Source organism: Rana temporaria, chromosome 13 (genome assembly GCF_905171775.1).
Source record: "Rana temporaria chromosome 13, aRanTem1.1, whole genome shotgun sequence".
NCBI lineage: Eukaryota > Metazoa > Chordata > Amphibia > Anura > Ranidae > Rana > Rana temporaria.
In genome coordinates this window covers 46,445,666-46,933,252 of record NC_053501.1, presented here as the reverse complement: position 1 = coordinate 46,933,252, position 487,587 = coordinate 46,445,666, and the positions used below count along the sequence as shown (strand labels likewise).

At 43.3% G+C, this 487,587-nt stretch overlaps 4 protein-coding genes and 1 pseudogene across 15 annotated transcripts in view; 2 read left to right on the top strand and 3 right to left on the bottom strand.

Annotated features, from left to right (window-relative positions):
• Positions 1 to 1,537: 1,537 nt before the first annotated feature.
• SMOC1 (SPARC related modular calcium binding 1) lies at positions 1,538 to 278,114 on the bottom strand. 11 transcript variants are annotated; one of them, XM_040332423.1, is made up of 14 exons: positions 277,812 to 278,114; positions 156,565 to 156,736; positions 155,278 to 155,390; positions 115,076 to 115,175; positions 107,567 to 107,614; positions 89,243 to 89,341; positions 67,582 to 67,671; positions 53,438 to 53,518; positions 38,153 to 38,345; positions 37,989 to 38,071; positions 20,843 to 20,948; positions 18,242 to 18,489; positions 7,183 to 7,236; positions 1,538 to 1,997 (listed from the first exon to the last, which is right to left on the bottom strand). In XM_040332423.1, exons 1-14 carry the CDS (start codon positions 277,896 to 277,898, stop codon positions 1,981 to 1,983), a joined length of 1,491 nt encoding a protein of 496 aa, XP_040188357.1. In that variant the 5' UTR covers positions 277,899 to 278,114; the 3' UTR covers positions 1,538 to 1,980. The 11 variants fall into 11 exon arrangements, with proteins under 11 accessions (XP_040188357.1, XP_040188355.1, XP_040188356.1 ...); XM_040332421.1 differs by having other exon boundaries at positions 115,058 to 115,175; positions 277,812 to 278,113; XM_040332422.1 differs by having other exon boundaries at positions 1,538 to 1,994; positions 115,058 to 115,175; positions 277,812 to 278,113.
• On the bottom strand, positions 34,708 to 34,791 carry LOC120921460 (annotated as a pseudogene).
• A 149,518-nt stretch (positions 278,115 to 427,632) lies between the features above and the next one.
• On the bottom strand, positions 427,633 to 434,137 carry SRSF5 (serine and arginine rich splicing factor 5). Of its 2 annotated transcripts, none has more exons than XM_040333226.1 (8): positions 434,033 to 434,137; positions 431,847 to 431,996; positions 431,536 to 431,606; positions 431,332 to 431,451; positions 431,172 to 431,238; positions 430,084 to 430,157; positions 429,810 to 429,920; positions 427,633 to 428,343 (listed from the first exon to the last, which is right to left on the bottom strand). In XM_040333226.1, the coding sequence occupies exons 2-8, from the start codon at positions 431,970 to 431,972 to the stop codon at positions 428,043 to 428,045; spliced, it is 870 nt and encodes a 289-aa protein (XP_040189160.1). In that variant the 5' UTR covers positions 431,973 to 431,996; positions 434,033 to 434,137; the 3' UTR covers positions 427,633 to 428,042. The 2 variants fall into 2 exon arrangements, with proteins under 2 accessions (XP_040189160.1, XP_040189161.1); XM_040333227.1 differs by having other exon boundaries at positions 427,633 to 428,340.
• A 28,638-nt stretch (positions 434,138 to 462,775) lies between these two features.
• On the top strand, positions 462,776 to 467,321 carry GPX2 (glutathione peroxidase 2). Its single transcript, XM_040332675.1, has 2 exons — positions 462,776 to 463,088; positions 466,608 to 467,321. Exons 1-2 carry the CDS (start codon positions 462,867 to 462,869, stop codon positions 466,956 to 466,958), a joined length of 573 nt encoding a protein of 190 aa, XP_040188609.1. The 5' UTR covers positions 462,776 to 462,866; the 3' UTR covers positions 466,959 to 467,321.
• Positions 467,322 to 476,272: 8,951 nt separating this feature from the next.
• Positions 476,273 to 487,587, top strand: part of CHURC1 (churchill domain containing 1) — a 14,536-nt gene continuing 3,221 nt past the window's right edge. The window contains exons 1-3 of the mRNA XM_040332284.1: positions 476,273 to 476,415; positions 479,785 to 479,920; positions 483,289 to 483,359. Of these exons, the coding sequence (XP_040188218.1) occupies positions 476,377 to 476,415; positions 479,785 to 479,920; positions 483,289 to 483,359 (246 nt within the window). The 5' untranslated portion in view covers positions 476,273 to 476,376. The remainder of the gene's footprint in view (positions 476,416 to 479,784; positions 479,921 to 483,288; positions 483,360 to 487,587) is intronic.

Sequence of the window (487,587 nt, the reverse complement as noted above, 5' to 3'; positions counted from 1 at the left end):
TTCCACCAATTAGTGCCTCAGCATCAGTGCTGCCCATCAGTGTTACCCATCAGTGCCCCCTATCAGTGTCGCCTTATAAGTGCCCATCAGTGAACATCAATGATGGAGAAAAATTACCTGTTTGCGAAATTGTATAACAAACTATGAAAACTGTTTTTGTTTTTTCAAAAATGTCTGTATTTTTTTGTTTGTTTAGCAAAAAGTAAAAAACACCAGAAGTGATTAACCACTTGAGACCCGCGCTATTGACAAAAGACGTCAACAGCGCGGCTCTCAGGTGCCAACTGGACGTCTTTGGACGTCATTTGAAAGCATTACCCGCGCGCGCCACTGGGGGGCGCGCAGCGGGTAAACACTGTCCCGGCGCATAGCTGGGAAGCCGATGCGTGTACCTGGCGACCGATGTCCGCCGGGTACACGCGATCGTCGGTAAGACAGCAGGGACGTGGAGCTCTGTGTGTAAACACAGAGCTCCACGTGCTGTCAGAGGAGAGGAGACCGATCTGTGTCTCTTGTACATAGGGACACAGCATCGGTCACCTCCCCCAGTCACCCCCCTCCCCCCACACAGTTAGAACACACCTAGGATACACATTTAAGCCCTTCCTCATCCCCTAGTGTTAACCCCTTCACTGCCAGTCACATTTATACAGTAATTAGTGCATTTTTATAGCACTGATCGCTGTATAAATGTGAATGGCGCCAAATTTGTGTCAAAAGTGTCCGATACGTCCGTCGCAATATCGCAGTCCCAATAAAAATCGCAGATCGCCGCCATTACTAGTAAAAAAAAAATAATAATAAAAAAAATCATAATTCTGTCCGCTATTTTGTAGGCGCTATAACTTTTGCGCAAACCAGTCGCTTATTGCGATTTTTTTTACTACAAAAATACGTCGAAAAATACGTATCGGCCATAACTAAGAAAAAAAATAGTTTAAAAAAAAAAAAAAAAATTGGGATATTTATTATAGCACCAAGTAAAAAATATATATATTTTTTTTAAATTGTCGCTCTTTTTTTGTTTATAGCGCAAAAAATAAAAACCGCAGAGGTGATCAAATACCACCAAAAGAAAGCTCTATTTGTGGGAAAAAAAAGGACGTAAGTTTTGTTTGGGAGCCACGTCGCACGATCGCGCAAATGTCAGTTAAAGCGACGCAGTGCCGTAAGCTGAAATTTCGCCTGGGAACGAAGGGGGTTTATGTGCCCAGTAAGCAAGTGGTTAAATACCATCAAAAGAAAGCACTATGTGTGTGAAAAAAATGATAACAATTTCATTTGGGTTGCATGACCGCACAATTGTCATTCAAAGCGACAGCGTTGATAGCTGAAAATTGGCCTGGGCAAGAAGAGGGTGTAAGTGCCCAGTAGGCAAGTTGTTAAATACAGAATTTGAAAAAAAAAAAAAATGTGTGCATTGCCTGTCATTCCTCGTTCTACAATTTTGTTTATAGGTTAATTTTTACTATTATTAGTTACACATAGACAAGGATGTACCTCTATGATTAGCAACCTGCTTAAATAAAACACGGCATCATTTTTGTAATCCTTATTTTTAATTTACAAAATACAAGCAAAGTAAACATGAATGCTATAGGCACAAGATGAAAACCAGCAAAGAGGGCCAAGGTGCCCACTAGAAACTTATAAAAGACACAAGACACAAAGTGTTAAGAAGACCTGTACAAATGGCACTGTACAATTTACATATACATTTATATACAAAAACTCTTCTTTTCCAGAGTCACAATGAATTCACTTACTAATTTGTCAGTAGCAGATTCTTTTTAATAAAAAAAATCTAAAAGGGAAAAGGGCAGAATCTTCTTGTGTTTCCGGCAATGGAATAAAAATGTTATGTATAAAGTCCACTTAAAAGTGCAAACGTTGAGAGGTCCATCAGCTGCATCTGTGATTGATCCGGATGCGATGAGTCCCTTTCCTGTTCTTCAGTCGTCATAATATGTGTATGGGCTTCTACACTAGACGTCCTACTGCAACAAAATACAAGCTGCTGTTATTTTACCAACAATTGTATAGGAAAGAAAGACAGTAAGAAAAGGAAAGTCAGTAATCAAAGGAAAGACAGTAAGGAAAGGGAAGACAGTAAGGAAAGGGAAGACAGTAAGGAAAGGGAAGACAGTACGGAAAGGGAAGACAGTACGGAAAGGAAAGACAGTAATCAAAGGGAAGACAGTAAGGAAAGGGAAGACAGTAAGGAAAGGGAAGTCAGTAAGGAAATGAAAGACAGTAAGGAAAGGGAAGACAGTAAGGAAAGGGAAGACAGTAAGGAAAGGGAAGACAGTAAGGAAAGGGAAGACAGTACGGAAAGGAAAGACAGTAATCAAAGGAAAGACAGTAAGGAAAGGGAAGTCAGTAAGGAAAGGGAAGACAGTAAGGAAAGGGAAGACAGTAAGGAAAGGGAAGACAGTAAGGAAAGGGAAGACAGTAAGGAAAGGGAAGACAGTACGGAAAGGAAAGACAGTAATCAAAGGAAAGACAGTAAGGAAAGGGAAGTCAGTAAGGAAAGGGAAGACAGTAAGGAAAGGAAAGACAGTAAGGAAAGGAAAGACAGTAAGGAAAGGGAAGACAGTAAGGAAAGGGAAGTCAGTAAGGAAAGGGAAGACAGTAAGGAAAGGGAAGACAGTAAGGAAAGGGAAGACAGTAAGGAAAGGGAAGACAGTAAGGAAAGGGAAGACAGTAAGGAAAGGGAAGACAGTAAGGAAAGGGAAGACAGTAAGGAAAGGGAAGACAGTAAGGAAAGGGAAGTCAGTAAGGAAATGAAAGACAGTAAGGAAAGGGAAGACAGTAAGGAAAGGGAAGACAGTAAGGAAAGGGAAGACAGTACGGAAAGGAAAGACAGTAATCAAAGGGAAGACAGTAAGGAAAGGGAAGACAGTAAGGAAAGGGAAGTCAGTAAGGAAATGAAAGACAGTAAGGAAAGGGAAGACAGTAAGGAAAGGGAAGACAGTAAGGAAAGGGAAGACAGTAAGGAAAGGGAAGACAGTACGGAAAGGAAAGACAGTAATCAAAGGAAAGACAGTAAGGAAAGGGAAGTCAGTAAGGAAAGGGAAGACAGTAAGGAAAGGAAAGACAGTAAGGAAAGGAAAGACAGTAAGGAAAGGAAAGACAGTAAGGAAAGGGAAGTCAGTAAGGAAAGGGAAGACAGTAAGGAAAGGGAAGACAGTAAGGAAAGGGAAGACAGTAAGGAAAGACAGTAAGGAAAGGAAAGACAGTAAGGAAAGGGAAGACAGTAAGGAAAGGGAAGTCAGTAAGGAAATGAAAGACAGTAAGGAAAGGAAAGACAGTAAGGAAAGGGAAGTCAGTAAGGAAATGAAAGACAGTAAGGAAAGGGAAGACAGTAAGGAAAGGAAAGACAGTAAGGAAAGGGAAGACAGTAAGGAAAGGGAAGACAGTAAGGAAAGGGAAGTCAGTAAGGAAAGGGAAGACAGTAAGGAAAGGGAAGTCAGTAAGGAAATGAAAGACAGTAAGGAAAGGAAAGACAGTAAGGAAAGGGAAGACAGTAAGGAAAGGGAAGACAGTAAGGAAAGGGAAGACAGTAAGGAAAGGGAAGACAGTAAGGAAAGGGAAGACAGTAAGGAAAGGGAAGACAGTAAGGAAAGGAAAGACAGTAAGGAAAGGGAAGACAGTAAGGAAAGGGAAGACAGTAAGGAAAGGGAAGATGGAGACTTGCTAAAGTCAACAAAGGTGTTTGATTTTACTAATGAGGCCAATACAAATTACAGTACACACTTAAGTGCTAGGGGGGAGGTAAAATGTAAAGGGTACACATATATGATTTATATGTAAAAAAATTGAATAACTAGATGTTCTGCTGTGAGGGCAAAACCGCATGTTCCCATGCTATCTTGTCTTCTGTTTGAAAGGTCTTCAATTATTATAGACAGTAGTAAAGATAGGTTCATTTATAAGGAACATAGGGGTTCAATTACTAAAACTGGAGAGTGCAAAATCTAGTGCAGTTCTGCATAGAAACCAATCAGCGTCCAGGTTTTTATTTTTTCCAAAGCTTAAAGCCCCTTTCACACTGGGGCGGGAGGCGCGGTGGCGGTATAGCGCCGCTAAAAATAGCAGCGCTCAGATTTGCCGTGGGATTCGGCCGCTAGCGTGCGGTATTAACCCCCGCTAGCGGCTGATAAAGGGTTAATACCGCCCGCAATGCGCCTCTGCAGAGGCGCATTGCGGGCGGTATTGCCGCGGTTTCCCATTGTTTTAAATGGGAAGGAGAGGTATACACGCCGCTCCTGTCACCGCTCCAAAGATGCTGCTGGCAGGAGATTTTTTTCTTTCCCGCCAGCGCATCGCCTCAATGTGAAAGCCCTCTGGCTTTCACATTGAGTATGCAGTGCAGGAGTTTTTCAGGCGGTATAGCAAAGCGATTTTTAGCGCTGTACCGCCTGAAAAACTCCTCAGTGTGAAAGGGGTCTTTTAGACCAGGCTGAACTTAGTACCTGATTGGCTACCATGCACACCTGCACCAGATTTTGCACTCTCCAGTTTTAGTAAATCAACCCTATAGAGCCAGTCGGGAAAATACCACAATATGACCACTGGATAGAGCTGAGAATCCTAGAAAATAAATACATTTTAGTAAGAAGGAGGGAATTAAAAAATAAATGGGGATCCTGCAGTAGCAATGGTTACATTTATTTGCCTACTGTAGGGGTCCCCAACGCCCGGGCCGTGGACCAGTACCAGTCCGTGGCCTGTTTGTAGCTGGGCCGCATCAATGCACTGAAGGAGGTGAGCGGCTGGTGAACAAAGCGGTTTGATGTTTTTTTTTTTGACAACACTTGCTGATACGGCGGGGGAAGTGTCTGTGTACAATACATCAGTGGTTATCAACCTCAGTCCTCAAGTACCCTCAACAGGCCATGTTTTGGGAACTTTCTTTACATAAAATAGCTCTTATTTATTCCATGGAAGGTAAGTGGGGTCAGTGTCGCTGCCTAACCGGGACACAATAGCTACGGGGACCTGCAAAGGGTTAACCGTGCTGTGTCCTAAGCTTAATTAAATGATAATCCCTCACCATCCGTGTGAATAGATACCAGGGACCAAATGTGGACCTGTATAACTAAATACTGGGGTGCCTAAATGTCTATTCAGTATAATTCATAAAGAGTAAAATCTCTGGTCATACCTCCTTATGAGAATATGGTGAATAAATAGAATGAAAATAAATATGACAGCCAAAGCTGCTGACTAGTGCCTCAAGTGGTTGAAACAATATAAGTTATGGTCATATATATGTGCACATGTATCAAGTAAGTATATAAAGCAAAGATATATCAACAATGTCTATAAAAAGCAGGAAATGTGTGAACAAAGTAAAAAATAATAAGTGAAAGTCCAGTCACAGGTGTATATAAAGTCCCATAAATGACACTTTTGGGATTCCTTTCATCAATATCCAAAAGCCAGTGAAAAAGTCTCACAATGCAAATTAATAGTGAAACACAGCAAGTGATCTTGAGGTGAATACAGGTGCTCTTGAAGTGTTAGCGTTGCTCCCCCACATGGGTCCCCACTCACCATATCCAATCACCCCTCCAGGGGTATAGGATAAAACTCCTGGATCTCCACTTCTCTGTTCCTCCACTTGCCAGACTGGTTGTTTGTGAAAAACAAAATCACCCTGGAGGGGTGATTGGATATGGTGAGTGGGGACCCATGTGGGGGAGCACCGCTAACACTTCAAGAGCACCTGTATTCACCTCAAGATCACTTGCTGTGTTTCACTATAAATTTGCATTGTGAGAATTTTTCACTGGCTTTTGGATATTGACGAAAAGGAATCCCAAAAGTGTCATAGGTAGGACACTGACCCTAGCCAAATGCAAAACTAGTGAAAAGCAATCAGGAAAGATGAGTAGGGGAAAAAATGTCAGTGGCCTCCACCTGTAAAACCATTCCTGTTTTGGAGGTCGCCTCATTGTTGCCCATCTGGTGCACCTGTTGTTTATTTCATTAACACCAAAGCAGCTGAAACTGATTAACAGCCCCCTCTGCTACTTAACTGACTAGATCAATATCTGAGGAGTTTAATTGACTGGATGCTATACTCTGATCAAAAAGTGTTCCTTACATTTTTTTTGAGCAGTGTGTGTGTATGTATGTATGTATGTATGTGTGTGTGTGTATGTATGTGCGTGTGTGTATATGTATGTGTGTGTATATATGTATGTGTGTGTGTGTATATATGTATGTATGTGTGTGTGTATGCCCCCTCTGCTACTTAACTGACTAGATCAATATCTGAGGAGTTTAATTGACTGGATGCTATACTCTGATTAAAAAGTGTTCCTTAAATTTTTTTGAGCAGTGTGTGTGTATGTATGTATGTGTGTGTGTGTGTGTGTGTGTGTATGTGTGTGTATATGTATGTGTGTGTGTGTGTGTGTATATATGTATGTGTGTGTGTATATATATATGTATGTGTGTGTATGTATGTGCGTGTGTGTGTATGTATGTGTGTGTGTGTATGTGTATGTGTGTGTGTGTATATATGTATGTGTGTGTGTATATATGTATGTGTGTGTGTATATATGTATGTATGTGTGTGTGTATATGTATGTGTATATATATATATATATATATATATATATATATATATATATATATATTACTTCCCAACCCTTAGATGTACGTCATTTGTTTTTCCCATTTCAGCATTTTTCCTTTATTTCCCCCCCCTGATCTTGTTAGTAACATTTGCTGTCCTAGGGTGACAACGCTCACTCACTGAATTTATAGAGTGGCAGCATTGTCACCCTAGGACAGGAAGTATGTTTTGGCTGCAAAACACCTTCCCACTGTATTATGGTGAGGAGGAGAGAAGGAGGTCACCGTCCTGGTACACTTGCTGTTTTGGGATAACACCGCAGAGTGCACAAGACAGCACTGGATTTTGGGCAGGATCAAGGGCTCATTTTAAAAGTATTAAGTGTTCAGGCAGAAAAGTGTTAGGTAGGTGATTTGTTTGTAAGGGTTACTTTGTTGGTGAAGTTTAGGGCAGCCTTGTGCCAAACACTACCAGCATAAAACTCTCTACACCAACAACATATGTATTGGGATTTTTCATAGACACACTGGTGCTTCTGAATGACAGCAAATCATGTTATTACATTGTTTGCCATTACTGTAATGATTACTCACTGAAAGGGTTCAATCCAGGTCTCCTTCCAGGAGGGAAACTGCCAGCATTAGTACCTAAAAATAAAAGGGTAAAATATTAAAGATAGATGATGAGCAACCTATACAACCCAAACCATGCGAAGAACATACATAACTATCTCTTCGTAGTTCACTGCCAACAAATCCAATAGGTGGATTGTAGCAGAAAACTGAAAAAGAACCTATCAGGTAATAGAGGCATCACAGTCAAATGAGAGAATGAATCTCAAGAGGTCATCAATTTCCTAAATGGTCAATTTTATTTTACCCCATATAATGCGTTTCGTGGATACCTGCCACTTCATCAGATATGTGGTGTAAACACAAATGTCCTGTGCTGCCCTGCAGAAATATCAGAGCCATATGTGGCTCCTGAGGTTCATCCTCTACTTTGATAATGGGCGTCTCTGCCACCTGACAATTTTTTTTCGTTTCACCAAATTTCATTTGAGTGCGACCACCTCTCCCCAAGAACTGCACAGAGACAGATGCATCCTCTAAATGGGATGCAATAAGTAAGGTTGCACACACCAATCCTGCAGCCTCACCAGATGTAAGATAACATATTCTACATGTATTTCTCCCAATGTTTTTGCATTAAGTTTACTACACTATGAGGGCTCTCCTGCAAGTCTCTCAAGCACATAACTTTCTGGGGAATAAATAAATTCTAGAGACAATATGTGGATTGGTGTCAGGCATTGCAATGTCTGGCAAATGACAGGAAGGCCGGTACCTGGGAAAGGCTCAGGGTTGGTGTGAGGTTCTGCAGCTGTCCAATCAGTCCTGGTGTACCAAAATAACAAAATAACATGGATTCTAAGTGGCAGCCACAGTGGTGATCTTTGCTGGCCACATAACATGTCAGAAAAATATTATAATGCATTGTCTTTGGAGCTCTGTGCTCCTTTTCCAAGGCCCTCTCTTTGCTTCTTTATTGTAAAGCATTTTGTTTTCAGGATTTAAAACTGAAGGTGAAATTTACTCACACAAGTGAATGACTCAACTTAGTGACCCTTATTATTCACCTCAGTCCAAAGCTTTAGTTAGACAAACTACCTGACCTACAACCCCTGTCCCTAAACACTTCTCTGGCTCCATGTCACTGCTCCAGCGCTGTCTCCAGATCCAACCATCACTTCCTGCTTTCACAGGAGAAACTGAGGGCAGTAAAGCCATAGGCTCATGTTGCTGTCACTCAAACTCATGTGAGGTGGCAGTGGGGGGCATGATTTACTATGCTGTGTGTGTGTCTATGGATGCATACAGCCCAGCTCGCGAATGTGCATGCATGGATGCCTCCTTGGAACCTGGCTTGATGCAGGAGGTACCTGTAGGAAAGAGAATCTGACAGCGCTAGCAGGTGACTGCCATAAGAGGAGGTAAACAAAATTTCTGTGCAATATGCTTCCACAGAACATGTAAGTATTATGGGCCATATTCTCAAAGAATTACGCCGGCGTATCAGCAGATACGCTGACGTAAGTCCGAATCTAAGGCCGTCGTATGTTTAAGTGTATTCTCAAACTGAGATACACTTAAACATGCCTAAGATACGACGGCCAGCGCCGTTGTATCTTAGGCTGCAATATCTACGCTGACCGGTAGGTGGCGTTTCCTTTGCGGTCAGCGTAGAATATGCAAATGACTAGTCACGCCGATTCACGAACGTACGCTTGCCCGTCGTAGTGTTTTTACGTCGTTTCCGTAAGCGATACGCGGCGTAAAGATAAACATGCCTCCTAGGTGGCGTACTCAATGTTAAGTATGGCCGTCGTTCCCGCGTTGCAATTTGAAAATTTAACGTCGTTTGCATAAGTCGTCTGTGAATGGCGCTGGGCGCCATTTACGTTACCGTCAAAACAAATGACGTCCGTGCGACGTCATTTAGTGCAATGCACGTCGGGTAATTTACCCGACGGAGCATGCGCAGTATGATCGGCGCGGGATTGCGCCTAATTTAAATGATCCACGCCCCCTACCAGTATCATTTGAATTAGGAGTGCTTGCGCGGGTGGACTTTACGCTACGTCGCCGCAAGTTTACAGGTAAGTGGTTTGGGAATCAGGCACTTGCCCGTTAAACTTGCGGCGGAGTAACGTAAAGGAGATACGTTACGCCGCCGGATATCTACGAGAATCTGGCCCTATGTTTTTTTTATTAAAAAAAAAAAGAAATAAGCCTTTATCATCACTTTAAATCAGTATTAAACCCAAAACCAAAAATGTGATATATAGCAGCTTACCAATCAGTAGATGTGGTGGTTGCATTAGTTTTCTTTTGTCTTTTAATAGTTTTTCCCTGTTTTTACCTGGTGATCTGGTTAGTAACACACCTCCTGTAATAGAAGCAAATATAAGAAAGCCTAAAAAAGAAACCTAATGCAGTCACCACATCTAAGAATTGCTAAGGTGCAATATAATAAATGTTTGCTTTTGTATTTAATACCACTTTAAGTGACCTTCTTAGCTAATCCATAATGATCTAAAAATCCTTTATCATTTATTAAATGTTTATCTGTAAGACAAAGATTGTATATAGATTGAAAAATAGAAAATTACTGGACTTAGGCTAAAATGGCAAATGGACAGCAGCTGACATATATTGTGGGCAGCAATTTACAAGTATATAAAAGAAAAAATGCAGCGTGTAAATGTCCATAGAAGAAGAGAAAAAGTCCATCAATCCTGGGAAGCACCCAATGGGTGAGTGATCGATGACCTATAGGTGAGTAAAGCCTCGTACACATGATCAGTCCATCCGATGAGAACGGTCTGATGGACCGTTGTCATCCGTTAACTGATGAAGCTGACTGATGGTCCGTCGCGCCTACACACCATCGGTTAAATAACCGATCGTGTCAGAACACGATGACGTAAAACACAACGACGTGCTGAAAAAAATGAAGTTCAATGCTTCTAGTCATGCGTCGACTGAGCATGCGTGGAATTTTAACCGATGGTTGTGCCTACTAACGATCGGTTTTGACCTATCGGTTAGCAATCCATCGGTTAAATTTAAAAACAAGTTGGCTTTTTTTTAACCGATGGTTAAATAACCTATGGGGCCCACACACGATCGGTTTTGACCGATGAAAACAGTCCATCAGACCGTTGTCCTCTGGTTAACCTATCGTGTGTACGAGGCCTAATAGTCTTCCCCCAACAACACAATAGGCCAAGCCTCTTACACTTAGGAATGGACCACTAGGAATAGGTGGTCATTAAAGCGGTAGTTCACCCTCCTTTCCATCATTAGACCATTAAATTCGGCATCGTAGCGCGAGCTACGGTATGCCGGTCTTAAATTTTTAATCCCCGTACTCACTGTTCTATCTCTCATTGAAGAATCCGACTCCCGCGGGGAATGGGCGTGCCTATGGAGAGGGAGGATGATTGACGGCCGGCTCTGGCACGTCACGCTCCCCGAAGACAGCCGGAGTAGGTCTCGGCTATTCACGGCGCCTGCGCACAGGCTATGCGCAGGCGCCGTGAATAGCCAAGCCTATTTCGGCTATTTCCGGAGAAGCGTGACGTGCCAGGGCCGGCCGTCAATCACCTTCTCTCACCATAGGAACGCCCATTCCCCGGATTCTTCAATCATCGATAGCACAGTGAGTACGGGGATTAAAAATTTAGGACCGGCATACCGTAGCTCGCGCTACGATGCCGAAAGTAATGGTCTAATAAAAAAAAACTTTTTTTTTTTTTTTAACAGGGTGAACCCCCGCTTTAAGTAACTAACCCAGAACAAAAACACAGCCAACAATCTTCTAAACTGAATATTTGTTCCAGGTCAATGACTGAGAAAGTATTGAAGCCACCGGATCAGAATGACAGCTAAGTAACTAGTATGTTTAGAAGGAGATTTTAGTCATGGAGGATTTTATATTTTCTAATTACAGACATGTTGGGCCAGATTCTCAAAGAGATACGCCGTCGTATCTCTGAGTTGTGCCGGTCGTATCTATGCGACTGATTCAGAGAATCAGTTACGCATAGATATTTTCTAAGATCCGACAGGTGTAACTGTGTTACACCGTCGGATCTTAGGCTGCAATTCCAGGCCGGCCGCTAGGTGGCGTTTCGGGTTTTTTACGGAACGAATATGCAAATGAGGAGTTACGCCGATTCAGAAACGAACGACCGCCCGGCGCTTTTTTTTACGACGTTTGCGTTCGGCTTTTTCCGGCGTATAGTTACCCCTGAGTCTATGAGGCGCAGCCAATGTTAAGTATGGCCGTCGTTCCTGCGACGAGATTTGAATTTTTTACGTTGTTTGCGTAAGTCGTTCGCGCATACGGATGGACGTAATTTACGTAAATGTCTAAACCAATGACGTCCTTGCGACGTCATTTGGAGCAATGCACGCTGGGAAAATTTCCGGACGGCGCATGCGCTGTTCGATTGGCGCGGGAACGCGCCTGATTTAAATACTACACGTCCCCTAGCTGCGGAATTTGAATTCCGCCGGGGGATTTACGATACGCCGCCGCAAGTTTTGAGGTAAGTGCTTTGTGAATTAACCACTTGGCTCAAAAACTTGTGGCGGCGGATCTTAAATCAGATAGGTTACGCGGATCTAAAGATACGCTAACCTATGTGAATCTGGCCCGTTGGCTTTAGTGCTAAAAAAAATCTTTTTACTGAGATTTCGTAGGCTTTCAGCTAACTTTAGTAAATTTGTTTTAATATAACATTTTATACAGTGAGATTTTTACATTTTAATGTTTTTGTATTGTACCTTTTAAATTTGATGTGCATGTATGTCTACAGCCACCAGAGCCTAATGATGACTGCATAATTCAGACATTTCCCCAACTCATTTTAAATTTACACCACATTGCATCTTCAATTACTAAAAGTAACTCTAGATGGCGACATAACACCAACTGAAAAGTCTGTTTGCATGCAACCAGACCACAAACTTTAAATGACTGAAAATGCATCAGAAAATGGTTTGGTAATTGATCTAATCTAGTTCTAGTGTTATGGTTGTTACGCAGCAAGTAATAATTATACGCCTTTTCATCTATATATGTACATGTGGTGGTAATGCTGATTTTTGGACAGCTGTGATAACATAAGAGTTATTAAGATGACATAATGTAAATCTCACCAGACTCCACTTAACATTTTCTGCTATTATCTGTTAGAGATAGATTAGCTCTGTTTTCTATTACTGATACAATTATAATGATTACATGCCAAGATCCAGTACTGTTAACCCCTACAGCAGACAGCAGCGCTGGTTACAGCCAGTGTAAAAATGATGAATTATGAACAAGTAACAGAAGTTTCTTGTTTTCCCCACTGTATAGTTTGTTCACATAATGAGAAGAATATGCAACAAAATAATGAGAAGAACATGCAACAAAAATGCCTTTGTTCTTCCAACGCACACTGTAATATAAGCATGTGCAAAATATAATCTATTACACAATGCATAAATAGTGCTTTCAAGGGTCAGTCCATAATATTAGAACTGGAAAGATGACTGCAGGTTAAGGAACCCACCCACCTGACATTATAAAGGGGTCCAGGGGCGGACTGACAACTTATGGGGGCCCCCCGGGCAATAAGAGATTATGGGGCCCCCAGGCAATAGATTATGGGGCGACACAGTATACACACACAGTATACATATATATATATATATATATATATATATACACACACACACACACAGTATACATACATACACTGAGAAGGTACTGGAGAGGTAGGGCATCTATAATCTTGGGATTTTTAGGCCAAAAGGACGTCGGTAAGGGACATTTCAGGGACAGATGTAAAAAAACACAGATTTTTACATAGTGTCCCTGGTTTTACTAAGGCTGGCAACCCTGATAGGGCCCTCGGGCAGTGCCCAAATGGTCAGTCCGCTCCTGAAGGGGTCTCATTGCTGGAGTCTAATGCCGCGTACACACAATCGGAATTTCCGACAACAACTGTTCGATGTGAGCTTTTGGTCGGATATTCCTCCCGTGTGTAGGCTCCATCGGACATTTGCTGTCAGAATTTCGGACAACAAATGTTTGAGAGCTGGTTCTCAATTTTCCCAGACAACAAAAGTTCTTGTCGGAAATTCCGATCGTCTGTGTGCAATTCCGACGCACAAAAATCCTACGCATGCTTGGAATCCATTCTACGCATGCTCGGAATCATTGAACTTAAAGGAGTTTTTTAAGCTAAAACGTTTAACCCCCGCTGTGCCCGGGCTGTAAAACTATACAAAATAAACTTTCACTTACCTGCCTACGATCCCCCGTTGTTCCGATATCGCCGTCCCGTTCTCCGGTCCCGGTCTCTTCCACTTCCTGCAGGTCGGTGACTCACAGTGCGCAGCAATGTCCCGTCGCGGCCGCTGATAGGCTGAGCGCACTGTGAGTCACCGACCCGCAGGAAGTGGAAGAGACCGGGACCGGAGAACGGGACGGTGATATCGGAACAACGGGGGATCGTAGGCAGGTAAGTGAAAGTTTATTTTGTATAGTTTTACAGCCCGGGCACAGCGGGGGTTAAACGTTTTAGCTTAAAAAACTCCTTTAATTTTTCTCAGCTCGTCGTAGTGTTGTACATGACCGCGTTCTTGACGTTCTGAATTTCCGACAACATTTGTGTGACCGTGTGTATGCAACACAAGTTTGATCGAACAATCCGTCGGAAAAAAATCCACGGTTTTGTTGTCAGATTGTCCGATTGTCTGTACGCGGCATAAGAATGCAGAAGTGAGACCCTCTTGTTGTGATTAGTATTTGCATGGAAAAAATAAATGAAATAAAAAAATTGTACACAGGAGGAGTGTCTAAAATCTAACATCTATTATGCTTTGTACACACGATCGGAATTTCCGATGGGATAAAATCCGATGGAATTTTCCATCGGAATTACGTTGAAGCTGTCTTGCATACACACTGTCACACCAAATTCCGACCGTCCAAAACGCGGTGATGTAAAACACTACGACAAGCCAAGAAAAATTAAGTTCAATGCTTCCGAGCATGCGTCGACTTGATTCTGAGCATGCGTGTTTTTTTCTCCGTCGGAGTTAAACACTGACGATCGGAAAAAAATAAAACATGTTCTATTTCTAAACTCAGATGGAAATAAGTCTGATGGGGCCCACACACGATCGAAATATCCAAAGAACAAATTCCGTCTGACTTTTCTCATTGGAAATTCCAATCGTGTGTACAAGGCATTACACGGCATACTACAACTGGTTTTAAATGGGAGATTGTTTACCCATTAGTATTCCCAATGAAATTTTTATCCAGGATCCCAGTGGGGCAAGGCAAGACTGCTAACCATCCAGCTACTAGCCATTGGTGACATTGCAGTAGGGAAAGACCTGGGTATTCTGGGGACAAGATGTTTTTGATGGATTCTTCGAAAGTAGAATGTAAAGGGGTATATAAAAAAGCTGCCCTCAGTCACTGCTCAGGGAAACACAATCACTTTTTGTGTTTTCTGGGTTTTCAATAGAGCGTTTCCAGATAAAAACCACAGACAGACTGCACTGTTTAATCCGGGGGTATCTAAACTTTCTAAACAAAGGGCCAGTTTACTGTCCTTCAGACCTTAGGAGGGCCGGACTTAGGCCAGTGGAAGTATAAAATGCCTTGGGAGTAAAAAAAGCACCTGTGTAAGAGGAGGAATAGGGCCCCATCATTGGTATTAGTAGGAGAAATAGTGCCCAATCATGGGTGTCAATCTGAGGAATAGTGCCCCATGGTTGGTGTCAGTGGAAAAAATAGTACCTTATCGTTGGTGTCAGTGAAATGTAGAGTCCCATCGTTGCTGTAAGTGGAAGGGATAGTTCCCCACCATTGGTGTCAGTGGAAAGAACAGTGCCCTGTCGTTGGTGTTGGTGGGAGGAATAATGTTCCAACATTTCTATCAGTGTAAGAATGTATGTCCCCACTGTTGGTATCAGTGGAAGGAATAGTACCCCACTGTTGGTATCAGAGTAAAGAATGGTGCTTCATTGTTGGTGTCAGCAGGAGGAACAATGTCTTGCATCAATAAGGGAAATAGCGCCCCAAGGGTCGGATAAAGGCGAGCAAAGGGCCCATGGGCTACAGTTTGGAGACCACTGGTTAAATTCTTAGTGCATCATTTTTCAATCAGGTTTCCATGGAACCCTAGGTTTCCTTCTGAGGTTGCTGGGCATTCCTTGAACAATGAGCAATTTTTACCTCCTAAGCATTCATCACACTGACCACCTGTATAATAGGGCCTTTACGCCAATGACTGTGTAAGGGAACCCTTCTTTACTGATTGGTTATCGGGGGGGGCTTCTCCACTGACCACCAATCATTCCCCACCAATGTTGGGAGGACTCTTCCAAGGACCATCAATGCAAGGAATTTATTAGCTCCCTGAGTTCCCTGTTACCTGAAAGTTATTTCAAGGGTTCCTCTATGTTAAACAAGTTGAGAAAGGGTGCCTAGATTTTTTCTACAGAATACATACTATTCCATGTACTGTATAAATGTTCCAGTTATGAATATATATCCTAGTACGAACAAAGAGTCATTGAGAAATAAAGAGGACTGCTGGGTGACCTACAGCTATTCATATGAAAACAATATAAGCTTTTAGCTTATTGCACAAAATAGACATAGGCCCAGATGATGCAACACTAGGATGGATGAGACCACCCAAACTACAGCACCCCCACCAGTAATCTTGACTGGGAACTTCTGGCCTATTGTTCTCATGCCACACACTTTAATAATATCAGTGAACACGGCTGTGCATTGCTATAAAATCAATACTAGATTGATCTCCAAACTGTGGCCCTTTGTCTGCCATTACGTGGCCCTTGGGGCATTATTCCCCCCACCCCTACAAATCACTATCCTCTCACTGACACCAATGATAGGGCACTCTTTCTCCCACTGACACCAACAATGAGGCACTATTTCTCCCACAGACACAAGGCCCTATCCCTCAAACTGACACCAGTTCTTTGGACTTTTTCTCCCACAGACACCGACAGTGGGGCACTCTTCTTCCTAATAATACCAATGATGGGATACTATTCTCCACACTAATACCAATGATGGGGTACTATTCCTCTCACTATTGCCAATGATGGGGAACTCTTCCTCCTACTAATGCCAATGATGGGACACATTTCCTCCCACTAATACCACTGATGGGGCACTATTCCTCTCACTAATGCCAATGATGGGGCACTCTTCCTCCTACTAATACCAAATGATTGGGCACTATTCCTCCTACTAATACCAATGATGGAGGACTATTCCTCCTACTAATACCAATGATGTAGCACTCTTTCGCCTACTAATACCAACAATGAGGCACTATTTCTCCCATAGACACAAGGCCCTATACCTCAAACTGTGGGAGAAAAAGTCATTGATAGATTGGCTATCACAGAAGAACAGAATTTGGAATTTTGGTAGGCGTACCTTTCCCCTACAGGCAGCCCCCAGTGTATGACCAGTATATGATTAGCCTTGCCCGCCACCACATAAGACTTGTTTGGGTGCAATTGGTTCCTAATCAATCTACATTTTTATTTACTGTCTGTACATTCCTTATTTAATTAAACTTGCACCAAGTTCTGGTTCACGTGTTCTGTCTTGTGCTTTTTCCCCTACCACATTCTAACAAGAAAAAACATCATGGCTGCACACTGCATGCTAAAGCAGGAGAGGGGGGTTGAGGGCTGGAAACAATGGGCCAGATTCAGAAAGAATGGCTTAAGTTTAGGCGGGCGTAGCGCATCTCATATACGCTACGCCGCCGTAACTTAGAGAGGCGAGTACCGTATTCACAAAGAACTTGCGCCCTAAGTTACGGCGGCGTATCGTAAATGGGCCGGCGTAAGCCTGCGTAAATCAAAGTAGGCTGGTAGGGGGCGTGTTGTATGGAAATGAATCGTGACCCCACGTAAATGACGCGCCTAACGAACGGCGCAATGCGCGTGCATGCTCAGTAGTGAATTTTCTCCCTAAGTTACGCCGGCTCAATGCTTAGTCGACGTGAACGTAACCTATGCCCATCCCCATTCACGTACGACTTACGCAAACGACGTAAAATACGACGCTGTTCCGACGTCCATACCTTAACATGACTTACCCCTGCTTTAAGGGGTAAAGTTACCCCGGTCGTACGCCTTACGTAAACAGCGTATTTTAATACGCCGGGCGCAAGTATGTTCGTGAATCGGCGTATCTAGCTCATTTGCATATTCAACGCGGAAATATACGGAAGCACCCCTTGCGGCCAGCGTAAATATGCACCTAAGATACGACGGCGTAAGAGACTTACGTCAGTCGTATCTTGGACAAATTCTGGCGTATCTGATTCTTTGAGATACGACGCCTCACATTCGGACTTACGATGGCGTATCTGGAGATACGCCGTCCTAAATCCTTTGTGAATCTGGCCCAATCAGTTTACCTGCTTTGCCTCATTATTGATCACTAGAAGTGTAAGCAAACCAACGCTCTACTCTGTTAGTAGTGTGATTCTAGGTGCATGAACTGTAAGCACCCTGTACATCATTTCACTAATAAAAATGTGCACTTGAAAGTTAGCAAACATAAGGCCCCAATCAGATTGCACTGGCAGGCAGGATGGCATTCTGGAACATGCCATTATATCGGGGAATGCGTTACAGGCAGCAACATTATTTTTTGAGTGGCTGTGTGCCTCTCAAGGTCCTAGGCCATGTTGAAAATGCACAAAACTGTTCCCGTATGTAACTGAGAATTTGGTGTTGTAGATCAGTGGTCATCAACCCTGTCCTCAGGGCCCACTAATGGGCCAAGTTTTATGTATTACCTTGAGGAGATGCAGACTGGAATACTGCAATCACCCAGCAGCAAATGATATCACCTGTGATGTATTTCAGTTATCTTGCAAACCTGGCCTGTTAGTGGGCCTTGAGGACGGGGTTGATGACCACTGTTGTAGATGATAACATCTTTGTTGCAATGCTAAGTCCATATTTGAGAGAAGGCATCTAAAATCAGAATCAATGAGAAAGTCCATCTGCCTACCTGGGTCCTTACGAACACCTAGACATCCTTTTAACTCTGTGAGTGAGATGGATTTGTCCTTATTTAGATCACAGTAGTCAGTGAACTTCCTGGAACATTTCTTGGGCTTGGCTTTTTTCTTTACATATCTCTTGAAAGGTTTCATCTCCTTCTTATTGATGTCTTCACTGCCATTGCTGTCTAGCTGATTGAAGTACCAGAAAACCACACGTTCCTCCAGTGTGTGGTTGGGATCTGGTTCAGAGAATCTAAAGTAGGATATTTCAGTGATTATTTCATGTGTATTAGAGCCATGCAATCTTTACCAATGTATCAAATTACCTTCAAAAACCTAATATTACAAATTGTGGACCATGGATAACTTACACATACTTTGGCGTCACTTATATGCAAATTATATGCAAAAGCTTTCGATCCTTTTTTTTTTATTTTTAACTTTATTACTATTTAGTGATCCTGGGAGACTAGAAATATAGTAGTAATATAATAGTTACTACTTACAGTACTGTGACAATAATCCAATGTTATGCCGCGTACACACGATCATTTTTCGGCATGAAAAAAACGTTGTTTTAAAAAAATGTCATTTAAAATGATCGCGTGTGGGCTTCACATCATTTTTCGGGTTCTGAAAAACGACAATTTTTTTTTCTCGAACATGCTGCATTGTTTAACGACGTTTTAAACAATGTCGTTTTGCGAGTTGTAAAAATGATCGTGTGTGAGCTAAAACGACCTTAAAAATCCGCGCATGCTCAGAAGCAAGTTATGAGACGGGAGCGATCGTTCTGGTAAAACTACCGTTCATAATGGAGTAAGCACATTCAGCACGCTGTAACAGACAGAAAAGCGCGAATCGTCTTTTACTAACACGGAATTAGCTAAGGCAGCCCCAAGGGTGGCGTCATCCGCATGGAACTTCCCCTTTATAGTGCCGTAGTACGTGTTGTACGTCACTGCGCTTTTCTAGAGCATTTTTTAAAAACGATGGTGTGTGGGCAACGTCGTTTTAATGATGAAGTTGGAAAAACTTCATTTTTTCTACATGCTGAAAAACTTCGTTTTTTTTCATGCCGAAAAATGATCGTGTGTACGCGGCATAAGATGACTGGATTTCTGAAGATGGGTAAATAATGTAATGCTGATTTAGGGAAAGGCCGCTTCTCTTCCGCCTTCTATAGGCCTACTGTGCCTCAAGCCGTGTACACACGGCCAGGAATCCCGTCTGTTTGAAAACCGTCAGTTTTCCCAACGGGATTCCTGCCAAGCTTGCCTTGAAAAGCTATGTATACACACAGCCACACAAAAGACCCGCCGTTCTTTTGAATGGCAAGAACGCGGTGACGTCAAAGACTACGACGAGCCGGCTAAATTATGTTCTATGCTACCACGCATGCGTCGAATTGTTATCGAGCATGCACGGTTTATTTTGCCTTCAGGTAAGCATACAGACGACCAGTTTTCTCGGCAGGAAATACTCTGCCTGGGCTTCCCGGCCAAAAGCTCTCCTGGCAGTTTTCCTGCCGGGGAAAACCGGTCGTGTGTACGAGGCTTAAGTCTAGCAACTGCTTCATCATCTTTATTTGCAATAAGACCCCCTTAAAAAAAAAATTATTTTTGTGTTCATGCCCACTGTCTCCTACACTGCACTGACTAAAAGTCACTTTTTTCGTGGTTCAAATCTGCTCAGATGTGAAATGCGTGTTGGCAAGTCTTGGGGGCATCCAGAAAATAGCTAACTGGGCTTGGTGAAGAACTGATGATTTTTTTCCAGACAATCTCTATAGCTCCTAAGAGATTAGGCCATAAATAGTTGTTTAGGGCATAACCATAAAATCTAGGATGTTGCCGGTGTAAGTTTATATCACTACTGTAGTACAGAACCATAATGCGGTAGTTGTCAAATGCCAGATCACAGATATTCTAGCATTAGAGATCTGAATGACAGAGGTAGATCTACCACTGGGAGTGGGTAGGATCTAATCTTGACTTAAATACTTGGGCCTGAAATCCAGTATCCTCCCAAGCACAAACAAAATAATTTTAAACCATCCGCAGGTATTTTTGTACCCTGTAAGGGGTCACTTTCTCAGTTAGGTTTGTGTTATCACTTTGGTGGACATGGCAGGTTCACTTTAACTATCTTTTTTCGGTAGAAATGTTATAGGAGATTATGTTACAGATAGGTAGAATTGTTTGTTTAGATACAAACAGTGCTTAGCAGAGTTCTTTAATGTTTCAGCACAGGAATACAGGTTTTCTCAACAAGATACAGTCTGTGTGGTTAATGCCTAAGGGGATAGCTATAGACACACTTACACTGTCCTGCCTCTTGGTTTCCCTTAAAAGCCATAAAAGTAAAATTCTTGGCAGTCCTACATGTTAGGTCTCTTCATAAATGTGACCACAAAACACTGCTTTAAAGATTTTCCTAGAGCCCCATACCACACAGACTGAGTGACTCAGATAACACAAGCTTGGTTTAATAGGATGTTATGCTGAGTTGATAATAAATGTGACTGCTAGTTTTGGAGATATGATAGCATTTTTGTGTTTTACATTGATTTAAGGTCCATGACCAGCTTGTATTTGAGGACTAACCTGCCACCTGCTGCTGGGGCAGCTGAGTTGATGGCTTGAACCATATCTGTAGTGAGAGCATCCAGCAAACTTGTGATAAACTCCAGTTTCTTCCCATCCGGACATCCTGTTGAATAAAAAAACATGCATCAAAGTATGTCAACCATGTCATTACGTGGTCTCTTTATAAAAAATATATATATATAATTTTCCATTGCAAAATCTTTTGCCAATATTTTGCATTATTTTCTCCAGCCTTTCTATTATTTTAAAGAGTCTTTTACCTGGGCCCTGTCATTTAAGGTTTCCATATACTGGGCTTCCTTACATGGCTCAAGTAGAGGAGCCTGATATCCCTCAAAGACGTAAGACATAGGTTAAGAAACTACCTGTGTTGTTTTGAATCTCTGTGTATTTCCTGCTGCTTCTGCCATAAGTAACTGAAGTCTTTGGAAGCTTATAGCCTTAGTACTGCCTGATGTTTAGCTCAGTATACCCTTTTCAGTCATTTGCTGTTATGGATGCCTCATTTAAGTGTTAAAACATATGCCAATTGCCCCATGTTGGTGCCCATATAAATGTACCTCTCGTTTGATAACTGAAGAGACATTGATCACTTGGCAGTTTAACAAAACCTATTTTTTTTTTAACATAAAGTTTCTTTAATTTTAACAAACAGACAGAGAATAAATCAAGAAACAAATACATTCAGACAGAATCATATAATGGTAGTACAAACAATGCTGGTACGAATTGGTACAGTGAATGTATCAGGCAATTAGGTTGCAGCCAGTGACTGTATTAGCTAATCACAGGAACTAGATATCCGAAGGTGGGGGGGGGGGATCCCACATGGCTGATCAAGTCATAGATCACTCACAATTAGACCAGGGTTTGAAAAGGACCAGGGGGGTTAGTGGTAGTGTGGGGGTGAGGTGAACCTCCGAACCCTATTTAAGGGTCAGCTGCCTCGCCTTTACCCAGGCGGCCCATATTTTGAATTTCTTTGGGCAGTTTCTTCCTAGATATGTTAGTTTATAGAGTGGCAGGCAGCATTTACCAGGGATAGCCAGAGTTGTTTAGTGGGGGGTTGAGTTCGGTTCCAGTGAAGGAGGACTGCCTTTCTAGTGTAAAATGATGCATAGAAGACAAATAGTTTTTTCCTCTTAGGAGCTTCAAGGAAATTGCATATGCCTAACAGGAGAGGGATAGGGCTATACGGGACCTTTATCTTCCCTATAAAGTTAATGTCGTCAAGGGCTGCCCTCCAGAACCCCTCCACTTTGGGGCAGGACCAGACTACATGGGTGAAATCAGCGTTATTTGTGCCACATTTGGGACATATCGATTGGTCAGGGTAGATTCTCGCCAAGTGTACCAGGGAGTAGTAGGCGCGGTGTAGAAATTTATATTGGCTAAATCTATCCCTAGCCAAAATCGTCAAAGGTAAATACTATTAGACCTTAGATGTGTCAAGAACAGCAAGCAAATTGTAAAGAGTAGAAAGTGTTCTTACGTCCTCCGGGGGCCGGAGTGCACTCTCTCTAGATCAGACATCTGCAGTATTACTGAGGAAGGGAGCTGAGAGCTAAAAGCATGGCGCAATTGGAGATATCAAAAAAACATTTGGTTCGGAAGGCCCTTGTCTCTCTTAAGAGTATCAAAGGTAGTTAACTGTCCCTGGGCCACTATGTTTTCCAAAGTCATGATCCCATGTCTGGCCCATGCGGCCGGGTCCGGAATAGAGTGAAAATGGGGCAGGCGAGGGTTACCCCATAAAGGGGTTGCGGGGGACCAGGTGTTTGGTTTCCCAATCTTCAGACTGACAGTGTCAAATACTTTAAAAGTTGCACGCATGGGGGGTCACATGTGGATTGGATCGGGAGCCCATATGAATTCGATTTCTCAACTCCGAATAGGAGCCAAGCAGTGCCGCCTCTAAGGTTGACGCAGGGTTGGCCGGCACCTCCGATAGTCACCACCTAACGGTAACCAGGACCGCACAAAACCTAGTTTAAGTCTGAGGTTAAATAAGATTGACGACTGGTTACCCAGGCACTAAATGTGGCATTGTGGGAAGAAAGCAGAATATTAATGTATGATCAGACCTAGAAATACTGGGACTGCTACCAATGAGCTATTTTGAGCAGCAGATGGCAGCAGGACAGTAAGTATAGGCATTGGCATATGCATACTATATAGTGGGAGGGAAATTCTAGACTTTTTTTGAGTAGAGATGCTCTAAATAAAGTGTGTGCATCCCCGCAAAAAGGTTATAGATTTGTTTTAGGAATGAGTGGTATATTTAACTTTATATCAACTCACTAGATTGTGAATTTAGTATTTTTTTATGATTTAAGAACATATTAAGGGGTATCCAGCATCTTTGTTCACCTTTCTGTGTGTTGTTAGGAATAGGAAGGATAATGTACAGGGGTGTTTACCATCACCTGAAATCTGCCACACTACTTTATAGCTAGGAGGGCTAATAAAACACTCCCCTACTTCTATGGAGTGTCTCCCTTGCTGATCAGACCAGAAAGTGTTATTTTCCAGCTTTTCCGTTTTGACCAGTGAAAGAGCAATGCTTTATCAGAAGTCAAGTGCTCTATTAAGCAAATTGCTATCAGCTACAGGATAGCTAGTCTGCCATAGGCCTCACTGTGTAGTAGAATTCATCACCAGACCACATCGGTCAAGCCTATCAAAGCCAAAATCGAAGAAAGGTGCCAACCCTAGCAACATCAGACCTACAAAGAGCAAAGCCTATCATGGCTCGTATCAAGGAAAGGTGGCAATACTGGCACCACCAGATGTATTGCTGTAACCAGTACAGATCTATGAAATAATAGACAAGTCTATTTCGGCATTGTATATTCACAAACAAGAAGCCGACAACTTGGTGAACTCTTCATTGTAGAATCTTTATTGGCTACATATCAATGCATAGAGTGTCTAAAATGCTACTGCGTTTCGGCTGCAACAGCCTTCCTCATAGCATAATTGGTGTGAACGTGCCATAGAAATGGAACCACCCTACCTGAGCACGGGTTCCGGCCACTGAAGTCTGATTAAGCAGTTAAGCTAGGGTATGCTATTTTTCTCCTACTTTGGCGTTGTAACCATTTTCTATTGATTATTCATCAAGAAACATTAAATTTATAAAGTGAACAAGAACAATAAATCAATAGTGGTGAAATGCCCTTTATTCACTTTATGGTTGTGGGATGGGCCCAATGCAGGAAACATTGAATGACGCCTCTGGCTGAGGAGTCCGGAAACCACACAAATACTGTACCTGCTCTGCATGCCTTCATACTACAACCTGCATCATACATGTTAATTAAGAAAATACATGTGTACATTAAATGTGTTGTGATAAGGAAGTGATCAGCGCATGTAATTAAATAAATGATGATGAAGGTAATCCAAAAAAATGAAGGACTAATGGTGTAGAACAAACATAATATAAAGTGAACATAATATAAAATGTGTAACAAGGATGTGCAATAAATGCTAATAATCAACCTCTGATGAAGCCACGTGATGTGGCGTAACCGATAAAGACCCGACGTACCAGGAAACAGAAAGAGTTTGAACGCCGCACTGCTTTCATTGCTGCTTTTCTTTTGCTTTTATGTAAGTTTCTACATTTTATTTATTAAAATCCCTTAATGTACTTCACGATGGAGTGTCTCTTTGATTTTTACTGGGGCTTATACTGAGGAGAGATCCTTTGAGGCCACCTGCACCCGTGGTGATGGATAACAGCTGGGAACTAATGCGGAGGAACCATCCCTGGACCTACCCATACCCATACAAGCCTTCATATACCTGCCTTAAGGTAAGCGCTCTGTGAGCACAGCACTTAGAAGAGTGACGTAAGAAGATTTCGAAGATTGGGCCAAATTCACAAAAGACATACGACGGTGTATCTCCTGATACGCCGTCGTATCTCTGTGATCCGACGTCCGGGAATACGAAACGACGTAACGCACGTCGCCGTTCAAAAAAAACGTTGGGGCGCTGTAATTTCGCACAAAGCACGTCGGGAAATTTCCTAACGGAGCATGCGCAGAACGTTCGGCGCGGGAACGCACCTAATTTAAATAGTGCCCGCCCCATTTGAATTAGGCGGGCTTGCGCCGAGCGGATTTACGTTACACCGCTGCAAGTTTACAGGTAAGAGCTTTGTGAATCAGGCACTTACGCTGTAAACCTGCGGCGGTGTAGCGTAAATGGGATACGTTACGCCGCCGCGGCGTAACGTAATTCTACCTGAATCTGGCCCATTGTTTTTTGACATTTGGATTACACAAGGACATTTATCACCCACTTTGTCATTTTCTGTTTTTACTTGTGTTTGCACATTTTGATTATTAGCATTTATTGCACATCATTGTTACACATTTTGTATTATGTTCATTTTATATTATGTTTGTTCTACACCATTAGTCCTTCATTGTTTTGGATTACCTTCATCATCATTTATTTAATTACATGCGCTGATCACTTCCTTATCACATTCACTATAGGTTTTTTATCCATTTATCTACCCATTTAGATTTAGCAGCTTTTATTTAATTATTCACGTTTATCCTACACTTCAGTGGTGGCGCGGTAGCACCTCTTATCTATTTTACATTAAATGTGTTCACATTAACTTGGCTAATCCGATAATCCCATGAATAGCATTCTTTATTATTCGGTATTTGAAACCATTGATTTTTGGACTATTAGAAGAAAATCAAACTCATTTGGCTTTCATTATGTTTTTGTAGCTGGTCGCAGTGAACAAGGTAATTTTGCATTTATCTTTGAGCTGCTCTTAGTTCTATTCTCCTTGCAACCTCAACAGTGTTCTAATCCATGTAAGAAGGTCAGATTCTCATACAATGAGCTGAGATTGAGAACAGAGCAAAGAGAAGCACAGATGCTTTTCATTTCAGCTGTCGGTGTAACTTATGGACCAAGCACTGCTTTTGTTAGAAGAATTTCTTAGCTTGTGCTACTTTACATCAGGGTGCTGGCGGACATATGCAACCCGTTTTAACCCCTTCAGTGCTGCACAAGAAGAATGATTTATCAAACACAAAAAAACGGAGCTGTTGATTTGCAACGGGTCTATGGGCCAAATCCACAAAGATCGTGCGTAACTTAATTTTTTCCATTTAAGTTACACTGCCTTAAAATTTCTACCTAAGTGCCCGATCCACAAAGCACTTACCTAGAAATTTTGGGCTGTGTAACTTAAATTCCGCCGTCGCAAGGCGTTCCTCTTCAAATGGGGCGATTCCCATTTAAATGAGGCGCGCTCCCGCGCCGGCCGTGCTGCGCATGCTCGTGACGTCATTTTCCCGACGTGCATAGCGCGAAATTACGTTACGCCGAGCTTTGTGGATCGCGTCGGGACAATAAAGTTGCGTCGAAAAAAAAAAAAAGATACGGCGAAAAAAAAAAAATTCAAAAAAAAAATCGCGTCGCTGGACAGAAGGGTCTGCTTTTACATGGTGTACTAACTTTACACTTTGTAAAAGCAGCCCTAATTTTGCGTATGCAAACTAAAACTTACGGAGAAAAAACGAAGCTGAAAAGCTTCGTGGATCTCCGTAAGTGCTAATTTGCATACCCGAGGCGGCATTTCGACACAAAATGCCCCCAGCGGCGGATGCGGTACTGCATCCTAAGATCCGGCAGTGTAAGTCCCTTACACATGCCGGATCTTCTGCCTAACTATGGAAAACTGATTCTGTGGATCAGTTCCATAGTTAGGAACAGGGATACGATGGAGTAACAGCAGTTACGCCGTCATATCCCTTTTGTGGATTTGGCTCTATGTCTCTCTATTGCACATTTTCTCCAATGTGACATATTCCAAACTGAAATTCTGCTGGATAATTAGAGCTACTGAGGGAAATGGTTTGAAAAGTTAGGAGTTTTCATCCCTCGCTAAATATATAGTTGTAACATAGATGTAACCAGGTTGTGCATCTAGGAGAAAAATAAATAATGACTGTCTAAAAATATACCAGACCATCTTTAGAGGTGTATGGCTGCTTTTGGCATGATCAGGGGACCATATAATAGCATGTTTATGAGGCACAGTGAGACTGAGTAAAGTATTGTTTAGGGGATAAAACAATTATTCATCAACAAGGGACTGTCTGTGAGTTTTCTCCTTCCTTTGTTCTCCATTACCTAAATAGAAATGCTCATTTGACCTCAGCGTTTATGTTCACGGTAGAAGCGATGTCTGCTGTGGGAGGCCTGCAACTTACCCATATCCCTGCAACCAGGTGTTGTCAGAATGCAACCACACATACTCAATTAATTTACTATTTTATCCTTCCACGAGTTGGGGATTATGTAAATGTAACAAGAACTTTAGCAACACAAACAAGTGTCTCTGTAGGAGAGTAACAGGTGGCATTTCTTACCTTTGTTTGGAAGTCAGAAACCACAAACCTTTTTGTTTTATTTCTCAACAGCATAGCAGAGACCAAACGATATTCCACTGTCACATACATGTAGGGCAAGGCGAAAATTTGGATTCTTGCACGGGTAGGCATATCAATTCATACATTCGCCTCTGACATATTAACATACTTTTGTTAACATAACACAGTGTATTTTGTGTATGAGATATGCAAAACCCTTTAAAGTGATTTAACCACTTAAGCCCGGACCAATATGCTGGTAAATGCCCAAAGGCATTACAATTCGGCACTGCGTCGCTTTAACAGACAATTGCGCGGTCGTGCGACGTGGCTCCCAAACAAAATTGGCGTCCTTTTTTCCCCACAAATAGAGCTTTCTTTTGGTGGTATTTGATCACCTCTGTGGTTTTTATTTTTTGCGCTATAAACAAAAATAGAGCGACAATTTTGAAAAAAATGCAATATGTTTTACTTTTTGCTATAATAAATATCCTCAAAAAAAAATGTTTCCCTCAGTTTAGGCCGATACGTATTCTTCTACCTATTTTTGGTAAAAAAATCGCAATAAGCGTTTATCGATTAGTTTGCGCAAAATTTATAGCGTTTACAAAATAGGGGATAGTTTTATTGCATTTTTATTAATTATTTTTTTTTTACTACTAATGGCGGCGATCAGCGATTTTTTTCGTGACTGCGACATTATGGCGGACACTTCGGACAATTTTGACACATTTTTGGGACCATTGTCATTTTCACAGCAAAAAATGCATTTAAATTGCATTGTTTATTGTGAAAATGACAGTTGCAGTTTGGGAGTTAACCACAGGGGGCGCTGTAGGAGTTAGGGTTCACCTAGTGTGTGTTTACAACTGATGGGGGGTGTGGCTGTAGGACTGACGTCATCGATCGAGTATCCCTATAAAAGGGATCACTCGATCGATGCAGCCGCCACAGTAAAGCACGGGGAAGCCGTGTTTACATACGGCTCTCCCCGTTCTTCAGCTCCGGGGAGCGATCGCGACGGGGCGGCTATAAACGAATAGCCGCGATGTCGTCTCGAATCGCTCCCCACGTGAATCCGCCCGCCGCACGCAGCGGGGGTGGGTCCCAATCGAACCCCCAAACCGCTAGATGGCAGGGACGTATATATACGCCCATCTGCCTGTCCGTGCCATTTTGCGGAAGTAAATAGTCGTGCGGCGGGCGTTAAGTGGTTAAATAATAAACATGTCATACTTACCTTCTCTGTGCAATGGGTTAGCACAGAGCAGCCCTGATTCTCCACTTCTCGGTGTGCCACCATAGGAAACAGCTTCCTATGGTGGCACACCTGCAGCCTGAATCCTAAGCCATGCTGCCTGCATCTATAGACACAGACATCAAGGCTCGGCCCGTCCCCCACTCCCTTGTCAGAGGCTTTGACTGACAGAAACAGAAGCCAATGGCCCTTGCTGTTGCCTCTCTGTCCTGTGAGTAGGGAGGGATCAGGTTAACCCCTTCACTGCCAGTCACATTTACACAATGATCATTTTTTATAGCACTGATCGCTGTAAAAATGTGAATGGTCCCAAAATAGCGCGAAAAGTGTCCAATGTGTCCGCCATAATGTCGCAGTCATGATAAAAATCGCTGCCATTACTAGTAAATAAAAAATTATTAATAAAAATGCCATAAAACTAACCCCTATTTCAGAGATATGCAATTAGTGGACCTCCAGCTGTTGCAAAACTACAAGTTCCATCATGCCTCTGGCTTTGGGTGTCATGCTTGGGGCTGTCAGAATCTTGCTATGCCTGATGGGACTTGAAGTTCTGCAACAGCTGGAGGTCCGCTAATTGCATATCCCTGCCCTATTTTCTAGATGCTATAATTTTTACGCAAACCAATCAATAAACGCTTATTGCTAATTTTTTACCTAAAATATGTAGAATACATATCGGCCTAAACTGAGGAAAAACAATTTTTATATATATATTTTTGGGGGATATTTATTATAGCAAAAACGAAAAAATATTGCTTTTTTTTTTTTTAAATTGCCGCTCTATTTGTGTTTATAGCGCAAAAAAGAAAAACTACGGAGATGATCAAATACCACCAAAATAAAGCTCTATTTGTGGGAAAAAAAAGGACGTCAATTTTGTTTGGGAGCCACATTGCACGACATCACAATTGTCAGTTAAAGCGACGCAGTGCCGAATCGCAAAAAGTGCTCTGGTCTTTGGGCAGCCAAATGGTCCGGGGCTGAAGTGGTTAAGGTAGTGATTCCATCACTTCCCTAACATGGTAGCACCTCTTCGTTGCCTGCCACTATTGTTGAAAAAGGAAATATGTTGTAGAATAGTATAGTAAATTGACTCTGCAAGAAGGCATATGAATATAATAAGTTATAGATAAAGCAAAAGCTAATGCAGATGCACTATTTCTTAACTTTACAATGTTTTCATTAAAAAAAATATGGGCCAGATTCACGTAGCCGCGCGGCGGCGTAACGTATCCCCTTTACGTTACACCGCTGCAAGTTTTCAGCGTAAGTGCTTGATTCACAAAGCACTTACCTGTAAACTTGCGTCGGCGTAGTGTAAAGCATGCTCCGTTCGGAAATTTCCCGCCGTGCTTTGCGTGAAATTACGGCGCCCCAACGTGTTTTTTGAACGGCGACGTGCGTAACGTACTTTCGTATTCCCGGACGTCTTACGCAAAAAAAAAAAATTGAAATTCAACGCGGGAACGACGGCCATACTTTAACATGGCTGTTCTAAATGTAAGCCATGAAAAAGCAGCCTTAGTTTTGCGACGGGAAAAACCGACTAGCGACGATGTAAGAGATTGCGACGAACACGCGTATCTTCGTGGATCGCCGTAACCAGATAACTTGCATACCCGACGCTGGAAAACGACGCAAACTCCACCCAGCGGCCGCCGGAGAATTACACCTAAGATCCAAAGGCGTACGAAGCCGTACGCCTGTCGGATCTTAGCCAAATGCCGTCGTATCTTTGTTTGTGAATTACAAATAAAGATACGACGCGGCAAATTTGAAAGTACGCCGGAGTATCAGCAGATACTCTGGCGTACTATTTCTGTGAATCTGGCCCTATATTCTTTTGTTCTGCTTTTAAAGCTGATTGATCGTCTGGAGTTATATTACCACTGATCTCATTGCTAAAATAAATCTTTCACAAAGGGATGCAGAATGGCATACACGTGTGGATTGGTTTATTTATCTCTAACCCCTTAAATCATATTGATAGAAATGAGCAAATGTTTAAAATGCCAGATGACCCGTATTCATATCTAGAATGCACACCAACTAGGTACAAGTGCAGAGTCAATGAAAAGGCAATCTGTGCACATTTCGTAGGTTTAGTTATACAAAATGGCAAAAAAATACTTAAAAGAAAATATTATTACTATTGGGTCTCTGTATAACACTGCAGATTTATACTTAAATGCACACAGCCCCGGCTTATACTTTCTAACACAGCCTTCCACAGAAAAGGTGTTTTAAGCAATACAAATGACCCAACCAGAGACTTTATCCCCAAGCAGATCTTTCATACGTATTATTCAGCATGGACACGCTCTTATTTCAAACAAGGCTTTCCAGCAAGATTTTCTCCTGTGCGGAGTTTACAGAATGACTCGTGGAGTCCAGGTGTTTGAGGTTAAAAACTGGCAGACTTGCCAAGACAAACTGAAAAAATGTATACGATTCAGAAAGGCTGTGAAATCAATTCTATATGTTACTGCCAGGAACTATGCAGATAATGTAACAGCTCAATTTATCCTTTTGATATAAATGTTACCGCTTATATTTATTTTATTTGTACTACTATATGGGGGAAAAGCCAAATGTAGGTATAGTTTCTGTTGAAATCTTGGCCAGTATGCACAGAGGAGAAATACTATAAATTACAGCGGTGTCTCCACCTATTTTATTATACCCTCCTGCATAGATCTAGAAGAAACTACAGTTTTGTTATAAACGCCTGAGAACTTCACAACACGTTTTTATAAACAGTAATATTAAAAGCAGCCAAGGACCTGTTAAAAAAAGCAGGTTTAACCTTATAAGGAGCTTGTGAAAATCACCAGCCTTATATTTATTAGGGATTTATATTGCCTTAAAATAAACCTGTTCTGGGTCAGACAAAATAAAGTGACCATGCAGCTGCACACCAGGCACCTTCCAACAGTACTCTTAGCACCCCAGCCCACTGTCCTGACTTGCCACTGCATGCCCCTTGAAAAGCATGATTCTCCAGCAGAGGCGGCTCTTTAATTAGGCAAATTAGGCGGTCGCCTAAGGCCTGGCACTCACAGGGGCCTCGTGGCCTGCCTAACTTACCCAATGCATTACCCCAGTTTTGAGGGACAGGGGACCTTAACGCTGCTGTGCTCAGGCAGCGTTATAAGCCCTGACTCAGGAACAGGGCCACCAGCATCCCTAACAACCAGTGAATATCGGTGACACCACCCCTTGTGACATCAATGACCCACCACATCCTCAGTCAATGACGTCACAAGGGGGAAGGTTCACCAGATGACAACTCCAGGTGGCCCCCCGCCCCTTAGTTATTAAAGAGCAGGATCTGGGGGCCGCCTTGTTAAAGTGGGCTTCCAGATTCTGATAAGCCCCCGAAACGCAGACCCCCCCCCCAACCACTGGCCAGGGCTGTGGGGAAGAGGCTCTTGTCCTTGAATTATTTTTCCCATCATAGGCATAAGTGGGGCCCCATGTCAAGTTTTGCCTAAGGCCTCACAAAGCCTAGAGCCGCCTCTGTCCTCCAGGTATCAGGAAAACTTGCAAAATCGATCTTTCATCCCACATTGCTGTACCTGGTGCCTACTCCCATGCTTGAGCACTGGCACAAGCAGTGCATGAAAGGTGTGTTTAGCTATTTGAAAAAGCGAGGCCATGACACAGTGAAGCTAAACTCCATTAAAAAAACATGATTTCAGGATCTCAGTTTTATATTCAACATACATGTCCTACCTACACCCTATAGCATCTGCCGTGCACAAGTTTTAACATCCTTCTTTCCATAAAATCAAGGCATTGGTACTTAACCATCTATTCATAGAAAGGAGGGGGTTCCGGCACTCCTAGTGATGTAAAGCCTTTAAAATTAAATGTAATAGTGGCTCTGATGGCACATCTAGGTCAGTCAGTATATTAAAAGTAAAATGAGGTAGCCATCCTCAGAGGGTGTCCATTACCTCTGTCAGCAAGAAGAATAAGGAAAGGGGGGGGGCACTGTAAGCAAGTTGGGTGAAAAGGGGTTACTAAGCAAGTCAATAGATGGTTAAGTATAGGAAAGGGGGGGGGCACCAACTGAGAAAGTGTACAGGGAAGGTTTTAGCAGGTTGAGGCATTTTTAGGGAACCTCGCCTGGGTTGACCAAGGCCAACTAAGTCAAGGCAAGAACGCACTGCATCAGTAAGAATTGAAATAATATCCTTTGCTTATGAACCAAGTCCTCTGAACCAGACAATGTTCCATCCTCATCCTCCTTTTTGGTAATGCAGAAGCAACCAGGAAAAGATCAGAGATGGACTCTAAAGGAGAGGAAGAGGGGGCCTGGTAGCAGTCTGCGGCCCATAATATCACTGAATGTTTCCCATAAATTCAGAAACAGTGGCAGAAATGTCCTTCCCTAATAGGTAGAAGCAGGGGACTCTGAAGATGGTAACAACTCAGTTTTGGGAATAGTGGTCCAGGCTTGCAGGATCAGGATGCTAAAATACTGCAGACCCCCATTCCACCGAGCCATTAGCTGAGCGTAGGCTGGCAGGCTCCACTGGCCCACCCCCTCTGTTCCTATCATCGGCCATAGAGCATGAGGAATGTCCCACTAGGGGTACTCACAACTATACAATGCAGAGTAGTATTCCGTGGCCCATCCCTGAAGGCAGTAGGGACCCAAGGAACATCCAGAGGATGGCTGTGCTGTGGTGAGGAAAGTGAGCTCAGTAGAAGTAAATATCAGGTCTTTAGGGACTGAGTTCCACTGATGAGTGTACCACACCCCTGGACCCTTAGAGCACACTTCAGGTAAATCACGTGCCTAGGGGAGTGCCTAATGCAGAGTCCAGTGCCCAAAGGACAACATTAAGGGCCTGCCAGAATTGAGGGGTAATGCCGCGTACACACGATCATTTTTCAGCATGAAAAAAACGTAGTTTTAAAAAAAAGTAATGCTGCATTTTGTAATGTCGTTTTAAACAATGTCATTTTTCGGGTTGTAAAAAATGATCGTGTGTGGGCTAAAACGACCTTAAAAACCCGCACATGCTCAGAAGCAAGTTATGAGACAGGAGCGCTCGTTCTGGTAAAACTACTGTTCATAATGGAGTAAGCACATTCATTACGATTCAGTTCGCATGTGCCGCGCTATATAAGTTTTTCATTCATTCATTCATTCATTACGCTGTAACAGACAGAAAAACGCAAATCGTCTTTTACTAACACGGAATCAGCTAAAGCAGCCCAAAGGCGAATGGAACTTCCCCTTTATAGTGCCGTCATACGTGTTGTACGTCACCGCGCTTTGCTAGATCATTTTTTAAAAACGATGGTGTGTGGGCAACGTCGTTTTTAATAATGAAGTTGGGAAAACTTCGTTTTTTGGACATGCTGAAAAACAACGTTTTTTTCATGCTGAGAAATGATCGTGTGTACGCGGCATTTCTCATTTGGAAAATGAGCATCAGTGGCTATTCAGCAGCTGAAGAATCTTGTTAGTAGACACAAATCTTGATAAAAGAGCAAAGAGCTGAGGAGAAAAAAGGTCTGCATTTGTCTAAGCAGATCTTATGCAGAGTACACACAACGTTTTTTGGGTTGTAAAAAAAAATATATATTTTTTAATGTCATTAAAAACGATCGTGTGTGGGCTCAAGAGCATTTTTCCCAACGTAAAAAATGGGCATTAAAAATTTAGAAAATGCGCATGCTCAGAAGCAAGTTATGAGACGGGAGCGCTCGTTCTGGTAAAACTAGCGTTCGTAATGGAGATAGCACATTCATCACGCTGTAACAGACTGAAAAGCGCGAATCGTCTTTTACTAACACAAAATCAGCTAAAGCAGCCCCAAGGGTGGCACCATCCGAATGGAACTTCCCCTTTATAGTGCCGTTGTACGTGTTGTACGTCACCGCTCATTGCTAAAGCATTTTTTTTTCACGATCGTGTGTAGGCAAGGCCGGTTTAACGATCGGGTTGAAAAAAACGTTGTTTTTTCTAGACCATTAAAAATGTCATTTTTTTACATCCCGAAAAACGGTCGTGTGTACGCGGCATAAGACATCTGTTTTCTTTTTTTTTTTAACCATTACACAGCTCTAACAGCATGTCTTTATTATATGTGGGGGAAACCGAAGTACTCGGGGGAAACCCACGCAGAGCAGGGAGAACATGCAAACTCCATCCAGCCATGGTCGGGATTCAAATTTTATTTTATTTTTTCAATTAGCAATAATCGCGCCTCAGATAAACCTCATTGGCTACGATACTTCCACTGCGCAAAGCTAGCAAAAACTTTAGGCTTTGTAAATACTTGAATGTCAATAGCCTGGCCACATGTTCATTTTAAGGCATAAATGTGGAAAAGAACACAAATCTAATACAACTACTTTATTTCAGCTTGTATAAGAATGTTGAGAAGCATAATAAAACAATCATTTTTGCTGAAGAAGAAATTTTTGTTATGGCAAAGAAATACCACCAGAACTTCTTTTGTTACTTAGCTAACATCTTTTCAGTTTCCCAACTGCCAATGTCAGACAAATCACAAACACATGTGTATGGTTAAATATAGTAATTATTTTCCATTGGGCTCTATTACACATAACCACACACAAATTGTTGATTGGTTTTTTACATTTTTAACCAGCATTATGATGTGGTCAGACATATCCAAAGTAGTGAAGAAACCCCAGGGGTGTGTCCAGACTCTAAACACGTGACTCTAAACATACAATAATTTCTTACATTTTAATACTCTTTTGATTTAATTGTAAGATATTATAATAAAATGTTGTCACACAGCATTAATACAGCAGTACAATCTGAGAGTCATTAAAGAAAAAAAAAAGAAAAACACCATAAAAATTATTGTTACATAGAGAATTATTGTTAGATTAGAGAAAATCTTAGGTATACTGATATCTAAATAATTACCAAACTATAACAAAAAAAACACCATATACAACAAAGTGTTATGTGAGGAATTATCCTCACATAACACTTTGTTGTATATGGTGTTTTTTTTATCATGCTTGGAGTATTGCACAAATGCACTTCATTGTTTAATATTAATTAAACAATGAAGTGCATTTGTGCAATACTCCAAGCATGATAATCAACTTTAAAGCGGTAGTTCACCCACAATCCCATGATGTTACCATCGAGACAGGCATTGTAGCGCGAGCTACAGTATGCCTGTCCCGATTTTTTTAACCCCGTACTCACCTCGTAGTCGTCCATCGTAGATTCCGGCTCCCGCGGGGAATGGGCGTGCCTATGGAGAGGGAGGATGATTGACGGCCGGCCCTGGCACGTCACTCTCCCCGAAGACAGCCGGAGTAGGTCTCGGCTCTTCACGGCGCGTGCGCACAGGCTATGCGCACGCGTCGTGAAGACCAAGCCTATTTCGGCTATTTCCGGAGAAGCGTGACGCGCCAGAGCCGGCCGTCAATCATCCTCCGTCTCCAGAGGCACGCCCATTCCCCGGTATCTTCGATGGACGACTACAAGGTGAGTATGGGGGGAAAAAATTCGGGACAGGCATACTGTAGCTCGCGCTACAGTGCCTGATTTAAAGGTAAAAGAAAAAATTTTTTTTTTTTTTACTGTCGATAGGGTGAACCCCCGCTTTAAGATATCACCAGTGTTGCCAAAAACTGTGATCACAAAAATGATGAATAAACATTACAATTTTTATGAAAAGGCCTATAATCTTCCACACGTAATACACTCTTCACCTTATTGGTATGACCTTTGAATGATAAAAGGTTTCAAGCTCATATCCCTTTTGGAGCCAGGACAGGGCTATCTCTCCACTGCTGGATGCAAGCTAATTTAACCTCCAAAATCATAACCAATGCTCAGAAGACACAAAGGAAGAGAAACATAGGGGGTTATTTACGAAAGTCAAATCCACTTTGCATACAAGTGCACTGCCAGTGCACCTGATAGTGCACTTGGGAGTGCAGTCGCTGTAGATCTGAGGGGTAGATCTGAAATGAGGGGAAGCTCTGCTGATTTTATCATCCAATCATGTGCAAGCTAAAAAATTTCTTATTTTCCTTGCTTGTCCCCCTCAGATTTACAGCAACTGCACTTCCAAGTGCACTTGCAGTGCACAATGGATTTGCCTTTCCTAAATAACCCCCATAGTGTTCTACTTAACTACTTCAGATCCACGCTATAGCTGAAAGATGGCTACAGCGCAGACCTAATTTGCCGGGAGGGCGACCATGGACGTCCTCCCGTGCTCGAGCGGCCTGCACGCCCCCTGCAGGGCACGCACGGCGCTCTCTGTGATCAATGAGTCAATGAGACGTGGCTGATCACAGATCAGTGTGAGGGGTCGATCCTGACCCCCTTACTACGTGTTCAGCTGTCAGCTAATGGCAGCTGATCATGTGATGTAAACAGAGCCGGTAATCGGCTGTTTTTTCTCCTCACGCTGATGTGTGAGGAGAAAAAAAAGTCGATCACCGGCGGCTGTCAGAGGGACATCAGTCCCGATCAAGGAGAGCAGCCGCTTGCTCATCTGTGCCACCTACCAGTGCACAACAGTGCCGCCTACCAGTGCCCACCAGAGCCACCTACCAGTGCCCACAGTGCCACCCATCAGTACCCACAGTGCCACCTATCAGTGTCACCAATCAGTGTCACCTACCAGTGCCACCTATCAGTGTCACCTACCAGTGCTCATCAGTGCCACCTATCAGTGCCCATAAGTGCCATCTATCAGTGCCCCCCATCAGTACCGTCTTATCTGTCCCCATCAGTGCCACCTTATCTGTGCCTATAAGTGCCCATCAGTACAGCTTATCAGTGCCCACCAGTGCAGCCTATCAATGCCCACCAGTGATGCCTCATCAGCGCATAGCAATGAAGGAGAAAAATGACCTGGTTGCAAAATTTTATAATAAACTACGAAACATGATTTATTTTTTTCAAAATGTTACATCTTTGTTTAGCAAAAAATAAAAACCCCAGTGTTGATTAAATACCACCAAAAGAAAGCTCTATTTGTGTGAAAAAAATGAGAAAAATTTAATTTGGGTACATCGTTGTATGACCGCGCAATTGTCAATCAAAATGCATCAGCGCTGAAAGCTGGTCTGGGCAGGAGGGGGGTTTAAGTGCCCAGTAAGGAAGTGGTCAATAAAGTAGACACCCTTACATGTAAACAGATCAGTTTAGCCTTTGGTCATGGAATAGACTCATACAGGGCAGTGCTGGGTTTCATCACATGCTCCTGCATGAGCACCACTGTTCCCAGTTTCCTATGGCTGAATAGCAGCAGATCTCACTCTACACCACAAACCCTTAGCTCCGCCTAACATGTTTTGTCCGCAACAACGTCATCGGGGGGCATGGAAATTACCCTAATCATTTAATTTAAAAAATATTGACCATCCAAGATGGACTCATCACCTGGCATGGCCCTAGATGTCATGAATAACAAGAATAATGACCATAGCTGATTTTTACCTTGCAGCTCTCGGTCTTTAAATGGATCCTCTGCGTCAGTTATTTTCCACTTTGCATCACTTTCACATACTGGAGTTTCATATCTACATTGAAGTGAATTATAACAAAATATCAGATTTTGTGCCCTGTCTGTCTTTTGCCATCAAAGCTGAAAGATTACTTACCGTGTAGATGTTCCCGGTAAGGGGCGCCCTGTATCTACTAAAACACACCAGCAATAGCCTGTAGATTGATGACACTGTACTGGCTTGTATAGTCCTCCTGGAGCACACTCTGGAATCACAATGCCTTCTCGTGGATTATCTCTTGCCTCCTCCAAAGCGCTTTGCCTTTCCTGGTCACAGGAGTTCACTTTCTCTGTTTTAAAAGTAGCACACAAGTCCATGAGCAACATACAAGCATTTTTTAAGGACCAGTAAATATGAACAAAATATTGTTTTAATATGTTCTAAGATGTATTTACATGTTATTGGTAGGGGCATATGCCCTCATATATACCTAGGACTCTTTCACAGCAGTCCCATAGATGACTACCTACAAGTGTTGCTTTGTGATTTAGGATAAGCCTTTTATAGCCTAAAATGGATCATTGCACAGACCATGCTGCATATAATGTTGATTATTTCTGGTTCTGTGCCAAGGCTTTTACTTCTGTATTTGTGAATACAATTAGTAGCTGTTTATTTTAAACATGATGGTCCTCTGGAGAGATTGGGGAAAGACACAAAATGTGCTGACCCAGAGGAAGAAAAATACTTTTTACAAAGATGACCCCTGTTAATGATATAGAACCCCCGTCGTCAACCCTGACACTGGGATCTCTGATTACTCCCACAAGTGAAGACTAGTATTGTGGCTATTTGTTCAAATATAATTGAGCTCTATGACTTCTGCCATATTTGTAGAGCTGAAAGGAGGGTCCTGGAAGGAAGAACCCCCTCTGGGTTACTATTAGATGGATTGTAAATATGGTTCAACATTAGTTTGAAGTGAACAACCTCTTTCATGGGGTTCTTGAATGTGTACTGACTTCATGTATCCCGCTAGAGGACTAGAGGACTCAGCAAGACACACCTCTGAGAGATACTCAATGAACACTACAAACAGCACCAGCTGAGCTATGATCCCTGCCAACAGTGGACTTAATTGACATTACATAACTCCTACAAATCGACTTCTTCTCAAAGCAGATCTAAGTGGGAGGTAAGTGATGTTCACTACAGTAGGTCAGAGCAAATACTTCTCTAACTTAATATTACAACTCACCCCAATGTTTCTCTGTGTCAGGGGAACAAGGAATATTTCAATAGTCATACAATTTTCTAACAAATGCCTCAAGGCCTCATCAGTTTTTGCTACGCTTATATCACTATAACGCTTTAAACACTTGTCCAGGTAAACACATGGCAAAAAAAGTACACATGAAGTGCATTTGAAATATTAAAATATATATCTGTAGTATATTTATTATTCTTATGGTGAGCTAAAGGAACACACCTACATTTTTTAAGACTGACGAAGACCCCCACTCTGTTATCTTAGATAGTTCACGTCGCATAAGCTACTGAACTGACTAGGTGCCATCTCACTGAATGAATTATGTATAGAGTACACTGAAACCAGCAGGGTACGAATCAGAATACCTGCACCATATCTTATGTGATCGTAGGAAATTTTGCTCAACATCACATCTATGCTTTATTTTTGGTATAGAGCCTGCTCCACAGCCCAGCAAGGTTTTGGCTGCATGACAGTGTAGTATAGCCCCAAAAAGCCTTGTCTTGGCCCTATGCAATAAACTGACTGCCAATCCAAGTCTTGGCATCATTATTGTAACTGGAGAAAGCTTCTGCAGCTCAGACAGAATGAATTAGTTATTAGACCAAGGGAACATATTCACAGTGACATGTCCCCTCTTATCCATAAAAGGAGAATGCAGGTGAGTTATGAGAGGACAAGGTTGCTTGGATGAAGTCCAGGTGGAGTTTAAGCCAACTTACACACATTACTCAAATGGTATGGCAGTACGGCATACTTGTGTTCTATACAATCAGTATATTTAGCTATAACAGCACAGGTCTATTCATACTAAAACACAACCCTCACTATGCAAAGAACACTACTGAGCTGGTCAGAAAGCAAGGGCTGTAAAAATATTTTGTGTTTTTCCCTTTATCTAATGTAAATATGAACATTGCCGTTAAATGTCCTTGTAAAAGGGATTTGCTTCGTCCAAATGAAGTTGGAAGCTGGTCTAATGGCAAAGCTTAGGCCTGCCATAGAAAGAGCAAATTTATTTCCTGTAACCATGGGTTGCACAAAAGAAATTCACGTGATTCCTCCATCAACACAAACAGTGTTGATAGGGGAATCCCTCCCGCGGAATCATTGTGTTTTCCCAGAGTGGGGGCGGGGGAAGCTGTCCCCACTGGGAGAACACAGTGATTATTGCTAGCGGCAAACGCACACTAGCAATAATCACATCTCAAATCTGGCAGGCTAATGGTACCCAAGTTGATCGATTGATCAACTTGGTACATTCAGCATGCCCATACATGGTTCAAATCTCCGCCGGTTCCTGATGAATAGCGTTGTGTTTTGTGTGCTATTTTTGAGATAAAAAGATATTATCACCTGCATTTTTAAAATTTTGTGGAGCAGACAATGCATATGCCTACTGAGCACAATTCTGAATGCTCTAAAAACAAAAGGATAGCAGGCAAACAGCCTTTCTATAGAAAATCTGTGGTCCACATTTCTGCTTGAAACTGCCTGCAAAAATGGAAATCCGATACTTGATTGGGACTGACTCCTGCAGCTAGTAGTTACATGGAGGAGTAATAGTTAGGGAATTTATAAGCAATAGTGAACATACCTAAAGAGGACCTAGAGGAAATCCTCTTAGCTGTTGTCAACACCGTTGATCCTGTATCTTTTGCAAACACAGGATTAAAGGGGAAGTATGCATGCTACTTTTACTGGTCAGTGGCTTTAATACCTAAAGCATTCATAAAGTCACTAAATAAAAGGAAGTATGCACTTGAGAAATTCTTACTTCACAGGTCACAAACTTGTTTTTACATGTCTGAGACATCCAGGCAACTTGCATTTTTCAGAAGGAAGTTAGCATCAGCAGCCTACATATTTAACTTAATAAAGGTGCTCTTTAAATTTGAGTGGTTCCAATGAGCTCCCGCCAATCTATATGGCACTATTGCAAGACTGTTGCACCTATTGTGCAAAATAAATTAAACAAGCAGGTACAAAAATATAATAACTGCAAAGTCTACCAAAATACATATGTTTCTGTACAGTTTTTAATGTATTCAGCAGCTAAGAAGAAGACTACCGGAGCCTGGGTTGAAGGGAGGACAGAGGTTTGGGTGGCGCACTATCTCACTGTGAAAAAAATTGCTGGAAAATCCATGTGGGAATTAAAAAAATTAGCAACATTTCTTCTTTTTTTTTTCACAATCAAATGCAACATTTCTATCATCTTAAAATATCATCAGCGGATGCCCAGGACTTTTGGGGAAAATGGCATTATTATAGTATGGGTACCCAGAGAGCAGAACCCTTCTGGACACCAGTTTTTGTACAAATGAATAGTGTAGCCTATATTGTTTGAAAAATGTACATGGTAAAAGCTGGGCAATGTAATTAAGGACATCATCATTCACATTTGCCTAGGGAAATATAATGTAAAAATAGAGATGAACCCATGAGTTCAGTTTCAAACTCAAATAAGGCCACATACCATTTATCATGGAGGACCCATAGTGCACAGTCTTCCAATCAACAGCACAGAATTGCCTTACATCATGAAAAGTTACAACTGGCTTTGCTCCTTAAAGGGGTTGTAAAGGAAAAAAAAATCCCTAAATAGCTTCCTTTACCCTAGTGCAGTCCTCCTTCACTTACCTCATCCTTCGATTTTGCTTTTAAATGTCCTTATTTCTCCTGAGAAATCCTCACTTCCTGTTCTTCTGTCTGTGACTACACACCGTAATGCGAGGCTTTCTCCCTGGTGTGGAGAAAGCCTCTTGAGGGGGGGAGGGGGCAAACAGGAGTGTCAGGACGCCCACTAACACACAGCTCCTTTCTCCTGACTTGCCTGCTTGCCCCCTCCCCCCCTCAAGAGGCTTTCTCCACACCAGGGAGAAAGCCTTGCATTACTGTGTGTAGTTACAGACAAAAGAAGAGGAAGTGAGAATTTCTCAGAAGAAATAAGGACATTTTAACCACTTAAGCCCCGGACCATATTGCTGGTCAAAGACCAGGCCACTTTTTGTGATTCGGCACTGCGTCGCTTTAACTGACTATTGCGCGGTCGTGTGACATGGCTCCCAAACAAAATTGGCGTCCTTTTTTTCCCCACAAATAAAGCTTTCTTTTGGTGGTATTTGATTACCTCTGCAGTTTTTAGTTTTTGCGCTGTAAACAATTTTGAAAAAAATAAATATTTTTTACCTTTTGCTATAATAAATATCCCCCAAAAATATATAAAAAAACATTTTTTTTCCTCAGTTTAGGCCGATACGTATTCTTCTACCTATTTTTCATAAAAAAAATCGCAATAAGCGTTTATTGATTGGTTTACGCAAAAGTTATAGCATTTACAAAATAGGGGATAGTTTTATGGCATTTTTATTAATATTTTTTTTTACTAGTAATGGCGACGATCAGCGATTCTTATCAATACTGCGACATTATGGCGGACACTTCAGACACTTTTGACACATTTTTGAGACCATTGGCATTTTTATAGCGATCAGTAGTATAAAAATGCATTGATTACTATAAAAATGCCACTGGTAGGGAAGGGGTTAACATCAGGGGGCGAGGAAGGGGTTAAGTATGTTCCCTGGGTGTGTTCTAACTGAAGGGGGGGTGGACTGACTTGGGGAAATGACTGATCACTGTTCATACATTGTATAAACAGGCGGTCAGGCATTTCTCCCCCTGACAGGACCGGGAGCTGTGTGTTTACACACACAGCTCCCAGTTCTCGCTCTGTAACGAGCGATCGCAGGTGCCCAGAGGTGATCGCGCCTGCCGGGCATGCGCGTCGGCATCAGGGGCGAGCGGGGGGCGCGCGCGCCCCTATTGGCTGCTTGGCGAGATGACGTATAGCTACGGGATCTCGCCCAGCAGAGCCGACCTGCCGCCGTATAACTGCGGCGGCTGGTCGGCAAGCAGTTAAAAGCAAAATGGAAGGATGAGGTAAGTGAAGGAGGACTGCACTAAGGTAAAGGAAGCTTGTTAGGGAAAACATTGTTTTCCTTTACAACCCCTTTAAGGCATTATGGCAGCTGTATTATATTTTTCAATACTAAGGCAGGTCATAGACAAGTTGAAAACCGAACGTTCTATCAATCAAAAAAATTAAATTTAAAAATACGATTGTGCCATCATTTGTTTTTATTTTTCATGATCAGGCACTTTCGATCACGCCAAAAAATGAGTTGCAGCTGGCACACTAATGATGCGAAAAAGACGACCAATAATTTTTGTTTGATTTTTGGCTCATCTATGGCCTGCTTAAGTATCAGTATGCTTACTTGGAGAGGCAGCTGCACATATAATACAAAATAAAATACACAAGAAGATAATTGATAATTTTAAGGTAGAAATAGTCATGCCAATATAACAAGGTGGGACTTTTTTAGGTACCAGTACACAATACCTAATCGTGGGAGTGCAGTGCCCAGTCATCCCATCTCCCTTTCTTTTTTACCTGACACAACATAATAATCTTTGTCAAAGATTGTGGAGATACTGCATACAGTATGGTCTAACAATGAAGTAACCTGCTAATATGCGAATTACAGTTACCCTGCTAATGGAAGCTTTGGGACATGGTACTGAATATATTATAAAAAATACTTTTATAACCAACGAATAATTGAATCACCTGCAATGGTTGCACTAATTATCAATACCTGTTAGACTTTGATGATTTTGTGGCCACCACAGTTATATCTTGAGTGAACACTGATCCACCTGGGACAACTGTATTGTACATCTCCATAGTCCATAAAACTCTTTACTAATAATCTTTTTCCCCCCACTGAGCATTTGGAGGATCTTTGGACACTTTGTATAACTCCAAAGTATATGATATTATGTAGGAGGGATAAAGAGATACAGTAGGTGGGGGGCTATACTTTTTTTGTTTATGTGTCTAACACTGGTGTGCCTTCTTTAATAATGTTTTTAAAAAATATTTTATTATTGATATAATAATTGTATAATTTTTTATAGTATAGTAGAGTATTGTGTGCTGGTATCCAAAAAGCTCCACATTGTTATATTGATGTTGAAATTCTTGTAAGGGATGTTGGTACACTCTCTATAAGGGTCTAATACCCTCACAGGTTCTTTTTTTGTCTTGAAAATTGTTAAAAATGTATCCTTTAAGATGCAATGGTTTTAACAGGAGTTCTACATTATGGAGCCTATTCGTGAATTTTGGAAAAAAAAGTTGGAATTATTGCCAATGGCATCCAATCTGATTTTACCTTTCTTCTTATGCATTCATTAATACGATTTCTGATTGGCTGCCCTGGGTAGAAACCATATTTTTGTGTTCTAGAGTTTTCATGAATCGGTTCCATTATATGAAGAACCAGGGGCTCGATTTGAAATATCCACTGGTAAGTAGTGTCATGTCTTTCTAAAGTTTACAATCTGAAAGAACAATAAAGTTCAATTACCCAAAGCAAGTGTCTGACTGAGTTGACTGTTGGAGCTAGTAACCTCTGAGTCAACTCACATATTCTGTCTACTCACAATAAATCACCATTTATAGACAATGATTCTAGTTTTCTTTTCTAACTATATCCAAGTGAACATCAACATAGTTTATGAGTCTCTGAATAACTAACTGGACACTCACAAACACAATAAACAAAGGGTACATGTTGTCTCAAAGAACAAATTCTGACCAAGAGACCGTGAAATTAGAACTTTACTGCTCTTCCTTAAATATAAAAGCATGTTAAGGCAATATTACTGTGAACCTCCTTGGAAGCAACAAAGTGTTTGTACAATGTGTTTGGGGATGCTCCTCTCTTCAAATCCCAATCTAGAGTGTAAAGGCACTGTAATGTTTTTGAAAGTCTGGGTATAGAGCTTATTTATCTTTTAATCCTTGCCTGTGTTCCAGTTTAAACTGGCACCATGACTACAGCCCCAGTTTTCTTTTCTGAGGCCCCGTACACACGACCGAGTTTCTCGGCAGAATTCAGCCAGAAACTCGATCGGAGCTGAATTCTGCCGAGAAACCCGACGTGTGTACACTTTCGGCCGAGGAAGCTGATGAGTTCCTCGTCGAGCCAAATAGAGAACATATTCTCTATTTCCTCGTTGTTCAATGAGGAAAGTTGGCTCGCCGAGATTCTCGGCGGCTTCACACAGAACTCGACAAGCAAAACGATGAGTTTTGCCCATCGAGTTCCTCGCACGTGTGTACGGGGACTGAGAGTGACTTCCTCGCTTGCAACATCCTATGGAGTCTCCCCTGCATGCAGGGACTGGAGTTGTGTCTCTCTACACAGCCCCATAGACTAGGATCAAGGCAACCCCAAAGACTAGTATCTTCCCTGCTCTTATTCCTCCCTTCTCCATACTAACAGACTGCCTGGAGACTACACTTTCCACTTTTAACTCCTTCCTGTAAAGGCCAGAAGTTCAGGGAACCAGAAGCATTGGGAAAGTTGCAAACAGCAAGTTCTTGGGTAAAAATTTACCGGAGAGTATGTATTTTAATGTGCTCAGTGTGTTAAGCTAAAAAGTACTACTTTAAGGTTTACCAATTAAAAAAAAAATGTTTTACATTTAATCATTGGAGTATGCATTGTGTGAATTGGGGTTCAAATTGTAAAGCATTCTTGATGCATTGAGTGCCAAAGATAAAATATTTCAGGACTGGTAAGAGGTATGATAATAGTGTGCTCTTTAACCACTTACCCCCCGGAACATATTGCTGCCTAAAGACCAGAGTACTTTTTGCGATTCGGGACTGCGTCGCTTTAACAGACAATTGCGCGGTCGTGCGACGTGGCTCCCAAACAAAATTGGCGTCCTTTTTTTCCCACAAATAGAGCTTTCTTTTGGTGGTATTTGATCACCTCTGCGTTTTTTATTTTTTGCGCTATAAACAAAAATAGAGCGACAATTTTGAAAAAAATGAATATTTTTTACTTTTTGCTGTAATAAATATCCCCCAAAAATATATAAAAAAACATTTTTTTTCCTCAGTTTAGGCCGATACGTATTCTTCTACATATTTTTCGTAAAAAAAATCGCAATAAGCGTTTATTGATTGGTTTGCGCAAAAGTTATAGCGTTTACAAAATAGGGGGTATTTTTATGGCATTTTTATTAATATTTTTTTTACTAGTAATGGCGGCGATCAGCGATTTTTTTTTCGGTATTGCGACATTATGGCGGACACTTCGGACATTTTTGACACATTTTTGGGACCATTGGCATTTTTATAGCGATCAGTGCTATAAAAATGCATTAGATTACTATAAAAATGCCACTGGCAGTGAAGGGGTTAACACTAGGGGGCGGGGAAGGGGTTAAGTATGCCTGGGTGTGTTCTTACTGTGGGGGGGGGGGTGGCCTCACTAGGGGAAACACTGATTTTCTGTTCATACATTGTATGAACAGAAAATCAGCATTTCCCCTGCTGACAGGAACGAGAGCTGTGTGTTTACACACACAGCTCCCGTTCCCCGCTCTGTACCGAGCGATCGCGTGTGCCCGGCGGCGATCGCGCCCGCCGGGCACACGCACGGGAGTGGGGGGCGAGCGGGGAGCGCGCGCGCGCGCCCCCTAGTGGCGGCTATACGATAGGACGTATAGCTACGGGCTCTCGCCCAGGAGAGCCGACCTGCCGCCGTATAATGACGGTGCGCGGTCGGCTACTAGTTAAAGTAGCTACTCCAGAGTATCCAGTGCCAACAGAAGACAAGGCTCACATCATAAAAATCTCTAAAGACCACTATGCTGCATTGGAAGTGAAGATTCTATTTATTTATTTTTGGATGGTTTTGGGTAAGGCGAGAGAATGTTAAAACCACTTTCAGTTTGCAATTTCCCAAGAACGGAAAGGCGACGGGAAAAATACAACTTTGGAGTAGTTGCCAAAATAGTGAGTGATTGGAAATTTTCAAAATGAGACATCTGTTCTGGTAACATTTGGCAAAGCCTGGCATTCTGTTCTTTTTGGGCACACTTACTTTCACTTCCTGCGGCTTCTTGGGATAGGAAATATGGTGACAATTTCTAAGCGCTCCACATTTTGTCAAAAGCTAAAACACAGTTTTGACTGAAGATCCAATTTAATATAAACTACCATTATTATTATTATTATTATTATACAGGATTTATATAGCGCCAACAGTTTGCACAGCGCTTTACATATTCTGATATAAGCCTGGTTCTATTAATGTATTGTCATTGGTGGGATGTATTTACACTGCATACTGTTATGTGTATTTTTACAACCATTTTGTGAATTAGCTATTGACCAAATCAGCCCTTGATGTATTTATGTTTGTCTGTATGATTGTAGTAAGAACCACAGACTATAAAGCTCCTTCGGCGGAAGACACTGGTTCTGTGCATTCTGTAAGACGTTGTGAAGTACACTGATGCAATAAAAATGTATACAACAAACAAATAAGCATCTGTAGTTCCAGCTAATGATCCAGGGGCTGACACAAGCTCTACCGGAGTTGTCTCCTGACCCCACCCCCATCACCACCAAAGACTACAAATTTTTGTTGGTACAAGTGTAATCTGTTAAAGAATTATGATTCATTCGACAGGTCCTCTTTATTCTTAATGCAGTGAACAGAACAAGTTAGAAATGTTAACATTACAGCACGCGCTATGAAAAAAAAAAAAAATCAGAGCAAACACATGTAATAGATTAGGTCATTTCTTGCTGTATGAACAGTTTATATGAGCGCTCAGTTTTTACCTGGCAACCAGCCGCAAGACAGTCAAGAGACAGACTGACAGGCTGAAAGCTGTAAATAAATAAGCTTATTTTTTTTCTCCTTCACTTCACTGTGAGTCGGGTGTTTACAAGTGACCCTCACAGATGTGACCTATGCCACTGCTGAGGTATCACGGCACACATTGCAATATATTATTACAGCATTGCAAAAACTTTCCATGGCATTCATAAATAGTAGTTGAAAGCGTTATTAAAATGTGGCGTTTTAGTGTCTGGAAGCCGGAGAACATAACCCTTGTAGAGCTGAAGGGAAGCTTCTAAAACTCGGTATTTAAAAGGTTTAGGTTAAAATCTTGGATGGCTTATAAACACAAGTGTATGAGTTATAGTTTCAAAATGTTCTCATGAGCCTTTAAACAAATGCTTTGCAACTCAGATTTTACAGATGTGTATATAAATATATATATAACACACTGTGTGCTTAATCCTCTATAGAGCCATGAAGTCCATTCAGCACAGATAAACTCTGTTAGCACTGTATTACTCACAGCAGACCTTTCTGTTAAGACAAATGCTTGTGTGACTGAGTTTTTTGTAATGGTATAACTCGGGGATTACTACATGATGAGAAATGACTTAATGCTCACAGCAATCTGTTAGATGTGCTTAAGACTTAAATTTATATATGAAATCAGATTATATTCAGGTGGGTCTGATTAAACATGACCATCTCAATTATCGCCCAATGGCAGAATCATGGTGGTCAGCTACATATGGGCCCCTTATGGCTGGATGACACAATGACCCCCTACAGCCTCCTCTGTGGGCCTCCTTTTATGAGTAAGGGTTATTCGGAGTCTTACCACGCGCATTAAACAAGTTTATAGTGGCGCTAGAGGCATGTAGTATGCAAATATAATCTCAGTCAAAAAAACATCATGATATAAGTAATAAGGTCATTGGTAAAAGTCCATAGAGCACATGATAACTAGCAGCACCAACGGCAGCACCCTTAGAATGAAGCAGGCAACTCTCTAATTCAAAAGAGAAGAGCAGAGGGGTGCCAGACTAAGTGCAGCATTAAAAGTACCAATTTTATTAAGGGTAAGACAAGGGGCAACTCACATATAGATGGTTCAGGTCACAGGTCTGACGAAGAAGCAGAAGTTTTGAAATGCATTACCACCCACTTTTGCATCAGCGCATGCCTTCATGGTGACGTCCCGTCTGTCCTGGCGCCATCTTCAGTTCCATGCTGGCTAAGGGGGCAATCTGCTTCCTACAGTCATTCATCTATACAACCACTGCCTGATGCCACCAGTCCACCAGGATGATCCAGGAGGGTCCAGAGACTGACCGCATCCATTGTATAGGTGCCTGAACTATCCATCTATATGTGAGTTTCCCCTTGTGTTACCCATAATAAAATAAATACGTTTAATGCTGCACTTAGTCTGGCGTCCCTCTGTTCTCTTATCATGCGCATTAAAGTTTGGCTGTCTAATCAAGATTTATTTGCTCAAAAAATTATTTGTAAAAAGACATACATGTAGCATATAAAACTGTAGAAGAACAAGCAAAGTACTTTCACACACAGCCTCACAGGAGCCCAACCCAGAGTTTATCGTCTCGCCCACTCTTGCCTCTCTCTGATCACTGAATTACATTAATGGTGTCATTGGGGGGGATCAAGAGCTGCCGAGTAATAGCTTGTGTCTCCGCTATTATGGTGGAAGACATGCAGGTTCAGAGAGCTGTAGAATGGATGACAAAGCGGGCCTAGGTAAAAAAAAGTGTCTACTGTAAATGCTATACCATTTATAACTGGCTTGGTGTCCATTGTATGAAATTTGGCCTGAGTCTAGGCCTGCTTTAACAAGATATGCAGGCACCTGATATACTGTATAAGCATAATGAAGTCAAAGCAGACAGCATGATGAAACAGCTCCCACTTAGAAAAGAGTTGTAAAATGCAATTTACAATTTTTTTTAAATTTCATATAGAAATTAATATTACCCCTACTGTGTATGTGTAAAACTTGGCTAATGCAAGAGTAACTAAATACAAGAGCTCGGCAAATTAGCTAATAATAGACAGCCCCAAAACAAATTTGCAAAGCATTACAGCAGTTTTGTAAGGTCTCGATTCATAATTTATTTTACTGGTATCTATGTATCTGTGGCTATTGCAGTTATCAGATTTTACTAATTGACCAAAACTTGCTTTGCTTTTGCACCATGCTAACAAATGTGCTTGCCCAGCAAGCCAAGGACTGAAGTGAGAACCACAATCAGTCCTTATAATCTGTTGGTATGATTTGCAGATGTTGTGTAATCTGCTATTATTTAGAACAGGGGTCCCCAAACCTTCCAACCAAAGGGAACGTTTACTATGCTTCAGACTTGAGGGGGGCCATACTGTGGGCCACTGTGGCCAGTGGAAGTAGAAAATGTTCTGGTATTGGTGCTAGCAAACAAGTCCCCAGATATGTTGGTCAGTGGGGAGAGAAATAGAGCCCCATCTTTGGTGTCATTGGGAGAAATACTGTCCCATTACTGGTATCATTGGGAGGAATAGTGCCCCATCTTTAGTTTCACTGGGAGGAATAGTACTCCTTCATTGGTGTCACTGGGAGAAACAGTGCAACCTCATTTGTATCAGTGGGAGGAATAGTGCCTTGTATCAGTGAAAGGAAAAGTACCCCAAGGGCCAAACAAATGCAAGCAAATGGCCACTTTCGACACTCAAGCCACAGTTTGGAGCCCACTGATTTTGGCAGTCACAATTTAGCACTGCATTGCTGTATAGTTGTTTTTTTTTTTTTGCATTTCCATCATTATTTGCAGCTTACTAGTCCTTAGATGAGACTTTTTCTTTTTCAGGATTTATTTTCACCTGGTAGTCTTGGGAATAACACAGTTACGCTGTCCCTGGGTGGCTATGGTCACCCATCACTGTATATTTGGAGGGAGCCATGGTTGCCACACAGACAGGACTTCTTACATGCATGCCTTTGTGTGTATTTATTACATAGGAAATAATAGAATTAATAGTTTACACGAATAAGATAGCATTTTTTTTCCAGCTTTCCAGTAAAAGGGACACAGAATTTCTGGCAAGATCAACAGGTATTTTGTGTACTTGCTAAAAAAAAAAATTCAGACTAAAAAAGAAAATGAATGCAGATACAATATCTAAGGACTAATGAACTGCAATGTATGACATTTTGTTTTTGGGTTTAGTTAGGCTTTAAAGCGATTGTAAAAGAAAATTTGTTTTATTAAAACAATAACGAACATGTTATACTTACCTGCTCTGTGCAATAGTTTTGCAGAGAGCTGCCCCAATCCTCTTTTACTGAGGGTGGCGCTCCTGGATCCTCGCCCCTTACAAGTGGCCCTATAGCAAGCCAAATACTGTCTTGAAAGAACAGTATGACAAACAAACCGATCAACTAAGCTACAGTGATATTGTTACAAAAGGCTGGATATTTTTTTTAAATAAATTCAATATTTTTAAAGCATTGTTGGCAACCTTCCAGTATTAATGGTACTTGAGAACTATGGCCCCGTACACACGGCCGAGGAACTCGACGTGCCAAACACATCGAGTTCCTCGGCCAGTTCAGTCCTGGAGCCGCTGAGGACCTCGGCGGGCCGAGTTCTCCCATAGAACAACGAGGAAATAGAGAACATGTTCTCTATTTCCTCGCCGAGATCCTCGTCGGCTTCCTCGGCCGAAAGTGTACACACGGCCGGGTTTCTCGGCAGAATTCAGCCAGAAACTCGGTCGGAAGCTGAATTCTGCCGAGGAAACTGGTCGTGTGTACGGGGCCTATGCCCAAAATGTCACCATTTTGCCATCCCTGCTTTTATGGAAGATTTATTAAAGATGGTATTTTAAAATCTCACTTCTCCAGTCTGGGAGTGCTGAGTAGCCCCCCCCCCCAACTGAAACTGTACCAGAATATTTAAATTTTACTTTCCTATTTGATCTGCACATATATTAAAATTGTTAGCTTCCGTTTTCTAATATATATTTATATTATGTTTCCAGCAGTATATGTTTAAGGGAATATGCAAAAATGAAAAAAAGTTTACAAAAGACTTTTATTAGCTAGTTCTGCTCTACTCAGCTACATTTATTCCCCAAATGCTTCTCTTGGGATCACTGACACTACTTAAGTCATCTGTTTTCTTAGTCTCGCTCTCATTCAGGTAGAAGGGGAGAAAAGTGGAATTCTTTCCCAGTTGTCCATCAATCCCTGCCAAGACGCTGTCATTTATTTTTACAGCCACATGTGGCTTTCAGCACCAATGGATACAAGAAGATTATTGGCCTGTATCCTCCCACCCACCATCTTGTGTACTTTGCATGTTTTCATGAAATGGATTATCTGGCTACTGCGCAATTTTATTTATAGTTTTGCGACTGTCCGTTTCAATCAGGACCTGAACTGGGTGTACTTTCTGCATGTTTGTCAAACTGCACTTCATTCAAGTAGTAATCTGTTGATGTTAATGGAAACATAAACTGTATTGTCTAGGAAAATAAAAAAGACAAAGAAAGTCCCACATACAGTATATGGATACATTTTAAAGTGTATGTAAATCCTAATAATTTTTCAGTATGTTTTGGCACTGTGCGTCACAGTAAACACAATTCTAAAGCCTTTTTTTTTGGTGAATCTGTTGCAAACTTGTATACCTGGAGAACCTACCTGTAACCGCACTTCATGTTGCAGGCTAACAACGCTAAGACCTCGTACACACGACCGAGTTTCTCGGCAAAAAACAGCAAGAAACTTGCTGGGAGATATTTTTTTGCCGAGGAAACCGGTCGTGTGTACATTTTCGTTGAGGAAACTGTCGAGAAACTCGACAAGCCAAAAAGAGAGCATGTTCTCTATTTCCTTGATGGGAATGGAGAAAATTGGCTTGTCGAGTTCCTCGACAGCCTAACAAGGAACTCGACGAGGAAAACGATGTGTTTCGCCCGTCGAGTTCCTCGGTCGTGTGTACGAGGCTTAAGCCACTGCCTAGCAGCAATGTAGTCACCCTGCCATGTGACCTCCCTCAGTTGACCGTTGGACTGCCTCTCTGCTAGACCTGATAAGCATCCCAAAGGGCAACTGAAGGCTCATACAGAGCAAGCTGACAATTTCAAGGCAGTAACTACAGCATGCTACAGGAAGTGATATTACTGGCAAGATCTTTGCAAGAAACTTTGCAATACATTTATAAAAAAGGATTTGCTTAAGAAAGCTGTATATAGTGAGACATGATACCAAACACACTAAATAATAGATCATATACATTTTAATTAGACGTATGCATAAACTGTATGTATAGCCAAGTTTTTTTTTATTTTACGTTTTGGATAGAGTAGGGAAAGATAAAAAAAAAAAATTTTTTTATTGAAATATAGAACAGGAAAAAGCAAAAAATATTTTCCATCATAAAGAATACATACCTGACTGCCTCATGCTAGAGCCATTCTGCTTGGCATCCTTGATAACCAGGTGCTTGATCCATAATGTTGGTGCAGTGATATCTACAAGGCAATAGTATAAAATGATATATATATATTATATATATAGATCATATATTATTTCACTATCTATAAACACAATATCCATATGACATCATAAACAAACCTACTTTTAGTAATTTCTAATATATGTGTTATTCAGCCATTTCAGCCATGCCAAAGGAGTCATTCCTACACTCTAAAAAAAAGTGTAATGATTTAACTAAATACATCTTTAGTTAGACCTTATTGAGAATGCTGTGTCCTGTCCTGGAGACCCAATTACATAAGGTAGAACAAGTCAAGAGACAGGCAACTAAAGGGCTACAAGGTCCGATGAGTAAAATGGAGAGACTGGGGAACTTTATATGAATAGCCTTGTGCAAAGAAGGGAAAGGGGAGGCATGATTGAAACTGTTAAACTCATGTGAAGTCTTTTTTTTGTTTACTATCTGTGTTCAACTGGGACACTTTTTCTTTAACTCTTGTACCGTTGTCACATGGACAATGGACAATGGTGCCAACTCGTAATCCATGGTGGATCGATTTGTCAGCTGCAGCTGTCCTCCGGTTAGCATGTCCCTCACACCTACTTGAAGAGAGACATTACACTGAAATCTTTTTTTACTGCACTGCAACCACATCCATTAGAAGCAGTTGCAGCACTGCCCTATTCACTTCTACGGGGCGTGTTAGCAGGCAGCATTTACTTCTGAACGCATCATACCCTACTTTTCTTTTTTTTCTGCATCATGACAATGAAGATGGGCCATCTAGTAGGCATTGCCAGGTTTTGACAATACGTCTGGGGTGCATTAAAAACAGGTCTCAGCTGCCTGGTTTTGCAGCACCAACTTGCCCATGTAAAAGGGACCCAAGAGAAAATCTTTCCAAAGTGAGGCCAAATCCCTCTTAGACAAGTAACTTTATCAACATTAGAGGAATCTCGTTCACCTCTTCTCAAGACTGTAAATTTTTAGGATTTTTTTCTCAAAAACTATAGTCACCAGCACAAAATGAGAGAATAAATCTAACCAATTGGGACTCAGACAGCAATAAAATCATGACAGAGGTTCTTATCGTTCTCTAGGCACACAAAGGGTTTGGCTAAAGATACAGTTTAACATATGTTTGTATTGCCCAGATTACCAATCCCCTACTTCCCAAATTTACTATGATGATAACTAGGGGCAATTTTTAGCACAAAGTATGTAGACAGAGAACAAAATCCGCAAAGAATAAATACACAGCAATGGGGGAGATTTACAAAAACTGGAGCGTGCAAAATCTGGTGCAGCTCTGTAGAGAAACCAATCAGCTTCCAGATTTTATTTTTAAAGCTTAATTGAACAAGCTGACATTAGAAGTTGATTGGTTACCAAGCACAGCTGCATCTGAGTCTGAGTGCTCTAGTTTTAGTAAATCCTCCCCAATGATTGCTTAAATCCACAAATCTGTTTTTTACAACGTATTATTCAGGGGTCAAGTCCTGGGGAAAAAAGTGGGGGAACTCCCACCCAAGATCCACTCCCCCACCAAAAAAAAAAAATGATACGCTCATATGGATAATTACTAAACCGAATGTTTTTTTTCTCGATCCACTGTACCTTAGTATTTCTTTATGTTACTGCCCGCTTCCTGTATATGGATTATCGAGTAGTGTGCGGGTATTCCGTCACTTCCTCGATGCCGCAATGTCTCCTGGGAGCTTTTGTCATTGTTCCCAGGAGACATTGCGGAGGTCGGCCGCGAATTATCGCGGGATTTATAAAGAAGGAAGACTCGAGCTGGGCATCGCTGCTTAGTGAAGGATTGGCTGGGGCGGCTTGGCTGCTCTAGTCCTGCAAAGGGAACTGAGTTCCTATTGTAAAAAAAGTGCAGGAACTCCGTTCCCACGCGTTCCCGCAGGACTTTAGCCCTGGTATTATTATTTTATACAGGGTGAAGAGTATAGAGCATGGGTGCTCAACCTGTGGCTCTCCAGCTGTTGCAGAACTACAATTCCCATGAGGCATTGGAAGCCGCTGACAGTTACAAGCATGACTCTCGAAGGCAGAGGCATGATGGGACTTGTAGTTCCGCAACAGCTGGAGAGCCACAGGTTGAGCACCCATGGTATAGAGTATAACAGATTTGGTAGTTAAATAGTTCATTTGTTATAAAAGTCCATACAATAGACTTAAAAAAAAAAGAAAACTATGGAAGAAAGAGGTACAAAGACATTTGGTCCCATGGTCCCTCCAAATGAAATAGAACTATGTTTGTTCCCATACATGCATCCAAAAATCCATTAAAATAATTCTATCCACAAACATTCTAGTAAAACTGGAAGTTCATTTGTTTGTGGTTTATCTAAATGCTAATTAAACCCAGATAATACTTTGTAAAAGTAGCAGTGACACCATCAGAGTGCGGCACATCATTTGTGCAGAAAGCAGAAATTCACATCTGGGATACTGTGGGCTATCTCAAGAAAAATCACATTGGTAGATATCTCAATTTAGTTAAGATGTCTCTTATAAAACTTCAGACAGAGATTCACTTGTGCAAATAAATTTCACCTTGAGTCATTGAGCTCTGTAAACAACAGACTTTATTCAGCATTAGGTAAGGAGAACCTGGAAAATGTGTGAAAATTAGAGAAAAGGCTGCTGACTAAGGCTGCATTCACACAGCTTTTTAAATTGTGGGCAGATTTGCCACGGATCTGCCTGCGATTTGACAGCGCCGAGGTGTAAATCACAAAATGCAGGACATGAATTCGAGATGCCATTCATTTGAATGACACCTCAAATCGCAATGTGGGTCTGCCACGATTGTCACGCAATAAAAACATGCTGCAATCACAGCAAACCGCATCGTGTGATGCATGTCGCCCAAAAGTAGCTCCAGAACTATTTTTGGGCGACATGCGTCCCACAGTGCGGGTTGCCATGATTGCAGCACGATTTATCGCGCACAAAAAACGCGGCAGACCCACACCGTGATTTGCGGTGTCATTCAAATCAATTTACACTTCGGAGCTGTCTAAACGCTTCAAAATGATTCAAAACACTGTAGTGTGAATGCAGCCTAAGGCTGGGTTCACATACGTGGCAGCCGCAGCTCACAGCAGGGGTTCCGGTGCATCTCTGTTCACTGATTCAGGTCCGAATTTTTGCCTGAATTTGCACCTGAATTGGAACCAAAGACGCACAGGACCCTTTTTAAAATCCATTGAGAGTCGGTCACACTCTCCTGCCATGTGAATTGGATGCGGGTTGTATAGTCTTTTTTTGTACTTTTACCTACAGGTAAGCCTATAATAAGGCTTACCTGTAGGTAAAAAAAAATATCTCCTAAACCGTTACAGTTTAGGATATATTTCCCTCGCAATGAGACCCGCTGACTGCAGCGGCGCATGCGCACAGGGTATTTTCAGCTGAAGGCCTGGGAGACGGCGGACCTTGCCGTAAAGACGTCTCCCATGCGCATGCGTGGGAGTGACGACATATCGTGGCTCCAGCCACTCACAGTGCTGGAGCCGTGATACCAAGAAGACACGCTGAGGCAACATGTCAGCTACCTCGGCGTGGACCAGGTAAGTTTCAGATGCCTTGTTCTAAGGTAAGTATTTCATAATGAGCTAGTATGTGGTGCATACTAGCTCATTATGCCTTTTGCCTTACAGGCGACAACATTTTTTTTATTCTGGGACTATACAACCGCTTTAATTATATATTTTACTGCTGACCATAAAAATGGAAGGAAAAATAACCCACTTCTCTAATTTCAAGATATCAACTGCAGGTGATCCTTGAAATTGTTAGGGGACCATAAAATACAATGTTCCTGCAAGCGAATAAATATATGATGGTCCGACATCTGAACACTGAGCACTGCAAACACATGAAGGTCCTAATGTTATTTACAAAGGGATTACAGGAGATGAAGATCCTTTTTTATCACTACAGGATTTGGTCTGAAGACAAATAGGGGATTGCAGCTATCTTATAAACACCATCTAAGCTGATACAAATTTCTCATTATTGCTAAAAGAATCAACAAAGCAACAAAATTGCCTCTGCAGACAAAGTCTAAAAGGCCGTCAATCAGACAAGATGCACACCATTAGCTGTATGCTGCCATGCCGCACAACTGTGTATTGTGCATTGTATGTGTCAGCCCCATGACCTGAACTGGAGGGAGGCGATTTCCTGAGCAGCAGATTGAACCTGCCCATGTGCTGTGAACAGGAAATTGCTGACCCTTGGGTCATTGTCACTTTTGGAAACCATCAAGCGGTGAAAAGAAATCAAACAAGAAACAGGTGTTCATCACAACTTTCTAAATGAAGAGATTAAGGATAGTTCAGTAGCCCCTTATCTGGACTGTGAAGTGATTGTCTGAGCCATAGGTGAAATGCAAGGGGGGGGGGACATCTCTGCAGAAGGAAATGTAAAGGGTAGCGCTGACTGTTCAGAACCCAAAAATACTGCTGTGAGCAAATTGTACATAATGTGGCCTTTGCAGCATACTCAATTTGTAATGATCAGCCTGACAAGTACAGATCAAAGCAGTTATGAGCATATTTATTCCATGGCATCAAATATACAATAAAAAGTTTTTCTTTATAATTGTCGTATTTAATCACGTCTTTTGTAATATTAAAAAAAAAATGAAAATTGCTCCAGGGCTTAGTAAATTTCCACTTTACAAAGAATACCCAATCACATGCAAGCAAAATAAAAAAATAATGCTTTTTTACTTACACATGATTGGATGATGGAACTCAGCAGAGCTCTCCCTCATTTACTATGCTTTGGAGCAACTGCACTTGCACTTGTCTATTTGTCTTTACTAAATCAACCCCTAATGCCTCGTACACATGGTCTGAATTTTTGACCATGCAAAATTCCGCAGTGAGTCCGTCGGAAAGATAGAGAACAGGTTCTCTATCTAAGGTCCGTCGGACTTCAGAGCAAAAAAGTTTAATGGAGGCTACACACAGCCGGACTTTCCAACAAAAAAAGCCTGTCTGACTTTTTTTCTCGGAATAAGGCCCCTTTCACACGGGGCAGTGGAGCTGTGGTGGCGGTATAGCGCCCGCTAAAAATAGCGCCGCTATACTGTCGGAATTGCCACGGGATTCGGCCGCTAGTGGTGCGGTATTAACCCCTGCTAGCGGCCGAAAAAGGGTTAATACCGCCCGCAATGAGCCTCTGCAGTATTATCGCGGTTTCCCATTGTTTTAAATGGGAAGGAGCGGTGAAGGAGCGGTATACAAGCGGTATACACGCCTCAGGCTTTCACCTTGAAAATGCTGGGGCAGGGTTTTTTCAGGCGGTATTTAGGCGCTATTTTTAGCAATGTACCGCCTGAAAAACCCCTCAGTGTGAAAGGGGCCTAAGTGTCAATTGGATGAATATTGTGCCAATAACAACTATCTGTGCATGATTATAAGTGCTTCTTATAATAGGAAAGTCCCCAAAAGCATACCTTCAGTCAAAACCTTTTTATATAGAATATGTAAGACATAGAAGTTTTTTTAAAGTTATTGTCATTGTTCCTTTCAGGAAGATTTTTCCTTATGGAAATGCAACAGTTTTAGTAGATATAAACCTCTAAATACCTTTTCTCATAAGCAGTAGATAGCAGTCTTGTGACTTCTATTGGTGTCTGGTTAAAGCTTGTAGGAGGATTTTTTTTATTCTACTCTGACTGTCCTATGAGGCTGCAGGACCCCTGACCTTCTGTCTGGACAGTGCTGATTGGCCCTGTGCTGATCACATGCACCCCCCAAGAAAAAAAAAGCTCTCTAGCAATACACACCACACTGAGCATGTGGAGCTTGTCCCCTATGCTCTGTTCTATCAGGAGATGGATTGGGGACAGTGGAAGAAGAAAGGATCAGAGAAGACAAGATCAAACAACTTTTTTATACAATGCAGAGGATTAACCCCTTGTGTGTAAAAATTCTTCTGCAGCCCGAATGCTTTCACACTGGGGCGGTGCGCTTGCAGGACAGGAAAAAAAAGTCATACAAGCGGCATCTTTGGGGTGGTGTGGGAGCGATGTACACACTGCTCCTAAACCGCCCCAGCCATTGAAATCAGTGACCAGTGCTGCCGAAGTGCCTGCAAAGCGTTTAGGCAGCGCTGCTTTGCGGGCACTTTTAACTCTTTATTCGGCCGCTAGTGGCCAAAAATTGCCAATTGCCAATGTGGCCAGCGCCTCAGTGTAAAAGTGGCCAAAAAAGCAGCAAATGCAGCTTTTACTAAATATTTACTGTTGGCGAATTGATAACTGCCATTTACATCTTATGAACCTGGAAGATTCTCGACCAGAGAATGTTTGTTTAAAGTCAAATTCACTGCTTTATGAATCGATCCCTTAGGTCAGAAGCCACTGTGGTAGGCTAGTGTGCTTTGCTACTGCATAGTGACAGACAACAGTGCCAACGGGTTCAAAAAGTAGAGAACACACCTTCCTGACTCAAATACCACCAATAGTAGCCTGTTTTTTTTATGTAATAAAGCCAATACAAGGAAATCCCTGTATTATAAAGGTAAACTCATCTTTTTAAAACAAAAGCACACATAAGAACGAATTAGCTAATTCTGAGCAAAAATGTGGAAGCACACATGAGTGCCCCCATAACAAGCAGCTTGCTATAGGGGTATGAAGAATGCAGAAGGAGGCAGGAATGCCGGCAGGGGACCCCAGAAGAGGAAGACTGGGGCTGCTCTGTGCAAAACCATTGCATAGGGCAGGTAAGTATAACATGTTTAATACTTTAAAAAAGAAGAACCTTTACAATCACTTTAACAGACCAAGTTGTCCAGCAAAATTGTCAGTTATATATCAGACAGGAGGCGAATATCTTGCATTAATCTTTCTTTTTAATGCTCATAGCAGAAAACATAAACATTTGTTTCTTTAAAATTTTGAGAAAAACTTCATAGAACTACATTACCCAGATGCCCCATGGACCCCTCCCCCATGTCCTAGTCTCTATATAAGGGGCTGTCTGGGTCTCCTCCTCCTCTTTCTTTCTGCTCATGGCAAGAGATAAGTATATGCATTTATGATTGACATATATCTGTTATAATTATTCTATTACTGATAATTGTCATATACTGTACTGTACTGTATATTGTTTGTTTGGTATGTAAATAGATTCGCAGGCTTGGGAAGGGTGCGGTACTACCGCTATTCGTATCGGTCTACTAACCTGACTGTCTCTCAGACTCAGTCAGGATCCATTAGGACACAGCTCCCTTCCCCCTCGCTTCTCCTGCACTCCAACCGCGCTTCGCGGGCTTTCTCCTGGACGGGGGCGTGGCCGAGCGACGCGCGTCGTAACGCCACGCCTCTGCACCGTCAGCCGTCCTATCAGAAGACTCCCGGCCGTAATCTCGCGAGATTACGGCCGAGGAGCTGTTACAAACGCGCCGTCAGCCCTGACTCTCACTGTACGGGCAGAGAGCACAGGAGCGCGCTGCTAATCAGGACTGCTGACATCTTTCCTAAAAATCCCTCGGTCAGGTATTTTTTAAAGGGGAATAGAACTCGCTCATTACCTCTGGCCAGACTTAGCCAGGACTTGGGCAAACTCACCCCTCCCTAGCGTTTTTTCCCATTTAGCCTGAAGGAGGGTCAGTGATTTATCCCTGACACTTCCGGATAAAATTATAAATATAATACACAGGCTATTTCAGAATGGCTACTGAGGGACTGCTCAGTGAGGTGGTGGATGTGGATGCTGCGCATCTGCTATCCACAACCCAGATACAAGAATTGATCTCAAAATCGATTCAAGCAGCGCTGACTGCAAATGCCAACATACAAATTCCTGGGCCATCTACCTCAGGGTGCCCCCCTACAAAGGGTAAAGTATCCCAAAAACAAAAGCACCTGTCGGTGCACCTCGACTCCCCGGCAGGGGAAGTTTATAATGTGCCCCAAGCAGGATCAGACCAGACCTGCCAGGCCTCACACAGGCCAAGCCACATTCGACCCTTGGGCCCCAAGGAGTTTTTAAAAGGGCAAGGATCAACCAGACGCATCAAACCTAATTCTTTTGACACGTCTGAGGACGAATCTGACATGTCTGGCAACGCCGAATCCTCTGATTCTGACATGAGCAATGACGAGGAGGAGGCGGGGTTTACAGCAGAAACCAACGCTGAGGCGGCACAAAATGCCGTCTTAGATGCCCAGGGTCAATCCCTGTTTAACCCGGACGAGATATCTCACCCTCGTTCGGGGGACTGGACCCCACTACCTCATGTGGCACAATATCTAGAATTATGGACCAGAAGGTCGCTAGATAGGGCAAATCGCAATAAGTTGCGAGCAGAATGCCCCAGGCCTCACGTGGCAAGCAAGGTGGCTATCACCCCAGAGATTGACCCGGTACTGCTAAAGTACCTCACAAGATCCGGGAAATACGCTAAAAAAGGCATTGAGCGGTCATTCAAAGTTATACAGGACCGCATATTGGACCTCCTTGGTCCACTCACAAAAATTCTGAATTTATCAGAACAGGCAGTAGCAACTGCCCAACCCGTGGATCTGACACAGCTTAGAGGCTGGGCTCAGCGTGCTATATGCTTACTGGGCACCGCCAACACAACATGCTCAGTGGAGCGCCGCCGCTCCATACTGATGAAGTTGGATCCCCAACTTAGCCATCTTGCTGAAAACGAACCGGGACCATCCGCCGATGGCCTTCTGTTCGGAGATGATTTAATAAAGAACATAAATAAGTTTGTCAGCTTATTCTCGAGCCTAGACAAGGCACAGACCTCATTACGAAAATCACAACCTGGCAAGGTTTTTGGCAAGGCCGGTAGAGGCAGAGGGCGATCTACCGGCCGCGCCGCTTCGTACAGGCCCTATTCAAGACCAATCCAGCAGTATGCTCCTGCACCACAATCGTACGCCATGCCCATGGCTCAACCACCACCCTTCTTCCCTCCCCGCGGACGCCCCTGGAGGGGACGCGGAGGCCGTGGATTCCCCAGGTCAAGACCACCGACCGGTGAGTTTACTTCTACATACGATTCCACACACTCAGGTGGGGGGAAGGCTAATGTATTTTTCCCACGTCTGGTCCACGATTTCGGCGGACGCATGGATACTCTCGACGGTAACGGGTTACCGGATAGAGTTTGTGTCCCTCCCGACCATGAATGTCATACCCCCTCCCATTCGTTTTTCCACTCAAAACATAGGGCTGATAGACGAGGAACTCAGGGACCTGCTAGACAAAGGAGCGGTTCAGGAGGTAGATCCCCTCTCAACTGGTTTTGTCAGCAACGTTTTTCTAGTAAAAAAGAAGGACGGCGGCTATCGCCCCGTCATAAACCTGAGGGAGCTCAACCAACATGTGACCTACCGCCATTTCAAGATGGAAGGTATTCACCTGTTACGAGACCTCCTCTGGCCAGGAGACTGGCTAATAAAAATAGACCTAAAAGACGCATACCTTACGGTCCCTATACACACGGAATCTCAAGCTTTCCTAAGATTCCTGTGGCGGGACCGCATGTGGCAGTTCACCTGCCTTCCATTCGGATTGTCATCAGCCCCCTGGTGCTTCACCAAACTACTCAAACCAGTAGTAGCCGCTCTCAGGAGCAGGGGGGTACGTCTAATCATCTACTTAGACGACATGCTGATCATGGCACGTTCCAGAACACAAGCGACCCTACACAGCCAATGGGCGGTGTCATTGCTGAGGGAACTCGGATTCCTCATCAATTACAAGAAATCCGTTCTTCTACCATCTCAGGAGATGGAATTCTTGGGGTTTCTGGTAGACACCAAACAGGCTTTGCTCCTGTTACCAAAGGCGAAACTAGCTCTGATCCGCAAGGAAATCAGAGCCACGTTGCGCAAAGGTCAGGTATCCCTGCGGTTGATTGCTCGGATAGTAGGCCTCCTATCGGCGTCTATTCAGGCAATCTTCCCAGCACCCTTACACTATCGCGCTCTACAGCGCCTAAAAACACTCCATCTGCGCCAGGGCTTGCGGTACGCAGACGAAGTCTCGTTGGACTCGGACGCAGTGGAGGAATTGCTGTGGTGGCTTCGCCACGCAGTGGAATGGAACGGCAGAACTATTTTCAATTCATACCCAGATGTGATCATAGAATCCGATGCGAGTCGCCAAGGTTGGGGCGCTCGATGCGGACAAATCACAACCGGGGGGAAATGGTCAGTGGAGGAAACTCGTCTCCACATAAATGCTTTGGAACTTTTGGCAGCATTCTTTGCGATCAAAAGTTTTCTCCCACATACGTCCAACAAATGCGTACTCTTACGCATGGACAACATAGCAGCGGTTCAATATGTCAACCGCTTGGGGGGAACAAAATCCAAGATATTAGCAGACATCGCGTCAGAATTCTGGCAATTCTGTCTGTCGATAAATACCACCCCGGTAGCGGAATACCTCCCCGGGATTTCCAACACAGTCGCAGATTGGAACTCGCGCTATCTGACGGATTCCAGCGACTGGGCACTGGATCGTTCAGTCTTCCTGACACTGCAAACAATGTGGGGTCCCTTTCATACGGACCTTTTCGCTTCTCGCCTCAACAGACAACTACTCCGCTTTTACAGCTGGAGGCCGGACCCGGAAGCATTGGCAGTCGATGCATTCCGACAAATTTGGACGAGGGGGACGCAGTATGCGTTCCCTCCGTTCAACATGATTACCAGAACCCTGCTACAGGTAGTGACTCAAGGGGCGACGGTGGTGTTGATCACCCCCTGGTGGCCGACGCAACCGTGGTTTCCCCTTCTGCTGGGGATGGCAATCGATTATCCCCGATTGCTCCCCTTCTCACCTCATCTCCTATCAAACGCGTCCATGGGTTGCCATCCATTGCTGCTGGAGGACAACCTCCCACTGTTAGCATGGTTAGTATCGGGTTCGGAAACACGGACATCAACTTTTCACAATCAGCTAGAGATCTCCTCGCCCTGGCCTGGGCCCCCGGGACTAGGTCGGCGTACAGATCGGCCTGGACCATGTGGGTTCGTTGGTGTGATCAACGGCAAATTGATGCCGTTCATGCACCTGTAGCTGCGGTCGTGAACTACTTAGCAGACGCGTACGAGACAGGTAGATCCTACAGCTCTCTGAATGTCTATAGGTCTGCCATATCGGCCTATCACTGTCAGGTTGACGCGGCACCGGTGGGTAAACACCCGCTGGTCTGTAGACTGCTATGGGGAGTGAGATTCAAACGACCTCCCCGACCAAGGTATCAATCCACTTGGGACGTCTCTCGGGTTCTACAACTCTTCACCTCATGGGGGGACAATGAGGTCCTCTCTCTAAAGAAACTGTCCGTCAAACTCGCTACCCTTTTATGCCTTATTTCCATAAAAAGGGTCTCGGATGTTAGAGCTCTAGACATATCTCGGCGCCAATTCCTGCCAGAAGGAGTTAGATTCTCTGTGGTTCGTCGGACGAAAACAGGAATACAGTCGGTGTTCTACCCCCTCTTCACTGACCACCCACACATCTGCGTGGTGCGATGTTTACAGCAATATGAACATCGGACCGCGATCCTGAGGTCGCCCACTTGTACCCAGTTACTGGTCTCTTATGTAAAACCCCATCTACCAGTGTCTTCAGCATCATTGGCCAGATGGGTGAGAACGGCCATGGAAATGGCTGGGATCGACATCTCGCTCTTCGGAGCCCATTCCACCAGAGGGGCCATGGCTACTAAGGTGGTCACATCGGGCGGTTCTCTCTCAGACCTCTTATTAGCGGCGGATTGGTCGTCAGAAACGACTTTTCGACGTTATTACTTCCGACCTCAAAGTCATGTTTCCTCTTCAGTACTTTAACATTGTTGCATGTATCATAATAAATCTGTTAGCTTTAAACATGCAAGATATGAAGCCTCCTGTCTGATATATAATTCGGGATTTTCCTAGCTATCATGACGGAAAATCTGAGTTATATGATGACAGGAGGCGAATATCTTCCCACCCTACCCACCCTATCACGATATATTTTCTCGTTTCAGGTTATTGATGGGTGGAGTCTACGCCTATGCGGAAGATAAGAAAAGGTTCTGGAGTTCCAGTATGACGGTTATTTTGTTTTTGTTCCAGTTGAGCACAATTATGACCGTCGGAGCATCCTCCAGGTATTACTGTCGACAAGGCCCGGTTGGCCTACTTCCAGCGTCGGAGACAGGTTTCCCGATCACTGTGGAACGTGTTGTCTACTACGGCAAGGTTATCTGAAGTTTTGGAGTTGCCAGCATCGCATGAAGAAAGAGGAGGAGGAGACCCAGACAGCCCCTTATATAGAGACTAGGACATGGGGGAGGGGTCCATGGGGCATCTGGGTAATGTAGTTCTATGAAGTTTTTCTCAAAATTTTAAAGAAACAAATGTTTATGTTTTCTGCTATGAGCATTAAAAAGAAAGATTAATGCAAGATATTCGCCTCCTGTCATCATATAACTCAGATTTTCCGTCATGATAGCTAGGAAAATCCCGAATTATTGCTCGTTCACACTATGCGGTGACCTGCATTTTCTGCACAGAACAATGCAGGTCACCACAGTCCAGAGACTTGAATGCAGATTACCTTTGGACAAATTTAAAAAAAATTCTAAGCAGTGCATCACCCCTCTCTGCCCAGCAAAGCAGATACACTAAATTGGATCGTTGTAGCATGTGTAAACAGGCCCTTACAGGGGTTGGGACTAACCATTTAACACTATAAAAGGGTTACTTACAATTGTCAGCTTTTATTAATAATTCATTTTCTTTCACTTGAATTTTATTATATTTTTATAGAAATGACAAGAAAAAATAAACTGTTTTATATCCAAAAATATGTGCAAAAATATTAACAAGTACAGAAGAAGTTCCTCTCTGCAAATTTGTAACATTCAGCAATAACATAGGGGTGAAAGACCATTGGTCCCAAGCAATATCATACCAGTAAATAATCAAATATCAAAGCCCTGCCTGAAAATGTGATACGCTTTGTTTTGCAAAAAAGCCTTTCATCTAGAGGCCCTTAATAGGAACAAAAAGAAGTACTGCTTTTGCTCAAAGGCATAAAAAGAATAGGGGTTAAAAAAAAAGTAATTTACAAAAAAAAGAGCAGCTCTTTAACAGAGTCCAGAAAGAGAGATAGAAAAATGAGAGAGAGCAAGAAAAAAAAAGGGGGGGGGGGGGTTAGACCATCTATGTCCTGGAGGTTCACTGTAGGTATGTTCACCCATAATGTTAGATTTTAATTCCAGAAAGCGTGTAGGTGGTTGTGTTAGAGAGAAATAATCTAGCCAGGACTGCCAAATGCCATGTGTGTCAGTTATTATTTACGTCAGTTTCTCATTTACCAGAATACCATGCACCTGGCTTTTCACCTCGTCGAAGTTGAGAATTGCTGACTTCCACAATTGTCTGCTTTGCGGCAGGAAAATATATGTTTCACTAGTGTACGCTCTCGTTTGGTAGCAAAAAGCGCCTCCCAAGGATCTCTGTGCAGATTTATATGTAACACCAAATTGACAATGTTATAGACTCTAATCCACAGGCATTTAACCTTAGGGTACGTGCACTAAATATGCTACATGTCTTCTAGGTCTGAGCATCCCCTAAAGCATGTAGAGGGGCCGAAAAAAAGGCATTTCGCAATTCTAGTCAGGGTAAAGTACCAACGAGACAGAACTTTGAAAGAGTTCTCTAAAGTTATAACATTGCGGGAAGAGCGTCAAACATTTTCTTTTAACTGTAACTAAATAAAAAGTGTTAAGTGGAGTTATGGTTCATTCACACTATCTGTGTTGTGTTAACCCATGGTAAAACACACGCTTTACTGGAATTGGTAACGGCACAACCTTTACACGTTAGTAAGTTACAGTACTACTCATAGACCTTCCCAACTCTACCCAAAACTAGAAAAAAAAAAGTTTGAATCACGCTTTAATATTTAATTATCATATAACACTAATGTGTCACTCTCTCAAATGCTCAGGCAAATATCAGGCACACCAAATTATTAGAGTAGATATATATAAAAATATATATCATGAAATGATGAAAAGCCCTCTTACCATCTCCTTCAAAAACAGGCCGGGTCTCCATTGTAGGGGTTGGTTTGGATCCATCATCTGAATTGAGAGTAAGAAAGAAACGAAAGGAGACTACCATTATTGAGGTAAATGCTATCTACTCTACAGAACTTTTGAATTTTGGGGGTTTGCACGTGGCCCGGCCACGTTAACACACACACACAGACACACACATACACATATACAAGAAAACAGGTCTGCACATTTAGAAAAAAAAAGGAAGGAATAGACATTTGTAAGAATCCAAATCTCCACTCTAAAATTGTAACAGAAGTGCAGCTTTAATTCAGCAGAATAGCTGTGTATTCTGTTATTTACTTGTATTCTTTTTTCCTAAAAGCAGAAGTATCAGCTCTTTGCCAGACTGTGCGCCTTCACAGAGGCTGTTCTATTTTCTGCCTCCGCTTAGTGTCAGAAACTCGCATTCTCATTGGACTGAGAAAGACCTCCATGCAATCCACTCAACAGCTTCTTTATCTGAGAGTTTTATGGGTATCTCTGATTATAACTGATTATAACTGAGGTGAGGCAGACTATCGGGGACTCTTAGCCTGACCCTGAGCTGACAATTCTCTAAGAGAAAGAGAATACATCTAAGTCAAAGGATAAACTGCTAGCCTTTTGAGTTAAGATAGCATTATTATACATTTTCAAGAATGGAAATTTCTCTTACAAATGCCCATTTCTAACAGGTGCTGCACTTTTCTCTTAAAGCCTAACCAAATATGTCCAATTCACTAACACATAAAGCAGCTGTGTGTGTTTGTAGACTTTATGTAGCATTAGCTTATATACAGTATACCACCTTCTGGTAGTGGGGTGGAAACTTCCCATCCCACTCCCAGAACAAAATGCCGTCAGGCTGAGTGCTGCTTAGCCATTTACAGGAGGCTGTGTACTACAGTAATGAATACAAGGCTTCCTCTGATTGGCTGAGGTGGGGAGGTGGGTGAATGACTTCAGGATATCCATCTTAGCCAATTAGAGGAAGCCTTGTATTCATTCATGAAATACAAAGACTCCTGTGAATGACTAAACGGCACTCAGCCTGACCCGAATTTGTCCTGAGAGCAGGAGTTTCCATTTTTCAGCCAAACGCACAGCACCGTATGCTGTAGGTAGCTAACACTACATACAGTTTACACAGCGAATGCAGCCGCTGAATGTGTTAGTGTAGGAAATAGTTTGTTTGGACCAGTTTCATCAAAACAAACTATTTAAATTTTACTGAAACCTGGAGTTAAACTTGAAAATATGTCAAAGCACTTTGTATTAACTAACAAATTTTTTTTGTCTTTTAAAAGCTATTGTAAAATATGTATATATATATATATATATATATATATATATATATATATATATATATATATATATATATATATACATATCCATCACACCACAATTAAAGGAGAACTCCAGTTGGGATAATAATTGCAGAAAGTTTATGTAATATCAAGTTATATATTCTTACTATTTTCTTTTCGTCTGAGCTGCAGTATTAGCTAACTTGAATGTCATGAATCCCTTAACATCACCTGAAGGCAAGTTTTTGTGATCAAGGTATTTGGGTGGGAGGGTTTTCACTATTAAGTCAAGCTGTATTTTAAGCAACAGCTAGCATGTCACAAGGACTGCACAGAAGTGAGATGTTGGGGTCATTTACCTAAAGGATCAGACGCTGTTAACCTAGCAAAGTGATTGTTCACTTTGGAAAGTGTAGATTCAACTTTGCAAAGTGAAGTTTAATGAATAAGGTAAAAATAAGTTAATTTTGAACTCAATTAAGTTCTGCAACGATACTGTTTTATTCATTGACCTCACACATGACTGGGTATCCAAAGTGAATGCATCTTCATCTATTTACTAACATTCACTTTGTAAGTGGACATATACTTTCTATTTCTTTTTCTACGTGAAAAGCCGATATTCTTTAGCAAATTAACTCACTGCCTAAAGCACATTTTTCAGAAAGGGGCTGAAGCACATTATTGTCTTTCCGCAAAGTGCATCCAAAGGAATAGACATAAGAATGCAGTATTATACTTTGTATAGTTATTAGGGATTGCTAAGAGTTTCCTGGAGTTCTCTTTAAACACAAAGAGTGTAATGGAGTATATAAATTTCACCTTCCATGACAAATATATAAAGCCACCTACCACAGCAATCTGGCATCGAGTGGATGGTACTGCAACTGCACCGTCTTGGTCATCATCAATGAAATCATAAAAAAAGAACTGAAAACTGTCCACTAAGACTGGCTTTAAGGGTTCATCAAGACAAGGATAATTTGGTCATCTAAGGTGGGCCTAAAATACGCACCTTCTTCTCATCTGCTATTGATTTTATTTCACACACATCTGCCTTCCAACATGTCTGCTGTCCAGAGGGAAAACTAAGTAAATTGTCCCTCAATAACGGAGGGACATAATGGATTGATATATCCAACATATCCAACAACTGAGTTATCCTAATCATTTAAAAATGTATGATATACATATCAAATAAGAGATGTGCCCAAAAAAATTAAAAGATGTTATTGATTCTGTGAATGTTTACCTCTATGTTTGAAATACTAGTTCCCTGGTCATCATGCTTATCTATTGAGCTGACTCATAATAAGCATGTCCTATCTAAGGAAAATTTTGGCAAATTTTCAACATCTCAACTTATGTTTTTTTAGTCCGATTTTTTTCAGTTTTAAAAATGTGTACAGAGTACATTTTTAAACAACATAAAAAGTTGCTTACAGAAACCTACTTATAGAGGCCAAAAATCACAGATGTAGCCATAAAATAGTAAAAAAGAGAGAAGAAAGAAATATTACCACAGAGAATATATGTTCTTTACCTCGCAACTCAACAATCATTGATCTTTGCCTTTACAGACTAGGAAAGACATCTCCCTCACATCCAACCCACATCTCAAACCACCTGGACCAGATTAGTGCATATTTATTGAGAGACCTACGTTTTTCATAAGATATATGTTTAGCCAATTTCTAATGGAAAAAGGGACTTTGATAACTTATTTCAGTACTAACGTTCTGCTTACTGCAAACAGAGATCTGAAGATTGCCACTGTTTACAGGGTAGAGAGAATGGACTTATGGGATTTAGTGAAGTTATGAAGCAGATTGGATGTAGGGGGACAATATTAGGCATTTGGTTGTGAATAATTGTGTAAGGGAAATAGTCATGTTATTTATAGGAAATTGGCATCCCAGTTCGATCCAAGACCATCTGCAGGCGATTACGACCTTCCTACTTTTAGGAGGTCCACCTTATTCAGTAAGTGCCCCAATTAAGTGTACCACAAGGAGAGGCAGATCCTTAATTTCCTTGGTGATGGTGGAAATTCATCTGCAATTCCATTTTTCATCTTCAACGCATCCTCTTCCTTTGCTACACTTTGGAATTGGATTCACTTCTTTCAATATTAGTGGACTTTGAGGGCGTATTTATATTATTTATTCACTCATCTATTTGAGCACCTTTTCTTTAGAGTATATATATTATATGTGGACTATTTTTCAACCCTAATTCATTTTATTGAATTTTTGAATTTTATGTTGGTGTATAGATGCTGTTAGGTATTTTGCTTTAAACTTATGGTTTACTGCGTATATGTTAACTACACAGTTTTTAGTACACATCAATTTTAAGATTTAAGGATTCTTCATTTATTTAACTATAAATAGCACGACTATTTCCCTTACACATTTATTCTTGCATGGATACCACATGTTTTTGTGTCGCAGCTTTTTTTCACTAGCATTTTTCTAGCTCTTTAACATTAGCGCGGTATATGCCTCTTCTTTTTACAGGTTGTGAATAATTGAACTAGGCATCCAGAATTTAGGAGTTGCCAAACATTGAGCTAAGAGACCCAAATTTGGCCTGAATGGCACGACACATCTGCAGGTACTGGCAGGAGGTCTTACATTGTATTTCCCCGGGGAAACTCTGACTGTAACTGTCAGAGAACGTTTTTTAAATGACTATTGGAATACAATTGCTTAACAGTAAGACCAGATATCTTCCATGACTAGAAGTCCTGAAGTTTAAAAAACCTCGAAGTCAAAGTTTTTTAGTCCACAGGGGAATAAATCTTGAAAAAACCTCTATGTGCAATACCTGCTTAGTCACACCCCATATCATACCCAAAAGTTGCACTGTGGGATGGAAATCATGAGGGAGATTTACTAAAAGTAGTGCAGCTGTGCATAGTAACCAGTTTCTAACTTCAGTTTCTTCAATTAGGCTTTGACAAGAAAACCTAGAAACCTATTGGCTGGCGCTGCTGTTAATCACATCCGATGACGCAGAGCGCCGGGGGGCGGGGCCGAGTGATACAGTCGGCGGCTATGCCTGCCGCTGTATCACGGGAGCGCACCTGCAAATACTTTCCACCCTGCGAGCTAGCTCGCATGAAGGTGGAAAGCTCTTGCGAGGAGGAGCCGAGACAGATGCTGAGGGACCCCAGAAGACAGGGTTCGGGACACTCTGTGCAAAACGAGCTGCACAGTGGGGGTAAGTATAACATGTTTGTTATTTTACAAAAAAAAAAATTCCTTTAGTGTTCCTTTAAGAGATTGCATTAGAGGGACCAGGCTAATAGAACTAAAATCAGTAGGAGAAATGTGAATACCAAGGTAGGTAATCTTCTGTACAATCTTCAAATGGGAGAAAGCACTCAAACAGTCTGGGAGAGTATCCATGGGAAAGGAGCATGGACTTCTCCCAGTCAATAAATTAGTCTAGAAAAGACGCTGAACCAAACAGCAGGTTTATTGCCTTGTTAGGGAGGAAATCATAAGGTAACGTCAAAAAATAAAGCTACTTTGTCTTCTTCAGACCTTCTGGTATTGTTGTAAAAGCACCGTAAGAGGCTCTAAGGCGATGGAAAAAATTATTGGTGTTGGGGGAAACCCCAGTTTTATACCCTTATAAATGAAAAGTGGGTTGATTTACTAAAAGTCTCTTGCAAAGGGCAACTTTCCGTACAAGGTGAACAGTTTATTTGTCTATGGTACATCAACCCCAATAAGCTATTGGCCTGGACCCTGGCCATTGATTTTGCATATAGAAGCCTTACCCTCATGTATAAGATAAAACTGAAGTCAAATGATCTAATGCAGTCCATAAATGCCCCTTTACACTACTTACTTATTTCATCAAAAGCAAGTAAGCCCATTTACCCAGATTGTCTACTGGAGCTTGCATGTTTAAGAAGGCTCTGCATATGCTAAGTGCTATGGACTTATTTGGCATACATTCCATTTGATTAGGGTGTTTTATGGTGTGTACTCAAGCCAATCTCATTGGAGAAGGTCTTTACACTTTTTAGGAAATATTACAATTATGGCCTATACATAGAGCCTGGTAAAGGTCCAGAACCTAGACCATCATTAGGTGTCCTAAGGAGACCTGGTAACAAAGAAGATATGTATTGTGTCTACAGGCATACCCCACTTTTAAGTACACAATGGGGTTTATTTACTAAAGCTGAAAAGCGCTAAATCAAGCCCACCTCGGCATAGAAACCAATGAGCTTCTAACCCCAGCTTGTTCAATTAAGCTTTGGTAATAATACCTGGAAGCTCATTGGTTTTTATGCAGAAGTGAGCCTGATTTTGCGCTTTCCAGCTTTAGTAAATAAACCCTATTGTATACTTAAAAGTGGGGTATGCCTGTATACCTTGATGGCGATGACATTGGTTCCAGGAGATCTGCAGATGGGAAAGCCCATTATAGTCAATTCCAGCTCTTGGAATAGGGAATGGTGTAATCCAAAGTCGTTTAGGCATCTATTTAAAGGTTTGGCAGCTGAATACCAACTACTAAGTTATATAATTCAAGGGGGTATGGGACCATGGCTTTATATAGGAATTGGTAGAAATTATGCATCTAAAAAAGATACCAGAGAAGGTTTGGAGGTTCCCTTAAGCATCACTGATGGCCTCCACATACACTATATTACAGAGACAGAAACCACACTTTACTTTGAGTAATATCTAAATTTCAATATATTCTAACATATAAATATCTAAATTTCAGTTAAATGCATCTATTGAAAATGTTTTCTGATCAAAAATCAGGTTAACTTGCATTATGCATTAGAGCCAAAGAAAAAATTAGCTTATACTGAAATTATTTACAAGAAATGTATCCACTTTTTTAATGTTTTCTTTTTAAATACACACTAAAATACAGTATTGTATATGGCCAAAAGTATGTGGACAGTCAAATTTTTGAGTAGAGGTGCATTTTAGTGAATGGACAAGTGCGGGCTTCCAACCTTGTGGCCAAAGTTTAAGGAATACCCTTTTCTGTTCCAGCATGACTGACCCTTCTGCACAAATCTAGCTCCAGATCCTATATGTATGTCCATGGTTTATGTTTATTATAACCACTCAACAGTATAGATCAATCATCAAGCCCTACTAAGCCATGAGATGGTTCCAGCTAATCCTTCCAGTAATCTTCTTCTCTTTTGCCCCAAATGAAGCCACTGAAAACATTGTAATAACGTGTTGGATGGAAGCTACTATTATGATCAGAAATGTTGACATATTCTATGAATAATTTGAATACATGCTACACTTGATGATGAAAAATTGATGTTGTGAGATTCTGGTGCATGTTTTATATCTGATTTGCAAAGACACCAGGGTTGATTTGCTAAAGGCTGTTAATTTTGCAAGTGAGGTTTACTTTTTAAGCAAATTTTCTCAAGACCTTAGTAAATGAAGTGACTTCCATCATTCACACTTTTTTTTTCATTAAAAGTGATTGGGTATTCTTTCTGCCTTTAGTAAGTCAACCCCAAAATCCGCCTCCAAGAAAATATTTAAAAGTATATCTAAACCAAAGAAAAATGCAAATAATATATGGGATGTGGTGGCGGCATTATTTTTCTTTTTTTCGGGCTAAGTACATTTTCAACAAGTACAGAAAAATATGCACTGAACCTGTTATATGTCCAGTATCTTTATATGTTGCTGTTTTTTTAAATCTTTAGCTTTCCCAGCTAATTTCTGTAAACCACACACGTGCTCCTCCCCATAAGAAAAGAAAGGGCTGAGGGCCCTCTCTGTAGATACAGTATGGTGCATAAGCATTGTCACACTGTGACAGAAAATTAGTTAATGGCATATTAATCAGGTGAAAATGAGGGGGAAAAGCCAGAAAAACAAGGAAAACAAGTGCAGCCATTATATCGAAGGACTGGCAAGCTGCAATATATGATATTTTTATTTGTGTGTTTAAATATGCTGTAACAGTCTGTGATGACATCTAGTGATAGTTTAGCTCTCTACTGTACGTACAAGAATCTAAAGGGATGCTCTATTTCTTACACCTAAGCCAGGGTACATGTATGTGAATGGGTAATAATATTGGCTTTGCTTCACCCCATGCTGGAAAAAAATGTATGCAGACTATACTTGTGTAACGCTACATTATTTTAAACTTTTGCACATGATGAGGAGGGTTCAGCATAGCAAAACACCAGAACAGAATAGCGTGAGGCTATACACTAACAGACTGGGGTGCCTGGCTTAGCCATATTATGCTGGTTATGTAGTGCCTGGGACCAATATTAGGTTAATAATTATGTTTTATTCAATAAAATGTGCTAAACCTGTGCTTAAGATGAATGAAAGAGAATATAAACAGAAGCTGTACACCGTGTCCTGATATCCGATCAAGATTTATAGTGCCACAAGCCGTGATGGAAACAAATATCTTCAAGATAGCCAAGTGACACCATCCACTCTCATGCTATGCTTACTGGAATACATGTGACCCCCTACTAAGAGTGGTCCATGTATGCTTTCTTTACAATAGCAGCCTCAGCATCACAAAAGCAGGAATGAATCTCCAAGGAGAGTAAAAAAACAGCGCCACCATAGGAGTAGCAATTCCAGACTCATCCACACTTATCATAGACTCTCCAATGTATTGGCAGGATAACATAGCACATAAGTGCATCGAAAATTAAAAATAACCATGTACTCTATTCATGTCAGACGTGAAAGTTTATAATTACAAGGAATGCCACAAAACCTTAGCCACTGCTGTATTTCCTAGAAAGCTTCATCACTTACTGGTATTTAGACACCAGACAGAGCAGCCAGACTTGTGTTCTCGAACACAAGAGCTATTTTTTTTTTTTATCACTGGTTCTACTCTTTTAATTCAACTTCCTATTTTCATGTACTTTTATATTTGTTTTCTTATAAATGGAGATGAGGGAAGGTGGCCACTGTGTGAGCTTACATAGTCACATTAGGCTGCAACTTTCCAACACTGTCTACCAGTTTAAAGGCCTATTTTACTGTCCTTCTTTTTGCTTTACTTACAGGATTTATGGTGATACAAGGGTTGCTTTCCTGGCCTTCCAGAAGGATAAGCCTGCCTGGAATGTGACTGATTTGCAGCAACTCAGCTCAGGCAAATAAAGCTAGTCTGGTGGGGTACTGTTTGTATTGTGGAATACAGGGCTGAATGTAATAAAAGGGTGCAGGATGTCTATGGTAGAGGTATAGCACTCTGTGCCATGGTAAGGGGGGGGGGGGTCACATGGTGCTGTCTGAGGCATAGAGAGGTAGTGGCTGTATCCAGTGATATATCTACTTGCCACATAATGTATAGTGTTTTCATGCATCACAAAGTCCACTTTCCAATGGTGCCCTGTGATGCTCCAGGTAAATTAAAATGTCCAAAAGATGCCCATTGCCATATATACGTGCATCTTAAGTACACAAATAATTTACCCAAGTATGAAGGCTTTAAAATAATAAATGGTAGATATGCTAGCACAACTCATGTCTTTGAGCTATTTCTCTGACATAGAGAAATAATTTTTAAAAGAAAAAATCATAATGACATTTTTAAGAGCGATATCTCTCAAAGGGAGGAAAAAATGGGCGGTGCTCTTCAGCATCTGCTTTTCTATTATGTTGAATGATTAAAGAATCTCAGACCGAAAGATCAGACCTTTTCTCTTGAGGTAATGATGCTTTTGATTTAAAAGTATATACTAATATCAGAAATTACATCCATATTGCTGGAAGACTTTGCTCTGAGAATGAGCTAAGCTACAATACCTGAAGTTGGCATTTAGGTTAAAATAACCAGAGCCAGACATTGTCAGGTCCTAGGCAGATCATCGTCTCTGAGTTCTCAATAGTCTACTTTTAATCACACTTTTAACTAGGGTGCATTTTTGTTTCTCATCTGTACTGAAATCAATGACAGACTGCCATACCAAATTCTGGATTGATCTGCGCTCCACTTGCTGTATTACTAGCAAATGTATTTCAGATTGGTAGATAAGAGGAAATGAAAGGATTCTAAGAAAATGTCATCATTGCTTAATAGTCATATAGGCTTGTATTGTGTATATGGGCCTTCCTTCAAGTTAAAGGGTATCTAAATCTGAACAAATCCAAATATGGAGATGTTTAAAATGACGTTTTTCATTTATTTTCTTACAGTTTTTACACATGCGAGTATTATTATCATTTTGTATATAATACTGTCAGTGAGTGTTACTGTTCTTAAAACCTTGTTTTTGTGTAAATAATTTGTAAATAATCTACATGGATGTGGAGGAAGCCATACCTGCTCATTACATATGAAGGCTCTGCTTCGCAGAACTGCACTGCTCCTTCTCTCAAATTTTTGGGGGTTTACCATAACTATTTCTATTGTTTACTCCCCTTAACTATCTTTAAGCAGCTATGCAAATCACATCCTATGATTACCTGACCATGCCCATTCCCAAATTATATGTATAGAAGTTCACTAGAGAGAAAAAGTAATAAAAACACAGAAACTAAGCATAGTACATACTTAATTTTTGGTGTTCTTTAGCGTGCAATGTTGTTGGTGACAGGGTCTCTTTAAAGGTCAAATACGTCATTAGCAACACTGTGTATGGGGCAAATATGGCTACCATAGCCAAATGATATATAGCTGGATACAGAACTGCTAAGGTGACAGATGTGATCATCACTGGTTGGTTTTTAGTAGGGTATCCTGTTCAAAGTAAAGCTCTATTCTTGAATGCTGACCTCCCAGACATTTTAGCTTAAGATATTTGCATGTGCTGCTGTTGTAGTGAGTCACAGGTACTGCTGCTATTTGCTGTAAAAGCCAAGATCAGTGGAGGGGGATTCTTGGCTGTGCTGTAGCATGATCACAGATATGCCTACTTAGCAGAACTCCTACTTGTATGAAAATCTCCGTTAAGTCACTCATTGCCTCCAGGAAAACACGTTTAGTAATGGCAGCAAGGGAATTCATGAGGATAATTTACAGCAACGGAGCAAAACCCATTTATAACCACTGAATATTTTCCTACTGGCACATTTGATAGATAAGTATTTCACACCAGTCAGATGAAAGGGAAATCGTGGGAAATAGTTTAAACCGTTTCATCTGCATCTGATTGGATGGCAAGATCAGCATGCCAGTAATTGACTCACTTCTTTTCAACTGCATCCATATGCCTTTGTTTTTACCAGTATAAGGTTATTTTAAACTGATGTATAATTGCTAGATTTGTTTGTGTGGTCACACAGTCTTGCTCAGGCTCTGGTTTACCTGTAATTAATGTGTGACTAAATAAAGAGAATACATTCACGCATTTATTCTAACACTATGGAACAGCGATGGACCAGATAAGATGCCTAAGTGCCTATTTAGCAAATGCAATGAAGTGTAAAAAGTCAGCTGTGGAATTTGTTGGCTGTCGATAAAAGGACTAATAGTCATAAAGCTTTGGTCTAAAACAAAGACACGACAAAAAGGAAGTCTAAAGTGGAAAAATAAATCTTTTCAACAATATGACACCTTAACATTGGTTAGCTAAGTTAAATAAATAAAAGCATGCACCATATTTAATGTGCAAACACACACTAGACATAAGCAACAGGAAGTCTGGAGACCTCTTGCAGCTGTCAAAGAGGTCATATGTATCCCCAAGTTCAAAACCACCATATATAGCTTTCTACTTAGGGTTGTCACAAAGCACCAAATCCTAATTTGAGAGGCAAAGTCAAAGACTGAAGATCTCTCTTTTTTCTTCTTTATTTTCCCCTTAACCTCCCCGGGGGTATGATTATTTCAGATTTTTGATACTGAAAGAGGTACATTGTTTTGCATGGAAATTTGGCGATTTTATATTGTAGACCTGTAATTCTTAGGAATAACTCACTTAAATCTGTCCAAACAATAGTCTAGTAGACCCCCGGTATGATAACGTTTGAAACACAAAATCATAAACTACAATATAATGACTATAAATAATTATAACAAATAATAATATAATAATAACATTTATTCAATAATGTAATTGTCGCTATCATTACTTTCAGTATTTGATGACAAATTTTCCCACGAATCACTATCGCTCAATTCTGCAAGTGTTCTAATTTATTATCGCTGTTTTCTAGCTGGTCTAAAATCTCAAAGGAACACTTTTTGGTTGCTATGGACAATCTCAAGTTTAAAGGCAGAAAGAACAGTATATATAATATAAAACTGCAGGCAGAGCACTGGACAAAGCATTAGGGACAAAAGGGATGTGAAATTATTTTATACCATATTGTAATCTTACAGATTACAGTGTACTCTATGTGTTCTGTGTTTTTCACTTTTGGAATTTGGCGCCAGGCTCCGTCCCTGTACATTGCGATGCTTGCAAGAAACGGAGCCCGGCACTGTGCTAGATCGAGCGGAGAACACATCTCGCACACACAGCGGGAGGACATCGCAGTATCCTGGGGACAAGGTAAGTAACGTTGCCTGGATCCTGTTATGCAATCCCAAGTGTACCGCTTTTGGTAATGAAAATTCATCCAGAGTCTCACTTGGGATTACTGCCAGGGAGATTAAAGTCAAAAATTGGCCCACAGCTCTCACCTCCATGCCTAACGATTGGTCACTGAGACAGCTTATTAAATCTAACACCTAGTTGTAAGGCTCAGGGCACAGGTTAGATTCTACTTTTTCAAATTTGTATTTACATATTTAGGTGCCCTGAGATTTGGAGCTCCTAGTTACAATCTGGAAAATCCAAAAAGGTATGCGCCCAATGATCTTAACTAATATACAGTGAGTAATTTTACGTAAAGGGCTGGTTCACAGCAGAAGCAGTCCAGTGCATTTTTAATCTGTATCAAAAACGCATGCACAGTATTTTCCACGTATTCCAATGACCCTAGTTCACACCAGTGCAAGGCGTTCCAGAACAGTCAACAAAATAAAAACATACTGCATTTATTCTGTATACAAAGCATCTGGAAGTGGCAAAACACATAGAAAATGCACCAGAAATACATCAGAATGCACATGTTCTGAATTGAGATAAAGAAAAAAAGAGGCAAAAAATGCACCGAAACATATAAATAATGCATGTAAATGCGCATACAGAAACGCATCTGAAACACAGTAACTGCATAGCTCCCAACTGTCCCTGATTTGGAGGGACTGTCCCTGATTTGGAGCAATGTCCCTCTGTCCCTCATTCTCCTCATTTGTCCCTCATTTTGGTCTGATCTATATAGTTGTATATAAAATGCACTTTTTATCTATCAAAAAGTGTTTTGCAGCACTAAACCTTTCATGCAACTTCTAAATTGCTGCATTTGTAAATTCCAAACGCCAATATAAAGGAATAGTAGTGGTTAAAAAAAGCACTTGTGGGTTTAACCAATCTTGTTTTTTTTGTGCAAGTCTCCTTTAAGGGGGCGTGACAAGGGGTGTGTCCTATGCCTGCATGCTTTTGCTGATAGGTGTCCCTCATTCCCAGCTCAAAAAGTTGGGAGGTATGTAACTGTTGTGTGAACTAGCAAGTGGAACTGTACTGCAATAACCCTCCCAATTACTACACACACACACACACACACACACACACACACATACAGGCACAACACCTAGACCATCCTGCTTAATAAAACACCTAAATAAAACCAAGGCCACGACTTGCTTTACCTTGCGTGATAGGTCCAAGAGAGCATCAAATAAAAAATCCTTAGGAGACCAAAGTCTTTATTGTTGAGCTGGTTACAACAGGCATTGCAAAGGACATAACCCATTTTAATCAGGGCTGAGTGAAATGGCAAAATGTCAAATGGCCTCAAAAATACTCCTAAGCAGGTCAATCGGCAAGCAGAGGATGTTAAAAAATAGTCGGGCTAGAATTAAAAGTAAAAGTAACCAAGGTAAACAATGAAGACTTTAAACGATCTATTGCACTTTCTCAGCTTCGGTTAATTTCCTCTTTAGGGGGATCCCCGTATTTGTGTTCAGACCAAATAGGCTCAAGTAATGACATTTTGATAACCTGTGCATCCAGTGCCCCTCTACCATTTCTTTTTATACTTTACTTTGCAACCCGAATATATTGTGGCCTGACACATGAAAAAATGTGCATATGGTCAATCTTAAATTTGAAGAAAAGGGAAGTAGAACAAAAATGTTGTTGCAAATGTAAGTATTTAAAGTAAAGTAAAGGTAAAACCTAACTAACTCTAAACCTATTGTCAGCCACTGTAAAGAAAAAAAATCACTATACTGTACTTACTTGTTCTGCAGCCGCTCCAGTCCGGTCCCAGGCTGAGCTGTCAGCAGCGTCTTCAGTGTGTAAAAGAGGCAACCGACAACGAAAGTCCCATAGTAACTCTATGGGTGACGTCACTTCCCAGGCATTTCTCAGCCATTGTTGTCTTTCTCCCACACACAGAGGGCACCGCTAGAGACCAAACTAGAGCAGCTGCAGAACAGGTAAATATAGTGTTTTTTTCTTTACAGGACTAGATAGATTAGATTAGAATGTGTCTGGGAGTAGGTTTAGAGTTTGTTAGGTTTTGCCTTGACATACACTTTAAGGGCATAGGAGGTTAATTACGAAAGGCAAATCCACTTTGTACTACAAGTGCAAAGTGCACTTGAAATTGCACTGTAAGTGCAGTCGCTGTAAATCTGAGGAGTAGATCTCAAATGAGGTGAAGCTCTGCTGATTTTATCATCCAATCATGTGAAAGCTAAAATGCTGTTCTTTATTTTCTTTGCATGTCCCCTTTGGATCTACAGCGACTCCACTTCCAAGTGCAATTTTAAGTGCATTTTGCACTTGTCGTTTGAACTTGTAGTGCAAAGTGGATTTGCCTTTCGTAAATAAACCCCATTGTGTTCTTTTTTTGTGTCCTACTAAACATGATGATTGTTGCAGTATGGATCTTTAAAGCTGAACTCCAGGCAGATAAAAAAGACATATAGCTGGATTCAGGATGACGGGCGCATAGTTGCGGCGGCGTAGCGTATGGCATTTACACTACGCTCCTGTAAGTTTGCAAGGCAAGTACTGTATTCACAAAGTACTTGCCTAAAAAGTTACGACGGCGTAGCGTAAATGGGGCCGGCGTAAGCGCGCCTAATTCAAATGAGGATGTGGGGGGCGTGTTTTATGTATATGAAGTGTGACCTGACGTGATTGACGTTTTTTAAGAACGGCGCATGCGCCGTCCCTGTACATATTCCAGTGTGCATTGCGGCTAAGTACGCCGCACGGACGTATTGGTTTCGACGTGGACGTAAATTACGTCCAGCCCTATTTACGGACGACTTACGCAAACAATGTAAAATTTTCAAATTTTGACTCAGGAACGACGGCCATACTTAACATTGGCTACACCACCTAGGGGGCATGTTTATCTTTAGGCGGCCTATCTCTTACGGAAACGGCGTATCTTTACTGCGACGGGCGCATGTACGTTCGTGAATAGGCGTATCTAGTGATTTACATATTCTACGCCGAACCCAATGGGAGCGCCACCTAGCAGCCAGCCTAAATATTGCACCCTAAGATAGGACGGCGCAAATTCCGAGTTAGGTCGGCGTATCTACTGATACGCCGGCCTAACTCTTACTGAATCCAGCTAATACATTATGGCCTAGCTGTCCCAGATATGATGAAGTATCATCTAGCAACATATGACTATTAGACTGGTGTGATTTGAAAGCTTGGGTAAAATTAGACTTTTAAAACTTTTCATTGTGCCTTATGTGGGCAATCCCGTATTTCCACCTAGCACATCTCCTGGACCGTTCAGAGGCTTCATACGTCCTCACAGGTAACCACCGGTCCTCTATTGCAATGCTCACAAATCCCACGGGCTCATTCCAGGTACAGTAGATTGCTGGATAGCTTCACAATGACGACATTTCCTCTGCACCCTACTGCCCTTCCAAATTTCAGAGGCCCCTGACCCCCCTCGAAAAGCTCTGTTCCGATTAAAACCCCCATTAAACACTCTCTTTCTACAATTTATTCTCTCATTTCCTCACTGTCAGAGGACTACAAACCTAACTATAAATGGCAACAAGACTTAAATACGTCCTTCTTTCCACAACAAAAATGTTTACACCTTTCTCTTAAGTTTTCTATTTGCATGTGGCACCAAGAAACCAATTTCAAGATATTGTCTAGACGGTACAAAACACCCACAAGTCTCCATAAACAATTTCCAGACTGTATGGATGTTTAATGGAAATGCAATGAAGGCAGAGGTTCACCCCTACACATTTTCTGGGCATGCCTGCTGTTGGGACCATTCTGGAACAAGGTTAGGGAAATTTCACAAAGATTCACAAATTTTACCATACCTGACTGTCCAACATTCTTTTTTGCTACACCACTCCTCAATTCCACTGAAGACATACAAGGATCCATACTATGCCATCTACTGAATGTGGTTAAAGTTTGTATCCCTTTAAAATGGAAAGATCCTAATCCTTAATCTTCCTGTGGCTACTTAAGATCAAGGATGCTAACAATATGGAGGACTTGGTCCTTTCCTCACGAAACAAACAAGAAATCTATAAAAAAAAAAAAAAAAAACATTGTTCTATTGGACGGTCTACACGTTCTCTGAGGAAGGTAAAATTCTCATAGTCAGAGAAGATTAAAAGCTCATTGGAACCCCTGAGGGAAAAGGTTATTTTTATCTTTTTTTCTTTCCTATTTCTACCACCTTTCTTCCTCCCCCTTTTTTTCTCACTCTCTTTCCTGACTTTCCCAATCCCCTGCGTTACCATCTCCCCCCAGTCTCCTTACATCATACTTTTCTTCTGTGTCTTCCAAATTGGAATTTCTTGGCTGACCTCACCTATAGATCTTCACATTCCAAATTTCCCCTCTGCTTGCCTCCCTCAGTCATCTTTACAGGAATTAATAAAAAAACATTGGCTGTACAGTACTCCTTCATAGCTATGCATGTACAGTAGTTTGGATCAGCACATAATAAACCATATTACTAAAAATATTGGGACGCCTGCCTTCACACACACTAAACTTCAATGGCATCCCAGTTTTAGTAGGTAGGGTTCAATATTGAGTTGGCCCACCCTTGCAGCTATAACAGCTTCAACTCTTCTGGGAAGGCTGTCCAAAAGGTTTAGGAGTGTGTCTATGGGAATGTTTGACCATTCTTCCAAAAACGCATTTGGGAGGTCCGGGACTGATGTTGGATAAGAAGGCCTAGCTTGGAGTCTCTGCTCTAATTCATCCCAAAGGTGTTCTATCGAGTTGAGGCCAGTCAAGTTCCTCACCCCAAACTCGCTCATCCATGTCTTTATGGACCTTGCTTTGTGCACTGGTACAAATCATTTGGTGGAGGGGGGATTATGGTGTGGAGTTGCTTTTCAGGGGTTATGCTTGACCCCTTAGTTCCAGTAAAGGGAACTCTTAAGGCGTTAGCATATCACAACATTTTGGACAATTTCATGCTCCCAACTTTTTGGGAACAGTTTGGGGATGGCCCCTTCCTGTTCCAACATGACTGTGCACCAGTGCACAAAACAAGGTCCAGAAAGACATGGATGAGCCAGTTTGAGGTGGGGGAACTTGACTGGCCTGACCTCAACCCGACAGAACACCTTTGGGATGAATTAGAGCAGAGACTGCAAGCCAGGCCTTCTCGTCCACATCAGCACCTGACATCACAAATGCGCTTCTGGAAGAATGGTCAGACATTTCCATAGACACACTACTAAACCTTGTGGACAGCCATCCCAGAAGAGTTGAAGCTGTTATAGCTATAAAGGGTAGACCAACTCAATATTGAACCCTACGGACTAAGACTGGGATACCATTAAAGTTCAAGTGCCTGTAAAGGCAGGTGTCCCGATACTTTTGGTAATATAGTGTATATGCAATTTCTGTGACACAGCTGTTCTCATCTATTATCAATGTGCATTCTGTGATATTTATTATATTGTAACAATAATTATTTTCCCACCTGTGTATGGTTATCAATGTTCTGTACAACCTAACACCTTTCTAAATATATATACATATATATTTTTAAAAACACATACATTATTGCAGCTCTGTATTCCCTAATACAGTGGAACCTTGGATTGCGAGTAACACGGTTAACGAGCGTTTCGCAATACGTGCACTGTATTTCTAAAAATCCTAACTCAGTATGTGAGTGTTGTCTCGCAAAACGAGCAGGATTCAGGCCAAAGCTGTGTGCAGTACCACTTTTGCCCTGAGGTGGGGGGTGCCGGAGCCGAACTGCGGCGATCGCAGCCGTTTGGCACCGTTCGGCAATGCATGGAAAGGCCCGAGGACAGTTCGTCTGACCTTGGCAAACCTCAGAAAGGCTCGTGAACTGAGTCTTTCCGAGGTTTGCCAAGGTCAGCTAAACTGTCCTTGGGCCTTTCCGGCCATTTCCGAGGCTTTCCGGCGCCCCCCGCCTCTGACTGCATGCGGTATTGCATGCCATTGAAGTCAATGAGGAACAACTTATTTTCCTTTCCATTGACTTCAATATGGAAACTCGCTTTGATATGCGAGTACTTTGGATTACGAGCAAACAGGTCAAGTACCTCAATTTGATTTGATGTTAGCCTCTTGCAGCTCCTGCACAGCAGAACTCAAACTAACAGTGGGAAATGCAGCACAAGGAGTGTGCCAAATGGTTGTGCTGCAGTGCTAATGTGGTAACAAGGACACCGATAGGAGAGAGCAGAATGGCAGAGATGAGCTGCTTCTGCTTTCACTGAGCAGTCACAGGCTGACGAAGGACTGTAAAGCCCTGTACACACGGGCCAGAATCTCATCAGGAAAAAAAACTTTGTTTTTCCTGACGAGATTCTTGGCAAGAATCTCTTGCCGCCCGAGAGTACAGACTCTCCTTTCAAAAGAACCGCGGTTCTCTTGAAAGGCAAGAACGCGGTGACGTCATCACGTACGATGAGCATGCGCTTGTCACATTTGATGCCGTCGCCGCCATCTTGCTGCACCCTATCTATGCCTAGGAAGCTATCGCGCATGTGTCAAAGTCATTTCCAGCATGCGCGAGTTTCCACGGCGACCAGGTAAGTATACACACTCTCGGGTTTCTCGGCAGGAAAACTGACAAGAATCTCACGACGAGAAAATAGAGAACATGTTCTCTATTTTTCTCGTCTAGATTCTGGGCAGTTTTCTTGTCGAAAAAACCTGAAAGCCTCGTACACACGCTCAGTATACTCAGCAATAAAGCTCTGCCAGCAGTTTTCTTGCTGGTTCTTCCTGAGTAAACCGAATCACTCAAAGTGCTGGTAGCCAATCATGTGACCTGACCAGAGGACCCTGATAGGTAACTTAAGCATCTTCCTTTTTCAGAGTGGTTAGAATAGGAGTTAGGAGGAGGGGGGGGGGGTGGAAACTGTTTAAAGCTTAGTTAGAGCCTGGAATTCCACTTTGCCTGCAGCAGACAGCACTTTGCTGTATGACAAAGCTGGACATTTCTCAAGGCTGGGTGGGCATAAATACAAATGATTTTTTCAGGTAAAGCTGCTGTATATGTATTTAATCTATGCATTAAGTTAATCATCTATAGTTCTGCTTTAAAGAGCAACTGATATTATAACATTTATTTTTAGTTTTTAATAGACTGAGGAAGGTTTTGCTATCTGTGCCCCCATTGGAGGATTGCTTTCACTTTCTGCAACAGTGAATCGAACATGGAGGGAATAAAACATCTGCCAGGTTTTTATTGCTGTTTGTGCCCCTGTTGTGGAAATGGCCCTGTTCCAATGACAGTGCTCACATAGACAGACAAAAACGAGACAAATCAAAATCTCTGCAGTCGGGACTAAGACTCTAATTAAAACTTGATAGAAATTCTAGCCCTTCCCAAGGTTTGGCTGGAGTTACAATTGAACATTATTGTGGGTATGTTTTAAAAAGTTAAGGTACAGGGTAAAACCATAGAAAGAGGAGGAATTATTTCCATAATTGATATTTGGAGTCAACGTCAGTTCCTAGCTGATGGTATTGCTCAGATCTCCACCAAAGCAACTCCTTCTGTGGAGTTTGATGGGGCCTAATAGTTCTTATTACCATACACATACTCGTGGAGAAATTAAAAATAAGGAGCCGAATGTGGCCACTCCTTCTAAGCCTATCTAATTATACAGTGCTGTGAAAAAGTATTTGCAACCTTCCAATTTTTTTTGCATATTTCTCACACTTAAATGATTCAGATCATCAAACACATTTAAAATTGTAACATTATACAAAGATAACCCGAGTAAATCCAAGATGCAGTTTTTAAATTATTATTTTATTTATCAAGGGAAAAAAGCTGTTCAAACCTGCCTGGCCCTATGTGAAAAAATAATCGCCCCTCCCATGCTGAATCAAGAATGAACTGCGAATAACCACAATTTTTTGTAAAGCTAAATTTCACTTGCCACACCCGGGCCTGATTGCTGCCAGACCTGTTGAATCAAGAAATCACAAAAATAGATGCTGTCTGACAAAGTGAAGCACACTAACAGATCACAAAAAGCCACACATCATGCCAAAATCTAAAAAAAAATCAAGAACAGATTAGAAACAATGTAATGTACATGTATCAGTCTAGGAAGGGTTTCAAAGACATTTCTAAGGCTTTGGAACTTCAGCTAAACCACAGGGAGAGCCATTATCGACAAATGGAGATACTTGGAAAAGTGGTGAACCTTCCCAGGAGTGGCAGGCCTACAAAAATTACTCCAAGGGCATTACGACGACTCATCCAGGAGGTCATAAAAGAACCCAGAACATCTAAAGAACTGCAGGCCTCACTTGTCTCAGGTAAGATAAGTGTTTGTGATTCAACAATAAGAAAGAGACTGGGAAAAATGGCATCCATGGGAGAGTTCCAAGGCCAAAGCCACTGCTGACCAAAAATAACACAAAGGCTCAGCTCACATTTACCAAAAAACTTGACAACTTTTTGGAAGGTGTGCGTCCCATTACATAAAACGAATACAGCATTTCATAACAAGAACATCATACCAACAGTCAGACATGGTGGTCTGGGGAACCATGAATTCTGAGCTCTACAAGAAAATCCCAAAGGAGAATGTCCGGCCAACAGTTTGTGACCTCAAGATCACTTGGGTTATGCACCAGGACAATGATCGGAAACACAACAGCAAGTCCACCTCCGAATGGTACAAACAAAGCAAAATTTAGGTTTTGGAGTGGCCTAGTCAAAGCCTGGACTTAAATCCAATTGAGATGCTTTATTATGACCTTACACAGGCCATTCATGCTGGAAAACCCTCCAATGTGGCTGAATTAAAACAATTCTGCAAAGAAGAGTGGGCCAAAATTGCTCCACAGCAATGTGAAAGACTCATAGCCAGTTATCGCAAATGCTTGATTGCAGTTGTTGCCGCCAAGGGTGGCACAATCAGTGTTTAGGTTTAGGGGGCAATTACTTTTTCACATAAAGCCAGTCAGGTTTAGACAGCTTGTTTGCATAATAATAACATTTGTTTGATGATCTGAGTCATTTAAGTGTGACAAATATGCAAAAAAAAAAATGAATCTGAAAGAGGGCAAATACTTTTTCACAGCATTGTATATACTGTAAGAGCAGGTCTGAATCAGGAATAAAGAAAAGTCTCAGCTACACTAATAGGAGCTTCCACTCCTGTGGTTCTTGTCTCATGATAGTGCAATAGCAGTGAAAGGTGATAACATTCTCCTGTTAGCTCTGTTCATAGGGATTGGTTTGTGCACATTTTTTTAAATAGTGTGTGTGTAAAACACCCATACAAATATTGTTTTGGTGTTATGGGTCTCTGACATAAGACACATACTAATTAATTGAGGTATTCAACTGTAAAAGTAAATTCACAAAGAATATATGCTCCTTAAAGCAAACCTGTGGATAAACCAAAAGTGATAAACTAACATCCTCAGGAAGTAGATGACACAATAAGCTGTTAGCACATACCTGTTTTTTGCGGCATCATTGCAGTCTTGCATTGTCTGTCTGTTGTGTCTTCATTTTCTGGTAGTGAAGATTAGGCACAACCTTCTGCTCCCAACCCATAATGCAGCACCGGTGCCAGAGAGAACTATCAGCAGGCCTGGGTATTGTCATGTGGGGGCAGGGGGTTTGCCTATACCTATCCGAATAGCAACTTTGAAAAAGTTGCTTTTTTGCATATTTAGGTCAGAAGGGGCTGGACTGCACTGATCCTGAAGCCAAAAGCATGTGTTGATATCTTATGCAGTCAGCACCCTCCTGCTGATGTTAGTTTGTCAGGTTTGATTAATCCACAGGTTCACTTTAAAATACCTCTAGCTTCAGGCTGGCGATAACTGTGAGTTTCAATGAGGTGTCTGTTGAGGAGAGCAGGAAAAGGAGCCATTTGAGGTGGTGATAAAATAACGCTTCCTGAAATAAAATAACGACTCATGAGAAAATAAGGCTTTCAAGAGTTGAATGCCTATTTCATGCGGAAAAAAATTAATTACACACATATTTTTTTATTTTATTTTTTTGTGAACCGAACATATTCAGGATAAATTTATCATGCGATAAAATAACAAACACAGTTAAAATAATTCATCTTGGTGAATCAAGGCTTCAGTTATATAAAATATGTTTATGAATAATCATAAAGCCCAGATTGTAGCTTTAGTTTTCTAAAAGGAGAGTGCACAAAAAAAATGAGCAATTTGTATGTTATATATGTTATTTTTTTCAAATGAATGCTTAGTATCCCTTCTGTGTGGGAGCAGTGGTCCAGGTCTCAGGGGTCCCATATGTCCTCTGCACAGTCACAACTGTTGTACTCCAATCAACGCTCACTCTAAGTAAGGAGCACTGATGATTGAAGCACTCTGCAGGGGGAATATCAGACATGAAATGTGGTCTGCTGCTTTCACACAGAGCGCTGTGGTCTGGGTCTCTGGCATGCTGCCAGGGAAGGGCTGATAAGCATTACTTTGGAACACGTCAACTTCATAGAACCATTAAAAAAATTAAAGCTACAATTGGGCTTTAATTTGATCCCTGGCAACCAATTGTCATCAAGCTTTGCTTAACCCTCCTCTTGTGTTAGGGTCAGAACCAACCATTTTTCAGGTTTTGAATGTCTATAAGCATCACATAAATTTGTTTCTTGCATCAAGATTTTTTTACTTTGTCAGGAACCTTTATTTAAACAATGTAATAGAAAAATAATCCTTTTCACTAAATTATAAAATACTGTGGTGAAAATTAAGACGTTTATGGTGTTAGGGTCAATTCTGACCCAGTTATAATATAGGACACTAATAAGTGCCAAAACTGAAATCATAAACACTCTCTCTGCTTAGTAACACTGACAGCCAATCACCTCTCAACCCTGTAAGCTGTAGTTAGGGAGGGGCCTATCTCTTTGCCTGCTTGTCTGCTTCTCTAAATAAAGTAAAGAAACATAGGACCAATACATAATATTCTATTGAGGTTTATTTTACCATTTTTTAAATTTGAAAATGAGAGGTATGCTATCAAAAGAAAGGTCTAAGGGGTCACACCAAAAATATTAAAACCAATCTTTTCAAGGATAAAGAAGCCTAACAAGGTAACCAAGAGGTAAGAAACAAATTGGATGATAAATAATTGTTCAGAGGGTATTTTATGGCTGATTTAAGACACGGGTCAAAATCGACCCGTTAACATCATGGATAGTAACAGAAAGCTAACATAAGAGGAGGGTTGATGAAGTAAAAGAAAAGAAAATATACTTAAATAGTTGTTAGGATGAGGCACATTTACAGCACAGTAGACAATGGCCATCAACAGGATAAACTGCAATAAAAACTCTTCTAATCTATATAGGCAAAAGAATTTAAGTGTATTTGATGTGGTTACTGTCACGAGAAAAACTATGCAGATGGCTCTTAAATGAAAGTAACAAAAACTCCTGTAATGGAAAACTGTAAGCTTATTCTGGTTAAATATATTTTCCTCTGAAGCTTTGTGGTTGTATAGCTTGGAGACTTCAAAGGTTATCCAGTTCACAGATGTGAAATTAGTATGCAATAAGAAGGGTTAGGACACAATTCGCTGGGCTTTTATAGTACACACAAGTGTGTTTCCTTTTTCTAACACACTGTGCAGGTGCATCTCTGGGAGAAAATAGACCGGTTCTTAGGAGAGCGAGCGCAAAGCACTGAATGCGACTAATTGTGACAGCAATTCTTCTCTTCCTCTCTTCTGGTAAAAAGCCAGGGAGTGGAGACAGCGGGAAGCCCTCTCGACCCCTAATGGCACAAATGAAAGCCTCTTATGTTTGCCTTTTTGATTCGTGATTGACAATACACTGTGTGGCTCAGGCAAATGCTACCCAGATGACAATGTTCATTGGCTCTGCCTATTCTTGCATGGGGTTTTCAGGAAAGGACTATAGAGGAGTTAATTGTGTGCAGTGTACAATACATGTATTCTGATAGCACACAAAGAATTTTCTCACTCAGGTCCTTCAATAGCATCATGTCAAAAGTCCCGAGCCTACTGCATTAATAACATCCTTTTCACATTTACAGTTGAACCTTGCCAAGTACTTATTATTATACAGTATTACAACGAGGTATAATTGGAGGAGAACAAACTATTACTAACTATATTAAAGTTAGACATAAGTATTCCATATTCTACTCTACAGATTCCATCTTTGGTTAAAAAAAAACAAAAAAAAAAACATATCACTGATCTAAAGTACACCTATCATAAAAAGAAATATGTGGGTTTTCATTGCTGAATTCCTTCTAAAAATACTTGTTCATTTGTCCTGCTTGGCTTCAACACTTCTAAGTCACAGACCCAGATGGAAGCATTCCATAATGATAGTTGAGTAAAGTTTGCAACAATATACTTGATCTGGGTCAATGATTTAGAAAGTACTGAAATCAAAGCATCAACATCAGTCAAGTAGTTGGACAGCAGTCAGTAATGACATCCTACCTATTACTCTCATGGTAGACTTCCCTTGTGGGGGGGATATAATCACCCTCTATAAATATATAAATTGCTCATATAGTTACATGAAGTGTGAGACTGTTTACTTCAAGGCTACCATAAAAGAAACAAGGGTAGTTCTTGTGATTGGAAGAAAATAGGTTTATTCTTTAGAAATAGTTCATTACTGTAAGAGCTGTGAAAATTTGGAATATTCTTATATAGGGAGTGATTCTAGCAGAAACAGTACATTGTTTTTAACGAAAAGGGTTGGATTTGTTCTTCTAAAAATACACAATAGAATGCCAAGACAGGAAACTGGTTCAATTGCCACTAGAATTGGGAAATCATTTCTTACTGTTAAAGTAAATTGTACCACACGCTATAAAGCCCCATACACACCATCAGATTTTCTGCAGATTTTTGTCTTCAGATTTACCAAAACCATATAATATGAGGTCAAATCTTAAAGGGTCACTAAAGGAAAAAGTTTTTTTTGCTGAAATGACTGTTTACATGGTATAGAGACATAATAGTTAACTGATTCCTTTTAAAAATGATTAAAAATAGATAAAAACCAATCATATAATGTGCCTGCAGTTTAGTTTCGTTTTTGCTGTTGTTTCCTGGTTCTCTGATGTACAGAGCCAGAGAGCCAATAGAGGGCAGTGAAGGTTTTGCAAAACAAAACTGGATTGGTGCTGAGGGGTTTTAGACACACCTCCTTGATTAGTCACCACAGTGAGAAATCTCCCAGTACTGTGGTGATCAGGAAAGTGTCCAGAACAGAGAGGAATTACAGCAACATCAAAGCATGAGAACAATGAGGACAGGACTGCAGTAAGGTAAAGGAAGCTATTTAGCTAAAAAAAATCCTTTAGTGACCCTTTAAGGCCTCGTACACACGACCCGACATGTCCGATGAAAACGGTCCGCGGACCGTCTTCATCGGACATGTCTGCTGGCAGAATTTGGTCTGATGTGTGTACACGGCGACGATGACGCGGCGACGTGCGCGAACCTGGAAGTTCAATGCTTCCACGCATGCGTCGAATCACTTCGACGCCATACGTGGGTTCTCGGGACAGCGGACATGTCCGATGAGTCGTACTGACCATCGGACATGTCCGACGGACAGGCTTCCAGCGGACAAGTTTCTTAGCATGCTAAGAAACTTTTGTCCGCTGGAAACCTGTCCGCTCGGCCAGGAATCCGGTCCGCTAGGCCCTACACACGGTCGGACATGTCTGCGGAAACTGGTCCGCGGACCAGTTTCAGCAGACATGTTCGGTCGTGTGTACGAGGCCTAAGAGTTTCAATTTGTATGCAATCAGGCAGGCCCTTGCACTACATGGTTTTGGTAAATCTGAAGAAAATCTGATGGTGTGTATGAAGCGTAAGAGCCGGTTCACACTGGGGCGACTTGCAATCCGACTTCATGTCGCCTCAAGTCGTCCCAAGTCGCGCTGTAGAGAAAAACAATGGAAGTGAATGGGAGCGGTCTTAATACACACGACTCAAGGCGATCCGACTTCAGAAAAGGTTCCTGTACTACTTCAATCCGACTTGTAGGCGATTTGTACCCATTGATTTCAATGGAAGTCGCCTCAGAAGTCGGATCACTGTCTTAACTGAAGCGACTTTCCAGGAAGATAACATACATTTCTCAGGCAAATGTTTCTCTCACACTTGTGCATGAGATATGTAAATCACTTGTCACTCACAGCAAGGGGTTGGATTAACTCTTCTTGGCAAGACTGGGAACAGATGACATGAAATCCTATACTGTACAAGGTGCAAGCCCTAATTAAAAAATAAAACATTTTTGGGTTTATATCCACTTTAAAAGAAAAGTGTAGGCAGGTGCAGTTTACTTTCTCCACTGTAAGTAGCACTCAACCACAGCGGCATTGCAGAGGGAGTTGTGCTTTACTGAACTTCAATACAGTTCTGTTTCTTCAACTGGACTCTGAGTGTTTACAGCCACCGCACTATGCTGCACCTCCCCACACATGTACTGGCCGCCGTTGCTGACCTAACTTTAAAAAAAAAAAAAATCTAGCAGCATTTTTGACCCAATAGCTTTAGTAAATTATGTATCACTACCTGGAACATATATAAATCCAGCTGACAACGGGACTTGTCGGCAGCTACCACATTTGTCCGAAATTGACTAGTGTAGTAGCAACTGGCAAGTGCTGTTGTCCGGTTTGTTAATGACTGATGCTGCACCCCAACTGCTGTCATTCACACAACATAAGCCACCAGCTACCACTGTAGTGGGTGTGGGAAGTGGCAGGCTCAGTCTTTTAAATGCAGAATGAAACAGGGGACTACTGTGGGAGGTTGTGGTCTTGGGCTTTTATCCGTAGGAACAGAGCGGAGGAGGCACAGGCTACATGGCATGAAAGGCTGCAGAATTTAGAGGGGGCATTTGCTTGAGTGCTGCCTATACCTTCCCCACAGGAATGCCCCCAATTTGGGCTTCTACCTTTAGTGGAGCTACACCCAGGATGCTAAGATTTGCGGTACAATCTGTTAGCCCTCTGGGTTGTTTCTTAGTCTGACCATAAACACTACAAAGTATTAGATTTACCAAATCAATGTAATATAAAAACAAGCCTAAACAGTCCATTACATTTGTTCCCAATCAGACAGGCCCTTACACTATATAGTTGATGGAAGATCTAAAGAAGATGGTACAATCAGATTGTATGACCAGATTGTTATGATTATCTTTAATGAAAATGTCTATGAACATGCATGCTCAGATCAGTGATGCTTACGGGAAGGGGAGGGGGAGGTGTTGTGAGAGGAGAAAATGAGACACCGTCAGACACATCTAAGCTGACATATCAAGGGGGGAAATAATAGTATATATCGATTTACCCCAAGATTTGTTTACTGTGGGTGCCTGGCACATCCTAAAAATGCCAATCTCAGGCAACTGTAATCTCATGTATATGGGCACACATCAGCACTTAAAGAACAGGGGTGCAATCAAGGCTCATGTCTGATGCAACCCTGTATGACCGTGCATTTTTTTTGTTAGCTGCGAGGAAAGATATGAGAAGTGCCCACACACACCTACATCGCCCGTTATTTCAAATCCTGTTTCAAACAATGTTCCTTCTAAATGCTATTCTGCTGAACATTTCCACAGCCAGTGTAACTGTGCTCTTAGCACTCCTTGACCATTTACCTGTTCAATAATAAATTACTGCGGCCATCACTGAAACTTACTGCACTGTGAACTATTCAGTATTCACAGTCAGTATTGGACATTGCAACTTATTTGCTCATATACAATATTTTTATGTTCACTTTAAATATGTTGTAACAAGACTGTAACGTAAATGTGTATAATTCACAGAAACTACTACCCTTAAGGCACCATAAAATGCACAAAATATCTTTCACTCTGATTTAGAAAAAGAGATAATAATAGGTATATGCGTGAGATTAAGACGATCAACACAATTTCCCCCCAAGTATGTTACTGCCGTTGGCCACATAGCGACCTGTGTAAAAGTCCTGAAGCATACCATAACACTGCAGGTGCAAAATATATATATATATATATATATATATATATATATATATATATATATATATAAATCACTTTCTGCAAGGGTTTATAAATTGTGTTTGCCTGTTCCATAGAAAACCTAAGCCATCTGTGTATATTAAATGATGGTCAGATGTGAAAGAACAGTCCAACCAGCTATTAATATGGATGTCTATAATGCCAGAGTATTCTTGTTCTTGTAAATGGAAAAGAACAGCCAGGCAATGTCACTGAAGGTCTTATTTTGGGGGAATTTAAAATATTGGTGGAACCCCCAGGTGCAAACTGGGAGTATACCCTGGACATCAATGAAATGTATGGAATTCTGAAAATACATTGCACCCTTTAAACTTTGTCTTCCATGGACTTACATAAGACATATCTAATCACATTCCATCCATTCCTCATACAGGAGAACTCAATGGCTGTGCAACCAAAACCAGATAAAACCTACTTTACAATGAAACTGAAATTAACCCAAATATTAGTGCCAAAAACACCATCCATTGTTTTTTTTGGGGGGGAAACGGATGAAAAGTCTTTGGCCCGGATTCACAAAGCACTTACACCGGTGTATCTCGAGAGACGCCGCGTAAGTGTAACTATGCGCCGTCGTATCTGTGCGCCGTGCCCACAATCTGAGATACGCTTAAAAATAGGCTTCCTACGACCGACGTAACTTGCCTACGCCGTCAGTATCGTAGGAGCATATATACGCTGAGCGCATTTGCCGCTCCCATTGATTTTCTATGCACATATGCAAATGAGGGAGATACGCCGATTCACGAACGTACTTGCGCCCGTCACATAATATACGCGGTTTGCGTAAGTCGTACGTTCGGCGTAAAGTTATTCCCCATATATGAGGCACAACTCGTGCTAAGGTATGGACCAGGGAACACAGCCGTCGTATTTTACGTCGTTTACGTAGTACGTGAATAGGGCTGGGCGTAGGTTACGTTCACGTCGTAGGCAGTGATCCGTCGTATCTTAGGGAGTAGTTCCGACGTGATTCTGAGCATGCGCACTGGGATGCGTCCACGGGACGGCGCATGCGCCGTTTGTTTTAAGTACTTCTATGGCGCTTGGCCCATCATTTGCATGGGGTCACGCCTCATTAGCATGGCTCACGCCCACTTCCACCTACGCTGACTTACGCCGAGGAAACCCAGCATATCTTTAAGAGCGAGTGGGAGCAAGTGCTTTGTGAAACCAGTGCCTGCCTCTGTGCGCTGCGTCGGCGTAGCGTATATTAGATACGCTACGCCCGCATAAATATGCGCCGATGTATGTGAATCCGGGCCTATATTTTTATTTTGCCTGAAAAATGTATTTAACCGATGAGCGCAAAATCATCAAAAAAAAATTATATTTTATTTTTTGTGAATTACGATAAAAAAAAATAAAAAATGACAAGTGTGTGCACAAAAGTACCCAAACAAATAGACAAAATTAAATATATAACATTTACAGCAATCTCTTGTGCAGTCTGTTTATATCCAATAATTGCACCGGAGTCAAAAGACTAATGTAATGCTAGGAACAGAGAATGAAGTGCTTTGGAGAATGGGAGATAATTTGCTCATACAGTGGAAGGTATACAGTGGGGGACAAAGTAAGAAATACTCGTGGTATAGTTGAAGATATGCCATTGGAGATGGTATAAATGTATTCTATAGACAAGAAGAAATATACTACTGTGGAAAAGGGGAAGATATACCAAGGTGATAGGGGATATGCTCCTGAGGATAGGTGGGTTGTGCTTATATGGACAGGGAGAGATATTCTGCTGGGGATTAGAGAAGATATGTTGCTGGGGACAGGGGGAAATATATTGTTGTGAACAAAGGGAGATATATTGTTGTGGACAAGGGGAGATTAAATGAGATATTTCCCTCATTTGCATATGTGCATAGAAAATCAATGTGAGCGGCAAATGCGCCCAACGTAAATATGCTCCCACGATACGCCGGCGTAGGAAAGTTACGTCGGTCGGATGAAGCCTATTTTCAGGCGTATCTCAGTTTATGGGCACGGCGCATAGATACGACGGCGCATACTTACACTTACGCGGCGTATCTCGAGATACGTCGGCGTAAGTGTTTTGTGAATCCGGGCCTATGAATATACTGTATATATATATGTTAAGTTCAATGTATGTATTTGATTTAATTGTGGATATTATTTGATTCATTTGTTTCAAGTTTTGTTTTGGGCGCTTATATATTTGTAGGGCTAGTGCCTATCTTTATTCATTTTGCACATATATAAAGGGAGATGTTATGCTTGGGAAAGGGGAGATATATTGCTGGGGATAGAGGAGATATACTAATGGGGGAGAGATACTGCTGGTATAGCAGAAGATATGCTGTTGGAGACAGTGGGAATTTACTTTGTACAGGAGGAAGTGAACTGCTGGTGGAAGGGGGGATAGAAAAGTATCTGGGTGCAGGTGAAGATATGCTGCTGGGGACAGGGGGAGATATATCACTGGGACAAGGGGAGATCGGTCGCTGAAGACAAAAGGGATACACTTCTGGGAAGAGAAAAATGATTTACTGCTGAAGATGATACAAGTTGTGCTGCTGGTGGAGATATCATGCAGATACGTTTGAGGGATATTATTATTATTTGTCACCAGTGTCTTCATACTTAAAGTTCCTTGTCAGGTACCATAAAAACTCTTACACTTCTTACGTGAGAGAAGTAGACCAAGAGAACCATGATTTGGGCACCACTGAGTTAAAAATGACTACCCAAATGAAAAACTCTTACAATATTTTACCTTATATAACTTTTAAACAGTAAGTCTGAAACCTAAACACGAGCATGCTAGTCTTCAGGCTTAGAAACTACACGAGTAATAAATCATACAATCATAACGATGAAATTTAATTTATTAGCATAGCCTTTCTCCCTTGAAATCCTCTTAGCAATAAATAACTGCACGTTCCACAAATCAGCAGCAGGTCAAAAGTCTCAGTATGACACAGCTGTTATTAGGATTGTCCATCACGCTGATTCGGTATGATTAATCATGGCCTGTCATTTTTTCCCCAAAACAGGAACACCTCCAGAGTTTTCACACTATTTAAACTATGAAGTAAATGATGAGGTCTTAGACTTGGCACTGAAACCTGGCAAGCACTGTACAAAAGTATACAAAGCTAAGGGGGTATTCTAAAATTAGACGCCACAGGATTAGGCAGATCATAAAGAAAGAGTTATTATTCCAGTATACACCTTGAAGGCTGCTAAGTTGTAGCTAGTAACATAAATACATTGCTCTCTCCTAGTTACTTTATCTTCATTTGTTTTATGACCTATTTTTAATAGAACTGTATATAAAAGTAACCGGTATTGAGAAAAATATGGAAAATGCGAATAGTGGACCTCCTTCTAAAAATACAAGTTACCTGGCTCTCCTGATAATTTAACACCTGCAATGCTGATCGTATCTAAAGCAAGCATGCAGAACAGCATAGCTTCTACATTTCCTACTTCACACGGGTCAACGACTCTAAAAGCACTGAAGCCCCTAGATCAGAATAAAAACCAGGTAATATATATTTTTTGTAAACTTAAGACGACCACTCAGTGTCATCCATAGTAATGCAAAACACAACCGTTTCAGGCTAATGGCTTTTGGATGTATCAGCCTTTCTTATAGCCTTCATATGAGGAAGGCTGTTACAGCAGAAATGCGTTGGTCTAATATGGTTGTGTTTTACAGCCAATAAGGATGCACGTTTTAATGGATGACACCAAATGAGCGGCTTAAGTTTACTACAAGTTTGTTATGTGAGTGCAGAGACTCTCCAGCCAGAGCACCAGCTCTCAGCCTATATTTTTGGTGAAGAGAGCAACAAATTCAGTCTATTTTCTTAATATAGGTAACATTTAAAATGTTGGTCTAACCAAAATAGATATTTGAGTTATGGGAGATTTTTGGTGGGTTGAACACTCCGCTAATAACTTATCCAAAGACTCCAAGAGTCTTTAGATAAGTCAGAGATTTCTTCTCTGTTTTATGTCCTTGAAAATCTCACTTGTTCTGCTGGACCAAGAGTAGCCTCACATTGGAAAGAAAGGTAGAGGGGTAGCAACAAGCCTAAAAAAATTTAATACTGTTGAGGGGAATCACAAGTTTCATTTCAGATTACAACAAGAAGCTGTCTCTACGACTTCTGGTATGTTGGTCTGTAAAGCTGTGAAACCAATTGTACATTCTAATATTAGTTTTTCACCACCACCAGGTCACCTAGGGCAGCAATATGTCTAAATCTACCCTGTTATATTCAACCAAGTAATGTAAACAATATTAAAGAAGGGATTCTTCTACTGTTTTTAACATGGGGAGTAAATAATATGTAATTCATCTTTTAAATTTACTGTAAATGTACTATTTGTAAAGATATTATCCATCTATCAATCAATCTATCTATCTATCTATCTATCTATCTATCTATCTATCTATCTATCTATCTATCTATCTATATATATATATATATATATATATATATATATATATCAAAACAGTTAGTATTATACATGCAGCTTGATGAAGGACATGTGATGTCCGAAATATCCACCAGATATATATATCTGGTGGAGAAAAGGAGTGCCAAAATCAGATGTAATCCTGTGTAAGGAAATCAGCTTTACGGCACTGGTGTCCCACCTTGGAATTAGATATTCAGTACAGACCAAAAATTTGGACACACCTTCTCATTCAAAGAGTTTTCTTTATTTTCATGACTATGAAAATTGTAGATTCACACTGAAGGCATCAAAACTATGAATAAAAACATGTGGAATTATACATAACAAAAACGTGTGAAACAACTGAAAATATATTTCAAATTCCAGGTTCTTCAAAGTAGCCACCTTTTGCTTTGATTACTGCTTGGCACACTCTTGGCATTCTCTTGATGAGCTTCAAGAGGTAGTCACCTGGCACAGCACCCCATCACTCTCCTTCTTGGTCAAATAGCCCTTACACAGCCTGGAGGTGTGTTTGGGGTCATTGTCCTGTTGAAAAATAAATGATGGTCCAACTAAACGCAAACCGGATGGAATAGCATGCCGCTGCAAGATGCTGTGGTAGCCATGCTGGTTCAGTATGCCTTCAATTTTGAATAAATCCCCAACAGTGTCACCAGCACCCCTACACCATCACACCTCCTCCTCCATGCTTGACGGTGGGAACCAGGCACCTAGAGTCCATCCGTTCACCTTTTCTTCGTCGCACAAAGACACGGGGGTTGGAACCAAAGATCTCAAGTTTGGACTCATCAGACCAAAGCACAGATTTCCACTGGTCTAATGTCCATTCCTTGTGTTATTTAGCCCAAACAAGTCTCTTCTGCTTGTTGCCTTTCATTAGCAGTGGTTTCCTAGCAGATGTTCTACCATGAAGGCCTGATTCACACAGTCTCCTCTTAACAGTTCTAGAGATGTGTCTGCTGCAAAAGGTGGCTACTTTGAAGAACCTAGAATATGAAATATATTTTCAGTTGTTTCACACTTTTTTATGTATAATTTCACATGTGTTAATTCATAGTTTTGATGCCTTCAGTGTGAATCTACAATTTTCATAGTCATGAAAATAAGGAAAACTCTTTGAATGAGAAGGTGTGTCCAAACTTTTGGTCTGTACTGTAGATATAGATATTCATTACACGAGCCACAGTATTTTATGTTAAACAAGCACAGCTATTTGCAGTCTGTCTTTGTTTATTGATTTTCCAAAAATGGATTTTTATTTCCTGTGTTTACTGAGGGTTGTTAACAGACGGAAATGTAATGTTAAGGTTTGTGTTGGAAGAGAACTAAGCTGGTAAAATTCTGTTCACTTTACAGTTTTAATGTGTTGTTTGCTCAGAGTGTCCTAACATGTCCACATGGCAAGGTACCGATTAAAGAGACACTCCAATCAAAATGAAAAAGCTGTAAAACAACTGTAAGGACCCTGTAAGGCTTTAAAACATTCTTTGGTATACAAGTACTTGTTTCCATGTGTTCCTCATTAAATATAGTTGCTTTACATTGACGTCTGAGGCTAAAATATATCAATGGGGTGGAATTTGAACTCAGTATCCTAATGAATGTCTGAACTCTACTCTGCACCTTGCCCATCCACCATCTGTAACCTGAAGTTTAAGATTTCAAAACTGCCGATTGGAGAAACTCCTATAAGCTCTTGCTCTGACCAATTCCTTCCATTTTAGTAGCCAGGAACAACATTTTTTTAAAAATCAACCCTAATTAGAAATGTTGAGCTTGCATCTTTAATAAATTAAGTTAGCCAATAAAAGTGTATTACTTGAACAGAACTCCAGAAAAAAATAAGCCTTTAAATTGTGCTGACAAGCAGGGATTTAAGTGCAAAGAGTTGGATGCCATCACCTGGATCTCTCTCTATTTACAATGTATTGGTTCACTGACTGATGACAGTATAGCTTTTGCTATACTCCGGCACTCTGAGAAAAGTGATATAGATCTCCTACACAGCAGCCACTCTGCCCGCTCCTCCTCTACCCTATCCAATCACAGAAAGCTTTTGAGAGCCAGCCCAATCCAGCAAAAAGACAGCCTCATATATATTCAGCAAAGAGACAACCCAATACAGCAAAGAGCCACCCCCAAATATTCAGCAAAAAGACGGCCCCAAATATTCAACAAAAAGATGGCCCAATCTAGCAAAGACAGCCCAATACAGTAAAGAGACATCTCAATATTCAACAAAGAGACATGCCAAAATATTCAGCAAAAATATGGCCCAATCCAGCAAAGAGACATCCCTAAATATTTAGCAAAGAAGCAGCCCAATCTGGCAAAGAGACATCCTCATAATCAGCAAAAAGACATCCCAAATTCTTGAGAAAAGAGATGGCCCAATCCAGCAGGGAGACATTCCTAAATATCCAGCAAATAGACATCCCAATCCAGCAAAGAGACATTCCCATATTCAGCAAAGAGACCATCCCCAAATATTCAGAAACGAGACATCCTCTAAACTTCAGCAAAAATATGGCCCAATCCAGCAAAAAGAGCCTAATCCAGCAAAGAGACGGTATAAAATATTCAGCAAGAAGACAGCCAAATCCAGCAAAGACATACCCAGATATCCAGCAAAGAGATGGCCCCATCCAGCAAAGACACAGCCCAAACTAGCAAAGAGACAGCCCAATCCAGCAAAGGCATTCCAAATATTCAGCATAGAGATGGCCCCATCCAGCAAAGAGACAGACCAATCTAGCAAAGAGACAGCCCAATCCAACAATAGAGAACCCAGTCCATTAAAAAGAGACAGCACAATCCCACAAGAGAGACAACCCAATCTATCAAAGAGACAGCCCAATCCAACAAGAGACAGCCCAATCCAACAAGAGACAGCCCAAACCAGCAAAAAGACATCCCCAAACATCCAGAAAAGAGATGGTCCTATTCAGTAATGAGACAGCCCAATCTAGCAAAGAGACAGTTACAGTACAGGTCCACATCCAAGCAGCATTACTAGACAGTGCACACACAGCCCCATTCAGCAGCACTGGCAATTCAATTTACCAGAATATGTCTAAAAACATGCTTCCAGGACAAGCTATCTGCATAATAAAACTGCATCTCTTCCACACAGCTGAGCAGACTGGCAACAAAATGAGTTTCTGGTCTGCAGGGAGAGGTGGACCGGAGTGCAAATGATATCACTGCGCCTTCCACTCTCTCAAGCTGCAGCCGGAACTGAGCTATATATCGCATTATGCTTACTGCGCGACTGCCCTGCTATGCTACAGACAGACCAAGAGAGAGTGCTTTGCTCCCACTCGATTTGCCAGAAAAAAAGCCCTGAAAAAATGTATAACTATATTGCAGTCTATCACTGGCATGTTTTATTACATGTTGAACCTACCAGTAGATCTGTTATTTTTTCCACCTCCTTTAAAACTGAACTCCAGTGAAAGCAAAAATGCTCCCTTGCAGTGGGGCTGCCCCCACAACAGGAAGGATTAAATGCTTACAGGTGCCTCTGAAGCCTCGTACACACGACCGAGGAACTCAACGGGCGAAACACATAGTTTTCCTCGTCGAGTTCCTTGTTAGGCTGTCGAGAAACTCGACAAGCCACTTTTCTCCATTCCCGTCAAGGAAATAGAGAACATGCTCTCTTTTTGGCTCGTCGAGTTTCTCGACAGTTTCCTCGACGTAAATGTACACACGACCGGTTTCCCAGCAAGTTTCTTGCTGGTTTTTGCAGAGAAACTCGGTCGTGTGTACGAGGCCTGAGTGTAGACTGTAAAACATTTAATAATAGAGCAAAGGAATAAAACTCACACGGAGGACATAAATGATAGGCATATGTAATCTTCCGGTGGAAGGGAACTGCACTGGTCAGCGCTGAGAGCCGTGTCACGCCACTCGTGGAGCTGTCCTGGTCGGCAGGATGCTGGTAAGATGGCGAGGGCTGGAAGGCAAGCTGAAACTTAGGCTGGAACACTAGGGGAAATACACTCAGCGCGCACTCCTTTCTCAAGCTCTGAAAGGAGAAAGGATCACGCTCTCAGTGTATTTCCTCTAGTGCGCATGCTCAGAAACATGTCATAAGCATGCCAGTGATGTTAACACGGATGATACTGTGTTCCAACATGAGTTCCAATCCTCACTCTCAATGTCCCACAATATTACCAGCATCCTGCTGGCCAGGACAGCTCCCTTCTACCGGATTACTACATATGCGTATCATTTATGTCCTCCATGTGAGTTGTATTCCTTTGCTCTATTATTAAATGTTTTGCAATCTACACTTAGAGGTGCCTGTATCTTCTTTTTTTTTGCATGTTTGCAGACTGCTTCTACTCCTCTATAAGGCTGGCCCTGAGTACATTGACTGTGTATCTTCTACCCAATAGCCCAAAGCCCTGGACTGGATATAAGGATGCCAAGGGACAGTCAGCCATAGCCAGAGTGCAGGGGAGAAGATGGGAGCACTGGCTGCTGTGGAACGGGGGCTCAGATAAGAAAATCTGCTTTTTGCAGCCCCCATGACCTAAACCTGCATGGGGGCAACCCTAGTGCAAGGAAGCATTTTTCCTTTCCTCTGAGATGGACTTTAACAAAGTGAAAACGCAGTGAAAATGTGTAGCAGGACATCACTTTGTGAACATGGTAATCTTAGATGTACCTGTGGCGTTACGGCCAGTTCACACCAATAACTTCACAGGAACATGCTGTGCATTCCTGTGCAAATTTGATCCAGGTGCAGCAATTCAGCCTATTCACTTGAATGGGGTGAAATCGCACTGGATCACACCAAAATCATCACTGATATAAGCAATTATACAAAATATTGATAACTTTCCCAGAGTAGTACAGTGTTGCTCTGGTAACAATGCACTGCTCTGGTCACAGTATGTAAAAATAAAATGTTAAAAAAAAAAAGAAGAAAAGTTAAAAGAATTAAAAAAAAAATGTTAAATTTTTTGTTATTTTTTTTTTTTACATACTCTCAATACTGTCACCAGTCAATGTTCTTGATCACCACCACACCAGTCATATAATGAGACCACATTGCCAGTATGTAAACAAAAAATGTAAAAACAATCTTTATTTAATTTTTTAATTCTCCATAAAATTGTGACAAATAAATACAACTTTAAAAAAACTCACCATGCCTCTTACTAAATACCTTGCATTGTCTACTTTCCAAAAAGGGTAATTTAGGAGGTATTTGTAGCAACCTGACATTTTAGGGCCTCAATAATTGAGAGGTTAATTAGGCAACAAACAAATTAAAGCCCAACTCTAGCTAACACTTTTTTTATTAAAAAAAAAGTTTTAAACCGTATAACTAAAAGCTGACTGTTGTAAGAACCCCCGGAAGTGTTATGAGGCTTGTCTCAAACCCTGTGACTGTTACTTTTGCTGGACAACTTGGTCTGCATGTACGTGTAGACAAAAAATATAAATAAAGGTCTGTGAAATAAAAAAAAAGGTATTCATATACTGAATACTATTATTACAAGTATTAACCACATACAGATAACAGAGTACATTTTTTTCTATAGTGGGCCTTTTAGGTTACATTTTACAGCAATATGTAAATTTAGTTATCAAGTTCTGAGAGCAAAAGATCTACCAGTATAGCAACTCTCTGGGAATTATATCAATCTATATAATAACGGAGTTGTGAGTTCAGCTGTTTAGGAAAAGTAAATATTGAAGTAGTAAAGACAAATCTAGAAAATTCATTAGAAAGGCCCTGGCTTTCCAAATGTAATTTTAAAGGCAAGCCCACTATTGTGAAATAAACTCTAATGCTGCGTACACACGATCAGGCTTTTGCCCGACCAAATCACATCGAAATTCCATCAGAAAAAAAATAGAACATGTTCTATATCTAAACTCCGATGGAATTCATCGGAATTTCCGATGAAAAGGCTCTGATGGGGCTACACACGATCGAAAAAACGATGGAAAAAGTCCATCTGACTTTTTTCCATCCGAAATTCCGATCCTGTGTATGCGGCATAAGGCAATCCCTTGCATCATGCCATACCAAATATTTTAATAGTAGAGTGCCCACACTTATATACTGTTTTATGCTGCCCAGAAAAATGTTTATTAAATCAGGCTGAACTGAGCTTCCTGTACTGTGGGGCCCCATGATAGACATACATAAAGCTATGGTGGAAGATAGAGATTTCCAGGACATTTTGAAGACATTGGAAAAAAAACATTTTTTTCATTTTTTTTTCGGAAAAAAAGGAAATGTTCTCAATTTTTTTAAATGTCAGCGTGCAGTGGTTGTATAAATTAAATGTAATTTTGTTACACTGGGACTGTGATATGCAGTGTATATGAAAGTAATATGCTTGAAATAAATGTGCAGCTTATTCAGTATCTAAACTGAACTTGCGTTTAAAAAAAAAACTACAAATGGAATAACAAGGACTATATGTTAAAAAACACTTCAACTATACATGAGAACAGATGAGAACAGATAACCCCCCTCCCCCCCTCCCCCACGCTTTCGATCACAATAATTTAAAGTCTTCCTACCAATATGCATATTCAGTTATTGACAATGCTGATCCAGAAGCATTAATTGCTCTTGCAAGAGCTTGATCAATGTTCTCCTGATTTTCATGTGTAATTTTATCTATAAATGAATGGATTGTGTATTTTTGGGAGGCGGTGGTTTCCTTACTTGAAGATGCTGCTTTTGAAGAAACACTTTGTGATGATCCAGAAGCAGCAGAAAGAATGTTTCTGGAATGAGAACTTTGGAGGGAAAAGCTACTCAAACTTTCATAATGGTCCTCATCATTTCATTCCATAAAGTAGTTTTTAATGTCTTTAGGGCATATATGGCACGCAAGGATGGGTTTTGTTAACCTTATAGCATTTGGAAAATAACATTCCTTCTCGCAATATTTGCAAATTGCATATTTACTATCAGCAGAAATTGCACTATGGAAATGTTTGCACACTTAAGTTGTTGAACATTATTAGGAATCATTTAAAGGTTAAAAGGGTAAACTAATTTGTCAGGCAAATTGACCCTCTTACTTGTCAATTAAGGCCTGAGAGGACAGGCACTATTATCTACTGTATCCCAGCAAACTGTAGGATCTCACAGGCAAACTAAACTGGAGCCTTTCCCCTGCCATGCTCCCCTAGTGGCCAAAATGCATATTTCTCTTTATTGAGAACCGCATTGAGAAGTACAGTGTTACTTGAATTGTATTCCAGAATTTGCTTGTCTTCACCTAAAAATTTGCAATAATTTAAGAATTTACTTAAAGTCCCAGAAACCATTCATTAAGATCTTCATGTTCATGTCATATAGTTTGAATGCCATGTCAAAGATATATTATTTTAAACATAGTTCATGCTTATTTTTTTCCAATTTTTCCGAAAAAAAAGAAAAGAAAATGACTTAAAAAAAATGGGGAAAATGTTTTTTCCCCCAATTTTTTCCAGGCTTTTCATCTCTAGTGGTAGATCCGCCCCTGATTATCATTCTAATTAAAAATCTAAATAAATTCATATGGAAAATAATCTGCTGTGGACTAGTAATTCACAGCTCATCATAGAACTTCACTCACCTTTCTTGCCTGAGTTACCCTGGCTTGAGGGCTTATCTGTTACTGAACCTGCAAAGAAAAGAAAAAAACAATGTCAACAAAACAAGCCATAGGCATTTGTGATATTTTAAATAGTCAGAGCTCTTCTGTCACATAAGTTGATTATTGCTTTTTTAATCTTCTTCATGTTACAGAATGACTCAAATATTTGGTCTGGTGCTATTAGATATAAAACATCAAGCTTCATAAAGAAAGGAATATATGACTGCCATGCTTCAGCATCTAGCCAACTCAAGCAAGCAGGGTAAAAAAAAAAACAGCCCAGCCCAGACCAGTTTCTTTTTGGACAGACTGGGAAAAGGTAAAAACTAGGGTTGTCCCGATACCACTTTTTTAGGACCGAGTACAAGTACCGATACTTTTTTTCAAGTAGTCGCCGATACCGAATACCGATACTTTTTTTAAATGTCATGTGACCATTTTCAAACCACAATACAGACTAAGGATATTTTCTTTAGAATTATGAAGAACTGGTACATCATGGTGTGGGGCTGTTTTTTAGCATACGGTACTGGAAAACTACATGTCATTGAAGGAGTGATCACTGCCAGTGCCACCTATCAGTGCAGCTCATCGGTGCCAGTGCCCAAAAGTGCAGCTAGCCAGTGCCACCTATCAGTGCAGATCAGTGCCCATTAGTGCATCAGTGCAGGGAGGCAGCTTATTAGTGCATCTCATCAGTGCCACCCAATCAATGCCAGTGCCACCTATCAGTGCCATCCATTTATGAGTGCCATTCAATCAATGCCAGTGCCACCTATCAGTGACATCCAATGGCACTGATAGGTGGCACTGGCATTGATTGGATGGCACTCATAAATGGATGGCACTGATAGGTGGCACTGGCATTGATTGGATGGCACTCATAAATGTGGCACTGATGAGATGCACTAATAAGCTGCCTCCCTGCACTGATATAGCACCCCCCCCAAAAAAAAAACACTTCAGGTTCGTTGCAGCCAGTACTGTACCCACACTTCTTCTGCACAATTAAACATTATCTCATCTGTATGACAGTGACTTCCCCAGCGCTCATGGCTTACTTGCTTTTTACTGTACTTTTCCTGTCGATCGTGCGGTACGGTCCTTTCGCAAGGCAATGGAGACTCCTAGGACGCCGGGGACGGCCTCTGGATGACGTCACGCACGCCGCCGGGGGACGTCAAGCTCCGCCTACAGTCAGTGTTCAGTACAGTACTGAAGGGGAGGAGCACGCTCAGCCTCGGCGCACTGGCACCGCCCGCGCTACAAGAGGCTGTGTTGTTGTGGATAGCCGCGGCTCTGCTGTGAATCATAGCAGCGGCTCGCGGCCGCTACTCGCGGCCCACGATTAAATGTTGTTCACTGCGTCAATTAGGCCTATATCATAATGCAGGCTGCAGCTGCCTGGACGTGTGGATTTATTATATAGCGGTCGTCGGCCGGCCGCCGGGCCCTGGTGAGGGAATTAAGTTTGGGCCTATATTATGATGGGGGCCTGGAGCTGCAGCTCAATCAGCCCCACGGTTAATCCGGCCCTGCCTCTATGCACCACTCGATGTCACAAAAAAAAAAAAAAAGTATTCTATTTTGGTATCGGGAGTATTTGAGCGAGTACGAGTACTAGCGCAAATACTCGGTATCGGTCCCGATACCGATACTGGTATCGGTATCTGGACAACCCTAGTAAAAACCTTTGTTAAGTTTTTTGTTGTATTGTGCCTTAATTGGGTAAACTAATGGCCCGTACACACGATCCGAATATCGTACGACAGATCGTACAACTTTTTTCGCTTAATAGTCGCGAATAAAAACTGAATACGTTATTAAAGTCACGAAAATTCTCGCACGACAGGAAAAAAAATCAGAAGTGATGTCATGTGTTGTAATGTATTTGTATTGTATTTCGGTCTATACTGACTAAACGAAACTCGTACGATCTGGTATCGGATGAGGAAAATTTTCGTGCTTGTCCTATCGAATAATGACGGATGAACTGTCGTGATCGGCTCTCGAAAGTAGTGCACATATGATTCGAAAATCTTACGATTCTTCCTTGGACGACCGTTTTCGTCTGATATTCGGATCGTGTGTACGGGCCATTACCCTCATTTTCTTTTGCGAGAATGTCCTGCAATACCCACACAACACAGATTGTCACCAGGACAGAATGTAAGGGGAAATTTTCTCAAAGTAGATATAGATAGCAATTAAAAAAATCGAATTTTTTAACCTCCCACGTTCTACTGAAAATAAGTGTTTTATTGCTTATTGTTTGGTTCTCTTTTGAAGAAGTTTTCCTTTCTGCCCCAGAGATGGAAGCTAGGAAGTAAGGAAAGATTTCCCCAAAGTGGACAAAGTGGTGACTGCTATTGATGTCGGTTATCACTTCCTTCAGATGACACTGCCATCATCAGAACTGGATTTCTGTGATGAAAGATTTTAACAGACATTTTTTACAGACCCCCAAATTCAGTAATCTATTTGTCAAAGTGTGATAAAGATATTATTTCCTGGTACTAAATGATCACTAAATGTAGTCACTCTCCAGTATACGATTCCAACATGCTAAATGCTCATTATCACTTCAGGGTTAACCCCAATATAGCTCAAATTTTGCTAACAGCACCTGAAAAAGCTGCACTGCTCTCAAATATCGGGCCTCTATAGCTAACAATTTAATGCTTTTTGTGTTTGAAATATTGATGAAGCTCAATTATAATCCTGATAAAGAAGCACTGTTAATGTCTTGGTTAATCGTTCCCCCCAGAAACCATAGGGGTTGCTTTACCAAAACCAATTAGGTTCTTGACTTTGCAAGGGAATTTTCATTATTAAAGCAGATAGCATAAAGCTTTGTTAACTTCCGTCATCCAATCATATACACCAAAAAATACTTTTTCTTTATTTGCACATAATTGAGTATTTTTTGCAAAGTGAATGTTCACCACATTTACTAACCTAAGGGAAAATTTCTCTGCAGAGTGAACAACCTTCTTCCCTTTAATAAATCAACCCCATAGAATCTGTGACAAGAGCAGCACATGTACAGCTGTCATTCAATATTGAACTGGTCTTTATATATATGGAAATCGCACGGTATTAACACATCCTCACTTCCAAATCTGAAATAGAGTTGCTAATTCCTCTAAATAAATAGTGCTGTCTGCTGTGCTTTGCAAGTGTTATTCTTTTGAAAATGCATTTTGAAACACTTGATCATTATCTGTATAAAGTACCAGTCTGGAAACTGCGCTGGCTAATTTTTATAACAACCGTAGATGAAAAGTGTGATTATAAATCATTTTGGACATTACAGTAAAAAAGTTGAGAGCCATGGACACTAAAGGCTGGCCAGTTCCAAGCTGGCATTGCTGCTACAGCAGGTATTTACTTATTGCAACTCTTGGCCATCATAACGTTTTCAAGTTTACTATCCAAAAAATATTTATAACTGTAACTATCCTTTAAAGGGGTTGTAAAGGTAAAAAAGTTTTTTCCTAAATAGCTTCCTTTACCTTAGTGCAGTCCTCCTCCACTTACCTCATTCTTCGATTTTGCTTTTAAATGTCCTTATTTCTTCTGAGAAATCCTCACTTCCTGTTCTTCTGTCTGTAACTCCACACAGTAATGCAAGGCTTTCTCCCTGGTGTAGAGTGTCGTGCTCGAGCCCCTCCCCTGGAATACAGGAGATTCAGGACGCTCTCTATGTTGCAGATAGAGAAAGGAGCTGTGTGTTAGTGGGTGTCCTGACTCTCCTGTATTCCAGGGGAGGGGGCGAGCACGACACTCCACACCAGAGAGAAAGCCTTGCATTACTGTGTGGAGTTACAGGCAGAAGAACAGGAAGTGAGGATTTCTCAAAATAAATAAGGACATTTAAAAGCAAAATCGAAGGATGAGGTAAGTGGAGGAGGACTGCACTAAATTATTTAATAGGTGTCCAATAATGCATCGATCTAAGTAAAAAAAAAAAGAACAAAAAAACCTCTAATGCCTCGTACACACAATTGCATTTTCAGTTGGAAAAACCCTGGATGGTTTTTCTGACAGAATTCGGTCAAGCTTGGCTTGCATACACACGGTAAACAAAAGTTCTCTGGACTTTCGCCCGTCAAGAACGCAGTGACGTTGGACACTACGACGAGCCAAGAAAATGAAGTTCAACACTTCCGAACATGCGTCCAGGGCCGCCATCAGGGGGGTATAGGCAGCACACCTGTTAGGGGCCCGGAGGTCCCCAGGGCCCCCGATGGCAACCCGACTTGCAAAATGACTTCTGTATAGAAGTCAATGCAAGCCGGGTGACCTTGAAGTCGCAATTGTGAGAACTGGCACTTACAGCCAAGAAGGATGCCATCTTTGTCTGTTTAGTCTGCAGTTACCTTGGTGCTAAACATACAGTATTATCAGTTAGGAAACCAGGCATTTGACGGCTTGACAGTTCAGTTGAGCCTAAAAGCACCCTGGACAATTATATTTCATGGTGAGCCTGGAATGTTACTGTTTTGGGATTGATCATTAAATTGTTTTGTTTAGTTCCACTTTAAAAGTGATAAAGCAGATTGCTGGATTTTTCTGGTTAATTCTTTAAAGCGAAACCAAACCCATTAATAGTGTCCCAATACATTTAAATTCAAAGCATGCTGTGAATAATAACTCACATTTGGATTTGCTCTCATCCCAACTGTCAAGCCAACTGATGTAACTGGTGTCATAACTGATCGCATGTGTAGCACCATGGTAACTGCAGATCAAACATAAGCTACCGTGGCAGAATCCTTGACTGTTAGGGTCGGTTCACACTAGTGCGATTCCAGACATTGCATGCGATTCGCACCGCATTGCTGTGCAGATCACCTGTGATGTCTGTGCGAAGCAAATTCAGGCATACAAACGGTGTGCCTAAATTTGCATTGCATTGGGATCAAACACTTTTTTTGTCCGCACCGGAATCAGAGCGCAGAGTGTGAACACCCCTGCGCTCCGATTCTGCCAATTGTGCTGCGTTTTACAAACTGCTTTTGGGGTGTCGTTAACTTTACATACACTCAACAATCAGTTTTCATGAACAGTTTGCGATTTTGATGCAGTGCGAATTTGCAGCGAATTCGTGTGAATTCGCACCGCATTTAGTGTGAACCGGCCCTAAGCCCAGGTTTGCATTGAGGGCGGGTTTGAAATCATGTGAGTTCAGATGAACTTGCACGATTTCAAACTGGCAATGCAGTCCGACTTCGGGGGTCATTTGACAGACATCTGTGCGGATTCCTGCACAGGTGTCTTTTCAAATCACCCCCCGAAGTCACCAAACGTATTATAGTAACTACATTTGGAAATCTGTGTGGCGCTGCACTGTTTCGACATTGCCAGCAATAGCCACCAAATTGGCATGTGATTTGGCATGTGAAATCACATGCCAAAGGAGAGAAGAGAGAAGGAGAGAAGGGTTTTGTTTTGCTTTAACCTTGACTGACCTCTGCTGGTAAATGTGCTCTTTCTTCTTTATGATATGTTCTGAAGAGCAGGTCACCAACATTAGGATTGATTTACTAGAACTGGAGAATGAAATATCTGGTGCAGCTGTGCATGATAGCCAATCAGCTTTTAAATTGAGCTTGTTCAATTAAGCTTTGACAAAAACCTGGAAGCTGATAAGTTTCTATGCAGAGCTGCACCAGATTTTGCACTCTTCACTTTTTGTAAATCAACCCCATTGTTTTTTTTAACACCATGACTGTCCAAGCCTACACCTGGACCATAACATCCGACCCATTAACCAATACCGAAACCAATTACAGGCATACCTCACTTTAAGTACACAATGGGGTTTATTTACTAAAGCTGGAAAGTGCAAAATCAGGCTTACTTCTGCACAGAAACCAATGAGCTTCCAGGTTTTATTACCAAAGCTTATTTGAACAAGCTGGGGTTAGATGCTTATTGGTTTCTTTGCAGAAGTGAGCCTGATTTTGCACTCTCCAGCGATAGTAAATAAACCCCATTGTGTACTTAAAAGTGGGGTATGCCTGTAGCCTCTTTTCAATATGTCACAGTTCAAGGGTACTGGTTTTTAGTGATTAGTATGTGTACCCTAGAGAAAGGGTAGGCAACTTGGGGTAGGCAACTACATTTCCCATGAGGCATTGCAAGGCTGGCAGTTACAATTACTCCCACAGGCACGATGGGACTTAGTTTTGCAACAGCTGGAGGGCCCCTGGTTGCCTAGAGGATGCTTCTCACGTGATTAGGTGTATTTCTGCTTTTTAGTAATTTTTACCTAACAGTTTGAGATTCTGGTTAATTCCAAACAAATTAGCAACAGATATCAGTTTTAAATTTGACCTAATTGTAGTGTACTAACAAGTCTACCCCTGTCAACAAATACTTGAGAAAAGGTGACAAGCAGGGGTGGTTAAAATGTACCAATACCAAAAAGGATGTGAAGACATGGTAAAATGGGTTGTTAATAAATGTATCCATGTCAAGTACTTGAAATAAGTTTTACCAAATACTTTAAAGCTCAATCGCAGCTAAAACTTTTTATTTTGTTTGGGATACAGCCTCAAAGGGTTGTCTTCCAGGCTGGCCATAGATTATTTCTCTATCTGCCCCTGAGGCTGATTAAAAAAAAATGGATTCCCCCATCCACACAAGTGAGGTGGATAAGGAAATCGTCCCCTTTGCGCTATTGTATTCTGGCCGCCAAACATGACCCATTCAAGTGATTTAAGCGCATTGCAACATGCATGATTTTTTTTATTTTTTTTGGTGAGGAGGTAACATAACACCCCCTGTCAAACACCTGTGAAACCAATTCAACATGGAGTGAACGTGACGCCAAGGGCTGCCACAAGTATGAAAGAGCCCTTAAAGAAACTGGTCATGACCCTGAGCTATTTCAACTGATCATTTGGTAGGAAATGCAAAATCAAAGGTTGTGATAAGTAAAAACTGTATGCCAAAATGATCAGTAAGGTTTTAGATATGGGCACCAGAATTTATATGCAAATGTTGACTTTTCTTCTAAAGTCAAGCTTCATTCCACCTTACCAACTCTCAGTTGGTCAAAGTGGCCACCTATCAAAAAATTTAAAGATCATTAAGCAGTTTTTGTATTTTTTACTATATGTTTAGTTTGAACTACCAAGTTAAAAAAAAATCCTAAGGCAGATGTGTTCACTGACATGCACACTAGAACACGTGTGTCAAAATCAACTAACACAAATGACTACTATTCAGTACAGTCATCTAATAGCTACCTTTACAGAACAATTCAACTAAATAAACATTATAAAAAAATATAAAATACAGAAATGCATTTTGAGGCATTTTGTAACTGAAAGGATCCTGAACAACCTCGGGTTATGAATAGGTTTAAGAGGATTACATTCTGAAGAAAAAATTCATATCTCAGCAGTAGCGGAGATATCCTCATTCGTTTCAACATTAGCAGCCATGTAATGATATTACCTAGGCTTTCTTCGATACCTGAACATACAGGAGTCTTGTTCTGCACAGAGGAGCCACTGACAGGTTTACCATCAGGTGTAACGCACCAGCAATATCCTGTGTAAGTGTGACATTGCACCTGGCAAAAGAGAATAGAGACATTGTTACAAGACTACAATTTATACATTGTATTGTACTTTCTAATAGTGCTTTTGTGTTGGGCATTAGACTGCCCTTTAAAGCATAAGTTCACATTTATGAGAAAAAATACTAGCTGCACATATTTTCCAGAAAAAAACAAATGTGCATTTATAATTTTTTAAAAGCATTGAACCCCTGATCAGCATGTATAATGTGGACTCCTACAGACATGTCCTCTGGCTTTCAGCCCGTACCTCTGTACAGGATTTTTGTTTAAAAGGACATGTCAATGGACTATGAGAGCGCTCATCAGCACCCATACAGCCCATTGAAACTACAAGTCTTTGTAGTTTATTTAATCACAGAAAACTGTGAATGAATGATGTGGCTGTGTTGGCTCTGTCAAAAAGTGACAGCGGGTGCTGGGACAAGAACTCCCACCTGCTGTCATGGGGGAAGAGGGACTGGTGGGAGAGGCAGCAGCAGCTGGGGCATGTTACATGTCCTACCCTAAATACGGGTGGAACATGTAACATGTTTCAAAGGTGAACATATCCTGTAAAGGGAACCTGTCAGACAGAATTATTGTAGATGCCATTAACAAATGTTATGCTCTGGTTTTGTCATTCTTATTCTTTTATTAAGTGATTCTGGGACCTAGCACATGTATGCCAGTGAATTTCTTCATGCTTCTTCTGGGCCATAAAAGGTGTTTAGTAAATTAATTTAAGAATTCATCCCTGCTTCCTAGCACCTAGATTCACAGGTACTGCTAATGGATTGAAAGCTAACAAGGTCTGCAGAACCAGTCATTTTGCACTTCAAATGTGCTAAACTAAAGTATGCAAGTGAGGAATTGCCCAAAAGGGTACTCACAAACTGCTGCTGGAACAGGAAGGGTTAATGTAGGTCTGTGACTCTATCACTAGAGGCAGCAGGGAGCCCAATGCACCCAGATGATTGTGGAGGTGGTGCAAAGGCAGAGGCACATGCCCAAGGAAAATGGTGTACACATGCATAGTGAGGCAGCCTAGAAAAAAATTTGTGTGGGCACAGTAACGTCTAAAGACTCACACAGACTCAGGAGAGATCTGTAATGGTATCACTTTTAAAGTTCCCACCACTTATTATGCATGTGAATTTGTTGCAGCCAGTGCTCCAGACATTACCCTCTTAGAGGCACCAGTCAAAATAAAAAATGCCACTAGGACTCTGTATAAAGGGAAAAGCCCTGACTCTCGGTGACTGAAGTTCAAAAACTGCCCTGTGGTACAACATATTAATAATAGAGGACAGGGGGCAGGATAGAGTGGACATGCCCTATCCTGATAATATTCACCCTAATGGTGGGCAATCTTTCTAAAGAGTAGCGTTCCATCAGCATGCACCATTTCCCTGAACCTGTAGAGTGCTCTGTGTCTAACCCAACACATTACAAACTAGGTGTCAAGACAAGTGTCTGATGCGGAGCCCAGTGACCTCAAGAGAATTAAAGGCTGGCCAAGCTTCTTCTTCCCAGAGGGGTCCATGTACAGCCCCTGTGGCAATATTGAACACAACTGACCCAAGAAACTGCAAAATAAGTCCCTTCTGGTCTAGCAGCAATTGTGAAAACTTGCTAAAAGAAATAAAATCTTGCTTCTCTCAGTAGAAAGAAGATGTACATCTCCTAGAACACTAGCAAAAAACTGAGGCATGCTGGGAGTGGGAGGGGATACTGGAATGTCCTTACAGCTATGTTTTACCAGTGTCCAATCTCCTGAAGGCAGCAGCATATCTATATTTACCTGAATGCTCATCCTGTGTTCTGTAATGAACGATTTAGAAATGACATTTTTACATACAGTGTATTATTCACACACATTAATAAGTACATATCTATTTGTACATAACATATACACATATTGGTATAACGCAGATAAACAATAAATGAGTGGGCTGATCTATATGAGCTCATTGAATATTTATAGTCAAGTCTGTATTGTCTCTTCAGCCCCTGTTCACACTATTGCGATGCGGGAACCAGCGCCATTTCAGTTTTGGTTTGTTTGGTTTGGTCAGTTTACCGCTGTTATGGCAGTACTTTGGTGCCACTAGCGAGGTGCTTTTAACCCCCAGAAGGGGTTAAAAGTGCCTGCTTAGCGCTGCTTTTAAATTGCTTTTATAGCGCTTTGAAAGCGGCGCCCATTCATCAATGGGCAGGGGCGGTGGAGGAGCGGTGTATACACCGCTCTCCGCACCTCCCCAAAGATGCTGCTTACAGGACTTTTTTTCCTGTCCTGCAAGCTCACCGCCCCAGTGTGAAAGCACTCAGGCTTTCACACTGGGGCTGCAGAAGAGGCAGTTTACAGGGGCTTTACTTGTAAAGCACCTCAGTGTAAAAGTGGTCTAAGTAAGCTTGTGCTGAAGGATATGGCTGTTATGGAGTTGTGCCAGCACAAAGCACAGCATCATGAGGGACGCAATAAGCATTTTCACTGTCAGAAAAGGGTATTTTAATATAGTTTGCAAGCAAAAATTAGCTACATGACATAATGTGCAAGGTTACAGTATTATAAGGTCTCTTGCACACTGTACATTTAGCCCCAGTGCACCAGGCTCTGTCATTTATCCGCAGGTGGGGAGCAGAGGTGCACAGCCTGACAAACTCTGTGAGAGGCTGACAGCTGCTGCGGCTGGCCAGTGCACCAAGCGGTACTTACATTTAGGTCAGTATGCACCCAGGGACGAATACCCAAAACTCTGCCTTTCATGCAGTCATTTATGGCCTTTTACTGTCCTAAACAGGAGCACCACTGAGTGCACCACCTAACCTCATCCAGCAGCTGTCAGACTCTCATAGCCTCTCTCACCTGTGCCCTACATCCACAGCTAAACACTCACTGGGTATCCAAGGACACATATGTGTCTGAGCACGATCTCATTCTTTGGCATTCATTTGCCATAATTTTTGGTATTTATTGCATCAAGGGGCACCAGGTGCAGGGGACTAAAAAAAAAATACCAGATCAAGACAGGCAGATGTTACATTTTTTATGTAATATGTACTGCAAATATGGTGATGTTTAGTAAGACCTGGGTTCGTCATTATATAATAGGCAAGCAGGTGGGTGAGAATGAAAAGAAGAAATGTGGATTGTGGCGCTGTTCCTCTAGGCAACATTCCTTCTTTTCATAATATCTATACTATAATATCTAGGTGGCAGTATTTTGTGGAGGCAGCCGTTTCTCTCCTCTCTTACGCTTAGTATTATTATATAATTTTTTTCCCTCTGCCTTGAATACTTCCTTGCGCGGGATCACACACCTACTCTTTTCAAGCATGTGGGTGAAACTGGAACAAATATGCTGTATAAATATGGAAAAACTATTGAGTGGAAATCATGTAGTGGGTAGGTGATTACCAATAATTCCTATTTAATGAAAGTGCCACACTGACAATTATATTTCTATCGCTACTCACCTCATATCTTGGCAGACCTTGCAAGTGGACCTAATATGCCTGAGCAGCTGAATAAGGGATTATCTAACATCCAACAATGGATGGACTCAAACAGGCTAGGCCTTAACGCCGACAAAACTGAGCTTTTGCTGATCGGCCCACAGGCCAACTCTACCTGCCTGGCCATCCTCGTTTGGCCCTGCCCCAACTCCAGCTAAGCAGGTAAAAAATCTGGGTATAATTTTTGATGCTGAACTAAGCTTCGTACCTCACGCAAAATATTGCATAAAATCAGCCAACTATCATCTGCAATTATTAAGAATCTCTTCACTCAGCACAACCGTATGATCTTAGTTCATGGACTTATCCACTCTAGGTTAGATTGTTCTAACGTTTTCTTTCTAGGGCTCCCACAGAAGTGGATAAAACGATTGCAGATTACACAGAATCATGCTGCAAGACTAGTCACAAACTGCCCAAGGCGGAATCACATCTCCCCGGTGCTTAATAATCTACACTGGCTCCCGATAGCAAAACGGGTTGAGTTCAAGGCACTCTGTCTGGTGTTTCGGGCCTATTGGCAACTAGGTCCGATGTACTTATCGAATATGACACAACACTACTGTCCACCCAGAGAGCTTCGCTCGACTGACGCCCTGTTAGCAATTATTCAATCTAGTCGATCAGCTTCAAAAGGTGTCCGCCGGCTCCAAACACTGGGGAACTCTCTTTGGAACCAGCTCCCTCATCAGCTCCGAGCATCCTCCTCCTTGATGGCCTTCCGTAAGGGCTTGAAAACACTTCTTTTTTCACAAGCCTACAGATAGAGACTTGGCCTTCCAAGCCCTTAGCAGGACGCTGCCTTAATCCCAGGCTGCGGTCCATGGTCACGGAGTAGGGTTAGGCTTTTTGTGCCCTGACACCCCCCCCCCCTTCTTCTTATATTTCTGTTTATTTCTTGTCTGTTCCCCTCTTTTACTTAGATGTCCTAGTTTCTTCTTTTTGCTCTTGGGAACTGGATACCCCCAGCTTGTTGGTAAGCGCTTAGACGCGAGTTTCACAACTCGCATTCGGCGCTCTGTAAGTATTTATTCCAATCCAATCCAATCCAATATGCAACACACTGATATCAATTCACTGTTAATGAAAAGGCCGGGTTGCAAGTAAATGTAAATGTCGGTAAACTGTAAAAGATGGCAAATGACGGTGGATTGCAGGAATCTTAAAATAATCTTCAAATGCTCTATAAATAGGCTCATTAAACATTGGCCTCAGCTTTAGGCCTGTAGAATGGTTATGACAATTGTCTAAAGGTGTATTTCCGAATGACACTATGAGAATGGAGGAGATGTTGGCTCTTGACAATGATACCTATGATAAATATAAACAGCTGTGGCTCACCTGGCTCCACTTCTCCTCTTCTGATGCTTTGTTGAGCATGTTGTCACCCGCAACATGATCGTTAGTGTTTTGTTCTATACCCCGGGACGGGTTGAGGCCCCGATTCGGGATCTCTCCCTGTAGATACACCCTCCCTCACCCTCCCTCCAGATTGTCCTGTCGGCAGCCCACACTCCCCCCCCTCGAATCCCCTCTTACCTGTCTCTCTTTCGCCTCCCTTCTCTCTCCCCCTCCTCCCTCCTCTTTCCCCTCTCATTTAAATTTTTTCTGTATTCTTGTTCCTCTCCTCCTCCTTGTTTCTTTTTCCCTCCCCCTTTTTTTTTTTTTTGTATCAATACCGTAGTTTACAGTCGCAGCTCTGCTAAAAGAAGAGGCCCTAGCTGTCGCACATAATTTCTTTTATTATTGGTTTATTTTATATACAGTTGTTGTCATACCTATTGTTATGCTTATCGGTGGAAAACTATCTGTGGGCGATAGCCACTTGGCTGACTCTTCCCCCCAATCATTATTGTGACTGTATGCGGACTGTGCCTTCTAATGTTTATTGTCCTTTTTCTGTTTGATATGTCGAAATTTCCAATAAACATATTTTCAACTCTAAAGGTGTATTTCCCTTGCGCTGGAGAGATTTCCTCATAATTCTTGTTATGTCTTTAGTGATAGGAAGTGAAATAATTGACACTTCATGCAATTAGAGTGACAAATGTGATTTATATGTGGGCATATAAATACAAAAAGTTAAATTTTCTGGAGTCAGGTCCACTTTCTGCCACTACAGCTTGCTACACCACAAACGATCTTATGCATATGGATCTGATGGGTACACTGCTCACATTGGTTTATGGAGTGTTTCTCGTTGTAATCATTTCTGTTACTTTAGTAAAACTTTTTCTCTTTTGGTGATAAAAAAGTCTGGCTCCAGAATAATGTCTTCATTGCTGTTTTATCTTTTTTATGAAGTAATCTATTCCCTATGTTGATACACAATGCCCCTGCAAGTAATAATGGATGCCTCAATTGGTTACAGAAAGAGTAATTTGATGCTCTCTGATTATCATGAAAAAATACAAGGCAGGATCAGCCTCAAACGAAACAATTCCAGATTGAGTGGATTATTAACTATTCCTTATACTCCAGGGATAAATTAACTATCTTCTCCCCCAGGATCAATTTTCCTCATACACTATATTGTTTCCAGAGATAACTTTTTTTTATCTTAAGGTACCAACTGATAAAAGATGACAAAAAAAAGTACTGTATCTCTTATTTTATATAAAACAAATATAGGTAGGTAGACCTAATTTTGAAAAAATATCCCTGGAGTATGCAAACAACTTGCCTGATCACAAATCAGGTTGGAGATACCCTCCTTCAAAGTAAAACTATAGGTGGATATATAAGTATGAATGGCCCCTTGGCCTATCAACAAGGTCATTTACTTACCCCTACGTCACTCGTCTGCGGGGACACACAGGCCTAACCCTTGTGCAGTCCAATGGTGTTACATCCCATCTGCTCCCTCATAAAACTCTCAATCAGTTACCACTTTTATGCTATGCATATTCAGCTCTGGCCACACACATGGAAGGTTGCTACAATGGATCACATAATGAACCATACCATTAAAGGCTCCTGCCCCCTCTCAACTCACAATTTACCAGCTGTTTAAAATGCACAGGTGACTGACTGCCATTTGTACAAAATGTTAGGAGGCCGGGGTGTCAGGCCTTTTTGCCATGCGTAAAAAGTAATAGGACAGTACAGTTGACCAGAATGCTCAAGCACTTCTCAGATAAAATAAAAAAGTTCTGGACACGTAGGCTGAACCATCTTTATGTATTTCCATGCTGAATGTTTGAGCTTTACTGGAATGTACGTTTAAACAAACATAAAATAATAATAAATCACTTGATTTTAAGAAAATGGTTATAAAAAATATTAGGATAGGGGTGCCAGGTTGAACATTAATAGTCACCAAGGGGGGCAAATACCTATGTCGTTAGTCTTAATATGTCTGCATATTTCCTTTTCAGGGAACAGTTGAGAAAGTGTGAGAAGAGTTCCAGCCTTATTCCTGGCTAACGTGTGCATATTCTCAGCATGCCATCTACCAAGAGCCCCGTGTAGTTCCCTCTTCCAGAATATTAACACATTTTAGGAGGTCATAGTTGGCTATTCTATATTTTTTATTATCATGATTTGTATTCAGATTTTTTGCTGTATATCTTGTTAAAATTTATATTATAAATTGTATTTATACACACAGTGAACTAAAGAATGCTGGGAAAAACGCCATAGAGTAATTGTTTAACACAAAGAAGGGTATTGGGAGAGATAAATGCTTTCTCTTTTTTAACTGTAATGCAGTCAAGTTTACTGCAATGGAGATCTGTGAAAGCACTCAGAAACCTTTTTAGGTGCCCGTACAGGCAACAACTAGTGGCCAACTGGGTGGTTATAACCTCACCTGCCAAAAATCTGAGAGTACATATTTGCTCAGTTGTAAAATGCATGTTATATAGTTAAGGGGTGCACTGGCTTTCTTGTGCCCACTGTTATTTTTGACAGGGCCAATCTGGAAGTTTCAACTAGCTAGCCAAGTTGTGTCAGACAGCCCAATATCCTCATGTGCAGTTAGCTTTGGCCTGGCCAAAACTTCTCATCTTCAGCAGGGGACCTAAATGGAAACCTATCTAGGCATTCAAATGGTAAATATCATATCTAACCAAGGCCAATGTTTGCTACATGCTGTAACTGTCTACCTTTTACTAAAAGATGCTATTCAAAATCACATCATCACATGTTTGTCTTCATTATTTATCTTTTACGAAAGATATTCAAACAGATCTTTACAGGCATGACAGGTCAATCCAGGAGCCAAAATATGAGACAATTATTGGTAGACATGTGCACACTGAAATATTTGTTTCGAAATTTTGTTTTCATCCGAAAAATAAATGTATTTAGTTACTCCCGCAATAAGTTTTTTATTTATTTTGTTTCGTTAAAAAATGCATTAGTCCGAAACACAAATTATTTAAGGTCGAATATGTCATTGAAGGCTTATGCTGTTGAATGTTCTAAGAAGATTCGACGGAGCAGCTAAACTGTACGATGCTGCAATTGTACATTTCTGGTCGAATGTTCCTCCTACAAGCTATAGAAGAATTCTAATGTTGTATGACACTAGTAATAATTATATTTATAAATTATTACTACTAGTCAACCAACATTCAAATTCTTCTATAGCCTATGAGCCGAGCATTTGACCGGAAATGTACGATTGAGGCTTTGTACAGTTTAGCTGCTTGTCGAATCTTCTTAAAACTTTCGACAGACACCATAAGCCTTCAATGACAGATTCGAAGTTTGTATGTTTTTCGCTGCTTCGTCGAACCTTCGTCGTTCATGTCGAATGGTCTACCCCAACACTGTCTCTATAATGTCAAATATTTCCTCTCTATGTAGAATAATCTTGGACTAATAGAGTTAAGGTTAGGCACATTCGATGGCAGATTCTATAGACACAGATTGCTATTGTCAGCGTCATGTCGAATCTCCTATCTATATTGAACTGTTGTAGCAACGAAAACAAAAATAAAGCATTTTTTTATGTTGGATCTTTCGGATTATGCGCGTTAGTTTTCGTTTGTTAAAACGATAATGAAAATACCCGAAATTCGGACGAAAATGCATTCGGACGAAAACTAATGCACATGTCTAATTATTGGTGGTTAAGATCTATTACTGTATTACCTTTATTAAGTATTAATGATGCAAGGTGAATAGAAGTACACAGTACCCACTCCCCTTCTTCCCTTGTGGTAGTGCTTTATCCTAGGCATTTGGCCAAAGCAGTTGTATGGGATAGTGAAAGAGTCTATATGAACTGTTGCAACTTGACTCTTAAAAAATGCCTTTCTACCCTGTAGAAGGAAGATGCTAATACTACTTCTCAGAGCGCTCCAGTCATGTGATTTCCCCAGCACCAGCTAGAGGGGAAAAGAGATCGATCCTCCAGTAACCGCTGCAGATCCTGTGGGGTGACGTCACCCATAGGCATACTATAGGCATTCCATTGTAAAATCACACTAGTGTGAACCAAGCCTAACTGAATGTAGACACAGCAGCTGCACATCCGAATTGGACAGGTGTGTGTATGTTGGTGTGCGATCTGTCTGCCTTTAGGGCTGCACACCCACTACTATCTGTCAATGTGTGGCTGTGTCTGTATAGCTACCACACAGCTCCAGGCCACTCTGAATGCCTCATTCAGGCTGTATAGGCCTTGTCTCCCATGTGAATAGAGCCTGGCATTATGCACTCATCCATTGTTTGTAGTGAAAGGAGTGTGTATAACATAGGGGGCTTGGATGGGGGATTCATCATTGTACTTGGCTCCATCTGTATACAGTGGTCAGCTGATGAAGGGATTGTTGTCCCAGCAGATCTCACCTGATGACAGCAGTGTGTGCCAACATCTTATTGTGCCCTGGCTATAACAATGACATTTCTGTAACACTTTACAAGGATTCTCAAATAAAGAAAAAAAAATGCTTCTGGTAGCTGAACAGATAGTGGGGCAGTCAAGTGAAGGTACATATAAGACAAAGAGAGGCTGCAATAAAGCTCCAGGTGATAAAATAGCTGTACTGAAGATCTGGTGCTGGTCCAGTCTAGGCACTCCAATCTTCAGAAATATAAATGCTTTAATCGCAAAGCCCCATGCATAACATCACTAGGCCACGATACAACAAAACTATAGCAGCAAGGTGAAGGTACATGTTGGTGGGAAAGTTAGGTTTCCTTCTACAGACAATGCCCAATTTTATTTTATTGTAAATAATCATATATGCAATTTTTTTTTTAAAACTGCTTTTAACATAGCTAGTAATTATATTTATGTGCAAGATTACATATGCTTCCCGCTTCATAGCAATCATGTATTATTCCTCTCCCTCACTGCCAATCAGTCTTTTTCAAATTACATTTACTCTCCATGGTAAAAGTTTCATCTCAGCAGTTGTTAAGAATAGATGTTGACTGACTGCCAGGGCCTGGACTTACCATTGGGCTTGACTGGGCTCAAGCCCATGGACCCCGCCCAATAGGGGGCCCCGGGCTCAAATGAGGCAACCCCCCCATTCGCGGCAACCCCTCCCGCAATTTTGCGGCAATCCCCTGTTCAATGGATGTCCCCCCCTGCTCAACAAGTCGGTGCACTCTGCACCCCCCCTCAACAACTTCGATAGTCCGGTCGGCGGATACAGAGCCCCCACCCCCCCTTAACATCTCTGATCGGTCGGCGGTAACAACCCAAGCCCCCCCCGCGTCTCTGCTCCAGGGGGCCCCTTTGATTATTAAGCCCAGAAGCCCCCACCACCCTAAGTCCTGCCCTGCTGACTGCTCTATATACAAATCAGACAACATCAATGTTGTTCTAATCATTGAGTTGTTTTATATACGTATAGCCACTAGAATGATAGAATCTATAATGAGCATAGAAAATGCAATCATAAAAATAGAGTACAGGTATGCTAAAATGTGAAAGATATCTTAAAAATTACATTCAGATAACGGTTACAATAATAACTCAGGATGTGATAAAAACAAAAATTACAACATAGTTCCCCCTTAAAGCTTAAAATTAACTTCTATTGTGTTGAAATAAATCAGTGTGAAATTTCTGAGAAGCGAAGACACCCCAGCACGATTGTTCACTGTTTTCAACTTAGAATCTGAATCCTATTGGTTTGACAGCAAACCCTTCGCTCTCCCCAAGGTGGCAAAGAATTTCTGGATCTTTTATGATGCTTTTTTGAGGCTGTGAATATTTCCAATCAGATGTGATATTCAAGCAATTGCAATCCCAGCAGTGAGTGTTTGTTTTGGGACAGGCTGCCTTGCAAGGCAGTTGGCTTAAGGTAATGCCAAAATCAAATGTCAGGGGCCAAAACTAACAGAGTGGCTTACATGTTTTCTTCTTATCTGCCACACAAACGTGTACATAGATGATTTCATATTTAACTTGTTTATAATAATGTAAATATATATTAAATAAAAATAATTTTATGGGATATTTAAGAAACCACTGAATCTCCAGGGTGTTTAAATACACCATCTTATTAGGCCAGGGTAACAATAAAAGTATACGTAATTTATCTGCAGAAAGCAAGAAAAGGAAAATGTTTTTTTAAAGATCAGATCTGACACCTGTGAAACTTTAAAGTGTAAATCAACCGTTGTGATAAATAACATTTTAAAAAATGGACTTTAGATACACAACAATATTTCTGAAATGTGGTTGTGCTACACTTTATCCTGAGACAATCACACACTGGAGTCAGCTTGAATCACATGATGTGTGTGGGAATTTCTAGTTACCTGCAAAGTGGCCCTGAGAGATGTGGCCAGGGCTGTTGCGACAGGGCAGGCAAACCAAGCAATTGCTTGGGACCCCGAGCTGGCCTGCTACCCCCCCCCCTCGCTCACTCGTAGCAGCCAACCCCCCCCCCCACTTCTCAATTTGAAAACAAATGTCGTTGTCCATTTTGCTTGGGGCCCCCAAATTCCCTCAAATGGCCCTGGATGTGGTGCTGGGAGATAAAGAGCATTGGTCCTCAACTTTGCTCTATTCCCACCTCACTCGAATCAGTGATATAGAACATTTTCTTTAAAGTGGGCCTAAGTTAAAATTTTGACAAAAATTTGAAAAAATTTCCACACCACTGAATACTTTTACCTGTCATTAGGTGCAGGCTCTCTCTGGGTCATCTTGGCTGTTGCCTTCTATGCGTTTTTAGTACAGCTATGTGTAAGGAAGAGGCTTTAGTAACTGCCTTAGTAACAAACAAATGGCCCCTGCCCCCAACTATAAATGGCTTTCACAGCAAGGAGCACATCGAAGGGCAACACATGCAAGACAAAACCAGAGAAATTCCCTGCCTTGCCTAACTGAATAAGGGGGAAAGCCAATAAAGTAGCAGACCTAAAGTCAAAATTTTAATTCAGATCCACTTTAAAGTGAAGCATAGCCAAGCTATGGACACTGACACATTTACATATTATTAATAAGCCTCACTGATCTCTGTAGCTGTTGACACTGTGGATCAATTTATCCTGAAAGTTCACAAATGAATCACTGAACTTGTTCAAGTTTCTCTTTTAAAAAGCATGTCCAGTTAAAAGGGATCAAGACACTTGATAAATAATATCTACTTAGCGGATTATTTTACTACTTTGACTTTTGAAGTCGAACAACTAAATGAAATACAGTAAAACCTTGCATTGCAAGCATAATTCGTTCCGGAAGCATGCTTGTAATCCAAAGCACTTGTATATCAAAGCAGATGTTCCCATAAGAAATAATGGATACTCAAATGATTCATTCCACAACCATTTATTCATAAGTCCTTCAGTTTATAGTCTATATAAAAAGATTATAGCAATGTGACAGGTTGCGTAACCATAAAATGTCCATCCACAAATGGAAGCCTCCCCAAGGGGATTAGAAGCAAAATCTAGCAGGATCTACAGAGTACAAAAGAGAAGAGAGGTGCCTCTAAGTGTAGCAATATGGTTACATTTAATGAAGGTACAACATTTAGCAACTTACATGGTTGATAATTAAAAGAGGCACATCTAAGTATTCAGTCATCTGGGGTAAAGCTGTCCACATAGACCATCACCCGCACCCCTGGCTCTCACTGCTATTAGTCTGCATTCGTGACCGGGAAGACTACCCTGCAGTAGAGCGATCTGAAAGCGAGGTGTAACAGAATGGCCCGGGACACCCAGAAACTTTTGAAGGATGTGGGGTACACCTGTGCCAGTGTCACTGATGACTCTTGGGTCTAGGGTCATCCTATGTCCCTTTTGGGCATAGGGTGACTAATTATAAATTACATGAGATGGGACATTACTGATAATTCATGTATTGCAGGATATCTTGAAATATTACAAGTTGTTCTGAACTCAACAGGTCAATAGGCTCTGAAAGACATTTCATTGTCCATTGTGTGATGCTGTGATGCTAATACTGTGTTGTGTCTATTGTATTGATTAAGTCTGGAAGGTCAGATGTCTCCTTATAGGGGTAGGGAATTAGCATGTCAATTATGTTTAGTAAAGGAATGTGTTTGTGTGAAAAGTCTATTGATGATACTATGTGATAGGAATAGCAGGTGAGAGTCATAACGCCTGACTTCTCAGCTGTAGTAATTAGGTCATGTTAAATGGGTGCCAAAAACGTCTGACATAGAAATGTGTATTATGCAGGTGAATCACTTAGTATCGGAGTCCGGACGTTTGGGGAATAATTAACTTCTCTGAAAAGAATGTGATTGAAGCCCCATTGTGTGATGTGTGGGTGGAGAGTTCCTTTGGTTACTGTAACATATTTGTACTGCATATAAGAAAGCTAAGGAACCATTAAAGTTCATTCATTTGACTCAGAACACAGAGCGTATGTCTCGTCTCTCTGAGGGAATTCTTTAGGATCGTGTCTGTTGGATGGTTGGAGTGTCAGATCGTAAACGGTGGTGACCGTTACACAAGGCTTGAACCGCTCGTTGAAGGGACGACATCAATGGCGGTGAGGAGAATGGTCTATGTGGACAGCTTTACCCTGGATGCCTGCATACTTAGATGTGCCTATTTTAATCATCAACCATGAGAGTTTCTAATTGTTGGACCTTCATTAAATGTAACCATATTGCTACACTTAGAGGTGCTTCTCTTCTCTTTTATGCTCAGTTGTGACATGACACTACTCTTATATCAAGACATTGCTTGTATATCAAGGCAAAATGTATTTAAAAATGTCTCAAACCAAGGTTTTTCTGTACATACGCGAGAACTTGGTCAAAAACATTGGTCTATACCCCACTCTACGACTGAACAAGGAGCACACTGCCAAAGCCGTCCGTTTGTTCTCTCCTCTTATTAGCATGTGTCAGCACTGCAGCAGAATTTCAGCCAACCCTTTTTAGTTTTGGGTATATTGTTAAAGGGTACATCTGCCTTTTTCTCCCCCAAGAGCCTGCAGAGCTTTACAGAATAAATGTCAGGCTCCTGCAGACACATACTCTAGCTTTCTGCCTGTACCTCTGCACAGGCTTTTTGTTTGAGAGCTGGAAGAAGTGTCAGTGGACTATGGAGAAAGTGTGAATGGATTATGAGGGGGCTCATCAGCATCCTTGCAGTCCACTTAGAACTACAAGTCACAAAGCGGTGGCAGATGTATTTTCTTTATCTACAGATCTCAATGAATGAATGATTGAATGAGACAACTGTGCAGGAGGAGCCCCGCACAGCCACGACGATTTTAAATGTGACAGCGGCTACAGGGGAGAGGAACCACCACTACCATTCATGAAGTGGAGGGGTTTTGGGGAATCAGGGGTGAGGTGATGGAGCCAAAATATTGGAATGATGTGTAACATGTTCCAAACATGAACTTAGCCTTAACGTTTTCAAACCTCTTTTACAATATTATGTCTGTCTGTCTGTGTTCTTATTGGAGGAGATTGTGGTCACTAACAAATTATCCGATCTTTCCCCACTCTACTCTACAAGTATGGTTATTTTGGTGTATGTATTTCATTTGGAGATATTGCCCCCACTTTCTGTAGTTTCACAAAATAATATTCCCACTTTAGCTGCAATGTCCATGCAGATTCTATATTTTATGTAAACAGAGATTTGATATCAGCAGAACATCTTTGACTTATTTGGTTCTTTATCTTACAAGATCCTCCCTAGTTAAGAATGCTTCAGAGTAACCCATCCTTAATAATCCAGTACATTATAAATTCTATTCTACCCCGCCTAAAAGTGTTCATAAATCATGCATTTTGGTTTAAAATATTCAATTCTTCTGAAGGAGGCACAGTCAGACTACAGCGCTCTAGGAACTACATCTCTCTGCATTCCACATCAGACAACTCCTGCCAAGGAAGTAAAAGTCCCAGAATGCGATATTACTAGTATGGGCAGCCTATGTTTTTCTGCTCTGAGACTAAGATAGATCTGACTGTTTGGCAATAAAGTATCTGAACTTTGGCAAATCATTCCTTCTGCCCCCATGACCATCAGTTACAGCTGTTCTGATTTCTTAATCTTAGTTCCTGGAAATCTCCCTAGTTTTTTAGTGGATGTAAATGTTGTACTGAGAAAAGTTACAAGTTTGGTTTATTGTAGGTGTTTTTGAGAAAATGTACTTACCCTGCACTTTCTCTTCTAATATGCCACTGGAACCCAAAGAAATACCCAATTATTTCAGATATGCACAAACACTGGAACTCCCCCTGCCTTCATTGAAGTGCTTGGCGCCTAAGTGGGTAGGCACTAGGCCCAAAGGAGTTGGGGGGGGGGGGAGCATGAACATGCTGCATAGAATTCAATTAAATGTAAACTTACCCTTGACTGGTAGCAAATTAAGGCAATAGAGGACTGAATGGAAGGTAAGTGAATTACTTTGTATGGGAAAAGTACAGGTTTGTTTTATTAAATTTGACTGACTGGTTCAGAAAATTCCTAATTTTCTTCACTTTATAGTAGGGCTGTTATTGATTAAAATTTTCGTGTTCGAATAATTTTTATTTATATTTTAATTAATTATAACGCACATACATTTTTCGGATCACCACCATATATATTCCCCACTTTAATATCCACAGACATCTCCCCCACTGTAATAGCCACAGACATCACCCCCACTGTAATAGCCACATACATCTCCCCCCACTGTAATATACACAGACATCTCCCCCACTGTAATATCCACAGACATCTCCCCCACTGTAATATACACAGACATCACCCCCACTGTAATATCCACAGAAATCTCCCCCACTGTAATATCCACAGACATCTCCCCACTGTAATATCCACAAACATCTCCCCCCACTGTAATATCCACAGACATCTCCCCCCACTGTAATATCCACAGACATCTCCCCACTGTAATATCCACAGACATCTCCCCCCACTGTAATATCCACAGACATCTTCCCACTGTAATATCCACAGACATCTCCCCCACTGTAATATCCACAGACATCTCCCCCACTGTAATATCAGCAGACATCTCCCCCTCTGTAATATACACAGACATCTCCCCCACTGTAATATCCACAAACATCTCCCCCCACTGTAATATCCACAGACATCTCCCCCCACTGTAATATCCACAGACATCTCCCCACTGTAATATCCACAGACATCTCCCCCACTGTAATATCCACAGACATCTCCCCCACTGTAATATCAGCAGACATCTCCCCCTCTGTAATATACACAGACATCTCCCCCACTGTAATATCCACAGACATCTCCCCACTGTAATATCCACAGACATCTCCCCCACTGTAATATCCACAGACATCTCCCCACTGTAATATCCACAGTCATCTCCCCCACTGTAATATCCACAGACATCTCCCCACTGTAATATCCACAGACATCTCCCCCACTGTAATATACACAGACATCTCCCCCACTGTAATCCACAGACATCTCCCCCACTGTAATATCCACAATCACCCCCACTGTAATATCCACAGACATCTCCCCACTGTAATATCAACAGACATCTCCCCACTGTAATATCCACAGACATCTCCCCATATGTAATAATAAGGCTTACCTGCAGGTAAAATTAATATCTCCTAAACCTGTACGGTTTAGGAGATATTCCCTATGCATGCAGCCGCTGACGTCAGTGGTGCATGCACTCTGCATTCCCCCAGCTTAAGGTTCAGCAGCGTTGCCTGACCTTGCCGGGAAAAAAAACTCCAGCGCGCATGAGCGGGAGTGACGTCATCGTGGCTCCGGCCACTCACAGCACCGGAGCCGCGAACACGGAAGACACGCCAAGGTCAAGATATCGGCTCCCTCAGCGTGGACCGGGCTCCGATACTAGCATACTAGCTCATTATGCCTTTGCCTTGCAGGGTTTTTTTTTCCTGTTTTTTTATTTTTGGGTGCGGGTTTACTACTGCTTTAAGTAGACTGTAACTACATCATAACTGATAATGCCTGCGCATCTAACCCTCCTCTAGTGACAGTGGCCACCATAACTTCCCAGATTTCCCTGCAATGTTAATACCAGCCTCCAAAAGTGATATTTTATTCCACGCAGTATCAGAAGATAATTTGGATTTATCTGTATTGTGGAACAATTGTGCTGGCCTGCCTCAAGGCCCATGTACACAAACAAAAAGATGCATTGATTACACATTCCTGTCACTCATAAAACACTCACTCACATATGATGTTCTTGAGGTCAGGGCTGTATTAAGATATCATGTTCCCTTTAGAAGACCTGAATAATGGCTCCCTTTTTAAAGCTCCACCCTTGTGTCATTTTATTATTTTAGTACAAATTCCTGAACTATCAGTGAATGCATTTTTGGGAACAGCTTGAGGTCTGCTTTTTATACAACCCTATGTTTTAAATATATAGAACATTAAACAGGAGAAAAAGAAATATGTTTCTTAAACTATAAGAAGCCCTCTGACTCCTCTAGCATCCCCTTCCTCTGCACAAAATACAGTTAGACTGTTAAACAAAAGAGGAGAACAAAATAAAATTTTCAGGACTAGACCCCCACGAGACAATGATTCATTAGTGACCTATGAAAAACACAACCCGTGATAAAATATATTGCCTTAAAGTACAAAAGCTAAGCATTTTTAAAGCCATAAATTTGAAATTACAGTGGACTGCATGATGCATTTATATTGGCCCATCTTTCTCCCTCTATGTAGTAGGTAATGGATTACAGGTTAATTCAACATAATATGTGCAGAGTAAGGTCTTGTAGGTGTTGTACAGTGCAATGGTTAGGTGGCTCTTTAACATTCAGGTGTTTAAAAAAGAACTCCAGAGTTACAGAAAAAACAGGAGTGCCAATCCAATGGTTTTGGAATGTAAAAAAATGACCATCCTTGTTGATGGTCAATAGGGATGAGTTTGGATTTTATCTGAACTTGGGTTTGGACCTAAACCAGAAGGAAATTATGACCCCCGCCCATTGCTGCCCAATCAACATTGGCCAGGTCAATGACTTCAGGGGGCTGCAGATGAGGGGCAGGGAATGTTGTTGCTGCAGCTGTTTAGGTGACCATGGGTGAGAGCGACACCTTCTTTCGGGATTTGGTTCAAACCCAAATTCAAGTCCATTTTTGTTTTTATCCATAACAGCACTAAGAGCCTTAATGAAGAGAATATGTGGAGCTGTTGTCTTGGATTTTCAACTATATATTAGGACTTAATATTACCATTATTTTCATTTTTGGACCTCTATTTTCATGATTTTTGTTTCCATATTGGTCCAGTTCTTTCTCCTTCCCTCTCTCAGAAACTGCACAGGTTTACTATTTATGGTTTCTATCTGGTCTCCCTAAACATGGCCACCGTTGGTGTATTGAGCCATGTATGTCCAAGCTGTGATGTAAACATCCTGTTTTGACGTGGTTTTACTTCCTGTGGATGAGAGAGAGGCTTGGAGTGCAAGAGGAATAGGCGTTTCTATCCTGCCCTCCCTCCTATATAAAGAGGATAAGATGAGCTCTGACCACGCCCCTGACGACGTTCCATTGGACGAAACCCCACTGGAATTCTGACATCACCACACTGTCACGTGTCGACTGCGGCCATCTTTGTGGTTGGAAACAAATGCTATTCATGACAGACTGCAGCCTTTGGCATGCCTGTTTTTATCTGACAAAATACTAGAAGACCCAGCCATCTATGATCCAAGTAGTTTCGTGGCGCTGTGGACATATCATGCTTGTTTGACCACCTGTAATCCAGTGGTCCGTTTTCTTTGGTAAGAGGTCCAGGGTGTTGATGTTCAGTGGAGGATAATTTCATGCTCACCTGATTGTGTCTTTGTTTACACCGTGGGTGGTTACAGCTTCCTTTCCTGAACAAGGACTTTACTATAAACACTATGGGCTCGAAAGCCCTGTACGCACGGCCGGGAATCCCGTCAGGAAAAAACGTTGGTTTTCCTGACTTTTGGCAAGCTTGGCTTGCCAAGCCATGCATACAGACGGCCATTTAAAAGAACCGCCATTCTTCTGAATGGCAAGAATGCAGTGACGTCATCGACTATGACAAGCCGGCGCTCGTCACATTCGATGCCGTTGCCGCCACCTTGCTACACCCTACACTATGCCTTGTATGCTACCGCACATGCGTCGAAGGCTTATCGAGCATGCCTTTGGACAGGTAAGCATACAGACGACCAGTTTTCTCAGCAGCAAACACTCTGCCAGGAATTCCGACGAGAAAATAGAGAGCCAGGTTCTCTATTTTCCCGTCGGGATTCCCGGCTGTTTTCCTGATGGGAAAACTGCTAGGTAGCATTCACACGGCCAGGATTCCCGGCCAAATGCTCTCCTGGCAGTATTCCTGCCGGGAAAACCGGTCGCGTGTACGAGGCTTTACCTTTTATGCTATTAGCGCTGCATACACCCATTTTTTATATATTAGGATTACTTATAGGCCTGAAATTACCCTCCTGTCAGTTTGGGTCAGATTAGGTGATGAACTTGGGTTGTTATATACACTCACCAATGGCCAACTTTTCTATAGAAACCTAGTTAGATTTTAATAAATGACTGTTATTTCCCCAAGATATGACTGGAACAGAGGAAATCTTACTGCCCCCCCCCTTTTTATATATACAATACCAGTTCAGTTGATCCATTCTCAAGCTAGCCTTACAGTTCGTTAGCTGCTGGAGATTCCCCGGTTACTTTGGATTTGTAGATAAAAGGCCAGACAGGTTTATGCAGCTAGAACAGCTAGACTATACAGAAATATTCAGATTAAAGGTGCAGATGTCAGAATGTGAACATTGCTCACAGCTTATGCCAAGATAAAGGGAATATGCTGCAAATATTTGGCAAAGAATAACCAGAAGGGCTCTTATCACAAATTCTTTACAAATTAATTACAGATCAAGCAATAAAAATGTCTTCTGCAATAACTCTTCCAAGGGGACCTGCTCTGAAGAAAGCTGGATGATGAAGATATATTTTATGAAACAAGGAAACTGCCAAAGTATGTCTTGTTTTAAAACAGACTCCCTACATCCAGTGTGTCAATGATTTTAGGCTTAAGATAGCAGTGATTCCTCAGTGCTAAATCTAATTTAAAGGAATCCCAGCAGTCCCAGAGGTATTAAAGGTATACACATCTTCAGTTTGTTTTATTTTTTTGCTTTTCTAGCTTAAGCAACAGGGGAATGTATAATCTGAGAATAGATTTAAATTGATAATAAAGCTTCAGTTTTTTTAAAACATTTTTCACAGCTGACTTAATCGTTTACTGAGTATGCAGCTTACAATGTAATTCTTGCCCATTTTCCTGTTAAAGCTGGTGCTATGCTCAGTATTCCTGCTCCTTTCTCTTGCAGCACCCTACAGAACCACCGTGCAGGGACTAGAGTTGTCTCCCTACACTGTGTACATCAATAGAAACGCATAGCCCTATAGCAGGGATATGCAATTAGCGGACCTCCAGTCCCATGAGGCATAGCAAGACTCTGACAGCCACAAGCATGACACCAGAGGCAGTGGCATGGTGGAACTTGTAGTTTTGCAACAGCTGGAGGTCCGCTAACTGCATATCCCTGCCCTATAGCCTAGGATGGCAAGTCACTCCTCTGCTCCTCCCTCCCCCTTCTCAAAAATAACAAACCAACTGTAGACTGCACTGTCCATTGTTAACTCTTTCCTGTGAAGACCAGAACTTCAGGAGAGCAGGAGCCAGCAGCACTGAAAGTTGAACAGTGCAGGTACTGGGGAAAGACATTTACAAATGAACGTTCACAGCATCTCCCCGCAGGGATGTACTCCCAAGGGAGGGGGGCAAGCATGCTGACTAACCCCCAGCCAGAACGGCTTGGATGATTGGCCAAAGCTTACTGAGGAGGAACAGGAAGTAAGAAATTCAGACAAAGAAAAAAAAACATTTAGACGGGAAATCGAAGGAAAAGGTAAATGAACCAACAATGCACTAGCTTAAAGGAACCTATTTAGAAAATAAAAAAACAAACCTTTACAACCCCTTTAAAGTCATTTTCCATTGGAGGAATTTCCAAAGTTTCACTATTCATCGGAGGACTTTATATATGTCACATGATTCACTTATTGGGACTTGTTATCATTTGTATTCATTTATTTATTTACATTTATATTTGGTTGATATGTTAGCTCCCTTTTTCATTTATTTTTACTTGTGGGTTTTTCGCTTTGAGTTGCAGTTGGAGTTTTTAGGTTTGTGTACAGCGCAGTGTTTTTTCTTACAATAGTAATATGTTTGATATTAGCAATAATGGTTCACATGGGTCTCAATTGAATTGTAAGGATTACTTTTGAGAGATAGTAGAACTACTGTATCCTTGACCCATATCTATATTGTATTAAAGCATCACTGCAGTAGGCACAGGCTCCCTTTTCGTCATAGTAAATTATCAGCCTCCAGTCTTTAATGACCCAAAATTCTGTATATGATAATAAGTGATTCTGGTGCTTGCAAGTGTTATTGCTCTCTACCTAACCTCTACATGACCCTTATAGCAAGCAATGTTAAAATCTACTGAATCGCTGTTTTTTTTGTTTTGTTTTTTGTTCTTTTTTTTATCAGACCAAATACAGCAATAAAAAATAGGAGGTTATGTGCAATTTAAAGGGGCATTCCAATGTTTACTTATACTTTTCATCCAAAAGCCCATGCTGTGGTCTAGTCAACAGTGCTTGTTTTATTTCCACTGTGGTCTAGCCTATAATGTTTTTGCTTGTTTTAAATCTACAAAGACTACATTATTATTTTTTATTAATGACATAAGTATCCCCGTAAGCATAAATTACCACGTTAACAGCCTCTGTAACTTTTCCTGCAAAATTCTAGTTATGTCTGAATAATCTTAGATGTTCCTTGGAGGCCTATAAATATTGATATCTCCTGTTCAGAAATACCAGTTTGCTTTTTTAAGAGATCCCTAAACTGGACACAAAATATTCGCTTCGTCACCAGCTCAGCAAGATTTGCTGCTCTAATGTTCCCTTATGTAAACAGCACTGTACGGTTCTCCATATATCACTAACGTTCCTCCGTCTGGGTGAAAACCAAGTCTTTCCAAAAGTCTTTCTGTGGTTTTAATCCTGTGGTGTTGAATGGTACGTGATGGGTTACACATGCTGAAAGGGTCTAGGAAAATGAATGTATAATTAGCCTGACAGGGGTATATCTTAAATATAGCTCTCTCCAACATCAACATGTTTGACTAAACCAGACGAAAGACCATGCTAATTAACATGGTGCATGAGAAACCCCATGTTTTCTTAAGTGTATCTCTTTTACCTAAGCAGTAAAAGAAAGCCTACAGTACCAAACCAGGGGTGGTCATATGAAATGTAAATATTCCATCATAATAACATTACTGGTAACACCACACTTCCTGTGATAGATCATATAATCATGAAAGTGACAAGAAGTGTAGCTAAAGTCCCCTTTGCCCAATGCAACAGCGAACCATGCTCATGTGGCCGTTCCTTATTAATAACAGTATTGACTGCATACAAGGGTGGGTCGAGCCAAAACTGGTAACATTTATAAAAAATAAATTTTTAAAGATGGTTTCACTAAGTATTCAGTTTCCTCAAGAGAGTAACACGAGAATAGTATTAAAAGAAAACAAATTATACTTTATTGGCGTTTTAGAAATTGGGCAGAAAGGGCTGTCATTCAGTGAGTAAAAAGCTTTGCCAAAAATGTATGCAACCACAATGCTTATGGTGATATTCTTCCAACAACCGTAGAAGGGACATAAAAGGGATTTTTCTGTTTTCTCCAGAGTTAGGGTCCAGAACTGTGCTCCTGCTAGCTGTTTCAGGTCCTGGGGTGTCGATCAGGAACCATCTATGTGATTTATGATTAAACGATCTCCATGAACAGCAAATTATAATGAATATTCCTGAAACTTGCTGCAGATGTCTCAGGCCTCGTACACACGTCAAGGAAATAGAGAACTTGCTCTCTTTTTGGCTAGTCAAGTTTCTCGGCAGTTTCCTCGATGAAAATGTACACACGACCGGTTTCCTCGGCAAAAAAATATCTCCCAGCAGGTTTCTTGCTGGTTTTTGCCGAGAAACTCGGTCGTGTGTACGAGGCCTCACAGTAATGTCCTGCAGTCATATGCTGAACTGTTTAATTGAAATACATTAACTATCAATGCACAAAGTCCAGCTTTACATTAGATCAGTAGTACAGGCAGTACTATTTAGGTTTATTAATTATTACTGATTAAATAAATCTTTGCCCCTAATAATCTGATTCATTGTTAGTATAAAGTTAATATAGATAGATAGTCAGGGATGCGCTGGTCAAAATACAGCTGAAGCTCCAAGGCGCACATAAATGTGCAGACACGCACACATTCGCCACTGATACTGTCACCAAGTGGTCTATATAAGTTCAGCAGCTGCACTAGTGGGTTGCTTTCTGATTTGCAGCTATTACCTATTTCCATATCTACTTCTGTGCCTGACTTCTGTGTTTGACCCGTCCTAACCACATTACGTACGTTACCTGCCCTTACCTAAACTTTCTTCTGGACTTTGTTTACCTACTGCGCTTCTGCCTTATCCTGTGTTGCCGACCTCTGCCTATATCCTGACCATTCTCTGCCTGCCATTTTTGCCTGCACCTGACCAACCGTTGATGACCTGGGCTTGTCTTAGCTTGCCTCCAGATTTCTGTCTGCCCTGCTCTGCATACTGCCTGTCTTCCCGCTGACTATTCGTCTGCCATGTGCTGTCAGTCTTCCTGCACCTGCTGCCAGCTGCCGCCTACCAAGCATCTGCTTTTACTGCTGTCACCTGCTGTTCCAGCTTTCCGGCCCAGCTCTGGTGATGCACCTGCTTACATCTCTGCAACCAGAGAAAGATCATACAGGCACTCATACCTCGCCACTCTCTTGCAGTGGTCACTGAGCTGTTTTGTTTGGGTACAGTGTAGCATGACCGCGCAATTGCCATTCAAAATGCGACAGTGCTGAAAGCTGAAAATTGGCTTGGGCGGGAAGGTGCGTAAGTGCCTGGTATGGAAGTGGTTAATGAAGGTACAATATTTAGCAACTCACATGGTTGATGATTAAAGGAAGCACATGGCACTGGCATCCAGGTTAAAGCTGTCCACACAGACCATTCCCCGCACCGCCGGCTCACACCGCTCTCAGTCTGCAATCGTGACCAGGAAGACTACCCTGCAGTAGAGCGATCTGAAAGCGAAGCTTGAACCACTCATGGTGTGCAGTGTGGAAGGGATGACGTTGATGGTGGTGGGGAGGATGGTCTATGTGGACAGCTTTACCCCGGATGCCTGCATACTTAGGTGAGCCTGTTTTAATCATCAACCATGTGAGTTGCTAAATGTTGTACCTTCATTAAATGTAACCATATGGCTACACTTAGAGCGCCTCTCTTCTCTTTTATACTCAGTTGTGACATGAAACTACTTGTATATCAAAAACTTGGAAAGAAGATATGGACAGCCGCACACCAAAAAAATAAAAAAAGGTAGCCTTTTAATGGTAAAGGAAAGAAGGCACTACAAAAAAACAGCAAGCAGTGGGGTATACAGCTGACACGTTTCGCACTGGGGTTCAGTGCTTAGTCATAGCTATGATTTTTTGTAGTGCCTTCTTTCCTTTACCATTAAAAGGCTACCTTTTTAAGGTTTTTTGGTGTGCGGCTGTCCATATCTTCTTTCCAAGTTTTTGCTCCGTGCATTGCCGGCACCCATCTGGTTCTGAGAGGACACTGATTGCTTAGTACACTCACCTGGAGCGGCAGTTCTTCCCTTTCTGTTTACTTGTATATCAAGACATCGCTTTTATATCAAGTTAAAATGTATTATCATGTTTTGCTTGTCTTGCAAAACGCTTTTAAACCAAATTACTCTCAAACAAAGGTTTTACTGTACTTTGTCTTCTTCTTGATCTTGAAAGCATTTGTTCTACTGATTGCTGTTTTTTCTGGTTAAAGTGAATGTTGCTGAACACATGCAAAGACAGGAAATCTGTCTTGCATTCTCTCTTCTTTTTTCTATATCATTCTTTCCTTTTTGGTAAGAAAATATATTACTTATATAATGACTCCACTAAACTTTTCTTAACAAGCAAAAAAAAATCTTGAAAATGAAAACTGGACATACACAATACAATCTCCTTGGAACAGATTGTATTTTTACAATTTTTTTTTTCTTCTTTTCCAAAAATGGTATTAGAATTTTAGGCACAATACTAAAAACGTATTTCTTGAACATTATCAAGTAATCGTCAAAAAGAGGATGAATTAACCAAAGTGAGCAGAGTCCCTGACCGGCTGTAACAGAGCTACTACAAGAAGTTACAGGCCTAGCAATCCAGGTCTACTTGTTAGCATGACCATTTTTCGAAGACTATAAGCCCATAGGTATCAACCACTAGGCACCCAAAGATTCCAAAATGTGACATTACATCAAGTTGTCAGTCACGAATATTTCCAGAACATGGTGAAATATAACATTGGCATCTAAAATGGACCCTGATACCTCAACTCTAGGGGCCCCAATCCTGAGAATGTAGTATAATTGGAGAAGCTGTACTATACCACCTCACCATCCTACCAAAACATTTATCAATATGGTATGACAGAGCCAAAAACAAGGAATAAAAATAAAAAAAGAGAGAAAAGTGGGAAAGAAAAGAGAAAAGTAAAAACAAATCTGAGAAGATTAGGTCCCCTTAGACCAGGCCTCTCCTTGCAAGGCGGATCAGCATTTTTTATTTTTTAGCCTTGACTGTAATAATGTAATAAAAATATATACAACCATAATTGTGCATCACAGTAAATTGTGTTTGCTTTGCTCGAACAATTACAGCTCTGGGCTTTCTGTAGTAGCTTCACAGCTGCAATTACTATCAGCCAGCTGATCAAAACAATGAACTGATTCCTCTATCCACACATTCAAGGTGGATGAAAGAATTGCATTGGGGAATTGCATCCTGACAGCAGTCCCTGTTGAACCGGCTGAATTTCAATCCTCGATCTACGGCCAGCTTTAGAGAGCTGTCCCCATTGAAAGATTTCCCCTCTATTTAGACTTCTTTTATATTGGGGGGGGGGGGGGGCTTCCTAACAGGAACACAGACAGCAATAGAAATCTCACATTGGTTCTACACCTCGCCACTAAAAAACAAAGTTTTGCTAAAGTTTAAATAATTTAACTAGAGAATATATTTGTGTCTGTAAAAATGTAATCTGTACAGAGTCTGTTGTAGATGCTGTTATCACCATAGGACAGAGCAGTGCCAACTGCTATGACTATATTACTGCTTCTCTATGTAGCTAAACAAAATCACTAAAATCTCATAAATAATTTTCCATATTTTCTTATCTGCAGGTTTTATTAAACTAATACCTGATGATCCTGCCATGCATAGGTGTGCGCACAGGGTGTGCCGGATGTGCCCAGGCACACCCTAATTACCCCATGCACATTTGTGTTATCACTCTGTATAGCAGCAGGAACATGGGGAAGATCTCCATATTACCGGCTCTGCCATAAGAGAAGTGTTTACGCTCTTCTATTTCACTGTGTCGGCAGGGAGATCAATGTGTCGGGGTCATATATATGTAGACACATACACACGCATGTGTGTTTGAGCTTAAAGGTGCACACCCTAATGCAATAGGCTGTGCACACCTATGCTGCCATGGCAGTCTTTGCTCAGCAACTTCCTGTTATAGAGTGACAACACTGTGTCTCTGTCTCTCAATTGTACTTTTCCTTTGTTACCCTGTCAGGCAACTTCAATTGAAGAACAGTGGTCATTTCAATACGTTAGGCAGAGATGGTCCACTGTTGTAACCATCAGGAAACCACCCAGGAAAATACCATGCAGCTATCTGTAAAGTACATGTGTACACAGGGAAAGGTTCAAAATGGTTGCAGAAGATCAGGAGCACTGAGAATTAACAATGAATGACAAAAAGGTGAAAATTAGTATTTTAAAAAAAATAATAAAAAAAAAAAACAGACACACAGAGCAAACTAAATATTATTCAGTAAGAGCCGATTCACAGGGGCGACTCTTCAGACGACTCAGCTGCCTGAGAAGTTGCGCTCCGCTCTGTTCAATGGAACCGTTCTAATAGGAGCGACTCAAGCCGCTCCAACTTAGAAAAAGGTTCTTGCATGACTTTGGGGGCGACTTGCATTGACCTGAATACAAAAGTAATTTTGCAAGTCGCCTCTGAAGTCATCTTGAGATCGCCTTGCCGAGTCGCCCCCAAAGTCGTGCCGCCCCTGTGTGAACCGGGTCTTAGGTGTTTAATCTATTTTATGTAAATAAAGGGTGTGTGAACTGATAAATACTTGAATTTACAAAATAAAAGCAATTTCTGCAATGCCATCACTTTTCTATTCCATATGATTTTTCAATGTATAATGTAAAGTTGATTTACTAAATGCAAATAGGCTGTTCACTTTGCAAGTGAAGTTGCACTTTTGATGAAAAATTTGCACCAGAGGTAAATGTGGTGAATGTGGTGAAATTTCACTTTGCAAAGTGTACATGAAAACAAAAAAATCATGCAGTGCTTTACATTACATTCACATCAGTGCCTGCCCTCAAGGAGCTTACTATCTAAGGTCCTTAAAGTGGTTGTGAACCCACTGTTACAACTTGCACCTACAGGTAAGCCTAGATTAAGGCTAACCTGTAGATGTAAGAAATATTTTCTTAACCTACACGGAGATATTTTCACAAAAACGGGCACAGCTGTCTACGGCGCATGTGCGCTGTAGACAACTGCGCAGGCACACTGAGCAGTGCCATTTTTGTGAATGGCATTAACGGTTTACCACTGTCTATAAGAAGAAGCAAAATGTAGCCTCTCCATCTTGCCCACTAAGTGGTGCTGATCTGGTCTAAACAATCTGTTTGATACACGGCTACACCAGGGACATTTCGATTTCTTGACATTTTTACTCCTTTTATGGATGTTGAATCCTATTAGACATTCGGCAATATTTCCTTCCACTGCCAACAAAAAAAACTCCCTATCATAACAGAAGGGCATTATGTGGTTATTGCTTTGGGTTACGAAGCAATGAATACAAGCAGCACATAAGATAAACTGTGGTTGATACATTACAATTCTGTTTAGCTGAAGAAACTCCAGAAGAATATGCTTACAGGCCTCAGATGTGTTTACAGAAAGCCTGCTTCCAAGTATCTTGGAATTCTCTTTTCAGCATGAACAGAACTCTTGGAATGTTAAATAATAAGAGTTTCAGTCGAGGCAGATTCCAAGTATTACACCTTGTGGACTATGGACAGAATGAACTAAAAGGTGGAGGGACTGATGGAAAATTCTGTTATAAGGAGACATATACCAGTTAAAGCAGACCAGTATGTGGATGCACAATATAAAAAGCTATTGACTCAATCCAAGAGTTTGATGTATAAACATATTCACAAGCCGCTGGTTAGTATCCACATCACTCCCTGGGCTTTTTCCAGAGGCATGATTTTCATTGTGTTGGGTGCAGACACTTTTTTTGTAAGTAACAATTTTCTATGTAATTTTTAAACAGAATACTTTGTACAAAATTTTGTGTTAGACAATGTAGACAAAGAAGAGATACAGTATATCACAAGAGAAAAACTCATCTGATACAATCTCCGTAAACCAAAAAGCTACTTCCCAGGTCCCTAAAAGAGTGAAAGAAAGCATACCTGACCCATAGTAGCATCCAACTTAGGCAGTATATAAGACAGTAGGTTTCATGCAGGAAAAATATAATTCTAGCACAGCATATCCATCTGGGAAGACAGTACACTAAGTAATGGAAGCAAAGACGCTTAAAGCCGAGTTCCACCATAAAAATGAACTTTCTATTAACAGCTTGCATTTAATGTAAAAAAAAAAAAAAAAAAAAAAATGTTTTACTCACTTCTATCTGGCTGTTACTAGGCAAATTTCGTAATCTGCCTAGTTCCTGGTCCTAGGTGGTTCAACTTCCTGTCCTAAGACCCCATTGCCTCCTGGGAAATGATGACACTCATTTCCCAGGAGTCTTTGGGTATTACTGTGCCTAAAAATCGCCCAGCATGCACCTCTCCCTGAAAACCAGGAAGAAAAAAAGAACTGGGCTTCACATGCCCACACATATGATGGATACGGCCACAACATGAGCTGGAGGATAGAAGGCAAGTGTTTGCAAAGATTTCTGGAATGATTGGGGAGCTTTTAATATGTTTTAGGGACTATTTAATGTGATTCATTTTAGCTTGCAAAAAAAAATTATGCCCGGAACCCCGCTTTAAAGGCGGCACACTCCTTACAGATACCAATCCAGATATTAGATTCTCCGCAGCAGTGTATGTGTTCCAAAGTGAACCAAATTAGACTTCAAGAAAGTAGAAAGGAAGATGGAAAAAAAGGAAGATGCAAAACTCTCCACTCTCCAGACCCCCAACTGCCAGCCGAAAGGCAGAACCTATTGCACAACCCAAGAATTCTTATGTCGGGTCTTCTATAAGATGCCAAAGCTCTCAAACCTTATTGTGTTTATCCAAAGTGATATTTAGGCGTGTGGCGAGAGTCTCCATAATTTAGAGGATGGCGGTTCTCTCTATTTCCAGTGTAGCACCACCAGGCATTGTGCCACAGTGAGAACATGTGCACGTGTTTTAGCGAATTTGGAAGGGGTAGGGGGGGAGCAAGCCTAACAGGAAAACTTTGGGCGTGAGAGGGAAATTCAGGTCAAACAAGCACTGAAGCAAGTGATGGACCATTTGTCAGTATAGTTCAATATATTGACATTGCCAATATATGTGCAACAGGGAGTCTCATTCCTTGAAGCATCTCCAGCAACAATCACTTGCGTTAGGTACATAGCGTGTAGGAGCTCAGGTGTTTGATACCAACAGTAGAGCATTTTACACAAATTTTCTTTATAGTGTGTACAAATGGAGCTCTTGCCTGTGACCAAATCACTTGCCAACTTTTAAGTGATAATTCCTCACCTATTGCTTTTTCCCTCTTTCGCATATAAGAATGTTTCCCCAGATGTTATTTTATTTACTTATTGTAACAGGTAGGCAGGTACAGGCTGACAATCACTATCCATAGTCCCAGCATCCTGCACATGACCCATCAAAGTGAACAGTGGGTAGAGTTAGATTACACATGACTTTGTGAAGGAGGAAGCAGGAAGATAGTAGGAGAGTGGTTGCAGGGCAGTGGGCATGGATATTATTGACTCTCTTAGGAATGTCAACATTTACTATATATTAAAGAACAAGGTTTTAATTTAGCAAAGCATCAACAAAAGAAAAGGCAGTAATGGTAAGCAATATAGATAGAAGTGTAAGAAGTTCTGATTTTCTTCTGACGTCAAGGACAACTTCATTTTCATAAAGTTATCTGTTAATTTACTCAGCCACCAACCCTTCCCCCCAAGTCTCATACTTGCCTGCCCATGCTCCTGCCAAAACCACATTGTACGTCCCACCCAACCATTGCTGCAAACTTCTCCAGCTGGTCCTTTGTTTATTTTGCGCAAGAGTGGAAAAATCTCATTTATTCCTATAGAGGGCACCTGTCATTGAGACGATAGATGCATGTGATAGAAGTGTTCACAGGTGACTAAAAGACTTTTGGGAAATGCTGGAAGGGGGGTAACTTAAAGTGATTGTAATGTCTAATATTTTTTTTCAAAAGCTTACCTGCTCTGTTGCAGTTGATTTGTACAGAGCAGCCCAGATTTTCCTCTTCTTGGGTGCCTCTTCTTTGCTCCTTGTCCCTCCCTCCTGTCTAGTACCCCCACAGCAAACAGCCTGCTATGGTGGCACCCGAGCCAAGTCCATTTAGACACGGAGCTGTGGCCTGGCCCCTCCCCCTCTCCCCCCTGATTGGCTGACTCACTTTGACTGAAAGCAGTGGGAGCCAATGGCACCACTGCTGTGCCTCAGCCAATCAGGACGGAGAGTCTCTGACAGCCGAGACACTCGTGGACATTGCTGGACAGAGATGGGGCTCAGGTAAGTATTAGGGGGGCTGAAGGAGGCTGCTGCATACAGAAGGTTTATTATCCTAATGCATAAAGTACAGTTATGCGTTCACTAGGTGCATGCTCATCAGGTTTTTCAGACAAAGCAGTTGATTTACTAAAGATGTATAGCAGTGGTTCTCAACTTGGGGGTCGAATGATGATTTGCCAGGGGTCACCAAATCCTGGCCTGTTTCTGAAGCCTGCACCGCTCTCCTAGCTTTTTCTCGGCCACCCAGCTGGGCTGTTCCTGGAGCCCGCGGCCGCCCACTCAGCCTCTCAGTTTACGGCATGGCTGAGGGGCAGAGACTAGAAGTCGGCTGACGGGTGAGGAAAGTGAAGTGGGAGGGGCTGAAGGAGACTCTATCTCCTGATTTCAGCATAGGTGTCACTGCTGCGAGACACCATGTAGTACTGGTTCCACGCTACGAAAATAATTTTACTGTTAGGGGTCCCCACAATTTGTGAAATGTTATCAAGGGGTCACGACACTAGAAAGGTTGAGAACCACTGATGTATAGGCTGCTCACTTAGCAAAATGAATGTTCACCTTGCAAAGGTGGCCATACATTAGTAGATTTTCGAATGAACTTTCGTCGGAAAATTTGAAAGAAAATTCTCAGTACATTCGATGACTTGACATATGTCATTTGAAAGTATTTCAAAAAGTTGTTTGCCCTTAACATTTAATTTTGGAATGAAGGAAATTTATCGAACAAAAACCACATTCACTGTTAGAAATGCGCTTGTTCCGAGAATCTTTTTTCTTCCTGCTCTTTTGAATTTTCATGCCACTGCTGATGAAAACGAACATCAATTTGAACCCATTAACAATTAGAAAAATGAGCGAACGTTCTCAAAACAAAAAACTACATCTTAAATGTTAAGAAAATCATAATGCAATCACTTTGGATACCCAATCATATGCAAGTTAAATTATGGACACAGGGCCAGATCCACATACATTTAGTTCCTCGCAGCGTATCAGAGATACGCTACGCCGCCGTACCTTACCTGGCGCATTTTCGAATCCTCAGCGAGTTCGCGCCGTAAGTTACGGCGGCGTAGTGTATTTCTGGCAGCGGATTTAAAATTGGGCAGGTTGGGGGTGGGTTTCATTTAAATGAAGCGCGTCCCCGCGCCGAATGAAATGCGCATGCGTCGTCCAGAAATTTCCCGCCGTGCTTTGTGCGAAATGACGTCGCAATGGCGTCATTTTTTGAACTTAGGCGTGAGTTACGTCAATCCCTATTCACGGACGACTTACGCCAAAAAAATAAATTTCAAATTTCAAAATACCAGCTTTAACTATATGCCGGAAAAAGCCGACTACAGACAACATTAGAAAATGCGACGGCCGCGCGTACGTTCGTGGATCGTCTTAAATCGCTAATTTGCATACCCGACGCGGAAAACGCCACCCAGCTGACGCCGAAGTATTGCATCTTAGATCCGAAAGGCGTACGAAGACGTACACCTGTCGGATCTAACCCAGAAGCCGTCATATCTTGTTTTGAGGATTCAAAACAACGATACGACGTGGGAAATTTGAAAGTACGCCGGCGTATCAGTAGATACGCCGGCGTACTTGCTCTGTGGATCAATGTGTTCACATGACTGGGTATTTTAAGTGAACACACTTTTGTATTTTTTACCAATATTAAAGTATAACTGGATAGAGTACAGAGGGATTAGAACACCTGTCATTTTGTATTACTGTCTGTGTCCCCATTTAGGAGATGCACTCTCTCTATTTGTCCTGTTTACCATTATCATTGAAAGAGAAAGTAAAAGAAAATCCCAAATTTTGGGTTGTCCCCAGAAAAAGTAATTTGGGAAATCTTCCAATAGGGACACTAGTTCTGGTGGCATGGGGGTCCCCAAGGAATTCTCTTAATTTTCAGGGATATCCTCTCATTTCCTGTTTGGCTATGGGACAGTAAAAAGGGAAATCTTCGCAAAGGGACAAAAAAATTAAATAAATATGATAGAGGTTATAGCCCTCCATTGCTCTATCCAAAATGAAGAAAAAAAATGTTTTGCCTATAGTGCTACCTTAACTTTGGAAAGTAAACATACACTTTGCTACGTGGGCTTTTACTTTTGCTATGTGAACAGCCTTTACTCCTTTAGTAAATCAAGCAATAATTTTAGATAAAGGTCAGGAATGAAAGACTTCATATTTTTCAGGTTTCCCTTAAAATACCACCAGCTTCAGACTGGAGTTAATTTTGAGGCTTTCCAAGGTATCTTTGTGGAGAGCAGAAAATAGAACTCTTTAAGGATGAAATTAAGTAATCATTTATCAGATATAACAGGATCCATTGAAAACAAAGACTTTCCATTATTAAGTAATCATTTCATGTATAATTCATTATATCAGTGATATTTATTTTTATGAGCTTAATATTTTGATGGGAAATTTCATATTAGATAAGGAAAACAGTTAAGATAATTCATACAGCTTTGTGAACCGACCCCATTGCCAGTTGGACTTGAAAAATGAAGATCTGAGTAAAATGCAAGTACATATAAAACTGTTTATTGTAGCATATGCACATTTGAACTTTCATAAACTATCTTTATTGAGTGTGAAGTGCATGATGTAACAGACACTGTTGTGCTTTAGTAGTCCCAAAATGCACTGAAAACAAAACGCGCTGAAAATTGTCTATGCCTACCTATAGACATAAGGAGCAATGCAAAATCTTTCCACTCAACAAAATACATCAGCTAATGTTAGGCCAACCATACACAGTTCCAATCTCAATTCAAACCATTAGTGGGCAGGATAAATGTACCAAGTCAATCGATCAACTTGGGTACAACCAGCCTGCCGGATTCACTTATGCGGCGTACACACGATCGGTCCATCCGATGAGAACGGTCTGATGGACCGTTTTCATCGGTTAACCGATGAAGCTGACTGATGGTCAGTCGTGCCTACACACCATCGGTTAAAAAAAACGATCGTGTCAGAACGCGGTGACGTAAAACACAACGATGTGCTGAAAAAAAAAAAACGAAGTTCAATGCTTCCGAGCATGCGTCGACTTGATTCTGAGCATGCGTGGATTTTTAATCGATGGACTTGCCTACAAACAATCGTTTTTTTTCTATTGGTTAGGTATCCATCGGTTAAATTTAAAACAAGATTGCTTTTTTTTAACCGATGGTTAAATAATCGATGGCGCCCACACACGATTGGTTTTGACCGATGAAAACGGTCCATCAGACCATTCTCATCGGTTTAACCGATCGTGTGTATACGGCATAACTATTATCACAAGAGGCAGCTACAGCCGCTAGCGATAATCACTGTACCTGGTACCAAAGGTGGTCTAAGAATGGAAACCAGCAAAAGGGTCATGGGCTCACTGATGCACCAATGAAGGCTGGTCTGTGTAGTCCAATCCAATAGAAGAGCTACTGTAGCTCAAATTGCTGAAAGGGTTAAAGCTGGTTCTGATAGAAAGGTGTCAGAGTACACAGTGCATCACAGTTTGTTGTTTATGGAGCTGTACAATAGCAGACCAGTCAGGGTGCACATGCTGACCATTGTCCACAGCCAAAGGTACCTAACATAGACAGAGGAGCATCAAAACTGAACCACAGGGCAATGAAAGAAGGTGACCTGGCTTGATGAATTCAAGGATAGTTTGAGGAACACAACAATGAGTTCAAGGCATTGACTTGGCCTCCAAATTCACCAGATCTCAATCCAATCAGGCAGCTGAATCACAATCTCTCTTTTCCTCCAGTTAATCCACCCTCCCCCCACCCCCCACAGTTAGAAACACCTCAGTTGTAAGGATACATTTATATAAAAAATAAAGTGAATTTAAAAAAAAGAAACATCTCCCATGGACCACATTTAACTCCTTGATTGCCCCTTCCCTGCCAGTGTCATTTATACATTGATCAGTGCCCTTTTAGCACTGATCACTGTATTGGTGTCACTGGTCCCCAAAAAAGTGTCACTCGGTGTCAGATTTGTCTGCTGCAATGTCGCAGTCCCATTAAAATCGCAAATCGCGGCCATGACCAGTAAAAACTATAAAAAAAAATTAAAGGTCCCTAAATCTATCCCGTAGTTTGCAGACACTAACTTTTGCGCAAACCAGTCAATATACGATAATTGGGATTTTTTTTTACCAAAAATATGTAAGGCCTCGTACACACGACCGAAGAACTCGACGAGACAAACACATCGAGTTCCTCGGCCAGTTCAGCCCTGAAGCCGCCGAGGAGTTCGGCGGGCCGAGAGCTCCCATAGAACAACGAGAAAATAGAGAACATGTTCTCTATTTTCTCGACGAGTTCCTCGGCGGCTCCATCGGGCCGAAAGTGTACACACGACAGAGTTTCTCGGCAGAATCCGGCTCTGACCGAGTTTCTCGCCGAATTCTGCCGAGAAACTCTGTCGTGTGTACGAGGCCTGACAGAATACATATTGGCCTAAATTGATGAAGAAATTTGTTTTTTTACATTTTTGTTTGTGATATTTATTATAGCAGAAAGTAAAAAATATTGTTTTTTTTTTTAAATGTTCACTCTTTTTTTGTTTGTAGCTCACAAAATAAAAACCGTTGAGTGAGTGAGTAACTTGTATAGCGCTACAAATGCGAACTAACCTTGCCATCAGATACCACCTAAAAGAAAGGTCTATTTGTGGGAAAAAAAGGACAATTTTATTTGGGCACAGCGTCGCACGACTGCGCAATTGTCAGTTAAATCGATGCAATGCCGTATCGCAAAAAATGGCCCGGTCAGGAAGTGGGTAAAACCTTCCCGGGCTCAAATGGTTAAACTGAATGATTTGACTGATGTGTATCTTAAATATTCCTCTGAAAGAGGTACAGAAGTGACCGCACTCAGTGCCTAGAAATGAATTATGAGCTGGTATCTATATATCTACTAATAGGTCTGTCTGAAACGTTTCACTCCCAGTGGTAGGCTGTCCAACTTGTACATTTTGGTCAGGAATGGTAATGACCAATCTAATCAGTTTAGGAAAGTGCTTGCTGCCCATATCCTGTAAGAGACAACAGAACTGATTGGTTGAGAACCACATACATGCACAGATGAGCCAGCTGAACAATCATATCTTCCACCTCATCTATAAGGTATCTGTGCAAAACTTTGGTGGCAGGGCTCAAGTCCCGCGGGAACGCGTGGGAACGGAGATCCTGCACTTTTTTCACAGTAGGAACTCAGTTCCCTTTGCAGGACTAGAGCAGCCGAGCCGCCCGAGCCGCCCGAGCCAATCCTTCACTAAGCAGCGATGCCCAGCTCGAGTCACTGTCAGTGGCAGGCGAACCTTAGTAATCCTTTATATTACTGGCTGCTTCCTGTATATGGATTCATCAGATAGTGTGCGGGTATTCCGCCACTTCCTCGATGCCGCAATGTCTCCTGGGAGCTTTTGTCATTGTTCCCAGGAGACATTGCCGAGGTCTGCCGCGAGTTATCATGGGATTTAGAAAGAAGGCCAGTAACATAAAGGATTACTAAGGTACAGTGGATCGAGAAAAAAAAACATGCGGTTTAATAATTATGCATATGAGCGTATCATTTTTTTTTTTGGTAGGGGAGTGGATCTTGGGTGGGAGTTCCCACACTTTTTTCCCCAGGACTTGACCCCTGGTTGGTGGTTTCAAATAAGCCATCTATGAAATAATGACCCCATGTACAGACCCCTACAGTATACATAACATATAACTAAATAATGTTGCACAAGATTACGATGCAGTTCCCAGTGCATGAACCTCACAGCTAATACAAATGCCTTCAACTTCGTACAATCTTTTTGTCTATTGCAGTTGCCAGAAATATGATTGATGGAGGTGTTAGAACAATCTGTCCAGTACAGAATCATCAGTCATCTGAATCAGGCGGCTCTAACAATGTACACACTGCCAAATTACCACCAGTAGGGAGTAAGAGCGGAGGCAACAGACTACGTTTTCCAACAAATTTCACTGAAACCTGAGCTCAGGTTCACCCCCCTTCCTGGCAACACAGCCTGGAATCATCACCGCGAGAGGCCATTATCTGACCTCTGACCACATAGACTTTAATACATCGAAATCTGGGTAATAATTTTAATTTACAGTGTGGAAATTAAATCTTACGTATGAACTTTGGTCTGAAGATCAAACGGTGAGCTATTTGCTATTCACTATATAATGGGGAACAGCTTATGCATAAGAATGCATTGAGGGACTGCATTGAATTTTAGGAGCTTATCTTCCTTAAAGTGATTTTAAAGCTTTTATTTTTAATTTTTTTTTAATAAAATAACAAACATGTTATACTTTTCTGCTCCATGCAATGGTTTTTGCACAGAGCAGCCCAGAACCTCCTCTTCTTGGCTCCTTCCACCGCGCTTTCTATTCGGAGCACTCATTCAGGCTCGCTCCCGAGCCTGAATGAGTTCTAAACACGAAAGCATAAATTATAATATAATAACTATAAATAATTATAAAAAATAATAATAAAATGAATTTCCCCACTATTCACTATCACTCAGTTCTCCAAGTGTTCTCATTTACTACCGCTGTTTTCTAGCTGGTCTCAAACCACTTTTGACATAAAGGGACACTTTTTGGTTGCTATGGACAATCTAAATTTTCAAGGCAGAAAGAACAGTATATATTAGGCCCCGTACACACGACCGAGTTTCTCGGCAGAATTCAGCCAGAAACTCGATCGGAGCTGGATTCTGCCGAGAAACTCGGTCGTGTGTACACTTTTCAGCGACGAAGCCGACGAGGAACTCGTAAGGCCAAATAGAGAACATGTTCTCTATTTCCTCGTTGTTCAATGAGGAAAGTCGGCACCACGAGATCATCGGCGGCTTCAACACTGAACTCGACGAGGAATTCGATGTGTTTGGCACGTCGAGTTCCTCGGACGTGTGTACGGGGCCTTAGGGTTGTCCCGATACCACTTTTTTAGGACCGAGTACAAGTACCGATACTTTTTTTCATGTACTCGCCGATACCGATTACCGATACTTTTTTTTAAATGCAGCCATGTGTCCCCAAATGCAGCCTTGTCCCTAAATGCAGCCTTGTCCCTAGATGCAGCCTTGTCCCTAAATTCAGCCTTGTCCCTAAATGCAGCCATGTCCCTAAATTCAGCCATGTCCATAATACAGCCATGTCCCTGATGCAGCCATGGCCCCTATGCAGCTTTGTCCCTGATGCAGCCTTGTCCCTGATGCAGCCATGTCCCTGATGCAGCCATGTCCCTGATGCAGCCATGTCCCTGATGCAGCCATGTCCCTAATGCAGCCAAGTCCCTAATGCAGCCATGTCCCTAATACAGCCATGTCCCTGATGCAGCCATGTCCCTAATGCAGCCATGTCCCTAATGCAGCCTTGTGTCCCCTAAGAGAAAGCCAATTCCCTCCCCCCCCCTGCTGCTGCCGACATCCAGTTGATCAGTGCTGGGGGAACATAACAGCTTTCATTTGAATAGCTGTGTGTTCCCCGCCGCCCCTCGTCATGTATAGACACTCCCCCTTGCCCGCGCACTTTGATAGAAAGATCACCCGTCCAATCCTGGGACGGGTGATCTGTCTATCAAAGTTTCTGGGCAAGGGGGAGTGTCTATACATGAGGCGCGGCGGGGAACACACAGCTATTCAAATGAAAGCTGTTGTGTCCCCAAGCGCAAATTAACTCGATGTCGGCAGCGGCGGGGGGGGACTTGGCTTTCTCTTGGGGGACTAGGCGGCAGCGGCAGCAGTTCTCCTCTCCTCCATACGAGGACTGCTCTGCTCCGCTCTCCGCCCCCTCTCCACCCCCTCTCCACCTGCACTCCACCAGCTCTCGGGGGGGGGGGGGAGTATCGGGTCAGGCATCGGGAGCATTTGCGCGAGTACAAGTACTCGCGCAAATGCTCAGTATCGGTCCCGATACCGATACTAGTATCGGTGTCGGGACAACCCTACTACAGGCAATACTGTTGGCTAGACTTTTTGCCCTCTCTTTGTGTTTTTGGGTCCAGCTTCCACATTACAGTACAAAAGATGACACCTAATGATAAGCTTCACTTTAACCTGAAAACCTACTTGAACTTAACCTACTTCTAAATACCTTGTAAATCAATATTAAAGGGACACTAAGGGTTCCCCTTAAATTTTTTTTATAAATAACAAACATGTTATACCTCCACTGTGCAGCTCGTTTTGCACACAGTGGCCCCGATTCTGGTCTTCTGGGGTCCCTCGGCGGCTGTCTCAGCTCCTCCCCGCATCAGCTTACCCCCTTCATGGGAAGCACTCTCCCAAGGGGTTTAGCTTGCGGGCGCACTCCTGTGATACAGCCGACAGCCATAGCCGACTGTATCACACGGCCCTGCTCCCCGGCGTGCCATTGCATGTGATTAACAGCAGCGCGAGCCAATGGCTGCGCTGCTATCAGTCTAGCAAATCTAGCCAATCGACAGCTAGACTCCGAGTAGAAGAGGATACCGGTGGACACGCACAGCAGATTCGGGGCTCAGGTAAGTAAAACGGGGGGCCGTCATTGCCAGTTTTTTTTTCACCTTAATGAATAGGATGCATTAAGGTAAATAAAAACTGAACCTTTACAACCTGGGGACTAATAATATATTATCGCTTTAAAAATGTTATGCCAAAAGTACTGTTAAATCAATGAAATGATAACTTTTCATATCCTACTTTCATAGAGTATGTTCATCCTGTATTCTCTTGCTCATGAGAACATGTCAACCCAAAATCAGGGAGTTATATGTCCTTTCCCTCCACTGCTCTCTGGCACTCCTTACTATTGTAACTTTAAAAAAATAAAAATAAATTCTACTCATGAGCCAGCTTTTGTGATAGGATATAGAAGGACTTTGTCACTTGTAGTGATGTCATTATAAATAAACAATTACTATAATAATAATTAAACAGTAAAATAAAAATAAAAACTGAAACAAAATGTTGGTGTTTAAACTTTCAAAAAATAAAATAAAATAAATCACCCATCACTATACTTTCTCCTTAAAAGTTGTAATGTAGTACAATTTTATATTTTGACAAATGAATTGGCACTGCAAACCTATGCCTAGAAGTATGTGGCCTTTATGGCCAGCACATTATTTTTCTTTACTCACTTGAGTGAAGGATCCATCCTCATTGCATTCTGGGATAAAGACGGCTTCTTGAGGCTTCTTTGCTTGTTCCAGCGCTTGAGTTCTTTCCAGACGACATTTACTCTGGCCGGCATCTGGGATATAAAATATCAACATTTGTATTGCACCATTTTTCACAGGAGACAGGTATATCAATGAGAGCCAATAGTAAGTGAATGCAATAGGAGCCATTTTAATACACAGCTATCAAAGCATAACGAGGTATAAGGATACTTTGCAATACGCAAAGTAATACAGCGTGGTACCTCGTATTTAGTGAAGGAAGAGTGTAAATGGAGCAAAAGGGATGTATGCTGCAAAAATAAGGTCCTTTGGGTGGCCACTTGATTTATATATAGTTTCCTGCTCTGTTAAGCCGCGTACACACGATCAGTCCATCCGATGAGAACGGACCGACGGACCGTTGTTATGGATTAACCGATGAAGCTGACTGATGGTCCGTCGCGCCTACACACCATCGGTTAAAAAAACGATCGTGTCAGAACGCGGTGACGTAAAACACAACAACGTGCTGAAAAAAACTAAGTTCAATGCTACCAAGCATGCGTCGACTTGATTCTGGGCATGCGTGGATTTTTAACCGATGGTTGTGCGTACTAACGATCGGTTTTGACCTATCGGTTAGCAATCCATCGGTTACATTTTAAAGCAAGTTGCCATTTTTTTAACCGAAGGTAAAATAACCTATGGGTCCTACACACGATCGGCTTGGACTGATGAAACCGGTCTATCAGACCGTTATCCTCTGGTTAACTGATCGTGTGTACGAGGCCTTAGTTTTCGTACACGCGACCGAGTTTTTCGGCAAAAACCAGCAAGATACTTGCTGGGATTTTTTTTTTGCAGAGGAAACCGGTCGTGTGTACATTTTTCGACGAGGAAACTGTTGAGGATCCCGTCGAGCCAAAAAGAGAGCATGTCTTCTTTTTCCTTGACGGGAATGGAGAAACTTGCCTTGTCGAGTTCCTCGACAGCCTAACAAGGAACTCGACGAGGAAAACGATGTGTTTCGCCCGTCAAGTTCCTCGATCGTGTGTACGAGGCTTTAGAGTATTTGAGATACAGCAATGGAGCTTGGACTCTTGCAGAGCAAAGACTGGTGGGGGAATGCGTTGGAAGGTGAATATTTTTTTCTGTTGGTGAGTTATCAATGGTCACCATCACTTTGCACTGAATGGGCAAAGATACAGAGTCTACTTCATTTATCATGGAGAACAAACACTATTCTTTCATCAGGCAGTAAGTTACCTTTGCACTTCCCTTTATGGACCACATTGAGGGCAGCATCCTTGCATTTGGCTCTTTGGAAGTCACATGTGGATTCATAGGTTCGTCCATCTGAAGCACAAACTGGTCTGAACTGTGTTCTGATACAATGAGGGTTGCACTGGGGGTCTCTGTCCCTCTCGCTTATTAAATACTGTAAAAAAAAGATAACATGTAGTTAGGATACAAACAGAAAACACTATAGGCACTGTCATAAGAAGAGTCTGTTGTGTTTGGCTGGGCATACCCAGAAAGAGAACACTTAGTACAGTAAAACCTTGAATTGCGAGCATAATTCGTTCCAGATACATGCTTGTAATTCAAAGCACTTGTATATCAAAGCAAATTTCCCTATAAGAAATAATGGAAACTCAAATGATTTGTTCCACAACCATGTATTCATAGGTCCTTCAGTTCTTATAGCAATATGATAGGTTGTGTAGCCATACAATGTCCGTCCACAAATGGAAGTCTCCACAAGGGTATAAGAAGCAAATTCCAGCAGGAGCTAACAACATGTTGCTAAATGTTGTACCTTCATTAAATGCAGGGGTCGACAATATCCGGGCGCCAGGTCGCATTGGCGACAAGAAATTGTGACCTGGCGCCCGCCAGTAATTGAGGCCGCGGCTTTGCAGCCTACAAGGTCGTGAAGCCGCGGCCTCTATTACCAGCCGTCGCGGGCCCGCCGCGCGATGTGGGGGGCGCACGGAGGCACAGGATCCTGTGCCTCCGTGTGCCCCCACCTCCCCCGCCACGCGATCGCAGTGGGTCCGCGACGGCCGGTAATTGAGGCCGCGGCTTTGCGGCCTTGTGAAGTCCCAAGCTCTTCGGAAGCTTCTGTGAGCTGGCGCCATCTGGTGGTGGCCGTTGGCATTACATTACATTGGCATTGGCATTTCAGCAATTATAATGTGTGTCTATTTTCACTGCCATCTCCTTCCCTCCAATTAGAACCCCCAAACATTATATACATTTTTTATTCTAACACCCTAGAGAATAAAATGGCGATCGTTGCAATACTTTCTGTCACACCGTATTTGCGCAGCGGGCTTACAAGCGCACTTTTTTGGGAAAAAAATACACTTTTTTAAATAAAAAAATAAGACAACAGTAAAGTTATCCCAATTTTTTTTTATATTGTGAAAGATAATGTTACGCCAAGTAAATTCATACCCAACATGTCACGCTTCAAAATTGCGTCTGCTTGTGGAATGCCGACAAAATTTTACCCTTTAAAATCTCCATAGGCGATGTTTAAAAAAATCTACAGGTTGCATGTATTGAGTTACAGAAAAGGCTAGAGCTAGAATTATTGCTCTCGCTCTAACAATCGCGGCGATACCTCATGTGTGGTTTGAATACCGTTTACATATGCGGGCGCTACTCACGCATGTGTTCGCTTCTGTGTGCAAGCTTGTCGGGACGGGAACTTTTTTAGCTGGCTCCTAGATTCCAAGCAAATTTGTCAAACCCTGATTAAATGTAACCATATTGCTACACTTACAAGCGCCACTCTTCTCTTTAATGCCGCGTACACACGATTGGTTCGTCTGATGAAAACGGTCTGATGGACCGTTTTCATCAGACGAACCGATCGTGTGTGGGCCCCATCGTTTTTTTTCCCATCGGTGAAAAAACGTAGAATCTGTTTTAAAATTATCTGATGGTTAAAAAACCGATAGAAAAAAACGATCGTCTGTGGGGAAATCCATCGGTTAAAAATCCAACACATGCTCAGAATCAAGTCGACGCATGCTCGGAAGCATTGAACTTCATTTTTCTTAGCACGTCTTTGTGTTTTACGTCACTGCGTTTTGACACAATCGTTTTTTTAACTGATGGTGTGTAGGCAAGACTGATGAAAGTCAGCTTCATCGTATATCTGATGAAAAAATCCATCAGACCGTTTTCATCAGATGAACCGATCGTGTGCATTATACTCAGTTGTGACATGACGCTACTCTTATATTAAGACATCGCTTGTACTGTATATCAAGTCAAAAGTTTGTAAAAAATGTTGCTTGTCTTGCAAAACGCTCTCAAACCAAGTTACTCTCAAACCAAGGTTTTACTGTACTATCACAGATGACTGAAGATGCCTTTAATCTGTTAAATTCTGATTATACACTACAGGAGCTTCACAGGAGATGTGACAGATATGATCAATACTTATGAATGGGTGGAGCAGTGGTTCCAAAGCACTCACAAGAGCCTTCCAAGACTGTAATACGGGAACTATCCCAGCTGACTTCGTTTTGAAGGCTCAAGTTCCTGGGCTCTTCTCTTTTTGTTACTACTTTGGTTGGTTGCTGACCTGGAGAGGACATGTTTATACTAGCCAGGGTTACCAACCTGCCGCAGCATTTTTTACCGACAAAACATGGAAAATTTACTGGCGGAGCACATTTTTTACTGACAACTTTAGAAATTACAGAACTCCTATTGAAAACTAACACAGTGAATATTTGAACAGTAGAAACATGATATGGAAACACTGACAATACCGATATCAAAGTAATTTGCTTGATTTAGGCTGCGTACACACGATCGGTTAAACCGATGAGAACGGTCTGATGGACTGTTTTCATCGGTCCAAACCGATCGTGTGTGGGCCCCATCGGTTAGTTATCCATCAGTTAAAAAAAAGCAATCTTGTTTTAAACTTAACCGAAGCATTCCTAACCGATAAAAAAAAAACGATCGTTAGTAGGCACGACCATCGGTTAAAAATCCACGCAATGAGGAACGGGAGTGCTCGTTCTGGTAAAACTAGCATTCGTTATGGAGATAGCACATTCATCACGCTGTAACAGACAGAAAAACGCGAAACGTCTTTTACTAACACAAAATCAGCTAAAGCAGCCCCAAAGGTGGCGTCATTGGATTTGAACTTCCCCTTTATAGTGCCGTCGTACGTGGTTTACGTGTCCGCGTTCTGACAGGATCGGTTTTTTAACCGATGGTGTGTAGGCACGACTGACCATCAGTCAGCTTCATCGGTTAACCGATGAAAACGGTCCATCAGACCGTTCTCATCGGATAGACCGATCGTGTGTACGCTGCATTACACTTAAAAAAGGCAACACAGCATGAAATTATCAGTCCCTGATATTTACTGGCAGTTGTACAAAAAAATCACAGATTTTTACAAACTGTCAGTAAATTTATTGGCCAGGTTGCCAACCCTGATACCAGCTGTCAGAACACTTGATATCTACGTGCTTTTATCTGGTCAGTGACTCAATAAGTAGTTACAGAACTATAGAGCATGCACGCTAAAGTGAGCAATTGTAGTGCCTTTATTTCTGTCCTTTAAAAGGTGCCCTTGAATCAGTCTCATAACTCAAACAAGTGCCTAAAGCTGGCCAAGCACAGCTTGAATTTCATCTGATTCCTGCTGAATCGGCCATAATTTGAGCCATGGGTGTTTGGGTATTGAGACAGTGGCAGGTACTGCGGTTGTCTGAATAACCACACATTCACAGCATCAAGCCTGTTAAATCAGGTAGTGTTGATAGGGCCACCCATGACTCAAAGTTTGGCCAATTCAGCAGAAATCAAACAAAATTAAAATAATTAAAATAATGTTTGGCCAACTTTAGACACTTGAAAGCTACTTTGAGTTTGCATATACTATGAAAATCCTAAAAGTAGCATTTGATGCTGTCATTATGTGGGTGTTCACACAGCTCCAGGTTCTGCAGCTGTCTGAGTTCAACAGGTGGCAGGGGAGACTCCTTCATCCACACTCCTTAGCAAGGATAGAGGAAACAAGTGATTCTTCTCAGGCCTCGTACACACGACCGAGTTTCTCGGCAAAAACCAGCAAGAAACTTGCTGTTTTTTTTTTTTGCCGATGAAACCGGTCGTGTGTACACTTTCCGACGAGGAAACTGTCGAGGATCTCGTTGAGCCAAAAAGAGAGCATGTCTTCTTTTTCCTCGACGGGAATGGATAAATTTGGCTCCCCGAGATCCTCGACAGCCTAACAAGGAACTCGACGAGCAAAACTATGTGTTTCGCCCGTCGAGTTTCTCGGTCGTGTGTACGAGGCTTCATTCAGCCCCATGGCACGGCTAGTCTAATGCCCCGTACACACGACCTGAAAATTGGACGACAGATCGGATGACTTTTTTCGCTGATTAGTCACAAGTAGAAATTGGATTGGTTACTAAAGTCACAAAAATTCTCGTACGACGGAAAACAAAATCGGAAATTATGTCATGTGTTGTAGTGTATTTGTATTGTATTTTCGGACGACAACTGTACTAATTAAATGAAAACCGTACGATCTGGCTTCGTATGAGAACATTTTTCGTACATGTCCAATAAAAGAATATCGGATTAACTGTCATGATCGGCTCTCAAAAGCTCTGTATTAACGATCCGATTATCGTACGATCGCGTCGAAAGCCGATTTTCAGTCATTGAATCATTGAATACATAGCCCACACTAGGTTATTTACAGTTTACACCACTTAGACACACAGCATCAAACTGCTGTATGAATTCCCATGCCTTGCATGCCACTGCTTTAACACGTTCCCTAACGAGTCATTGTAAAATGACGTCGGCGGGAACCCTCCCTCCCTCAGAGTGGACGTCATATGACGTCCTTGCATTCCCGGGCGGGTAGGGGGTTCTCTCCGTGGCAGCCCAAATTGCAGAATTGGCATATAACATGCACACACTATTTGCAACCGATTTGTAGGGTGAAAAAGTGAGTGTTATATGCCAATAAATACAGTATATTGGCTTATCAAAATAACAAATGCAGTCATCTGGAGGTATAAAGCTTAGTGTAGCACAACACTGTCAGGATTTATATAGTGAATTTTTATTTATAGGAGTCTGTACATCATACCAAAAAGAGGGAAACTGTGAAGACAAGAGGGAAAAGGGGATTTTGTTTTTAAAAAGAGCCAGTCCCTCCAAATAAAAGAACATTGGGCCAGATTCACGTAGCCCGGGCGCAGCGTAACGTAACCGATTTAGGTTACACCGCCGCAAATTTTCTGTCTAAGTGCCCGATCCACAAAGCACTTACCTGGAAATTTGCGGCGGTGTATCCTAAATCCGTCCGGCGCAAGGCGGGCCAATTCAAATGGGGCGGGTACCATTTAAATTAGCACAGTGATTGCATATGGTCAAATCGAGATTTTTTGTTATAATTGTTTAGACATTAGAGTGTACCATATACACATATCCCACATATACCATTTGGGATCACGTTTTCAACACCCCATTAGAGGTATTTTTTACTAGCGCCCTCTTCCCCCATTAGATACCATTTAAATTAGGCACGCTCCCGCGCCGGACGTACTGCGCATGCTCCCGACGCAAATTTCCCGACGTGCTTTGCGCGAAATTACGACGCGCCGACGTTTTGTGAATCGCGACGTGAAAAAAAGACTTGCGCCGGGAAAAAAAATTCAAAAGCGACGCGGGAAAGACGGGTATACTTTTACATGGTGTAGTAATTTTACACTTTGTAAAAGGTGCCCTATCTTTGCGACGGCAAACTAACACTTGCGGCGACGTAACGACAGGAAAAAGTTTCGTGGATCGCCGTAACTGCTAATTTGCATACCCGACGCTGGTTTACGACGCGAACTCCCCCCAGCGGCGGCCGCGGTATTGCATCCTAAGATCCGACGGTGTAAAACTATTACACCTGTCGGATCTTAGGGATATCTATGTGTAACTGATTCTATGAATCAGTCGCATAGATAGAAACAGGGATACGACGGCGTATCAGCAGATACGCCGTCATATCCCTTTTGTGAATCTGGCCCATTGAGAGCTATGGTGACAAATTTCTCCACTTCCTGTCCCTGGGTGGCTCCATTTACTCCTCCACTGTAGCTATGGTGGGAAACATGGTTGTCATCCATGCTAGCCTCCTGATTAGAACTACAAAAATGTATTTTTATTTTATGACCAGTACACGGGCAATGGGCAATTTTTGGCTGTTTACAGATATAATACTTTTTGTGCTTTCAGTTCAGCCCAAGGACACTGCATGCTGTGTTCATTTTTTGTCCAAAAAAGAGGAAGGGAAACCCAAACAAGAAGGTCACCACGGTTGTTACTATAGAAAAAGCAAATTATAGAAAAACAACAACAAGGATCTGGTGAAAAAGCCTACCAAAAAATTATTAAAAAGACAACGATTGCATTTTAGGGAACAAAATCGCAGCTGCGCTCACATCCATGCAACCAGGCAAACACACATCCTAAGTTCTAACGGACAAGATTTGAGTAAAAAATAATAACTTAAATAGTATTGAATGACTTGGCAGTCCAAAAATTCCATAAAGAACAAAAAAGAAATTGTGTTAATTTCCACTTGTGTACAAATTTGCCAGTTGGAAGTTCTTTGAGCAGCCCAGTAAAAAATATTCTGTGTTAATTTTGTCAACTAAAATATTTTCGTCTACTAATTTAATAATATTTTAGTCAACTAAATTACAATTAAAACTGAAACAATTCAGATGACTAAAATACAACTAAAACTAAAATGGCATTTTAGTCAAAAGACTAAAATACGACTAAAACTAAAATGGCATTTTAGTCAGAAGACTATGGCCCGGATTCACATACCTTGGCGCATAGTTATGCCGACGTAGCGTATCGAATATACGCTACGCCGACGTAGCACAGAGCGGCGAGCACAGTATTCACAAAGCACTTGCTCCCTAATCTACTCTGGGTTCCCTCGGCATAACTCGGCGTAAGTGGCAGTGGGCGTGAGCCATGCTAATGAGGCGTGACCCCATGTAAATGATGGGCCGAGCGTCATAAAGATACGAATACCGTGCGGCGCATGCGCCGTCCCGTGGACGCAACCCAGTGTGCATGCGCAGAATCACGTCGAAACTACTCCCTAAGATACGACGGATCACTGCCTACGACGTGAACGTAACCTACGCCCAGCCCTATTCACGTACTACTACGTAAACAACGTAAATTACGACGGCTGTTCCCTGGTCCATACCTTTGCTTGAGTTGCGCCTCATAGATGGGGAATAACTATACGCCGGACGTAAGCCTTACGCAAACCGCATATATTTTGCGCCGGGCGCAACTACGTTCGTGAATCGGCGTATCTCACTCATTTGCATATTCGAATCGTAAAAATCAATGGGAGCGCCCCTTGTGGCCAGCGTAAATATATGCGCCCACGATACGACGGCCTGGAAACTTACGTCGGTCGGATGAAGCCTATTTTCAGGCGTATCTTGCTTTCAGAGTCAGGCGCATGGATACGACGGCGTATATGTGCACTTACGCGGCGTATCTCGAGATTCGTCGGCGTAAGTGCTACGTGAATCCGGGCCTATGACTAAAACAAAATTGAAATTTGACATCAAAATTAACACTGCATTACCAAATAAGAATAAGTAGGGGGGCATCTACTAAGCTCCTGAAAGAATAAAAAAAAATAAGAAAAAGGCTTTTCTTATTTTTTTCTTAATATTTAATTTTGGTAATTCATTCTGGTAATATGTGCAATGGCATTACAGCCAATAGAGTTTACAGTTTTGTTTTTTTTTATATCAAAAAACAATATTTTTGTTTGTTTATGAAACCTGGTTTTATTTATAAAGACGTGGCATTTTACGCAAAAGACTAAAACTATCTACGAATCATAATGTAATGTCCAAAATTAACACGGGCTGCATGTTTGGCAAGATCAATAGATAATTTCTGTACTTACTGAAAATGTTCTTGGTTTGGGAAAAACGAATGTAGCCAACACATCCAAGGGTAGGTAGGCTGCAATATATTCAATATTTGTTCTTGTGTGTAGATATCTTTAAAGGGCCCATTCATGATTGCCAGTACACTAAACCAGAGTAGTTAGGTGTATGGGCAGCAGTCTATTTGGGCTGTGACAGGGACAGTGTAATGCACCTTCTAATGCATCACACAGCTCTTCTTTTTTTTTTTCGGGAACTTTATTTGAAGTGTACAAAATGACACTTCATACATGTCACCACAGTGCCATCCAGTGAGGTGTGATATTATTGAGCATGTCTGCATTTTATCGCACCTTGCTGCACCACACCTCCAGGCTGCATTGTAGTGAGAAGAATTGTTTTCTATGTGCCCTAGTGGTGATTGCTGTTCCTCCAGTGAGGCAAAAATGGCAGTCACTGGTGTGAATGGGCCCTAAGAATTGGTGGCTGTGATGCTGCCTCCTAGTTTACATGTGCGGCATTGCTTACCGACCCTCTGAAAATGGTGGATCTCTTTTGAAAAGCATTTGACAAGAAGTTCAGAGGTGATATGTCATCTCCTGAATGCCTGTTTTAACTAGTGAAAGCCTGTAGCACCAAGGCACAACTGTATGAACAAACACAACAGGTTGTATCCTTTTCGCTGTAGAGATGTTTACTGACGTGCCCACTGGCCATGTTAACTTACAGCATGGCAGTCAGGGGACTGTAAAACCACACCCCATGGCCACCCCTGTAAACAAGGCTTTAATGAATAGGTCCCGGGGACGGCTGAAAAATACCTTTACAAAACTATTATTTTACATGCAATATATATATACTGTATGAGGAATTAACATTGAAAAAATAAATAAAATACATTTTATTATTTACTGTTTTCTGTGACTTTATCACCAGAAGCCAAGCACCTTATTCCTCTATATGGAGATACTTCCCATGACAGCTCAAGTTGAAGCCATCTAAAATCTCCACATGTACAGGAACCTCAGATTGCCCTAAGACCCCTTTCACACTGGGGCGGTTTGCAGGCACAATTGCGCTAAAAATAGTGCCTGCAAACCAACCTGAAACAGCGGCTGCTGTTTCTCCAGTGTGAAAGTCCGAGGGCTTTCACACTAGAGGGTGCAATAGCAGGACCGCTCCAAAAGTCCTGCTAGCCGCATCTTTGAAGCGGTGAAGGAGCGGTTTGTTTACGCTCCTTCCCATTGAAAGCAATGGGAAACCGCGGCTATACCGCCGGCAATGCGCCTTTGCAGAGGCGCATTGTGGACAGTATTAACCCTTTTTCGTCCGCTAGCAGGGGGTAAAAACCAAATACCGCCAAAATTCTGACGGTAAAGCGCCGCTAAAAATAGCGGCGCTTTACCGCCACCGCACCTCCCGCCCCAGTTTGAGAGGGGCCTTAGCAATGATATCTTTGTTTCATAAGGAGGTACTGTATTTCTTCCCACCTATTGATGGTCCCTAGGCTATGATGACATATTACCAGCCACATTAAGATTATGGGGTTGATTCTCTAAAGGCAAATAGACAGTGCACTTTGCAAAGTGCATTTGCACTCTGCAAGAGCAGTTTCTTTATTGCTTAGTAAATGAGCAGAAGCTCTGCTAACTTCCATCATCCAATCATGTGCAAACAAACATTTTTTTTTTTTTTTGTGATTAGGTATTCTTTGCAAAGGAAAGGTTTACCTCATTTACTAAGCTCTGGAGCAACTGCACTTGCAGAGAGTTACTGCTCTTTGTAAAGTGCACTGTCAATTTGTCTTTGGGTTGCCACCTCATTCCTTTAAACCCGAACACATATGAATTACATGGGTTCTGAGGCTAATTTACTGCAGGTAGGGCATCAAGTGAGTTTAATTACCACCTTAAAGCGGGAGTTCACCCATTTCTAAAAAAAAATTTTTTCTTCCCCTAGATTCCTGCTCGTTCGGTCTAGGGGAATCGGCTATTTGTATTAAAATAGGTGCAGTACTTACCCGTTTTCGAGCTGCATCTTCTTCTGTCGCTTCCGGGTATGGTCTTCGGGAGCGGGCGTTCCTTCTTGATTGACATTCTTCCGAGAGGCTTCCGACGGTCGCATCCATCGCGTCACTCGTAGCCGAAAGAAGCCGAACGTCGGTGCGGCTCTATACTGCGCCTGCGCACCGACGTTCGGCTTCTTTCGGAAAATCGTGACGCGATGGATGCGACCGTCGGAAGCCTCTCGGAAACCTGTCAATCAAGAAGGAACGCCCATTCCCGAAGCCCATACCCGGAAGCGACGGAGAGGATGCGTCTCGTAAACGGGTAAGTACTGCACATATTTTTAAATAAATAGCCGATTCCCCTAGTAATAACGAGCATCAATCTAAGGGGGAAAAGTGCCCTCTAAGGGTGAACCCCCGCTTTAAATCAGCCACAGAACCAGTGTAATTAATATGTGTTCAGTATCTAAGGAATGAGGTGGCAACGATTTGGAGGAGGGCCTGGAGCTGGGCCTGGAGCTGGAGGGCAATAGTTTGGCGATCCCTGATATAGAGAAATAAGGTGCAGGGCATCTGGAATTTAACTCATAGGGGTTGATTTACTAAAGGCAAATTTTCCCCTTAGTAAATCAACCCCTATGAGTTAAATTCCAGATGCCCTGCACCTTATTCCTCTATTCAGGGATGTCCAAACTACAGCCCTCCAGCTGTTGCACCACTACAGGTCCCATAAAACTCTGAGGCCTCGTACACACGACCGAGGAACTCGACGGGCGAAACACATCATTTTGCTCGTCGAGTTCATTGTTAGGCTGTCGAGGAACTCGACAAGGCAAGTTTCTCCATTCCTGTCAAGGAAAAAGAAGACATGCTCTCCTTTTGGCTCAACGGGATCCTCGACAGTTTCCTCGTCGAAAAATGTACACACGACCAGTTTCCTCGGCAAAAAAAAAATCCCAGCAAGTTTCTTGCTGGTTTTTGCCGAGAAACTCGGTCGTGTGTACGAGGCCTGACATTCACAGACATGACTATGCATGGTGGGAATTGTAGTTCTGGAAAAACTAGAGGGCCATAGTTTGGAGACCCCTGCTTCACATGAAGAAATTTCTCATGAAGACTCAAGCTGAAGTCATTAAACATTTCCACATGCATGCAATGTTTCATTCATTCTCACTATTTAGAGAACATCAACACTAAGCAATATCTGCATGTAAATGATAACGTTGACCCATTTAAGAAAATCTTCAGTATTTGCTCCCGTCTAATGCTCTTTCTCAGTCTATCATGGGTAAGCAATGTGGCTTAAAAATACAACTGAAGCTACTGTATGCTGTCAGTCAGTATGATGTATTGAACAGGATTGGTGGGAATGCAAATTGTCTAAGGATGGCACGAGGCGCTGTTCATAAAAGCAGTTTTCCCATCGTAAGAGAAGGAAGTAATATTGGTAATGGTTTATATTTGGTTTCAGATAATGATTTCAAGAGTGTCTTATTTTTAAACAACATCCTGCCATTAGAACAGTGTTCCTCTGTAAAACTGGCTTGTATATGAATGTACTTGGTGGTAAGAGTTAAAATATCTGTAAGGTTATTTCTGCCTATGACCACATGGGGTAGATTTCCCTCACTTCCTGTCCTGCTGTGGCATACAAATGACATACAGTACAAAAAATTAGGGCTCTGACTGTTACCAGGACAGGAAGGCTCAGACAGCAATGAAAACATTGTCAGAAGTTGTAAGGCTTTTCTACACTGTGCTTAAAATATGTCTTTGTCTTTTGGAGAGATTTCCCATCCTACAGGGACAAGGATACCAATGATACCAACTATAAAAATATCAGACCGGCCGCTGATGGACTCAGCCTGGTCATGAAATGCATATTTTGCAATCATTCAATATATATTACTATTCATTTCAAGCCCCGATAAAAGGGGTGGACCCTAGAAATGTGTTAGATGTGTGACAACGTTTTTATCTTAGGCCTCGTACACACGACCGAGTTACTCGTCGGGCGAAACACATCATTTTCCTCGTCGAGTTCCTTGTTAGGCTTGTCGAGGAACTCGACAAGCTTGCTTTGCGTACACACATAACAGACAAAATCTCCTCGTTCTCAAACGCGGTGATGTACAACACATACAACGGCAGGGGAAGTTCGATTCCACTTGCACAACTCTTGGGGCTGCTTTTGCTAATCTCATGTGTTTGCGTGTTAAATAAAAGTTTGGTAAGACGATTTGCACTTTTCAGTCTGTTACAGCTTTAAAAATGTGTTATCTCCATTACAAATGCTACTTTTACTCCCGTCTCATACTTTAATCTGAGCAAGCCTGGGTTTGTTAGCATACACACGCTCGAGTTTCTCGTCGGAAACCAGCCCGACGAGGAACTCGACGAGTCAATTTGAGACTCCCGTCGAGGAAAAAGAGAACTTGCTCTCTTTTTGGCTTGTCGAGTTCCTCGACAGTTTCCTCGATGAAAAACGTACACATGACCAGTTTCCTCGGCAAAAAAGCTCTCCCACCAAGTTTCTTGATGGATTCTGCCGAGGAAACTGGTCGTGTGTACGAGGCCTGAGGCATGTTCTCTTTTTCCTCGACGGGAATGGAGAAAATTGGCCTAACAAGAACTCGACGAGGAAAACTATGTGTTTTGCCCGCCGAGTTCCTCGGGTGTGTGTACGAGGCCTGACTTTGGAATTAGAGCTACAAGATTCTGGATAAAATGAGAATCACAATTTTTTTGCTTAGAATAAAAATCATGATTTTCTCACGATGCTCGGTGTAACAACATCTTTCACATAACAAATGGGCTAACTTTACTGTTTAGTTTTTTTTTTTTTAATTCTTTGAAGTTCATTGAAGTGTATTTTTTCCCTAAAAAGTTTTTTTTAAAGACTGCAGTGCAAATACAGTGTGACATGAAATTCTCTAGGGTCTTTGCTAAAAAAAAAAATATAAAATGTTTGAGGGCAGTTTACTAGCAAAAAATACTGAGCAACAAGTGTCAGAAAAAGGCTTATCCCGCGTACACACGATCATTTTTTTGGTTGTAAAATACTGTCAGGCTTTTATTGCTATCATCTTCACAGAGTAGGAGATTAAACCCTCTATGTTTGCCCTGGTAACAATATCACCTGAGGCAAAGTGATGGGAAATCCACAATGTTACAATACATCTTTGGCTGGAATAGAAGAGATGGAGAAATCTTTCGAAAGGAAAGATGGAGAAAAGAAGAAAAGGATTTCCCATCAATGGAACATAGACAGAAAAATAGATACCCTTCTCTACTGTATTCAAATTTTTTTTATAAAAGATTTGCCTCTACATAAAACGAATGCCTTGTACACACGAGAGTAATTTCCGATGGAAAAAGTCAGACGGAAGCATTTTCACCGGATTTTCCGTCCGTGTGTATACCCCATCTGACTTTTTCCGTCAGAAATTCAGACGGAATTAGATAGAGAACATGTTCTCAATTTTTCAGATGGAAAAAAATTCTATTGGAATTTCCATTTGTCTGGCTGCAATTCCGACGGACTAAAAACCACGCATGCTCAGAATCAAGTCGACGCATGCTCGGAAGCATTGAACTTAATTTTTCTCGGCTCGTCATAGTGCTGTACGTCACCGCGTTCTTGACATTTGGAATTTGGTGTGACCGTGTGTATGCAAGACAGCTTGAGCGGAACTCCGTCGGAGCCCTGTCGGAAAAACCGTCAGAGATTATTCCGATGGGAAAAACTGTTGTGTTTACAGTGCATTACACACATGAAACCAAGTCAATGCTACAGCATCGCAATGTTGTGTTACTTTAGTCCATTTCTTCTGCCTGTGTGACGTTACCTTCTGGGTGGATCTGGGGAAATGTCAATCAGAAGAGATAATTAAAAATGTAAAATGAACTCTGTTACTGAGAAATTTCTTTTGAAGCGTAATTCCTCATACTACAGAGAAACACTGAATAATTTATCCAGACTAAACTGCATCTTTGAACATGGTTGCTTTTTATTTTGAATTACTACACCAAGGCAGATAGTTGAGGTCACTCTGACTTTTTTTTTTCTGTTTCTTTTTTTCCTGCTTTCATTCTAAAACACATTAATTACAGAACCAACAGTTTGTAACTACAGTTCTCTGTGATTGCACCAAGATCATAATCATGCTCTTAAACAAACAATGGGAAGATCTGGAAATGGAAAAGATCCAGTCAAAAATCCTCCACATGTCCTGTAAGCTACAATCTAAGTTCCAGATGACCTAGGAGAGACGTTCCCAGACCCGTCCTCACCAACAGTGCAAACTTTGCAGGTGACGACACAAAAAAGATGTAAGTACACTTTGGCCACACTCACAGGTACATGTAGTTGTCATTTGATGACAAAGAAGTATTGATGATGCGCAAAATGCAGTAACCAGAGAGCTGGCAAACAACGAGAACTGCCAACCCTACAGTCACTTACCTTGTAAGATCAGCTGATATTTTGGATGGCTAGTGTGGTGTGCCCTATTATAGGCCTGCAGTTATTCAATGCTTTAAAATTCAAGAATTATGCAGGCTTATTGAGCTGAAGCTGTTTCCAATGCACCGCACCCCCGTCCCCCACAAAAGTTGATATGTTAGTTAAAAAAAAAAATTGTGAAAGCTACTTTGATTTTCCAAAATGTGCAAATATTGTAAAAGTCTAAGTCTTCCAGCTTCCTTACAGCAGAGTTAGAGGGTCTTCTCACTTCATGGGTGAGGTGGTCACTTCCCATTGGCTGTCCAGTGGCGGGGTCTTCTCAGGCTTCAGCATTGTAGCCCTGTAATTATGTCATAATGAGGGGAACGGTTAGTGCGGGCAAAGACTAAATTGCTGGACCACTAGTCTCCATTGCCGAGAAAGACGCCTTTGAGGAACCCATAACTAAAAACTTAGATAAGTAAGAATTGGATTGCACTCTTGTAATTGAAATAAAACAATGGTGACTGAGTAGGGGGATAAGTTTTCTTAGATTTTCTTTGTTTTGGACAGAATGGGGTGCGATTAGAGCCTTTATTTTCTGTCTGTGTTTCGGATGGGGAGATTCACTCTCTCTATTTATCCCAGGGTATGGAAAAATCCAAAATGATGAGTTGCTCTCAAAAGAGTAATAGGGGGCAACCTTCCCATGAGGGCGCTTGATCCCTGTGGAACCTGTGCTTGCTTGAAGTTGTCGTGTTGAGTCTACAGAACCAGAAGTTAAAAGAGAAGTATGGCCTATGCCTTTTTTGGCCCTACATCTCCAACGAATCACAGGAGTACAGTTTGTTCTATATTCCTGTGACCCATTTTCAGCCAATAGCGGGCTAAGTTCCGCTGTCGGCTGACACCACTCAGCTGGTCAGGACGCTGGATTGATCCCAACTTTGCAATTGAGTTCCACCCAGATGCTTGGATTGGCAGCTGACTCAGGCCTCGAACACACGACCGAGTTTCTCTGCAAATCCCAGCAAGAAACTTGCTGGGGGTTTTTTTTGCCGAGGAAACTGGTCGTGTGTACACTTTTCGACGAGGAAACTGGCGAGGAAATTTGGCTCGCCGAGATCCTCGACAGCCTAACAAGGAACTCGACGAGCAAAACGATGTGTTTCGCCCGTCGAGTTTCTCGGTCGTGTGTACGAGGCTTCAGCCTCCCAGCAATCCGCTGGGAGACTGAGCAAGCTGCTCCTGCCCCCTGCACAGCATTGCACTACAGTCAGCGCTGGAGGGTCATAACAGAGAGCAAGTGACTGACGGTCACAGCCCTCTGCTCAGAGGTGAGGGGAGAACTGAGCTATCAGTGGTGTTTGATTGCTCAGTTCTCAGTGCAGGGGCGGCGTGGGGCAGATGCAGCATCAGATCAGTGCCGTATCCACCTAGGTTTGAAGCCCTATACTCTTTTTAGGGAAATCGCCCTATTCTACTCAAAACAAATACAATGTTTTGGCTTTAGATATATTTAGTAAGGTTTTTCAAAGCACAGTAACTTACAGCAACCCACTAATTTTTACTTTACTAAAGTTATACCATACAAGACATGGTTTCTAATTTATTGTTATAGAAAATGGGCACTTTACACCCCCCTTTTATTGATCTTTGCATTCAAAGGGGCTCAATTATCTTCTACAGTTCCGAACACGCCGCCTGCATTTTGCATGCATTTTTGCAGAACCAGCAGTAAAAGTCATCCCTACATCTGACCTACACATTTCAGTGCATGTGAAGAAAGTCTAAAGGTAATGTGTGGGTGGCCATTTTAAAGGGTATTCTTTAAATTGTTAATGCCTTTTATGTGCTTACAACTGCTCTAATGTAGTCTTTTAAGACCGACGAGCCATGTGGAGAGCATCCTTGTGTGCTAATTACCATTCTGACTCATATTTGACTGTTGTGTAAGTGTTCATCAACAGATTTTGGGAAGAAAGATTTCATCTACATAATGTTGTTAAGAACAGTTCTGACCAGCTTACCATGTGTGTGGGTCATGGCAAGTTCACAGCAAAGTGTTTATTTATGAGTGCAATGATTAAAGCACAAACAACCATAAATATATTTTTTTTGGAGCTTCAACGCCAACTGTTTCTGCCAATTTCATCAGAAATGCCAAGAGACTGATATTAGTGTAGACTAAGCTTTCCATCTAGGCCTCTACCACATGCTCCACCCAAAACTAGTTAAAGGGTCAATTTACAAGACTGTTGGAGTTATTTTATCTGCAATCGTTATTTCATCTCATAATCATTTGCTCACTTTGCAAACATAAACATTTCAAAAGCATGAATTATACATTAAAGTCTTTCATTTTTAATAAATCTGTATTTAATCTCATGGGTTATTTTGTCCCTACCAAATATGTTCTGACTCCTCAATAGATACTCAAAGTTAAAGTGCATGTAAACTAATGCCCTGTACACACGATAGGATTTTCTGTCAAAAAAATTTGGATGTGAGCTTTTGGTCAGATATTTTGACCGTGTGTAGGCTCCATCCAATATTTTCTGTCAGAATTTGCGCCAGCAAAAGATTGAGAGCAGGTTCTCTATTTTTTCGATGGAAAAAGTTCTGTATGCAATTCCGACTGCAAAAAAACATGCATGCTCAGAATCAAGCAGAACAGCCAAACTGCCTATTGAACTTCATTCATCTCGGCTCGTCGTAGATCTTGTACGTTACCGCGTTTTTGACGGTCGGAATTTCCGACAAAATTTGTGTGACCATGTGTATGCAACACAAGTTTGAGCCAACATTCCGTCAGAAAAAATCCACGATTTTCTTGTCGGAATTTCCGATTGTGTGTACGGGGCATTACACAGTCTGTTACCTGGAGGATATCAATATCACTGAGATGCAAAAGATGATTAGAAAAGGAGAAAACAATATTTTCTAAAACCAAAAGTTATGGCAATTGTTTATGATACACATGGGTTTACTTAAGCCCTGTGTATCATAGTATCATAGTACACACTATTAGTTTTGTTTTTCGCTTAAAGCGGTTGTATACCCTCGTATTTATTTTTTATTTATTTTTTACCCCTGTAAGCAAAAGGTATAATGAGCTTGTATTACCTTAGAATGAGGTGTCGGTTACTCACCTGTTCCACGCCGAGGTAGCTGACATGTTGCCTTGGCGTGTCGTCCGAGTATCGTGGCTCCAGTCCTCTGAGTGGCTGGAGCCGCGATGTCGTCACTCCCACGAATGCGCAGGAGATTTCTTTCCAGCAAGGTCCGGTGTCTGCCAGGCTTTCAGTTGAGAATCCCCTGTGCGCATGCGCCGCTGAAGTCAGTGGCTCATTGCGAGGGGAATACCTCCTAAACTATACAGGTTTAGGAGATATTTTTTTTACCTACAGGTAAGCCTTATTATAGGCTTACCTGTAGGTAAAAGTAAAAAAAATGACTATACAACCACTTTAACCCAGCGGAGCCTCCGTTCTAATTATGTGATGTTAGTACAGCAATCTCCCCTGCTAACCTACTGTGTTGTGGTCATCCGTTCCCCTGACACACCGGTCAGCTCTCTCAGTCATTGGCTGAGAGCGCTGGTCAGGAGCCGATCGGCAGACCATTTTTTTAGGTCATGCCACTTCAACAGAAGTAAAGTAAACAGCCAGCTTCTGTCAGACCAGCTGCCGTACACACAGGCCGAATGGTTTCTATTAAACAGGCCAATGCTGTCAGATATTCAGCCCGTGAGTACAGCCCTCAAAACGGGTAACCAATCAGCTTCTAACTTCAGCTTCTTCAATTAAGCTTTGACAAAAAGCCTGAAAGCTTATTTCTATGCAGAGTTGCACCCGATTTTGCACTCTCCAGTTTTTTTTTCCTTGTCAAAAATATTTTATTGAGTACAAAGGTGTAATACAAATTACAGGGAATACATTAAATACATCGAAAATAGAGAAGTTCAAATATTCTTATTCCAATATGTAAATATACAAAGTAAATATTTGTGGACAAAGTATGGTATACAATTTAGTCACTAATGACATTAAAGCGGGGGTTCACCCTATATAAAAAAAAAAAAAATTTTCCCTCTAGCATTAAATTCGGCATAGTAGCGCGAGCTACAGTATGCCTGTCTGTATTTTTTTATCCCCGTACTCACTGTGCTATTGTACATTGAAGATTCCGGGGAATGGGCGTTCCTATGGAGAGAGAAGGTGATTGACTGCCGGCCCTGGCACGTCACGCTTCTCCGGAAATAGCCGAAATAGGCTTGGCTCTTCACGGCGCCTGCGCATAGCCTGTGCGCAGGCGCCGTGAAGAGCCGAGACCTACTCCGGCTGTCTTCGGGGAGCGTGACGTGCCAGAGCCGGCCGTCAATCATCCTCCCTCTCCATAGGAACGCCCATTCCCCGCGGCAGACAGAATCTTCAATGTACAATAGCACTGTGAGTACGGGGATAAAAAAATACAGACAGGCATACTGTAGCTCGCGCTACTATGCCGAATTTAATGCTATACTGTTGTTAAGGAGGGTGAACCACCGCTTTAAGATTATTAAGTTTAGAGGTTGTATGTAGTTATTAGTAACTACTGACATATATATTGTCCTCTGTGAAGCAAAGAGTTATTAACAATACAAAGGGAGCTTCAAAATCATAATAATAAAATAGAAAATAATATAGAAAAACAAAAAAATTCAAAAATAAAGATAATTATAAGAAAAGAAACTGAAAGAGAGAGAAAAAAAGAGAGTACTGGAAAAATAAGGGGGGTCCGAGTGGTCGAGCCAAGAGCCACCGCTCCAATCCAAGAGATGTTGAACAATGGCATATATAACACACTGATTCAGCTACCATGGCAGTAGTACTCTATTGTCCAAGGTTGGCATAATATATGCAATCCAGGGCTGCCACATCCCGCACTCTCCAGTTTTAAGGGCAGTACACATGGGCTGAATATCGGCTGATTCAATAGAATCCAGCCGACATTCAGCCTGTGTGTACAGCAGCCGGTCTGAAAGAAGACGGATTTTCAGTCTGGTCCTGTCCAGTTTTAGTAAATCAATCTCAATGTGTTTTATCACATGAAATGTGATCCAGATAGGGTTTACATCTATTTTAACAGTAACATATGAAAATTGCAGTCTCTAAGGCCTCGTACACACGACCGAGGAACTCGTCGGAAAAGACACAACGTTTTCCTTGACGAGTTCCTTGTTAGGCTTGTCGAGGAACTCAACAAGCTTGCTTTGCGTACACACTGTCAAGACCAAATCTCCTTGTTCTCAAACGCGGTGACGTACAACACATACAATGGCAGGGGAAGTTCGATTCCACTGGCACAACCCTTGGGGCTGCTTTTGCTAATCTCATGTTACTGCGTGTTAAGTAAAAGTTTGGTAAGAGACGATTTGCACTTTTCAGTCTGTTACAGTGTGAAAAATGTGTTATATCCATTACAAACGCTACTTTTACCGAAGGTGCGCTCCCGTCTCATACTTTATTCTGAGCATGCGCGGGTTTCTTAGCATACACACCATCGTGTTTCTCGTCGAAAACCAGCCCGACGAGGAACACGACAAGGAAATTGAGACTCCCGTTCTCTTTTTTCCTCGTCGAGTTCCTTGACAGTTTCCTCGATGAAAAACGTACACATGACCGGTTTCCTCTGCAAAAAAGCTCTCCCACCAAGTTTCTTGGATTCTGTCGAGGAAACCGGTCGTGTGTACGAGGCCTCACATTACAAACACAACCTAAAGTCCCAGACAGGCTGCTATTTACCTGAAGTAAAGCACTCACACACAGCACAAAACATAGGCCTCATTGGACCCATATTGTTAAGGTAATCGTATTGTTTGCTCAGTTAAATGTTTACTAGAGACAAAACTAAGTTAAACCTTTCATCCTTCTAAATAAAATATATAGATGTGGCAGACAGCTCTTAGCTGCTTGCTGAATTTGTGTATTTACTGTCACAATGGTTTCCACAGATGTCAACAATTTTGTCACTGTTAAGCCCCCAAAACATGGCTGCTTCTTTTCCTTTTTAAGTCCTGCCAGGGAACCGCACAATACAGGACTTGTCTCCTCTCAATGAGATATAAAGGTGGCACCGGATATTACTGTAAATTTCAGTGCAATTCCAGCTTTTGATAAAAAGAACTTAACAATGGCACATTATCACAACTGCAGGAACAGTCTTGTTTTTGTGACTAACTTTACAGTGAAATTCCCTTAATTCTGTTAAGGATTGACCTCAGTGTTATGTCACCATCAAAGTGATTTGGAGATAGCTTTGATACATTGTATCTCACAATATAAATTAGATATCTTCAACAAATCATTTGGTGGGAGCTGAATGCTGTTAACCCTTTATAAGTCATGTTTACAGTCAAAACAGTATATTGTAATAATGTAATTCTCTATAAACACAATTTATGATTACTAGATTGCTTATGTAAAATTATTTTAATGTATACCTAATGCCAAAAAAAATGTTTAGACACTGGCTGGAGAAATGGTTTAGGTCATAGGACCATTGTTACAAAGTGATGGTAAATTTTACAGCTGTCACCAGAACAGAGGGTAAGGCCTCGTACACACGACCGAGTTTCTCGGCAAAAACCAGCACGACGCTTGCTGGGTTTTTTTTTTTGCTGAGGAAACCGGTCGTGTGTACACTTTTCAACGAGGAAACCGTTGAGGATCTTGTCGGGCCAAAAAGAAAGCATGTCTTCTTTTTCCTCGACGGGAATGGGAAAATTTGGCTCGCCGAGACCCTCGGCGGCTTCACAAGGAACTCGACGAGCAAAACGATGTGTTTCGCTCGTCGAGTTCCTCAGACGTGTGTACGAGGCTGAAGAGAAAATCCTCCAATGTGGACAATTATAATCATCTGGGAGGGATGATTCAGTTTTCTCTCAAGTCTTGTTGCGTCCTAAGACAGGAACTTAATAAAAATCTCCTTCAGAGCATAAAGAAAAAAAGAAGAAACTTTGGGGGTTGTAGATAGAGGTAGACCGATATATCGGTCGGCCGATATATCGGCCGATATTTGGCCGTTTTTGTGAAATCGGCATCGGCCGATTTTTGTGAAAGAATCGGCCGATTTGCGGCTAAAGTGTCCGGCCTGCATGGCCGCCTGCCCTGCAGTACTGACCCCGCTCCCATGTATCCGATTCCTCCTATCTGCATGGCCACCACAGAAGGGACATAGATTTCACTGGCATCACGCCGTCTGCCGTGCCCCACCCCCTCAGTGTGCTGTATTAGGGACAGGGAGAAACAATCATTGGTTTACAACTGCCGCCTGACTAATGTAACTCCCCCCAGCAGGAATGTCTTCCTTCCCTGCTGAGGCGGAACCTGCTGGCATTACACCAAGTTCTAAACAATGATTGGCTGATCCGCTCATCAGCATGCACCTAGCCTATTAGGTGCATGCAGATAGAATTGGATTATGATACCAGCATGTATGGAGGGTAAATTGCCCAAATTATGTGCTACTGTGCCCCCCTGCAGAATTTATTTAAACTCCTTTTAAAAGGGAAACCTGGCTGAGGCTGGCATTGTGAAGATGGATGAGGATGACTCTGGGTGGATATGAGAGTTACATTGTGGAGATCCTCTTCACAATGTAACTCTCATCCCCTCACAGAGTCATCCTCATCCATCTTCACAATGCAACACAATCATCTTCATCCCCACCCAGCACCATCCACCCCACTACAACGCATTCCCTGCACCATCCATCCCTTTCCACAACACATCCCCACCCATGCCCAGCACCATCAATCCCTCTCCACAACTCATCACCACAACGCATCCCCACCCACGCCCAGCACCATCCATCCCTCTCCACAACGCATTCCCATCCACCCCTCTCCAAAACTCATCACCACAACGCATCCCCACCCACACCCAGCACCATCCATCCCACTCCACAATGCATCCCCACCCACCCCTCTCCACAATGCATCCCCACCCATGCCCAGCACCACCCACCCCTCTCCACAACGCATCCCCACCCACACCTAGCACCATCCATCCCTTTCCACAACCCATCCTCACCCACGCCCAGCACCATCCATCCCTCTCCACAATGCATCCCCACCCACCCCTCTCCACAATGCATCCCCACCCATGCCCAGTGTATTTTTTTTCTTTTTTAATAATTGAGGTGGCACTGATGGGCTGCACTGATGGACACTGATAGGCTACACTGGTGAGCTGCATTGGTGGGCACTGATGGACACCGATAGGCTGCACTCCACCTCTCCACCCTAAACAATAACCTCCTCCCCAACCTAGATTTTCTGATATAATGAAAAAAAAAATCGGCCTAAAATATCGGCTGCAAAAATCGGCCTAAAATATCGGCCATCGGCCGCCCCAATTTTGGAATATCGGCATCGGTATCGGCCAGAGAAAAACCCATATCGGTCGACCTCTAGTTGTAGATCTACAATAGTGTAGTCTGTTGGCAGCAGATTAACTTTAAGGCCCCTTTCACACGTGTGGATCCCTGGAGGATCAATTTTTGGACATCCGCTTGCTCAGCGAGGATCGCAGAGACGGACCAGTCAGATCTCCGCTCTCCTCTATGGGGGGGATCGGATGAAAACTAACCGCCGTCTGTCCGTTTTCATACGATCCGATTTGCCAGACGATGCAAAAAAGGGTTTCCATCCGTTACACTTTCATTGGATCGGGGCTGATCGGATGTCAGCGGACATGTCACCGCTGATTTCCGACGCTCCATAATAAGGCTTACCTACAGGTACAGTAAATATCTCCTAAATGTCCACCGTTTAGGAGATATTTACTTTAAATAGAGCCAGTGATGTCACCGGCGCATGTCCTCTGAAGGAACGACATACCTGTGCCATTCCTTCAATGCCATTCCACAAACAGCGACTCCTGCGCACATGCAGGGGAGTGATGTCATCGTCGGTTCGGCCATTCATGTCGCTGAAGCCTGCAAATCTTGAAAGAAGACCAGGTAAAGATGGAAGCACCTTTAGTGGTGAAAGTGCACTGCTGGAGAGCTTAGTTTTCAGGTAAGACTGTCATAATGTGCTAGTATGCAATGCATATTAGCACATTATGATTTAAACTACCATATGCCTATTTTTTTTTCTCTTTTTAGATGCAGTTTACTACCACTTTAACAATTAAGCTTCAATTATTATGTAGTATAAGATAATGTAAAAATATGTAGTCCTAAACTTTATTCTGAAATATACGTACCCATCCACAGTTACTGAAGCTTTTTATCAATGGGCCTAATTTATTAAAGTTTCAAGAGAAGAACAATGCAATAAAGTATAGTAAAGTGAATAAAAATATTCAGTCACATTCAGCCAAATTTTAAGGCTCTCTCCACCCTAATCTGATATTTTAGTTTCTGGTATATGCTGGGGAGTTCAAACATTTTTTTTTTATATCTGAGCTAATTTTATTGATGAGATCTCTGAAACCTGTTTTGCCACTATGCATATTGGATGTTTGGTTTATTTTATGTTATGGAGAATATAACAGGAGGTGGACAAATGGAAAATGCTGAAGTGGACAGGACACCCAACACTCCCAGGACAACAGGAGTGCAGATGGAAAATACGTCTCACTTATATAAGGTATTCCAGATATACTATATAAGAAGATAGGTGTTAATCCGTTGCATCAGGCTCCAATTATAAGTAAAGTATCACTTTTGGGTGTTCTGAGCTTTCCTAGGCCCTGAGTGGAAGTTGCCAGTAATTGCCTGCTTATTTTTTCAGCACTTCACCTCATTTCACACATTTTATAAATAATGTCTAAATGATGTCTGAAAAGAAAAAGCCTGAAATTAAGTGCGTTTAGGTCGTCTTGCCAAAGCTGCTCATGCGTATGTATCAACATTAATACGCAAATACATGGAAAGTAAATTCCACTTTAGCTTTAATATATGAGTAAATCAACATCTGAAACCACAAAGATGTACAAATAATCCTTTTGAAAATATGTTAATGTACATCACAATGTGTTCGGCATTACAAGGCCGTAAATTCTAGGAAGTAAAGGATATTCATGTTATCCTTAAACTACTGCATAGGAAATGTCTACATCATGCAATGCTAAATAGCTTATGTGCACAGCACCCGATGACTACTTCTCCCCATAAATAACACATATAAGCTGGGAGAGCTGAAAGCCCTAAATCCACTGAAGATTAGCTTGTAAAATACAGATACAATTATGACGTTTGTGGTTTCTGCTTTTAAAATGTCATGTAGTCCTTTTATATAATAAATGTGAGCTTTCCAAATCTGTCCTCTTGTGCCAATAAGTGCTCAGCCATAAATTTCAAACGTGCACCCAATGCTCCGTGTCATTAGGTGTGCCAGGACTGAGCAAGGAGCTAGTTAAAGCGGGAGTTCACCCAATTCCTTTTTTTTTTCTCTTTTCCCCTTAGATTCCTGCTCGTTTTGTCTAGGTGAATCGGCTATTTGTTTTAAAATATGATCCGTACTTACCAGTTTTCGAGATGCATCTTCTCCGTCGCTTCCGGGTATGGGTCTTCGGGAGCGGGCATTCCTTCTTGATTGACAGTCTTCCGAGAGGCTTCCGACGGTCGTATCCATCGCGTCACTCGTAGCCGAAAGAAGCCAAACGTCGGTGCGGCTCTATACTGCGCCTGCGCACCGTCGGAAGCCTCTCGGAAGACTGTCAATCAAGAAGGAACACCCAGTCCCGCAGCCCATACCCGGAAGCAGCGGAGAAGATGCATCTCGTAAACGGGTAAGTACGGATCATATTTTAAAACAAATAGCCGATTCCCCTAGACAAAACGAGCATGAAGCTAAGGGGAAAATGTGTAAGCTATGGGTGAACCTCCGCTTTAAGCTTTGCGATATACTGAATTAAAGGGGTTGTAAAGGTAAAAAAAAAATCCTAAATAGCTTCCTTTACCTTAGTGCAGTCCTCCTTTACTTACCTCATCCTTCGATTTTTCTTTTAAATGTCCTTATTTCTTCTGAGAAATCCTCACTTCCTGTTATTCTGTCTGTAACTCCACACAGTAATGCAAGGCTTTCTCCCTGGTGTGGAGTGTCGTGCTGGAATACAGAAGAGTCAGGACGCCCACTAACACACAGCTCCTTTCTCTATCTGCAACGTAGAGAGCGTCCTGACTCTCCTGTATTTCAGGGGAGGGGGCGAGCACGACACTCCACAACTGTATCCACCTTACTCAAGTGACAGTTGGAAGCAGCACCCACACAGTTAATGACTAACTCCTTTCTTTTTTATAAATGATCTGTGACTGGTCCCAGATATTTCCAGACATGCTGAAAAAAAAACCTCTGCAAGTGATAATTGGCAATTGCACCACTCATCAACGTATTCATTATAAGATTTGTAACAACTCATACATACACTGCCTGATTGTTGCAGGCAGCGGTTGCATCACCTTTGAAAACTAGGCAATGTATGATAGCACTTACTGGCACTGTTAAACCACAAAAACATGCAATTAGTCTTCACTCTGTATCCTCAGTAAAGGGACCAGTATTATGTCAAATCAAGAAAACCACCATCTTATTTTATAGCAGGAAGCCAATAAAAACCTACTCGAAGTGGTAAAATCAACCAAGTATGTCCAACTGCATACAGTCACAGGAAGATTCACAATGAATAATATCATTCAAACATTACAGTAACAAAAAGAAACTTAAAGCCCCCAAATATTGCTGTTTCCTAAGGGCATGACATCAATAACAAATGTGTTCTTTAAAAATAAAGATTCAAGCTTCAAGGGATGATTCAGCAGCTATGTATTCCTGCACTTCTTTGCTGTTTATCTTCATGCTGATCAACATGATAGGTGGTTCTGCGTACTGTCTACAGTCTGAAAGCTTGTTTTCATTTAAGCCTTCCCCTGATGGCCCTTTCTTCCCTCTGTCTATTTGATTGGTGCCTTTTTGATCCTATCTTCATGGGTCTCTTGTGTTCTGTTCAATTAATGGAAGGGTTGACATCATCAGAACAGCATAACCCTTGGCTGGGATCCTCAAGTGCTGTTAGAAGTCTATTCCCAACGAGTCTTGAGACTACAGATCACAGCATCAAGGTAAAGTATAAATGAGACACTAAAACTTCTTGTAACTACTTATTTTTCTTATTTTTTCTTATTTTTCGACCTTGCAGATAGTGGTTGTGTGATTGTGTGTACATTGCTATTGCTTGATGGAAGGTCTTAGCAATTTCATTTATTTAAGGGAAAAATGATAGCCAACACAGCAGTGACCAACATGTATGAAGTGCAATACCCGGACAGGCATTTGTTAGCTCCAGAATGGTTTGTCTCCCCTATTTAAATATTTTGGAACACAAAAGCAGCTTGAAGCAATCCGATGCAGCTTAGAAGGAGGTTAAAGGAAAACTAAAGGGTTGTTTTTTATTAGATCAATTGATTGCTGTAAGCAAGAGCATTTAAATATCACTTACCTCGTTTTTCCTTTTGATCTCCAAAATACAGTAATCCAGGTTTGAAAATGCCATTTCCTGTCTCTCCTCTTCTTGCTTTCCACCAGCATCTGAGCTGTTTTGCATGGTGGAAAGCAGAATATGCTCACCCCCTCTCTATGACTACAGCCCTGCGTGAAGATGCTCTCTTATCCCTCACAGGCATGGAGGCTAAGCCTAATGGGAACTGTAGTTCCCATTAGGCCGTGATGTAGCAAGAATGAATGCGCACCGCAAACCAGGACGTCAGTGAGAATAACCATTCAGGAGTGCTGGAGGTGAATAAAACAGCTCAATTTCAACAGGTATCAAACTAGTTATAATGCAAAACATTACTTTTTACTTTATCAGCTACTGTCAGACTTTAATTTAAGAGGAAAATATTTTTGTCTTTACAACCCCTTTAACATCAGACTAGAAGTAGATCAACTCCAGTCAAGTGCATCTGTCTATTAAATCTGAATGATCTCAAAAGCATCTCAAAGTGATGTCTTGGGTGGGGTATGCAATAGCCAAAACCCCAGTGGGGATTGAAAATAATACTAAACAATATTCTTATTCTCCCAAAAATAATCCCTACACATCCATTACTTAATGACCTTGTAATCTATTAAGCCTAGTACACGTGCTGAGATTATCGGACGAATGATCATCTGTTTTTTTGTATGCTAGTCTCCATATCGAAAACAAATAGGCTACTAAAGTATAAACATTCTAGTACGGCAGAATAAAAATTTGGAAGTGACGTAATAATGTATTCGTACTGTATTTTTGGACAAAAACTGTACAAATGAAATGAAAATTGTACAATCTGATATCGTACTAGAAATATTTTCTTGTTTGTCCCTTCGAAATTTTTTGGACAAAAGCTGTGTACTAACGATCAGATTATCGTACGATATTCTGATCATGTATACAGGGCCTTCTTGTAAAGTCCTCCGTTTCGCCCACATTTCTGTTTGCTTGGAATGAGCAGTGTACAATAGTTGTGGTCATGTGCACTGCTCTGTGCATATTACGAATACCCTAAGTCCATAGTCCCTAGTCCATATCAGAAGCGAGCAAGTGAGAGTGGCTATGTTCCTAGATACAGTTGAACCATGGAGAATGAATATAACCTGAAAGGAAGTCAAATCACAGCCCAAAAAAAATTAAATTAGGCTGGGGGCAATATAATGTACTCTTTTGAGTTAAACTTACATACTTTGAGATTTTTTTTTTTAAATAGAACTATAGACATTTTTCTTTTTGGTTAGCGTAAAGGAGGGTTTCAACCCCTGTCAGATTTTTTTTTGTCATCTGTGTCCCATTGGGAAGATTTACCATCACTTCCTGTCCCATGGCCAAAAACAGGAAGTGGAATGAAATCCCTGCATATTAAGGGGATTCCTTGCCCCCCCAGGTCCTCGTTGGAAGATTTCCCCTTTATTACTTATCTGGGGACAACCCAAAATTGGGGATTTTCAAAGATAATAGTAAACAGGACAAATAGAGAGGGTGAATCCCCCTAAAGGGGCAAAAGACAGCAATAACAACCAAATAGTTGTTCGAATCCATCTCCACTCTACCCAAAACTAAAAAAAAGTTTTACCTTTAGTTATTCTTTATACTAGAGTTTAGTCTGACTTTTAGTTGTTTGGGTCTCATTGGGGAGATTTTCTTTCACTCTGTCCTGGAGACACAACAGGTGACGGAAAGAGAACATTGGTCTAGCTCTGGTGGCCCAATACACCCCATCTTGTCAGACTTATAGATCTCCAATCAGCAGGGAGCCTCAGGCCTCGTACACACGACCGAGTTTCTCGGCAAAGAACAGCAAGAAACTTGCTGGGATTTTTTTTTTGCAGAGGAAACCGGTCGTGTGTACATTTTTCGACGAGGAAACTGTTAAGGATCCCGTCGAGCCAAAAAGAGAGCATGTTCTCTATTTCCTTGATGGGAATGGAGAAACTTGCCTTGTCAAGTTCCTCGACAGCCTAACAAGGAACTCGACGAGGAAAACGATGTGTTTCGCCCGTCGAGTTCCTCGGTCGTGTGTACGAGGCTTCAGTGTTTGTGAATGGAGAGCAGTAATCTGTGCAGGTGCATATCAGACCACTAGAGATAGACTGCCGCTCTCTCACAGAAAGCAGTAGTTCTTTTCCTCAGCCTGCTGCGGGGAAGTGAATTTTGGGGGTGTCATTTCATCAATTAAAAAAAAGAAAAGCTTTTAACAACTTCTCTATTTATGTACTGTAACTTTTTCTAAAGTTTTGATATTAAGGTTTAATTGTCCTTTGAGGGCAGATGATTGTATTAGGCAGGCAAGCAAGGCCAATCCCTCCCATCAGAAGGAAACCTTACCTGTTTCTCATCATAAAAATCTGTCTAAACTCAAAATTTTCATAAGCATTCTGGAATCAGGCGTATTAAGCTGATAAAAAAAAACACAATTCTCTGGTTATAATAGCCAAAGGTATATATTGAGTTAAAAAAGGAGACGCTTTGGCGAAAGGAACACCTTGCCAACTATTAAGCGTGGGGGATGATCTATTATTCTTTGGGCTGTATGGCTGCCAGCAAGGGAGAGGAAGGAATATTGTCTACGAAGTATCAACAAATCCCAGAGGCTAATGTGCCAGATCCAGTATAGAAACTGAAGCTGAAAAGAATTTGGATATTTCTTGGAGAGAAGACCCAAAACACCTCAAAATCGAAGAATAATACAGATACAGGGAAAAACGTGAAAACAAGCTCAGACCAAGATTAGAAAGACTGTTATGTTAACTGAAGTTTGGAACTTTTGGGGAAACATTTGAGAGCTTTGGCTCTCGACCAATGAGGGTGTTCAAAGTACTGACTGACAAGCTGCCGATGCAGTTATGTCACCACACATCTGAGTGTACAGGGATGGATAAGCGGCACTGGATGCAGGAGGCACTTGGATATAAGATGACACATGTACAGCCGCAGCCTGTCATTGATTTGCACAGGCGGCTGAATGCAAACACTTGTCACTCCTGGGCAATTTCAAGCCGTATAAACACATGCCTCCTCATGCTGTACTACCCCCTCCACCTGTTTAAAAGAGCCCCCAGGCCTCTTTCCCACTGGCACTCCTGTGATTAGCTATTTAACCACTTCAATACCGGCCACATTTACCCTTCCTACCCATGCCAATTTTAAGCTTTCAGCGCTGTCACTGAAAGACAATTTCATGGTTATGCAATGCAGTACCCAAACAAAATGTTTATATTTTTTTTGAGGCAGATAGAGCTTATTTTTGCTAAACAAAATAAAAAAAAACGTTTCTGTTTCTTAATTTCTGTTAAAAAAGTTTGTAAATAAGTAGTTTTTCTCCTTCAATGATGTGTGCTGATGAGGTTCCACTGACGGACACTGATAGGTTGCACTGATGGGCACTGATGAAGCGGCACTAATATACAGCACTGATAGGAGGCACTGATATGCAGCACTAATGGGCACTGATAGGTGGCACAGATATGCAGCACTGATGGGCAGCTTTTATGGGCACTGATCGGCGGCACTGATGAGGAGGCACTGACAGACATCACTGATGGGTACTAAAAGGCAGCACTGATGGGCACTGATTGGTATCACTAATGGGCACTAATTGGCAACCACTCATGGGCACAGGCGGGCATCGCTGATGGGACTGCATTGATAATCAATGAACTGTTCAAGAGTGCAGACATCCCCTGTCAGGAGAGCTGCTTATCGATAAAACGTCTGTCAGCATGAATAGAGGAATGCTGATAACTGGCACTTCCTATTTACACTGTGTTCAACTGTGATTGGACACATGGTAAAGAGCCTACTTCATAGACTCTTTACCATGATAAGAGATGCAACACACCATACCACTGATCGTCTCGCTTTGCGGGGGTGCACACATGTGGCTTGTTTTACATAGTTACATAGTTACATAGTTACATAGTTAGTCAGGTTGAAAAAAGACACAAGTCCATCCAGTTCAACCACAAAAAAATAAACAAACAAAATAAAAAACACAATACAATCCCATACACCCAACTCCATACCCACAGTTGATCCAGAGGAAGGCAAAAAACCCCAGCAGAGCATGATCCAATTTGCTACAGCAGGGGAAAGAATTCCTTCCTGATCCCCCGAGAGGCAATCGGATTTACCCTGGATCAACTTTACCTACAAATCTTAGTACTCAGTTATTTTATGTACATTTAGGAAAGAATCCAGGCCCTTCTTAAAGCAATCTACTGAGCTGGCCAGAACCACCTCTGGAGGGAGTCTGTTCCACATTTTCACAGCTCTTACTGTGAAAAAACCTTTCCGTATTTGGAGGTGAAATCTCTTTTCCTCTAGACGTAAAGAGTGCCCCCTTGTCCTCAGTGTTGACCGTAAAGTGAATAACTCAACACCAAGTACACTGTATGGACCTCTTATATTTTTGGACATGTTGATCATATCCCCCCTTATTCTCCTCTTCTCAAGAGTGAATAGATTTAGTTCTTCTAATCTTTCCTCATAGCTGAGCTCCTCCATGCCTCTTATCAGTTTGGTTGCCCTTCTCTGCACTTTCTCCAGTTCTCCGATATCCTTTTTGAGAACTGGTGCCCAAAACTGAACTGCATATTCCAGATGAATAACTGCATACATCATATGATGTCCACTCAGAACAATGAACCCCCACCCCACCGTCATTTTGCTATAGGCCGGGAGGGAAGGTGTTAAACACAGGTAAATACACAACTTTTACGTTTTCCAAATAACATTTTTTTGAATTTAAAGCAGGGTTAGCTGTCTTTTAGGGTTCTAATCAGATCCCAGAAGCACAGAATTTTCTCTAAATGCAGAAAAACGAAATGCAGGTATATGCATTCATATGAGTATGGCGCCACTGAAAAATCATTATGCCATTATAAGGCAGAAGCTGATATGTGTTGTGGTGAAAGCAGTTCTGATGCACCAATTCTGTTGCATCTCAATGTTCTTTTTTTTAACAAACTTTATTGAAATGTCACATCGGAAACAGGGCATTTTGCCTTGTTTTGCGGTAGGGGTGTCGTGGGATGCCCAATGCAGTCCCACCACACCTGGTGTAAATATATCCTTAGAAATGTCCTCTAAAAGCATATGTAGTGTTAAGCCCCAAAGAGGCCACTGGGAATAACCTAGGTCTCCCTTACCTGTTCAGAGGCTGCCAGTCCCAGGTACCAATTCCAGAGCACACCGGCAAAACTCAGACTAGGGGTGTCTTTTTGAAGATTTACTGCAGTACTTACAGGCACGTAGAGGTATGAGGCCGCAGTATCCCCAAAACACAAACAAGTGCACAAGGACAAATTGTCAAGAACAGTTCCTCAATTACAGCCTTAAAGTGCTAGTAAAGTCACAATATTGATTTTTACCTATAGGTAATACTATAATAAGACTTACCTATAGGTACAGTAAACATTTCCTAAACGTACGCCGTTTAGGAGATATTTATTTTAGTACCAGCCGATGCATGCACATTGGGCTCTGAATGAACTGCGCCATCCATTCAGAACTCTGTGCCACGCCCGTGATGCGTGCGGGAGTGACGGCATCGCGGCTCAGCCATTCATAAGGCCAAAGCCCGCGAACATGGAAGGAAGACCAGGTAAAGATGGAAGCTCCAGGACCCATGACATGGCGGCACTGGATGCATACTAGTGCACCGGGGGCCCAATTTTTTGCACCCCTGGAGCTCTAGGAAAGGTTCTAATCACAATGTCCAGAGACAGCTCCCTGCAGTGTACACTTTCTGCCTTTACTAGTGTTTGTAAAATGCTTAAAATGAAAGTGGGACAAAGAAACTCCAGCGTGCAACAGAACTAACATTATTAGTGGTCATCCAATGGCCATAGAGAGAAGCCGGACTGAAGAAGTGGTAGAGATGATGGCAGCAGTGATGGGGATTAAGGGACTATCAGTGCTGGAGGAGCTCAAACCCAAGGCTTATTCTGTCATAACATTATGGCAATAGTGGCCATCCCAACTTTAAAAGGCAACTCCACTTTTTGCATCATGTTACACGTGTATTTAGAGTGTAACATGTTGTGCAAATGTGACCACCCCCAAACCACTCACCCCATGACAGGGTTTCTTCTCCCCCGCAGCTGCTGTCACTTTTAAAATTGTCTCTGCCTGCACAGAGATCTGGGAATAAATAAATGACAAGCACCGTCTGCCATCAGTACAGAGAGCTGAAGAAAGAATCTGCAGAAGCCTGGCATTGCACCCATGATCCCATGATCGTGGATGAAATGCTTTGTAGGCTCCTATGCAAAAGAATTATAAATTCACCTTTTTCTGCAAAATATATATGCATTTATTTTATTTTTCAAGGTGGACTTAGCCTTTTAGTTCCACATTGTTTTGATGTGTTCTAGAAAACGGTGATCTTTCTTTTACTGAAAACTTGGGAAAAAATTAACAAACAAATTTTTGATTAAAGTTTTAGGACTGAGCTCACAAATACCAAGAACTGGGAAACATTTTACCATTCAGCTATAACACTTAAAGCGGGAGTTCACCCGAAATGTGTTTTTTAACATTAGATTGATGCTCATTTTGTCAAGGGGAATCGGGTGTTTTTTTTTTAAATCGAAGCCGTACTTACCGTTTTGAGAGAGATCTTCTCCGCCGCTCCGGTATGGGCTGCGGGACTGGGCGTTCCTATTTGATTTACAGGCTTCCGACAGGCTCCCGACGGTCGCATACATCGCGTCACGAGTAGCCGAAAGAAGCCAAACGTTGGTGTGGCTCTATACGGCGCCTGCGCACCGACGTTCAGCTACTTTTGGAAAATCCTGACGCGATGTATGCGACCATCAGAAGCCTGTCGGAAGCCTGTCAATCAAATAGGAACGCCCAGTCCCGCAACCCATACCCGGAAGCGGCGGAGAAGATCGCTCTCTAAAAGCACTACTCCGATTTTAAAAAAAACTACCCGATTCCCCTAGACAAAATGAGCATTAATCTAATGTTAAAAATGTACTTTTCGGGTGAACCTCCACTTTAAGACATAGGAAATATTTGTTTGGATTTACCATAAAATACCCCGTGTCCAGCTAGAAAAAAACACCAAAGCATTAGGGCCCAGATTCTCGTAGATGGGCGTAAAACTCCGCGGGCGTAATGTATCTCATTTACGTTACACCGCCGCAAGTTTTACAGGCAAGTGCTTTATTCACAAAGAACTTGCCTGTAAAGTTGCGGCGGTGTAGCGTAAATCACCCGGCGCAAGCCCGCCTAATTCAAACTAGCCGGGTAGGGGGCGTGGAGCATTTAAATTAAGCGCGTTCCCGCGCCGAACATACTGCGCATGCGCCGTCTGAAAAATATCCAAGGGTGCATTGCTCCAAATGACGTCGCAAGGACGTCATTGGTTTCGACGTGAACGTAAATGGCGTCCAGCCCCATTCACGGACGACCTACGCAAACGACGTAAATTTACAAATTTCGACGGGGGAACGACGGCCATACTTAACATTGATTGCGCCTCATATACCCAGGGGCAACTTTACGCCGGGACAAGCCTAACGGAAACGTCGTAACTTTACTGCGTCGGCCGCGCGTACGTTCGGGAATTCGCGTATCTAGCTAATTTGCATACTCGACGGGGAAAACGACAGAGGCGACACCTAGCAGCCAAAAAAAAAATTACATTTAAGATCCGACAGCGTAAGAGCCTTACGCCTGTCGGATCTAATGGATATCTACGCATAGATACGACGGCCCAGATTAGGACTTACAACGGCGTACATGGCGTTGCGCCGTCGTAAGCCCTTTGAGAATCTGGGCCAACGTTCTTGCTTACTGACACCATACTTTGTATGTGATCCAAACTCTGCAGAGAGCATTTTGCATCCAAAGCCAAACCACGTCAACTGAACCTGATGGATTATGGGATGTTTGTCAAGCCAGTTAATAACAATCAATTGTAAATCAATGTATATTAGCTTCCGCTTCTGGTTCATAGCTCTGTGATCAATGAGGTGTGATTGATTTTCCGCTCCAGCAAAGCAAATCAAAGAAGCACTGATTATATGCACTTTATTAGGACTGTTTGTATTTCTTACATCTATTTATGCCTGAAGGAACATTACAGAGTTTTCAGGTCGTACAATGTTTGCATGTATTGTAAGCAATGTTTATACACCTCTCAGTAATTAGCTCTCTATTCTACTTAGATCTGCATTTTTAGTTCATGTGATAAGTAGCTGGGTTTGGTTTGGCTTTCCGACAACAACGGTCCTAAGGACGTGTTTTATCAGACAATCCGACCGTCTGTACGCTCCATCGTACAATTGTTGTCGTAATTTCCAAGGACAAATGTTCGCTGTGCATGCTCTCAAACTTTCCGACAACAAATGTGTTACGTCGGATAATCCGATCTTGTGAAGACAAGTCCATCGGACTAAAATCCAAAGTACAAACACGCATTCTCAGAACCATTGCTAAACATCAGACAACAATAGCAGAAGTTGCCCAAAGGGTGGCGGTAAAGAGCAGAAAAACCACGTGATTTGTTGAATGTTGGCTGAAAATGTTCTGCTGTGTGTATGCAGAACAAGTTCACGGCCAACGCCCCTTCGGACAAAAATTTATTGAAAAGTCTGATGGAAGTCTGATCGTGTGTATGAGGCCTCGTACACACGGCCGTTTTCCTCGACAGAATCCATCAAGAAACTTGGTGGCAGAGCTTTTTTGCCGAGGAAGGATGGGGTGCTATTCCTCCCACTGATATTAACAATGGGGCACTATTCCTGCCACTGACACCAAGGATGGGGTGCTATTCATCCCACTGATATCAACAATGGGGCACTATTCCTGCCACTGACACCAAGGATGGGGTGCTATTCATCCCACTGATATTAACAATGGGGCACTATTCCTGCAACAGAAACCAAGTATGGGGCATTGTTTACTTCCAATGAAACTAGGGCATTTTCTACACCTACTGGCTAAAGTCTGAAGGACAGTAAACTGGCCCTTTGTTTAGAAAGTTTGGAGACCCCTGATTTAGATCATGAAAATTAAAGTGGGGGTTCACCCAAAAATCAACTTTCTGTCATTAGATCCAGCATACTGCTGACATCTGCAGTATGCTGTATTTTTTTATTTTTTTTTGTACTTATAATTTTAGCCGTATTTCTTCTTCTGCACCGAGCGGCGTATCTTTCCAGGTATAGGTGTTCCTAAATAAAGCGCAGTTGATTGACGGGCTTGGATAGCGCATCACACCTTCCGAAAACAGCCGACGTGACTCTCTGCAATTTACGGTGCCTGCGCAGTCAGCTCTACACGTCAGGCGCAGGCGCCGTATAGCGCCGTAAGCAGCCGAGAGTCACGTCGGCTATCTCCGGATGGCGTGGCGCGCTATCCAAGCCCGTCAATTAACTGCGCTTGATTTAGGAACGCCTACTCCCCGCAGGATTCCACGCTCGGAGCCGGAGAAGAAATACGGCTAAAACGATAAGTACAAAAAAAAAAAAAAAATCCAGCATACTGCAGATGTCAGCAGTATGCTGGATCTAGTGACAGAAAGTTGATTTTTGGGTGAACCTCCGCTTTAATACGTGTCACTGTGTTTATGCGTCATTTGTTTAAATATATCACCTTTATCTGGAGGTACTTATTTGAATGAAGGTCTGTTCAAACAAGTTGAAAAAGTCAATAATTTGCATGGGTGCACTTACTTTTTCACACGACTGTATAGAATAAACACTTTGGTGTTTAAACACAAAAGTTATAAAAACACATTTTAACATAATAAAGCTACTGGATTAATAATATGTGATCAAAAGAGTACCCAGAATACACACCGTCTATGCACTGTAGCTGATCATGTGTATATTCAAATTAGTTTTAGTTTAATGTGTAATCATTCTCATCAACAACATGCTGAAAATCCTTTTACTACCTAAATCAATGTAAATACAATGTACAAACACAACAGGGATTATAAATTACCATTTTATACTGTATATGTGTTGAACACGTGTAATGCATGGGGTCAAACTCTGAAAGAATTTTCTTTCAAAAGAAATTTTGTGCACTTTATGATACAATGATGCCATCATTTTGCCGATAAAGAAAAATAGCGATTTTACTGTGCTTATGGTGTGTTTTTCATAGGTCATGTGACTCAAAAAAACTCATCAAAAATGTAACACAGGTACGTTTTCAGTGCATTTCAACGGGAGGGTGCGTTTTTGGTGTGTTTTTTTTAACTGACCAAAAATGCAGCAAGCAAGGGGCCAGATTCACATAGAATTACGTTACGCTGCGGCGGCGTAACGTATCCCATTTACGTTACACCGCCGCAGGTTTACAGCGTAAGTGACTGATTCACAAAGCACTTACCTGTAAACTTGCGGCGGCGTAGCGTAAATCCGCTCGGCTCAAGCCCGCCTAATTTAAATGGGGCGGGCACCATTTAAATTAGGCGCGTTCCCGCGCCGAGCGTACTGCGCATGCTCCGTCCGTAAAATTACCCGACGTGCATTGCGCTAAATGACGTCACAAGGACGTCATTGGTTTCGACGTTAACGTAAATGGCGTCCAGCGCCATTCACGGACGACTTACGCAAACGACGTGAAATTTTGAATTTTGACGCGGGAACGACGGCCATACTTAACATGGGTTACACCACCTAGAGGGCATGCTTAGTTTTACGCGACGCATCTCTACGGAAACGACATAAATTTCGATCGACGGGCAAAGCAGACGTTCTTGAATCGGCGTAACTAGTCATTTGCATATTCTACGCCGACCGCAATGGAATCGCCACCTAGCGGCCGGCCTAGAATTGCAGCCTAAGATCCGACGGTGTAACACATTTACACCTGTCGGATCTTAGGGCTATCTATGCGTAACTGATTCCGTGAATCAGTCGCATAGATACGACAATCGTATCTCAGAGATACGATGGCGTATCAGGAGATACGCCGTCGCATCTCTTTTGTGAATCTGGCCCAAGATTTTTAACACAACAACTGAAGTGCAACAGGTCAGTGTGAAGACATACATAGAATTTAAAGGGATGCATTTTTCTTGAGCCTTTCTTGCGCTACAGGTGCCGATAATAGCCGACAATAAATTCATATTCATTTAAATTCATGATATTATTTAGAAAGTCGAATGAAATTAATTTTTTTTTTAAAAACTGTCATTTTCAGTTCGGTTTTAATCCTGTATTTTCGGTACCAAAATTTCCATTCAGTGCACCTTTAGCGATAATGCACAGGAACAATGCACGTTACAGTGCATTTACACAACACATCAATGTGAATGGTCCCTACAGTAGCTTCAATATAAAAGGTATATAAAAGGTAAGCGATCATCATCTAAATTTTTACCTCTTATACCACGTACACACGACCATTTTTAATGGCCTAGAAAAAAACATGTTTTTTTAAATCCGATTATTGTTAAGCCTGCCTTGCCTAAACACGATCGTGAAAAAAAAATGCTCGAGTAAAGCGCGGTGACGTACAACACGTATGACGGCACTATAAAGGGGAAGTTCCATTCGGATGGCGCCACCCTTGGGGCTGCTTTTGCTGATTTTGTGTTAGTAAAAGTTTGGTGAGAGACGATTCGTGCTTTTCAGTCTGAAACAGCGTGACGAATGTGCTATCTTGATTACGAACTCTAGTTTTACCAGAACGAGTGCTCCCGTCTCATAACTTGCTTCTGAGCATGCACGTTTTTTTCACGTCGTTAAAGCCTACACACGACCATTTTTTACAACGTTAAAAACGACAACGTGAAAAACAATGCGAAAATTTAGAGCATGTTCTAAATTTCTAATGGCCATTTTTAACGTCGCGAAAAATGCTCTGGAGCCCACACACGATCGTTTTAATGACATTAAAAAATAATTCATTTTTTCACATCGTGAAAAATGGTCGTGTGTACGTGGCATAAGCATGTATAAATGATTACAGACAAGACTTTCCTAACAAAATAAAAATCAACTGAATTTGTCGATTAAGGTAAAAAAAAATAAAAAAACACACATCATGGTGATCAGTAAGAAGAAAAGACAAAGCTCTGTGCATATAGAACTTTAACCACTTAAGGACCGCCTCCTGCACATATACGTCGGCAGAATGGCACGGCTGGGCACATCAACGTATATGTACGTTGATCTTTAAGCCCAGCCGTGGGCCGCGACCCAGTCCGAAGCTCCGTGACCGGGACCACGGGACCAGCGGACCTGATCGCCGCTGGAGTCCGGCGATCGGTCCCCGGAGCTGAAGAACGAGGAGAGCCGTGTGTAAACTGTGGCGGTGTCATCGATCGTGTGATCTCTTTTATAGGGATCCACAATCGATGATGTCACACCTACAGCCACACCCCCCTACAGTTGTAAACACACACTAGGTGAACCCTAACTCCTACAGCGCCCCCTGTGGTTAACTCCCAAACTGCAACTGTCATTTCCACAGTAAACAATGCATTTTAAATGCATTATTTGCTGTGAAAATGACAATGGTCCCAAAAATGTGTCAAAATTGTCAGAAGTGTCCTCCATAATGTCGCAGTCACGAAAAAAATCGCTGATCGCCGCCATTAGTAGTAACAAAATTTTTTTTTATAAAAATGCAATAAAACTATCCCCTATTTTGTAAACGCTATAAATTTTGCGCAAACCAACCGATAAACGCTTATTGCAATTTTTTTTACCAAAAATAGGTAGAAGAATACGTATCGGCCTAAACTGAGGGAAAAAAAAGTTTTTTTATATATTTTTGGGGGATATTTGTTATAGCAAAAAGTAAAAAATATTGAATTTTTTTCAAAATTGTCGCTCTATTTTTGTTTATAGCACAAAAAATAAAAACCGCAGAGGTGATCAAATACCACCAAAAGAAAGCTCTATTTGTGGGAAAAAAAGGACGCCAATTTTGTTTGGGAGCCACATTGCACGACCGCGCAATTGACTGTTAAAGCAACGCAGTCCTGAATTGCAAAACCTGGCCTGGTCCTTTAGCTGCATTTTGGTCCGGGGCTTAAGTGGTTAAAGGGGTTGTAAAGGTTGTTTTTTTATTTTCTAAATAGGTTCCTTTAAGCTAGTGCAATCATAGTTTTGCCATAAACCTGACAAAGTTATTTAAAGATGTAAATGATCCTGTCCACTAGATGTCGCTGAAAGAGTGAGTGGACTCATTTTATAATATCTAATATGACTGCCTATGGTTTACAATCACAGCCGTCCAGAAATCAGACAGTGCAGACAACATTGGCGCAATGCTCTATAAAGTGCTGCTTTTAACAAAAGGAGTTTGGACAGGCTGAAAAATATTAAGTGGATTTCAATAAATTGTAGTATGTGTTGTTTATCAAACTTTCTGTTTTTTTGGCAAAAGACAACTCCATTGTCTTGCAGTTTTTTTATTTTTAAGGATTCGGTTAACAAATGAAATAATTTAAAGTTTGGTGTCGCTAAATAGTAGATTTTGGGGGTTTCATACATCAGCCTAGAAAGAGGAAAACTGAGCAGAAAGGAGGGGCAGGAGAATAAGGGCCAGATTCACAGAGGAGATACGACGGCGTATTTCCTGATACACCGTTGTATCTCCTGTCGTATCTATGCGGCTGATTCATAGAATCATTTCCGCATAGATAGCCCTAAGATCCGACAGGTGTAATTGACTTACACCGTCAGATCTTAGGATGCAATACTTCGGCCGCCGCTGGGGGGGAGTTTGCGTCGTATTCCAGCGTCGGGTATGCAAATGAGGAATTACGGCGATCCAAAAAGTTTTTTCCCGTCGTTACGTCGTCGCTAGTAATTTTTTCCCGTCGCAATTTTACACCTGCTTTAACACGGCTTAACTTTAGTTGAGCCATGTTAAAGTATGGCCGTCGTTCCCGGGTCGAATTTCAATTTTTTTTTGTTCTGGCGTAAGATGTCCGGGAATACGAATGGACGCTACGCACGTCGCCGTTGTAAAACATGACGTCACATCGTGCAAAGCACAGCAGGAATTTCGAAACTGAGCATGCGCAGTACGTCTGGCGCGGGAGCGCGCCTAATTTAAATGGTACCCACCCCATTTAAATTGGGCGGGCTTGCGCCGGACGTGTTTACGATACACCGCCGCAAGTTTACAGGTAAGTGCTTTGTGGATCGGGCACTTACACTGAAAACTTGCGGCGGTGTAACGTAAACGGGTTACGTTACACGGCCGCAATTCTAAGAGAATCTGGCCCTAAGACTCTAAAAAGGGACTGTCTCACCAAATATATGCGAAGTCCCTTTAGGAGTGTCTCCCGCATTACTATCTACTACAGACATATAAAAATATATGTACAGTCACACTGACTTTTTACACCAACAACTGAATTTGTGGCTTTAAGCTGCTAATGGAAAAAGTAATTAAAGGCTTGCCAAAATACCTCACACAGAAATGCAAATGGAGAAAATTAGCATTCAATTTGCTAATGATGATTACAAGTACTAATAAACTTAGTGTAAAACCTGGCACCAAATTGCAAATGTGTATTCACAGACATAATGTTAGTCAATTGCCTCCTGCTTCTTGTCTGGGTGAAGGGGAACACAAACAGAACGGGCCTGTCTGCCATTTATTGTAGACATGTTCCTGTGTTTGAATTATTGTGGAATCCTTGCTTCTCTGCTATCAGGTTTTTTGTGAGGGAATTCCTTCCAATAAATCCCCCGCAGAGCTTCTCAGCTGGTTTTATGGCTGCTCAGGGACTACCATCAGCCCTCTATAATGTCAGCCACTCCAACAGTCTTTCATCTCTAAAGAGGGCAGCTGTAGATGCCACCATGTCATTTCCTCTGCACAACAAACCTTTCACATCAGCTCTGCCATTAGTAAACATATACAGACACATCAAGAAACCTGCAGCTGGCGTAAGTGGAATGGCATGAGCAGACACCTCACTTAAAGAGATCTCCAGGCAAAACACAACTCAAGAACACGTGTGCCAGATGAACCACCGTTAACCTTTGTCTGTTTTTCTTGTCATGCACTCTTAGGAAGAAAAAGCATTGTTTTACCAAGTTTAGATCCTGCAGTAGAAATCCAATCCAAAATAACAACTGCACATAAAATAGATTGATGCAAAAATGGCCCCTTCCCCATAAGCACAAGAGAAAGCCCACACATCTGCTGGGAAGTGATTTCTAACGTTGAGTGCAAGTACTTCTGCAGCTTCCTATAAGGGCCCTTTCACATGGGCGTCCTCCATTATAAACTAATCCCCTGCTGAGATGGAGCTAAATGGGTTTGGATGTCACTTTTCTGACTTGCGTGTCCATGCGATTTGTTTTCCCTCTTGTGAGGAAGGAAAAATTGACCCATGCGGGTGGATATGGTCAGATGTGCGTCACTTCAAATCAGTATTCATCTGGACTGGCACGTTCGGGTCCACAAAAACAGAAGAGGACGCAAGCCTCTGTTTGCGTTTGAAGATCTAAGCATATTCAGATGTGAGTGAATGTAAGCGGACACATGTCAGGTTTAAACCTCCTGGCTATAGAGAATTCATTATGTTCCGTCCGATCCATATAAAAAACAACCAGACAGAAGGCTCGTCTGAAAGGTGCCCTAAAATGGTTCTAAAGTCTTAGGGCCGGATCCGTAATGATACGCCCCGTGAACCTCCGTTTGCTCAGCGGGGGTCGCTTCGCTGATCCCAGCTGAGCCGGCGGATAACAGGGCAGTCCCCGCACACTGTGCAGGGACTGCCCTGTTCATCCACTGACACCCGCTATCTCATAGGGATCAATGTATGTCCACATACGGTGCGCATGTGTGAAAGAGGCCTAGAGGCTTTTTACTTTAACCGCTTGCTGACCAGCCGCCATCATTATACTGTGGCAGGTCGGCACGTACCCGCTAGCCGTCGTAGCCGTACATTGGACCTTTAAGCAGGGATAGCAGGGATAGTTATTTTATTTCTGTAAAAAAATTAAAGTGGGGCTAATGAGAGACTGCCTTTAGGCACAAGAACAGGTCCTGGGTAGGTGAAAAGAGCTTCTATAACCCTTAGGATCTAATTACAGTAAAACCTTGGTTTGAGAGCATTTTGCAAGACAAGTAAAAATGTTTTCAAAATTTTGACTTGATATACAAGCGATGTCTTGATATACAAGTAGCTTCATGTCACAACTGAGTATAAAAGAGAAGAGAGGTGCCTCCAAGTGTAGCAAATATGGTTACATTTAATGAAGGCACAACATTTAGCAACTCACATGGTTGATGATTCAAAGAGGCACATCTACTGTAAGTATCCAGGCATCCTGGATAAAGCTGTCCACATGATCTCCTCACCACCATTGACTCCACGCTGCGCTCCACGAGTGGTTCAAGCCTTGCTTGCAGATCGCTCTACTGCAGGGTGTTTTTTCTGGTCACGATTGCAGACTCACAGCGGTGAGAGCCGGCGGTGCAGAGGATGGTCTATGTGGACAACTTTACCTCGGATACCTGCCTCTTTTAATCATCAACCATGTGAGTTGCTAAATGTTGTACCTTCATTAAATGCAACCATATTGCTACTCTTCTCTTTTATACTCTGTAGTTCCTGCTGGAATTTGCTTCTGATCCCCTTGTGGAGGCTTCAATTTGTGGATGGACATTTTATGGTTACACAACCTATCACATTGCTATAATCTTTTTTATATGGTACAAGTGCTTTGGATTACAAGCATGTTTCTGGAACAAAGTATGCTCGCAATCCAAGGTCTTACTGTATTCCAATCCAATGTACCCTTGACCACCAAAATCACCTAAATTGCACCTTCCTACTGACTCCAATGCATGTCACCAAATCGAAATCTATTGATTTTCTCAAAATTTCTCCAAATCCCATGCCAACCAGGGACTTAACATAGCAATCAGATTACAGTTGTCATTCTACAGTCCAGTGTTGAATATAAAACAAGGATTCGAATTTGTGTGGCCAACAAGAATGATTTTTCAAACTCCCACCTTTCATGCAAATATGGCTCCCCTCATATGTAATATCATTACAAACTCTACATCAGGGGTTGGCAACCCAGAAGGCTTTTTATCTTAATGCATTAATAATACACCAATTTAGAGCCGGTTCACACAGGGGCGGCACGACTTCGGGGGCGACTCGGCCAGGCGACCTGAAGACGACTTCCAAGGCGACTTGCAAAATGACTTCTGTATAGAAGTCAATGCAAATCGCCCCGAGTTGCCCCCAAAGTCGTACAAGAACCTTTTTCTAAGTCGGAGCGACTTGCGTCGCTCCTATTAGAATGGTTCTATTGACTACATGGGACGTGACTTGTCAGGCGGCTGTGTCGCCTGACGAGTCGCCCCAGGGTGAACCGGCTCTTAAGATTCACATTTGGTCAAAGGATGGTAAAGCTTTGATCTGCTTACCAGCTATAGTTCTAAATTTCCAGTTATAAATATTCTGGCAATGTTCTACAGCAGGAATGCCAACTTTAATACTATTCAACCACCTAAAGTATGTTTAAAACAATCCTAACATTATTACTCGTAATTACTCTCAAGTAACAAAATAAATTGGATGCACAAATATTTACGCACTAACCCTCAGTTATACTAATCATACAAATCATGATACTGTTGCTTTGCAAAATTTTATTACATATACGGTTGGCCAGCTAGTCATCACCACTGCGCACGGATCCAATTTTTTTTTTTTTTTTTTAAATCCTGAGAATACTGAAGTCTGAAAGTTAATTTAAAAAGGAAGGAAAGGCTAGATAATAAACCAGTATTAAATGTTCCCTTATTTTTCTACTGTGGCCCTGCATATATTTTCTAAGAAACTGCAATGTAAATCCTCTTTTTAGTTAAATTTTTCTATGTAGTCACATGATCATATTGCTCCGGTTTCTCTGTGTAATATGGAGGTCCAATAACAGGGATGAATTCCATAAGGCAGTGACATCACCCTCTGGAACCTACTCCTCTAGTTTTTTCCAAGGGGGAGAAGTCTCTCCCACCAGCCGCAACAGACCGAGTGAGAGATCAGAGCTTTGCTGTCAAGAAAGATAGATATTTACAATGCGTCTTGCATTTAAATGTATGCAGAGCTTTGGGGAGAACCTCAATTGGAAGAAGAACAATATTTGAAGTTACTTTATTTAGATTTTGGCAATATGGACTTGACTGCTAAAATAGTAAAAGCAAGTATGAATGGCTTGATGACTATCTTTGGTATGGCCACCAATACACACCTCAATATTTGCAAGGAATGGAGCTAGTTTCATTATTCCTGGTGGTAGTGATAAATGAACAAGCAATAGGGAGGTTGTACAGCTTCTAACTGATAGTTAATAATTGATCAGCAACTGATTTTCCACTATATCTCAGCAACCAATGACCTTTTTAATGTCCTTTCATGGTGAGAACATCAGAATCAAATATCCCTAGGAAAAGTTGTATAGATATGTCCATCTATCAGGGGCCTGTATTACACTAATGATTCAACGAAATATGCACACCATTGGAGTCAGGAGTGCACTGATAAGGTAGTGGATCCTAGTGCTGACTGCTGTGGATGGAACTCTGGGTGGTTCAGGAAGGCAGGTCCACTGGAGCACCAACACGGATCCCACTGGGAGCTAGAGCATAAGATTCCCCAGGACGCAGAATCTAACAGCCAGCAGGTGTTCACCAGAGCCTCTAGTGGTGAGGATGGACTGCGCTGCAACTGGCTCCAGGTCACGGCCCCCATGGTCTCCCAGCTCATACTCACGGTAGGGTACAGGATGATAGAGAGGAAGCAGTTGCCCAACAAGGTATAGTCAGGAGATAAGCCAAATGTCAGGGCAACTAGCAGATAAGGATAGACAGAGAACACGCCAAAGCTCAGGGTAACAAGTTGGCAGGTACAGTCAAAGAACAAGCCAAGATTGGTAACAGAGACAGACATAGCGCACACGACAAGCAGGAGACAGGAAACCAAACACACAATATTGCTCAGCAAGGCAGACTTGGAGAACACAGTGTTAAATAGTGGTTCCTGTTAAGGCTAGGGTGGAGCCACACTGAGGGAAGATTACTTAACCATGCAGGTGTGAGAGTATAGGCCCTAGGGCTGATACACAGACCAGGTAAGAGACGGACAGGGCATGAAAGTATTACTGCAGAGTCATGACACGCATGCTTAGGGTGATGCTGTGATGCCAGGATATAGTCTGTAATACAGCACCATCGACACAGAGCACCTAGATGTGGGACTGCTATGGCAAATCCGGTACAGTTGGTATCTATGAGAATGCTATTTTTCTAAGAGGACAGGATGAGTATGCACTAAATTTTCCTAAATAATGTAAGTTTTGCAGTCTAGAAACTGCAACAAAGAACATTAAATCAAATTATTTAGTAGTTGAAATGAATCTTAGTGTTCCAGTAAAGGTGAGTCTGATGTCAGAGAGGGTGAAAAAACAAGTAAAATTAATGATGAGGTGAAAAAACATTTGAAATACATTTTTCCAAACACACAGGGTAATATAAACAGTTATGATTAAGATTCTCAGAATTATTCATCCAGTCGGCTCTAAGAAAACACTTGCACATTACGACTCTTTTCAGAAGAAGATTTCACTATAAAACGAAGGAAGGTTTCTGGGAACCAGTGTTTGGAAACAGTAACGGTCTTAAGGCAGAGGTCAAGCAATACCACCGCAATCTATAAATGAATACAGGCACAGGAAGGGGATAAGCGGTGACGATAACAGCCAATTATATATTAGCTTGCTGTAGTCAGACCCCCAAGAGTTGATTTATGATTGGACACTTGGGCTAATTGCCCTTGGAGCATCATTATTGCTCTTTACGCTTTTAAAAAAAATAAGCCTGCAAAAGTTTGTTATTTACCTTTCCGGCCACACAGTACCTGATTTTAGCTGTGGTGTAACCATGTTTGACATTGGATTCAAACCTCAGGTATAGTAGGGGGCAACCTGCAACTGAAACTGGTTCTTGAGTCACTTGCAGAGGATTTGTATATATGATTTTTTTTTCTCTTTTAAATGATAAAAATTCTTACACTGTAAGTTGGTAGTAAATGTATCCACGGCGCATAGATCACCCTGAAGATGGGCAGCAAAGTAATCACATTAGCAAGGGTAGCAATACTATTTATTGTTGACTGTCTAAAGGTTTAGTGGTCCTACAATCTGTATCCCCTGCTACTCTGCAAATGATCTGCTTGGTTACAGACACTGAAAGACGGGTAACTAACCATACACAGCTGGATTTTCATTTGAACGTTCATAGAAAAATCACTCGACATAACATTATTTCGTGCCATCATTGAGTCAACTAATTTTGTTCGAAAGGCCCTACAATTTGTCCAGACCTGCTATTTGGATGGAGTCTCAGATGTATTAAATGAGTTCCAGTACAATATGTACAAGTTTTCCAGAATGAAAACCACATTCAGAGTTAGAAATCCATTTGTTTAAGAACAGATTTTCATCCAGCTCAAACTTTCTCATCACTGTGGTCAAAACAAACATCAATTTTACTCCACTAACCCTTAGAAAATAGTACGAAAGTTCTGAAAACTAACATTTGTGGACAGAATTTATTGCCAGCTTTAAGCAGAAATTGAACAGTGAACTCCGAGCAGATATACAAGACACTAATGCCTTGTTTCCACTGAACGAAACGGTTCGGGTCAGTAGATTTGGAACGGTTTAAAACGGACCGGTCTATTCTCGTGAGCGTTTCCACTGCAAATCGGACCGTCGGGACCATACAGGATTTAGAAAAAATGCCTAACACGTCCACCAATCAGTGGAATGTATTGCATCTCCGCCCTAATGGAACCGTTCCATTTTCTATGGCCCCACATCTGAAGCAGGACCCAGAATGGTCCGGTACAGTTTGGTTTTATAGCACACTTTCATAATGGAAACACCCAAAATAGCGTACCGAACCGAAATGTACCGAACCGATCCGCTCAGTGGAAACGAGGCAAAATAATGCAGCTTTGTATTCATGAACACATCATACAATTTTTTTTTTAATGCAAGTAGTGTTATTACCTAAGATTTGATATCAACCTCTTGCAGTCCACTATACAGTAGAGCTCAGATCAAATAAAAAAAAAAATAAAAAAAATTAAAACAAATTTGCTTTAACAAGAAACAGGCCAATAAGAGGAGAGTAGCAAAAAAGTAATCAGTCTTCTGTGCCTCCTTCCACTATCCAGTCACAGGCTTGGGGAGGAGCCAGACCTGTTAGTACTTCTTAACTGCAATAGAGAAAAGTCAGGTCTTTTTGCCCTGTGCTGTCTGGGGATGTGTAAAATCTCAAAACTGGATGAACAGAAAAACAAATACTTTAGCAGGTAAAAAAGCTCCCATATATGTACTTTATCTGTGTATTTTTGTGTTTGCCTGGAGTTAAACTTTAAACGGAACCTGTCATAGTAATAAGGAGAACTGGTAACTTCTGCAGAGTCTAAATACGCCAAGTCCAGTGGTCTATTAAGGAAGGAAAATATCAGTTTATAGGAAAATAGGAAATTCTAAAAGAGGTTGTTAGTGGCAAAGGAGGTTTCCTTCATGGTAATTCCATCCAAAGTTAGTATTACATGTTTGATTGCAAGCCAGCTGTTTGAATAATCCATAATTTCAGGAAGACCTCTATTTACACCCACAATGATGAGGAGGTTTAACAGTCATTATCATTGTATTTTCTATTCCTATTTTTGTTATGGAGACAGAAAGTGGAACTGATGAGATGGGAGATCTCTTGCCGGAGAAATGTTAAGAAATGCAAAGTTGGTCATTTAACCCAGTGATCCCAGTTAAATACACCAGTAAGACAATCCAGTCGAAATTTCCACAGACAGATCAATTGCTCTGACCTCATACACGGCCCATAATCAAACATATTTAACTAAAACAATCCACCTTTAAAACACACCGTGTGTGTGGTCAACAACATTGAACTTTAGAAATGAGACAATGCCAAACTCTTGTGAAGAATGCAAATCTGTAAAGAAATGTATGAAAAATGAAGTAATGAATTAAAAATAAGGTGTGTGGAACAACAATGTATGGTAATAATTTGGAGATATATATCGACAGCTAAAAGATAAGAGAAAGTTGGAGATTCGAGCAGCATCCTGTATGAGAATTTTGGCAGTCTTTAAAGGCCAAGAACATCTTATCTAATTTGAAAGTTATGTTGCTAAATGTCTAAATTAAACAAGCACATTACTTTTAGCTTGGCAAGAGCGTACTTTTAAACGCCTTGTATCAATCACCTGTGTTTCCTGGCTATAAACATTTCCATACAACTTCCAGAGACACTTTACTGTTCGATGCCAGTATCTATGGACATCATTCACAACATACTGTAAATACTGTGTGCTACAAAGTCTATTATCAAGAAAATCACAATGCTGTTTTAACCTCCCTGGCGGTATGATTATTTCAGAAAAAAGGTGCTGAAAGCGGTACCATTATTTGCAAGGAAATTTGGCGTTTTATACTGTAGGCCTGTAATTCTTAGGCCCCGTACACACGACCGAACATATCCGCTGAAACTGGTCCGCAGACCAGTTTTAGCGGACATGTTCGGTCGTCTGTACGTCCGACCGGACAATTTTCCGGCGGATCGGACAGGTTTCCAGCGGACAAATGTTTCTTAGCATGCTAAGAAACATGTCCGCTGGAAGCCTGTCCGTCGGACATGTTCGGTCGTCTGTACAGACTCACCGTACATGTCCGCTTGGCCAAAAGCCCTCGCATGCGTCAAAGTGATTCGACGCATGCGTGGAAGCATTGACCTTCCAGGGCCGCACACGTCGCCGCGTCATCGTCGTGGCGACGGCGCGGCCACATCAATGCGTATCGTGTCCGCGCGGATTTCTGTCTGATGGTGTGTACAGCCATCAGACAGAAATCTCCGAGCGGACATGTCAGCTGAAAACGGTCCGGCGGACCGTTTTCAGCGGACAGTCCGTCCATGTGTACGAGGCCTAAGGAATAACTCACTTAAATCTGACCAAACAAGAGTCTAGTAGGCATCCCGGGTATGACTTTTTTTAAAAACAAAATTATAAATTATAATATAATAAATAATTATAAATAATTATAACAAATAATAATATAATTATAATAAAAATTATTCAATAATGTAATCAACTCAAAATCACTGAAATTTGCTCAGTTGCAGAATTGTCGCTGTCGTTACTTTTACTCAAAAAAAAGTTTACATCTACTTTTAATGGTTGCTTCGGGGTAAATTGACCGATGTCAATAAAGTCATGAATTTTAAGAATATGTTAAATGCTATGCAAACTGTTGGGGCTATATAAAATCCTAAATAATAATAATAATAATGCAACACCTTCCTATGTTTTAAACCTTTCTGCCAATAAAGGGGGAATTTCAGCCCTTCCAGAGGGAGGTATGCAGAGCAATCAGATGTCAATGGTGATAAAGCCCTCTTAGAAACCTTTTTTCGCTTGTTCAGTCCTGTATATTGTTCCCACTGTTCAGCCAATCATTAGTCCTTTAGAGAAGGCATCTGGACACTTTGGCCAACAACTGGCCAGGACTGTTGTAATGGTTACCCCATGCCGAGAATGATTCAGAGCGGTGGATCATTTCACTGCTAACACCATTCACAAATGACTTCAATTGAACAGGGTTGCAGCTGTATTTGCTCGAAAGGGATTTAAAAAAAAAACTGCTTCAATTCTGCTGTTCAAACTTGACTCATAATAAAAAAAAGAAACTGTCTGTATTCCAGGAAGCCAGGACATTACCCTTCCCTCCCCTAGACCCTTTACTTCTTCTTGCTTCATGTCATTTTTAATGCTGAAAGGAAATAGGATACGTGCAAGAAATAGAAAACGAAATATTACATTACAATAAAAGCATCAAGTAAAGATACTGGTGAAAATCATTGTTCCGCGTGTTTAAAACGATTCTAAATGAAAAACGGCTATATTTGGATGTCATTTACCAAATTGTTTGGGTCTATAGGAAAATTCACTCCCTCTATTTGTCCGAGTGTCCATTGTCACCAGGAACAGAAAGTGATAGGAAATCCAAAATGTTATGGTTGTCACTGGGAAATCCTCCTGTGCAGGCTAACTACTTTGGGGACACGTCAGAGACACGTCAGTAAAGAGGACACGTCAGTAAAAAAATAAAGTTGACAGGGGTATAAACCCTTTCCTTCTTAAAAACTAAAAACACGAATTTGGCTTTAGTAATGGTTTGAATTCCAAGCAAATTTTCTTTTGAAAATGTGTTATTTTGTGCATGTTGTGATATGATGGTGCCACTATTGTTTAAGTTGGAAATTCGTTAATTTTTACAAACATTTCCAACATGCCCGATAACTCAAATCTGATGGCCGCATAAAAATGGGTCGTTGCTGCAGCTCACTAATAAGAAATGCGAATGAAAATTCTTAGTTGCCCTACACATGTACAATTTCTTAAAGCATTACTTGTATTAGGTATTAATAGTTACAATACTTATACTAACATGATAAAATAACATAGAACAGTTAATTATGTGTATGCATTGAAATTTAGCACTAACCGGAACATACTACGTTACCTACATTTGTTATTGTTTAACAAAAAGCTTGTCTATATTTCCTTGTACATGTAAAAACTGTACTTCCATTCTATTATGCAATCAATAAACCCCTTTGACAAGGAAAATTCTTGTGCGTGACGCACAAGGGACCGAATCTATACTCTGTATCATCCTGTATGGTTTTAACTCTTGAACACCATGGCCCAGATTCACAGAGAGCAAGGCGCACATTACGCCGCCGTAGAGCAAACACTGTACGCTACGCCAACATAGCGCGGAGAGGCAAGCATTGCATTCAGCAAGCCAGTGCTTCCAACGATGCGCCAGCGTGGCATGGGTTTCGAAGACGCACGCTGGCGTAGGTGGAAGTAGGCGTGAACCCATGCAAATGAGGCGTGACCCCATGCAAATGATGGGCCGAGCGCCAGACAGGTACGTATCACGAACTGCGCATGCGCCATGACATGGAGGCATGCACAGCACCCCCCTGCGCCTGCTCACAACCACGCCGGCACAACTGCCTAAGCTACGCCGGATCACTGCGTACGCCGTGAACATACGTCCAAAGCACAATACGCCGGCTTGTGTTCCCTGGTGCAGACCTGTGCATGGTTGTTGCTGGTTTGCACCTCATTTATGGGGAATAACTTTACGCCAGATGTACAACTTACGCGTATCTCGCGTAGCATGCGCCGGGCACACACACGTTCGTGAATCGGCATATTTCCCTCATTTGCATGTTTAAATGGCTAATCAATGGGAGCAGCACCATGCGCCCAGCCCATATGTGCGCCCACCCTACGCCGGCGTGTAAAAGCTACGTCGGCGGGGTGTAGCCTGTTTTTAGGCGCATGTTGGTTTGTGGGTCTGCCGCACACATACGCCGGCGCACATTTGCACTTACGTCGGCGTAACATGTTATACGTCGGCGTAAGTTTTTTGTGAATCTGGGCCTATGTTTATATATTTGTATTTTCTTTAATAAATAATATTTTTTGCTATTTCTAGTTGTTTCCTTTCCTTTAAAGACCAACCATTGGTTACCCCTTTGAGTAATCGCCCAATCAGTGCTTCTTAAAACATAACTGAAAGCAAAAAAATATGTTTTAAGTTTAAATAGATTGGGAATCACCTGTCATTATTTTATTGTTGTCTGTGTGCCTGTTAAGGAGATTCACTCTATTTGTCCCGGGGAACTGTTTCACCAAAAGTGAAAGTGAAAGACAGCCTACATTTTTGGTGGTCATTAGCACAGGAATAGAAGGGAAATCCTCCAATAGGGAACCTAGCTCTGGTGACACTGAGGACTACCAGGAATTTCCTTCACTTTGGAGAGATTTCCTCTCACTTCCTATTGTGGCCATGGGACAGTAAGAGAAATCTTCCCGATGGCACCCAGGTAAAAAAAAAACTGACATGGGTTTTAACCCTTCTATCCAAAATGAAAATAAGTTTTGCCTTCAGTTCTATTTTAGGTCATCTGTGGTTCTCAGGTAACTGATGTTTCACAAACCAGCCTCCCATAGGATGCTTTTACTCCTAGTAGTCACCCTGAATGCTCCATGTTATGCATTTTATGCAAATATAACGTTAAGAAGCAGTGGTTAAATTTTATTTTACAAAATTTTAACAATATTATTAACAAACGTTTTTTTTTTTGTGTAGTATTTTTATGACTAGCGTAACTCACTGCCCCTTGGTTTTGTTGACCATAGCTCGGAACAAATCCTCAAAAAATTTCAGGGATTTTTGCCATAAAGTGTACCCGAGTATTGACATTACTGAAATGACTAATGTAATAGTACCAGCAAATGGCTAACAGCTTTCACTCCGTTCTTCTTATCCCCAACACCATCCAGTGCTCATCAGATCACTGCAAACAAAGCTTGACACAGTACTCGTAAATATATGGTTGTGTATGGTCACATTAAAGGATAAAGCTAGCCAAAAATAACATTTCCATTTTTGGTAGACTTTGGAGAGTTACATTGCCTTATCTAGCATTTATTATATCTCTCAGAGACTCTATTGGTAAGATATCTGTGCTTGAGTTCCTGGGCTTGCACATTTGCTGTAACCATTACCTAAATACACCAAAACTCCTTAGTGGTCAGGAACAAAGTCAAGAATTATGGCAGTAAGATCTCCCTGTTGGGCTATCCAAGGCATCAAGGTCTGATTCAGCCCACTAGATTCCACCTACAAATAAAATATCACTTTTGTGTGGATTGTCTTTGCAGGTTAAAACCTAACTGTAAATTTACGTCATTTAACCCCCCCCCCCCTGTATCTTTCTTTTTTCGTTAGGCGGTCGGCCTTCTATTAAAAGGGATCCCAGTGGCAAATGTGCCGCAGGATCACTTTTATAGGCGGTGGGAGAGGTGCCCTCCTGCAGCTTCCTGGTCATTTCCAAGCTTACCGGAGTTGTTGGTAAGCCCAGAACTGATCTGATGTGGCTGATGGTTAGGCAGGAAGTCAAGTGAGGGCAAGATAGCCCACACTCGGCTCTATTCCCTTCAAAGGACCAGAGCGACCGTAAAGTGTATTTTTTCCCAAAACAATCATGTTTGAAAGACTGCTGCGCAAACACAGTGTAACATTAAATATTGAAATACTGCCATTTTTTTTTCTAGGGTCTCTGCTAAAAATATAATATAATGTTTCGGGGTTCTAAGTCATTTTTTAGCAAAAAATGCAAATTTCTACCAGTAAACAACACATGTCAGAAAAAGGCCCGGTCAGCAAGTGGTTAAAGTGGTTGTAAAGGTAAAGAACAATTACAGTCAGCCCCTCTATTCTATTAATCTCTCCTACACTGTGTAAATGTTTTTTTTTTTTTTTTTAAACAATGCCTGTAAATACCTCAACTTCAATATTTTATGGCTGGGCACATGACCTCCGGCTGCTCTATTCCTCTGATCTACCGGCTACAGCGGAAGGGCCCAAGACCCCCTCTGACGTCAGCCGGGGAGGTCACTGGACAGCTAAGCTTGCCGGTCAGCCTCTCCCGCTGTAGGAGAGCGGCCGGAGGTCACGTGACCAGCCAGAAGAGATTTTACAGGCATCGTTTTTAAAGAAAACATTTACACAGTGTAGGAGAAAATAAAAAAAACAGAGGAGCTGGCTGTAATTGTTCTTTACTTTTACTGCCAACTACTAATAGCGGCGGGAGAGGAAGAGACACACACAGGAGCTGACAGGCAGGTAGGGAGGGGGAGAGGGAGAGAGGAGAGCAGCGGGATGACGGAGGCAGGTAACCTGACCATGGTAATCATGAATCAGCAGCCATGATTACCATGGTCAGCACACAGAGGGGACACAGGAACAGGCGGGATCAGCCAGTTTTTTTTTAATAGTGCTGTTTAATCTGCTATAAGAGAACCGGAGACTTTTTTTAGGATTACAGTCACTTTAAGTAAAAAAGTGTAGACTTTGAAGTGCTGTGCAAACTGCTGGGGTTATATAAATCCTATATAATAATATTATAATAATACTAATAATTTTTCCAGCCAACAGACTGGGGCCAAAAAGAAATCTGTCACCGGAGACTGTGAACTGCGAACAGAGTCAGAGGTAAATTGGAACAGGAAATGACAGTAGCGAGAGACAAGTTTATAGGAAAGACGTGAAATTCGTTTTTTTGGAGGTTCGCATTATTACACAGACCACAAAATGAGTAATCTGTTACTAGAATTAAGCAAAAAAAAACTTTCGCCAATCAGTTTTTTTAATCTGACCTCTGTCCAGGGTCTATAGTTAGCTTTAGGCACATGGAACTATTTTTATAGAAACTGCCAAAATAACACACACAATAGGTATGTGGCATTGTGTGTTGTGAAATCGTTAACCTCTGCCGCAGGCAGGTTAGATCTTAATGTAAAATAAACACATAAGGGACAGGAAAAATTCCTACATCTTAAGACATGGGGAGGACACTAATACAAACAAGTGATCAATTAAGATAAGAACTGAAAATGAACACAGCCCAATTCTACAATTAGCCTGTGGGTTTTCATATTAATTGCACCACAATTGGTTCCTTCCTAATGATGGGCTTTGTTTATCAGTTTGTAAAGAAGAATGAAATAAAGTGAAAGCAGTCAGCAATGTTACGCCTCGTCCATCATCAGTAATGGTACTGCTTACCCCCTATAGGTTTTTTGTTTTGGGTTTATTTTCCCAGTTCAGTGTTCTAACTTACTGGAATGTTATAGATGGACAAATGTAGTGTTTGAATAGAGATGAATAAAGAGCTAAGTAAGTTTATTTGTACCCTTACCTATTAAAGATAAAATGTTTTATGCCTTTTGTACAGTAGAATAATTGGTTTATAAATGTAAAATATAACTAATTCTGATAATTTTACTGCTATCTGATTGTATATATGAATGTCCAAAGAATACATTAGAGTAAATTTTCTGTTGGTCAGTCTATGTATTTTCCATTCTTTATTAGCAGACTAGGGGGCAGATCCTCGTACAGCAGCGCATAGCGTAGCGTATCTAAGATACACTACGCCGCTGTAACTTACTTTTTTTTTTCTAATCCACAAAGAATCCGCGCCGTAAGTTACGGCGGCGTAGTGTATCTTTGGCGGCGTAATGGCGCGGAATTCAAATGGCTGTGATGGGGGCGTGCTTTTGTAAATACGTCGTGACCCAAAGTAAACAACGTTTTTTTTTAACTGCGCATGCGCCGTCCGTGGGGGTATCCCAGTGCGCATGCTCGAAATTAACCCGGTACAAGCCAATGCTTCCCACGGTGATGTCATTCTACGCAAATCCCTATTCGCGAACGACTTACGCAAACGGCGTAAAATTTTCAAATTTCTACGCGGGAAGGACAGCCATACTTAACATTGAGTACGCCTCATAACAGTAGCTTTAACTATACGCCGGAAAAAGCCGAACGCAAACGACGTAAAAAAATGCGCCAGCTGGACGTACATTCGTGGATCGCCGTAACTAGCTAATTTGCATACACGATGCGTAATTCGACGGAAACGCCACCTAGCGGCCGCCGAAGAATTGCAGCCTAGATCCGACGGCGTACTAAGACGTACGCCTGTCGGATCTAGCCGAGATGCCGTCGTATTTTGTTTTGAAGATATAAAACAAAGATATGACGTGCAAAATTTGAAATTACGCGGCGTATCAAGAGATACGCCGGCGTAATACTTTTTTGGATCTGCCCCTAGATGTATAAAATATCTAATATGGCTGAATAACTAAAGGAATGGAGCATGTTCACTGCAAAATAAATGTTCACTTTGCAAAGTGAATTTGCACTTAGTTTAGAGACAGAGGGGGAGCAATGTAAAAATTCACTTTGCAAAGAAAATTTAGGAAAAAAAATTTTATTGCAATTTTACTTAACTTGGGCAATAAGGTGACTTCAGTTTCTTTTTTATTTACCTTACACGTGATTGGGAATTCTTTACAAAGTGAATTTTCAGCTTCACGTCATTCACTAAGCTTAGCAAAAATGTCCTTTACAAAGTGAACATGCTCTACATCTTTAGTATATCAATCACAAGTTTTGCTTTTTATAAACATCTACATTTTAGGAAGAGCGAGGGAAGAAATGTATGTATGAATTGGGGAACTTTTTTATGAAGTGTGCTAAGAAGGAAATGTATTCGTTTTTTCCATGTATTCCAATGGTCCTGTCCAGTGCAATGTGTTCCAGTGTAGTCAACAAAAGTAGAACATCCTGCATTCTTTTTGTATGAAATGCATCTGAAACACAGCAAAACACACCTAAATGTTGGGCTGCAACTAACGATTATTTTCATAATCGATTAGTTGGCCGATTATTGTTTTGATCGGATAATCTTAAAAAAAAGTGTGGTGTACAATTTAGTTAATATGTAAATAAAAAATAAAAAAGGCAATTTATTCTTAAATATCCATATGCAGTGGTAAATATAAATAACCAACTACAGTAATTGTAATGCTTTCTATTACCTCCAGTTTCTCTGGGTTCAGATGCTGATCTTCCCTGCACAGTCTTTAAAGTGATTTTATTTTATTTTTTAAACAAACTTGTTATACTTACCTGCTCTGTGTAATGGTTTTGCACAGAGCAGCCCAGATCCTCCACTTCTGGGGTCCCTCACCAATGCTTCTGGCTCCTCCTGCCTTCAGAGTGCCTCAATAGCAAGCTGCAAAGTATAGTATAGAGCGCCCGCTATTGCAAAGTAAAAAAACTTCTGCCTTTAGAACCACTCACTTTCAGGACTACATGTCCCATGAGGCATTGCTCCTCACACTTTAACATTCACAAATTCTCAGGCACTTCGTGACATGTATGGATGGTGTACTGAGCTGTATGTGTGCTGCACTGTATTTCCTGATATGTAAACAAATAATGCATACTATATGCAGGCCAGCTAATCAACTGGCTGATTAATCGATTATGTAAATAGTTGACAACTATTTTCATAATCGATTAGTTGTCGATTAATCGATTAGTTGTTTCGGCCCTACCTAAATGCATCAAAAACAAACAAAAAATGCTCCAGAAGGCGCATGGCCTGAATTGAGGTGAAGAAAAAAAAAGGGAAAAAACACTAAGACATCAAAAATGCACCGGAACACATCAAAAGCGCATCAAAAATGTGCATGCAGAAACCCTTCCAGAACGGAAGAAATTGTGGTGTGAATCAGCCCTGAAAGCAGATAATGTGACCCACATGTCTATGGTTGCCCTTTTCTTGCTGGGTATCCAGGATGGCTTCTATACCGTCCAAAAAAATGTGGTCAAACACAATCTAGACAGTATGGTTGGTTGGGTCACTTTCTCTGTGTACCTAGCAGCATTCCAACATACAAATTCAGTAATCTTGAAATGATATCAGTAGTAGAATCAGTGGGATAGCAAGATCAATGAGGATGGAATTCTCAGGAGGATTACCAGCTAAGGAAGTTTAAGGAACAAATTTGCAGGTAATTGTGTATATGGTGAAAGCAACTATCGAATCCTCAGCAATTTTGCGCCGTAAGTTACGGCGGCGTAGTGTATTTCTGGCGGCGGATTTAAAATTGGGCGGGTTGGGGGCGGGTTTCATTTAAATGAAGCGCGTCCCCGCGCCGAATGAAATGCGCATGCGTCATCAAGAAATTTCCTGCCGTGCTTTGCGCGAAATGACGTCGCAACGACGTAATTTTTTGAACTTAGACGTAAGTTACGTCCATCCCTATTCACGGACGACTTACGCAAAAAAGAATCAAATTTCGACGCGGGAACGACGGCCATATTTAACATGGCAAGTCTATGTATACGCCAAAAAATACCAGCTTTAACTATACGCCGGAAAAAGCCGACTACAGACGACGTTAGAAAATGCGACGGCCGCGCGTACGTTCGTGGATCGTCGTAAATCGCTAATTTGCATACCCGACACAGAAAACGCCACCCGGTGGACGCCAAAGTATTGCATCTTAGATCCGAAGGCGTACGAAGACGTACACCTGTCGGATCTAACCCAGAAGCCGTTGTATCTTGTTTTGAGGATTCAAAACAACGATACGACGTGGGAAATTTGAAAGTACACCGGCGTATCAGTAGATACGCCGGCGTACTTCGTCTGTGGATCTGGCCCTGTATTTCTACATTTACGGCAATTGCAAAAACTTGGTACAAGCAAGTTTGCAAAAATGTGAGAGTCACAATAGAAGTTTTTTTAGGTAAACACTGCAATAATACCTCAAAATACACAGGTTCCCCTTAAAGTGTCCTTATGACTGTAAAGCTGGCCATATTGTAGTCAGTTTTTTTTTGTTCAGCCAGCCGGATTACCAAAAAACTGCGCCAATTTCCCCATCCACACATTCAAGGTAGATAGGGAAATCCCCTCCACTGTGTCTTTGTATTCTGACACTGGGATTCCCCCGTTGCCAGAATAAATTGATAAGCACCTTAGCCCCCTGGCTGCACGAGCTGATATTTTCTAACAAGCGCGTTCACGAAAAGCTGATCGATAGATCAACTTTTCATGAACGGGAACGACCGTACATGGATTGAAATTTGTGCAGTTCCTGGTGAAACGGCCGAATTTCGATTCATGTATGGCCAGCTTAGGACTTGCCCTGCCTCGTCTCTAACTTCCAAAGTCCAGAAGCGTGGACACATTGCACATGCGTGTGTGGCCAGAGTCGCATTTACCATTCAATACAATAGGCCTATGCCTACAGTATCTACAGTATCTCACAAAAATGAGTACGCCCCCTCACATTTTTGTAAATATTTTATTATACCTTTTATGTGACAACGCTGAAGACATTTGGCTACAGTGTAAAGTAGTGAGTGTACAGCTTGTATAACAGTGTAAATTTGCCATCCCCTCAAAATAACTCAACACAGCCATTAATGTCTAAACCGCTGGCAACAAGTGAGTACACCACTAAGTGAAAATGTCCAAATTGGGCCCAATTAGCCATTTTCCCTCCCTGGTGTCATGTGACTCAGTGTTACAAGGTCTCAGGTGTGAATGGGGAGCAGGTGTGTTAAATTTGGTGTTATCGCTCTCAATCTCTCATACTGGTCACTGAAAGTTCAACATGGCACCTCATGGCAAAGAACGCTCTGAGGATCTTAAAAATTGTTGCTCTAAATAAAGATGGCCTAGGCCAGTGATGGCGAACCTTGGCACCCCTGATGTTTTGAAACTACATTTCCCATGATGCTCATGCACTCTGCAGTGTAGTGGAGCATCATGGGAAATGCAGTTCCAAAACATCTGGGGTGCCAAGGTTCGCCATCACTGGCCTAGGCTATAAGAAGATTGCCAAGACCCTGAGGCCCCGTACACACGGCCGAGAAACTCGACGAGCAAAATACATCGTTTTGCTCGTCGAGTTTCTTGTGAAGCCGCCGAGGATCTCGGCGAGCCAAATTTCCTCATTGAGTAACAAGGAAATAGAGAACATGTTCTCTATTTGGCACGACGAGATTCTCGTCAGTTTCCTCGGTCGAAAGTGTACACAAGGCCGGGTTTCTCGGCAGAATACAGCTCCGACCGAGTTTCTGGCTGAATTCTGCCGAGAAACTCGGTCGTGTGTACGGGGCCTGAAAATGAGCTGCATCACGGTGGCCAAGACCATACAAGACAGGTTCTACTCAGAAAGGGCCTCGCCATGGTCGACCAAAGAGGTTGAGTGCACATGCTCAGCATAATATCCAGAGATTGTCTTTGGGAAATAGACGTATGATGCCCTGTACACACGATCAGTTCATCCGATGAAAACGGTCTGATGGATTTTTTCATTAGATATCCGATGAAGCTGACTTTCATCAGTCGTACCTTCACACCATCAGTTAAAAAAACTATCGTGTCAGAACGCGGTGACGTAAAACACAACGACGTGCTGAGAAAAATAAAGTTCAATGCTTCCGAGCATGCGTCGACTGGATTCTGAGCATGCGTTGATTTTTAACCGATGGATTTCCCCACAGACGATTGTTTTTTTCTATCGGATTTTTAACCATCAGATAATTTTAAAACAGGTTCTACGTTTTTTCACTGATGGGAAAAAACTGATGGGGCCCACACACGATCGGTTCGAACCGATCGTGTGTACGTGGCATGAGTGCTGCCAGCATTGCTGCAGAGGTTGAAGGGGAAAGGGAATATTTACAAAAATGTGAGGGGTTGTACTCACTTTTGTGAGATACTGTATATGCAGTTATCTTTTTACATATTTTTCACATCATCAGTAGAAAGTTCAAATAAGCAAATTTTTTACTCCTTCGTGATATTTTAGACCAAGGTAGGACCAGTTAAAGGGGTTTTAAAGACAAAAATATTTTCCTCTTAAATTAAAGTTTGACAGTAGCTGATAAAGTAAAAAGTAATGTTTTGCATTATAACTAGTTTGATACCTGTTGAAATCAAGCTGTTTTATTCACCTCTGTCACTCCTGAATCATGAACTCACTGACTTCTTGGTTTGCGGTGCGCATTCATTCTTGCTACATCACGGCCTAATGGGAACTACAGTTCCCAGTTCCCATTCCCATAGCCTCCATGCCTGTGAGGGATAAGAGAGCATCTTCACGCAGGGCTGTAGTCATAGGGAGGAGGTGAGCACATTCTGCTTTCCACCATGCAAAACGGCTCAGATGCTGGTGGAAAGCAAGAAGAGGAGAGACAGGAAATGGCATTTTCAAACCTGGATTACTGTATTTTGGAGGTCAAAAGGAAAAACGAGGTAAGTGATATTTAAATGCTCTAGCTTACAGCAATCAATTTATCTAATAAAAAACAAACCTTGAGGCCCCGTACACACGACCGAACATGTCCGAGGAAACTGGTCCGCGGACCAGTTTCATCGGACATGTTCGGTCATGTGTACGGCCTAGCGGACAGGTTTCCTGGCCTAGTGGACAGGTTTCCAGCGGACAAAAGTTTCTTAGCATGCTTAGAAACTTGTCCGCTGGAAACCTGTCCGTCGGACATGTCCGCTGGTTAGTACGTCTAACCAGCGGACCGAAATCCCGCGCATGCGTCGAATTGATTCGACGCATGCGTGGAAGCATTGAACTTCCTGGTTTGCGCACTTCGCCATGTCACCGTCACCGCCACGTCACCGCGTTCTCTGTCCGCGGGGATTTTGGTCTGATGGTGTGTACACACATCAGACCAAAATATCCCAGGAGACATGTCCGATGAAAACGGTCCGCGGACCGATTTCATCGGACATGTCTCCTCGTGTGTACAGGGCCTTAGTGTTCCTTTAAATACAAAATTGTTCTGTATAAAAAAGGTGATTCTAGCATAGGAGTGTTTCCCTCAGTGCCAAAGTTTGTGTGCCTACAGGCTCCTGGCCCTGGACTTGGCTCTATGTGTATGGCTATATCTGGCCTGTCAGAGTTGAGTGACCCAATGGGTATAGCCAGCTGAGAGGCAAGGCAGTAGGAACAGCCAAGAGTGGAGATAATCAGAAGAACTTGGCATACCCTCATCTACACTGCAGATATCTTCTGAAGTTTATTCCCCCCTCCCAAGAGAAGGATGCACAGCTTACAGCTAAAGCCTTGCTTAAAAGTTCTGAACTGCAAGAGGAAAGTCTGTTTTGCATTTCTCCTCTTTGATAAGTAGAATACCTTTTTCTTTTTAGAAGCATGTTTACAGCTGGGAATGCAGCGAATAAATGTGACCCGGTGATTTACTGTAATAAAAATGTCTCCCGGCAACATCATTTTGATGAGCAAGCCAATAAGAATTAAATCAGGCTTGCCTGTCCTTCCATTTATTGATGCCAGAAACAGCAAATAGTTCAGGTTTCCTTTTGTTTTGTTTTTTTTTGGTTCTTATTAATAACATATCTCTTAAAAAAGAATAATTCTTCCCAGAGTTATTCATATGTTCTGAACTTGTCAGCAATAATTACTGCAGTTCACCATAGCGGGGGGTTCTGCATTCACACACACATATTACGTACTGTGTACTGGATTTACAAGACAACTTAAAAGACGGCCTGTGGTTCCATATGACTCCTTCGCAGGCACGGTTTTGTGGGCATGCAGCATAAGCTGAGGCCTGTGGCAGAATTATCACACACTTGTGTAAAATTGCATGAGTTTGCATAATCCTGCTCACGCAATTAAAGTGTGGCATGCAGGAAGTTCTGGACACCCCCCCGGCTAATTTATTGTATTCCTTTTTATAGCACCAACATATTCTGCAGCACTTTATAATACATTTACAGCAATGCACATCAGTCACTGCTTTCGAAGTAACGGACATTCCAATATCCCCATCTGTTGCCATACATACACACTGTAAGGTCAGTCTGGACAGAAACCCAAAACCTACCAGTGTTTCTTTAGGAGGAATCTGGAGAACCTCAATGGTTGCCAACTCTTTGTCATTGCAGGGGCACTCCCTGCCTTTTAATCCTGAAATTAAAGGTTCCAAGTTTGCATTTTCAGCCAAATGCACAATAAATTCACTTTCTACATAATAATTTTTCCTTTTCTGTTAGCTTTTATAAGGGTCGGTTCAACCAAGAGTTATATTTCAGGATGAAGGAAGAGTTTACATCCTATCTTCTTATATTAATTGTGAATTTTAGGGACGAGATCCTCCAGTAATGGTTCCTGAATTTCTCACCTTATCTTAGGTGTTCCTGTTCATCTTGTGGGGTGTACACACCTTCTCCTGTAGTCTTTATAGCATCATGAAAAATCCAAAAGGGAGAAAAAAAAGAACCCCCCCCATAATGGTCGCAGCATCTATGTAGACCTAGGAATTCTTACCTCCGTCGGAAAAATAGAGAACCAGCTCTCAATCTTTTGTTGGCAGAAATCCTGACAGCAAAAGTCTGATGGAGCATACAGGCGGTCGGAATTTTCGACCAAAAGCTCTCATCGAACTTTTCTTGTCAGAATTTCCGATTGTGTGTACGTGGCATTAGGGTTCTCTTTGAGGTTTGTTGTGTTGTAAAGGGGAGGTCTTTTCTTGACTATAAAAGCCACTGTGTTGCTCCTACATTGGGGTCCTGGACTCCAATGCCGTAGGGTGGCACACTGGGGGGCCTCTGCCATAGCGTGGCACTCTGGGGGGCTCTGCCATAGGGTGGCACTCTGGGGGGCTCTGCCATAGGGTGGCACTCTGTGGACTGTGATGTATATCTCCAAGAGATATGTTATGACGCATACACACGATCGGGCTTTTGCCCGGCCAAATCACATTGGAATTCCGACAGAATTCCATCGGAGAAAAATAGAACATGTTTTATATCTAAACTCCGATGGAATTCATCGGAATTTCCGATGAAAAAACTCCTATGGGGCTACACACAATCAGAATATCTGATGGAAAAAGTCCGTCTGACTTCCATTGAAAATTCCAATCGTGTATACCCAGCATAACTCTCCGGCATCCACCAAACTCTGAAAAATATAAGTTTTGGGTGGACTGTCCCTTCAACCTAATATTATTGAACACCAGTGTTTTAATGTGGAAACAAATCTTAAAACCAATTTAGAATAGATAGAGTGGATATTTTAGAACATCATGGAGCATAACAGTCAGAGATTCCCTATCTCAGTAGCAAAGTATTCAAATCATTTTATATAGTTTGAACCTATATAATTAAATGAAATACAAGCACAGGAACAACACGTTCCTTGATAGCAACGGAGTCCAGGACCCCAATGTAGGAGCATCACAGTGGCTTTCATAGTCAAGAAAAGACCTCCTCTTTACAACACAACAAACCTCAAAGAGAACCCTAATGCTAGAACTAAGAACACAAAAATAGCTTCTTCTATTTGGTCATTTAAGGCAAACATTTATGAGCTGAAACTTTTCTAATTCCAAAAGAGATCAATGGGTAAGTTATGGGATACAAAATTCATGGTGAAATTCATATGTTCAACTACAGATTCAAGTACATTTCTACAGTAAAAGCTTTTGGTTAAGAATAGTGCTAAATGTGGGCCAGTAAATACAAAATAGCAATTTTCAGCCATCCTAAATGTAATATTGAATTACAAATTGTAACGATAGCATAGTTGAATAAGTTAGGACAACTCAGAGAACCCCCCTCCAATAAATGCACAGAACATTGAGCCAATCCAAATGTTACTACCGTACTTATGGATCCTGTTGCTATTATTTAATAATAGGTATCAGTGCCAAGACGTTCCTGTTTAAATGTATAAAAAGGCAGCACTGTTTTGAGCTGTAAAGCCTCGTACACAAGTACGGGTTTCCCGGCTGACCTTTTACCGCTGGGAAACACGACCAGGTTTCCTGGCAGGAAAACTGCCATGAGAGCTTTGGTGTGTATGCTCCATTGCAGTGTTTCCTATAGGAAAACTGCCGGGTTAAAAACCGCCGTAAATTCCGGCGGGAAAAAAGAGAGCTGGTTCTTTTTTTTTCCCGGCAGATTTCCTGTCGGGAAAACTGCGATGGAGCATACACACGGCCGGTTTTCCCGGCCAAAAGCTCTCATAGCAGTTTTTGTACGAGGCTTTAGACTCTTTGGCAAGTGTACTCGCTTAGGGGGAATTTATTCCTCTATTCGTCCTGGTGACCACTGTCACCCAGATAGATAGTGATAAGAAATCCTATATTTAACATCAGGAGAAAAATAGGAGAGGGGAACCTCCAACAGAGACATGTGTTCCTCTCACTTCCTGCTGGTACTCTAAAACAGGAAATGAAGGAAACTCTCCCAAGGATAAAGCAAAAAATAGCCTGTACACTATCAAATAAAATAAAAATAAAAAAGGTCTGTCTAAACATACACTTTAATGCTTGTCTAATTCTTGTGTGCATGTCTATGCTGCCATTGATGGGAAAAAGGTCAGGCTGTGTGTGAATGATCAAACTTTCAACTACATTCCTGTTCACACCTGTGCGACTTGTAATGCCCTGTACACACGGTCGGAAATTCTGACAGCAAAAGTCCGATGTGAGCTTTTGAACAGAAATTCTGACCGTGTGTATGCTCCATCGGACTTTTACTGGTGGAATTTCCGCCAGCAAAAGATTGAGAGCTGGTTCTCAAATTTTCAGACGGAAAAAAATCCTATCGAAAAATCCGATTATCTGTAGCAATTCCGACGCACAGAATTCCGACACATGCTCGGAAACAATTCGACGCATGCTTGGAAGCATTTAACTTCATTTTTCGGCTCGTCGTAGATTTGTATATCACTGTTTTCTTGACGAACGAAAGTTCAGAGAACTTTTGTGTGACCATGTGTATGCAAGCCAAGCTTGAGCGTAATTCCGTCGGAAAAATCATCCAAGGTATTTCCGACGGAAAATCCAATTGTGTGTATTTGGCATAACTCTTTAGCCATTGAACGACTATGTGCAACAAGAGGAATCCCATTATTGTCTAATCACACCTATGCAACACGCTTATAGTGGTTCTTGGCTTCAAGGACTTCAGTGGGAGAGCATAAAAATTGCACCAAAAGTATAACCCTATCTTAACGTTGAGCTTAGGTACAGTAGATGTTGTGACTTTTCTTCGTATTCTGCTAAAGCTTTTGATTCATAATAGAAGGTGTACTGTTCATGGTATGCACAGAGAGAAATATTTGATTCTCCTAGAGAGGGAGTTGCCCAATGGCAAGTAACCCTGATAAGAAGATCCATGCCAATCATGAACTATAAGTGTCCTGTCCAGGCATGTGTACATGAGAGAAGGTTAAGCACATTCCAATGACCTGAAAGTATTGTAGGGATGCAGACCTGGACTTTATCCAGGGGGAAGGTTGTGCCTGGTATGGCATGTTTATTACCAGGGGGTATTAATGTGTGTATGTTATCTTTGATAAAAGAGGAAGAGTCTGGAGGGGGTTGCACCGCATCCTGTCTCACAAGGGGGGAGGGAGAGGTAATGAGCTAGCACAGAAGGTGGGAGAAACCATCAGGTCCTGGCTACAGACAAGGTTTACGCACTCCAGGAAGAAAATGGTTAAGATGGACAACCTGGGTATCTAAACTGCATTTACTGCTGATCTATGTATAACCAATGTCTGGCAACTGTATATTTGCTCTGTTTATACATCAATAAAAATCTTTTTGTTAAAAAAAAAAAAAAAGATGAACAACCTGCGTCTCGCAAGTTAACCAAAATAAAAACACCATTATTTAAAACATCGACAAATAAAAAATTGTCCAAAATGCAAAAAGAAACTCTTTTGCACCCTTTTCTCTATTTTTATGAATTAGAGCATTTTATGTTAAAGCAGATGTACGAAGGGTCTTCAAAAAGTATCAGGCCCCGTACACACGACCGAGTTTCTCGGCAGAATTCAGCCAGAAACTCGATCAAAGCCGTATTCTGCCGAGAAACCCGGCCGTGTGTACACTTTCGGCCGAGGAAACCGACGAGGATCTCGTCGGGCCAAATAGAGAACATGTTCTCTATTTCCTCGTTAGTCAACGGGGAAACTTGGCTCGCCGAGATACTCGGCGGCTTCACAAGGAGTTTCTCGGCCGTGTGTACGGGGCCTTACACTTTTTTATATGTAATTGAGTTAAAAAAAGTGTGGAAACTTTTTGAAGACCTTTTTTAAAAGTCATTTTCAATATATTTAATTCTGCAGCTTGTATTAGATTTATACCTGGTGATCTTGACATGAATGTCCATGTTTAGGCACCTATAGAGTGACAACAATCCGTACCTGACTCTCAACTGTTCTCCTACATTGTCACCCTGTCACATGTGCTTCTTGATGAAGGCAAGTGGTCATTTCAACACAATCCCTGTTATCATCGGCAAACCTGCTGTGAGAAATGCCATGCACTTTATGTAGACAGAGATGCCTGCAAAGAGACTGCTGGAGGTCAGCAGCACTTAGGCTGGATTCACACTTGTGCGTTGCGTTTTTTGAGCTCTGGAGTCTTTGGCAAGATATCAATCAGTTGTTAAGCGGTTCCCCTCCGTTCTATCTGCGAATTAGCTGAGCAGGGAGAGGGGGAGGTGTAGTGAGGAGAAGGAGAGAATGCCTGTTCACAATCAGATGCGTGCCCATAGAAGATAATGGGCCTGAATTTGCACCTGAGCCGGAGCGCAATGCCTAGAAAACACACACGTTTTTTCGGCACATCGCAGTGCGAATCTACCACAGATATGTGAACCAGCCTCATAAAAATGAATGTATTTTCTAATGACATGCAAATTGGATGCATTTTAACCCGTATCCGATTCGCATAGGTGTGAACCCGGCTTTAGATGAAGGATTGCTAAAAAGTCAGAAACACGGGGCATTAGGCTTCATTCACACTGTTGCGACTTGGGATCCAACTTGTGAGATCCATGACATGTCGCATTACATGTGAAATCCCAGTCTATGAGATCTGCCTTAATAAGCACTACTGAAGTCGCTCTGACTTTAGAAAAGGTTCTTGTACTACATCAAAGCAAAATCTATCTGACTTGAGCCCATAGACTTTAATGGAAGTCACCTCCAAGTTGGATCCTCATCCCGTATTTATCTTGCTATAACGCCCCCCGGCATATAGCGTGCACCCCCGAACTTGAAGGAAAATTCCTGGAAAAAAAAATACTTACAGTTTGGATGCCCCTCGTCGTTGTCTTGCCCGTCGTCCATCGCGTCCATCGGCGGCCTCGTCCGGTCCGGCGTCCTTCTGCGGCCATCGTGGTGTTCTCCCCGCGCTGTGTTTGAACCACTCCGCCGACATATACAGAGCGCAGTACACTCGGGTATAGTCGGGCAGGCTCGGCTCCTCTCGCGTAAAGGACGTACAGGACTCACAGGACGTGACCTCGAGAGGAGCCGGGCCTGCCCAACTATACCTGAGTGTACTGCGCTCGGTATATGTCGGCGCAGTGGTTCAAACACAGCACGGGAAGCGGGTATCGGCGTATATCGCGCATCCACGCATAAGTGCGCGGTATACGCCGATAAATACGGTATATTGATGTGATTTGGATCCGACATTACAGGAAGATTACCAAAGCATTCCTGAAAGTCGCTTCTAAAGTTGCATCAAAGTAGTACTCGCCTGGCAAAGTCGCACTGTAATTTGTGTGACTTTCAGGTTGCGCAGCACGCGAACCAAGTCTTAAAGGAAAAAGGCAGTTGTTTATGATTTTGCATGCCTTAGCAAAAAAAAAGGTCCTGTTCACATCTACGCGATTTAAAACTTCATCAGAAGGCCTTCAACACTTGACATTTCCATTGTGTTAAGAAGCTCCTCGCTCTCAAGCTCCTTTTGAGGCAGAGCTGTGCATTTTGGTCTCAAAAGACTATAATGGGAGCACCTGGAAAATGTGTGTAATGTGCGGTTTACGTGCTTTTTCGTGTCTAGTACCTAGTTATTGGTTATAAATGAAAAAAGCACACACGCAAGCCAGAAATAATAATAAAAAAAAAAGATGCTCAGCTCAAGTGTGAATGGACCGAAATTTCATTCTGTTTCTGTCATTCTGGGTTTTTCTCTACTTCAATACATTTTAGCTGGTTATTGCAGTCAGAATAAGGCCTCATTCACTTAAGAGTACCTATCTGTAAACCCTTGGGAAGGGTCATCCTTGCCCTCTTGGAATGCATAGGTATTCTGTGCATCCACGTGCAGGCAACTTCATTCATTTCTATTGGGATGCATCGACTGCACAGACACAGCTGCTGGTCCCAATTTGACAGCCGTGTCATTGTGGGCCCCCGAATGCACACTGTCTGCGTTCAGAGACACGCACCTACACTGTATATATTCTCATTCAGGGCCGGTGCTACCACTAGGCAAACTAAGAAGGTGCCTAGGGCGCACTGCTGCCTAGGGCGCCTGGCCACTGGTGTTCCTACTCTCTTCTTTCTGCAGCAAGCAACTAAGTCTCAGCATCAGCAGGCAGCCACCACTCCGTTTTGCACATAGTGTCAGAGGCGCAGCGGTGGCAGAGGGCTGTGTCTGTCACATTAATTGATGGGCACTGGTAGGCTGCATTGATGGGCGCTGGTGAGGCTGCATTTGATGGGCGGCGGCTGGTAAGGCTGCATTGATGGGCGTTGGTAGGCTGCATTGATGAGCGCTGGTGAGGCTGCATTTGATGGGCGCTTCAATAAAAAGGTGGGGTATACATCGGCAACGCAAAGGGGATGGATTTAGGATTGGGGCCAGGGGGGCGGCAAAATGAGGTTTCGCCTAGGGTGTCAAAAATCCTTGCACCAGCCCTGTTCTCATCCTAGACCAGAATTTGTTTCTAGCCCACAATTACATATGTATTTAGAGCATCAGACTCTTAGAGATTCAGGGAGACAACTTTTTTTGTGCCTAAACAATATGAATTGAAGCAACAAAACTTCTAGACTTCAGACAAATATGACATTTTTGTATTTACACTCATGGAGGGGGCTCAGCCTACCTGCTGTGCGGATTTTATCTTGGCTGCAGTTTATAAATCTGGTTGACTCATTTACTAAATGACCATAGTTGCCAGAGATGATTATTTTCCAACCCCCCCTCATAAGCAAGCTTGCAAAAATGTAATCCAAATCTTCCCAGGTCCCAAACACCACCCACTGTAGCTTTTTGGGGAAAGATAGACAATACACACAAGAGTGTGTAACAAAAGGAAGCACTATGAAAGGCCGGCCTGCTGTATCCGACTGCAATGCATTATATAAGGCCGGGTTCACATATGTGCAGCCGCAGTTTCCAGCCTGGGGTTTGGTGTGTTCCTGTTCAAGGGTTCAGGTCCGAATTCTTGCCTCAATTTGCACCTGAACCAGACTCAAAAACGCACAGGACCCTTTTGGAATTCGCACTGTGGCTCCCCCGGACATGTGTGAACCGGCTCCATTGAAAGCTGGTCACACTCGTATGTCATGCGAATTGGATGCAATGAAAACCGCATCCAATTCATACATATGTGAACCCAGCATAAACTTGGAGACTGACATAAACACTGTAGCAGGATTACTGGGAATGTATGTAATTTCCAGCCTAGAAATGTCACATGGCTGATCTCGAAAAATACAACTATACCTAGAGGTAAACCACTTAAAGGTGGATGTCCAATTATGTCCGAATATGGACACCCCAGATGATGTGCAATAGGACGAAACACATCCGGTGAAGTTTGTGTATATGATGTCACTGCGATTTGCACATATTTATTGATATTTCATGGATTTGCTATACATTCTCAGCGCTGTTTACAAGTGGACCTGTGTAAGTATATACCTGTTTTCTTAAATAAAAGGTTTTAAACAGTCGTACACTATTGCCTAGATTCAGGTAGCAGAGCCTATAGTTACGGCGGCGTAGCTTAGCGTGTTTAGGCTACGCCGCCGTAAGTAAGCTAGGCAAGTACATGATTCTCAATGTACTTGCCTGCTAAGTTACGACGGCGTAGCCTAAATCGGCGGGCGTAAGGGCGCCTAATTCAAATGTGTTGGGGGGGGGGGCGTGTTTAATGTTAATGAGGCTTGACCTCACGTTTTTTAAGTTTTTTCTAAACTGCGCATGCGCCGGGCGCCTACATTTCCCAGTGTGCATTGCGGCTAAGTACGCCGCACGCGCCTATTGATTTTGACGTGGACGTAAACGACGTAAATCCCGATTCGTGGACGACTTATGCAAACGGCGTAAAAATTTCGAATTTCGCGGCGGGAACGGCGGCCATACTTAACATTACTATTCCACTAGGGCCTAGCTCTAACTTTAGATAGATAACTTAGATATGTTTAAGCGTATCTCTGTTTGAGCATACGCTTAAACATAAGTCGGCGTAGATTCTGAGTTAGGTCGACTTATCTACTGATAAGTCGGCCTAACTCTACCTGAATCTACCTATATGTGTGGATGCTTGCTGTTTTTCCACATGTACTTGTGCACTGGGAGCTTTCCTTATGAGGGTATCCATATGCGGGGAGTCTGTCCTCCGAGCGGTGTTATCTTCCAGATTGATCTGACATCCAGCTATTGGGAGCGTTTGGATCCTGTTGGCGTGATTTAGAGCCTCCACAACACTTGTTTGACTTAATAGTTTGGTATATGAATCCAATAATTCTGATAAACACGCTAGCCTTAGGCCTCGTACACACGACCGAGTTTCTCGGCAAAAACCAGCAAGAAACTTGCTGCTTTGTTTTTTTGGGGCGAGGAAACAGGTCGTGTGTACATTTTCGACGAGGAAACTGTCGAGGATCTCGTCGAGCCAAAAAGAAAGCATGTCTTCTTTTTCCTCGACGGCAATGGGGAAATTTGGCTCGCCGAGATCCTCGACAGCCTAACAAGGAACTCGACGAGCAAACCAATGTGTTTTGCCCGTCGAGTTTCTTAACCACAGCATAACAACGCCTAAAGCATTTATGGTGTATTAGTGAAGCATGTATAATGTGTTAGCTGGGTGCTGGAGGAGAGGCAGTGGAGGTTCCTGTATCCCAGAATGCACTGGGAAGTAATAGAGAACTAGGACAGAGCAGCTCCAGTCACTTCCTGGCTATACAGAACAGTTGTGTGGTAACACCATTTGCTTCTATGTACAAGCAAAATCATCAAGCCAGCAAAATTGACCATTCCAGGCAGGAACAGAGGCATTGAGCATTATTGCCATTTGCAAACCTTTTTGTGTAAGCAAAATCTGAGCTGGACCTAGCCAAGCGTCAAAGAGATCAAAGTATACAAATCCATCTTGGAGAGAATTCACAAAAATGGCCGCTATCACTCCACAACCTAACCATGTCTCAAAGTAGATCATTTCCTCTACATCACTTCCTCTTTAAGCATTTCCCACTAGAAAAGCAACACTTTCATGGGTATTTATCAAGCAATCTTGAAACTTTTTTAACACTTCAAAAATACAACAAAAACACATCATGAATGCTTATAGGCACGTCAATGAGCATTGCTTCTTTCTTCATAATCAACACGTGTGAGCGCCCAGAAGCGATTCAGTTCGCATGCGCCGCGCTTTATAAGTTTTTCATTCATTCATTCATTCATTCATTAAGGATATTGTTAATTGTCACGTCAATAGTGGACAGTGCAGTCTACAGTCAGGATGGAGGAACAAAAATAATTTGATATTTGCCAACATTTTAGACATATTTCCAGGGAAACCTGTGTGTGTAAGCCATTGTAGATGGAGGATGTACTCTAATTAGGGATGGGGTTTTAATTCAAATTGGGTGTGGCATATTGTTAACTTAATGCCATACTTTTATTAAATACTTTAACATTTTTACTGCCCCCAACCACTGCCCCTTAAGCAGCAAAAACTAGGGTTGTCCCGATACCGATACCAGTATCGGTATCGGGACCGATACTGAGCATTTGCGGGAGTACTTGTACTCCCGCAAATGCCCCTGATGCCAGATCCAATAACGCCACCGCATACCGCAACGCCACTGCCGCGTACGGGGAACATTACAGCTTTAATTTGAATAGCTGTCTGTTCCGCGCCGCGTATAGACACTCCCCCTTGCTCGGGATTGGACGGGTGATCTGTCTATCGAAGTGCAGATCACCCGTCCAATCCCGAGCAAGGGGGAGTTTCTATACGCGGCGCGGAACACACAGCTATTCAAATGAAAGCTGTAATGTTCCCCGCACGCTGATTAACTAGGCGGCGGCGGCATCTGGGTATGGTGAGACATGGCTGCATATGTAGGGGACATGGCTGCATATGTGGGGGACATGGCTGCATATGTGGGGGACATGGCTGCATATATGGGGGACATGGCTGCATATGTGGGGGACATGGCTGCATCTGTGGGGGACATGGCTGCATCTGTGGGGGACATGGCTGCATATATGGGGGACATGGCTGCATATATGGGGGACATGGCTGCATATGTGGGGGACATGGCTGCATTCGTGGGGGACATGGCTGCATATATGGGGGACATGGCTGCATATATGGGGGACATGGCTGCATATGTGGGGGACATGGCTGCATATGTGGGGGATATGGCTGCATTCGTGGGGGACATGGCTGCATTCGTGGGGGACATGGCTGCATTCGTGGGGGACATGTCTGCATTCGTGGGGGACATGGCTGCATATATGGGGGACATGGCTGCATCTGTGGGGGACATCGCTGCATTTGTGGGGGACATCGCTGCATTTGGGGACACATTTTAAAAAAAGTATCGGTATTCGGTATCGGCGAGTACTTGAAAAAAACTATCGGTACTTGTACTCGGTCCTAAAAAAGTGGCATCGGGACAACCCTAGCAAAAACGATCCCCCCTGTTGCATTCAGTGGTCATTACCTCTGTTGAAAGTGACTGATTCAAGTTAAAGGGGTCATACTGCAACAGCAAGCTAAACTCAAGGCTCTCCACTGTGGTGCCATATTTTTGTTCAAAAAGCCCCTAGAACCATCAAGAAAAAACAAACAGGTATTTAGGAGGTGGCAGTATTGCAAGAAAGTGATCGACTGTGGATTGCTCTTCAAAGAGCATCGCCGGTATTGATTCATACAATGTATGGAGACACAACTCTAGTTCCTGCATGCATGGGTGGCTCCATAGAATGCTGCAAGAGAAAGGAGCCACCCTGAAATAGGAAACCCAGGGCAGAGGTCATGGCACAAACATAAACAGGAACACAGGCAAGAATTAAAAGATAAAGAAGCTGTATATTTAGTGAGTGATTAAATCAGCTGCTGACAGTGTTTAAAGAGGTTATATACTCCGCTTGGTCATTTTTATCTACAGGTTAGCCTATAATAAGGTTTACCTGTAGATAAAATGAATATCTCCTAAACCTGCAATGTTTAGGAGATATTCACCCTGCATGCAGCTGTTGATGTCAGTGGCACATACGCTCTGAAGTTCTGGCGGATCGTGCTGGAACTTGCCGGAAAGGAGGACTCCCGCGCACATGCCGGAAGAAACGCAGAGGGAACATGTCAGCCCCTTTAGCGGTGACCGGGAACACTGCGGGAGCTTCGTTCTAAGGTAAGTATCGTATTTATCTTCATACCGGCGTATAGCGCGCACCCCCAACCTAGAAGGGAAATTTCAGGAAAAAAAAAATACTTACAGTTTGAATGCCCCTCGTCGGTGTCTTGCCCGGCGTCCATCGGTGGCCTTGTCCGGTCCGGCTTCCGTCTGCGGCCTCGGTGGTGTCCTCCCCGCTTCTCCCGCGCTGTTTTTGAGCCGATCCCCGCTCCTGCGCTGTGTTTGAATGCTGCCGCCGACATATACCGAGCGCAGTACACTCGGGCACGCTCGGCCACGCTCGTCTCCTCTCGCATAAAGGCTAGGAGGCGGCACAGGGCGTGACCTCGAGTGGAGCCGAGCCTGGCCGAGTGTACTGCGCTCGGTATATGTCAGCGGCGGCGTTCAAACACAGCGCGGGTATCGGCGTATATCGCGCACACCACGATTTTCCCCTTATTTTAAGGGGAAAAAAGTGCGCGGTATACGCCGATAAATACGGTATTTCATAATGTACTAGTATGCAATGCATACTAGCTAATTATGCTAGTGTCTTGCAGGTTTTAATTTTTTGGTTCTTTTTGTAAAAAACGTTTACTATTTATTTAATACAGGTACTTATATATAGTCAATAGTTTACACAGTACTGATATATTGCAGATTCAAATCAGTCCCTGCCCAATTTGGGTAGGAGCCAGTTAAGCTACCAGCAGGTCTTTGGACTTTGGAAGGAAACCCATGTAGGCCGAGAGAGAACATGCAATCTCCAGGTAGAGCCATGGTTGGGATTTGTACCAACAATTCTAATGGAAGTGCTAACCACTTAGCCACAACTATTACTTTAAAATGGTTGTAAAGGCTCAAGGTTTTTTACCTTAATGCATTAAGGTGAAAAACCTTCTGTGCTGCAGCTCCCTCCAGACCCCCACTTTTTACCTGAGCCCGATTTGATCCAGCGATGTGCTCTCTCTTTCCTCATTGGCTCCTGCTGCTGTCAATCAAATCCAGTGACATGAGAGCAGGGAGCAGAGTCGAGTCCCACTGTCTGTGTCAATGGATGTGGCAGTGGCACTCAGGAGTGAGCCAGCACAGGTGCCCCTATAGAAAGCTGCTTTCCATGAGGGTACCCAAAGGAGAGGACTGGAGCACCGGCTTGGTACCCCAAAAGAAGAAGATTTGGGCTGCTCTGTGCAAAACCATTGCACAGAGCAGGTAAGTATAGGCATGTTTGTTATTTTTATTTAAAAAAAACAAGAGCTTTTAAGCTGGCCATATACAGCTGAAATTTGAGCTGATATCTTCTGAACCAGCTGAAATTTGAGCCTCGGGTGATCCTGTTGGCACAGCCTGGCTCATCAAAAGACAACTGAAAACGCAAAGAGCCCTGCGAAAAACTTCTGCCGAACAGTAACTGCCTCTTGTCAGATGCAGTCATTGGATGTTATTTACGAAAGGCAAATCCACAAGTGCAAAGTGCACTTGAAATTGCACTTTCAGAAGTTTTCCTCCATCTGCAGAATAGGAGGATTGCAGACCCAGATGAGATCGGCTTCATATTGGTGTGCTCCACCTTGAAGCACAAACAAAGATGGAGGGGAACGACCCTCAAAAACCCAAAACACAGGTAGATTGATGGGTGCTTGGAGCTGTTTGTCTTCCATCCGCTGACACCTGCAATCTCATAGGGATCAATGTATGTGCCTTTTTCATCCGTACACGGATGGATGAAAAAGCGGACATGTGGTACGCCCGTGTGAAAGAGCCCTAATTGTGAATGATTTGCTTCAGTTTGGCTGGCATTTCCATCCAGCTTGCGCACAGTGAAGGCACCATTCCTTGTTCTATGGAACAACAGAAGCAATCACCAAGTGACTGCAAAGATTTTCCAAAAATGTATGAACAACTTGGTTTGAGGCAAGAAATTTCCTGGCGCTCACAACTGCTTGTTAATTGCTTGGCAGTTAACCCCTACATGACCCATTGGTCACACTATTGCTTTCTGTGCTATTCATTCTTCCATTTGTGTCCCTCCAGCTTTTACAAAGTTTTTCATGTTTTGCTTCACCATTTGCTTTTAATCAAGGAATACTTTCACCTGACTCTAATTAGGATGGCCAGTTTTTATTAAACATGCGGTTTTTAATGGAGCAGAGAAACTTCAATATTATTACAATTAATTGATTATTTATCTTCGATGTGCCAAAATGAACAGACCATCGCAGCCATGCACAACATATCTAATTACATTTGAAAGCAAAAATGGAACACCTGTCACCGGCATTTTTGCTGGACAGCTTGGTCTGAAAATAAATGAGCCGATCCAGAGCAAATTTTGAACTTTTTTCCCAAGACTTCCTGATATGTTTGTTCTGGGTCAATGACTCTGGAAAGATCAATGACAGGGAGTCAGTACAACAAGCAGGCACCTAGCACTTTCATGGTCAGCAATAGGTAAATAGTTGGTATTTACTGGTGGATGTCCTGACGTCCCATCCGGACTGACATGATGTCCTTCCCAGGTGTAGGCAAGGAGAATCATGCCTCCATATTTGTGCGCTCCGCCTTGGAGCGCAAACAAAGATGGAAGACAAACAGCTCCAAACACCCACCAATCTACCTGTGTTTTGGGTTTTTGAGGGTCGTTCCCCTCCATCTTTGTTTGTGCTTCAAGGTGGAGCAGACCAATATGAAGCTTCAGTTTCCAGCCTGTCTACACCTGGGAGCGGCACCAGAAGGATGTCATATTAGTCCAAATGGATGTCAGGATGTATGGTCTAATGCACAGGAGTCAAACACAACTCCAGGCCATTTCATGTGGCCCTTACACCTCTCCTGCAGGTGCAGGAGAGCTCCAGCCCTCCTCTGGTCCTACTCCAGACCCTTACTTTTCAAGCAATGCATACAACTTCTTCCCAGCAGCAGCATGAGGAAAGGGGGTGCATTGTGATGCAAGGGAGAGTGGGGGACTCAACTTCTGACGGTGGGGTGGCTCTTGACATCTAATGTAAGGGGAGGGAATGCGCTGGACACCTAATCTAACAGATACAACCGGCCCTTTTGAGGGCAATCATAATGCTGATGCGGCCCACAATGAAATTGAGTTTGACACCCCTGGTCTAATGGCACTCACAAATATAAGGGCGGGAAACCATCTGATCCTGGCCCTAAAGGTGGCATACTTCAGGGGTGGGATAACATGGGGTTTGAAATACGAAGGTGGTGGAACGGAAGAGTTTTCTGCTGTGTGGTCAGGAGGTAGGAGGTTGGTGGACCTATAAAAGGTCTTTGAAGCCAATTCCATCACAGAAACAATATCTATTCTCCAACCCCCCTTCCCTTCACTGGAAAATTGCATGGAGTTTGGGTGCCTATCTTTTTAGCTGCCATTTTTGTTTGTTTCAGCCTTCCTGCTAAAGTGACATCTGGACCTGAAATCATGATATCCCTTGGGGATTATGGGCTGCACACACACAGAACTTGAGAACTTGATAGCCTAGGTATAGATATTTTTGTACATGGCAATTTGTATTTATGCCTGTATTGTATAATATATGTAAATTCACTATGTGTATATTTTTCTTTAATATAGAATTCAATACATTTTTAGCCGGATTCAGAAAGAGTTAAGCCGGCGTATCAGTAGATACACCGGCGTAAGTCTGAATCCAAGCCGTCGTATCTTTAAGTGTATTCTCAAAATGAGATACACTGAAATCTAGCTAAGATACGACGGTCTGCACCGTCGTATCTTAGCTTTCTACTTACGCCGCCGCTAGGGGCGTATACGCTGATTTACGCCTAGAATGCGTAAATCAGCGAGATACGCCTATTCACAAACGTACGCTTGCCCGTCACAGTAAAGATACGCCGTTTACGTAAGGCGTTTTCAGGCGTAAAGTTAGTCCAACAAAAAGTTGGACTAGCTAATGTTAAGTATGGACGTCGTTCCTACGTCGAATTTTGAATTTTTTACGTCGTTTGCGTAGGTCGTCCGTGAATGGGGCTGGACGTAATTTACGTTCACGTCGAAACCAATACGTCCTTGCGGCGTACTTTGGAGCAAGGCACACTGGGATATGTCCACGGACGGCACATGCGCCGTTCGTTAAAAACGTCAATCACGTCGGGTCACGAGTCATTAACATAAAACATGCCCCCCTGTTCCTCATTTGAATTAGACGTCCTTACGCCGGCCCATTTACGCTACGCCGCCGTAACTTAGGAGGCAAGTGCTTTGTGAATACAGCACTTGCCTCTCTAACTTACGGCGGCGTAGCGTATATGCCATACGCTACGCCTGCCTAACGTTGCGCCCGCCTACGTGAATCTGGCTATTTGTCTACAAAACACTACCTTGTTTGAAGAAAGGAAAAGCTGGAATATACATGTTCAGAAGAAGCTGATAAAGATTTCCACAAAACGCATAGACACTGAGGGGGTCATTTACGAAAGGCAAATCCACTTTGCACTACAAGTGCACTGAAAGTTCTACCCCAGCTTCTTCCCAGCAGCAGCACAAGGCAAGGGGTGGTGTGTACTATGAAGTAATAGACTTCTGGTGGAGAAAACTCTTGACATCTGATGTAAGGGGGGGGGGGGGGGGGGGGTTGCTTTGTACATCTAGTCTTACAGATACAATGTGCAACCATAATGCTGATGCGACCCGCAATAAAATTAGGTTTGACACCCCTGCTCCACAGTGAAGGCTTCATGGGTGCAATTCCTGTTGGTGTTAAAGAGGCCACTTGAAATCTCCATTGGATCAACATGTGAAAGAGGGACAGCACAAAAGTACAATTCAAACCAAGGGATGATCCAATCCATTTTTAAAGTTTGCAGAATTTTGCAAACATTTCTCCTGGAGTCTGGACTTACTGGTGAACAAGGCCTCTTTAGTTCCCATGCCTCCCCGTCCTCCAGTCTTTACTTATTTCCCTTTTCACTGGATTCCTGCACAAAATGACAACCTGTCAGTCCTCCTTTTCTCCAGCTGTGTTTTGACTAGATTCTATGTTGTGGAATGACTTTCACAAGTAAAGCCGTCATCAACAACTGGCGGACAACAAAGCGCTGCAATATTTTTGTTAGGCACAGTCTATTTGGCCGTCTGTTCTATTATTCTGATGTGTGTCTGATCTCTCAGGGTGCGCCTGCAATGGGAGTAAGGAAAGGAAACAATTTGCAGATCTCACACACAGGAATAATGTTCCAGGATTACAGGTTTGTTTCCTTGCTTTTACCTGAGGTGATTAAGATCATTATCACAGACAGTAATGAAGAGAGCAATAGAAATGCATGCCTGGAGGAGAAAAGAACTGGGAGGAAGCAAAGAAACGTACAGACACACACACACACAAGGTTATTCCATCCTTTCAGCATTTTAATACTTTTTTCTGATTATATCCTCATATTTACGCTATGCCGCCGTAAATCAGAGAGGCAAGTGCTGTATTCACAAAGCACTTGCCTCCTAAGTTACGGCGGCGTAGCGTAAATGGGGCCGGCGTAAGCGCGCCTAATTCAAATGAGTATGAGGGGGACGTGTTTTATGTAAATGGGTGGTGACCCGACGTGATTGACGTTTTTTACGAACGGCGCATGCGCCGTCCGTGTACATATCCCAGTATGCATTGCTCCAAAGTACGCCGCAAGGACGTGTTGGTTTCGACGTGAACGTAAATTACGTCCAGCCCTATTCGCGAACGACTTATGCAAACGACGTAAGAAATTCAAAATTTGACGCGGGTACGACGTCCATACTTAACATTGGCTACACCTCATAGAAGCAGGAGCAACATTACACAGGAAAAGCCTTATGCAAACGACGTAAAAAAATTCCGCCGGGCGCACGTACGTTTGTGAATCGGCGTATCTAGGTCATTTGCATATTCTACGCCGAAAACAACGGAAGCGCCACCTAGCGGCCAGCGTAAATATGCACCCTAAGATACGACGGTGTAAGAGACTTACGCCAGTCGGATCTTAGGCTAATTTCGGCGTATCTTGGTTTCTGAATACAGAAAGAAGATACGCTGGCGCAGCTTTGAATTTACGTGGCGTATCTATAGATACGCCGGCGTAAATCAATGCTAAATCTAGCCCAAAAAGTTAGGCCCCTTTGTGGGGGGGGGGGGGGGCATCAGGTAGGCTGTACGGGGCCCCATGATTCCTAACAGCAGCCCTGCCCATGCCTCACTGTGTCCATGCCTCACTGTGTCCATGCCTCACTGTGCCCATGCCTCACTGTGCCCATGCCTCACTGTGCTCATGCCTCACTGTGTCCATGCCCACTGTGCCCATGCCTCGCTGTGTCCATGACTAGACTTACATTTAACATGGAAGTATATAAAAGGGGTGCCCGGCTTTGAAAAATCGGTGCTCCCCGACTGTAGGTCCCCCAGACAGCAAACTTTGCACACTTGTAGAGGAGAACTGGGGCTATATGTGTGCCAAGGGGACCTACGACCGGCCTGTACCGGGTCCCCATATTTACCGGAGAAATTATCGTTTAACATGGGAGTCTATGGAAGGAGTGCCCGACTTTGAAAAATCGGTGCTCCCCGGCCGTAGGTCCCCCGGACAACAAACTTTGCACACTTGTAGAGGAAGCGTGGGGCTATATGTGTGCCAAATTTGATTTTATTATCCAATCATGTGCAAGCTAAAATGCTGTTTTTTATTTTCCTTGCATGTCCCTCTCGGATCTACAGCGACTGCACTTCCAAATACACTTTCAGTGCAATTTCAAGTACACTTCGCACTTGTAGTTTGCACTTGTAGTGCAAAGTGGATTTTTCGCACTTGTAGTTTGCACTTGTAGTGCAAAAATTTTCTTTTGTAAAAAACCCCCAGAGAAACCCTCCATATACAGAATCCTACCGACAGTTAATACAAGGGAAGGCAATGAACCCCATGAAGGTCCAATTTGTTCTGGGGGTAGTGGGGGGCGGGGGGCATAGATCCCTTCCTGAGCCTCCAGAAGGCAAATATTGGATATTCCTTGGATTTATCAGTGTTGGTGCATTTACCAATTGTTTTCAAAAAGTGGACTATGCCTTTAATTTGATCCTATAAATCCTAGAGCTCACTAGTCTTATACAAAAGACCGGAGCAATGTGTGGATATGGTTACAAAGCAGCGGTCTTATAAGAGAGACTTATGCAATAATAAAACTGTAAAAGCAGGGAGCACAAATAGGGCAATATTTGCAAGAAATTCAATGAGGCGCGGCATGCGTTCAAGTGGTCTGGAATATATTCACGTATTTTGACTGCTCTCCTTGTTTCAGATGCACATAAAGACATTTGTGGGAACAATCACTTGATTATGTTTCAGCAGTTTTGTACTTGCCAGGAGCTAATGTGTAAAACAGATTGACAGTCTCCTGACAGTTTTATTTTAATTTATCATGTTAACTATTGTATACACACTTCCATGCACATGGGCCTAACACAAGTCACACAGTGCCTTTGCTTGTTTTTCCATCCCAATCATACAGGTCATTGCAAAACCCCAAGCCGACTTCTCTACTGGAAAATCCCAGCTCTTGACTTTAAGCACAAAAACATGAAGATGACTAATTTTTAACCCGTCATACACAATCTCATTCTAAAAGCCATATACTGACCATATCATTTCATATATTAAATCTGACGGTATCATTGTAGGGTACACTTTTAGTACCATATTTCCATATATTATTGTTTTACAGATATTGCCGTTCCCTGAATGCCCTTTATTAACCACTTAAGACCCGGACCAAAATGCAGGTAAAAGACCAGGCCCCTTTTTTTCGGCACTGCGTCGCTTTAACTGACAATTGCGCGGTCGTGCGACGTGGCTCCCAAACAAAATTGGCATCCTTTTTTTCCCACAAATAGAGATTTCTTTTGGTGGTATTTGATCGCCTCTGCGGTTTTTATTTTTTGCGCTATAAACAAAAATAGAGCGACACTTTTGTAAAAAATTCAATATTTTTTACTTTTTGCTATAATAAATATCCCTCCAAAAACATATAAAACATTTTTTTTCCTCAGTTTAGGCCGATACGTATTCTTCTACCTATTTTTGGTAAAAAAAATCGCAATAAGCGTTTATCGATTGGCTTGCGCAAAATTTATAGTGTTTACAAAATAGGGGATAGTTTTATTGCATTTTTATTAAAAAAAAATGTTTTTACTACTAATGACGGCGATCAGCGATTTTTTTTCATGACTGCGACATTATGGTGGACACTTCGGACAATTTTGACACATTTTTGGGACCATTGTCATTTTCACAGCAAAAAATGCATTTAAAATGCATTGTTTACTGTGAAAATTACAATTGCAGTTTGGGAGTTAACCACAAGGGGGCGCTGAAGGGGTTAAGTGTGACCTCATGTGTGTTTACAACTGTAGGGGGGTGTGGCTGTAGGTCTGACATCATCGATTGTGTGTCCTTATATTAGGGAACACACAATCGATGACAGCGCCACAGTGAAGAACGGGGAAGCTGTGTTTACATACAGCTCTCCCCATTCTTCAGCTCCGGGGACCGATCGCGGGACTCCAGCGGCCACGGTCACAGAGCTTCGGACCGGGCCGCAGGCGCGCGCCCGCGACCCACCGCTGGGCTTTAGACAATCACGTACAGGTACGTGATTGTGCCCAGCGGTGCCATTCTGCCGACGTATATCGGCGTTAGGCGGTCCTTGAGTGGTTAAAGTGTTCTGTTCAGCCAAAATGTTTAGCTTTGGTTATAGTGGGGGAAATGTTAGAACGTCTGTAAGGTTTTTACTGCTATTCAGTGTTCTATTAGATACTATATACATAGTTCCCAACTGTCCCTGTAAATTTCAAAAGCCAATATAAAGAAATAGTCAGAGGTGTATTTAGGTTTTGTGCTGCCCTAGGCCTGACTAAACTCATGCGCCCCCTAATTTAAATATGACCCACCCCTTCCTGTTTAAGACACGCCCTATCATCTGTAAACCACACCCCTTCCACTTTAGGCTCCACCTTTTCCTGTTAGAGCTCCGCCTCTTACTCTCTGTACATTAGCACACTCACGCACCATTCACTCCATACTTACATCAATCAATCCAGTTGGCTCCTGTCTAAATTGTTGCCCTTACCATGTGTATGTATGTATGAATGCGAGTTAGGGACTTTAGATTGTAAGCTCCTTGAGGGCAGGGACTGATGTCCGCCTCTGGTATGACATGCACTCAGTCTGGCCAATCACCGGCCGTTTAATGCGGGCGTCAGTCGCTCCCTCCCCCTGGCCAAGTATGCCCCATGTATGTTGCTAGCGCAAGTGCCACGCTACAGGCCGCCGCGCCAGAGGCTAAATTTATGAGGGAGCCGGAAGGCGGCCGCGGGAGCCAATTAAATAAAAGGACGGATCAGGGGTCTTTTTTTTCGTGTGGGGGGTGGCTTTGGTGCCCGTGCCGCCCCCCGCAAAGTGCCGCCCTAGGCCTAGGCCTTGTCGGCCTAGACCAAGATACATCCCTGGAAATAGTAGTGGTAAAAAAGCACATGTGGGTTTAACTAATCATTTTTTTTTATATAATTGTCCTTTGAGGGGGTGTGGCAGGGGGTGTATTCTATGTCTACACATTTTTGCTAATAGGTGTCCCTCTTTCCCATCTCAAAAAGTTGGGAGGTATGCAATATTCAGGGCCGGTGCTACTACTAGGAAAACTAGGCAGCCGCCTAGGGTGCACTGCTGCCTAGTGCCTAGGGGCGCCCGGACACTGGTTTCTCTCCGCATCTGCATGTTCTGCAGGCTGCAGCATGCAACTAACTCAGTCCCAGGCAGCTGCTCTTTCCGACTTGTAGGAAGTGGTAGCAGAGAGCGCTGGTGGGGGACTGCCAAACAGGAGGTAAGGGACCGCTCTGTACAATAATAATTCCATAATTCCACAAAATTCCAAAAAAATCCTTTAATATCACTCTAAATTTTAGTTATAATAGGGGGGATTTCTACTCATTCTGTTGTGTCTCTGGGATAGGAAATAAGGGAAATCAGTAACCACCTAATCCTTCCATGCCTTATCCAAAAAAAATAAAATGTAATTGTGAATGTCACAGAGATGTTGTGCCCATGACCCGGCTCCACAGTTTGCATCAGGAATGTATTTAAACCTCTGGTTGTTCATCACTGCTGAGCAAGAGAAGTGCCTACTTCAGAATTCACATTTAGGGTCCTTTCACACGTGCGGACCGTTCGTCCGTTTTTTCATACGTCCGTTTACGGACTGCAATGCTTTCCAATGGGATAGCGTACGTTAGCGGATGAGCATCCGCTAACGTCCGTTAACATCCGTCTCCGTTAAGCTCCGTTTTTTTGAACGGAAGAAAACCCTATTTTTCTTCCGTCAAAAAAACGGAACGGACGAAAAACGGATGTTAGCGGACGATCCGTCTAACATCTGCTAACATCCGTTTTTCATCAAAATATGTAATAAAAATAAAGTTCTAACAAAAAAAAAAACGGATGAAAAAAACGGATAAAAAACGGATGACAACTGATGAAAAACTGATGAAAAACGGATCAACTGATGATAAAAAACTGATCTAAAAAACAGTCCGCACGTGTGAAAGAGCCCTTAGAGGTCGTCCCCCCCCCCCCCTTTCCTTCCTCATGAACAATAAATATTATGTAGTTTAATGCAATTTTAAAGGTCATTCTTAAACATTCTTCGCCCACCTTCCCTAATGCATGAACAAAAAAGCTTTGCAACAAGCATCAACATGTGTTAGAAGTGCACATAGCGTATAGAGCCATGTTACTGCATTGGCATAGATGTGGATGGATCCTATATCACCTTATCCAAACTTAATCCAGGTGCTTCTACAGCTGTCTTCATTATATACAATATAAATCTAATCTAATCTAATCAAGGAATCATTTCACCCTTGGATCTGTGAAGTGGTCCCTGGGGACTGGTATGTGAAGCGCTGTGTAGAATTGTTATCTTGATTTATATTTTCTTGTCTGATGTAAATCAGCTGACACTATAAATAAAGGAGCTGTGAGATCGTTAATACATATGAGGTTTACAAACATGTGGATCCGTTATATTAAAGTGGGGCTGTTTTTTACACCCAGTGCTGCATTGCACTCTAGCAGACCACAGACTGGTAACCTCCATTTATCAGGTAAATTCTCTTAAAGCGGGGGTTCACCCGAAAAAAATAAATTAACATTAGATTGAGGCTAATTACGGGATGCACAATTGGGTGTTTTTTTTTAAATCAATGCAGTACTTACCGTTTTAGAGATAGATCTTCTCCGCGGCTTCCGGGTATGGTCTGCGGGACTGGGCGTTCCTATTTGATTGACAGCCTTCCGACCGTCGCATACAGCGCGTCACGAGTTCCCGAAAGAAGCCCAAACGTCGGTGCGCAGGCGCCGTATAGAGCCGCACCAACGTTCGGCTTCTTTCGGCAACTCGTGACGTGCTGTATGCGACGGTCGGAAGCCTGTCAATCAAATAGGAATGCCCAGTCCCGCAGACCATACCCGGAAGCCGCGGAGAACATCGCTCTCTAAAACGGTAAGTACGGCATTGATTTTAAAAAAAACACCCGATTGTGCTTCTAACAATTAGCCTCAATCTAATGTTAAAAATTTATTTTTTGGGTGAACCTCCACTTTAAGGAAAGGGCCAGGAACTTTTTTCTGGTTTTAGGTTCCATAGACTTCAATGGATCAAAAACCTGTATTGAAAAACGCAAAATGCACCTGGAATATGCAAACTGCAATCTGCATAGGTGGGAACCAGGCCGCAATTACACTCAGATTTCTGGTGCAAAAAGTGTTTTTGTACCTAAATTGGTAAATTCATCTCAATAAATGCATTGATTAAATAATATATGTAGATGTTTGACAATAATTTTAGGGAACTTGTGAACACTGAAATGTTCCCATATTATAGGGACTTTAGATTGTAAGCTCCTTGAGGACAGGGACTGATGTGACTGTACGATGTATGTGTAAAGTGCTGCATACATTGATGGCGCTGTATAAGTACCTGTAATAAAGAAAAAAATGGTGGAAACTTCTGTGGCTGGAACTAATGCCGCGTACACACGATCATTTTTCGGCATGAAAAAAAAACCGAAGTTTTTCCAACTTCATCATTAAAACGACGTTGCCCACACACCATCGTTTTTTAAAAATGCTTTAGCAAAGTGCGATGACGTACAACACGTACGACGGCACTATAAAGGGGAAGTTCCATGCGGATGACGCCACCCTTGGGGCTGCTTTAGCTGATTCCGTGTTAGTAAAAGACGATTCGCGCTTTCTGTTACAGCGTGATGAATGTGCTTACTCCATTATGAATGGTATTTTTACCAGAACGAGCGCTCCCATCTCATAACTTGCTTCTGAGCATGCGCGGGTTTTTAACGTCGCTTTAGCCCACACACGATCATTTTTAACAACCTGAAAAACGACATTGTTTAAAACGTCGTTAAAAAATGCAACATGCTCAAAAATATTTTTTGTCGTTTTTCAGAAGCCGAAAAATGATGTGAAGCCCACACACGATCGTTTTAAATGACATTTTTTTTAAAACTACATTTTTTTCATGCCGAAAAATGATCGCGTGTACGCGGCATGATGCTAACTGCATAGCTGAAATACACAGTGAATGTTTTCCTTGAAAATGGTTTTGTAATTTTGTTCAGCCATTTTTGAGATTCCTTCACCCCTGTTAGAGGGCGCACTCAGGTCCCTGACCTCACTCTTCTCCACAGCACTAAATGCAATACCATTTGGCCTCATGCAGACGGGTGCCTTGGGCAGTACATTGTAAAATTCAAGAGCATTTCCCCACCTGGGAGCCACAAGTGCTGGTATACGTGGTACATGCATAAACATGTACCCACACCTTTGGATATATATGTGCATGTTTAAACAAGTATTGACATATATAACTGCTTGCAGCCATTGCTTTCTATAGACAACTATACGCAACACCTGTGGCTCTGAGGTGGGAAAATACGCCTGAATTTTACGCTGTACAGCCTCAGGCTGGTGCATTTAGTCCTTTCCCACCTTCTGCTTTCATTTATTGCATATACCTATATGTTAAAGTGGAGTTCCACCCATAAATATAACATTACATAAGTAGTTTTAAAAAAATGTCATTAGTCCTTTAAGAATTTTTTTTTTTTTTTTTAGATGCCTTCAAAGTGTTGTTGCTAGGCAGAATAGTTAATCTTCCCTCTTCCTGCACCTAGGTGCTTAAGCTTCCTAACCTACACCGCACAGACTCCTGGGAATGTAGTGGGTGTAACTTTCCAGGAGTCTGTGCACTCCCCAGTCTCGAAGAATCATGTGACTTGGACAGTACAGGTGCTGAAACCTGATCTGAAACCTATTACACTGCTTGTGCAGCACTGAGCATGTGCGAGATCTGCAAGGCTGAAATCCAGGAAGTCATACAGTCTGGCTTCATGATGCCCACACTTAGGCTGCATTCACACCTAGGCGTTTTGTCGCCTGTAGTGTGACGCCGCAGCAGCCCCGAGACGCTGGACGGATGAAAACACATTGCCCTCTATGGAGATGGTTCACATCTCCACGCCGAACGCCGTACGCCTGAAAAAAAGTCCCGGACCTTTTCGCGGTACAAAACGCCGTTATTTTCGCCGCAATTCGCTGGACAAAACACCGCGATTTTGTACGCCTAGGTGTGAATGCAGCCTTAAGATGGCCCCAGTCAATTTCTATTTTATAAAGTGTCTAAATGCTGTAACAACCTAACAAAACGGACCTTAGTTTACAGACTAACTTTACTAGAATACATTAAGCTTGTGTATTACAGGGGTATTTATATTTAAAAAGTGAAATTGTGGCCGGAACTCCGCTTTAAAATACACATTTTAGTTGCAACACTCGCTGTAATGTGACTCAGATGTGTCTCTGGATTTCTGCATGTCCCTCCTTTCTAAATAAAGAATAAAAAAAATAAAAAAATACACATTTTAGAGCCTAACAATTACCTAAAACCGTCCAAAAAGTATATATTTTCTGAAAGTGGAGATCCTTTAGAATAAAATGGTGGCAGTTGCAATTTTTTATGTCGCACAATATTTGCACCCTGCGTGCTCCTGGCACAGTTACCGGCGGCTAATGGAAAGCTCCCGATCGCGAGTAGCTTTCTGATCATGTGGCCGCTGTGACAGCAAATCACTGCGGTCACATGATCATAAACCCCACGCCACCTTCCGACATCCATAAACCAATTAAAGGGCTGGGAGTCGCCGATGCCAAGAGGTATAAAGGAATAGGTTGTTTTACAAGGTGATCGTTTAAATAAAATCACTTTACGTGAACCTGATGCTTTCCCCTGCATGGAAGATCATTTGCTTTGAAACTTTGAACTCCAGATAAAACTTCTACCGTATTTTCCGGTGTATAAGATGACCTTTTATACTTAAAAATATGCCTCAAAACTCAGGGGTCATCTTATATGCCTGTACCTGTATGCAGAGTCTCAGTCAGACTTTGGGCGTCCATTGTTTGAAAGCCGCGCCTCCTCCTTATGCTGTTCCGTGATATGCGGAACACTCAGTTTCCCAGCAGAACCTCTGTTCAGTGTTTCGCCTATCACGGATGTCTTCTCATCCTCGGCCTCGGACAAGAGGATATCCGTGATAGGCGGAACACTGAACACAGGCTCTGCTGGGAAACTGAGTATTCGGGCTATCATGGAACAGCACGAGGAGAAGGCGCGGCTTTTGAACAATGGACGCCCGAAGTCTGACTGAAGCCTCGTACACACGACCGAGGAACTCGACGGGCGAAACACATCGTTTTCCTCGTCGAGTTCCTTGTTAGGCTGTAGAGGAACTCGACAAGGCAAGTTTCTCCATTCCCGAGGAAATAGAGAACTTGCTCTCTTTTTGGCTCGTCGAGTTTCTCGACAGTTTCCTCGATGAAAATGTACACACGACTGGTTTCCTCGGCAAAAAAATATCTCCCAGCAAGTTTCTTGCTGGTTTTTGCCGAGAAACTCGGTCGTGTGTACGAGGCCTGAGACTCTGCATGTCAGGGATAAGGTATGGGATCATCGAGGTGAGACATGTAATGAATGGCACAGTGAGGCATGTAATGGATGGCACAGTGAGGCATGTAATGGATGGCACAGTAAGGCATGTAATGGATGGCACAGTGAGGCATGTAATGGATGGCACAGTGAGGCATGTAATGGATGGCACAGTGAGGCATGTAATGGGTGGCACAGTGAGGCATGTAATGGATGGCACAGTGAGGCATGTAATGGATGGCACAGTGAGGCATGTAATGGATGGCACAGTAAGGCATGTAATGGATGGCACAGTGAGGCATGTAATGGATGGCACAGTGAGGCATGTAATGGGTGGCACAGTGAGGCATGTAATGGATGGCACAGTGAGGCATGTAATGGATGGCACAGTGAGGCATGTAATGGATGGCACAGTGAGGCATGTAATGAATGGCACAGTGAGGCATGTAATGGATGGCACAGTGAGGCATGTAATGAATAGCACAGTGAGGCATGTAATGGATGGCACACTGAGGCATGTAATGGATGGCACACTGAGGCATATAATGAATAGCACAGTGAGGCATGTAATGGATGGCACAGTGAGGCATGTAATGAATAGCACAGTGAGGCATGTAATGGATGGCACACTGAGGCATGTAATGGATGGCACAGTGAGGCATGTAATAAATAGCACAATGAGGCATGTAATGGATGGCACAGTGAGGCATGTAATGGATGGCACAGTGAGGCATGTAATGAATAGCACAGTGAGGCATGTAATGGGTGGCAGAGTGAGGCATGTAATGGCACAGTGAGGCATGCAATGGCACAGTGAGGCATGCAATGGCACAGTGAGGAATGCAATGGCACAGTGAGGCACACAATGGCACAGTGAGGCATGCAATGGCACAGTGAGATTTGAAAAAAGCTGACTAAAGCCTGTTCCTGTCAGCGGTTGTTCCTGTCAGGAAGGGGGTCGTCTTATACGGCGAGTATATCCCAAAACCAACATTTTTGCTGGAAAATTAGGGGGTTGTCTTATTCGTCCTTTCGCCTTATACGCCGGCAAATACGGTATATATGTTAGTTTTGGACAAAGCAGGAAATGGTTAGAAACCCCTGTGAAATTTTTACTCCAATCTGTGCCTACAATGGGCAGATTTATCCTCACTTCCTACCCTGATGTCAAGATGTCACAGGGACAGGAAGGATTGAGAAGCCTCCCCAACAAGGACAGGCACACCAACAAAACACATCTTAAGCAAAGTGGGGAAGTTTTGGCACATGTATCATCAGTTGATTCTCAGTAAATACAAGCTATATCCATTATTGTGTATTGATTTCAAACTGCTGTTAAAAAGTGCAAGTTCTTAGAAACTAAGTAATTCCCCAGTCTTTAGAGCTTAACAAGGATAAAAGTTTGTAGATTTTCAGCAGACTTGAGGAAATTTGAGTAGGAAAATGATTGCATATGTTCAGCACAGCAGATTTCTTTGTTACACAAATAGAGTTCAGTGCTGTCTGTAGGGAAGGCTGACACTTATGTTTTAAATATATAGGGGCAGATTCACGAACAATTACGGCGGTGTAACATATCCCCTTTACGTTACACCGCCGCAAGTTTTCGTCGTAAGTGCTTGATTCACAAAGCACTTGCGTGTAAACTTGCGGCGGCGTAGCGTAAAGCCGTCCGGCGCAAGCCCGCCTAATTCAAATGGGGCGTGTACCATTTAAATTAGGCGCGTCCCCGCGCCGAACGTTCTGCGCATGCTCCGTTAGGAAATTTCCCGCCGTGCATTGCGCGAAATTACGGTGCCCGACGTGTTTTTTGAACGGCGACGTGCGTAACGTACTTTTGTATTCCCGGACGTCTTACGCAAAAAAAAAAAAAATTTAAAATCCGACGCGGGAACGACGGCCATACTTTAACATGGATGGTGTAATTTTACCCCATCTAAATAGCACTCTTAACTGTACGACGGGAAAAACCGACGTAAGAGAATGCGACGAACGCGCGTACCTTCGTGGATCGCCGTAAACAGCTAATTTGCATACCCGACGCTGGAAAACGACGCAAACTCCACCCAGCGGCCACCGGAGAATTACACCTACGATCCGAAGGCGTACGAAGCCGTACGCCTGTCGGATCTTAGCCAAAAGCCATCGTATCTTTGTTTGTGAATTACAAATAAAGATACGACGCGGCAAATTTGATCAGCAGATACTCCGGCGTACTTTTTCTGTGAATCTGGCCCATAATGTACATATCAGCAGTGCTTTCTAACTACAAATGATAAAATACAAGTTAGGAAGGATTCACTGGTACTGATCTATTTTCTAGAAATATCTGCCCTCTCAAATATAGCTAACAAGATCCCAAGCCAAAATCAAAAGGCAACCATTGTCTACCTAAATAGATGTCATTTCCAAAACCCAGTAAATTCTCATGCCCATGGGCACATGAGGCCACGCAGGACATGAAATTGGATGTATTTCTGTACCCGAAAAGCTGAATGCTGTGTGTAGTTGTATGCAGGTATGCCTTCGTAGTCATGTAAACTCCAGTATAGCGTACGGACATAGTTTGTGAATGTGAAAAGTCTCCGTTCATGTTCGCACATTGTACGCAGCCTCATACACCCGTGTACATAAGGCCTAATCCTGCAAGTTGTATTTAAACCCCTTTGTTGCCCATTGCCTTTGAAAGCCCATTTGAACCCTCCATTTCTATTATTATAATGCAGTTATGCCGCGTACACACGATCATTTTTCGGCATGAAAAAAAACATTTTTAAAAAATGTAATTTAAAATGATCGTGTGTGAGCTTCACATCATTTTTCGGGTTCTGAAAAACGAAAAAAAAAAAAAATTCAAACATGCTGCATTTTTTAATGACGTTTTAAACTATGTCGTTTTTCTGGTTGTAAAAAATGATCGTGTGTGGGTTAAAACGACGTTAAAAACCTGCGCATGCTCAGAAGCAAGTTATGAGACGGGAGCGCTCGTTCTGGTAAAACTACCGTTTATAATGGAGTAAGCACATTCATCACGCTGTAACAGACAGAAAAGCGCGAATCGTCTTTTACTAACACAAAATCAGCTAAAGCAGCCTCAAGGGTGGCGTCATCCACATGGAACTTCCCCTTTATAGTGCCGTCGTACGTGTTGTATGTCACGCGCTTTGCTAGAGCATTTTTTAAAAACGAACGTGTGTGGGCAACGTCATTTTAATGATGAAGTTGGAAAAAAAATCATTTTTCGACATGCTGAAAAACACCGTTTTTCTTTCTTGCTGAAATATGATAGTGTGTACGCGGCATAAGACTGCATGTAAAAGTTACAATATGTTGTTTTTTTAGCATTTTTTAACTGCCAAGTGCTGCAGCAAGGGTCAAAATACTGTTTTCTGGCAGCACATAGAGAGTCAGACCACATTTCTCTGACACAAAGCAGTGACCTGGCTCTCTAATGGGCTGACATGCCCCATTCACTTCTGAGCCCTGCTCCAATCAACAACACTGCACAGGGAGTGAGAGTGCCATTGAGTAGAACAGTCGGCCTCACGTCGGCCTCGTTGCGCTCGCTCGGCCCCCTGGCCCTTTTTTAACATCCTCCAATCCACGGGGATGGTAAGGAATGAGCCTGGATGCTGCCCGAGTTTCGGAGATTTCCGTGGGGGTTCGTCTGTGCCTGTGCAGTCAAGCAGGGAACCATATCGATAGGGGAACTAGCTCGACAAGACAACGACACCCTCAGCTGTAAGAATACCAGAACAGTGGCAGTCGCAACCTGACCACCTCAAGATGTATGAGCATAATGTGTCGGTAACAATCCAGTACAAATCCGCACCCCTGCTGAAATTCCTCCAGCACAGATCTCTGCCCCCTCCATCCCCCATATCCCCCTAGCACAAATGTCCCCCTCCCCCAAAAAAATAATCACCCCTCCTAGCACAAATCCTCCACCCCTCAAATTTCCGCTCCAAGTATAAATTCTCCACCCTACTCTAAATCTCCCTCCTAGCATAAATATTCCCCACAAACCCCGTCCTAGCACAAGCACCCCCAATCATCCCTACTAGCACAAATCCATTCCCCCCTCTACCATATCACCTCTTCTAGCACAAACCCCCCCAAATTGACCCTCCTAGCACAAATCCTCGTCTCCCAACTCAGTCCCAACACAAATCCCCCCTGAATCGCCACTCCAACCACACACCAACAAATATTCCCTCCTGGAACAATTCTTACCCCATGCTGTCCCCCAAATTCCTTCTCCCAACACAAATCCCCTCCCCCCTCAATCTCTGTGCAGTGCCCCCCACCTTACATTGTACCACAGTGCCCAGGGCAGCCGTCCCTCCTGACCACGCCTTGTCCAGGCCCTGGTCGCAAAAAAACACATTTGAGCCCAGCAACTTCAATTTTCAGATCAAAGGATGTTGGGCAGGAGCATGCCGACAGGGTCACCCATTGGCTTGAACTGCTGGCCAGTTCATTAGGACCCGGACGCATGTATGGCAGCATACAGAACAAGAGAAAGGCTACTGTGTATTGTCTATACTTCGGATAAGAAAAAAGATTTGGGATTTTACACACAGCATACAGAATACGTCACAAGATACTTTGTCACATTTACATACATACAGTACAAAAAAATACATTTATTACAGTTGGAATGTACACAGAGACAATGTACTGTTCATATGTGAATGTTGTCCATTATGTCATGTAAATGTAAAGTAAACTTTTGTAAATGAAAACAGGAGAATACACATATATAGGTGGATTCAGATAGACTTAAGCCCCATACACACTATCAGTTTTCCTGCAGGTTTTCTCCTCAGGTTTACCAAAACCATGTAGTACAAGAACCTGCCTGATTGCATTCAAATTGAAACGCTTAAGGTTTGACCTCATATTAGATGGTTTTGGTAAACCTGAAGAGAAAACCATCAGGAAAACTGATAGTGTGTATGGGGCTTTAGGCTGGCGTATCAGTAGATACGCCAGCCTAAGTCTGAATCTGCGCAGACACTAATTTAAGCGTATTCTGGTAACCAGATACGCTTAAATTAGGCTCAGATACGAGCGGCGTAAGTGTCTTACACCGTCGTATCCTAAAGTGTACTTTTTAGGCTGACCGCTAGGTGGCGCTTCCATTACGGTCGGCCTAGAATATGTAAATGAGTAGATACGCTGATTCGCGAACGTATGCTTGCCCGATGCAGTAAAGATACAGCGTTTACGTAACGCACTGTCAGGCCTAAAGTTATTCCATCAAATAGCTGGAATAGTAATGTTAAGTATGGTCGTCGTTCCCGCATCGAAATTGGAAAATTTTACGTCGTTTGCGTAAGTGGTCCGTGAGTAGGGCTGGACGTAATTTACGTCCACGTTGAAACCAATAGGACCGTGCGGCGTACTTTGCCGCAATGCACACTGGAATATGTACAGGGACGGCGCATGCGCCGTTCGGAAAATACGTCAATCACGTCAGGTCACCCTCTATTAGCATAAAACACACCCCCTCAGCCGAATTTGAATTATGCGCGCTTATGCCCGCCCGATTTACGTTTTTCCCGCCGTAACTTAGCAGGCCAGTACTTTGTGAATCATGTACATGTAAATGCCATACGCTACGCCGCCGCAACTATGCGCCCGCCTACCTGAATCCACCTAATAGTATACAGTATTTTACACATAGGAACATATTAGGCCTGTACTACAAAATACGATCACCTGACAGCTTTGCAGGGAAGAGAGCTGCTCAAGTCCGTGGTTAATATGAGAAATCAAGGGAGATTAGTACATTATGCAGGGTGACAGGGGTAAAAAACAGGGTGACTGATAACTCATTTTGAAAGCAGGCCTTAATGCGACACTCCACAATGCACTTACAAATTCATAATAAACATTATCCATCTCCAGTGTCCCAGCCGTGTCTGGACTGTAGCTCCCTATACGCTTTTATAAGGCCTTGCCTGATCCTCTCCGGCCTACAGAGATGGCTCCATAGCAATCTACAGGGATGTACTGTGCAGTCACAGACAGGAAACCGAAGTCTTGTGGTGTGGGATGTCAACAAACGCTAGAAGCCTCTGCAATTAGATTGCGGTAAGTATGCATATGGTTAGGGTGGGTTTGAACAGGTCAGGGAAGGGGGGCAAAAAAAGGATTATTATACTTTATTTTAGGGCTCATTCACATCAGGTGCAGTGGAACTGTTGCGGACAGCCTTGGCCTAGTACAGTCTCACTGTAAGACCAGACAAAATGCCTTGTCTCCTAAAAGGCCAGTTCACACCACCCCATGGCAGTGATGTGCACTGAGAAAAAGTACGGCATGCAGAATTCACCACATTGCACCATGCTTCGGCCAATAGAACGCTGACATGGCGCCTTATGGCACCACCCACTGTCACCCCAGCTTCATCCTAGGGCAGCTGCTGGTCTGAACAGGCCCTTAACCACTTGCTGACCACCTTCCGCATATATACTGCGGCAAGGCGGCTCGGCTGCGCAAACCGACGTACCTGTACATCGGTCTGTGCATGAGATACAGTGGGCGTGAGCACCTGTCCTTTAGTTTAGTCTGCATATATAACACATCAGTTTATTTTAACATTACATAATAGCATTGGCCAATTTAACTTAATATGTGACATGAAAGATATAATAAAAATGAAATTTCACTAATTAAAGCAGAGTTCCACCCAAAAATGTAACCTCCGCTCATTTGTCTCCTCCCCCCTCCGTTGCCACATTTGGCACCTTTCAAAGGGGGGGGGGGTGAAATCTGTCCCCACTTCCGGAAGTCCAGCCGTGACGAATTACGTCAGTGGCTCGGCTTCCTCCTCCTCCCTCCCCTGCCGCCGGGCCAATAGGAGAGCGCTGCGGTGCCTCACGCATTCGCAGTAGGGACCCGGCTTGAAGCCGTAATGCTGCACTGCCGGGTTCCCCTTACTGGCAATGGCGGCCTCAGCACCCGACAGCTGATGGAAACATAAGCTGCGGTGCCGACATCACTGGACTCCGGGAGAGGTAAGTGTCCATTTATTAAAAGTCAGCAGCTGCAGTATGTGTAGCTGCTGGCTTTTAATTTTCGCAAGGGTGGACGGACCTCCACTTTAAAGAATATGTAAACCCAACACTTTATATTCCTGTTATGTGTCTGCTGTACCATGTACATGTATGAAAAGGTATCCTGTTCTCTTTGGCCTTGTACTCACGACCGGATCTGTGCGCTGGAAACTGTCTGCCCGACAGTTTCCGGCGTACAAGGCTGATTTGTGTTTTGTTCCGCTGGCGTGTACACACCAGCGGACCAAATTCCCGTCGTACCGGAACGCGTGCACGTAAACTACGTACGACGTCACTATAAAGGGGAAGACCAAAGTTAATGGCGCCGCCCTCTGTTCCTCTTTTGCTAGTTACGTGTTTGCTCGTGTTAGTGAAGGTTTGGTTAGAGCTGATTCGCGCTTCTCGGTCTCCAGGCTTTGACAGCGTGTATTCACGGGTTCAGTGCGTGTGCTTGCGGTAACGTAGTTGTCATTCGGCTATAGGCAAGCAGGTTGTTTCTGCTTTAGCAGTTGCATCCTGTGCGCTCGTATCTGTTTGTCACGCGTTTGTCGCAGGTAGTGCTGGATTTGCGAGTGCTTTCTGTTTCAGTGTGTTCTTGACTGACCAGCCGGCCGGTTTGAAGCCATGATGGAGCAGCAGCGTCAATTTTCGCGAGTTGGTGCTGTTTATGGGATGGCTGCTGGATATGTTCATTTGTCCAGTACTTTGGCCAGAAACAGGGGGCGGAGGCGTTTCTGGACCAAGAATTGGTTGCGCCAGCGTGACCAGTTCTCACATATGCCTCTGCTTAGGGAACTCCAGGAGAATAATCCTAATGACTTTAGGAATTTTCTCCGCATGACGGACCCCGTATTCAACCGTCTGCTGGATCTTCTGTCCCCCTATATCACGAGGCAGGACACTGTGATGCGCCAAGCCATCACGGCCGAGCAGAGGCTTATTGCCACGTTGCGGTACCTGGCGACTGGGAGGAGCCTGCAGGACCTCAAGTTCTCGACAGGCATCTCTCCGCAGGCGCTTGGGGTCATCATACCGGACACGTGTGCTGCCATCATCAAAGTTATGCATGAGGAGTATATTAAGGTAAGTTTCCTGGCTCTAATAATGTGGCCAACTAACTTTCTTTTTATTTTCCCAGATATGCTGTGTGTTTAACTAACGTTACCTTTTCTCCCTATGCATGTTGATATCAGCTTTACATGTTTTATTCTTGGCCTACCTGCATATTTGTCCCTTACCCAATATTAACCTGTCCAGCATGCTATCCTAGGGACAAACCCACCTTGCCATTTTTTCAAACAGGACTTTTTGGTTTTTGTGCCCCCCCCCCCCCCTTCAAACTTTTATTGTCCCCATCAGAGGGCTGTGGAGTCTCTTAATGAAGTGGCCCTATATATTTCATTTCCCAAATTCTCCATGCACATTTTTCTAATGCAATTTTAATACTGTGAACTGTCACAAGGATGCTTGTAGGATGTATTTGTTACAAAGTACTAAATCTCTAATTTTGTTTGTCCCCACAGCTACCCTCCACACCACAGGAATGGCAGTCTGTGGCTTCCCAATTTGCCCAGCGGTGTGATTTTCCAAACTGCGGTGGAGCAATAGATGGGAAACACGTCCGCATTGTGCCCCCACCCCGCTCGGGGTCGTACTATTATAATTACAAGGGTTATCATAGTATTGTGTTGATGGCGGTGGTGTCGGCACAGTATGAGTTTCTATATGTGGACGTGGGGAAGAACGGCCGGATGTCTGATGGGGGAGTGTTCGCACGGACTGATTTCTATGATCGTCTCCAAGCTGGTGGTCTGGCATTGCCACCAGATGAAGATAATGTGGAAGGACTTCCGTTTGTGTTCCTAGCGGACGAGGCTTTTGGGCTTGGTCCTCACCTCATGCGGCCTTTTCCCCAGAGGACCCTCACCTCAGAGAGGAGTGTGTTTAATTTTCGGTTGGCCAGGGCTCGGAGGGTAGTCGAGAATGCCTTTGGGATACTCACCAACCGGTTCCGCCTGTTCAGGACATCGATACATCTGGCGGAATATAAATTGGACACCGTTGTATTTGCCTGCTGCATTTTGCACAACTTTTTACGCAGGCACTCCCAGACGTACCTACCCGACATCGGTTCTGAGGCAAGACTACCCTCAGATCCCCTTCCCGGGCTGGACACTGGTCGCGCTGGCTTGGCCCCCCAATCAGCTCGTGAGGTACGCGACAAATATGTTGAGTACTTCATGGGTCGGGGGGCCATTGCTATGCCAGATCATATTTCTTTCTAATTCGGCCCCCAAAGAAAGGAATATTCTAAAAAATAATAAATAATTAGACCATTGGACTTTATACAGTTGTTTGTCATTAATGCTTTTTCTCTTTTTCTGTCTTCCTGGTTCTCTAACTAACTTCTTCAATTGTAATGCATAATTGATTTCTCCACTTTTAGTAACTAACCACATATTGCACAGTATTCACTCATCTACAAACAGGGTATTGAGTCTAGAAATAAGAAGCAACTCCATTTGTAAATGTTGAGGTCAATTTTTTTTTATTTTTGCTTGTTCATGACCCCAAAAATAATTTTATATTTTTTTCATTACTCCCTGCTTTTGTACTTAGGAGTCTTCAAAATTTTTTTAAAATTTTCTTTTTTTTTTCAGGTAATTCAACCAAAAATATTATGCAGATTATACATTTATTAACAAGTTCACTTTTTTTTTCATCAAATATAGTTAGATTTATTGTTTACATATATATATATATCTAGATTATATTTGGTGGGGTGTTTACCGCCTTAATTTTTTTTTTGGCCATATTTTTTAGGCACAAAAAACAATAATTTTTTAACCATTTTTTTTTTTTTTGGTGTGTTTTTCTAAAAGAAAATTTTTAGGTGAGAATTTGGAGTCAAATCTCTACTTCACTAAATTCAGTGATTAGAGAGATTTATAATTCTATATATATATTAAAAAAATTTTTTGGCGTTGTTTATTCTTTATGGTCTAAACTTTATAGTATCCCAAAATGTTCAACATGGTCAAAAAGTAACAAAATCCTATTCAAAAAATATAAAAACTCACAACAGCAGTCAGTCATGGTGTGCTTTCACACTGGAACACGCCAAAATTGGAAGATACACACATTCAGTGCAAACTCGCCAAATGTCATTGGTTCAACAGACAAATGGCCACATGTGCTATCTGACATCATGGGTGATCAATGTCTGTGTTTTGTGGGAGCAAACCCTTCCTCTCAACTACTTGAGGATGGAGGAGGGGGTTGGACCCACAAAGCACAGACATTAGATATTCTGTGATGGCAGATAGCACATGTTGGCACACTGTGTGTGTATATTCAAATTTTGGCGTATTCATTATTCAAACTGTAAAAATGTTTGTGGGGGCGGGGGATGGGCGGGGGGTGTTTCAGTCTTTGACACGGCCCATCATGTCAATAATGTTCTTAAAATTAGATTCGATCACCATCATTCTTTGCCGCATATTGTCCATTTCCGTGCTGCATTCCAAAAGGACATTTGTTACATTCTGTTCCATGAGAAACATCCTTTCACGCATATTGTGCATTTCAGTGCTGCACTCCATTACCTGCTGAATAATTATAGCAGCACTTGCACGTGAAAATATTGGCACACCATCCTCCTCCCCTAAAACAACAAAAAAAAATGGCATTTACAATATTATTTTTCAATGAGGCCTATCTACATATGTTTTTTGGAATCAAGCTAGGGTGACACTGACCTGATGGGCTTCTCCTTTCCACCTCTTCGACATCTTCTATCACTCCTCCTTCTTCCACCACCTCCCCATCATCTTCTATCACTCCTCCTTCTTCCACCACTTCCCCATCATCTTGGACTCCTCCTTCATCCATCAATCCACCTTCTTTCAATTCGCCAAATTGTTCTTCCGCCACTTGCCCTTCATCTGCTATGACTTCTAAGTCCAAAATTACTTCTTCCTCCTCTCTTCCTTCCTCCTTTCTTCCTTCCTCCTCTCCTTCCACATCCTCCTCTCCTTCCACATCCTCCTCTCCTTCCACATCCTCTTCTCCTTCCACATTCTCCTCTCCTTCCACATCCTCTTCTCCTTCCACATCCTCCTCCTCCTCCACATGTTGAGATGGCAGATTTTGGCCTTGTCTGGCCCTCTCTGCCTCCTCCAAATGCTGGCGACTTCTTTCCCCTGAAATAAACCAAAAAAAATGTAGACTCATCAGCACACAGATATTGGAGAGCATAAATCGCACACATTGCTTAGAAGATGCTTTCATTTAGTTACTTTTATCTTTCACCAAACCTACATTTTGCAATTACTTCTATATGGCAAGCTCTGATCCTGCCCCTTTTTAGCAAAGTGACACACATGGATGTCCCCCCTAAACTGTATTTCTGGGAGACCCTACCAAAACCCATTTTTGATTTGGGGAGACACAGGTGCTCTGCATTGCAGATGTGAAAACATCTGCTTTATTACCACTGTTTTTAGAATGAATCCTGTTTGCCTTTCCCATTCTCATACTTTTTTTTTCTAGAACTAGCTTTTACACAATGTTTACAAACAAAGTTTTTGGCCAGTGAGCCATGTCCAGGTGTGTTGTTCCTGGAATAACCGAGCCTTTCTGATAAACTATGTGATGTTACGTTGTTTACTAAGAACACTGTTTGTAAATATGTAGTTATTTATGTTCTAAAAAATAAATAACAACATGTCTTTAAAATTACAAGCTGGCCAAGGAGGCAGATGGTGAAATATACATGGCAACACATTATTGCAGACAATCACCACCCCCCCCCCCCCCCCAACCCCAATATATATTTACTTACTTTTACGCAGAATTTTAAGTATTTTCTTCATCTGATGTGGCTCCCTCAATTTTAAGTCTGACCATCGTTTCCTCAGCTGTTCCTTGGACCTGGTGATCCCAAACATCCTCTGCATTCTCCTCGCCACCTTGTCCATAATATGTGCCTTTCGGCGGTTAGGGGTCTTGTATGGCCCTAATTCCCCATCATAGTCCTTCTTTCGCATGATGTAAACTAACTCCACCATTTCCTGGAACCGCATATTAGTGGCTTTATATCTTCTTTTCCTTGATCGGGACGTCCCTGCCTCTGTCCCTTCACTTGTGGCATGAGAGCATCGTGCCCGCTCGTGTGACATCGCCATCTTTCCTTTCCCACAGAGATTATGGGCGTGGAAAAGATGAATTCTTACGCCATGGGCGGAGAAGAGGGCGGCGTTTAATACATACGCGGAGTGTAGAGAATGCAAACAACGTGTTTACGTCCGTTACGCGGAGAATCTTCGAGCGCATCCAGAACATACACAGTTAACGCCATATTTCCTAAACTCATTGATTAGGGGCCTCGCAAAGGTGACGAGGGCGGGGTTTCATAAATACGCGGAGTGTTTAAAAGGTTTACGCCGTGATTACGCATCTTACGCGGTAATTAGGCGAGCGTGAGAAACGAGGAGCGAGAGACAGGAAGGTAAGGAAATTAAAAATGTGATCAGCAGAGGCCTTGAAAATGTAGACACATGGGATGGGGGTTTGGGCTGTTGGTTGCACCCTTTTTAAGCTATTCTGTCTATGGGGTACCACAATGTTATTTTGGTATCCAAATGCTTTTGGACACCTCACAAAATAGAGATGTGAACAATGCTGTACCTCATTGACAAGTTTTTGAATGGTGTATTCAGATCAGGCAAAGTATTGTTCAAGTGTTGGTTGTACAGAGGTCATTAGGAAGTGTCTTTTATGTCATCCATTGTCAGGGGCATGAGATTTACACATGAAAGAGTGCCTAGATGAATACTGTCATTTGTAAGCATTGTTTATTTTTCTATATTAAAAATATTTACTGCAATGTTAACAATGGCTCTGCATCTAGCAAATCAATGTTTGGTACAACCAATGCGGCCGAGCTGCCAATCATTGTTTAAACAAGAGAGACTGTGTTTGTAATTAGATATAGGTAATAAATTTAAAGACACATATTATATCAAGGTCAACGCTGATCCTTTTGAATATTTATTTTTCTTTGCTTTATGTTTTTTGAATCTAGACTCAAAAAAAAATATCATATTTCAAAAAGTAAAATGGACCAACTACAAACCAAGGAAGCTATAGAGGCCTTACTACAAAAATATCAGGACACGCCCATCCTGTGGAATTCAAAACACGCATTATATTGTAATAAAGATGTACGAGCGGCAGCACTAGAAGAGCTAGCAAACTATATGCAAACATGGGTGCCAGGATGCACTGCCAACATGGTGAAGGATAAACTTGCCAACCTCAGAAGCACATACAGGAGAGCATACAAAGCTAATAAAATCAAAAAATCGGGAGCAGCAGCAAGACAAGCAAAGGAACCCAAACTGTGGTATTATAAACAGATGGCTTTTTTGCGGGACGAAATGGAAGGCAGGAAAACGATGTCCAGTCTTTCTTCCAACCTTTCCTCCATGCTACCTTCCAGCGGACCTTCCCCAGATGACCACAGCCCTGCAGAGTCGGAGGAAGAGGGCCTGGCTGACAGAGATGCAGATCTGCCACCCTTCGATGAGGAGGTATAGTAGTTTCCTCTATATTTATGGCGTAAATAATTCTTGGTGGATTAATGATTAGATATTGTAAAAATAAAACCAAGCTGGAAAAAAGCAAACAAAAAGGTGTACAGACAAATAGGTGTCAGGGATGACAACTGCAGGGGTCAGAAGTAGAGTGTATTCAAGTAATAATGAACAGAAAATACTGAACGAAAAACATGAAAATGAGTGTGGTTTTATTTAGCGAAATTGTAAAAAAATTCTTTTTTTTTCCACACAGGAAGAAGAGATCAGCCAGGAGGTGGCAGATCCTCAGGTGTCTGTCAGCCAGGAGGAGGCCGGGGTCAGTGGCAGCCAGGAGGAGGCCGGGGTCAGTGGCAGCCAGGAGGAGGCCGGGGTCAGTGGCAGCCAGGAGGAGGCCGGGGTCAGTGGCAGCCAGGAGGAGGCTGGGCCCAGTGGCCTGCAGCAGGTCCACCCGGCCAGGAGAACCACCACCAGCCAGTCTTCTCCCCCCCAGGTGAGGCCATCAGGCCGAAGGAGGCAGTTGAGGCCTGTGGAGGAGGCAAGCCTCCGCATGATCCAGGAGGCAAGCGCCATCATGAGGGCCCCCCTCAACCCCACAGAGGCCTTCAGTGCCTCATTGGCCCATGATTTAAATGAAGGGGAGGAGGACCAGAGAAGACTGGCAAAGGCCCTGATGAACCAGGTCCTTTGGTGGATGCAGAGGGGCCTGCTGACCCCAGACACTGGGCTATGTGACCCGGCCCGGCTTGCGGAACACCATCCTCCTGCTGCCACATCAACCCCACCTGCAAGACCCCGTGTTCGATCCGCTGGAAGGCTGCCTGGAGGGAAGGCTGGAAAGAGGAGGAAACGTTGATTTTCTGCCTTCCATTTCCTTCCACATAAAGGACATCGTGTTTGTACTACCACAGTTTGGGTTCCTTTGTTTGTGTGCTGCTGCTTCATATTTTTGTGTTTGGCTCCTGAGGCTTGGAAGTTTATCCTTCACCATGTTGGAAATGCAAGTTTGCATATAGTTTGCTATCTATTCTAGTGCTGCCGTTCTTTTGATTTTTTTGTGATGACATTTGCCTGAATAAAAGGCCTTTTGCTTTCATTTGAAAACATGTCTATTGTTTGATATACTGTGGGGATTATTAGGCAGCAAACCTTTCATAAATATACAATGGGTAATTTACAAAGGACACACTCCTTGGGGGGGGGGGGGGACATTTGGTGTGCCAACATGGTTTAATATTCTCTAATGAAACACCAAAAAAAAAAATAAATTTTCAAAAAACATGTAAAAAAAAAATAGTTTAAATGGTGACATAACTAGAAACAAAAAAAAAAATTAAAAAAAAATGAACATTCCTTTACAAAAATGACTACTCTAAATTATGGAGGACCACCAACCAAAACACACGTCTGGCATAGAAAACATTATTAAAGGATTACATCACAAGCAAGAAATGTGACATTTCAGTATGGGACAACTCTATTGAAATTGCATCAGCAAGAGAACGGGGTTATTCTAGCAAGAGAAGAATTAATAAAACGAGGCTTTAAAATGTGGTTTAGTGCGCCTTTTTAAGACATTGTTCTCTTGCTAGAATAAAAGGTTTCTAATGACGAATGTGCCATATCCCAAAGAAACGCGAGTTTTACCTGAACGAGCGCTCCCGTCTCCTCATTTGGACTGAGCATGCGCGGGGTTTTTGTACGCTGCTTTTGTGTACAGACGACCGAACATGTCTGACGGACACGATTCCAGCAGACTGTTTTAAAGCAAGACCAGGAAACAGTTGTTCGTTGGAAAACGGTCTGGCCGACGATTGTTTGCTGGAATTCTGTACGTTACTGCCTACACACGAACGAACATGTCCGCTGAAACTGGTCCGCGGACCAGTTTCAGCAGACATGTTTGGTCGTGAGTACGAGGCCTTTGCATTGCTTCATTTGTGAGAAATCTCTGGTGATTCTGCCGGTCCCTCTGCTTTCCTATTAAAAACTGACCACACTAAGCAGGAGAACACAGTATGGTAAGTTCTCCAGCTATGCTGGGAACTCAGCCTGCTCTCCTTCAATGATCAGACTTGTCCTGACACCCCCCAACACCATTCACTGGTAAGATTAGTGTAATGCTGTTTCTCCTCCCCCAGCTCTTATACAGCGATAACATGAAAATTTGATTTTAGAAAATAAGTTGGCAGATGATGGACTTCATAGGCATACCACAGATATGTATTTAAAAATATATTTATTACAAAAGCGTACAAAGTAAATACTTCATAATGAGATATTCTAAGTATACTATATATGATATGTGTGTTATTCTTGTTTCAAGGCTCATTTATGAATAACCAATACATTTTATTGTAATTTGTTTTGTATGCTTTTTGTAATAAATATATTTTTTAAATACATATCTGTGTTATGCCTATGAAGACCATCATCTGCCAACTTATTTTCTGAAATTCAAATTTATCGGGATGTGGCATTTTTTATCGATTTTTCGTATCCACAGTACCACCCTGTAGTGATACGATTCAATTATTAACATGGAAATGTGATCACATATAAAAAAAGGGGGAAAAAAAATGTATAATGTAATTTCTATCTATACACAGATATTTTGGCTTTAATTTCTATTTTAAAATGAATGGGTTCTTTTTCACGGTAAGGGTTTACAATCACATTTAGAACCGGTTCACACCACAGGGGCGACTCGTCAGGTGACTCAGCCGCCTGACAAGTCGCGGATCCGCTCTATTCAATGGAACCGTTCTAATACGAGCGACGCAAGTCGCTCCGACTTAGAAAAAGGTTCCTGTACTACTTTAGGGGCGACTTGCATTGACTTCAATACAGAAGGTATTTTGCAAGTTGCCTCTCAAGTCGTCTTGGGAACGCCTTGCCAAGTCGCCCCCAAAGTGTGTGAACCGGCTTTTACGTGGCATGGCTTATGAAACTATGGGTCAGATTCAGAAAGGGTTACGTCGGCGTATCTCCAGATACGCCGTCGTAACTCAGAATGAGGGCCGTCGCATCTCGGCGCCTGATTCATAGAATCAGATACGCCTCACTTGTGCCTAGATACGAGCAGCGTAAGTCTCCTACGCCGTCGTATCTTAGGGTGCATATTTACGCTGGCCGCTAGGTGGCGCTTCCCTTGATTTCCACGTAGAATATGCAAATGAGCTAGATACGCTGATTCAGAAACGTACGGCCGCCCCGCGCATTGATTTACGTTGTTTACGTAAGGCTTTTTTCGGCGTAAAGTTACCCCTGCTAAATGAGGCGTAGCCAATGTTAAGTATGGACGTCGGGACAGCGTCAAATTTTTTGTTGTTTACGTCGTTTGCGGAAGTCGTACACGAATAGGGCTGTGCGTAAGTTACGTTCACGTCGAAAGCATTGACTATTTGCGGCGTAATTTGGAGCATGCGCACTGGGAAACTTTCACGGACGGCGCATGCGCCGTTCGTTAGAAGCGTCAAATACGTGGGGTCACGAGTAATTAGCAAACAACACGCCCCCTACCAGCCTATTTTGAATTAGGCGGGCTTACGCCGGCCCATATACGCTACGCCGCTGTAACTTCGGGCGCAAATTCTTTCTGAATACGGGACTTGCCTGTCAAAGTAACGGCGGCCTAAATATAGGCATTTCTCTCTGAATCTAGCCCTAGATATATATATATATATATATATATATATATATATATATTCAAAACAAAATTCTTACTATGTCTCATTAGACAATTAGTTAAAATCTTTAGACGTGTAATGACCTATTATAATTCATAATTTCAAGCATTTCTACTTCAGTTACAACTAATATAAGCAACCTTCAAATGCCAATTGTCTTTCTTGTAAAGCTGTTCCAAAAACAATAAATTCAGCATCAGATCTTCCTTCCAACCTTTCTAAGTGGCCGTGAGCCACACTAAGTTTAAAAAATATGCGGATGAATAACAATTTGTTAATGTATATATAACAATGAGAAATCTTCTGCTTGGTCTCATGCCTATGGAAGTGTATAATGTATTCACTGACGTAAGGACCACCTGCTGAGTAATACCAAACAACATCAAGATGAGAGCCACATGTGGATCACAATCCACTGTTTCAATGAGAGCCATAATCATGGCGCGTACACACGCTCGGAATTTCCGACAACAAACGTTCCATGGAAGCTTTTAGTCGGAAATTCCGACCGTGTGTAGGCCCCATCTGACTTTTTCTGTCAGAATTTCCAACAACAAAAATTTGAGAGCTGGTTCTCAAATTTTCCGTCAACAAAATCCGTTCTCGGAAATTCCGATCGCGTTTGGACAATTCCGACGCACAAAATTCCACACATGCTCTGAATCGAGTACGAGGCGGAAGCGCTCGGTCTGGTAAAACTAGCGTTCGTAATGGAGATAGCACATTTGTCATGCTGTAACGGACTGAAAAGCGTGAGGCTGAAAAGCGCGAATCGTCTCTCACCAAACTTCTACTAACACGGCTGGTATTGAACTTCCCTTTTCTAGTGCCGTCGTACATGTTGTACGTCACCACGTATTTGACGTTCGGAATTTCCAACAACATTTGTGTGACCGTGTGTATGCAAGACAAGTTCGAGCCAACATCCGTCGGAAATTTATCCACGGTTTTGTTGTCGGAAATTCTGAAGGTGTGTACGCGGCATAAGCGTGGTGCTCCCATCTATGGGACGTAGCTCCAGTACTGGACCGAGCAATGTACATACAGCACACCAGGGTTTGACAAATTTGCTTGGAATCTAGGAGCCAGCTAAAAAGGTTAGGAGCCAGAAAACACGCCCCATCCCGCCAAGCTCGCGCGCAGAAGCGAACACATATGTGAGTAGCGCCCGCATATGTAAACGGTATTCAAACCACACATGTGAGGTATCGCCACAATCGTTAGAGCGAGAGCAATAATTCTAGCCCTAGACCTCCTCTGTAACTCAAAACATGCAACTTGTAGAATTTTTTAAACGTTGCCTATGGAGATTTTAAAGGGTTAAAGTGTCGGCATTCCACGAGCGGACGCAATTTTAAAGCGTGACATGTTGGCTATCAATTTACTCGGTGTAACATTATCTTTCACAATATAAAAAAAATTGGGATAACTTTACTGTTGTCTTAATTTTTTTATTAAAAAAAGTGTATTTTTTTAATTAAAAAAAGTGTATTTTTTTAATTAAAAAAGTGTATTTTTTTAATTAAAAAAAGTGTATTTTTTTTATTTAAAAAGGTGTATTTTTTTTATTTAAAAAAGTGTATTTTTTTTATTTAAAAAAGTGTATTTTTTTATAAAAAACAGTGTACTTTTTACAAAAAAAGTGCGTTTGTAAGACCGCTGCGCAAATACGGTGTGACAGAAAGTATTGCAACGACCGCCATTTTATTCTCTAGGGTGTTAGAATAAAAAAATATACATAATGTTTGGGGGTTCTAATTAGAGGGAAGGCGATGGCAGTGAAAACAGTAAAAAAAAAAAAAACCATTAGAACAGCTGTTTTACTTGTGATGCCAACGGCCACCACCAGATGGCGCCAGGTCACAGAAGCAAGCTTGGGCCTTCACAAGGCATAAAAAGCCGCAGCCCGCGACAGCCGGTAACTGAGGACGAGGCTTTGCAGCCTCGATTACCGGCAGGCACCAGGTCACAATTTTTGTCGCAATTGCGACCTGGCGCCCGGATTTTGTCGAGCCCTGCAGTACACAATTACAACTTAAAGTGCTACTAAACCATGGACCCTGCATTTTCTATATGCATCCTGAGACAGGATCAAACAGCCTTTCTACACAATGCATACTAGCTCATTATGAAGTATTCACTTCAGAACGATGCCCTGAATCGGCGCCGGCACACAGAGTACACAGCCGACATCTTTTACCGGAGATACTTCTGGGTTCGCGGGCTCCGGCGCTGTGACAGGCGGATCTGTTTTCATCCGATCCCACATAGAGAAGAGCGGGGGCTCTGACAGGTCCGTCCGTCTCTGCACAATTGAGCAGACGGACCTGTCATCTGCCGGCTTAGCAGGGATCAACGGATTGATCCCCGCAGAGGAAATGGAGTTCGTGAAAACGGACATTAAAGTGTTAAAGAGCCCTTAAGGCCCCATTAACACCTGAGCGATTTTCTTCTTGAAGCTTGTAAGCTCTAAAACGCTCAACAAGCCAAAACAGATTCATTTCAATCATCCCTGCTCACATCTAAATGTTCTGTCATCTGAAACAGAACGCCCGTCACTCAAAAAAGCTTATTTTTAGCAGATTACACGTGTTTTTGGTCCCATAGACTTTAATAGAAACAACTGTTTTCCAAGCATTTGTTGTGCGTTTTCTGCTCAAACTGACGTTTTCCACCTCGAATTTCCCCTCCCTCTCTTTCTATTGGCTAAACAAAAATGCCTGAAGCTGTAAAACACTTGTAATACACTTCTAAAAACTCAAAAACTCTCAATTAAAAAAACGCCAGTAAATCGCTACGCTCAGGTGTCAATGCCGCCTTAAAGTGGCTTTATGTAGTTTGATAAATATTTATTGAGCCTAAATTTTATCAGGATTTAGACGCAGGGGTCTCAAACCGGTGGCCCCCCAGCTGTTGCAGAACTACAATTCCCATAAGGCATTGCAAGGCTGACAGTTACAAGCATGACTCCCATAGGCAGAGGCATGATGGGACTTGTAGTTCCGCAACAGCTGGAGGGCCGCCAATTTGAGACCGCTGAGTTAGAGGCTAGCTAGAAGGCGACAATGTGAATTTTCTTTCATTGTGACATACAGAGATCTCTGATCATGTTGGACACACAATTGTTGCCTTTTTAAGTTAATAGTGACGAAAGCTTTCAGCGGGAGTGCTATATATACACGCATCCCTGGTTCAAATCCAGGTCAGGACACTACCTGCATGCAGGGGCGGACTGACAACTCATGGGCCCCCGGGCAATAGGAGATTATGGGGCCCCCAGGCAATAGATTATCGGTCCACAAAGTATACACACACACACATACAGTATACATACATAGTATACACACAAACACAATATACACACACAGTATAAATACACACAGAATACACACACACACTGAAAAGGTACTGGAGAGTCGCGGCAGCTATAATCTTGGGATTTCTTTTAAAAACACAGGGCCAGATTCAGAAAGATGCGCGCATCTTTCTGCTGGCGTAACTCTGATACGTTAAGCCGCTGTAACTTTGGGCACAAGTTCTGTATTCAGAAAGAACTTGCGCCCTTAGTTACGGCGGCGTAACGTATGTGTTGCGGCGTAAGGCCGCCTAATTCAAATGGGGATGTTGGGGGGGTGTTTTATTTAAATTGTACTTGACCCCCGCGTTTTTGACGTATTTTTTTAACGGCGCATGCGCCGTCCGTAAAATATCCCAGTGTGCATTGCTCCAAATTACGCCGCAAGGACGTATTGGATTCGACGTGAACGTAATGACGTAAAGCCGTATTCGCAAACGACTTACGCAAACGACGTAAAAATTTCAAAACTCGGTGCGGGAACGACGGCCATACTTAACATTAGCTACGCCTCATATAGCAGGGGTAACTATACGCAGAAAAAAGCCGAACGTAAATGACGTAAAAAAATGCGCTGGCGGGACGCACGTTTCTGAATCGCCGTATCTACCTAATTAGCATATTTCTTGCGCAAACATACGGAAGCGCCACCTAGCGGCCAGCCTGAAAATGCAGCCTAAGACACTTACACCTGTCGGATCTTAGGGATATCTATGCGTAACTGATTCTCTGAATCAGGCGCATAGATACGACCTCCCGCACTCAGAGATACGACGGCGTATTAGGAGATACGCCGTCGTATCTCTTTTCTGAATCCGGCCCACAGATTTTTACTGAGGCTGGCAACCCTGATGGGGCCCCCTAGTGGCATGGGGCCCTGAGGCAGTGCCCGAGTGCTTGAATGGTCAGTCCGTCCCTGCCTGCATGGAGTTTGCATGTTCTCCCTGTGCCTGCGTGGGTTTCCTCCGAATACTACTGTTTCCTCTGACATTTTTACAGCATGCTGGTATGTTAACCACTTAAGGACCTTGGCGGGGAGTCTGAAACTTAACTAAGGGATTAAACTGTGAATACGGCGCAAAAAAATAAAATAAAGGCATACTGTAGCTCGCGCTAGTATGCTGGGTGGCATGGTAGAATTTATTTTTTTTTTTTTAGGGTGAACCCCCGCTTTAAGTGGTTAATTGGCCCTAATTTGGGTATGTATGCGTGTAAGATAGGGACCTTAGATTGTAAGCTCCTTCAGCTCAGGGACTAATGTGTATGTAAAGCACTGCGTACATTTTCTATAAATACCTGTGATCAAACAATACAGCTAGGGACAAGATTGCGGCTGATTTTCTCATCCTGCTGATGCAATTAAAAACAAGGGCGTGCCTCAGCTTCCGTTAATCTGTTTGTCAATGGTCAGCTAATAGGTGTAACATTTTACACCTAACTGTCTCACCTCTAATTCTTCGTAAACCTATCAAAAGATTAACGTCTGATCTAAATATATTATGACAAAAAAGAAAATCCCATCATCTGAGGGCAAAAATAACATTTGCCAGCATCTGGGGGTAGCATTCTTTACAGTTATTTATCTACGAAATGACGGAACCAGTCCGAGGCGATCTACTAAACGTGTGAGGTGATTTGACACTAATCCAAACTGTCATTTATTAGGACAATATGGCAGTGTATGGGCAGAACAACCTGCATAGCAGACAAGTGGCGGCTTTCAAAGACATCAGTCGGAGGGCTTGGGAAATGTTCAGGTGATTCAGGCTTTGATCTGGGCTGACCAAGCAGAGATAAGCCGTAGGCCGTGGTCTATGGGAACTCACCTGGCATGCACTATCCAGCGGATGTCGGGTGAGGGGAAAAAAAAGGATTATTCCAGGGGCTGATGGGACTGTTAGAAGCCCCCATGTCTGGGGATTTTTTTTTAGGCAGTTCAGTCAAAGGAATGTTCTGTATCATTTGAAATGCATGTTGTAAGTTGTAACAGACACAGAAACGTCTCCTTTTATTATTCCTCTAAGACGGTTTTGTACTTTGGCAGGAAGTGAGCCGGTCAGGACGATAAGAGGCTTCACAAGGAAACGCATCTCATTAAAATAATAGTTCAAAAACAGAAAAGACGAGTCGGCTGCTCATTTGTAGCTTCCCTGTGGGATCGTTTCCAAATCTAGGGGCTTCCAATACTCAACGATTGATCGGCAGGATGGATCGTTTCCATATCTAGGGGCTTCCAATACTCAACGATTGATCGGCAGGATGGATCGTTTCCATATCTAGGGGCTTCCAATACTCAACGATTGATCGGCAGGATGGATCGTTTCCATATCTAGGGGCTTCCAATACGCAACGATTGATCGGCAGGATGTTTTAGTTGATTACTATGTTACTGGTACTACTGTATATCGTGTTCTGTTATATTAAAAAAGTCATTTTGCACTTTTTTGAAATCTCATCGCAGATTTCTTTCTGTCTTGGTATTCCAATAAAAGATTATGGAAAAAAAACGTATCAAACTTCATGCACATACATAGTACAATCATATACGTGTATGTCACAATCTGTCATTGGGTAAAGACTAGGGTTGTCCCGATACCACTTTTTTAGGACCGAGTACAAGTACCGATACTTTTTTTCAAGTACTCGCCGATACCAAATACCGATACTTTTTTTTAAATGTGTCCCCAAATGCAGCCATGTCCCCCACGAATGCAGCGATGTCCCCCACAGATGCAGCCATGTCCCCCACATATGCAGCCATGTCCCCCACATATGCAGCCATGTCCCCCACATATGCAGCCATGTCTCCCAACATATGCAGCCATGTCCCCCCTATATCCAGCCATGTCCCCCATATATGCAGCCATGTCCCCCACATATGCAGCCATGTCCCCCACATTTGCAGCCATGTCTCCCAACATATGCAGCCATGTCCCCCCTATATCCAGCCATGTCCCCCATATATGCAGCCATGTCCCCCACATATGCAGCCATGTCCCCCACATATGCAGCCATGTCTCCCAACATATGCAGCCATGTCCCCCCTATATCCAGCCATGTCCCCCATATATGCAGCCATGTCCCCCACATATGCAGCCATGTCCCCCACATTTGCAGCCATGTCCCCCACATATGCAGCCATGTCCCCCACATATGCAGCCATGTCCCCCCACATATGCAGAAATGTCCCCCCACATATGCAGAAATGTCCCCCCACATATGCAGCCATGTCCCCCACATATGCAGCCATGTCCCCCACATATGCAGCCATGTCCCCCACATATGCAGACATGTCCCCCACATATGCAGACATGTCCCCCACATATGCAGCCATGTCCCCCACATATGCAGCCATGTCCCCCATATATGCAGCCATGTCCCCCCACATATGCAGCCATGTCTCCCCATACCTAGATGCCGCCGCCTAGTTAATCAGCGTGCAGGGAACATTACAGCTTTCATTTGAATAGCTGTCTGTTCCCCGCCGCGCCACGTATAGACACTCCCTCTTGCTCGGGATTGGACGGGTGATCTGCACTTTGATAGACAGATCACCCGTCCAATCACAAGCAAGGGGGAGTGTCTATACGCGGTGCAGCTTTCAAATGAAAGCTGTAATGTTGCCCGCACGCTGATTAAATAGGCGGCGGGGGCGTTGCGGTATGCGGCGGCATTACGGAGGTGACGGCGGCGGGGGGTAGTATCGGATCTGGCATCGGGGGCATTTGCGGGAGTACAAGTACTCCCGCAAATGCTCAGTATCGGTCCCGATATCGATACTGGTATCGGGACAACCCTAGTAAAGACTTTACACGCCAATAACTGCGGCAAGCTATAGTAATAGTACCCTGTCCATACATCTGTGAATGACAACATAATGTAACATTCATATAGACGGCCCTCTGTGGTCATGTCCGCCATGCGCTGTCACCACTGAGAACCATCTGCTCTCATGATCATTGAGGCCGCCGGCGAGTTCTAACCGCAGCTCAATTGTATCATTCCACAAGCTGTTCTTCGAAACCAGGGGTTTCAAACTGGCCGCCCTCCAGCTGTTGCGGAACTACATGTCCCATCATGCCTCTGGGAGTCATGCTTGTAACTGTCAGCCTTGCAATGCCTCATGGGAATTGTAGTTCTGCAAAAGCTGGAGGGCCACCGTTTTGAGACCCCTGTGTCTGAATGAAAATTTAGGCTCAATAAATATTTATCAAACTACATAAAGACACTTGAGTGCCGGTTCACACTACTGCAACATGAAAATCGGCATGACTTGCAACTTGAGGAAACTTCAAGTCGCCTCCAGGACAGGCAACTTTGCCAGTGGCCAATCAAACAATAATCAGCTCTGTGGGAGGGAGGGGTTTGCCTGAGAAAACTATTTTCTCTTCCTGTAAAGTTGTTTCAGGTAAGATGGAGATCCGACTTTGGAGGCGACTTCCATTGAAATCAATGGGTACAAGTTGCCTAGAAGTCGCCTTGAAGTAGTACAGGAACCTTTTCTGAAGTTGGAGCGACCTTAGTAGTGTGCATTAAGACGGCTCTCATTCACTTCAATTGAATTTCTCATGTCGCGCGACACAAGTTGGATCCCAAGTCGCGCTAGTGTGAACCGGCACTTAAAGCGGGGGTTCACCCAAAAAAAATATTTTAACATTACATTCAGTCGAGTTGTCATAATGACAATCGGCTGTTTTTTTTTTATTTTTATCCCCGTACATACCGTATTTTCACCGCCGCTTTCGGGTATGTCTTCTGCGGGACTGGGCGTTCCTAATTGATTGACAGGCTTCCGACCGTCGCATACAGCGCGTCACGAGTTGCTGAAAGAAGCCGAACGTCGGTGCGGCTCTATACGGCGCCTGCGCACCGACGTTCGGCTTCTTTCAGCAACTCGTGACGCGCAGTATGCGACGGTCGGAAGCCTGTCAATCAATTAGGAACGCCCAGTCCCGCAGAAGACATATCCGGAAGCGGCGGTGAAAATACGGTATGTACGGGGATAAAAATAAAAAAAACAGCCGATTGTCATTATGACAACTCGGCTGAATGTAATGTTAAAACAATTTTTTTGGGGTGAACCTCTGCTTTAAGGCGGCATTCACACCTGAGCGTAGCGATTTACTGCAATCTTTTTATTGAGAGTTTTGGAGTTTGCAATGCCTCATGGGAATTGTAGTTCTACAAAAGCCGTCGGTTTGAGACCCCTGTGGAATCTAAACAGACTGCCAGCTCCTGCAGCAAGTAGGAAAACCTAGGCGTCCGAGAAATTTGGTTTTGCAGTTTTGTCACGTGTGCGCATATTTGTGATCAGAAAAATCGCATCTGGCAACCATGCAACACTCAAATCTGAGAATTTAGTCTTGCAATGGGAAACTTCATTATGTCCCCTCCCCCCCCCCCCTTCATTGTTTCAAATTATGGTCAGCCCTGTTCGTTTGACATGCAAAATAGCATTTATGTGTATCCAAAAGTCAACTAAGCCCGGTGCGGCTTTAAAATCACAAAATTGAAAAGTTGAACATTAGATTGATTTTTACATCCGATTTCACTGCGGCTTGCCACTTCTTTTAACAGAAGTCAATGCAAGTTGCAGTGAAATCAGAAGAAAGTACAGCTGGAACCTTTTTCAAAGTCGCCACAACATAAGTCGTGGTTATTTGAACAGTTCCATTGCCAGAAATGAGGTGCGACTTGTCATGCGATTTGGAACAGTGAAAGTGAACGGGGGATAAAATAGCATTTATGTGTATCCCGAAAAAAAAAATAGCTTTGCATTGGCAGGTTTATCTAAAAGGATGCTTTGGGAGAGATTTACTAAAAGCAGACGCATGCAAAATCCAGAGCAGCTCTGCATAGAAACCAATCGGCTTCCACATTTCAGCCCGGGTGCACACTGCCCGCGGCTTTAAAGTCGCACTCCAGCACCACTTCGGCACGACTTGCATGTGACTTCTTTTTTTTTTTTTTTACAATTTATTTTTATTGACGATGATTTGTCATGTGACTTCTTTTTTATTTATTTTTTTATTTATTTTTATTGAAGATGATTTGTCATGTGACTTACAATTAATTTTTATTGACGATGATTTGTCATGTGATTTCTTTAACAGAAGTCAATGCAAGTCGTACCAAAGTCAGACCAAAAGTAGTGCAGGAACCTTTCTCTAAATCGAAGCAACTCAAGTCGCACCGATTAGAACCGTTCCATTGCACAGAATGGGGTGCGACTTCTGATGTCACATCGGGGTGAAGCGCATCTTAGTCCTGCTTCACACTGATGCTACTTTGAAATCGTGTTACTTCAAGTGAAGTAGGAGGTCAGCGCGATTTCAGGCGCTACTTGAAGGACATCAGTGCGGCTTCATGCACAGAGGTCTGTTGAAGTTAATCGGTATAAGTAATGCAGGAACTACTTTTGCAAATCTGTGCGGTGGTAAAAGTCAGCGTCGCAACAATTGGAACGCTACCATTGCCGGCAATCGGCTACGACTTCAAATCGCATGGAAAATCGCTCCAATGGGAACAAGGGCTTATTGTCAAAGTTTAATTGAACACGCTGAAGTTAGAAGCTGATTGGCTACCATGTACAGCTGGTGAATCATTCGATAAATAGCACAAACAGAAGGCAATTCTGATTGGATGAATATTTCTGATCTCTTTTTATCCTCTGATACAGTTGTGTAGTAAACTTGTGCTGTCCTCTTTATTACAGCATAAAAATTGCTTTGAACCTTACACAAAATCTTGTGTTGCTTATATATAATTTCCTTTAGATTGTAAGCTCTCCGGAGCAGGGTCCCCCTCCCCCCTCTAGTATTGGAACTCTACTATCTCCCTTTGTTATAAAGCACTGCGCAAACTGTCGGCTCTTTCTTCTTCATATGTGTTGGTATGTGAAGTATTTGTGTCGAGTCATCTGAATATTGTTTACACCTGAGAGATATTATTATTATTACTATACAGGATTTATATTGTGCCAGCAGTTTGTGCAGTGTTTTACTATACAAGATTTATATTGCACCAACAGTTTACGCAATACTTTACTATACAGGATTTATATTGCGCCAACAGTTTGCACAGTCCTTTACTGTTCAGAATTTGTATTGCGCCAGTAGTTTGTGCAATGCTTTACTATACAAGATTTATATTATGCCAACAGTTTGCGCAGGGCTTTTTCTATACAAGATTTATATTGCACCAACAGTTTACACAATACTTTACTATACAGGATTTATATTGCACCAACAGTTTGCGCAGCACTTTACTATACAGGATTTATATTGCACCAGCAGTTTGCGCAGCACTTTACTATACAGGATTTATATTGCACCAGCAGTTTACGCAGCACTTTACTATACAGGATTTATATTGCACCAGCAGTTTGCACAGTGTTTTACTATACAGGATTTATATTGCACCAGCAGTTTGCACAGCACTTTACTATACAGGATTTATATTACTAACAGTTTGCGCAGGGCTTTACTATATAAGATATTGCGCCAACAGTTTGCGTAGCACTTTACTATACAGGATTTATATTGTGCCAACAGTTTGTGCAGTGTTTTACTATACATGATTTATATTGCGCCAGCAGTTTGCACAGCGCTTTACTATACAGGATTTATATTGTGCCAACAGTTTGTGCAGTGTTTTACTATACATGATTTATATTGCGCCAGCAGTTTGCACAGCGCTTTACTATACAGGATTTATATTGCACCAACAGTTTGCATAGCGCTTTTTACTATACAGGATTTATATTGCACCAACAGTTTGCATAGCGCTTTTTACTATACAGGATTTATATTGCACCAACAATTTGCACAGCGCTTACTATACGGGATTTATATTGCACCAACAGTTTGCACAGTGTTTTACTAGAGAGGATTTAAACAGTTTGCACAGCGTTTTACTATACGGGATTTATATTGCACCAACAGTATGCATAGTGTTTTACTATACAATATTTATATTGCATCAACAGTTTGCGTAGCACTTTACTATACAGGATTTATATTGTGCCAACAGTTTGCGTAGCACTTTACTATACAGGATTTATATTGTGCCAACAATTTGCGCAGTGTTTTACTATACAGGATTTATATTGCTCCAGCAGTTTTCACAGCACTTTACAAAATGAAGGCAGACATTACAGTTACAATACAATTTGTTAAAAACACTTTTTTAGCATAGCGAGGTTCCCCATTGTCCCCTATGGTTCCCCATTGTCCCCTATGGTCCCCCATTGTCCCCTATGATCCCCAATTGTCCCCTATGGTCCCCCATTGTCCTCTATGGTCCCCCATTGTCCGCTATGGCTCCCCATTGTCCCCCATTGTCCTCTATGGTCCCCCATTGTCCCCTATGGTCCCCCATTGACCTCTATGGTCCCCCATTGTCCCCTATGGTCCCCCATTGTCCTCTATGGTCCCCCATTGTCCTCTATGGTCCCCCATTGTCCCCTATGGTCCCCCATTGGCCTATATGGTCCCCCATTGTACTCTATGGTCCCCCATTGTCCCCTATGGTCCCCCAATGTCCTCTATGGTCCCCCATTGTCCCCTATGGTCCCCTATTGTCCCCTATGGTCCCCCATTGTCCTCTATGGTCCTCGGTCACATGCGACTTGAAAATGTGAGTTTCTCTGGGGCAGTCGCACATTTTTGGCCCCTAAAGGCTTAAAGAGAAGCACCTGAAAAATGTTTGCAGACGCGTACCGTGCATTTTTACTGCGCAATTTCTTGCCTCTCTTAGTTACTAACTTTCCATTGTCTAAAAACAAAACGGCCCAGGCGTGTTCACAAACTTATATAAAAGAAACGCTCATGCGCAAACCTTGCCCTAAAATCCATCCATTACAACTCTTAATAAAAAGCCTGCATGTTTATTTTCTAGTAAAACAAAATGAAAACAGAAGAAATATTTCAAAGAAAATCCGTTCCATTTTCATTTATTTTATGCGATTCATATACTGTAATAACACATCAATATTTTATTTTTTCCATCCACACGTATCATTCTAAACAAACCACAAAGAATGTAAAACTTATGGAAGGGAGGGCGGCTTTTCACTGCTGAAAAGAATATTTTCTTCTCTTAAGCTACAATAATTCCACGCTTTCTACTTTTCCCTTCCTTTGAAGTGCGTTCCAAATAATTCTACTTGGCCAACATGAGCGTAGCGCAGAAGGCAGCCTTGTGCACTGGCTCTGTGTGCAGAGAAGGTGGATCAGTGGTGCCCACTTACCCTGGGTGCAGTGGTTATGTATGCAGAGAATGGAAGGCAGAGGAGGTAGATCAGTGGTGCCCGCTTACCCTGTGTGCAGTGGTTATGTATGCAGAGAATGGAAGGCAGAGGAGGTAGATCAGTGGTGCCCACTTAACCCTGTGTGCAGTGGTCCTGTCTGCACAGGAGGTAGATCAGTGGTGCCCACTTACCCTGGGTGCAGTGGTTATGTATGCAGAGAATGGAAGGCAGAGGAGGTAGATCAGTGGTGCCCGCTTACCCTGTGTGCAGTGGTCCTGTGTGCACAGGAGGTAGATCAGTGGTGCCCACTTACCCTGGGTACAGTGGTTCTGTGTGCAAAGGAGGTAGATCAGTGGTGCCCACTTACCCTGGGTGCAGTGGTTCTGTGTGCATAGAATGGAAGACAGAGGAGGTAGATCAGTGGTGCCCACTTACCCTGGGTAAGTGGTTCTGTATGCAGAGAATAGAAGGCAGAGGAGGTAGATCAGTGGTGCCCACTTACCCTGGGTTCAGTGGTTCTGTGTGCACAGGAGGTAGATCAGTGATGCCCACATTTCCCTGGGTGCAGTGGTTCTGTATGCAGAGAATAGAAGGCAGAGTAGGTAGATCAGTGGTGCCCACTTACCCTGGGTGCAGTGGTCCTGTGTGCACAGGGGGTAGATCAGTGGTGCCCGATTACCCTGGGTGCAGTGGTTCTGTGTGCAGAGAATGGAAGGCAGAGGAAGTAGATCAGTGGTGCCCACTTACCCTGGGTGCAGTGGTTCTGTGTGCAGAGAGTGGAAGGCAGAGGAGGTAGATCAGTGGTGCCCACTTACCCTGGGTACAGTGGTTCTGTATGCAGAGAATAGAAGGCAGAGGAGGTAGATCAGTGGTGCCCACTTACCCTGGGTGCAGTGGTTCTGTGTGCACAGGAGGTAGATCAGTGATGCCTACTTACCCTGGGTGCAGTGGTTCTGTATGCAGAGAATAGAAGGCAGAGGAGGTAGATCAGTGATGCCCACTTACCCTGGGTGCAGTGGTTCTGTGTGCACAGGAGGTAGATCAGTGATGCCTACTTACCCTGGGTGCAGTGGTTCTGTATGCAGAGAATAGAAGGCAGAGGAGGTAGATCAGTGATGCCCACTTACCCTGGGTACAGTGGTTCTGTGTGCACAGGAGGTAGATCAGTGGTGCCCACTTACACTGGGTACAGTGGTTCTGTATGCAGAGAATAGAAGGCAAAGGAGGTAGATCAGTGATGCCAACTTACACTGGGTGCAGTGGTTCTGTGTGCACAGGAGGTAGATCAGTGATCCCACTTACCCTGGGTGCAGTGGTTCTGTGTGCACAGGAGGTAGATCAGTGGTGCCCACTTACACTGGGTACAGTGGTTCTGTATGCAGAGAATAGAAGGCAAAGGAGGTAGATCAGTGATGCCAACTTACACTGGGTGCAGTGGTTCTGTGTGCACAGGAGGTAGATCAGTGATGCCCACTTACCCTGGGTACAGTGGTTCTGTGGGCACAGGAGGTAGATCAGTGGTGCCCACTTACACTGGGTGCAGTGGTTCTGTATGCAGAGAATGGAAGGCAAAGGAGGTAGATCAATGGTGCCCACTTACCCTGGGTCCAGTGGTTCTGTGGTTCTGGGAGCCTGGCACATGCAGCAGCACAAGCAGGACCATCAAGGACGGGCTTCTCACATTCATTCTCTTCTTCTGACAGGTGCAAAGAAGTTCTGCAGAAATCTTGGGAAAGTTCTTCTTTTGTGTGTTGTGTGTGAGATGGGAAGACTCGGAATATTAGAACACACAGAGGGGAGGCATGCTATGTGGACAGGCACAGATGTCTTCCCTGCAGCTCTTGCCTTGTCCCGTACCGGCAGCAAAGTTTAAAGCATTAACACTTCCATTGGGATCCCATTATAAACCCGCCTGGAAAGGGGAGGGAGTGGAGGGGGAGGCAGAACGGCTCTGACCCCTTCTATGTCACTCAGAGCATTACTTGCTGAGGACGCTGCTGCCACCTAGTGTTCAATCAGGGAACGACCATAATTCTGTATTACATTGTTCTGTCCAATCTGCAGCCTTTTGTCACTTACTTTGCAGTCCTCAGGAGGGTTTCCATGCTTGCTGCAAATGTATGTAAACTCTAACAATATATATTTCTCTTATTTTCTTCCCTTTGGTCTTTTAAATATACCACTGAAAAAGTTTTATTATATCTGTTTGACATGTTAAAAAAAAAAAAAATGTTGTTTATTTAGCCAGAAATCTTTCTATTGCCTAGATTCACATACATTGCCACAACTTTAAGGCGGCGTAGCTTAAGGCATTTAGGCTACGCCGCCGTAAGTTAGCGAGGCAAGTACATGATTCACAATGTACTTGCCTGCTAAGTTACGGCGCGTAGCCTAAAGCGGGCGGGCGTAAGGGCGCCTAATTCAAATTTGTCTAAGGGGGCGTGTTTTATGTTAATGGGGCTTGACCTGACGTTTTTGACATTTTCTTTTAACTGCGCATGCACCGTGCGCCTACATTTCCCAGTGTGCATTGCGGCTACGTCCGCCGCACGGGCCTATTGATTTCGACGTGGACGTAAACGACGTAAATCCCTATTCACGGACGACTTACGCAAACGATGTAACATTTTCGAATTTCGACGCGGGAACGGCGGCCATACTTAACATTACTATTCCATCTATTTGATGGAATAACTTTAGGCGGCCTATCTCTTACGTAAACGGCGTAAATGTACTGCGGCGGCCGGGCGTACGTTCGTGAATAGGCGTATCTACTAATTTACATATTCTACGCCGACCGTAATGGAAGCGCCACCTAGCGGCCAGCCTCAATATTGCAACCTAAGATAGGACGGCGCAAGCTGTTTCTCAAACAGCGTATCTCTGTTTGAGAATACACTTAAACATAGGTCGGCGCAGATTCTGAGTTAGGTCGGCGTATCTACTAATACGCCGGCCTAACTCTTTCTGAATCTGGCTATATGTCTCTGGACGGTTAAGCCTGTTACACACGATCGGACAAAGCGTAGGACTTTTGTTCGGCCAACAAACACAAAACTACATGGTTTTTAAGCTCTTTAGCGCCACCCTTTGTGCTACTTCTGCTGTCGGCCAACAAACACAAAACTACATGTTTTTAAGCTCTTTAGCGCCACCCTTTGGGCTACTTCTGCTAATGATGTGTTATGGTTAGCATTGCTTCTGAGCATGCGTGTTTGTACTTTGGATTTTTTTTTTTCAAAGGACTTCTGTACACGCGCTCGGATAATCCGACAACACACATTTGTTGTCGGAATATTTTAAAGCATACTATGCAACATTTGTTGGCGGAAAATCCGACAATTGTCCGGTGGGGCATACAAACAGTTGGATTTTCCGACAACAGCCTGTCATCACCCAATTCCCGTTAGAATATCCGATCGTGTGTATGAGGCTTTAGGCTCCATCCACACCTAGGCAATTTAAATCGCAGCATGATTTATCGCACGACCTAATTGTTGCATGCCTGCGGTGCCATTAAGAAGTAATGGCACCGCAAACGTGCCCTGCATTTTGGCACAATTTGGAATCGCGGGCAGAATCGCGATGATTCCGCCCATGATTCAAATCACCTAGGTGTGACTGGAGCCTTATTATTGCTCCCTGATCTCCATGGACTACACAACAGGGAGGTGTTATTAATTCTAGGTTCACTTCTATGTGGTTGGGGTTGATGCGGTTTTCAGATGCGTCTTGTGTTTTTGAACATATATGTATTTTGCATTTTTTATTTTTTTTCTCTTTAACAAATTTCTCTTCATGCAATTTCTCTTCAGTCTATAGCCTGTGCTATGACTCAAACTCCTGTAGGTTTTGGTGGTCCTGTTGGCACCACCTTGTAACAGTTTTCCACCTGGACCAGTGGCGGTGCGTTGATAGTGGGCGCAGGCGCACCGCATACTCTATCTCCTGCACCGCCACTGAAGTCAACAATACATAGATTCATGCATTGCATGAATGGGTTTGATGGCATGGTACAGTGGCGACAATTGATGGCACAGTGGCGACAATTGATGGCACAATGGCTGCGTTTTATGGCATGGCACAGTGGCTGCGTTTGATGGCATGACACAGTGGCGACAATTGATGGCACAGTGGCGACAATTGATGGCATGACACAGTGGCGACAATTGATGGCATGACACAGTGGCGACAATTGATGGCATGACACAGTGGCGACAATTGATGGCATGACACAGTGGCGACAATTGATGGCACAGTGGCGATAATTGATGGGCACAGTGGTGAAAATTGATGGGCACACTGGCGACAATTGAGGGGCACAGTGGCTGCATTTGATGGCACAGTGGCGACAATTGATGTGCACAGTGGCTGCGTTTGATGGGCACAGTGGCTGCAATTGATGGGCACAGTGGCGACAATTGATGGGCACAGTGACGGCAATTGATGGGCACAGTGCATGCAATTGATGGGCACAGTGGCGGCAATTGATGGGCACAGTGAGGCTGCAATTGTTTTTTTGTTTTGTTTTTTTCCTTTGTTTGAGCACCAGCCGCCACTGACCTGGACACCAGTGAAGTGGAAAATTGTCAGATGGATCAGATGTAGCCTATGTTTGGGTATTCTGACAGCCACGGGTGGCAACTGTTAGAATAGAATAGCTGGCATGGGAGATTTAGAGTGGATAGAGGATCTCTCACACTCAGTCCGCTATACATGACTATACGTGTATGGCTAACCTATGACTGTTCTCCTAAAGCATGTCCCTAGTCTCCAACAACTCTAATGCCCTGTACACACGATCGGAATTTCCGAAGGGATAAAATCTGATGAAATTTTCCGTCGGAATTCCGTTCAAGCTGTCTTGCATACACACTGTCAGACCAAATTCCGTCCGGCCGAGCATGCTTCGACCTGATTCTGAGCCATGCGTGGGTTTTTCTCCGTCGGATTTCCACACAGACGATAGGAATTTCCAATAGGAATTTTTTCCATCGGAAAAAAATAAAACATGTTCTATTTCTAAACTCCAACGAAAAAAGTCAGATGGAGCCCACACACGGTCGAAATATCCGATGAAAATATTCCGTCTGACTTTTTTCATCGGAAATTCCGATCATGTGTACAGGGCATTACAGCATCTACAGTATTTTTGCAATCTCTGACCATCTCCTGCTGCATGTCTACTATCTCTGACCATCTTTTGTAATATGTCTGTATGCTTTGACCACCATCTGTTGCCTGTGTGCAGTCTCTGGCAATCTCTTGTAGCATTACATTCTGCTATAACTATATGCAGGGCCCACACTTATGGACTCTCATATTGGGTAAATTGACCACCACTGTTCTTAAGGCTAAATGTACTTACCTGCAGTGCTAAAGGGCAATATACAGTAAATCTATGAAGAAAGATAAGAAAAGAGGATTTGGTGAGAAGATGCCAGGGGTATTGTGTGTATAAATCAGTCACATATTTGAACAGGGTGGGTGTGGAGATTATAAACTCGGGTATCTTACATATTGCCATTTGTGGTGCTATTTTTTCAGCTATTGCTAAAGAGATTTCAACTACAATAAACGCAGTTAAGTGGCAAGTGACAAAGCCACTGTTGATTAAAGTGATGGAGGTTACCTTTCTCCTAATATGTTTTATCCTTTACACCTTGTACAATTTTGTCAATCTTATCTATAAAGCCAAGTGACAACAAACAGTTGGGTGTTACCTAGCTCCCACTTTAGGTCATCAGACTCCATATTCCTGCAGATCTTTCATAAAGGATATCATTTGGTGAGAACAGCCTGTGTTCACCGAAATTACTTAAAAATGTGATATGGGGCATCCGCCCTTCCTGACTTTAATATATGGAGGGGCTGTATATGGTGTAGGTAGGAGCCCTCTTTCTAACTGGAAAGAGAACAGATCCTTGAGCAACTGCGGAAATTTTCCATAATAATAGTGTAGCACCCCCTAGCATTGCTAGAGTGCTAGAATAGGATGTTTGTGTTAGTGTAGGTAAATTGGGTCAGGGTTGAGTGACTAGGGTAGGCAGTTGACTCAACAGCATCTCTGGTAACTCCTGCTGCTTGCTGGAAACTTGGAGAAGATTCCAGAAGCAGTTGGGAGGGGTCTAGGAGGAGCTAGCTGGAGTGTTCTGAGGGCCCTGACCAATCCCCAACTGATGGGTTGGCAGGGGGCAGGCCCCCCTAATGTACTCAGGGTCAGCCCAGCTGTGGCAGTGTGAGTTGGGTAGAAGATGGAGATGGAGTGTAAGGCTGTCAGGGCCTTTGAGAGTAGCTCCCTAGTCTGAGGGGGGGGGGGGTGAACTCAGTACTGGGCTCAGTGCCCCCTTCTCATGACACACAGAGGGATCCTGACCTGGAGCACAGGAGCAAGAAGAGGACAGCATGTGAACACTCCCGGGCAAATCTCCAGGGAGGTGTTGTAGTCAGAGGACTGAGAGGTATGCCTGAAGGGACTGGGTGCAAGTAGTCTGGGATGGATGCTGTCATGCAGAGTCAGTCAGGGAGGACTATGGGGAAGAATCCAGGAGGGCTAGTGAAAGGGGCAGCTGCAGCCAGGCGGGCTGGCAGTGCCTGAAGAGGTGGTGCTGGGAACAGTAGCCACAGGAATAGGACAGGAGTAGCACAGCTAGCAAGACCACTATATTTGCTGCACTACTAATGGGGTCTGCGGTCCCTGCCTGCAAAGGGCATTCACAAGGATCTGAGAGTGTGTTGGATCAATTTGTCAGTGCTAGCTGGTCATGGGAGTTGTAGTTTTATAAGAAAGTCTGTGCTGGAGGTAGAAGAGTGTGTCTATACCAGATGTATTTAGTTTGTTCCCCGAAGAGTTTCTTTCTGATCAAGTGGGAATCCCATAACATCCCTTCCCCATCCACGTTTAATCCCCCTAAATAAACAAAACAAACAAAGCTGCAAGGACTGCTTCTTGTCTCAGGAGTGATTGGAAAATTCATGTGCCTGGCTGTGTAGGGTGGGAGATGACCAACATTCACCAGCGGTTCCTGCAGGGGTAGTGCTACAACAGAAAATCTTACAGTGCAAAAGTATGGTATGCAAGGGTATGCATCTAATGCAAAAACGTTTTTTTCTAGGACATGGTTGAAATCCCTGTCAGTTTTTTTTTTCTTTGTCCTGTTGGAGAAATTTGTTTTCAATTTCTATCGCAGTGACAGGAAGTAAGATTACATTTCTCCAAGGTGAGTTCCCATTAAATGTTTCCCCACTATTCCTGTATCAAGGACCACTGTAATATTTTGGATGTTCCATCATTTTCAGGCAGCCAAATTAACTACCTACCTAGTTAACCAACACATCCTTCATTACATCAGGCACTCCCAGCAGAGTCCCTCCTTACATCAGTTGCCCCCAGTGGAGTCCCTCCTTACATCAGTTGCCCCCAGTGGAGTCCTTACTTACATCAGTTGCCCCCAGTGGAGTCCCTCCTTACATCAGTTGCCCCCAGTGGAGTCCCTCCTTACATCAGTTGCCCCCAGTGGAGTCCCTCCTTACATCAAGTGTGCCCAGAGTGGAGTCCTACCTTACATCAGGTGTCCCCAGAGCAGAGTCCTGCCCTACATCAGGTGCCCCCAGAGCGAAGTCCTACCTTACATCAGGTGTCCCCAGAGCGGAGTCCTACTTTACATCAGGTGTCCCCAGAGCAGATTCCTTCCTTACATCAGGTGTCCCCAGAGCGGAGTCCTACTTTACATCAGGTGTCCCCAGAGCGGAGCCCTACCTTACATCAGATGTCCCCAGAGCGGAGTCCTACTTTACATCAGGTGTCCCAAGAGCGGAGCCCTACCTTACATCGGGTGTCCCCAGAGCAGAGTCCTACACTACATCAGGTGTCCCCAGAGCAGAGTCCTACTTTACATCAGGTGTCCCCAGAGCAGAGCCCTACCTTACATCAGGTGTCCCCCCCCTCTTCCCCTGGGTGCTGGCAACGCTCTGGCGATTTGACAATTTGTTCTCCACTGCATTCACAGAAGACCAGCTCGTGGAGGTGGAAGGGAAGAACCAAGAGGCAGAGCTTGGGTTCCGCCTCTTGTTTCTTCCTCACGATAGCTGGTCTTCTGTAAAATGGTGGCCGGCAGAGACAGTTAAGTCCAGCCGCGGACCTCTAGCGGTGGCAAAAAATAATACAAAAAATCGTGAAAACTGCAATTTTCCAGGACATTTCCAGGTAAACGATAAGACCAGGACAATGGTCTAAATCCCAGGAATGTCCCGGGGAATTCAGGACAGTTGGCAAGTATGAGGGGGCTCAGGAGCAAGCACAAACAAGTGCCCCCAAAGCAAGTGGCTTGCTATGGGGGCACTCCGCTGGCAGGGGGGTACCAGGAGCTCAGGGGGGGGGAGGGCAGAGAAGAGGAGGATCAGGGCTGCTTTGTGAAAAAAGCTGGATAGATGGATCAAAAATGTGTCCGACTCACCAGGGATCGGACAATCCGATCAATGTGTGGCCACTACCGCTCAACAGAAGTCGATCGAACGGACTGGCTGAAATTTTTTCTTGATCAGCCAATGGTCTGCAGCCGCTGATCAGGGTATTCTGACAGCAGAGGAGTCCCACTGTCAGAATACAATGGCACATTACCTGTGTGGATGGGGGAATCTATTCATTTTCTTTTTTTTAAACAGAACACTAATTGAAAAAAATCTCTGGCCACCCTGACTGTGAATGTGGGTTAATCTAGATAGGTGAATACCCCAAATTCACCCAACTTTTATGTTTTACGAATAGAAATCTTAGTTTACATCTAAGCAGACTTGGTTTCTGGACCTTTCCAAATATAAAAGATAAAAGGAGCGCCGGGTTTAGGCCAGAAAGCAGCCAGCTGCACAAGACAAACACCAGGATAACAATCACAGTCACTCAGCAGGTATTATGTGTCTCCCTGATTGAGTGTAAATGCAACATATTCATGTAGGATTGAATTAGGCCTTCACTAGAAGAATCTACTGGCACCTTTTCATGTCTGTTGTCAATACAATGCAATACTGTGTCTATATGCTGTATATTAATAATAATAAAAAAAAGTATTACAGAAAATGCATTAAAATTATAAACTATACATAATACAAGCTATAATATAAAATATATTATGATATCTGCATTAGTTTTGTTTAATTCATTTAAAAGCTTTTCATTATTTGTTATACCTGTGTGGGAAAAGAGGGCAGAATTGGGCTTTTCTTTGCAGTAAAACACATAGGGCTAGATTCAGAGAGAAATGCCTATCTTTAGGCGGGCGTAGCGTTTCTCATATACGCTACGCCGCCGTAACTTTGACAGGCAAGTCCCGTATTCAGAAAGAATTTGCGCCCGAAGTTACGGCGGCGTAGCATATATGGGCCGGCGTAAGCCCGCCTAATTCAAAATAGGCTGGAAGGGGGCGTGTTGTATGCTAATTACTTGTGACCCCACGTATTTGACACTTCTAACGAACGGCGCATGCGCCGTCCGTGAAAGTATACCAGTGCGCATGCTCCAAATTACGCTGCATAGTCAATGCTTTCAACGTGAACGTAACTTACGCACAGCCCTATTCGCGTACGACTTACGCAAACGACGTAAACAACGGAAAATTCAACACTGTCCCGACGTCCATACTTAACATTGGCTACGCCTCATATAGCAGGGGTAACTTTACCCGAAAAAAGCCTTACGTAAACGACGTAAATCAATGCGCCGGGCGGACGTACGTTTCTGAATCGGCGTATCTAGCTCATTTGCATATTCTATGCGGAAATCAACGGAAGCGCCACCTAGCGGCCAGCGGAAATATGCACCCTATGATACGACGGCGTAGGAGAATTACGCCGCTTGTATCTAGGCAACAGTGAGGCGTATCTGATTCTATGAATCAGGCGCCGAGATGCTGGCCCATACATTTTACGTTTATTCATGTGGCAGTACCATCTACTACATGTAATGCCGCGTACACACGATCATTTTTCGGCATGAAAAAAACTATGTTTTTTGGCATGTAGAAAAAACTTATTTTTTCCAACTTCATCATTAAAATGATGTTTCCCACACACCATCGTTTTTAAAAAATGCTCTAGCAAAGCGCGGTGACGTACAACACGTAGGGCGGCACTATAAAGGGGAAGTTCCATGCGGATGACGCCACCCTTGGGGCTGCTTTAGCTGATTTCCTGTTAGTAAAAGACGGTTCGCGCTTGTTTGTCTGAGCATGTGCGGGTTTTTAACGTCGTTTTAGCCCACACACAATAATTTTTTACAACCCGAAAAACAACATAATTTAAAAGTTGTTAAAAAATGCAGCATGCTCGGAAAAAAAAATTGTCGTTTTTCAGAAGCCCACACACAATCTTTTTAACTGACATTTTTTTAAACGTTGTTTTTTTCATGCCGAAAAATGATCGTGTGTACGTGGCATTTTCTAACTCTTAAAGGGGTTGTAAAGGTACAATTACTTTTCCTAAATAGCTTCCTTTACCTTAGTGCAGTCCTCCTTCACTTACCTCATCCTTCCATTTTTCTACAGGAGAGTCAGGAGAAAGGAGCTGTGTGTTAGTGGCGTCCTGACTCTCCTGTAGTCCAAGGGAGGGGGCGAGCACGACATTCCACACCAGGGAGAAAGCCTTGCATTACGGTGTGGAGTTACAGACAGAAGAACAGGAAGTGAGGATTTCTCAGAAGAAATAAGGACATTTAAAAGCAAAATGGAAGGATGAGGTAAGTGAAGGAGGACTACAGTAAGGTAAAGAAAGCGAATTAGGGAAAAAAAATGGTACCTTTACAACCCCTTTAACAAATGCTCCTATAGCGTTAGTATGTGCATTAGGTTCGTGTTAATGAGCTTTAGTATGGGCATTAGACGGGCATTTTAAAAGTGTTAATAATGAGTTAAAATTGCTCCCCAAAAGCCCCAATGGCAGTTTTGAAGCGCTTGATGAGCGTCAAGGTGCGTTAAAACCCGCTTCACAAATGCATATTACATTACAGTAAATTAACTAAGTTTAATACCCCGCAACTGCACCAAAACTGCCTGCCCAAGTGTTTGCGAAGCATTACCATAGAATTGAATGAGAGGCGCTGAAAGGCAAGCTCCTCCTGACTCGACATGAGGCTTCAATTTTGAAGCGACACAACACTAACGCTTCATGTTTTTATAGTGTGAACAGCACTGTGTGCTAGCTATTATATCTTGTGCATAAGCATTTGAGGGGCATCTTTAACGCCTTTCAAATGCCTGCCTTTAACCCCCTTGGCGGGGTTGATTTTTTATGCTAGGATCAGTAACCCCGAGTCACGCTCGGGCTGGACGTGCAGAGTGTGCAGCGGCGCGGCTTACCTTTCGCTGGATCCACAGGCAAGTTACTTACCTTGTCCCTGGATCCAGCGATGCCACCCCGCTGTGTGAGCGAGCGGGACCTCCTCGCTCGATTCACAGTGTTCCCGTGTGTCGCCGATCTCCGTTCCCTGCGACGTTACGACGCACGGGAGCGGAGAACGGCGCCAAATTCAAAAAAGTAAACAAACACTTTACATACAGTATACTGTAATCTTATAGATTACAGTACTGTATGTAAAAAATACACACCCCCTTGTCCCTAGTGGTCTGCCCAGTGCCCTACATGTACTTTTATATAATAAAAAAATTCATTTCTGCCTAAAAACTGTAGATTGTCCAAAAGTGTCCCTTTATGTCAAAAATGGTTTTAGATCAGCTAGAAAACAGCGATAATAAATTATAATCACTTGCAGAAATGTGCGATATCGATTTGTGGGGAAATTCGTCATAAAAAAATAAATAAATAATGACAGCGACAATTCTGCAACTGAGCAAATTTCAGTGATTTTGAGTTGATTACATTATTGAATAATTTTTATTATAATTATATTATTATTTGTTATAATTATTTATAATTATTTATTATATTATAATTTATAATTTTGTTTTAAAAAAAAAATCATACCCGGGATGCCTACAAGACTCTTGCTTGGTCAGATTTAAGTGAGTTATTTCTAAAAATTACAGACCTACAGTATAAAACGCCAAATTTCCTTGCAAAATAATTGTACCGCTTTTGGTACGTAATTCCAGACAGAATCATACCGCCAGGGAGGTTAATGCCAGTATGAACGTCGCCTTACATCCTAAAGAACCCAGAATTAAATTTTCCTGATATGTGTCTGCTGTACCATGTACAGTACTTGTATGAAAAAGTATCCTGATTTCTCTGTATTGTTTCATTGACTGCGGAAAAGCATAGGCTCGTTTATTTTGAGGGGACAGCAAATTTACACTGTTATACAAGCTGTACACTCACTACTTTACATTGTAGCAAAGTGTAATTTCTTCAGTGTTGTCACATGAAAAGGTATAATAAAAATTTAAGAGGTGTACTCACCTTTGTGAGATACTGTATATAATATTTGAAATTTATTGTGCATTGTAACAAATCTAAATAGGCCCTGTTATGACCCAACACCTCATGCTAATGTTATTGACATTGATAGATGTTATACTTCTTTTTTTTTTCAATTTATAATTTACTTTATCGAGGACATTTTTCCAATACAAAATCTATAAACATACTTATGTACAATCCATATACCTATTAAAATCTCACGTACATCCTCTTTTTATTAAACCCATTCCCCTCCCAACCCCCACACCCCCCCCCCCACCCCCCCCACCCCCCCCCCCCCCCACCAACCTCCTCCCAGATCCGTTGTTATCCCTGCATTAATTTGTCCTTCTATTTCTGTCATAGCTAGTGCGTACTTCTCTGACAGTTTAAAGGCACTCCATTTCTCCCAGTTAACTCTATACCTTTCCACACATCCCTGGTCAAGGCTGCATCGGTATTCCACTTTACAAGTGTACTCCACTCTCTGGGCCAGATTCAGATAGGTCAGCGGATCTTTAGATCCGCGTAACCTATCTGATCTACGTTACGCCGGCGCAAGTTTTTGAGGCAAGTGCTTTATTCAGAAAGCACTTGCCTCATAAGTTGCGGCGGCGTATCGTAAATCCCCTGGCGGAATTCAAATTCCGCAGCTAGGGGGTGTGTAACATTGAAATCAGGCGCGTCCCCGCGCCGAACGAACTGCGCATGCGCCGCCCGCTAAATTTCCCAGCTTGCCTTACTCTAAATGACGTCGCTAGGTTTCGACATGAACGGAAATTACGTCCATCCGAATTCGCGAACGACTTACGCAAACGACGTAAAAAATTAAAAATTCGACCCGGGAACAACGACCATACTTAACATAGGATACGCCGCATATAGCAGGGGTAACTATACGACGGAAAAAGCCGAACGCAAACGACGTAAAAAAAAAAGCGCTGGGCGGTCGTTCGTTTCTGAATCGGCGTAACTCCTCATTTGCATATTCCTTGCGTATACAAACGGAAGCGCCACCTAGCGGCCAGCGTCAGATTGCAGCCTAAGATCAGCCTGTCGGATCTTAGGGAGAAACCAATCCGGAACCTGATTCTATGAATCAGGCGCATAGATCCGACGGAACTCAGAGATACGACGGCGTATCAGGAGATACACCGTCGTATCTCTATCTGAATCTGGCCCTCTGTATCCATTCTTTTATGGTTGGATTCCCCACCTGTAACCATTTTTTTGGGATCAACCCCTTTGCAGCATTGAGCAGGGGTGTGATCAAGGTCTCCTTATATTGTTTTTTTGTTTTATTGGTTCTATGGAACAAAACGTTCCAGGAGTTTTGTGCAATCTTTTCCCCAATTATGTCCTCTATGTGTTCTAATATCAACTGCCAATATTCTTTTATTTTTGGACACTTCCACCATATGTGTATTGTTGTTCCCTTCTCTCCACAGTCTCTCTAACGCTTAGGGGATGTATTTGGCTGAAATTTGTTAATTCTCTCCGGGGTCAAATGCCATCTCACCATATATTTATAATTTGCCTCTTTTGTGGTAATATCGGATGCATAATTGTATACTGCTTCTATCATTTGTCTTTGATCTAACTCTTGTTGCCATTTTCCTATAAAAGTTTATACCTCACCTCCTTCTAGTTCTGTTAGTATATCGTCCATTTGAGATATTCCATGTTTCTTAGGCATTTTAATATTGCAAAGCTTTTGAATTGGGTTCAATTTATTCCCATCTCTAAGTGGTTGAGGGATTGTACTAACTAAGGGGTAGATTCACAAAGTCCGAATCCCCACCGTCGTATATTTAAGCGTATTCTCAAACTGAGATACGCTTAAATATTGCTAAGATACGACCGGCGTAAGTCTCCTACGCCGTCGTATCTTAACTGCGTATTTACGCTGGCCGCTAGGGGCGTGTACGCTGATTTACACCTAGAATATGTAAATCAGCTAGATACGCCTATTCACGAACGTACGCCCGGCCGTCGCAGTAAAGATACGCCGTTTACGTAAGGGGTTTTCAGGCGGAAAGATAAACCACCAAAAACATGGCGCAGCCAATGTTAAGTATGGACGTTGGAACCGCGTCAAATTTTTCGTCGTTTGCGTAACTCGTCCGTGAATGGGGCTGGCCGTAATTTACGTTCACGTCGAAAGCATGACGATTTGCCGACGTCATTTGGAGCATGCGCACTGGGATACGTCCACGGATGGCGCATGCGCCATTCGTTAAAACCGTCAAATACGTGGGGTCACTAGTATTTTACATAGAACACGCCCCCAACCAGCCTATTTTGAATTAGGCGGGCTTACGCCGGCCCAGTTACACTACGCCACCGTAAGTTACAGCGCAAGTTCTTTGTGAATACAGGACCTGCGGCTCAAACTTACGGCGGCGTAGTGTATCTCAGATACGCTACGCCCGCCTAATTCTACCTGAATCTAGCCCTAAATGTTTAAGCTGCAAATACTCCCAACCACCAAACTGCCACCACCCGTGTATTGTTCTTAAAGGATCACTAAAGGAATTTTTTTTTTTAGCTAAATAGCTTCCTTTACCTTACTGCAGTACTGGTTTCATGTCCTCATTGCTCGTTTTTGCTTTGAAGTAGCTGTAATTCTGCTGTGATCTCCACACTTCCTGGTTGTCTTTTTCCTTATAGTCATCATACTGGGAGCTTTTCACTGTAGGTCTAAGCTGTCATTACTGTGTGTCTAAAACTTAACAGAACCAATCAGATTAATTTTAAAAACAAAACACTGCCCTGGATTTGTTTGTTTTTGTTCTGTGTGTCTCTTTACTTCACAGAAACATGAAACCAGTTTAAAAGTGAAACTAACCTGCAGGCACATTATAGGATTGATTTTAAATTATTTGTAATAATTTTTAAAAGGAATCAGTTAACTTGTATGTCTCTATACCCTGTAAACAGTCATTTCAGCAAAACATTTTTTTCCTTTAGTGACCCTTTAATTCTTCTCTGGTCTTAATTTTACCTTGTGTCACAATGTCCATTACTGTGTTTTTCCCATATATGTTCCCAGCCGTGTCCCATTCCCTGGAGGAAAAAAATGTGTTGCTGGAATTAATGGGGAATTATACTCCCATTTTTTTTTTTCGATATAAAAAGTCCCAAACCTTAAATACCGTTTTAGTTAAGTCTTGTGTGCCTGTGCTAAATGTTCTAAATTTCGATGGTATCCAAATATTTTTTTTTTAACTGTGAGGTATTAAGTGTGTGACACACTTGATAGACGTTATACTTGTATTGTATCCTATCTCCCTTTCGCCCTTTTCTACTTACTCTATTCCAGACTAGCCCAGAAAATTATGAAATTTTAATTAAAAAAAATACCTTTGTCTTTTAGTAAAAGTGCTGCCCACTGCACTTCTACTCTATTGCTCAGTGCTGCCGTAGATGTGTAATAGCCCTCAGGGCCCATCTACACCATGACACTGTGTGCTGCAATGCACATATTGATGTGTATTGACACATGTTGTGTTACATGTCGCATTCAGAATCAATAGACATGCCAAAATGGGACAGGTAGCATTTTATCACAGAGCGGAAACAATAGACTAGGTGCTGTCTTGCAACACACATGCAACCTGTCTTGCAACACACAATGAATGACACCGCAGCGCACCAACACAGGTAACCTGTGTTGCATTAACATGGACATTACCACAGTGCAGTGATGGGAATGGGCAGGGCCGATCCTAGGGTCACAGGTGCCTGGGTGCAGAAATATTTCTGGCGCCCCCACATGGGCATGGTCATTTTACTAACTCCTCCCCTTTACAAATGTTTCTATGGCAATGACTTAACCACAGAGATGCTCCCCCACAAAGTCTTCATTACCCTGGGATCCTTACATGATCTCTTAAAGCGGAGTTCCACCCTGAAAAAAATCTTTCCACTAAAAAAAAAAAAAAAAATGAAAAAAAATATATTTTTTTTACTTACTCTAAATAGCTGTTGCTATGCGGAAGTGCCAAATCTGCCTCTTCATTCACCGCGGTCGATTCTCTTCCTCCTACACTCTGTTTCTTCTTGTGAATGGGGCGCGCTGCATTCTGGGAACTGTGTGTATCCCAGAAAGCAGCCGGCCCATTCACAAAGTGCCACGCTGTTCGTGCATGCGCAGTAGGAAACGGGCAGTGAAGCCGCAGCGGCTTCACTGCATGTTTCCCTTACTATGGATGGCTGCGCCTGGAGCTGCCAGGATCGAGGATCGGCCTTGGCGGGGGCCGACATCGCTGGCGACTAGGACGGGTAAGTGTCCTTATTAAAAGTCAGCAGCTACATTGTTAGTAGCTGCTGACTTTTAATTTTTTTTTTTTTGACCGGAGCTCCGATCCCATGAGATAGGAGGTTGATAATACAATATCTAGCTGACTGATTATCTATTTCTGTGACTTTGGTAGAACTGGTGTAGAGAACTTCTTTAATATATGGCCTGCACTTGGAAGAACTAATATTAGATACAAGAATCGCAGATATTTTGCCCTGCCGATGCCCCAGGCACGTGCAATTCACACTTTAAGAATGAACTTTTAAGATGTTAAATCTATTCCGCTATAAGGCATTAGCACTGTGAAAGTCAAGTTCTGGTGATCAGTCATTTCAGGGGAAAGAAAATGAAGTGCAGGAGCGAACTGAACAAGAAAAATGAATGAACAAAGATTATCTGGACAAGGACATCAAAATATGCCAAGGCTTTCTTTTTATCAAAAGACAAAGCTACGGAGGAGATCCTATTGATGTTACAAAAAATGAACAGTAACAAGATGCATATTTAAACCACATGTAATATTATGTAACTTCCATCAATGCCATATTGGTGTGGGAGTGAGTCCAAAAGTGCACCTCTTCCAATGTATTTTCTGTATCTGTTTGGTAGAAAGGAAACAGCGAATCCTACTGGACCACTTTATTCATCAATTGTGAAATAAGAGACTTATATCCAGTGCCGATCCTGACCTCCCTGGGGCCCTAAGCAAAATTAAGCGAAGTGAGGTGCTGGCAATGCACTAGGGCCTAGGCAATGGAAAGTAGCAAAGGACGGATGGACGGCCGCACACCAAAGAGTTCTTTGGTGTGCGGCCATCCATCCGTCCTTTGCTACTTTCCATTGCCTAAGCAAAATTACATGTCACATTAAAGTTGAGAAGCGGGGGATGCTGACTTCTTACCTCTTCTCCCATGCAGCCAGCGATTTGAGAAACGGGGTGAGGGGCCAAAAATCCACGCATGGTCAGAATCAAGTCGACGCATGCTCGGAAGCATTGAACTTAATTTTTCTCAGCACGTCGTAGTGTTTTACGTCACTGCGTTGGACACGGTTGGATTTTTGACTGATGGTGTGTAAGCAAGACTGATTTAGGTCAGCTTCATCGGATATCCAATGAAAAAATCCATCGGATTAGATTCCATCAGATATCCGATCGTGTGTACAGGGCTTAACAGGTTTTTTCAGATTATCATTGAACGTAAGCAACTGGGTAATCACTGCTTACAGTTATCTTTTCACTGTCATCATCCACACTTCAGCACCTACTAAGTTACTGACTTGGAACAAGTATGCAGTTCAGGCTTTTAGACTTTAATGTCTATGCCAGATCCACAGACTAAGTACGCCGGTGTATCTACTGATACGCCGGCGTACTTTCAAATTTCCCGCGTCGTATCGTTGTTTTGGATCCTCAAAACAATATACGACGGCTTCTGGGTTAGATCCGACAGGTGTATGTCTTCGTACGCCTTCGGATCCAAGATGCAATACTTCGGCGTCCGCTGGGTGGCGTTTTCCGCGTCGGGTATGCAAATTAGCGATTTACGACGATCCACGAACGTACGCGCGGCCGTCGCATTTTCTAACGTCGTCTGTAGTTGGCTTTTTCCGGGCGTATAGTTAAAGCTGGTATTTTGCGGCGTATAGATAGAATTGCCATGTTAAGTATGGCCGTCGTTCCCGCATCAAAATTTGAATTTTTTTTTTTTTTGCGTAAGTCGTCCGTGAATAGGGATGGACGTAACTCACGTCTAAGTAAAAAAAATGACGTTGTTGCGACGTCATTTTGCGCAATGCACGGCGGGAAATTTAGGAACGACGCATGCGCATTTCATTCGGCGCGGGGACGCACTTCATTTAAATAAAACCCGCCCCCAACCCGCCCAATTTGAAATACACCGCCAGAAATACACTACGCTGCCGTAACTTACGGCGCGAACTCGCTGAGGATTTGAAAATGCGCCAGGTAAGGTACGGCAGCGTAGTGTATCTCTGATACGCTGCGCCAATGTATTTCTTTCTGGATCTGGCCCTATATGTTTGTCAGTAACTCACAAGGTAAGTGCAGGCAAGTACAGTAGGATCAAGGGGCATAAATAAATCCTTTTTTATTTTTCTTTATTACCTGTGTGAACGGGACATATTCCTTATTACCATAGCATCATTTTGTAATCTGTGTGCATTCCTGATATGCCCCAAGCTCTACCTGGTGCTTTGAATACTAAGAGTATATTGAGCTGAATGTCTCAATGCACACCTTTGCTTAGTGAAGCTGAGCTGAATGTGGTATCACATTGATACTGCCGTCCACATTCTTCTGAAGGGATCCCCTGAGTGGGCCCCTAAGCTGGGAAGAGTTCTGTAGCCGTGAGGGATGCCAGCATTTTTAACACAAACGCACCTGGTGCTTGTGTATACATAGTCTAAGCGTGTTCTTATTTTTAGAATTTAGGAACAGCATCCCCAGTGCCCACAATGATTTCTGGACTTCTGTGGTATTTCTGGTCTTGTGTATTATTCCATAATGGAGGATGAAGAGGCATAATCAATAAAGCAGTGCAAAAAGAATGATGACTGGCAAAATGCAGTAACCCATAGTATTAGGCGATTTATAGTAAAATAAGCCCATCTCCAGAAAAGTCAATTTTTTTATGAAAAGTCCCCCCTGCTATTTATTTATTTTGTACTTACCTCTTTTTTGTTAATTGAATACCTTGCAGAAGTTTGGGTGACATCATCTCATGGCACTCAAATCCTTGGCTTCCGCAGGCGCAAGGGGGAAAATGACCTAAGACATGCCCTGAAATAACGGTTGTTTTTATGAGACTGTTCTGCCTGGAAGGGAACATCCTCAGGGGCTCTAGGGCCCCTAGAGCTCCTGAGGACCTAGAGTCCCTGAGGATGTCCTCTTTTGGCAGAGCTTCTTTGATCAGGATAAGAGAATAAAGGGTGCTTCTGAATAGCCGTATCTGACCAGAGAAAATATCCTCAAAGGGTGATTATAGTTCTGGCTGATGGATGCCTGTATAGGGCACTGAGGCAGCACTTCAAGAGTAAAGCAACAACTCTAAAGGAAATAGGATAAAAAAGAAGGTGCCTCCAAGTTCAGCAGCATTAAGACTTTAATTCACCAAAGGATTAAAAACACTTACTAGAGTTAAAAGTTAAAAACGTATCGTGTGTAAAAAAGTCCAGCTTGGGGGGTAGTCCTTAGATAATCAGATTCACAGTAGGTATTGTTGATCCCGACTGGTCAGCAGAGGGAAACCGCATGATCAGAAACCAAGAGAGATGGCTGTGTTGAAGTATACCAGCATAGGATGCTGGACTTGTAGATGACATCACCAGAAGTGCACCAAAGCCAGCGTGAACCACACAGGCCGGAACTGACGTCTACTAGGCGGGACGTGTTTCAGAGCAAAGTCCAAGTACCAGTAGTGTAACCTCAAGACTTGTGTCAGTAATATTAAATGTAAGCTTGTTATGCATATAGAGCATGTGAACACTGAAAGTAAGTGGATAAAAATACAATTACACTATGTAACTAGTTGATAGTATAATCATAATAACATGTTTACATCTTAATTCCTCATTGATCCCACCAGGTGATAAAACTTCAAGGGAGTAAATCCAGTACGTCTCCCTATGGCATGGTTTCTTGAACCGTTTGGCCAGAGGGTGATCTCTGGGCATGGTCTCAATAACCCTCACCTTTAAACCTGTAGACTTTTGACAGTGTGATAAAAAATGCCTAGGCACACTCTGTGTGAAAATGCCCTCTGTGGTGAGATGAAGATACTCACTGAAACGTTTACCTAAAGTTCTAAAAGTACGTCCTACATAAGAAAGGCCACAGGGGCATGTGAGGCAGTAAACCACATATTCATAGGAACATGTATAAAATTCCTTTTTTGGATAGGTTTTCCCTTTTACTTTGAATTTTTTCTGTCCATGTTGGACAAAATGGCAAGTCTTGGGGAGGGGTTTGCGACACTGGAACATGCCAGTTAAGGCCGGAAAAGTGGGAATGAAGCTACCAGGAGGTGTGGGTTTATGTTTTAATTTACTTGGTGCCACTTTGCTTTTGATGTTGGAAGCTTTTTTATATACAAACTGAGGTTTGTCGGTCAAAACTGGAAGGAGGTGCTGATCCTGTTGCAATAAAGACCAATATTTTTTGATAATATGTTTCATCTGCCTGTAACCAGAGTGAAACTGGGTGATGAAATTAATACTATTGGTCTCAGTTTGGGCGGTACAATGTGAAACGTTCACAGTATTATTTTACTGGGATCACGCTGCTTCAACAATGTCTGTTGGGAAGATTTTTTCATAATATTTGTCTTTTAAAGTGGTTGTAAACTCTGCAAAAAAAAAAAACAACCTGCTGTGATTGGCTGGTGCTGTGATTGGCCGGAGCCACACAGTTTAGGAGAAATTCACAGTATCTACAGGAAAGCCTTATTATAGGCTTACATGTAGGCAAAAGTGGTTATATAGGGTTTACAACCATGCTAAGGTTGTGCTGTGATTCTGATAGACTAAGACTTGAGTAAAATTACTTTTCAGTTGGCAAAATTGGCTCTTTTTATTGAGCCATCGAGGGTGGTGGCAACTGTCGCAGTGAAGAAACAAGTTGCCTGCTGTTGGTTTGGTATAGTTTTGAGCATGTATTTGGTTGTTCTACATGATATAATTTCAGATCAAGGAAAGCTAAGCTGTCTTTATCGATGTTGGAAGTGAAGGAAAGTCCCAATATTTGAATTGCAATGTGAGAGAAATCTTGAACCTTGGATAGACTGCCGCCCCAGATGACAATGACGTCATCAATGTACCGTCTATAAAACACGATATTGGAGAGAAAAGGGTTGTTATGCCAAACATGGGAAGATTCCCATAGACCCATTATAAGATTGTGTGAAGGGGCAAACTTGGTGCCCATGGCTGTCCCAGTGACCTGAAGGAAGAAGTACCCATCAAATTTAAAAGTCGCTACAGAGTCCGCCAGCTCCCGCCAGCCCCGCTGATCTCCGCTGAGCTGTCGGATGACAGGTCCCTCTCTGCTCACTGAGCGGGGAGGGGCTTGTCGAACGCTGCTGTCTCCTATTGAGAGATCTGCTGAAAATGGACAGCATGTCTGTTTTCATCAGATCTCACCCGATCTGATCCGCCATGGACTTATGGCGACGTATCGCCATACGTCTGATTTTAGTGGATCGAATCGGGTTGGATGTCAGCGGACATGTCACCGCTGACATCCGACGCTCCATAGGCTTGCATGGAGCGACCGTTCAGGTCCGTGGACAAAACTGACAGGCGGACCTGAACGGTCCGACCACGTGAAAGGGCCCTTTGACAAAAGGCTGTAGCTTACAAAATGAAGCTGACTTGTCTAGGATTGAGCATGGGATCCTCAAATAGAACATTTTGTATGGCTCGTAATCAAACATTGTGAATTATGGAAATATTGAGGGTCGGAACATCGAGGGATACCCAAAGATAAGATTCTTCTCATGAATAGAGGGAAAGGAGTTCCAGTAGGTGTATACCGTCTCTAATATAGGATTGTAGTGTTTGTACAATAGGTTGGAGTAATTGATCGACATAAAATGAAAAACCAGTGGTGATGCTCTTCATTGCTGCCACAATGGGGCGACCAGGGGGATTTGTGAGGTTCTTATGCACCTTGGGTAGGTGATAAAAAAAGGTGTATGATGGAATTTTCTAACCAGAAAGGAAGCTTCCTGTGATGTGATGTGATGATCCTTTAGGCATCAGTGACAAGGGCACTGGCCTCTAGTGTGAATTTAGGTAATGGATCAGAATTGAATTTGATATAGGTCTGAGTGTCTGATAGTAGCCATAGTGCCTCTGTGACATAATCATTTCTGTCCTCCTCCTTTATCTGCCAATTTGATCACAAGGTCAAAGTTTGTAGTGAGATTCTCAAGGGATCTCTTATCGGCTAGGGAGAGCTTCTTTGATGCTGAAGTTGACGTTAGTGAACAGCTTTCCTGTAAAACTGGGTTCGCAGGACGCGTTACGAGGACTCCTCCTTTTCTTCATGTCACACATAGCTTTTTGGTTTGTTATGGTCAATTCAGGGAGAGTGTAGCCCTGTGAGCCGAACACCTTCCTGGTGTAAGGCTTTTTGTGGTTCTTAAAAGAAACTGCATGCCACATCCAGAGTCTGCACACCTTTCACCTATGCAATATGGCAGACTGGATATTGAGCGCCAAGTTCCCTTGGATCTGTGAACAGATGGGAGTCATGCTCTGGGGATATGTAAGTGGGCAGTTTGTCCTGTGTGCAGCCCTGATGAATTAAGCTACTGACTACAAAGAGCATTTTTGAAATGTGATATGAAACAATGTAGATTGTTGCTGATACTAATTGCAATGCATGGATATAGTGCGCTCCACAGAGTATTTTATTTAGAAGATAGGGTGTAACCCAGGGCTCTAGTCCTGCGGGAACGCGTGGGAACAGAGTTCCTGCACTTTTTTCACTGCAGGAACGCAGTTTCCTTTGCAGGACTAGAGCAGCCGAGAGCAGCCGAGCCGTCCGAGCCAATCCTTCACTAAGCGGCGATGCCCAGCTCGAGTCACTGTCAGGGGCAGGCGAACCTTAGTAATCCTTTATGTTACTGGCCGCTTCCTGTATATGGATTCATCAGGTAGTGTGCGGGTATTCCGTCACTTCCTCGATGCCGCAATGTCTCACTTTTGTCATTGTTCCTAGGAGACATTCCGGAGGACTGCCATGAGTTATCGCGGGATTTAGAAAGAACTTGCTTAAAAAAACACGCGGTTTAGTAATTATGCATATGAGCGTATCATTTTTTATTTTTTTTGGTGGGGGAGTGGATGTTGGGTGGGAGTTGAATGAATGAATGAATGAAAAACTTATATAGCGCGGCACATGCGAACTGAATCGCCTCTGGGCGCTGGTTGTTCGTGTCTCAAGCCATCAGAAGAGCAGGGTTTTGATCTGCTTTCTGAAAGACAGGTGGTTTTGCTCCAACCGAATGCTGGTTGGTAAAGCATTCCATAGCCTGGGACCTTGGAAAGCAAACCTTCTTTCTCCTTTGGACTTGTATTTGGTTTTTGGAACCTTGACCAGATTTTGGTCGGTGGATCGCAGAATGCGGTTGGAATTGTGAGGTTTGATCTTGTCGCATAGATATCTTGGAGCCTTCCCATGGATGCACTTATGTGTCAGGCAGAGTGCTTTGAATGCAATTCTGTCTTTCACTGGCAACCAGTGAAGGGATCTCAGTGAAGGTGAGATTGATTCCCATGATTTTTTCCCAGTCACAAGTCTTGCGGCCGTATTCTGTACGACTTGTAGACGAGCGATTTGGTACTTAGGGAGCCCGAGGTAAAGGGCATTTGCATAGTCCAGTCTGGAATTCACAATTGTTCCCACCACGACTGCTACGTCTTCTTTGGGAATAAATGGAATAAGTCTGCGTAGTAGGCGCATCAAATGGTGCGATCCGCTGACTACTGACCCTATTTGTGCGTCCATTGTCATGAAGGTGTCAAAAGTGACTCCTAGACTTTTGACTTTGGAGCTAGGGGAGATGATTTGTCCCAGAATGGGCGATGGTGTCCAGTTTGTTGCCAGTTGACTCTTCCGACTGGCGTGAAACATAAAAAGTTCTGTTTTAGAGCTATTGAGTTTAAGATAACTCTTAGTCATCCAGTTTTCTATTGAAGAGAGACATTTCTCTAATCTGAGATGATGATCCTTTTTGTTGCAGATGCGAAAATACAGTTGCGTGTCGTCTGCATAAGAGTGATAGAGTAGTTCTTGGCTACTGATAATATCAAAGAGAGGACGAAGATAGATGTTGAACAGCACCGGTGATAGGGGGGATCCTTGGGGGACCCCACATGGCACCGTGCGTTTTTCCGACGTGAAAGATCCCAGTTTCACTGTTTGTGATCGGTTTCCAAGAAAAGAGGAAAACCATGGTAAAGCATCTTCTGCGACTCTGGCGACTTCTGCTAGTCGTCTCAGTAACAATTTATGGTCTACTGTGTCGAAGGCTGCGCTTAGGTCCAGCAGAACCAGGAGACAAGATTCTCCTTCGTCTGCGGCCTCGAGCGCATCGTCCCATATTTTCAGTAAGGCCGTTTCGGTCCCGTGTCCGGGACGGAAACCGGATTGAAATGGATCAAGTAGGTTGTGGGTATCCAGATGCTGTTGCAGCTGTTGTACCACCACTTTCTCCATTATCTTGGAGAGAACATTTAGACCTGTTATGGGACGGCGGTGAGTTGGGTCCATGGGATCCAAATTAGGTTTTTTCAAGATGGACTGGATTGTGCCCTCTTTCAGCAGGGAAGGCACTATGCCTTCCTTAAATGACTGATTTATAAGCTGTGTGATTGGAGGCGCCAGGATGTCGGCACATTCCTTCAGTAGCTTGGTGGGAATGATGTCATTGGGTGCTGTGCTGTTCCGCAACGCACCAATGATATTTTTGGTGGTATTGACGGAGATTGGTTCCAGAATGAACTTAGTTGATTGTAGAGGATTTCTGTCAGTGTTTTGTAGTTGATTGAAGAGGGGGCTGAGCGGAGTATTGTTTTGCAGAATACTTACCCGAATTCTTTCAATTTTGTTGATGAAGAAATCCGATAGTTCATTACAGAACTCTTGGGTGTCTGAAGTGGGGACTTCAAGACATCCCGGATTCATGGTCTGGGTGACCATCCTGAAGAGTTCTCGTGGGCAGGGCCGGACTGGCCAACCGGGATAGCGGGAAAATTCCCGGTAGGCCGCCTGCTTTTGCCTGCTGTCACTGCCTGTCAGTCAAATATAATCAGCGGCGGGCCGCAGCCGCGATCGCCGCGGCCGCCGCTGTTTTCAATTGTGCAGAGGTGACGGCTGCACTGAGTTTCCTGGGGCTGCTTTTTCATACCTGCAGACTGCGGTAGTTAAAAGCAGCCACAGGCCGGCAGATTGCGGCCGCCATGCTCGTCACCTCACTTCCCTGACTTGAACTAGTCCTGACGTTTTTTTTTCTCCTGCTCGGCTCCTCCCCGTAGACACATGATCAGTGATGCTGCTCACTGATTAGCTAGGTAAGAACTTACCTAGCTAATCAGTGAGCAGCATCACTGATCATGTGTCTACGGGGAGGAGCCGAGCAGGAGAAAAAAAAACGTCAGGACTAGTTCCATCGTCCCGCGCGGCGCCAACACCAGCTCCTAGTACAATGTCTCTGCAGTGTCTACCCGGTCACGAGTGAGGGGAGAGTGAGGGGAGAAGAACGGCGTCGCCACCCTGCCTTGGAGCACAAGGTGAAGAAATACATTTAAATTCAATAAAAACGATTCTCTATCTTACCATATCTGCACCCCCCGGCCCCCCCCCCCTTCTCTCTCTGTCACCTATCTTTGCTGCCCCTGCAATAAGATTAAAATCTGTATAATAATCTCAGAGAGGAGGAGGGGGGGGGGTGCACCGTGCAATGCCTCATGAGAGAGATTATTATACAGGTTTAGGTTACAATTTGCACCCTCCTCTCTGTCACCTTGCTGCCCCTGCAAATTGTAATAAAAAAAAAAACGCCCAAAAAATTCCCACCTGTCCTCCTGCGGCTGTCTCCCACACTATAGCCCCGCGGTACGGCAATTTACCTGAAAAATTTGGTTACTTAAAGTGGAGGTTCCCCCTAAAAAAATTCTAACAATACATTGAGAAGACTGATTACACTGCGGGTATGCTGTTGTTTTTTTTTCTCGTACATACCTCGTTATCGCCGTTTCATCCCTCGGCTTCCGGGTATGATTCTAGTGGGGCTGGGCGTTCCTATTGATTGACGTTCCTCCAACCGACGCATACTTGACGTCACAACTTTCCGAAAGAAGTCGAACGTCGCTGCGCAGGCGCCGTATAGAGCTGACTCTATACGGCGCCTGCGCAATGACGTTCGGCTTCTGTCGGAAAGTCGTGACGCGCAGTATGCGCCGGTCGGAGGAACGTCAATCAACTAGGTCTTCTCAATGTATTGTTAGATTTTTTTTTAGGGGGAACCTCCACTTTAACTGTTGGCAGTATGGAGGAGTGTGACAGGCACTCCCCCCATGCTCATTTACGAGTGTGACCGGCCACTCAGCCAGATTGTCATTTGTTTGACTGGAGGAGGCTCCACCTAAAGTGTCAGTATTTTAGCAGCGCTTTACTGTCATTTTTGCGGCGCTATTCAGCCGCTAGCGGGGCGCCTCATAGACTTTGAGCGTGCTGCCAGCACAATGCTAGCGGCCCAAAAGGATAAAAAAAACCTCCGCAAAGCGCCGCTGCAGCAGCGCTTTGCTGGCGGTTCAGCACTGCTGCCCATTGATTTCAATGGGCAGGGGCGCTTTAGAAGCACTGTATACACCGTTCCTACAGGGCCTCAAAGATGCGGCTAGCAGGACTTTTTTGAGCATCCTGCCAGCGCACTACTCCAGTGTAAAAGCTTTCGCATTGGAGTGAGAAGAGAGGCTCTTTCAGGGCATTTTGCAGGCGCTATTTTGTAGCGCCTGCAAAGCGCCTCAGTGTGAAAGCAGTCTAAGACCCCTTTCACACTGAGGCGCTTTGCAGGCGCTATAACGCAAAAAATAGCGTCTGCAGAGCGCCCTGAAAGAGTGGTTCCACTCCAGTGTGAAAGCCCAAGTGCTTTCACACTGGAGCGGTGCGCTGGCAGGACATTAAAAAATTTCCTGCAAGCAGCATCTTTGAGGCGCAATAGGAGCGGCTCCTAAAGCGCCCCTGCCCATTGGAATCAAAGTGACACTTTGCGGCCATTAAAAGCACCCCGCTAGCGGCTGAATAGTGCCACTAAAAATAGCGGCGCTTTACTGCTGATGCCCCCACCGCCCCAGTGTGACAGAGGCCTTAAAGTCATTATCATGTGCGATTGTGCGTGTGTGCTAAGCAGACGGGGCCGCTGGTGATCCTACTCCCTCTCTCCCCCTGTACAGTGTCAGAGACACTGGCGCAGCATTGGCAGAGGACTGTATCCATTACAAGGAAACACCCCCTGCACTGCTGCGTGTCCCTAACCATCACAGTGCCAGTGAGTGTGACCTGTCTGTGTACCACTGCGTGCAGTCACTGTCTGATGTTCCTTTCCACTCTGCCTTTCTGCCCAGTGCTGTGCCCATGATACACCGCACGATTCCTCTGCATTTATGGGTGCTGATATTACTGCATTTATAGGTGCTGATATTACTGCATTTATGGGTGCTGATATTACTGCATTTATGGGTGCTGATATTACCACATTTATGGGTGCTGATATTACCGCATTTATGGGTGCTGATATTACTGCATTTATGGGTGCTGATATTACTGCATTTATGGGTGCTGATATTACCGCATTTATGGGTGCTGATATTACCGCATTTATGGGTGCTGATATTACCGCATTTATGGGTGCTGATATTACCGCATTTATGGGTGCTGATATTACTGCATTTATGGGTGCTGATATTGCTGCATTTATGGGTGCTGATATTACTGCATTTATGGGTGCTGATATTACTGCATTTATGGGTGCTGATATTACCACATTTATGGGTGCTGATATTACCGCATTTATGGGTGCTGATATTACTGCATTTATGGGTGCTGATATTACTGCATTTATGGGTGCTGATATTACCGCATTTATGGGTGCTGATATTACTGCATTTATGGGTGCTGATATTACTGCATTTATGGGTGCTGATATTACTGCATTTATGGGTGCTGATATTACCGCATTTATGGGTGCTGATATTACCGCATTTATGGGTGCTGATATTACTGCATTTATGGGTGCTGATATTACTGCATTTATGGGTGCTGATATTGCTGCATTTATGGGTGCTGATATTGCTGCATTTATGGGTGCTGATATTGCTGCATTTATGGGTGCTGATATTACTGCATTTATGGGTGCTGATATTGCTGCATTTATGGGTGCTGATATTACTGCATTTATGGGTGCTGATATTACTGCATTTATGGGTGCTGATATTGCTGCATTTATGGGTGCTGATATTGCTGCATTTATGGGTGCTGATATTGCTGCATTTATGGGTGCTGATATTACTGCATTTATGGGTGCTGATATTGCTGCATTTATGGGTGCTGATATTGCTGCATTTATGGGTGCTGATATTGCTGCATTTATGGGTGCTGATATTGCTGCATTTATGGCTGATATTGCTGAATTTAAGGGTGCTGATATTGCTGCATTTAAGGGTGCTGGTAAGGCCATATTTATGGGTAATGGTAAGGCCGCAATTATGGGTGCTGATATCACTGCAATTATGGGTGCTGCTATTACTGCAATCTTGGGTGTTTTTTTTGTTATGGTTATCTGAAAGATGGGTTTCAAATGTTTTGACAGGGGCACAGTTTCAGTGCTTGCCATAGGCGCCATTTTCACTAGAAATGCCTCTGCTCTCACCGTTGCACCCTCTCTCTCTCTCGCCGTTGCAGCCTGGCCCCTCTCTGGCTCTCTCATGGATTTCTCTCTTTTTTTTGGGCTGGTATATTAATGCTGTGGGGCTGGTATGAAATTATTTCCAGGGCTGGTTTTCATTCCCAGTCCGGCCCTGCTCGTGGGCGATTCATGGCGCTGTTAATCACCATGGAAAAGTGATGTTTTTTGGCTTTGAAGATTTCTTTGTGATATCGTGTTGTTATTGCTTTGTAGATGGTGAGGCGGTCTTCTGAAGGACTTCTTTTCCAGGCGGCTTCCGCCCTTCTGCGCTCTTGCTTCAGTAGCGACAGCTGGTTATTGAACCAGCTGGACTTTTTTTCCCGGATGCGGACTTTGCGCTTTGGTGCTGCTAAGTCGGCTGACTGTAGCAGAGCTGCATTTATGGCGTCCAGTGTATCTGAGGCTGCTAGCTGAGGAGGAATAGCCCCAATTCGGTTTCCCAGGGTAGATTTGAAGAGTTCCGAGTGGAGCTTCTTCTGAGATCTAGCCCAGTGTATTGTCACCGGCTTGGGTGCTTTTATAACTAGTGGAATTTTGGGAATTGTGAAGCTAATTGCATGGTGGTCTGTCCATGGCAAAGGTTCATTACCCAAAATGTTTATTTTCAGATTTTGTCTGAAAATTAGGTCGAGTGTGTGACCTGAAGCATGCGTGGGTCCGCATATAAGTTGCTGTAGTCCTAACCCTTCCAGGTGGTCGATGCAGGCATCCGCGATGGGATCCTGTGAGGAGTTGGCCCACAGATTCAAATCCCCGAGCAGCAAAAGATGATTGCTGTTAAGGGAGTAAGTGGATATGAACTCCGTTAATGATGGTAAAAACTGCGATTTGGGCCCAGGTGGCCTATAGCAGAGGAGAATGTGAACGATCTCCTGGGAGTTAGTTTGAAGTTGAAGCGTAAGGGTTTCCATAAACGGTAGAGGATTTTGAAGGACCGGTTTAGTGATTGCAATATGAGACTTATGAATCACCGCAAGGCCTCCTCCCCTTTGCCCTATTCTGTTTTCCGTTAAGATGCGATAATTTACTGGCACCAGTTCTCCGAGAATGGTGTTGCAGTCGTCTGAAAGCCAACTTTCTGTAATAAAGAGGCAGTCTAGATCGTTTTGTAGTAAGAAATCGTGGATTTCTGATCGGTGTTTTACTGCCGATCTAGTGTTAATCAAAGCACATGATATGTGCTTGAGCTGTGTTGAATGGTTGAAATTTTTGATGATCGATCGACGATCGAATCTCAAAAGTTTATCTATTTTTAAGGCCTTTTTGGTGATGGCAGGTAATACTGTTGCGAATTGTCTCAGACCCCAAATAGTTTCTGCAGAGTATCGCATTTTAACCATTGTTGCCAGTCACCGTGGACGGGGGTGCAGGTGTTGCGTGAGAATGGAGAGAAGATTCTCTGAATCCTCACTCTCGGCTTTTTGGTCCAGAGGAAGGCAAAAAAACCCTGGCCGTGCTGGCCAATGTGCTGCGGCAGGGAAAAAAATTCCTTCCTGATCCCTGAAAGGCGATCGGATCAATCCCTGGATCAAACACTGTTGGATTGTGGAGGGGAAAAGGGGGGGATGCGGGGTGTCACTGTTGCTGGGGTGTACCAAGATGGCCGCCAGACAAAACACAGGACCCAGGCTAGGGGGGCTGTCAGCTGGGTAAAAAGATAATTTTACCGATCTGGTTGCTGAACAGGGACTGGAGGGGACCTCTAGGGGTGCGGGGGAGATAGTCCTAAGAGATCTGCACTATTTGGTGGCGAGTGCAGGGTGTATGGTCGGCGCGCCGGTAGGCCGCGGCTGAAGCCGCGGACTTTCCTGAGGCGCGGCGGCCGCGAAAAGGAGCAGGCTGGCGCGGGCGTGTAAAAACGCCGGAAAGCGCCGAAAATTCACCCAGGGGGGGTGGCTGGGGGCCACCACAATCGTGGGTGGCCGTGCGGGCGGCGATGCCGGGCGAAAGCGGGGCAGAGAGCCGCAGTGAGGGGTCTGTGTGATGGCTGTCCTGAGAAGGACGGTCGTCAGTGGTTCCCCAGGATGGCAGGCCCTGAGAGACAGGGTCTTACCTGCGGAGAAAGATGGAGTCCACGGGGAGAGAGGAGAGAGGAGCTGGTCCCTGGTTCCTAGGAGCTGCGGTTTTCCTTGTGCAGCACAGGTATGCAGAGCCTGCCTAGCTTCTGACTGCCAGGTCTGGGTGAGAGCAGGCTCGTAGTGGAAGGTCCGGAGCGCCCTACTCCACCGCTGACACTGACTGACTGACTGACTGACTGACTGAATGACATCTGTAGATACACCGTCGATTCCCACACTTTTTTCCCCAGGACTTGACCCCTGGTGTAACCCTTTAAGAAATGGTGGATGCTAGAGATATTAGCCTGCCAAGGAAGTGCCTATTCAGTTTCCTATGTTATCTGTCATATGGAAATCAATGAGGGAATTTGTTTGCAAAAAATGTGGTCTGACTTGCAATAATAACTGCCACTGATAGCGTTGCTCTGATGTTTCAGTTGCCATTCAGTGAACTTGGGCACAATTTGGGCTCTGAGCTGGGGATTGGGCATCAGTTTTTATATTAGACTTTTCTACTATTTGAAGTTTCAGACATCTTGGGGCATATCCACAAAAGAGACACGACGGAGTAACTGCTGTTACTCCATCGTATCCCTTGTCCTAACTATGGAACTGATCCACAGAATCAGTTTCCCATAGTTAGGACGAAGATCCGACAGGTGTAATTGAATTACACTGCCGGATCTTAGGATGCAGTACCGCATCCGCCGCTGGGGGCATTTCGCGTCGAAATGCCGCTTTGGGTATGCAAATTAGGACTTACGGCGATCCACGAAGCTATTACGCTTCGTTTTGTCGCCGTAAGTTTTAGTTTGCAAGTGCAAAATTAGGGCTGCTTTTACAAAGTGTAAACTGTTTACACCATGTAAAAGCAGACCCTTCTTCCTCGCGCCGCGCTTTTTTTTCGATTTCAAATTTTTTTTTGCCGCCGTATCTTTTTTTTTTCCCGACGCAACTTTATTGACCCGTCGCGATCCACAAAGCCCGACGTAACGTAATTTCGCGCTATGCCCGTCGGGAAAATGACGTCACGAGCATGCGCAGTACGGCCGGCGCGGGAGCGCGCCTCATTTAAATGGGATTCGCCCCCTGATGATGAGGAACGCCTTGCGCCGGCCCGATTTAAGTTACTCCACTCAAAATTTCTAGGTAAGTGCTTTGTGGATCGGGCACTTAGGTAGAAATTTTGCGGCGGTGTAACTTAAATCGGAATATTTAAGTTAAGCCCGTTTTTTGAGGATATGCCCCCTTATGTGAAAACTAGCTAGTGGATGGTCTTTTTGGGTCACAAACAGGGCGAGTTAAATTTCTAAGTAATGATTCACTAATATTGCACAAGAGTTCAAACCTAATCATGTTATTCCTAAATATCTTTGAGGTTATAGTGGGTGTGATTAGCAGGCTTTGGGCTAGTGTACAGCGCTGAATTTTTAATAGGACAAAGGTGTCTTTTTTTTATTGTTTTTTGGTATTGGTGTGTACATTTTGGATTTATATGGGGAACATATACTTACAATTGTAATCTTTAATACAGAATAGGATTTCTTAAGGTGACAGGTACCTCTATCTCGTACAAATTAATTGTGCCCTTCTGAGAACAGAGCTTTGATTATTTTTTTTTGCGAGTATTAAAACCTGACATGGGGTCTAGTCCTTCTCTACTCCATTTAAATTTAACAAAAAAATATGTTTTTGCTAAACATACACTTTAACCACTTCAGCTCTAGAAGATTTTACCCCCTTCATGACCAGGCCATTTTTTGCTATTCGGCACTCCGCTATTGCGCGGTCATGCAACACTGTACAAAATGACATTTTTATCATTGCCTACAACTAGAGTTTTCTTTTGGTGGTATTTGATCATCACCACTAAGTTTTTTTTCTTTATTATATAATATCTATATTATATAAGGAGGGAGGAAGAAAGAAAGAAAGAAAGAAAGAAAGAAAGAAAGAAAGAAAGAAAGAAAGAAAGAAAGAAAGAAAGAAAGAAAGAAAGGAAGAAAGAAAAGAAAGATGGAGGATGGAGGGAGTGATGGAGGGAGAGAGAAAGAAAAAAAAAGAGAAAAAAATGAAAGACGGAGGGAGAGAGTAAGAAAGACGGAGGGAGAGAGTAAGAAAGAGAAGGATAAAAAAAAGAGTGATGGAGGGAGGTAGAGAAAAAGGAGGGATGGAGGGAGGCAGTAAGAAAGAAAAAGGAATAGAGAGAGAGAGAGAAAGAAAGAAATAAAGAGAGATGGATGGAGGGAGAGAGAAAAAAAGTCTGGCTCCTCTCCCTGCCACCAATGCACTCTTGGAGGTGACAGGGTTAATAAAGAGAACCTGTCACCTTCAATTGCTATCACACAGGGGATTCTTTTCTCCTGTATGATAGCAATAAAGTTAAAGCGGGAGTTCACCCATTTAAGAATTTTTTTTTTTTCTCCCATAATGTTCCTGCTCGTTCGGTCTAGGGGAATCGGCTATTTGTAGTAAAATATGAGCAGTACTTACCCGTTTTCGAGCTGCATCTTCTCCGTCGCTTCCGGGTATGGGTCTTCGGGAGCGGGCGTTCCTTCTTGAGTGACAGTCTTCCGAGAGGCTTCCGACGGTCGCATCCATCGCGTCACTCGTAGCCGAAAGAAGCCGAACGTCGGTGCGGCTCTATACTGCGCCTGCGCACCGACGTTCGGCTTCTTTCGGAAAATCGTGACGCGATGGATGCGACCGTCGGAAGCCTCTCGGAAGACTGTCACTCAAGAAGGAACGCCCATTCCCGAAGCCCATACCCGGAAGCGACGGAGAGGATGCGTCTCGTAAACGGGTAAGTACTGCACATATTTTAAAATAAATAGCCGATTCCCCTAGTAAAAACGAGCATGAAGCTAAGGGGAGAAAGTGCCCTCTAAGGGTGAACCCCCGCTTTAAGTGTAAAAAAAATAAGAAATAATAATTAAATTAATAAAATAAGTAATTAAGTAATTAAAAAGTAAAGAATAAGAAAAATAATATTAAAAATAAGAAAATTATACAAAAATAAGAAAATTATACAAAAATAAAAAAGTAAAACCGTCAAGCTACAAAAAAAAGTGATAAAGTTATTATAAAAAAAAAAAGAAAGAAACAAGAGGCGGCAATTGGGGGACAGTTATAGGATGCTCCATACATTTTTGCAATCTGACTGTACTGTTTTAACATACAATTATTTAAAAAAAAAAGAAAAGTCATTTTCGGTTTCGGTTTCGGCCTGACATTTTTTTTTATTTCGGTTTCGTTTCGGTTCTGAAATTTCCATTTCGGTGCACCTCTAGTTTTAACCACTTCCTTACTGGGCACTTAAACCCCCTTCCTGACCAGAGGACTTTTTGCGATTCGGCACTGCGTCGCTTTAACTGACAATTGCGCGGTCGTGCGACGTGGCTCCCAAACAAAATTGACGTCCCTTTTTCCCCACAAATAGAGCTTTCTTTTGGTGGTATTTGATCACCTCTGCGTTTTTTATTTTTTGCGCTTTATACGGCCAGGAGGAGCGGAGGCCGTATAAAGACGGCCACTCAGAGAAGTAGAACCACCCTGCGGCCGTACAAAGTCGTATGGCCGTCGGGAAGTGGTTAATATTTACAAATTCTAAAGCTAATTAGTAAGAAAAGGGAGAAGAAACGTAGCCATATAAAAGAGAAACCAATCAGGTTTAATATTTCATATACGAGCATAAAGAGACAAGAACTCCAGTTGGTTTTCAGTGCGGCAGGAAAACGCTCCATGTTTGCCTGTCTTGTTTGTTGGAAGTCTTTATAAATAAGCCCAAAGCAGCATTCTGGCGTAGCATACGGTGGTGTGTTCCTGGGCTGCAGCTGTACAAGTCCTCATTTCAGCCACACAAGGCCTCTCTGGAGAGTCAGATTAGTGAATATGCAAGCAATTAAAATCATTGGGAGTTATTTATGGTATGGAGGTGAGGGGATTGCTGGACATCACAAAACAAGTGTAAAGAAGGGATAAGAACACTTTTGTCTGGGGCTCGCTCTGCAGATGTTTTCTGTACACGTCTGGCAACCAGAAACATTTGGTCTTTGCAGGTGTTATTTTGATGAGGTCAGGGTCAGCTGAGTACGAGGGGACAAAAAGCAATTTCAAATGCCAACCCTTCAAACTGTGACTAAACAGAAAAACTGCGCTATAAGGGATTATATATAGCGATGTTATGTATGTATTATCTAGGATGACTGCATAATACATTTATAGGGCCAAATAAACATAAATCACAAGTTGGCGTCAATAAAAGAGTGCTTAAAAGACAACTTGGAGAAAACACAACATTTAGTAATAAAGACATAAAACCACAAGCGATTTACCTGTATCTGCAGGGCTGTATTTAGGTGTCATGCTAACCTTGATACCACAGAAGGACACCTTTTTTTGAACTCTGCCTGTCATGTGATCATTTTCGTAAAAACTAATGGTTGAATGCATAATTGGAGGCATAGAGTCTGCTCTATGCAGGACTATAGATCAACTGTATAAAGCACCAAAAAAAGAAACAAAACGTGTACTAAAGGTTCAATAAAAGAATAAAAAAAAATAACAAACATGTCATACTTTCCTCCGCTGTGCAGCTCGTTTGGCACAAGGTGGCCCCCGATCCTTCTCTACTGGGGTCAATCGGCAGCTGTCTCGGCTCCTCCACACATCGCGTCCATAGACACGAATGCGGGACTCGGCCCCGCCCCCGGCGCCCATGTCAATTAATTTGATTGACAGCAGCGTGAGCCAATGGCTGCGCTGCTATCAATCTATCCAATGAAGAGCCGAGAAGACCAGGCTGAAATCCAGTACTGCTGTGGAACATCCAGGTGCTCTTGTGCAAACTGTAAACGTGCAGCAATGTTTTGTTTGGACAGCAGTGGCTTCCTCTGTGATATCCTCCCATGAAATCCATTCTTGTTTAGTGTTTTACGTATCGTAGATTCGCTAACAGGGATGTTAGCATATGCCAGAGACTTTTGTAAGTCTTTAGCTGACACTCTAGGATTCTTCTTCACCTCATTGAGCAGTCTGCGCTGTGCTCTTGCAGTCATCTTTACAGGACGGCCACTCCTAGGGAGAGTAGCAGCAGTGCTGAACCTTCTCCATTTATAGACAATTTGTCTTACCATGGACTGATGAACAGCAAGGCTTTTGGAGGTACTTTTATAACCCTTTCCAGCTTTATGCAAGTCAATAATTCTTAATAGTAGGTCTTCTGAGAGCTCTTTTGTGCGAGGCATCATTCACATCAGGAAATGCTTCTTGTGAAAAGCAAACCCAGAACTGGTGTGTGTTTTTTATAGGGCAGAGCAGCTGTAACCAACACCTCCCATCTCATCTCATTAATTGGAGTGAGGTGTCAGCCAACAGGTGTCCAATTAGCTCTTGGAGATGTCATTAGTCTAGGGCACAAGTGTCAAACACAAGGCCCGCAGGCCGAATCCGGCCCTCCAGGACATTTTGTGTGGCCCTCGCACCTCTCCTGCAGCTGCAGGAGAGCTCCAACCCTCCTCTGGTCCTCCTCCAGACCCCTACTTTCTGCTTTCAAACAATGCTTTCAGCTTCTTCTCAGCAGCAGCATAAGGAAAGGGGGGCGCACTGTGATGTAAGGGAGAGTGGGGGACTCAACTTCTGATGGTTGGGTTGCTCTTGACATCCAATGTAAGGGGAGGGGATGCGCTGGACATCTAATCTTACAGATACAACCGGCCCTTTTGAGGGCAATCATAATGCTGATGCGGCTCACAATGAAATTGAGTTTGACACCCCTGGTCTAGGGGTTCATATACTTTTTCCAATTGCATTGTGAATGTTTACATGGTGTGTTCAATAAAAACATGGTAACATTTAATTTTTTGTGTGTTATTAGTTTTAGCAGACTGTGATTGTCTATTGTTGTGACTTAGATGAAGATCAGATCACATTCTATGACCAATTTGTGCAGAAATACATATTATTCCAAAAGGGTTCACATACTTTTTATTGCAACTGTGTATATGTATATATATATATATATATATATATATATATATATATATATATATATATATATATATATACACACACACACACTTGTGTATATATAAACAGTTACATGTAAATACACACTCCAAACTGAAGACCTTTTGTGCCAATGTTCATCAGGTATATGGGTTGGCCTTAATTTTGAGAATGACATATCCACTAGCACAGGGGTACCCAACCTTTTGAAGAGCAAGGGCCACTTTAGCGACTTGTTAACCGGTCGTGGGCCACAATGAGCGGCGCCCACTCTACTTTTTTTTTTTTTTAGCGGATCGGATTGGAGGTAGTCGTTTGTGAATGGACACAAGTCCATTTACAATTGCAACTCCTTAGAGGTCCAATTGTGTCAGACTGACTGTGTGAAAGGGGCCTAAGGCTGCTTTCACACTAATGCACTGTTGTTTTCCAGCACCGCAGGTGCAGCACTTGTGGCTTTCCTGTGGGTTAGCTGCACTTTGCCATAGACTTCTATTATATCCTGTAGGTGTGGTGCACTTTCAGAAAGCTCACCAAACTCGCAGGTAATAGAAGTTTAAGGTCGCGTAACCACTGCAGAAAACATATGCCCATATACACTGTGATTGTAGTAATAAAATTACCTTTAATAACAGTATTCTATTCTGTTCCATCCCAGAGCAGGAGGCCGCTGGCCACATCAGAGGGCTCTGTTGGCCAAATGTGGCCCCCGGGCCGCTGGTTGGGCACCCCTGCAATAGCATATGGAATAGTATAACTGAAATAAGTGGTTCTATTAAGATGTACACATACTGTAAGTACATATGTGTCCTCCATGGTATGGACTTTAGCATTTCTGCAAACACCAATATCTGTGAGACCTGGTCATCACATTGCAAATCTGGTATGGACTGAGGTCCCTGCAGATGAAAGGGGAACGCATCAAGCACCTCCCTGTGTATGGACAGATTTAGTTTTAAATGTGCATTGTCTCTTCCTGCTTCACTGCTTTCCGTGAATGGCACATTTCTGAAACAAAAATAGCTTATAAAAGAGTGACGTGCGATAAGGTCATGAAACAAGAGACAACCCGCTGCCCCCTGCTGTCGAATTAGGCTGGAGCCTATGTGGCTTTTGCAGGCCTGCCAATATCCCAATACACTCAGAAGCTGAACTTCCAGGCTAGTTGCCCAAGCATCTAGTGCTCGGGATGTCAGCCATGTTTATCACTAAGGTTAACCACAACTCTAGTGGGGAAAGCAGAAGCTGCCTTAGGCTATGTGTACATGGGCGTTCATACAATACTCCTGCGCCATTAGCATCTGGCTGTGGTCAGTGCAGCTGGAGCAGACCTCCCCTGTGCTGCTTTTAGGGCACACTTCTCCAACAAGTTCTCAAAAGTTTGTGCTCTACTGATCTACGGACCACTTTAAACAAGAGTCACAAGTGCCAAGGAATAACTGAACTTATATTCATAAAGCCATTTTTTTTTTGTTTTTACTCTGGCTAGCAGTCCTTTCTATCTTCCTGATCTTCCTGCTGTGTAAAATCAAAAAGAAAGGTTCCACTACCTACGTGTAGCATTTATTAAAACATATTTATGAGATAAAAAAACAATATATACAGTGCATCCGGAAAGCATTCACTTTTTCCACATTTTGTTATGTTCAAAGCCTTATTCCAAAATGGATTTAATTCTATATTTCCCTCAAAATTCTACAAACAATACCCCAGAACGACGAGGTGTAAGAAGTTTGTTTGAAATCTTTGCAAATTTATTAACAATAAAAAATGTAAAAGTCACATGTACATGAGTATTCACAGCCTTTGCCATGACACTCAAAATTTAGCTCAGGTGCATCCTGCTTCCACTGATCATCCTTGAGATGTTTCTACAACTTGATTGGAGTTCACCTGTGGTAAATTCAGTTGATTGGACATGATTTGGAAAGGCACACACCTGTCTATATAAGGTCCCACAGTTAACAGTGCATGTCAGAGCACAAACCAAGCAATGAAGTCCAAGGAATTGTCTGTAGACCTCCGAGACAGGATTGTATCAAGACACAGATCTGGGGAAAGGTACAGAAAAATTCCTGCAGCATTGAAGGTCCCAGTGAGCACAGTGGCCTACATCAGTGGTCATCAACCCTGTCCTCAGGGCCCACTAACAGGCCAGGTTTTATGTATTTCCTTGGGGATATGCAGACTAGAATACTGCAATCACTGAGCAGCAAATGATATCACCTGTCATGTATTTCAGTTATCTTGCAAACCTGGCCTGTTAGTGGGCCCTGAGGACAGGGATGATGACCACTGGCCTACATCATCCATAAATGGAAGAAGTTTGGAACCACCAGCACTCTTCCTAGAGCGTGCCGACTGGCCAAACTGAGCTTTCGACTGAAGCAGGCCGTAGTCAGGGAGCTGACCAAGAACCCGATGATCACTCTGACAGAGCTCCAGCATTTCTCTGTGCAGAGGAATATCTTCCAGAAGAAGATCTCTGCAGCACTCCACCAATCAGGCCTGTATGGTAGAGTGGCCAGACAGAAGCCACTCCTCAGTAAAGGCACATGAGAGCCCAACTGGAGTTTGCCAAAAGGCACCTGAAGGATTCTCAGACCATGAAAAACAAAATTCCTTGGTCTGCTGAACCAAGGATTGAACTCTTTGGCCTGAATGGCAAGCATCATGTCTGGAGAAAACCAGGCACTGCTCATCACTTGGCCAATACCATCCCTACAGTGAAGCCTGGTGGTGGCAGCATCATGCTGTGGGCATATTTTTCAGTGACAGGAACTGGGAGAGCAATCCATCTCTCAGTAATCCATGGATGCAGGATAACATAGAGAAGGGTAAAGGACCCCCCTCACTGCTAAATCCATTTGATGCAACAGACAAACGTAACTCTGCTGTAGTTGTAAAGACCTCAATTGGCCCACGTGCCTATCCAGGGGGGGGGGGGGGGGTCAAATACAGACGGAAAGAAAAAAAGAAAAGGAAATAGACAACAGAAGAAAGGAAGACAAGGCAGGAAAGAGAGGAGTGCACCCCATTCTAAAAGAAGAGCTCTTCAAAACATTCCCATCTCATAAGGCATCCGAGAGGTATTTAATCCAGGGGTCCAAAGTTTTGTCCAAAGAAAAATATTTTGTCATTTAAGATTGCCAAAAGACATTCATTTACCTTAATCCAAGACAACTTGGACTTTAGCAGGTGGAGGGGAACCGTAGGGGATTTCCAAGTGCTGGCTATGGAAATTCTAGCTGCTACATATATAAAGGCTATGAGCCTCATTGTGTGTCTCGATGTCCCCTTCACCAGACGCCCCAACAGTGCCTACATAGGCGATTTAATGAGGTTCACTTGAGTGAGTAAGTATATGAAGTTATAGGTTTAAATCCAGAACCTCCTCAATTTTGAGCAAGTCCACCAAATGTGGAACATGGTGCCATCCATTCCATACCCTCTGAAGCACTGCAGGGAAGCACCCAGGACATGCTACTCTTGCCGACACCATGTACCACCTCCGGAAGTCCTTGTAGTTTGCCTCAATCAACGAGGTATTAATATATGATTTGGATGCACATTGTGTCAACTTACTCCACTCTACATAGATATTCCATTGACGTAGAAGAGGTTAAATCAGAGGTATGATTCAGTCTCATCAATAAATGCACTGAGTGTATCAATATAAATCTGAATTAGGAAGCTGACATTTTGCCTGAAGGAATTGTTTTGACAAGACACCTCTATAGTCACAGAGATCTGCTATTCACAGAAAACCTTTGTTGGTCCACCAAGCAAAGTTTTGGGGATGAAGACCTAGAGTGAACGGAGGATTACCAAACAACTGAACCACTGGGGTGTGTAGGGATTTAAATCCATGTGTGGCTAGTAATCTGTCCCGTAGGTATGAAAACAGATCAACTGAGCCAACTGACCAGTGTGATGTGTCCACCATTTTATAAAAAAAAAGATCATAAAGATCTACACCTGATCTTTGATTTAAATGTGACTTTAAATTTGCTTTAATGGACAGGCAAACAATGATAATACAAATCATTAGAGCATCTAAAGTAGGGCATAATTGTAACAAAAGAAACACTATACAAATATGTTGTAAAGAACAGCAAACTATACAGATGACCTGATTGAGAATACAGTTAGCCTATGCTGGGGCTAAGAATCTCCCGTTGGAGCACTCACTCTCTCACAAGAGAGTATTGATGATCCAATGTGAAAAAGTAAAAGGTGCCAGGCTGATTCAGTCCTCAGGAAGCACCTTTAAACAGCAATAATATCAGGGTCAGTAATAACTAGTTGCAGACCGTGGGCATGCTACACATGCCAAAAAAAGTCATACTTGTACAAAGGGCATGTGTAGCATGCACAGTCTCTCTGCCATGCTTCTGGAATCCCCCCTCCAAGTATTCCATAATTGTTGGCTGTGAATAATCATAGCCAGCATTGCAGTATACTCAGATAAGAAGTCAGCAATTCTAGCTATCAAAAAAGCAGTCTTGATTAATGTTTATAAACAACACTGTGAGAGGCTGGATTGTACGAAGATACCATGTAGCATATTGTTCATTCTGTTCATTCATCTGCAGATCAAAGGGATGAACTTACACCTGATGAGGGTGTCAGTTAAAGAAACCCAACAAGTTAAAAAAAAAATTTTTTTAAATAAAATGTTTTTCTGTTTAACCCCTTATTAACCCTTGTTTACTATAATCAGCCATAATTCACTCCTTATTCAGGGTACACACCATAAGTAACAAAATCAAGGTGTGTTGCACTACAGTGATTGATATTAAAAATACTGAAAACAATTATAAATAAACAGTCCAGAAAAATCTGTTTCTCAAATGGACCATAATGGTCAAATGGCAAACTCCATTATTTAACTGTGGATAAGGTTATCCAATCCCTTCACCGAGTGAAAACACCACCACCACAATAGGTTGGACTCTTACCAGAGAGCCTGGACCCTTTATTATGAAGGGTCAAACAGGCTTGATAAATGTGTCCCGGTAGGGGTCATCAGCAGGGGATTTACAAAGGAACCATGGGCGTAGCATAAGGGGTTGCAGGGGTCACAATCGCAACCCTACCCCTAGCTCCAGGGGGCCCCTGCAGCCTCTCTGTCATATTATCATATCCACCACCAAGTTCAGCTCTGATCTGCCCAAGGGCCCCACAGCCACGCTCCAGTACTGGGCTTCCACTTTGCCTTCCACGGTCCACACCCCTCCATTCTCATTGGCTGGGAAAAGCTGTGAGCCATTTCCTGAATGGAGAGAAGCACAGGGTGAGAACTGCACAGGGGCCAGGTCAACTTTTGCATCTGGGCCCACAAGCTTCAAGCTATGCCTCTGAAAGGAACCATGTCAGGAACAGTTCAAGAGCATGCAGGGGACTCCACCCAAATGATGATTGTGTAGTCAGATCCAAATAAAACATAAAACGCTGGATAGTGTAAAACCTCTTAGGCCGAGTACTCACGAGCATACATGTCCGATGAAACCGGTCCGCGGACCGTTTTCATCGGACATGTCTGCCCGGGGACTGCCCGAGGACTTCTGTTCGATGGCTGTACACACCATCGAACAGAGGTCCGCGCGTAAACAATACGCGGGGTGTGTCCGCGGTGTCGCCGCGTCGATGACGCGGTGTCGCCGCGACAATGACGCGGCGACGTGGGCGGCCTGCCTTTAAAATGCTTCCACGCATGCGTCGAAGTCATTCGACGCATGCGAGGGATGGCGGGCGGCAGGACATGTACGGTAGGTCTGTACAGACGACCGTACATGTCCGGGCGGACAGGTTTCCAGCGGACTGTTTTAAAGCAAGTCCAGGAAACAGTTGTCCGCTGGAAACCTGTCCGATCCGCCCGAAAAAGGTCCGCTCGGGCCTACACACGGCCAAACATGTCTGCTGAAACTGGTCCGCGGACCAGTTTCAGCAGACATGTTTGGTCGTGAGTACGGGGCCTTAAGGGTTGCATTTAATATGAAGTATTGCATTTACACATATTCATAGTAAAAACAGCATTGCATGGTAAAAAAGGAAGGAGGCCACCACAGAACTTCCAAACATGTAAAATGGAGTTTGCCATTTGACCATTATGGTCCATTTGAAAGACTGATTTTTCCAGACTGTAAATTTATTTATAATTTTTTTCAGTTTTTTAGTATCAATCACTGTAGCGCAACACACCTTTATATGGTTTCTTGTTTTTTTGTGGTGCTGCTTTTTTTCACACTGAATTATCTTTTCACATCCGCAGTATTATTTTTATTTACACACTATAAGTGGATGGGGTGGGCTGATGATGCCATGCTCTCCACCTCAACCAATTAAAGGAAGCTTTGGAATCATTCACAAAATGCAAAGCTGCATTTGAATGGCTGAACACCCACTGCATTTTTCCAGGTGTGAGATGGAAAGTCTCTGGGCCTGATTTACTATGCTCTGTGCGCTGCGCTGGTTCATGCGTTAATTAGTACTCCGGGTGGAGGCTTAATTGGGCGCATGAACCAGCGTAGCAGCCGGCGCATTGAAACTAATATGTAAAGCCGCGCCGAACTCCCTATAGAAGTCTATGGGAGAAATCAAAAGTGTTCATTTTAAAGGCTAATCTGCAAGTTTTGTCCTAAAAAGTGTTTGGGGACCTCAGTCCTGCCCCAGGGAACATGTATCAATGCTTTTTTTATTTTTTTAAACGGCCGTTTTTTCGGGAGCAGTGAAATTAATAATTCTTAAAGTGAAACAATAAAAGTGAAATATTCCTTTAAATTTCGTACCTAGGGGGGGTGTAATGTCAGCATGTGAAATAGCGCATTTTTCCCGCACTTAGAACTCCCCCTGCACAAAATGACATTCAGAAGGAAAAAAGTCATTTAAAAATTCACACGCGGCTATAATGAATTGTCGGCTCTGACAATTCTAAAGGGATTCATTCATAAAACAAACAAAAAAATGTGTAGGGGTTCCCCCAAATTAAATTACCAGGCCCTTCAGGTCTGGAATGGATATTATGGGGAACCCCGCCGTAAAAAACAAAAAAAAAAAAGACGTGCGGTTCCCGGCAAATATCCATTCCAGACCCTTCAGGTCTGGTGTGGATTTTAAGGGGAACTCCACCCCAAATTGAAAAAAAAAATGGCGTGGAGTCCCCCTAAAAATCCACACCAGACCCTTATCCGAGCACGTTAACCTGGCCGGCCGCAGAAAAGAGGGGGGGACAGAGTGCGGCCCCCCCCCTCTCCTGAACCGCACCAGGCCACATGCCCTCAACATGGGGAGGATGTCCCCATGTTGATGGGGACAAGGGTCTCATCCCCACAACCCTTGCCCGGTGGTTGTGGGGGTATGCGGGCGGGAGGTTTATCAGAATCTGGAAGACCCCTTTAACAAAGGGGACCCCCAGATCCTGACCCCCCCTGTGTGAAATGGTAATGGGGTACATTGTACCTCTACCATTTCACCCCAAAAAAATGTCAAAGTGTTAAAAATGACAGTAGCCGGTTTTTGACAAATCTTTTAATAAAATCTTCTTTTCTTCTTTCCTTCGGGTTTCTTCCGCTGCTTCTTTCTTCTCGTTCACATCTTGCCCGACGTCTTCTTCTATCTTCTCCGTCCGTCCTTCAGCCTTCTGGTCCCGCATCTTGCCCGTTGTCTTGTCCTGTCTTCTTCTCCGTCCGCCTCCTCGTCCGCATCTTGGGTCTTCTGCGGTGTTCTTCTCGTCCCCGAACCCAGCGTTTGAATTTGATTTGGCCGCCGTTTTCCCGCTCCTGGGACCCGCCCCCCTCTGACGCCACAAGTAAACTCCTTAGAAGGTCATGTGCGTCAGAGGGGGGCGGGGTCGCAGAGCGTCACACAGCGGGGAATTCAATTTCAATCGCGCCGCCCGGAGAAGAAGTTCCCGCCGTGTCACACTCATGTGACCCCGCCCCCCTCTGACGCCACAAGTAAACTCCTTAGAAGGTCATGTGCGTCAGAGGGGGGCGGGGTCGCAGAGCGTCACACAGCGGGGGAATTCAATTTCAATCGCGCCGCCCGGAGAAGAAGTTCCCGCCGTGTCACACTCATGTGACCCCGCCCCCCTCTGACGCACATGACCTTCTAAGGAGTTTACTTGTGGCGTCAGAGGGGGGCGGGTCCCAGGAGCGGGAAAACGGCGGCCAAATCAAATTCAAACGCTGGGTCCGGGGACGAGAAGAACACCGCAGAAGACCCAAGATGCGGACGAGGAGGCGGACGGAAAAGAAGACAGGACAAGACAACGGGCAAGATGCGTGACCAGAAGGCTGAAGGACGGACGGAGAAGATAGAAGAAGACGTCGGGCAAGATGTGAACGAGAAGAAAGAAGCAGCGGAAGAAACCCGAAGGAAAGAAGAAAAGAAGATTTTATTAAAAGATTTGTCAAAAACCGGCTACTGTCATTTTTAACACTTTGACATTTTTTTTGGGGTGAAATGGTAGAGGTACAATGTACCCCATTACCATTTCACATAGGGGGGGGGCCAGGATCTGGGGGTCCCCTTTGTTAAAGGGGTCTTCCAGATTCTGATAAGCCCCCCGCCCGCATACCCCCACAACCACCGGGCAAGGGTTGTGGGGATGAGACCCTTGTCCCCATCAACATGGGGACATCCTCCCCATGTTGAGGGCATGTGGCCTGGTGCGGTTCAGGAGAGGGGGGGGGCCGCACTCTGTCCCCCCCTCTTTTCTGCGGCCGGCCAGGTCAACGTGCTCGGATAAGGGTCTGGTGTGGATTTTTAGGGGGACTCCACGCCATTTTTTTTTTCAATTTGGGGTGGAGTTCCCCCTTAAAATCCACACCAGACCTGAAGGGTCTGGTATGGATATTTGGGGGGACCCCACGCCATTTTTTGGGTTTTTTTTTACGGCGGGGTTCCCCTTAATATCCATTCCAGACCTGAAGGGCCTGGTAATTTAATTTGGAGGGACCCCCTTTTTTTTTTTTTTTTTTTAATGAGCAATGACTCTATTCTTTATAGCCATGAGTACTTTAACCACTTGCCCACCGGGTTAATTCTGGCACTTCTCTCCTTCATGTGAAAATCACAATTTTTTGGCTAGAAAATTAATCAGAACCCCCAAACATTATATATTTTTTTTTAGCAGACATCCTAGGGAATAAAATGGCAGTCATTGCAATACTTTTTGTCACACCGTATTTGCGCAGCGGTCTTACAAGCGCACTTTTTTTGGATAAAAATCACTTTTTTGAATTAAAAAATAAGACAACAATACATTTTGCCCAATTTTTTTATATATTGTGAAAGATAATGTTACGCCGAGTAAAATGATACCCAACATGTCACGCTTAAAAATTGCGCCCGCTCGTGGCATGGCATCAAACTTTTACCCTTTAAAAATCTCGATAGGCGACGTTGAAAAAATTCTACAGGTTGCATTTTTTGAGTTGCAGAGTAGGTATAGGGCTAGAATTATTGCTCTCACTCTAACGATCGCGGCGATACCTCACTTGTGTGGTTTGAATACCGTTTTCATATGCGGGCGCTACTCGCATATGCGTTTGCTTCTGTGCGCGAGCTCGTCGGGACGGGGCGCTTTAAAAAATTTTTTTGGGGTTTTCTTATTTATTTTTATTTCGTTTTATAATGTTTTACACTGAAATAAAAAAAAAAAAAAAAATGATCAGTTTTCTTCCTATTACAAGGAATGTAAACATCCCTTGTAATACGACTAGTGTGTTACAGGTCCTCTTTATGGAGAGAGGCGGGGTCAATAAGGCTGGAAAGCATGGTATTGAAAAAAAAAATAAAAGTTCTCATGCTTTCAGCTGCAATCATGTTCGTTCACCACAGTGGTGTAGTGTATAGCACTTTGACCTAGCAGCAAAAGAGTCGTTGGTTCGAATCCCGCCCGTGACAGCATCTGCATGGAGTTTGCATGTTCTCCCTGTGCCTGCGTGGGTTTCCTCCCACAATATAAAAACACGCTGTAAATCGGTTCCGGTCTAAATAAGCCCTAATATGCAGTAGTATATTTAGGTTTGGTTCTGCCCTAGGCCTGACTACATATCTGCACCTCCTTATAGAAAAATGACCCACCCCTTCCTGTCAAGGTCACACCCTGTTTTTGTATAACCCCGCCCAGTAATTTTCAGGGGACCCACACACTAGTTCTGGGGGGGCACTGGATTCCCTTAACCACTTCCATACCAGGCACTTACGCACCTTCCCGCCAAGCCAATTTTCAGCTTTCAACACTGTCGCACTTTGAATGGCAATTGCGCGGTCATACAACACTGTACCCAAACAAAATTGGCGTCCTTTTTTCCCCACAAATAGAGCTTTCTTTTGTTGTTATTTGATCACCTCTGCGGTTTTTTTTTTTGCGCAACAACTAAAAAAAGACTGCAAATTTTGAAACAAAAAAAGTTTTTATTTTTTTAGGTTAATTTTTTGGTAAATAAGTTTTTCTCTTTCAATTACGGGCACTGATATGGCGGCACTGATGGGCACCGATGAGATGGCACTGATGGACATCGATGAGGTAGTACTGACGGCACAGATGAGGTGGCATTGATTGGCGGCGCTGCTATGCGGCACTGATGGGCACTCATAGGCGGCACTGATGGGCACTCATGGGCGGCACAGATGGGCGGCACTTATGGGTGGCACTGATGGATACTTATGGGTGGCACAGGTGGGCACTGATAGGTGGGCACTGTGCATGGATGGGCACTGTGGGGTGGCACTGATGGACACTGTGGGGTGGCACTGATTTTCCCAGTCAGTGCCCATTTGTGGGCACTGATTGGCATCTTTTTTCTTATTTTTTATTGCTTTTTGTTTTTTTGTTCTATATTTTTTTTGTTTTTGCACACCCTGGTGGTCCAGGGTGGGCATCCCTGGTGGTCCAGTGTGGTGATCCGAGGGGGGGCTGCGCTGATAAACAATCAGCGCGAACGCCCCCTGTCAGGAGAGCCGCCGATCGGCTCTCCTATACTCGCGTCTGTCAGACGCGAGTGAGGAAGAGCCATCGATGGCTCTTCCTGTTTACATCGTGATCAGCCGTGATTGGACACGGCTGATCACGTGGTAAAGAGTCTCCGTCTCCGTGAGAGACTCTTTACTGAGATCAGACTGACACCCCGCATCACCGATCGCCGCACTGCGTGCCCCCACAGGCGCGTGCGGCATGAAATCCTGCAGGACGTCCTGTCAGGATTGTGTAACCACTTCCCGGACGTAAATCGGCCATAGGCTGGGCGGGAAGTTGTTAATTTGCATAGTTTTTCTCTCACTTCCTGTTTGGCTATGGGGCAGGAAGTGAAGGCAAATCTCCCCAATTGGACACAGATAATACAAAATAAACTGACAGGGCCTATAACCCTCCCTCACTCTATCCAAAATTAAAGAAAATAAAACTTGTTGATTATAGTTCTTGTCAGGGGCGGACTGACCATTGAGTCACTCGGGCACTGCCCAAGGGCCCCATGCCACTAGGGGGCCCCATCCGGGTTGCCAGGCTCAGTAAAACCAGGGACAGTATGTAAAAATCTGTGTTTTTTTTAGATCTGTCCCCGATATGTCCGAAAATGACATGCTTTTAATGTGAATATCCCAAGATTTTAGCTGCCCGCCTCTGCACTACCTCCTGGCGTGGTGGTCATCTGTAAGCCAGAGGGGCCCCATAATCTTCTATTGCCCAGGGGCCACATGAGTTGTCAGTCCGCCCCTGGTTCTAGTTTAAGCACAAATTTCATAGAGTTTTATTGAGAGCCCCAAAAAATATAACCATGCCAATAGGCCAGGATAGAGCGTTGCTAATATGTAGGAATGTGTGTGTTAGAGCACCCCACCCAATGTTAACTAAAAAATTATTAATTTGCAAATAAATATTATCAGCTCATTTTTTGGGGATGTCTGCACCCCTGATAGTGACAACATTTGTGAGGTGTCTTCACCCTTTCTAATTCATTCACTTCCTGTCACATAGCCAAACAGGAAGTGAGGGTAAAACCTTACTAATATCTTTTCTTGGGGACACAGAGATCAAGCTAAATAGTTTCCCATTATGTAAATTGCACTCTAGCATTTTGCTGTGTACACCCCAAATTATTAGGGATCTTGGACTTTGGGGTCCATTGACTAAAGGCAAATCCACTTTGCACTACAAGTGCAAAGCAAGGAAGAAAGAAAACAAAACAACTTTGCTTCTACAGGATTGGATGTTAAAACCATCAGTGCTTCCTCTCTGATTTTCAGCAACTATGCTTGTACTGCAGAGTGGCTTTGCCTTTACTAAACCCCAAACTAAATAATCATTTGGGGCAGGGATCCTCAAACTACGGCCCTCCAGCTGTTTTAGAACTACACATCCCATGAGGCCTTGTAATGCACTGACATTCACAGACATGACTAGGCATGATGGGAATTGTAGTTCCTGAACAACTGGAGGGCCGTAGTTTGAAGACCCATGATTTGGGGTGTACACAGCAGTGCTGGAGTGCAATTTGCTTAATGGGGACACTAGTTAGATTGACCTGTGTCCCCAAGAAATGACACTGGTAGGGTTTTAACCTCACTTCCTGTTCAGCTGTGTGACAGGAAGTGAAGCCAATTTTAAGAAAAGGGACACAAAGCTCAACACAAAAATAAAAAAACACAAAGCAGGGGTTCTAACACTCACTTGGCTTCCCTCAAACACCCACAATTTGAATAGGATTGCCTTGCGCTAGATTTAAGCACAGTGCTGTAAATCAGCACGTCAAGCCTGTCCACCAATAGCAAACCCCCCCCACAGGCCATGTTTGCAGGTTTTCCTTCATCTTGCACATGTGCTTTAAAATACAGTCTGGACAGCAATTCTTGATAAGAGAAATCCCCAAAACATGTCCTGTCGGGGGTACTTGAGGGCTGAGGACCACTGCAGAATAAAATACTTACCAGTTTTTGTCTTTAAAGTCAGGGAGAATAAACATGGCAAACATTTCATGATTACACACCAGGAAAGAAGCTTAGACAAAAATCACACATAATTTGTTAGGCCCAAACCTAGTTCAGCTGCAGCTGTCAACATATGTAGCATGAAAAAGTAACAAAAGACAAACTTAACAATTTTAAAGTAATTTTTATTGGTCAACAAAACAAGGAAAGCAAAAAAAGACAAACAAACAAAAATACATTTCAAAATTCTAAATAACCATAGCTTTACACATTTTTCATAAAATAAGGCCACATAGACAAATACATCAAAGTGAACATCATTTAAAAATAAACCAAAACCATTGGCAAATTAAAACAAAACCCATGCAACAAACCACATTTGTGTTTAGCAACAGCATTTCTGCCAGCCTGCCCCTTCTGAGGGCAGCTGAGGACTGATCGATCCAAGCTTTTTATAACAGTGCTAGTAATGAAGCAATTGAAATCACATGACCAAATTGCAGTCTCTAGTTTGGGTGAGCTTGTAATTGGGCACACCTGCAATTAATCCAAACCACGCTCTATGAGCATCCAATGAGTGTTTTTCACCTTTTAAAAAGAAAGGATATTTTTTTTCTAAGTGTTTGAGCATGCTCAGTTCATCACACATGTAGGAACCAAGCTGCAATGGAATGAGAGCTTTTTTTTTTTGGTTTCCCCTGATCTGATGCTTTCCTGACTGGCTCCATGGCAGCATACGTGTGGGTTAGCCCCGCCTCCATAACTACCCAATAGGACCCCTCCCCTATAAATCTTAGCTGTGGGCTCTCAGCCTTGTTCCTTTTTTGTCCTCCTCCGTAGGACCATGTGTTTGGTTCTTCTACCAAAAAAAAAAAAAAAAAAAAAAAAAAAAAATATATATAACACATACACAACTCATCCCTTGATCAAGCTCGGCCAAGAATTCTCCAATAAGCCTTGTCTGTTAAGCAGGGTATGGAATGCATGGAATAGCGCTGAAGTTATGGAGTCTACTGCGCAAGATTGGTATGCCTAGCGGTGCAGGTAGCCTTCTTTTATCTAAAGACCAGTGTGTGTCCCTGGCCGAACGGATCATGGTGGTGATGGTGAGCAGTATCGTTTCTTTTTTTCATGGCAGCAGTGTTTATGTTTGTGGTTTGTCTTTTCCTTGTTTGTTAAGTCTTACTTGCCCTGTGAGCGTCTGGTTCCCTTGCGTTCCAGCCGCCGCTCCCTCTGACTTCCGGGTTCTGTCTGCGTTCTACACAGACAGACCAGGACTGAAAGCGAGGCCTGGCTCACACGCGAGCGAGGCCTGGCTAGCGCATGCGCGAGACTCGACTCGCGCATGCGCACTGGTTACGGCTGACGCGGCCATGGCGTCATACGCCCAGCCTTTAAAACAGAGCGAGAGACATGTGTACACCGGGGGCGTGCGTTCGTACGGCGGTTCCCGGTGTACTGTCCTGTCCACATCTAGGTAAGTGTTCTGGTGCGGTTTTGGGCTAAAAACCTTTCTCATGTTTTCTACTTGACAGCTTGTCACTTTCCTGTTACAGTGTCTATCCAAGGCTACATGGACATCTCTTTGCCTCTCAGTGGCCAGCCCTCCCTCAACAGGTATGGCTAAGGGGAAAACTATGTTTTCTGCACCTGCTGGGGGGGAAGAGAGTGGAGTATAGGGACATAGTGTGACTATTTGTGTTTCTTCTTCTCTTTATCTCAGCCCTTCTAGGTCTGACCAGCAGCATAATGAGTCCCACGGTCACAGCAGGTCTTCTAGGTCACATCACCGGCACTCATCCTCCAGACACCATAGTTCATCCAGAACTGGTCATGCTAGTAGAAGTACTCCTCATCTCTCCCCCCATGATGAAAGATTGGAAAATTCTTGCTGGGGGTGCAAGGCTTCGTTATCTATTAACAAATCCCTTTGTGATCATTGTTTCTCTAAAGTAGCCAATGAAAGGGGAGGTGTAGATAAACACCTGGAAGCTCTTGTCAAAAGGGTCGTGGATAAATCCCTGCAGGAGAGAGATACTATAATACAGCAGGACTCTCCTATAGACCCAATGATTCCCTTATTGGATCAGGGACATTTACATGAGGTCTTCGCAGCCACTCAGGCCAGCCAGTCGGCTGCTTCTCCTTCAGAAAGTGGTTCAGAATTGGAGGATACAGTAATAGGCTTTGATTATGCCTTAGTCCCTGCCTTAGTGAAAGCTATTAAGGAAACCCTGAATTTGGAGGATCCAGCTACTTCCCCCCCTAAACAGAGAAAACTCTTTAAACAGCTTAACAAGGAGCGACATTATTTCCCGTTTATTACGGAGATAGGCGCCATTATCTCCAACGAGTGGAGTAAACCTGATAAAAAAGGCTCTATGCAGTCGAAGATAACAAAATTATATCCCTTCAAACAAGAAGACGTGACCCATCTTGAAGCTGCCCCGTCAGTGGACGCAGCGTTGATGCGTTTGGTGAAGTATGTGACCCTTCCCTTGGAAGATACAGTTTCTTTTAAAGATCCTTTGGAAAGACGGATCGATTCGGACCTAAAGAGAATCTACTTGACAGCAGGGTCCGCTTGTAAACCCATTCTGGCTATAGCAGCTGCCTCAAAAGCCTTAGAAGCCTGGTCTGACAGTGTTAATGATTCCTTGAGAAGCATTTCTGAGGACACAGCTAAGAATTCTCCTATCCAGGAAATTAGGCTAGCGTCCGCTTTCTTGGGGGAGGCCTCTATTGATATTACTCGCCTAGTGGCCAGGGTGATGTTGTCGGCAGTCACTGCCCGCCGTGCTTTGTGGCTCCGTCCATGGTCTGCGGATGCAGCCTCAAAGCAGGCTTGGTGCCGTATTCCCTTTGAGGGCGGGTCCCTCTTTGGCAATAAACTCGATAGTGCCATCTCTCGGGCCACGGGAGGTAAGTCAGGGTTTCTCCCTCAAGACAGGCGTTTACAGAATCAAAAACGCACCTTCTTCAGACCACAGAATACAGATCGCTGGAGGGATGCACGCAACTATAGACCCGGTCGTGAATTCTCTAGACCATGGAGGTCCAGACAACCTCCCTTTAAGAAGCAAACTAAAGGCACTACTTCTAACAGCCAGGAATCTACGAAGTCCTTTTGAGGTTGGGCCCGCCCAAGCATTTCAGGTGGGGGCTCGCCTTTCCCACTTTCGGCATGTTTGGGCGGCCTCTATTCAGGACTTCTGGACCATCAAGACGGTCTCGTCGGGCCACACTTGGATCTTCAACAGCGTCCCCAGGCTCAGGTTTGTTCCCACGAACCTTCCAGGCACAGAAGAGAAAAAACAAATCCTTTTGGCCTACGTGAACTCTTTATTAATTCAAGGCGCAGCTGTCTGTGTACCAAGAACAGAACGAGGCGAAGGCATGTATTCCCCTTTATTTCTAGTGCAGAAAAAGAACGGTACTTGGAGACCAGTAATAGACCTAACTCATCTCAACCGGTTTATTCGGAAAGAAAAATTCAAGATGGAATCTCTGTTAACCATCCAACAGTCGGTCCATCCAGGGGATTGGTTAGTGTCAATAGATTTGAAAGACGCTTATTTTCATGTTCCGGTGGCAATAGGTTTTCAAAAATACCTCCGCTTCTCGGTAGGCGACCATCACCTACAGTTCACCTGCCTACCCTTTGGCCTCACGACCTCACCCCGGGTGTTCTCCAAGGTCCTGCTAGCCGTCGTAGCCCTTCTGCGGGTGAAAGGAGTTCGTCTTCATCATTATTTAGACGATCTATTGCTACTAGCCCAAGACAGAAATCAACTGATAGAACAGAGAGATCTAGTAATTACCACTCTGCAAGAGTTCGGATGGCTAATAAATGTGGAGAAAAGTCATCTAGTCCCATCACAGAGCCTAGTGTTTTTGGGTGCCCTCTTCAACACATCAATAGGCACCATCTCATTACCGGAGGAGAAAGTTACCACGATCAGAGGCAGGATCCGCAAAGCATTCGCTGCTCCTCAGCTATCTGCCCTTCATTGTCTGAAGTTAATCGGTACCATGTCAGCCACAATTCCAATGGTGAAATGGGCCCAGTGGCATACTCGTCCATTCCAGAAAGGATTTCTCCAACAATGGGTCTCCTCCAGGAAGAGTCAGCGCATCACGATCACTCAATCTATGAGAGGATCTCTTCTATGGTGGCTTCAGGGGAAGAATCTTCGCAACTGCCATTCAATTCGTCCCATCACTTGGGTTACAATAACATCAGATGCCAGCAATCTGGGCTGGGGCGCCCATTGCCTTTCAGAGATAGCTCAAGGCAGATGGAGCACACCCTCTCACGGAATTGTTTCCAACATATTGGAACTACGAGCCGCCTTTCAAGCACTCCTGTCCTTCAGCCATATATTAGCAAAATGTTCAGTGATGCTCAGGCTGGACAATACGACTGCAGTGGCCTACATAAGGAAACAGGGTGGAACACGCAGTTGGACCCTACTTCGAGAAGTAGAACCAATTATGAACTGGGCCCAGAAGAATCTGGCCAACATCTCGGCAGTATACATTCCGGGGATTCAGAATGTTCAAGCGGACTTCTTATCTCGAGTCCAGTTGGACAACAACGAATGGTCCCTACACACAGATGTGTTCAATTGGCTTCTAACCTTGGGAATATCCCCAGAAGTGGATCTATTTGCGTCCCCGCGCAACCACAAGTTGATGAAGTATTATGCGAGGGGCAGGGATCCCCAAGCCTATGGGATAGACGCTCTCACGGATCAATGGAGATTTCAAAAAGCTTACGCCTTTCCACCAGTCCCTGTGATCTTTCGGTTCCTTCACCGGCTCAAATCAGAGAATGCGGAAATCCTCGCAGTGATCCCCTTTTGGCCAAACAGGCCCTGGTTCTCTCTCCTATCGCTCCTCAGCTATCGGGATCCAATTCCTCTCCCCCCCAAACCAGATCTTCTCTCCCAAGGCTCAATATGGCACCCATGTCCAGCTCGTCTGCACCTCAGGGCGTGGTTCTTGAGAGGGGAAGGCTTAAAGCACTAGGTTGTCCAGAAGAAGTCATGTCAACCCTGCTTAACGCCAGAAGAAACAGTACTAACAGAGTGTATGAACGTATTTGGTCAAAATTTTCAGACCACATGTCGTCGAGGTCCAACCCTCCTAGCTCTCCAGAAGTTCAAGATATCCTTAGCTTCCTACAAACGGGCTTGGTCTTACCTTTAGCAGTCAGTTCTCTCCGAGTGCAAGTCTCAGCCATCTCTGCGTTTACAGGGATCTCTTGGGCTAACCATTCCCTGGTTCGCCAGTTTTTCAAAGGTGCCATTCGGCTCAGGCCCCAAAAGAAAACCGAGGTTCCCCAAATGGGATCTACCTCTTGTTCTGGACTATCTTACCTCGATCAGCTCTAATCCGGATAAACCTCTTTCAGCTAGAGACCTTACTCTCAAAACCATCTTTTTAGTTGCAGTCACTTCAGCTAAGAGGATCTCCGACATAAGAAATCTGGGTTCAAAAGAACCATTCCTGACCTTCTTTCCTGACAGAGCAGTATTAATTCCTATGCTGGGCTCAAATCCTAAAGTGACATCCATTTTTCATGAAAATCAGGAAATTGTCCTGCCCACCTTTGGGTTGTCTGAAGATCAAAGTGTTCATCCCCTTGATGTAGGACGCACATTAAATCTATATCTAGAAATGACAAGTTCTTTCAGGCAAACAGACTTTCTTTTTGTCCTTCTCCATGGGAAGAATAGAGGGAAGCGGGCATCAATCAGATCCATCTCAACTTGGATAGTTCAGACCATCCAGAGGGCATATAAGGAGAAGGGCCTGGCTCCTCCAGAGGCAGTAACTGCACATTCAACTAGGAGCATCTCGACTTCTTGGGCAGCCTCACGACATGTCGCACCTGAAGTTATATGCAGAGCGGCTTCGTGGTCTTCAATTAATACCTTTGTCTCTCACTACTGTATTGAACCGGCTGCTTTGTCTTCCTTAAATTTTGGTTTACAAGTGCTGTCGGTGGACAGTGTTAAATAAATTTATGTTCTCAGCATTTTTGCCCACCCGGGTTTCTTTTTGTGAGTTATTTCCCACACGTATGCTGCCATGGAGCCAGTCAGGAAAAAGGAAAATTTATTACCAAATACTTACCGTAATTTTCCTTTCCTGATAGGCTCCATGGCAGCAGGAGTCCCTCCCAAAATGCGTGGAGTAGGATAGTTACGGAACAAGGCTGAGAGCCCACAGCTAAGATTTATAGGGGAGGGGTCCTATTGGGTAGTTATGGAGGCGGGGCTAACCCACACGTATGCTGCCATGGAGCCTATCAGGAAAGGAAAATTACGGTAAGTATTTGGTAATAAATTTTCCTTTTTCCAGCCTGAAGGGGAGGTGTTAAAGACAGAAGTAAACACGCACATTTAATAATCTATTTGTGTGAAAAAAAAGGTTGCCAATTTTGTTTGGGAGCCACGTCGCACGACTGCGCAATTGTCAGTTAAAGCGACGCCGTGCCGAATCACAAAAACTTGCCCGGTCATTGACCAGAAATATGGTCCGGGCTCAAGTGGTTAAAAATTAACAAAACACAAAAGTGAGCCCAATTTTTGGGGATAATGTGAAAGATGATGTTACACTGAGTAAATAGATACCTTACATGTCACGCTTTACTATTGGAAACACTCCTGCAATGGGGCCAAAATGAATTCCGTGAATATCCCCATAGGCAACCTTTTTCTTTTTTTTCCAGGTTACCAGTTTATAGTTACAAAGAAGGTCTAGTGGTAAAAGTATTGCTCTCGCTCTAACGCACGCGTCAATACCTCACATGTGTGGTTTGAACGATGTTTATATATGTGGGCGGGACTTGCGTAAGTCCCGCCCACATATGTAAAAAATATTTTTACTTTTTGCTATAATAAATATCCCCAAAAATATATATTCAAAAAACTAAAAAACCCCTCAGTTTAGGCCGATACGTATTCTACATCTTTTTGGTTCCAAAAAATCGCAAATAGCGTTTAGTGTTTGGTTTTTGCAAAAGTTATAGCGTCTACAAATTTTTTTTTTTGTTGTTTTAACTAGTTATTGGGGCGATGAGCGATTTTTATCGGTACTGCGACATTATGGCGGACACATCGAACACTTTTTTGGAACCATTGGCATTTTTCTAGCGATCAGTGCTGTAAAAAATGCATTGCTTACTCAAAAAATGCCACTGGCAGGGAAGGGGTTAACACTAGGTGCGAGGGAGGGGTTAAATATGTTCCCTGGGTGTGTTCTAACTGTAAGGGGGGGGACTGACATGTGTAAATGACAGATCGCTGTTCATGAAGGGGAACTCCAGACCCCCCCAAAAAAAAATAAGGTGGGTTCCCTCCAGGTGCATACCAGGCTCTTAGGCTTGGTCTGGAACATAAGGGGTTAAACCCGCGCAAAAAAAAAAAGCGTGGAGGTCCCCCCCAAGATCCAAACCAAGCACTTATCCCAGGCACGCAGTCTGGTCAGACAGGAATGGGGGTGGGGACGAGCGAGCGCCCCCCTCCCTCCTGAGCCATACCAGACCACATGCCCTCAACATGGGGGAGTGTGTGCTGTGGGGGAGGGGGGCACTGCCCCCCCACCCCAAAGCACTCTTGCCCCCATGTCGATAGGGACAAGAGCCTCTTCCCGACAACCCTGGCCGTTGGTTGTCGGGGTATGCGGGCGGAGAGCTTATCAGAATCTGAGAGACCCCTTTAATAAAGGGGTCCCCAGATTCCGGCCCCCCACCCTATGTGAATGAGTATGGGGTACATCGTACCTCTACCCATTCACATGGGGGAAATGTAAAGTAAAAAAAACACCACACAGAATAAAATATTTTATTAATCTGCTCCGGAGCCCCCCCTTTCTTCTTTAGCTCTCTTAGAAGGGGGGGTTTCTTCTCTCCCGATCTTCCGCCGGGACCCTGGGCTTCGGTGATTTCTGCCGGGGGAGGGCGCCATCCCTCGGTCCTCTCCGGAGCCTTCCGCCGGATGCCCCCACCCCATTTAAGCTCTTTTTCATTAGGGAGGGGCATCCGGACTTCGGGGTCTTCTGCCGGGGGATGGCGCCTATCCCCCGGTCTTTCCGGTGCCTTCCGCCAGGGTTCCGGTCTTCCTGGTCTTCTGCCGGGGGTGCGCCAACTCCCCGGTCTTTTCTCTTCTGTCTTCTCTGCTCCCTCTTCTGCCTGGCTCCCCCGCGGAGCCAGGGCTTTCTTCCGTCTTCTTTCTTCTCTCTTCCTTCTTCTGCCTGTCTCCTCCGGGAGCCCAGGGCTTGTCTCCGCTGTCTTCTTCCTTCTCTTCCATTCGATGTTGACACGACGTGGTTCCGCGCTGACATGCCGTGTCAGCGGCGGGCATGGACTTATATAGGGCAATGCCACCATGTGACCTCAACCCATGTGACATCACATTCCCATCATGCCCAGGGAATGTGATGTCACGGCGTACTGACAAGGCGCACGGGAATCCCTGACTTTTCTCTCTGCGCATGCCCAGTATGCAAATGAACCTCCCGAGGTTCAGGCGCACTGTGCAAGCGTACGGGGATCTGTTTGAAAAAAACACTTTCCCTTTCAATTCGGCCCGCCAAACACTTTAAAACACATGTCACTTCACTTCCCCTGCATCCCCCCACCTCCCCCCCTAATAAACTCCCGCCCAAACCCCCGCAATTTACAGTTTAATGTGCCGTGCGCCAGGTCTGTACTGGTGCACAATGCACCCTCTCCTGGGCGCACGGAGCACATTAGTAACTAGGGAAATACACTGCACTAGCAGCGTATTTCTTTAGTAAATGGCCAAACGGCTGCTACTCCTGCTTTTACTCCATGAGTCATGGAGTAAAGGCTTGGTAAATCAGGCCCTCTGTCTCACAGGAGGAAACCAGCACTGTTTACTGTATGTAGCTTAAAGCGGAGTTCCACTCTAAAAATTGAACTTTCGCTTTTCGGATCCCCCCCCCCCCTCCGGTGTCACATTTGGCACATTAGAAGCTGCAGAAGGTCAGAGCTGGTCTTATTTCCTGTCTCAAGGATGTCCAGTATCATCTAATCCTTTGCTCCCCAGCCTTAAGCCAGCTATACATGGATCGAAATTTGGCTAGTTTAGAAGGGATCGGCCGAATTTTGGACACCCTGGTTTTACACAAGTCTGTAAACAGCCAACCTGTCTAGTTTTTCCTGAAAGATTAGTGCCGCAGGCCAAAGCCTGCAACACTAACATTGTGTTCTGCCAGCTGGGAGGGCTCCCTGCTAGTACATCACATTAGTACTTCGGGAGGGATTCACTTATCAACACTGACTGTATTGATTGGAGAACTAAGCAATTTTCTTTCCTTCCACCCGTAATGGAAGGAAAGAAAATTGCACAATCTATGGCCCACCTTACTGTCCCTAAACCACCCTTTCATCAATTACATTTCAGTTCCTTCAATCATGGAGACCCAGCATTACATGTGGTCCTTTCCTAGGGCAGTCTGCCTGGAATGCCGACACACTATAGACTGACATCACCCATCAAGTCCTAACTTCTCTGCAGAATCAGCCCACTGTTTGCATCAGGGCAGAGGGCTCTTAAAGGAAGTACTGAGGCAGGGTGCTAGAGCACTATGATGTTTTATGTACAGCACTTTGCCTACAACTCTGACCAATCAAGATCTGTCTGCAATGCATGGAGAAACACAATAAATCAGTGATGATATCACTGGGTCTAAAATAGGGCATTTATTTAAAAAAAAAAATTCTTAGACATTTTATTAGCATATTGATAAGGGGGCAAAGGAAAACCCCGAAAAAGGTAAACTTAAAGCGGGAGTTCACCCATTTATTAAATTTTTTTTTTTCTTCCCCTAGATTCCTGCTCGTTCGGTCTAGGGGAATCGGCTATTTGTATTAAAATATGAGCAGTACTTACCCGTTTTCGAGCTGCATCTTCTTCCGTTGCTTCCGGGTATGGGTCTTCGGGAGCGGGCGTTCCTTCTTGATTGACAGGCTTCCGAGAGGCTTCCGACGGTCGCATCCATCGCGTCACTCGTAGCCGAAAGAAGCCGAACGTCGGTGCGGCTCTATACTGCGCCTGCGCACCGACGTTCGGCTTCTTTCGGAAAATCGTGACGCGATGGATGCGACCGTCGGAAGCCTCTCGGAAGACTGTCAATCAAGAAGGAACGCCCATTCCCGCAGCCCATACCCGGAAGCGACGGAGAAGATGCATCTCGTAAACGGGTAAGTACTGCACATATTTTAAAACAAATAGCCGATTCCCCTAGAGAAAACGAGCAGGAATCTAAGGGGAAAAAGTGCCCTCTAAGGGTGAACCCCAGCTTTAAGAAGATTCAATTTTAGTTTTAAAATTTAGCTGGAGTGAGCCTTAAATGTTCCCTTCCCCGAGGTCAATATAGCGTTCAGCATTGTCTGTGGATACATTTCAGTAAATAAGCCCTAAATCACACTAGAGATCCTGTTGCTGACAACTCACTCAGCAACAGGAGTACTAGAAAGGGCAGAGAAACGACTAATGCCGCATACACACGACCAGTTTTTTCATTGGAATAAACTCAGAAGGGTTTTTCCGACGGATTTCCGCTCAAGCTGTCTTGCATACACACGGACACACCAAATTTCGACCGTCAAAAATGCGGTGACATACAACAACACTACCACAAGATTAGAAAAAAAAAGTTCAAAGCTTCCGAGCATGCGTCAAATTGTTTTTGAGAATGCCTGTTTTTTTCTCCGTCGGAATTCCATACAGACAAACAAAATATGTTCTCTTTCTAAATCCGTTGGCATTTCCGACGGAAAAAGTCAGATGGGGCTTACACACGGTCAGAATATTTGATGAAAACATTCCGTCTGACTTTTTATATATCGGAAATTCCGACCGTGTGTACGCGACATTACTGTTTTATTGTATTGATACCCTGATGGAGGAAAACACTGCTGAATTTCCTCAATACAAGGGAATAATGCCTTACTGATTAAACTGCAGAGCGATGGTGAGTAGTTTCTCTGCCCTCTTTGCTCTCTGGTAATCCTGTCTCCGGAGAATTGTAGCAGTGGTGGAATTGCTAATGTGACATAAGCCTAAGGGGTAAACCTGTACAAACTAAAAATGTCAGATTTTGCTACTTGATGCAGAACTGAGCCACCTAATTGTTCCTTTATCCCTCAAGGATTCCTCTGTTGATTATGCTATAGGGTCTGCATACTTATCATGGCCATAACAAATGTTCCAGGTGCCCCTTGGAATTCCTAATTTATTTTATAATTTAAAGAATCCAACAGAAAGAGCAGGAACACCTAAAGATGAGTGTCAACATCACACACTCCAAGGTGGGCAGTAATAGAGCCAGGAAGTATGGCCAGGAGATCATTACACATCTGTTCCCGAGAGATATGAAGAGCTGGGGATGAGCCAGCTCACCAGAATCCTCTTTAAAATCTTATAGCACAGTTAAATGGACTGATCCTTTAACTTTGAGGTTTAGTTGACAGTAAGCATGTCATCTGAAAAGCTGAAAAAGTGTATTAATGTTGCTCATAACAACCAATTAGGTTTCATCTTTCTTTGGCTTGGAAAACAATAGGTTACTATGGGCAACAGCCTTAACTTTATAAATTAGCCTCACTGGGTTGTAAAAGGTACACACAGTAGTGCAATTAGGTTTTGTGCTACCCTAGGCCTGACTAAACTCGTGTGCCCCCTAATTTAAATATGACCCACCCCTTTCTGTAAAGGCCACGTCCCTTGCTGTTTAAGACCCGCGCTGAGTTTTCGAGTGGGTACACTAGTTCTGAGGGGAAGGGAGTCACCGCTCCAGGTGAGTCTTGTGAGCAATTAAGGAACCTCCCAGGAAACCAAGGTGCTGGCAATGCACAAGGCAAATGTAGAGAATGGAGAGATGATGGACAGCCGCACTCAAAAAGAACTTCAAAAAAGTTGTCTTTATTCAATAAAAGTCGGCATGCAAAACAAAACACAACACAGCCACAGAGGAGGCTGTACTTAATTTGTTACATGGATACACGGGTACAGGCTATATACTGACATGTTTCGGCTATGAAGCCTTTATTAAGCATGCTTTGATGAAGGCTTCTTACTTGAAAACGTTGCCAGCCTTCCTGAGTTGCCAGCCTTCCTGATTTAAGAACTGAAGAGGAAAGAGAGATATGGTTTGAAAAGACAGGCAGCCCATCCAAATGGGGTACAGCTGTGAGATATGAACTGTTGGAAATTAATTATTGTTGCCAATTTTGCCTTACTGGAATATAAAAAAATGATTTTGTGACCCCCCCAAGCTTAGTCCCCTTCATAACAATATTCTTTCCTTAGCCTGGATACCATTAGTTTTAGGAAAATGATCCTATATATTGTCAATTATGGTTTTTGCCAATACTCCCTAACTGGTAAAGCATTCTCGAATGCCTCGCACACATGATGAGATTATCGGACGAATGACCGTCTGTTTTTTGTTGCATGCTAGTCTCCATATCAAAAATGAAGAGGTTACTAAAGTTACAAAGATTCTCGTACGGCAGAATATAAATTCAGAAGTGATGCCATGTATTGTATTGTAAATATGTTGTATTTTCAGACGAAGACTGTATTGATTAAGCGAAAATCGTATGATCTGGTATCGTTCGTGGAACATATAGGCCCGGATTCTCAGACTTACGACGGCGTAGTGCCATGTACGGCGTCGTAAGTCCGAATCCGAGCGGTATCTATGCGCCTGATTCTTAGAATCAGTTACGCATAGATTTCTATTACATCCGACTGGCTTAAGTCTCTTACGCCGTCGGAGCCTAACTGCATTTTTACGCTGGCTGCTAGGGGCGTGTAAGCTGATTTACGCGTCAAAATATGTAAATTAGCTAGATACGCGAATTCCCGAACGTACGCGCGGCCGACGCAGAAAAGATATGCCGTTTACGTTAGGCTTTTCCCTGCGTAATGTTGCCCCTGCTATATGAGGCATAACTGTGGCGTACCAATGTTAAGTATGGCCGTCGTTCCCACGTCGAAATTTGAAAAAGTTACGTCGTTTGCGTAAGTCGTCCGTGAATGGGGCTGGACGTCATTTACGTTCACGTCGAAACCAATGACGTCCTTGCGGCGTACTTTGGAGCAATGCACACTGGGAAATTCCACGGACGGCGCATGCGCCGTTCGGGAAAAACTTCAATCACGTCGGGTCACAGTACATTTACATAAAACACGCCCCCCTGCTCCAAATTTGAATTAGGCGGGGCTTACGCCGGCCAATTTACGCTACGCCGCCGCAACTTACGGAGCAAGTGCTTTAAGAATACAGCACTTGCCCGTCTAAGTTGCGGAGGCGTAATGTAAAGCGGATACGTTACGCCCGCACAAAATTACGCCGATGGACGAGAATTTGGGCCTTGGTGTTTGTCCCTTCAGATAATATCAGACAAACTGTCGTGGTCCTCTCTCGAAAACTGTGTACTAACTATCAGATTATTATACGATCGCTTCAAACTTGGTATTTTTCCATCTAATTTTCTGATCATGTGTACAGCCTTAGGGAATTAAATCAACATAGATACATTTTTGTGTGCACAGTAAAGCCACTCATGTATGGCAATCCCTCTGTGCAGTAGAATGGCATCATTACTTTACGTTCTCTACACCAACATGTTGTACAATCCTGACAAGTGCCCTTCAAATTATTCTCTGTAACAAGATATTCACAGATATCTACTTTCAAGAACTAGCAAAACAAAACTGAAAGGGCTAGACATTAAGATGGCTTAACTGGTCTATTCATAAGTGAGCACCACTATTTGGAGTGTGACTTTATTGGTCACAGATGTACAGACCAGTCAGGTGCAATAAGAATCCCCTCAGTGTTTTCCCACAGCTGCCAGGAAATTCCTATTACCTTCTCACTTTGTTTGAAGGGTCAGCAAACAATTACACGACACACGTCTGATAGCACCAGGATGCTAGGCTGTGATCAAGAATCACCAAAACATCAACATAACACCAATGCTATCAAGTAAGAAAATGCTGCATAGAAACAGTGCTGATACACAGATATATTCCATTTAGCACATTTACTTTTAAGTTAGACAAGTGTTTATTGAAAGCATATTTACGTTTCTTGTATCATATAAAGTTTCTTACAAGCATCTGCTACTCTTTACTGCAGCAAAATAACATTTTCTAGCATAATTCTTAAGCACCCACTAGCAGCTTTATTCCTGGAACATGAGCAGTGCCCTAGGGCCTGATTCACACAATTAAGTGTTTCATAAGAAACTTTGAAGCTTTTGTTCAGAAATAAAACAAATGAAACTGCACACATGAAGTAGTTGAGACTGCTGATTTTTTCGAAAGCTGGCCTCAGAGACACCAATTTTAAGAGTCAAAAATAAAGGTTTAGACCAGCGGTTGTCATCTTATAATGTATAAAAGGGCATCAACCAAGGCCCATGATAATTTTGTAGGGTTCTGCATAATATTTTTATATGTAATGATACGGAACACTGTCAGAGACTGTGGACATACTAGAAAATATAGTTAGAGACTGAGGGCATACTACAGGTGTGGTCTGAGACTGGGGTCATGCTACAGGTGTGGATAGCGACTGGGGTCATTCCACGGGTGTAGTTGAAGACTGGGGACATACTAGAAAATATAGTTAGAGACTGAGGGCATACTACAGGTGTGGTCTGAGACTGGAGTCATGCTACAGGTGTGGATAGCGACTGGGGTTATTCCACGGGTGTGGTTGGAGACTGGGGACATACTACAGGTGTGGTTGGAGAATAGGGACATGCTACACGTTTGGCTTAAGACTGGAGATACACTACAGGTGTGTTAGAGACTGGTGGCAATTCTACAGGCCTGATTGGGGACTATGGAGCAGCTATATGTATGGTTACAGACTAGGGACATGTTACAGGTGTCATAAGAGGGGTGGAGGAATGCTACATTTGTGGTAAAGATTGGGGGCATTTTACAGGCATGGTTGGGGACTAGAAAATATAGTTAGAGACTGAGGGCATACAACAGGTGTGGTCTGAGACTGGGGTCATGCTACAGGTGTGGATGGCGACTGGGGTTATTCCACGGGTGTGGTTGGAGACTGGGGACATACTACAGGTTTGGGTGGAGACTAGGGGTTTGTTACAGGTGTATAGGAGAGTGAAGACAGACTACAGGTGTGGTTTAATACTGGGGACATGCTACAGGTGTGGTTGGAGACTGTAGACATCATGCAGGATTCTATTAGAGACCAGGGACATGTGACTGCCATTACAGAGCTCAAAATTCAGGTGTTCTTGCAAATATGGGACTTTTTACCTGTTTAGTGAGAGCTGAACATCATTGACGGTAGCAGTATTTCTACAGGTTTTTGTCAATTGTTGCTAAAGAATCAATGGGTGCCAGCCCCCTCTGCATCCTTAGCAACCAGTAACATCACCCTGCCATGTAAACCAAAGAGTGGGGATAACTCTAACATTATTGTCCAAATATGGACACATGACCATATTTGAACAATGACAGTAACCGAATATGGCCATGGTCAATTATGGTCAATGACATCAGTGGGACCCTACACCTTTGTTTACTTTTAGTGGCAGGGCTCAGGAGATTCCATATAGGGCATGAAGGTGTTGGGTTTGGTTGTGTTCATGGGCCACCTGGATTTTTCTCTTTCAACGGGCAGCATATCTGGGGAACCCCTTAATGTTAAAGGGGGCTTCTAGATTCTAATAAGCCCCACACCCGCAGACTCCCACAATCACCGGACCAAGGTCATGTGGAAGAGACTCTTGTCCTCAAACAAGCAGACAAGGTGCTTTGCAAGAATCTCCCACCTGTCAAGGTACCTCTCCATGTTGAGGTAATTCGGCCTGCCAGGCTGTATACTCGGAAGGGTCTGGAGTGGATTTGGGGGGGGACCCCACGCCTATTCTTTCTTGTTTCCTGAATGGGATTCCCCTTAAAATTTATACCAGACCTAAAAGGTCTATCATTGAATTCAGGTGGAACTCCATGCCATTTTTTTTTGCTTGGGGTCCCACTTGATATCCATGCCAGACCCTCATCAATAAGAAGGTTCTGGTATGTTTTTTTTTAGGGGGAAACTGACGCTTTTTTTTGCTTTGGGTCCCCAACTAACATTGATTCCAGATCCTCGCCGGGCCATTGGCTTACAAACACAAATAAAATTGTCAAATTGTATTTTTCCAGCAATTTAAAAGGCAATTTTCTGTTTTTGGAATATTAGTTTTGTGTCAGTAGGTTGTATACCTCATATACAGTAGATGTGCCACTTCACAGTCAGTTTGAGGGCATCCCCCAAACATGGTAGTTAAAGGAATTTTGCATTTTTAATTTTGCTCTTAAAGCTTTAATAAAATCACTGCTCCCCACCAAACAGAATTCAATTTGTATTATTTACTTTGGTACATTGCCCAGCTCACCATGATGATTGTTAGTCTATTCCTTGCCTTTTACCCATTACTGTTTAACCTTCAGTTCCCTTTAACTGCGACGAGTATTCAGATTTAGCACTTCAGTAATGTTCTCAGAGCCTTCCTTGAACCAAACCCAGGCATATATAGCTCATTATATTCAGTTCATATCTACTGGCTACCACTGGCTATAGGACATTACCACTCAGTTACAGATTAGTTCTACATACCGTACTTATATTGTAGCTTCAGGGATGAACATAAAATTTGATGCAAGCTCTATCCTCCCAATTTGATCATTTCTTTGCCACACAAAAAAAAGATACATGCATGACAGACATGGCTACTCACTAAGGGAATGTATATATTGAAATAGGTAAATATGAAATATTACTAATTAATACATTGTATTTACTATTGAAGCAAACAAATGGATCTGTAATCAAGGTTTATCTGCTGAGAAGTAACTTCCTTTCAGGTAGCTTTTGCACCAAAAATTAAGCTTTAACTCCTCGGAGAGCTGAGCCTACTGGAATGGTTTCCTGGAAATTGTTGGAGGTGCTGGCCGGTGGTTGACCCCCTCCGCATATCACCCGTCTTTTTCTGACATCCCCCCCTTCTTTTTTCACCCTTTCTTTTTCTCTCTCTACATCCTCGCTAACGCTCTCTTTATTGTTTGGCCCTCTGGGTCTTACCTGTTCCCTCAATCCTTATTCTTTTTTGCTTCTTTTCACTAATAAATTAAACAGTGACAACCGTTAAAAATATGTGTGGGATACAGAGACTTCCTAGTTCATGAGGCCCATTGTCTGTTACTTACTTCATTGTTTACCTATTGACGACACTGTGCTAACCGGGCATGTGGCTTCATGAGTGGAGATAACCCATTGTATGTTCAACATTCTAGATGTTTCTGTATAACCGTGTACCTTCTTGAAATAAAGAATACAAAAATAAAAAAAAAGAATAAAGCTTTTTTCTTCTTCCTGTTGTGTTTCCAGGACAGGAAGTTAGAGAGAATATCTACAGCAGGACACAGACAGCAACACATGTTCTGACATGGTTTTGACCCTTCCATACTCTATCCAAAATGTTTTGCCTCAACATACACTTTAAGGTAACAAAGTAAAGAACACACCACTGCCACATGCCCAGTTACTCTGACAACAAAGAATTAATATAAAAAATAAATAGTTAAAAGGTACAGATACTTTTTCCTTGCTACTTTTCTTCATAATGGTTTTTCAAAATAACAAATGCACTAATTTAGAGGTTAGAAAAAGCATTTAATGCAATATAACACTTTTGATAACTACATAGTAAGTTTTATATATTATATATATATATATATATATATATATATATATATATATATATATATATATATATATATATATATATATTCTTTATTTAAATAGTAAGAGGGTGTGTACAATCTTAAGATACATACATTTAAACATCTTAAGCAATGGAACAATTATCAGATCATATTTAAACCTACAGTAGAATTCCACATACAAATAAAAATCCCCCTGTAATACATCATAGTTAAAGTATAAGGGGCAGATCCACAAAAGGATTACGCCGGCGTATCTATTGATACGCCGGCGTAATTTTTAATTTCCCGCGTCGTATATTTGTTTTGTATCCACAAAACAAGATACGACGGCATCTCGGGTCGATCCGACAGGCGTACGTCTTAGTATGCCGTCGGATCTAAGCTGCAATTTTTCGGCGGCCGCTAGGTGGCGTTCCCGTCGAAATCCGCGTCGAGTATGCAAATTAGCTAGTTACGGCGATCCACGAATGGACCTCCGGCCGGCGCTTTTTTTTTACGTTGTTTGCGTTCGGCTTTTTCCGGCGTATAGTTAAAGCTGCTATTCTGAGGCGTACTCAATGTTAAGTATGGCCGTCCTTCCCGCGTAGAAATTTGAAATTTTTACGTCGTTTGCGTAAGTCGTTCGCGAATAGGGATTTGCGTAGAATGACGTCACCGTCGGAAGCATTGGCTTGTTCCGGGTTAGTTTCGAGCGTGCGCACTGGGATACCCCCATGGACGGCGCATGCGCAGTTAAAAAAAAAAATGTCGTTTACGTCGGGTCACAACGTATTTACATAAAACACGCCCCTATCACAGCCATTTGAATTCGGCGCCATTACGCCGCCAAATATACACTACGCCGCCGTAACTTACGGCGCGGATTCTTTGTGGATTAAAAAAAAAAAAAAAAAGTTACGGCGGCATAGTGTATCTTAGATACACTACGCCCGGCGCATAAATGCGCCGATGTACGAGGATCTGCCCCTAAGTATGCAATTAGTGAATCTTAACTTTCTTTAGCCATAAAGGGTTATGTAGGTGGGAAGACTAGAAAAACTGAAATTTTACTTAACAAGGAATATCCCTATCTAATCATGGACATCCAAATTTAGTTAAAAAAAAACAAAGGGGGTGAAGTTGAAGGGTGAAGAGAAGGGAAAGAAAAAAGAGGGGGGGACTTGGGGGGGGGAGTAGAAAATTAGTTAAACTGCCTTCATTCAGCATCGCATCTTCTCTCCTGTAGGGGCATCGGTCTCAGATTGGTCTGAAATAGATTTCTATTCTGCAGAAATTATAAATTTGTGCCAGCAAAACCATTTCTTCAAAAATTTGTCATGAGTACCTCTATCAGAATAGATAAGATCCTCCATTCTGTTTATATCTTCAACCTTAGTCAACCACATAGAAAAAGATGGGGGTGTAGTCTGTTTCTATAGATCAGGTATGCAGTTTTTATTTTTGTTTTTTTGTTTTTGGTTTTTAGGTGGGGGTAGGATAGAGTGCTTAGAAGTCTTCCGTGGAATGGAATGATGGTGCAGAAGAAACCAAGCTGGGTTCAAGGGGATTTGGTGTAAAAAAACAAATTAAGAGATTCATCTTACTTCAGCCCAAAAATTCTGAAGTCGATCATATGCCCAAAAAACATGCAGGATATCTCAGAGAGAGTTCCCACATCTCCAGCAACAATTAGAGTAAAGTGTAGACGGTTAAGTTTAGTCAGAGTCAAGTACCATGTTCTCAGAATCTTGTAATTCAGTTCTTGATATCTGGTAGATATGGAGATTTTATGAGAAAAGAGAAGTCTTCTGTCGAGTTGGTCAGGAGTAAATGTTAACTGTAGGTCACATTTCCACTTAGCAATCAAAGGTAATTTAAAGAGTTTTATAATAGATTTTTATTAAAAAAAGTCCACAAAGAGTGACAGCTGAGGAGGAAAGTGGGACAAATTTGGTTCCAAAGGTGGGACAGTTGGAAGCTATGCTTCTCAGCATAAAGAAGAACACAAGAGTGAGGTCAGAACCCATAGGCTGTCATTATTTAGAGACAACAATCAATCAAGGCCTTTTCTGTAACTAACACTGTCTAAAAGAAAAGATTTAGATTTGGTCAGGTTCTCTGCAGTGTTAATTTCATCGACTAAATTAATACTGTTTTAGTCGACTAAATGCTACTAAAACTAAAACAATTGAGATGACTAAAATAAGACTAAAACCAACATGGCATTTTAGTCAAAAGAGAATGACTAAAACTCAATTGAAATTTGATGTCAAAATAAACACTGCAGTACCACAGAAGAATATGTAGGGGGTATTTACTAAGCTGGTAAAAGAAAATTGTAAGGTGAAAACCCCTTTTTTCACCTTAATGCATCCTATGCATTAAGGTGAAAAAGTGAAAAAAAACTTCTGTCACTGGCCAGCCCCCCAGCCCCCCCTGTTTTACTCAACTGAGCCCGTTCGTTACCACGCCTGAGACGCGCAAACCCTGTCTGGCCGGGGTCTCGTCTCTTGATTGGATAGATTGATAGCAGAGCAGCCATTGGCTCCCGCTGCTGTCAATCAAATCCAATGATGCGGGTGCTGGGGGGCGAGGCTGAGTCCAGCATTCTGTGTCTATGGACGCAAATGCTGGACTCGGGAGCACGCCCGCATAGTAACCCCCAGGGAGAGCGCTTCTCCTAGGGGGGGTTTTCACGTTGTGGGACCCCAGAAGACGAGGATCTGGGCCACTCTGTGCAAAACGAACTGCACAGTGGAGATAAGTATTATATGTTTCTTATTTAAAAAAAAAAAAAAAACAACCCCTTTAATATTTAGACCCCTTTCACACTGGGGCTGTGGCCGCGTTCAGCGGCACTTTACCGGTGTTTAAGCGGTGCTTTTCGGACGCTAGCGGGGTGCTTTTAACCCCAAAGAAGCACCTGAAATACTGCCCCAGTGTGAAAGGGGTCTTAGGCCCCGTACACATGGTCGGACAAAACCGATGAGAATGGACCGAGGTTCAGTTTCATCGGTCCAAACCGACGGTGTGTATAGCCCATCGGTCTGTTTTCCTTCGGTCCAAAATTTTAAAACATGCTTCAAAACCGAACCGATGGACCGCTGCCCGGTTGGTCCAAACCGATGGTTAGTACATAAAAGCATCGGTTCAAAACCCGCGCATGCTCAGAATCAAGTCAACACATGCTTGGAAGCATTGAACTTTGTTTTATTAAGCACGTTGTGTGTTTGACGTCACCGCATTCTGACCCGATCGGTTTTTGGAACGATGGTGTGTACGCACACCAGACCATCAGGCCACTTCAGCGGTGGACCGATGGAAATGGCCCGTCGAACCATTCTCATCGGTTTGAAACGACCGTGTGTACAAGGCCTCAAAGTTCACAGTTTTGTTTGTTTTTTTAGATATTTTTACATTGTATGCCTGCTTGTCAAAAAGCAATATATTTGTTTGTTTATGAAACAGATAAATCTGTGTCTGTAGTGCATGTTCAAGCCTTAATACCATAAATAGTAACATATTATTAGATTTTTACTCCAGAAGTATATAATGAGTTTGGCAATTCTAAAGAAATGCTTAAAATTGAACTAAACCCATTCGATTTTAGACGACTAGAATGTACTGGTGTTTTTAGTCGACTAAAATACAACTAAAACAATTCAGATGAGTAAAATAGGACTAAAACTAAAATGGCATTTTAGTCCAAAGACTATGACTAAAACTAAATCGAAATTTGATGTCAAAATTACCACTGGTTCTCTGCTGGTCTGCATTTGCACTCATGTTCTTGCTTTTCTTTGAGAATAAAAGGTTAAATATAAACATTGCAACAATGGCTTTGCTTCACACAAGCTTTTCATCCCTGCGATCCTATAGTATAAGAAAAACTTCTCCTAAAAATGCTGCATGTCTGACAGAGTGTTTCTTATTCAGCTCAGTAAAGAATTTTCATGGTGCAATATTCAATAGAAAAAAGTCACTGATGTGAAAAGCTGTTGTAACTTTAACAGCAGGGAGTGAAATCACTTTCTGGTCTGTATATAAAGTGTCCTTCTGTTCAGGGGTGAGCAAGTATGACACTTCATAGAGTTCCTCAAATATATAATCCACTATAACAATAGTATTGGTAGTGATATCTAAAATGCATTTGTTTTATGTAAAAATCAAACAAAATAGATCACTGTGAAAAATGTTAGTAAAATAATTATTTTTACATATACAGATAATTTATAGTATCTAATGATCTACATTATATTATGTGCATTCAGCATCTAGAGTCATACAATTTTTTTTTTTAAAAAAAAGCAATATTTTTTACTTGTTGATATAATAAACATCCCCAAAAAATATATTAAAAAAAAGTTGTTTTTCCTTAGTTTGGGCCGATATGTATTCTTCTACATATTATTGGTAAAAAAAAAAAAAAAACCTGCAATAAGCGTATATTGATTGGTTTGCGCAAAAGTTATAGCGTCTACAAAATAGGGGAAAGATTTATAGCATTTTAATTTTTTTTACTAGTAATGGCGGGCGATCAGTGATTTTTATCATGACTGCGATCTTGTGGCGGGAAACATCGGACACTTTTGACACTATTTTGGGAGCATTCACATTTATACAGCTAACAGTGCTAAAAATATGCACTGATTACTGTGTAAATGTGAATGGCAGGGAAGGGGTTAACACTAGGGGGCGATCAAGGGGTTAAATGTGTACCCTAGTGAGTGATTCTAACTGTAGGGGGAGGGGACTGACTGGGGGAGGTGACCGATCTGCTCAGTTACTGGGCAATCGCGGGTGCCCGGCGGACATTGCGGGCTGCCGGGGCACGCACATTCCCTAGTGGCTTGGGAAGGCGAGGACGTCATATGACGTCCTCCCAGAACTAGAGGCTTATCGTCCTGCCGTCATTTGACGGCGGGCAGTAGTCTAGTGGTAAAAACAAACATAGTGAATATTTGACAGTATAAACATGACCTGGAAACACTGACAATATCTTTAACAAAGTAATTTGCTTGATTTACACGTATAAAGTCAACCCAGCATGAAATTATCAGCTCCTGATATTTTCTGGCAGTTGTAAAAAAAAGCACTGATTTTTTACAAACTGTCAGTAAATTTACTGGCAGTTGGCAACCCTGGCAGTGACCGGCCGAATTTTGATCAATGAATGGGCAGACAGCTATAGCTGGCAACACCGATCAGTATTTTGATGACGAGGAAAGCTCCCTGCTGTAAGAATACAAAAGCTCTGCAAAAAGCATTCCTCCATCCACATTAAGTGTGTGGATGGGGGAATCAGCTCAACTTTTTTTTCGTTCATCAAAAAAATAAAATAAAATTATGGCCAGCCCAATATCAACAAAATGATTTCTTGATTGATGATTTCTTGATAAAAGAAAAATCATGTAGTGCACACATGTCTAAACATGTATTATAAATCCTTGCATAGGTCAGGTTCCCCTTTTTATCTTCTTTAACTGCTTGCCGCCCGCTGCACGCAGATATACGTCTGCAGCATGGTACGGGCAGGCAAACGGACGTATATATATGTCCCCGTTAAGAAGCCGGCATTGAGAACATGCGCGCGACGCCGCAAGCTCAGTGACTCTGACCACGGGTCCCGCGGACTCGATGTCCGCGGGCATACCCGCGATCGTGTCACGGTGAGGAAGAAGGGGGAAACGCTGATGTAAATAAGCATTTCCCCAGTCTTCTTAGTGACAGGACAGTGACCACAGCTTCCTGTAATCGGAAGCGGTGATCACTGTCGTTTCACATACAGGCCACCCCCCCTACAGTTAGAAGCACTCCCTAGGTGCCACTTAACCCCTAAAGCGCCACCTAGTTATTAACCCCTTCACTACCAGTGTCATTTTCACAGTAATCAGTGCATTTTTATAGCACTGATCGCTGTAAAAATAACAATGGTCCCAAAAATGTGTCAAAAGTGTCCGATGTGTCCGCCATAATGTCGCATAAATCGCTGATCGGCGCCATTACTAGTAAAAAAAAATTATTAATAAAAATGCCATAAAACTATACCCTATTTTGCGCAAACCAATCAATAAACGCTTATTGTGATTTTTTTTACCAAAAATATGTAGAAGAATATGTATTGGCCTAAACTGAGAAAAATATTTTTTTTTTAGATATTTTGGGGCCATATTTATTATAGCAAAAAGTAAAAAAAAAAAATTTTTGCTCTATTTTTGTTTATAACGCAAAAAATAAAAACCGCAGAGGTGATCAAATACCACCAAAAGAAAGCTCTGTTTGTGGGAAAAAAAGGACGTCATTTTGTTTGGGAGCCACGTCGCACGACCGCGCAATTGTCAGTTAAAGCGACGCAGTGCCAAATCCAAAAAGTGGCCCGGTCATTGACCAGCAATATGGTCCGGGGCTTAAGTGGTTATTGTCCCCTTTTTTTTTTTTTGTCTGTTTTTCATATAGACCATTTTCCCTCTTTTTGAAGGGGATATGCTCTATATAAATTGCTCTTTACTTAAGGTGATATACTTCATAAATAATTGTTTTTATATTTTAAATATAATTTTTTTTTTTAAAACAACATCAATAACATTGTCCAGTGATGTAGATTAATTATAATGAATGCCCTGACAACCCACTGACAACCCACTGACACAACACCCATGTCAATGATCCTTTCCTGTTGGACTCTTTTCACAAATGACAGTTCCCTTTCTGGCAGCTGACGGTCAACAAACTGGCCGGTGATGCAGCTGACATCCTCGACCACGCATGATCATGACTATATGTGGTCAATGACATCACCTGGAATCCCCAGCTCTTTCATTTACAAACAGAAAGCAGTGTGGGAATTTGAACTGTCATTTAGCAGCAACAGGTTTTTTTTTACAGCTGTAACATTTCACACATATTTAACCCTTTCACTACCACCAAAGTCTTATATTGGTGGCAGCACTGGGTTGTGAATGGGATCGTGGCTGCTATAGAAGCCATGAATTTGTTTACATTTCTTCAGCCAACTGTCAGCTTTCTAGTGGAAGAAATCACTTACCCATACACTGGAAGGTGCTAGCACCCCCCTCCGCCTGCATGACCCCCCTGCCATGTATCCCAGACTGAGGTACCCAGGACAGTCATACAGGGCCACCATCAGGAATTATGGGGCCCCTTACACAGCTTTAGGGAGCAGAGAACCGGGGGGGGGGGGGGTGCTGCCGCCTGAGAACCGGGGGGCTACCGCGAATTGAGAAGCGGGGGGCCCTTTACAAAAAAATAAAATATATATATATAAAAAATATATATATATTTTTTTAAAAGGGGGGTTGCCATCCGGGACCTCTGAGCCCTTTAATAAAAAATAAATAAAAAAATATATATATATAAAAATAAAAAAAAGGGAGTTTCCATCCAGGGCCCTTTAAAAAAAATAATAAAAAAAACTATATAAACAAAAAAATAAAATAAACATTTATAAAAAAAGGGGGTTTGCCACATGGGGACCTATGAGCCCGTTAATAATAATAAAAAATATATATATATATATATATATATATATATATATATATATAAAATTAAGAAATAAAAAAATATATTATTTTTTTATAAAAAAAAGGGGGTTGTCATCCGGTGCCCTAGGGATTTCCAGGCCCCTGGGGACCTCCAGACCCCTAAAAAAATTTTTTTTTTTTAAATAAATAAAAAAAAAAGGGGGTTGCCATCTGGGGCCCTGTGGGCCTCCGGGCCCCTTACAGGTGTACTGCCTGTACCCCCCTGATGGCGGCCCTGCAGTCATAGTATGTGCCTGCAGGGAGAGCAGAGGGAGAACAGAGAATGGATGTTTTCTGTCTGTAGAATAAAGTTGGAAGTGACAATATTCTCATCATTTTCGGAAATTTCCCAATTGCTGTGGCCAGGATGAAAGCTGATTAAGCATTACCTGTCTTTGCAGGGCCATCTTTAATATTGATTGGACCCTGGGCAAAAAAATTCTCCCAATGAATGCTCCAGTTATTTACATATGAATGACAGTTATTTACATGTAAACACAGGGTCTGCAGGTGAGTCATCTGTACACAACAGAGCTGGGCAGCATTAGTAGCAGCAGTTCACACTGAGATATCAGGACACAGCAAAGGACTAAAACTTCAAGGGACAAGAGAATTTTAAACTGAGATTGTTGGTAAGAATGAGGCTGCTGCTTTGGGCCCCACAACAATGACAGGGCCCAGGGCAGCTTCCCCTTTTGCCCTGCCTTAAAGACAGCCCTGTGTATTTGATTAGCTTCGAACAAGTGCAATCATATGTGTGGTAACAATAAAGTTAGAGAAAAAAGTAAAAAAAATAAAGTTAAAGGAATGTTTAAGGCCCCCTACTTGTATGTACACAGGAATGTAATCACAAAGTCAGGTGAACTTACATATGAAAATGACAAGTGCAGCACACATATTGGAAATTGCCATCCACGCTGGAGCAAGAGCAATAATTCTAGGGCCATCATTCACAGTTAACTCTAAATTGGTGAGCTGTAGAGGTTTTTAAAATGTCACCTATGGACAATTTTAAGTACCACAGTTTGTCACAATTCCACTAGTGTGCACAATTTTTAGACTTGACATGTTTAGTATCTATTTACTTGACGCAACCTAATTTTTTGAAGTTTATTGAAAGTTGGGTTATTTGGCATTGTGTTTTTGTGCACCAAATTTAACTTTTTTAATTTTGTTTTACTAAAAATATGTAAAAATAAGTTTGACAAACAGTTGTGCGTGTGCTTTTCTTGGGAGAGTGCATGTGATCAGCACAGGGCCAATCAGCCCTGCCCAGACAGACGGTCAGGGGTCCTGCAGCCTCATAGGACAGCCAGAGCAGACTGAAAACTCCTCCTACGAACTTTAACCAGACACTGATAGAGGTCTGCTCTAACTGCTGATTAAGAAAGGTATTTAGCAGTTTATATTTACTAAAACAATAGTTCCATGTTCTGTGTACTGTGGGAGACCAGATATAGTGAATGCAGGGTCCTGGGTTTAGTGGTAACACTTTACCTCTTAACATGCCAGAAAATAAACATTTCCTGGTCGTCCTACGGCGGCACACAATGGGTTAAGCTTTCCATCTAACCCCTAAAGGAAGAAAACTTAAACAAGCAGTGAGACAAGTTAAATCAATTAATCAATTAATCAAGCACAGCAAGTCCACCTGTCCTGAAGCTATAAACCTCCCCCAAGAACACACACAGACGTATTTTTTTTCTTTCTTCTTACCACAGATGAAGAAGACGTGAGGCAAGTGCTCACACCCGGTGCTTCTGGGTTGCTGAGCTTAGGGGCGGCTGTATACTGGGTGCTATCCTCGGTCCCTCGGCCTGCACCCCCACATCCCCTGGTCCGGCAATAAAGGACGTTGTTTTCCTGAGGAGGCCGCCATGTATTCCCCGCTCAGCGGCTGAATGGATACCGGGGATGTTTGCGCTCCATAGGCCGGAAGTCGCCGCAGAGGACCGCGCAGACCTATGACGCACTTCCGGGAGTTCCGGAATTCGCGTCTAGGACCGGAGGAAACGGTAAGCGCCGATGGCGAATTAAATACTCGTTTTTGGATAGCGATTGCTGACCGTCAGCTTGCATGAATATGGTGTACAGTATAGGCGGCTGGGGTCCGGAGATCCCAGTGCTCTGCCGCGTCACTCCCGGTCCGGGTCCCTGGCTTATTTCTGACCGGCGGGATCTGCAAATGGCTGCACTCAGCCTAGGCAGCAGATCCCTTGGCCGGTCAGAGGTAGGAGGCATGGTCCTTATTTTTTTACTTATTTTAAACTTAAAATCTGCAGCAGCATATTATTTAAGTGGCAACTTATGCAACAAATGTGAAAAACGCATCTTGTTTGAATCAATCTGATAATGCTAGTTCTTTCCTGTCATTGTTTAAGGGAGAAATGTGTAACACATTCAAAGAAATTAAAGACTCTCTGGTGCCCAAAAAGGAAGTACCAGAGATATATCCCCTGCTGCATCTAACTCCTCATCTGGGGAACGTAGTGCCTCCTCATCCAATCCGGAAGTTGTTTTTGATGATTTGGATGACCACTTGTACTTGTTACCCAAAGATAAGATTCCCAAGTTACTGTCTGCGGTAATGAATACTATAGAATCTTCCAAAGATGTATCGGCTAGACTAAAGAAGGATCAGCTATATTATTTTCCTCAGATCCCAGATATGAGATTCCCTTCTCATCCCATTCTGAGTGACTGGTTCAAAAAGGTCTGGGCCAATCCTGACAGAAAATCTGATGCGGGGGCCCGCTTTAAATCCTCTTATAGGCTGGACTTCCGAATTTTCATCTGAGTGGGAAAATCCACCTAAGCTGGATCTGGCGGCTGCCCGGATGGTTAAAAATCTCTGTTTCCCTCAGAAGAATCCTCCAGATTGTCCGACCCTTTAGAGCGCAAGGCAGATAGCTTGGCTAAAAAGAATTACCTAGCGGCGGCTTCCACCCCAAAAATTGCGGCTTCCTCAGTTCCGGTAGCCAGAGCCCTAAGGATGTGGCTGAGGAAGGGGTGTCTAGAGACTCTTTGTTGAAAGGAGTTGACATGATGAAGTCGGCCGCAGAGTTTTTATGTGATGCTCCTGTGGATGTTCTAAAATTTTCGTCCAGATCCCTCGCCTTGTCCAATGCGACCAGGAGGGCGCTTTGGATAAGGGAATGGTCGGGTGACATATGATCAAAGTCAGTTTTGTTAACATGCCTTTCCATCCTTCATCCATGTTTGGCCCTCATCTGAAAGATATTCTCAAATCTTACAATGAGGAGAAAGACGCTGCCTTTCCCTTAGAGAGGAAAAGGTCGAGTAAGCCGGTTTACGGGAGTTCCAGATACTCCACAAAAAGGAACTATTCCTTTCGGGGCAGAAGGTCCTACTATAAAAAAAGGCAAGATTCAGCGACAGCCAAGAAGCAGCCTTTCAATAAGCCCAAAGAAGCCTGACGCCATCAGCGCCTCTCCTCCAGTGGGAGGCAGGCTGAGGTTTTTTTCTCAGATCTGGCAAAAGACGTTGTTGGACTCCTGGGTAACGGACATCGTCTCAAGAGGGTACTCTCTAGAGCTGGGGTCTTTTCCACCACAGAGGTTCATGCTCAACAAGCCCTCCAACCCAGTAGTTCTAGAGTTGGTGGAAGATTTCATAAGAAAGCACGCTCTAGAAAAGGTTCCAGATCAAGAAAGATTCCAAGGTCTCTACTCCCCGATATTTCCAGTACCCTAAGCCTCAAGAGGAGGGAGGCTAGTAATAGACCTGTCTTACCTAAATCAGTTTTTGTCAAACGCAAATGCAGAATGGAATCAATTCGTTCTGCCATTGCGAACATAGAAGAAGGAGACTTCCTAGCGTCAGTCGACCTTCAGGACGCATACCTGCACGTCCCTATTCTCAGGGCACACAGGAAATATCTACGGGTCGTTCTCCTCTTCAATCTCCAGATTCTCCATTTTCAGTTCACATGCCTGCCATTTGGCATTACCTCGGCACCTCGAGTTTTTACGAAAGTGGTGGTGGTCCTGACTGCAGCCCTGCGGCTACAGGGGATATGTGTGACACCCTATCTAGACGACTGGCTAGTCAGAGCTCCCTCAGAGGCCATGTTGAAACAACATCCTCACAAGACTCTACAAATGCTGGACGCCCACGGTTTCATAGTAAACGTAAAAAAGTCTTCTCTGAACCCTACTCCAGTCATTCCCTACCTCGGGTTCACAATAGACACCCTTCAAATGAAGTTGTTCCTTTCAGATCAGAGGGCTACCAATCTTCAACAGGCGGTACAAGATCTCTTGCAAATCGATCACTGCTCAGTGAGGAAGGCAATGAGAGTACTGGGAATGATGACATCATCCTTGGAAGCTGTTCCTTCGGCCAGGGCTCATTTCAGAGTGCTACAGGACTGCATTTTGACCCAATGGGACAAGAGCCCAGACTCTTTGCAGAGAACTATCAACATTTCTCTGGCAGTGAAGCAGGATCTCCGTTGGTGGATGCACCCACAACATTTCCTGAAGGGCAGATCCCTCAAGGCTCCGTCTCAGACGGTCCTCACCTCGGATGCCTCAGGCTTAGCCTGGGGTGCCCATGTGGAGGATCATTGGGTACAAGAAGCCTGGTCGCAAAGGGAGCTTCTAATGTCTTCGAACTTGAAAGAGCTCACGGCAATCAGGAAAGCACTCGTCCATTTCAAGTCCAGAATTCTTCACAAGGCGGTTCAGGTACAATCAGACAACTTAGCTGCAGTATTCTACCTGCAGTATTCTACCTGAACAAACAGGGGGGAACACAAAGCCCTTCCATGCAGAAGGAGTGTGCCCGCATCATGCTCTGGGCGGAGGAAAACCTCCTTTCTCTAACGGCCATCCACATCAGAGGAGTGGACAATGTGAGAGCGGATTGGCTCAGCAGGAATCCGATCGGCCCGGGAGACTGGGAGCTGAACCCTCTGGTCTTCAGGAAGATCACCTCCAGGTGGGGTCTGCCAGATTTGGATGCGATGGCCAACTCTCAGAACAGGAAGCTTCCCCAGTTCTGCTCCCTATCCAGAGTGGGGATTCCGCTAGCGATAGACGCTCTGTCGATAAGCTGGAGGAAGTTTTTCGTCTATCTTTCCCCCGATTCCACTGATCCCGAAAGTGCTGCAGAAAATTCGGGACGAGGAGGTGAGAGCAATAGCAATCCTGCCATTTTGGCCCAGGGGGGCATAGTTCCCGCTAGCCTTGAATATGGCAAAGGATCAGGTCTGGAAGTTACGCATCCAGAAGGACCTTCTTCTCCAATCGGAGATGCTCCACCCAGACCTCGAGAAACTCCAGCTGGAGGCATGGAATTTGAACTCAAAGCCTTGACGGCTCAAAGCCTATCTCAGGAGGTTATTGCTACCCTTCTAGCCTCTAGGAAGCCTGCTACCTTAAAAGTCTACAGTAGAGTGTGGACCCTCTACTCGGCCTGGTGCGCCAGGAATTCATCTTCTCCTGAGCAAGTGGCATCTCTCTTGCAGTTCTTACAAGAGGGCTTCCAAAAGGGTCTGAAGCCGAACACTCTGAGGGCACAGTTGACCGCCATTAACTCCTGCCTGAACGGAATATTTTCAAAAACACCTCTCGTCAGCAGGTTTTTCAGAGCAATTATTAAATTACGACCATCCTTCCATAAGCCATTACCAGCTTGGAGCTTACCTTTAGTGCTAAAAAGGCTAACATCACCTCCCTTCGAGCCTCTGGAGAGTTCATCCTTAAGGTTCCTCACTTTCAAATGTATCTTTCTGGTAGCAATTACATCCGCCAGAAGAATAAGTGAGCTTCAGGCCCTCTCATCCAAAGAACCCTATCTCAGGTTTCTATCGGATGCAGTTATTCTAAGGACTATGCCGGGTTTCCTTCCCAAAGTCTCCACGTCCACGAATATCAATCAGGAAATTGTATTGCCTGTGTTTGAAGATGTTTCTGAGGATGACCTACACCTCTTGGACGTAAAAAGAACCATCTCTACCTACTTACAGAGAACCTCGGGGTTCAGACAGTCCGAGGCACTGTTCCTACAGTTCCAAGGGCCAAACAAGGGGAAAAAGCGAGTAAGTCATCGCTAGCAAGATGGATAAGGGATACCATCAAGCACTGTTATTTTCTAGAAAACAAAGAATCCCCTCTTCTCTTAAGAGCTCACTCCACAAGGTCTACAGCTACGTCCTGGGCTGAGAGGTATCATGTTCCAATGGACCAGATCTGTAAGGCAGCTACGTGGGCTTCACCGAACACGTTCATAAAACACTACAGAATCGATGTAGTTTCGTCCGAGGGATCGGCCTTTGGCTCGAGAGTGCTTCAGGGTGCCATAAACCATTGATGTCCCTCCCTTTCTTTTCTTGCACTGCTTTGCAAATCCCATTGTGTGCCGCCGTAGGACGACCAGGAATAGGAAAATTTATTCTTACCTGAAATTTTCTTTTCCTGTAGTCCGTAGGCGGCACAGGTTTTCCCTCCCATTAAAATTACTATATTGCTGCATAAGATACGTCTGTGTGTGTTCTTGGGGGAGGTTTATAGCTTCAGGACAGGTGGACTTGCTGTGCTTGATTAATTGATTAATTGATTTAACTTGTCTCACTGCTTGTTTAAGTTTTCTTCCTTTAGGGGTTAGATGGAAAGCTTAACCCATTGTGTGCCGCCTACGGACTACAGGAAAAGAAAATTTCAGGTAAGAATAAATTTTCCTAGTACTACTTTTATCGGTTACACGCTTTTAGCTCAAAATTTATTCCAGACCCTTCATATGACAAATATTGCACATTAAAGTCTGTAAATTATGAGCAAGAGTACTCTACCTTGAAATAAATACAAACATGCACATTATTTAAAGGGTTTTAAAAAAAATTATATTTTTACATTGATTCACATCTATATTCTCTTGTATAAATCTTATTTTAGTGTTTTCATTTATTTTGACAATCTTTGACACTGCATACTTCCAATAGGTCTAATCTGTATTGTATAACCTCCAAAACTAATAAAACTACAAATCACTTTCATGAGATAACAGAAAAAGACACATACTTTGAATATTTTCACTCGTACTGGTGTCAGAGTTGACAGGTTTGAGATGCGAAAGTATTTTATCTGATTACATGAAAAAACATAGAATGGAATCTTTGATATCAATCCATATCATTTCCCTCCTAGCTATATTACTCTGAGTTAAGCCACACATGGCTATGCCAATAGCTGGAGGCTCTCTTATGATAGGTGACTCATGCTTTACTGAAGCTTGGAGTATTGACTTCACAGAGCAGCCCAATAGAAGAACTGCCAATACATACCATCTGGAATGTTAGCCAAGACCTCACAAAGGGATCAATGGCAAAGCTTATCTAACTTAATTCTAAGCAAGCTTCAGTTGTGCCAATTTTGGGATAAGATTTAATTACACATTTGCCCCCTAAAGGTATTTTTTTATTATTTTAGTTTTGCCACTTTGCTACTTTTTATTACTTTTTAAGGCGCGTGTCATACTAAGAAGAACTCTACCACTGGTGACAACTCAGAAACAATAGGTGATGACTAATTCCCTGTACACAAGATCGGTCAATCGGGTGATTTTTCCATCAGTTAACCGATGAACCTGACTGATGGTCAGTCATGCCTACACACCATCGGTTAAAAAAACGATCGTGTCAGAACGCGGTCAGGTAAACCACGTACGACGGCACTATAAAGGGGAAGTTCAAATCCAATGGCGCCACCCTTGGGGCTGCTTTAGCTGATTTTGTGTTAGTAAAAGACGATTTGCGCTTTTCTGTCTGTTACAGCGTGATGAATGTGCTATCTCCATAACAAACGATAGTTTTACTAGAACGAGCGCTCCCGTCCCCTAATTTAGTCTGAGCATGCATGGATTTTTAACCAATGGACGTGCCTACAAACGATCGTTTTTTTTCTATCGGTTAGGTATCCATCGGTTAATTTTAAAACAAGTTTCAATTTTTTTAACCGATAGATAAATAACCGATGGGGCCTAGACACGATCGGTTTGGCCTGATGAAAATGGTCCATCAGACTGTTCTCATCGGATTGATCGATCGACGATCGACTGTCAAAAATTTCAACCATTTGCCTCAGCTTAAGCACATATCATGAAATCTATGATTTCATTCTACAAAACAATTTAGACTGCCTCTTTATTACAGAAAGCTGGCTCACAGCCAACTGTAACACCATTCTAGGCGAACTGGTGCCAGAAAACTATCGCATTATAACTCAAAACAGAGTGGGGCAAAGAGGAGGAGGCCTGGCAGTGATCCACAAGACTCACCTCGCGATCACTAAACCAGTCCTTCAAAACCCCCTTCCATTCATGGAAACCCTCACTCTGCAACTACAAACAAATCCCCAGGAGACTGTTCATATTCTACTCTGCTATAGACCACCTGGCCCAAAATCGCAGCTTCTAACATCATTGACGGAGTTCATCTTCACTTACACCCTTAACAGCAAACACCTGTTGCTGCTCGGGGATTTCAACCTTTGGGCCAACTCCTCACAAGACCCCGTTGCCGACGCCTGTATTGACCACCTGGAAGGATTAGGGCTACAGCAATTAGTATGTGGGCCCACACATACTTCAGGTCACACGCTCGATCTTATTTTCAGACAAGATCTGGAAATAAACATTTTGGAAAATGAACCGTTGCCATGGACAGATCACCATGCAATTAAATTCATAATTTCCAAAATCCACCCCCTTAACAAAAACATCAAAACCAGTGACAACACACTGGACTAGATGTCAGAAGAAGCTCCATTCGGAACTCTTCAAAACCACATTAAGGAAAAAAATAAAAACAATTCACCCTCATCAAACGGCCTTAGAAACACTGGATGCCATAAACACAGCACTATCACAGTCAGCCGACTTAATAGCGCCGAAACGTAAAACCTGCATCCGGAAAAACACCTCCAGCTGGTTTAATAACCAGCTGTCGCTATTGAAGCAAGAGCGCAGAAGGGCGGAAGCCGCCTGGAAAAGAAGCTCTTCAGAAGAAAACCTCACCATCTACAAGGCAACAACAAGAAAATACCACAAAGAAATTTTCAAAGCCAAGAAAAATTATTTTTCCAAGGCTATCAACAGCGCCCTAAACAACCCCCGTGAACTCTTCAAGATGGTCAATCAGACCATGAATCCCGTCTGTCTTGAAGCCCCCAATTCGGACACACAAGAGTTTTGCAATGAATTGTCGGATTACTTCATTAATAAAATTGAGGGAATCTGGGAAAGCATTCAGCAAAACAATACCCCCCTCAACCCCCCCCCCCCGCAATTATTCACACAACACCCACAGAAATTCACCACAATCAGGAACGTTCACTCTAGAACCCATCTCCATCGATGCCACTAAAAATATCATTGGTACTTTGCGAAACAGCACAGCGCCAAATGATATTATTCCCACCAAACTGCTGAAGGAATGCGCCGACATCCTTGCACCTCCTATCACGCAGCTTATAAACCAGTCTTTCAAGGAAGGCATAGTGCCCTCCCAGTTGAAAGAGGGCATAATCCAACCCATCTTGAAGAAACCCACCCTAGACCCCAAGGACCCACTTCACCGCCATCCCATAACAGGCCTAAACGTTTTCTCCAAGGTAATGGAGAAAGTAGTGGTACAACAGCTGCAACAGCATCTAGATACCCATAACCTACTTGATCCATTTCAATCAGGTTTCCGTCCCGGACACGGTACGGAAACAGCATTGCTCAAAATATGGGACGACACTCTCGAGGCCGCAGACGAAGGAGAATCTTGTCTCCTGGTTCTGTTGGACCTAAGCGCTGCCTTCGACACTGTAGACCACAAACTATTACTGACTCGGCTAGCTGACGTAGCCAAAGTCGCAGAAGGTGATTTATCTTGGTTCTCCTCTTTTTTGGAAAACCGGTCATAAACAGTGAAATTTGGACCTTTCACTTCTGAGAAACGCACGGTATTGTGCGGAGTCCCTCAAGGAAGGATCGCCTCTGTCGCCGGTGCTGTTTAACATCTATCTCCATCCTCTTTTTGAAATCATTAGCAGCCAAAAACTGCTTTATCACTCATATGCAGACGACACGCAACTGTATTTCCGCTTTTGCAATAAAAAGGATCACCACCTCAATCTAGAGACATGCCTCTCTTTGATAGAGAACTGGATGACAAAGAGTTATCTTAAACTCAATGGAGCGAAAACAGAACTTCTCCTGTTTCACGCCAAGCGTATGAATCAACCTGCAACAACTTGGATACCCCCGCCCATTCTGGGCAAAATCATCACCCCTAGCGCCAAAGTCAAAAGTCTCGGGGTCATCTTCGACTCTCACATGACATTGGACGCACAAATATGGTCAGTAGTCAGCGGATCTCACCATCTGCTGCGCCTACTACGCAAACTTACTCCTTTTATTCCCAAAGAAGACATAGCGGCCGTGGTGGGAGCGATTGTAAACTCCAGATTGGATTATGCAAACGCCCTTTACCTCGGACTCCCAAAGTACCAAATCGATCGTCTGCAAGTCGGTCAAAATACGGCCGCCAGACTAGTGAGTGGGAAAAAACACTGGGAATCAATCTCACCTTCACTGAGAACCCTTCATTGGTTGCCAGTAAAAGACAGAATTGTTTTTAAAGCACTCTGTCTAACGCATAGATGTATCCATGGGAATGCTCCCCATTATCTATGCGAAAAAATAAAAGCTCACAACTCCAATCGCGTTCTGCGATCCACCAACCAAAATCTGCTCCAGATACCGAAAGCCAATTACAAGTCCAAAGGAGAAAGAAGATTCGCGGTCCAGGGTCCCAGACTATGGAACGCTTTACCAACCAGCATTCGGTTGGAGGAAAACCACTTAGCATTCAGGAGAAAGATCAAGACGCATCTCTTTTGATATCAAAAGAGACAGGAACAACAAGCGCCCAGAGGCGATTTAGTTCGCATGTGCCGCGCTATATACGTTTTTCATTCATTCATTTATTTATATATATATATATATATATATATATATATATATATATTTACTTTCTACTATAAAACCTATATAATATTTAAAAAATATATATATGTATTTTTTTACTTTCTGCTATAAAACCTATATAATATTTAAAAATCATAATATATATATATATATATATATATATATATATATATATATATATATATACACATATTTATTTTATATAGGTTTTATAGCAGAAAGTAAATATATAGTGTATATATATATATATATATATATATATATATATATATATATATTATGATTTTTAAATATTATATAGGTTTTATAGCAGAAAGTAAAAAATGTAAAAATATATATATATTATTTTTTTCACAATTTTCATATTTTTTTTAGCTTATAGCACAAAAAAAAATGCAGTAGTAATCAAATACCACCAGAAGAAAGCTCTATTTGTGGTGGAAATAAAATGACATAAATACTATTTGGGTACAGTATTGCATGACCAGGCAATTGTCAGTTAAAGTGACAAAAAGTGTGCCTGGTCATGAAGGGGGGTAAAACTTTTGGAGGTCAACTGGTTAATTAATTTAGGATATATATATGTTCGTTTCACCCATGCCTTCCAAAATTATCTAACAAATTAAGGGCGATGAAAGATGGGCAGATCTTAAAATAGAATTATTGGCCCAGATTTTCAAAGGACTTACGACGGCGTATCGCCACGTACGCCGTCGTAAGTCCGAATGAGAGCCGTCGTATCTATGCGCCTGATTCTTAGAAACAGTTACGCATAAATTCGGCTTAGATACAAGCGGTGTAAGTCTCTTACGCCGTCGTATCTTAGTTGCATATTTACGCTGGCCGCTAGGTGGCGCTTCCGTAGATTTACGTGTCGAATATGCAAATTAGCTAGATACGCCGATTCACGAACATACGTGCGCCTGGCGTATCAAGATACGTTGTTTACGTAAGCCATACGCCGGCGTAAAGTTACCCCTCATAAAGCAGGGGTAAGTCATGTTAGGTATGGACGTCGGAAACGTACGAACAGCGTTGTATTTTACGTCGTTTGCGTAAGTCGTCCGTGAATGGGGCTGGACGTAAGTTACGTTCACGTCAAAAGCATTGACTATTTGCGGCGTAATTTAGAGCATGCGCACTGGGATACGTTCACGGACGGTGCATGCGCCGTTCATTAAAAGCGTCAATCACGTCGGGTCACTATTCATTACCATAAAACACGCTCACACCAGACTACTTTGAATTACGTGGGCTTACGCCGGCACAGTTACACTACGCCGCCGTAACTTTGGACGCAAGTTCTTTGTGAATACAAGATGTAGCAAATCAAGTAATCAGGATTTATAAAATGTATGATTCTCTGCAGATTGTACTGAGGCCTCGTACACACAACCGTTTTCCTCGACAGAATCCATCAAGAAAGTTGGTGGCAGAGCTTTTTTGCAGAGGAAAACGGTCGTGTGTATGTTTTTCATCGAGAAAACTGTTGAGGAACTCGACGAGGAAAAAAGAGAACAAGTTCTCTGTTTCCTCGACAGGAGTCTCAATTTCCTTGTCGTGATCCTCGTCGGGCTGGTTTTCGACGAGAAACACGTTTGTGTGTATGCTAAGAAACCCGCGCATGCTCAGAATAAAGTATGAGACGGGAGCGCACCTTCGGTAAAAGTAGCGTTTGTAATGGAGATAGCACATTTGTCACGCTGTAACAGAAAAGTGCAAATCGTCTCTTACCAAACTTTTACTTAACACGCAGTAACATGAGATTAGCAAAAGAAGCCCCAAGGGTTGTGCCAGTGGAATCAAACTTCCCCTGCCATCGTATATGTGTATATGTGTTGAGAACGACGAGATTTGGTCTTGACAGTGTGTACGCAAAGAAAGCTTGTCAAGTTTCTCGACAAGCCTAAAAAGGAACTCGTCAAGGAAATCGATGTTTCATTTACGACGAGTTCCTCGGTCGTGTGTACGAGGCCTGATATGCATGTATTCAGAAGAATCAAACAATGTCTAAAATGTGCTTGTTTTCAAATTGACTGAATTATCACCACTACTGAGATGATCCTTTCTGAAGGAGCTCAGCACAGATTTCAGGATACCTTTCTGCCTTGCTGAGGATGATCCGTTCCAGAAAACTTGTTCAAAGGCCAAAAAACAAAACTAAATATCTTTTCCAAAAAGGCCATACAAAAAAAAAATTGGGATGAGTGAGTGAACTTTTGACAGGCCTCTCCAGGATGTGCACCCAACGACACATTTCCTCCTCCTTCACAAGCCCAACTTTGACCAGGCTTTATCTTTTTCACAACCTCAGGTCCAGCCTTGTCTTTCTGTCTCTGCGGGGCTAGTTAATATGTGCCAACTCTTCACACCCTCAACGGTTTGCAAACGCCGACACTAATCACGTTGCAGGGAGCAGGTCAGCAGTGAAGGAGAAGAAATTTGTGTGAACAAGTCCCTAGGATGCCCCTGATGCCTCACACCTGCATTGCCTATTCAGCTGCACTGTTTACACATTGTCAGCCGCAATTAATTCTTTACAACAATGCTCTAGTGATTGCCCTCCCATTGCACAGGGACCCCATTCTGAGCTCTTGTGTATGTTAAATTGAGCATAGGACTCTGTGATTAAATTAAGTTTTGGAACTCCAGTCCCCTCCCTTCTGCAGTTTTTTTTCCCCGCAGTTAATAACGATTTTGGGGGATTGTGAAGTGCTGGCACTGGCGTAAAAAGTTAATTACAGGCAATCAAAACTGGGAGAAGTAGAATTTATATCGTAAATATTCACCGGAGCACAAGGAGAGGTCTGCCCGGTTATGCATACTACGGATGCCCTGGGGCTAACACACCATCAACGGGTAGGCAAGCAGAGCTGTCAAAATGTATGAACCCAGATGAATGAGACCAGAAAAAGTTTTCAGCCAAAAAAAAAAAATCACATGAACTCTGTTTAGCAGCATCAGGAATACATTAAGGACAAGACAAATTCTAAAATGGAGCTTGGGGGTATTGGAACTTTACAAACCTGATAACTGCGGCGCTCAATGGGAAGAAATAGGAAGTAAAAGAAGAATGGAAAATATTGCCAAGAATACAGAAAAAATATACTTAAAATGTCCACATTAATAATATAGACCAGCTTAACCTTCCCGGCGGTAGGATTATGTCGGTTTTTTGATGCTGAAAGCGGTATAATGTTTTGCATGGAAATTTGGCGTTTTAGGCTTCGTACACACCCCCGAGGAACTCGTCGGAAAAGACACACACTTGACAGGCTTTCTTTGCGTACACACAGTCAAGACCAAATCTTGTCGTTCTCAAACGCGGTGACGTACAACACATACAATGGCAGTGGAAGTTTGATTCCACTGGCACAACCCTTGGGGCTGCTTTTGGTAATCTCATGTTACTGCGTGTTAAGTAAAAGTTTGGTAAGAGACGATTTGCACTTTTCAGACTGTTACAGCGTGACGAATGTGCGATTTCCATTACAAACGCTACTTTTACCGAAGGTGCGCTCCCGTCTTATACTTTATTCTGAGCATGTGCGGGTTTCTTAGCATACACACGCTCGCGTTTCTTGACGAAAACCAGCCCGACGAGGAACACGATGAGGAAATTGAGACTCCTGTCGAGGAAAAAGAGAACTTGTTCTCTTTTTTCCTCGTCGAGTTCCTCGACAGTTTCCTCGATGAAAAACGTACACACAACCTTTTTCTTCGGCAAAAAAGCTCTGCCACCAAGTTTCTTGATGGATTCTGTCGAGGAAAACAATTGTGTGTACGAGGCCTTATACTGTAGGCATATTGGGCCTAATCCTCAAAAACCCGGCGCAACGTAACTTTTGCCATTTAAGTTACACCGCCGCAAAATCTCTAACTAAGTGCCTGATCCATAAAGCACTTACCTAGAAATTTTGAGCGGTGTAACTTAAATCCGGCCGGCGCAAGGCGTTCCTCTTCAACTGGGGGAAATTCCCATTTAAATTAGGCGCGCTCCCGCGCCGGCCGTACTGCGCATGCTCGTGACGTCATTTTCCCGACGTGCATAGCGCGAAATTACGTTACGCCGAGCTTTGTGGATCGCGACGGGTCAATAAAGTTGCGTCGAAAAAAAAAAAAGATACGGCGGAAAAAAAAAATTCAAAACAAAAAAAAAACGCGTCGCTGGACAGAATGGTCTGCTTTTACAAGGTGTAAACAGTTTACACTTTGTAAAAGCAGCCCTAATTTTACACATGCAACTTAATACTTACGGAGAAAAAACGAAGCTGAAAAGCTTCGTGGATCTCCGTAAGTGCTAATTTGCATACCCGAGGCGGCATTTCGACGCAAAATGCCCCCAGCGGCGGATGCGGTACTGCATCCTAAGATCCGGCAGTGTAAGTCCCTTACACATGCCCGATCTTCTGTCTATCTCTTGGAAACTGATTCTGTGGATCAGTTCCAAAGATAGAAACAGGGATACGACGGCGTATCAGTAGATACGCCGTCGTATCTCTTTTGAGGATATGGCCCGTAATTCGAAACCTCGTACACACGATTGGACTTCCAACCAACTTATCAGTGGATTTTGGTCCAAAAGGCGTTGGCCGTGAACTTGTTCTGCATACACACGGCACAAAATTTTCAGCCAACATTCACCCAATCGCGTGGTTTTTCAGCTCTTTACCGCCACCCTTTGAGCAATTTCTGCTATTGTTGTCTGATGTTTAGCATTGGTTCTGAGCATGCGTGTTTGTACTTTGGATTTTAGTTGGACGGACTTGCGTACACACGATCGGATAAACCAACGTTAATTTTGTGAAAATAGTGCAGTACTGCGTATCTATAAATCTTATATAAACAAATAATTATACATTCCATAAAACAATTTATGATTTTTTTTTATAAAAAAAATTTTCATATGTAAGTTTCCAAAGCTGTCACAGCTGTGTAAAATACTATTTAAATGGATCCAATATTCAGTACACACCACCACCTGCTAAAATGCCTGCTCACCTCAAGGATGAGTCTAAAACTCATAGACAGATCACTCCTTGGGGCAGATCCTCGTACCTTTGCGCCGGGCGCAGCGTATCTAAGATACGCTACGCCGCCGTAACTTATCTTTTTTTTCGAATCCTGAAAGAATTTGCGCCGTAAGTTACGGCGGCGTAGTGTATTTCTGGCGGCGTAAGGGCGCGGAATTCAAATGGATGTAATGGGGGCGTGTTTTATGTAAATATGTCGTGACCCGACGTAAACAATGTATTTTCGGACGTAAGTTCGTGGATCGCCGTAACTAGCTAATTTGCATACTCGACGCGGATTTCAACGGGAACGCCACCTAGCGGCAGCCGAAAAATTGCAGCTTAGATCCGACGGCGTACTAAGACGTACGCCTGTTGGATCTAGCCGAGATGCCGTCGTATATTGTTTTGTGGATACCAAAACAAAGATACAACGCTCAAAATTCGAAATTACGCGGCGTATTTTCTTTGAGGATCTTCCCCCTTGAGTCCACCACAAACAAACCACTTTACCAATGGTAGTAGTTCCTACAGTCCCCAGACTGCACCTCTGTGTGGGTAATCAATGTTTGAATTGTCTCCAAACACCACCTTCCTCCATTCGCTTTTTAATAATCAATTCCACTTATATTTCCAGGGGTTAAGGACATGAAACAAAAAACACAAGTACCATTGTGTTCTCTGCTTTTAAATTTAAACCGAAGTAACAGATTTATTGCCCAACAGTTGGTGAGCATGAACAGCCAACTTTTGTTGTCAATTCAGCCAATAATTGTCTGATGGAGCATACACGCGGTCGGATTATCCGACACAACATGACCGTCAGATAATTATGGTCATAAAGTTGGTTCATGTGTACGTGGCTTTAGAAATAACACACTTAAATCTCACCCTGAGCCACACTCGAGAATACTGCTAAGGAGGTTAAGGCTCGGTTCACACCTAAACCGGCTGCGGATCGTACAGGAACCCTGTGCATCCCTGTTCTCCATTTCAGGGATAAATCAGGGACACATTTTTGACAAAGACACACAGCGTTTCTGTGCAGTGCGCTCCGCCCCAGAGATATGTGAACTGGCTCCATAGAGAGCCGGTCACATTCTCCTGCTATGCAAATTGAATGCGGAGAAACCCACTTCCAATTTGCATAGGTGTGAACCCAGCCTAATGCCGCGTACACACGTTCAGAATTTCCGATGAAAAAAATCTTTTTCGTCTGTGTTTAGAAATAGAAATTCCGATCATCTGTGTGGAACTCCGACGGAGAAAAAAAACATGCATGCTTAGAATAAAGTATGAATGGAACATCTCAGTGTGATTTCCAGAAGTTGCCAACACCCCTGGTAAACAGGAAAATGTGGAGAGACCCCCTAAATGGGGCTTTAAAGGCAACAAAAATATGTAGTAGTCATAGTAGTCAAAAAATGAAATATTTTAATATACAAAGTAGAAATTATACAAAATGAAAATTATACATATAAATTGTTTAAAAACAGTACATGGATGGATGTCATTGAAAAGTAACGTCCATGAAGACGTACACGGCCCTACGCGTTTCGGATTACCCTTCATCAGGGGCCGAAATGTGTGTAGTCAACATATATAGGAACCACTTTTCTAAAAAACAGAAAAAATACATATGTTACAAGTATTACAAAAATGAAAAATGGCAATAAATACATCAAAAGGTGCAGATAAAAACACATACCACTCACAGTGTGGTATGTGTGTTTTTATCTGCACCTTTTGATGTATTTATTGCCATTTTTCATTTTTGTAATACTTGTAACATATGTATTTTTTCTGTTTTTTAGAAAAGTGGTTCCTATATATGTTGACTACACACATTTCGGCCCCTGATGAAGGGTAATCCGAAACGCGTAGGGCCGTGTACGTCTTCATGGACGTTACTTTTCAATGACATCCATCCATGTACTGTTTTTAAACAATTTATATGTATAATTTTCATTTTGTATAATTTCTACTTTGTATATTAAAATATTTCATTTTTTGACTACTATGACTACTACATATTTTTGTTGCCTTTAAAGCCCCATTTAGGGGGTCTCTCCACATTTTCCTTAGAATAAAGTCGACGCATGCTCGGAAGCATTGAACTTAATTTTTCTCAGCTCGTCTTAGTGTTTTACGTCACCGCGTTTTGGACGGTCGGAATTTGGTCTGACAGTGTGTATGAAAGACAGCTTGAATGGAATTCAATTTTAGGCCATCGGAAATTCTGATCGTGTGTACGGGGCATAAGACTCCATGTACACTATAAGCTAAAAAAAAATGGCAGAAAAACGCTGGATGCAAAATGCTGATAATAGCATTTTTGTGTCAGCTTCTAGTAGTATTTTTGTAGCTTTTAGAAGTTTTTAGGAGAATTTAGCATTAGAATTTTATTGGAATTTTTACAGTAAAAAAAGAAAAAGCTAAAAAAAAAGTAGTTAGTAGAATTTTAGTAGCAGTTAAAAACACTCCAATAAACTCTACAAAAACTATTTTTTTTTCTGCTCGAAGAAGCTGAAGCTCAAAAAATACTACTAGCCTAAAGTAGTGCGCATGGACACATAGGATAACACGATTTAGCTTCTGAGGCTTCGTACACACGACCGAGGAACTCGTCGTAAATGAAACATAGTTTTCCTCGACGAGTTCCTTGTTAGGCTTGTCGAGAAACTTGACAAGCTTTCTTTGCGTATATACTGTCAAGACCAAATCTCGTCGTTCTCAAACGCGTTGACGTACAACACATACGACGGCAGGGGAAGTTCGATTCCACTGGTACAACCCTTGGGGCTGCTTTTGCTACTCTCATGTTACTGCGTGTTAAGTAAAAGTTTGATGAGAGACGATTTGCACTTTTCAGTCTGTTACAGGGTGACAAATGTGCTATCTCCATTACGAACGCTACTTTTACCAAAGGCACGCTCCTGTCTCATACTTTATTCTGAGCATGTGCGGGTTTCTAAGCATACACACGAACGTGTTTCTCTTCGAAAACCAGCCCGACGAGGAACACGATGAGGAAATTGAGACTCCCGACGAGGAAAAAGAGAACTTGTTCTCTTTTTTTCGCGTTGAGTTCCTCGACAGTTTTCTTGATGAAAAACATACACACGACCGTTTTCCTCGACAAAAAAACATGGATTCTGTTGAGGAAAACGGTCGTGTGTACGAGGCCTAAGAGCAAAAAAATATGCTATTAACAGCTTCTAGGAGCTTAAAAAATGCTTGTGTGCTTGATATAAATAACAGTAGCAAAGGCCTCTTTATTCTAAAGAATATTACACAGACACATACAATTGTAGAAATACGTCTGGCTCGTTTGTAAGGAAAACAATAGTCTCTAAATATACTGCTTAACCTCCCTGGCGGTATGATTCTTTCTGGTTTTAGGTGATGAAAGCGGTACAATTATTTTGCATGAAAATTTGGCGTTTTACATTGTAGGCCTGTAATTCTTAGGAATAACTCACTTAAATCTGTCCAAACAAGAGTCTAGTAGACATCTCGGGTATGATAAAGTTTGAAAAACAAAATCATAAATTATAATATAATAAATAACTATAAATAATTATAACAAATAATAATGTAATTATAATAAAAATTATTCAATAATGTAATCAAATCAAAATCACTGAAATTTGCTCAGTTGCAGAATTGTCACTGTCATTACTTTTATTTTTTTATGACGAATTTCCCCACAAATCGCTATCGCTCAATTCTGCAAGTGATTCTAATTTATTATCGCTGTTTTATAGCTGCTCTAAAATCACTTTTGACATAAAGGGACACCTTTGGTTGCTATGGACAATCTACAGTTTGCAGGCAGAAAGAACAGTTTTTATTTTTAAAAAGTACATGCAGAACACTGGGCAGGCCACTAAGGACAAAGATTACAGTATACTGTATGTAATGTGTTTATTTATTTTTTTGAATTTGGCGCCGTTCTCCGCCCCCTGTGCGTCGTAATGTCGCAGGGAACGGAGATCCCACAGCAGGGATGCATCGCAGGATCCAGGGACAAGGTAAGTAACTTGTGCCTGTGGATGCTGCGAGGCAGACCCGAGTCTGGCTCAGGGATACCGATTTTGGTATTGAAATCTTACCCCGAGCCAGACTCGGGAATACCGCCAAGGGGGTGAAGGGTATCTGCTGCGGTCACACACAGCCATAACAGTTATCATTCCATCTGACCAGTCAAAACACCATATTGGATCTGTTGATAATCACCAAGATTTAACCACTTGCACCCCCCCCCTCTTCCTGCCCAGGCCAATTTTCAGCTTTTAGCGCTGTTGCACTTTGAATGACAGTTATGCGGTCATGCAACACTGTACCCAAACAACATTTTTACAAAAATTTGGGACAGATAAAGCTTTATTTTGGTGGTCCTTAATCACCATTGGGTGTTTTATATTTTGCTAAACAAAAACAAAAATGAAATTTTTGAAAAAACAATATTTTTTTTTAGTTTCTGTTATAGGGGGCACTGAGAGGCTGCACTGATGGGCACTGATGAGGAGGCACTGATAGGCATCATTGACAGGCACTGACAGGCATTACTAATTGGGAGCACTGATGGGCACTGATTGGCAGCACTGATTATCAGTGTAGATGTCTCCTGTGTAAATTCCCGCTTACTGACTCTCCTTATGGGCTGTCAGCGTGTGGAGAGGGCTGCCAATAACCAGAAAATCATGTTTAAACTGTGATTGGACATAGCTGGTCACATGGTAAAAAGCCGCTCTGATTGGCTCTTTACCCTGATCTGTGTCTGAAGGACACAGCGATCAGAGATCACTGCCAATGCATGCAGCAGGGAATGCAATCACAGGAGGACAACAATAGGCTCCCTCCCAAAAAATGTTTGACCGTACCGTAGCCGTCATTCAGCTATAGCACAGTCGTGAAGAGGTTAAAGGAAACAGGACCATGGCTGACCTTTATTCATCTTGATATAGATTAGTTAAAGTGGTTCTAAGGGCAGATGTTTTTTTACCTTAATGCATTAGGGAATGCATTGAGGAAAAAAAAAATCTTTTTTATGCAGCTTACCCCCCCCCCGACGAATACATATCGGCCTAAACTTCGAAAGAAATTAGTTTTTTTATATATTTTTTGGGGGGATATTTATTATAGCAAAAAGTTAAAAATATTGGGCCAGATCCACAAAAGGGATATGCAGGCGTATCTCCTGATACGCCGTCGTATCCCTGTTTCTATCTATGCGGCTGATTCATAGAATCAGTTACGCATAGATATTCCTATGCCTGGGGGCATTTCTCGTCGAAATTCCGCGTCGGGTATGCAAATTAGCACTTACGGAGATCCACAAAGGTTTTTCCCTTTGTTAATTCTCCGTAAGTGTTAATTTGCTGTCGCAAAATTAGGGCTGCTTTTACAAAGTGTAAACTTAGTACACCATGTAAAAGTAGACCCTTCTTTCTCGCGTCGCTGTCAAATTTTTTTTTTAAAAAAAATTTCCCGCCGCGATTCACAAAACTCGGCGCAACGTAACGTAACGCAAAGCACGTCGGGAAAATAGCTTCTGGAGCATGCGCAGTACGTCCGGCGCGGGAGCGCGCCTAATTTAAATGGGACTCGCCCCATTAGATTGGGCCCGCCTTGCGCCGGACAGATTTAAGTTACACCGCTGCAAATTTCTAGGTAAGTGCTTTGTGGATCGGGCACTTAGGTAGAAATTTGGCGGCGGTGTAACTTAAATCGGAACATTTAAGTTGCGCCCGCTGGTTGTGGATCTGGCCCTTGAGTTTTTTTTTTCAAAATTGTGAATCTTTTTTTGTTTATAGCGTAAAAAATAAAAACCTCAGGAGGTGATCAAATACACCCGAAAGAAAGCTCTATTTGTGGGGGAAAAAGGACGTCAATTTTGTTTGGGTGTAACATCGCAGGACCGTGCAATTGTCAGTTAAAGCGACGCAGTGCCGTATCTCAATAAGTGTTCTGGTCAGTAAGGTGGTAAATCCTTCCGGGGCTAAAGTGGTTAATCAATCAGATTTCCAAAACCATTGACTGGTGCAGCACAAACAGTCAATTTACCTGCATCAATTCAGTTTAAAAATTTGGCTGAAAAAAAAAATAATTAAAGTAATTGTTTCAGAACGGATTGATTACTTCAGACACCAACAACTGACCGTAAAAATAATTCGAATTTTTAACAGTCTGTTTGCTTTCATGTTCAACTTGATACATAAAAATGTGTGAAAGCTTTTAAGATGGCGGTGAAGAACAAATGGTTATAATTTATATATTTGATTAGATATCAGCAGCTTTTCAATGACTGTACCAATCCAAGCAACTTATTTCTCAGATTTGATTACAGTCATGTATCCATACAAGCAGATCTTTTATTCAGTATCATGATTATAATTTTATATATATATATATATATATATATATATATATATATATATATATATATATATATATTATATATTATATTATAATTTTACATCTTCTAAATGGTCAAAACTTCCCGAAGAGGTAATATACATCTTGTTTAAGTCCGTTATTTTCTATGTGATTTTCCGTCCAGATGTTTCTGGATTTTCTTTTTTTTTAACATTGAACACCTGCACAGCAATAAGATCATTTGTGATTTGACCTATTCTGAAGCTGAACATTCAGGTTTTCATTAATCAGCTCTACCATTCGTTTTTATTGGGACAAGTAAATCATTTTTGAATCATCTTCTCACCGAAAGGCATTCAATCTTTTTACATACTAGTTACACAGGGCCAGATCCACATAGAAATGGATAGGCGCAGCGTATCAGAGATACGCTACGCCGCCGTACCTTACCTGGCGTTCTTTCAAATCCTCAAAGATTTTGCGCCGTAAGTTACGGCGGCGTAGTGTATTTCTGGCAGCGGAATTCAAATCGGCGATTAGGGGGCGTGATTAATTTAAATGAAACGCGTCCCCGCGCCGAATGAACTGCGCATGCTCCGTTTCGAAATTTCCTGCCGTGCATTGCGCTAAATGACATCGCAACGACGTCATTTTTTAAACTTAGACGTGACTTACGTCCATCCCGATTCACGGACGACTTACGCAAAAAAAAATAAAAAATTCAAATTTCGACGCGGGAACGACGGCCATACGTAACATGGCAAATCTAACTATACGCCGGAAAAAACAGCTTTAACTATACGCCGGAAAAAGCCGACTAGAGACGCCGTATAAGAATGCGACGGCCGCGCGTACGTTCGTGGATCGTCGTAAGAAGCTAATTTGCATACCCGACGCGGAAAACGACGCAAACTTCACCCAGCGGACGCCAAAGTATTGCATCTACGATCCGAAGGCGTACAAAGCCCTACGCCTGTCGGATCAAACCCAGATGCCGTCGTATCTTGGTTTGAGGATTCAAACTAAAGATACGACGCAGGTAATTTGAAAGTACGCCGGCGTATCAGTAGATACGCCGGCGTACTCTCTCTCTCTGGATCTGGCCCACAGTATTTAGCAGCATCCTTACACTAACAAATTATTTTAAGCTATGCTTAAACCCTGGTCACATCATGCGAATGATTGTCTGGAATATCATCAACATGGGTATGAAAACTATTTATTTTCCTGCAGATTTTTTTAGTTTTCACTTCTAATGTGCTGCTTCATTTTTTTTCCTTTAAATAAATAAAGTCTATACATTTCTTTTTTTTATTTTAGTATATGAGAATTGTAATTGTACTTTTCTTTTTTTATTATATCAAAAGTGCACCAAATATAAAATGAACATTTAATTCCTTTAAAATAACATATATTTCTCTTGATGCATTTAATTGTACTAATTTGTATTTATTTTTTTGTATATCCGAAGTGCACTAAATATAAAATAAATATTTAATTCCTTTAAAATAACATATATTTCTCTTGATGCATTTACTGTATATACTGGAGTATAAGCCAACTTTTTCAAGCCCCCCTCGGCTTAAACTCGAGTCACCTTTTTGCGCCTGATCTCCCAGACTTTGGGGACCTGGTACCAGCTGGCCGTAGTTCCCCTGGACACTTAACTTGGCACACATGTAGCCCCACTCTTCCTCACTGATTTCAAAGCCGGGCACCCCTTTCATAGACTCCCATGTTCAACGGTCATTTCTTCAGTGACTTTGGGGACCTGGTACCAGCCAGTCATAGGTCTCCTGAACCCGGAACCCGGCACACGTGTAGTCCCATTTCTCCTCTACAAGTGTGCAAAGTTTTTTGTCTGGGGGACCTACGGCTAGGGAGCACCGATTTTTCAAAGTCAGGCACCCCTTCCATAGACTCCCATGTTAAACGTCAGTCTAGTCATGGGCACAGTGAGGCATGAGCACAGTAAAGCATGAACACAGTGAGGCATGGACACAGTGAGGCATGCACATGGACACAGTGAGGCATGCACATGGACACAGTGAGGCATGCACATGGACACCCTAGGCTTATACTCGAGTCAATAAGTTTTCCCAGTTTTTAGTGGTAAAATTAGGTGCCTCGGCTTATATTCGGGTCGGCTTATACGCAAGTATATACGGTAATTGTACTTTTTTTTTTAAGTATATCAGAAGTGCACTTAATATAAAAAAATATCGAATTCCTTTAAAATAACATCTATTTCTATTGATGCATTTAATTGTACCTTTTTTTTTATTATATCAAAAGTGCACTAAATATAAAATAAATATTTAATTCCTTTAAAATAACATATATTTCTTTTGATGCATTTAATTGTACTTTTTTTTTTTAAGTATATCAGAAGTGCACTAATTATAAAATAAATATTTAATTCCGTTAAAATAACATATATTTCTCTAGATGCATTTAATTGTACTTTTTTTTAACTTTATCAAAAGTGCACTAAATATAAAATAAATATTTATTTCCTTTAAAATAACATATATTTCTCTTGATGCATTTAATTGTACTTTTTTTTATTATATCAAAAGTGCACTAAATATCAAATAAAAATGTAATTCCTTTAAAATAACATATATTTCTCTTGATGCATTTAATTGTATTTTTTTTATTATATCAAAAGTGCACTAAATAAAAAATAAATATTTAATTCCTTTAAAATAACATATATTTCTCTTGATGCATTTAATTGTATTTTTTTATTATATCAAAAGTGCACTAAATAAAAAATAAATATTTAATTCCTTTAAAATAACATATATTTCTATTGATGCATTTAATTGTACTTTTTTTTTTAAAGTATATCAGAAGTGCACTAATTATAAAATAAATATTTAATTCCGTTAAAAAAACATATATTTCTCTTGATGCATTTAATTGTACTTTTTTTTAAACTGTATCAAAAGTGCACTAAATATAAAATAAATATTTAATTCCTTTAAAATAACATATATTTCTCTTGATGCATTTAATTGTACTTATTTTTTTTTTACTATATCAGAAGTGCACTAAAAATAAAATAAATATTTAATTCCTTTAAAATAACATATATTTCTCTTGATGCATTTAATTGTATTTTTTTTATAATATCAAATGTGCACTAAATAAAAAATAAATATTTAATTCCTTTAAAATAACATATATTTCTCTTGATGCATTTAATTGTACTTTTAAGTATATCAGAAGTGCACTTAATAAAAAAAAAAATCCTTTAAAATAACATATATTTATCTTGATGCATTTAATTGTACTTTTAAGTATATCAGAAGTGCACTTAATATAAAAAAAAAAAAAAATTTGTTTAAAATAACATATATTTCTCTTAATGCATTTAATTGTACTTTTTTTTAGTATTTCAGAAGTGCACTAAATATAAAATGAATATTTAGTTCCTTTAAAATAACATCTATTTCTCTTAATGCATTTAATTGTACTTTAATTGTATCTGGAGTGCTAATAATGTATGCCTTTAGGCTTGTGACCTAATGGGAAAACTCCCAGAGATCTCTCTGCAATGCAGGTGCACAGCCACAAAGCAGTTCAAAGGCATCATAATGTTATTTGTTAAACACGCCATCCTTAAGATTATCCCAGCTGTATTCTCCACATGTGGCAGAACACACAGGCAGAGAAGTGGAAGCCTGATACTAGTGGTTTAATGGCACTCTGACCTTGAATGAAGCACCTTGTTTCATTTGAGGCCAGAGGCATGTTTCATCTCACCTTGTGTTAATAATCTCCAACTAAGAACATGTTGTGGTGATCCACCTGTTAGAAGGAAAGAAATGTCTAGGCTATAAAAAAAAAAATTAAGAAAAAAAAAAGAAAAAGAAAAAAAAAACCTTGCATAAGTTTTGTTTAATTCTTCCTAAAGTTCATATTTGTGGACTTTTTTTTTTTTTGTATGTTGATTAAAACAAAAATATACAGCACTTGTGATTTGATTTATTTATTGTAAGCCCTTTTCCAATAATACAGTTAATTCTAAAAAATAAACGTTTGGGCCTCATAGGTTAAGAGACGCAAACCACTGTGGTTTAAAAAAGAATAATTAGAATTATTAACAAAATGTTGCTTTTTTTTTATTATTATTATTACATAGATAAATGCAACTATTTTGTCAAAAAGACCAACATTTTATTTGTACTAAATTATCAACTGAATAGCTTTTTACTTTTTTATATTGCTTTTTAAATGATAGGAAAAGAAATCAAACAAACATATTGGCGTTATAAAGCAAAATATTATTTAGGGCTGGTCTCACACCTACACATTTTTTATGCTTTTTGCATTTTGCAGATTTACACAACAGAACGTATTCCATAGGAAACCATATTAAATGGATTGTAGTCCAAATCTGCAAATGCAAAAAGCACTAAAAATGCATAGGTGTGAATCCAGCCTTAAAGTTAGAGGATAATAACATTTTACTAAGGGCCTTGGGCAAAACAATAACATAAATTCTTTAGTTTTAATATTATATTTATATGAACTAGTATTATATTTGCATTATTAGAGTTTTATAAGTTTGCAAAAGTTTGTGTAACCAGCTTGTTTGTAGCTACGTTAATCTTTTATTTAACCAAATTATCCTTATCTACAACAGAAATGAGCTTATTAATTACTGAGCATTTTTCATGGTCAGTTACATCCTACATCTCCAGATACACCAAGAAGTATACACATCAAAAGGAATTTGATATATATATATATATATATATATATATATATATATATATATATAAATTGTGCTAAAACAATACACTAGCAACACATGTGGTTCTAATTTAAAATAACCCAAAATAAATAGATATGTAAAGCCCCACAACTTGCGTGACAAAATCCAAGAGGGAAAAAAATCCTAAAAGTAAAATGGCATAATGATATGAAATAGTGTCATTTATAGAAAATTTGTTAAAAAGTTCAATATCAGTATTGGTACTATATATATTTTATTTTATGGATATTTTTATTCATTTGAGAGGTATTATTTTCTAAATGTAGAGGTTTTATTTTTGCTATTTAATTTTGAGATGAATTATGAAATATTTGCCCCACCTGTGATTATTTGCTGCAAATCACACAATGTTTTCACTGTGGGCAAGCTACAATTTTATTATTTTTTTTATGCTACAAATTGGGTAATTTTATTTAAAATAAAGAATTACAAAGTAAAAATACAATTCCTGATTTGCTTTAGAAATTGGGGGATTGTTTAATCATCATATTTTGACCATTGCTTTTTTTTATTGGGCTTTCTAATAGGGACTTTGGGCCAGATCCACAAAAGGGTTACGACGGCGTATCTGCTGATACGCCGTCGTATCCCTGTTTCTATCTATGCGACTGATTCATAGAATCAGTTACGCATAGATATCCCTAAGATCCGACAGGTGTAATTGTTTTACACTGTCGGATCTTAGGATGCAGTACCGCGGCCGCCGCTGGGGGCATTTCTCGTCGTAAACCAGCGTCAGGTATGCAAATTAGCACTTACGGAGATCCACAAAGGTTTTTCCCTTCGTGAAGTCGCCGTAAGTGTTAGTTTGCCATCGCAAAGATAGGGCTGCTTTTACAAAGTGTAAAGTTAGTACACCATGTAAAAGTCTATACCCGTCTTTCCCGCGTCGCTGTCCAATTTTTTGAAATTTTTTTATTTTTCCCGCTGCAACTCTTTTTTACCCGTCGCGATTCACAAAACTCGGCGCAACGTAACTTCGCGCAAAGCACGTTGGGAAAATAGCGTCGGGAGCATGCGCAGTACGTCCGGCGCGGGAGCGCGCCTAATTTAAATGGGTCTCGCCCCATTTGAATTGGCCCGCCTTGCGCTGGACTGATTTAGGATACACCGCCGCAAATTTCCAGGTAAGTGCTTTGTGGATCGGGCATTAACTTGGACAATTTGCGGCGGTGTAACTTAAATCGGAAAAGTTACGTTGCGCCCGCTCGTTGTGGATCTGGCCCTTTGAACATGCAAGGAGCTGCTGGTAAAAAAAAAAATTCAACAGCATTAGAACAGGAACAAAATAGCAAGGGGGCTGACATTTTTATATGTATACGTTTTCTTATAGTTACGTATAAAAGTATAAAAAAAAACATTATAGTTTTCAAGAGGATAAACATTAATTGTGAAATATATATATATATATATATATATATATATATATATATATATATATATATATATACACAAATACTGTAGTTTATGCAATATATATTATCTGATTGTTTTGGAAAAACACTGTCAAAAGACAAAGTAATCCAAAGTGTAGTAAATTATATGATTTGAATTTTTTTTTATGTCTCAGACAAAGGACCCTGTTTATAAAATCTGGGCAAATCCCAGGACATTTTCCTGCCTAGACTTCCAATGACCCAAACACACCATTTGTAAACTGAAGAATGTGAAACCAACTAATGTTGTACTTGACAAATAATAAGAAATAGAAGGCAGAAGGTCTGCGGTGTGTATTCAGCAAATCTTCATTATTCTCACTGGACAGATATCTGTTTTGGAAATACCAGGATTCACCAGATCAGAGTAGGTCAGTGCATTCTCATGGGATGTAAGTGGCGCCACAAGTTTTATAAATTGAAAAAACTGCAAGTGTATAGCTGGCAAATCATAAGTAACTATATAAAAAGACCCCTGTGTGAGTGTTTATAGGAGCACCATGTATTTTTTACATTATCTGCAGTAAGTCTTTACAAAGTCAAGAAAACAATGTGCCTGTGTTTAAACGTTGCGTGTTTGCACCACCTAGTGGACATACTCCAGACTGCACACGCAGCAAATGCATGGTGTTATGTTCATTATTTTGGTTTATAAACAGCTTACATCTACAGTGCAGCACAAAGAACTATTCACACCAGTCATTGCCCCAGTGGAGAATACAAAGCCTCTGCTACACATGTATCACAGCAACACACAATGAAAACACATATATGACAAGGATTGGTGCAACAATATGTGGAAAGAGAGCTCCACGTCTCCTAGAAAATACCACTAGTTCCCTTTTGCCCTTTTGCACTGAATTCTTAATTAGGTTTATTAGTGTGCATCTTGTTTCGTGAAAATAGCCAGACTAATTAACAGTGTCACCTATAGTAGGCACTTTTCCCTGAAGGCTAGTATGCCTACCGATCAGGGCCATCCTTAATATTGTTTGGACCCCCCCAACTCTGGGACACACAATAAATAGCAGCTAGACTCAAAATCAGTTTACTGCAGAAGATCAGGCAGTGATTGCGATTGGTTGCCAGAGATTACACCGTATCATTACCGCTAGGATAATGCATATCATTACCGCTCACTGATTGGTTCCTAGAGGTTACTGCACATCATTACTGCTCACTGATTGGTTCCTAGAGGTTACTGCACATCATTACTGCTCACTGATTGGTTGCTAGAGGTTGCAGCACATCATTACCGCTCACTGATTGGTTGCTAGAGGTTACTGCACATCATTACTGCTCACTGATTGGGTGCTAGAAGTTGCAGCACATCATTACCGCTCACTGATTGGTTGCTAGAGGTTACTGTACATCATTAGTGCTAAATTGGTTTCTAGAGGTTACTACAAATCATTATTGCTCACTGATTGGTTGCTAGATATTACAGCAGATTATTACTGTCGGTGTACAGAATAATTCCAGGCTGCCCTTTAGATAAGCTGCTGACACTGCAATAAGACAAATAGCGAAAAAGTGGGAACAAATGGGTAGATTCAGGTAGGGGCACCTAAACTTAAGGACGGCGTAGCCTAGCGTGTTTACACTACGCCGCCTTAAGTAAGAGAGGAAAGTACATGATTCAGAAAGCACTTACCTCCTTACTTAGGGCGGCGTAGTGTAAACACGGCGGGCGTAAGGGCGCCTAATTCAAATTGCTTGGAGGGGGGCGTGTTGTATGGAAATGGGGCTTGACCTCACGTTTTTTGACGGTTTTTTACACTGTGCATGCACCGGCGCCTACATTTCCCAGGGCGCATTGCGGCTAAGTACGCCGTACGGACCTATTGATTTCGACGCGGACGTAAACGACGTAACTCCCGATTCGCGGACGACTTACGCAAACGACGTAAAAAATTCGAACCTCGCGGCGGGAACGGCGGCCATACTTTAACATTGTTATTCCACCTCATAGGTGGAATAACTTTAGGCCGCCTAAGGCCTTACGGAAACGACGTTAATCGACTGCGGCGGCTCGCCTACGTTCGGGAATCGGCGTGAAAGCTCATTTACATAATCTACGCCGGCCGCAATGGAAGCGCCACCTAGCGGTCAGCCAAAACATTGCAATCTAAGATAGGACGGCGCAAGCCATCCTATCTTAGATATGTTTAAGTGTATCTCTGTTAGAGAATACACTTAAACATAGGTCGGTGCAGATTCAGAGTTAGGTCGGCTTATCTGTAGATAAGCCGGCCTAACTCTTTCTGAATCTACCTAAAAAAGTGTAGCGCTAATCAAATAATAAAAGATGAAAAAAATACCTGAAAACATTAAATTGACATGGTGCTCAAATCCCAAATGTGACAATGAGATTATGAATGTCCACATGAATACTAAATTGAATGTCCATTTGTAGAAGACTCAAAAGGTGCAGAAGTACACAAATGTCTATCCTTAAAGTGATCAAACACAAATATTGACAAAATCCAAAACTTGGTGATAGCTTCAAACAAGATTGAAGTGCTGAAGGTGAAAAAATATTGAAGTGAAGAAAAACCACCATCGATAGGTAAAGAGCTTACCAGAATGTTTGAACCCAGGAGAACATACGTTCAAATGGGTCAAACAAGCTTTGTGTGGTGGAACCTGGACAATCCTGTGTGTTTCTCAAATTGCTGTGTCAAGAGTGACCAAACGCCAGCGGGATGGAATGTGCCACAGAAGAGGATAGATGGTTAACAGGTGATCTCATGATGGTCCGGTAAATCCCAGGTCAGTATGGAAGGGTATGTATCATAAATTGGAAGAAAAAAAAAGGGCCTTGCAGCGTAACTCTGTATTATGTATCAAGATTTTAATGTAGCAAGAACACTTACATTCAGGTTGATATATAGGCGCTTTGTGCAAAGATGTGGCAACAATGGAGTCCTTCCAAAGATATTACAGCAGATTATTACTGTTCACTGATAAGTTGCTAGAGGTTACTGCACATCTTTACCTCTGTATAAAATTGTGGGTGTGGCCAAACTGCACTAACATTGAAGCATTGTTACATGCCAGAAGTTTCGGAGTAAACTATATACAGAAGAGTGCGCTACGTACAGAGTGCAGGGTTGACGATTGTGCTACATACGGAGTGCAGGGTTGATGATTGTGCTACATACGGAGTGCAGGGTTGACGATTGTGCTACATACGGAGTGCAGGGTTGAGGAGTGAGCTACGTATGGAGTGCAGGGTTGAGGAGTGCGCTAAATAAGGAATGCAGAGTTGAGGGGTGCACTATTTACAGAGCAAAGGGTTGAGGGGTGCGCTACATACAGAGTGCAGGGTTGGGGGATGCGCTACATACAGGCATAAGGAGTGTCCAATGTGCTGAGTGCAGGATTAAGGAATGCGCTATAAACAGAGTGCAGGGTTCAGGGATGCGCTGTGTACAGAGTGCAGGATGAAGGGATTTGCTATGTATAGAGTGCAGGGCTCAGGGGTGTGCCGTGTACAGAATGCAGAGTTCAGGGGTGCGCTGTGTACAGAGTGCAGGGTTCAGGGGTGCGCTATGTACAGAATGCAGGGTTGAGGGGTGCACTATGTGCAGAGTACGGAGTGCTGGGTTAAGGGGTGCACTATGTACAGAGTGTAGGGTTGAGGGGTGCGCTATGTACAGAGTACATGGTTGAGGGGTGCACTATGTACGGAGTACGGAGTGCTGGGTTAAGGGGTGCACTATGTACAGAGTGTAGGGTTGAGGGGTGCGCTATGTACAGAGTACATGGTTGAGGGGTGCACTATGTGCAGAATGCAGGGCTGAGAGACACGCTATGTACAGATTGCAGAGTTGAGGGATGCGCTATGTACAGAGTGCAGGGTTCAGGGGTGTGCAGTGTACAGAATGTATGGTTTAGGGGTACGCTATGTGCAGAATGCATGGTTGAGGGGTGTGCTATGTGCAGAGTGCATGGTTGAGAGGTGCACTATGTGCAGAGTGAAGGGTTGAGGGGTGCGCTACATACAGGGTGCAGGGTTGAGGGGTGCGCTACATGCAGAGTGCATGGTTGAGAGGTTCGCTATGTGCAGAGTTCAGGGGTGCGCTATGTGCAGAATGCATGGTTGAGGGGTGCGCTATGTGCAGAATGCATGGTTGAGGGGTGTGCTGTACAATCAAGTTCCCATCCCCTCCGGGTACAAATCTCCCCTTCCCTCGGATTACAGTTCAGAGCTCATCCAACCCCCCAGTACAGAGCTTTCCTCCAAATTCTCTCCCACCAACTAGAAAACAACAGAGTGGTGCTGCAGACGAGCAGCTACAACTCACAGCATGTCCGTGCAGTGGCCAGTCTCTAGAGGAGCTTCCACCTGTGTGGATGACCTGCCCCCCCCCTCCTCTGCTCTCACAGAGATTGATGTGTGGAGCAGGGAGGGGTCTGAACAGCCGCACGGGGAGGAGCGCTGTCATTTTTAAATACAGAAGCAGCGCTCCTCTCCCAGAGGAACGTAGCAAGCAAACAGCGTGACTAGCACCGGAGGTGGTGGAACTCCGGCCCCTGGTGGGCAGCAGTGTGAGCTCATAGGGCAGGGGCCACCCAACAATGACTGAGCCCAGGGAAGCTTCCCCTTTTGCCCTGCGTTAAAGACGGCCCTGCTACCGATACTTGGATGCACCTAGGACTTAAGGTGCAGAGCTATCTTTGAAGAACTAGAATTCTTCCCAGCAGCCCAAAAAGATTTAGATATCAAGGTTGATTTACTAAAGGCAAATAGACTGTGCACTTCAAGTGAATTTGCTCTAGATTTTAGGGGAAGCTCTGAAATGAGGGAAAGCTCTGCTGATTTATATCATCCAATCATGTAGAAGCAAAAATGCTGTTTTTGCATGTGATTGAATATTCTACTCAAAGTGAAAACTTTACCTAATTTAAGCTCTGGAGCAGTGAACAGTATATTTGCCTTTAGTAAATCAACCCCATTGTGTCAGATGGCTTCAAAAAGACTCAAGGCTTGCACAGTCTGGGCAGGTGGCAATCAGAGTAATCTGTTATCCAAATGAGGGTCAGTGCATATGGCAATCAGAGAGTAATTTATTATGCAAACGAAGGTTAGGGTATCCAGCAATCAGAAAGTAAACTGTTTTCCAGGTAAGAGGTCAGCAACAGGAGCTTTCATGACAAGACAAGGCATGGGTACAAATAATCAGTGGGGGGGGAGCAGCCGGTGAATTTGCTCCAGGCGCAATATTTAGTGGGGCACTCACAGGGCCGGCCTCACCCTTTTGTCCCTGGTGCTGCAAGACCCGTGAAATGTGGGGGGGTTGTGTGATGGGGAGGGAAATACCTGGGGGGATGTGATCTAGGGGGGATCTGGGAGGTGTTTAAAGTGGAGAAATTTGTGGGGATCTGGAGGTTCTGGGTGAAAGTCAGGAAGGATAGAGGGGAAAGTGCCAGGGAGGCCGATCCTCGGCTGGAACATCTCAATAAGTACGCTCCATTGAGTGACATTGGTGAAACCAGTCAGGGACCAGCACTGCTGGAGCTGAGGGACTCCCCTAGCTGCCAGGGTAAAGACTCTTCCATTGAGAGTGGGGGGGGAGCAAAGGGGAAGGAAAGACAGATTCTGGTGGTAGGGGACTCAATTCTTAGAAGGACAGAGAGGGCAATCTGTCACGAAGATCTGAAGCGCTGTATGTTGTCTACCGGACGCTCGGGTTCGACACATCACGGATCTGGTGGACAGATTACTGGGAGGGGCTGGGGAAGACCCGGCTGTCATGGTGCACGTTGGCACCAATGACAAAGTCAGAGGCAGATGAAGAAAGAAAAAAAAATTTAGGGACTTATGCCTCGTACACACCACCGGTTTTCCCGACGAGAAAACTGACACTTTTTAGGTCGTGTTTACTCCATAGCAGTTTTCAAGACAAGAAAACTACCCGCAAAAAAATTAGAACCTGCTCTATTTTTTTCCCGTCGTGTTTCTCGTCAGTCTTTTTCTCATTGTGAAAAATGGCTTGTGTATGCTTTTCCGAGGGGGAAAAAAGATGCGCATGCTCAGAATCAAGTATGAGACGGGAGCGCTCGTTCTGGTAAAATTAGCAATCGTGGTGGAGATAGCACATTCATCACGCTGTAGCGGACTGAAAAGGACAAGGCTGAAAAGCGTGAATCGTATCTCACCAAACTTTTACTAACAGGAGGATCAGCAAAAGCAGCCAAAAGGGTTGTGCCATTTGAATGGAACGTCCCCTTTATAGTGCCATCGTACGTGTTGGGCGTCACCGCGCTTTGGTCAAGCGTTTTTTTTGACTGTACGTGTGTATGCAAGGCAGGCTTGAGAGGAATAACGTTGGCAAAAATGTTGGGTTTTGGCATGTCAGGAAAACCTCTAAAAGGACTAGTATAGGTGTGCTACTTGCTCTAGTATATAGGCAGGGCCGGCCCTATGATGGGACCGGGTGGTACCATGAATACCAGGCGGCACTTTTAGGGGGGCGGCACTCTGACCCCCCAGCCAGTCCGTTCTGCCCGCTCCGCTGCCTGTGAGGAGCACAGCGCTGGGCTGCCTGTGAGGACACTCGCAGCTGGAGGGAAGCAGTCAGCGAGTAAGAAGGGCAGGCGCCGCTGCCTCTCAGGGGCCCGGCGCCGCTGCTGTTAGTGGTGACAGAAGCGGGCCGTAGGGTTTAAAGCAGAGCAGTGCCAAATTGTAAAAAGTGCTCTGGTCATTAAGGGGGTAAAACTTTCCCCCCTTAGGTTCAAGTGGTTAAGGGGACTGCTAGACTTTCACAATGCAGCCTAGATTGTCCTTACTTGTCAGAATTATTCTTTGGGATAGAATTAATATTCTTCATCCTAACTTCCATTGCATTGGAAGAGAGGCAAGGGTTAAGGCAGGCTCCAACTACATCCAGATATACCCCTTATCGACAAGTCCAACTGAAGGCTACCACCGAAAGACAATACACCACCCAAGGACAAACCCAATCGACCCGGTTGCGTAAACCTCTGAATGAAACAGACAACTCCATGATGATATGCTGATGAAGGCCACATCAACCAAACAGGTGACTCATTGTGCTGGAAGTCCTCTTCCGCATCAGTGCCTTAACCACTTTAGCCCCTGAAAATTTGGCCGCTTAATGACCGTGCAACGTTATATCCAAACAAAATTTACAGGTTTTTTTTCCCCCACAAATAGAGCTTTCTTTTGGTGGTATTTAATCATCTCTGCAGTTTTTATTTTTTGTGTCTTTTTTTTACAAAAAAAGCCCATTTTTTCTCAGTTTAGGACGATATGTATTCTTATACATATTTTTGGTCATAAAAATCGCAATAACCGTATACTGATTGGTTTGCGCAAAAGTTATAGCGTCTACAAAATAGGGGATAGATTTATGGCATTTTTATTATTACTTTTTTTACTAGTAATGGCGGCCATCTGAGATTTTTATCAGTACTGCGACATTATGGCGGACACATTTTTGGGACCATTGGCATTTACACAGCGATTAGTGCTATAAAAATGCACTGATTTCTGTGTAAATGTCACTGGCAGTAAAGGGGTTAACACTAGGGGGTGATCAAGGAGTTAATTGTATTCCCTGACTGTAGGGGGAGGGGACTCTAGGAGATGACAGATCAAGGTTCCCAGCTTATAGGAACTCACGATCTGCACCTCCTCTCAGAACAGAACAGGGATGTGTGTGTTTACACACACACATCCCTGTTCTGCCTCTCATGCCCATGATTGCTCCTGGCCGGTGGTCATCGCAACCACCAGTCACAAGCATCGGTACCCCTGCAGTGCTTAAAACAAACCAATATACAGCTACGAGGGTTCGCAGGATCGTGCCGACCTGATGGTGGCAGGTCGGCAAGTGGTTAATCTGACATCCTGAAGCGCAGTTAGAAGTGTCCAGGTTGGGGTTTTAACTTGAGAAACCCAGTACTGCAAGGTGCTGACCACTAGGACGTGGGAGTGTAGGCTGTACAAAATTAAATTTATTCAAAACATCTATGAATAAAAAACACCATAGACTAAATTAGATTTAATAACCTTTATTGATATAATATTTTTTTTTTCGGTAATAGAAATGACCGCGGCACCTTTATTGGTATAAATATACAGTACAGACCAAAAGTTTGGACACACCTTCTCATTCAAAGAGTTTTCTTTATTTTCATGACTATGAAAATTGTAGATTAACACTGAAGGCATTAAAACTATGAATTAACACATGTGGAATTATACCTAACAAAAAAGTGTGAAACAACTGAAAATAAATTTCATATTCTAGGTTCTTCAAAGTAGCCACCTTTTGCAGCAGACACATCTCTAGAACTGTTAAGAGTAGACTGTGTGAATCAGGCCTGCATGGTAGAATATCTGCTAGGAAACCACTGCTAATGAAAGGCAACAAGCAGAAGAGACTTGTTTTGGGCTAAAGAACACAAGGAATGGACATTAGACCAGTGGAAATCTGTGCTTTGGTCTGATGAGTCCAAACTTGAGATCTTTGGTTCCAACCCCTGTCTCTTTGTGCAACGCAGAAAAGGTGAACGGATGGACTCTACATGCCTGGTTCCCACCGTGAAGCATGGAGGAGGAGGTGTGATGGTGTGGGGGTGCTTTGCTGGTGACACTGTTGGGGGTTTATTCAAAATTGAAGGCATACTGAACCAGCATGGCCACTACAGCATCTTGCAGCGGCATGCTATTCCATCCAGTTTGCCCATCATTTATTTTCCAACAGAACAATGACCAAGAAGGAGAGTGATGGGGTGCTGCGCCAGGTGACTACCTCTTGAAGCTCATCAAGAGAATGCCAAGAGTGTGCAAAGCAGTAATCAAAGCAAAAGGTGGCTACTTTGAAGAACCTAGAATATGAAATATATTTCCAGTTGTTTCACACTTTTTTGTTATGTATAATTCCACACGTGTTAATTCATAGTTTTGATGCCTTCAGTGTGAATCTACAATTTTCATAGTCATGAAAATAAAGAAAACTCTTTGAATGAGAAGGTGTGTCCAAACTTTTGGTCTTTACTGTATATATAAGCATAAATATTCCATTTAATATTATTTAAATTCTTAATAAATAAAACTTCCAAAACTTTAAATTAACTCTTAAGATCTCGCTCAGTCATAGAACTCAAGAGAATACCATAAATAATAAATACAAAGTCCCCCCTTACTTCAAGGGTGACGTACCACATAACCGGTGCTTGCGACAGGGTGGGAGGGAAGGGGGAGCACACCACACCGTTTGGTCACAATTGAAATATTCCTCGGAGTGGAGGGCTTATATAGCCCCCCACACGTGTATTAGCCCGCTCAGAAACACGTGTTTCCCATCTGGGACACACATGACAGCTGTTTGAGACCTTAAAGTGACAGTACTAGAAAGCGCACAAACACACATTTTTTTTTTTGCCAGCCACAATCCCATGTTGAGGGCACTAATTAATGCCCCCTTCTCATGGGAGTGTAGGCTGTACAAAATTTAATTTATTCAAAACATCTATGAATAAAAAACACCATAGACTAAATTAGATTTAATAACCTTTATTGATATAATATTATTATTATTTTTTTTGGTAATAGAAATGGCCGCGGCACCTTTATTGGTATAAATATATATATATATATAAGCATAAATATTCCATTTAATATTGTTTAAATTCTTAATAAATAAAACTTCCAAAACTTTAAATTAACTCTTAAGATCTCGCTCAGTCATAGAACTCGAGCGAATACCATAAATAATAAATACAAAGTCCCCACCAGCCGGTTTTGTCTGCTAACAAAAACGGCCTACCCCAACACCATGGCCATTTCTATCATAGTTTGGAGATCCAAATTGAAAATATCTAAGCCTATATCAGATAGATGAATTCCATCTTGCCTATAAAGGCCAGTGAAACCACCTTCTAATTCAATATGCCTATATGAAAAGCTATTCAACATAGGCATTAATTTTTCAATAGAGTGATTAACCCGTCTCCTTATTTTTTCCAAAGATTTATTTTCTGGAAATGATAACCAAATTAGACGTGGAATTATCTCTGAGAAAATTACTCTAGTACCAGGGAAGGATAAATGAACACGCTGTAAATCGCGTTTAATCATGAAAATTAAATCTAAGGTTGAATTTTTTCCAACATCATTCCCCCCAAGATGAATTATCAAGATATTAGGATAAGGCAAAATATGAGAGAACAAAGAAATATGATGAAAAAGATTGTGCCACCAGAGACAACAAATACCTTTCCAGAAAACTTTAAAGGAATCAGGGGATAAAGATAGATTAGCAGAGTAACAACGCTGACTTGCCCGTTTGTGAGCCCAGTGAACAAATGAATGTCCAACAATCCAGACGGAAGCTTTTGAACCTAGAATCAGAGAGATAAGTTAGGGCGAATATACAGATTAAACCTCTTAGATTCCCATCTACCCAAACTCTTAATTACTGAATCATTGAGGCCCAATCTAGCTGCTTCAGTGGCTGCTCCGATCCGGAAAGAATGAGAGGAAAATTTTAGGTGACCAAGCCCTAAAGAATTCAAACAACGCTGAAAAATTGTTGAAAATGTAAATCTTGTTAATGGAGAAAGGTCTAGATGAACCAGAAAATTTCACAAACAAAGTAGGCCTAACCGAGATATATTTGGAAAGGATTAAGTAAGGGCAAATAATGGGGTCACCACTTGCATATAGAGTGAGCCAATGACCTCTGCCAACCAAATCTGTTTTTGATTTGCTAATAAAAACCTGAATCTTACCTTGCGCAATTCAAACCTCTCCAAATTTTAAACCAGAATCATCTTTTTTTTTGTTTGAAACCAATTCAGAGATGCGAAGCGCTGCAAAGAAAATTAGCACGAAAGCTGTATGGAAGAGCAACGCTTCATATTCTGAACGACAAACTTTTGAAGTAATTAAACAGATATCTTTTAAAAGCTCTATTGAAATGGGTCTACGCTTATCAGGTGTAAAGGTCTGCCTCCTATATCCTTTTAGAGCTTGGCGAACAGAAAATAAACTGTTGCAAGCCGGTAAATTATACAATTTTAAGAAAAAGGAAATACCCGCCAAACTCTTGTTAATGTGATTGAAAGATAATTTTTGCTGCATTAGTGAACAAAGAAAGGCTAGGACCGTTTGTTCAGTAGGAGAGAAGCCAGAAAAACCTATTTCATCGGTAAACAAGAGCCACTTTCTCCATGCGGCCGAATACTTTATCCATGTTTTGGGTGCAATAGAGCTCTTGATAGCCAAAAGAACAGGAGCTATATTAGATCCCATAGATGACTCGGGCAAGTGTAACCAACTAAGTCCGCCTCTGGAAAAAGCTGCCTGAAACAGGTCATCTGGAAACGAGACAGGGCATCAGCTATCACTTTTTCCAGGAACATGCTGCGCTTTTACCCAAATATTAAATTTTAAACATAATAGTACAAAATATTTCAAAAGTTTTATTACAAAAATGGACTTAGAAGAGAGGCAGTTCAGTGCAAAAATAACACCTTTATTGTCCGAATGGACCAAAATTATTTTGTTAGCAAAAATGTCTCCCCATAGCTCAAAAGCTACAACTATGGGGAATAGCTCAAGTAATACTATATTTTTTGGTTGCATTGTTGACCACCCAGAAAGGAGGCCAAGAACCACAACACCAGTGGGTACTCCAAATTGCTGCAAAGCCAAAAGAACCCGCTGAATCAGTGTAGAGGTCCATATCAGCTAAAAAAAAAAATCCTCCTGAAAGAAAGTACAGCCATTATAGTCTGACAAAAAATGTGACCAAACCAAAAGATCATCTTTTAAGTCAGAGGTAGGGCAGATATGGGAAAAAGGAGACTTAAATCCAGACATTGCCAATGGCAATCTTCTAGAAAAAATTCTACCGACTGGCAAAACCCTAGTGGCAAAAGCTAGCAACCCTAAGAAGGACTGCAGTTCTTTTAATAAGACCTTTTTTCTGCATAAAAAGAGACAAATCGAGTTTTGAATCCTACTTATTTTAACCAATGGGAGCTGATATTGACATAGAATGGTATCAATGTTGATACCCAGGAATTATATGACCGTGACAGGAAGAACTGTTTTTTCAAAAGCAATTGGAACACCAAATGTCTGAGCGATGCCTAAAAATAATTTTAATAATAAAAAAGATAGGGGAATTCGAAGGGCCGATAAAAAGAAAATCGTCCAAATAGTGAATAATTCCGTCGCAACCCGACTCATGGGAAATGACCCATTGCAAAAAAGTAGCAAAAGTTTCGAAATACCGACACGATAAGGAACAGCCCATGGGTAAACACATGTCATAGAAAAATGTATCCTCAAAACAAAAACCTAAAGAAATGAAAGATTCAGATGCAATAGGCAATAGCCTGAAGGCAGATTTTATGTCAGTTTTTGCTAACAAAGCCCCAGTACCATATTTTTTAATAAGCCTTATTGCATCATCAAAACTAAAATATGATACAGAAGCTAGTGAATTGTCAATTTCATCATTTAATGAACCACCCTTAGGGAAAGAAAGGTGGTGTATTAAATTATATGAATTGGGTTCCTTTTTTGGTACTACGCCTAACGAAGAAATACGAACATTTTTAAAAGGAGGTGAGACAAAAGGACCAGCAACTCTGCCAGCTGCGATTTCTTTTATTAGTTTCTGTCTCACCACCTCACTATGCGTAAAAAACGATTTTAAGTTATTCACCACATTACAACCAAAACCTGAAAAAACTGTCAGTTTAAAACCTGAGGAAAAACCCTCAATTAAAACCTCCGCCTTCTCCCTGTCTGGGTACTGCATTAACCACGAGTACATTTTTTCCAGTTTCACTGGCGTGCAAACTTTTTGAACTATCTCTGGTCTGGGTATGAGAGTAGCTCTTTTAAAACATTTTGTAACGGGGTGGGTCCCGAAGCAAAAGGAACATTAATGCTTGTAACGGCATGACGTTGACCACTTGCACTGGGACTCGTTAAAGGCGTAACAAAACCCTTTCTTGTATACTGGTGCGACATTCTGGCTTACTGGTGACTGTCTTGAAAAGGCCATTTTTTGTGGCAGAATTAGGTTCAACCACAAACCAATGTCTTTCCTTCCCCATTTTAAGTTGGGGTAAACAGACATTTTTTGTCGGAATGACTCATCATAATTGTACCAGCCAAAACCGCCAAAATTTCTGTAGGCTTCAAGAATGTTTTCTAGATGCTGGAATAAACCACTACACTTATCAGGAAATTTCTCGCCCATGATAGCAGCATATATACAAAAAGATTTTGGGGCTGTACGACGCCTATCCTCTGATACCTCTTCCATTTTTTTCACTTTTCCCAGAAAAATCCTTACCAGGAAGTAAAGATAATAAGTCAATAAATTCACCCTTCCAAATTTTTCTTTTACATTAGTTGTTAGGTGAAAACCTAAAGGAGAGATCTCACAAGGCAAGGGTTCTTTAAAACAAATTTCTGGGACTTGAGGAGAAACTGGTAAAGAATAAATCGATTCCTGCACAGGATTAACATTAGGTGTGCTAGCTGAAGCCTGAGAAACAATTGATAATGGCTGAGCTGACCAGACATTTACTGGAGATAACTGTACTTGCTTCTGGCTATTAAAAGATTCATGCAATCTATTCACTGAATTCAATAATTGAGTTAGTAGCAGCTGATTAGCAGACTCACCATCGGAAGATGCTCCTGCTACAGCCTGCACTGCTGGGTTAGCACTGCTCTGTGTCCTGTCTGAGGTAACAGCCGGCTGAGAAGGGGATTCCAGCCGCTGCAGAGCCGTGGCATCGTCCGGCTGAATCTGCCTGGCAACTGGTGACGCTGTATGCTCCTCCCGTGCTGTGGGCAGCTGAAAAGAAAAAAGACACTGCCGTCCTCCTGCTGTTGATTGACGGGCTCTACCCCGCCCTGTAGTGACGCGCACTGGTGAATGAGAGGCCGTCCTCTTCTTTTTCTGAATCCGAAGACTGCTGCGCTGCGGAGTGATGTCGACCCTCTCATATTGGCCGGCTTCCTCATCCTCGCGAGATGCTGACACAGCAGCCTGACGTTCGGGAGGCTGGCTTCTGGGAGACCTGTGGAAATGAGAAGATGGCAGAGAAAGAGGAAGGTCCTGAGATACCCCGGACGGACCGGCTACTGGCTCATCTTCCTCCGCAGTGAGAGCTGGCTCGGCTTCCATGTCAGCTAGGCATCTCCTCATCCATTCCTCACCGCCCTCAGCTGCCGCCCGCTCCAGGATATGCTTGACGAGGTTTTTCATGACAAACGGTACGCGGGGGGGGAGCACACCACACCGTTTGGTCACAATTGAAATATTCCTTGGAGTGGAGGGCTTATATAGGCCCCCCGCACGTGTATTAGCCTGGGAAACACATGTTTTTCCCCCGCTCAGAAACACGTGTTTCCCGCCTGGGACACACATGACAGCTGTTTGAGGCCTTAAAGTGACAGTACTAGAAAGCGCACAAACACACATTTTTTTTTTTTGCCAGCCACAATCCCATGTTGAGGGCACTAATTAATGCCCCCTTCTCATTCTGTTGCTCTGTCCTTCTGTTCAATTTGCACCCCTCTTCAAGATGAGCTTCTAGCTTAAACTTCATAGGAAAAAAGGCAATGCATTTCTTTGGAAGTGCTAAAATACTTGCAATGCAGGTACCGCTGCCATTTTAGGCATCCTAGCAGCCTTACAAAAGGAGGTACACAAACCTGCTTAAAGATCTTCCTCATTCACATATTCCTTTTAGGAATGGTTTGAAAAGGGTTAAATTGGCCAGTTTATTGTTCCTGCAAGGAAAAGCTTGATATTGTCAGAGTAGAGAATCCTTGCACAGGGAGAGTTGTAACAGACTCCTATAGAGTGTCTTGACTACCCGTGGCAACCAATTCGTCCCAGTCATCTTGCTCCCTGGATGCCTGAACAAGGCAGGAAATTCATATAGGGTTTTACCAGTCAAGGCATAAGCAGCAAAGGCCCAGTTTACAGTGTGCATAATACATGTAGATCTGGAGACACATTAATAGCAAGTTTCCATTAGTCAGCTTTCCATACACCAGCTTTAAGAGGCCTGCAGATGGGCTGACAATCCAGGAACAGTATCAGTAAGGAAGAAGCTGCCCCACTCCAGCTATAGCCTGCTTAGAGCAGTCAAGGCATAGAGGTATTAGACAAGGACTTGTTGCAGAAATAAACAGATCTCCGTAAGTTTAAGGGAGAACTCCACATTGTTAAAAATATATATATTATAACATGTACAAAAGCCATGCAGTAATATAGTAAAAAACCTTCCTAATTCAAACTGTAACTGCTAAAGTTTCCTAAACTGTTCTGAGTCAGACAAAGTAGCAGTTGTTTGCTAGGTGAGAGAAATAACTACTGCTAAAGGAATATCAACACTGCAGGTTTTCACATCAGAGCATCGCTACACAGGTGATTCATTAGATAGAGCCTCCAACACAGAAAAAAATCCTTGCTAAAACTAAGGCCCCTTTCACACATATGGACTGTTCATTTCATCAGTTCAGTCACGTCAAAACGGATAAAGTATTCATCCGTTTTTCATAGTTTTTTTTTACATCCACTACCAATGCAAAAAAACGGGTAAAAAACTGACCATTTACCATCTGTTTTTCATCCAATCCATTTTTTTTTTGCAGATGACAAATAGGGCTTTCATCCGTTCCAAAAAAAAAAGGTTGTTGATGGAAGCGGATGAAAACAGATGTAAATGGATGATTATCCGATTTTCCATAGGAATGCATCAATGTCCATTTTTCATCCGTCAACGAATGGATGAAAAACAAACCAACGGTTCGTATTTGTGAAAGGGGCTTAACAGATATCTGTTTAGGACAGAAAGCAACTGCACCAAACTTTGATAAAAATGCTACAATGCACATCAGAGCAGAGACATCATTATATGTTTTTTTTTTTTTTTAAACATAAGTGGAGCTACTCCCTAGCAGCCCTGTGTGGCGTCTGGTCTCTTTTGTTGACCTCAAGCCAAATATACTCACAAATCCTGGACCTCTTCCACAAGGCAATTTATGCGTCCGCAGTGCAACCCAGAGGTAGGCACACTATCATGCTGGGCACACTTTAGAGGTCACCCGCTGTTAACAGGACATCTGACCTGGCGCAACTACTCGCTATTGACAGAGCTTCCGATATTACAGGTGTCTATCTTCTGCGCATGTGTGCATATTCGCCACCCCACTGTTAGCTAGGGACTCGTGACTACTGGAGCCATCCTGGAAACTTCTGGACATCACAGGATGCTCCAAATATCTGCATGGCTGTCCCGCGTGAGAAACCGGTCGCCACGTTCTCTAAAGGTTAGGAAACTTCATACGAAATGGTGAGGACAAAAAAGGAATGCGGCCTCTGCCTGAAAATCTATGGGAGTGGGGTAGGAGCGAGGGCAGGGCTACCCAAACTTATGCTGCCATGGAAGTCTATCAGAAAATAAAGGTTTTGCCTTTAGTTCCACTTTAATCACTTGCCTACTTATACTGAAAATAAAGGTTATTGGAGCATAAAAAGGTACAAAAACAGAGAAAGGGTCTCTTTAACCTCGTCCCACTTGGCCACTGCATATAAATGGCCATGTGGGACAAGTATGTCCTCCAAGATCTGTACCTTGTGTGTGCCCCTGGTGCAATCCTGTCATCGCTGTGTCCACAAGACACAGCAGATTACTGATTCAAGTACCAAATGGTGGTGCTCCAGTAGTATTGTGATGAGAAGTGGCAGTGACAGAGAATGCAGTCAGCTGAGACATCAGAACTGTCACACTGGAAAGAACTGAGCAGAAGTAGATCAACAATCCGGAGTCCCCAACAGCGTCTTTGGTCTCCAAGATTACATGGTTTGAGGCATAGTCTCTTAGTCAAATCACAGGGGTTCAGCGCCTTTGCCTTTTTGTGTGTTTTCTGATGTACCAGTAGGCTTGCTTGGCTTATAGGAACTGGGACTGCTAAGGTGACACTACACTGGGCTATATTCCTTGATCACTTGTATAGAGGCAACCATTACAGTGGCTTTGATACAATTGGTTGATTCGTGTGACACACAAGATACAGTGGGGTAGATTTAGTAAAACTGGTGCACTCAGAATCTGGTGCAGCTGTGCATGGTAGCCAATCCGCTTCTAACAGCTTGTTCAATAAGAGCCGGTTCACACAGGGGCAACATGACTTCCAGCACGACTTTGGGAGGCAACTTGGACACGACTTGAGTATGAATCATCAGGCAACTTCAAGTTGCCTCCAGGACAGTACAAGGCAACTTCAAGTCGCCTCCAGGACAGGAGGCTTTCCAGTGGCCAATCAAACAACAATCAGCTCTGTGGGAGGGAGAGGGGGGGAGGGATTTGCCTGAGAAATGTATGTTATCTTCCTGTATTGTTGCTTCAGTTAAGACAGTGATCAGACTTCTGAGGCAACTTCCATTGAAATCAATAGGTACAAGTTGCCTAGAAGTCGGATTAAAGTAGTACAGGAACCTTTTCTGAAGTCGGAACGACTTCAGTAGTGTGTATTAAGACGGCTCCATTCACTTCCATTAATTTTCTCAACCACACGACTTGGGGCAACTTCAAGTTGGATCCCAGGTCGCCCCAGTGAACCGGCTCTTAAGCTTTGGAAATAAAAGCTGATTGGTTTCTATGCAGAAGTGAGCCTGATTTTACACTCTCCAGCTTTAGTAAATAAACTACGTCTGGTACAATCAGTCCAAAAAGTCTCACACGTATGCAGGGCCATCTTACTGAGCGGGCACCCCTGGGCACAGCCCGGGGGCCCCATCAGAGCAGGACAAATAGCTCCCCATCAGAGCTGGAAAACTAGCCGGGGGCCCCCTGAGGAGTGTCAGTTGGTGTGTGCACTCGAGGTAAGCTGAATGAGAAGTCGGCAGCGGCGGCGCTCTATCTATAGGAGGAAAGACGTGAGGGAGGGAGCTTGGTATGGTGCATTTCTTCCTGGCCATTCCTGTGTGTGCTGCGGATGATCCGGGAGCAGAGGAAGGGGTTTCTGGTGCTGTGGAGAGCCTTAGTTAGCTGGTATCTTTGGCGGTGTACAGCTCCACATCACCGCCGAATATACCAGCTAACTAAGGCTCTCCACAGCACTAGAAAGTTCAGAAACACCTTCCGTCGCCCGCGGAACATCCGCAGCACACCCGGGAATGGCCAGGAAACCTGTAGCTTCTCCTCTTCTCCCTTGATGGCTGCTGAGCCGCTCCACCCTCACTGCTCAATGTGCAGTGACACGCCGCTCCGTCCTGTACCCTTCTACATCCCTTCTCCCGCCCCTCTCTCCCTGCATGTGTGCTGCTAGCTACGTCTGTGAAGGGGATGAGTGACTGTGGGCGAGAAGAATAAAAAGTCAAAGATCACAAGAAGAAGAAGTCACTAAGAGCCCGGGGACCATTCAAGTAAGTGAGCACTGTGACCAGACCCCCTTCCTTCTCTCTCACCCCCTTCCTTCTCTCTCCCCCCCTTCCTTCTCTCTCCCCCCCTTCCTTTTCTCTCCCCCCTTCTCTCCCCCCTTCCTTTTCTCTCTCCCCCCTTCCTTTTCTCCCCCCTCCTTCTCCCCGCCTCCCTCTTCCTTCTCCCTCACCCTCCTTCTCTCTCCCCCCCTCCTCCTCTCTCTCCTCCCTTCTCCTCTTTTTTTTCCCGCTTTCCTTCCCCCCCTCCCTCTTCCTCCCCCTTCTTCTTCCTCCCCCCATCCTTCTCCCCCTCCCCTTCTTTCTCCCTCCTTCCTTCTCCCTCGCCTTCCTTCTCTCCCCCCATTTCTCTCCCCCACCTCCCCTCTTCCTTCTCCCTCGCCTTCCTTCTCTCCCCCACCTCTCCCCCCTCCTCCTCTCTCTCCTCCCTACTCCTCGCTCCTCTTTTTTTGCCCGCTTTCCTTCACCCTCCCCCATCCTTCTCTCCCTTCCTTCTCCCCCCCTTCCAGACACGCTGAATCTGGTGACAGTGGCAAGTGACACACTGAATTTTGTGGCAGGTGACAGTGGCAAGTGACACACCGAATCTGGTGGCAGGTGACAATGGCAAGTGACACACTGAATTTGGTGGCAAGTGACACACTGAATTTGGTGGCAAGTGACACACTGAATCTGGTGACAGTGGCAAGTGACACACTGAATTTTGTGGCAGGTGACAGTGGCAAGTGACACGCTGAATTTTGTGGCAGGTGACAGTGGCAAGTGACACGCTGAATTTTGTGGCAGGTGACAGTGGCAAGTGACACGCTGAATTTTGTGGCAGGTGGCACGCTGAATTTGGTGGCAAGTAACACGCTGAATTTTGTGGCAGGTGACAGTGGCAAGTGACACACCGAATCTGGTGGCAGGTGACAATGGCAAGTGACACGCTGAATTTGGTGGCAAGTGACATGCTGAATTTGGTGGCAAGTGACACGCTGAATTTGGTGGCAAGTGACACGCTGAATTTGGTGGCAAGTGACACACTGAATCTGGTGAAAGGGGACGGTGGCAAGTCACATACTGTAAAGTAGAAATATTGTACTTCCATTCTTGAGAGTTGGTGCGTAAATTGGGGCAACCTTGTAGGGGCCCATAGCATTACTTTGCCCAGGGGCCCATGAGGCTATTAAGATGTCCCTGCACGTATGGTATCGCCATACTCAGAAGTAGTAAAATGTGTTTGGGGTGTAATTTATAGTATGCCTATGCTGTGAGTATAACATTTCTTGACAACTGAATTTTCCAAAAATCGTTTGGCAAAAAAAGAGAAAATATCCAGTGAGTGGCAGTTGTGTGGAAGAAAATGCCTTGTGATGTTAGGGGGTCAGAGGAGAATGACTGAACCCCTAGCGCTTATGCGGCGCTCTATGGGACAGTACAGAGGGCTGCCTCCCTTCCCTGGTTCTCCCCCCCCCCCTCTTCTCTTTTAGGTCGCTCCAGGTGATGACAAAATTCAGAGCGGCATAGCAACGGGTCCTGAATGGTTGAATCGGGCAGGATTGAGCTGGGCATTGGTTATAAAAATCCAACGGCTTTCCGGTTCCGTTTACCGCCTGAGGAGACCCTGATGAAGGCGAAGCCCTGTGCTGCTCCCACCCCCCTCCCTTTCTTATATATATATATATGTAGCGCTACCCCCTCAGGAGCCGCTGGTTGTTGCTGGGATCCGCGTATTAAGTTACCTCAGTGTTGTCTAGGGGTGTATTTGATGAGTAGAGTAGTGAACAAATGTCCAGTCAATGAATAAAGGTTTTCAAATGCTTTATTTCCAGGCCCAACATGGCCAACATCAACATCAAATAGGAAGAAAAGGTTGATGAAGCGAGAGAGAGAGAACCTTGCAGTATCAGGCCTGGATGTGAACCGAGCAATCCTGCTCTCACTAGTATCAATGTCAGTTCGTCGCCACTCTAGCCAGTGGCAGCCGAAGTGTCACTTTAGGTTTCTGGGAGGATCAGGCCTATGTCACAGGCCAATTACTTAAATGAGCTAGATGAACAGATTGAGATTTAGCGAATCCTCCCAGTAAATTAAGCATAGGTCACCGGATGACAGCAATAGTGTACCTTTCCACATTCCGGTCACCAGATCCCCGATGGTTCGTTCAAGCCCTGTTGGACAACCTGCCTCCGGGTTCTCCTCAAGCCGACCCCCCAATCGAACGGCATCCTGCCTGGGATCTCCTCAACAGAATTGGGAACCCAGTAAGTTACTGGGGTCCCTATCAGGAACGTGGAACTCCACGTAGAATGCAACCCCGGCCTGGTAGGCCATCACCGGGGTCCGTTGAATGCGCACACCCTGAAGGTGGGTGCCGCACCTGGAACCTGGAACCCGCGAAGGACCAAGAAAAATGGCGTCTGCCACAGATATACTCCTCCCCAGCATGCTCCGCGAGGGAAAACTCCTCTAATTGGCTGCTGGGTAAAAGCGGCTCTGCCTTAACCCCTCTAGCCCTACCTGTCGCCCAGGGGTGGAAACGACACCCCTGGAGCGCAGACTGACCTACAGGACAGTTCAGGAATGACAGCAGCCCAAATTTAACGAATTGCGAATGGGAGCAAAATAATTCTCCCATTCCCCACTAACTTTAGCATAGTGCCCATACTGAAAGTAAGGGTGCGCTACATATATATATTTGAATTTTGTCGTTTGTTGATGGGGATTTGTCATCCAGTTCAGTTCTGGATGGACTATGTGATAGTATTAATATGGAAATTAAATGTATAAATACTAATGTGATAACTCTTACACCATATGTATATATACTAAACAGCGCTCATGTGCGTGATGAACAAACACAAAATATAGTGACAAAAAATGAATAAATGTCCAAAAAAAAAAAACTATGTACATGAACCCGTGAATAAATGAAAGTGAAAAAATGGAACTAAAAAAGTTCATGAATGTTAAATAATCTTCTAATCTTCAAAGATCTTCCACCACACCAAAAGTGCTCCATGAATCCTCCACCCATCAAAATGGTCACTCACCAGAATGATTTGCCTAGCACTCTCGTGTTTCGGCAAAAAAGCATAAAAGATTTTCCAAATCAAGTGTAGAATTTTCCAATTAAATCATAAACCTCCGTATTGCACCGCAGTGATTAGATTGGCTCCATATGAAAATCAAAGAGAATTGTACAATAGTGTAAAATTGCAAAAGTAGTTTAATAACACACCACATACAAATCCTCAATGGTAAAACTCACAAAAGTAACCAAATAAAAAGCAATAATCACAGCAAGCTCAAGATCCTCTCCTTTATCTTTCAGCTGGTGAATTATAGCCTCGGCAGGCCTGCACACACTGCAAACAATTATTCTCACCATCTCCACCGCACTGCACTGCAAAGGTCCCAGGTCATGGAAAAAAACACCCACACTCTCGCTATTGTCCACTGGTTTACACGCGATCCGCTTCTCACCCTCCTGTCACCTCGGTTTCACAGTCTTCACAATATCAAATACCAGCTGTGTAGCCACGCCCTGACATGTTTCGTCACGGATGACTTACTCATGGGCTTTTTTGACGAAACACGAGAGTGCTAGGCAAATCGTTCTGGTGAGTGACCATTTTGATGGGTGGAGGATTCACGGAGCACTTTTGGTGCGGTGGAAGATCTTTGAAGATTAGAAGATTATTTAACATTCATGAACTTTTTTAGTTCCATTTTTTCACTTTCATTTATTCACGGGTTCATGTACATAGTTTGTTTTTTTTGGACATTTATACATTTTTTGTCACTATATTTTGTGTTTGTTCATCACGCACATGAGCGCTGTTTAGTATATATACATATGGTGTAAGAGTTATCACATTAGTATTTATACATTTCATTTCCAGATTTATTTTGTTTAAAACAGCAGCTAGGAGATCTCTGATAGTCTACCCTCTATAGCGCAGCGGTGGTAATCAGGAGGGCGCACATACTTGAGTTACCATCTATTTTTGATAGTATTAATGAATTAAATAATTGATGGTTATGTAATTATAAGATTAAATATTTTGCTGTCATGGAAGAATATTGTTCATTTTTGCGTAACCTCTTTATAAACGCCATAGCCATTATAGCCAACATGAAATAAATTGTTATGTCTCTTTATTTAGTTATTCTTGAGTCCTTCGTGCTGTCCCATGTAGAGCAGCATAGCAATGGGTCCCATTGGGGGATTGAGCTGGGCTTTGGTTATGAAAGGCATTCCCGCTTCGTTCACCACCCGAGGAGAACCCGCTGATGACAGAGCACCGTGCTGCTATAGGCAGCGTTACCTGTGACATGAAAGAACTACTGCGCCGTCTTATTCTCAAAGCCAAGAGCTGCGGAGGGGCAGAGTGGCTAAGGAGGTGTCTGAAGGAAGAGGCAGTCCCATCCGTATTAGCTTCGGCTGATATGAAGCATGCCCAGTCTGTGCCCATTGAAGCTATGGAGAATGGCAGTTGCCCAGCTCCCCCTAGTGCTCAAAAAAGAGGCCGCAAAGGTAAGGAAAGAGGTTGAGAAGGGAAGATTCTCTCTCTTCTCCTGTGAGAAAAATGAAAGCAGGCAAGGTCACGCTCCTCAAACAGAGACAGAAATTACCTCAGCTAGCTTCTGTGGGCATATCCAGTGAGGTGGCAACGTCTGGGCAACCTGTTAGCGTGGACCTCAGTTCTGGTGAGAGTTGGTGATTTAAATTTAATTGAATTACCGTATTTATCGGCGTATACCGCACACTTTTTTGCCCTGAAAATCAGGGCAAAATCGTGGGTGCGCGATATACGCTGATACACGCACCGAGTTTGAATACTGCGCCGGCATATACCGAGCGCAGTACACTCGTGTATAGTCGGGCAGGCTCGGCTCCTCTCGCACTCACGTCCTGGACGTACAGGACGTGAGCGCGAGAGTAGCCGAGCTTTGCTGACTATACGCTAGTGTACTGCGCTCGGTATATGCCGGCGCAGTATTCAAATTTGGCGCGGGAAAGCGGGTATCGGCCGAATCTGGGTGAGTGGAGCGGCTCATGCTGTGACAGGAGAAGCAGGTAGGAGGGCAGAGTATCCCCCCCCCCCACCCATACAGCACTCACAGGCAGTTTGAAAACTGAGATCTATGAGATCTGTGTGTAATGTGCTGTGATGTGATCTATGTGTAATGTAATGTGCTTTAATGTGATCTGTGTGTAATGTGCTGGAATCTGTGTGTAATGTGCTGGAATCTATGTGTAATGTGCTGGAATCTATGTGTAATGTGCTGGGATCTATGGGCCAGATCCTCAGCCAGCGGTGCAAATTTAGTTTGTCCTAACTTATGTCATTTAAGTTACGTTGCCCTAAGTTGGTGTCGTAAGTGCCGTATCCACAGCACATTTGCGTCTAAATGTGCGCCAGCGTAACTTAAATTCAGAGGCGTAAGGCGGGGTTTTTGCAAGTGGGAAGGAAGTGGGCGTGCTTCATTGTAATGAGCCGTGACCCCATGCAAATGAGGCGCCGGCCGTACTGCGCATGCGCGCACGAATCGGGACCTCACTGGGCATGTGCAGAACTGGTCTCGGCGCAATCAGTGAGATAGGTAAAAGGCCAAGTGTACTTAGTTTGAGGATCGCCCTGTGTCTAAAAAGCACCACACACACACACTTCCCTTGCAAAAGTATATCCCATTGTTCCCCTTCCATGAGCAATTTGCTTCTGCTCTGTTTGTTTGTGTGTTGGTAAGTTGTGTTTGTGAGAAAAGTGTTTGAGGAGTTGGAGAGTCTAGTTGTTGTTTGTTTTTGAGAAGTGTCTTTATTTATTTTGTTTGTTATTGTTTTTGCTGATTGTTTTTTGGTGTTTGTTTTTTGGTGTTTGTTTTTTGGTGTTTGTTTTTTGGTTGTTTGTTGGTGCGTGTTTGTTTTTGAATTACTATTAGCTGTGTCCTTGTGTGTTTAGATTTTGGTTAGTTTTTTGTGGTATATATTTTTTGTCAGGTTTTTGGGTGTGTATTGTAGATTGTTTGTCGGGTGTGTTTGTTGTTGCTGGGTGGTGTATGTGATGCCCCCCAAACGCAGGAAGCTTAATTTCACCCTGGGAGAGAAGCAATTCTTGCTCGGGGCATTGTGAAATATGGGCGATTTCTGCATGGCCCTGAGAGCCAGAACACCACCCCGGCCAGGAGGAGGCAGCTTATAAAAAAAATCACCGACCAGATCAATGCGGCGGGGGGGGGAGACTAGGACCCCCGCTGGCATACAGAAAAAAATAAATGATCTGAGAAGCGTCGTCCGGAATAAGATGGCAAGGATCGACGCCCATACCAGGGGCACTGGAGGAGGGGGACCCTGCCCAGTCAGACTGACGGAGGAGGAATGGGCAGTGGCCCAGTGTTTCCACCCACAGCAGGTGGTGGGCCTGCCTGGCTATACGTCAGATGTTCCTAGGAGGACAGGTAGGTTTTTTTGTTTATTCTCTGTTGATTAGCATGTGTGGGTGGGGGAAGGGAAGATGTGCCAAGTGTGTGGTTCCTCAAACATGTGATTGTTTTGTGTCCTCCACAGATGGCCAGGAGGTTACACGCCAGGAGGTTACACGCCAGGAGGTTGGAGGCCAGGAGGTTGGAGGCCAGGAGGTTGCAGGCCCATCGGGCCAGGCTGCAGCACCACCCCCAAGACAGGCTGATGATGAGTCCCAAGAAGGGCAGGATTCCCCAGGGGAGGGGATTGGCCAAACCTCCACTCATGAGGAGGTTGAGGGGGAGGAGGTTGAGGGGGAGGAGGATGAGTGGGAGGAGGATGATGAGGGGGAGGAGGAGGAAAATATGCAGATTGGCCGGGAAGTCCTCCTGGCCACTGATATGATGACCTTTGAGTCTTCCCCTGAGACTACCCCTGAGGCTGGCACCAGTCAGGCCACCATCAGGGGTAGCCCCTCCCACTTCTCCCCCAACAGGCCTCCAGTCACCAGGGTCACTCTCTCCCCTCCTCCAGGCCCGCAAGACTCAGCGGCAGCCAGGGGGCCAACCCAGAAGACCGTGGCTGTGGGCGAGCGTCTGTCGGCCAGTGTGGTGAAGGACAATGCCCGGCAGACCCGCACTCTTGGAAAAATACTGGAAAAACTTACGCAGATGGAGCACAGCCAGGGTGAAATGATGGAGGCACTCGGTGATGTGGCCACCAACTCAACGGCGGTCATTACATGTTTGAACGACATACAGACCGCCACAACGCGCGTGGCCCATGAGCTGAGTGCCCTGACCCAGGCTGTGCAGGACAATACAAGGTCTGGCCAGGCCAATGCGGCTGCCCTCACTGCCTGTCTCACTCGCATTGCAGGGGCCATGAAGGGCAGGCCAGCAGGGGCGGCTCCTCCTTCCCCAGCTCACCCCCCCCAGGAGGCTCCTCCTTCCCCAGCTCACCCCCCCAGGAGGCTCCTCCTTCCCCAGCTCAACCCCCCCAGGAGGCTCCTCCTTCCCCAGCTCAACCCCCCCAGGAGGCTCCTCCTTCCCCACCTCAACCCCCCCAGGAGGCTCCTCCTTCCCCAGCTCACCCCCCCCCCCCAATGGACATCCTCCGCGACGGCGTGCCCGTGGCCGTGCCCGTGGCCGTGGCCGTGCCCCTGCCCGTGCCCCTGCCCGTGCCCCTGCCCAGCCAAGGCGTAGCAATCGCCGCCGCTAATTAATTTGCTGGGATACTTTTGTTTTTTTGTTTATGCATTTTTTTTTTTATTATTTAATTTGGTCTTCTGTACTTATGATTTGATTTATGTGTGTGAATGATGTGTGAATGTGGGGGGGTGGCATTCCTAAGAAATTAAGGGTGTCACCCTCAGTTTTGGTGGAGAAGGGATCCCCAGGACCAGGGAGAAGTGCAATCCCAGGTTCCTGAATGGTGTATGAATGCACAGTGACATAATTGGAGCCGTGGCGTGGCGTTACTGCTCCCAAGTCCCAAAGGGGGGGGGGACTTGGATCTAATCCAATTCGATGTGCATGTGATGTGTCTGTGCTAGGAACCACAGTGGTGTGCATTCATGCATTATCATTGTGACTTTATTGATGTGCATTTACAGGGAAAAGATACATTCTTATTGTGACATTAATCATGTACATTTACTGGGAAAAAATGCCTTCTGCAAGGCGTCTCCTGGCTGCTGTGCCCTCAGCAGACCGGGTAGAGTTGGTTGGGGGAGTATTGCCTGGGTCAGGGGTCAGGTCATCACATAAGTCAATATGCAGTCCCCTTCTGAGGGCAAAGTTGTGGAGTATACAACATGCCCCAATTATTTGGCACACAAAGTCAGGGGAATACAGCAGTGTACCCCCAGACTTATCCAGGCATCTGAAGCGGGACTTCATAAGCCCAAAGGTCCGTTCAACCACTCCCCGGGTTCGTATGTGCGCCTGGTTGTAGCGTTGCTCTCCTGGGGTTTGGGGGTTCCTGAATGGGGTCATTAGATGAGGTCCCAAGGCATATCCTGAGTCACCTGTAAGGGAAAAGACAGGAGGATATTAGTCATGCATGTGCCCCTTGTGATGTGAGCATCATGGGGGGGACATACCTGACACACATGTCACTCACCAATCAGCCAGCTGTCTCCATACATGTTCTGGTCCAAATCTCTTGAGATCTGGGTCTGCCGGTAAATATAACTATCATGGCAGGATCCCGGAAATTTAGCACAGACGTGCCAGATGAGGCCATGGGCATCTACGATGACTTGCACATTGATGGAATGCCAGCCTTTACGATTCCGGAACATGTGCTCAGTATCATGGGGTGGTTGTAGTGCCACATGGGTACAATCAATGGCCCCGATGGTGCGTGGAAATCTGGCAATGTGATAAAAGTCGGTCATGGTCTTTAAACGCTGATCCTCCTGGGTGGGTTTTTGAAACTGATTTCCCATGCGCCGCAGGATTGCAGGGACCACTTGGTGCACACACCTGCTGATGGAGGATTGTGCCATCCCAGCCACGCCTCCACTTGTGCGTTGGAATGAGCCAGTGGCAAGAAAATGCAAAGTGGCCAGTACTTTGGTGAGTGGCTGCAGTGCATGGGAGCATTGGGTTGGGCTGGTAAGATCATCCTGAAGTATTGTTGTTAATTCCAGGATGGCCTCACGGGTAAATCTGTAGTTGCGGAAAACTTCAGAAGCAGGCATGCCAAACAAATCTTGCCGTGGGCGGTATACCCTCTCCTGTGCCCTCCTCCTCCTCCTCTGTGCCCTCCTCCTTCTTTGTGCCTCTATAGACACTAATGCAGCTAGTATCATTGATGGTCCTGGCATTTTGGCAGAGAGATTTTAGTCCTGAACGTGTGTGTGCTGAGCTCTTCCTGAATGGTGTTGCTTCAGCAGACATTCAGACGGCATGTGTAAAATTAGGGCTGCTTTTATAAAGTGTAAATTCCCACCAGGAAACTAACAGGTGCGCACAGGGCGTAATCTACGGCGCACACACTTAATTCTGTGGATCGCCCTATCTCCCTCATTTGCATCTTTGCCTATCAAATAAAGCGGCGTGCCTAGCGTAATTTGCGCACGAGAATGCGCCGGTGTAATTTTTTTAGGTAGGACGGAAAAGCCGGAATTTCAGGCGCTTCTCGTTTTGAGGATCGGGCGCAAAGATACACGCCGTGTAAAATTAGAAAAATCGAGTTAAGTCGGCGTATCTCTTTTGTGGATCTGGCCCTATGTGTAATTTGCTGGGATCTGTGTGTAATGTGCTGGGATCTGTGTAATGTGCAGGGGGGCTTTGGAATATAAAAGGGGCTGTTGAAAGCTTTTTTCCTAAAACTTCCCTCCTAAAATTAGGGTGCGCGTTATACGCCGATAAATACGGTAGGTAAAGTAGTTGGTTCTTTAGCCAATGTACTTGCTAAACTGAGTGAATCTCATAATATTGGTACTGTATGGAATGGCGGTGGCTCAGGTGGTATAAGTATGTCAGATAATGCTGTTTTTTCACAGGGTAACGCCGCCACTCCAGTAAGTGTTAACCCTTTGAATACCATGGTTTCTATTATTGATAAAATAGGATTTTTTGTATTCACAGTAAAATCATTTTCTCTGTCATCCATGGACGGACACAGCCTTCAAAGTCTTGACATATGGGTTATGTTCCTGTTCATAGGAGAGGACTAGGCAGGATGTTAGATATTTAAATACATGTTACTTTAACAGAGTTGAACAGCCCCGCCCCCTCCGGACACAACCCTCCTCCCTGCAGCATGCAGCCTCAATTTGTAAACAAGCAGTACAAACCTAAAAAGGAGGGATGGATGCTGTGTCCGTCCATGGACGACAGAGAAAAGGATTTTACGGTGAGTACAAAAAATCCTATTTTCTCTTATCGTCCATGGACGGACACAGCCTTCAAAGTCTTGACATATGGGACATCCCCAAGCAGTGTCAAAAAACGAGGGGTGGGAACAGTATCAGTAAAAACAATTTAACTTCACCCCAAAACCAGCAGAGCTCCTCAACGGAGGAGTTGCAACTTTAAACAGCCGCCTGCAAAACCTTGCGGCTGAAGGAAGCATCTGAAGATGCACTCATATCAACCTTGTAAAATTTGGGAAAGTTGTGAACGGACGACCAAGTTGCTGCCTTACACACCTGTGAGACAGATGCTTGATGACAGAAAGCCCAGGAAGCACCAATTGCCCTGGTTGAATGTGCCGTGACCGGAAAGGGGGGCGCCCGCCCCTAAAGAGCATAGGCCTGTATGACGATCTGCCTGATCCACGAGAAATGGTGGCCAACAAGATTGCCAGGCCCTTTTGTGGACCAGATACCGACACAAAAAGTGAGTCAGACCTCCGAAACGGAGCCGCAAAGCACGTACCACGTCTAAAGTATGCAGTGCAACCTCCTTAGCATGCGCCAGTCGAGGACACAAGGATGGAAGTACAATATCCTCGCTAAGGTGAAAGGCCGAAACCACTTTAGGAAGAAAGGAAGGTTGCGGAGCGCAACACTGCCTTATCCTTATGGAGGACCAAGTATGGCGACTTGCAAGACAAGGCCGCCAATTCAGAAACACGTCTGACAGACGTAATGGCCACTAAAAAGGCCACCTTCTGAGATAGTGTCAAGAGAGGAATCTCTCTGATGGTTTCAAAGGGAGGTTCCTGAAGAACCTAGAGCACCATATTCAGATCCCATGAAGGAAGAGGTGGTTTAAGAGGGGAAAGTATATGACGCACCCCCTGCACAAAGGTACCCACCAGAGAATGGCCTGCTGAAAGAACACAGCCAAAGCTGAAATCTGTCCCTTAATGGTGCTTAAGGCAAGTTTATGATCTACTCCACGCTGTAAAAACAGCAGGACCCTGGAAACCGAATACGTCCGTGGACACCACCCCATCTCCTCGCACAAAGAGATGTAGACCTTCCAGGTGCGATGGTAGATCTTCCCGGAAGAAGACTTCCGTGCCCTCAGCATGGTTGAGATGACCGAGTCGGAAAAACCTTGGTCCCTTAGTACCTGGCTTTTAATAGCCATGCCGTTAAAGCCAGCGACTGTAAAGCAGGATGAAGTATGGGACTCTGAGACAGAAGGTCCTCCCGCATTGGCAGCTGCCAGGGTGCATCCGCCACCAGGCCCACGAGATTGGCGTACCAAGGACGCCAGGGCCAATCTGGAGCAATTAGAATCATCGGGATTCCTTCGGCCTCTACTCTGCGGAGCAGCTGAGGAAGCAACTTCAATGGGGAAAAGGCATAAATTAGCCGATACTGACCCCACGGGGCCACTAACGCGTCTGACCAGGGATCTCTGGACCTGGCCACGAACCTCGACACTTTGCGGTTGAGACGAAAAGGCCAGGAGATCCACGTCCAGTGTGCCCCACCTCCTGCAAAGGAGTTGAAACATCTCCGGATGCAATGACCATTCCCCCTGGTCCAGGATCTGGCGACTCAGGAAGTCCGCCTGCCAGTTTTCTACGCCCGGAATGTAGACGGCCAATAGAGCCGGCACGCTTCTTTCCACCCAACGCAGGATGTGAGCGACCTCGGACGCTGCAGCCGAGCTCTGTGTTCCCCCCTGATGGTTGACATAAGCCACCGTGGTGGCATTGTCTGACTGAATCCTGATCGCCCGAAGTTTCAGGACATTGATCGGCAGACGGGATTCCTGCAAAGTCCAGCGACCCTGGGCCGACTGGACTCCCCAGATGCCCCCCCAACCTGTGAGGCTGACGTCCGTCGTAATCACCGTTCACTGGAAGGAACGGAACGACTTCCCAGGCCAAAGAGCCAGGGATCTCAGCCACCAATTCAGAGAGACTCTGACTAGGTGGCTTACCTGAATCTGGCGATCCAGAGACAATGGAGATTTGTTCCATTTGGACAGGATCTCCTTCTGCGATACTCGAGCATGGAACTGGGCATATGGTACTGCCTCGAAGGAGGCTAACATCAGACCCAGGACTTGCATGCAACAACGGAGAGATGACCATTTGCGGGATGTCAACAGCTTCACCGCAGACTGAAGAGTCTTCAATTTTCTAGGGGGAAGAAAGACTATCGCCTCCGCGGAGTACAAAATCAACCCCAGGTATTCCAAATGATGAGTCGGTACCAGGACCGACTTTTGGATGTTTAACACCCACCCGAATTCTCGGAGGGTCTGGCTGGCAATAGTCACATCCACCTATAATACTGAGCCAGAAGCTGCTCTCAGAAGAAGATCGTCTAAGTAGCCCACAACGGCAATGTCTCGCTGTCTCAGCAAAGCTAGAATCGGTGCGAGCACCATGGTGAAAATTGTCGGTGCTGACGCTAGGCCAAAGGGAAGAGCCACAAACTGATAGTGGTCTTCTATGCAAAGCGCAGAAACGTCTGGTGTCCTGCACAAATTGGGACATGCAAGTATGCGTCCTTGATGTCCAAGGACGCCAGAAAGTAACCCGGATGGAGCACAGCCACCACTGAGCGAATGGATTCCATGCGGAAATTCCATACTCTCAAAAAGGCATTTAGGGCTTTGAGGTCCAAGATTGGATGGATCCGTCTTTCTTTGGGACCACAAATGGATTCAAATAAAATCCCTGAAACCTCTCGTCCTGCGGAACAGGTAAAATTACCCCGCAACTCAGTAAGTCTTGCACTGCCCCCAATCGGGCAGACTGACGAGCCGGAAGTAGAGGGAGATTTGAGGGAAAGAATCTGTTTGGCGGACAGGAAAGAAACTCTATCTTGTACCCCGAAGAGACCACCTTGCAGACCCACTGGTCGGAGAGCAGGGAGGTCCACCGAGCTGTGAACCTGCGAAACCGTCCCCCCACCCGAGTCGGGCGGGGGCAAAACTTCATGCGGTGGCGGGCTTGGATGCCAGCTTGTTCGGCTTACGCACCCAGGGACGTTTCTGTCCCCCAGCTGAGCCTTTGTCAGCCTGGGAGGGTCTACCCACGGGCCTTGACTGATGAAAATACCACTTCTGCGTGGGAAAAGAAGGACCCGGCTTATGGCGCAGCTCCTTCCCCTTGGTGGACTGAGGGAGACAAGTGCTCTTACCTCCAGTGACATCCTTAATAATGTCATCTAGCGAGGTACCAAAAAGTCTCCCACCTTTGAAGGGTAAATCTGCCAGGGCTTTTTTGGATGCTTGGTCAGCCAGCATTTCAGCCAAATCAGGCGGCGCAACACTACCGCAGAAACAGAGGCACTGGGTATCAAGGGGGCTGCATCCAGGGTAGCACCACAGACATATACAAGGCCCTGGACCAACTGGTCGGCCAGTCTAACATATTCAGGAGGGAGCTGATGCTCCTCCACAGTCTGGTGCAAAACATTTGCCCATTCAGTGAGTGTCTGAGACACCAAGGTTGCAGCCAAAATAGGCCGCAATGCAGACCCTAGCATGGTAAACATGGAGCGGGTCACCGCCTCGGACCTCCTATCAGTATGCTCCTTGAAAGCAGGGGTCCCTTCTATAGGGAGAGTGGTTACCTTGTTTAACCGAGCAACCGGGGGGGGGGGGGGGGTCAACCACCGGAGGAAAAGCCAATTTTTTCAAAAGGCTGTCTTCAAAAGGGTAACGGACCGCCAGGCGCTGAGGAACCACAAAAGGACTTCTGCAGCCGTTCCCATTCCTTATCTTTGAACATATCAAAGAAAGTAACATAAGGAAAAACTTTCACAGAGCGGTGAGATTTGTGTGACCCAAAGAAGACAGATCCCTCTGTGGAAGTCCCAGCTGCATCTTCCAGCTTAAGAGTCCCTCACAGCATCAATAAGTGCACTCACAAGTGCCCTGTCTTGCACTGACCTAGACGAGGGGTCCTCCTCACCAGGGAGGTCCTGGTCCGCATCCTCTAACATACCAGAACCGGTGTCCTGAGCCACAGCCAGGCCCGAATGTGAGTCAGAGCATTCCCCAGAAGATGGAGGGGGTGCTTTTTACCCCCCCTTATGCCACTTCTACCCTGGCAACAAATGATTCCAGGACTGCCGACAGTGTATCCATGGGAACCGCAGGTGCAGGGGCACCATTTGCGGCCTCTGGCAATGTAGGGGAAGAAAGGCCAGATAGTGACTCCATTATCACCCACTGACAGCTCTCAGGGACTAAGTGAAAAACACTTAAGAAGTCCACCCTCCTTGCTGCACCGACCGGGGGGGGGTGTTACCCAGAGGGAGACCGCTAAGCACAGCTGCCCACCTTCCTTGTATACATGTATACACAGTGTGTGTGTGTGAGGTAACTGAGGTTAAAGAGCTATGCTCCGTTCAGGAAGCCAGTGCTAGAGGCCAAAACCCACTCCAAAATGGCAGCCAAATGCCTCAGATAAAAGTATGTGGACCACAAGTAAATGGCCGCCCGCAATACCGACCTGCGCCACAGCGCCACGACATATTTTGTCATAAAAGACTTATTCATGGGATTAATCCCATGACTAAGTCTTTTATGACAAAACATGTCGGGGTGTGGCTGTGCGGCAACCATCTGAAGTGAACGTGTGACGTATCAAGGAAGCAGAGATCCAGGAAGGAACAGCGAGGAGGTGGTGAGCGATCAGTTGACACCTTGGGTCCGCTGTGACCAATATACTCGGTTTTCGGTTCATCTCTGAACAAGTGTTTGCTGTGCAGTGTATTGCTCTATTTTTTGAGATTCATGTGAGTGCTATATTTCAAGATTTAAGTGTGTTATTAAACTGATTTTACGGTATCACGCTATTTTGAGCACTTATTTTATTTACATGCGGCGATTTCTGGCAGTGAATTGTTTGGATAAATAAATAAATAGTGCAGCGCAAATAAATCTAAAATATATGAATAATCAAAAAACATAAAGTCCATAAAGTGCAAAGTGATAAAGGTGCTCCAAAAATACAATGGTGATAAAAAGTGCAGAAATCTTCATCAGATCTGTGACCCATAGGACAGGATAATCCTCCACCAAGGCTAATGGATGGCCTCTCACCTCAGCAATTCGACCTGTGGCTAGGTCAAAAAGCAATAATCATATCCTCCAAAGTGGCAAGCAGCTTTCAGGGCTCAACTCCAAAAACGTCCACCAGATGGAACCAGCAAGCAATATACAAATACAATCACGATGAGCTGCTGTTGTGGTTGTTCCTGAGTGCAAAGTTAGAAGCGCTGCTTTGTGATAGTTCTACTAGCTGTTGATGAACGTTCCTCTTCTCTCTTGTAGAGATGTCGGAATGACCACAAGCTCCGATTCACATGGTGCAAGTCTGAGAATGGCAGAGCTGACAATCAGCAGAAACAAATTGAATTGTTTGGAACTGGGATTATCTGCTATACCTACCAATGAGGTCTTTTTGTACACATTTACATGCCGAACATGAGCGTGTAAGGCAATTTGAGTTGGTGAGTTTTGCATCTGACGGGAGAGGATTCACTGACACCGGGTGTGGTGAAAGATTGGAAGCTTTTATCATTATTTTTTCACAAACCTACTTGATGTGATATATGGACTTATATTTAATTAATAATTAAACACATTTATGTATATTTTGGGGAATTTGTGCACATATTCACTTTTGTCACATGGTGATGTTTATGGGCATTATTTTTGAATACCTGTGAAAATGGATATTTCATCTTACATTGTTTACAGAGCTGCTTATATTTTATTACACTAATTTTAGGGTTTTAGAAAAAAAATTCACAGTTTGATTTTTTTTAAAGTAGCTGCTTCACTCTTTTGCAAATTTGATTATCACTATTTGTTCATAAGCGCAGTGGTGGGAACACAGAAAGGGACGATTTATCTTTGTTACCATTATTTACAACTAACATGCTCTGCCTAGTCCTCTCCTATGAACAGGAACATAACCCAAATGTCAAGATTTAAGGAGCTGTGTCCGTCCATGGACGATAAGAGAAAGAAAATTATTTTGTGCCCTTTAGACTGGAACAACCTCCTTCCATTCTATCCTTAAATGACTGGTGTACCGAGAAAGTTCTTGATTTCTGCCCCTGAAGACCCCTCCACAGATTGGATTTGCTGTGGCATCTCAATCTCTTCCGAGGTATATATTGATTTTTAAAAAGTTCATCAATATCCTCTGCTGGAAAAAGATACTTAGAGCTACCCGCCTCCTCCACCGATGTAGAATCCCCATCAGATGAAGAGCTTGGGTTCTCCCCTTCTTCCAGATCAGAGGCATATACTGGTCTCGGACCGAGGAAGGGGTCTAACTGAGGCCAAAGGCACTTGAGTTCTGGGACCAGATGAAAAAGGCCCCAGACCTGCTGCCCTGTCATTAAAAGACCGGAAGGAGGCTACAACCTCCTTTATAAAAGACGTTAACTCTTTCAAAGAGGTAGTCTCTGAACTAGCCCTAGATGGAATACAATCCTCACAAACAAGTTTTTTAAATCCATAAGACAGCCTGGCTCTACAGTTTCTACATTTCTTTTAGTAAAAAAAAAACAAAAAAAACAAGAACCATAAGAAAAGAAGGCCCATACAAACAAAAGATCCCCTGCTGTATAATCACAGACAAGGGCTTACCTTGAGGGCTGCCGCTGGTTCAATCCGAGCGGGTGCTCCATTCTCAAGCTCCATGCGGTGAGTTAAGATCGGCCGGAGAAAAGGGCTCCTGTCCCAGGCAGCATGTCCTCAGTGTAAAACGCCATGTTCCTTATCAACACGGCGCCCGAAAGTGCATCACGTGACTTTCCGTTGCGGCGCCATCTTGCCACGTCACAGGAAGTAATACAACGCCATTTTGGTACACCTCGGTGAAGCCGAGGACAAGGCTTCCACCAGGCAGAGCTTGGGGGGAAAAAAAAACTGAAGGAAGTTGCCACCACTTGCACTAGGTAAGCAAGTACCTCCAAAATAGGGAACCCCTTTGGCAGAAAAAACGGGGACCAATACACCAAGGACTTGGCCACAACCAGTACTGGATGATGCCAGAGAAGGGGGGGTCCGCCAACCAGTTACCAGACCTAGAAAAATGTGTTGGTGCTCCTGGAAACACAAAACAACCAAGGGTCAGAGGAAAGGGAGGGGGCTTTTAAATTGTATCTGATTTGTGTTTCCTGTAGAGGACAGAGCCAATCATCTCTTAAGTAGATGTCCTGGAAGGTGAGGGGGGGGAGGGGAGGAAAGAGAGAAATACAAGGCTTCAAAATTAGAGCACTGAAAGCTGGCCTGGGCAGGAAGGGGGTGAATGTGTAATTTTTAAATTGTTAAAGTGCATTTCCACTTTTACAATAAAAAAAAAAAACGCGAAAAAGACTGAAAATTCTGTAAAAAAAAAAAATAGGATTTTTTGTACTCACCGTAAAATCCTTTTCTCTGAAGTCCATGGACGGACACAGCTCCTTAAATCTTGACAAGTGGGTTATGTTCCCTGTTTACAGGAGAGGACTAGGCAGAAACATGTTAAATTGTTAAATACATGTTACATTAACAGAGTTGAACAGCCCCGCACAGGGGGCGGTCCCTCCAGACATAACCCTCCTCACTGTAGATAGAAAAGGTCCTGAACCGCCGCACTCCTTGAAACAATGTCTTTATTTGGCAAATGACGTTCAAAAAACAACCAAAAACAATGCAGTCAAAAAGAAGAAGTGGGGAAAAGGATGGCTTACATGTTTCACATCGTATGATGCTTACGAGTAAGCATTATACGATGTGAAACATGTCAGCCATCCTTTTCCTTTTGTCCACTTCTTCTTTTTGACTGCATTGTTTTTGGTTGTTTTTTGAACTTCATTTGCCATTTGCGCATATTTGTGCCGGCGTAACGCAACGTATATGCGCTACGCCGGCATAAGTTGGAGAGCAAAATAGATCATTCACAAAGCACTTGCTCTCCAATTTGCGCTGGCCGAACCTAAATTTGAAGGTGTAAGCCGGTGTAAGTGTAAGTGGGTGTGAACTTATGCAAATGATTGTCTGAGCATGGTGCAGTGGATTACGCCAGGCTTATCTTCAACGGAGCATGCGCAGTGATGTCTAAGTCTGATCGCTCCCTTGTGCGCATGCGCACAACTACGCCGGCTGAACTTCCCGTTGTACGCCGGCCTATCGGCTTACGCCGAGCGCATAAATACGCCCAGACCTGCGTCCGTCCAACGCAAAATTACATCCTGCTTTTCCCCCCCTGAGCAAGGTAATTTTGCTGTTCTTGGATTGCTTCTTTTGCTTTATGATGTCTGCTCCCGTCAGCAAAAGGAAGAAGAACTTTTCTCCACAGGAGAGGGCAATAATTATTGCTGGTATGGAGCAGTATGATCGCTTCCTCCATGGTGCGGAGAGTCGGGATACCACCCGCGCCAGGAAGCAAGAGATCCTGGACACTATTGCCACTCAGGTCAATGCCCTTGGCAATGTCCCCCGCTGCGGAAAGGACATTAATAAAAAAATTAATGACCTGCGGCTCCGTGTGCGGGAGAAGCTTGCGACTATTCGGAAGCACCAGAGTGGCACGGGGGGTGGACCACCCTGCAACATTGCACTGACCCCAGATGAAGAGAAGGTCGCCCAGTGTCTGCAGAGGGAGAAGGTGGAGGGAGTTGAGGGGTTTGATTCCCGGGATGATGCCTTGAGGACAGGTAAGTGTTTTATATTCCCTATTTGGTGTGTAGCATGTGAGGGGGTGGAAGGCAACATGTGACAAGTGTGTGGGTCCCCCAACATGTGACTGCTTTATGTCTTCCACAGATGTGCAGGAGGGAGCGGGCCCATCTGGTGTCGGTGTCCGTCCCACCACATCTTCCCCGGAGCAGCCTCAGGAAGACCCCCAAGATGCTGCGGTGGAGGGGAATGTCCACACTTCTCCTCTCGAGGAGGTGGTGGAGGAGTCTGTGGACCTAGGGCAGATAGGTCTGATAATAGAGGAGTCCATTTTGATGGCTGGGCCCTCTCACACCTCCACCCCCATGAGGAGAAGCCCCTCTGCGTCTCCCACCAGCAGGGGAACCACCTCAAGGGGCTCCCTTGAGTCTTCTGCCCCAAGAAAGGCAAAAATAGAAACTAATACAAATTATATGTTCAACATAAATAATATACACAGATGTGTACTACATAAAAAGTCCAATGAAGGAATTCATATGTGGAATAAATCAAGTGAAAAAAAACAAAAAAAACAAATCCAATATGTGTAATTAAATAAAAGTCCATGAAGACTTGAATCACCACGTGAAAAAATGAAGCAACTCTTGTTCAAATCCAAGTGTAGACAATCACCGCCACCAATGAAGGAAAATGGAGGCTTACCAGAGCTGGTGGACTTGAGATGACATACATCACTGCAAGTCTAAATGGGCTTATGGTACCAATCAGAGTACACAGGATCGATGAATAAAGTCATCTAAGGCACTTGCTAGAAGCTGGATGCAGTCACTCCATATATGTCAGTGTGGTATAGAACCTTAAGTCCATTTCGCTCCACATTAAGCAGGAAGCAGGAAGAAAATGGCCACATAGTGTAATCCGATAAAAACTATGTATTTATTAAAAAGTATCAAGTACACTCACATGTATCCTGTACAAAACTTGCATGTAATAATGTTAAGGTGGCAGTGGAGACGACCCGACGCGTTTCGTGTTCAGTAACACATCATCTGGGGTGATGTGTTAGAAAGGCAACGCGGAAGACGAGGGGTGTACCCATTAATGTCCAGGACCAAATAGCCCTGGATCAGAGCCAGCAGACCCGGCATATGGGGGAGATAGCCGGGCACCTGCAGCAGATGGCTCATAAGGCTGGCCAAATACATGAGGCAGTGCTGGATGCCAGTTGCAACAGCTCTGCAGTGGCCACCTGTGTGGTCGACCTGGTGGCCAAGGTTGATAGCCTTACTGAGGCCGTAAACGCCAACACGGCTGCCATCCAGGAGGAGGGGAGACGAAGGCAACGTAATCAGTGGTCTAACCTCACCCGCCAGCTGAGAATGCAGGCCCAGACCAACCTGTTCCTCAGCCGGATTGCCGTTGCCTTGGAGGGCAGGCAGCCATCACCTGCCAGGAGTGGCCCACCCGGGGATGAGCCACCTCCAGATGTCCCCCCCCCCACCCCAGGCTCCTCTCAGGCAGCTGAGGAGCCAGAGAGGTCGCAGCAGGCGCAGCCGCCGCTAGGCAAAATAACTGCCTTTTTTTTTCATGACTTTTTTTGATCTGCTCAGGTGATGAGTTTATTTTTTGTTATCTGCTCAGGTGATGAGTTTATTTTTTGTTATCTGCTCAGGTGATGAGTTTATTTATTTTTGAAAGCACACGGTGAGGAGTGCTGCTACAGTGTGACTGGTGTGTGAATGTGGGGGGGTAACACTCCTGATAGTATAAAAACGGGGGGGAACTAATGCGCAAAACTAACCTAAACAAGGGCACAACAAAGCTAAAATAAGAAAATCAAACTAATAATGCAGCTGCCACGACTAATAGTGTTCACACACTTAAAGCAATTAATGACAAGGGGGGGGGGGGGTGTAATGGCGCTTGCAACAGGATCTAATTAAAACTAAATACCAATAACGATTTCCATAATGTGAATAAGTTGTCAGGAAAATGTGCTCCACTGGTTCCTGTGTAAAATGTGTTCCACTCTGAATAAAATCAAATACCCACCCTACATTAACTGGGTAATGTGGAGAGTAATAAGAATGGATAAATGATGATAAAAAAGACAAATGTGCCAGTGACCCGCACAATATTAATAGCGAGTGATCTGGAATCGTTCAGATAAAATTAACAAGCAGTAGCTATCTTCATAAACATATAACATAATATAGTGTAAATATGCAAATGAGCTCAAACCAATCCAAAGTGCATAGTGCAATAAATTAATAATATCCATAAAAGTGAAAAAAACATCAAAAAGTGGAAGAAATATAAATAATAAAATTACAATCCATGCATAAAAGTGAAAAAAATTCAATCCATAAATGACTGCAGTGAAAAATGTCCCATATAATTCACCAAGGAATAAAAAAAAAAAAAAAAAAAAAAAAAAATAAATCAAGAAATGTCAATATAAAAAAAAATATATATAAAAAAATATATATATATATAAAGAAACGTGTCCAGTGCAATAATAACGTGAAAATGAAAAACAATCCAATCGTCAAGAATGCAATATCAAACAAAGAATGAATGAATATACAGTAAAGTGCATCTGTGCTTCACTTCTATTAAGATTCCACGATGAGTGCTTCAGTGCAAAGTAAAAAACGTGCTTCCAAAATGACAGACTCCAAACCTTTCCACAGTGCAGTAGTGAAGATGGAAATAGTTAATACAAGCCCCTTACCTTGAAGCGGCTTGTATGTAAGCCTTATAACATGTAAATGAAGGATGTCCCACAGCCAGCCTGCCGTTCTTACACTGCATAAACAGAGACCTGATCCCAGCAATGGCAATCAAAAAGAACACAAGGAGGCTTCCATAGCGTAAGACCATTCACAATTTAATGAGTAAAAACAGTTAAAACACTTACAGACAGAGCTGTATAAACAGTGTGTAGTACGATCGGATCTCCGCTCATGGTTGAGTCTGAGCCATCTGGAAGGGTGCTCCTGGTGAGGATGGGTGCTGCGCTTGGTCTTGGTCTTTTTGCCGAGTTCTAGTCTGGCCTTCTGGCTGGCTGGTGTAAGTGCTATCTCTGTCAGCGATCCAGTTGGAGGAGCTGGTAATGCCCTGTGGTAGGACGGGGCAGGACCATGCAAATCCGCCGGGTTGACGGAGGGTCTGGAGGGGCTAGTATTGGTGGAGGCTGCTACCTGAGCGGCAGTCCTCCCCAAGAAAACCTTGAAGGGCTCTCTAGCTGGCAGGGGTGGAGGGCTGCACTGGCCGGTCGGGGAGTCGGATATCCTCACTGTAGCATGCAGCTCCAGTTTCGTTCTGCCTAGCAAGGAGAAGGACGTATGGCTCCCTTTGAGCCCAGCGCCCTGAGGAGAAATTTTATTTTATTTTACTTTTTCTTGAAGAATCTTCTTTCAACTGTCGGCTGAGAGACAGGCTGGATAATATAGATCCTTGTAGTCTACTCAGTCCGACCAGCAAGCGTGGACACACCTTTGCAAAGAGGCCACGCCATACCCCATGACTCCTGAGGTGGCCGGTGAGCTTTGCTCCGAGGTCCACATATGACTGGGCTGTGGTGTTGTCTCACTCACAGTGGACCGGGCCAACAGCTACCTCCTTTGCGGTTGTAGTTCTGTCAGGGATGCGTCAGCGAGTCCTCGCTTGGATGAGTAAGTACAGTCCCTCCTGCTTCGGTGGGTTGGTACGACTGGGCATTCCTGGGTCCTCTTCTCCTCCCTGCCCTGCTCCTTTTCCCTTGCTGCATTGTTAACATTGCCGCTGTCAGGGGGGAGGGGGCCTTCCTGAGGGGACTGTGTTATCTGGCCTGTGTTTTATTTTTTGTATTGGGCTTTCCTGTGAGGGTTTTTTCACTGTTAAAAAGCCCTGTGATGAGCACAGATGTTTATGATTATACTTCAGCGAGTAGTTAGACGCTGACTGATTGGTGACACCTGTAACGGTTTTGCTTTTTATGCTGTATCTGTGTCTTATGCTTAAATAAAAAAGCCCTAGGAGACTTTTCCTGTTTAAACACAGGTCCCTGCAGATGCCGCACAGTTACCTCATGGTTCTTTTCCTCTCACACGATGTGTGCTGAGAGCGGACAGCAGCGCTGGGCAGTCTTCTCCTGAGGCGAGTCCCCTGGTCATCGCAGCAAGTAGGTGAGAGGCCCTGAATAGGGCTCTAGGAGCTTTTGTTTATTTGTAAGGGCAGGTGTGCATATTATAATACACACTATGTAAATATTAATTAATATTTGGAGTCCGTATATGGGTCCTTCCCCACATGCTGGTGGTGGCAGCAGGTGTTAGCACCTGGGATTCCCACAGAGTTTTTATTGTTAGTCTTGGACATGTTTGTGCCAGGGTGGGGTGGACTGCGGGCGGGAGGTAAAAGAGTGCCCCTTCCCCCGTTATCCCCTGGGGAATGCTCTGTTATGAAGCCATGGACCAGGTACCTAGTTTAAAAAAAAGCAGAATAAGGCATTTATGGGTGCGCTTTTTACTGCTGCAAGGGACTCTCCTAAGCTGGATAGTGCAGCTGGGTTTCCGCCGAGGGCTCGGTCTTTTTTGGATCACACAAATCAGACCGCTGTGTAGGTTCTTTCCTTCTGTGCCCTTCTTTGATAATTTCTGAGATGCGGAATGAAAAAAGCCGCTGAGGGCTTTTGTAGTCCCTCACCGCCGGGCGGGAACTCCCGCTTGTATGGATCTGACTAATAGAAGATCCGAAGTACTGACCCGTTCCATGTTTACCATGCTGGGGTCTAGCTTGCGGGCCTATTGTGGCCACTACACTGGGGTCTCAGTCGACACTGGTGCCATTTTTTGGGAGGTTTTTCAATTACATTGAAAACTCCCATTGGCGGCCTTTTTGTCGTAGCCACGCTATGGCGCAGCTTACATTGCGCCAGCCATTTTCCTGTGGCCGCGTTCTGAATGCTCGGCAGCCATCTTGGAGTAGTCCTGACCCCTAGTGCTGTATACATCTCACGGAGTGAGCATTTTGCACCAGACAGTGGAGGAGCACCGACTCTCTCCTGTGGTTATTAGGCTAGAGGACCAGCTGGTCCAGGGCCTCATATAGGTCTGTGATGCTTCATTGAATGCTGCACCCTTGTTATCCAGGGCTTCTGTATCAGAATGGTTTTATGCACACGGTGGTGTAGTGCTTAACTCCATTACTTGGCAGCAAGAGAGTCATTGGTTCGAATCCGGACACTGACGCCAATCTGCCTGGAGCTTGCATTGTCGCTCCCTGTGTCTGCGTGGGTTTCCTCCGGGTACTTCGGTTTCCTCCAAAGGCATGTGTGCATACACCTACATAATATACATACACACTATGGGTGTGTATTATTTAGGGGCAACCCTCCCAGGCCGTCAAAGGCCCAGCTGGGGGACTAATCCCTCCCTGGGTACGTAAGCCGATCACGCCGGCACCCAAATCCTGCCAATGTATGTAGCCTTCCCTCCCTGTCTCTAGGTGGGAGGGGCGGTTTGCAGGTTCACAATTCGGTGAAACCTCCCTGCTCTCCGACCAGTGGGTCTGCGAGGTGGTCTCTTCGGAGTACTAGATAGGGTTTCCTCCTATCCACAGAACAAAGTTCTTTCCTCGTGTCTTCCTCTCCCGGGCCCGTCGGTCTGCCTTGGGCAGTGTGGAATTTGCTAAGTTGCAGGGTAATTTTACCTTTCCCGCAGGACGAGAGTTTTGGGATTTTCTATGGGCCTCAGGCCCTAAATACCTTTGTGAATGTCGAGTAGTTCCGCATGGAATCCATTTGTTCGGTGGTAGCTGCGCTCCATCTGGGGGATGTCCTGACGTCCTCGGACATCAGGGACGCATACATGCATGTCCCGTTTTGCGCATGTCACAGTGTTTTTTTTCTGTGCTTCGTGATGAGAGAGGGTCTCTGTCAGCCTGTGGCCCTCCCTTTTGATCTGGCGTCAGCACCATGGGTTTTCAGCTATGAGCTCCCACTTATCCTAACTTTGTTGGGACAGCGAAGCTTTGGCTACTTGGACGACTTTCTTCTGAGAGCAACTTCTGTCTCCGACCTAGTGAATGGGTTATTCCCATTCAGACCCTCCGAAGATTCGGGTGGGTGTTAAACGTTTAGGCCAGAAGGTGTAGCTCAGTGGCAGCAAGCCTGCCCTCCATGTGTGCGACCCAGGGTTCAAATCCTGGGCATGTTAGGTTCCGACTCAGTGTTGGAGTATCTAGTGTTGATCCAGACTCCTCGGTGGCAAAGGTCCTTCTTCCCCTGGAGAAATTGCAGACTCTTCAGTCTGCGGTGAAGGTATTAGAATCACGCAATCGATCTTCTCTCCGGGCGCCTGCTGGTTCGGGGCCTGTGGGTAGCCTCCTTCAAGGCGGTACTGTATGCCCAGTTCCACACCCTGGTTTTCCAGGGGAAATACTGTCCAGGTGGTAAAAATCTCTTGTCTCTGAAATCATCAGATTCCGGTGCGCCACCTAGTCAGAGTCTCTCTGAGTTGGTGACAGAGATCCCCGACTCTTCAGTCCGGGAAGTTGTTTCTTCCTTCCAGTGGTCGGTGTTTATGACGGATGCCAGCTCACGGGTTGTGAACCTGGGGGGTTCACAAAACTGGGGGGTCCAGTCGGCCCTGAGTTGCTGGACTTGCGTGGACCTACGGCCACACCTCCCTGAATGTGTCTGGTCTCGATAGCTACCCAGGGTGGGAGACCGCCTGGGAATACCAGGTGCTGTCTACTGTTCATTGTCCTACTATTTTAGGCGATCAGGCTATGCTTCTCCTCGTGGTCGACCGATCTGATTGCAGCCGAACAACGCCACGACCGTTGCTGCGGTCTACCATCAGGCGGACTACTGGAGTCACCGGATGCTGGACCAGGGCGACTGGTCTTTGTGCTTGGGGTGTTTCGGCTCCCTTGCAGGGGGTGAGCCTCACAGGGCATGGATCTCCTGGCCGCTCATCTCTGCCGCAAGGGTGTCAAAGTTAGTGGCCAGGTCTAGTAATCTGGTACAGACGCGTCAGTCACACTGGTGGCCCTGTATCGGCGACTTTTTGCCGTTCCTCCATGGTAGTTGCTTCCTCAGCCGGGGAGGCTGAGGAGATCCCGATGATTCTAATCGCTCCAGATTGACCTCAGCGTCCTTGGTACGCCGATATCGGGCACCTGGTAGCGGAGGTATCCTGGCAGTTGCCAGGGCAGGAGGTTCCTCTGTCTCGAGGTCCCATACTTCCTCCTGTTGTACAGTCACTGACTTGCTCAACATGGTTATTGGAAGCCAGACTTTAGGTGACCGTAGTCTGACGCCAGGACTTTTTGGCACTCTGCCGCTCAGTCATCTTTGAGGAGTCTGGCGATACAATCTGGGCATAGTGGCTTCCTCCAATTCGAGCCTAACCTAGCCCCACAAACAGCACATTTCTTCTTGGGTATCTTAACCGGCGTCTTATCCTGAGCTTTAACCTAAATGCAAACAATCGGGACAATAACCAATTAGAACCTGCCCTGACCCATTACACCACTGTTGAGTCAGCCTAAGTGCCCGAAACCCGTCCCCTTGGGTTCCCCACCCAGAGAGGGAATAAGCAAGGTCCCACAGAAAAAAAATACCTAATCCCCCCAGGTATGGCCCACCCTTGCCTGAGAGATGCTGGAGCCGGTGGACCCAGAGTCTGTAGCCATACCGGCTTCCTCTATAGCCCCTGGTGTCTGCGCGGCCCCGCCAAGCTTGTTTGCACCGCTCCGGGTGCCTGCTATCTCACGCTGCGCCGCTTTGCAGGACGGGACTGTATCCAGCAGCACTCCTTGATGAGGCCGTTGCGCTCGGTGGAACGCAGAGACCCCGCCCCTCAGCGCCGTTCCAGAAGTCCCAGTTTACAGCGTGGATTGGCATGGCAAGCCAGCGTCTCTCTCACCGCCATCGCTGCTGTACCCCCCCAGTCCGCTGGAAGCTCCTCCACAGGAGCTTCTTGCCCAGCACTGCCACAAGGATGACCGGATTATAGGTACCAGGGCTTTGGGGAAACTGGTGCCAAAAAGGAGTCCTGCTCTCTCTGAGCAACTGACAGCAATGGGAACGGCAACCACCTCTTCCATCTAGAACAGAGGGGTGCCGCAGGCAGATGAGAGTCCAGCCAGGGTCTCCTACCCAGGACAGTCTTGGGAATCCGAGCTCCCTAGCATGCTTCTTCCCTACTGGCAGGAAACACAATAACTGAGGGAGGCCTGGAGGACCACCTTTTAAAGAAAGGGGTGTGCGTGTTTCCTGACCCAGAGGGAGGAGCCCAAGGTCTCAAGAGGCTGTCCTGGAAGACTAGAGAAATAAGGTACTGTTCACTTTGACACGTTTTCCCCCCAAAAATAATTTTTGATCACTTATATTCCTATTAGAAGGAATGTAAACATCCCTTGTAATAGGAATATGGCATGACCGGTCCTCTTTACAGTGAGATATGGGGTCAATAAGACCCCACATCTCAACTAGGCTAGGAAGCCTGAAATAAAAAAAAACCCACACGATCCTGGCTTCGATCTTAGCAGTGAGTTGGTAGAAGCACCGGAGGGCAGCAGAAGGGGGGGGGGGGTGACCTCTCGCAAGAACCATCACGCGGCGGAACAGCCGCTATGATTATTCTTATGGTCTAGGGCAGGGGTCTCCAGACTTTTCAAACAAAAGGGCCACTTTATTGTCCTTCATGCTTTGGGAGGGCTGGATTGTGGCCAGCAGGGGCAGAAAATGTCATGGGCCAACATCAGTGAGAATAAATGTGGCCTCAGGGTTGGTAGTCAATAGGATTAATCTCCTATTAGGAGGAATAGTATCCCATCATTGGTATTCATGGAAGATAGTGCCCCATTGTTGGTGTTCATGGCAGGAATAGTGCCTCATATCAGTGGAATTGTGCCCCAAGGGCCGGATTAAGGCTAGCAAAGGGCCAGCTCAGCACAGTTTGGATACTCCTGATCTAGGGAATCGCTGGCTGAAAAAGTTGATATCTGAATGATGCCTGTAGCTGCAGGCATCGTTCAGATATTCCCGCACAAAGTCAAGGACGTCATATGACGGCCAGTGGGTAAAACATTTTTTTTAACAGTTATGGCTTTGGGTATTATATTGCAGAGTATGGGCAGGGGTGGCTGTCTGACTTCAATTGTCGCAGAGCAGCACTGCTGCCATCTACTCTACCCTCTCAATGTACCAATCGGCACAGAGAGGAAACCGGCGTAATCACATGACACCGTTTTTTTTTTTACAAGTGATCGCTCCGTCATTTGACGGAGCGATCACGTGGTAAAGGGCCGCGATCATTAGCCCTTTACCATGTTCCGCCGGGTCAGTGCGGACAATTTCACGAGCGTGCAAAAGGAGGCGCGCGAGAACGTCCATAGACGTCCTCCCAGAATAACTCGACCACGCTGTAGCTGTTTTTCGGCTATGGCAGTCAGCATGTGGTTAATTGTATTGCTTGCAAGGGTTACATAACATAATTTGTCCCAGTAGGGACATTTACCTTGACTTCCTGTTTAATGGCACAACAGAAAGCCTCACCCTACAACCCAAGATTTGGCACTCTTGCCGATAGCAGTATACAGGAATTGATCTCCCCAAAGGCAAACACTGCAGTAGAAACCTGTTTATCCAATCTCTCCACTGAGGAAAAACTACACATTTTTCTTTTACGATTCATGTTACTGCATTTTGTGCTGAAGTCATGTAATAAAGCAGCAATTGCTGGCATAGTATTCTGTAATAACCCTGCAAAAAAATCTGCTTCCAGATGTTGCCATGTACAATACCAACCTATTCACATTAAACAACTTCGGTTTTATAATAAAGTTTATTAGAATAGTATATATTTCACAAAAATGAAACATATGGAAGCCAAGGGATTTGAAGGGCAAACACACAACAGCTTTATTTACAGCCATGAGCACACACGTGTTATGTCCCATGTCAAGCTCAAATACACAGTCAGATCATCAATCACATCCAAAAATGGAACAAAATTAAAGTACTTTACACAAAACTATACAGTCAACAAGCAGGTGGAAGGTATTAAAAGACAGCTTGAGAATCTGTCTCGGTGGTCCACACTAGGTTTTTGTCTTCTATGTTCCTGCTCAATCTCAATAATCTTACTTACCAAGGAGTAGCAAGTATACTTTTTAAAGTGGGGGGGGGGGTAAAATAAAAAAAAATAAAGGGTGGGGGGGTGGAGGCGTATAAAAAGTTCAGTTTCTGCTATCAACAGATCTGGATCGGGATCTGGACCTAGACCTGGACCTCGACCGAGACCTTTGCCGTTCGGCAGGAGGGGATTTGGATGGACTCCGAGATGCAGCAATAGGCTTTAGAGATTTGTCTTGAACGGGAGACCTACTGACAGATCTTGATTTGCTGCGGTTACTGCGATTGCTGTGAGGGGTACGACTGCGGCTACGAGAGCGGCTGTAGGACTTCCTGCTCCTGGAGCGGGATCGGCTGCGAGACCTAGATGAGCTTCTGCTACGTGATCGGCTTCTTGACCTGCTGCTAAAAAAAAATAAAAAAATTCAGGGTTAGGAACATCTGAGGTTTGCATTACTTACAAAACATCTCAAGTAAAGCAAATTTATAAATGCATCCAAGAGATTTTAAACACCATTGCACAGCAGCTAGAACACTACAAAACCAGAAGACCGACATTAGGCAAGCCATACTGCAAGCTTAAAGTGGACCTTCAGTCTTAATCTTCTGCCATTGCAACTTTGTATAGTAAACATTTCTGCCATTAAACAGCCCACTTCCTCTTGCCTGGTCATTTGCCTTGGCTAGCGACTTCCTGTTCACCTAAATGCGAGAGTTTGCGAGGGAGGAGTAATGAGTCACAGAAAAGCTAGAGGGGCCTGAAACTGCAGAGATCCATGTGTGCATATCCAGGAAGTGAACCGATTGCAGCTTTAGCTGCCCAGTTAGGTTGCATTCACACCTGAGCGGTTTGTAGCCTGAAGCTACAAAACGCTAGAGGGGGAAAAAATGCATTATTCTCTATGGTTCACATCTCCACTCCAAAACGCCTGAAGCTCAAACAAGCTCTTGACCCTTTGTCGCGTGAATCGGGCCGATTTGGGCTTTAAACATTTGTATTCCCATGGAAACGCTCGATTCAAGTGTCTAGCGCTTGAACGAGCGTTTCTATGGGCGTTTAGTCGCTTTAATCTGTTCTGTGAAAGAATATTCACCCAGGAAGAAGATTTAAAAAAAAAAAAAAAAAAAATCTACAAACATAACAAATGATGAAAGATGAGCATTGTTCCCATTGGCTAAAATAAAAAAATGACGAAGTTCAAAAACGTCGGACAACGCTGAATGCAAACGCGCAAATAAGTTAATACGCTACGGTGTGAATGCGGCCTTAAAATGGCTACAACCAGACTTGGTGGGGGGGAGATTTCTGCCGCAATTTGGAAAGTATAGAGCAGGGATCCTCAAACTACTGCCCTCCAGCTGTTGCGGAACTACACATCCCATGAGGCATTGTAAATTTCTGACATTCACAGACATGATGGGAATTGTAGTTCCTGAACAACTGGAGAGCCGTAGTTTGAAGACCCACAGTATAGAGGGAGATTGCTCTATCTAGCAAAATGGTTGGAGGGAAGCTTCAGACTGTCAAAGATACTACAAATGTGAGCAGACTCTTGATTTTCTATCTATATCACCAGTCCCCTCCTTGGACCAATTCCTATCTAGTAATTGACTGCAATGACAAGGTAAGTTTGGGGTTAAATAAATAAAAAAAAAAAAACGACAAAAAAAAAAAAGGCTTAAAATTTTTTTCCACCATTTCAGAAAGAGCACCAGAAGCAAAAAGGGATGCCCTGTAAGTAGCAGAATTGACACAAGGAAAGAATGCAAACATTTGCATAATATCATTAGTAACTAAAGTGGGGCTTGAAAAAGCAGTTGGTTTAAATATTGGGCAACTGGTCACAAAGGTACATAAATATTCCACAAACCTGTGCCTCTTATTTCCTTCAATCAGTCTGATCTTTCTTCCATTTATTTCCTTGCCAGATAGTTTCTCAATGGCATTTTTGAGATCACTGTAAGATGCAAACTCCACAACCCTGCAAAGGAAAAAGCACAGAAGCGTAAATAAAAAAAATAATATTCTTCACCCTCATATGTTGGATTACTACACATGAAATTAGTGATCTCCCCAACAGACGCGGCTTTACATTACCAATTTTGCTGGGGGGGGGGGCACACACACACACACATTTAACTTACCCTTCATTGAGCTTTGGTCTGTGCGCATCAGCAAAAGTTACTTCTCCAGCTTGTCTCATGAAGTCTTTCAAGTCCTAATGCAAGATCAGAATTCATTAGAATAGATACAGAAGGCATTGCAACAAACTTAAAGACTGAAAAGAAATGCAAAATGTTAGATTGGAACTTGACATTGTAATTTCACCATCCTTCAAGATTAAGAACAGCAAAAACTACAGTAGGGCACAAAATAAGTGAGAAGTCTTCTGAAATAAGATAAAAGTAGGACTTAAGGTCAACGTGGAAAAATAGTGTAAGTACTGCTAATATAGAGATACTAAAATTAGTAGTAATACAAGCATGTGTAATAAAAGCCATTTATTTGGTGCCCTTGATGTCAATAAAAATATAGGTTACTTTACCTTTTAATATTACATCCCTAGGCTAGTCAACCAGCAAACTGCATTAAGCGACTGGAGGAACCGTCATGAGACAAGCCCGACTCGACTGGCTCTTCACACCCACTTGTGGGCTAACCATTTGATGGAAGCCTTTATAGCGAACGACCCCTCCCTATTAGAAGACTATGGACGATGGCCATCATTTGTACTCCTGTGGCGTTACCAAGGACTTTACTGCGACCAGAATTCCAACGACCACCTAATTGCGTATCTTTCAACTCTGCGATCACGATCTCTCATTCGGAATCTTTACATGAAGAGCATCTCAACTTAAGGACCAGATCTCGTTTACTCTCAGGGGGTCGCTGCAACCTGGTATTTGCAAGGAAGTGCTCCGGTATGTCTAGACCGGCAACGGATCTAGGAGGCCAACAGGCAGTAGGAGCTCAATTTCAACCCGGCCCAACCAAAAGTGACCAAGACAGAGCAATAACCAACAGGCGCTCCTCGTCACAAGGCCAACGAGACACAGATAGGCTGGCAAATAAAGGGTTTAATATTTGGTTAAAATTATGGTAAAAAATTTAACTCCCATCCCAATATCATAAACCCCAATTATATATAAAAAAAAATAAACACATTAGACATTAATGAGTAATTGTGAAAAGCACATATACCCATAATCCCCTTTAGAACAAGTAAACAAACCTGCCAGCTGACTCTTGACGACAAATTTTCTACTATAAGACGATTTTCAGTCCTTATTGGTGGAGCACTACAGGGCAAAAAAAAGTTGTTTAGTCAAAACACACACACACGACTAGCAATTAATTATAAGCAATGAACTTGGAGGTAGCTTGTTACATACCTTCTTTCATTACGTGGGCGACGACTACTAAATCTATCAGAATATCTTCCACGACCAATACCCCCTCCTCCTCCTCGTCCACCTCCTCTGGAACGCAGGCGGGCATGCTCAATTGTAACCCTGAAGACAGAATGGCAAGGCAAGGTTAAAGTCAAATCATCATCATCATGTCTTGTGTACAGTTTACCAAAAACATTAACATACCTTTCATTGCACAGTTCTTTTCCATCAAGTTCATAAACCGCATCATCTGCATCTCGTGGATCTTCAAACTCCTAACAAAAGAACATGAATGATTAGTACCAATAATATACTTCAATTTCTCAGGTAAACAGCCCAATAAGCTCAGCATAAATATTTCCACACTGTCTTTGTTAAAAGGTCTCGTATTTTTATTACCGGCACCCAATAGTTTTACAAGCTTCCCATTAAAACTTTAACAGAACCGCAGCTCACCATCAAGACTATTTCTAACAGCCAGTGCATAGTATTAGAAAACAGGACAAGGCACTTACCACAAATCCAAAGCCTCTCTTCAGATCAATGTCTCTGATTCTTCCATAACCCTTGAAAAACCTTTCCACATCTTTTTCTCTGGCAGCTGGGTTCAGCCGACCAATGAAGACTCTGCAACCACTCATATTTGTAATATTCTGAAACAAAGTCTGCAAAAAAAAAAAAAAAAAAAAAAAAAAATTTGGTTACAGTCGATAAAAACGAAATCAAAAGGTTACTCTGCTCTTTGGTCCAAAAAATAAATAAAAAAACTGAACTCAAATGTCATACTGCAACTCTACCACTAGGTGGTGAGCACATCCCTGCAATTTCTTTCCTCTGCAGTCACACCCTCCCCCACACAAGGGATTTGTAATTCAGATGAAGTGTAATCTCATGACCACATCCTCCAGGATTTGCTTACATTCAATGTCCAGCATAGGCCATGTCCTGCAGCCAGAGAGGGTCAGACTGCCCCCATTGAAATCTATGGTGCTGTAATGTTCATAAAGAACAATGAGACTGGATGCAAACTAAAACCAGAAGTCCAGCCTTTAGATTATGGTAACCTTACATTTCTGGAGTGGTCCAAGGAAACTAAAAAAAATATTTTTTATGGCAGAAGCCAAAGCTTGATCTGCAGTTTAAGCAGATCTACATGGGTGTTGGCTCTCTTATATTGGGTACTAAACAAAAAGGGAGAGGAGTGCATCCACCACATGTGTAGATAGGAGCTTTGTCTCCATACAGCCATAATACATCACATTATGACTACACCTTTATCCCCCCACCCCCCAAATATATTACATGACATCTTGGCTATACCTCCATACAGCTCTACCCCCCATATTCTTGGCTATACCTCCATACAGCTCTACCCCCCCCCCAAATATATTACATGACATCTTGGCTATACCTCCATACAGCTCTACCCCCCCCCCCCCCATATTCTTGGCTATACCTCCATACAGCGCTACCCCCCCCCCCCCCCCATATTACGCATCTATTTCCATACCAGATTGAAACTTATGTAAAATCTTATAGCAGAGGGCATAGTAGAGCCATATGCATCTAGTGGTTGCCCCCAGTCCAAAACAGAGCTACATAGAGACATAAGCTAGATGCATACAGCTGTAACACCTCCCCCACTAATCTAACAAATCTGTCTCCAACTATACAAACACATATCCTCACGTCTCAGGCCCCTTGTTCACAAATGAGCAATTTTCTGCTTGAAGCTCTAAAAGGCTCAACAAGCCAAATCCCATTGATGTCAATGGCTCCTGATCACATGAGCATTTCTGTTGCCTGAAAGGCCTGCAGCTCAAAAACATACATGAGCTTCTTATGGGCAGATTAACCATTTTTGGTTTAGCTTTCTATTAGCTAAACAAAAACACCCGGGAAAAAAAACACTTGCAATACAAAGTTTTCATATGAAGTGTTATAGAATCATAAAAAGCTGCAAAAAAAATAAAATAAATAAAACACCTCAGGTGTGAATCAAACCTTAGGCCAACATTAGGATTGCAGTCCGCCATGTTCCCCTCCTTTTGTAAAAACAATGATTGCATTTCCTCCATGCAGCCATACTAGCACAGCCCATAGATTGCAGATGATGTATACATAAGAATGTTCCCCATACATCCTCGTGTACACACTGGATGATTTACATGTACATTGGACTGCATCCATAGATTACATGGCCGCTATACACGGTGATCTATATTCGATTGCCCCCACACTACCCTGCATTTAGAGAGAAGTTGTTTATTTTCCTCAATAACGATGTACCCTCCTCTCCATGTGTATGCACAGGAGGAGATCGGAGAAAGAACCCAGGAGGAGATCACATAGAAAAGGACACCGCCATTCCCCTCCCCCACCCGCCTCCTCAGCATGGTCCAAAATGGCGCCGACTCCGAGCACGAGGAGGAGACTCCCTCACCGCATTCCACAGCGCCTCACATCCGCCCGCCAATACAGATATACATCCCCCGGTGTTATAACCTTAATAGGGAACTGTATTCTATAAAAGTAAAGCACAACTCACATCAACACATAAAATCTTCTAAAATCCCCACACAGACCTGAGTAACCCTTACTCCGTCACTAACAAGAAAAGCTATGTACAGTAACTAACAATAATGTAAAAAAAAAAAAAAGGGAATCCAATAAAACGTTTCCATCCGCCACACGAACTTACCTCAAGCTATTCAATCTCCGAATGACGCAGCTTCGACTCTGCAGAGGAACAAAATGTACCCGGAGAGGCGTATCTTAGCAGAAGGGGGTGTGCCCGAGTCATGTGACTGGCCAGGGACGTGTTCGGTTTTACAAGGACGATGGAGAAAAGAACGGACGGAGCTCCTCCTTCTCTCGCTGCTCAATCCACAAAATGGTGGCTGGCGGGGCGGGGACTGGGGGCGGCTCTAGCTGATTGGCTGGGGGGGTCGAGCACAAAGGCGATGAGTCAGAACTGCTGTAGTTTGGAGTTTCAACAAAATGGAGGGCGCACATTTTTATATTGCGTATTTGTAACGAAAGAACCATATAGTGCACTGTACTCAACTCTTCTTTGTCTATATTGTAGCGAGAGGGCCATATAATAAATAAAATAAGAATACAGGATAAACACAGTGTAGATACATGTTACAGGGGAGTGTACAGCGTTCATGCTGAAGAAACTAAAATGGCTGAGGTGATTTCCATGCTGTTCATATAGAAATAAAAAGGAACAGACTGTAACTGCCAAAAATAATACCATTTGTGTGCATAGTGCTCAGTCTTTCTTCGGAGAAGGATGAGGGAATAGTGTTTACACACATGGATACCATTGTGAGAGCTGAGGGGTCTGGATCATCAATGCAGCCTCGTCATAGATGGTCGCATCGTACATTAGCGCAAGGGCTCATTCATACTTTGCATTCTTGTGCGTTGCATTGGGGCAGCTTATTTATTTGGAATAGGATGAGAACCCACGAAAAAAAAGTACATGGTAGTGCGTTAACATTCATTGCGGTGCACTGCAGCACCCGTGTAGGGGGACTACATGACTATGTAAGGTGTGTTACCATAAGCACACAAAACTGATTCGGCTATGCCGTTTTTTTTGCCAACACACTGACGTATAGCAGTTGGGTTTGCACCTTGAGTCACGTTTCTCTAAAGTAAAGCTGTTTCCTGGCAGCTCTGAGGCCCTGTACACACGACCGAGAAACTCGACGGGCAAAACACATCGTTTTGCTCGTCGAGTTCCTTGTTCGGCTGTCAGAAAACTCGTCGAGCCAAATTTTCCTATTGCCCAACGAGGAAATAGAGAACATGCTCTCTATTTGGCTCGATGAGTTTCCCGACGGGTTTCTCGGCGGAAAGTGTACACACAACCAGTTTTCTCGGCAGAATACGTCTCCCATCGAGTTTCTTGCTGGTTTCTGCCGAGAAAACCGGTCGTGTGTACGGGGCCTGAGGCTCTCACCACTAACGTTATTGAGCTTGGCAAAATTCAGAAAAACAAAAAAAACCTGAGGATCTTGGAAGGTCTTGTCGTAATGTACAGCATGAGCATGCCTTGTTTAATGGGCACTTGAGGTGATTGTTTTTCTGCACCCCTTCCTTTCCCCAGGGTGCAACCACACAAAATCTTGCCCTTTCGATATTACATTTTTTCTGCACCCTCCCCTTTGGTTGCTAGGAGAGCACACACTTTGGCTTGAAGTTTACCATCATCGTCCTTGCCCAAATCTGGAATTCATGATGGTTTAAAGAGGAGTTCCACCCAAATTTAAACTTCGGCTTAACCCACTCCTCACCCCCTTACATGCCACATTTGGCATGTAATTTTTTTGAGGCGGGAGTGGGGGCTTCAGGAAGAGTGGGACTTCCTGTCCCACTTCCTCCTTCCTGTAGGCGACTAAGCTTAATCGCCTACAGGAAGGGGCTGCTGTAGGCGATCGCCTAGAACACGTCACAGGTCCTAGGCGATCTCCTGGCCAATTACACGGCGCAGCGCCGGGCCGCGCCGCTCGCGCATGCGCAGTGGGTGCCCAGCCGTGAAGCCGAAAGCTGTCACGGCCGGGTGCCCACACTGAGAATGAAGACGCCGGCCGGGGAGGGGGGGAGAGGAGCGGAGCCCCGGCCGGCGCGTCGCTGGAGCGCTGGAGCAGGTAAGTGTCTGTTTATTAAAAGCCAGTAGCTACACTTTTTGTAGCTGCTGACTTTTAATAAACATACAAATTGGCTGGAACTCCCCTTTAAAGAAAATGGAAGTGACGCGGGTCGCTCATTCTGCCAGGTTCGAATTTTTTTTCAGATGCTGTGCATCATTGCTGGCCTATCATCGTCCTTGCCACCAATTGTGCATCATTGGTGGGTAGGATTTTATTATTATTATTATACAGAATTTATATAGCGCCAACAGTTTGCGCAGCGCTTTACAACATGAGGGCAGACAGTACAGTTACAATACAGTTCAATACAGGAGGAATCAGAGGGCCCTGCTCGTTAGAGCTTACAATCTAGAAGGGAGGGTCAAGTGAAACAAAAGATATTAACTGTGGGGGATGGGCTGATGGAGAAAATAGACACACAGTTGTTAGGCCTGGGTAGGATAGGCTTCACTGAAGAGGAGGGTTTTCAGGGATCGTCTGCTTGGACCTTGAAGAAGGGGACATACCCCGAAAGCTTGTCCTGAAAAATTGTATGTTAGTGCAAATAAAAAAAAAGTATCACGGAAAGTACCCAATTTTCTCTGTCACAATTGCACTAATACGGCTACAATCAAGTCAGGGATCATCTAAAAGCTGGAGGTAGGATGCTGGACCATACATCGTCACTGATTGTTATGATGTAATGGGCATCTATTCTGCTCCATTACAGGTACATTCGCCAGCTTCCTAGCAAACAGCTTTATAGCACTGCCCTCTGTATACAGGGCAACATTACTGAGCTACAGTGAGGACATAGTGGTCCGGTATGGGCCTTCCAGCCTCAGGGCCCTTTCACACAAGTATTCTGATCAGGTCTGCCTGTCATTTTCACCAAGCGCTATGTAGCCCTATGGACAGGCCGATGTAAACTGACTTGTATCTGTTTGCACCCACCTGCCTCTAAGGCCTAGTACACACTATTCATATTTTTTTTTTTTTTCATTCAACCCAGCGGGAATAAAAACAAAACCGACAGCTCTGGAGGAGCCAATGTACTAACTATCTGATGTTAGTACAGCGACCTCCCCTGATGAGCTATTGTGTTCTGACAAGAGGATGGCCTTCCCGCCAGAACACACCAGACAGTGAGAGCGGTGATCAGATTCCGATCGGCAGACCTTTTTCAGTCATTCCCCTTTGACAGAAGCCAGCTAAACGTCCGGTCTCTGTCAGACTGGCTGCAGTACACACAGGCCGGATTCACACCTATGCAGTTTTAGTGCTTTTTGCATTTTGCAGATTTGCACTACAGTCCAGATAAAAATGCATAGGTGTGAATCCAGCCTTAGGCCTGGTTTACACCTATGCATTTTTAGTGCGTGTTATCAGCCAATTTCAGTAGGTGGTTTCCTATATATACGCATTTTCCATCATACATGACCTTTTACCGCTAAACACATATGTATACCCACTGTCCTTGCATGCATTTGATTATTATTTGTTCTTTTTATACAGATTCCATCTTCTTTGATATGTGACAATAAGTCCTGAGGAAACGACAAGCGAAACGTAGACTTATATTTTCCTATATGTATCATTAGGGTATTGTTTCAAATTGTGCGACTTCCATAGAGAGTCAAATCTGTATGTTTTTAATGTGGAATGTTGTTATTTTTTATAATATGTAATAATAAATTAATATTTTTTCAAATTATGTTGAATTCCCTTTGGCACCTTTAAAGTCCACCCACAACAGTCCTAAGGCCAGAATCACACTAGTGCGTTGCGTTTTGGAGCTCTGTTGTCTTTGCGAATTTCTCTATAAGGTGTTCTGCAGATCAACTGCATTTTAGTTGCAGATCAGGTGCGAATTTGGAGACCTGGGAGAGGGGAGGGGGAGGGGGGAAGTGTATTGAACTGAATGAGACAAATACTGAAGAGAAATGAACAGATCTGCGAATTCAGCTGCGTACCCATAGAAGATAATGGGACTGAATTCGCACCTGAACCGCACCGCAAGACATAAAAACCGCACGCGGTTTGGAGGCAATACGCAGTGCGGATGCATCGCACATATGTGAACCAGCCTCATTGAAAACAATGTATTTTGAAATGTCCTGCGAATTAGATGCGGTTGAAACCGCACTCAATTCGCTTAGGTGTGAACCTGGCCTAAATCCATTTTTTAGTGCATTTTCAGTTTTGAAGAAATACACGACAGTCCATTTAACATGTTTTTCTATGGGTCACGTTCACATCTATGCATTTTATGGAAAGGACCAGGGACTTTTTTCTGTTTTTTTGGTTCCATAGACTTCAATGGACCAAAAATGTGTAATGAAAAATGCAAACTGCATCTGGAATATGTACCGTATTTATCGGCGTATACCGCGCACTTTTTTGCCCTGAAAATCAGGGCAAAATCGTGGGTGCGCGATATACGCCGATACCCGCTTTCCCGCACCGAGTTTGAACACTGCGCCGGCATATACTGAGCGCAGTACACTCGTGTATAGTCGGGCAGGCTCGGCCCCTCTCCCGCTCACGTCCTGGACGTCCAGGACGTGAGCGCAAGAGTAGCCGAGCCTGCCAGACTATACACGAGTGTACTGCACTCGGTATATGCCAGCGCAGTGTTCAAACTCGGCGAGGGGATCGAGCGGCAGCGGGGAGGACACCGCAGCCTAAGGACGCCGGACCCGACGAAGAGGACACCCAAAGCCGCAGACGGACGCCGGACCTGACGAAGAGGACACCCGAAGCCGCAGACGGAAGCCGGACCCGACGAAGAGGACACCTGAAGCCGCAGATGGACGCCGGACCCGACGAGGCCGCCGATGGACGCCGCGCAAGACACCAAAACTGTAAGTAGTAAAATGTAATAACATTTTTTTTTTCCAGGAATGTCGGGTCCACTTTAGGGATGCGCGCTATACGCCGGAGCGCGCAATACCCCGATAAATATGGTAACCTGGATAGTTGTGAACCAGGCCTAAATGGACAGCAGAGTCCGTTTACATTTGGTCACCCATAGAGCTGTCAGGGGTCTGCCTGTATCCAACGAATACAAACTATAAATGGGCACAGATGTAAAAAAAATTTACATGCATCCCATTCTGCTCAGTGTGAAAGGAGCCTCAGTCCTGCCCCCTGGCAATGTGCACCAATACATAGCATACTTGCATGTTATGGCACATGTGTCTTTTACTGTATCCTCCTCCACCAATGAAAATTCCGGTATCCTGTCGCAAGTTCATCTGCCACAAAACCTTTCAGGTCCTACTCCGCTTCTCTACTACAGTTGGACATGCACGGAAGAGCTACATCGTCCCTGACACTGTGCTCTATTCTCAGCATGAGCCGGGATGTACACCTGTCATGCATGGTACAGAAGACCATTATAAAAAAAAAAAAAAATCGCTTAGATTTTTTTCTTTTGGGCAAAGGAGAATTTATGTATTTTCTGCCCACAGAACTCAAATTTCAAACTTTAGTTCCTTTTTAAAATCGTGGCCCACCTACACTGTTACTAATCGAGTGACTACAGTGTTACTAATCGAGTGACATTGCTACTTTGCTTGCAGTGTACATGCCTGTGCACATTCCTGAAGAAAACTACAAGCGGAAAGCCAATGCACACGATGTTGACATGTCCATGCAGGAATTTGTAGTCTCAAAGTTTCTCTACACTTGTACAAACTCACAAAAAGTTTCCTGACAGTAGTGTTGGAAGTGTGTTTATAGCATACAATTGCCATAGCAACTGCTGAACCCTTCATTTTATATCACAAAGTGTTAATTTCCACCTCAAATGGCTCTTTTTTCTGATTTCCTTAACCCAATAAAGCTGCCACTCTGCAGCCTTTTAGGCTTGATTCACACCTATGCATTTTTAGTGCTTTTTGCACTACAGTCTATTTAACATGGTTTCCTATGGAACACGTTCTGTAGTGCAGTCTATTTAACATGGTTTCCTATGGAACACGTTCTGTAGTGCAAATCTGCAAAATGCAAAAAGCACTAAAAATGCATAGGTGTGAAGACTTTATGCCAGCCATGTTCACACATGTGCGGCCAAAGGTTTGTGCCTGGAGTCCGGTGCGTTCCTGTACACTGGTTCAGGTGCGATTCAGGTCCAAATTTTAGCCTGAATTTGCACCTGAACCGGACCCAAAGACGCACCGGGCCCTTTTTAAATTCCGGACCGTGACTGCCCCAGACATGTGAACTGGCTCCATTGAGAGCCGTTCACACTTGCCTGTCGTGCGAATTGGATGCAGAGAAAACTGCATCCAATTTGCATAGGTGTGAACCCAGCCTTAGACCCCTTTCACACTGGGGCGGCGGGTCCGCTAGCAGTAAAGGGCTGCTAGTTTTAGCGGTGTTTTAGTGGCACTTTTCGGCCACTAGCAGGGTGCTTAAAAACCCCCGCTGGAGGCTGAAGGGTAAACACCGCAATGGGCAGGGGCGGTGTAGGAGCGATGTATACAGCGCTTCCACACCGCCTCAAAGATGCAGCTTGTAGGACTTTTTTTCCCGTCCCGCAAGCGCACCGCCCATGTGTGAAAGCGCTCAGGTTTTGGCATTAGAGGCAGTTTACATGTGCTATTTTTACTGTAAAACGCCTGAAAACTGCCTCAGTATGAAAGGGGTCTAAATGCACAAGTGGCAGTGTGACTTCTGTGCCATGTGACCTCCGTGAGCGGCCCTCAGAAGCCAATCCGAGCTGTCAGTGACAGCTCGGTCAGTGTGCTGGGTGCATGAAGTAAGCAGCAGATACATGTTCAGTTCTACAAGGACAAAGGAGAATATAGGAGGAAAGAACAGGCGGAGCTCCACCCACTCTTGTTGCTGAATCCACAGAATGTCAGGGCCACAAGTATTATGCATGGTATTGCAAACCCTTAGCACCCCTTTTAAAAATGTATTAATGCTGGCTTTAGTTGTAATAGGGACTTTGTAGTAGGCAGTCTACTGCCTCTCTTTTTGTCTGTTTCAGATTCCCCCTTTGCTGTATCCAATCAGGATTTTAGCTAACAACTGTTGCTAGGCAGATCAACTTGCTGCTTTTCACCCTCTGATTGGCTTACAGACTTTCTGAGGTAAGCCTGAGTTGCTTGTCAGCAGTTAACTGATTCACACTAATGCATTGTGGAAAACGCACAAGCTTTGCTGTGTTTCTCCGCATTGCACTCCAAAGCACTTGCACAGCATCCATGCGATCTGCTGTGGGTGTCAATGGTATCTTACCGACACCCTAAAAAACAGATCGCAAAATGCAGTGTGATTGTCAGAATCGCATTGCATGGTGGTGAACACCCATGCAATGTGATTAAAGTGTGGAGGAAAAAAGGGTCATGCACCATTTTGGAATTCAGCCATACAAAATGTATGGCTGAAATCGCACTGCACAGACATCGCATGTGATGTGCACAGGAAGGCGGTGCAATTTCTGTGCGAATCACATGCAGTGTTTTCCACACACCAATGTGAACCTAGGCTCAATTAAGAAAATTTGTAAAAGACTTTAATGGCCTGTTACATCCTGCTTGAGTCTTGGTGACTGAGCTTTGGTGTTTGATATTTATTTCAAAATAATTATTGGTTTGTTTATGGTTATAACGGTTAAAGAAAGTTTAATGATTTTACTTATATGCTTTTAACACCAATAAAGGTCCGTGGCCTAGTATTTTCCAAAATGGTTGTCTTATGTTATTTCTTGTAATTACATTTTCTATTATAGATGGTTTTCTTAATATTTGGTTAAGGGGTGCTTGTGGGGTCTGCAATCCCATGGTGGCTGGCAGAGCATGAACCGGGGATGGCTCTAGCTGATTGGCTGGAGGTCATATACGATGACAATGAGTCAAAACCTGGAGGGTGGGCATTTTGTAATAAAATAACTATATACTGTAGTGCACTGTACTCAGCTCCTCATTGCCTATATCAGCATTTTTCAACCAGGGTGCCCAGGCACCCCGAAGTGCCTCCTGGTTTCTTTTGGGCTGCCTTGCAAAACTAAAAAAATGGCTACAAATTTTATACAAGCCAGTGGGTGGATGAAGCCTGCCATTTTGTTACACAAAGCCACATGTTTTCATTGTGCACCATTACAACCTTCTAGTCACTGGCTTCGTAAGACCCCTTTCTCACTGGGGACTAGTGGGGTGCTTTTAACACAAAAAAAGGGATTAAAAACTCCCATGATGCTGTGCTTGCAAAGCACTTTTTAGGCGTTTTGGAAGCCCTGCCCATTCATTACAATGGGCAGGGGCGTTTTGGGAGCGCTGTATACAGTGCTCCCAAACCGCTCCATAGATGCTGCTTGCAGAACTTTTTCTAACGTCCTGCAAGCGCACAGCCCGGGTGTACAAGCACCCATTGCAATGAATGGGAGCCAGTTTTCAGGCACTTTAAAAGGTGCTATTTCTAGCGCGAAAACGCCTGAAAATTGCCTCAGTGTCAAAGGGGTCTAATAACCAATAATATCATTTGTTAAAGCGGTTGTAAACCCGCATATCATTTTTTTATTTTTTTTACACCTGCAAGTAAAAAGCCATGCTGAGCTAGTATGCACAGCATATTAGCTCATTATGAAATACTTACCTCGGAACGAGGTAGGGAACTTACCTGGTCAATGCCAAGCCGAGCGTGTCTTCCAGGTATCGCCGCTCCAGCGCTGTGATTGGCTGGAGCTGCGCGCTGCATGCGCACGGGAGATTTCCTTTCCGGCATGGGTCGGCGGGGCCGGCCCTTCAGCCGAGGATCCTCCCTGCGCATGCGCCGCTGCAATCAGGGAAAGAAACTGAGGGAGAAGAGACACATTATAATACTAGTCCAAAAAAACACAAAAGTGTATTTGCTTTGGAAAAATAAATCACCTCTAATGTTGAGTGGCCTATGTGTGAAGATGTTGCTACTTTACATATAACTATTAGTTTGGTTTTTTACATTATAGATTGTGTAGAATTTTAAGGCTGCATTCACACCTTGGCGTATTTACGCCCGACGCTCGTGCCGCTGGAGGGGCGATTTTACATTGTTGTCTATGAGATGGTTCACATGTCACGCCGAAACGCCTGCCGCCTGAAAACAAGTCCCGGACCCTTTTTTTCAGGTGGCGTTCGGCATAGACAACAATGTGTTGTAAAAAAAAAAAAGGTTAAAACGACCCGTTTTGTCGCGGCAAATCGCGGTACAATACGCCGCAATTTGTCGCGGCAAAATACGCCGCGTTATAGTGTGAATGCAGCCTTAAGGATGCCTTGACTGAAAAAAGGTTGCCATTGGTCTATATCACACTGAGAGTATTGTATATAGAATAAAATCTGGGTATGGGCTATACGTAGTGTAGATTAACGTTACAGGAAGTGTACAGGTTTCATACAGCAGAAGCTAAAATGCCTGAGGTGATCTCCATGCTCTTCATATTGAAATGAAAAGGAACAGCGTGTAACTGCCAAAACAACGCCCTTCATGTGCATAGTGCTCAGTCTTTGTTCAGAGGGTGGGGGCATAGTGTTTACCATTGTGAGAGCAGAGGGGTCTGGATGATGAGGGCAGATGGCCACATCGTACATTAGTGTGATTGGTCATATATACTTCGTCATTCTTGTGTGTTGTATTGAGGCAGCTCATTTATTTTGAATGGGCTGACAATGCATGAGAACAGCATTTGGCATTTTTTCTGACATAATGCATCGCAGTGCAATAATGTGCATCATGGTGGACTGTAATGTATAGGCAGCAGAGCTACATTACCACATAACGTATGTTTTGCGGTAATCACGCAAAAGTGTGATTTAGACATGAATTTTTTTTTTTAGCCAACACACTAATACAATTAATGATGTATAGCAGTTGGGTTTGTGCTAGGATTTATGTTTCTATAAAGCAAAGCTGTTTCCCAGCAGCTCTGAGGATATTACCACTGGAGGTATTTTGCAAAACTCAAATCTTTATAAAGCAATACTAAAATATCTGAGGCTGTGGGGGGCATTGTAATTATCTGCAAGTACAGTATGCACGGCCTCAAAAGCATGTTTAGGTTAATTGCCCCCTGAGGCAGCCATTTTTGTTGCACCCCTTCCCCCAGGGTGCCTTCACACAAGACCCCCCCCCCCCATACCCCATTTTTTCCTGCACCTCATTTTGATGTTAGGACTCTGGCACAGCAACCAATGATGATCTGGCCGGGCAGCCAGTAGCGATGTGTGGATAGGATGCAGGAAGCAATATCATTTCAACCGATGCCACTGTACGGCAAAAAGCTTTGTAACACTGCTCTGTGTACATAATGCCAACATTACTGAGCTGCAGGGAGGACATTGTGACCCGGTATGGACACGCCAGTCTCATTGCTGCCCCCCCACCAAGCCGGGGGCGTCTTAATAGCATAATGGGCCCCTGGGCAACGTAATGATATGGGGGCCCCTACAATGATGACAGTGCAGGTAAACAGACATCAAGTAGGTAGGAGGCAGACTGCCTGCCCTGTGTATCTATCACTCTCAGTGCCATCATGGGGCCCCCAATTTGGGGGCAGCGTGGGCTCAAGGACCAGCTGCTTTGGTGAAACAACAGGGGCCCCCCATGCAGCTGGGACCCCTGGGCAGTGCCCAGATGTGCCCTCTCCTTAAGACAGCCAGGCCACAAGGGCTGCCTAACTTTGCCTCATTGGTAGCACAGTATACTTTGATATTAAAGTACAAAACTTTTTTTGCAGGGATTTCCTCTTGCTTCCTGTTTGGCTATGGGACAGGAAGTGAAGGGAAATCTCCCCAATGAGACACAGATGAGGAAAAAAATCTGGCATGGGTTATAACCCTCCCTTGCTCTGTCTAAAATGAAAAAAAAAAACATTTTGCCTATAGTCCTATTTTAAGGCACGCTTGCCTCCTAATGTGCATTCCTCCACCAATGGTAAGTCCAGTATCCTGCTGTTAATTTATCTTCCATTGCTGTCAAATCTCTTAAAGCGGGGATTCACCCCAAAAAAAATTTTAACATTACATTCAGCCGAGTTGTCATAATGACAATCGGCTGTTTTTTTTAATTTTATCCCCGTACATACCGTATTTTCATCGGGTATGTCTTCTGCGGGACTGGGCGTTTCTAATTGATTGACAGGCTTCCGACGTCACGAGTTGCCGAAAGAAGCCGAACTGCGAGTCGGCTCTATACGGCGCCTGCGCACCGACGTTCGGCTTCTTTCGGCAACTCGTGACGCGCTGTATGCGCCGGTCGGAAGCCTGTCAATAAATTAGGAACGCCCAGTGTCAAATTGTCAAATACCAAGTGCTTGGTTTGTGGTTGTGGCATGGGCCTATTGATATCAAGAAGTGGGTTTAATAGGTGGCATGCTGAGTTAAATTTGCCATGACATGTGTACCAACCCCTTCAGCTGCCATGTTAGGCTTTAATTGGCCAATCAGGGACAGTAAAAAACAGGTGGTTGATCTGTGTTTTTACTGTCCTCGATTGCCACCATTGTAAACAAGGCCTTACAGGGAACCTGAAGACAGGAGTATCATAAGGAATGATAACACACATAGTAATCTTTCTGAACTGACGTTTAGGCTGGGTTCACACTTGTTCGATGCGTGAACCCGTGCGATTCCAGTGCGGGTTCCCGCATCTCATGTCACCTGCCTGCGGTTTACACTGCCCTATGTCAATAGAAAGATAATGACACCCCCAGATCGGTTCGCATATCGCAGTTCAAACTGTCAAATGGAGCAGGAAATGTATGGCATGGATGTGAACACCTATGCGATCCGATTCCAGTTTGGACCAAAAAAAGGATCCTGCATAATTTTGGTGCGAATTTAGCCATACAATATGTATTGCTGAATTAGCACTGCACAGATGTCGCAAGTGATTTTCACTGCAGTGCGGTGCGAATCACATGCTTTGTCTAACATTGCACAAGTGTGAACCAAAGCCTTATAAAATACAATACTGCATGTATCCTCTGAGCCCCCGTTCACACCTAGGCGTATATACGCCTGTAGTGCGACGCCGCAGCCGCCCCTGAGACGCTGGAGGGATGATTTCACATTGCCCTCTATGGAGATGGTTCACATCTCCACGCTGAATGCCGAACGCCGTACGTCTGCCGCCTGAAAACAAGTCCCGGACCTTTTTTTCAGGCGGCTTTCGGCGTTCGGCATAGGAGACGTGAACCATCTCCATAGGCTGCATTCACAATCGCGGCATTTTGTCGCCGCAAATCGCGGTACAAAACGCCGCAATTTGTCGCTGCAATTCGTGGGACAAAATGCAGCGATTTTGTACGCCAAGGTGTGAATGCAGCCTAAAAAGTACTCCTGTGAAAAGCCGTTTACAATGCTAAACAAAGCAAATACTGCACAGTAAAGAAAATACAACATGTGTTGTGCTTTTGTGAATATACAGTATAACCACTAGAAATGTATCAAATAAATATGAAAAGAGAAACAACCAAGAACTACGCTTTGTATCATTTTGTCCTTATCACAAAAATAATGGATCATCAAAGCTGCTACAATGGACTTTCTGATAATCTGTACAAAGTATAGTTTATATGACAAGCTAGAGCTGCACGATTAATCGTCAAGAATCGTTATCGCAATTTTTTTCAGCGTTGCGATCTTGACAAAGGGTTTTCCATTCTTCAGTAGGCAGAGAATTTTCTCTCTGCTCTCAGCCATCAAAAGTCAGTCTGGGCAGTCTGCCAAGTTTTGAAAACATTTTATCAGTGGAACTTTAGGTCTAAACATTGTATCAATTTGTCTTTTACATCAAAGGAATAGACTTCTGTATTTAAATTAGGAACGTTTAACCACTTAAACACCAAACCTTTTTCTGACAGTTGTTGTTTTAAAGTTAAAATCATTTTTTTTTTTTTTGCTAGAAAATTACTTAGAACCCCCAAACATTATATATTTTTTTGTAGAGACCCTGGAGAATAAAATGGGGGTTGTTGCAATATTTTATCTCGCACTGTATTCAGCTGGTTCAGCAGGGACTGGCTGAATTTTGATCCATCTATGGGCAGGCTGGTTGTACTGCAGTCGATCTATCGATCAACTTCAGCACAACCAGCCCACCAGGGTTTTTTCGCGCAATCGTTGCCATGATCATTGTATTCGGCCGATGCTGGTAGAATGCAATAGCACTCTGACTTCAGGGGCAATTTCAGAGACATCTGTGCGGGTTTCTGCACAGATGTCTATTGAAATCGCACCCAGAAATCACCAAAAGTAGTACAGAAACTACTTTTGGAAATCGCAAATGCAGCATCACACCAATTCGGACGGTGCCATTACCGGCAATAGCCACCGATTTGGCATGCGATTTGACATGTCAAATCATATGCCGAATCACTGCAATGTGAACCAAGGGAGAGATTCTAATTCTGTATAGGGAGAGGTAGTGGGATTTCATTTTAGATTTGAAATTGCCACATGCCCCCCCATGGCAGTTCCTTGCTTCCTGTGCTATTTGATAATAGCTTGTTTATTAGGCCAAAAAAATGGCCGGGATTGAATAACAGGACTCCCCCCATTGATGAGATTTGCTTCAAAGTTTGTGAAATTCAAATTTCGAGCGAAAAACACAAAACTGTTCATGAACCGCACCCTGGCAGATGATTGTGTACAAACAAACCCAAGGAGCAATTCTTTGGAATTGTGTTTCTGTAGTAACGATAGGGAGACAATAGGAAGAGGAATAACAATACAGTACAATAGGAAGTGCGGTGGGTTTGTTTGCAGACCCTGGGCAGGGCTCTTTGTAATTGTATCTTAGTATTGTTGTGGTATGTTTTGCTATTCAACAATAAATATTTTCCATGATTGTATTGATATTGTATCATCTGTATTTCCCAATTTCTTCTACTGATGGCGTTTAATTTACAGTAATAAATTAATATTTAAAGGCCTTGATTTTATGCAAGTTTAATGTTGTATATAATAAATAATTTACCAAAAAAATTTAAATAGTATGTTGAAACATGCTGCTTAACCACTTCCATACCAGGCACTTACGCACCTTCCCGCCCAAGCCAATTTTCAGCTTTCAGCACTGTCGCACTTTGAATGGCAATTGCGCGGTCATGCTACACTGTACCCAAACAAAATTGGCGTCCTTTTTTCCCCACAAATAGAGCTTTCTTTTGGTGGTATTTGATCACCTCTGGGTTTTTTTTTTTTTTTGCGCAACAACTAAAAAAAGACTGAAAATTTTGAAAAAAAAATAAGTTTTTATTTTATTCTGTTAATTTTTTTGTAAATACGTTTTCTCTTTCAATTACGGGCACTGATATGGTGGCACTGATGGGCACTGATGAGATGGCACTGATGGACAATCGATTAGGTAGTACTGATGGGCACAGGTATGCGGCACTGATGGGCACTCATAGGCGGCACTGATGGGCACACATAGGCGGCACTGATGGGCACTCATGGGCGGCACTGATGGGCACACATAGGCGGCACGGATGGGCACACATAGGCGGCACTGATGGGCACTCATGGGCGGCACTGATGGGCACTCATGGGCGGCACTGATGGGCACTCATGGGCAGCACTGGGCACTCATAAGCGGCACAGATGGGCACTCATGGGCGGCACTTATGGGTGGCACTGATGGATACCTCTGGGTGGCACAGATGGGCACTGATAGGTGGGCACTGGGCATGGATGGGCACTGTGGGGTGGCACTGATGGACACTGTAGGGTGGCACTGATGGACACTGTGGGGCAGCACTGATTTATCCATGTTGCCAGTCAGTGCCCATTTGCGGGCACTGATTGGCATCTTTTTTATTTTTTAATGCTCTTTTTTATTTTTTTCCCAATGACTTTTTTTTTGTTTGCCCCCTTTTTTTTTTGCCCTTCCCTGGTGGTCCAGGGTGGGCTTCCCTGGTGGTCCAGTGTGGCGATCCAAGGGGGGGCTGCGCTGATAAACGGGCGCGCGCGGCATGAAATCACGCAGGACGTCCAGTCAGGATTTCAGAACCACTTCCCGGACGTAAATCCCCTATGGACCGGGCTTGAAGTGGTTAAGCAACCCATAAATTTGTATTTTTTTTCATTCAGTCAGTGGGTTGAACTAAAAGAAAAAAACTAGTCGATTCTCGCATCCATACACTCGATAAGGACATAAGGACGGCGGGGGGGAAAGGGGAACCCTCCCCCTGAGTTATTGTATTCTGCCAGCATGGAGACTTATCCACCATCAGAATACACTGATCAGCGCTGCCGGCTTTAGCAGGGAAAATCCAACAGAGTGGTTCTACAGAAGTCGATTCTGTCCATCCTCTTTGCACATACATGGATCGAAGTTGGTCCCTGCTGAATTGCCTACATTTCGATCCCTCTATGGTCAGTTTAAAGCGGAAGCAAAGTCTTTGTTAAAAAAAAAAGCGTTGACAATGACATGCTGCTTTGGTCCCTTCCCCCACCCAGGAAGTCTTGTAGAAATCCTTATGTCCCGCCTTGCTAGCACAACCAAACCTTTGCTTTTAACCCTTGCAATACTGAAAGTGAACTTTCTAGCTTATTGGCAAGGCTTTCAGGGTGACCTACAAGTATGATAATAAAATGAATGAACATTTCATAAAGACGCACAGATTTTTTATTATCTACTAGGGGCCCCTTGACTACATAAGCTTTTTTTTTGTGAAACATGTGAACGTAGCCTTAAATTCCTGTCCTCTGCTATAATTTCACATCTCTATACTGTTTTGGAAATAAAGATTTTTATCCTGCGTTGTGCTGCAATGGATGACAATGGAAATCACGTGAGAATATACAGCCCCATAAACAACCACCCACACAATAATCATCTGATCATTCATGGGAAAGCCAGGAAACTGTGGAAAATTACGGCCATGGTCCCTTTGTTTGGGGTTTAACCCTTTTGCTGCCAGGTCTGAATGACATACAGACCTGACAGCGACATCCGGTGGCTGCAGCCAGGAGTCTGCCTGTCAGGTGGATGCATTCTAGTGGCTTCCTCACACCCCCAGTACTGGTGCCCCCACACGCATGCACTCACCTCCGCCATGACATTTCCCATGTACTTGCCCATCTGCAGGCCCAGGACCAACATGGTGGATGACAGGAGCGAGTGGAGGGGTAGAGCAGGCACATGTCCTGTTTAAGCACCACTTTTGTGCTACTTTTCGGCCACTAGCGGGGTGCTTTTAACCCCAAAAAAGGGAAAGCGCTGCCCATTCATTCCAATGGGCAGGGGCCTTTTGGGAGCACTGTATACAGCACTTCCAACCCGCCCAAAGATGCTGCTTGCAGGACTTTTTTTCCCGTCCCAAAAGTGCACCGCCTGGGTGTCAAAAGAATGAATGAGAGGCGGTTTTCAGGCACTATGCAGAGGCTATTTCTAGCGCTAAAGGGCCTAAAAACCGCCACAGTGTGAAACCCCCATACACACTATTAGATTTTCTACAGATCTTTGTCTTCAGATTTACCAAAACCATGTAGTGCAAGGGCCTGCCTGATTGCATACAAATTAAAAACTCTCATATTATATGGCTTTGGTAAATCTAAAGACAAAAATCTGCAGAAAATCTAATATGGGGCTTTAAATTCTGCATGTCTCATTAAAGAGAATCTGTCACCTTAAAATCATAACATTTGGTACTTTTTGTCCCCTATGTGATGAAAAAAAAGTTAAGCAATAAAATAAAGTTACACCCAAGCACATAAAATCCCCCCCCCCAAAAAAAGTATTTTTTGAGGCCCCCCACCCACACATATGCACACATACGAACGCAAACGCACGCATCGAGCGATTATGCATGAAAACGTTGATTGAAAATATAGGGTACTGAAGTTTGTTGCCATTTCACGGGCGCACACAAATTAAGCCCTCATTCACATTGCAGCAATTTTTCATGCGACTTGACAAGTCAAATCGCATGACAAGTCACAGGCTATTCCTGGCAATGGCACCGTTCCAATCGGTGCAGTGCCGATTTTGCAGCCCTGCACCGATTTGCAAAAGAAGTTCCTACACTACTTTTGCCGAATTCATATGTGACTTCAATAGACATCTGTGCATGAAGCTGCAGAGAAGTCTATCAAGTCGGACTCTACAATGCGGCTTTTGAAATTGTGCGTGACTTCAAAACTGTGTTCAATGTGAACGAGGGCTTAAAGGGGTTGTAAAGGTAAAAGTTATTTTACCTTAATGCATCCCGGGCGCGTTCTCGTCATCCTGTTCGGTTCCCTGCCTGGCCGTTGATTGGCTAGGTGGGGCGGATTGATAGCAGCGCAGCCATTGGCTGGAGCTGCAGTCAATCACAGCGGATGACACGGCGCGCCGGGGGCGGGGCCGAGTTATACAGTCGGCGGCTATGGCCGCCGCTGTATCACGGGAGCGCGCTCGCAAAAGCTTTCCACCATGCGAGGGAGCTTGCATGAAGGTAGAAAGTTTTTGCAAGGAGGAGCAGAGACAGCCGCCGAGGGACCCCAGAAGACACGGATCGGGGCCACTCTGTGCAAAACTAACTGCACAGCAGAGGTAAGTATAACATGTTTGGTTTTTTTAAACAAAAAAAATCTTGCCTTTAGCGTCCCTTTAAGGTTTGACATGTTGTGTATCTATTCTCGGTGCAACCTTGTCTTTTATATTTTACCAGTTTATTGCGTTTGTTTGCACCAAGATTCACTTTAGTGTTTTTTTACTGAAATTTGGGGTTTCTTAGACCTTTACGGTAATATCAAATGACATAAAAAATTGGAACTACTACTATTTTATTCTCTAGGGTGTCTGCCTTCAGAAAATATATAATGTTTGGCAGTTTTATGCAATCTTCAAGGCAAATGTTTTTTTTTAAACATGTGTGCACAAAATGCAAAAATGATTCTGGCAGCGCAGGGGTTAAAACAGAATACGATACCCTTTACCTTTGTTGTACCAAACCTTTAACATTTAAGTGGAACTTCACCCAGGGGGAGTTCCACTCTTCCTTTAAAATATTTTTTTTTTTGGGGGGGGGGGGGGGTTACTTCTAGCAATAGGTTATCTGTGCCTTCTTATCAGTGACCAGGATGTGAGATGAAGGGGAGGAGCTAGAGGACCTGAAAAGGTAAACAGAGAGAGCCAGCAAAAAGATTCTGTGTGTTTTATTGTACTAATTCAATTAAAAGTGTTACCCATTGAAGACAATACAGGAAGGAAGGGGGTTTTCTATGGTGCCTGTTCACATCAGTTCAACATGGTGCAGTGCAATTTTGAAACGGTGCAAGTTCTTCTTTAGATAAAGCGCAGTGCGTTTTTGGCCTTTTAGGCTTTAATGGGAGAGCATGAAAAACACATGCATTTTTTTTTTTTTGGCACATGCATTTTTGGCAGGGTTTTGTGCTTAACCTCTTCAATACCGGGCACTTCTACCACCCTTCCCGCCCAGGCCAATTTTCAGCTTTCAGTGCAGTCGCACTTTCAATGACAATTGCGCGGTCATGCAACACTGTACCCAAACTACATTTTTATCATTTTGTTCACACAATTAGAGCTTTCTTTTGGTGGTATTTAATCACCACTGGATTTTTAACTTTTTGCTAAATTTAGGTCAAAGTATAGTCCATTACATTTCTTTGGTGAAAATAACCCAAATCAGTGTATATTATTTAGTCTGTGTGAAAATTAGAGTCCTCTAACTATAGTAGATATCTGAAAATGTATCAATCCTGATTTACTGTGGTCTATCTCATTTCTTAAGGCCCAATTTTATTTCATTTTTTTACATACTGTCACCAGTGCATTATAATATAATGGGTGTGATAGTGATCAGGTACATTGACCAGTGACAGTATGAAAAAAATAATAATAATAATAAATAAAAAAAAATATATATATATATATATATATATATATATATATATATATATATATATATATATATATATATATAATTTATTTTTTTAACTATATTTATTTCCCTTGTTTTACGTTTTTTTTTTTTTAAATACATTGTGACCAGAGCAATATAATGTAATACAGTTATATAATACGAATACATACCTCCCAACTTTCTGAGATGGGAATGAGGTACACCTATTAGCAAAAGTATGTAGGCACAGGACACACATCCCTTAAAGACCACACCCCCCTTAAAGGAGAATTGTACAAAACTAATTATTGGTTAACCCCACAAGTGCCTTTTTACCAGTATTATTCCTTTATATTGGCTTCTGGAGCTTACAAATGCAGCAATCTAGAAATAGGATAAATAGTTTAGCACTGTAAAACACTGTTTGATAGATAGGTAGTGCATTTTGAATACAACTGTATAGATCAGACCAAAATGTGGGACAAATGAGAAGGAAAGAGGGACTTTGTTCCAAATCAGGGACAGTCCCAGCTATATAGTAAAATGGTACTACTCTGGGGAAGTAATCAGGATTTTTCTTTTTTTTAGCATTTTACTGAATGCAACTGATTCATTCAGTTTTGTTTAGCTGTGATTGGTCAGAGCTAAGCTGTGATTGGCCCTGTCTGTACCATGTGACCACACTGACCAATAACAGCTAGCAATACAATTGTATCCAATGGATTGCATGAAAGTAGGCCATCCATTGTTTACAACTGCCATGTGACCAATCACAGCAGTCACATGGTTCCCGGCAGCGAGTCAGTGCACTGATCAGTCATTGGCCTTGTCGGGTGGAGGCAGCTGGATCACACCACTGCATGGGCCCACGGGGCACAATCTGGGAGGACATCATATGATGTCCACCCGGATCGACGAGAGGCCCCACCGAGCCTATAACAAAATGACAGCTGGGCAGGCCTCTCGTTAATACAGGTAAAAGTGGTTAAAGCGGAGTTCCACCTAAAAATGGAACTTCCGCTTAAACCACTCCTCGCCCCCTTACATGCCACATTTGGCATGTCATTTTTTTGGGGGGGGGAGTGGGGGCTTCAGGAGAAGGGGACTTCCTGTCCCACTTCCTCCTTCCGCTGAGGGGCTGGAAAGGCGATTAGCTTAATCGCCTTTTCACAGCCCCTCCCTGTAGGCGAGCGCCTGTCCAATCGGATGGCGCCGCGCCGCTTGCGCATGCGCAGTGGGTGCCCGGCCGTGAAGCCGAAATCTGTCACTGCCGGGTGCCCACACTAAGAATGAAGACGCCGGCCGGCGAGGGGGGGCGAGGAGCGGAGCCCCGGCCGGCACGTCACTGGAGCCGTGGAGCAGGTAAGTGCCTGTTTATTAAAAGCCAGCAGCTACACTTTTTGTAGCTGCTGACTTTTAATAAACTTAAAAAAAGGATGGAACACCCCTTTAAAAAATACTCAAAGCATGAAAACGCATCAAAAACATGCATACATTTATGCTACAAATGCACACTGTAAAAACATGACATTGTAGCAGCACTAGTCTGTACATAAGCTAATAGTCCCAATTCACAAAGCTAACATGCCAGGAAAACCCCAGTTATAAAAAATAAATAAAGTGTGGCACTGCGAGACCCTGGCATTGTGAAATCGCAGGAGAAAATAACACAGGGTTTGCACATATGCTGAATGTGGGACTTCACAATGGCAGTTCTAAGCAGAGAAAATGCTTTATTTTGTATTTTTCTCCACGTTTTGTAATTTCCAAATCAGGGTCTTGAGCTCAGAGAGTTCAAAGTGCTTCGGGAGAGAAGGAGTCTCCAATCCAGTGTCCAGGTCTTGCTAGAAAGCAGCAGGCTGAGTGCGCAAGCATTCACAGCCCTTCTAATCTAGGACCTGACAATAGTTTGGGGCTCCACCTGTCCAGGACTCACCCGGGCAGTACAGGTTTAGAATCCCCTGCCCGGGTTTCTGTCCACTTGAGACCCGGACAAATCCGTGGCAGCCCCACAGCACCAATCCCCCTCTCCCTAACTGTCGGCTTCCTGTGTTTTTAATAAATATGGGAGGGGGGCGCTTTAACTCCCTGTACATGCCCCCCCCCCTCCACTGTGGATCTTCTATTCTCCCCCTTGTGCAGATCCTGGGATCATCTGTCCCAGTACAGTGAGTATGTTTTCAGCAGCGTGGAGAACACATAAGCAGCAGTGACAGGCTGGCCAGAGCTCCATAGCAGACATGGGAGCTGTGCAGGATTTCTTCCCCCTCCCCCTCCTGGGCTGCTATGTGTGTATGGCTCTGGATCTGTTCAACCTCACTAACCAAACACCATTCACCTTCTCCAAAAGGGGGGAGGGGGCAGCTGTCTGCAGTCTTTATGGCCAGTGGTCTTTTTCAACTAGAGGGGGGGGTGAGCAAGCCCCCACCACCCCTCCGCAGTCCTCCCAGCTGGGGGTCTTTTTAACAGGTGAGGGAGGGAGGGAGGGGAGTTCCTATCTTCCTGGATGGGAGGTCCCCTAATATCACCCCCCCTGCAATCATCCTAGCTGGGGGTCTTCTATTACTGGAGGGGGAATTCCATACCTCCCAACATTTTGAGATGGGAATGAGGGACACCTACTAACGAATGTATATAGGCATAGGACACACCCCCTTAAAGGAGAATTAACCAAAAAAACAAAAGGTTAATTAACCACTTAAGGACCGAGCCTCTTTCTGAGATTTGGTGTTTACAAGTTATAAACTTTTTTTTTTTTTTGCTAGAAAATTACTTAATTAATTACAACCCCCAAACATTAATGATTTATTTTCTACCACCCTAGAAAATAAAATGACTTTCTGTCACACCGTATTTGCGCAGTGGTCTTACAAGCGCACTTTTTTGGGAAAAAATACACTTTTTTGAATAAAAAAATAAGACATCTGAATGATACCTTAAAAAATAATAATAATCGTGTCGCTTTTATTCCTATTACAAGGAATGTAAACATCCCTTGTAATAGAAAAAAACATGACAGGTCCTCTTAAATATGAGATCTGGTGTCAAAAAGACCTCAGATCTCATATTTACACTAAAATGCAATAAAAAAATAAATGTAGCGCCCCCCTTACTTTCAGTATGGGCACTACGCTAAAGTTAGTGGGGAATGGGAGAGTTACCTTGCTCCCATTCACAATTTATTTAAATTGGGACTTCTGTCATTCCAGAAATGTCCACTGGGTCAATCTGTACTCCAGGGATGCAGTACCATCCCTGGCCGGCAGTTGGCGCTAGAGGGGTTCTGGCAGAGCAAGTTTTCCCCAGCAGCCAATTAGAGAAGTTTCTTCCTCGCAAGGCATGCTGAGTGAGTGAGTGAGAAACTTATATAGCGCAACACATGCGAACTGAATCGCCTCTGGGCGCTTGGTATCCATTCCCTGGGCCCTCAGAAGAGATGGGTCTTGATCTTTCTCCTAAACGCCAGGTGGTTTACCTCCAATCGGATGGTGGTTGGTAGAACGTTCCATAGTCTGGGTCCTTGGACCGCAAATCTTCGTTCTCCTTTGGACTTGTATCTGGCTTTGGGTATCTGGAGTAGATTTTGGTTGGTGGATCGCAGAATGCGATTGGTGTTGTGAGCTTTTAGCTTCTCGCATAGATATTGGGGGGCATTTCCTTGAACACACTTATGCGTTAGACAGAGTGCTTTGAAAGTGATTCTGTCTTTTACGGGCAACCAATGAAGGGATCTCAACGAAGGTGAGATTGATTCCCATGTTTTTTTCCCAGTCACAAGTCGAGCGGCCATATTTTGAACGACTTGCAGACGAGTGATTTGGTATTTTGGGAGTCCAAGATAGAGGGCATTTGCATAGTCAAGTCTGGAGTTGATAAGTGTCCCCACCACAACTGCTATGTCTTTTTTTGGGATAAAGGGAGTGAGTCTGCGTAGAAGGCGCAGCAGATGGTGCGATCCGCTGACTACTGACCCTATTTGTGCATCCATTGTCATGTAGGTGTCGAAGATGACTCAGAGACTTTTGACTTTGGATTGACCCAGAATGGGCGGGGGCGTCCATGTTGTTGCGGGATGAATCTTCCGATTGGCCTGAAACAGGAGAAGTTCTGTTTTTGAGCCATTGAGTTTAAGGTAACTCTTTGTCATCCACTTTTCTATCAAAGTAAGGCATTTCTCTAGTCCGAGATAATGATCCTTTTTGTTGCAGATGCGAAAATATAGTTGTGTGTCATCTGCATAAGAGTGGTAAAGTAACTTCTGGTTACTGATGATTTAAAAAAGAGGGCGAAGATAGATATTGAAAAGGACAGGCGACAGAGGGGATCCCTGGGGGACTCCGCATGACACGTTTTTCAGAAGTGAAAGGGCCCAATTTCACTATTTGTGATCGGTTTTCCAAGAAGGAGGAGAACCATGATAAATCACATTCCGCAACTCCGGCTACTTCGACTAGCCGTGTCAGCAATAATTTGTGGTCTACCGTATCAAAAGCTGCGCCTAGGTCCAGCAGTACTATAAGACAAGATTCTCCTTCGTCTGCGGCCTTTAGAGCGTCATCCCATATTTTGAGCAGTGCTGTTTCTGTCCCGTGACCCGGATGGAAACCGGACTGGAATGGGTCAAGTAATTTATGGGTGTCTAAGGCCCCGTACAGACGACCGAACATGTCTGCTGAAACAGGTCCGCGGACCAGTTTCAGCAGACATGTTCGGTCGTCTGTACAGCCGAGCGGACAGGATTCCAGCGTACATTTGCCCGCCGGGCCTTTTTCCAGCGGGCAAATATTTCCAAACTTGTTTAGAAACAGCCCGCTGGAATCCTGTCCGTCGGACATGTTTGGTCGTCTGTACAGACCTACCGTACATGTCCGAGCGGCCGCCATCCCTCGCATGCATCGATTGACTTTGACGCATGCGTGGAAGCATTGAACTGGCAGGGCCACGCACGTCGCCGCGTCATCGGCGACGGCGCGGCCGCGTTGCCGTTGCCGCGCGTATCGAGTACGCGCGGATTTCTGTATGATGGTGTGTACAGCCATCATACAGAAATCCCCGGGCAGACATGTACGCTGAAAACGGCGGACCGTTTTAATCGTACATGTTTGCCCGTGTGTACAAGGCCTAAGTGATATTGTAGCTGTTGTACAACTTCTTTCTCCATTACCTTGGAGAAGACATTCAGGCCTGTTATGGGGCGACGGTGGTTTGGGTCTTTGGGGTCGAGGGTGTTTTTTTTTTTAGAATTGGTTTGATTATACCTTGTTTCAGCAAGGATGGCACCACGCCCTCCTTGAATGACTGGTTTATGAGCTGCATGATAGCTGGAGCCAAAATATCGGCACATTCTTTCAGCAGTTTGGTGGGGATGATATCATTGGGCGCTGTGCTATGCTGGGGAAGGGTATATCTGTGACAGGTGTCATGTGTTCTAAAATCTTCGCGGGGTCCCGGTTCCAGGTGCGGCATCCACGTTCAGGGTGCGCGCATCCATGGACCCCGCCGGCACGGCCCACCTGGCCAAAATTGCAGGCTACACAGAACCTCATCCGGAGGTAAAAGGGGACCCCAGTGACTTACTGGGTTCCTGGTTCTATTGAGAGGATCCCAGGCTGGGTGCCGTTTGATTGGGGGGGTCGGCTTTAGGAGGACCCGGAGGCAGGTTGTCCAACAGGGCTTGAACGAACCAATCGGGGATCTGGTGACCGGAATTCTGGTATGTTTTGCTGTCATCCGGTGACCTATGCAGAAATCTACTGGGAGGATTCGCTCCATTCGACCATTTAGCTCACTTAAAGTAATTGGCCTGTGGCAGAGGCTCTAGAGCCAGGTCTGTGAGAGAGACCTGTTCCTCCCAGAAATCCAAGGTGACACCTCGGCTGCCAGGCTTGTGAGAGGGGTCTGTCCGGGGGCACTTCACCCACTCCAACTGGAGTGGCGATGAATCGCAATCTAATACTATTGAGAGCAGGACTGCTCTGTTCATATCCAGGCCTGATACCGCAAGGTTCTCCCTTTTCTCTTCATCAGCCTTTCCTTTCCTAAATTGATGTTGTTGATGTTGGCCGTGTTGGCCTGGAAATAAAGCATTGGAAAAACCTTTATTCACTGTCTGGACATTCGCTCACTACTTTGCTTCCACAACTGCACCCCTGTGCCACATCAAGGTAACTTAATATTCCGATCCCAACAACAAATCAGCGGCTCCTTCGGGGGTAGCGCTACATAAATAAAAAAAATGATATGTGATTTGGGAAAAAATTAAATGTCTCTTTAAGAGATATGGGTGGAAGTGACCATTTGACGTGTGGGGGCCATCTTCCCCTCACTCCTCTCTATACTACAGAGGGGACAGGATCCGATTGCCTCCGCCGCTACCAACAGCCACGGTAAGTGGCGGAGGGCACCGGAGCGCGGCGAAAGGGGGGGTGGCCCTCTCCCGCCACCGATAACAGTGATCTAGCGGCGAATCCGCTGCAGAGACCACTTTTATTTGAAAGCAGACTGCCCGCTGAAGAAGAGGATACTGGGGTTGTGGTAGCTAGTGTAGCGCCTGGTTACTTAAAAGGTACCGGTGCTAGTCAAATTTAGAGGGGGATCAGAGTGTTAACTAACTCTGATCCGATTGCTCAGCTTGGCTATGCTGTGGGCTGTCTATTGTTACTGGGGTGTAGTTCCTACCCCAGGGCGATGGGTGGCAGCAGTTAAGTCGAGGTTTGGGTGCTCTTCCCCAGCAGCCAATCAGGAAGGTTGAGCCTCGCTGTGCATGCTGGAGGAGAGTATTTATGGGGCAGACGCCATTGTTCTGGGTTCTTCTTCGGAGTGCGGCACCCACCTTTAGGGTGACCGCGCATCACGGCGCCCCGGCGGTTCATTTTTTCCAGATGTTTTTGGAAAATGTGAAAAAAAAATTAAAACGCATTTTTTTTACACAAAGTTGTCCATTTATAGGATATTTCCAACACATAGCATGTACATAGCAAAAATTACACCCCAACATATATTCTACTGCTCCTTCTGAGTATGGCGATACCACATGTGCGAGCTTTTTTAATCTTCCTGGCCGCATAGAGGCCCAACATCCAAGAAGCACCATCAGGTGTTCTAGGGCAGGCAGGAATATTGTCCATAGTCAGTGCAGGCAGGGATACTGTCCATATACAGTCCAGGGCCAGTGCAAGTAGAAACATTGCCAGCAGTGCCAAAATATTGGTCCTGGTAGTAAGCAGGTACATGGTCCAAGTAGCAGGCCAGGAAAGAATGGGGACAGGGGTAGAGGCTTCTCCCACCCAAATCTCTTTGAAGCCTCCAGGCAACCAGACCCTAATCCGGAAATGAGAAAACGAAAAAAAATAGTTTTCTTCATCCAGAAAAACAATTCTGGAGCCCCTCATATATGTGTTCCCACTAGCATAGCAGGGTAAAAGATCAATCCAAGAGGCAGGCAAAAAACGTGGTCAAACAGTCCAGGGTCAGTTCCAGAGGAGGCAGAGGTAGGAACAGTTAAGCATTAGGCAGAAGCGTGGTCATATAACAGGCCAGGGTCAGTTCCAGAGCAGGCAGAGGTAGGTACAGTTAAGCGTTAGGGTACAAAAGGGCGGTGATAACTTCTTCTTGGTATTGCAGATAGGACACAGGGTTTTCTGTAGATTTTTTGTAAATAACATAAGTGTTATACATGGCCAAAGTGAAAAAATAAATGGACACTTTATTATACCAGTGGTGGGATTTTCTTGTGGGAAGGTAGGGTTCAATCATCTGATCGTTGAAGTCCACTCCCCCCATAAACAAATTATAATCATAGATGCATGTTGGTTTTTGGATTGGGCCGTTTCTTTTGGGGACTTCCACGTAGGTGTTATTGTGGATCGTTGTAAGCATGTGGACATTTTGTTTGTCCCTCCACCTGACAGCCAATAGCTCCTGGTTCCTCAATGATGCAGACTCCCCTCATCTGAGCTTTTCATTGACCAGTTTTTGTGGGAAGCCCTTTCTATTGGCTCTTACTCATCTATGGAGATATTCTGTTAGGGGATATATAACTGGGGGAATTTTTCAGAGAAATAATTTAGGAGTGGCCGAATTTTAAATAGTTTTTCAAAAGCTGTGTCATTACGGGGAGGGCACTGGGTGTTGTCATTAAAGTGGAGGAACCGCATTATCATTAGGTATCTTGATCTGGGCATATGGATGAGAAGACTGGCATGTGGAGGATGGGTTTGGTAGACCAATAGAAGTATGTTTGTTTGTTTTTTTGAGAGACCCATATTCAGAGTTAGGCCTAAGATCATTTGGAATTCCTCTACGGTGAGTTCTCTCCACTCAAAGGGACGGGCATAACTGGAACCAGGGTTGCTTTCTATGTACTGCTGTGCGTAGAGGTTGCACTGGGCCACAATGGATGATAATAATTCTTCGGTGAAAACTAAATGAAAAAAATTGAGCATGGCAAAATCATTGGTGTTCACCTGGACACCTGGCTGGGCGGTGAAAGGGGGGATATTTGATGCTCCGGAATTAGGGGGAAGCCACAGGGGGTTTTGAAGGCCATAGGGAAGGCCTTTGGTGCTGAGATGACACCCTACTGGTGCCTGGCCTTTGTTGGTGGCACTGATTAGCACACAGGTGGCACTGGTGGGCACAGGCGGCACTGACGTGGCACTGATGGGCACAGGTGGCACTGGTGTGCACAGGCTGTAGTGGCACTGGTGTGGCTCTGGTAGCACTGATTAGTGCAAATGCAGAACCGGTGGGCACAGGTGGCACCGGTGGGCACTGATGTGCAGATAAGCACTGGTGGGCACAGGTGGCACTGATGGGCACAGGTGCCACTGATGGGCACAGGTGTGACACTGATGGGCACAGGTGTGGCACTGGTGTTGCACTGGTTGCACTGGTGGCACAGATGTGGCATTTTGGGGCACTGCTCAATAGAAAAAAGCTCACTGTTTGGGTCACAAATCACTCTCCTTTCCTCTCACGTTTGATCGGTGTGAGGAGAGGAGAGTAATGAACTTGCAATGACCCTGATGTCTGTTTGTTTACATTTATGATCGCTCCGTCATTGGACGGAGCGATCACGTGGTAAACGGTCGCTGTCATTGGCCGTTTACCGTGATCTGTGTTGCTACGGGTCCCGTGGACCCGGCGCGCACGGATGTTCCCGTGTGCGCGTGCCAGGGCGCGCGCGGGAACGATTCTCTGGGAGGACGTTAATTAACGGCCTCCCAGAGTTAAGCAACCGCCCTGTAGCTGTACTTTGGCTATAGGGCAGTTGTCAAGTGGTTAAGCCTAGTACACATTATTTGTTTTTTTCGTTCAGCCCAGTGAGCTGAACGAAACAAAAACTGAAAAGCTAACCACCTGATGTTAGTACAGCCATCTCCCTGCTGAGCTATTGTGTTCTGATAGAGGGCGGCCCCCTCGCCAGAACATACCGGTCAGTGCTCTCAGCCATTGGTTGGATGCTGATTGGCAGACCTTTTTTGGTTATGCCCCTTCGACAGAAGTCAGACATTCGCCCAGCTTCTGCTGGACCGACTGCCATACACATGGGCCGAATGTTGGACAGTTTCTCTTGAACCAGCTGATACCACCCGATATTCAGCCCGTGTGTACTGCCCTTAACATTTACAAATTATGTTGCATTATTGCCTACCAATCTGCACCAGGTGTATGCAGATAGAGCAGGATTTACTGTATATTAAACAGCAGACAATTTACAAATGCCAAATATAGCTTTCTTCATCTGGTATAAATAATAGAGTTAATAACGAAGCAAGCATAACTAGCAAGCTGGAATTAGAAACCTACAATGTCTTCTGGTATCAGTGTCCAGGCCTTTGCATCTTTTATGAAGAGAAGTCATAGGCTGACTTGACACAATAGCTTTATCTCCGAAATGTTCTGGTGTATCAGTGACACTCGGATATCCACTTTCTGTGAAGTATATATTACACATTCCCGTCAGTGACAGCTGGTCACATGATCTCCGAATAAAAGGCCTCAGACAAGTCTTCTTTCTAGACATTCCGACAGTGTGGTCATAGCCAACGATGGCGTACATAGCTAAATCCTTCTACGACCTGCAAGCCACAAATCTGGAAGGGGAGAAGGTAGATTTCAACGTGTTTAGGGGAAGAGTAATTTTGATAGAAAATGTTGCTTCACTTTGAGGTACGACCGTCAGGGATTACACGCAGCTCAATGATCTGCAGAACAAATATCCGCGGCGGCTTGTTGTGATGGGATTTCCATGCAATCAGTTTGGCTACCAGGTACGTAATTCTGTAAATATACATTACAGGTTTTAGGTGGTTACATCATGGGACAGCAGGCGGGAAATAGCACTTAAACCTTAACTTAAATAAAAAAACAGGTTGTTTATTATTGGTTTTAAAATGTATAAATAAATTCATTCAAATTCAGATAAATAAGCTTTAAGCTAACCTAGCCACTACGGCTCAGGCGGCAAATACAAAATTCCCAACTTCAATCATTTAAACCATAAGACGCAAAACACATTTTTTTTATACATATTGAACATATCAAAACCAATTAGTCCCCTTTTTGTTTAAATATTTATTTTTAATACAAAAGTGACACTAGTGTTCACGTTGGAGGAATCTTTGTCAGGTAAAAATACAGAAGAGATCTCAATGATTTGTCTGTAAAATCTTCAGTTTATTGTCCATACTCACAATTAATTGACCCATTATTGCTTGGGGCCAGGGCCGTCTTAATAGCATCATGGGCCCCTGGGCAAAGTAATGCTCTGGGGCCCCTACAGTGACAGTGTAGGTAAACAGACATCAAGTAGGTAGGAGGCAGACTGCCTCCCCTGTGTATCTTTCACTCTCAGTACCATCATGGGGCCCCCAATTTTGGGGCACCGTGGGCTCAAGGACCAGCTGCTTTGGGGAAGGTGCAGGGACCCCCCATGCAGCTGGGGCCCCTGGGCAGTGCCCAGGTGTGCCCTCTCATTAAGAAAGCCCTGCTTGGGCCAATCAGATGAAACCTTGCCATGGTGGGCTTCCGCAGGGAAACTGGCCGGGCTGGCCTTATCTGGGACAACCATGAAGTCAGGGAAGGAAAGACAGGGTTTCCAATATAAAGACTTGTGGCTTAGTGATTAAGGCCCAGATTCACAAAAGAGATACGACGGCGTATCTCCTGATACACCGTCGTATCTCTGTTTTAGGGTCTTCCTAACTATGCGACTGATTCATAGAATCAGTTACGCATAGTTAGCCCTAAGATCCGACAGGTGTAATTGAATTACACTGTCGGATCTTAGGATGCAATACCTCGGCCGCCGCTGGGGGGAGTTTGCGTCGTAAACCAGCGTCGGGTATGCAAATTAGTAGTTACGGCGATCCACGACAGTTTTTCGCGTTCGCTACGTCACTGCTAGTCTAGTTTCCCGTCGCAAAGTTAGTCGTCGTTTTAGCTGCCCTAACTTTACACAGCCCACGTATGTGCTGTATAAAGTATGGCCGTCGTTCCCGCGTCGAAATGTAAACATTTTTTGTTCTTGCGTAAGACGTCCGGGAATACGAAAGTACGCTACGCACGTCGCCGTTCGAAAAAATGACGTCACTTCGCGCAAAGCACGGCGGAAATTTCAAAACGGAGCATGCGCAATAGGTCCGGCGCGGGAGCGCGCCTAATTTAAATGGCACACGCCCCTTTGAATTACGCGGGCTTACGCCGGAGGCCGCCGGCGTAAGTTTTCATGCAAGTGCTTGGTGAATCAGGCACTTGCGATGAAAACTTGCGGCGGTGTAACGTATTTACGATACATTACGCCGCCGCAGTTCTATGTGAATCTGGGCCTAAGAAAGTTTTTCCCAACTTGGTAGAATAAATTAGTCACTCATTCTGGACAAGACCTATTTGTACAGGAAACTGATAGAATACCCAATTTACTTCACAAATGGATGTTATTTTATGTACATCACATGCCAGTGCCACAGAAGTGTACATGTAAAGTATATGTAGTTGCAGGGCACCGTGCCAGATTGGCCAAGCCCACATTCTCCAAATCTGATATCCACACATTATATAACATAAAATCACAATGCAGAAAACATCATAAAATATGCGTAGATGACAGTTTCTTGGCTGTCTTGCTGTACAAACAGTCTCAGTACTTTTTAAGGCACTGATCTGGAACAAGTCTGCACATCAGTTCTAATTTCATTCTGACTTTCTAATCTGCATGCTTGTTCCAGGTCAGTGACTCAAAAAGTATTCATGCCAGGTGTTTTAAAGATACAGGTTTTCCTTAGCATAGCATGGGGTTTTATGGTAGGGGCAGATTTAAGTGGGCTAAAGAATGAGTACCATACAAAGTGCCATTTTTGGTGGTCTTGGTAAAGAGGTTGGGATACAGTTTATTGTGACAATTTGTACATTATATTGCAGCATCAGCTTCCTTTGTTGCTATCTTCAAATGATATTTAGGAGCTGCCAAGAAAGTTGGTGCTGGAAGCCCCTTTTCCAGATGCTGTGATCACAGGTCTGCAGATTCTGCTTTGATCAATATCTGAATGGTGAAGTATCTCCACTCAGGGCCACCAGCCCAACATATCATATTGGTACTGGCCCAGGGGGGGGGGGGTCACAAATGCCCTGTGCTCTCAACTCAGTCCTCCCCTGTTGAACATATAGTCAGAGAAGCATGAAACAGTTGCGTTTAGTCTCAGGGCCAGGCCTATGGGTAGGTGCTTTACCAGGAGGGGGGTAAGGACAGGGCCTGCCGCCTATGCTGCGTAAAGTCTAGTAAATCTTCCAATCGCACACCTTCCTGGGGAAACGGCTCAAAAGTACAAAACGGGTGCTGAAGCGATCACCAGCTGGGTACTGGAACAATCAACCACATGAAACTATTCGCCAGCACACCACGGATCGTATATAATGTCCAAAAATGTTTTAATGCACAGAAAACATCACAAGAGGTGCAACGTTTCGAGGCCGCATAGGACCTCTTCGTCAGGCAAGTGATGCCTGACGAAGAGGTCCTATGCGGCCTCGAAATGTTGCACCTCTTGTGATGTTTTCTGTGCATTAAAACTTTTTTGGACGTTATATACGATCCGTGGTGTGCTGGCGAATATGTTCATATGCTGCGTAAAGTTCAGGCCTCATGAACAAGGGGTGGTGGAACACTTTGGACTTTTTGCCTTGGATGCCAAAGGACCTTGTCCTGCCACTGAGATGTCTTATTGGTACTTGTTGGATGTGTCTTCTCTGAGACTAAAGTATACGTAATGTACTCTTGGAATATAACTGCAATAAAAGGTGGCTTTGGTAGCCAGGTTAGCAAAACTGTATTCCTCCTTCCCATAACACACACTCATCCTACATGAACAGATCTTGCCAAGGCTGGCCATATACGATTCAAATCTCGGCCGGTTCAGCAGGAACCAGCCGAGATTTGAACCATTGATGGACAGGCTGAATGTACCAAATTGATCGTTTGATCAACTTGGGTGCAACCAGCCTGCCGCATTCTCCCATCGACACATACAGTGTTGACAGGGGAATCATCAATTGTCAGTATTAAGCGGGTGACAAACTGCTTCCTCACTGCCTGTCAACTACCCTCTGAAAAGGAGATCCACAACAGAATGCCCTTCAGAAAAAAAATGCAGCCATCACATCTAAGGATTGATAAACTGCAAAACTTCCCAACCAGGCTTTCATTCATTTTTTAATCCTTAAGTATTTTAGGTATGTAAAGATAAAATAAAGCTATAATACTGAAATCTGAAAATGTAATTTTTTATTTGCAGGAGAACTGTAAAAATGAAGAGATTCTGAATTCCTTAAAATACGTTCGACCAGGTAACGGCTTTGAACCTGGTTTTACTGTGTTCCAGAAATGTGAGGTCAACGGGAAAGATATTCATCCAGTCTTTGCTTACTTGAAGGACAAGCTTCCTGCACCTGATGATGAGCCATCTGGTCTGATTACTGACCCCCGATATATCGTATGGAGCCCTGTACACAGGGCCGACATATCCTGGAACTTTGAGAAGTTTCTAATCGGCCCAGAAGGAGAACCTTTTAAGCGCTACAGTAAAAGCTTCCAAACCATTAACATAGAGCCCGACATCCAGAGGCTCCTAAAACTTGCCAAATAAAGCAATTCACAATGTTTTCATTCGGCAAATAACATTGGTCAGTTTTTCAGTTTTGCTTACCAACATTTGTCTACTTAATCACCTTTATCTCCACTTTGCACTTTCAGTATGTCCTACGGGGTAATGCAGAGGTGTCATAATAAAGGGCCAGTTCATCCAAAAGTGTGTAGGATAGGGTGCACTCATTCTGGCAGTTTTACCCGACCCTAGGAGTGGTTCGCCCCCTTGGTCTGGTTTGTTTGTGTAGTGTGAGTTTCCCTGAACCATGACCAGGAATGGTACCATACCTGGGATATCTTGGAAGAGGTGGTCTGTCTCCGGCGTGGTTCACTTTTGGTCCAGTACGGCTTTAGAAGAGTGCAAACCGTAGTCGTTTTTTGTCTTGTGAAAAAATGACGTTTTTCAAACTTCATTTTAAAAAACGACGTTGCCTACACACCATAGTTTTTTCAAAATGCTCTAGCAAAGCGCGGTTATGTTCAGCACGTACAACGGCACTCTGTGTGCGGGTTTAAAAATGTTGTTTTACCCACACACTATCATTTTAACCACTTACCCCCCGGACCATATTGCTGCCCAAAGACCAGAGACCTTTTTGCGATTCGGGACAGCGTCGCTTTAACAGACAATTGCGCGGTCGTGCGACGTGGCTCCCAAACAAAATTGGCGTCCTTTTTTTCCCACAAATAGAGCTTTCTTTTGGTGGTATTTGATCACCTCTGCGGTTTTAATTTTTTGCGCTATAAACAAAAATATAGCGACAATTTAAAAAAAATCGCAATAAGCGTTAATTGATTGGTTTGCGCAAAAGTTATAGCGTTTACAAAATAGGGGGTATTTTTATGGCATTTTTATTAATATTTTTTTTTACTAGTAATGGCGGCGATCAGCGTTTTTTTTTTTTCCGGTACTGCGACATTATGGCGGACACTTCGGACACTTTTGACACATTTTTGGGACCATTGGCATTTTTATAGCGATCAGTGCTATAAAAATGCATTGGATTACTATAAAAATGCCACTGGCAGTGAAGGGGTTAACACTAGGGGGTGGGGAAGGGGTTAAGTATGCCTGGGTGTGTTCTTACTGTGGGGGGGGGGGGGCTGGTGGACTCACTAGGGGAAACACTGATCCTCTGTTCATACATTGTATGAACAGAAGATCAGCATTTCCCCCGCTGACAGGACCGAGAGCTGTGTGTTTACACACACAGCTCCCGGTCCCCGCTCTGTAACGAGCGATCGCGTGTGCCCGGCGGCGATCGCGCCCGCCTGGCACACGCACGGGAGTCGGGGGCGAGCGGGGGGCTGACGTAGAGCTACGGGCTCTCGCCCAGGAGAGCCGACCTGCCGCCGTAGAATGACGGCGGCTGGTCGGCAAGCAGTTAAATGACACAAAAAATGAAAATTTTTTTTTGGTCGTTTTTCAGAGACAAAAAACGACGTTTTGCCCACACACGATCATTTTAAATGACATTTTTTAAAACGTTGTTTTATTTCATCACAAAAAACGACCGTGTGTACGCGGCATAACTCCCTCTCTTATAAATCATTTGTCATTGGGACAGTTTTGGCCGGACATAAACTTTATTACTAACCATTAAAAAAACATCAGACAGTAACATTGTGTGTTCAGCCTGCTTCTCTCCATTACTAGATACTGTTTTCATTGAAAAAGCAACTCGTGTTCAGATGTTAGACTAATACTAGATGACTGTATTCTTTTAAATCATAATGGAAGGGTACACGAATGTTGTATCAGGACAGTGTCTGAATAATGTTGTATTATAGCTAAATAAATGTCCATCAAACTGTGTCATATTTTTCTTTTTTATAACTGAATGGATAATATTTAATACTTGCACCACAAAAAAAAAAAAGCTTACAATTCTGGTGTTTGCCTACAAAGAGATTTGCATGATATAAGCTGGCCATACATGGATATATATCTGGCTGGTTCAGGGTAGGGGGGGCTTTGTTCCTGTCAGCCGTATGAAGGGGGGGGGGGGGGTCTCTTCCCTCCAATTATCTCTCAGACCTCTTCTCACTGAGCTCTGCAGAGTGTAACTTCAGCTCCGCCCCCTTTTCCCCGAACTCTCAAACACGCTTATGAATTTAGCACTTTGAACTGATGTAGACAAGAGAAGACTGCAGATAGACATCTACAACTTATGTAGGAGTATTTTTTTCCTTTCTGAGTCTCTTCACTGGTTATATGTAAGGATTTACAACTACTTAGAGCCCTTTCACACTTAGGCGGACATATCCGGTCCGAGATTTCTGTATGATGGTTGTACACGCCATCATAAAGAAATCCGCGCGTACACGATACGCGGTGACGAGGCCGCGCCGTCGCCGCGACGATGACGCGGCGACGTGCGCGGCCCTGGAAGTTCAATGCTTCCACGCATGCGTCAAATCACTTTGACGCATGCAAGGGATGGCGGCCGATCGGACATGTATGGTGAGTCTGTACAGACGACCGAACATGTCCGACGGACAGGCTTCCAGCGGACATGTTTCTTAGCATGCTAAGAAACATTTGTCCGCTGCAAAACGGTCGGCTGGACAAATGTCCGCTGGAAACCTGTCCGGTCGGCCGTACACACGACCGAACATGTCTGCTGAAACTGGACCAGTTTCAGCAGACATGTTCGGTCGTGTGTACAAGGCCTGACAGTGTTTTAGAGGTGCTTTTCGGCCACTAGCTGGGCGCTTTTAACCCCCCCCCCGCTAGTGGCCGAATAAAGAGTTAAAAGCGGCGCTGCCCATTGATTTCAATGGAAAGGGGCACTTTAGAAGCAGTGTGAACCCATCCCAACAAACATTTCTGGAGACATAAAAGATAAGGATAAGGCAGTTACTTGGCAAGCCGGACCTGATAAACTTGTTAGGCAACATGCAGATGGGATTGTACAACCCCCCCCTAATTCCATCCACACAATAACCATCACCATCTGCTCACTCAGGATAATAAAGAAAGTCAGGAAGTTGAAGTGTGGAAAATGATGGTCATGGCCTCTTGATTTGGGTTTAAAATAGAATACAATGCCCATTAACCTTTATTTTACCAGACATTTAACTGCTCACCTCAACTGCTCCCTCTTTTGCTGCAGCGGCCGGGGTGCACACATGCTATGGTCGCAGCAGGAATTATTCAGGGGTGGTAGTGGTACCACCTGCCAAGCACGACCCATTCAGGTGAATAGAACCGCACTGCAATCATCCCGAAACCATATACAATGTATGCAATTGTCCAGTATTTAAGTGATTAAAGCAGATGGTGAGAAGGCAATACAACGCCTCCTCACTGCCTTTCTAGTTGCACTCTAAATAGCAATCCGAACGTGGATCACTTTTCAGAGAGCAAATCAGGTGACAACCAGCCCTTATTCACAAGGAATGCATGTGTGTGTTTGGGTGGGGTAGGGTACAGTTGGTGCAGTATCTCACAAGCGATAATCTCTTAGGCCGGATTCACACTAGTGCAGTGCAAATTTCAGCTCTCCTATCTCTGCAGAGAGATAAGAGAACTGTTCAGCAGATCATCTCCGTTTTAGCTGCGAATTTGGAGACCTGGGAGAGGGGAGGGGGGAAGTATTGAGGTGAATGAGAGAAATCCTGAAGAGAAATGCACACATCTGCGAATCAGATGCGTGCCCATAGAAGATAATGGGCCTGAATTCGCACCTGAGCCGCACCGCAATGCCTAGAAAACGCACACGTTTTTTCGGCAATGCGCAGTGCAAATGCATCGCAGATATGTGAACCAGCCTCATTGAAATCAATGTATTTTATAATGTTATGCGAATTGGATGCGGTTTAAGCCGCAACCAATTCGCATAGGTGTGAACCCGGTCTATCTATGGTTTTCCTATAACTATGGCAACAAACAGTTCGCAATCAACTGCACCCAACAAAAGAGGGCCGGGCAGCCCTGGGTGACACAGCTGCTGGGCATAGAGTTAGAAGTCAGCAGCTACAAATACTGTAGCTGCTGACTTTTACTATTAGACTATTAGGACACTTACTTACCTGTCCACTAATCCAGCATTGTCCTCACCTGAGACTATTCTTGAATCAGCTCTCAGGTGCTGGTACCATAATCTCGGCTAAGGGAAACCAGCAGTGAAGCCTTGCAGCTTCACAGCCGGTTCCCTACTGCACGTGTGCAAATTGCGCTGTGCTCTGTGAATGGGAAAGGAGGGGGGCTGCACTTCTGGATCATTTTGCTGCGGCGAACTGAGCCAGAACTGGGAGCGGGTACCTGTGAAAAACAGGTACCTGCTCCCCCTTAAAAAATGCCAAATGTGGCAGCGGAGGGGGGCAGACAAGCGGAGCTTCCCCTTTTGGGAGGAACTCTGCTTTAAGCCTATGTTCTGTCTTGAGCAGTCAGTGAGAGTTTCCAGCTTGAGTCCTAGTAGCCAATAAAGTGTATGTCAAGCTAAAGCAGTTTTTTTCCTTTATACCCCTTTCACACTGAATGCGTTTTCAGGCATTTTAGCGCTAAAAATAGCGCCTGTAAAGTGCCTGAAAAACGCCTCCCATGTCACCCCCAGTGTGAAAACCTGAGTGCTTTCACACTGAGTGGTGCGCTTGCGGGACGTTACAAAAAGTCCTGCAAGCAGCATCTTTGGGGAGGTGTGGGAGCGCCCTGTGGCACTTCTGTGCACATGTGGGTTTCCTACACATGCACAAAGACAGGGCTGCTACTGAAGTTCCACATTTCGTTGTGTTGTGCACATGCACGCAAAATCCCCTACATGTGCACAGATGTGCCATAGAGATCTTCTCAGACCCTGGCAGAGCAGACTTCAGTACATCTGCATATGCACCAGAATACCAAATATGGTGACACCAGAGGGGAAGGTGGGGCTAAAGGGGACTGAAGTTCCTCTTTAAGGGCCAGATCCACAGCCAGCGGGTGTAACTTAAATATTCGGATTTAAGTTACACCGCCGGAAAATTTCTACCTAAGTGCCCGATCCACAAAGCACTTACCTAGAAATTTTCTGCGGTGTAACTTAAATCCGGCCGGCGCAAGGCGTGCCCAATCTAATGGGGCGAGTCCCATTTAAATTAGGCGCGCTCCCGCACCGGACGTACTGTGCATGCTCCCGACGCGATTTTCCCGACGTGCATTGCGCGAAATTACGTTACGCCGAGTTTTGTGAATCGCGCCGAGTAAAAAAAGTTGCGTCGAAAAAAAAAAAAGATGTCCCAGCATGCACAGTGGGACGATCAACGCCACTGATTGGCTGCCGAGATAGAATACTCAAATAACCTTGACCTAGCTGCTGCCACCCTTGGCCTGGAGTAACAACTACACCCGAGGCGAACAATAGTGGTCACTCACAGCACAGCCATGGCTGGAACAGAAGCCAAATTTGCTCAAAATTACAAATGTCTGAGTAAACTAACTCTCAGACTTCCCCCTAAATTTACAATAGCGCTGGCTCAAAAAGAGCAAGCCGCTACAATAATAATAATAATAATAATTTGGATCTCTACAAATATCTGCTAAGTATTTATTTGGATTGCATGTGAATAATGCTCATCAGAGTCCTCCTTCCCATATAATAAGATTTTATGTCACACGGTAAAACTGGAATTGTAGAAACAGAAAATCATCTTATGTAACATAATCCTTTAATGGAGGTTCAGCCTTCAGCAACCCTCATTCATTTGCATGTTACATAATGATAATTTCATGGAATGGGTCTCCATTAAAACCGACACCCATAATGATCACACTGCAGTGAGGGATATCAGTTCATCACAAGACTCATTGTATGCATGCCGTAACCAGTAGGGTTCAATGAGGTTAATCTGACAAGTATTAACTATGCTGAAATGTTTCATCATGTTCTGTTAAAGTTCTCTGATTGTTTTTATAATTAATCCTTAGGTTAGGTTCCCCGTTTGCGCACTGCAGGAATGCGCATAAAAACAAGCGTCCCTTTTGCAGGTGTGCGACGGTGTCATTAATTCTTAGTGGCACTTCAACACGCCTTGCTAACACGAGCGCAAAATCACACCAATGTACCATACATGTTGGTGCGATGTGCTTATAACGCGGTGTTCCGGCCTCCCCTTTCAAAAATTGCTGCTGGCTTTTAACATTCGGACACTTACCTGTCCTGGAATCCAGCGATGTCGGCACCGCAGCTGATGTTTCCATTGGCTGTCAGGTGCTGCCGCCGCCATTGCTGGTAAGAGAACCTGGCAGTGAAGCCTTGTAGCTTTACAGGCGGGTCCCTACTGCCAGTGGAGTCACTAGGGTTGGTGTCACCCGGTGCGGTAAAACATGGTGTCACCCCCCCTCTGTCTAGGCTGCCCAGCACCAAGCAGGCAGCGCACGGGCACGGGGCGCACCCGAAACCAGCCCCTGTAAATGATAGTATAGTGGCAGGTTAGGGTAGTATAGAGTGGTATAGTGGCAGGTTGGTGTAGTGGGGTGGTATAGGACAGGTTAAGGTGGTATAGGGCATATTGGGGTGATGTAGGGTAGTTTGGGGTGGTATAGGGAAAGTTAGGGTGGTACAGGGCAGGTTGGGGTGGTATAGTGCAAGTTAGGGTGGCATAGGGCAAGTTGGGATGGCATGGGAAAGGTTGGGGTGGTACAGGGCAAGTTAGGGTGGCATTGGGCAGGTTGGGGTGGTATATGGCAAGTTATGGTGGCATAGGGCAGATTGGGGTGGTACAGGGCAAGTTAGGGTGGCACAGGGCAAGTTGGGGTGGCATGGGAAAGTTTGGGGTGGTACAGGGCAGGCTGGGGTGGTACACGGCAGGCTGGGGTAGTACAGGGCTGTTTGGGGGGGTACAGGGCAGGCTGGGGTGGTATAGGGCTGTTTGGTTTGGGGTGGTACAGGGCAGGCTGGGGTGGTACAGGGCAGGCTGGGTGATACAGGGCAGGCTGGAGTGGCACAGAGCAGGCTGGGGTGGTACAGGGCAGGCTGGGATTGCACAGGGCAGGCTGGGCATGTCAGCTAAAAAACAAACAAAAAAAAACGGGATGGTGTCACCCCTCTAGCGGGTGTCACCCGGTGCGGACCGCACCCCCCTAGCAACGCCTCTGCCTACTGCGTATGCGCGAAGCACGCTGCACTCTCTTACAGGCCCGAGAGCATGGGGAAGGAGAAGGGGGGGGCAAACTTCTGACGTACCTTGCCACTGCGAGGTCCGACGGAAGAGGGGACAGGGTACCAGTCGAAAACAGAGGGAAGATAGATAAGCATTTTGGGGTGAAACTTTGCTTTAAGACCCCTTTCACACTGAAGCGTTTTTATAGCGTTAAAAATAACACCATTAAAACGCTCATAAAACGCTCTCCATGCATCTCAATGGACCCTTTCACACTGAGTCCTGCAAGCAGCATCTTTGGAGCAGCTTTTGGGCGCTGAAAAAAATGCTCTAAAAACGCCCCTCTCCATTGAAATAAATTGAAAGCGCTGTAAAAACGCCTTACCCTTTCACACTGAGGCACTGCAAAAACGCCTTAAAACGTTAGGGTCTTAGCGGTGCTTTACCAGCACATTGGGATTGCAGATGTGGCTTCGCTCGAACAACGCCCCAGTGTGAAAGGGGTCCAAAGGGTCATGTACTTAATTTGTGACATTTTCACATGTAGGGCAATCCAAATAAATAGGCTGCTCAAACTTGATGTGCAAAAATGCACAAAAACGCATGTGCACTGTTGCATCTGCATAGGTGCGAGCGGAGCCTTGGAAATCTGTTGCGACAGCGACCCTTCATTGACAATGAGAAATCGCACAATTTCAAAGCCGCATATCAGTGTGACTTCTGGTGCAACTTTGAAGACATCTGTGCAGCTTCATGCACAGATGTCTATGCAAATTGCACCCAAAATCGCCAAAAGTAGTGCAGGAACTATTCTTCAAAATCGATGCACCACCGCAAAGTCGTCCGTGGATGTCAGCAAGATCTCATGAGGATCTGAGGAAATCTGTAGACTAAAAAACACTGGAGAGCAGATTTAGAAAGAATGGGATAGATTCAGGTACGACTTGCGCATTTCTTACGAAGGCGCAGTGTACCGTTTTAACACTGCGCCTCCGTAAATTACCTGCGCTACGCTTGATTCACGGAGCAGTAGCTCCGTAATTTGCGTGCGCGCTTCTGAAAACTGCCCGGCGTAAGCGCGCGTAATTTAAATGATCCCATAGGGGGCGTGGATCATTTAAATTAGGCGCGTTCCCACGCCGAACGTAGTGCGCATGCTCCGTCGGGAAACTTGCATTGCGGCAAATGATGTCGCAAGGACGTCATTTGCTTTAACGTAAACGGCGTCCAGCGCCATTCACGATTCACTTACGCAAACGACGTAATTTTTCAAAAACGTGACGCGGGAACGACGGGTATACGTAGCATTGGCTGCCCCTGCTAATAGCAGGGGCAGCCTTACGCAGAAACCGACGAACGCAAACGACGTAAACTGCGTACGCAGGGCGCGCGTACGGTTGTGAATCGGCGTTAGTATGCAATTTGCATACTCTACGCTGACCACTACGGGAACGCCACCTAGCAGCCATCGTAAGAATGCAGCCTACGATACGACGGCATAGGCTGCAGTCGGCGTATCGAGCTTCCTGAATCAGGAGCAGTCGATACGCCGGCGCAACTAAGCAATTGCGCTGCGTAACTATGGTTACGCAGACGCAATTGCTTGTTGAATCTAGGCCACTGACCGCCATGATTCGCTGTCACAACTCCTGATTGCAGGAAGCGATCGGGAGTTTCCCATTAGCTGCCGGTATATCATTTTGTATGGCTCCAATCGCACCACAGCCATACCAAAATGGCTACCTGAATCAGATCGCATTGGTGTTCGCACCCATGCAATCCAATTCTGCCAATCGCACTGTTCTGTTTTGTAAGCTGATGCGGGGTGTTGTTCATTTTCCATTGACACCTGCAGCAGATCGCATGAACAAAGTACGATTTCAATGCGCTGCTGGAAACGCGCAGGAATTTTCGCTGCATTTTCCGCATCTCATCAGTGCTCTGTGGGATGACGATTTCAGAAGGATCATTTCATTGTATGTCTGATTTCTGGACCACCAGCATTTTTATGACAAGAAAATGTGTGGAGAAGACAATGAATGTGGTAGTACACCCCACACTTCCCCCACATCCTGCTGCTGCAGATCAGCCATCAAGGCATGCTGGGACTTGTAGTTCCACATCAGTCACGCTTCACTGAAGAGCAGCACAGTGCGGTGTTGTGATCACACAGATCAGTACAGGAGGACCCCAGATGTCAGGTGACTCCTCCCCCACAGGAAGACCGGTCACATGACAGTGACGTCAGTAGAGGTCCTTGAGCCCAGCTGGTTGGCACTTCCGGCCTCTCCCCAGGGATAGGATCGTCTTATTTATTATTATTACAGGCGGCTGCGATGTGTGGGGGGTGTGTGCAGGAGGAGTACCCGGACCGGGTGAGTGCGATGGGGTTGAGGGAATTGCTATCTTTTATATTAATTATTAGAATGTTTATAGGTGGGGAGGAAATTACTGGTGTCCCTGCTGGGGGGATTTCTCTCACTTCCTGTCCCAGGTGGCTCCTCTCCCCAGAACAGGAAGTCAGGGAAGATCCCTCCAGCAATACAAACTGAGGAACCTTCTCAGCACTTCACAACTTCTTACACATAATAGAATGTTATTTTAAAGTGCCCCTGTCATCCCAAAAGTCATTCCCTGTAGATGATTAGACTGAATACTCCCCAGCCTGGCAGATGGAGGTGATACTACAATCTGATATTTCTGGGGTTGTCGGATATCGCATACCCCCCCCCTCCCTGCTTTGGTTCCTTCTACAGGGCACAGTAGTGACATGGGGGTCAGTGGGAGGAACCACAGCACACAGCTGGGGGGGGGGCACTATATGACACCTGGACATGTTCCATAGCATTGCCATCCACAGCTCAGCGTTTCCCTTGTCACCCGCTGGACACGTATGTACTCTGACATTTTTATTCAGGATGCGTTTATTTTTTTGACAGTCACTTTTAGGACTTGTTTATACATGCGTCGTCCTTTGAAGAGTGACCAGCAGTGGATTACTTTTCATAGGAGGATTAACAGACAATGAGGAGGCATCATGTCACCTTCCCACAACCTGATTTAACCCTTTAAAAGCTTGCACTATCCTGCCATGGGTGGCATTCTGCAGGCAGTACTACCCACCTAATGCATTGGGGGGGGGGGCATTTTTGAAAGCATCATGTGTACACCACTGTCTGCGCTGCCTTGGCAACTTAAAGCGGAGTTCTGGCTCCCCCTCTCCAAAAATTAAAAATCGGCAGCTACAAATACTGCTGACTTTTACTATTGTGGCATTTACCTCTCCTCACCCGAGCCCATTCTTTAATCGGCTCTCGGGTGCTGGCACTGCCATCTCGGCAAAGGGAAACTGGCAGTGTGGCTTCACGGGTGGTTCCCTACTGCAGTGGTCATCAACCCTGTCCTGCAGGGCCCACTAACAGGCCAGGTTTTATGTATTACCTTGGGGAGATGCAGTCTAGAATACTGCAATCACTGAGGAGCAAATGATATCACCTGTGATGTATTTCAGTTATATTGCAAACCTGGCCTGTTAGTGGGCCCTGAGGACAAGGTTGATGACCATTGCCCTACTGCACATGCACAAATCACGCTGTGAAGGGGCCGGCTGCGGGGCGAAGGAGGTAGGTGGGGGAGGGTGATAATTTTCTGGCTGTCGTTGCCGCGGTGAACTCGGCCAGAAGTGGGAGCGGGTACCTGTCAAAACCTTTTGGGCGAGGCTCTGCTTTAAGGGGTGTGGTTTGGGGAGATACAAATTGTTATTGCAGTGTAAGCCTAGTCTAGAACTGAAATGTAATCTTCTTATATTTTGCTTTTCCATTGGTACCCCTTTAACTCTTTCACCAACATAAGTAAACCTCTCTTTTCATGACATGCTGTATTTTAGACCCGGTGATGTCATCGCTAGGTCTCTGTGCTTTTCTATGCAATGCATGTAGATCATGGGTGGTGTGAGGGTCCTGCACATAGATTCCCTGCAAACATCACAGTCCCCTGCCTCAATACTCCTCTCTGGAGCCCTCAGGCCTGATGGAAGCAGTGGGCTGGCTTTTGGGAGGAGATATGTAAATAACAAAAGGTCTTGGTGGGTGTCAGTCTGGACGAGTGGGCGTTCCTAGGCAGGCTGACCACCCTAGTTAATGCCAATGACATGTCATGCCAAGCCTTTTTGTTTGTGAGAACTGAGACCCAATGAATGAAAGGGGAGGGGCGTCAGGGACAGTGAGGCTGAGGAGTAAGGATGAGCTCCGGCGTGTTCGCATAGAACACGTGCGGAGCCCGCCAGGAAGCCGGCACCCGCGCTGCGCTAATCACAGCCAGGCAGACATTTCCCGATCTCTGCAGCCGAGCATCGGGAAATGTCTGCCTGGCTGTGATTAGCGCAGCGCGGGTGCCGACTTTCTGGCGGGCTCCGCACGTGTTCAATGCGAACACGCCGGAGCTCATCCTTACTGAGGAGTAAAGGGCTAGATAAATCTGGACATCCTCCAGCCAGGAAACAAGGCAGGCTCTGTCTGACTTGTTGCAGTTTTTTTTTAGGGGTCGGCAGATGTTCACTTTTTTTGAAGTATCGGTCACAAAACTTACCGATATTGCTTCGAAGGGTTGTGCCGGGGTGATGCCTGACGGTATCGTTCTTTAGAGCAGACAGTCGGATTTATTGTAATAAACTTCAGAGAAATGGATTTTACGGTGAGTACAAAAATCCTATTTTCTCTTTCGTTCATGGACGGACACAGCATCCTTTGACAGTAGGGTTATGCACCTTCCTTCCAGGAGAGTTTAGGCAGAATTTACAGCACTTAAAGCGTTAACAACCTTTACTTAGTGCAGCTCCTCCCAGGGGGCGTGGCTCCCCGGGCATATCCCACACCCTGCTCTAGCAGCCTCAATTTTTTTTCTGCCTAATGACAGGAGAGGTCAGGCACTTCTGGAGTTCTGTATTTTTAACCGATGTGGCTCAGCAGCCGCCCAGCTCTTAGTACAAGCAGGAGGGGGATGCCCCCCCCAACCCCCCCTCCACTCTCCCGTCCCACCGGGAGACCCGAGCCATCAGCCGGCACATCTGCCAGCTGGCCAGAGACCCGAAAAAAGCTGCTGCTTTGTTAGTCTTGGATCTAGTAATCCGGCGGCGATGTCATGACATCACTTCCAGGATTACTGGCAGCGATGTCATGACATCACTTCCTGGATTACTGGCAGCGATGTCATGACATCACTTCCTGGATTACTGGAATCTTAAAAGCGCCAGTTTAAAAAAAATAGAAAGTATTTAAAAATGCCAGTCGTTTTGAATACTTTCAAGTGCAGAGGAGGGGTTTGGGGTCTTACAGACCCCCGATCCCTCCATAAAGAGGACCTGTCCCTGCCTATTACTGACACAAGGAATGTTTACATTCCTTGTGACAGCAATTAAAGTGATAACTTTTTTTTTTTTAAAGGACAGTGTAAAAATAAAAAATGTTAAATGTGCAGAATATCGGCACCTGATATTGGCTATCGGCCTGAAAGGCAGCCGAAAAATCGGTCCTGAAAAAACGATATCGGTTGATCCCTATTTTTAATGCACACTGTGTGCAGTGAGATTGGCGTAAGGAATTTCCATACAGGAGAGGAGCCGGTACAACAGTACCTAAAGAGAAGGCTGGAGTGTAGCTTTAAGGATAATGCCGAATTGCACACGCGCGCAGTCACCTGTTTTGGTGAGATTTAACATGTAGTATATGATCTGTTTGTATTGTTAGGGTAACACCTGCTTGGAGACGGGATCGTTTTTGGTGAACTACGCGAGCTGCGTGAAGTGCAATACAAAAGACTTTGTGCTCATCGCCAATAAAACAAACGATGAAGAGGATGGAGAAGAGATTATTACATTTGATCGTGAGTTCCTTTCCTTCATATATAGACTCTACAATGCATCGGTTCACACTACAGTTCAGCAGGAGGAATTGGATCATGGACAGGAGGGGGTGACCTGTGTGGCGGAGGGGGGAGGGCAAACTACAAGAACAAATCCCCTTTATGGCACTCCCTGCAGCAGCTAAAAGCCGGCTTCATCTTTCAGATGCTGCAGGGGGTCTGTTCTAGAAAATTCAACCCACGAGGACCCCTCCCATAGTCATTCTGCACTGACAGCTTCTTCCCTCTCCCTCCTACTGGCTGCTACAGGGTATGGGGTATTCCTTCAGGATGAAGAGCAGGTCAGATAGAAATCATGGAGCCCCACACAGCCTAAGGCCCCTTTCACATTGGACTGCGAGCCGCGGTATATCGCCGCTAAAAATAGCGGTGCTATACCGCCGGGATTTCCACGGGAATCGGCCGCTAGCGGTGCGGTATTAACCCCCGCTAGCAGGCGATAAAGGGTTAATACCGCCCGCAATGCGCCTCTGTAGAGGCGCATTGCGGGCGGTATTGCCGCGGTTTCCCATTGTTTTCAATGTGAAGGAGCGGTATACACGCCGCTCCTCTCACCGCTCCAAAGATGCTGCTGACAGGAGATTTTTTTTGTCTCCCGCCAGCGCATCGCCTCAGTGTGAAAGCCCTCCGGCTTTCACATTGAGGTAGCTGGGCAGGAGTTTTTCAGGCGGTATAGCAGCGCTATTTTTAGCGCTGTACTGCCTGAAAAACTCCTCAGTGTGAAAGGGGTCTAAGAGCAGCCCTGCCCACCACTGCTCTACCCCAGTCCATTCACAGAACACCTTGCGCTGGGGGAATTTACAAAAACTGGAGCAGACAGCATGTGGAGCAGTGTGCATAGTAATCAATTGGTTCCTATATTCAGCTTGTTCAGTTGAGCTTTGAAAATAAGAGGTGGAATCTGATTGGGCGCCATGCATAGCCGCTCAAGATTCTGTTTGCTCCAGTCTTGGGCTGCTTTCACACTGGGGCGGGGGTGGTGTCGGCGACAGAGCTACCCCAGGTAGTGGCCAAAGAAATGTTTAAAAACCACAGCGCTTTGCCGGCAGTTCGGCCGTGCTGCCCATTCATTTCAATAGGGAGGAGCGGTATACACAGCGCTCATTCACTGCTCCAAAGATGCTACTTGCAGGAGTTTTTTTAATGTTCTGCAAGCGCATCGCCTCAGTGTGAAAGCACTCAGGCTTTCACAATGAGACTGCAGGGGAGCCATTTTACAGGCACTATTTTTTAGCCCAAAAGCACCTTAAAAACACCCCAGTGTGTAAGGGGTCTTAGTAAATTCCCACAGCATTGTGCATTATCCCTAAATGAGTTTATTTAATAAACAAATTAAAAACTACTCGCAAGAATGTGAAAGAAACCGCAATGTAAAAGCCTTTCAAGTGATGGCTTTCTGAGGAAGAAGGAAATCCTTCAAAATGCGTCAGCATTGCGTCCTCTTTCATTGTCTGGAGACTGTGGTTATCAGGCCAATTGCCATCAAAGGCTTTTACATTGTGGTTTCTTATACATGCTTATGAGTCGTTTTTAATTTGTTTTTCAAATCAACTCGTTTAAGGATAATGCACAAGGCTGGTGCACCCTCCTTTTCTCTATTCTCTCTTTGACTGTTAGGATACCCCCATCCTGGAGGGCAGCAAGACCACGGACATTATCCATCCTGAACTATAGATCGCCTGATCAACACACTTGTGCGCAAGAGTATATGTTTATTGTTATGAGTCGGTACTAGGGTTGCCACATCATCCCTTTTAATCCAGGACACATATTACAGGTTCTGAGGCTGATTTAATGCAGATAAGGCACCAAGTGAGTTTAATTACCACCTTAATCAGCCACAGAACCTGTGTAATTCATGTGTGTCCTGGATTAAAGGGATGATGTGGCAAGGTATGTAGTCTGTAGCAGGACCACAGAGAGGAGGGGGTGGCTACCTCCCACTTACAGTGGGATTATCATGTAGAGCCAGTGTAGCCACCCTCATAAAGGAAGTCAACTGTCCATTCACAGAGCACCTAGGGGGGGAATTTACTAAAGCTGGATCTAGAATCTAGAGCAGCTGTGCATATGTACCAACCGGCTTCCATCTTTAGCTTGTTCAGTTAACCACTTAAGGACCGGACCAATATGCTGCTAAATGACCCAAGGGGTTTTTACAATTCAGCACTGCGTCGCTTTAACAGATAATTGCGCGGTAATAGAGCTTTCTTTTGGTGGTATTTGATCACCTCTGCGGTTTTTATTTTTTGCGCTATAAACAAAAATAGAGCGACAATTTTGAAAAAAATGCAATATTTTTTACTTTTTGCTATAATAAATATCCCCCAAAAACATATATACAATTTTTTTTTCCTCAGTTTAGGCCGATACGTATTCTTCTACCTATTTTTGGTAAAAAAAATCGCAATAAGCGTTTATCGATTGGTATGCACAAAATTTATAGCGTTTACAAAATAGGAGATAGTTTTATTATTTTTATTTTTTTACTACTAATGGCGGCGATCAGCAATTTTTTTCGTGACTGCGACATTATGGCAGACACTTCGGACAATTTTGACACATTTTTGGGACCATTGTAATTTTCACAGCAAAAAATGCATTTAAATTGCATTGTTTATTGTGAAAATGACAGTTGCAGTTTGGGAGTTAACCACAGGGGGCGCTATAGGAGTTAGGGTTCACCTAGTGTGTGTTTACAACTGTAGGGGGGTGTGGCTGTAGGTCTGACGTCATCGATCGAGTCTCCCTATAAAAGGGATCACTCGATCGATGCAGCCGCCACAGTGAAGCACGGGGAAGCCGCGTCCTCGCCCCGGATCGCTCCTCCCAGGTTTCCGACCGCCGCATGTAGCGGGGGGGGGTCCCGATCGGACCCCCGACCCACATCTAAGCAGGGACGTACAGGTACGCCAATGTGCCTGTACGTGCCATTATGCCGACGTATATGTACATGCAGCGGTCTGGAAGTGGTTAAGCATTGTAAATGAAAGTTAGTCTGATTGGGTGCTATGCAGAGCTGCTCTAGATTCTGGCTGCTCCAGTCTTAGTAAATCCAACCCCCCCCTCTTGCATTCTTTGAACAGAATACAAGGTGTTCTGCAAATGGATAGGGGGAAAAAAAGGAGGGTAAACAGGATCCTTCACTGTTTGAGAACTACAGCTCTCATAGCTCCCATACCTTTAGAATCAAAAATCCATTGCAGCAATCGGTGGGGGTGGGGTGTATTTGCTGGAGCATGTTACACTCCAAAAAATAAAGCTGTAATACATATGTATATGTATGCATGTTGACTGTCCATATAAAAAAAATGTGTTTTGTTTTTCAGATGTGTGTAAAAACTGTCACCATGTGATTGCAAAACATGAGTACACCTTCAGTGTGGTGGATGAATACCAGGTACAGTGTATTTATTTCAGTTAATTGTCACCCATTATGTATTTCCTACTGCAGAGATTACATGGCACGTACAATGGCCAGCTACAATGCCTTCAAAAAGTATTCATACCCCTTGAAAGATTCCACATTTATTCATGTTACAACCAAAAAACATAAATGTATTTTATTGGGATTGTATGTGATAGACCAACACAGTGGCACATAATTGTGAAGTGGAAGGAAAATAATAAAAGTTTTTTTTTTTTTTTTTTTTTTTTTTTTTTTACAAATATCTGAAAAGTGTGGTGTGCATTTGTTCTTGGCCCCCTTTACTCTGATACCCCTAACTGAAAAATTGTGTAACCAATTGCCTTCAGAAGTCGCCTAATTAGTAAATACAGTACACCTGTTGTAATTTAATCTCAGTATAAATACAGCTGTTCTGTGAAGCCCTCACAGGTTTTTTTGAGAACCTCAGTGAACAAACGGCATCACAAAGGCCAGGGGACACACCAGACAGGTCAGGGATAATGTTGTGGAGAAGTTCAAACCAGGTTTAGGTTATAAAAAAAAAAAATATCCAAGCTTTGAACATCTCGCAGAGCATTATTCAATCCATCATCCAAAAATGGAAAGAGTATGGCACAACTGCAAACCTATCAAGACATGGCCGTCCACCTAAACTGATAGGCTGTGCAAGACGAATATTAATCGGAGAAGAGGCCCATGGTAACTTTGGAGGAGCTACAGAGATCCACAGTTCAGGTGGGAGAATCTGTCCACAGGACAACTATTAGTTGAGCACTCCACAAATCTGGCCTTTATGGAAGAGTGGCAAGAAGAAAGCCATTGTTGAAAGAAATCTATAAGAAGTCCCATTTGCAGTTTGTGAGAAGCCATGTGGAGGACACAGCAAACATGTGGGAAAAGGTGCTCTGGTCAGATGAGACCAAAATTTTTATTTTTTTTCCCTAAATGCAAAACGCTATGTGTGGTGGAAAACTAAGACTGCACATCACCCTGAACACACCATCCCACCGTGAAACATGGTGGTGGCAGCATCATTTTGCAGGGATGCTTCAGCAGGGACAGGGAAGCTGGTCAGAGTTGATGGAGCCAAATACAGGGCAATCTTAGAAGAAAACCTGTTAGAGTCTGCAAAAGACTGGAGGTTCACCTTCCAGCAGGACAGCGGGTGCATCGGGAAGATGGTTTTCCCCCGAGATTACAGTGACAAGGGCGATGTCTGCTTTTAGGATATGAGCTACACCTGCAAGGTTCTTCTGGGGTCTGATCATTTTCTGTCATCCAAATATCCATTTCTAGGCCAAGTATTTAGGTGTTTCCCAAAAGCCCTTCTTCTAGCTCTTCTATGGTGAGGCCTGGCATCAAAGAGAGATAAATATCGAGGCAACCAAAGGCACATTTCTTTATCGTACACCGCGGGACACAGAGCCATTCATTACATAATGGGTTAAGGGTCACCAGCGGTGATTGGACACTGGCATAACCAATTGAAGACAGTTCCCCTCCATATAACCCCTCCCATCAGGGAAGCGCCTCAGTTTTTTCGCCAGTGTCTAAAGGTGTTGGACACGATAGGATGCTAAAAGGAAAGCTCTGGGGGTAAAAGAGCTATGCTTCCGGACCCACCCAAGACGCCTAAAGTAGGTCAAAACTGGATGGAATCCGGGCCTCATGCACGAGGCGTCGCCTGTAATGTCTCTCTTTGGAGGACTGGGCTCTGAGGTCCAGCACTTTCGCTACTTCGCTAAAAGTCCTGGTCAGAGTCTTTTACAAGGCCCAGGGAAGAGGTATCCTTTAAACAGGAACCCATATCCCTGAAGGTTGGCACCCAATGCACGCCGTGAGGGGCGAAGATTGGTACTGTCTGATCTCAGCAGAAACCTGCGGCGTAAGGTAAGAGGTCAGAGTCCTAAAAAATTATTTTTAAGGGCTTTTCCTAAATTTTAAGTGAAGTGCCTTCTCTAAATGCCGCCACTGGGGGGAGTAAGGAGTTGTAAGCTCACCATGTGTGTTATGTTAGCTAAGCTCCATTTCCCTGCTGCAAAGCCTGGCTTCAGGCTGGGTTCACACTACTACACTACTTTCATCCTACTTTGCTCTGTGTTCAATGTTTCACTATGAGAGCGTCTTGTAGCGTCCTACACAAGTCGGTCTGACTTTGAAAATGCTCCCTGTACTACTTTTGGTCCTACATTGATCTTACTTCAGGCCCATTGAATATCATTGAAGTCGGACCAAAGTAGTATCCTGTTCATGAAAGTAGGATGGATGAAGGACCAATGTAGGATAAATGTAGGACCAATGTAGCGGAGCAAAATAGGATGAAAGTAGTGTAGTAGTGTGAACCAAGCCTCAACGTCTCCTCCCCTCCCCTCTCTCAGAACACTACAGGTGGCACAGAGGTTAGTAATGGGAAAAAAACTACACAGGTTTAACCACTTCCAGACCGCTGTACGCATATATGCGTCCACACTTTAAAGATTGATATCTCGGTAACGGCAGCAGCTGCTGCCACAACCGAGGTATCAATGTTTAGTGTCAGCGGTTCTGTTAACGATAACGGCGGTCTCTCGCCGCGAGATTGCCGTTATCGGCGGCGGGAGAGGGCCTCCCGCCACTCTCCCGCGCCCTCCGCCGCTTACCAGAGCCGTCGGTAGCGGCGGAGGAGATCGGAACCGCTTGGCAGCTGAGCGGGGTTACGAGTGAAGGAAAAATCTCCTTCACCCGTCCCCATGGCTCTGCTGGGCGGAAGTGACGTCAAAACGTCAGTCCCGCCCAGCCTCTTAAAGCAACATTTTTTTTTTTTGTCATTTGAAAAAATGACATTTTCAAATTTTTTTTTTTTTTTTTTTTTTTTTTTTTTGCATTTAAGCCTAAATATGAGATCTGAGGTCTTTTTGACCCCAGATCTCATATTTAAGAGGACCTGTCATGCTTTTTTCTATTACAAGGGATGTTTACATTCCTTGTAATAGGAATAAAAGTGATCATTTTTTTATTTTTTTCCAGTGTAAAAAATAATAAAATAAATAAGAAAAAAGAAAAAAAAAAAAAAATTTTTAAAGCGCCCCGTCCCGACGAGCTCGCGTGCAGAAGCGAACGCATACGCGAGTAGCGCCCGCATATGAAAACGGTGTTCAAATCACACAAGTGAGGTATCGCCGCGATCGTTAGAGCGAGAGCAATAATTCTAGCCCTAGGCCTACTCTGTAACTCAAAAAAATGCAACCTGTAGAATTTTTTAAACGTCGCCTATCGAGATTTTTAAGGGAAAAAGTTTGACGCCATGCCACGAGCGGGCGCAATTTGTAAGCGTGACATGTTGGGTATCATTTTACTCGGCGTAACATTATCTTTCACAATACATAAAATTGGGCAAAATTTATTGCGGTCTTATTTTTTAATTCAAAAAAGTGATTTTTTTCCAAAAAAAGTGCGCTTGTAGGACCGCTGCGCAAATATGGTGTGACAAAAAGTATTGCAATGATCGCCATTTTATTCTCTAGGGTATTAGAAAAAAATAAATATATAATGTTTGGGGGTTTTGAGTAATTTTCTAGCAAAAAAAACTGTTTTAGTCTTGTAAACACCAAATCTGAAAAACACCCAAAGTAGAGAAGTGGTTAAACAGCCATTGATGGAGTGAGTATTACCGTGCTTACCACAAGAGTGGGGGAATGGGGAAAGGGGAGGGGTACAGCTGCTGCACTGTATGGTGTATCAAACCAGGAGCAAATAGAGAATAGGGGGGTAGTGCTGCGCTGTGAATGGGGAGTGGGATAATGTGCAAAGGAAATATGGCAGATCCTAATATATGGAAAGATAAGGTCTGTCTAATAATCACAATAGTAAAAAAATGATAATAATATACCATAACAAGTGAATAACATCAAAATAAACGTGCTACAGTGCAGCCAAGGCTAGCTGCCAACTAATGAAGTAGTACAAAGTGACAGTGCAAGTGTCATAAAGTGCAATATAATGGTACCAAATGTACTGATACACAATCGGGTGTACAGCGTGCAAACTACAACACACAGCGGTGACTGCAATAACACTAAATTAAATGTCCATACAGCAGATAGCTGTAACCATAACAGCAGGAGAAAATCCAAAATAAAGGTGCTGGTGTAAATGCCAAAGTGACGTGAAACGAGCTTAATTCCCGGTGTTTTCTTCAGAGTAAGTGAGGATGTCCCCTTACCTTACTGCTGTAAGGTAA

Excerpts from the sequence above, each read along its gene's own strand:
- SRSF5 (XM_040333226.1), bottom strand. The coding sequence starts at position 431,972 with ATGAGTGGTTGCAGAGTCTTCATTGGTCGGCTGAACCCAGCTGCCAGA. Across the intron at positions 431,239-431,331 it reads CGCCCACGTAATGAAAGAAG|TGCTCCACCAATAAGGACTG; the intron begins GTATGTAACAAG and ends TTTGCCCTGTAG. Across the intron at positions 429,921-430,083 it reads AGACCAAAGCTCAATGAAGG|GGTTGTGGAGTTTGCATCTT; the intron begins GTAAGTTAAATG and ends TTTCCTTTGCAG.
- SMOC1 (XM_040332421.1), bottom strand. The coding sequence starts at position 277,898 with ATGAATGTGAGAAGCCCGTCCTTGATGGTCCTGCTTGTGCTGCTGCAT. Across the intron at positions 156,737-277,811 it reads ACAGAACCACTGGACCCAGG|TATTTAATAAGCGAGAGGGA; the intron begins GTAAGTGGGCAC and ends TTTTTTTTACAG. Across the intron at positions 67,672-89,242 it reads TCGCCAGCCTGAAGCTAGAG|TCTCCTTTCGTTTCTTTCTT; the intron begins GTATTTTAAAGT and ends CAATAATGGTAG.